Raw genomic sequence first — 576,716 nt, 5'->3', positions numbered from 1 at the left:
CTGGTCACTATCACATTGCTGTTTGTGGGAGCTTGCTGTGTGCAAATTGGTGCTGTGTTTCCCACACTACAACGGTAGCCACACTAAAAAAAAACTTCATTGGCTAAAAATTGCTTTGAGATACCCGGTGGTCGTGAATAGTACAACATACATAAACACAAGTCGTTCTTTTTCTGTTTCTTTCTAGCACGCAATGAGGTCAATATTTCTATATGGGACACCACCCTTTCTTCACTCTCACTCATCCTGTTTCAAAGCTTTTCGAGTTATAATCTCTACAGCCGCCAGCATTGGCCAAAGCAGCTCCTGTTCGTACTGGAGCTGGGCTGCAGAGGGCATCGTGGACAAGCTTGGTCCCAATTCTCACCCGTGGTGCCAGGGCTTCCTGCTCCTTATCGCTATTCAGTGAGGTGCACCACCCCCACTGGGGAGCGCACACGGACGGATGTTGTGCGAGGAAAGTTTCGAGCTTGGGTTGGACCTCTCCTGGGAGATAGCGAACCAGCATTCACTGTTTTGGTTCAGGCACAAAGAATAGGCATCTGGGTAAGCAGAAGACATGGGGATGAGGGGGTGGGGGGGGGGAGGGAGGGACAGAGATTAAAGGGTCAGTGGAATGTTGTTGCAGCAGAACTCAGCCAGAGAAATGAATCCAACATTGGTGGATGGTAGGGAGATTTTTTGGGGACAACTTGAGATGATTTAAGCAATTGGAAAAGGACTTGTATTTCTATATGTTACAGCTTTCACAAAGCTCAGGATATGGAGGGTGGTGGAAGCAGAGATGATCAATAGTTTCAAAAGGAAATTGGATAGGCACCTGTAGAGAATAAACTTGCAAAGATAGAGCAGGGATTGGGATTGACTGGATGGATCTGGAGCAGCAGCATGGACTCAATGGGCTGAATGGCCTCCTTCTGTGCCAAAATGACTATGACTTTAAGGCCCAAAGCACTTGACATTCAGTGAAGTTATACTGACGTGTAGTCAGTGTTGTAACATATTTGCCAATTTACACACAGCAAGATCCCACAAACTATGTGATAAATGACCAGGAAATCCAATTTTAATGATGTCAGTTGAGTATTGTTGAAAAAAGAGACATGTTGAAGCTTTTTGTTTTGCATTCATCAGGACACTTGTCAAGAACACCTTTTCCTTTATGTTGGTATTTGTGTGAAGTGTCCTGATGAGTACAAGACAAAAAGCTTCGAAATGTCTCTTTTTTAAGCCATTCTCAAGTTCTGTACTACCAAACGACTAGCTGTTGGTTGAAGGATAAATATTGGCCAGGGCACCAGGTACCACGAAAAGGTGCCGTGGGATCTTTCTTGCATCTAGCTGAGAGCGCAGAGAGGCGCTTGGTTTAATGTCTCAACTGAAAGACGACACCTCAGACGGTGCAGCACAGAGCGCCAGCCTGGGTTATGTGCTCGGGTCTCTGAAGTGAGACTTAAACCCGGGACCTCATGACTCTGAAACAGGAGAACTGCCCCAGCGAGCCACAACTGACAGAAATGCCACTAATAGGAGCAAGAGGAACAATGTTCTAGCATCTTCTGTTGACGTTGACCAGAAAGACCTCTCACCTCGTAACTACAAACCATGCGAGTTCTCCAAAGTCTGGCGAAGCCCTCATGTACGTTTTGATGTGGGGCATGGCATGGCTTCGTCCTGTGAGCTTGGCGGACCATCGACTGTGGAAGACACAGGGGAGGCAGAAGTAAGTTAATCCTGTGTCCACTGAAACACAAACTAATGACAGCTACATGCAAGAGACGGAGCGTCGGACTTACTGTGGAGCTTAAATAATAAAAATCGCAAAGCTCAAGTGAGCTTTCTTCATAAAGAAAGGAATCATAGCCACTTACAGCACAAGAGGAGACCATTCAACCCATCATGCCTGTGCCATCTCTTTGAAGGAGCTAGCTGATTAGTCCCACGGGCCGGTCCTTTCCCCTATATCCCTGCAGTTTTTTTTCCCCTCCAAGTATTTATCCAATTCCCTTCTGAAAGTTACTACTGAATCCGCTACCACTGACCTTTCAGGACGTACATTCCAGATCACAGCTCGTTGTGTATAAAAATTTCTCTGTCAGCGGTAACAGCTTCTACTTATCTTGAAGACTCGTATTAAATTGCCCATTGAACTTCTCTGCTCCGTCCGAACATGTGAATTAGGAGCAGGAGTAGGCTGTTCGGCCCCTCCAGCTTGCTCTGCCACTCGTGGATGCTCTGATTCTGGACTCAACTCCACATTCCCACCAACCCCCTGGTAACCTTTGGCTCCAGGTTAGACAAGAATCTGTCTGCCTTAAAGTTATTCATTGACTCTGCCTCCACTGCTCTCTGGGGAAGAGAGCTCCAAAGACTCACAACCCTCTGAGAGAAAAAATTTCTCCTCACCGCCATCTTAAATGGGAGTCTCTTATTTTTAAACTGTGTCCCCTATTTCTAGTCTCCCCCACAAGGGGAAATATCCTTGCAGCATCCACCCTGTCAAGTCCCCTCAGGATCTTACGTGTTTCAATAAGATCGCCTGTCAGTCTTCTAAACTCCAATGGATACAGGCCCAGCCTGCCCAATCTTTCCTTGGAAGGTAAACCCCTCCTATTACAGGTATCAGTTGAGTGAACCTTCTCTGAACACCTTCTAACACAATTATATCCCTTCTTAAATAAGGAGACCAGAAGTGTACATAGTACTCTAGATGTGGTCTCACCGATAACCTGTACAACTGGAGCAAAACATCCCTACTTTTATATTCCATTCCCCTTGCAATAAACAACAACATTCGATTTGCTTTCCTAATCACTTGCTGTACCTGCATATTAACTTTTTGTGATTCATGTACCAGGACACCCAGATCCCTCTGTAACACTGAGTTTTCCAATCTCTCTCCATTTGAATAACATGCTGCTTTTCTAGTCTTCCTGCCAAAGTGGACAAGTTCGCATGTTCCTACTTTATGCTCCATCTGCCAAATTTTTGTTCACTCACTTAACCGATACCCCTTTGAAGTCTCCTTATGTCCTCTTCGCAACTTACTTTTCTACCCATCTTTGTGTCATAAGCAAATTTAGCAACCATACATTCAATCCCTTCATCCATTGATATAGATTGCAAATTGTTGAGGGCCCAGCATTGATCCCTGTGGCACTCCACGAGTTACAGCTTTTCAACTCAAAAATGACCCCTACTGTTTCCTGATAGCTAAGCAATCCTCTATCCATGCTAATACCCTTTTGCAGCTTTTATTTTGCAGTGTTATAATCCCAGCTGATGTTACTGCTGAACAAGTCAGATCTCAGGGTGGAACCCAGCTTGATAGATCTGAACTTTGATTTTTTCTTTAGATATGTGGAGAGTGGCTACCAAACAGGTGATGAACTTTTAACAAAAGAATAAAACATTTATTAAACAAGAAGAGATGAACTATCTTACAATGCTCCTCCACCCACAACTATACGTTCACAGATATCCACAGATTTGTAAGGATAACAAAAGATACACAAGCTATCTTATACTTTAAAGTTCACAGTAAGTACACAGTCCATGTAAACTAATAGGCAGCTTGTGGTCAAGTACACCACACTCTGAAACCAAGTGAAACCAAATAGAATGCGATGGATCCCTCATCAACTACCCGCCAGACACTTGTCACACCATTCTCACTGAACGCCCTCTTTCACACAAGGGTTTCCAATCTTCACTCTTGAAGAACTCGCTTTGGAATCTTCTCCCGAATGACGCTGTCTCTCGGACACCATCCACAAGGATCCACCTCCAGGATTTCGAACTCTCCTTCCAATGTTCTTCTCCCCTGAATTGGAATGTGCACTCAAGCTTTCTTCCAAGCACTCTCTCTCACTGACTCAGCCATGCCAACAGAACACCACTGCTTCACATTCCCATGGTAAAGAGTTACAGACCTTCAGCTGTGTCCTTGGACCTTCTGGCTTCTCACATGCCCATATCGCTTTAACTTTGCATCCTGCAGCTTTCTTCTCTTTAAGCTTGGACGCTCTTGCAACTCTCTTCTCTGCTCCTTACTTTCACTTCCACAGAACAGAACCTCGTCCAGGTTCCTGCCCTTGTCCTCTGACTAGACTGTCCTCTTGGGACCTTTCCTGTTCTACTCCCCTGGATTTGGGGACTTCCTTGTTTGGTTTCTGGAACCTGCTTCTGCAGCTTCCTCTCCTGTCCAGCCTCTCTTGGCAATTGGCTTCAACTTTAGTTTGGGACTTGCTATCTGTCCCTCTGTTGTCCAGCCTCTCTGGAATCCTGGCTTCAACTAAACTGATGGGGGGTGGGGTGGTGGTGTGTGTGTGTGTGAGTGTGTGCGTCTCTCTCTCTCTCTCTCTGGGCCCCTTTGCCAAGCAACAGCACAGTTTTTTTCTACTCGTTTGCTTTAACTCCCCTCCAAGTGCCATAAAATCTTCATTAAACTGCAGGCATCTTTTAACGTGAAGCTAAAACTCAACTTCCCCTTTTTTTAACACAAACATAAAATTACAAATTAAACTTAAAGATATACCTTTTTCTTAACACCTTAGATACTAAGGGGCAGGACTAGGCCACTCGGCCCATCGGGAACTCGGGGATGGGTGCACACAACCTTGTGCAGTGCTCGCAAACAACGCCGGGGACACAGGCTGGTCGCTTTTTCACGGCTGGCTTTCAGTGTGGTGCCAGGGAAAGGGTTCCAGTGCGGGTCAGGCTGGGGGGGGAGGGGGCAAGGCAGCACAGACTGAAGGAAATACTCAAACATATGCTGGGGGGGAAGGGTGGTGTTGGGGTGAGGGAAGCGGCCACGCACTTGGAAAAGCTTGTCAAGAGTGAGCATTCTCCGCAGCTGAGACTGTTCAGCAGCAGCTCCGTTGACCTGCTGGGAGTCAGGCCTCTGAAACTTTTCTGCCCACTCAAACAATGCAAAAGCATGGAAGTATCACCAAATGCTCCAGAACCCTTCACCCCTCAGGCACAGACTGCAAATTAATGTGCGTTTTAGGGGGCAGCATAGTAATTGGCCAATTGGGCAAGTTGGAGAATCCTATTGTGTCAGGTGGCCATGGTGCAGGCACTGGTGGAGGCTCTCACAGCTCCCTGCAATGTCTTTATTAAGGCTTGGGCCAGTATCCATTATGGTTGAAGCTAACAGTGCAGCCTTGCAGTGTGGGTTAGGAGAATGCCTGTGCCTGAGCTGAGAGCACAGTATGCAGTCCAATGGCCGAAGCTGCCGCCAATCGGTCAAGTGGAGTGGGGCGGAGATGGGTGGAGTTTCAGACAGCCAATAAGCACACTACACACTGACCATCCAAGTGGTGGCCAGCACTCTCCTTAATGTGTGAAGGGGCCTTCAGACTTAACCAAGAGAGGTTCATAGTACACCCACGCTAACCCATGCAGCTCTCTCTTTGATCCTGCAGGAGGTGAACGTCAGGATCATGGAGCCTGGTGATGACGATTTAGCGATCTGCCTCATGGCCTACAGAGACCTGAGAAGAAGAGAGCGGCCAAGGCTCCTGGCTTGGCAAAGGACGGAGCATCTCCCTCAAGATGAAGGGGCAGCAGGGCCTGCTGTGCAAGCGGCTGAAGATCCACAGCCAGCTGTCACTCGCAGACACATCGCTAGCCCCAGGGTTTATAGACAGTGCCTATCATTTCTAAGATGACAGGAGAACCAGTGTCACCAAAGACTGCCCATGTCTAGGGACTGGTCGGTCATGTGTGCCATCTGCTGCAGGATTTGGTGCCACAGGGACATGGAGGGCATCCACTGCCACCGGCTGTGAAAGTGACCACGAAAGTGAAAGTGTTCAATTTTTATGCCAGCGGCTCCTTCCGGGGCTCCACAAGTGACCTGTGAGAGATCTCGCAAGCCTCCACGCACGAGTGTATCCAGGAGGTCATGGACACAAAGTCACAGAACTTTGCGCATTTCACCCCGGGATCAGGAAAGCCAGGAAGCAAGAGCGCTGGGGTTTGCGCGGATCACAGGTTTTCCACAGGTGCAGGGTGTCATCGACTGTGCTCACGCGGCACTTAGATCTCCATGGCGACGAGCAGTCAACTACCTCAACCAGAAGGACTTCCGCCCGCTGAACGTTCAGCTGGTGTGCGGCCACCACAAACGCATCCCAGGGATCATCCACGACTCCTACATCCTAAACAAAATATCCTGCGGTGTTATTAAAAAGCAGCAAGACTGAAGGAATTGGCACAGAGACTGTTTAACTTGCCTCCAAATTTACCAGTGTTATCACCCTTCCAATAAAATACAGTGAGAGATGCTGCCCCACCGAGAACTGCAATGGGTCAGAATGAAACTTTACATCATTATTTCATAGACATCCACCTACAAGAAAAGGCATCTGGCCTCTGGCAAAGGACTCTTGTGCTAGCGCCCCAGACAGTAAGATGCCGTCACACTTGACCAGACAATCGTGAGTCAGAGCAGACTATCAAAGGTGGAATAGGTGAGTGTCCCTGCTTTTCTCTGTTTGAGTTTACATCATCAGAGACAGACTGGAATGTGGCACTGACAGGCTATTAAATTTATAACTCTACATCCAGTGAAAGTGTAAGACAATTATCTTTCCTTTAATGTTGCAGCTATCTGAGATTTATGGGCCTCTACCAAGGATACTTGTTCCTTTTATTGCTCTCTGCTCTCCCCAGCTAATGGTTATATTCCGTGGGCTGAGTTTATCCCACTCCATTTGCTTCTTATGCCCCGCTAGGACTTGTCATTAAAGCATGTAACAAAAAAAACAGCTAGTTTCTGTCTACCTACTTATTGCCATAAATTATCTGTAGCGAGGACTCGGCTGAGGGGAGCACCACAGCGTAGGAAATCACCATGGTTGCAAAGAGTGGGATAGCTGATGAAGCAGGAGCTGAATGACCTATCGCTGCATTCCTACAATGCCACGGCTGGGTACTGTATTTGAATCATAAGACAGCAGCTTGCATTTCTAAAGTGTCACGGCTCAGTTGGCAGCAGGCTCGTCTCGGAGTCGGAAGGTTGTGGGTTCAGGTCCCACTCCAGGACATGAGCACAAATATCAGGGCTGACTCTCTGGTGCTGTACTGAAAGAGCGCTGCACTATCAGAGGTGCTGTCTTTCAGACAAGATGCTAAACCGAGGCCCCTTCTAGCTGCTCGTGAAAGATCCCGTGGCACTATTTCCAAGAAAAGCAGGGGAGTCACGCCGGTGTCCTGTCCCAATACTTATCCCTATATCAACCATCACAAAAAAAAAAACGGATTATCTGGGCATTTCCACATTGCTCTTTGTGGGAGCTTGCTGTGCGCAAATTGGCTGCCAAGTTTCCAAAATCGCGATACTTCAAAAAGTACTCTGGCTTTAAAGCCGATGGTCATGTAAATGCAAGTCTTTCTTTTTTTAAAACGTAACGAGGAGCTTCACAGGGGCTGACTCTGAGCCGCATGGCAGTGTTTGGACAAACGACAAAGAGCTTTGTCAAAGAGGAGGGTCTTAAAGGAGGGAGAGTCAGGCGGGTTTAGGGAGGCAATACCAGAGCTTAGGGCCTGGATAGCTGGGGGCATGGCCAGCAGGAGGGAAATCTGGGTTGCTCAAGAGACCAGAGCTGGAGTTGGAGGAACCCCAAGTTGTCGGAGGGTTGCAGGAAGTTAAATAGACAGGGAAGAGTGAGACCGTGGAAGAATTTGAACACAAGGAATCTGAGAGAATTTTAAATGTGGGGCGTTTCTTCCCTACCGCAGCCGGTCAAGTCGGTCAGTAGCTGCGTTATGCACAGCAGGATCTCCTCAAGTTTCATTGCAGACTGTGCTGAGATAGGTGACTCGGCTGGAATGGTCACTGAGCTGCTTTCAATCCTCGCTGCCTCTGGCTTTTAGTTGGGAAAGGGTATCAAAGGTATTAAAGTGGGGAGGGTGGGGAGATATGGGGTTGAGGTACAGAGCAGCCTTTTAGCCCCCTCAAGCCTGTTCCGCTACTTAGCCTAGATCCCAACTGACCTGTATCCTAACTCCATCTGCCCGCCTTGGTTGTGTACCACTGACGCACCCATGTCCAAAAAAATTCTCTCAATCTCAGTTTTGAAATTTCAATTGACCCCCAGTCTCACCCGCTTTTTGGGGAAGTGAGTTCCAGATTTCCACTGCCCTTTAATATAAAGAAATGTTTCCAGATCGGCCCAGCTCTAATTTTGAGCTTATGTCCCCTTGTTCTTGACTTCCCCACCGGAGGAAACAGTTTCTCTGTATCTACCCTGGCAATTGTTTTAAACATTTAACACGTCTCAATTAGATCAGCCCTTAATCTATAAATGAGGGAATGCAACCCCACGGTTGAGTAGGTCTGAGGGGCTGAATGGTCTACTCCTATTCTTAATATTCATATAATTAGGTGGTTGGCTGGGGCTGTTGGGGGGGGTGGGGGGGAAATCACTCAGGGATTGCCTCTTCAGTCCATTGAGGGACTGTCTTGTGGAAAGTAAGCTGCTAGGGACATGAAGTGTGGATGAGACTGGAGTCAATGATAATGACCACTGTGATCAATAAGCTTGACCACCATAAAAATTATATTAGCTTGACCATCATGACTGTCTGGGTTATACGTAACAACAGCAGCAGAGTACAGTAGCATAGTGCGGACATTACAGGACTGGTAATCCAGAGGCCTTGACCAACACACCCTCTAAGTTTCTTTTTGGTGTGTACGAGCGATTTAAGTGCACGGCCCCTTTAAATTTTTTTGTGCGCGCATGCACGCACACGCGGTAACTTAAAGAGGCAGGTTTGTGCATGGCCTGCGTGGGAACTTGCGTGTTGCTATGTGGCTGCCAAGAGGGAACATTGGCCTGGACTACTGATCTGCTGAAGTGAGTTCAAATCTCACCGCTTCAGTTGGGGAACTGAAATTCCAATAATTAATCAGGTGGAAAAAGCCAGGTAGTGATGACTTTGCCAAAAAAAAAACTTTTTTTTTCCAATTCCACCCTTGCCGATTTGTTAGAGAGCTCTGTTAGACTGTCGTGCATTATGCAGGCAACAGCTGAAATTTACAAAGTCGCCACAAAACGTTCTCCACTATAATTCTCTAAACGCAGAAAATATTTACCGAGTGGATTTTCAACAAGTCGAGGCACAGGAGGAGACCTATACTCTCTAGAGTTTAGAAGAATGAGGGGCGATCTCATTGGGAACATACAAGATTCTGAAAGGGGTTTGATAGGGCGGGTGGCTGTGAGATTGTTCTCACTGGCTGGGGTTGGGGGGGGGGGGTCTAAAACACGGGGGCACAGACTCAGGATAAGGGGCCGATCGTTTCGGACTGAGATGAGGAGAAATTACTTCACTCAAAGGGTTGTGAACCTTTGGGATTCTCTACCCCACAGGGTTGTGGATGCTCCATCGCTGAATACATTTAAGGCCGGGATGGACAGATTTTTGGTCTCTCCGGGAATCAAGGGATATGGGGGAACAGGCAGGAAAGTGGAGTTGAAGCCCAAGATCAGCCGTGATCGTGTTGAATGGCTGATCGACTCCTGTTTCTTGTGTTCTTGTGCCATCCTCTTGAGCCGATGCTGGCTTTCAAGAACCTAGCCAATCAGCCCCACTCCCCCAAAACCCTGCCATTTTTATCCTTTCCAAATAATTATCCAAGTTCCTTCTGAAAATTACTAATGAATCTGCTTCCGCCACCCTTCCAGTCAGTGCACCCAGATCACAACAGCTCACTGTGTAAATAAATGTCTCCCATCTCCCCTCTGGTCCTTTCGACGATTATCTTAAATCTGTGCAACCGAGTTACCCACCCTACGGCCAGTGGAAACAGTTTCTCCCTTTCTACTTAATCAAAACCCCTCATCGTTTAAACTTCTCTCTATTAAATCGCCCGTTAACGATCTCAACTCCAATCCAAACTTCTCTAGCCTCTCCACAGAGCTGAAGTCTCACGTCTGTGGAGAAATAAATCAGTGACTAAACAAAAAAAAAAATTTTGTAACCACCAGCATAATAATTTGCATTTATATGGTGTCGTTAAGTATAGAAAACATCAATACAGATTGGACACTAAAAAGCTAAACAGGAATAAAGAAATGACTGCTCAGCTGTGCTCAACACGATGATGGGCTTGATAGAGTAAATAGGGAGACACTGTTTCCACTAGCAAGGGGCTCGGATAACCAGAGGGCACAGATTTACGAAAATTGGCAAAACAGCCAGCAGGAAGACGTGGGAAAAACATGGACTGAGTTGTTGCGACCAGGAAGGCGTTGAGGGAAAGGGAGATGGGAAGCAGGTTCAAAAGTGATTTTCAAAAGGGGACTGGATATATACCCGAAAAGGAACATTTTGCAGGGCAAAGCAGAAAGAGCGAGGGAATGGAGTTAACTGGATAACTATCAAAGAGCTGGCACAGGTACCATGGTCTGAACGGCCTCCTTCATTGCTGTATGATTCCAGGAGCTGTGGAGCATGACAAAATCAAAAAATACCCGGAAAAACTCAGCAGGTCTGGCAGCATCTGCGGAGAGGAGCACAGTTAACGTTTCGAGTCCGAATGACCCTTCAACAGAACTAAGTAAAAATAGAAGAGAGGTGAAATATAAGCTGGTTTAAGTGGGGGGGGGGGGGGAGTGTGTGTGGTGGTGATGGGACAGGTAGAGCTGGACGGAGGGCCAGTGATAGGTGGAGATAGCCAAAAGATGTCATAGACAAAAGGACAAAGAGGTGCTGAAGGTGATAATTAAGGGTAGAAAGAAGGACAAGCAAGTTACAGATAGCCCAAGTGGGGGTGGGGTGGGGTGGGGTGAAGGAATCGAAAAAGGCTAACAGGTAGAGATAAAATATCGCTGTGGAGCATGAGTTCAGGAAATTGAAAGTTTGGTTTTGACAATAACAAGGTGCATGTCTTGTTTTCTGATTTCGTATTGGTAAAGTTTCTGGTAAATTTGGAATGTAAGACTATAAGAACATAAGAGACAGGAGTAGGAGCAGTGAATTCGCCCCCACCCCCCCCTCCACCCAATCCAGCTCGAGCCCGCTCCACCAGTCAATACAGTCATTGCTGATCCAGTCTGAAGTTATGGGTGATTCGTCATTTCTGTCGCACACTGTGTTTATTTGTCAGAATGCTTTGGAAATGTTAGGTGGATTTACTTAGAAGGATTAATTATTCAAAAGCAGTTATGTTAAATGTTGGGAAGAGACGCAGAATGCATGTTGCTAATATCACAGAAAGCCCTTCAATTCTCAAAGATAAAAGCGGGAAATGTATCCACTGGAAGGCCGAGTTTCCATGACAACCAAGAAGCAACCAATTTCATGGTAACACAATGATTGAGGGCCCATTGGTGATTGAGGGCTGCTGATTAGCTGATTTTTTGGTTGGGTTTAGTCACACACATCAGCTGTTGTTTCAGAAAATTTGACCCATCATTACTTGCACTCCATGCCTGGTGCCTTGCTACCTTGTACTACAATTATGAAGTCTATAAGATTATTAAATTTTGGGACTATATCCTTAAATTTAGGGTAAATGAAGAGGTCATGTGACCTGTGCCGAAGCCTGCCTGACACTAAGTCTGGATAGTGTGATTGTTAGAGATCAAAGGAAGGCTTATATTGTTTCACTGAGGAGATGGTGCAAGGTATTTATACTTGGAGACAGTGGCAGCAGTCGCTGAGTTTATTTTGAGTAGACTCTGAGGCTTCCAAAGTCCCAGAAGGGTGTTGTAGGTACTGGGTTGCATCTCCCAAAGTCCCAGAAAGGTTTGTAGGTATTAGGTTATAAACAGTTGTGCTGTAAACTGTCCATTTACTTCTGGATTAAAGGGAGTTGAGATCAAGGATAGCTAGTTAGCATTTCTACCTGGATGCAAGATTAATGTGTTTCATGTTGCGATGGAGGAGAGGGCAGAGGGAGCCATTTTTGAGATCAGGTTACAGGCTTCCCTACAATCAATGAATGTCACAGACAGACAGCAGTTCTATGTGGTCACCAAAGAGAAGCAGCTGCTTGGCTTTGCGAGCTACCACATCCAGGTGCAGGAGGGAGATGGTCTCTAGCTGAAGAGACGCATCCTGCAGCCTTCTAAGGATTCTTGGTATTTGGAAGGAGAATCATCGGAACAGACTTTACTGCTGCTGGTGGATTTAAGAAACTCTCCAAAAACTGTGGAAAGCACCTGGAGACAGTAACTTGAAGTTATTACTCGACGGAACGAGGATATGGAAACCTGATGGAGGCCACGAGTAACTCTGGACTGCTTACCATAACGACTGCAATTCTGTCAGGAGTGCAATGTGTGATATGCATAAAAGGGGAACGTTTCTCTCTGTAGTTTAATGTACAAGTTGCCTACAAAATGAAAATAGTTTTCAGTCAACAGTGTTTTTAGTAATTTGTTACAGTAAAAGTTTTAAATCATTAAGTCTTCTTATGTCATTCTTTCAGCTCGTAATTGGAAGTTAAATCTCTTTTTAAAAGTTATCCACGAGGTTTGTAACATTCGCCACAGTTAGTTTTGCTGTCGTCACATGCTGTCTGTGGTCCTCACAAACACACTGTGCTTCTGTCAGCCATGGCACCAGTGGGTAGCATTCTTACTTCTGAGACAGAAGGTCATGGTTTGCATCCCACTCCAGAGACTTGAGCACAAAACTTAGGTCAGTATTCTCAGCGCAACACTGTTGGAGATGCCATTGAAACATTAAAACAATGCCCTGTCTGCCCTTTCAGGTGGATGTAAAAGATTCCATGGTGTGCTGTTTAAACAGACTCTGAAGGCTGCTATTTAAATAGACTCTGTAGGCTGTTTGCTGTAGTGTACGGTTCAAATAGATTCCATTTTTTATTTAAACAGACTTTGTTTGCTGTGAAGTAGACTGTTTGCTGCAAGTCCTATTGCAAATCCCTCCCTGGCCTCCACTTCATTGGCTGACACAGTAGCATCAATAACTTAAAGTAAGATGCTCATGGGTCACAGATGCCCAACAGTTCTGCCAGTGCCATAACCCACAAGGTTAAATTTTGGATAAGGTTGATTGTAACTTACCAGAAGAATGAGGACAGCCAAGGTTGTTTCTGCGCTGTAACAATGGCGTATGGTAGTGAGCCTCCAGCTAATGAAGGAAAGAGAGTCTATTAGAAGTGATGCTCTTTCATGGGGGTCAAAGAATTAGGGGATATTGTTTTACAATTTGCCTTGAAATATCTTTAAGATATTTTTTAAGCCCTGGCAGCACTTCTACATACAAAAATAACTACATTTACAATTCAACCGATATATTATTGCTCTGGTCAATAACAAGAATTGGCATTTATTTAGCACTTCTAGTGCAGTAAAAATGCTCCAAGGCACTTCACAGAATGATTTGCAAACATAATTTGACACCATGCCACATAGGGAGATATTAAGCAAATACGCACGCACACACACACATACACACACCCCCCCACCCCCAGGAGAATTTAGAAACCTACCCGGGTATCCTTCTAAACTTGTTCTGACGTTCTCAACAGTCGGATAAACCTATTCAAAGAGGTGATGATTGATAAAAAATTAGATTTACCTGTTTCATTTTATGTGCTTTAGTTAAATTTAAACACAACCGTTAATAATGACCTGCTGGCCAATGGTAGAATGGGAGACGATGGTCAGGGAAAGGTTCTATATATGTGCTTGATAGCAGCAATTTAAGAGGGCCTTTACCTCTCAGTCCTGCTGCAAGGGTCTATCTGTTACATTAACACTGCTGAATGGTCCATTCAGTGGCATTGCCACATTCAGACTCACCACTGATAAGATTCTTATAAACATAGTTAAATCATACTTTTATTACTGTAAACAGAATGAAACCTCCACAAATGTAGCCAAACACCAAACAGTGAGACACCTGCGGCCTGCTCGTGGATCATGGCCTTGGCTGACAGTTACAAGGCTCTCCTTAAACTCTAAACACAACTGGACAATAGGCCGGGAGCCAACATTGACCAATAAGTGACGAATCATTGGACCTGGTGCAAGTTAAGGGACAGGCAGTGGAGTTTTGGATGAACTCAAGTTTATGGAGGGTGGAAAATCAGAGGTCAAACATGAGTCAAGTCTGGAAGTAACAACAGCACGGCTGAAGGGTTTATCTGAACATAGGAAGCACAAGTAGGAGTAGACCATTCAGCCCCTTGAGCCTGCTCTGCCATTCAGTAAGGTTGTGGCTGATCTTCTGCACCAACTCCACTTATCCCTTGATTCCCTTAGTGCGCAATAATCGATCAATCTCCGAATATCATTAACTGAATATCCTCAGCCCTCTGGAGTAGAGAATTCCAAAGCTTCACAATCCTGGGTGAAGAGCTCCCTCCATATCTCAGTCCGAAATGGCCGACCTCTTAACCTGAGATTGTGATCCTCTAGTTCTAGACTCGCCAGGTGGTTGGTGGTGGGGGGGGGGACTTTGGGCATCTACCTTGTCAAACCTTCAAACAATTTTATATGTTTCAACAGGATCATCTCTCATTCTTCTAAACTCCAGCTAGAGATGGAGAATGGCGATGCTACAGAGGTTGGAGGTAGTTAATATTGGTGGGTGGAGAGGATATGGGGTCAGAAGCTCACAGATAAAAAGTAAGATTCCAAATGGTCTGATTCAGCCTGCAACTGTAGCCAATATAACAAGAAACAATTCAGCTTCTTTTACAAAACAGGGTCCATGTTATTGTACTTGTTTATAAGGAGTATAGAGTCACAGAGTTATACAGCACAAAAACAGGCCCTTCGGCCCATTGTGTCCGTACTGGCCATCAAGCACCTACCTATTCTAATCCCATTTTCCAGCACTTGGCCCATAGCCCTGTATGCTATGGTGTTTCAAGTGCTCATCTAAATGCTTCTTAAATGTTGTGAGATTCCTGCCTCTACCACCCCCCTCAGGCAGTGTGTTCCAGATTCCAACCACCCTCTGGATGAAAAAAAACTTTTCCTCAAATCCCCTCTAAACCTCCTGCCCCTTACCTTAAATCTATGCGTCCTGGTTACTGACACCTCCGCTAAGGGGAAAAGTTTATTTCTATCATCCCTATCTATGCCCCTCATAATTTTGAATACCTCTGTCAGGTCCCCCCTCAGCGTCTCTCTGCTCTAAGGAAAACAACCCCAGCCTATCCAGTCTCTCTTCATAGCTGAAACGTTCCGGCCCAGGTAACATCCTGGTGAATCTCCTCTGCACCCTCTCCAGTGCAATCACATCCTTCCTATAGTGTGACGGCCAGAACTGCTCACAGTGGCCTAACTGGTATGTGCATAAATTTTTGAAGATGGCTGAACAAGCTGAGAACTTTGATTAAAAAAAGACATATGGGGGTTTTTGATTTTTTAAATAGAGGACAAGAGTATAAAAGCAAAGAGGTTATGCTAAACCTTTATAAAATTCTGGTCAGGCCTGAACTGATGTACAATTCTGAGCCCCACACTTTAAGGAAGGATCTCAAGGCCTTGGAGGTTGTGCAGCAGAGATTTACCAGAAAGGTACCAGTTAATGGAGAGACTGGAAGTTTTTGGGATTGTTCTCCTTAGAGCAGAGAAGGTTAAGGAGAGTTTTGAAAGAGTAAAGTAAGGAGAAACTGTTTCCATTGTCAGAAAAGTTCATAACCAGAGAGATTAATTTGGCAGAAGAAGCAGAGGTGACATGAAGAAACATTTTCTTATGCACTGAGCTGTGATGATCTGGGCCACATGGCCTGAAAGGGTGGTGAAGGCAGACTTAATAGTAGCTTTCAAATGGGAATTGGATAAACACTTGAAGGAAACAGATTTACGCGGGATTGGGATTAATCAAATAACTCTAGAGCCAGCACAGGTTCGATGGGTGTAATGGCCTCCTGGTGCTGTATGATTCTATGGGTATACTCACCAAATGAAGAGGCACCTGCTGGCTGCTCAGGGACCTCTGGCTTTTGCCAAGTGCCGCAAGGCTCTCCTTAAATTCCGAGCACAGCCATTTTGTTTCGTCAGCTCCTAGAGAGCCGATGCTGGAAAACTGGCCAATAAGAGGCCACGATTCCTGATTCGCCACAGGTGACGCGCGGTCACTCAAGATCTATTGGGGGAGGGAAAACAAAACTGGATCAACACCTTAGGTATAAGCGACTAATCCATCAATCTCCGGTTTAAAATCCAGCGACAAGTGCCATTTGTGGAAGAGAGTCCCAAACTTCTAGCCCCCTCTGTGTGTTGAAGTGTCCCCTAATTTTACTCCTGGAAACCCTGGTTCTTTGTAGACAATGTTGCCTAGTCCTAGGCTTCCCAGACCATGGAACTAGTTTCCCTTTATCTAGCCCAGTAGTTTCCCTTAACATCTCAAAAACTTTGAACAAAGCACCTCTTCATCTTCTAAATTCCAGGGAACACACAGCCAGCTTGCGCGATCACTCCTTATAATTTAAACCTGGGAGCAAGAGTGCAAACAGGGCAGCAAAATGGGTCTGGATGAAGGCAGCTCTTCCAGCTCCTTGGAGCTCATCCATCAACGCAGCCCAATGGATGTCAAGGCCTTGGAGAAGGTACAATAGGAGATTTGCTAGAATGGTACCCAGGATGAGAGTCTTCAGTTATACAGAGAGACTGGAGAAGCTGGGGTCACTCTCCTGACAGCGGAGAAGGTAAAGGGGAGATTTAACCGAGGCCCTCAAAACCATCAAAACTCTTGATGGAACAGAATCATGGAAGTGTCACAGCGCAGAAGGAGCCCATTGTGCCTGCACCAGCTCCTCAAACCAGCTAATCACTTAGCGTCAATCTCCCGTGACCCTACACATTCTTCCTTTTCAGATTAAAAAGAAAGATAGGGAGAAACTCTTTAAAATGACAGAAGGGTTGTTCCCCAGAGGGTACATATTTAAGGTTTGACAAAGGAACCAGATGAGGAGGGGAAAATAAAAAATTGGACAGCGAGTTTTTATCTGGAACGCACATCCCCAATAGTAACTTTCCAAAAGGGAATTGGATAAACGGCGAGTTTAAAGGTGCCTTTGGCACTCTGTAAAACAGAAACTCGTCAGGTGGCAAAAGAGGAAAGTCCAACTTTTCACAAGCTCTGAATGGAGTGAGATTGATGGGTCGAGTAATCTCATTCTGCATTGCCCAAAATCCTTATTCTCCACAAGTCAAGCTATGATTCAGTTTGGAAATTGAGGAATGCTGGAAGGTAAATATGATCAGCCAGAGATTGGAGGGAGAGGGTGGGAGATGTGAGAGGCAAGGAAAACTAAGTCTGCCCTCAAAAGGATACTTCTAAAAGGTAACTCATTCACGGTACGTGGGATTGGCTGGCAAGGCTAGCACTTATTACCCATCCCCATTTGTCCTTGAGAAGATGGTGGTGGGTTGCCTTCTTGAACTGATGCAATCCTTTTGATGAAGGACTAAATTGTTCCAAAGAGCCTCGCAAACTGGATGAATGTAGCACTAATGAAGATGATCCACGCCTCTAGAGTAAGAGTAACATATCATGGTCGTCCATGGTCATCAACACCCTCTTAGGGCACGGTACTGGAAGAGAAAGAGAGAGAGAGAGAGCACGAGCGAGACGGAAAGAGGGGGCGTGCGAGATAAAAGCAAGAGTGACAGAGAGGGTGAGACCGAGAGAGAGTGGGTGAGACCGAGAGAGAGTGGGTGAGACCGAGAGAGAGTGGGTGAGACCGAGAGAGAGTGGGTGAGACCGAGAGAGAGCGAGACCGAGAGAGAGCGAGACCGAGAGAGAGCGAGACCGAGAGAGAGCGAGACCGAGAGAGAGCGAGACCGAGAGAGAGCGAGACCGAGAGAGAGCGAGACCGAGAGAGAGCGAGACCGAGAGAGAGCGAGACCGAGAGAGAGCGAGACCGAGAGAGAGCGAGACCGAGAGAGAGCGAGACCGAGAGAGAGCGAGACCGAGAGAGAGCGAGACCGAGAGAGAGCGAGACCGAGAGAGAGCGAGACCGAGAGACAGCGAGACCGAGAGACAGCGAGACCGAGAGACCGAGAGACAGCGAGACCGAGAGACAGCGAGACCGAGAGACAGCGAGACCGAGAGACAGCGAGACCGAGAGACAGCGAGACCGAGAGACAGCGAGACCGAGAGACAGCGAGACAGAGAGACAGCGAGACCGAGAGACAGCGAGACCGAGAGACAGCGAGACCGAGAGACAGCGAGACCGAGAGACAGCGAGACCGAGAGACAGCGAGACCGAGAGACAGCGAGACCGAGAGACAGCGAGACCGAGAGACAGCGAGACCGAGAGACAGCGAGACCGAGAGACAGCGAGACCGAGAGAGAGAACGAGCGAGAGAGAGAGAGAGAACGAGCGAGAGAGAGAGAGAGAACGAGCGAGAGAGAGAGAGAGAACGAGCGAGAGAGAGAGAGAGAACGAGCGAGAGAGAGAGAGAGAGAACGAGCGAGAGAAAGAGAGAGAACGAGCGAGAGAGAGAGAGAAAGAGCGAGAGAGAGAACGAGCGAGAGAGAGAACGAGCAAGAGAGAGAACGAGCGAGAGAGAGAGAGAGAAAACGAGCGAGAGAGAGAGAGAGAAAACGAGCGAGAGAGAGAGAACGAGCGAGAGAGAGAGAGAGAACGAGCGAGGGAGAGAGAGAGAACGAGCGAGGGAGAGAGAGAGAACGAGCGAGGGAGAGAGAGAGAACGAGCGAGGGAGAGAGAGAGAACGAGCGAGGGAGAGAGAGAGAACGAGCGAGAGAGAGAGAGAGAACGAGCGAGAGAGAGAGAGAGAACGAGCGAGAGAGAGAGAGAGAACGAGCGAGGGAGAGAGAGAACGAGCGAGAGAGAGAGAGAAAGAGCGAGAGAGAGAACGAGCGAGAGAGAGAACGAGCAAGAGAGAGAACGAGCGAGAGAGAGAGAGAGAGAAAACGAGCGAGAGAGAGAGAGAGAAAACGAGCGAGAGAGAGAGAACGAGCGAGAGAGAGAGAGAGAACGAGCGAGAGAGAGAGAGAACGAGCGAGAGAGAGAGAGAGAACGAGCGAGAGAGAGAGAACGAGCGAGAGAGAGAGAGAGAACGAGCGAGAGAGAGAGAACGAGCGAGAGAGAGAGAGAGAACGAGCGAGAGAGAGAGAGAACGAGCGAGAGAGAGAGAGAGAGAACGAGCGAGAGAGAGAGAGAACGAGCGAGAGAGAGAGAGAGAACGAGCGAGAGAGAGAGAGAGAACGAGCGAGAGAGAGAGAGAGAACGAGCGAGAGAGAGAGAGAGAACGAGCGAGAGAGAGAGAGAGAACGAGCGAGAGAGAGAGAGAGAACGAGCGAGAGAGAGAGAGAGAACGAGCGAGAGAGAGAGAGAGAACGAGCGAGAGAGAGAGAGAGAACGAGCGAGAGAGAGAGAACGAGCGAGAGAGAGAGAGAACGAGCGAGAGAGAGAACGAGCGAGAGAGAGAGAGAGAACGAGCGAGAGAGAGAGAGAGAGAACGAGCGAGAGAGAGAGAGAGAGAACGAGCGAGAGAGAGAGAGAGAGAACGAGCGAGAGAGAGAGAGAGAACGAGCGAGAGAGAGAGAGAATGAGCGAGGCCGAGAGGGAGGGAGGCCAAGAGGGGGGGAGGCCGAGAGGGAGGGGGGGAGGCCGAGAGGGAGGTGGGGAGGCCGAGAGGGAGGGGGGGAGGCCGAGAGGGAGGGGGGGAGGCCGAGAGGGAGGGGGGGAGGCCGAGAGGGAGGGGGGGAGGCCGAGAGGGAGGGGGGGAGGCAGAGAGGGAGGGAGGCCGACCGAGAGAGAGAGAGAGAGAGAGAGACACACAGACAGACAAACAGAGACAGAGAAAGAGAGAGACAGAAAGAGAGAGACAGAGACAGAGGAAGAGAAAGAGAGAGAAACAGAGAGAGCTGATAGGGAGAGAGTTCCAGGGCTTTGAACCATAGAGAGCAACAGAACATTTCTTGCTGCTGTCAAACAGTGGAACAGCACTTATCTGGAAAGTTGCATTAATGGACTCTAAGTGTTATGTTAGCACTGGGCTGACGTGTTTGTGCCCATGTTATAAACATTTAAGATTCAACAGTGTAGTAATTAATTATGAAATATAATTACTTGTTTAAAACGTCATGGCAAACCTCTGCCACCTTTAATTCTATTGATCTCACAGATGCTCAAGGTTTTAATATGCATCATTATACTAATTAACAAAGATATTTTCTACTAGGGATAGTTCCCTTTAATTTGCATGAAGGCAAAGTCAGATTTACATACCCTTCCAAGTTTCAAGTGACCCCATTTTTGCTTTTCGTTTCCTTGGTGACGGCCGGGAGTGGAGCCAATGAGATAAACTCTGCCGAGAGAATGATTTAAAAAAAGTAATTAAATATGAAATGTTTTTAACCTAACATCAATGGAAAGATAAAGGACTTGCATTTATGTGGCACCTTTCCTATACCTCAGGGCATCCCAAAAGCTTTATGGCCAATGAAATACTTCCTGAAGCATAGTCATTGTTGCACTGTAGGGGAACGCAAAGCAAGATCCCACAAACAGCAATGCGGTAATGGCTAGATTATCTGCTTCGGTGATGTTGGTTGAGGGATAAATATTGGCCAGGACATTGAGGAGAACCCCCCTGCTCTTATCCAAAACAGTGCCACAGGGTCTTTCACCTGCACCTGACAGGACAGACAAGGCTTGAGTTTTATATTTCATTCAAAAGATGGCACCTCAGACAGCAAGGGAATTAGCCCCCATGTACAGGCCAACACTTATTCCCTCAATAAACTGATAATTGGATCCCAAGCCAAACGGTGAAGAAAGAAACTAGATGCAAATTATTTTCTTGATAGTTTATTTGTTTATTTACAGGATGCAACATTACCAATGTCAACCCCCTGTTTATGAACTCAGTGTCCTGGCAGTCCCTTTTTATATGAGCTCAATATACTTAATCAATCAATAGCCTCCACCTGTTTATCTTTAACCTTAACAATACAATTAGCATAACACTAATGTCAACCTCGCTAAAAACAGATTATCTGGCCATTATCACATTGTTATTTGCGGGAGTTAGCTGTGCGCAAACTGGCTGCCATGTTTCTAACATTCAAACAATGGATACACTTACAAAAGTACTTCACTGGACTTTGGGATGCCCCAGGGATGTGTAAAGTCCTGTATAGGAACCAACTGAAGGTTTCTGGGGGTGGTAGTCTCTGACAGAAACAAGTGCTTGATAACTGGATCCAAGTTAGTTGGTGAAGTTAAAACTAAGACACAGCTGCTTTCTTTGCTGGAGAGAGTTTATTGGCTTAGCTCACAGTCAACATTACCCCAACACCCAGTGTCCCAGCTATCCCCACTTATAATCTTTTGAGTATATCTAATGAACTGAAAGGTGGTGAATCAACAAATTAAATTAATCAATTTAAGGGACCAGGCTCTTAAGGGGGCACTGTAACAAAAGGCAAAAATCTGAAAGGAAACTTAATAAACTAAATCAAAATGTTGTTGTGGGGGTCTTCAATGCACCCCAGCCCCCGGGGTGCCCACTGGTCACAGGAGGCTTTCAGCATGCCGGTGAACACCACACACTCCCTCTCCAAGCACACCCGGCCTGCCAACATAGCAGTAGAAGAGGGGCAGACAGTCAGGTCACCAGTGTACAAATACCCATCACCTGTTTAATAACCTGATCGCCATTAAACCTTAAAAATGTGATTAATAAGACATCGACACTCCTTTCACTTTGGTTCTGCAGTACACTGTAGGCGTTCTCTGCTTTATAGCAAATACCAGGAAAACACACTTACCATAAAATAACGCAAAGCGGAAACCCAAATAAACAGAGCCACAAAAATGAACAGTGATGATGAGAATTCATGCCAGAGCCACTGAATCCCCTGAGACACAAGCACCCAGTGCTGAGGTAGTGCAGGACAGGGACGGGGGAGGAGTCTGTGAACTCAATTGTCTACATAATCATCATATTTTTCTTCAACCCAAGCAATAGTCACCTGGCTTCAACATTTTAGGAGCATTTTAGGAACATTAGATCAGGAGAAGGCCATTCAGCTTCTTTGACCCTGTTAGCTGATGCCTGATCTGTATCTTAACTCTAACTACCCTCAGTTTTCTATATTGAATGGAATACAAGCTTAGTCTCCTCACCTGTCCTCAAAGCTCTTATCATTCCTGGGTGAGTTGCACAGTACCCGCCCCACGGCCGATATATCTTTGTCGAGGTGCAAAAGATAGTACTAACTTTAAAATTATACTAGGCTACTCAAATGCTTTTGTCATGCTAGCTTACAGGAATCTCAGACAGACATATTCATTGTTGATTACAAACACCTACGCAAATGCATTTTGTTTTTTTTACGTATGAGAACAGGAGAGATGATGATGTTAAAAGGGATATATAACTTGCAAGAAACATTGTGACATTGTGAAGGATCAATAAGACACAGGCTGTACTCTCCACTAAAGAGCCAAGCCAGACCCTCTGTCATACCTACGACAATCTGATCTCACTGCATCTGTATGAAACATATCAAATTGTCTGTGACTGTGGGAACATTAAAAAAAAAATGTGACCAATCCTGTGACTGTGGGAACATTAAAAAAAAAATGTGTAAAAAAACACTCATGCAAATATCCCTTTCAGTTCTCTTAAAAGTGCTGACCCCGCTGTGTCAGCAAACACAGCAGCCAATTCGTGCACAGCAAGATCCCACAACAGCAAATGAGATGCTGTTGAACTGGCTTTAGATGTTGGCCAAAGAATGAATGTTGGCCCAAGACATCAGGGAAAACTCTACCCCCACCCCCCCCCCCCCCCCCCCCCCCCACCCCCACCACCCCCAACCCACCCCCCCACCCCCCCTCCTCCTCTTCCTCCTCAGTGTTTTGCCATAGAATATTTTCCATCCGCCTGGGAGGGCAGACAGAGCCTCAGTTTAACGTCTTATCCAAAAGATGGCACGGTGACAGTGCAACACTCCCTCAGTGCTGATGCTGAAAAGTGACAGATTGGATTCAATGATAAAATTTACAGCATGAGCCGTGAGCCTATGACTGGATGATCCAAAATCCATCTCTCTTCTGCAGTGCACTTCATCCTCAGAAGAAGGAAGATAGGATTCCTGGCACAGGGCTCCAGATTCCACATCAGGAATGATTCCAGAAAGTTTTAATCCTGACTGCCAATATTCTATTCGGGAAAGCCAATTGGTGAAGGATAGTACTAGAGTCTTACATTTGTTTGCAGGGTGAAGCGTTAGAAGCATATACCTCCTAACTCAACTTCGCACAGTCTCATTAACTGTCACTTTATATGTGTTCAACTGAAACTCTAATTAATACCCACCGAATGCATATAACTAAGCACAATTAATATACAATTAACAACCAAATCATGTAAATCCAAGCAAAGTGTCCCCATTCCCAAATCCTCTTGTCACTTCCTGACTCTGATCTACAAGAAGACTTTTTTTAATGAACTATTTCAACAAAGATCAACTTGCAATCTCGTTTGGAATTTTTTATTTGTATTTGTCTCCCCAACTGACTCCCCAAAGCCTGTCCACCATCTATAAGACTCAAGTCAGGAGTGTGATGGGATATTCTCCACTTGCCTGGATGAGTGCAGCTCCAACAACACTCAAGAAGCTTGACACCATCCAGAACAAAGCAGCCCACTTGATTGGCACCACACCCACAAACATTCACTCCCTCCAACACTGACGCACAGTAGCAGCAGTGTGTACCATCTACAAGGTGCACTGCAGCAACTCACCAAGACTCCTTAAGCAATACCTCCTAAACCCACGACCACTACCATCTAGAAGGACAAGGGCAGCAGGTAGATGGGAACACCACCACCTGGAAGTTCCCCTCCAAGCCACTCACCATCCTGACTTGGAAATATATCACCGTTCCTTCACTGTCGCTGGGTCAAAATCCTGGAACTCCCTGCCTAACAGCACTGTGGGTGTACCTACACCACAGGGACTGCAGCGGTTCAAGAAGGCAGCTCACCACCACCTTCTCAAGGGCAATTAGGGGTGGACAGTAAATGCTGGCCCGGCCAGCGAAGCCCACATCCCCTGAAAGAATCAAAAAAGAACCTAATTTTTTGCCTCCATCTTATTTCAAGCAGCCACTGGTGACATTTGGCAATTGTCAACCATGCATCCATTGTTACACCCAATTGCCTTAACTCTCAGGAAAAAACACTGTCCTAATAGTCAGAAGGGTCCAGCGCTGTAACCTACTGCCTGGGTGTTTCGAGGACGTACAGTCATTGACGGGGTCCATATTACAACGAGCCTACAGCACAGAAAGAGGCCATTCAGCCCAACTGCTCTGTGCTGGCATTTCAGCTCCACTCGGGCCTCCTCCCTCTCCGCTTCATCTCACCCTATTTGCTTAACCTTCTACTCCTTTCTCACGAGTTTATCCAGCTTCTGCCCAAGTTACATCTACACTATTCACCTCAATTAACTCTCTGCGGCAGCGAGTTCCACGTTCTGATCCCTCGCGGGTTAAAGTTCAGTTGGATCGCGACATTCAGAACAAAACGGACGATTACCTGGTTTCCGATAAATCATGCTGCTTTACGTGAGCGATCCATTCACCAAGTCCAGCCGATCGGTAAGATGTTAGGTAATCAATCAAGTCACGTTTGAAGTTAGTCATGGATTCACCCGCTGATTCGGAACTCCCTTCCGGTAGCCGTGGATACAGAGGGCTCAGCCATATCCTAGCAACAACCAGGAAGGAAAATGTTTTTACTTGCATTTTTATAGCACCTTTCACTCAGGGCTTCCTGAAGCGCTTTCGGGCCAAGGACGCATTGTGAAGTATCGTCACTGTTGGGAAACATCATAGCCAAAATGTGCACAGCAAGCTCCCACAAACGCCAATGCGATAATAATCACATCACCTGCTTTTTACTGGTGTTTCTTGAGGAACAAATGTGGCCCAGGGCACAAGGGGAGAACTCGGCTGCTGTTCTTCATTGAAGTAGTTGCTGGGGGATATTGTACATCAAACCAAGAGAGCAGCAGCGAGGGGCCTCAGTTTAACATGCCACCTGAAAGTCAGGGTAAGACTTGCTGCATTGCCAAGCTTCACAGTTACAGGAAGGTGCGCGACTGGAGCCCTGGTTCGCGGTGGTGTAGGTGGGAGAAACAGCCTGACAGTCGTTTGACAACAAGGATTTTTTGGGGGGGGGGGGGGGGCAAGTAACCAGCCAGGGGTCCTGCCCAAAAGTAGTGAGAACGTCGGCTGGGAGCAGCGGCAACTACTGTGTTCCTCCTGCTGGGGTCCCCAAGCACTCAGCTGATAGACAAATAACCAGCAAGTCTCACTGTCTATACCTGATCACTTATTGTTGCTGTTTTACAGTTTTAACAGCCCCTGAGGCTGTTATATACATCGAGGCTACAGCATAGGTACAGGCCATTGGTCTCAACTCCCAGTTCATGCTCCACATGAGCCTCCTCCCACTCTAATTCATCTCACCCTATCAGCATAACCTTCTATTTCTCCCTCATGTACTTAGCTAGCTTCCCTTCAAAATGCATCTATACTATTAGCCTCGACTACTCATTGTGGTAGCGAGTTCCAACATTTTAACGAATCTCTGGGTGAAGAGGTTTCCTGAATTTCTTATTGAATTAGTCACTCTTTTATATTTACAGCCCATATTTGTGGACTCTATCACAGGTGAAAATATCTTCCCTATGTCGATCCTATTAACTAGTCTTTCTTGAAGACCTCTGTCAGGCTACCTCTCAGTTTCCTCTTCAAAATCCCCATCCCTGTTCAGATTTTTCTGACAGTTATGGTCTCTCCGTTCTGACAGGCTTTTCTCATGCCAGTTTGACTGAGAGAATTGGAAAGAAAAGAAACCAGTACAGCTCTGTCACACAAGATATTTGACTATATGTGCACCGTCACTCTAAGGTCACCCATTTCCACCTCCTTATCATCGCCTGACTTCGACTCTGCCTCAAGTTCATCGGCTGCTGGAACCCTCACTCACGCATTCGTTACCTCAAGACTGGACAATTCCAACCCACTCCTGGCTGGTCTCGCAACATTCTACCCTCCGTAAACTGAAGATTATCCAAAACTCTGCTGCCCAAGTCCTGTTCACCCTTCCCCTTTGCCCTCGCTGACCTGCATTGGCTCTAAGCAATGCCTCAATCTTAAAATTCTCATCCTTGCTTTCAAATCCCTCAACAGCCTTGCCCCTTCCTATTTCTGTCACCTCCCCCAGCCCTACAGCCCTCTGAGATACTCTGCGTCCTTCCAATTCTGGCCTCTTGTACACCTCAGGCTTTAATCGTTCCACAATTGGCTGTACCTTCAGCTGCCTCGCCTCTAAGCTCTGGAATTCCCTCTCTAAACTTCTCCAGCTTTCTTCCTGTCCCTCTCTCTTCCTTTAAGGTGTTCTTTAAAGCCTATCCCTTTGGCCAGCTTTTGGCCACCTGCCCTAATACCTCCCGTGTGACTCAATGTCAAATTTTGTTTGATAATGCACCTGTGAATTGCGTGGGACATTGGATTAAAGACGCTATGGAAATGCAAAGTGGCTGTGACTAACAGCAGAAATTATGCTTGCAGCCTGGTGTTGCAACAAAAGAGGTCTACTTTCCATTTGGTACTAATAGCTTACTTGGAGATCCATTTGAGCAACAGCACTGTAATGGAAATCCTACAGAAGCAGAGCCAAGAGGAAACATTCTGGCCATGTTATAAAAGGTAATCATTCGAGCTTTTATGTGCAAGCAAGTTTGAGAGGGCTTTCCAACCACTGAAACATGGTCCAATTACAGCAACGAATTTTCTCTGTTTTGAAAGTAATTAGGGTGCAATTGTTGGAATTAGCTGATGTCGTTAATTCAAAGTGACTAGTTCGGCAGACAGGAATACCTGTTGTTTGCGTTGACACAGTGAGTTCCGTCAGAGTTGGTAGTTAGGAAAGCTAATGGTCACAGGAAGGAGAATGCAATAGAAGGATACCTTACTGGGGTGTGAAGAATAGTGTGCTCTAGGTACTTGATAATACTTTGTAACATTGTAATGAAAAGAGACATGCTGTTGGTGCTTTTCATCCTACGTTCATCAGGACACACACAAGAATGCCAAATTTCAAAGGGAACATATACCGTGTTAGAAAAGAGTGTTGACTGGATGGCAAGTCGACTCTGACTGTCGATAGGTTGTCATGGAGAATGCACCAGGGAATTATTTTCCCCACATACTTCTGCTTTATTCAAAAAAAGGTGCAATGCCTGGACGTATTCCTTTTGCCTGTGAAGGACAGGCTCCTGTGTACGAATAGCTTCTAGCCATGAAAAGTACGGAAAGCTTCCAGCAAGCATAAGTGAACCATGTTGTGAACCTGACTAATAGCCTTAAATTGGTGGTCAGTGTAACTCTTAGCATACTTGCGATTGTACAGCAAGTGCTGTCCATTCGCGGATGGACATCTCGGGCAGAATTTCACGTCCCCGCGGGCAGGCGCACGCCCAATCTGATCGGGCGTAACATAGCCGCGACGACGTCGGGTGCTGCCACTGCGCGATGTCTCGGTCGGCAGGCACGAGCGGGTGCCAGAGCTGCACCCGCCACTAACTAAGAGGCCAATTAAGGGCTTAAAAAGCCGACCGATGCTGATTTTTCACTGCCCGTGCAATCTTGCACTCGTCACATGGGCAAAACGAGCAGGGGGCCCGCCGACATTTTCAAAAATCTCATCCCCGGGTGGGGTAAAAGGGCTGAGCAACATTGCCAGTGAGTGGTGAGGAACCTGGGACATAGTTTGCTGATGGTGACTTATTGATTCTTGGCAGCTTCATCTCTGTTCGGAGCTTCATTCTTAGCATTTCCTGGCTTCATTTCAGGTCTCCTTGCTGTTTCCAAGGCCCCCCCGCTCCCCCCCAAGAGGATTCAGACCGTGTGGACCCTTCCAGGTATCAGACAGCCGCCCGTTACCCTGGGAATGGGGATTGTGGTCTCTGCTGGTGGCACCTCCTTTGAGGAGGAAGAGAGAGGTAGAAGGGAGAGGAGTCTAGGTGTCCCAGTGCAGCTTCCAGGGGAGCGAACGGTAGAAGGAGAGGTGTAGGCACAAGGGGCACAGGGCCAGCAGGAAGTCCTAGGCGGATGGGGCCGCAGAAGACACCACTATCCTGCTGCCAGGGTTTACAGGCGGTGATGCAGCTCCCTCAATATGTTCAGGGTGCAATGCCAAAGGAGGCTCCGCCTCTCGAGGGAGACCATGATGTCCATTTGTAAGATGATTGGGCCTGAGATCAGCTCTGACTGTGTGGGTGGACACCCCGTGCCAGTGGCTCTGAAGGTCACAGTAGCCCTCAACTTCTATGCCTCTGGCTCTTTTGAGGGACAGTGTGGGATGTGCGGAGTCTCCCAATCAGCTGTCCAGCTGTCAAGCGGGTGACAGAAGCTCTGTTCAGGCGGGTACTGACCTTTATTCTTTACTGTACAGACAAGGCCAGCCAGGCTGGGTGAGCCAGAGGCTTCGCGGCCATTGCTGGCTTCCCCAGTGTCCAGGGTGCTATAGACTGTACACATGTGGCCATCAAGATGCCAGCAGGTGAGCCCGGTGCCTTCATCAACAGGAAGGGCTTCCACTCCATGAACGTGCAGATAGTGTGTGATCACAGGATGCAGATTCTACAAGTCTGTGCAAGGTACCCAGGCACCTCCCACGACGCCTACATTCTCAGACACTCCCAGGTGCCAGGGCTCTTCAGTGCTCCAGCCCAGCTGGATGGATGGCTGCTGGGTGACAAGGACTATCCATTGAAGAGCTGCCTCATGTCGCCTCTCCACCACCCAAGAACAGAGGCAGAGCAGCGTTACATTAGGAGTCATGACTCCACACAGATGGTGATAGACAGGACCATAGGTCTTCTCAAGATGTGCTTCCAATGCCTGGACCATTCAAGGGGTACACTACAATACCCCCCAGAGTGGGTGTCACTGATATGGCAACAGGCTGCACTGTCCACAATCTGGCACTGGCAAGGGGGGGCTCACTGGAGGAAGAGGATCTTGATGCAGCTGCAGAGGATGAATCCAGTGGTGAGCCAGGAGAGAGGGATGGTGAGGAGAAGGCTGAGGGCATGGAGGCAGGCCTCGGTAATCTCCAGGGAGGCAGGGGCACCAGGGACGCCTTGATCCAACGCTCCTTCAGCTAACCTACCAAAAATCAGCTTCAACCACATGCCAGGGGTGCCGCCTTCATCCCAGATGTCTGAAATGACCCTTTCATTTGAACCCGAAGTCCACTCAGTGCCTGTACAATAAAGTTTAGAGCCACTGACGTCCAGCATTACATAGTGGGGTGTCCTGCACTGAAAATTTAAAAAGGTGAAGCACACTCAGGCCATTAGGCACCATATCATGGCTGCTCACCAGCACTGTCACCTCCTCCCATGCCCTCTTGGTGAGGCGCAGTGGCCTCCCACTCCCATCACTGGGGACAAGAGTGTCCCTCCTGACAGCCACCTCCTCCAGCAGGCTGGTGAGGGGGGGGGTCAAGTGCCCACCCGGTCTGCCCTCTCACCAATTGTCTCCAGCCACACTCTACTCCATAACTTGAATGTTGAAGATGCAGAACAGACATCCTTCCATGGCAGCCTTCCAGGGGCTCCTTGGGCCATTTTTAAACCGGCCGCCATTGGACCCTTCCAGGCCAGTGACGGGCCGGGTTTCACTCTGGACAGGCCTTAAGTGGCCCACCAGTGTGAAATTGTAGTCAGGAGCCAATCGTGGGCGGCAGACTGTTTCCTGGCCACTCCCAGGCTCTCCCACCACTCCCGCCCAACAACCTCAAAATCCTGTCCTGAATGTTGGACATTATGTTCCGTGTCTGACTGCACTCCGTATGGGAGCGAATAGTTTCCTGGTACATTCACCATGGCAACGCCTGGACCAGAGAACGACTTGCCAACGAATCAGCACCTTTTCTCCAGCGTATAAATTGTTGCTCCCTTTGAAATTTGGCATTCTTGCATCTGTCCTGATGCGTGCAAGATGAAAAGCTTCGACAATGTCTCTTTCTTCAGCCATAGTAGAAAGAGCTGTTTTTATATAGCACCTTTCACGATGACAGCGCATCCCAAAATGCTATTAAGTACCTTTGAAGTGTAGTCACTGTGGCAATGTTGTAACTGATTTACACACAGAAGGCTCCCACAAACAGCAATGTGATAATGGCCAGATAACCTGTTTCTGGTGACTTTGATGAAGGATAAACACTGGACAGGATACCAGGGATAACTCTCGACTCTTCTACCAAAGGTCCCATAGCAATGTTTTATGTCTCATCTGAAAGACAGCATCTCTGACAGCGCAGCACTCCCTTGGTACTGCACTGGAGTGTCAGGTATAGACTCTTGGGCTGAATGGCCTGATTCTGTGCTATGAAACAGTTAGAAGTTGTTGTCAAACTTGAGCAGAAAACTTCAGAGCACTTTGACAGAAATGACTGGCAGTCTAATACCTCTCAAGCAGGGCAAGCTGATGCTGCTGGTGGGAGTAATGCAAGCGCATATTTTCATTATCTTGAATTCTCTGGGCTTCTGTTAAACACTTCTGTTTAATCATGTACTTAAATAAAATCTCGTCAAGACTCTCAGAAACGGACCCAAGTGCTCCACAAACGGTAAATCATGCCCACCTGAAAGAACAGAAGGCGTCTCATTCAACAACAGCAACTTGAATTTCTATTGCACCTTTAACATTTTAAAGCGTCCCAAGGTGCTTCACAGACACAAGAACAAACAAAACAACAACGGCTGAGTCACATAAGGAGATATTATGTCATGACCAAAAACTTGGTCAGAGGCAGGTTTTAAGAAACGTCTTAAATGAGATGGAGTGGGTGGGTGGGGGTTTGAGGGTGGTGGGGGGGTGGAGGTGGCAAGAGGGGAGAGAGAGAGAGAGAGTAGAGAGATGGAGAGGTTTAAAAAGAATATGGGGTCCAGCCAGCTGAAGGCACGGCTCCAATGGTGGAGCAATGAAAATTGGGCCTGCGCAAGAAGCCAGAATCAGAGGAGTGCAGAGATCATGGAGGGTTGCAGAGCTAGTTGAAGTTACAATGACAGGGATTGGGATATGAACATATGAATTAGGAGGAGTAGGAGGAGGCCACTCGGCCCCTCGAGCCTGCTCCACTATTCAATAAGAACACGGCTGATATGATTGTGATCTCAACCTCACATTCCTGCCTACCCCCGATAACCTTTCACCCCTTTGTTAGTCAAGAATCTATCTAGCTCTGCCTTAAAAATATTCAAAGACTCTGCTTCCACTGCCTCTTGAGGAAAAGAGTTCCAAAGAGTCACAACCCTTACAGAAAAACGTTCTCCTCATCTCTATCTTAAATGAGCAACTCCTTATTTTTAAACCCCTAGTTCTAGATTCTCCCAAGAGGAAACATTCTCTCCACGCCCACCCTCTCAAGATCCCTCAGGATCTTAAAGTTTTCAATTAAGTTGCCTCTTACTCTTCTAAATTCCAGTGGATACAAGCCTAACCTGTCCAATGTGTCCTCATAGGACAATCCACCCGTCCCTGGTATTAGTCTAGCGAACCTTCTCTGAACTGCTTCTAACGCATTTATATCTTTAAGTAAGGAGACCAGTACCGTACACAGTTCTCCAGATGTGGTCTCACCAATGCCCTGTACAACTGAAACACAACCTCCCTTCTTTTGTAATCAATTCCCCTCACAATAACTGATAACATTCTATTAGGTAGCCTGACTCCTGGGATTAGAAGCTGACCCATGGGCAAAGATTGCTCAGAAATGGGCCTCTGAGTCTCAACGGGATCACTCTCATTCTTCCAAACCTCAGAAGGCAGGACAGGCTAGACTGAGAGGATGTGTCCCCCAGCTGAGGAGTCTAGAACTGAAGTCATAGCCTCAGGATAAGGGATTGACCATTTAGGACTGAGAGGAGGAGAGATCTCATACGATTGTGATTTCTCATTCATTATATTCAAGGCCAAGATCAATAGCATTTAGTTCATTAATTAATCTTAGTGTAATCTAAGAAGTCCAAGGGGTCTGGGGATTAGGTGGGAAAGTGGAGGTGAGGTAGCAGATCAATATTGAATGTTACAGCAGGCCTGAGGGGTGAATGGCCTATACCTGCTTCTATTTTTTTTATGTTACCTGGATTTGTTTATAGTGTCTTTAACTGATCAACATTTCAACTGCAGTAATGTACAACAAGGATACACTTGAATTAATAGGTCCCTTATCTAACCTCAGGGCCTTTTTTTTTAAAAAAACATTTTTTTAAAAAAAGGTGAGAAACTTGTAAGTCTTGATGTTCAAAGAGAAATGGGTGTGCCGGTAGAAGGAATGCAGAAAGTTAGCACGTAACTCTTTCGAGTTTTTTTAAGAAGATGTAACTCTCTCGAGTTTAGCACGTAGGTGCGGTGAGCAATTAGGAAGTGGAAAAGACACAAAACCCATAACCTTCTAACTCAGAAACGAGATTGCTATCAACTGGTCAACTATCAAGACCAATTAGTGCCAGGAAAATGACCAAAGACCACAGTCAAAGGGGGAAAGTTCTGAGAGAGTCACTGAAGCTGGAAAAAAAACAACAGCAAAATGTCATTGTCCAAGAATATTAATTGTGTTCAATTAATGGGCATTAACTGGGTATCGCTTGTGCCCCTATAAATAGGAGCAGACTGAAACTGTGGTTTGATGAAGGGTCCTACGGACTCGAAACGTCAACTTTGTTTCCCTCTCCACAGATGCTGTCAGACCTGCTGAGTTTTTCCAGCATTTTGTTTTTGCTTCAGATTTCCAGCATCCGCAGTATTTTGCTTTTATCCGGAACTGTGGCTGTGTTGGATTTGGAGGCGTATGCTGTAATGTGCACCTCGGTAAAGAAATGCTTTCAAAAAGCGTGTAAAGCTCGGCTCCAGTTCCATCCTTCACCGCCTGAATTTCTAGAGTGTAACGAATGAGGAAGAAATTCCAGACACCGGAGTCAAGATGGCTACCATCACCGGGGAGAGCAAGAGGGAGAGGGAGATTTCATATGGGGCCAGAGCTGGAAGGTTGAAGGTGCAAGGGGGTCAATGATGAGCATGGGCCTCTACTGAGGAATCGGAGTTGCTTCGGAGCAACTCAATCCCAGAGGACATTGGTCGGCGCTGTCAAGAGGGCAGCAACAGAAAAAAAAACTGCAGGGAAGAAGAGAGATGCCTTCCATTTCATACAAGGGGTAAAGGGCGGACAGAAAGGCCTGTGTTTATCAGATACAAAAACAGTCTCTTTCCAGAGTGGGCTTTGTGATTAACATACAGACACTCAAACCATCACAGTCCTGTTTTCAGACAAGATGTTTGGAGTAGGAGTTGGTGGAGGAGGGAAATTGCTGTTAAGAGCTGCTTTAAGGGCAGACAAGGTGGCACATCATTATGTTCCCAAGCAGTAAAGCTCTGAGGGGAACATTAATATTTAACTCGGTGACGCAATATAATATCTAAGAACTTGTGCTCAGCCTCTTCAGTTCCGTTTCTTCAAAGAAATATCACTCCCTGCTCTCCTCGGCCACCATTTTTCTCCCCCTCCCCCATCTGATCCTTAGAATGTCCGCTCCTTGCTGGGACACAGTTCTGGGGTTGCAAGGAGACTATTTGGTAACAAGCAGCATCACTACCAGACCCGATCTAGTCCTTAGCAAGACTCCAGATGACCGAAACCAGTCTAGGAGGTCACTGTAGCCCTGAATTTCCTGCAGTACCTACCCTTTTGCAACAGATGATGGTCCACCCCAATCAGAAATAGATCTAGCACTTGCTCAGAGGAATTCAGAAAATCTGTGTGCACCACACAAGCCGGAGACTGTTCCAGAAGTTCAGTATTCTCTGGGCAAAGAACCACCTCCTGACATCAAATCTAGATCAGTCCTGAAACAACCCAGAACCATCTCCTCCCTGACCTATTCAAATAGGACATCAAGTAGGAGAGAATTAGCCCAGTATTCTGACAAAATTCTTGTAAATCTATTCTATTGCTGAAGAGAGACATGTTGCTGAAGCTTTTCATCTTGCACTCATCAGGACAAATGCAAGAATGCCAAATTTCAAACAATCACAAGCCTGCCAGCCAATCAACACCCTTCTCTCCTGGGTTTGTCCTGACGAGTGTAAGACAAAAACATTTGGCAACATGTCTCTCTTTTTAGCAATGAAACAGGCCAGGTAAAGACGACAGACATTAGTGAACCAGCTGGGTCTTTATAACAATCAATGATAGTTTCATGGTCACCATTACTAAGGCTAGCTTTCAATTCCAGATTTATTAACTGAATTCAAATTCCACCAGCTGCCTCGATGGGAACTGAACCCATGTCCTCAGAGCACTAGAGCAGAGTATTAGCCTGGGTCTCTGGATTACTAGTCCAGTGGTATTACCACTGTCTCTCCCATCTAGCTCATCCTTCCATATCAGCCGATTACTCTTCTCAATCAGAGCATTTAAATGCCTCGCCAATGATCTTTTGTGACTCATAAGTCAACTAGACAGAGGAGCTCTCCATTGGCTGCCACCTTGACGGAGTGTCAGCTTCGGCTCAGTTGGCAATACTCTTGCCTGAGTCTGGGGTTTCTGGGTTCAAGCCCTACTCCAGAGACTTGAGCACAAAAATTCAGGCCGACACTCCCAGTGCAGTACTATGGGAGTGCTGCACCATTGGAGGTGCTGTCTTTCAGATCAGCTCTCAAAGCGAGGCCCTGCCTGCTTTCTAAGGTGGATGTAAAGACCCCATGGCGCTATCAAGAAGAACAGGGTAGTTCTCCCCAGGTGTCCTGGCCAATATTTATTCCTCAATCAATATAATTAAAAATCAGATTATCTGATCACTATTACATTGCTGTTCATGGGAGCTTGCTGTGTGCAAATTGGCTGATACGTTTTCTACATTACAACAGTGACCACATTTCATTAAAAAAAATCACAGAATTACAGAATCGTTAGTGTAGGAGGCCATTCAGCCCATCGTGTCTGCACCAGCTCACGAATGAGCATTATGATTTAGTGCCATTCTCCTGCCTTTTCCCCAAACCCCTGCACATTGTGTGCAGGGCGATTAAGAGAAAGCTTATCTGAGCTGAGATTGAACAGACGCTGGAAGCACTCAAAACTTCCTGGGTCAACCTACTTGCATGATCGCTCAGGGCTGCGGCTACAGAACAGGGGCAAGGGTAAAGAGCGCCTCTACTGGTGGAAACAGGAGTTACGTGTAAATCAAATCAAAACCGATGGTGGCAATTGAAGAGGAATGTCAGAGTTGGGAAGGCGGCAGTAATGGATTAGGAGCAAAGAATTCCGAAGCATTCAAAAACAGATCTCAAACCTTGAGCCATCTTTGTGAGTCTTCATTTTTTGCCAGAGATTCAGAAAGGCAAATCCCTGTAGGAGAGCCTCTGCTGATAGATACAGGTGCTATGGAAAATTGAAAACTTCTGGAAACGGCTCCTGAGAATCAGACTACCAGAAGTAAAATGAACAGACAAGGGCCAAAAATGATCAAATTAACCCCTTAATTGGACTCAGTGCCAAGCAATTCCCCCCCCCCTCGACTTGCCCCAACAGCAATAGACTTTAATTAATTTTGTGTCCTCCAGAGAAGGCAGATTGGCCCTCAGTATAACACCTCATCAGAAGGATGGCACCTCCGACTGTGCAGCAATCCCTCAGTACTGCACTGGAATACCACAATGTTGCATAAATAAGGCCGTCAAAACATCCTTGTGGTACCGCAACAAATCTCTCGCTCCCCTCACAATCCTTAGCCAACTCTGTGCACCAGGCACAACACCCAGAGGTGTATGTGAGGGTGGCAGTACGTTCCACGAGCCCTGGTTCAGTATTTGTGGACACTGTAGTGGTTGACATAGGGACATCTTGTGGTGTAGCGGGTAGCATCCCAACCTCTAGGCCAGAAGCTCCAGGTTCAAGTCCCACTCCAGGACTTGATGCTCATGGAACTTGCATTCATAACATGGCCAAACAGGTCGATTATCAGCCTATAAATCCTTCCAATACGCCTGATGGCAAACGGCAAGAAAGGGAGAGATTCCTGGTCAGCCGGACGACAGAAGGCAACGGCAAATCACTGCGGTGCTTTATCAAGCGTAATCATAGACCAATCCAATGGAAGTCCATGGTCACCAACCCCACCTCTGTGGGCCATGATACCTGAGGAGGGGGAAGATGCAATGCAACATTGGGTGGTTCATTACAGGAGGTTAAAAATCAAAGGCCAGATCTGATGAATATTTCCAGCATTTTCTATTTTTATTCAAGGTTTCCAGCAACTGCAGTATTTTGCTTTTGTCTCAGAGGTTTGAGCGTCTTTGGAACTCTTCCTCAGAAGGCGGTGGAAACAGATTCTTTGAATATTTTTGAGGCAGAGCCGGATAGATTCTTGATAAGGAAGTGGTGGGGGGGTGGGGGCGGGGGGGTGAAAGGTTAAGAGGGGTAGGCGGGAGCGTGGAGTTAAGGTTATAATACTGAGTGGTGGAGCAGGCGCCAGGGGCTGATTGGCCTACTTCCGCTCCTAATTCGTATGTTCGCGTGTCTCAGCTTCTGACCTGCAGGGGGCACCCTTGCCCAGCCCGCCAAATTTCACCGGGTGGGCTGGGCACTTGGTGCCCGACCTGCCCCGGCAGCTGTGAGGGGTGGTCCCTGTGCGCCCGCTAATTAAGCTACTTACCGGCCTAGTGGTCCACAGGCAGGCAGGCCTCTCTAACGCCTTCCCGACTGCGGGTAAAATTGCAGTGGTGGGGCAGGGCAGCTGGGTAGGCACCAGGAACAGCACCACTGGGACGGGGTATAATTTCACATCCCCCGCTCGCTGCCTGCTATCCTACCCCCAGGATAGGCTGTAAAATTCAATGCTACATAAAGTCACAGGGCGATCCTGAGGCGCAGTGGGTAGCGTCCCCGTCTCTGGGCCAGAAGCTCTGGGTTCAAAGTCCCCCTTCAGGACTTGGTGGCCACGGAAGGTGGGTCCATAACGTGGCCAAACAGGTTGATTATCAGCCTGTAAATCCTTCCAATAGGCCTGACGGTAGGTGGCAAAGAGCAGGAGAGTTTCGTGGTCAGCCATACTGCAGTACTTTACCAAGAACAATCATGGACCAATCCAATGGAAGTCCATGGCCACCAACACCCAATTAGGTGCCTAGGGGAGGGGGAGGAGGTGATACAGTCACAATAAATTATAACCCAGCTTTGCTCCCTTCGGCATCGGGAGCGTTCGCCTGGATTACGGGCTCACGTCTCTGGGTAGGGACTCGACACCAACAACCTCCAGACTCCCGGGCGAGCGTGCTGGGCACTGCCGATTGGACTGGAATGCACCAAATCGAGTTCCAACACACGCCCCCTCCGGCAAATCAAGGGGCTGGAATTTTCACCTGCGGATGCGATCGTTTGTGATCTCGGCGCCGACTGCAGCCTTTGAGGGGAAGAGCAGTGAGAGTCTTACCCTTGCGTCTTTTGATGCCAGTCATCGCGGATCAAGTTGGACGTGTGGATCACAACTCGAAAGCCCTCTTCGTACAAAAGTAACATCATTTTCCTGCAGGGGAGAGAGAGCGAGAGAGTTGAGCAGGGTAAAAAAAAATAAAACAAATTGACGTGCAGAATCTGAGATAAAGTGACCGTGTTAATTTTTGTTCGGTTAACAACGAGAGCTTATGCTTAAGGTGGTGGCTGAGGGTTTGGTGGTTGGGTTGGGGGTGGGTGAGAGGTTTTAAAATTATAAAGGGGTTTCATAGCTCAGATGTAGAGATATTCTCACTTTTGGCAGAGTCAAAATGCGGGACCCTCAGTGCAAGATAGTCATCAGTAAGAAATTCAGGAGGAACTCCTTTGCCCAGGGAACTCGCTACAACAGGGAGTTGTTCAGGTGAATATACATTTGTAGTTAAGGGGGAGCTAGGACATGAAGGAGAAAGGAATAGGAGGGTATGTTGATTGATGGAACAAACCAGGAGGAGGCTTGTATGAAGCATAAACATTGACATTGACCGAACTGGGCTGAATGGTCTATTCCTATGTTTAAACTCAATGGCTCAGGTCTTGTTGTTCCTGGATGGTTGGAGACCGGAGATGCCCCAGTGGATGTGCTACAGGACAACACAAAGGCTCCACAGGAACTGCCCAGGAAACTCCTTATGGGCAATTCACCTGCGTCCGGAACCCTCTGAAAAAGTCTCCATCTCTGAGTGAGGGTCAGAGACTTCAGAAGGTTCCGGCTCAGTCACCTGAACGGTTACCCAGGAAATGCTAGACAGAGGAAAAAAAACCACGGCTAACGCCTGGACAACGATACAACTGACCCCACTGCTCCCCGCTGACCACACCCCCCCCCACTCCCCACCCCATCCCACCCCCCGACCCTCCAATCCCCCAATTGTCCGACGTCCCCCAACCCAATCTTACCACCCACCCTCCCTCCCAACCTGCTACCCACCACCCTCCTGCCCTACCCGCTGACCTCCTTCACACTCAGTGGAAAGCTGTTTAACTGTCCCAAAGTTTTTCACGGTGTTAGTGAATGAAGACTTGACAAAATATGGTAGCTAGTGCCGTAAAAGGGGGACATGACCTGCCCAGCGAAGGTGGACTCTGAGAACAGGTCCACATCGCTGAAGAGGCCGGCTTGGAAATGTAAAGCAGTAAGAGTGGAGCGGCAATCTACCGGTGATCGGGGCCCAACGTAATTCTATGTTAATGATGGGACGCTAACTGGAGCCATCCATAAAGCAGCAAAGGCGGCAGGTCCAGGAATCTCTCGCCAGTAAGCCCTGTAATCACTCTTTCGAATTTGTCACGCAGTTCAGGCGCACTGAAGTGATATCTGTATTCCGAGTGTGTCTTCATCGAGTTAAAAAAGGGCCACTTTAAACATGAAGTGATTGTCATATTCGTTTGTCAACAGTAATATTCTCACATGAAATTACACAGCCTCTTATTTCAACAGAGCCATTAACTACTCAATGGATTAATGACTGTGTTATGACAGCAAAATAACTGCATGCAACCTGCATCTTCCGCTACCTTTCACTTACCAGCTCTAACCCTTTACAGTAGGATCATTAACAAAACTTACAGTCCCTCCACCGCAGTAGCAGCAGTATCTACAAGATGCACAGCAGAAACTCACCAAGCCTCCTTAGACAGCACTTTCCAAACCCACAATCACTGCCATTTAGGGCACATGGGGACACCACCACCTGGAAGGTCCCCTCCAAGTCACTCACCATCCTGAATTGGAAATATATCGGCCGTTCCTTCACTGTCGCTGGGTCAATATCCTGGAACTCCCTCCCTAACAGCGCTGTGAGTGTACCTACACCACATGGACTGCAGCGGTTCAAAGCGGTGGCTCACCATCACCTGCTCAAGGGGCAATTAGGGATGGGCAATAGGTGCTGGCCTAGCCAACGATGCCCACACCCTCAGAACTAATTTTGTGAAAATCCTGCAAGCAAGTGATGTGAGACCACCACCGGGGGCTAGGGGGCATCATCACACCAGCGGCTGAATCTCAATAAAACTTTTATTTTCATCCTATTTAATGTTAGGGAGCGGACAACTGTTCCCAATCTTAAAACAGGAATCAACGCTTGGATGCTGGTGTCCAAAAACCTTTCCATGGCCAGATGGATGTGCAGAGCTGGCAGTATAACTCTGTAACACCTGCTCACCATTGCTCTACTGACATTTCCAGTGCAGTACTGAGGGAGTGCTGCAGTGTCCAAGCTGCCATATTTCAGACGATCGTCCTCCCACGTGGATACCATGGCATGATTCCAAAGAAGAGCAGGGAGTTCTTCCTGGGTCTCTGGCCAATACTTATCCCTCAACCAACAACACTGAAGACAAGTTACCTGGTTGTGATCACACTGCTGTCTGTGGGAGCTTGCTGTGTGTAAATTGGCTGATGTATTTCCCTACAACAGTGACCACACTTCAAAAGTGCTTCACTGGCTGTAAAACACTTTGGGACATGCAGAAATCGGGAAAGGTGCTATATAAGTGCAAGTCTTTTCTTTTAAAGCACGTGCCAGCATCTGAACTGTAACAGAGCCACCGCCTGCTCCACTTCACCCCTTCCCACGTGCCGCTGCTTCCCCCGCCCCACCAAGATGCAGAATTTATACATTAATCGAAACTCGGGACCAAAACAAATGCCAAGCTTTGCTTGGTGGCACTGCGCAGTTTCGTGACCCTGAGGAAGAACGAGTGAGTATTGGAGGTGTTTAAGGGGATTGAGGCTGACGAGCTTTGATCCAGATTTGCTTGTTCCCACATTCTCCCAGCCATTCTCCTTAAAGGGCTCAGCCATAACTCTGCTGCCCATTTCCTGACTCTCACTAAGTTCTTTTCACCCATCACCCTTGTGCTCTCTGTCCTACGTTGGTTCCCAGTCCAGCAACGGCTCCATTTTGAAATTATCCCTGTTTTCAAATACCTCACCTCCGCCAGCAGCCCCACCCAGCCTCCAATCTCTGTAACCTCCTCCATCCCGACAACCCTGCATGACCTCTGCTTTCCTCCAATTCTGGCCTCCTGTGCAACCGTGACTTTCATCACCCCATTACTGGTGCTCAGACCTACAGGTGCCTGGGCCTAAACTCTGGAATTCCCTCCCTAAACCTCTTCTGCTCTCCTTCCTCCTTTAAGGCACTCCTTAAAACCTATCCCTTTGACCAAACCGTGGGTCACCCGAGCTGATAGCTCTTTATGTGGCTCAGTGTTAAATTAGAAACATAGAAAACGGGAGCAGGGGTAGAGCATTTGGCCCTTCGAGCCTGCTCCGCCATTCAACATGATCATGGCTGATCCTCTATCTCAACGCCGTACTCCCGCTCTCTCCCAATACTCCTTGATACCTTTAGAGTCTAAAAATCTATCTACTTCCTTCTTAAATATATTCAGTGACTTGGCCTCCACAGCCCTCTGTGGTAGAGAATTCCACAGGTTCACCACCCCCTGAGTGAAGAGGTTTCTTATCTCAGTCCTAAACGGCCTACCTCGTAATCTTCAGACTGTGACCCACTTGTTCTAGAACCCCCACCACCACCGCCAGCCAGAGGAAACATCATCCCTGCATCCAGTCTGTCCAACCCTGTCAGAATTTTACACATTTCAATGAGATTCCCTCTCATTCTTCTAAACTCCAGTGAATACAGGCCGAGTCGGCCCAATTTCTCCTCACACGACTATCCTGCCATCCCAGGAATCAGTCTGGTGAACATTCGCTGCACTCCCTCTATGGCAAGTATACCCTTTCCTAGGTAAGGAAGCAAAACTGCATACAATTCTCCAGGTGTGCTCTCACCAAGGCCCCGTACAGCTGCAGTAAGACATCCTTGCTCCTGTACTCAAGTCCTCTCGCAATGAAGGCCAACATACCATTCGCCCTCCGAACTGCTTGCTGCACCTGCATGCTTGCTTTCAGTTTGATATTTCTGTTTGCTATTGCTCCGGTGAAGTGTTCTGCTACATCAAAGGTGCTATATAAATGCAAGCTGTTGCTGACGGCGAGGTGAAATGAAGGAGGTCCATTTTGAGCTCATCGATCCAGGAAAACCTACAGCTCCTCTTCTCAAAAGTCAAAAGAGTCCAATGGCCTCCTACTAGATTTGCCTCTCAGGTCCTCGCTTCGGGTTTTCACGATTTTGTTGTGAAGCTGATTTGAATTTCCTGCCCTTTTGTGGATGGCTATTAATTTGGGCAGTGGGGTGGTGAAGATGGTGTTTACCGGAGTAAAATTGGGCCTACAGTCTCCGGAGCTGAGAAGAACGAGAAGGCTTGACAGGGTACCTGCCGAGAGGCTGTTCTGCCTGGTCGGAGAGTCTAGGACCAGGAGTCATGGTCTCAGGTCAACCCATTTTGGGGTAAGATGAGCAATTTCTTCACGCAGAGGGTCGTGAATCTTTGAAATTCTTTACCCGAGGTGGGCCGTGGGGTCTTCAGTCATTGAGTATATTCAAAACTGAGATCAACAGATTTATGGGCACTCAGGGAATCATGGGAAGAGGTTGCAGTTGAGGTAGTTGATCAGCCGCGAGGTTGTCAAAAGGCACTGAAAGCTCCAAGGGCCGTATGGTCCACTCCTGCTTCCATTTTGCATGTTATGTTCTTCACAATGGAGGGACCCCCTGTCTGATCACAAACTCCACAATATGGGATTGATCCATCACCATTGATAAGTTAAAGCATATCGCTATGGTAACTATTACCCCAATGCCATTTTGCATTACATAGAAACAAAAGTCATCTACTTACGTGTGATGTGTTCCATAGGCAATCTCCAACTTGGCCTGGAAACATTAAAAGTAGGTTCCTTTGCAAATGTATCAAATTATTGATGAACAAAGTACAACACAATAACCTGAGAGCTATTGTCTGAAAGATGTGCAAAAATAGCCCCTCTTACTTCACCAAGCTGTTACACTTCCTGTCTTGGGATCATTTGCCCATCAGACATTCTAACAGTTAACCCTCAACCATAAGACACAGGAGCAGAAATTAGGCCATTCGGCCCATCGAGTCTGCTCCGCTATTCAATCATGGCTGATAAGCTTCTCAACCCCATTCTCCCGCCTTCTCACCGTAACCTTTGATCCCCTTTCCAATAAAGAACCTACCTATCTCCATCTTAAATACACTCAATGACCTGGCCTCCACAGCCTTCTGTGGCAATGAATTCCATAGATTCACCACTCTCTGGCTTAAGAAGTTTCTCCTTGTCTCTGTTCTAAAAGATCTTCCCTTTACTCTGAGGCTGTGCCCTCGGGTCCTAGTCTCTCCTACTAATGGAAACATCTTCCCCACATCCACTCTATCCAGGCCTTTCAGTATTCTGTAAGTTTCAATCAGATCCCCCCTCATCCTTCTAAACTCCATCGAGCATAGACCCAGAGTCCTCAAACATTCCTCATATGTTAAGCCTTTCATTCCTGGGATCGTTCTCGTGAACCTCCTCTGGACCCTCTCCAGGGCCAGCACATCCTTCCTGAGATACGGGGCCCAAAATTGCTCACAATATTCTAAATGTGGTCTGACCAGAGCCTTATAAAGCCTCAGCAGCACATCCCTGCTTTTATATTCTAGTCCTCTCAAAATAAATGCATTTGCCTTCCTAAATACCGACTCAACCTGCAAGTTAACCTTAAGAGAATCCTGGACTAGGATTCCCAAGTCCCTTTGCACTCCAGATTTCTGAATTCTCTCCCCATTTAGAAAATAGGCAATGACTCTATTCTTCCTATCAAAGTGCATGACCTCACACTTCCCCACGTTGTATTCCATCTGCCATTTCTTTGCCCATTCTCCTAACCTGTCCAAATCCTTCTGCAGCCTCCCTGCCTCCTCAATACTACCTGTCCCTCCATCTATCTTTATATCACCTGCAAACTTAGCCAGGATGCCCTCAGTTCCTTCACCTAGATCATTAATGCATAAAGTGAAAAGTTGTGGTCCCAACACTGACCCCTGCAGAACTCACTAGTCACCGGCCGCCATCCTGAGAAGGACCCCCTTATCCCCACTTTCTGCCTCCTGCCAGATAGCCAATCTTCTATCCATGCTAATACCTTGTCTCTAACACCATGGGCTCTTATCTTACTGAGCAGCCTCCTGTGTGGCACCTTGTCAAAGGCCTTCTGGAAGTCCAAATAGATAACATCCATTGGCTCTCCTTTGTCTAACCAACTCGTTACCTCCTCAAAGAATTCTAACAGATTTGTCAGGCATGACCTCCCCTTGATGAAACCATGCTGACTTTGCCCTATTTTATCATGCACTTCCAAGTATTCTGAAATCTCTTCCTTAATAATGGACTCTAAAATCTTACCAACGACCGAGTTCAGGCTAATCAGCCTGTAATTTCCTGTCTTTTGCCTCACTCCCTTCTTAAACAGGGGGGTTACATTAGCGATTTTCCAGTCCTCTGGGACCCTCCCTGACTCCAGTGATTCCTGAAAGATCATCACTAACGCCTCCACTATCGCTTCAGCTATCTCATTCAAAACTCTGGGGTATAATCCATCTGGTCCAGGTGATTTATCCACCTTCAGATCTTTCAGTTTTCCTAGCACCTTCTCCTTGGTAATGGCCACCATACTCACCTCTGCCCCCCGCCTCTCTTGAACTTTGGGGATGTTACTCGTGTCTTCCACTGTGAAGACTGACGCAAAGTATCTATTCAGTTCCTCCGCCATTTCTTTGTTCCCCACTACTACTTCTCCAGCATCATTTTCCAGTGGCCCAATGTCCACTTTTGCCTCTCTCTTACCCTTTATATATCTAAAAAAAACTCTTGCAATCTTCTCTTATATTACTGGCTAGTTTACCCTCATATTTAATCTTCTCCCTCCTTATTTCTTTTTTAGTTGTCCTCTGTTGGTCTTTGTAGGCTTCCCAATCCCCTGGTTTCCCACTGCTCTTCGCTGCATTGTATGCTTTCTCTTTAGCTTTTATGCTGTCCCTGACTTCCCTTGTCAGCCATGGTTGCCTCATCCTCCCTTTAGTATGCTGCTTCTTCCTAGGAATGAATTTTTGCTGTCTCCCCAAAATTACTCCCAGAAACTCCTGCCATTGCTGTTCCACTGTCTTTCCTGCTAGGCTCATGTCCCAGTCAATTCTGGCCAGCTCCTCCCTCATGCCTCTGTAGTTGCCTTTATTCAACTGTAATACCGTTACATCTGATTCCAGCTTTTTCCTCTCAAATTGCAGGATAAATTCTATCATATTATGGTCACTTCCTCCTAACAGATCATCAGGCCGTTTACCACAAGAGGGGATTATCCTGGCCTGTTTAAGGTGTATAACTAAGACATCACGAGAGAGGAGATTAATCCATTATATTTAAGGTGTAACTGATATGTGGCAAGAAGGAATCTTCCCTCCCAACTACTCAGTCAAGATATACCAGCAGAAACTAACACAGAATCGGTACTTAGCACTGGCTGGTTTGGAATCCACGCTCTCAAAACTCTCTAATGCAGTGTGAGCCTTCATGTCAGAGACCCAACACACTGACTGAGCAATGATGTGATTCCACTGGGAGCTTGAAGTGAGGGAGAACATTCTACACACCAGGATATGCCAGAGCGTACAGACTCCATCAGCGCACTTCCATCCATCTGATAAGCCCTAAATACAAAGGAGTCTCGAATTGCCCCGCTCCCTCCAATTCCCCCTCACATTCTCCCACACTGTGTCGCCCTCAACATGCAAGGAGCCAGAATTGCAGGCACCTCGGGGGGTTGTAGGGCCGGAAGAGATTGCAGACGTAGGAAAGGGGGCGAGGCCGTGGAGGGCTGAAAACAGAAAGAAGAGAACTTTAAAAATCAAGACATTGTCAGTTTGGGAGCACAGGGATGACAGATAAACAGGAGTTGGTACGAGTTAGGATAGCAGAGCTCAGAAGTTCCAGTTTACAGAGGATAGTGACAGGCTGGTCAGGAGCACACTGGAATTGCCTGCAAACGCTAAATCTGTTTCGGTGAATTAAACCCTTCAAATGCAAAAAGATTCTGCAAATAAGTATGCGTTTGTTGCTTATATCCATGTTACTACAGAAACGAATAGCATCGCTAGAAACCTGACATTCAGTGATTGGAACTCACAGGCAGGTAACAGTGCCCTCTAGAGGAGATATACAGATATTCAGAAAGGAAGACATTGCTTCACCCTGATGGATAGAGTGACTTTGATGGACCTTTCAGAAGGCACTCAATAAATTTCCCCACCAAAGATTATCAGAAATAATTTTGTGACACTTCCCCCACCACCAGCACACATGATGCATTGTAGCAATTCGCCAAGGCACCTTCGACAGCAATTTACAAACCTGTGACCTCTATAATCTAAAAGGACTAGGGCAGCAGACACATGGGAACACCTCCACCTGGAAGTTCCCCTCCAAGCCACTCACCATCCTGACTTGGAAATATATCGGCCGTTCCTGCACTGCCGCTGGATCAAAATCCTGGAACTCCCTCCCTAACAGCACTGTGGGTGAACCTACACCACATGGACTGCAGCGGTTCAAGAAGGGAGCTCACCACCAACTTCTCAAGGGCAATTAGAGATGGGCAACAAATGTTGGCCTAGTCAGTGATGCCCACATCCCGTAAATGAATAAAAAAAAGTCCACAATTGGTTGGGACGCAGGGGATGGAGAGTGGGGAAAAAAGAAAATTACTCTGGTTAGCGGAATGTGACAAGTGGTGTTCTCCTTGGTTTCACTGGACTTGTACATTGCTGACTTTGATGAAGGATTTGAGAGTGGTAAATTCACATTTTCAGGTAACACCTAGGAGGCAGAGGGAAGTTGTGGGGATGGAAGAAGGAAATTACAAAGAGAGAGTGAGGAGGATGAAGCAAGTGCATAAAACCGAAGCAAATACGGGGGAAAACAGGAGGTCTTAAGAAAGGCAAATCAGAATATTTTGTTAATAGTGACGCACTAGTGGCTGTGAAGGAGCAAAGGGATTCAAGTCTTCATGTACAGAAGTTACTAAAAGATAGTGCGCAGAACACCCAAATATATGAATTAGGAGCAGGGGTAGGCCATTCAGCCCCTTGAGCCTGCTCCGCCATTCACTAAGATCATGGCTGATCTAATTGTGGCCTCAGCTCCACTTTCCACCAACCCCCCAATAACCTTCCACTCCCTTGTCAGTCAAGAATCTATCTACCTTAAAAATATCCGTTGACTCAGCCTCCACTGCTCTCTGAGGAAGAGAGTTCCACAGACTCTCAGCCTTCAGAGAAAAAATCTCTTCTAAACTCCATCTTAAATGGGAGACCCTTTATTTTTAAACTGTGTCCCCAGGTTCTAGTCTCTCCCACAAGGGGAAACACCCTCTCAACAACCACCCTGTCAAGTCCCCTCAGGACCTCGTGTTTCAATGAGATCCTCGCTCAATCTTCTAAACTCCAATGGATACAGGCCCAGTCTGTCCAACCTTTCCTCCTAAGATAAATACCACCCACTCACCCATGCCCCACACCCCCATCCCAGGTATCAGTCAAGTGAACCTTATAAGGGACCAAAGGGGGCAATCAAGGGGTAGAGCCAGAGGATATCGCTGGAGTGTTGAATGAATACTTCACGTCCGTCTTCACCCAAGAGAATGAGGATGAAGGTATCGAACTCAGGGAGAGAGACTGTGAGGTTCTTAAGCAAATTGATATAGGGAGTGACAAGATATTGGAGGTGTCGGCAGGCCTAAAAGTGGACAAATCTCCAGGTCTGGATGATTTGTATCCCAGACTGCTGAGGGAGGCAAGAGAGGAGATCGCAGGGGCTCTGACCCAAATTTTTAATTCCTCTCTGGCCACAGGGGAGGTGCCAGAGGACTGGAGAACAGCTAATGTGGTTCCGCTATTTAAGAAGGGTTGTAGAGATAAGCCAGGGAACTACAGACCAGTGAGTCTCACGTCAATGGTAGGTAAACTATTGGAGAAATTTCTGAAGCAGAGTATCTATCTCCACTTAAAGAGACAAGGTTTGATCAGGGATAATCAGCATGGCTTTGTCAGAGGGAGGTCATGCCTAACAAGTTTGATTGAATTTTTTGAGGAGGTGACCAGGTGTGTAGATGAGGGTAGTGCAGTTGATGTAGTTTATATGGATTTCAGCAAAGCCTTTGACAAGGTCCCACATGGGAGACTTATAAAGAAGGCAAATGCACATGGGATACAGGGTAATTTGATAAGGTGGATTCAAAATTGGCTTAGTTGTAGGAGACAGAGAGTGATGACAGAAGGATGCTTTAGTGACTGGAAGCCAGTGTCCAGTGGCATTCCACAGAGATCTGTGCTCGGTTCCCTATTATTCATCATTTATATAAACAACATAGATGACCATGTGGGGGGTAGGATTGGTAAGTTTGCGGATGACACAAAGATTGGCCGGGTGGTTAACAATGAGGTTGAGTGTCTTGGGCTACAGGAAGATATAGAGGGGATGGTCAAATGGGCAGATAAGTGGCAGATGGAATTTAACCCTGAAAAGTGTGAGGTAATACACTTTGGAAGGAGTAATTTGACAAGGAAGTATTCAATGAATGGCATGGCATTTGGAAGTACTGAGGAACAAAGGGACCTTGGCGTGTGTGTCCATAGATCTCTGAAGGCGGAGGGGCATGTTAGTGGGGTGGTGAAAAAGGCATATGGGACACTTGCCTTTATCAATTGAGGTATAGGTTACAAAAGTAGGGAGGTCATGTTGGAGTTGTATAGAACCTTGGTGAGGCCACAGCTGGAGTAGTGTGTGCAGTTCTGGTCGGCACATTATAGGAAGGATGTGATTGCACTGGAGGGGGTGCAGAGGAGATTCACCAGGATGTTGCTTGGGATGAAACATTTAAGTTATGAAGAGAGGTTGGATAGACTTGGGTTGTTTTCGTTGGAGCAGAGAAGACTGAGGGGCGACCTGATCGAGGTGTACAAGATTATGAGGGGCATGGACAGGGTGGATAGGGAACAGCTGTTCCCCTTAGTTGAAGGGTCAGTCACAAGTGGGCATAAGTTCAAGGTGAGGGGCAGGAGGTTTAGGGGGGATGTGAGGAAAAACTTTTTTACCCAGAGGGTGGTGACGGTCCGGAATGCACTGCCTGGGAGGGTGGTGGAGGCGGGTTGCCTCACGTCCTTTAAAAAGTACCTGGATGAGCACTTGGCACATCATAACATTCAAGGCTATGGGCCAAGTGCTGGTAAATGGGATTAGGTAGGTAGGTCAGATGTTTCTCATGTGTCGGTGCAGACTTGATGGGCCCAAGGGCCTCTTCTGCACTGTGACTCTGTGATAAACCAAAAAGATAATCAAAATTATTAATGGGGCATTGCCCTTTATCTCGAGGAGTTGGAGCACAAAAGAGGAGAAAGTGACGTTTCAGTTCTACAGAATCTGGCTCAGACTCCATTTGGAGTGTTACATTCAGTTTTGGACTTGGTGCCTTTCAAGGAATACGGTGCAGGTTCACTAGAGTTAAACACCGGCTTAAAACACAGGTTGCACAAACATGCTTCGTGTTCCCTTCAGTTTAGAAGGGTGAGATGCGATCTAATCAAGCGTACTTGAAATTATAAAGGGACTGGATCGGGTAGATACTGAGAACCCCTTTCTTTGGCAAGGGAAGTCCCAAACGAGAGAATCAGCTCGTTATTAGTTTAATTTAGGAGGGAGAGGAATAGATAGTTGTTGGGCAAGGTGTCAAGGGAACAATGGATGGGGTTCAGGTACAAATTAGCCATAATCTTACAGAATGGCAGAACGCCTGCTCCTAAGTAGATGATTAGGTATATTAAATTATAAAGAGCGTGAAAAACTGGGTTGAAGGCTGGTCAGAATGGAGAGCGGATAGATTAGATTGGGAGAAAGTATTTCCACTGGGGAGTCTAGAACTAGGGGGGCAGAGTCTAAAAATTACACGAGTGAAATTAGGAAACATTTCTTCACTCAAAGGCTGGTAGAAGTTTGGAATTTTCTTCTGCAAATGGCAACTGATGCTAGATCAATTCTTAATTTTAAAACTGAGATTGTTAGATTTGTGTTATCCAAAGTTATTAAGGGATATTAGGCAAAGGCAGGTAGATGGAGTTAGATCGCAGACCATGATCATATTGAATGCTGGAATAGGCTTGAGGGGCTGAAAGGCCTCCTCCTGTTCTTATGAATAGGAGTTAAAGGTCATTTTGTCGGGTCGTTAGTATGATGTAGAGGAGTTTCACAGGGTTCTGTTCTGTGACCATTTCTGTTCACTCTGCACAGCAATGAATCGAATATATGTGTAGAGAGCGCAGTATCTACATAGGAGGAATAGCAAATAATTCCAAGCGCCCAAGGGAGCTGTGACGGGATGGTGGAATAGGCAGAGGCAAAAGAAGGAATTCAGCATTGCTGAAAAGAGAGACATGTTTCCAAAGTTTCTCATCTTACACTCAGTAGGACAAACACAAGAATGTCATATTTCAAATGATCACAATTTATACTGCAATGATCGTTTATACTGTGATCATAATGATCGTTTCTACATTTATATTGTTGTGAGCATTTGAAATTTGGCATTCTTGCATTTGCCCTGATGAGTGTAGGACCACAACATTTTCTCTCTTATCAGCAATATCTAAGCTTTGTACTACCCAGCGAGGGAAGGAATTCAACGTCAGTGTCGGGTGATGCATTTCATTCAAGGTTAAAAGAAATAATTCTACTCTGAATGGAGGAAGACGGAAAGATGTGGAACAGCTCAGGGATTTAAGGGGTCCAGGTTCACAGTAATAGCAGCAGCTCAAGAAGACAAGGCCATAGGGCAAAGCAAATGGAACACAGACCCCACTGTCCACAGCAGCCGTGTCCATGCAAATACAACTGAGATACAAACATAAAAACAAAAAAAAAAAAAACTGCGGATACTGGAAATCCAAAACAAAAACAGAATTGCCTGGAAAAACTCAGCAGGTCTGGCAGCATCGGCGGAGAAGAAAATAGTTGACGTTTCGAGTCCTCATGACCCTTCCACAGAACTTGAGTGAATCCAAGAAAGGGGTGAAATATAAGCTGGTTTAAGGTGTGTGGGGGCGGGGGAGAGGTTTGGGTGGGGGGAGAGAGAGAGAAGTGGAGGGGGGTGGTGTGGTTGTAGGGACAAACAAGCAGTGATAGAAGCAGATCATCAAAAGATGTCACAAACAACAGAACAAAAGAACACATAGGTGTTAAAGTTGGTGATATTATCTAAACGAATGTGCTAATTAAGAATGGATTGTAGGGCACTCAAGGTACAGCTCTAGTGGGGGTGGGGGGAACATAAAAGATTTAAAAATATTTAAAAATAATGGAAATAGGTGGGAAAAGAAAAATCGATATAATTTATTGGAAAAAACAAAAGGAAGGGGGAAACAGAAAGGGGGTGGGGATGGAGGAGGAAGCTCAAGACCTAAAGTTGTTGAATTCAATATTCAGGCCGGAAGGCTGTAAAGTCCCTAGTTGGAAGATGAGGTGTTGTTCCTCAGTTTGCGTTGGGCTTCACTGGAACAATGCAGCAAGCCAAGGACAGACATGTGGGCAAGAGAGCAGGGTGGAGTGTTAAAATGGCAAGCGACAGGGAGGTTTGGGTCATTCTTGCGGACAGACCGCAGGTGTTCTGCAAAGCGGTCGCCCAGTTTATGTTTGAACTCTCCAATGTAGAGGAGACCACATTGGGAGCAACGAATGCAGTAGACTAAGTTGGGGGAAATGCAAGTGAAATGCTGCTTCACTTGAAAGGAGTGTTTGGGCCCTTGGACGGTGAGGAGAGAGGAAGTGAAGGGGCAGGTGTTGCATCTTTTGCGTGGGCATGGGGAGGTGCCATAGGAGGGGGTTGAGGAGTAGGGGGTGATGGAGGAGTGGACCAGAGTGTCCCGGAGGGAATGATCCCTACGGAATGCCGATAGGGGGGGTGAAGGGAAGATGTGTTTGGTGGTGACATCATGCTGGAGTTGGCGGAAATGGCGGAGGATGACCCTTTGAATGCGGAGGCTGGTGGGGTGATAAGTGAGGACAAGGGGGGCCCTATCATGTTTCTGGGATGGAGGAGAAGGCGTGAGGGCGGATGCATGGGAAATGGGCCGGACACGGTTGAGGGCCCTGTCAACGACCGTGGGTGGAAAACCTCGGTTAAGGAAGAAGGAGGACATGTCAGAGGAACTGTTTTTGAAGGTAGCATCATCAGAACAGATGCGACGGAGACGAAGGAACTGAGAGAATGGGATGGAGTCCTTACAGGAAGCGGGGTGTGAAGAGCTGTAGTCGAGGTTGCTGTGGGAGTCGGTAGGTTTGTAATGGATATTGGTGGACAGTCTATCATCAGAAATTGAGACAGAGAGGTCAAGGAAGGGAAGGGAAGTGTCAGAGATGGACCACGTGAAAATGATGGAGGGGTGGAGATTGGAAGCAAAATTAATAAATTTTTCCAAGTCCCGACGAGAGCATGAAGCAGCACCGAAGTAATCTCCGAAGTAGCGGAGAAAGAGTTGTGGAAGGGGGCCGGAGTAGGACTAGAACAAGGAATGTTCCACATACCCCATAAAGAGACAGGCATAGCTGGGCCCATGCGGGTACCCATAGCCACACCTTTTATTTGGAGGAAGTGAGAGGAGTTGAAGGAGAAATTGTTCATTGTGAGAACAAGTTCAGCCAGATGGAGGAGAGTAGTGGTGGATGGGGATTGTTCGGGTCTCTGTTCGAGGAAGAAGCTAAGGGCCCTCAGACCATCCTGGTGGGGGATGGAGGTGTAGAGGGATTGGACGTCCATGGTGAAGAGGAAGCGGTTGGGGCCAGGGAACTGGAAATTGTTGATGTGACATAAGGTGTCAGAGGAATCACGGATGTAGGTGGGAAGGGACTGGACAAGGGGAGAGAGAAGGGAGTCAAGATAACGAGAAATGAGTTCTGTGGGGCAGGAGCAAGCTGACATGATCGGTCTACCGGGACAGTTCTGTTTGTGGATTTTGGGTAGGAGGTAGAAGCGGGCCGTCCAAGGTTGGGCGACTATCAGGTTGGAAGCTGTGGGCGGAAGATCCCCAGAGGAGATGAGGTCAGTGATAGTCCTGGAAACAATGGCTTGATGTTCAGTGGTGGGGTCATGGTCCAGGGAGAGGTAGGAGGAAGTGTCTGCGAGTTGACGCTCAGCCTCCGCGAAGTAGAGGTCAGTGCGCCAGACAACAACAGCACCACCCTTGTCAGCGGGTTTGATGACAATGTCAAGGTTGGACCTGAGAGAATGGAGTGCAGTAAGTTCAGAGAGAGAGAGATTAGAACGAGTGAGAGAAGCAGAGAAATTGAGACGACTAATGTTGCGCCGACAGTTCTCAATGAAAAGATCAAGAGAAGGTAAGAATCCAGAGGGAGGGGTCCAGGTGGAGGGAGAATATTGGAGGTGGGTGAAAGGATCCGTTTAACGGGGAGAGGAGTCCTGCCCAAAGAAGTGAGCCCAAAGACGAAGATGGCGGAAGAAGAGTTCAGCATCATGCCCGAAATTCATTGAGGTGAGGGCGTAAGGGTATGAAACTAAGTCCTTTGCTGAGCACTGAACGTTCAGCATCGGAGAGGGGAAGGTCAGGGGGTATAGTGAATACACGGCTGGGGCTGGGATTGGAAGATGGGGTGGGGACGGAGGGACAGGCAGGGGTGGAGGGTCCTAGGTGGGTGTTGGTGTCGATGAGTTGTTGGACGGCCCGCTTCTACCTCCTACCCAAAATCCACAAACAGAACTGTCCCGGTAGACCGATCATGTCAGCTTGCTCCTGCCCCACAGAACTCATTTCTCGTTACCTTGACTCCCTTCTCTCTCCCCTTGTCCAGTCCCTTCCCACCTACATCCGTGATTCCTCTGACACCTTACGTCACATCAACAATTTCCAGTTCCCTGGCCCCAACCGCTTCCTCTTCACCATGGACGTCCAATCCCTCTACACCTCCATCCCCCACCAGGATGGTCTGAGGGCCCTTAGCTTCTTCCTCGAGCAGAGACCTGAACAATCCCCATCCACCACTACTCTCCTCCGTCTGGCTGAACTTGTTCTCACACTGAACAATTTCTCCTTTAACTCCTCTCACTTCCTCCAAATAAAAGGTGTGGCTATGGGTACCCGCATGGGCCCCAGCTATGCCTGTCTCTTTATGGGGTATGTGGAACATTCCTTGTTCCAATCCTACTCCAGCCCCCTTCCACAACTCTTTCTCCGGTACATCGATGATTACTTCGGTGCTGCTTCATGCTCTCGTCGGGACTTGGAAAAATTTATTAATTTTGCTTCCAATCTCCACCCCTCCATCATTTTCACGTGGTCCATCTCTGACACTTCCCTTCCCTTCCTTGACCTCTCTGTCTCAATCTCTGGTGATAGACTGTCCACCAATATCCATTACAAACCTACCGACTCCCACAGCTACCTTGACTACAGCTCCTCACACCCCGCTTCCTGTAAGGACTCCATCCCATTCTCTCAGTTTCTTCGTCTCAGTCGCATCTGTTCCGATGATGCTACCTTCAAAAACAGTTCCTCTGACATGTCCTCCTTCTTCCTTAACCAAGGTTTTCCACCCACGGTCGTTGACAGGGCCCTCAACCGTGTCCGGCCCATCTCCCACGCATCCGCCCTCACGCCTTCTCCTCCCTCCCACAAACATGATAGGGTCCCCCTTGTCCTCACTTATCACTCCACCAGCCTCCGCATTCAAAGGATCATCCTCCACCATCTCCAGCATGATGTCACCACCAAACACATCTTCCCTTCACCCCCCCTATCGGCATTCCGTAGGGATCGTTCCCTCCGGGACACTCTGGTCCACTCCTCCATCACCCCCTACTCAACCCCCTCCTATGGCACCACCCCATGCCCACGCAAAAGATGCAATACCTGCCCCTTCACTTCCTCTCTCCTCACCGTCCAAGGGCCCAAACACTCCTTTCAAGTGAAGCAGCATTTCACTTGCATTTCCCCCAACTTAGTCTACTGCACTCGTTGCTCCCAATGTGGTCTGCTCTACATTGGAGAGACCAAACATAAACTGGGTGACCGCTTTGCAGAACACCTGTGGTCTGTCCGCAAGAATGACCCAAACCTCCCTGTCGCTTGCCATTTTAACACTCCACCCTGCTCTCTTGCCCACATGTCTGTCCTTGGCTTGCTGCATGTTCCAGTGAAGCCCAACGCAAACTGGAGGAACAGCACCTCATCTTCCAACTAGGCACTTTACAGCCTTCCGGACTGAATATTGAATTCAACAACTTTAGGTCTTGAGCTCCCTCCTCCATCCCCACCCCCTTTCTGTTTCCCCCTTCCTTTTGTTTTTTCCAATGAATTATATCGATTTTTCTTTTCCCACCTATTTCCATTATTTTTAAATAGTTTTAAATCTTCTATGCTCTCCCCACCCCTACTAGAGCTGTACCTTGAGTGCCCTACCATCCATTCTTAATTAGCACATTCATTTAGATAATATCACCAACTTTAACACCTATGTGTTCTTTTGTTCTGTTGTCTGTGACATCTTTTGATGATCTGCTTCTATCACTGCTTGTTTGTCCCTACAACCGCACCAACCCCCTCCACTTCTCTCTCTCTCTCTTTCCCCCCCCCCACCACACACACACACACACACACACACACACAGACACAGACACAGACACAGACACAGACACAGACACAGACACAGACACACACCTGAAACCAGCTTACATTTCACCCCTTTCTTGGATTCACTCAAGTTCTGTGGAAGGGTCATGAGGACTCGAAACGTCAACTCTTTTCTTCTCCGCCGATGCTGCCAAACCTGCTGAGTTTTTCCAGGTAATCCTGTTTTTGTTTTACAACTGAGATACATTTGGATAGCTGAAATGGGCAGCATTATTATTACTGAACAAAGCTAATATTGAAGCTGTCATCCCTCATCACTTTGAGGTATTCAGTAATTGGAAGCACTATTCTCTTATTACACTGATAACTGCTGCCGGATCCCGTTCACCTGTCACTCCTGTGCTCACTGACCTAAACTGACTCCTGGTCCATCAGCTTTAAAATTCTTATCCTCGTTTTCAAATTCCCCCATGGCCTTTCCGCGCCCCGGCCCCTCCCTCCCCTCCCCTATCTCTGCAATCTCCTCCAGCCCCTACAACAACCCCACACCCCCCCACCCCGAGATCCCTGCGTCCTTCCAGTTCTGGTCTCCTAATCATCCTGATTTTAATCACTCCACCATGGGAGGCCAAGCCTTCAACTGCCTGGGCCCCAAGCTCCAGAATTGTCTCCTTAAACCTCTCTATGTCTCTCCTCCATTAAGACATTTCTTAAAACCTTCCTCTGTGACCAACGTTTTTGTCATCTGCCCTAATATCTCCCAACGTGGCTGGGTGTCATATTTAAGCACCTTGAGATGTGTAACATGTGTATGTTAAAGGTGCAAAACAAATATTGTGGACAGAATATGCTAAACTATACGGTACAAAGGATTCTCTGACTTCACTATATATAGTATATACTAAACTATAGGATGCAAAGAACTTTCTGACCTAACCCTATAGAATATATAGTAAACTATAGGAAGCAGAGGACTCCCTGACTTCACCCTATAGAATATATGGGTTGCCCATCCTGCTGTACATTCAGTTTCTCCCTTACCTGGCAGAGGCGGATGTTGGGATATGGATGTGCATCCCCGTGAAGTTCTGCTTTAGACTGACGCTGCTCGCCATGAACAATCAGTAAAGGCTTTGTCCTGAAATTCAGCAATTGGAGAGTGAAGATTGATGAATTGCGTTTTCCTGCTTCTTGACTTTTTACTCTTCTACAGTTCCAGCCACGGTTCAATGGGCAACATGCTCTCATCTCTGAGTCAGCAGGTTGTGGGCTCAAGTTCCACTCCAGAGACTTGAGTTTAAAAATCTAGGCTAACACTCCCAGGGTAGAACAGAGGGAGTGCAGCACTGACAGAGCTAACGTGTTTCGGATCCAAGGTTCTCTCAGGTGGATGTAAAAGATCCCATGGCACTATTTCGAAGAAGAGGAGGGCCATTCCCCCCTGGCCAATGGCCAATATTTATCCCTCAACCAACTTCACTGAAACAGATTATCTGGTCATCATCTCATTGCTGTTTGTGGGATCTTGCTGTGTGCCAACTGATGCTGCATTTCGACATCACAACACTGCTCTTCAACATGAACCCCCTGCCTCCCTCCATTATCTTGTGTCTATTGATGAGGATAGCAATTACTGCCAAGAGGCATTAGTCAAAAAAGCTTCTCTAGGTAGGTAAAAACGAAGAGATTAGTGAAATCAAAACTTCCTGAGGCACAGACAGGGGATATTATAATGGGGAATAAGGAAACAGCAGAGACATCAAACGAATATTTTGTACCTGTCTTTAGAAGATACAAAAACTAATGGAGACCAAAGGTCTAGTGAGATTGAGGAACTTCAAAAGATTAATATTGTTAAAAGAAATAGAATTGGAGAAATTAATGGGGTTATAAGCCTTCAAGTCCCCTACATGTCGACCTGCTGAGGGGATGTTCCCCTTCGTGGGAGAATCTAGAACTAGGGGGCACAGTTTCAAAATAAGGGGGTTCCCATTTAACAAAGAGATGAGGAGGAATTTCTTCTCTCAGAGGGTCATTAGTCTTTGGGAATTCTCTCCTCCAGAGAGCAGTGGAGGTTGGGCAACTGAATATATTCAAGGCTGAGATTTCTGATCTCGAGGGTTATGCAAGGCAGGCAGGAAAGTGGAGTTAAGTTCACAATCAGATCAGCCATGACCTTAAGAATGATGGAGCAGGCTTGAGGGGCCATATGACCAATGTCGGCTCCTATTTCTTATGACCTCCTGTACATCCTACTGTTTTAAAAGAGGTAGTTACAGAGATAGCGGATGCATTGGTTTTGATCTTTCCGAATTCCCTAGATTTTGGAATCATCCCAGTGGATTAGTAGGTAGCAAATGTAATCGCGCCATTGAAGAAAGGAAGAAGAGAGAAACCAGGGAGGTGGGGGTGGGGAAAAATAGGCCAGTTAGCCCCATGTCAATTGTCGGCAAAATGCTGGAAATTATTATTAGGGATGCCGTAACAGGGCACTTACAAAATTGCGATATGATTAAACAAATTCAACATTGATTTATGCATGAGAAATCTGTTTGGAAAGTCTGTTAGTTGTTTTAAGGGTGTAAGATGCAGGGTAAATAATGGGGAACCAGTAGATGTAGTGTATTTGGATTTTCAAAAAGGATTCGATAAGGTGCCACACAATAGCTAATTTCATTAAATCAGGATTTATGGGATTGAGAAATATAGTAGCATAGATTGAGGATTGGTTAACGGACAGAAAACAGACAGCAGGATTAAACAAATCACTTTCAATTTGGTAAGCTGCAGCTGGTGGGTTACCTCAAGGATCAGTGATTGAGCCTCAGCTATTTACAATCTATATCAATGACATAGATGAAGGGCCTGATGTAATGCATCCAAGTTTGCTGATAACAGAAAGTTAGGTTGGAAACTAAGTACTGAGGAGAACACAACGAGGGATAGAGACAGGTTGGGTGACTGGGCAAGAACATTAAAAGGTAAGAACTAGGAAGTCCTGGTTTTCAGGGGGACCTGGGTGTTCTTGTACCCAAATTCCAGAAAATTAATGTACAGGTACAACAAATAATTAGGAGAGCAAATGATAAGTTAGCTTATAGTACACAGCACATCACCACCTGGAAGTTCCCCTCCAAGTCATTCAGCATCCTGACTTGGAAATATATTGCCGTTCCTTCACTGTCGCTGGGTCAAAATCCTGGATCTCCCTCCCTAATAGCACTGTGACTGTGCCTACACCACATGGACTACAGCGGTTCAAAAAGGCAGCTCACCACCACCTTCTCAAGGGGCAATTAGGGATAGACAATAAATGCTGGCCCAGCCAGCGAGGCCCACATCCCATGAATGAATAAAGGAGTAAAGAAGTCTTACTGCAATTGTATCAGGCCTTGATGAGGCCACACCAGAGTATTATGTGCAATTTCTGTTTCCTTATCTAAGGTAAGATATATTTGCCTTCGAGGGAGTGCAACAAAGGTTCACTAGGTTGAGTTTTGTGATGAGGGGATCATGCTATGAGGACAGATTGAGTAGACTAGGCCTATGTTCCCTGGAGTTTAAGAGGGTGGGAGGTTATCTCATTGAAACATATAAGATTTGAAAAAGCTTGACAGAGTAGATGCTGAGTGGCTGTTTCCCCTGGCTGTGGGAATCTAGAACATAGGGTCACAGTCTGAAAATAAGGGTTCAGTCATTTTGGACTGAGATGAGGGGAGATTTCTTCACTCGGAATGTTGTGAATCTTCGAACATGTCTACCCCAGAGAGCAGTGGATGCTCATTCAGCTAATATATTCAAGGCTCAGACCCATAGGTTTTTGGACATTTATGGATTTAAGTGATTTGGGGGATAGTTCGGAAGGTGGAGCTGAGGTAGATGATGAGCCATGATCTTATTGAATAGTGAAGCAGGCTGGAGGGGCTCCTATTCTTATGACAAGATCATAATGAAGTTGGCTGAGTTTATGATATTTATTTGCAAGATTTAAAATGAGAAGACATGTATTTATATAGCGTCTTGCACTACTACCTCAGGACATCCCAAAGGACTTTACAATGACATGCTTTAATAGTCACAGTTCTAATATAGGAAATGTAGCAGCCAATTTGCACACAGCAAGCTCCCACAAACAGTAACGTGATAGTGACCAGATAATCTGTTTTTGTGTTTGATGGTCGTGTATTGGCCACAACACTAGGGATAACTTACCCTGCTCTTCTTCAGAATTATGCCACTATGTCCACCTGATGGGGCAGATGGGGCCTTGGTTTAACATCTCTTCTCAAAGACAGTGCAGCATTCCCTCAGTACTGTACTGCAGGGCTACAATGTTGCGCACACAAGGCAGTCAAAATGCCCAGCCCCAAGCAGATCTGGGTAGAAGATCATCACGCACTGCAACAAAATCTTGTGCCTTGGCAATGCTTAGTGAGCACTGGAATAGCAGACAAGACAATCGAGGTGTGTGCAAGGGTGGCATAGGTTCCATGAACCCTGGTTCAGTATTTACGGGCACTGTAGTGATTGGCACAGTCACAGCACCCAATTAAAAGCACAGCGCTCTGCAATCTTCACGAGTTTAGTTACTTCAGCAAAGAAGCAATTGAGACTCACCTGAATTCTTCTGGGTATTGCTTCACCAACCAAGGAATATCAATGCAGTAATTAAACTGAAATAGAAAAACATTCATTATTGGTTTTATTTCTTTAAACAGCAAACAAGTCCTCCTGCAAAGCAGCAGTCCTTGGTGTGTGGGTGTCACTTGGAAATATATCGCCGTTCCTACTCTGTCGCTGGGTCAAAATCCTGGAACTCCCTCCCTAACAGCACTGTTGGTGTGCCTACACCACATGGACTGCAGCGGTTCAAGAAGGCAGCTCACCACCACCTTCTCAAGGGGCAATTAGGGTTGGGCAATAAATGTTGGCCCAGCCAGCGAGGCCCACATCCCATTAATGAACAAAAGAGTAAAGAAGTCTTACTGCAATTATATCAGGCCTTAATGAGGCCACACAAGAGTATTGTGTGCAATTTCTGTCTCCTTATCTAAGGTAAGATATATTTGCCTTCGAGGGAGTGCCAGCATTTATTGCCCATCCCTTAATTGCCCTTGAGAAGCTGGTGGTGAGCCACCTTCTTGAACCGCTGCAGTCCATGTGGTGTAGGTACACCCACAGTGCTGTTAGGGAGGGAGTTCCAGGATTTTGACCCAGCAACAGTAAAGGAACGGCGATATATTTCCAAGTCAGGATGGTGAGTGGCTTGGAGGGGAACTTCCAGGTGGTGGTGTCCCCATCTATCTGCTCCTCTTGTTCTTCCAGGTGGTGGAGGGTCATGGGTTTGGGAGGTTACCAACACACGCATTAGGAAAAACATCAGAGGCTGTTGGAGAGGAAAGAGCCATGAGGAGTAAAGTTCAGGCACAACTGTCTTAAAGAGCTGCATCAAAGGGACCTTATGAACTTTAAGCCACGTTAGCATGGCTGATCAACAGGGTCAGGACTGGAAAGGACAAGTTTAAGACAGGTGTAGGACAGAAATTGTTTAATCAGAGGATTACCATCGGCTGAAACAGGTTCTTAAGCACGGGAGGCCATTCTGCCCATCTTGCCTGTACCAGCTCTTTGGAAGAGCCAGCCAATTAGAATGTATCCAATTCCCTTTCGAAAGTCATCAATGAATCTGCTTCCACCATCCTTTCAGACAGCGTGCTCCAGATCATAGCAACTCACTGTGTAAAATAACGTCACATCTCCCTCTGGTTCTTTTGCCCAGCACCTCTGGTTATGGATTTTTCTGCCACTGGACATGGTTTCTTATCATTTATTCTGTCAAAACCATTCATCATTTTGAACACCTCTATTAAATCTCCCCTTAACTCTTCTCTGATCTAACGAAAACAATCCCAGTTTCTTTTCCCAGGTTGTGCTAAGCTCAGTCTGGCCCCACATTGTGAGACTTGTACCTGACAGGAGTCTTCTCACCTGAGCAGAAGCTTTAATCGTCCCAAACAGCGGAGATAAAATATCTGCAAGAAAGAGTGTTTAAGAAAAAAAACTTGACATCATTTTGGGTTCTTCTCTGAGCTGCAGTCTAACAAAGAGGCAATTAATAAGACCAAAGAAAAATGAAGACACACTTAGAAAGTTCTGCAAACTTGGGCTGAATGGCCTCCTTCTGTGCTGTAATGACTGTAAAAATGCACAAAAATGATTATTATTTCCTGATCAACGTCCTTGAAATACATTCATTAAAATTCCAATTTTTAATCATCAATGACTTTGCTTTCTGAAACCCAGCATGAACACCTCAGCTGCATCGGGTGTGTGGATCTGGTCCACAAATTGGAGCAAGATGTGGCCTCTACAGTCAACTACCCCTTTCTTCACCCAGAGCCATTTTAAGTTAGCTACAAATAAAAGATTTTTCAGGGTCTCATCATTGGCTGCTTTCACCCCCCACACCACACCCCACCCCCCCCACTGTGGCTCAGTGTTCTTCAATGATGCTCCTGAGACACACCTTGGGACTACAGTTTACCATTACCATTTTAAAGATGCTATTTAACTGCAAGTTGTTGTTGTTAATGGCGAACTGGGAGGAGTTACCACGTTTGTAATCATGTCTACACAAGGTGATCAGGGCACCAGACTAATCACTGCAATGTGTAAAGCAGAATTTTTGAGTAATTAAATTACCTCTCTACATTAATGATTAATGCTACAGGAGAAAATGGGGGGGGACAATCGGTTGGCAAGTCAACTCTGATTGGCCAAGACATTGCCATTGAGAATATGGGGTGGAATATGTGGCTGGCCAGGTGTGGCTTGATATAGGAGTTTTTCATTTTGATAACATTCATCGACCGATGAATGCAGGATTGAGGAGATTGGGGGTGACGAGCAATGACACTGCAGTCATCCACCAGTCGGTCAGTCTTAAACAGGACGTAGTAAATGTGCTACCATTGGGCTCAGTGCCTAAGTCTGGGAGCGTGGGGCAGGGGAAAAAGGCATTTTTATAGAGTCTTCCGTGGCTTTTTTATTTATTCTTTTATGGATTGTGAGCCTTGTTGCCCATCCCTAATTGCCCTTGAACTGAGTGACTTGCTAGGCCATTTCAGAGGGCAGTTAAGAGTCAACCACATTGCTGTGGGTCAGGAGTCACATGTAGACCAGACCAGGTAAGGGTGGCCGATTTCCTTCCCTAGAGGACATTAGTGAACCGGAAGGGTTACTATGACAATCGATGACAGTTTTCATGGTCGCTGTTACTGAGACTAGGTTTATGTTCCAGATTTTATTAATCTAATTTAAATTCCACCAGCTGCCATGGTGGGATTTGAACCCATGACACCAGAGCAACAACCTAGTCCAGTGACATTACAACTTTGCCACCATCTCCCCCTGCAGAGTATCCCAAAGCGTTTTACAGCCAATGAAATACACTTGAAGCTCAGTCACTGTTGTAATGTAGGAAACACAGCAGCCAATTTACGCACAGCAAGACCCCACAAACATGTGACAATTATCAGATTTTTTTTTTTAAAAAGTAATATTGACTGAAGGATAAATACTGGCCAGAATATCAGGGAGAACACCCCAGCTCTTTTTTAAAATAGTTACATAAAGCCTATAGCACAGAAACAAGCCATTTGGCCCAAGGGTTTACTTCTGAGTTTCTGTTCCACATGAGCTCCTCCAACCTTTCTTCATGTAACCTTATCAGGAGATCTTTCTAATCTTTTCCCCTTCCTTTGCTAATCTAGTTATAGAATATTTCATGTCCAACTGAGAGGGCAGATGGGGCCTCTGTTTAACGTCTCATCCAAAAGGCGGTACCTCTGACAGTGCAGCACTCCCTCAGTACTGCACTGGGCGCATCAGACTAAATTTTGTGCTGAAGTCTCTGGAGTGGGGACTTGAACCCAAAACCTTCTGACTCTGAGGTGAGAGTGCTACCACCTGAGCCATGGCTGAAAACCAAACAGCATAATATCAATCATCGTTACCCCTCAAGATTACACAGTGGTGACAGCCGCCAAGTGCCAGAGGGGGAAAATCAGGCCGTGTTTCCCTTTGGTCAAATTGGCTGCTCGCCAATGTCTCTGCAGGCCAATATGGTCATAGCTAGTGGAACCATAGATCAGCATGAGTGGAGGGAGTGATTGATAAAATCGAGGATATAAATTCAAACAATGCCTTGTTTTTCTCTCGCCTCAGCTAAGCATACAATGGGAATGTGGCCTCAGCTAAATGGCCCAGATAATTACCTCTGACCCAAAAACACTCGAAAGCATCAGCCAATGCCTTACCTTTTATATGAAGTGCCCCACAGTTGTCCTTGGCTGGGATGCCAGAGACTTTGGTCAGATAGAAACCGAAGGACTTGGCTTTCTCCAGCACGTCCCACCTGTCTAAGGTCTCATCGTCGCTCTCCGGTTTGGGTGACCAGGCAGCTGCTGAACCCGCCGAGGGACAATGATGGTGCATTCCTTCCGGGCGCTGTTTCTTCTTCATCGGACCTGGGCTCCTCTGGTCGACCAGCTCCTCCTTGACCTGTCGCGCCTCTGCTTTGGTGTCAGGCTCCTCGTCGCTGCTGGAGACCCCCCACCCCGATTCAGATGACGGTCTTAGCCGTTTGAGCGCAGGGGAGGGCGCTTCAGTTTTAATCGGGTTTGAGACAGGTTCCTGCCCTATTTTCCTAGCTGCAGATGCATGAGGGCTCGGGGGGGATTCCCTGGAATGACCGGATCCTGGAGGTCCGTGGGTGCTGGATGTGGTATTCCCCTGGCCAGAGTCTGCAGCCCCAAATTCTCCTTCGTCCACCACCGTCTCGTCTGAATCTGATACATAGTCTTTCCTGACAGACTGTGTAAGTGGGAAGGGGCCTCCCGTCTGTCGAGCAGGCTCAGCATCTTCCTCATCGCTGCTCGACACTGTCCACCTCCCGTGCTGACTCTGAACTTTGCTCGCTCCTCCGGACATGGCCTCTGGGTGGGGGGTGGGGGGAGAAAACAAAATAAAGTCTTGAACTTATACAGCGCCCTTCCCAGCCTCAGCATGTCCCAAAGCCCTTTACAGCCAGCCAATCATGTACTTTTGAAAAGTAGTTACTATTGGAAAGTGGGAGATGCAACAATCAATTTGCGCACAGCAAGATCCCACAAACGGCAATGTGACGACGACCAAATCATATGGCGGTTGAGGAATAAATACTGGCCCAGGACACAGGGGAGAACTCCCCAGCCCTTCTCTGAAATAACTGATCACGATAATGAAATAGTGATTGGGAGTTTACATGGCAATTTTTTTAGTTTGATTGGACTTCTGGTTAGACTACATCCTTGGTGAAGCCCTGCGAAGTGGGGGGGGGTGGTGGAATAGTACACTTGTGTGGCTGATTTTTATCTCATGACACCAGGCACCAGACTGTCACCACTCGAGGTCCAATTCAAATAGACAAGTTACCATGGACTGGGTTCACCGTGCAGTCTACAGTTTGAATTACCTCCTGACAGGTAAAATAGCTCTCTCATTCTTTCGTGGGATGCGGGCATCGCTGGCAAGGCCAGCATTTGTTACCCACCACTAACTGCCCTTGAACTGAGTGTCTTGCTAGGCCATTTCAGCCTGTTGATGTATGGGTTTTGGGAAGAGTACTGCTGTCACTTCCTGCTCGACTCCGGGTAACCCTGCAAATTAGCAGCCTGGTCCGGAGTCACATGTAGGCCAGACCAGGCAAGGACGGCAGATTCCCTTCCCTAAAAGGACATGAGTGAGCCAGATGGGTTTTTAACAATCTGAGACTAGCTTTCAATTTATTTAAATATTCCACCAGCTGCTATGGGATTTGAACCCTTGTCCCAAGAGCCTTGGGATCACTAGTGCAGTGACATTACCATTATATTGCCATCTGCCTATCCAATCTCATTATTCGCCCAACCAGGCCACTCATTAGCAGGGTTACCTGGAGTTGAGCAGGAAGTGATCCAAAACTTATACATCAACAACAGTTGCCCTGAAGTACTTGCAGGACAACATTCAACCTAACCCCATGGAATAACCCTCTCCTACCTTTTCTGCGTCCCTCTCTCCCGGAAAGGTCACCGCTGGACAACTGACAGGCCCCGGCTGGGCAGCCTATTTACTGCCTTGAATTGGGAAATCTCCAGTCAAGGGTGCATCTGCCCAGGGAGCATCAGTCCAACATCAACAATAACGAGTAACACCCTCCTGAAGTCTGACCTGACGTTTGCAGGGTTTCCCAGGGCAGCTCACCTGCTGATAAGTGCTGCCCGTTGGGAGGGCAGAGGGTGGCCCTGGCTGGACATACGCAGCAGTGACCCTCAGTCAATTCCTCCACCCCCCACCACCACCACCACTCACACCACCCGACCAAGTCTTAGCCAAGACAAAGCAAGGCAGCGCTGAATGGCACGTTGTTGAGAAAAAAATAGCGTTTGGGATGCGCAATGGGTCAGAAAAAGAAAAGCAGTGCATGCCTGAGCAAGAATGGAGAAAAGCCATTGTGCATACAGACTTGGGAGAGGAGTTTGGTCTCCTATAAGTTGAATTGCATTTATTTGACCGTCTGGTATTACCGTCACCTACTGTAGCCGCCTTGAACGAAACTGTATCTAATCTGCAGCCGCTCGACACAATGTATCCAAGCCGCTTTAGAACACGGCCCGGGGGCACCAGCCCGTTTTAGAACGCGGCCCGGGAGCACGAGACCACTTTAGAACGCAGCACGGGACCACGTTCGAACGCGGCCCAGGAGCACGAGACCACTTTAGAACGCGGCCCGGGAGGCTTACTGCCCGGTCCGCCCGCACTCACTCACTCCCCCGGGTCCTACTGCCCTTCTCACCAGCTTTCCATCTACCCGGCACAGCAACCTTACAACTAATTAATATTCAGGGTCCCGGCTTCTCTCATTTGAAATTTGACTCGCCGGGTTGTTTCAAAAAAAAAATTTGCTGTTTTGATCTCTCTTGCTCTGGGGAAATCCAGCCTATGCCTCGTTCGGTGGCACTGAGCTAGTGTTGCCAACTCTCTCGGCTCGACCTGGAGTCTCCAAGAATTGAAGATCAATCTCTAGGGCACTGTTGTGCGCAATCCTGGAGAAAAATCACTGGGACATTTAAATAGATTGTTTATTTTTGTCAATTTCTTTGAACATTTCTCTTGCAGATATAAAAATATTGAAAAAGGGGAAGAAATGTGTGTTTTGCACAGAGCCTAGCATCGTCCAATTGGGTAATCAAGTCTTTTTCCTTTCCAAATGACATTGGAAGGCAGTACATCACAAGGGTGGATGTGTTGGCCAATGAATGGCAGAGCATGGGGGCAAGTCATGTGATGAAACCTCCAGGAACAAATGTAATTGCAGTTGGCAACACCAAAGTTGCAGATTCAAGTCCCACTCTAGGTCTTCAGAGGTCAAAGTTGACAGTGCAGTGTTGAGGGCATGCTACACTGGTGGAAATGCTAACTTTTGGAATGAAAAGTTAAACTGAGGCTCCATCTGCCTGCTCTGGTGGATGCAAAAGATCCCATCACACTACTTTGAAGAACAGGGGGAATATTGCCAGTGTCTTTGACAATGTTTAGCCCTGCGTCAAAATCTGATAATCTGGTCATTCTCAATTTGTTGTTTGTGGTGTTAGAATAATGCCTCTCAAGACTGAAGTTTTGTTTTACAAAATGGAAGGACCTGGCATAATCTGGTCATCTGGATGCTAACCTGGGATTTTTTAAAAAAAATCATAAATTCACCTCGGGACCGTCAACACGCAGGCCTTTTCCAAGGAATCACCTGATCTATATGGTACTTGAGGAGGAGAAGTTGTTTGTTTGTGTTGAACTGCAAAACACTTTAATTAATGAAACTGGGAGACAAAAAAAGCAATCACATAGCAGAGGGAAAAAACTTAAGTTGTGAACCTGCTTGTTTTGAAGGCAGTCTTGTTGAAGAACAAGCTGAGGAAAGAAGGCTACCTTCACTGGCTCCCTCTCTCTCTACCTTTCATAAAATTGTGTGTAGCTATCAACCTGTAGCCAGAGAACCCTCGACTGATTGTAAATAGTCCACATTTGGGCCTGCAAAGCTGTACTAGTGGTGAGAACTTCCAGGCATCCACCAGGGCCAGCACACAAGAGGACTCCGGGTCGAGACCTTTGAGGACCTGTGGACTTTATCCTTTATCTTTTAACGCATATCCTCCAAAGCCCATCTCTGCAGAGGGAGAGATTCTATCTGTTTGCCCTTTGTGTGCGTGTGTGTGTTTGTGTGTTTGTGTGTGTGTGTGTGTGTGTGTGTGCGTTGGGGGAATTCTTTAGGAAGAGATAGATAGTTATACTTCCCGATCACAATTGTATGTTAAGCAATATTTGCGACTTGTTAAAATAAGATTTGTTTTAAAAATAAATTAATCATTCTGCATGTTTGAAAAAAGTCTGGTCAGAGCCTCTTTTCTTCTGGGCAATAGAGGTACACAATTAGCTATTTCGGCGAGAAAATTAAACATTTGATTTAATGGTACAGCCTGTGGAGTAGGGGGGCTTGATAATTCACACGCTCCTCCCATCCCAGTCGTAACAGTGGGACTTGCAATGTGCAAAATTGACTGCTGTTTTTCCTACATTGCAACAGTCACTATACATCAAAAACTACTTCATTAGCTGTAAAGTCCTTCTGAGATAGGAAGGTGGATAGGTAAATAACAAGGAGGTTATGCTTAATTTACATAAGACACTTGTTAGTCCTCAGCTGGAGTATTGTGTGGAGTTCTGGGTGCCACATTATAGGAACGATGTGAACACGTTGGAGAGTGTGCAGAAGTGGTCCAAGAATGGTTCCAGGGATGAGAAACTTCAGCTACACAGATAGATTGGGGACTGTTCTCAGAAGGCTAAGAGGAGATTTGATAGAAATGCTCAAAATCATGAGGGGGCTGGACAGAGTAGATAGGGAGAAGCAGTTCCCGTTTGTAAAATTATCAAGATCGAGGGGGCACAGATTTAAAGTGATTTTCAAAAGAAGCAAATGTGACGTGAGAAAAACTCTTTCACGCAATGAGTGGTTTGGGTCTAGGCTTATCAGATCAGCCATGATCTCATTGAATGGTGGAGCAGACTCGATGGGCCGAATGGCCTAATTCTGCTCCTATGTCTTATGGGTCATGAATGCACTGCCCAGAAGTGTGGTGGACGCAGGTTCAATTGAGGCATTCAAAAGGGAATTAGATGATTATTTAAATAGAAAAAATGTGCAGGGGTATGGGGAAAAGGCAGGGCAATGTCACTAGGTCATAATGCTAATTTCGAGAGCTGGTTCAGGCACAATGGGCCAAATGTCTATTCTGTTAAATTCTGTGATATCCGGTAGTTGAAAAAAGTGCTTTATTTTTATTTATATTTTCAAAGCACTCCCCTCCCCCATATGTTTAAATGTGTTTCTATATCCCCCAGACCCTTGAATTCTTTAAAAATGATTTAAAGGAAGGTTTGCATTTCTTTAGCGCCTTTCATGAACTCAAGACATCCCAAACTGCTTCTACAGCCAATTAAGTACTTTTAAAGCATAGTTACTGCTGTAAATTAGGAAACACGACAGCTGATTTGTGCGCAGCAAAGTGATAATGCCCAGATCATCTGTTTTTGTGATGATGATTGAGGAATAAACATTGGGTAGGACATTAGCGATAAGTTCTACGAAATAGCCCCACGGGCTCTTTAACATCAACCAGAGGACAGGGCCTCGGCTTAACTTCGCATCGGAAGGACAGCGCCTCTGACAGTGCAGCACTCCCTCAGTACTGCACCAAGTGTGTCAGCCTAGATTTTTGTGCCCAAGTCTCTGGAGTGAGACTTGAACTCACAACTTTCTGACTCAGAGACCAGTGCTGCCAACTTAACCAAAAACAGTTTAACACTTTAAACTTTAATATGCTTAATATATTTCTCATCTCTTACTGATGCTTCAAATGTCACTGGACAGTGAAACATCAACAAATATTTTGGCCTCAAAATAAGTTTTTAACATTTTTGTAACGTGCCTTAAATTGGGAAGGAATTCGATGTAAAGAATAAATTTCTCTGATTAGAAAAATGCAAATCCCGTGAAAATTGTTCATCTGGAGAGAAGACCATTTAAAACTATTATTTTTTTTTGTCGGGAAATTACACATAAGTGACGCCCTTTAAGAACACGACAATCCCTTTAAGAAAGACAGCCAATCACTGCGGCTGATGAAAGTTAGTGGAAGGTATAACCCAATGAGAAATTAGATTGTGGTCGCGCGGAAGTTACAAAAGCAGAAGCTTCTAACAGCAGAGACTGAGAGAAAAGAGAGAGAAACAATGAGTTAGAGTCAGATTCAGAGTCAGTGAGAGTAATAGTGAGTGAGAGTAACAGTGAGTGAGAGTAACAGTGAGTGAGAGTAACAGTGAGGGTCAGTAAGAGTAACATTGAGTGAGGGTCAGTGAGAGTAACAGAGTCAGTGAGAGTATCAGTGACAGTAACAGAGTCAGTGAGGGTGGGTGAGAGTAGCAGGGAGGGTCAGTGAGAGTAACAGTTTGAATGAGAGTAACAGTGTGAGGTTCAGTGAGGGCAGGAAGTTAGTGAGAGTGTGGGTGAGCGGTCAGTAACAGTGAGGAGGATAGTAACAGTAAGTAAGTGATCTGATCCATTACAGCTGCCAGACTGGTCACTGTCTGGGTGTTCGATGATCTATCAAGCACGGATTTGCAATGTTGATGAAGAGAGGATTGTCACTGACTCGGAGAAGAGCCACTTTGTTACGGTAGGTGACACTAAACCTAGGGGCTGGAGAGGGACCACTTCATTGTTACTGTCAGGACCCTCCCACATGTTCCCTCCAGAACAGCAGCGGGGCTTCCTAGGTACTGGGAACAGGTTGTTTTAAATTTTGCGTTTTGCACTGTGGGCTTTTGGGTGATTCAGTAAAGCAATTGTGAACGATCAGAAGAAACTTGTCACGCTGGTCATTCTGTTCCAGCCATAAACTTGTGAATCTGGTGTCATGAACTTGAGGGTGGGGAAGGTCTCTGAGGGAAAACGGGGACTCCCTACAGGTGACTTGATTGAAACAAACGAGATCCTGAGGGGTCTTGACAGGTTGGATGTGGAAGGATGTTTCCTCTTGTGGGAGAATCTAGAACTAGGGGGTCACTGTTTAAAAATGAGGGGTCACTCATTTAAGACAGAGGTGAGGAGAATTTTTTCACTGAGGGTCCTGAGACTTCGGAACTCTCTTCCTCAAAATGCAGTGGAAGCAGAGCCTTTGAATATCTTTAAGGAGGAGTAGATCCTTGATGAGCAAGGGGGGTGAAGGGTTATCGGGGGTAGGCATGGATGTGAGGTTGAGATTACAATCAGATCAGCCATGGTCTTATTGAATGGTGAAGCAGGCTCGAGGGGCTGAGTGGCTTACTCCTACTCCTCCTAATTCATATGTTCAAATGTACATGGGTAAGGCTGAAATGTTAACCCCCTATCCATCATCACCCTCACCCCACCCCCCCCCCCCCCCCCCACCCCCCCCCCCAACCAAAGTAAAGCATAGAATAGTACAGCACAGAAGGAGGCCATTCACCCTTTGAGTTTGTACTGGCTCTTTCAAAGAGCAATCCGGTTAGTCCCACTCCCCCACATCCCTACGCTTTTTTTTTTCTCCTTCAAATATTTATCCAATTCCCTTTTGAAATTACCATTGAATCTGGATCCAACCCCCTATCTGGCAATGCATTGCCAATCCTAACAGCTCATAGCGTAAGGACGTTTGTCCTCGTGTTGCCTTTAATCTAAAGCTCTAAACTCTTCACGATTTTGAGCACCCTCATCAACTCTCCACTAAACCTCCTTTGGTCTAAGGAAGGCAACCCCAGCTTCTCCTGTCTGCCCATGTAACTGAGATATCTAATGTACATCGTGGAGCAGCTGAGATTTAAAATGCTGGCTTTCTCCGTGCGCAGAAAGCAGCCAAACACAGACCCAGACACACAGGAATCGTCTGGACCAAAGGCTGTTTCTGTCCAGTTTAACTCTGTAAGTCACATCTTTGAGCATGCCCAGTGAAGCTTAATTTTATTCTTTTGTGGGATGTGGGCATCTCTGGCCGGGCCAGCATTTATTACCCATCCCTCATTTTCCCTCGAGAAGGTGGTGGTGAGCTGCCTTCTTGAACCGCTGCAGTCCATGTGGTGTAGGTACACCCACAGTGCTGTTAGGGAGGGTTTGACCCAGTGACAGTGGAGGAACGGCGATATATTTCCCAGTCAGGATGTTGAGTGACTTGGAGGGGAACTTGCAGGTGATGGTGTTCCCATGTGTCTGCTGCCCTTGTCCTCCTTCCAGATGGTAGCAGTCATGGGTTTGGTGAGTTGCTGCAGTGCTGTACACACCTGCACTCATCCAGATAAGGAGGGAGTATTCCATCACACTGCTGACTGGTGCCTTGTAGATGGTGGACAGGCTTTGGGGACTCGGGGGCTGAGTTACTCTATGGGAATTGCTACATGGCTGCATCTTATTTTACTGCTGACAATAACATTAAGGTCATTTAAAAATAAATTAATGTAAAATAGATTCAACCATGGTAACGTGGAAATAAAATTAACAAAATTCAATTACTAATAACAACTTGCATTTTTATAACCATTTAAAATGTCTCCAGGTGCTAAGGAGAAGGAAGGTTTTAATATAATTTTAGAGCTGTAGGACTAAAAGAATTCTTTAAAAATGTGACTGGCTTAAATTGTATATTGTGCTGTAACAAGCCATTGTTTTAGAGAGAAGTTGATGTTGATGGTGTTTGAAAGCGCACACAGGCTCCACTCAGTGGCCATTGTGTGTGCTTTCACCCTGGCATTATATTTGAATACTCACGTGAGACAATGGTTTTGTGGATAGTAAGCCTGTGTCCTGGCCTGAGCAGCACCTTGAAGCTACATTCAAATTGGATTTGACAGCTCCTTGAAAGAGGAACTAGAAACAGGCAAACAATCCAATCCTGTACAAGCTGTGAATGTGAGCTTCATGCTTGGGGGAAGACTAGATTTTTTTTTCATTCTCAGAATGATTAGCTTCAGTCTAACCACCCTGGCCCTTGCAACCCCCTCGCTATGTAGACTGTAAGGTAACAATAGTTTGGAAACTCTGAGCACTCACTAAGCCCCGGGCTCTGTGAAATTAACAGCCCCTCTTGACACCTGGGGGTAAGAAAATATATGCAGCTGTTTCAGAAAGAGAATTGGACGTATGTTTAAAAAGGGGAAAAGATTTGCAGGGGTTGTGAGAAAGATGATTGGAGGCATTGGGACTAATTGGATAGATTTTTCAAAGAGCCAGCACAGGCACAATGGGCGGTGTCTCTGCGGTGTGATTCCTATAGTTGAGACTCTTGTTCAAAATGGACCTTCAAAGATACCTGAAACATGAACCAGTTTTTTAATATTTATTTTGGTGGGGGCGGGTGGCAGGGAGGTCTGGGGGTTGAGTGCCGTGTAGTTACTTTTTTTCTCTCTCTACTTGAAGAACGTATTTGTTGTTCCTTTGCCAGGTTTTTCGAGAATGTGATTTGGGTCAGAAAGGCTATCTGAGCAGAGAAGATCTCAAGGTTGCAGTGGTAACCATGTTTGGATATAAACCTTCCAAGGTAACAGCGCTGCGTTTTAGAGGTTCACACTCCAGCTCATTGAAACCTGCCCTTAAGAAGCAACTTTAAATGCTACATCAGCCATGGCTCAATGGGCAGCACTCCCACCCTCCTGACTCCGAAGGCTGTGGGTTCGAGTCCCACTCCAGAAACTTGAGCACAAAACCTCTATGCTGACGCCCCCATTCAGTGCTGAGGCTAGAATGGATTTTGTGTGCTGTCAAACATGGGGTCTGAGGCGTGTGGCAATGGGAGGAGGTCATCCAGCTTTCTTTGCCTGCTCCGTCCTTCAATTGGATCTGTGTGCCATCGTCCCACATCCGCTCCGTAATCCCTTGACGCTCTTAATCTGCTGAACTCGGTCTTGGAAATCTTAATTGACCCAAGTTAATTGGTTGGGCATCTCGCTCACACTGCGCATGTGCCAGGCAGCGACCACCACCGCACCCATCTCCCCTTGACATTCAATGAAATTACCATCGCTGAATTCCCCACTTGCCAGTGACACACACTTCCAAGGAAAGAATGGAAAAAAAAACTATTGTTTGAAGACCTAGAGCTGCATCGCCTCCCCCAACTCTTTCCCCCTCCCCCTCCGCCCCCACAGTGACCGTGCTTGCTCTGAGATGAGGATTGTCTCAGCAGTTTTCAGACTGAAGAGCGCGGCCACCTCATAATCAAGAGAGGACGTTGTGGTTGGATGCTCCAGATCATTTTAAAATCTATTTTTGCTAAGTTAACAAGGGTAATTCTGTTTTTTTTAAAAAAAAATAAAGCTTTCCAGAGAACTTTAAAGTAATTGGCAAAAAGAGCCAGAGGGCAGATGAGAATTTTTTTATTTTGATACAGTGACTTGCTACGATCTGGAACGAAAGTGTGCCGGAAACAGGCTCATTGTTAACTTTCGAAAGGCAATTGGGTATATATTTATAAAGGGGAAACGGTTGCAGAGCTATGGATGCGAATGTTGTAATCCTGCTACAATGGAGTGCACGCTGTCTAGTTTGCAATTGAGAGCAGCTGTCACCAACTAGAGAAAAGAATTATTCAAAAGGATTATTCCAAGTGTGTAAAAACCAGTTTACACCAGGTGTTGGGGAGGGTAAAAGGGAGTCTCTGGCTTTACTCTGTGAGTAAACCTGAATTAAGGAAGACTGGCTCCAGATTCATTCATTCCTCAATGTATGAGCAATGAATTTGACAATGGGGGAAGAGCAGACCGGAGTAGGACTAATTGGATACATCTTACAAAGAGCTGGCAAGGCAAAGGTGGGCTGAATGCACTGTTGCTGGATCAAAATCCTGGAGCTCCCTTCCCAGCAGTACCTTGGGTGTACCTGCACCACAAGGACTGCAGCATGAACTGCAGCTCACCACCACCTTCTCAAGGGCAATTAGGTTTGGGGAATAAATACTGGCCTTGCCAGTGATGCCCACGTCCTATGAAAGAAATTTTTAAGAAAAGGTCTACTTTGGAGATGTTTGAATTAATCTGTACAGGTAAGATTTAAACCACCTGCTGTTACAGGGTCTGAAATGTTCCAGTCTGATTTGGGTGTGAATCATATCCCACCTAGCGAGGAAATGAGGAACAAAATTCCAAAGTGCAGGGGCCACAGGTGTAATCATGGCTGGGGAAAGTCAAAAAATGTTTGAGATGAATGGAAGGAAGACTGGCAGTGTGGTGAAGAGAATACAGAGTTCAGCTGAAAAAGGAAAGAGCTTGCATTTACATAAGACCTTTCACAACCTCAGACATCCCAAAGCACTCGGTGCACAGTTGTAATGTAGGAAGCAGCAACCAGTTTGCACACAGGAAGCCCCCAGAAACAGCAGTGTGATAATGACCCGGTAATGAGTTCTAGTTCTGTGGAAGGGTCATGAGGACTCGAAACGTCAACTCTTTTCTTCTCCGCCGATGCTGCCAGACCTGCTGAGTTTTTCCAGGTAATTCTGTTTTTGTTTTGGATTTCCAGCATCCGCAGTTTTTTTTGTTTTTATCAACGAGTTTTAGATGTTGGCTGAGGAATAAATATTGTCCGGGACGTGGTGAGATCCCACCTGCTCTTTAAGCTAGTGCCATTGGATCTATTGATTTGAGTACTCCACTGGGAGTGTCAGCCTAGGTTTCGGTGCTCAAGTAGGACTTAAACTTCGGACTCTGAGGGGGAATGTGCTGCTCACTGAGACAAGTCAAGGGGAAGAATGATTGTTGGCTGTAGCAGACGCCCTCCCGTGACACCCCACGAGCAGCTGACCCACTTGTCCTGGGTTAAGCAGTAGCACTTCAGCGGTGAAAGCCACGCTGAGACCTGGGTGATGTCCTGGGAGTGAAGGAATGATACAAAGCCATTGCTGACAGGGGCAGCTGGGGGAAGACCCACAGCTGATGCGTCAGGTTGCCCACGACACCAGGAAGGATCAAGTCCTGTTTTTTCTCGCCACCCAAAAGGAGGAGAGAAAGGTTAGCGAAGCTTCACCAGAGAACCTGCAGAGCTTGGGGCTGAGGTGGCTTTAAGAACGGTGGCTGTCGGTGGCGGAGAGATTACAATCGGGAATGCTCAAGAGGCCAGAATCGGAGGAGTGCAGAGGTCTCACAGGGTCGTGGGGCTAGAATGAATGCAGAGATCGAGGGACCCAAGGTGAAATCTGAAAACCAGGGTGAGAATTTTAAAATTGAGGCATCACCGAATCGGGTGCCGGTGCAGGTCGGCCGGCACAGAGCTGACGAATGAACAGGACTCGGTGCGAGCTTGTGTGCGGGTAGCAGAGTTTCAGATGACCCCCGAGTTTATGGAGAGTAGGAGCGTGTCAAAATAGTCAAGTCTGTTGGATTAGGATTGCCGAGACTCTTTTTCCGTGGGGCTGGATTAGAGCCCGGGTGACAGAGGTGGTTAAATGGTTTTTATGACTTGTGCTGAGTGGAACCGGGCACGAACTGTTTTGAACAGTAGATGGCAGCCTTGTACTGCAATCAAACTTGGGATTGGCTAAGTAAAGCAAAAAATAGCTGGAAAAACTCAGCAGGTCTGACAGCGTCTGCGGAGAGGGATACAGTAAATGTTTCGAGTCTGTATGACTCTTTACCAGAACTCGAAACGTTTACTGTATCCCTCTCCGCAGACCCTGTCAGACCTGCTGAGTTTTTCCAGCTATTTTTGTTTTTGTTGTTTCAGATTTCTAATATCCGCAGTTTTTTGCTTTTATCTTAGTGTTGAAATTGGGCAAGGTTGAGAGAGAGAGAGAGATCTGAGCAGCACTTTGGCTTTATCACAGGGCATGGGAGCAGGGGCTGAGAAGTACTTTGCTGTGTCTACCAAAAGCAACAGCCTGCATTTATGTAGCACCTTTAACCTAGTAAAATATCTCGGTGCTTCATGGGAGTGTCATCAGACGAATTTTGACACTGAGTCCCGTGAGATATTAGGGCAAGTGTCCAAAAGCTTAGTCAAGACGGTAGGTTTTCAGAAGTTAGGGACTCAGCAGCTGAATAGCGAAACAGTTAAAATTGGGAGGCTAGACATGGAGGAACCCTGAGATCTCAGCGGGCAGGACATAGGACTGCAGGAGGCCCCAGGGATTGAGAAGAGCGAGGCCATTCAACCACTTGAAAACCATGATGAGAATTTAAAAACTGAGCTGGTGGGAGCTGGTGCAGTCAGCGAGCACAGAGGTGAGGTGAACGGGAATTGGTGTGATTTTAGGATATACAGGCAGTAGAGTTTTGGACAAGAGGCAGGCCAGGAGAGTTTTATTTATTTTATTTATTTATTCATTCATTCATATGTGCGGGCATTGCTGTCCAGGCCAGCGTTTGTTGCCCGTCCCTAATTGCTCTTGAGAAAATGGTGGTGAGCTGCCACCCTGAACCACTGCAATCTATGTGGGGTAGGTACACCCACGGTGCTGGAGTGCAGGCAGGGTAGGTACACCCACAGTGCTGGAGTGCAGGCAGGGTAGGTACACCCACGGTGCTGGAGAGCAGGCAGGGTAGGTACACCCACGGTGCTGGAGAGCAGGCAGGGTAGGTACACCCACGGTGCTGGAGAGCAGGCAGGGTAGGTACACCCACGGTGCTGGAGAGCAGGCAGGGTAGGTACACCCACGGTGCTGGAGAGCAGGCAGGGTAGGTACACCCACGGTGCTGGAGTGCAGGCAGGGTAGGTACACCCACGGTGCTGGAGTGCAGGCAGGGTAGCATATCGAGACTGAAATAAAAAGCGGAAAATGTTGGAACTACTCAGCAGGTCAGGCAGCACCTGTGGAGAGGGAAACAGAGTTAGAGTTTCTGGCCAATGATCTTTCATCAGAACTCGGAAGAGTGGGTTCGCTTGTTACCCTGGAGGTATTGCTATTCCCTCAAACAAAAGTCACAGGACCAGATGTTGGCAATGAGGGATAATTTAAAGTGTAAAGACAAAATCCTTAAAAACACTCAGCAGATCAGGCAGCCTCTGGGGTAGAGAAAATCAGTTCATTTGACATACTTTTCATTGGAACTGGCGACAGAGAACAGCAACTTGCATTTATATAGCACCTTTTTAATGTAGTATAAACCATCCCATGGCGCCTCACAGGATTGTATCTGGGCGAAGTTTAACACTGACCCAGGTAAAGGAGATAAAAACAAAAAACTGCGGATGCTGGAAATCCAAAACAAAAACAGAATTACCTGGAAAAACACAGCAGGTCTGGCAGCATTGGCGGAGAAGAAAAGAGTTGACGTTTCGAGTCCTCATCCTGGTCCACTCCTCCATCACCCCCTACTCCTCAACCCCCACCTATGGCACCACCCCATGCCCACGCAAAAGATGTAACACCTGCCCCTTCACTTCCTCTCTCCTCATCATCCAAGGGCCCAAACACTCCTTTCAAGTGAAGCAGCATTTCACTTGCATTTCCCCCAACTTAGTCTACCTGATTCATTCCTCCCAATGTGGTCTCTACATTGGAGAGACCAAACGTAAACTGGGCGACCGCTTTGCAGAACACCTGCGGTCTGTCCGCAAGAATGACCCAAACCTCCCTGCCGCTTGCCATTTTAACACTCCACCCTGCTCTCTTGCCCACATGTCTGTCCTTGGCTTGCTGCATTGTTCCAGTGAAGCCCAACGCAAACTGGAGCAACAACACCTCATCTTCCGACTAGGCACTTTACAGCCTTCCGGACTGAATATTGAATTCAACAACTTTAGGTCTTGAGCTCCCTCCTCCATCCCCACCCCCTTTCTGTTTCTTCCCCCTTCCTTTTGTTTTTTCCAATAAATTATATCGATTTTTCTTTTCCCACCTATTTCCATTATTTTTAAATCTCTAATGCCCTGCTAGTCTTTCCAGCCCACCCCCACTAGAGCTGTACCTTGTGTGCCCTACCATCCATTCTTAATTAGCACATTCGTTTAGATAATATCACCACCTTCAACACCTCTGTGTTCTTTTGTCTGTGACATCTTTTGATTATCTGCTCCCATCACTGCTTGTTTGTCCCTACAACCACACTCCCCCTCCACTTCTCCCCCCCCCCCCCCCCCCCCCCCCCCCCCCCCCCCCCCCCCCCCCAAACCTTAAATCAGCTTATATTTCACCCGTCTCCTTATATTCGCTCAGTTCTGTTGAAGGGTCATGAGGACTCAAAATGTCAACTCTTTTCTTCTCTGCCGATGCTGCCAGACCTGCTGAGTTTTTCCAGGTAATTCTGTTTTTGTTTCAGGTAAAGGAGATATTGGGACAGGTGACCGGAAGAGGTGGTATTTTTAAGGAGAGCTGTAAAGGAGGAGAGAGGCGGAAGGGTTTGGAAGGACTATATTTGTCTTAAGAAGAGGTGCAGCTAGGTAGGTTCCTGGGATGAAGAGATTATCTTGAGGAAAGATTGAGCAGGTTGGGCCAGTACTCATTGGAGTTTAGAAGAATGAGAGGTGATCTTATTGAAACATATAACGTGAGGGGGCTTGACAGGGTAGATGCTGAGGGGGAGGGGGGGTGGTGGAATCCAGAACTAGGGGACACAGTTTCAAAATAAAGGGCCTCCCATTTGAGGAGGAAATGAGGAGAAATTTCTTCTGAGGGTGGTTAATCTTTGGAATTCTCTTCCCCAGAGAGCAATGGAGGCCGATCATTGAACATATTCAAGGTTTAATTGGGCTGATGTTTGATTAACAAAAGAGTTGAGGGTTGGGTGGGTGGGTGGGGTTTGGGGGGGGAGGTGGGGGGGGGGGGGGGGGGGGGGGGGGGGGGGGGGGGTGTTAGACAGGAAAGTGCAGTTAAGGCCACAATCAAATCAGCCATGATCTTAGATAAAAGCAAAATACTGCAGGTGCTGGAAATCTGAATCAAAAACAGAAAATGCTGGAGAAACTCAGCAGGTCTAACGGCATCTGTGGAGGGAAAAACAGTCAACGTTTCGAGTCCATATGACTCCTCTTCGGAGCTGAAGAGAAGTAAAAGTGTGATAATTTATACTGTTTAAGGGGGGTGGAGCGGGTGAAGCTAGACAGAAGGTCAGTGATAGCTGGGGGCAAAGGAGAGATTGACAAAGATGTCATGAACAAAAGGACAAAGAGGATGTTAATGGTAGTGGTAAGGGCTAAAGGAGGTGTCGATAGTGGCATTATTCTGCTTTCTTACCTTAATGCCACTATCAGCTCCTCCTTTAGCCCTTACCACTACCATTGTCCTTTTGTTCATGACATCTTTGTCAATCTCTCCTTTGCCCCCAGCTATCACTGACCTTCTGTCTAGCTTCATCCACTCCAACCCCCTTAAACAGTATAAATTATCATCACACTTTTACTTCTCTTTAGCCCTGAAGAAGAGTCATACGGACTTGAAACGTTAACCATTTCTCTCTCCACAGATGCTGTTAGGGAGGGAGTTCCTGTTTTGGACCCAGCGACAGTGAAGGAACGGCCGATATAGTTCGAGGTCAGGATGGTGAGTGGCTTGGAGGGGAACTTAGAGGTGGCGGTGTTCCCATGTGCCTGGTGCCCTTGTCCTTCTAGATGTTAAGAGTTTGTGGGTTGGAAAATGTTGTGGAAGGAGCCTCGGTGAGTTGCTGCAGCGCACCTTGTGGATACTGGCACTGTGCGTCGATGGTGGTGGGAGTGAATAAGGTGGCGAATGGGGTTACTGATCAAACGGGCTGCTTTGTCCTGGATGATCTCACAGAATCTCTTAGTGCAGAAGAGGCCCTTCGGCCCATCGTGTCTGCACCGACACGTGAGAAACACCTGACCTACCTACCTAATCCCATTTACCAGCACTTGGCCCATAGCCTTGAATGAATGTTATGAGGTGCCAAGTGCTCATCCAAGTACTTTTTAAAAGGATGTGAGGCAACTCGCCTCCACCACCCTCCCAGGCAGCGCACTCCAGACCATCACCACCCTCTGGGGAAAAAAGTTTTTCCTCACATCCCCCCTAAACCTCCTGCCCCTCACCTTGAACTTATGTCCCCTTGTGACTGACCCTTCAACTAAGGGGAACAGCTGCTCCCTATCCACCCTGTCCTTGCCCCTCATTATCTTGTACACCTCAATCAGATCGCCCCTCAGTCTTCTCTGCTCCAACGAAAACAACCCAAGTCTATCCAACCTCTCTTCATAACTTAGATGTTTCATCCCAGGCAACATCCTGGTGAATCTCCTCTGCACCCCCTCCAGTGCAATCACTTCCTTCCTATAATGTGGCCACCAGAACTGCACACAGTACTCCAGCTGTGGCCTCACCAAGGTTCTATACAACTCCAACATGACCTCCCTACTTTTGTAATCTATGCTTCGATTGATAATGATGCTGGGTTTCTTGAGTGTTGTTGGAGCTGCATGCATGCAGGCCAGTGGAGAGTATTCCATCACACTCCTGACTTGTCTGTGTGCCAATATAGTTGCCATTTGAGAATTACTACATGTCATACATACCACCTCAGTAAAACCAACCTTTTTTTAAAAAATCATCTGTTACAGATGGAGACAAATGTGATGATGGCCGCAGTGCTGGAAAACCACTTGCCAGGTATTGCACTTCCCAACACTTTGTGCTTAAAGAGAAAGAGCTGCAATGGGCAGAACGTAAAGATTACCGGACACCTCTGACAGTGCCGCCCTCTCCTGGTGCTGCCCGGTGCGTGTTAATCCAGATGATGCAATTGAGGCAGAGATGTTGGCCAGAATGCCAGGGAGAACTTGCCTGCCCTTCCTTTGAGTGAATGATTCTATGGGAGCTTTTACGTCCACATGTACGGAGAGATGAGGCCTCGCCTCGATTCAACTTTTAAGGTATCATCTGAAAGATGGCACCTCTGACAGTGCAGCATTCCTTCAGTACCACACTGAGTGTTGGTTTGAATCCATGACCTTCTGATTCAGAGTTGAGTGAGCTGGCACTGAAGATAGTGATAGCCTTTAAATGTAAGATGTTTGTATTTATAGAACCCCTTTATCACCTCAAGAGATCTGTGTTTTCATGCAATATTTAACTTTTTTCAGTGCAATGCTGATATTTCCCTAAGAACCGATGTGCTCTTTTAGCATTCCATCAGATATCTTTTATCATTTTATCACGCCCAGCATGTTAGGCAACTTGTACAATCCCCAGTGTCCTTCACCTGTCCACTGACAGCCATAAGCATCTGCCCTCAGTCCTGGAATTGCATCCCTAAACCCCTCTGTCTCTCAAAGATCAGGGGAGTTATCCCCCTGTGTCTTGGCTGATGTTTACCCTGCAACTAACGTCACAAAGACGGAATCATTACCACGCTTTTGTTTGTTGGAACTTTCTGTTCTCTAATTGACTGCTGTGTTTCCTACATTACACAAGTATTTCATTGGGCGTAAGGCATTCTGATATGTCCTGAGGTTGTGAAAGGTGCTATAGAAATGCAACTCTCTCTTTTTACTTCTCTGTCACTTTTAATACACTCCTTACCTCTTTGACCAAGCTGTTTGTTTCCTGTCTGAATGTCTCCTTAAGTGGCTCGGTGTCACATTTCAACTGGTGTTCCTGGGAAGCGCCTTGGAATGTTTTACTCTGTTGCAGGCACTATGTAAAAGCATGATGTTGTTGTTGTAATATCTTGAAGGTGCTCACTTGGGCTGGGACATGATACCACAAGTGATTTCTGCTTTTTGACCCAAGCAGTCCTTCATGTACCAGCCCAGACTGAGTGTGCTGGCTGCCTATTTAACTGCAGCAGGCATCACAGCTGTGCTGCTCGACCCAACACACACCCACATTTGAGCTGGAATCTCTAATGTGACCAGGAGTGGGGCTCCCCCCTGATTTTTGACACCGCCACCACTAACTAATGCCAGTTGCAAATTGAACTTGGATCTTTTCTGATATCAGTGGAAATTAATGGGACAAATCCTGCTGGAAAAATAATGGCTGTGTTAGCCGCACATGTCATTATTAATGTGAAAATCGTTCAGCAAGTAGAGGATTAAGCGAGCTGGCATGGATTGTGAATCTCTGGCACAGATAGCCACGAGCTTGGTCAAAGAGGGTAGGCTTTAAGGAGCCTATTATAAGAGGAGAGAGAGGTTTTTTAAAAAAAGAGACTTGTATTTCTATAGCATTTTTCACACCCTCAGGACATACTTAAATGCTGTAGATTTACAACGTAGCTATTGCTGTAACGTAAGAAACGTGGCAGCCAATTTGAGAAGAGCAAGCTCCAACAAACAGCAATCTGATAGTGACCTGTTATCCTGCCTTAGTGATGTTAGTTGAGGTATTCAAGCCGATCATCTACCTCTTCACCATTTTCCCCCCCTATCCCTTGATGTAATTCTTATCCAGAAATCTCTCGGTCTCTGCCTTGAACATGCTGAATGATTGAGCCTCCGCAGCCCTCTGGGGTAGAGAATTCCAAAGATTCACCACCCTCCTGAGTGAAGAAATTCCTCCTCATCTCAGTCTTAAATGGCCTACCCTTATTCTGAGACTGTGCTCCCTTGTTCGAGACTCACCAGCCAGAATAAACATCCTATCCACATCTACCCTGTAAGTTTCAATGAGATCACCTCTCATTCTTCGAAACGCTACAGAATACAGACCCAGTCTCCACAATCCTGCCATCCTAAAGATTAATCTGGTGAACCCCGCCCACTGCACTCTGTCTCTGGCAAGTAAATCCTTCCTTAGATAAGGAGACCAAAACTGTACACAATACTCCAGGTGCGGTCTCGCCAGGGCTCTATACAATTGCAGCAAGACATCTTTACTCCTGTACTCAAATCCCTTTGTAAAGAAGACCAACATACCATTTGCCTTCCTAATTGTTTGCTGCACCTTGCATGCTAGCTTTTAGTGACTCATGGATAAGGACACCCAGGTGTCTTTGGACACCCACACTTTCCAACCTCTCCCCATTTAAGAAATACTCTGCCTTTCTGTTTTTCTGCCAAAGTAGATGACTTCACATTTGTTCACATTATATTCTCTCTGCCATGTTCTTGCCCACTCACTTAGCCTGGCCTACTCCTGCCCATACATTTCTATAAATATCAGCCAAGACATGGGGAATAAATCTCCTCTTCTCTGGAAGAGAGGCGGAAAGGCTAAGGGGCAGAATTCCAGAGCTAGAGCAGATACTTATGACCGTCAATGGTGAGGTGAAGGAAATTAGGGGTACACAAGTTGACTGGTTGATTTATGCCCCTCCCTTGTCTCACCCCAACGGTATCTCACATGAATCCCCCCTGTTATTTTTCAGAACTTGCTGTATTTGTACGTTACTTACCATAAAATTGCCACAAAGTTAGGGATGGTAATCAACAGTGTAAGCACCCTTTCAATAATATGGTCATTATAATACAATACCAATTAACCTCTCCGGCCCAGAAAGGGAACAGTTTAAACCGTGGAGCCTCATTCCTGTATGTAGTAAATTCTTCTTTGAGATTTTAACATTTTTGTTTTATTTCTTGCTTTTCCTCTTTTTTTATTTATCTTTTAATCCAATCTTCTTCCCCTCTATTTCTCTCTCTCTGATTTGACTTATATTTGACCTTAAATTAGCTCAGGGGGTAGCAGTCTTGCCTCTGAATCGCTAATGTTCCTGGTTCAAGGCCCACTCCAGAACTTAAGCGCAAAAATCTACACTGACACTCGAGTGCAGGGCTGAGCGAGTGCTGGAGGTGCTGTCTTTCAGGATGAAATGTTAAACTGAAACCACATCTGCTTCCTCAGGCAAATGTAAAAGATCCATTCGCACTATTTTGAAGAAGAGCAGAGGAGTTATTCCCTGTGTTTATGTTTATCCTTCAGTCGTGATCACAAAAAAATAGATTATCTGGTCATTATCGCACTGCTGTTTGTGGGAGCTTTCTGTGCACAGATTTGCTGCTGTGTTTCCTACATTACAACAATGGCTACACTCAGAAGTAATTAATTGGCTCCTAAAGTGCTTTGACAAGGCCAGTGGCTGTGAAAAGCGCTATATAAAAGCTAGACTCTTTTTTTTTAATTCACCGTTTTTCCTTCTCCTGCTTTTCCTCTCAACCCTTAAATCTCTTTGGTTAAGGAGATAGACTGTTGGTTTCCCCACAATTGCCTGAGGTGCCATATGCCCTGTTGCCTTTGCCATGTCACCATTAGCTCTCACTTCCAGCAAAGCAATTTTCAGCTGAAGGATGCACAACTAACTAACAGCGCCCAGCGTACACTGTCCTAGCCTGTAAATGATATGTTACTTGTATTATCAAGGTTAAAGGTGCACAGGTAAAGGACATTGATTGATTAAGTACCTTGAGCATGTATAAAGGAAGACTGACCCCTCTTCCTTCAAACTCTGGAAGACCCTGTTGTCCAATAAAGTCTGTCTTGGAAATCCTATAGAGAAAGACGTCCTGATCTTTGGCCACCCGGTAGGGAGGAGGGAGGAGGACCTCCTCGTTAGCCTGCTCATGGGCCTGGCCAAGGTGGCGGCCAACAGGCCCAGGCAGCGGTCAGTCGAGGGGGTCATCTGACCCGACTGCCTGCCCCTCTACTGCAGCTGTGTGCAGCTGGGTGGCCCTGGAGTGGGAGTACGCGGTGTCCACTGGTACACTAGAGGCTTTCTGCAGTCGGTGGCCTGAGGTGCATCACCAACCCCACCCCTGGAACGATATTTTGATCTGATTTTGTAAGTTTCCTTTGACGTTTTGATCTTTGTTACTGTGCTCCATGAGGGGCTGTCTCACCGCTGCACCCACCCTTTTTCGTTAGCTTGTTTTATTGATCATTTGGTCCTATTCAAAAGCAACTGTAACAAAAGCCTTCAACGTTTTAATTTAATTATTTAAGTTTCCTTTGGAGGCTTGTTTCTGTTACAGTGCTCCTTTTTAGGGGGCCATCAATTTGATTGGCTTATTTGTTACCCATTTGTTTAATTGTTGTACTCAAAAATAAATAAAATAAAATAGAGAGATCCTGCTGGGACAATGGCTTGGTAGGTAGGAGGCAGGCACATGTAATGCTGCGTCCTGTAAATAAGCCTATTTTCCAACAGAAGGATTTGCGTCTAGTTTCAAACTTCACCATCTGGCTTGAGATCCATGTAACACGCTCCATCAAGTTTTGGGCAAATTTTCTGAACTGGGAGGTGGGGCGCAGGCCAGGAAAGGGATGGAAGAATAAGCTTGCACACAGGGCATTAACCTATCACGTGCTGTGTCCCTTTTTCCAGGCTTACCCCTCGAACAATTCACGAACCTCATGAGCAGGAAGATGGCAGCCCAAGATCGCTACGACCAGATAAGGCAGATCTTCTCGGCGTTTGACGCACGCTGTAGGTTTTACCGCCTTGTCGCACGGTGGCAATCTCTGCTCAGTATTGGTGGCGCTTTTACTCTCCCTGCCCAGTAACAATTTAACAGGCGCTGGGCAAAAAGCTGTTGGGGTGAGGCAGCGCATTCTCACTTGTGTCTCAGATCACTGCCTTGTGTCTGGAGGCAGTTGTTAGAATGGCAAGAGGCTGGCTTTGCACTGTACGTCTCCCCCTTTGTTGAGCGGAGGAGACTTGATCGGGAGGTTTAAAATCGTGAAAGGTTTTGATGAGAGTAAATAAAAGAGAAGCTGTTTCCAATAGCGGGAGAATGCAACAGATTGAAGACGATTGGCAAAAGAACCAAAGGCAACATGAAGGAAGACATGAGTAGTGAGGATTTGAAGTGCACGGCCTGACTAGGGGGGAACGGATACAGAGTCAACAGGAGTTTCAAAAGGGAATTGGATAAATACTTGAAGGGAGTATTTTTGAAAAAAAAACAACAAAATTGTGGAGAAGAAGGGAGCGAGTGCATGTGTGGGACTGAATGGATTGCTCTTTGAAAGAGTCACACAGGCCCGATGGGCTGAAAGGCCTCTTGCTGTGTTGCACTATGCTGTGTTGTGCCAGACGATTTCCTGTGCCTCCATATTTTGATTAAGCGTGACCTTCACATGAAAGTGGTTATTGGGAGGCAGATAAAAACATAGAAATTACAGCACGGAATCAGGCCATACCACCCATCTGATATAAGCTGGAGTTTGTGCTCCATAAGGTCCCCCCCTCCCAGCCACCCCCCCCCCCCAACCTTATTTCATCTCACCCTGCCAAAGCCCTAAACTCTGCAACTCCCTCCCTAACCTCCACCTCACTACCTCTCCTCCTTTATAACACAGGTGTTTGGTTTTTGGCCAGCCATCTTTAATATCTCCTTGCGCGGTTCAGTATCACATTCTGTCCTGATAACACTCCTGTGGGATACTGGTTATCGCTTTCGCTGTACTTGCTGGAAGCTTTGAAACCTTTTCAAACGCTCCGTGTAAATCTAGCTTTGTTTGCTGTTTTGTTTTTTTTAAATCCCACTCTCAGGCCGTGGCTTTTTGACGTTGGAGGATTTTAAGAGGGCGTTTGCAGATGTTACACCCCGTCTGCCCGAGCAAACCGTGCTTGAAGCTTTCAGGTAAGTCACTGCAATTAAACTGGGCGGAATAATACAAATTCTCGGCTCAGAATGGACTAAAAACTGTGTCTGTCTGGCTCTTCCTTGGGGTCAAACGAATTTCTGAATGAACAAAGATTGAGATCCATCTCATTCAGTTCCTGCCATCCTGGCAGCCCCATGACTGAATGATGATGTTGTTGTTAACAGATCATAGCCGTCGATCTCTATTAATGAGTCTACAACAGACCCCGACATGAGGAAGCCCTCAAGGGTGGAGAGCTTTGGGAATCATAGGTCCAAAGTCACCTGTTCCTCCCAAGCCTTCCATAGAATTACATAGGATATATAGCACAGGAGCAGGCCATTCGGCCCTGCCACTTATGGTCCACTCAAGCCTCTTCCCAACCCACTTCATCTCATTATTGACATATCCTTCGATTTCTTTCTGTTTTTCCAGCCTCCCCTTAAATACATCAACGCACGCACACACGCACACACGCACGCACACACACACACACACTAGGAGCAGGAGTAGGCCATTCAAGCCTCGAGCCTATTCCGTCATTCGGTAAGATCATGACTTATCTGACTGGGGCCTCAACACCACTTTCCTGCCTGTGTCATAACCCTTGACTCCCTTGTCAATCAAAAATCTATCTAGCCCAGCCTTGAATAAATTCAGTGACCCAGCCTTCACTACTCTCTGGGGAAGAAAATTCCACTGACTAACGACCCCCTGAGAGAAAAAAATTTTCCTCATCTCGGTCTTAAATGGGGGGGCCGCTAATTTTTAAACCGTGCCTCCTAGTTCTAAACTCCCCCATAGGGGAAACATTCTCTAGGCACCTACCCTGTCAAGTTCCCTCAGTACCTCTATATTTCAATAAGATCACTTCTCATACTCCTAACCTCCAACCTGCTTAACTTTTTCTCATTAGATAACCCTTTCTTTCCAGGAATCAGCCGAGTGAACTTACTCTGAGCGGCTTTGAATGCAATTATATCTTTAAGCAAGGAGACTGAAGCTGTACACAGTACTTGAGATATGGTCTCACTAAGACCCTATACAGCTGTAGCAACACTTCCCTACTTTTATAGTCGATTTCTCTTGCACTAAACACCACCATTCCATTTGCCTTCCTAATGACTTGCTGCAGCTGCATACTAACTTTTTGTGGTTCATACACCAAGATACCCAGATCCCTCTGTACCGTAGTGATCTTCATGCTCTTCATCTGGACTATCCATGTGGTAGTGAATTCCACATTCTCACCACTTTCTGGGTAAAGCAGCAGCTTCTGCATTCACCGATTTGAATCTCTCGGTGTCTGTCATATTGTGGGCCTCTACTTTATGCTCTTCCTCATTCAGCTGGATCTTACATGCCCCAGCCCAGCGTGTTTTTGGCGGGGTGGGGGAGGAGGGGGGCACGTAAAATAATGGCAGGGACAGGGTAACCACCCCACCACCTTCCTGCTCACCCCCACAATACAGGAGTGGGCGGGTGCCAAAGTCGACAGCCCACCTATGTTTAAATAAACAATCATGGGTCAGTTCAGCTTGTTAACAAGCAATTTGACCCAGATAGTACCCTGCCCAGACCATAATATGGTTAGCATCATGCAGGCTTTTTTAAAAAAAAATATTTTTCAAAGAGCAGAAAGGGAGGGGGATACTATCATTTGGGGTTGGGGTGGGCATCTCCCCTAAGATCTTTCTTTCTTACCCACCTGCTCTATAGCCAACCACTGCACACCCTCTCGAAGCTGGCCAAACCCTCCCCACCCAATATTCCAGTCTTGCCTCACTCCGGGATCCATAGGGCCGCCTTGTTCTTCGTTGCTGTCCCGTCAGCACCCACTGATGAGCTCTTGGCACTGCCGGCCAATCCGATTGGTCAGCAGCTCCCAAGGGTGGGACTTCCTCCCCAGTGAGGGGGGGCGGACGTCCCACTGGTTGGCTGCGTAGTCTGCCCACAGGGTGTTGTGGCTGAGGGGGCAGGCTGGTGTGCAGTGAGTTGGCTTCACCCCCCTCCCCCTAAATATGCTGTCCACTCTCTCTCTATCCAATCTATCAAAACCTTCCATAACTTTAAAGATCTTCATTAAGTTACCCCCCTCAGTCTTCTCAAATGAAAGGAAACCCAGCTTCTTTAATCCTCTCCTGATATGTCATGTCTCAAATTACTCGTAACGTATCCCAAACTGTTATTTTCTGGTAGAAACCTTTTCTAGTTTGCACTGTAATTATTCAGCACTACCTGCTTCCACTGAGGTGACCTGGTTCACTGATGGACCACCTCCTCTCTGAAATATTATTTCAGCAGATTTAGTTTTGAATTTAACCCCATCACCATTCCTTTGGTTGTGCTGTTACGGACGAGGTTGGGGAACTGAGCAGATGCAGTAGAGCCCACGATTGCGAGGACCCCACTAGTTTAGCCGGGATGGAGTGACCTGCCAGAAACACTGACCGCTCGATGGGGCTGACATAATCAAGTCCTGTGCCATGTGTCGGGTTTCTCCGTTGCTGAAAACTGCAGGGAAAATTAATCCAATTCGATTGTCTTCAAAGACTGCCTCAACTCAGTCACCATCCTTCGTTAGATTTTGGGTCTGCACTTCAGTATCACTAGACTGTCTTAAGCAGACTTTGTGGCCCCTATCATGAGTTTACCTTTAGTGACTGATGTCTGGTTAAGTGATGGCATGGCCTAGAAACTACAACAATAAGATCCCGCGTTATATGAGTGTTGGATTCTCAAATCGTCAGACACCATGTGTAGTTCTCTTATCATCCAGGAGGTGGGGCAGTCACTCAAGCAATGTGAAACCGATAGTGAATTGGTAAACTAGTTTTATTTTACATGAAATACATGAATGGGACAGTTTTCAGTGAAATTTTCCTATTAGCCCTTGAAACATCAAAAAAACCAAATTATGCAAATTTTGACACGGCTAACTGTCTAAACCAACACCCTGAATAACTTCTGTGTTCCCAGGAGTTAACTTTTTTTTTTCAAACCCTATTTAATTTCAATGCATAATAACGTAGATTAATCCCAAAATCTGAGGTCTTGAAACGTGACACTGAAGTCTTTGCCCGAGTTTCGCCAAGCCATTGAGGGGGCCATGAAGTTTCCTTTTCTTTAATAGAGAATGGAAGAGTGTCTGTCACTCTCCGTCACCGATGCACCCATTCCCAAATATTATTTTTGGAAACAGAAACCCAATTTTAATGTCACTGCCTTCTTGCAATTCTCCGAGAGAGCCATTAATTTCGGAGAAAGGTGGACAATTCGGCCTCTGCCTTCTTCATATAAGATTTATTCCTGGTTTTTTTTTCCGCTGCCTCCCCCGGAATACTAAATAGATTAATTTACTCCACTTAATGTTGCTGCGGCTGTTTGTTTTTACAGGGCTACTATTTTGTGGAGCTGAGAATGGCCAAAAACAGCTTATGGTTTATATCTCGCCTGCGCTCAACTCGGAAAGTTAGATTTACTAGTGGGGGTTGGTGTCGGATTTTAACCTCGGGCAACCAGCCACCTGAGGAGATGCTTTGTTTGAATGGTTTAAGGCAATGAAAGGATTCAATATGGCGGATGTAGCTATGTTTCCTCTGGTGGATAATCCAGAGCAAGGGGGCCGGGGATAAGCCTTACCATTAGAACTAGATTATTTTCGGAGAGAAATGGAAAAGGACCTTTCTCCCCCACGTGAAGGGTCATGGAGATTTGGACCTCACTCTTATCCCCACCCCGAAAAGCTCCGGATGTGTGAGGGTGGGGCTGCTGGGGGGCAGAGGTGGGGGCTGGGGGTGGGGGGTGGGGGTAGTGGTGAGATGTAGTTGGTTGAAAATTTCAAGACCGGAATCAATGGACTTTTTAAAAAGGTTTGTCCTTGGGAGGTGGGTGTCCAAGGCTAGGCCAGCATTTATTGTCCACACCTAACTGCCCTTGAGAAGGTGGTGGTGTGCTGCCTTCTTGAACCGCTGCGCTCCATTTTTATTCTTTATTCTTTTCGTGGGATGTGGGTGTTGCTGGCAAAGCCAGTATTTGTAGCCCATCCCTAATTACCCCTTGAACTGAGTGGCTTGCTCGGTCATTTGCAGGAAGGATGTTCCCGATGGTGGAGGAGTTCAGAATCAGGGGTCACAGTCTGAGGATACAGGGTAGACCATTTAGGACTGGGATGAGGAGAAATTTCTTCACCAGAGAGTGGTGAACCTGTGAAATTTGCTACCACAGGAAGTAGTTGAGGCTAAAACTTTGTATATTTTCAAGAAGGAGTTAGAAATAGCTCTTGGGGCGAAAGGGATCAAAGGATATGGGGAGAAAGCGGGTACAGGCTATTGAGTTGGTTGATCAGCCCCATGATCGTAATGAATGGCGGAGCAGGTTCGAAGGGCCGAATGGCCTACTCCTGCTCCTAGTTTCTATGCATATTTCTATGTATTTCAGAGGGCAGTTAACAGTCAACCACGTTGCTTTGGGCCTGGAGTCACACGTAGAGCAGACCAGTGTTACAAACGGTCCGCAGGCGAGGTTCCCCCAATTTGTTACGGTCCTGGATGAGGTACCCCAAATTGGTGTGCTTCCAGGTGTGGAGGGATGAACTGGCTCCCCTTCTTTATTCAACCCCCTTGGTGGCAACCAGGTTAATTAAAAAAGGATGCCTTCCCTCGTGGATATCTTTTCCCAGTCTGAATGTATTTGTGTTTTAGAAGGAGCCAATATAACCAGCTTTCTTGAGTCAAAGAAAGAATATTATTATTATTATTAGTTCCTAAAACGCAAGGAAAACATAGTAAAATGCAACACACATGCAAGTTAGAAATGAGAAGTGATTCCAGAAATAAAGATTTTGAGTAAAGGTACACAAATCATTCTTTTGGCTTGTCCGTGAGGAGTAGATGTCGAAATGTTGCAGCTGTTAAGTTGGGTGATTCCGGTGGTGCTGACTCTTAGTTAAGCAGTGGGCTCGGAGGTTCTTAGTTCTGCAGGTTAGCTGAAGTGAGTTGTCCTGTTTCCTTTTCGACTGTGTTTTTGCTGACTTGTGACTTGCCTCCAGCAATAAGAGAGAGGGCTTTTTAAACTTGCAAGTGCAGGGATGCCTAGTTGATGTCCTTCAGCTGTGACCTTCATAACACACCCTTGTACACCAGACCTGGAACACCAAAACTAGCACACAGAACTAGGTTTGCAGTTGGTTTTTAATCCCTTTTCTTGTGTATTCCTGGAAGGGAAAAAAAAAACCAAACGTCATTCTCCCAGATCTACTTTCTTTTCAACTCGCATCATGTCCATAGTCTGGCATATAATTCACAGGCGATGGTTTCTGCTGGTGGTAATCAGCCTTCGTTATCTCTGCAACTAGAGATTACAGTTCAGCTTTTGCATTGCATCTTTTCCTTTAAAGTGTCTCTGTCTGAAGTAGGCCTTGACACCTTTTTAGGTGCAACATTCCATTCTCTTTGGACTAGTTGGTCAAGTATAATCCATTTAGGAATTTTTCAGCAAGTGGTTACTTTACAGTCTCAGCCAGCTTTTGCTTGTATGGCCTTTCTTAAAAACAATGCATGTCTGTCGTAAAGTCAAAATGTCCGTACTATTCAGGACTATGACCCGTGGTCATGACATTAGGTAAAAATGGCTGATTTCCTCCCCTAAAGGACATCAGCGAACTAGATTTTACGACAATTGATAGTTTCATGGCCACTATTACTGATACTAGCTTTGTATTCCAATTTGTTTTTTTATAAACTGCCGTGGTGGGATTTGAACTCGTGCGCCCAGAACATTAGCCTGGGTCTCTGGATTACTAGTCCAGTGGCATTACCACTACACCACCATCAGAGATTGATGGACTTTTTAAAAAGATTTTGTTCCTGGGATGTGAGCATCACTGGCAATGCCAATTTATTGCCCATCCCTAATTGCTCTTGAGTAGCTGTTGGTGAGCCACCACTTTGAACTGCTGCAGTCAGTACACCCTCAGCACTGTTCGGAAGGGAATTGCAGGATTTTGACCTAGTGACAATGAAGGAAGCTGATTGAGATGCAATTTAGTCACAATCTAATTAAATTGCAGAATTAGGTCCATGGGATTGAGTGGCTGACTCCTGTCAGATGTTTCATATCTGATGTTTTTATGCTTATTTTTGCTTTAGGCTGATGAAAATAATGCTTCTGTGCCATTGAACCTGCCTCATTGTCCTGGAGTCTAAGTAGTTGCGTAGGAGATGCTTCTTGAGGGTGGGGGTGAGGGTGGGGTTTGGAGGGTTTTTTCATTCATTCATTCACAGGATGTGGGCTTCGCTGGCTGAGCCAGCATACATTTCCCATCCCTAGTTGCCCTTGAGAAGGTGGTGGTGAGCTGCCTTTTTGAACTGCTGCAGTCCATGGGGTGTGGATACACCCACAGTGCTGATAGGAAGGGAGTTCCAGGTGTTTGACCCAGTGTCAGTGAAGGAACGGCGATATATTTCCAAGTCAGGATGGTGAGTGACTTGGAGGGGAACTTCCAGGTAGTGATGGTCCCATCTACCTGCTGCCCTTGTCCTTCTAGATGGTAGTGGTTGTGCGTTTGGAAGATGCTGTCGAAGGAGCCTTGGTTTATTCCTACAGTGCATCTTGTAGATGGTACACAGTGTTGCTACTGTGCGTTGGTAGTGGGGAAAGTGAATGTTTGTAAATGGGGTGCCAATCAAGCAGGCTGCATTGTCCTGTCCATTGTTGTGGGAGCAGCACTCATCCAGGCAAGGGGATTCCATCACATTCCTGACTTGTGCTTTGTTGATGGTGGACAGGCTTTGGGGAGACAGGAGGTGAGTTACTCATTGCATGATTTCTGGTCTCTGACCTGCTCTTGTAGCCGCAGTATTTATATGGCTAGTCCAGTTCTGTTTCTGGTCAATGTTAATCCCCAGGATGTTGACAGTGGGGGATTCAGTGATGGTAATGCCATTGAACATCAAGGGGTGATGGTTGGATTCCCTCTTGTTGGAGATGGCCATTACCTGACACTTGTGTGGCATGAATGTTACTTCCCACTTGTCAGCCCAAGGCTGGATATTGTCCAGGTCTTGCTACATTTGGACATGGACTGCTTCAGTATCTAAGGAGTTGCAAATGGTGCTGAACATTGTGCAATCATCAGCGAACATCCCCATTTCTGACCTTATGATGGAAGGAAGGTCATTGAAGTAGCTGAAGATGCTTGGGCCTAGGACATTACCCTGAGGAACTCCTGTAGTGATGTCCTGGAGCTGAGATGATTGACCTCCAGCAACCTTCTTCCTTTGTGCTGGGTATGACTCAAGCCAGCGGAGAGTTTTCCCCCCTGATTGCCGTTGACTCCAGTTTTGCTGGGACTCCTTGATGCTACACTCGGCCAAATGCCTTGATGTCAAGGGCAGTCACTCTCACCTCTGGAGTTCAGCTCTTTTGTCCATGTTGGGGATACAAACCTGGGGACTTTCAGGCCTACTTCCACTTGGTTGCAGTGAGCGATGAGGAAATTTGACACTGAATTATCTTGACATATCCCTGTTGACCTAACACATGACAGTGCTTTCATTTCCTTTGCTGCTTTCGAGGAATTAAGTGGTCACACTTTTTTTAAAAAAATGAAATCTAAAAAATTAAATGGATGGATTAAGACCAGTGTGGAAGTGCTCACACTTGCACTCACATGCACCTATATTAAACAAACCTGAAACATTTTAGTATACTATTTGGGGGTGCACCCAGTTAATCTGTTAACTTGACCTGCTGTAACATTTATGTTGAGAACAAACACCAAGGCTACTTCAGAAACAGTGTGACAGCTTTTCTTTTCCTTAATTTAAGATGTTGTAAGTTTGCCCGCACTTGGGCCATTAGTTGCTAAATGGTTATAATTAATCCCCTTTCAACTGTGTCATTTACCTTTGTTGAAATAAATTTCTTTGGAGAAAGATGGGGTGGAAGGGAGCTGAGATAATGCTGCAAACGGGAATCAGCTGGGAAGAGACAGGCACCTCTGCCTGGTTGCTGTCATAGAACCTAGGAAACTAGGAGTGGACCATTCAACCCCACGAGCCTGTTCCACCAGTCAGAGCATGGTGGATCCATTGTTCCAAAATTTTCATGTGTTCTCAGTGACACTGCCCCATCCTGAGTCGGGCGGTGATGAACAACCTCCTTAGCAGCAGCTGCAGCACGTTCCTGGAGTTGCTTCTAGGATTGAGCAGCATGTTGGACAATTTTTCTTTTTGAAAGAAATTGACAGTCGGATGGACTGGAGTCACGTGAGCGGTGAGCGAGGTCTCACAGCAGTTACTTTACAGCAGGAGTGAAGAACACACTTCATAAGTTTCTAAGAACTTGTAATTCTGTGTTTGCAAGGGGAAAGGACAGACCAGCAGATTTTTCTTTTCTCATCACAAGAGCCTGCTGGCACAGGCTTACCCATGTGGCAAAGACTCTACTCACTCACCAGCGTGGGGAGAGATGGCCGCAGAAGACTGCTTTCCTTTCTGCCTTTGTGCTATTATGATGGCAGATGTAGTACAAGAAACGGTGGATACATCGCAATGGGCTGGCTCTTTACCAATAATAGGTTGTGAGTCGTCCAGGAGGTCTCCCCAGTTTCCCAGCCAATAGTTGTCCCCTGACTGACACCATTAAAAGGCATAATGTGATCATAATCACCTTGCTGTTTGTGGGAGCTCGATGTGCGTGCAGATTGGGTGACTGCTTTTCCTATGTTTAATAACAGTGACTGCCGCTCAGTTTGTGAAAGACGCTACAGAAATGTAAATATTTTTCTTTCACTTCAGAGTGGTGGTGTGTGTTTGTACAGTCTCCTCTTCTCTGTCAAGGTCCAGCCTGAAGCTAACCATTAAAATAGCAGATCATAGGGGCGTGCAGGACCATTACTTCTGATGCTTTGTCTTTGCTGCTCATACGTTATTGTACACATGCGGGTTAGACAAAAGCATGCAATCTGTCTCTTGAGTTTTTTTACTGCCTGCTGTGAATAACCTGTTCACACTTTTTTTTTCTTTGTTATTTTTCCCCCTCAGTTTTTGTTCCTTGCTACGTTTTCCTGCCAGTGGGAGGGATTGGAATAGGAATGTGATTAACAATTTCATTCTTAAAAGCAATAGATTTTATTTTCTTACAGGATAATATTTCCCAAATTGGAGCATTTCAAAGGATGAGCTGTGGCTCGGTGGGTTGCACTCATTCCTCTGAGTCAGGGGGTTGTGGGTTCAAGTCCTGCTTTAGAACTTGACCATAAAATTATAGACCAACACACCAAGTACTGAGGGAAGGCGACTCCCTCTGATGTAGCATCTTTCAGGTGAGGCACTAAACGGAGGAACCAGCTTGTGTTCCCAAGTGGATTTGGAAGATCCACCTTCACTATGTGAAGAAGGACAGAGGTAGTAGCTCTGTCGTATTGGGCCAATATTCATCCCTCAGCCAAAGTCACTAACAGATTACCCGGTCGTTATTGTATAGGAAATTTCATCATTTTCCTAAAATTATTGTGGGATACTGAAGCAGGCTTGTGGGGGTTGTGTGTGTGTGTATGACTAATTTAATTAAACTGAAGACAGTCAGACTGCAAGGTTTAAATCATCAAAGGGGTTAGGTGTAAAAACAGGTAATGGAAATGGATGAGCTAACATTTGCATTTATAGATAAGTTGAGAAGCTGTATGAATTTCAAAGAGACTTGACCGGAAGTTTTATGGCTTACAAAATCGTAAATAAATAAGGCAAAGTTATTAAGTTTATTTTTCCTGAAAGAGCTGGCACTGTGAAAAGTAATGACTGAAAGATTTTCATATTTTGACCAAGGTAATTTCCAAAGAAAGTTTAACACAATGGGTTTTAAAGATCAAAAGGGAGAAAATAGATTTTAAGGAAAGATTGAAAGCTATATGGGGAGTGGCAATGTGAGATCTTGAAAGATGGGCTGTGTGAAGACCAACTTATGAAAAGCAACCTCTAGCCACCCCAGAGAAGTGTTTACTTGTCCCAGAAAGCAACGTTTTGACAAAAGCTTTGGAATTTTCATTGTCGGGAGAGAGGAAGAGAGAAGCTATGAAATACCTCCTTGATAGCAACAGTGGGTGCCTTGCGGTAATATTCCTGGATGTTTTATAGATTAATAATCTCTTTGGGCTGTTGCCTGGGAAGAGGGTGTTTATTTGAGAGTCTAGCTAAGTAGAAATCTTTTGGGAAATGTAAGACTAAATTTGACTGTGTAACTAATCTTGTGTGTTTTCTTTTCTAAATAAATGTTTTAAAATGTTTTAATTTAATACTTAAAAGCTCCAAAAGTGGTGGTGGACTCTCTACTTCTGACTTAAGTGCACATACCTTCTCGTAATAAAAATGCAAATTTCAAATGTTTGAGGGAGCTTGGCCAAGTTTCCCTTTGGGGATTTGCTCAGCCCAGCAATTACCACCTGCCATATCATAACACAACATTATCCACATTGCAGTTTGTCGGGGATCTTGCTGTGTGCAATTTGGCCGCTGAGCTTTTCTGCATTATGAAAGCGACCACACGTCAAAAAAAAAGTACATCGTTGACGGTAAAACACTTTGGGATATCCTGAGGCCCTGATGGATACTATGGTAAATGCAAGTCTTTTTTTTTTTCTATTTGATGGCAGGATAATTACGAGGGAATTTATTTTTAAACTGTTGAGCCAACGATGATGGCGGCTCCATATTGGTGATTTGTTGCCATATATTTAAAGGAATGCAATTGTGAAAGAGTAGTTGGTTTCCCCTCCCCTCAGATTGACCTGCAGTCACACTCAAGTCCACCTGGGCGTCAGGAATCTTTCAAAATTGCGCAAAGACATCAAATAAATATTGCTGTTATAAAAAAAAATAAAAAGAACAATTGTGTCCCGACCTTATCTTTAGTCTGATGTTTCTGTGGTGCACTTTAAGTCAAAAAGAATTCCACTGATCTGTCTCTCCCTTTCTTTCTCTTCATTTTGCCCTCTATTTCTGCACCCCCCCCCCCCACCCTTTTGCGCGCTCTCTCTCTCTCTCTCTCTCTCTCCCTGTGTCTCTCTCTCTCTCCCTGTGTGTGTCTCTGTCTCTTTCTCTCTCTCTCTCTCTCTCTCTCTCTCCCCCTCCCTGTGTCTGTCTGTCTGTCTCTCTCTCTCTCTCTCTCTCTCTCTCTCTCCCTGGGGGTGTCTGTCTGTCTCTCTCTCTCTCTCTCTCTCTCTCTCTCTCTCTCTCTCTCTCTCTCTCTCTCTCTCCCCCTGTGTGTGTCTGTCTCTCTCTCGTTCTCATTGTATGAGTAAATACGAGTTTCCTTTTATGTCAGATTTCTGGAGTGCAGTTTGCATTGATGGTTAAAACTCTGCATTTGTACTCTGCAGCTGAAGTGAAGTACTCAAATGGATAATAAAAACCCTTAATGAGATTGAAGTAGTGTTCCCTCAGAGGATTTATTACTGGCTTTGACCCTTCCCTTTGAAAATATTACAGTTCTTGTAAGCAGGGGCGCACTTAAGGCAGATTAAAATCAAGAAGAGTGGTTTTTCCTTCAAAGTATTTTTCTGAAGAGCTTTAATGCAGGTTATCGGGAAGCAGGGGAGTCTATAGACTGTGTTGGTGAAGGGAGAGTTCAGCTACCAAGTGATAAATGAGAGGGTGTTCTTTCCAGCCTGGATAAACAACATCAGTGTGCAAGGTTCACCTGCAGGAGAGCATGAGTGCGGCTGTGATATGTAATTTTTATTTTGTCGTCTTGTTGCAGTAATTGAAACAAAAGCTTTGTTTTTTTTTCCCCTGCCTGTTTGTTAACAGTTACTGTACGGCTGTTTAAAGGCTTCAGGGAGTGCTGGTACTGTGTAGCCTGTTTATCTGCTGCTGGCACATTTAGATTTATGAACATGTGTCTGGAACTTGAACGAGTACAATGGATTCATCTTTTTTTCTGTTACTTGTTGCCGTGGCAACCCGATACATACACACACAGCACCGCTGTCATCTCTCCTCTGGTGATGCCTGCAGGTTTAAAGCCTTTGTGACTATTTCGTTAGCAACTGTGTAACCCCTCCCCTCCCACCCCAACTCCTCTGGATGCATTAATTAAATTAACAAAGAACATCTGCCGTTTAAAAACCTGAGCCGTCTGTTCTCCAATAAACATATAAGTTGATAGTACGGTGGAGTCTTTCTGTGCAGTAGCATTTGTGAGATGTACGTTGAGTGCTCTCTTTATGGGGAGGGCATTTTGTGGGGCTTCTATTACTGAGGGTGCACAAGCCATGTCCTGTACTGTAGTGAAGAGCTACGTACGCACATGTGTGATGTCTCATGTCTGGCGTGTAAGTGTATGTGCCTGATTGTCGAATGTTTAAGACAGCAACCAATCTTAGCTGCACAAATCTTCGAAAAAGGTTAGTCGTTGCCAGCTGGTTTCTGTTGACGTGGGTCTCTTCATCCCCGTCATTTGAGTCTAGAGTCGGAGGAAGCTGGTGATCTACCACCTTGTGTTGAATCACTCTTTGACGTTCTGCAGTCAGCTTTCCCTCAGCAACATCCCTACAAATTGACCTTCAAATCGCCCTGGTTAGAGCACTTAGGAACACTTTGCTTCAGGCCCTCGAGCTTGTTCTGCCATTTAGTGAGATCACTGCTGGTAAGAACATAAGAAATAGAGAGTAGGCCTTTCAACCCCTCAAGCCTGCACTGCCACTCCATAAGGTCATGGCTGATCTGATTGTGACCCTTTTTTCCACTTTCCTGCCTGTCCCCCATTGTCAGTCAAAAACCTGTCCAACTCAGCCTTGACTATATTCAGTGACTCTGTCTCCAGCGCTCATTGGGGTAGAGAATTCCAAAGGCTAGTGACCCTCTGAAAGAGGAAATTCCTCCTCACCTCCATCTTAAATAGGAAACCCCTTATTTTGAAACTGTGCCCCCTACTTCTAGATTCCCCTATGAGGGGAAGCATTCTCTCAGTTTCTACCCTATTAAGCCCCCTTATAATCTTCTATGTTTCAATAGGATTACCTCTCATCCTTCTAAACGCCAGTGATTATAGAGCACAACCTGCTCAACCTTTCCTCCTAAGACAATCCCTTCATCCCAGGAGTCTGCCTAGTGAACCTTCTCTGAACTGTTCCCAGTGCAAGCATATCCCTCCTTAAGTCAGGAGATCAAAACTGTACAAAGTACTCCAAATGCAGTCTCACCAATGCCCAGTACAACTGGAGCAAGACTTCCCTACTTTTATACTCCGTCCTCCCATCCTCTTTGTAATAAAGGCCAGCATTCCATTCACCTTTCTAATTACTTGCCTGCTAACTTTTTGTGCTTCGTGTACAAGGACATCTAGATCCCTCTTGTACTGCAACATTCTGCAGAGTCTCTCCAATTTAAAAAATATTCTGCTTTTCTGTTCTTCCTGCCAAAGTTAACAACCTCATATTTTCCCACATCATAATTTATCCGCCAAAAGTTTTGCCCATTCACTTAACCAATGCATAATCCCACTGCAGGTTCTTTGTATCCTCACAACTTGCTTTCCTACCTACCTTTGTATCATCAGAAATTTGGCTACTCTGTCCGCTTTATCCAAGTCATTAATGTAGATCATAAATATTTGAGGCCCCAGCAAAGTTAGCTCCCATTTTATACATGAGCAAGAAGCAGACATTAAAACAAGCATATATCGGAAAATTCTTAGGATTGTGCAGCATTGGTTCCAGTTCTGGGCACCGCACTTTAGGAAGAACGTCAAGGTCCTGGAGAGGGTGCAGAAGAGATTTACTAGAATACCAAGGATGAGGGACTTCAGTTACCGGGATAGACTGGAGAAACTGGGATTGCTCTGCTTGAGGCAGAGAAGAAGGGGCAATTTAATCGAGGTGCTCAAAATCATGAAGCACTTGGATAGAGTATGTAAGGGAGAAACTGTTTCCATTGGCAGAAGCGTCAGTAACCAGAGCACACAGATTTAAGGTATTCTGCAAAAGTGGAGTTGAAGAGAGACAGACCTGGAATGCCCTGTTTGAAAGGTGGAAACAGATTCAACAATAGATTGCACAGGAGAATTGGATAAATACTTGAAAAGGAAAAGTCATCATGTCAATGGGGAAAGAGCAGAGAGTTGGACTAATTTGGATAGCTCTCTCAAAGAGCCAGCACCAGCGTGATGGGCAGAATAGCCTTTCTCTGTGCTGTGTGATTTTAAATATTTCTGTATGCCTCTGACATCTGTCAGATATCCTGTAAGTTTGTAGGTATGTGTCTGGTTATAAGCCAGTGGATTTTAAGGGTTTGACTGCAGGGAACTGTCCCATCTTGCACACCTTTAGACGGTCTGAGGCAGTTTGCATTCAGATTCCCCAATGTGGAGGAAATGATAGAACAGGTGGGCAGAGATTTAAAGTAATTTGCAGAAAGAACTAGAAGCGACGTGTGAAAGAACATCTCCAGGCATCGACTGTTTAGGGTCTGGAGTGCACTGCCTGAGAGTCTGTTGGCAGTTGCAGGTTCAATCGAGGCATTGAGAAGGGAATTCGAGTTTGAAAAGGAACAATGCGCAGGGTTGCGGGGAGAAAGGCGGGAGAATGCCACCAAGTGAATTGCTCATTTGGAGCTGGTACAGACACGATGGGCCAAATGGCTCCTTCTGAGCTGTAAAAAAAAAAAATCCTGAGATTCTGATTCTGTCTCTGCGAACAGTCACACTCCTGGTGCTCCCTGAAGCTGAATGCACAAAAGAACTCACTCAAGTTCTGTCGAAGGGTCATGAGGACTCGAAACGTCAACTCTTTTCTTCTCCGCTGATGCTGCCAGACCTGCTGAGGTTTTCCAGGTAATTCTGTTTTTGTTTTTGACCTGAGGGAAGGCATTTGTTTGCTCACAATGTCATTCTGGAGAGAATACCAAATTTTCCCACCAGCGTGCTGATGACAGTGGAAATCTGTTAACTCCTCGCTCCCTACACCCTTCCTAGTATTCTGCCACATTGAACCCCGTTTAGAAAACTATGCTTAAAACACCTATTATGGCTAAGTATGAATAATCAAAGCTGCATTTTACCACCACACTCATTTTTCAGTAATCCTCTGCCCCTGCTGTACATTGTTTTCAATATTTGCTGTCTGCTTCCAGTGGAAAGGATGTGTTGTTTTGAGCTACAACTTTTTGCCTTTTACTCCTCGTCGTTTTCCACGTTGATATCGAAGGGTATATTGAAAATTGCTTTGTGTTCTTTGTAAGGAAACAGCACCCTCCCTCTCCAACTGCACCCCTGCAGTTTTATAGCTGGCACATTTAGACACTGCAAGTCAATAAATCCTGCAAAGTACCTTTGCTTGACATGGTTGCCTCCCATAAAGTCTTGTAAGTGATGCTCGATCTGTAAATGTCGAGTTCCTGAATGAACTGACACCGAGTGGCTGATGGCCTTCATTAATGGGTTTATAATTAGTTGGCGTATGTTCTTTTATCTTTCTGGTGGGTTTAATTTTTTAAATGGTTCCGACATTCTTCTATCCAGTGACGTACCGGGACTGTCTACATGCCTGGCAAGCAGCTAACGCTGTCTTCAGTTATCCAACTTTCCATTTTGCGTTATTTCCATTTCCCCACACCCCACCCTCCCCACCAACTCCCCAGTGAAACTGGAGATTCCCTCTGAGAATCAGATGGAGGGTTCTACCCACTCATGGAGTGTGGGTGTCACTGGTAAGGCCAACGTTTATCCCCTCGTCTCTGGTCTCCCTTGTGAAGGAAGTGGTGGTGAGCTGCCTTATTCTTGAATCACTGCAGTACGTGTAGTGAAGCTGCTGTTAAGTGGGGTCTAGGTCAAAGTCGAGTGGTCCGTCTGTATTTTATTTTCTTTTGTAGTAATTTTGATGCAACTGAATGTCCTGCTAGGACATCTTACAGGACATCTAAGTGTCAACCATGTTGGTGTGGGACTGGAGTCACACACAGGCCTGGCCACATGACAGTAATGAACCAATTGGGCTTTTGCAATAATCTGACAAATTATCAGCTTTATATTTAGGTTATTTTTCGTAGCATTGTGAAACTGTTTTAGTTGAATTACATCTTCCAAAAATCTTTACAAGTGAACATTTTATGCTTATCGATGTTGTACGAGGTCATCTGCATTTAGGACCATGCAGCCCTCCCAACACTGAGTACAGCGCTGGAGAACAAAAGAGTCCTCGGTTCTACACAAACAATGTGCCTCAGGTCTAACCACTCTTCTTAAAAGTATGTGTCGCATGCTAATCGCTTGTACCACTGAACTGTAAGGACTATGCCATCTGCAAGATGCAATGCAGCAAGGCTCCTTCAACAGCAGGCCTTCAAACCCACGACCTCTACCACCTGGAAGGACAGGGGCAGCGGGCACATGGGAACACCACAACTTGCAAGTTCCCCTTCAAGCCCCACACCACCCTGACTTGTAACTATATCACTGTACCTTTACTGTCGTTGGGCCAAAAATCCTAGAACTCCCTCCCGAAAAGTACTGTTGGTTTACCTACACTATATGGATTGCAGTGGCTCAGGAAGATGGCTCACCACCATCTGCCCAAGGGCAATTAAGGATGGGCAATAAATGCTGACCTTGCCAATGATGCCCACATCCATGAACGAATGAGAAAAGGAGCTAAAACAAATGATCCGGTTATTACTACATTGCCAGCAACGCCTACACCAATGAATGAATTTTTAAAAAAGCCATCACACCAAGGTTTAAGAGCACACCGTCAGCAGGTGTCGGAGACGTGCGCTAACCCACTGCACCTCCAAATGGCTTTGCTAAGTTACGTTGATGAAAAGTGCAGTCAAGTCCACAAGCAACCCTCCTAGTGGCATTACTCACCAAGTCAGATAGAACACTGGTTTATAAGGACATCAGCATTAGGTCATGTAATATACAATGTATTATTCTGTCGGAGAGAGTGAAAAGTGAACTGGCTTGGCTGCTAAAGGCTTTGTACTGTAAAGGTCTGAGCTGAAGAACAGACTAATTGAGGCAGCTGGGTAGAAGACATTTTCTGTTCCTGAGGAAATCTGTCGATTTTGGAAATACTTGTTCTTCCCTCTTTTTAAAAAAAAATATAAAAGAGGAACGTGCTTGTGTAAGACACCTGAAGTGTGGCAGACAGATCAAAACTTTTATATGGATTGATTACAACTCCAAACTTTAAAAAGAAATTCTAAGCTGAGTGCACATTTCTAGGTCAAATGTGGCAGTGCTCTTGCTTCTGAGTTGGAAAGTCATGGGTTCAAGTCTCATTCCAGAGGCTTGAGCACAAAATCCAGGTTGATACTCCCTAGTGCAATACTGAGGGATCATAAGACCATAAGAAATAGGAGCAGAAGTAGGCCATTCGGCCCATTGAGTCTGCCCCGCCATTGAATGAGATCACAACTGACCTGATAAACCTCAGCTCCACTTTCCTGCCTTTTTCCCATAACCCTTGATTCCCCTACTGATTAAAAATCTCTCTAATTCAGCCTTGAATACACTTAACAGCCCAGCTTCTACAACCCTCTGCAGTAAAGAACTCCACAGCTTGACTACCCTCTCGGAGAGAAGAAATTCCTCCTCATCTCTGTTTTAAATGGGCACCTCTTGGAGATGCTGTTTTTCCAGATGAGATGTTAAACCGTGGCTCTGTCTGCCCTTTAGCTGGACACAAAGGATCCCACGGCCACTATACAGGATGAGTAGGGGAGTTTTTCACTGACCAATTATTTATCTATCAACCAATATCATAGATTATCTGGGCATTATCGCATTGCTGTTTGTGGGACTTTCCTTCATTACAACAGTGACTGCACTTCAATTGTACTTTATTGGCTGTAAAGCACTTTTGGACTCTCCGATATCTGCACTCCTACAATTCTGGCCTCTTGCACATCCCCGATTTGAATTGCTCCACCATTGGCGGCTGAGCCTTCAGATGCCTGAGCTGTGAAAGGTGCTATATAAATGCAAATCTTTCTTCCATATATACAGGGCTCTCACATTTCCCCCCACCCCTCCCATCAACCCGTCAAATGAAAAGAGTAGATGTAAATCAAGAAGGGGTGGTTAAGTGAGACCAACTTTAGGTTTCAAATTTGTAAGAGTTTAGGATTGCAGGAATGCTACGAGTCTCTCTCCCTGTATCTCGCTCTCTCTCTTTCTTTCTCTCCTCTCTCTCTCTCTCTACTTGAGCTGCAGAAGAAGATTGTCATTTGCACGTTTGAATTTCCATTAGGATGGCATTAAAGTAAATAAAATAGAACAATTTCTTCACTAGCAATTTTCTGTTGAAATCCATTTTATCACTTAGATTCAGCATAATGAACTCTCGTTTGCGATGTGCACAGCATGTGCATGGTAATCTGAAAACTGATTATTTCTAGAATGTACTTTGCAGGATCTGTTTAATCTGATCAAATAAAAGCTTGGGCTATGAGGTCTTAAGTATGGATCAAACTGCCATTGCAGATAATTGAACAGGAAAACTTTAAAGAGGCTCAGTGGGCAGCATTCTTGACTCTCGAGCCAGATGGTTATGGGTTCAAGTCCCATCCCAGATACCTGAGCATAAAATTCAGGCTGATACCCCAGTGCATTACTGAGGGAACGCTGCACTGCTGAAGTGCAGCTGCTTTCCAGATGTGATGTTCGGCCTTGCCCTCTCTGACCTCTCAGGTTCATGTAAAAGAACCCAAGGCAATTCGAAGCAGAACAGTGGAGTTTTCCCAGTGTCCTGGCCAACATTTACCCCTCAAAATTTATGCTGTTTGTGGGAGCTTGCTGTGTACAAAATGGCAGCTGTGTTATCTGCATTGCAACAGTGACTACACTTCAAGAGTACCTCATTGGCTGTAAAGCGCTTTGAGACATGCTGAGAACATGAAAGGTGCTATAGAAAGACAAGGTTCTTATTTTCTTCTTTCTAATGCCATGTAGAATGTTGCATTTATCTGAAGTTTTTGTCAGGGTGGGGTTTGGATTTGGTTTGTCTTCCCCTTCAGCTTTTCTCTACGGATACCCTTTATCCATACCTTTGTTACCGCTGGACTTGACTATTCCAATTCTTTCCTGGCTGGGCTCCCATTTTCTAAGCTGAATAAATGTCCAAAACTATCCAAAACTCTCTGTATCTTAACTCACATTACATCACTGCTCACCCATTGCCTCGCCTCACCTCACCAACACCCCCCTCCCCCACTCCCCCTTCACTTATTCCCGTAGTCTCCTCCAGCCCTACAACCCTCCAAGATCTCTGCACTCCTCCAATACTCTGGCCTTTTGAACATCCCCGATATTAATCGCTCCACCGTTGGAGATGCCTTCAGATGCCTGAGCCTTAAGCTCTGGAATTCCCTCCCGAAACCTCTCCACCTCTCAATCTCCCTCTCTACCTGTAAGTTGCTGCTTAAAATCTACTTCTTTGACCAAGCCTAATGGTCATCTGCCTAATATCTTCCTTACGTGGCTCGATGTCAAATCTTCTCTGATTACATTCCTATGAAGTGCCTTGGGATGTTTTACTACATTATAGGCTCTACATAAATGCCAATCATTGTTCTTTCTGTGGCTGCCCTTGCTGCAGTCCTTGCGAGTTTTATATGCATGTCCAGTGCCATTGTTGCTAAGAACAGCATAGCAACGTGATGAGCTGTTCTTCACAGCAATTCGGTCTGAAATTTGAACATGAGCTGCTTGTAGATGGGATTTGGAGGTTTTACAATGGTTCTTGACCAATTGGAAACATCCTTCATCTGCACTGATAGATACTCAATTCTAGGGATATAGATATACATTTGGACACATGAAAATTGGACTTTTTCAAACAAGGGGAAAAGTGCTAACGACAGGCAATGAATTATTTACCATTTGTGATATCATCCTTGCGTTCATCCTTCCCTTTCCCCTTTTCTCTTGAATGAATCCTACTCACTTCCTTAAAATGTATCTTTGTTTCCAGGTTCAAATGCTTCCATATTTGATAAAAGCCACAGTAAAGGAAACCATACAATCTGATGCACCTAAGAATAAAATTGGGCCACTGTTGACCTCTATTATTTTTAGTAAATCCTCTGTACTTACTGGTTGATACTCTATACATACTGGCGAATGTAGGTGAACTGATGATTTAAGACTGTATGTTCACCCTGATTAAAATAAAAGCAAAATACTGTGGGTGCTGGAGGTCTGAAATAAAAACAGAAAGTGCTAGAAGAACTCAGCAGGTCTGGCAGCAACTGTGGAGAGAGAAACAGTTAATGTTTTGAGTCCAATATGACTCTTCTTCGGGGTCTGCATCAGTTTCAGAGTCTTTGTTATATTCGGACGAACAAAATCCTGGAAAATCTGAAATCTGGCATTGTCTTGGTTCCAAGGATGCTGGATTTAGGACATTGTTCCTGCAGAATCAATCTGTGCAGGCACATTATGAACCCTGCTTTTGTGTTTCTCGTTCCAACTGATGCGATAATGAGGGGTGAGGGACGCCATGTAATGATAACAGTGAAATTATCACTTCAGATAACCTCTGAAACGGTATGTTTCTGTGTCGTTAACTGCTTAATAGAATGAAGTAATTCTCCCAGAACTCCAAAATAACAAATATAATTCAGCAGCTCCTTGGAGCTCATTAAGTCCTTCAGTTGTCCAATTCACGGGTTTAAAAGCAGCCGGATATATCTTGTCTTCTGTTCTGTCTGGTGTTTTTAAAAAAAAAAAAAAATTTTCACAGGATGTGGGTGTTGCTGGCTTGGCTAGCACTTATTGCCCATCCCTAACATCTGTACCTATTCTCTGGAACTTGCCTTTTGGCTTTTCTCAGTTGAAAACAAGAGACGTTTGTTTAAACATTCCATTTATAACCGCAAATCATAAGCTTTTTGGAAGGTGTCAGCCATGGCTCATTGGGTGGATTCTCACCTTTGAGTCAGAAGCTGGTGGATTCAAGTCCCAACCCAAAAAATTAAAAAAAGGCTTTCATGACCTCAGGCAGGGCATCCCAGAGCGCTTGACAGCCAATGAAATGTATTTTATGTTCTAGCGTTGGAAAAACAATCCAACTTAGCCTTTGGACAAAAATGTCATTAGTAATAAGTTTGAAGTATCTTTTTAGCACCTGTACCATCAGATTAGGGCTGGACAAATATGGTTGCCAACTCTGACTGGACTCATTCCAAGAGATTTCATGCATGACCTCCAGCCTCCCAACTTGGTCAAACAGCCTTTTCTTCTACCCCCCACCCCCCAATATTTATGTAACTAATAAACAAAAGTGCCCAAAGAAAATTTTAATAGAAACGGACTATTGTTTTAATGTCCCTGTGAATTTTATGTATTCTAGGCTGTGCCTAGGAAATTAATCTTTAATTCCTGGAGTCTCCAGATTGATCCTGGAAATTTGCCCAGCTTAGGACAATTAACCTTGAAGGGATGAATCATTCGAGTGTCACGCCAATTGATTTGACTGCTTCTTCCCTACAGTACATCCTATTGATGTGTCCCTGATAATAAACAAGAAAAGTGGCCTTTCAGCACTTTGACCAACGTTTTTCTTTTTTTTTTTGTGTGTGCGTTCAGTTTATTCACCCCTTCACCGAAGCAGACTTGGGTAAAAACAACCTTCTCGGTAAATAGATACAGAAGAAGTATTGCAAACACGCAGCACATCTGTAAGTCACAGATAGGGGCAAGTAAAGTTAATGTGTCAGGTGTGGAGCCTTTGTAAATTCTGATATGAAAAATGGTTTAGAAAATAACTTTAACTCTGGGCAAGGTGGAAATCATTCCCCATGGACTTGTTGTCCTCAGAAGGTGTCAACAGACCTTCTCCTGGAGCTATTACATTCCAGTGGCGATGGTGCACGTAGAATGGTTTTAGGAAGGGAAAATCAGCAGGATGACTGTGCGGACAAAGGAACAGCACTGTTTGTCCGAATCAGGGAGGAATATCTTCACCCAGATGGTGGTTAATTTTTTTTAAATGTATTCTTGCATGGGATGTGGGTGTCATTGGCAAGGCCAGCATTTGTTGCCCATCCCTAATTGCCCTTGTGCTGAGTTACTTGCTGGGCCATAGCAGAGGGCAGTTAGGAGTCAGCCACACTGCTGTGGGTTTGGAGTCACATGTAGGCCAGTCCAGGTAAGGATGGGGGATTTCTTTCCCTAAAGGGCGTTAGTGATTCAGGTGGGTTTTTATAATGATCAACAATGTTTCATGGTCAACATTATTGTTATGTATGACTAACTTTTAATTCCAGATTTTATTAACTGAATTTAAATTCCACCAGCTGCCATTTGAACCCCTGTCCCCAGAACATTAGCCTAGGCCTACTGGATTGCTAGTCCAGTGACATAACCACTACACCACCATCTTCCACTCATAGAATGTAGAACTTGCAACCATGTGGATGTAGTGATTGTACTGTTTTGGGGGTCACGTGATTGTACTGACGAATCAGCCCCAAGCATGGGTAATTTTAGGGGAGGAGCTTTCTAGTAGTGGGCCTAGTTCAAGCGTGTAGCTTCTTCAAGAGCTCTATAAGTAAAGTGACCTGTTTCAAGTAAGAAACCTGTCCGACACACCAAGTTTATTACAATTGGCCACGAGGATAAATAGCTCTGATGCTGCACTTCGCCTCGTGAATGTGAGTACATCAATTTTTAAGGAAGGAAAGAAAAGTATACTCCCCAGTCATGCCACTCTTCAGCAGAATCGACCCTCCATGGAAGTCTGGAGCCATTACATAGAGCATCTCGGTTTTTATTTTGTGGCAAATGAAATGACAGCGGAGAAGCAGAAAGCAAATGTCTGTGGGAGGAAGACATATAACCTCACCCGCCGTCCCTGAATGCGCCCAATTCAAAATCTTTTAATGATCTGGCAGACCTCGTGAAGGCACATCTTCAGCCGAAGCCTTCAGTGATTCTGCAGAGATTTAGGTTCAACTCCAGAGTAAGGGCCCCAGGTGAGTCAATTGCAACATATATCGCCGAGTTAAAACAGTTGGCTGAGCACTGCGATTTCGGAGATGTGCTCAATGACATGTTGTGGGAGTCTTTGGTCTGTGGCTTACAAGACGATGCCTTTCATCGCTGCTTACATGCAGAAGTTAATGTTGATCTGAAGCGCACCATGGAAACAGCACTAGCAATGGAGAATGGTGAGAGGGACTCATAGGCTTTGCAGAGTGTCCAAAATGGCGCCGTTCTTCAGTGGGGGGGCAGGAACCTACCACCAGGAGTGGCACGAAAACCAGAGAGACAGCTACGATGTGGGAAATAGTCTCTACTGCTCAAAAAATGAAAAGGCCTTGTGGAAGCATCTCACCAGCAATTCAGAAATTAATTTATTACCAATGTGGGAGTAACCATGTCCCAGAAACTTGCAGATTTAAAGAGGCAGAATGCTACTACTGTCACAAATAGGGCATGTAATAAAGTAACGGAGGGCGAAATCGAACAGCCAATCAGACAGCAGACCAAGATGATTGAAACGCACAATACAACTGAACCAGAAGCTGCCGATGCTGATATCTATTACCGATACAATGTCAAAACAGTAAAAACTGAACCAATCAGCATCACCTTCAAGTGAATGGGAAGCATGGAGCGTCGACCACAACCGGGACGAGAACATACATTTAAATACCTAAGTAAAGGTGCACAGCCACTAAACCTGGAGCAAACCATAGGTCAGCTGAAGACGGACACTGGAGAGGCAATAGAGGTAAAAAGTATTGCCACTGTAACTGTGCACTACAGGCAACAGACAGCCCAGCTTCCAGTGATCATTGTAACAGGTGAAGGGCCTAGTCTGCTGGGCTCCAATGGTTACAAAAAATTAAGCTCGACCGCTCAGAATTTTTAAAGTGAGAATCGGAGGAAACCCTGAGTTGATTGTGGAATATGATAGTGCATTTTGGAATGAGATAGGAGAACCGAAGGACCTTCACAGGATGCAAGGTCAAAAGGCACAGGTCAGAGTTGGTTTCGCAGGGAAATCATGAAAGAAGCGAAACAAGTATGGTGGTACTCTGAACAAACCGCAGAAACAGTTGGCAGAAAAAACTCAACAATGTTCAATGTTCCAGGAGGAAGTCAAAAGATACAAGAGGGAGGCAAGAAGAGCTGAAGAATCAGCTGAATGAAACATAAGAGGCATTAGAAGGGGAAGTCATGGAACTTTCCAAGATGCGAGAAGGTTGCGAAGCAATGGGTAGCTCAACCACCGAACTGAACTAAGTTAAGCTTTCACCAGAGAGAAGCTTGGCCGGCTGTGAAGTCAAAATGAAGGACAAGACAAAACCCGGCGGCAAACAGAAGAAGAAAAGACAAATCAATTCCGAGAGGCCAATCGGCTATGCCTCCAGAACCCTTTCTGCAGCTGAGAAGGGTTACTCACAACTTGAAAATGAAGTAATATTTGGAGTAAAGAAACTTCATCAATATTTGCATGGTCGATATTTCACCATAGTGTCAGATCGTAAGCCACTCATGGGTTTATTTAGTGAAGGTAAAGCAATTCCGCCGATAGCCTCTGCCAGAATTCAGCGATGGGCCTTGATTTTGTCGGCATATGAGTACACCTTTATGCATCGTCCGGGTGTGCATATAGCAAATACAGACGCTCTCAGTTGTCTTCCGTTACCAGATAGCGTTATACATCCTCCAGTGCCACAAGCAGTTGCACTTGTGTTGAATTTCCTGGACTCTTCGTCAGTCTGTGCGAAGCAAATAAAGAATTGGACAAACCGGGATCCAATTTTAACAAGTCCAAGTCCGGGTAATGCAGGGATAGTCAAATGCACAGAGATAAGACCATTCTATGCCCGTAAAACAGAATTAAGTTGTCAAGATGGAATCTTGTTGTGGGGATCAAGAGCCATCGTCCCTTTGCAAGGAAGAGAACCACTATTGACAGAGCTGCATAGTGCACATCCAGGCATTTTGAAGACGAAGATGCTTGTGCAAAGCTATGTCTGGTGGCCAGGTATAGACAGTGATGTAGAAAAAAATTGTTAAACACTTGTCTCCAGGGTCAGCAACAATAGAAGTTGCCCGTCTTAGCTCCACTGCATCCATGGGAGTGGCCTGATCAACCCTGGTTTAGACTACATACAGTCTATGTGGGTCCATTTTTAAGTATCTTGTTTTTATTGATCATTAATGCGTATTCTAAGCGGATGGATATGTATGAAGTTAAATCACTGACACCATGTGCAACTATTGAAAAGCTGCGCCAATGTTTTAGTGTACATGGCCTACCAGAAGTCATTGTTTCGGATAACGGCACTGCCTTCACTATTATGGACCTCCAGAGATTCTTGAGTTTAAATGGAATCAAACATATTAAAACAGCGCCATATCATCCCTCACCCAATGGGTTGGCAAAAAGAGCAGTGCAAACTTTCAAAACAGGAATGACGAAGTTATCCGAAGGAACGTTAGAAACTCACATTTCACGTTTTCTTCTCAACTAACGGATGACTCCTCATGAAACTATGGGTTCAGCACCATCTGTGAATCACTGATGAAACGCCGCCTTTGTACACAGCTGAGTCTGGTGTTTCAAAACCTAGAGGGGAAGGTAGAAAAGAACCAGAGTAGTCAGAAATTGAATCATGATGTTTATAGCATGGCTCAAAAATTTACTGTGGGAGAGACAGTTTTTGTGCAAAATTTTGGAAATGGACCATTTTGGGTTCCTGAAACCGGACCTTTGTCAGACCAAGTGGAAGACCAGATGGTTCGAAAGCATGTGGATCATCTGAGCAGTAGAGAGACACTCTAACAACCAGTTTTCCACCTGTAATTGATGTCGAACCTTTAATCCCTGAGGTGATAGATCGACCTGGAATAGACATACCTGATGTCTCTGTTGAATTAAATAATTTTGGAACCACCGTTGTCTAAGGATGTCCCTGATGCTGCGGTTCCTGATCATATAGATCCAGTGGGAGAATTTCAAGTCATAGAGCTACGTCACTCTAACCGAATTAGAAAACCACATAAGGAACATAATCTACAATCGCATGACCTGTGTATATATGTATATGTTGCAGATAAGCTTTTCTTGTAAATAAGAAACGTAAAAAAAAAAATCAAAGGGGAGGAATGTAGTGATTGTGCATAAAACCTTTCCTACTGTTTTAGGGGTCAAGTGATTGTACTGATGAATCAGTCCTAAGCAGGGGTAGATCTTAGGGGTGGGGCTTTCTCATCATGGACCTGGTTGAAGAATGTAGCTTCTTCAAGAGGCTCTGTAAATAAAGTTAACTGTTTCAAGTAAGAAACCTGTTCGGTATACCAAGTTTGTTACGGTGGAGTAGTTGAAACAGAGATGCATTTAAGGGGAAGCTAAGTAAATATCTGAGGGAGAAAGGGATATAAAGTTATGCTGATAAGTTCAGCTGAAGTAGTGCAGGAAGCTGGTGTGGAGCGTAAAATAAGGCCTTCTGGGCTGCAAGGCCTGTTGCTATAATTTTATAGCAAAAACTGTTGATGGACTGTTGTGTACTTCCAACATTTTCTCTCTATTTCACTCAGTTTGAACTGCATGGCCCTGGCTTCTACATTTGTGCCTTCTTTGCACAGTGATTTTTCTGCCCATTTGCACTGGCAAACACACAAGCAGACCCTATCGTTATTTATTTCCACGTCGATAAATGTTTATGTCTCTGTCATCCCATCAAACGCACTGGAAACAAGTGCAGTTCAATGTGGAGCTTCCCTTGCCAGTGATCAGTACTTCAAATGCTGGGAGAATGTTTTCCCATGTGGGAGAGTCTAGAACCAGGGAACACAGTTTAAAAGTTAGGGTTCTCCCACTGAAGAGGTAGATGAGGGGAATCTCTCCTCTCAGAGGGTGGTTAGTCTGTGGAATTCTCTCCCCCAGTGAGCGGTGGAGACTGGGTCATTGAATAAAATTCAAGGCTGAGCTGTGCAGATTTTTGATTGACAAGGGAGTCAAAGGTTATGGTGGGGGGCAGGCAGGGAAGTGGGATTGAGGCCACAATCAGATCAGCCATGATCTTATCGAATGGTGGAGCAGGCTCGAGGGGCCAAATGGCCTCCTCCTGCTCTGAATTTTTGTTTCAGTTAATGTGCAGTTTGAGGATAGCTTTGCCACAAGCTGGTATTTAGTGCTGTTCCATATAATCACAACTGGCCAGTGAATAGGAACAATCCTGATCAAAATAGGACTTGAGATTAGTTATGGAGTAGCACAAAAGTACATCAATAGGCAAATCAGAATGAAAACAATGCATTTTAAAATTTTGTTTAATTGCTTGCTATAGAATCTCTGAATAGTAAACGTGGCCATTCAGCCCATCGTGTCTCTTTTTGAAAGCACTGCCTAATTAGTCCCACTCCTCCCTGACCTTTCCCCAGAGTTCTGCAATTTTCCCTTTTCAGTTATTTATCCAGTTCCCTTTTTGAAAGTTACTATTGACTCTGCTTCCACCATCCTTGCAGGCAGTGCATCTCAGATCATAGAAAACATTTTAACCTAGCAATTAATGACTGCAACTTAGGTTCTTGATTGAATGAGTACCAGAGGCACATAAGCCAGCCAAACATAGGTAGACTCAGTAGCAGCTGATTCTAATTTAATTATTTAGTTCCTGTTTTCATGCCTAGAGGTTCATTATTGATCCTACACGTGAACCTATGATAGTTCAGGAGCTTTCTGAACGAAGCCATTGCTCAGATCTCTTATCTGTTGCCTTTAGAATAACATGATTCAGACTGTTAAGGTCTCGAGTAGCTGCTATTTGTCAGGCTATTGTTTAACAGAGCAGGCAGTTTCATATATATATATTGCTAATGCTCGCCAATTATGCACAATTGACTGTAATTGATATCTTCAATTACAGTATACTCTTAGTGTCTTAAGGTCAGACATTCCTCAGGTTTCCCTGCTTGAAAGAAAGATGTGTATTTCAATAGCAGCTGATCACATCTCTCAGAAACATCTCAAAGAGCCTCGCAAACAATTAATTACTTCTAAGTACGGGGACTGTTCGAGCAGGAAATGTGGCAGATGATTTGCCTGCAATCAAGATCCACAAACAGCATTGAGAGCTCTGATCGTTTGCGTGTGGGCCAGGCCCAGGAAAGGGGCATTGAGGGACTATGTCGATGAGTGGCCGTGGGTTCTTGTGCCGCAAATAATTGAGGGAATTTGTGATGTTTCAGCCTCAAACTGGCATGAATCAGCCCCGTGTGAATTTCCCTGGGGAGCCCTCTCCTTTGCCGAAAAGTTCCAGGAAATTCCTGACCCATTCACTGTGATACAGTAAATGTGACTCCCCGATAGCTGTGTTGAACATTGTGCAATAGTGTGCACACAGCCTGCAGCGCATGTATCTACAGTGTAACCGAGACCGTTCAGTGAACCCTTTCTGTGTCAACTGGTGCTGAACAAATCAGACAGTTTCAGAACGGAGCTGTGTTCGCAAAAAGATTGCACTGCAGTTTTTTCCCCTGCTTGTGTTGATGCAGATTGACCGGAGTATGGTGAACAACTGTAACTTGATTCAGTGCGCTAGGACTAATCCATCGCAGCGTGACCCTGATCAATTGGATTATGATTTCGACAGCGATCAGCTTCAAGTTTCACGCATCCGGCCATGGGAAGTTCACTTAACCTTTCATTAAATTTCTGGCACCTATAATTATTTTGACTGCTCCATCTACAAGGCACAAATCAGGAATGTGATGGAATATTCTCTACTTGCCTGGATAAGCGCAGCTTCAACAACACTGAAGAAGCTCAACACCACCCAAGATAAAGCAGCCCACTTGATTGGCGCCATCTTAAACATTCACTAAGATGCACAGTGGCAGCAGTGTGTAACCACCAGTAAGATGCATTCCACAGCACAGGATGTGACGAAGGGAGTCCTGCAGGGGTCTGTACTGGGGCATCAACTTTTTACAATTTCTATCAATGACTTAGATGAAGGGAGCGAAGGCATGGTAGCTACATTTGCAGATGACACGAAGATAGGTAAGAAAGTATGTTGTGAAGAGGGCATAAGGAAGTTGCAGACAGATATAGATAGGTTGAGTGAGTGGGCAAAAATCTGGCAGATGGAGTATAATGTGGGAAAATGTGAAGTTGTTCACTTTGGCAGGAAGAATAAAAGAAAAGACTATTACTTAGCAGAGAACGGCTGGAAAATTCTGAAGTGCAGAGGGATCTAGGTGTTCTAGTTCATGAGCCACAAAAAGTTAGTATTCAGGTACAGCAAGTAATTAAGGCAGCTAATGGAATGCTATCCTTTATTACTAGAGGGATTGAACATAAAAGTAAGGATGTTATGCTTCAGTTATACAGGGCATTGGTCTCCTTATTTAAGGAAGGATGTAAATGCATTGGAGACGGTTCAGAGGAGGTTTACTAGATTGATGCCTGGAATGAGTGGGCTGTCTTATGAGGAAAGGTTGGACAGACTGGGCTTGAGTTTAGAAGAGTGAGGGGTGATTTGATTGAAGTATACAAGATCCTGAACGGCCTTGACAAGGTGGACATCAGAAGGATGTTTCCTCTTGTGGGTGAGTCCAGAACAAGGGGGCACTGTTTTAAAATTAGGGGTCACCCTTGTAGGACAGAGATGAGAATTTTTTTTCTCTGAGGGTTGTGCAACTTTGGAACTCTCTGCCTCAGAAGGTAGTAGAAGTGGGATTGAATATTCTTAAGGTGGAGGTAGATAGATTCTCAAAATTATGAGGACTCAAAACGTCAACTTTTTTCTTCTCTGCCGATGCTGCCAGATCTGCTGAGTTTTACCAGGTAATTCTGTTTTTGTTTTGGATTTCCAGCGTCCGCAGTTTTTTGTTTTTATCTATGTAGATAGATTCTTGTTAGGCTAGGGAATCAAAGGTTATTGGGGTAAGATGGGAATGTGGAAATCGAAACACAAGAAGATCAGCCATGACCTTATTGAATGGCAGAGCAGGCTCAAGGGGCCTACTTCTACTCCTATTTCATATGTTCTTATCCCCACCTCCCATAGCAACATGATTCCCTGGGAGAGGCAAAAATTAGAGAAAAGAAACCGAGCCAATTAGGCAAAAAACATCTGGAAAATTCCTTTCTGATCTCCTCAGGCATTTGAAACCAATGCTGGAAATCGCATGGACCGAGCATTATCTCTATAAAAAAAAACTTGCCTGCGTTCTAAGAAAAAGAAGCTCCTTAAAAACTTTTCCTTTCAATACATCTTTGGTTATCTCAACAACAACAATTACATTTATATGGCACCTTTAAAGTAATGAACTATCCTAAGGGAGCTTGATAGAAGTATTATTAAACACAATTTCACACTGAGCCACATAAGATGTTAGGACAGATGACAGATAATGTTGTTCGGAGGTAAGTTTTAATGAGTGTCTTAGAGGAGGAGAGTGAGATAGAGAGGTGGAGAATTTTGGGGAGGGAAGTCCAGAGCTTGGGGCCCAGCTAACAGAAGGCATTACCAACAATGGTGGAGCAATGGACATGGATGCACAGGAAGCCAGAACTGGAGGAGCGCAGGGATCTCGAATGGTTGTAGGACTGGTGGGGGTTACAGAGGGGGATTCTAGGGAGGAATTTGAAAACAGGGATGAGGATTTTAAAATTGAGGCGTTGATGGGCGGAGAGCTAGTGTAGGTCAGCAAGTGAGTACCGGGATGATGGGCAAACTTAGTGTGAGTTAGGATCCTAAGTCCCCTAATTTTTTTTCCACTCTGCCTCCACCCTGACCCATTCAGAGTCCAAAATCCCACATATGACACGGAACATCATGTCGTTGCTGCTGTTAGCTACTTGTTAAAAGACATGGAACTGATTCCTGTGGCAACACTGTGAGGGACTGCAGTGATTTAACACACATTCCCTTTGCTCCAGCAAAAAAGCCTGTAACATGATTAAAAAGGCTTTCTCGCTCTCTCTCTCTCTCTCTCCCTTGTGTCTGAAAGGTTCCAAAAATATGCCTGTTTGTTGTTATTTTCTGGAGGTGTAGGTCTATGGTACAAACACATAAATCAGTTCAATTGTAAATTCACAATCTCACTTAGACTTTTGAATTGGGAAATGGGAATAGCATCTTGATGCAGTCGGGGTGCATCACTGTGGGGGAGAATAGAGGGGAACATTACTATGTGTCTACCCTGGACAATACCTCCCAAGGAATGCTAACAATAAGTGCAGTTATGACACAGCCGTTGGTAAAGGCTGAGTTATTTAAAATCCCAGAGGGAAACTTCAAACAACTGTCATAACCTATATTTTCAATTCGTATGCTTGAGATGCAACTCTGAATTCAGAAATGAAACCACCAAGCCTCCAGAGGTTTTTTATACAAATTAAATTAAACATTTATGAATTTTACAAGGTATTAAACACATACACATATCTACAAATTACTACCATAACAACTATTAAATAAATCCCCAAATCACTGCCAGGTAATCTTCACCAAGGCAACAATAACCCATAGATTTTAAACAGACACCAGGCAAAGCACATTTTATCTTACAAATTCAAAATGAGGTTCCTTTCAATTTGTTTCCTTTGCAGATAGCTGTAGGCTTACTTAGATATCTTATGCCTCTAACTTCCACACACAAAACTCTTCTGTATATACCTAGCTTTCTCTTTGACTAAATTCTCATTGTATCACCAGGCCCTTTGAACTCCACCTCTTCTAACAATAAAACCCCTTTCATAGTACCAATTTTATTAGTAATATAAACATATCGATTGGTGTCTCCCAGCTAGGTGCAAGATTTCACCCCCAGTCTTTGAATAGTTTATTCAACAAAATGCAAATACACCCTTTACCTTACTGTATACATCTCAAAACTACTATACATCAAAGCACCCAGACTAACTGGCTTCAATCCAATTAACACACACACACTCTCACAGACACAGACCCTATTACAAGTCCAATTTAAAATAATTTCCAATAACATTATATACAATGTCTTTTCATGACAGTGCTAAAAGTACAGAAGAGCTCCCCTGTATCGGGCAGCTTTTATCTTAATGAGAACAAACGATTTGCCATGATAATTCTAAAGCAACTGCATGAATAGTTTATACAGGATTACTTAGTTTGCTAAAAGCACAAAAACCTGCCTACATAACATATGAAACATCTTACATTTGCATGTATTTCCTGTGAGCTTTGTCATTACAAATTCCGACATCCACGTTTATATTTTACAGTAGGTGTGCAAACTTGTTACACTGTAATAACACGCTGCTGCCTCCAGTGGTGGTGGGGTGCAATGACCAGTATGATGGGTATAAATACGCGCAAGATGTATCTCTGGCTGGTTTACATAGTACTTATGTTGGTATCCTTCCATCTACGAGAGATGATGGATGTGCAGCAAACAATTTATTTAAGAGGGGAGGGTGCGGGTCTTGATGGGGTGCCCCTTGGCTGATGGCTGTAAAGACCTATGCTTAAGAGGCAGGTTTAGCCACAAGCACTACACGTGAAGCTGCCAAGCGACGTTATGGGTTGTTGTTTGCGACGTTGATGCCTGCTGCCAAGCTGCTCTTATAACTGGTCATTGTGTTGGTGCATGCCAATCCGCAGGAGGTGTCACCATTTCTCTCTTTTGCCAGCAGGTGACTCCCTAGTTGATGCTTAGGGCCTTCATGTCGCACTTGCAAACACCCTTGAAGCAGAGCTTTGGGTGTCCACCTGATCATCTGGCTCTGGCTACCTCACCATACAGAAGGTCCTTGGGCATGCAACGTCTTCCACGACGTAACATAAGAAATAGGAGCAGGAGTAGACCACAAGGCCCATCAAGCCTGCTCCGCCAATCAATACGATCATGGCTAATCGTGGGCTTCAACTCCATTTTCCCACCCTCTCCCCATATCCCTTCATTCCCTGAGAAACTGAAAATCTGTCTATCCTAGCCTTAAATATATTCAACAATGGGGCATCCACAACCTTCTGAATTCCAAAGATTCACAACCCTTTGAGCGAAGAAATTTCTCCTCATCTCAGTCCTAAATGATCGGCCCCTTATCCTGAGACTGTGTCCCTTTGTTTTAGATTCCCCAACCTGTGGAAACGATCTCTCAGCGTCCACCATGTCAAACCCTTTCAGAATTTTGTAGCTATCAATGAGATCACCTCTCATTCTTCTAAACACCAGAGAATATAAGCCCAATTTACTCAGTCTTTTGTCATAGGACAAACCCATCATCCCAGGGACCAACTGAATGAGCCTTTGCTGTACCACCTCCAATGCAAGTATATCCTTTCTTAACTGTGGAGACCAAAACTGCACACAGTATTTCAGGTGTGTTCTCACCAAAACCCTGTGCAACTGTAGCAAGATTTCTTTATACTTAGTACTGCAATCCCCGTATAGTATTTACAGCACAGAAACAGGCCATTCAGCCCAATTGGTGCATGCCAGTGTTTGCATGAGCCTCCTCCCTACCCACTTCCTCTTTTCCTATCATCTTATTGTTATATTCCTCATGTGTTTATCTAGATTCCCCTTAAATGCAGCTATGCTATTCGCTTCAACCATTCCTTGTAGTAGCAAGTTTCACATTATCACCACTTTCTGGATAAAGAAATTTCTCCTGAGTTCCCTATTGGATCCATTGGTCACTGCCTTACAATGATGGCCCCTCGTGGAATTGATCCAATCAATTCCCCACCCTCTGACCCCATATCACCTGAAGTCTGAACTTGATCTTGACTCCTGGGGGTGGGGCTGTAATCTTAACTTGGGGTGATAATGTACACATAGGAACATACGGAAACATTGGAACAGGAGTAGACCAAGGTTGCATTCACCTCCCATTCGATGTCCTGCCTGATTTTTCTGTTCCATTGAAGTCAATGGGAGAATTGGTGTAGGAGTATAGTTGGGCAGTCAAATTCAATGTAGCACATTTTATACAAAATCTCCCCCTCCCCCGATGTAATGCATACATTTTACAAAGCAGGTCTGTATTTTTGCTGTTAGTATGTGTTGCTTCAATATGAATTCCTCCCTCAGTTTTAAACTCGCATGCCACTCTGCCAGGAAATGTATTTCAAAGGCGATTTTGGATGAAACAGCTGGTGCAAATTTTATTGCATCAAGTGCAGCACTTGATGTGAGCTGAAAGTGTTGTTGTTAGAAATACCATTAAGACCCACAATCTGTTCAGACATCTCCACTGTTCTGAACAATTTGCTTATGAATTGGTTCATACAACAAGGACCTCTTTAGCCTCTTTTGAAGATGTGTAATTCAATGCATTAAATAAAAAGTGGAACAATGGATCAAAGTAAGATGAGAGTAACCTGTTATTGTAGCAGTCAAGCTGCCCTCTTTGTCAATGGTATAATAGAACCAGACCCAAGTGGTTGCAGGTACTGGAATTAGTTTAGTGAGGTGTGACACATAATCTGTGCCAGGCAACATGCCCCAAGCTCCTTATTGTCCAGCAAGATTTGATGATCCCTGTGAAAAGCGAGGAAGGAAAGTCTTGTATTTATGTAGCACCTTTCACGTCCATGGGATGTCCCAAAGCACTTTCGGCCAATTAAGTACTTTGAAGTCCAGTCACTGTTGTAATGTTGAACAGCCAGTTTGTGCACAGCAAGTTTCCACACAGCAGTGTGATAATGACCATACAATCTTGCCTTTTTTTAATAATGTTATTTGAAGGATAAATATTGATCCAGGTTACCAGGGGGAATGAAAAACAAAAAACTGCGAATGCTGGAAATCCAAAACAAAAACAGAATTACCTGGAAAAACTCAGCAGATCTGGCAGCATCGGCGGAGAAGAAAAGAGTTGACGTTTCAAGTCCTCATGACCCTTCCACAGTTCTGTTGAAGGGTCAAGAGGACTTGAAACATCAACTCTTTTCTTCTCCGCCGATGCTGTCATACCTGCTGAGTTTTACCAGGGGGAATTTCCTTGCTCAATAGCAACCTATATTTATACACGATCTTTAACATAATAAAATATCCAAGGTGCTTCACAGGAGCATTATAAAATAAAGGAGAAGCCACATGAGCTATTAGGTCAGATAACCAAAGGTTTGGTCAAAGATAGCAGTTTTAAGGAGTGTCTCAAAGGGGGAAATCAAGGTAGAGAGGCGGAGAGGTGTAGAGAGTGTATTCCAGAACTTAGGGCCTAGACAACTGAAGGCGCAAAAATGAAGTGTTTAAAATTGGGGATACTCAAGACGCCAGGACTAGAGGAGCACTAATATCTCGGATGATTGTGGGGCTGAAAGAGATCACGGAGTTAGCGGGGGAGAGAGATGAGGCCAAGCAGGGATTGAAAACAGGGATGAGAATTTTAAAATCAAGACGTTGCTTGACTGGGAGCAGCACTGGTCAGCGAGCACCGGGGTGATAGGGGAACGTGATATGGTGCGAGTTAAGCGATGGGCAGCAGAGTTTTGGACGGCCTCCAAGTTTGCGGAAGGTAGGAGTGTGTTGAAAGAGGGCTTCAGCAACAGATGAACCAAGATGGGCGATGTTACAGAGGTGAAATAGGCTGTCTTATTGATGGCGCAAACATGAGATCGGAAACTTGTGAACAGACATTTATTTTCAAAATGGAGTCGGTATCTGGGAAACAAAGTTTGAAGTGGAGAATGAAAATGAACTTCCCATTATTTTAATTAGAGGAAATTTCTGCTCATTCAGTACTGGCTAACTGATAAGCAGTCGGATATTTTAGCAACAATCGAGGAGCTGAAAGAGGTGTTTTTATTTGAAAGAGCTCCGTGAGATCTTGGCACGTCCATCGAGAGCGATTTAATATAAAAGCAAAATACTGCGGATGCTGGAAATCTGAAACAAAACATAAAATGCTGGAAAAACTCAGGAGGTCTGGCAGCCTCTGTGGAGAGAGAAACAGAGTTGACATTTCAAGTCCGTCTGACCCTTCTTCAGAGGGTAGCATCTTGTGAGGTACAGTCTCGAAACGTCAGCTGTGTTTGTCTCTCCACGGATGCTGTCAGACCGGCTGTGTTTTTCCAGCATTTTATGCTTCTGTTGTGGAGAGGTTTAATGTCTGATCCGAAGTTAATTGTGTCTCAGCACAGCAATTTCAGGCGAGATTTCATATGGAAGTTGGCCTAAAACCCACAGCCTTCTGGCTCAAAGTGTTAACAGTGAGCTTGCACTTTTTGGAGTTTTTCTCACACTAAGTCCTTGAATGTTTCTCAAGGCAGAAGGTAGTAGATGGGCACTCCTAAAAGAGAGTGGATAACTTTTTTTTAAGTGATTTTGGTTAAGGGATCAATAACTTAGACGCAGCAGTATGAATAAGTTTTCTTGTTAACACATGCTTCACCTTCACAAAATTACTTCTGCCTGTTGCAATCCTCCTTCCGACTCCAGCAGCAGCACAAATGGACAGGAGCTCCTGGCCATCACTGTCCCTGATGTGGTGAGCTTCAGCAAGGTGCCTCACCGGATGCCGTTGCTGTGGAGGCACTGAAACATAAAGGTGATTTGTTTGGCACAGTGCTCAGCAACCCCAGCTGGCAAGAGTCACTGCATATCCATCAAAGGGAACATGGAAAAATGCAAACACCAGATTGCTGTGTGAAGCGTCAAGCAATCGGGTATCCAGAATCAGCTGAGGCAAGGAGGTGAGGGTGGGCTGGCGGGGGGGGGGGGGGGGGGGGGGGGGGGGGGTGCTGGAGGAAATGTAACATTTGCTGAGAATCACTTGGCAGCAATTTGAGGAGGGGAGGACTGCCAAAATACCTGCTTCGCAGCTGACTTCAGGTTGTGAGTTAGGCAGGTTGTCTCTGGGGGGCTCTGCTGTTCTGATTAAACACAGGCTTGCGTTTATATAGCGCTTTTCATGATCTCGGGTAGTCCCAAAGCGCTTTACAGTCAACGAAGGGCTTCAGAAGTGTACTCGCTATTGTGGGAAGCGTAGCAGCCAAGCTGCGCACAGCAAGCTCCCACAAACAGCAATGTGATATTGACCCGACAATCGGATTTTTTTTTTAAATGATGTTAGTTGAGGGATAAATATTAGCACAGGGCATAGGGTGAGCTCCCCGGCTTTTTTTCAGATTTTACAAGAAGGCAGATAGGGCTCAAACCTTCTGACTCAGAGGTGAATGTTAGCAACCGTGCCATGGCTGAGAGCCATATTAAGTGGTACAGTGGAAGGTGAGCGTGATGACGAGAATTTTAGATGAGCTCGTGTTTACGGTGAGAGACTGAAGTGGATAAATTTGTCTTTTTAGGACAAATGATAACAGAAGATGGTAGACGCAGTGTCGAAGTCAAAAGGGTAGCGGAAGGGAGAAGTAATTTTGTGAAGATGAAGCACATGTTAACAAGAAAACTCAAGCTTGTAACAAGGAAAAAGCTCATACATTCGATCCACTTTCCTGTCTGCCTCAGAAACCTGGACAATAACTAAAGATCAGTGGAAGCAAAGAGAGGCCTTTGAAATGTGGACGCTGACACGTATGCTAAACATTCCATATACAGACCATTACACCAATGAAGAGGTGCTTGAAATAGCGGGAGTAGAAAGTGACATCCAGAAAAGAAAATGTCAGTATTTCAGCCATATGATCAGAGCTGAAAATCCGCAGAGATCTCTGCGAGAGGGCAGAGTGGAGGGCAGCAGAAAGAGGGGTCGGCCTCGGTGTAGTTGGATGGTGGATGTCACAGAGCGGTTGCAGACCAGCTACAGCAGATGTGTGAGGATGGCATAAGACAGGTGAGCGTGACATACCCTGCACAGCAGATCTCCTGGCAGAAGTAGCTACAAGCTAGGAGAGACAGAGCAAGTTTATGGAGGTTGCAAGGCAGGAGAGCATCAGAACAGCCCTGTCTGGAAGAAAAACATGGACGAGAGACTTAAGAGTGAACATGGTACCGGTACTAGCCCTTGTGGCCAGTTTAACCACTGGATGAATTAACGTGATCCATCATAATGGGTAGCAGTGGCAGGGCTAGTATTAAGAATTTGGCAATGTCAATGCAACCTGTTGTTGAAAATTACTGGAAAACTCTGGCAGGTGGGGCTTGTAAATTTGACTTGCATAAGTAGAACCTTCGCACTCACTCACGCACACATACCCCTCGTCCAATTGAAATCAGGAACAATCTTCAACCCAAACGGAGCTTTCCAGTAATCTTTCAAAAATAGAATGCAGCAACAGTGCCCAGGTCTCAAGGCTAGTCCTAATGTGGGAACTGTATCTTCCAAAACATTTCCTACCTCTGTACAGTGATATTTTCCAGCTGAACTGTCCCACAGTGGAGCTGTGCTCATTGGAGCTTATGCCTGTAAATTTCTCAGCCACACGCTGATATTTTATCATCCAGTAAAATTAATGGGCAGAATTCCCTGGATGGAACAGCATTGTTTTCCATATACATGTTCACAGGGAGTGCAGTTTCTCATGGGGACAGGGAGAGGCAAAGCAGAAAATGTCTCCTCTATTTGTCTTACAGCATCATCCCTTTTACCATTTAATCACTCCTTCTTTGTACCCCATCCCTCCTGTTCTCCCTTCTTCCCACCCACCTTTCCCCAGCTCTGTATAAATTTTTAACTGTTAAATCTCTCAACTTCTTTCAGTTCTACTCATTGACCTGAAACGTTAACTCTGTTTCTCTCCCTCCACAGGTGCAGCCTGCTCAGTGTTTCCAGCATTTTCTGTTGTCCAGTGTCTGCAGTATTTGGGCTTTTGTTTAAATGTCACCTCTAGTTCCTCTGTGCTTGCACTCTCTATCTGTCTCACCTTGTGTGTCTCTTTCTCTCTCTCTCTCTCTCCCTTCTTCATGTGCCTTGGTCTCTCAAATTGTTTAATTACATTCAGTTAACTCTTACATTTTTCCCCCATGGTTTATAATTAGTCCCTGAGAGAAGAGAAAATTACCTAACCAACAGATGGCTTTTGTGAGGCAGAGGTGTGTGTCTTTTACTCAGCTGGCTGGCTTAGTCCCATTTGATTTTGTTGCAAGTGACGAACAGAGTGAATGCTGTAATTAGCCAATTACCACAGCACTTGAAACAGTGAGTGTAGATACTGTAATAAGAGCAATAGGCTTCCCCAGGAAATTGGTGCCCTTGCAGTTGCAATGATAGAGTGAGAATGCTATTACATGAAGCAGACATTCAGCTCAATGTGGCCTGTAACCTGTGTTTTTTTTAAACCCACAGCCCATTCACCCATTACCCCTCTGGTTCCAAGTCCAACACCTCGATTTTAGTATTCTCATCCTCCTGTTGAAATCCCTCCATGTGTTAGCCATGGCGCAGTGGGTTGCTTTCTCGCCTTTGAGTCAGATGATCATGGGTTCAAATCCCACTTCACGGACTTGAGAACAATACCTAGGCTGACACTCGCAGTGCAGTACTGAGAGAGCCCTGCACTGTTACAGGACACTGGGAGAACTTGCCAGTGTTTCTTTGAAAACTGCAGATAATGAGATGTTAAACCGAAGCCCCATCTGCCCTCTCAGGTGAACTGTTTCAAGGAAGAGCAGGAGATTTTGCCCCAGTTGGCTGAACAGTGTTGATCTCTCAACCAAAATCACAAAAAACATATACCAGGTCAATGCCGTTGAGCCTAAGGGCATGAGAAATAGGAGCGGGAGTTTACAACATGACCATTCGAGCCTGCTCTGTGATTCAGTAAGATCTTCTACCTGAGCTCCACTTTCCCACGCAATCCTCATATTCCTTGATTCCTTTAGTGTTCAAAAACCTATCAACCTCAGCCTTGAATATATTCAATGAGTGAGCATCCACAGCTCCCTGGAGGAGAGAGACTCTCTAGATTTTCCAGCCATGGGAAAGAGCTTCTTAACGTCTACCTTGTCAATACTCTCCAAGAATTTTGTACGTTGCTTGTGGGATCCCACTGTGTGTAAATTGGCTGCCACATTTCCTAAAACAATGACTAAACTTCAAGAAGTACTTCATTGGCTGTAAGACATGAGGTTTTGAAAGGTGCTGTGCAAATGCAAGTCTTTCTTGCATCTTGTAATTGTGCAAATTTTATACCACAGTGAGGGAGTTTCCTGTTTAAGTGGTGGATGGCTGAAGTTGCAGAGGACAGTCCAGCAAATACTGGCTCCAGTTGAAGTTTCCATTGGCTTCAGGGACACTGCTGAAATGATTTGGCCTTGAGTCAGTAAAATGCTGGAGCTGTGTTCCCTTCAGCTCAGTCTCCAAGTAATTTTGAGATCTTTCTGTGTGAGTCACACAATCAGCAATTAACAACGCAAACCACCAATTATATGTGGCAATGCAACATCAGTCAAACTCTTTTTAAAAGATTTTAAAAGATTATCAGTCAAACTCTTGGCTCTAATCATTTGCAGTCACAGAGTTGATTGGTAACTTTCCCTTGCCCCCCACAACCCCACCGCCCTCCAGCCCATTCACCCTCCCCACAATACTGTCATTGTGACACAGTTGGTAGCTTTCTCATCTCTGAATCAGAAGGTTGTGGGTTCAAGTCCTACTCCAGAAACTTGAGCAAAAATCTAGACTGATACTTCATTGTAACACTAAGGGAGTGTTGCACTGTCAAATTGCTGCCTTAGGCACCAAAGCCCCATCTGCCCTTTCCGTTGGATGTAAAGGAATCATAGTACAATTTGAGAGAAGAGCAGGGAGTGCTCCCTGGTGTCCTGGCCAACATTTATCTTTCAACCAACATCATAAAACAGGTCATTATCTCACTGGGATTTGTGGAAGCTTGCTGTGTACAAATTGGCTGCTGCATTGCAGAAATGGCTACACTTCAAAAGTACTTTATTGGCTGTAAAATGCTTTGGAATGTCCTGAGATTGTGAAAGGTACTATATAAGCATAAGTCTTTATTTTCTTTCTCCCACCCAAGTTAATTTGGACCTACCTGTCTGGGTTCAGCCATGGTTTTGTTTGTGCAGCAGGATGTACTGTACTTTCCTACACATGTGAATAGTGCGGCATGAATCACGTCTGGCCAAACTTGGCTCCCAGTGTCTGGGATCAGTATCTTACCTTGGGGAATGGTAAAAGAGTTGGCTGAGGTCATTGGATCTTTTATGTCTGTACAAATAAAATAAACTAGACCCAGGAGACTGTTGTACCATTCTTGAATGTCGAACAGCATTGTTTGTAACCCTTTAGTCACTTTGCAACCTATTAACATTCAATCAAGATTCTTTCAGCTGTGAGAGGGGGAAGAATGCGATTGCTCATGAGAATGGGGGGTAAAGAAATGGAGGGCGGAAGATGAAGAGGACATTGTGGGAGAGTCTATATGCCTACCAGGATACAACGTGCTAGCTTCACTGAAGATGGTAGTACTTGAGGTATCAGCCATAGTTCAGTTAGTAGTGCTCTTGGCTTTGCATCAGGAGGTTGAGGGTTCAAGTCCCACCACAGCTGCTTGAGCACAAAACCTAGGCTGACATTCCAGTGCAGTGCTGTACTGTTGGAGGCATTGTCTTTCAGATGAGACACTAAACCAAGGTCCAGTTAACTCTTTCAGGTAGACATGAAAGATCCAGTGGCACTATGTTGAAGAAGAGCAGGGGAGTTCTCCTTGGTGGCCTGACCTATACTTATCCCTCAAACAAGATCTAAAACATTTATCTGGTCAATTGATTTTTTTTGTTGTGGGAGCTTGCTGTGCACAAATTGGCCGCTATGTTTTCTACATTATAGCTGTAGCTACAATTCAAATGTAATTCATGCGTTTTAGAGAGATTTGGGACATCCTGGGGTTGTGAAAGTGCGAATTGAAGACCATGTGCTAAGAATATGCACTCTCGGGTCAGGCATAGCATGGACAAACTGAAGAGTAAGGCTGTTTCAGCTCTGCTTGAACATCAGAGTAACTCTCAATTGCACAAACTTTATCATCGGGAACAGCCTCAAGTCTATCCTTCTTCTACATCAGCCATCCTTAAGACACCCTCCGAGTTAGACTGACAATTTGCTACCAGTTAAAGTCAAATTAAGGGACAGCTCTATGTCAGTGGCCTCTGTCTTTTAAGGGAAAATTGGATCTAGAAGTGTGGTTGACAGTGAAGGAATGATGATATAGTTCCAAGTCAGGCTGGTGTATGATTTGACGAGGAACTTGCAGGTGCTGGTGTTCCTATGTGCTTGATGCCCTCGTTCTTCCAGGTTGTAGAGGTCGTGAGTCTGGACGGTGCTGTCAAAGGCCACATCAAGAATGACCAAACTCTGCACCAAAGAAGGAGGAGGAATATCCATCAGGATTTCCAGTCCTCTTAGTTATTTAGTGGCCTTCAGTGGCACAAGTCATCTGTCCTAATATCTCCTTATATGACTCAGTGTTATACTTTGTTTTATAATGGCTCTGTGAAGTGCTTGTGGGGCTTTATTACGTTGAAGACGCTATATAAATACGTGTTATTATTGTTGAGTGATACCCAACCCAAAGGACGTGGCTGTGATTATCTGAGGCCAGTTACTACAGCCCCAGGACATTGAGTTCCTCTTGGTCAGAGGCCTCAGCTCGAACATGGTCACCTTCTTGGACAATAATTCTGCTTTCCATCATTAGGTGACGAGTGAGACAGTTAACTAATGATTCTACAGTGTTATCTCTAGACTTGACTATTTCAGTGCTCTCCTTGCACCCTCTCTAAGCTTTAGCTGATCCAAAACTCTGTTGCCCACATCCTAACTCGCACCGAGTTCCATTCACCCATCCCTCGCTGATTTACATTGGCACCTGATCTGGTAATGCCGCGACTTTAAAATTCTCATCCTCATTTTCAAATCCCTCCATGCCTTCGCTCCTCCCTATCTCTGTAACTGTCTCCAGCCCAACAATCTCCATAATCTCAATGCCCCTCCAGTTCTGGCCTCTTGCACATCCCCAATTTTAATTGCTTCACCATTGGTGGCTATGCCTTCAGCTGCCTGGGCCTTAAGCTCTGGAAGTCCCTTCCTAAACTTTCTGCCTCTCTCCCTCTCTCTCCTCCTATAAGACGCCCCCTTAAAACCCATGTCTTTGACCAAGCTTTTGGTCTCCAGTCTTAACGTGGTGCCAAATTTTGTTTGATTTTTGTTTGCTAACTGTGCTGTGGAAGCATCTTGGGCTGGTTAACTAGGTTGAAGGCACTACGCAAGTTGTAGTTGCACCACATCATATTTTGCAGCGCCTCCTCATTCAGAAATAGGAGCGGGCTTATCTTTATTTACTACAGCTGAGGTTTGCATGTTCATTCTGAGATATAAGTGAATGTTCAACACCGAAACACATTGTTGTTCCGTGTTCAGATGTGTTACCATGGTGACCAAAAGAACATTCAGTCTTAAATTATAAACTGTCAGGGCTCAATTCTAATTACGTTCAGTGCCAGTGCTCACCCTTTGCACAATGCACCTGAAGGAAGCAGAAGCTGAGCTAAATTTGTTACCATTATTGCAGTCTGTATGATAACATTTGGGTTTAGAATTTGATATTAAAATAAATTAGCATCTTAACCTTCTTTTGATATGAAACTAGCAGTTTTAAAAGATTTATATAGACCCTGCCAGCTCATGTCACCGGGGGCAGTGCACACAAGCATGCATTAGGTATCTGTCAGATGTATTATTCATGCATTAAACATTGCAATTAGCTTCTTATGCAGCAATATTTATATATAAAAAAATAAATTTTAGTTCCTGCTCCATTGATGGTGCTAACTCATTCCGGCGTATAGTTCCTTCGATCCTCACACCCAGCTCTCCACCCCTGCAACCTGCAGGTACCTTGCCCGAGTACTTATGCGAGCCTCGACAGTGAGTGGGGACTGGCTATTCCACCTTTGGGGCTGCAACCAAACCCAACTCAAACCAAATTCAGCGTTATTTAACGCCGTGGAGTAGGCACCTGCCAAGTATGGTGGCTGGACAACTTTTGGGAGTAGGAACCCTGGTCAGGATGACCAACCCTCCTGGAATTTAGAGGATTGTCCTGTAATTGTGGCGATTGTCCCATTTCCAGGGCTGTATGTTGCTGGGACGCTAGTTTTCCCATAATTCAGACCTTGAAACTGCCTCCCCACCCCCAACCTCCGCTCTTAAGGGTTCACCAGCAACCAACCACCACCACCACCACCCCCCCACCCCCCCCACTTCAAGGGTTCGCCAGGCCCCCGCTTTCACACGTACGCCAGCATTCCCTGGCCATGACTCCATTTCACATGCCAAAATGTTCCTTAATTATTTTCCCTGAGAGTTGGTCTACCACCTAGAAGAACAAGATATAATGGAGATGTGCTTTATGCCAAATAATGATTTTTAATCCATCGGCTAGTAACCTGAATTGAACTTTTCAAACAGATGTTCCAAACCCCAGAGAGTAAAGTCGCTTGTCTCACAGTCCAAGATGGCTAACCCCAATTTCCATTATGTTACATTCCACATTTTAATTAATTGGAGCGGAGTCAGTCTGTCTGCAAAACTCATCAAACAGAGAGGCTTCGGGGTGTGTAAAGGACTCGCATCTCATGTCTCATTAGCAAGGCACCTAAGGCAATCCCCTGAGGTATTCAACTTTTGGGGACAGCCCATTATGACTAATTGCTTAGACAACAGGACCTTAGCTAAGTTAGCTTCCAGGCATGAGCCAATCCAACCTTTGGAACACAAACAATGTCTTTTTTTGAATCCACCTGACAGTTGGAGAAGGAAGGTCACAAGACAGGTCAACCTTTGTTCGTTTTAAGCACATGTTTTCTCAGCAGAACTGAGGAATAAAAGCTTGGGGCGAAAACCCCCAAGTGGAGTCCTTCCTGCCTCCTTTATCCTGCAACCCACTTGGTAAGCTTCAAGCCCTGTTTTCTGACTGTGATCATCTAGGGATTCCCTGTGGCAGACAGAGGTTTCTTAAAAAAAATCCAACCTGGCACTACCATCTCCAGAAGAACAACCAACCAATTTTCCTACATCTTTAACTCGGAAGCATTGAGACTATTGAATTCAGCCTGAAGCTTGCTGAGTTGCCAAACTACAGGCTGTATATTCTTTTACTTTTTTTATGGACTCTAATTTGGCCAACCTATCTTTCCCCACTCGGTAATCTGTATTTGTGTGTGTGAAAACTTCGAGTGTGTGTTTGTGTGTGTAGTGAAAGTCGGTGCATATTTTATTATTTTACTTAGGCTGATTTGAGTATTATAGAACTAACCTCTTTCTTTGTTAAACTCAAGAAAACCTGTTCTGTTGGTTCTTTTATGGTCATGGTGTGTAAACGGTTAAGTACTCAATGAATTGGCAAGGATATCTTTTTCAAAAAAACTGCTATAGTCAAACGAGGAGAGGGAAAAGTGGAGAGCCATTTGACCCCTCCTTACCTGTCTGTAATGAAGGGTAGCAAATGCGTGGGAACACCACCACCTACAAATTCCCCTCCAAGCCATACACCATCCTGACTTGCAAATATATTGCCGTTCCTTCACTGTCGCTGGGCCAAAAATCTGGAACTTCCTTCCTATGGGCACTGTGGGTGTTCCTACACCATAAGGACTGCAGTGGTTCAAGAAGGCGACTCACCACCACCTTCTTAAGAGCATTTAGGGATGGGCAATGATGCCCACATCCCATAATTGAACATTTTTTTAAAAAGCCTGCCATTTGTTTCCTATCCGTTCCTAGTTGCCCTTGAGAAGGTGGTGATGGGCTTTCTCGTTGAACTGCTCAGTCCATGTGGTGAAGGTGCTACCAAAGTGCTGCTGGTTCCGGAAGATCCAGGATTTGGACCCAGCCACGGTGAATAAATTACTTGTTTATGTTTCCGTGTTGGGATGGTGTGTGACTTGGGAAGGGAATCTCTGACAGTTGCTGAAAACCAGTCGTATTTACTACACCTTCCACCATCTAACCCCAAGTTTTGAGAAGTCAAACCTGGCTTCTTTCCGGCCTGTGTATTTCAGTCCCATGCTGAACCAGCTGGGGGGTGAGTTCAACAAGGTGTCTTTTTGAGACTGAAAGCCTTGAAATAAATACCACAAAAAAAAGTGAAGATGGAAGCCCGAGAGTGCAGCCAATTGGAGCATCGATGTTTGGTGCATTGACATGGTGGAATATGATTTCAGAAGCACAGCTGCTAGCTTGAAATGCATCACCATGGGAGGTTCAGTTTTAATGTTACGATGCATATTCATTTCAAGCCTGCGTTATAAAACAAAGTATACCAAGCCACATAAGGAGGCATTAGGGCAGATGGCCAAAAGCTTGGTCAAGGAGGCAGGCTTTAAGGAGAGTCAAAGGAAGAAAGAAAGGCAGAGAAATGGAGAGGTTAAGGGAGGGAATCCCGGAGCTTAGGGCCCAGGCATCGTGGCCAATGGTGGAGGAATTAAAATTGGGTATGCTCAAGAGGGCAGGATTACAGAAATGCAGATGTCCTGGAGGGTTGTTGGTTGGGAGGAGATTCATTAGGGAGTGGCAAGGCCATGGAAGGATTTGAAAACCAGCATTTTAAAATCAAGTGTAGGTCAGCAAGCTCAGAGGTAGTGGGTGGACAGGATTTGACAATAGTTAGGGCAGAGTTTTGGATGAGCTCAAAATTACAGTGGGTAGATCATGGGAGGCCAGCCAGGAGTGTATTGGAATTTTCAAGTTTAGGGGGAAACAAATGTGGGTTTCAGCAGCGGCTGAGCTAAGGCAGAGGCTGAGTCGGGTGATGATAGGAAGGTAGAAACATGCGGCCTTAGTGATGATGTGAAAATGTGGTTGGAAACTCATCGTGGGATCAAATACAACACCGAGGTTGTGAATAGCCTGGTTCAGCCTCAGCAGTCGCCATGTAGAGCAGCGGTGTTGACGGCTAGGGAACAGAGTTTGTGGCCGGGACCAAAAACAGTGGATTTCAGTCATCCCAGCTTTTAATTGGAGGACATTTCTGCTCATCCATTACTGGAATTCAAACAAGCAGTGTTGACAAATCAGAGGCAGTGGACGGGTCAAGAGAGCTGTTGGTGAGGTAGAGCTGGGTGTTGTCAGTGTACATATGGAAACTGATGCTGTGCTTTTGGATGATACCACAAAGCACTTCGTGGGAACGTTATCAAACAAAATCTTACAACACGCTGTGGTGTTTCCTACATTATAAAGGTGGCTATTCTTCAAAATGTACTTAATTGTCTGTGAAATGCTTTGGGAGGTCTGCAGTCGTGAAGGTTTTGATATAAATGCAAGTTCTTTCTTTCCTTGTGAAATAATGTTAAATGTATTCTGTTGATTTGTAATGTATTGCATTCTAATTCTAGTTTGACAAGGGTGACCATCTTTGAATACAGATCAAGAAAGACTTTCATGACCACACTAGTTTTAACCAGCACTCTGCAAACTGGTCCTGACAAGGGGACAATGGGTTTAACTCTAGTTTAGTCAGTTAGCATTGTTCTGCCTCAGTTCACCTTCACATAATAATAGAATCTACAGCACTGAAGGGGGCTATTCAGCCTGTTGTTTCTGTGCCAGCTCTTTGCAGGGACTGTCCAGTTCGGTCCCACACCCCAGTTTTTTTTCCCCCCATAACCCTGCAAACAAGTTCTCTTCAAATACTTGCCCAATTTGCCTTTGAAAATTCCAATGGAATGTGATTCCACCACCCTTTCAGCTAGTGTGTTCCAGATCATAAGCACCTTCTTTGGGAAGAAATTTCTCATTTTCCCTCTAGTTCTGCCAGTAATTTTAAATCTGTGACCCCTGCTTACTGACCTCCATGCCAGGGGAAACAGGTTTCTCCCTCCTTGCCCTCTGTAAAGTCACCTCTTAATCTTCTCTGCTCTAAGGAGGACAATCCTAGCTTCTCCAGTCTCTCCACATTTCTGAAGTCCATTATTCCTGTTGTCATATTGGTAAACCTGTTCTGTACCCCTCCAAGGCCTTGACAGCCTTCCTAAAGTGTTGGGCCCATAATTGTACACTTAAATTAATATGTCTAATGATCCAAACCACAGCAAATTCTGATGAGGGTAATCTTCAGGCAGGCTGTCCCTTTAAGAGTGTATCACAGCATTCTGTCATACGGCTTCCCTCTTCCCTCTGTGTCCTACTGAGTGTCCATGTGCTGTCACCTAATTGTTCTTCTGAGATGGGCTGAATGGCATCATACCGTTTTCATTCAAGTGACAACTGCGGTGCCATCTATTATTTATTCGTTTATATGAGTTTCAGCAGTAAACGCTTCTTTGCATATTTTTTTTTTGTTTCTATTAAATATCATGGAACAGTGCAGGCCATGATGTAAAAAGGCAATGCAGGCGTTTAAGCTGCCTGTGTACCGTGCTGCTTTCAGACAATCATTAGTCATGCAGTACGCAAACAGTCAGGCAATCCACAGGGACACAGTCCGTGACACTAAAGAGCCGATGTGAGGGGCACTTGGGGAATTTGGCTCTCTCAGAATCTGTGCATCCTTTCCCCGGTTACAACAGAGCTTTTCGGGTGAGGAGTGGGGGTGAGATTTGGGGGAAGGTATACCAAACAAGCACAGAAACACACCAAGCTCCACAACAACATTGTATTTATACAGCACCTTTATATCAGTTAAATGTCACGAGACGTTTACAGGAGTGTTATCAAACAAAATTTGACATTGAGCCACACAAGGTGACACATATCACCTGTCCTGATATTAGGACCGGTGAGCAAAGCTTTAGTCAAAGGAGTAGGTTTTAAGAAGTGGAAAGAGAAATAGAGGTGCACTTTATAAATTCAAGTTGTTGTTGATGGTCCAGAGCTGTTTCCGGCAACGATTGAAAGATACCAGGTGCGTTTGAGCTAAATTTATCTTTGAGCAGATGGACATGTTGCTCCACACAGTTTAACACTGCAGCTTCTTATCAGATGGTATGCAAGTTGCGAAATCCACCGTACAATTTGCCCGTGAACATTAAAGTCTGACCTGCCTTAAGATGCTGGCTTTTCACAGAATTTGCTTGGTTAACTAACCCTTGTCGTAGCCTCACATACATTAAAGGGAATCTGAGATGTCCTCGAAGCATGACTGAAGGGATCAAATGTTCCCGCCGATTCATCGGAATCCCTGACTTCTGACTGACCGCGGTGGAGAAGGTTTACTCTGGAAGGCGCACCAAACACATTGAGAGACTTCATTGGGAGCGCACAGAAGTGAAGTCGAGGCTTCGGGGAGAGCGCACAAACCTCCGAAATCCTCATCTACCCCAACCTTCAGGCACCATCTGCCCCGCATGTGGCAGTGTCTGCAGATTGCGCATTGGACTTATCAGCAAGTTATCCTCAATCCCGAGGACTGCCTAAGAAGAAGAAGGAATAATGGGAATCAATGTATAAGAAAGAAAGAAATAGCATTTTATAGCATCTTTCACAACCTCAGGTCATCCCAAAGTGTTTTACAGCCAATTGACTGTCACTGTTATAATGTCGAAAGCGGAGCAGCCAATTACATACAGCAAGGTCGGACAAACAACAATGTGATAATGTCTAGATAGACTGCTTTGATACTGTTTGGGGGATAAATGTTGGTCAGGACCTTATGCTGTTCTTCAGGCAATGCTGGTGAGACCGATTATTTCTACATGAACAAGCAAAGAACCTCATTTTAACATCTCATCCAAAAGACAGAATTTTGAACAGTACAGCGTTCCTTCATGTTATATCCTGCAGTGGTACATGAATCTACAACCTTCTGACTCAGAGACAAGGGTGCATGTAACTGAGCAGGTGTATACATATGCGTGTTTGTGAACATCTGTGTGTACATGTTCACAAGCACAAAATAAGTTACCAGGGTCAAACCCTACATCCTCAATCATCTTTGGCAGACTTCTTTTTGTTCTGATACCAACTCTATAAGATGAAGAACCTTACATTTGCGTTTCAGCAAGTCACGGAACAGATTCCCTCAACACTTTGAAACCAGCAGTAAAAGAAAGACAAAAACAGAATTACCTGGAAAAACTCAGCAGGTCTGGCAGCATCGGCGGAGAAGAACAAAGTTGATGTTTCGAGTCCTCATGACCCTTCGACAGAACTCAGTAAAATTAGGAGAGGGGTGAAATATAAGCTGGTTTAAGGTGGGGGGTTGGGGGGGGAGAGTGGGGGGAGATAAGTGGGGGGGGGTGGTTGTAGGGACAAGCAAGCAGTGATAGGAGCAGATAATCAAAAGATGTCACAGACAAAAGAACAAAGAGGTGTTGAAGGTGGTGATATTATCTAAAAGAATGTGCTAATTAAGAATGGATGGCAGGACACACAAGGTACAGCTCTAGTGGGGGAGGGGTTGAATAAGACTAACAGGGCATAAAAAGATATAGATTTAAAAATAATGGAAATAGGTGGGAAAAGAAAAATCTATATAAATTATTGGAAAAAACAAAAAGAAGGGGGAAGAAACGGAAAGGGGGTGGGGATGGAGGAGGGAGTTCAAGATCTAAAGTTGTTGAATTCAATATTCAGTCTGGAAGGCTGTAAAATGCCTAGTCGGAAGATGAGGTGCTGTTCCTCCAGTTTGCGTTGGGCTTCACTGGAACAATGCAGCAAGCCAAGGACAGCATGTGGAGTGTTAAAATGGCAAGCGACAGGGAGGTTTGGGTCATTCTTGTGGACAGACCGCAGGTGTTCTGCAAAGCGGTTGCCCAGTTTGCGTTTGGTCTCTCCAATGTAGAGGAGACCACATTGGGAGCAACAAATCAGGTAGACTAAGTTGGGGGAAATGCAAGTGAGATGCTGCTTCACTTGAAAGGAGTGTTTGGGCCCTTGGATGGTGAGGAGAGAGGAAGTGAAGGGGCAGGTGTTGCATCTTTTGCGTGGGCATGGGAAAGTCCCGTAGATGGGGGTTGAGGAGTAGGGGCTGATGGAGGAGTATACCAGGGTATCCCGGAGGGAACAATCCCTACGGAATGCCGCCGGGGGGGTGAAGGGAAGATGTGTTTGGTGGTGGCATCATCCTGGAGTTGGCGGAAATGGCGGAGGATGATCCTTTGAATCCGGAGGCTGGTGGGGTGATAAGTGAGGACAAGGGGGACTCTATCATGTTTGTGGGAGGGAGGAGAAGGCGTGAGGGCGGATGCGCAGGAGATGGGCCGGACACGGTTGAGGTCCATGTCAACGACCATGGGTGGAAAACCTCGGTTAAGGAAGAAGGAGGACATGTCAGAGGAACTGTTTTTGAAGGTAGCATCATCAGAACAGATGCAATGGAGCGAAGGAACTGAGAGAATGGGATGGAGTCCTTACAGGAAGTGGGTATGAGTAGCTGTGGTCGAGATAGCTGTGGGAGTTGGTGGGCTTGTAATGGATATTGGTGGACAGTCTATCACCAGAAATTGGGACAGAGAGGTCAAGGAAGGGAAGGGAAGTGTCAGAGATGGATCACGTGAAAATGATGGAGGGGTGGAGATTGGAAGCAAAGTTAATAAATTTTTCCAGGTCCCAACGAGAGCATGAAGCAGCACCGAAGTAATCATCGATGTACCAGAGAAAGAGTTGTGGGAGGGGGCGGGAGTAGGACTGGAACAAGGAATGTTCCACATACCCCATAAAGAGACAGGCATAGCTGGGGCCCATGCGGGTACCCATAGCCACACCTTTTATTTGGAGGAAGTGAGAGGAGTTTAAGGAGAAATTGTTCAGTGTGAGAACAAGTTCAGCCAGACGGAGGAGAATAGTGGTGGATGGGGATTGTTCGGGCCTCTGTTCGAGGAAGAAGCTAAGGGCCCTCAGATCATCCTGGTGGGGGATAGAGGTGTAGAGGGATTGGACGTCCATGGTGAAGAGGAAGCGGTTGGGGCCAGGGAACTGGAAATTGTTGATGTGACGTAAGGTGTCAGAAGAATCACGGATGTAGGTGGGAAGGAACTGGACAAGGGGAGAGGGAAGGGAGTCATGATAATGAGAAATGAGTTCCATGGGGCAGGAACAGGCTGACACGATCGGTCTGCCGGGACAGTCCTGTTTGTGGATTTTGCATAGGAGGTAGAAGTGGACCGTCCGAGGTTGGGCGACTATCAGGTTGGAAGCTGTGGGAGGAAGATCTCCAGAGGAGATGAGCGCACTGACCTCTACATCGCGGAGGCTGAGCGTCAACTCGCAGACACTTCCTTCTACCTCTCCCTGGACCATGACCCCACCACTGAACATCAAGCCATTGTTTCCAGGACTGTCACTGACCTCATCTCCTCTGGAGATCTTCCTCCCACAGCTTCCAACCTGATAGTCTCCCAACCTCAGACGGCCCGCTTCTACCTCCTACCCAAAATCCACAAACAGGACTGTCCCAGCAGACTGATCATGTCAGCCTGTTCCAGCCCCACAGAACTCATTTCTTGTTATCTTGACTCCCTTCTCTCTCCCCTTGTCCAGTCCCTTCCCACCTACATCCGTAATTCCTCTGACACCTTACGTCACATCAACAATTTCCAGTTCCCTGGCCCCAACCACCTCCTCTTCACCATGGACGTCCAATCCCTCTACACCTCTATCCACCACCAGGATGGTCTGAGGGCCCTTAACTTCTTCCTCGAACAGAGGCCCGAACAATCCCCATCCACCACTATTCTCCTCCGTCTGGCTGATCTTGTTCTCACACTGAACAATTTCTCCTTAAACTCCTCTCACTTCCTCCAAATAAAAGGTGTGGGCATGGGTACCCGCATGGGCCCCAGCTATGCCTGTCTCTTTATGGGGTATGTGGAACATTCCTTGTTCCATTCCTAGTCCTGCCCCCTCCCACAACTCTTTCTCCGGTACATCGATGATTACTTCGGTGCTGCTTCATGCTCTTGTCGGGACCTAGAAAAATTTATTAATTTTGCTTCCAATTTCCACCCCTCCATCATTTTCACGTGGTCCATCTCTGACACTCCCCTTCCCTTCCTTGACCTCTCTGTCTCAATTTCTGGTGATAGACTGTCCACCAATATCCATTACAAGCCTACTGACTCCCACAGGTACCTCGACTACAGCTCCTCACACCCCACTTCCTGTAAGGACTCCATCCCATTCTCTCAGTTCCTTCACCTCCGTCGCATCTGTTCTGATGATGCTACCTTCAAAAACAGCTCCTCTGACATGTCCTCCTTCTTCCTTAACCGAGGTTTTCCACCCACGGTCGTTGACATGGCCCTCAACCGTGTCCAGCCCATCTCCCACGCATCCGCCCTCACGCCTTCTCCTCCCTCCCACAAACATGATAGGGTCCCCCTTGTCCTCACTTATCACCCCACCAGCCTCCGCATTCAAAGGATCATCCTCCACCATTTCCACCAACTCCAGCATGATGCCACCAACAAACACATCTTCCCTTCACCCACCCTGGCGGCATTCCGTAGGGATCATTCCCTCCGGGACACCCTGGTCCACTCCTCCATCACCCCCTACTCCTCAACACCCACCTATGGCACCTCCCCATGCATACGCAAAAGATGCAACACCTGCCCCTTAACTTCCTCTCTCCTCACCGTCCAAGGGCCCAAACACTCCTTTCATGTGAAGCAGCATCTCACTTGCATTTCCCCCAACTTAGTCTACTGCATTCGTTGCTCCCAATGTGATCTCCTCTACATTGGAGAGACCAAACGTAAACTGGGCGACCGCTTTGCAGAACACCTGTGGTCTGTCTGCAAGAATGACCCAAACCTCCCTGTCGCTTGCCATTTTAACACTCCACCCTGCTCTCTTGCCCACATGCCTGTCCTTGGCTTGCTGCATTGTTCCAGTGAAGCCTCAATGCAAACTGGAGGAACAGCACCTCATCTTTCAACTAGGCACTTTCCAGCCTTCTGGACTGAATATTGAATTCAACAACTTTAGATTTTGAACTCCCTCCTCCATCCCCACCCCCTTTCCGTTTCTTCCCCCTCCCTTTTGTTTTTTCCTATAATTTTTACGGATTTTTATTTTCCTACCTATTTCCATTATTTTTAAATCTATACATTTTTATGCCCTGTTAGTCTTATTTCACCCCACCCTCACTAGAACTGTACCTTGTGTGTCCTGCCATCCATTCTTAATTAGCACATTCGTTTAGATAATTTCACCACCTTCAACACCCCTGTGTTCTTTTGTCTGTGACATCTTTTGATTATCTGCTCCTATCACTGCTTGCTTGTCCCTACAACCACCACCCCCCCCCCACCTTAAACCAGTTTATATTTCACCCCTCTCCTAATTTTAATCAGTTCTGTTGAAGGGTCATGAGGACTCGAAACGTCAACTTTGTTCTTCTCCGCCAATGCTGCCAGACCTGCTGAGTTTTTCCAGGTAATTCTGTTTCTGTTTTGGATTTCCAGCATCCGCAGTTTTTTGTTTTTATCTAGTAAAAGAAAGACTTCCATTTATATGCCTTTCCTGAGAACATCCCAAAGCACTTTAAAGTGAATGAAGTACTTTTGTAGTGCTATCATTACTGTAATATAGGATCTTGGTTAGCATTGCTAGCAAGGCAACATTTATTGCCCATTCTTAATTGAGAAAGTGGTGGTGAGTCGCCTTCTTGAACTGCTGCAGTCCATATGGTGTAGGTACACCCACAATGCTGTTCAAGAGGGAGTTCCAGGATTTTTACCAAATAATCAGGGAAGGAATGACAATATAGTTCCAAGTAAAGATGGTGTGTGACTTGCAGGGGAACTTGAAGGTGATGTCGTTCCATGTACCCGCTGTCCTTGTCCTACTAGATGATAGATAGAGATTGTGGTTTTGGAAGGTGCTGTCGAAGGAGCCTTGGTGAGTTGCTGCAGTCCACCTTGTAGATGGTGCACACTGCAGCTATTGGACAGTGGAGGGAGTGAATGTTTAAGGTGGTGGCTGCTTCGACCTGGATGGTGTTGAGCCTCTTGAGTGTTGTTGGAGCTGCACTTATCCAGGCAAGTGGAGAATATTTCATCTCACTCCTGACTTGTAACCTTATGGGAAGCAGCTGAAGGTATTTGGGCCTAGGAAACTATCCTGATGAACTCCTGCAGCAATGTCCTGGGGCTGAGATAATTGGCCTCCAGCAACCACAACCAATTCCTTTGTGCTAAGTTTGTCTCCAATCAATTGAGTTTTCCCCCAATTCCCAATGACTTTGCTTTTATTAAGGCTCCTGGGATGCCACGTTCAGTCAAATGATGTCTTGATGTCAACCATTATCCTTATTGATGCAAAGAGCATAATTTAAAATTATTCTTCCATGAATACCAGTGATGGCAATGCTTTGAAAAACATACTGGCAAGAACTTAGAAATGATGACACATAAAGTGAAAGATGCTTGCAGCTTCATTAACTTTGGAACTTATTAATGTAAGAGCACAGTGGTTAGGAAGGTTCGGCTTTCTTTGAGATGGAGTGAGCAAGGACAAATTTCCAAGGAAGTGGTAAAGTGGATGTTGGAGTAAGAAAGGTTGGAGAGATAGGGGTTGGATCAGAGAACAATTAGTATGTGATGGATACTATCGGGTGCTGAGATCTAATTAAAGTAAGAAAGCAGAGGCTGTGACAGAGCTGGGGGGTGGGAAATGTGAAACTTAGTTAACAGAATATTGGACCCATTGGAGAGAGAGGTTCTTCACTAAAATCATCAAGATTTGTATTTGGAAGCAAAATGTGAGGCTACAGAGGAAGCTGGAAGAGGGGTAGGAAGGAGGATTCATACAATCAAAGACAGATAGCAGAAGAAGTGGCTACTGTTGTGATCTTTTGCTTTCAATTGCATTCATCCTTCCATTATCACACAGGAAAGGACATTAGAAGGACTAAAAGAGAATATAAAAAAAGATTGGGAGATAAAAGGGCACTTTATAATTGCAGGTATATAAGAATAAAGGTGTAGTTAAGGTCACTAAGGGGTGAAGGCAGATGTGTTGTTTTGGAGGAGGAGAGATATGCATAAAATACTTTCCAATAGTGATGGTGAAAGTGAGAATAAATTGAACTAGAGGAGGATGTGTAGCAATCATTAGAGATAATTGGAGAAAAGGAATTGTTTCTGAACTAAACTAGCAAAATCTATTAGAAGCTAATAGCAAACTCCCAGAAGTTCTGAAGGGATGTTTGTCTCAGGATGCTTCACATTGATTAAAGACTAAATCCTGCGATGAACTGAATTTCCTATTGAGGCAAACCATTTGCAAAAATATTGAATGCCATGCAACTGAACTCCAGGTGGAGCTAGTCCCACTAGGAAGAGGGCTGAAAATTGAGGTGTGGGGGGGAAATATTGGCCCAGAAATTCTGATTCCCAGTGGGGTCATACCCCGGAGGTACCCCAGAAGATACGCTGGGGGACCACAACCCCACCCCAGAAGGCCCCAAGCAAGGACTGCACAGGAATTGCCTGTGAGGTTTAAACTTCCGATGGGCAATTACCCTGCACTGGGAACCGTCCACTACTCTGATTTAAATCAGAGGACTTTGAATGGTTCTGACTCTCTTAGCAGTATAGTTACTCAGGAATAGTTAGAAGGATTTAAACCACTTTAAATTCTGGGTACTTATAAAACTGGCCGACCACACCACTGACTACTGCCCTTGATTCCCTAACGGAACCCCTGACTATATCCCCGACTAATACCCCCCAGAACCCCTGACCACCTCCCCACCCCTCCAACTATGCCCCCACCCCCCCAACTACCCTCATGATCCCTCGACCATCCCCTGAACCCCCGACTACCCTCCCAAACCCCCCCAAACTACACCCCCACTCCCCTGACTACCCCCACACCCTGACCACTCATCCACCCCATACCCACCGACTACCCTACCACTCCCAACCCTTGACCATACTCCCACCCTCTGACTACCCTTCCACCCTCCCAAGTATCATCTCCACCCCACAGCTAATCCCCCACCCCCTAACTACCCACCTCCCCTCCGAATACCCTGTCTCCCCAACTACCCTCCCGTTCCCCCCAAACTACTCCCTCCACCCCGCTAACTGACTATCTGACTTCCCTGCAACCCATACTACCCACCTCCCAACTCATCTGACCCCCGAACCATCCTACCCTCTTATCACCTCCCATCCTACCCACTTACCTTACACACTTATCTTCTCCCTGGTTTGGGGCAGCTAGTGCCTCTTCCCAACATTGCTGCGCTAGCCTGGGAGGATTCCTGAACAGCTGCACTGCACTTTTCTCACCTGGCCCAAGTCAGAAGGTCCAGTGAGAAATGTGCAATTCGATTCCAGCATAAGTGAAAAGGAGCAGAGGTCTGGCCCATTATCTATAGCAAAGTAAATATTCCAGTGAGTTCCCTATATTGGCCATTTATTTCAGGCAGTTATGTCTAGTTGAATTAATGAGATTAACTGAGTAGTTGGTTAGTTAGTTCTGCTGGATTTCTTTAACTTTTTTTAATATTGGTTCAGAGGAGAGAGATTAGGAGATTTATTTTTAACGCAGTGAGTTATGATGATCTGGAACACACACTGCCTGAAAGAATGGGGTTAACTGGATTCAATCTTTAAGTTTCAAAAGCGAATTGATAATTACTTGAAGGGGGAAAGTTTTTTGGGCTATGGAAAATTAGCACGGAGCTGGATTAATTTTTCAAAGAGCTGGTATGGGGACGATTGTTCGAAATGGCCTCCTTCTGCACGGTTTCATTCTGTGATTTCTGGGCTTTGGGTGACATGGGCAAGGCTGCATTTACCGCCCATGGTGATGGTACTTTTCTCCTTGCACTGGTCCAGACCGTGTGGTGATGATGTTGCTCCGATGGTGTCAGGTAGGGAGTTTCATGCATTTTGGCCCAGTGATGGTGCAGGAATGATGATCTGTGTCTAAGTCAGGTTGGCATGTAACTTGCAAGATGGCGTTGCAGCTTTGTCCTGCATTGCGAGACTCATAGAGCCAGGAGGTGGTACCTCCTGACGGTGAGTGACAGTGCGGAGCAAAATAAAGGCTTACAATATTAACTCTTCTAACTTCACCATCCAAACGTGCAAAGTAGCAAAATGCTTCCAGTAGCAAATGTTTTAATTATTGAGGTGTAGCGCCTCACTCTCTCTTTTAGCAGAAGACACCGAAGGCAACTATTGTCTGAATAACAACAACTTGCATTTATATAGCACCTTTAACAGAGTAAAACGTCTTAAGGTGCTTCACAGGATTTAACAGCCAAATACACCAGGTGATGTTAGGACAATTGACCAAAGGCTTTGTCAAAGAGCTAGGTTTTCAGGAGTATCTTAAAGATGGAGAGGTGCAGAGACAAAGAGGTTTAGGGAGGGAATTGAATTTCAGAGCTTAGGGCCTAGGCAGCTGAAGGCACGGCCACCAGTGGCAGCACAAAGGAAACTGGGGATGCTCAAGAGGCCAGAGCTGGAGGAATACAGAGTTCTCAGAGGGTTGTAGGATTGGAGGACTTTACAGAGATAGCGAGGGACCGAGGTGATGGAGGCATTTGAACACAGAATTTTTACAGCCATTCAGCCCATCGTGTCTGCACCAGCTCTCCAAATGAGCAATTCGGAGTTAGTGGCATTCTCTCGCCTTCTCCCCATAACCCTGCACACTGTTCCTTAATTAAAAGCCTAATTTCCTTTTGAACCCCTCAGTTGAACCTGCCTCCACCACACACTCAGGCCTTAACCACTCATTGAATGAATAGATTTTTTCATATTGATTTTGCTTCTTTTACGAATTTCTTTAAAGCTGTGCCCTTTTGTTCTCAATCCTTTCACAAGTGAGAACAGTTTCTCCCTCTCTACTCTGTCCAGACCCCTCATGATTTTGTATACCTCCGTCAAATCCACTTTCAATCTTCTATTCTCAAAGGAAAACAGTCCCAACTTCTCCAATCTGCCTTCATATATGAAGTTCCTCCCTCCCTGGAACAATTTTTGTGAATCTTTGCTGCACTCTTTTCAATGCCTTCACATCCTTACTATAATGCGGCACCCAGAACTGTACACAATACTCCAGCTAAAGCCAAATGAGTGTCTTATACAAGTTCAACATAACCTCCTTCCTCTTGTATTCTATGCCTCCAATAATAAAGCCTAGGATACTGTACTCTTTATTAACCATGCTCTCAACCTGTCCTGCCACCTTCAATGACTTATGCACATTTACAGCCAGGTCCTTCTGCTCTTGCACCCTCTATTTTATATTGTCTCTTTATGTTCTTTCAACAAAAATGAATCACTTCACATTTCTCCATATTGAACTTCATCTGCTACCTGTCTGCCCATTCCACCAACTTCTCTATGTCCTTCTGAAGCTCTGCACTATCCTCCTCATAGTTTGCAATGCTTTCAAGTTTCATTTTGAAATAATGCCCTGCATACCAAGGTCTAAGTCATTTTAATCAGGAAAAGCAAGGGTCCCAACACTGATCCCTGGGGAATTCCACTACAAACCTTCCTCTGGGGGAGGAGGTGGCGTTGTGGTATTGTCACTGGGCTAGTAATCCAGAGACCCAGGCTAATGCTTGATACCTGGGTTCGAATCCCACCAAGGTGAAATTTGAATTCAACCTGGAATTAAAAGTCAAATGGTGACAATGACAATGTTGTCATAAAAACCCACTTGGTTCACTAATGTCCATTAGGGAAGGAAACCTGCCGTCCTTACCCGGTCTGGCCTACACGTGACTCCAGACCCACAGCAATGTGGTTGACTCTTAATTATCCTCTGAAATGGCCTAGCAAGCCACTCAGTTGTGTCAAACTGCTACAAAGTCTAGAAGGAATGTACCCGGCACTCATAATTGACCTAGGCAATGGAAATGACAAACACAAACTCAGCCCTGTCGACCCTGCAAAGTCCTTCTTACCCACATCTGGGGACTTGTGCCAAAATTGGGAGAGCTGTCCCACAGACCAGCCAAGCAACAACCTGACAAATAATATCCCAGACACCACCATCGCCATTCCTAGGTATGTCCTGCCCCACCGGTGGTGACACAGTGGTACACAGTCGGGAGAGTTGCCCTGGGATTCCCAACATTGTCTCTGGACCCCATGAATTCTCATGGCATCAGGTCAAACATAGTAAGGAAACCTCCTGTTGATTACCACATATTGCTCCTGCCACCCCCAGCTGATGAATCAGTACTTCTCCATGTTGAACACCAACTGGAAGAAGCACTGAGGGTGGAAAGGGTGCAGAATGTATTCTGGGTGGGGGATTTCAGTGTTCATCACCAAGGGTGGCTCGATAACACCACTACAGACCAAGCTGGCTGAGTCCTATAGACATAGGTGCTAAACTGGGTCTGGTGGTGAGGGTTCGAACAAGAGGGAAAATCATACTTGACCTCATCCTCAGCAAACTGCCCGCTGCAGATGCAACTGTCCATGACAGCATCAGTAGGAGTAACCACCACAGAGTCCTTGTGGAGATGAAGACTGAAGACTGGCATCTGTGATTCTGGGGACCTTCAGAGGAGGCTGAGATGGATCATCCAATTGGCACTCTGGCTGAAGATTGTTGCAAATGCTTCAATCTTGTTGTGTGGCACGACCAATGTGCTAAATGGGATAGATTTTGAATTGATCTAGCAACTCAACATTGAGCAACCGTGGGGCATTGTGGGCCACCAGCAACAGCAGAATTGTACTCAACCACAATCTGTAACTTCATGGCCCAGCGTATCCCCCACTCTACCATCACCATCAAGCCAGGAGATCAACCCTGGTTCAATGAAGAGTGCAGGAGGGCATGTCAGGAGCAGCACCAGGCATACCTAAAAATGAGGTGTCAACCTGGTGAAGCTACAACAGAGGACTACTTGCATGCCAAACAGCATAGGCAGCAAGCGATAGACAGAGCTAAGCAATTCCGCAACCAACGGGTCAGATCTGAGCTCTGCAGTCCTGCAACATCCAGTCATGAATGGTGGCGGACAATTAAACAACTCACTGGAGGAGGAGGCTCCACAAATATCCCCATCATCAATGATGGGGGAGCCCAGCACATCAGTGCAAAAGGTAAGGCTGAAGCATTTGCAACAATCTTCAACCAGAAGTGTCAAGTGCATGATCCATCTCAGCCTCCTCTGAAGGTCCCCAGAAACACAGATGCCAGTCTTCAACCAATTCGATTTACTTCATGTGATATCAAGAAGTTGAAGGCACTGGATACCGCAAAGGCTATGGGCCCTGACAATATTGCAGCAATAGTACGGAAGACTTGTGCTCCAGAACTTACTGTGCCCCTAGCCAAGCTGTTCCAGTACAGCTACAACACTGACATCTGCCCAGAACATAGTAAATTACCTGGGTATGTCCTGTACACAAAAAGCAGGACAAATCCTACCCGGCCAATTACCATCAGTCTACTCTCGATCATCAGTAAAGTAACGGAAGGGGTCATCAAAAGTGCTATCAAGTGGCACTTGTTTAGAAATAACCTGCTCGCTGACGCTCATTTTGGGTTTCGTCAGGGTCTTCCTACTCCTGACCTCATTACAGCCTTGGATCAAACATGGACAAAGGAGCTTAACTTCATAGGTGAGGTGAGAGTGACTGCCCTTGACATCAAGGCAGCATTTGACTGAGTGTGGCATCAAGGAACCCTAGCAAAACTGGAGTCAATGGGAATCGGGGGGGAAAACTTTCTGTTGGTTGGAGTCATGCCTAGCACAAAGGAAGATGGTTTTGGTTGTTGGAAGTCAGTCATCTCAGTTCCAGGACATCACTACAGGAGTTCCTCAGGGTAGTGTCCTAGGCCCAAACATCTTCAGATGCTTCATCAATGACCTTTGATGACCTTCCTTCCATCATAAGGTAAGAAGTGGGGATGTTCGCTGATGATTGCACAATGTCCAGCACCAGTCACGACTCCTCAGATACTGAAGCAGTCCATGTCCAAATACAGCAAGACCTGGACAATATCCAGGCTTGGATTGACAAGTGGCAAGTAATATTCACACCAGACAATGACCATCTCCAACAAAAAAGAATCTAACCTTCTCCCCTTGACATTCAATGGCATTACCATTGCTGAATCCCCCACCATCAACATCCTGGGAGCTACCATTGACCAGAAACTGAATTGTACTAGCCATGTAAATAATGTGGCTATAAGAGCAGGTCAGAGTAACTCACCTCCTGACTCCCCAAAGCCTGTCCATCGTCTACAAATCACAAGTCAGAAGTGTGATGGAATACTCTTCACTTGCCTGGATGGGTGCAGCACTGACAACACTCAAAAAGCTTGGCACCATGGAGGACAGAGCAGCCCAATTGATTGGCACCCCATCCACAAACATTCACTCCCTCCACCACTGATGCACAGTGTCTACAAGATGCACTGCAGCAACTCACCAAGGCTCCTTAGGCAGCACCTTCCAAACCAACAACCACTACCATCTAGAAGGACAAGGGCAGCAGACATATGGGAGTACCGCCACCTGGAAGTTCCCCTCTAAACCATTCACCATCCTGACTTGGAACTATATTTCCATTCCTTCACTGTTGCTGGGTCAAAATCCAGGAACTCCTTTTCTAACAGAGCTGTGGGTGTACCTACACCACATGGATTGTGGCGGTTCAAGAAGACAGCTCACCACCACCTTCTCAGGAGAAGTTAGGTATGGGCCTAGCCAGCGACGTCCACATCCCATGAATGAACACAAAAAAAAGCCTGAGAAACATCCATTAACCACCACTTGCAGTTTGCCATCACTCAGCCAATTTCATACCCATATTACTACTTTCCCTTTTATTCCACGAGCTACAGCTTTGCTCGCAAGTCTGTTGCGTGGTATCAAATGCTTTCTGGAAGTCCACATATACCGCATCAACGACATCACCCTCATCAACCCTCACTGTCACCTCTTCAAAAAAACTCCAGCCTATTAGTTAAACATGATTTTCCCTTTAGAAATCCATGCTGGCTTTCCTTAATTCATCCTCATTTGTTCATGTGAGTATTAATTTTGTCTGAATTATTGTGTCTAGAAGTTTCCCTATCACCAAAGTTAAAATGACTGGCCTGTAGTTGCTGGGCTTATCTTTATATCCTCTTATGAACAAAGGTGTAACATTTTTAATTCTCCAGCCCACCACTCCTAAGTCTAAGGAAGATGGAAAAAGTAAGAAAATGTTAAATTAGGGCTCACTTTCAGGATTGGTCATCTTCAGTTGTACAAACTGCAACCTGTTCCTGCTGCTCCCCAGCTTCACAGCAGGGGTCTAAAGTATTCATTCTTAAATAAAACAGGCGGCGGCATCAGAGTTCGTTACAGCCCCAACCTTGCCCCCCCTCCCCACACCAACCTCCTCCTCCTAAGCTCTCCACTGGTGTTATTTTAGACTGATCCAGATGGTCCCACAGTTTAATGGGTTCCATTTCTCAGGTTGGTAAGGAAGAAGAGGCTGTGATTAAAAACTGTGAACGGAGCGGCTTAAAATCCCCAAGTGGCTGCCTTCTGCCAGAGTAACAGCCTCTTTCACACACGCTGTATAGTATTTCTCTGGTTCAGTCATTATCTTGTCTTTGGTAGAAGGGAGATTAAACAGTCAGCCTTCTGCAAATTTATGCAAACATTATAGTCTATGGAGCAGTTTTAATTGAATGGGGTAATGATATAAAATGCTCACTTCTAATTTGGTTGCCTCTTTAATTTGAAGAGTTTGAAAATAATTCTTTTCTCCTCCATTTTTTTACTCTTCCCTTTTCACTCCTCCCTCTTTCTTCTGGAAAACACTGATACACCCTGGGGTGCAATTCCACAGGCAACTCGATCAATCAGTCATTCCTCATGTGTGCCTAGATGAAGATTGATAGCAGCCTATTTAATTGTGAGGGAATCAAGGCCAACCCAAAACCTGCCCTCGTCCAACATCGGCACTTTCTAACAGAGGCCGCCAGGTAAAAAGAAAGTACTTGCATTTCTGTAGCGCCTTTCACAACCCAGGATGTCCCAAAGCTCTTTACAGCCAATGAAGTGCTTTATTCTTGAAGTCTGTTGAAGTGTAGGAAATGCAAGAATATCCCACAATTAGTGCTGTGATAATGAGACTAGGTGATATACCTTTTTGTTAACTCATGTCGGTTGAGGGATAAATATTGTCCAAGTCACCGGGTAGAACCCTCCTGCTCTTCTTCGAAATAGTGCCATGGGATCTTTTACATTCACCTGAAAGGGTACCTGGGGTCTTGATTTAAAGCCTGATTGAAAGTTGGCACCTCTGACAATGCAGCACTCCTCCACATTCATGTTCAGGTCTCTGGATTGGGACATGAACCCAAAACTTTTTGATTCCAAGGTGTGAGTGTTACCCACTGAACTGTGGTTGGGAATAGGGACCCAAATTGTGTTCTTTTTTTCTTTAACCCTCCCTCTCCCTAGCACAAGGGTGCTGAATAAAATTCTAATGCACCTACTACACCTTGGCTGAGAACAGCTAATTTGGTGCCGCAACCTGGGTCATTCCTGGGTCTCTATAACCACCGGTCCAGTGCATTTAGCTGAGGAGAGACCAGTGGTGAGACTGCAGAAAATCATTAGAAATCATCCCGTATCTGAGGCTCATTAACAAAATTGTCAGATGTATGGCTGTCAACCATTTCCTATTAACATGCTAGCAGTGAACTGGATGTTCAAAGTGTGCCAGATCTGAGAGTTGCAGCTGCAGACAATGGAAATTATCTGGATTTGTTCCAAATACATTGTTCTGTTTTTGAATTGGGGGAGATGGTGCAGCAGTGGTAAAGTCACTGGCGTAGTAATCCAGAGGATGCTCTGGAGACACGGGTTCAAATTCTGTCATGGCAACTGTTGGCATTCAAACACGATCAGCTGATAAAATCTGGAATTGAAAGCTAGTCTCAATAATGGTGACCATGACACTATCATCAACTGTTGTAAAAACCCATCTGATTCACTCATGCCCTTTAGGGAAGGAAACCTGCCATCCTTATCCGGTCTGGCCGACATGTCACTCCAGACCCACAACAATGTGGTTGAGCCTTAACTGCTCCCAAAAATAGCTGAGCAAGCCACTCATTTCAAGGGAAATTAGGGATGGGGAACAAATGCTAACCTTGTCAGCGACACCCACGTCCTATGAAAGAATAAAAGATGTTTCCTCTTTACCATAAGTATGAGCTGAGAGAACGCTAATTTGTAACAGTTTACAGACGTCCATTGAGAAATTCGTTGTAAACAACAGGACAGGGTTGGGGTTTGCTGGGGATGGGGGCAGAAAGGAAACAGTGGAGTGCCCATGGAGGGAAAATGATAGCCAGATCTTGTCGGCTACAGGTCATGTACACCGACCGCACTGCTGAAACTCCAGACAGTATTGCACTTATCCAGAGACCTGGACTATAGTCCAACGAGCATGAGTTAAAATCCCGCCTTAGGCAGTTTGAGAATTTGAATTTTCCTTGGAAAATCTATAAAGACAAAGTTGGTGTCAGTAGAAAGTGACTGTGCAGTTGTCAGACTGTCATTTTAAAAAACTCAACTGGTTCACTAATGTCCTTTTGGGGAAAAAAAACACTTGCTGTCCTTGCCAGTATAACCTATATGTGATTGAAAGGGTTTTATTTTGAAAGTTAGGGTCTAAATTTTGACAAGTAATTTTAATAGTAAACAAAACAAGTACTAATGTCACTGTAACCCCTGGCTCAGTGGGTAGCAACCCCTCCACCACAGTGGCATCAGTGTACCATCTACAAGATGCACTGCAGAAACTCAGAGGCTTCTTCGACAGTACTTTCCAAACCCATGACCACGCCCATCTAGAAGTTCAAGGGCAGTAGATAGATGGGAACACCGCCACCTGGAAGTTCCCCTCCAAGTCACTCACCATCCTGACTTGGAAATATATCGCCATTCCTTCACTGTCGCTGGGTCAAAATCCTGGAACTCCCTTCCTAACAGCAATGTGGGTGTGCCTACACCACATGGACTGCAGCTGTTCAAGAAGGCGGTTTAACATCATTGGCATCAGGAACAGGGTGTGCTCATTGAGAGCCAGCCCCCTTTCCTTGCTGCCAGCAGCCCCCCCTCCTCCATGTGGCCCCTGCCCTCTGCCATCACTCACCTCTCGCTTGGGATCCAGCGACAATCCAAGCCTTGGTTGGATTTCATACTGGCAGCAACCACCTCGCCTGCTGTTCAATAGAGCTGATTCACCGGCAGCTCTTGGTGGACATGACTTCTGCCCCCAGAGCCCTTGATCACAGGGGAAGCCCCACCATTGGCCTGTCAAGTACCTAGGTGGTACAAGGTAGGATGGGTCTTTCTGAGGCAATGTAAGACTCTCAATGGCCTCACTAGCCGATGGCCAATCAGTTAGAGGACCAAAGAGGTAGGTTTAAGGAGCGTTTTAAAGGAAGAAAGTAAGGTAGAGAGACAGAGAGTTGAAGGAAGGGAATTCCAGAGCTTGGGGCCTAGGCAACTGAAGGTACAGTCACCATTGGTGGAACAATTATAATTGGGAATGCATAGGAGCCCAGATTTGATGAACATGAATTATTTCAGTTGGTTGTGGGGCTGGAGGAGATTACAGAGATAGGGAGGGGCAAGGCCAATGGAGGGATTTGAAAACAAGGAGGAGAAATACAAATGCAAGTCTTTCCAGTTCTCTTTAGCTGTAAGTTGACACATCACAAACAATAGTGGCACCCTAGTTAGATACATGGTCTCGGAAAACCCTGGAAGCCTTTCAGCTGTGCTTGCTTTGGCTTTAATTATTCCGAATCCATCCAATAAATATGATGGCCACTTAGCTCACTGGCTCTATACTTTTGACTTCCTCTTTGTTACAGTTTTGAGGTTGCCAAAGTTGCTCAGTTTTGGTTCTCTCACGTCTTTCACAATTCACTGGGTTTTCCCTAGTAATTCCACTTGCCCTGGCTTTTCAGTGGAATTTCTGAATGGGACCATGTTAACAACCAGAGAACCTTGTTTTAGATTGCTTTTTCTATTTGTTCTATCCTGCATCTTCACAAATTCCTTCTTGAAATTCTCATCCTTGTGCTCAAGTCCCCCCATGGCCTCATCCCATTCCCTACTTCTGCAACTTCCCCTAGCCATACAACCCTCTAAAATCTCTGCGCTCCTCTGATTCTGGCCTCTTGTGCATCCCAGATTTTCATTGCTCCACCTTTGGCGGCCATGTCTTCAGTTGCCTAGGCCCTAAGCTCTGGAACTCTCCCCCTAAATCTTTCTGGCCTTTCTATCTCCCTCTCTTCCTTTAAGATGTTCCTTCAAACCTGCCTCTTGACCAAGCATGTGGTCACCTCATGTGGTTCAGTGTCAATTCTTTTTGAATAAAACACCTTGAGGTATTTTACTATGTTAAAGGCATTATAGAGGGGAATTGACTATAAAAGTAGGGAGGTTATGCTTCAGTTGTACAGGGCACTGATGAGACCACATCTGGAGTATTGTGTACAGTTTTGGTCTCCTTATTTGAGGAAAGATGTAAATGCATTAGAAGTAGCTCAGAGAAGCTTTACTAGGCTAATACCAGGAATGGATGGGTTGTCTTATGAGGAAAGGTTGGACAAGTTAGGCTTGTATCCACTGGTGTTTAGAAGAGTAAGAGGTGACTTGGTCGAAACCTTTAAGATCCTGAGGGGGTCTTGACAGAGTAGGTGTAGAGAGGATGTTTCCTCTTGTGGGACAATCTAGAACCAGGGGTCATGGTTTAAAAATAAGGGGTCACTCATTTAAGACAGAGATGAGGTGAAATTTTTTTTCTCTCAGAGGGCTGTGAATTTTTGGAACTCTCCTTCTCAAAAGGCAGTGGAAGCAGAGTCTTTGGATATTTTTAAGGCAGAACTGGATAGATTCTTGATTAACAAGGGGGTGAAAGGTTATCAGGGGTAAGCAGGAGGTTACAGTCAGATCAGCCATGATCTTATTGAATGACGGAGCAGGCTTGAAGGGCTGAGTGGCCTACTCCTGCTCCTAGTTCGTATGTTCGCATATAAATGCAAGTTGTGTTGTCTTCAAAATTGGTGTAAAAACACAACATTCTTTTGGAATTTAACTGCCAAAAAAGTTTATTAAGCAGTAGTAGAACAAGCAAAGAATAGCACAACCATATTTATATACCTCTGATAAAAATCTTACCTCTCATGGACTTCCATGTTTTTGTCACACTTCTTGTGTCAACATTTTTCAATTATCAATTTTTTTGCCCCTAGTTATAATGTGAACTATCTCTGCAGCCTTGTCTCTCTGCACCACGTGGCTACACAATTCCTCAGAAATATTCTCTAGAGTTTAGAAGAATGAGAGGCGAATTCATGGAAACCTACAAAATTCTGGATTGCTTCTGCAGGTCAGGGAATCTAAAACAGAGGGGCACAGTCTCAGGATAAGGAGCCCATCATTTAGGACTGAAATGAGGAGGAATTGCTTCACTCACAGGGTTGTGAGTCTTTAGAACTTTCCACCCCAGAGGGCTGTGGGATGCTCCATCGTTGAATACATTTAGACAGGTTTTTGGTCCCTCAGAGAATTAAGGGATAGGGAGAGCGGGCGGGAAAATAGAGCTGAAACCCAAGACCATGAATGGTGGAGTAGACTCAATGGGCTGTATAGTTTACTCCTGCTCCTATTTCCTGTTTTCTTGTGAAAGTTTCCTGGAATTTTCCTTCACCCAATATTTTTCCACTGGGCAGCTTAGATTTCTCAATAGCAAGATGGCATTTACTCACAACATCATCTTTTGTGCCTAGTCGTACTTTCATTATGGTTTTTGCACGAAGGCTTGTTCTCCCAGTAGCTTAGATTTGACATTTTCACTCAGAGTGGTGGCAGTGTGAACAGAATTTAGATTGTACAGCCTGCACATTTGCAGCATACCTAATTCCCCAGGTTGCATCAGCTATTGCTCTGTCGTCTGTGCTGATGGCATATTTTTCTTTAGCCTCTGAAAGTTTCTGCACAAAAAGTTTTCAAAATTATTTGAAAATAAGCTTTTACTTTTTAAAAAGCACTGAGGCAAAATTCACATGGAGCGCTTTTTATTTTTCAAAAAAACAAGGAAGTTATGTTTGGCTCTATCTACATGCAAGAGAGAGAGAGGAAAAAACCCAGCAGTATTATGATCGCACCTTTTTGGAACTCTTTTTGTGTTCTTCAATCTTTAGAAAGTGAATGAGAAAGAGTGTGAGGGAAATCAAAGTATAAAAGTGTAATGTTACCTCAGTTTTCATAAATTTGGGTTCTGAAGCCAGCTCATTGCCTCAGCTGTGCCTTGTCGGTGTTAGGAAAAGTCAATGCTAATTGCCCCATATAGAGAAAGGGAGAGAAAGATGCAAGTACACAGAGAAGTTAATTCTTTCCTCAACCTAATTGGTTACCTTTTTGAACAAAGTAAGCATTTTATCGCAATCACTGTTACTTACGGAATGCAGTAGCCATTTTGCGCACAGCAAGAATAACAAATGCAAATCTATTTTCACTGGTATTGGCTAATTTCTTCAGCCTCCAGCATAAACTCTGTACCCTTTACCATTGATTCCATTCCCCGACCCAGCCACCATCTCATGTTGAACCAGAGTGTTTTCAACCTCAGCATCCTATGTGATCCTGAGCAGAGCTCCTGATGCCTTATCCTCACCATCATCAAGATCGTCTACTTCGGTAACATTGCCTGTGTCAGATCTGCTGCTGAAACACACATCCATGGTTTTGTCACTTCCAAACTTGACTATTTGAATCCATTCCTGGCTGGTCTTCTATCCTACATAAACCTCAGCTCTTCAAAACGTTTGCTTCCTATATCTTAACTTGTGTTAACTCACCTTCACCCATAACCCTGTGTTCACTGACCTACATTGGCTCCCAGTCTCCCTGTTCCTGAAATTTTCCACTTTCATCCTTGCGTTCAAATCCCTCCATAACCTTCTCCTCCCTATCTGTGCCTTCCAGCAGCCATACAACTGTCCAAGACCTCTACATTTCTTCAACAGTGGCCTTTTGTGCATTGCTCACTTTCTTTGTCCCACTATTAGTGGTTCTAAGCTCTGGAGGTCCCTTCTTAAAGTCTCTGTCTCTCTACCTTTCTCTTCTTCTTTAAGATGCTCCTGAACTACTAAAATCCACTTTGAAGGATATGATGCTTTTGAGCAACTATTCCATATTAGCCTCTCAATGCCAGCATCAAACACTCACATATTAGGTAGCACATGGGCTCAATGTGAAGCAATGGTCTCTCAATGCTACCCCAACGACCTACCTGCAACATGAATTTCACTGTGCCAACAATGAGATTTTTTTCTTTGACCTGCAACAGCTTCTAGGCTTTGGATTTTTTTTTTAACTTTGGGTATTTTTAGCTTCTACGTAAACTACTTTAGTGGAGCAGGCTTGAGGGACCGAATAGCCTACTTCTGCTCCTATATCCTATGTACTTCAATGGGTGAGCCTTCATTCCACACGCTCCAGAGAGCTTTAGATGTGTCTCGGAAATTTCCTGGAGTGCTCAGACAGTCTGCATCATTTGATTCCAACTGCTGTTTTATCATGCTGTCATAACTTGATCCTCCTTGTGGTGGTTAGCTCAGGGTAACACGTTCTAGTCTTGATGTATCTGTCACGTTTTGTTGTCCACCTGTGGAAGTTAGCCTCCCTGGAACCTAAGATCTGGAATTCCCTCCCTAAACCTCTCAGCCTCCACCAGTCCATCCCCTTAAGATGTTCCTTAAAACCTACCCCTTTGACTACAAGTTTATCCAAGTATATCTGGCTTGGTGGCAAATGTTCTCTGATTACAGTTCTGTGAATGGGGCTTGGGACATTTTACATCAAAGCTGCTGTGTCGATGAACTTGTTGCTGTTGTTGCTACTCAGCAGCTCTTTCTTTGAATCACTTGAGAGCATTTGCCCTCACTGCTACCAGCAGCGTGGTCCAAAAAAAGGATGTTTATTGTTGAAGCATTCCATAGTTCTGCTAAAAATGTAATAAATAATGCATGACATCCCACCCTGAGCAAGATTTATGAAACAGACTAAATGAGCATCTGTGCTTTGTTTTTGTAAACATCTCCATTTTGTGTAATTCAAGAATCTGCTAGTTTTTCCTATGTTCTCACAAACACTAAAATAAGATTCTCACTGATTTTTTTCATCCTTTCATGGGATGTGGGCATTGCTGGCTGGGCCAGCATGTGTTGCCCATCCTTAATGTCCCTTAAGAAGGTGGTGGTGAGCTGCCTTCTTGAACCGCTGCAGTCCATGTGGTGTAGGTATACCCACAGCGCTGTTAGGGATGGAGTTCCAGGATTTTGACCTGGCGACAGTGAAGGAACGGCGATATATTTCCAAGTCAGGATGGTGAGTGACTTGGAGGGGAACTTTTAGGTGGTGGTGTTCCCATCTATCTGCCGCCCTTGTCCTTCTTGAGGTTGCGGGTTTGTAAGGTGCTGTTTAAGGAGCTTGGTGAATTCCTGCAGTGCATCTTGCAGATGGTACACACACTGCTGCCACTGTGCATCAATGATGGAGGGAGTGAATATTTAAGGTAGTGGATGAGGTGCTAATCAAGCAGGCTGCTGTGTCCTGGACAGTATGGAGCTTCTTGAGTGTTGTTGGAGCTGCACTTATCCAGGCAAGTGGAGAGTATTCCAGCACGCTCCTGACTTGTGCCTTGTAAATGATGGACAGGCTTTGGGGAGTCAGGAGGTGACTTACTCGCTACAGAATTCCCAGCCCCTGACCTGTTTTTGTAGCCACTGTATTTATATGTTTAAGTTTCTGGGCAATGGTAATCAGCAGGAAGTTGATGGTGGGGGATTCAGTGATTGCAATGCCTTTGAAAGTCCAGGGGAGATGTTAAGATTCTCTCTTGCTGGAGATGATCACTGCCTGGCACTTGTGTGTGGCTTGAATGTTTCTTTCCACTTGTCAGCCCAATATCAGTGGTACATTTATAATAATGACTAGCTACTGTGAGCCAAATTCATAAGTAACTTTCAAGTGAAGTCGAGATGGAGGGTAGGGGATAACTGCACATGGAGGTAATTCAATCTCCATTTCAAAGTCTATATATTCTTTGCTTAATTTTATATTCCCAGTAGAAAAGCCTATGTTAATGCTTTTGAGGTTTCATGCAGTGATATAGCTATTCCTGGCCAGAATGGTACTGATTGGTTGCTTCCCCCATCAACCAGCTATCCTCCACTTGCCGCATGTTTTCTGGAGAAATAACCCTGCTTTTATCAGGAGCATCTGTACGAGAACCTCTCCCTCCAGGGAGTTGACAAACAAACCAGCCTTTCCCACCTGGCCTGGCTGCAAACCATGTGCCCAGTGACCCACTACATGCAGATTCCAACCCTATACTAGCCTCTAAGATATGTGCAGTGCCAGTACCTAAGCTGAGGCTGAGTCAGCTCAAGTGATGGGGCCTCTTCAGCAGTGCTGTGCTGTTGCTCGTCCAAAGGACTCAGGACATTCAGTCTTCCTTGTCCTCCACCAACTATGCTCTGCTTCCTCCTGTTGTGGGACACCTTGTCTTGCAAGAGAGATGGAAGTTAGGCGAGAGTCCCAAGTGCCAGGGAGTGCTGCTGAGTGAGTGATGGAGGTGTTGTGTTTTGAGCAGTGTGAGAGGTTGGTGGCGTGGTGAGTAGATGTCATGTAAAGATGCATTCATTCATATGAGTTCATTTCACTTCTTATGGCACTGCTGCCAGGTTCTCAGTACTAGAGTCCAGGAGTTGACCTCTACGGCAACCTCCTATTCCTTTCTGAGGGTGGTATTAGGGCCTTCCTGGCCGTAAGTGGACTCATGGCACCTCTCGTCCTGTCAACCTCCACCATTAAGGAATCCAGTGCCACCACATCCCTGACCCTGGAACCCTCTCTCTACCTGGTGTTTCCAATTTCCTTGTTCACAATTGCAATAATAGTATAATTAATTGCAGCTTTCCTTTAAAAGGGACAGACTACCTTTAAGAGCATAGAGGGTGGCTGCACCACATTATTAGCAAACACTACTTGCTCCCTGCTTAGTACACAGGCAACCATCAGGACTCGAAATACTCAGCCGAACACTGCAATCAGAGAACTGAGGTGGCAGCACCAAATTTGTGTGCTGCCTACCTCCACCTCAATGGGCCCAGGCAGGTAGCGAATTGCAGCCCTGAATGCTATAAAATAGACTGCTCATTGTGAGTCCTGCCCTGCCTCCAACCCATTGACTGACACGGAGGTGTAAATAGAGACTCTGCACTTTTAATATGACTGCCAATATAAACCTGCAAAATTATCTTTCCACCCTTCCACCAGTGACAGCTGCAGCCTGTTCACCTGGGGGGGGGGGGGAAGAGTACATACACCTGAGGGAATCGTACAGACACATTACAGACTGGTGGCAGCTGTTTGCTCACTCACTATACCCCACAGCATCTCTTACCATGAAGGTGGGCAGCAGATCAGTTAGCGGCAGCTCTTTAACCAGCCCACCCCGGACTCTCCACTTCCTCCACACCCCCAACGCCCGCCCCGGTGAAATTGAAAATGAATCCCTGCCAATTTCCATTATAAATTTGGACTGAGAAATTCAGACTGAAAGAAAAGCCATGGGAAGCATGTGCAGATGCAATGCTTTCAATAAATTACAAGGATCAGCAAAAGCAATGTCCATTTATATAGCACCCTTAACATCCCAAGGTGCTTCACAGGAGAAAATTTGACACCGAGCCATATAAGGAGATATTAGGACAGATGACCAAAAGCTTGGTCAAAGAGGTAGCTACTTGGAACGTCTTAAAGGAAGAGAAAAGGGAGGTAGATATCTCACTAATTGCCCGAGCTCCACATTCCATCCCCTCCCCCGCTTCAGCCGCTGCCAGCACTCTAAACCTACTGCTACAAAGCAAAGAGCTCTGCTGCTTCTATTAATAAATGTAGCAGTTCCATAGCAAGAGACGCATTGCAAAATTATCCTGCAGATTTGCTTTGAAATCACCAGAATAGCAATTTTGCTGTCTGGGAGCCTGCTTGATGAAGGGAAGCTCCATTAAATACCAATTAGGATCAGATTGTTTTGGCTCAGTGTACTGCCAGTCAGTCCCCAAACACACAAAAAGACATTCACTGATATGGGAATTTAATAGGTGTGCGCCACAAGAAAGTTCTTTTATTAACTCCTAATTTATCCCTGAGTAGTGGTATAATCAACCTCATTGAATGCAAGCCCATGTTATCTGCATATGCAGTTTCTACATGACAGGATCCTACTGTGTAATGCCCGATTTGTACTTGCCTCATGCTCTTTATGTTGCTTATTTCATTCTTCCTACCCCTGTCCTTGCTCTCCAATTCATACCAAGCTTAAAGGAAACGGCTTGTGTTTCTACAGCACCTTTCATGACCTCAGGACATCCTAAAGCACTTTCAGCCAATTTTTGAAATGCCGTCACTGTTGTAATGTTGAGAAACACAGCAGCCAATCACAGTACAACAAGCTCTCACAAACAGCAGTAAGATAATGACCGGTTCACCTGTTTTTTTAGTGATAGTGATTGAGGGATAAATATTGACCAAAACACCGAGGAGAACTCTTTGAAATAGTGGGATCTTTTGCGTCCAAGACTGAACAGATGGGGCCTCAGCTTAACATTTCATCTGAAAGAAGGCACCTCCGGCAGTACAGAACTCTCTCAGTACTGCGCTGGGAGTGTCAGCACAGTGGAGGTGGTCTTCAATAAAATGTATTTCATTGAGTGTAAAGTACTTTAGGATGCCCTGGGGTTGTAAAAGACACAGGTTCGACCTTTCACTGTCCTTCTCTCTCCGATACCACACGATGCATTTATAAATGAGCCACCACGGCTTGCAATTTGAGGCTTCCTGTCACTCCCAGTTGAGTCGAGTCCGTCGACGAGGTTACGAAAACTAGCCTTCTGCCCCCAGGAATAGATTTGCTCTGTGCTTGGAAAAGAGCAGTTAGAATTTGTGAGGGATCTGCTGTTTGCGGTGTATCTGAAATGTTGCCAGCGCTATAATAACAAGTGGAGATCACTCCGATGGAACTCTCTATTGTGCTGTCCTTACTTTTGAGTATCAGGTATCAATATAAGTTTAGCTTTGTGAAAGAATATGGCATGTTGCCTTTCATGCTTGTTGTGTACTTTATTTCTGCCGGTGAGAGTGATTAAATCCAGGCTAGAAATCTACCCAAGTAGAAGTCATTAGCATGGAACAAGAAGAAGAGATTCTCAACTCACTGCCTTCCAAACATTGTCTTAATTTTACTCCCTGTTGCTACCAAATATTATGCACATCTGCCAGTCCCTGACTTGAAGGGCCCAAGGCAACACAGAGTGAAGAGGCACACCCTGCAGAGCGACAGCTGACTAGCTAGGCAAAGAGTGGCAGAGTCTGCACAAAATTATTAATAAGCACTGTAACTGAATCATTTTAGATACTGCGGGATTTTAAAAAGAACTGCAGTTGTCAATTAATCAACAGCAATCTTATTGCAATCAATAAATAACAAAAACTTACATTTACAAAACACCTTCAACATAGTTCAACAATGTCCCAAACGCACCATTGATGCATTATCAGATAAAGATTGACATCAAGCCATGTAAGGAGATGTTAGGGTGGGTGACCAAAAGCTTTGGTCAAAGAGTTAGGTTTTAAGGAACATCTTAAAGGAGGAGGAAGTGGTACAGAGGTTTAGGGAGGGAATTCCAGAACTAAGGATCTCTGCAGCTGAAATTACAGCTGCCGGGAAGCCAGAATTGGAGGAGTGCAGAGATCTCGGATTGCTGTAGGGTTGGAGGAGGGTACAGAGAGAGAGGGAGGGGGCGAGACCATGGAGGATTTAAAAATAAGGGTAAGGATTTTAAAACTGAGGCACTGCTGGACCTGGAACCAATCTAGATCAGTGAGCAGAGGGGTAATAGGTGAACAGGACGTGGTCCAAGCGAGGATACAGGCAGCAGAGTTTTGGATGAACTCAGGTTCTTATTCCTCAGTTCTTGGAGCTGAGGTCCCAGCTAATAAAAGTTTTGTCTGAATAGCGTCTAATCTTCCCTCTCAATTAACATGGTGGCTTCCTGTCTTTGATGCTGTGTACACTATAAGGGGTAGAATTTTGCCCTTGGCGTGCAGGATCAACAGGAGCGGGCGGAAAGCCGACCCCTGCCCGCGATCAGCAGTGCTTTGCAATTTTACACGGGCGAGCCAATTAAGACCCACCCAACGTGATACACGAGGGGCAGTGCTGAGCGCTGCCTGTGCAGGCGGGGGGGAGGAGGGCAAGCGCATGCGTGTGAAAGAGCCCTGAATAATCTCCCTGAGGCATGGAGCTGCCTCGGGGAGATGAAGAACAAATTGAAAAAAATTATTAAAGAACAGAAAAATTTAATGAAACATGTCCCCTCACGTGACTCTGTCACATGAGCAGGGACATGTTACGAAAAGTTAAAGTTTTTATTTCATTTGTATTTGATTTTGGAAACCTCATCCCGCCCGCGAAGGAGGTTTCCAAAAAAATTCACAGGTCACTTGGCCTTTTTGCCTGCCCGTCAACCGTTAGGTTGAATGGGCAGTGAAAAATTAAGCACAACTGATTGTTTAATGGCCTTTTAATTGTCGGCAGGAGCGATGCCGGCTCCAACACACACCTGCCGACTGAACTATTGCGCAACTGCGCGTAGACGTCGGCAAGTCATTTCACACGTGGTCTGGTCGGGCATGTGCCCACCCGCCAAGCTAAAATTCCTGGCCAAGGTGTATATTCACAGGATACATATTGGTCCAGACATACTCTAGGCGCTAATTTCATGGCTGACATTTCTCTCCAGTTTTCACCCTTGTGTTGTCTTCTGCTATATCGTGCTGGATGAGTCCACAAGCAGAAACCATTTTGCAATCAGCAGGATCTCACAAAGACTGATGAGGTGAATCAACAGTTACAACAACAACAATACCTTGCAGCCATATAGCACCTTTACAGTAAAACGACCAAAGGCACTTCACAGCAGTGTTATCAGGCAAAAATTAATACCAAGTCAAAGAAGGAGATATTAGGACAAAAGCTGAGATAAGTTTTAAGGCGCATCTTAAAGGAGGAGAGAGAAATAGAGGGTCAGAGAGGATTACAGAGGGAATTCCAAAGCTTAGGGCCTAGATGGTTAAAGGCTATAGTAGAGATGAAGGAAGTATGAGATGGCTAAGAGGCTAGAGTTGGAGAAAACGCAGAGTTCTCCAAGGACTGTAGCACTGGAGTTTCAGCCTTAGCTTTGTGCTCGAATCTTTAGAGTGAAACGTGAACCCAAAACAATCTGACTAAGAGAAAAGAGAAACACTCACTGAACTACGACTAGGACTCCTGAGGTTACGAGAGGCACTATATGAATGCATCTTCTTTCTTTCCCTGCATTATTGTTTTAAGACTTCTCCTGTCTTGTCTTGCAGGGAAGTGGATCGGGATTTGGATGGCCATGTCAGCTTCAAAGACTTTGAGATCGTCATGCATCATGAGTAAGAAGCTAACAAAACCTGGAGTGAGGAAAGATATTTCAGCTCTTGCAACCCAACTGCTCCATAATGTATGGACAGTGATCTTGGGAGGGAAGCCATTGCTCAACCAGAAGTGTCATTAACTGCGGTTTATATACTTCATATTCTACATCTGACTGGAGGGATACTGCAAATGGTACTTTCGGGAGGGAGTGACACTCACAAATTGTGCATCGCCAGGAAATCGTAGCTTTGTTGCATTGAATACAATAAACATATGATTTTATATATTCCGTACGTCATATCCCACAGTATTGGTGGTGGATGCAAAGTGAATGGTTTATCTCTTATACCATCTACAGTCTCATGAAGCCCCTACCCCCCGTTCAGGCTATATTACCCAGTCCCAAAGCCCAACTCCTCTCCCAACTAGTCTCTCTGACAACCTCCAACCTCCATTCTGACCCCAATACCCCACTGACCTTAGTCTTTTTCCCTAATCCCAGATTGTGACAAAGCCATGTTTGAGCTGGCGATGTGAGTTAAATGTTGTAGGCAAAACTAGATGTTCTGTTGGAATGGTGAGAATTTTCTGGCAAATTGCAACCTTTCATGTATATATAATTGAGTCATAGAGTCTTATTTTAAATTGACATGTATAAAATATACATGTCTGATAGGCAGTCGTGAAAGTGCGAAAAAGATTTAGAAGGATGATAATTGCTTGGTAGTACAGAACTTGAATATTGCTGAAAAGAGAAGACATGTTGCTGAAATTCTTCATCTTGCACTCATCAGGGCAAATGTAAGAATGGCAGATTTACAAGAAAGCCAATCAGCAATGTTGTAAATAGGGTCCTATCCATTTGCTCACCTTGCAAGCTTTATGCAGAAATAGAGCAGATCAAAGCTCTCCTGCAGGATAATGGCTACCCTGATCAGATCATTGTTTGCCGTATATTGTGCAAACTGGCAAATGGGCCAAGGGCCGCCACTTTTGGGCCTGAAAAGTGCCTGGTCTACCTCAAATTACCCTGGAAAAGCAAAGTATCTCAAAAATTTGAACAAGTTAAGCAAGCCATTTTATGCTGCTACTATGCAGTGATTACACGAGTGGTATTTTCCACTAACAGGATGCTGCTGAGCGTCCAAAGAAACGTTCTGCCTATCAGGACGTGAATGAATTTCGATGCTGGTGTAATGACAGGTACGTGGGCCATGTGTCCCAACAATTGGATGATGAAATCAAACAGTATGTTTTTTCAGTTGTTCGTAGTAGGCAGAATACAGACCATGGTCAACCAGCCCTCGCTTGCAAAATGCAAAACAAAAAGTCTACTGTTAGGTGTGATTCTGTGTTTGTGCAGCACTTACTGAACAATCCTGAGTATGCTAATAGCCACACTAACAACCAATTTATGATAATCAGGCGAGCTTGTAACTTGGCTGATTTATGCTTGCTAAAAGTGACAGGGACCCATTCTCTGGAAACAAAAGGAATATGCTCAAGCCTTGCCCCTTTTTTAAATTCCCCAGGAGCTTAGGGAGCCTTTATTTTCCATTGTTATCTCCTTGGCAACGCCTCGTCAATCAAAGTCAACTTGCCAACCAATCAGCACCCTTTTCTCATGTAATATACATTGTTGTGATCATTTGAAATTGGGTATTCTTGCATTTGTCCTGATGAGTGCAAGATTAAAAGCTTCAGCAACAATCTCTTTTCAGCAATATTCTAGGATAATACTCAAACTGAGAGGCAGGAAAGGCTGAAGAGTCTGGGTACTTTTCTCCAAAATAAGAAGCAAGAAGCTGAGGAATGACTGATTGAGGTCTCCAAAATTATGAACAGTTTGATCAGATAGAAGTAAAGAAGATGTTTCCTCTTGAGCTAAGGCCATAAGTATAAGATAGTTGCCAATAAATTCAGTAAGGAATTCAGGAGAAACTTCTTATCCAGAAACTGGTTAGAATGTAGAATTCACTACCACAGAGTAGTTGAGGTGACTAATATGGATATGTTTAAGGGGATGCTAGATAAAATGCATGAGAGAGAAAGGGATAGAAGGACATGCTGATCGGATAATTGAAGGGGGAAGTGAGAAGGTTGGTGTGGAGCATAAATGCCAACAAAGGCCTGTTGGGCTGAATGGCCTATTCCTGTGTTGTAAATTGAATTAAATTCACTGGCAGAGAGCTGTTTATTTTGCTGGAGTGAAAACATTTTAGCCGCAGTGAATGAATGCAGCTTCAAAGGACAGAGGTGACAGGCCTGTCAAGCTCAGTGTTTGTAACAGATTCTGAAAATTACACCATGCTCTGAGACACTGTGTGACATCAGTGCCTTATTATCAATTCAACCATCTGAGATCTCTGCACTCCTCCAATTCTGGCCACTTGAACATCCCTGATTTCAATTGTTCTACTATTCGTGGCTCTGCCTTTAGCTGCCTGAGTCCTAGGCTCTGGAATTCCCTCCATAAATCACTCCATCTCTCTCTCTCTCTCTCTCCTTCTCCTTTAATATATTCATTAAAACCTACCTCTTTAACCAAACCTTTGGCCACCTGTCCTAACATCTCCTTATGTGGCTCAGTATCTAATTTTGCCCTGTGAAGCATCTTGGGATGGTTTACTATGTTAAAGACACTATGTAAGTGCAAGTTGTTGTTGTTTTTCAAATAAGCGATAAAAATAAAACTTGTTGAGAACAATCCAATCTTTTTGTCAGTGACAGTTCGATTAAGTTAAACACCCAGAGACCCGCTATAGATGCTTATCTGATAATAGCCTCTTCATACAATATAAGGAGGTACAAGTGCAACTTAAAACTAATCTGCTATGCATGCTGATGTTAATATTGCACTTTATAGAGCTAGAGGTATATAAATCCTGGTATTAATTATTGTATTATTGCAACAGTGCTCTGGAGAGATGGTGATTTGTACTGGGAGGGAGTTACTTGAAATTGTACCTGCAATTTACTTAGTGATATTCAATTGGCTCTCCCACTTGACAGAGCAAATTTTAGATTTGCTTAATTAGTAATTGAATGATATTTCAACTTCCACAGTGGTGCTGTCACAGGTAGGACTCCACAGAAAACACCAAACCATGAGCAAGCTCAGAAATCTGAGTGCATTAAATGAATCAATGTAAATTACTTTGACTTCATTATTTCTGAAATTCAGTGTGACAGCTGTCGTCTAATCTAAGTACATGTGTTGCATTTCATTACAGGCTCCGAAGCTTAATAAAATAATCGATGCATCTGCCCATATTAAAATCTACCCAGATCTGCAGATAACTTAATTAAAATAATTTCCTTCAATGACCCTGTGCAGTTGGAATGGGCCTGAAAGATTCATGTGCATCTCAGAAATGGTTCCAGGATTGTGAGGAATAATTCCTGAACGTTGGAACTAGCAGGGTAGAGCAAAGTTACATGAATTCAGATCATCCTCTGCCTGATCTCCCAGAGGTTAATAAGCTTGTACAACTTTAATTGGAATGTGCTAAATTCCTCTCCAACCCGCCTTTCACTGTTACCTGAGTTCTGTCTTCAGGGAGCTGAGAAGAGTCGGCAGCTGGTAGGCAATAATGCCAGTGATTATGCCATATTTGTATTTATTAACTCTACTGTCAATAAATATGTCGCATTAATCATCAGGCAAATGATCAGAAGACTAGAGTCAACACACTTTCACTGTCACCTCACTTGGAGAACTGAGTGAAGAGTGTATTACGATTTCAGTAGAGACCAGTAACCTCTTGTAAAAAAGACCCAGTTCTTTACTAAAAGAATGAAGTCACAAAATTCCACGGTTTAAAACAGAAGCATTTTTACTATACAAGAGTCAAACAAATCAAACACTAAATACTCTCAGATAACCTCCTATACTCTAACATCCAAAATCGACATAAGTTAAACATGAATTAACAGGCAAATTGTAGTCGAATATAAACTATAAATGGCAAACACAGCCATGACAGATCTAATGACTTGGTCAGCAGTCCGCTCAGATTTTGGTGATCGAGCTCAGTCACAAAGGCCGGGATTTTCCATGCCAGCTGGCGTCGGGCCTGTTCCGTGGCTTTTGCAGACAACGTGGCGAGAAGGCCAAAAATCAGTTTCCCGACATTGTGAAACCAGTTTGTGATCGTCCGCTCAGCTCGTTGACAGCGGGCCGCATTTCCTACTGTCGGGCATCGGGAACCTTACTGTATTACATCTGCATATCACTGTAAGGCCAGCCCACTGGAATCATTCCCCCGCACTGGATCGTCTGCCCACATCAGCAGGAAAACACGCCGGTGTGCTTCACAACAGCATGTACAGGCTGTGCACTTGGCATACCGCACTTCCCTTGGGAGTTCAAGGTTTGTTTGCCTACTTTGCCTCGGTCAGCGCTCACCCTCATCAACACCAGGCTTCACAGGCAGCACCACATCACTCTTAGGGGTCTCACGGGCAGGTGAATAGCCACCAGATCAGCTGTATGTGGGTAGCTTTTCAACGGCTACAGGGCTAGAGCTTGCTTGGGGAAGGGGGAGAATTGGCCTCAGGCAAGGGAAGAGGCTGCAGGACAAGAGCTGTACTGGGTAAGGAAGGTGTCCCAGGGTGTGTGTGGGGGGCACAAACTGATCTGTGCAAGTGGCTTCAAGATGGCGAGGGCTGAGGATGCAGTCTCCAGAGGAGGTGATGACAAATGGGCATGTGAGGGTATGTGTGTGAGAATGGGTGGTGGTGTCCTTTGAGTTGGCAGTGAGTGAGACGCCAGTGAATGTGTGATGGGCTTAAGTGTGAGTTTAGAGTGATGAGACGGTTGCCTTACCCTGGCTGCACGGATGAGATCGTTCATCCTCTATCTGCATTGAATGGCCAACCTCTTCTGTGCAGGATTGGCACTGATCACCACTGCCATTACCTACCAAGCTGGAGTGGTAATGTAGCTGCCCCTCCTGCGACCAGAGCGGGGGTAGAGGACATCACAGCGGGTCTCCACGATGTCCAAAAGGCGCTCAATGGCTGCAGTCTTCTTGCCTTTCAGGGCCTGTCATGTTTGCTGCAGTCCTGGGCTGGAAGCACTGAGCGCGGCTGGACTTTAAATGTGGTGTCTGGTGTGATGAAGCAGCGAGGTGATGGTGTGGTGGGCGAATTACAGCCCGCCCATCATCGAAATGGCCTGTATCCCGGGAATATTTAATGCAGAGGGTTTGGGATGATACGGCGTGAAAAACCGCCATTCTGACCGGCGGCTAAAATGTTGCTTTTCCCACCCTCTACCGCACCTAGTGTGTCCAAACAGTCTGGGACGGTTCTGCCCAAAATCCTTCAAAATTCTATCTTCCTCATGAAGATTTTCAGCTCCTCTCCTTCTAGGAACTTGTCTGATCCCCAGCTGACAGCAGCACAAAACTCAACCTGTATTCCACAGCATGGTCTTCACCACAAATGGCACACGTCTGCAGAACCTTCTCAACTGGGGCTGGACGGTGTAAGTCCGCCAATGTCACCTTCAGGTAACAGAGACAGCTGCAGCAACTTATTCTCAGCTTCTGGATTTTGGAGTCTGCCTTCTTCAGCTTGACTGTTCTGCATCACTGGGCTCATCAACTGCTACTACCCAGCTCGGATTAATCTGTGCCCTTTTGAATCTTCCAACCAAGTTCAGTCTACCCAGAAGGTCTGGTTTCCAAATCTCAGTTTGTTTCCCTTTCCCCTTAGAAACTTGGGAGGGTCGGTTTCCTTTCAGTGTTCCTCTTTTCTGTTTCCAGTTAGGTTCTGCCTCGAGAAGCATGGGTTCCCTCACAAGTGGTATAAACGGCTTAAAGGAAGCATTAATTAAGAACAGCAGCTACTACTGAGATTGTGGGCTTGAGCTGAATGGAGTCCTCAAAATCCCTTGGACCAAACAGTTGACCATCCATTCTAATATTCTCCTATGTGGCTTGGTGTCAAATCTTGTTTGATAACACTCCTCTGGAGTGCCTTGGGATTTTTTACCATGTTAAAGACACGGTATATAAATACCAATATTGTGTTCGAAGTTGTAAGGCTGTCTATCGACTGATGCTTTAGGTTACTCAGGGACACAGAGACATGAGGGAGGAAGAAGGATAAAACAGGAAGGATGACTAAAACAGAGTTGACTCACACATTGACTGGGTGTTTTGATGTGTCCAAACATTAAGGTTTTATTGACCGCCTGTGACAGCAACACACTGTGCTTCAAGGCACTAATTGCTATTATTTGGACTTGGAATTGGTGGGATAATGAGGAGCCTGTGGACAAAATGGTTGTGCTTCAGTCACTGGCCACAAACTGGCTCACAGCAAGTTGGAACAGTTACAGAATGACAAAAGGACAATATGTTTTTCCTATGAACTGCAACTTTAAAAAAAAAATCCATTGTCATTTTAATCTGCTGGAAGATGTGGAGGATTTAATGTCAGAGTTAAAAATCACTTAGCAATTTGACATCCAGATCCTGTCTAAACAACATCAACCCATTCCTAAACTCTCGAGATCTAGGTGAGCGGCGTTGGGGGGGTGGGGGGGGTGGTTTGCGGGGTGGGGGGAGTTCAGGTCTATTATGCGTGACCACCAAAGTTCCTGGTTGTGAAGCAAAATATGGGGGACGACCTTTTGTGCACCTTGCCATAGGCAGAACATATTAAAGTTAGCATTCCTTATTCTACCGATGAGATACTGTCTGCATTTGGGTCTTGACAGACAACCCTACCCCCTGCCCAACCCCGGCTTCTACCGGTGCAATTCTTAAGCCTGGCAGACAGAGGTCCACAAAAGCAGCCCAGTTATAACTCTTTGTTTCTTCTTCTTGTTGGGAAATGCCAAGTGAAGACCAGACTGAGGATCTGATCAGTGTGGGTGAGGTAATAACATCCATACAATTACGGACAGATGCTTGAGAAACATTGGCCAGGATCTTACGGCTCTGCCACGGCGTGTCTCCCCCTGGTGGATGTGGCAAGCCATTTAAATCTCCATTCGGTTCGGCAGGACCATAACAACCCGCTGGGCGGGGTGGGGGCCATGATACATTTGGGTGCTAGTCATGGCTCAGTTAGTACCATTCTCAACTGTGTCAGAAGATCGTGGGCTCAAGAGACTTGAGCACATAATCCAGGCTGGTCAGTCTCTCGGTACAGTGTACCGAGGGAGCGTGGCACAGCCAGAGCCTGACTTCCAGATGAGATGCCAAACCGAGGCCCTGTTTGCTCTGTCAGGTGGACGCAAAAAATCCCATGGCCCTATTTCAGAGGAAAACAGGGGAGGCCAATCCCTCAACAGAGAAATGCTGCATTATTGGAGGAGCTTCTTTCAGAAACGTTAAACCCAGGTCTTCACATCCTTCTCAGGTGGATGTAAAAGTTCCTGTGACACAATTTAAAGAAGAGACGCCAAGTTCTCCCAGTGTCCCATTGCATCTGGCAGGAGACCATTCAGCCCATGTGTCTGTGCCGGCTCTTTGGAAGAGCTCTGGAATTAACTCCACTTCTTCCCCCACCCCACTCTCTTTCCCCATAGCCCTGAAAGTATTTACCCTTCAGGTATTTATCCAACTCCCTATTGAATCTGCTTGCACCACCCTTTCAGGCAGTGTGTTCCAGATCATAACACCTCACTGAGTAAAAATAAATTCTCATCATTTCCCGCCGAACATTTTTTTGCCAATTATCTTAAACCTGTGTCTTCTTGTTACCAACCCCACTGTTAGAGGGAATAGTTTCTCACCATCAACCATGAGGGAAAGTGTATGTACGGCAGGGCCTTTTGGAACCTCGTTCAAGCACTCTCGAATGCAAGCGGATCCTTCACGTTTCACACTCATCCCAGTGTCCTGAGCATGTTGAATGCTGCCTGCTGGGGTTCACTTTCAGTTGTCCATCTGAGCTGACCCGCATCTCCGTCCACCCAGTGATCACACCCCCACGCAGCACCCGATCTCGCCCATCACGACCCTGGTTTCACTTTCGATTTGGACAGCATGGTGCTAATTCTGTTTTACTTTCGCTTCCCCCATCCTTTACCCTCCCCCACTCACCCATTTCCTCTCCCCCATCACAGTTGACCCCCTCCCCCCCGCCCGCCCCACCACTGATATCAAGGTAAAGGCCGCCTATCTGATTCGCCTGTCCGCCAACTGTAAGGTTGGATGGGCCATGGAAAATTGCAGACAATTGCGCCATTAATGGGCTTAATTGCCCGCTTAACTGTCAGCGGGCGCGCTTCCAATATTTGGGCGTACCCGCCGAGTGACATATATTGTGAGAGCACGATGACGTCGGTACCTGACATCCTCTCACACGATTTTACGCCCAATCGGACCGGGTGCGTGCCTGCCTGCGGAACGTAAAATTCTGCCCCTTGTGATGCTGAGTTTCACATTCTTTACCCATAGTCTGGCTAAAGAAGCTTCTCCTGAATTTCTTACTGGGAACTATCTTTTATTGATGCACCCTCGTTTTGGATTACCCTTCAAGTTGAAGCATCTTCTCTACGCTACCCTATCACACCCTTTCGTAATCTTAAAGACCTGTCAGGTCACCCCTCAACCTTCTCAATCCCAGAGAAAAGACCAGTCTGTTCAGTCTTTCCTGACAGGTACAAATTCTCAGTTCTGGTATCATCCTATAAAATGCATTTTATTTCCTCCATTAGGTCGCCCTGGGCAATGGACAATTCTCTAGCTGAGATAGCAGGTCCCCTGCTCCCAGCCCTCTACCCGGGTCAGTTTGCAGCTTGTAATTAGGAGGGTGCGTGGCTCTGATATATCTTTTGATTTTCTGCTCTATTCTTACAAGATGGTACATTGCCTGGAGAATTCCAGAGCTAAAGCAATCAGACTAAAACCAGGAGGTTACCCATGGAAAAGTGTGCTGCTGTGTTAGACAGAGGGATTTTAATCTGACCCGCTCCTGACAGAAACCAGGCGAGTAAGTAGTTCAGTTCAACTGGGTGATATACTGGCCAACGTCACACCTGGTGCCCACCACTTATCATTTGACTCTGCCCTTTCTGAGCAGGGAGCGAAGAAACCAGATGAGGCTCGGGAGGTCTGGGGTAGTGGGGCGAGTGTAAGAGGCCAGAATTGGAAGAACGCAGAGTTCTCAGAGTCCTGGAGAAGGTGACAGAGGTAGGCAGGGGTGAAGCTGAGGAGGAATTTGAACAGGACTTCCAGATCTGTTGCAACTCCTGCTGGAGTTCAGATAATCATCATAGAATGATACAGCATGGTAGGAGACCATCCTGTCGAAGGTTCATGAGGACTCGAAACATCAACTCTTTTCTTCTCCGCCGATGCTGCCAGACCTGCTGAGTTTTTCCAGGTAATTCTGTTTTTGTTTTGAGAGCAACACCAGCCTCACCATACCTTTAAAGGCTGGTTTGACAAATTCTCGGAACCCAGAGCTAATTAGCTTGTAGAAATCATGGACTGCATTATCCCCCCATCGGGGGTGAAGTTGAAGGGCCTGGCGCGCACAGGCGCGTTTCCGATCAGCGCCCCCAATCGGGGGCGTGGCACCAATTAAGGCCTGTCCAGTGTGACGTCCGCACAGAAGTGCTAAGTGTAGCCTCAGGGAGATCAGCTCTAAATGTAAAAAACCTAAAAATGGAGAAAATAAATTTCCCTAATGTGTCCCATCATGTCACAATGTCACATGAGTTGGGACATGTCCGTAATTTTCACAAAAACTTTATTAAAATTTTTTAAACCCTACATGAAACCTCATTCCGCCCGTGGATGAGGTTTGATGCTTTTTCTAGTTCCTGCTGGGGCTCCTGGTCTGCCCGCTAACCTTAAGGTTGGACGGGCAGGTCCTTTAATTACTTAATTGACTCTGTTAATGGCCTCAGTTGGCCACTGACAGGTCAGTGGGCACACAGCTGATTTCACTGTGCCCCCGCCTACCGGAAAATTTAAATGGGGCGCGCTGATGTCGAGAGTTCCCCCCGATGTCACCACGTGTCATTTTACAGGTCGGCAAGCGAGCCCCACCCCTGCTCGCTGACACGTGAAATCCTGCCCCATGAGCTACTGAGGGAGTGCTGCAATGTCAGCGGTGCCATCTTTCAGATGAAAGATTAAATGGATTTGTCCATTTCTCTAGACATTATTAACTCTACGGACTATTTGAAATGGAGTACGAAATTTCTATCTGTGCTCTGGCCTCTAGAATTAATGCATAACTCATTTCATTGCAGTTGAATAGATTGCTTCCTATCTCTCTAACCTCATACTGACCTTCAACTCCCCGAGATCTCTGCCATAGTCCATTACTGACCTTATTTCCACTGCTTCAGCTGCCTCGACCCTAAGCTTTGGAATTCCCTCCTTTTTTGGCTCAGTGTCAAACTTTGTTTGATAATGCTCCGATGAAGCACCTCCGAATGTTTTATTGCATTAAAAGGTGCTATAGAAATGCAATTTGTTGTTGTGAACCTCTCCACCTATCTACCTCTCTCTCCTTTAAGGCGCTCCTTAAAACTTCCCAGCTTATCGCCTGTCCTAACATTTACTTATGTGGCTCGTTTTTCAAATTCCATTTAATGACACTCCTATGAAGCGATAAAAATGCAAGTTGTTAATATTCAATTGCCAAGTGTACCATAAGTGAACTTGATGCTGTTCCTGCCCACGCCCAGTGCTCACACATGTGCACCTTCAATTTGGGACTTACTGACAGTGATGAGGAGCAGGATCCCCTGTTTACTATTAGACCTCCCTGGCCCAGAAGAAGTGAGACCAATTGTAGCTAACTTGACACAGATCAGTGATCGAGTGAGAGACTTTGGTGGTCTGGATAGGTCAGTGTGCTGAGTGGTGGATTTACCCACTGGACAACAGAGAAGCTTCAAAATCCCTTTACTTTATTGAAACTTGTTAGCGCCTTTAACAAAATAAAACATCCCAAGGTAGTTCACAGGAGTGTTTTAAGGCAAAATTTGACACTGAGCCACATAAGGACTTCTGGGAGGGTGTTGGTTACAGAACAGTATGTCTTAAAAAGAGTCTCTGTAGTCTTCTGTAGGTTAACTGTAAGTCTTTATGAACTATTAGAACTATTTACACATGTACAGTAAAGGGTACAAGCTGGAAGTTGTCTCCATGCTTAGGTCTGTACACATCACCGCTCAACACCACATTGACCCTGGGTCTGGGTCATGTGCCTTCTTACACCACTGTGTGGGCGGTACTGTACTGTCCCACATTAACCCTATATTTGCCAGACCCTTATACTAGAAAGACATATTAGGACCAATGATAAAAGCTTGGTTATAGACATAAGTTTTGAGGAATGTCGTTTAGGAGGAGAGAGAATTGGAGAGGTGGAAAGGAATTCCAGAGCTTAGGGCCCAAGCAGCTGAAGGCACTGCAACCAATCATAGAGCAATTAAAATCAAGAATGCTTAAGATGCCAGAATTCAATGGGTGAAGAGACCTCGGAGAGTTCCGGGACTGGAGGAGATTACAGAGATAGGAAGGAGTGAGGTCACAGAGAGATTAGAAAACAAGAATGAGAATTTTAAACAAAAATAAAAATACCTGGAAAAACTCAGCAGGTCAGACAGCATCTGCAGAGAGGAACACAGTTAACGTTTTGAGTCCATATGACTCTTCAACAGAACTAAGTAGAAATAGAAAAGAGGTGAAATATAAGCTGGTTTGGGGGGGGGTGGGCAGTGGTGTGTGGTGGGACAGGTAGAGCGGGATAGAGGGCCAGTGATAGGTGGAGATTGCCAAAAGATGTCATAGACAAAAGGACAAAGAGGTGTTGAAAGTGGTGATATTATCTAAGGAATGTGCTAATTAAGGATAGAAAGCAGGACAAGCAAGGTACAGATAGCCCTAGTGGGGGTGGGGTGAAGGGAAGGGATCGAAACAGGTTAAAAGGTAGAGCTAAAACAATGGATGGAAATACATTTAAAAATAATGGAAATAGGTGGGAAAAGAAAAATCTATATAAATTATTGGAAAAAAAGGGGGGGGTCAGAAAGGGGGTGGGGATGGAGGAGAGAGTTCATGATCTAAAATTGTTAAATTCAATATTCAGTCCAGAAGGCTTAAAGTGCCTAGTCGGAAGATGAGGTGCTGTTCCTCTAGTTTGCGTTGAGCTTCACTGGAACAATGCAGCAAGCCAAGGACAGACATGTAGACATGAGAGCAGGGTGGAGTGTTGAAATGGCAAGCAACATGGAGATCTGGGTCGTGCTTGCGGACAGACCGAAGGTGTTCTGCAAAGCAGTCACCCAGTCTGCGTTTGGTCTCTCCAATGTAGAGGAAACCGCATTGGGAGCAACGAATGCAGTAGACTAAATTGAGGGAAGTGCAAGTGAAATGCTGCTTCATTTGAAAGGAATGTTTGGACCCTTGGATGGTGAGGAGAGGGGAAGTAAAGAGGCAGGTGTTGCACCTTCTGTGGTTGCATGGGAAGGTGCCATGGGAGGGGGTTGAGGTGTAGTGGGTGATGGAGAAGTGGACCAAGGTGTCCCGGAGGGAACGATCCCTGCGGAATGCTGCCAGGGGGGTGAAGGGAAGATGTGTTTGGTGGTGGCATCATGCTGGAGTTGGTGGAAATGGCAGAGGATGATCCTTTGAATGCGGAGGCTGGTGGGGTGATAAATGAGGACAAGGGGGACCCTATCTTGGTTCTGGGAGGGAGAGGAAGGTGTGAGGGCGGATGCGCGGGAGATGGGCCAGACACAGTTGAGGGCCCTGTCAACCACCGTGGGTGGAAAACCTCAATTAAGGAAGAAGGAAGACATGTCAGAGGAGCTGTTTCTGAAGGTAGCATCATCAGAACAGATGCGACGGAGGCGAAGGAACTGAGAGAATGGGATGGAGTCCTTACAGGAAGCGGGGTGTGAGGAGCTGTAATCAAGGTAGCTGTGGGAGTCGGTGGGTTTGTAATGGATATTGGTGGACAGTCTATCACCAGAGATTGAGACAGTGAGGTCAAGGAAGGGAAGGGAAGTGTCAGAGATGGACCATGTGAAAATGATGGAGAGATGGAAATTGGAAGCAAAATTAATACATTTTTCCAGGTCCAGACGAGAGCATGAAGCAGTACTGAAGCAATCATCAACGTACAGGAGCAAGAGTTGTGGGAGGGGGTCGGAGTAGGACTGCAACAAGGAATGTTCCACATACCCCATAAAGAGACAGGCATAACTGGGGCCCATGCAGGTACCCATAGCCACACCTTTTATTTGGAGGAAGTGAGAGGAGTTAAAGGAGAAATTGTTCAGTGTGAGAACAAGTTCAGCCAGATGGAGGAGAGTAGTGGTGGATGTGGATTGTTCAAACCTCTGTTCGAGGAAGAAGCTAAGGGCCATCAGACCATCCTGGTGGGGGATGGAGGTTTAGACGGATTGGATGTCCATGGTGAAGAGGAGGGAGTTGGGGCCAGGGAACTGGAAATTGTTGATGTGACGTAGGGTGTCAGAGGAATCACAGATGTCGGTGGGAAGGGACTGGACAAGGGGAGAGAGAAGGGAGTCAAGATAATGAGAAATGAGTTCCGTGGGGCAGGAACAGGTTGACACGATCGGTCTGCCGGGACAGTTCTGTTTGTGGATTTTGGGTAGGAGGTAGAAGCGGGCTGTCTGAGGTTGGGAGACTATGAGGTTGGAAGCTGTGGGAGGAAGATCTCCAGAGGAGATGAGGTCAGTAACAGTCCTGGAAACAATGGCTTGATGTTCAGTGGTGGGGTCATGGTCCAGGGAGAGGTAGGAGGAAGTGTCTGCGGGAATTTTAAATTTGAGTTGTCACTTAACCACGAACCAATGTAGTTCAGCAAGCAGAGGGGTGATGGGCTAATGAGATTTGGCATGAGTTAGGACACAGGCAACAAGAGTTTTGGATGACCTCAAATTTACACAGAATAAATTGTGGGAGGCCAGCCAGGAGTATATTGGAATAGTCAGTCTGGAGGTAACAAAGGTTTGGATCAAAAGAAATAGCAAATTCCAAACTAAAAGCAAAGAACATTTAACAGATAACGCTTCAGTTCAGGTAACTGAAAGGTTCACTGAGGTGTTAAATTCCTTTTGAGTCCAGTTGTTTACAATCTGGCTACAATAAGTGCTACTATACTCACTACCAGCTGCATACCAGCACTTTATGATGTGGCCCTAAAACATTATGATCCTCCCGCAACCTTCCATGTGAGTTTAAACAGTGTGTGCCACTATGATCAGATAAATCCACCCTTTCCAAAGATTAGATCTGTGACCAACAGGGCCCATGTGAACTAGCTACAATACAACGAATGATTACAACAGCAATGATAACAACTTGAATTTACATAGCACTTAGGAAGTATTAAAGGTGCTTCACATTGAGTGCATTTTTTAAACAGTGCGCATTGCTGCTATTATACCACCTCAGAATCTAACCATGTGAACTTAGAGCTGTTTACAGACCTGAATTTTTATAGTACCTTTACCTCAGAACATCTCAAAACACTTTACAGCCAATGAAGTACTTTTAAAGTGTAGCCATTGATGCAACGTAGGAAACACAGCAGGCAATTTACACACAGTAAGATCCCACAAACATCAATTTGATAATAACCAGATAATCTGCTTTTTAATGATCTTGGTTGAGAGATAAATATTGGCCAGGACACCAGGGGAAAACTCCACTACTGTCTTCAATATAGTGCCACAAGGCCTTTTACATCCACCTGACAGGGTGGACAGTGCTTCACCTTAATGGTCCAAAGGCTGGTGCCTCTGACAGCACAGCACTCCCTCAGTCCTGCACTGGTGTATCTACTTAGACTTTGTGCTCACCTTTGGGGTGGGGCTTGAACTCACAATTTTCTGACTCAGAAGCAAGTGGGCTACCCACTGAGCCAAGCTGACACCTACAACTTCAGACACTATTGTTAGAACTGAAAGAGCACAGACAAAGCTGTGATCTCAGGTTTTATCTTTGACAACATTTTTCTTTGTCTACAAGCTTGCCTCTTGCCAACATCACCAAATAGGTATACAGATAAACCATGACTCCCTTATCTATCAAAAATTTGTCTAACTGTGACTTTATATCTACTTTTCAAACAAGGAGACCAAACTGTAACATCATTAACTAATATATAATGGTATTAGAAACACTTCAGAGAGGGTTCACTCAACTCATTCCTGGGAAGAAGGGCTTACCTTATAAAAAGAGGTTGAACAAATTGGGCCTATACTCACTGGTGTTTAGAAAAATGAGAGGTGATCTTAGACAGAGTCACAGATTTGTGATAGACAAGGGAGTCAAGGTTAATGGGGGGGCAGACAGGAAAGTGGAGTTGAGACCACAACGAGATCAGCATTGATCTCATTGAATGGTGGTGCAGGCTCAAGGGACTGAATGCCCTATTCCTGTTCCTAAGTCCTATGTTCCAATGTATGAAAGAAAGAATGAGAATTTTAACATAGAGGCTCTGCTGAATTGGGAGACAATGTAGGTCAATGAACACAGGGTGAACAGGACTTGGTGCAAGTTAGAACACTGAAGGAATAGGAGCTTTTAAAATGGTGTCCTTTCGCAAATTATACAGTTTGTTATTTTATTTCCTGTTTTTTCACAAGTTATTTTGCAAAACAAAAATCTGTGAAGAGAATTTCAAAGGCTAGAAAAATGCTTTCACAACCTCAAAATGTAAAGCATTTTACAGCCAATGAGCTAGTTTTGAAGTGCGGTCACTGTTGTAATATAGGAAACTGCACAACCAATATATGTACAAGGACAGTCCCAAAAACAGCAATGAGATAATGACCAGACAATCTGGGTTTTTTAATGATGTTTGTTAAGGGATAAATACTGGTCCCTGGACACCAAAGAGAACTCGCCTGGTTTTTCTTCTAAGTAGTGCCTTGGGATCTTTCGTATCTATCGGAGGGGGCAGAGAGTTTTCCAAAGAAGCACAGGGGTGTCCAAGCCAATATTTTTCCTTCGGCCAACATAACTAAACTATGTTATCTGGTCATTATTACCTTGATGTTTGAAGGAGCTTGCTATATGCAAATTGGCTGCTGTGTTCCCTACATTGCAATGGTGACTATTCTTCCAAAACATTACTAAATTTGCTGTAAAGCGCTTTGGGTCATCCCAAGGTCATGAAAGATGTTATATTAATGCAAGTCTTCTTTCCTTTTTTTCCAGTTACTTCCTAAGGAGGCTGCTTTTCACGCATGAGCCTGAAAATTGAGCATCAAACAGAATCATGTCGCAGTAGGAACCGCTGGACAGAGATAGGGAGCAGAAACTCTAAATGATTTTTCTATTCCAGGCTTGGTGAGAGGGGAGAGGACAGCAGGGGGACCCAATTGCAGTGCCTTACTGCTTGCCTAGCTGGACATTTATGTACTGGAGGACTCCAGTGACCAAGACTCTGAGTTACCAGTAGAGTCTTTTTTTGCTGACACAGTTTCAACAGTAAACAATTTTTTTTCACATCACCTTGAAAAAAGTCACAGTGTACACTAAATGCATGAGTCAGTCTCTAGAGTTGCATTATGTGTGTTGACACAAAGACAATGTCCACTTAGTTATTAGTCTGTGACAGTATTGTTTACAGCACTTAATCAAGCGCTCCATTAAGGCTGGTTTATAGAATCTGAACCTCTTCTCTTGTGTTGTCTTCAATCTCAATACAATCTCCAGCCACAAGCTCAATCAGCAAATGTTAATTAAAAGCACAACAAGATGAGACACTGTTGAAAAACACAACACTTTTGTGTTTAGCCTAATTTGTAGAGATGGATAGTGTTATCACGGATAGGTGGAGTTATTCAATTTGTCACATATATACTGACACTAAAAGCTGAATCAATAAAGGAACCCTTAAGGCATATTCATGTTATGCATTTTTCCTATGGCTGTATCTACTGAACCTCATTTCGATGCCAAGTCCCCAAAATAAATTACATCCCTCAATTGTGTTAGTTGGTGGGGAAGTGGAGAAATTTTCAGCAAGATGTTAGGTCCCTATTTTTAAATTGAACCAATAGAGAAAATACTGGGCGTCACTCAGGGAAAAGGCATCACAAGGGCCTCCTCAAACTAATATATACTTAAGTGTGAAATCCAATTAAGATCAACTCCCAGTTTAAACAGCAACATTTATTGTCTGGTTGACATGACACTCATTCCTTTGTGGTTCCCAACAGTCGTGGAAGGCCCCAAGTGTACCACACTGCCTGTCCCTTCAGCTGTAGCCTATTGGGAAGCACTCTCACTTCTGGGTCTGAAGGTTTTGGGTTCAAAAGCAATTCCAGAGACCTGAGCGCATAACCCTGACTGATGCTCCCACTGCAGTACTGAAGGAGTGCTGCATTGTCAGAGATGCTGTCTTTCAGATTTAATATTAAACTGAGGCCCCATCTGCTCTCTCAGGGGGATGTGAAAGATCCCGTGACACTAATTTGAAGAAGAGCAGGACTGTTTTCCTCAGTGTCCTAGTCAATATTTACCCCTCAATCAATACCTAAAACTGATTATCTGGCAAACGTGAATTTGCTGTGCACAAATTGGTTGCTAAATTTCCTAGATTACAACAGCAACTACACTTCAAAAAGTACTTCACTAGTCATAAGGCTCTTTGGAACGTCCTCAGGTAGTGAAAGGTGCTATATAAATGCAAATCTTTCTTTCTCCACCCAGGCAAGGAGTAGAGCACAAGCAAGAGAGACAGGCAGCTTTGAGATCTGTTAAGGTGGTCAAATTAAATCATTTATGGTTTTTCACTTGCAACAAGTAGTTTTGGATTGCACAGTGTTGTCCAAAGGTAGCTTAAGCATTAGACCCATCAATAATTTTAATTTTTTCTGACTTGTTTCGAGGACTATTAATCCCTCTCTGCCAAGGCGTCAGCATTCCTGACTATAGAAAGTATGATGCAGCATAGGAAGAGGCCTTTTGGCCTGTGTCAGTGCCGGTTCTCTGAAAGGGTTATCCAATTAAACCCACCCTTCTGTACTTTCTCCATTGTCCAGCAATTTCTTTTCCTTTTCAAATATTTATCCAATTCTTTCGAGAAGTCTACTATTGGATCTGTTTCCGCCACCATTACAGGCGGTGCATTTCAGATCATATGAATTTCAACCTTATTTATTTTGTTCAGTCTTTCAGTGACCCACATGTTAAAACGTTAACCAGTCTTCTCAGTTCTCGGTTGCTGATGGACTTGCTGTAAGATTATAGCAGGTTTTCCTTTTCTCTTTCATAGTGATAAATGTTAGTCATGGGCAATGTGGCCCCTTTTCACTTCCATTTTAAGGATCAAGTATTTGTAAGCAAGATAGAATAGCCCTGTTACCTGTAGGGGCAATCTCCGAAACAACACCCCCCGCCCCACCCATCACCCATCAATGTATTTCAATCGCAACAGCATTCCTGCTGCATCTGGATGATAGGATTCCATTCTATTCCGGCTATCTTTGTGGCCACTTCAAGTGTCATTTGATTCCAAATTCAGATGGATTTGTCCAGTGACCCCTCCCAGGATTGTCAAAACCCAATTCACATAGCAGGCAGATGGCACTTCCATCCCATTGATCTCCTGTGTGGATCAATGCTATACCATAAAACTAGCCTCCGTAATGGTGACCTTGAATAACTATCATCGATTGTCATAAAAACACTCATGCCCTTTAGGGAAGGAAATCTGCTGTCCTTACCTGGTCTGGCCTACATGTGACTCCAGATCAACAGCAATGTGGTTCACTCATAACTACCCTCTGAAATGGCCTCGCAAGCCACAGTTCAAGGGCAATTAGGAATGGGCATCACATTCTGCCTTTGCCAGTGACACCCACATCCCATTAAAGAATAAAGAAATATTTTCCAATAAACAATTGTTGGAGCCCCTGATCTATTATTTGATGGTATTTCTGGGTGTATTTCAATGCATCAATACAAGTAACTCACCTGAAGCCAAAACACTAACCTGAACAGGTATGGGTCGTTCCTTTGGACAGTTTGAAGTTAGTGTTTCAGTTTCAGGTGATTAACCTATGTAACTGTGTTGAATTAACCCCAGGTATTCTATAGGAAAGCCAGCTGTGAGTTTGTCCCAGTTTGAACCTCAGTCAACTGGAAAAGTAGAAAGAAAGACTCGCATTTATATAGCACTTTTCATAACCTCAGAAAGTCCCGCAACACTTTACTTTAGGAGTGTAACCACTATTGTAATGGAATAAATGTGGCTGTTGCTTTGTGCACAGCAAGCTCCCATAATTACCATTGTGATGAGACCAGGTAATCTGTTTTTAGGGATGATTGTCGCAAGATAAATATTGGTTACGAAAATTGGGAGAAATTTCCAGCTTTTCTCCAAAATATGGGGAGGCGGTGGCATAATAATTGAACTAGTGTTCCAGAGACGGTCTGGAATGCACTGCTTGGGAGGGTGGTGGAGGCAGGTTGCCTCACATCCTTTAAAAAGTACCTGGATGAACACTTGGCACGTCAAAACATTCAAGGCTATGGGCCAAGTGCTGGTAAATGGGATTAGGTAGGTAGGTCAGGTGTTTCTCATGTGTCGGTGCAGACTTGATGGGCCGAAGGGCCTCTTCTACGCTGTGATTCTGTGACTCAGGTAATGCTGTGGAGGCTCAGGTTTGAATACCACCATGGTGAAATTTGAATTCAATTGAATTGGAGTTAAAAGTCTGATGATGGCCATGAAACCAATTGGTTCAAAAACTAGTCTGGTTCACTATTGTCCCCAAGGGAAGGAAATCTGCCATCCTTACCTGGTCTGACCTACATGTGACTCCAGACCCACAGCAATGTGGTTGACTCTTAACTGCCCTCTGAACCAGGGCAATTAAGGATTGGTAATAAATGCCCACATCCCATGAATGTTTTTGTTTTTAAAAATAGCGTCTTGAAATATTTTACATCTGACTGTGATAAGATCTTAGTTAAACATCTCTTTGAAAAATGGCACCTCCGATGGTACTGCACTCCCTCAGTATTACTCCCAGATTTTTTGCTCAAAACTTTGCAGTGGGTCTTGAACCCACAACTTCCTAACTCAGAGGCATGAGCGTGATCCCTCAAGTTACGGCTGACGACTCAAGGTTAACAATATAACTCCTGAATCAGGTCCAACTTGACACCAGAAATGAGAGGCCAATATTTGGGATGCTGTCTCAGACCCACACTAATTAACACCAGTGTTTAAAAAGTGAACCCAAGGATTGCAGGTGCACTCTTTCAACATACACAGAGATGCTCCCATCTGTGTTCTTAACAAGATTTTAGATATTCGTTGCTCCCAATGCGGTCTCCTCTACATTAGAGAGACCAAAGATAAACTGGGCGACCGCTTTGCAGAACACCTGCGGTCTGTCCGCAAGAATGACTCAAACCTCCCTGTCGCTTGCCATTTTAACACTCCACCCTGCTCTCTTGCCCACATGTCTGTCCTTGGCTTGCTGCATTGTTCCAGTGAAGCCCAACGCAAACTGGAGGAACAACACCTCATCTTCCAACTAGGCACTTTACAGCCTTCTGGACTGAATACTGAATTCAACAACTTTAGGTCTTGAACTCCCTCCTCCATCCCCACCCCCTTTCTGTTTCTTCCCCCTTCCTTTTGTTTTTTCCAATAAATTATATAGATTTTTCTTTTCTCACCTATTTCCATTATTTTTAAATAATTTTAAATCTTTTATGCTCCCCCCACCCCCACTAGAGCTATGCCTTGAGTGCCCTACCATCCATTCTTAATTAGCACATTTGTTTAGATAATAGCACCAACTTCAACACCTATGTGTTCTTTTGTCTGTGACATCTTTTGATGATCTGCTTCTATCACTGCTTGCTTGTCCCTACAACCACACCATCGCCCTCCACTTCTCTCCCCCCACCCAACGATCCCCCCTCCCCCGCTCCACACCTTAAACCAGCTTATATTTCACCCCTTCCTTGGATTCACCTAGTTCTGTTGAAGGGTCATGAGGACTCGAAACGTCAACTCTTTTCTTCTCCACCGTTGCTGCCAGACCTGCTGAGTTTTTCCAGGTAATTCTGTTTTTGTTTTAGATATGCTGGCTGTGAATGGAGTCATAGTTCTCTCTCTTCGTAAGAATTGAATTTAGAGTTAGGAAGTGAAAAGCATCTACTTGTGCCTGGCCCTAATTTTGTAACTACTCATCTCAGACCACTAATTACTGTATAACTGCATCACCGAAGCCTATTGTTACTTTGCCTCTTGAATTAATGTATCTGGCAGTCTTAGATTTAAACTACTTGGATTGTAATTGCTATGTTGGTCAGGTTAAATACAGCTAGAGAGGTGTATGGAAACAATCAATAAGCATCTTTTCAAAGCAAAGACTAACCAATCCATGCCAATGACTACAGCGCATTGCCATAGGTCTGTGCTGTGAGGAAATCAAAAGTGAGAACCATGGATAGTCTACTGTGTCCTTTTATTTCAGAGTACAACATTGTGGCTTTAAAGGAACTTCAAAACATAACACAGGCTGGCACTTCAATACTGAGGGAGTGCTGCACTGTTGGAAATGCAGTCTTTCGGATGAGATGTTGAGCCTGAGGCTCCATCTCCATCTTCTTGTTGTAAAAGATCCAGTGGCACTATCTTGAAGAAGTGCAGGGTGATTTCAACCAGTGCCCTGGCCAATAATCTTCAAAAATCAGATTATCTGGTCACATTGTTGTTTGTGGGAACCTGCTGGATGCAAATTGGCTGCCATGTTTCCAACATTACAAGAGTGACTTCATTTCAAAAAGTACTTCATTGGCTGTGAAGTGCCTTGGGACATCCCAAGATTGTGAAGAGTGCTATAGAAATTCAAGTTGTTTCTTTGTGTAAGCATTGGAGGGGGTTCATCAGAATGATACCAGAGCTTTAAGGATTAAATGATGAGGACAGGTTGCCTTGAGGCTGGTATTCCCTTGAATATAGAAGATTAGGGGGTGACCTAATTGAGGTATTTAAGATGATTAATGGGTAGAAGGTGGGGGAGTCCAGAACAAGGGATCAAAGCCTTAAATTAGAGTTAGACCATTCAAAGGTTGATGTCAAGGAGCATTTCTTCACCAAGAGGCTTCACCAAGTGGAAATTTGGAACTCTCTCCCACAAAAGGTTGTCGAGATTGAGGGGTCAATCGAAAATTTAAAAACTAAGATTGATAGACTTTTCTTTTAGGCAATGTTATCAAACCAATGTGGGTTTAGGAAAGGAAGTCTGCCATCCTTACCCGGTCTGGCCGATATGTGACTCCAGATCCACAGCAATGTGATTGACTCTTAAGTGCCCCTCCGAAATGGTGTGGCAAACTACTCAGTCCAAGGACAAATAGGAATGGGTAACAAATGCTGGACTTGCCAGTGATGTGCACATCCCATGAAATAAGAATTTTTTAAAAAATGAGTTAAGATACGGATCAGCCATGATCTAATTGAATAGCAGAAAAAAAATACTGAGGGTGTCCTTAAAATTATGAAGGATTTTGACAAGAGATATTTTTCCATTTGTGAACATAAGAGGCAACAAGAGGTAGTCACAAATAAATCCAAAAGTAAATTCAGGAGAAACTTTTTTTGGTGGTTTGAATGTGGAGGTTCCTGCTGCAAGAAGTACATGAGGTGAGCAATATATATGTACTTAAGTGGAAACTAAGAACATGAGGAAGAAAGGAATAGAAGGATATACTGATAAAGGGAGATGAAGTGGGAGGTGGTTTATGTGGAGCACAAACTAATTGGGCCAAATGGCTTGTTTCTGTGCAGTATGTTCTATGTTATAGGCTCAAAGGACTGAAAGGCCTATTCCTATATTCCTATTGGAGAGAAGCCAATTCTTCCTCTGCAATTCATGTGGTGCAAACTTTAAAGAACATGTTCCCAGCCTTATGGCCAAGCACTGAAGTCTAATTAATGAAGGCCTATTGATTTCAGCGTCTTTTATGAGAGATTCCACGTGGTTTATAATTACAGACATGTTGGCCTTCATCATTGGTGCATAACAACATCACATGTCAAAAGTTAACACTTTGCAGAAAAGTAATCAGGCTGTAGTTTCTAGAACCCACAATATGCCTGCAAGAGCTTCCCACTAACTATTTAGATTAGGAGGATTTCAGCACCGTTATGTATAGGTATAGGGATTTAAACAGTGCTAAAATAAGAACACCCTCATCAAGAATGTACTCATAATAATTTAGGGATGTTTACACTATTGGAAATAATCTGTAGTTTTCCTCAACTCAGGACTGCGGGGAGAATTTTCACTGTGAAAATCGGGAACGCATTCTGTTTATCAATAAAAATAGCCGACAGCTATAACAAATTGCATTTATGTAGCACCTTTAATTTAGTAAAACATCCCAAGCTGATTTGTTGGAGCTTTATAAAACTAAATTTAACATCCAAAAAGCTACAAAAGGAGATATTAGAACAGGAGTCTAAAAGCATGATCAAAGTGCTGGATTTTAAGGAGCTGCTTAAAGAAATAGAGAAAGGTAGAGAGGTTTAGGGAGAGAATTGCTGAGCTTAGGGCCCAAGCAGCTGAAGGCACGGCTGTCAATGGTGGAACAATTAAAATGGGAAATGTACAAGAGAGTAGAATTGAAGGAGCTTGAAAACCACGTTCCTTGAAAGCTGTGAATAGTAACATAGCCATTCTGAATGTGTTCATCTCCTGTTACCTTGTCTACATATTGGTAAAGATGATACCCTTCTAAAACAGTCAGATTAACACCTCCCTCAAAATGGCACAAAAGGAAATTTTATAGCAAGAGGCTGTGGAGATCTGAAACTCTCTCCAATAAAAGGTTGTTGAGATTAAGGGTCAATCGAAAATTTAAAAACAGATTGATAGACTTTTTTAGGCAAGGTTATCAAACCAACGTGGGTTAATATTCTTCAGGGAGGGAAATCTGCCATCCTTACCTGGTCTGGCCTACATGCGACTCCAGATCCACCCTTTAATCTTTTATATTCAAGGCAATACAAGCCTCCCCAAGGCAACCTGTCCTCATAATTTAATCCTTAAAGCTCCGGTATCATTCAGAAGAACCCCCTCCAAGGCTCATACAAAGAAATAACTTGAATTAATATAGCACCTTTCACCATCTTGGGATGTCCCAAAGCACTTTACAGCCAATGAAGTACTTTTTGAAGTGTAATCACTATTGTAATGTTGGAAACATGGTAGCCAATTTGCAGCCTCTTCTTATTTGTTTCCATTTGATTCCATTCATGTTGTGCAATAAGAGCAGGACCCTGATTGTGTTCACTGCCCAGTCACTGTGGGTGGTATTTAATGGAGGTTACAAAGCCTCACCTCCCAACTGGAGAGCCACCGAGAGACTGCACCTTCTCTGAGGAAAGGCCCACCTCATTAAGTGGGACTTTCAACTGCACAGCGGTGGGCCTTCCTGGGATCAAAGACCCTGGGAACAGGAAGCTCGCCAATTAGAGGTGTGGAGTCGGGAAAATGTCTGCTCCATGCAGTCTGGACCCTGTTTGCACTGACCCTGTGTCTGCTTCATGCAGTCCGGATCCTGTCTGCACTGACCATGTGTCTGCTCCATGCAGTCCGGATCCTGTCTGCACTGACCCTGTGTCTGCTCCATGCAGTCCGGATCCTGTCTGCACCTACCCGTGTCTGCTCCATGCAGTCCAGATCCTGTCTGCACCTACCCGTGTCTGCTCCATGCAATCTGGACCCTGTCTGCACCAATTGTATCTGCTCCATGCAGTCTGGACCACGTCTGCTCTATACAGTCTAATCACAGAATAACAAAATTTTAATGGCACAGAAGGAGGCCTTCCAGCCCATCGTGTCTGTACTGACTCTCCAAATGAAAATTTTGACCTAGTGCCATTGCCCTGCCTTTGCTCTGTACCCTTGCACATTGTTTTTATTCAAATATCATCTAATGCCCTCACAAATGCCTCTATTGAACCTGCCTCCACCATACCTCCAGGCAATGCATTTCAGACCTTAACCATTCGTTGTGTGACAAAGTTTTTTCTCACGTCACATTTGCTTCCTTTGCAAATCATTAAATCTGTGCCCTTTCATTCTTGATCCTTCTACAATCAGGAACAGCTTCTTCCTATCTACTATGTCCAGCCACCTCATGATTTTGAGCATCTCCTTCAAAGCTCCTCTTAGCCTTCTTCTCTCTAAGGAGAATGGTCCCAACCTCTCCAATCTATCCTCATAACTGAAGTTTCTCATCCCTGGAACCTTTCTTGTAAACCTCTTCTGCACTCTCTCCAATGTGTTCACATCCTTCCTATGATGTGGTGCCCGGAACTGTACACAATATTCCAGCTGAGGTCCAATGAGGGTCTTATATAGATTCAGCATAACCTCTCACTATGCCCCTATTAATAAAGCCCAGGATACTATATGTTTTATTAACAACTGCTCTCTCCACCTGTCCTGCCACCTTCAATGATCTATGCACATATGCACCCAAGTCTTTCTTCTCCTGCACCCCCTTCAAAATTTCACCCCTTATTTTATATTGTCTGTCTATGTTCTTCCTATCAAAATCCATCACCTCACAATTCTCCTCATTGAACTTCATCTGCCACCTATCTGCCCACTCCACCAATTTGTCCATGTCCTCTTGAAATTCCACACCATCCTCCTCACAGTTTACAACACTCCCAAGCTTCGTATCATCCGCAAACTTTGACATTGTCCCCTGCACACCAAGATCTAGGTCATCAATATATATCAGGAAAAGAGTCTCAATACCGACCACAGAGCAACTCCATGACAAATCTTCCTCCAGCCTGAAAAATATCCATTGACCATTACTCTCTGCTTCGTATTTTTTAGCCACTTTTATATCCACGTTGATACTGTCCCTTTTATTTCATGAGCAATAACTTTTCTCACAAGTCTGTTGTGTGGCACTGTGTCAAATGTCTTTTGAAAGTCCATGTACACCACATCAACATCATTACCCTCATCGACCTCTGTTACCTCTTCAAAAAAGCTCCAGCAAGTTAGTTAAACACGATTTCCCCTTTAGAAATCTATGCTGGCTCTTCCTCATCAAAATCCATATTTTTCCATGTGATTACTAATTCCATCTTGAATGATTGTTTCTGGAATCTTGCCCACCACGGAGGTTAAATGACTGGTCTGTAATTGCTGGGCTTATCCCCAAAACCTTTTTTGAACAAGGGCGTAATGTTTACAATTCTCCAGTCCTCTGGCACCACCCCCAATTCTAGGGAAGACTGAAAGATTATGGCCAGCACCCCTGCAATTTCTACTCTCACTTCCTTCAATATCTTTCGATGCATCTCATCCAGTCCCAGTGCCTTGTCAACTTTAAGTACTGACAGCCTATTCAACACTTCCTCCTTGTCAATTTTGAACCTTTCTAGTGAAAGAGTTTCCTCGTCTGTCACCATGGCCTGGGTAGCATCTACCTCCTTGGTAAATACGGATGCAAAGTATTCATTTAATACCTCAGTCATGGCCATTTCGTCCATGTGTAAATTCCCTTTTATGTCCCTAATTGGCCCTACTCCTCCTTTTACCACCTTTTTACTATTTATATGTCTATAGAAGACTTTAGGATTCCCCTTTATGTTGGCTGCCAGTCTTTTCTCATAATCCCTCTTTGCATCTCTAATATGCTTTTTCACCTCCCCTTTGAACCACCTGTATTCCTTTTGGTTCTCAATTGTATTTTCTACCTGACACCTGTCGTAAGCACACTTTTTCTTCTTTATCTTAATTTCAATCTCCTTTTTCATCCAGGGAGCTCTGGATTTGTTTGCCCTATCTTTCCCTTTCGATGGAATATACCTTGACTGTGCCTGAGCCAATTCTTTTTTGAAGGTAGCCCATTGTTCAGCTACAGTTTTTCCTGCCAATCTTTCATTCCAGTCTCTGGCCCAGTTCTGTTCTTGCCCTATCAAAGTCGGCTCTTGCCCAGTTAATTATTCTTACTCTGCATTGGCGATCGTCCTTTTCTATCATCATTCTAAAATGTACAATACAATGATCACTGTTCCCTAAATGTTCCCCCAATGACACTTGATCATCTTGGCCCACCTCACTTCCGAGAACTAGGTCCAACAGTGTATCTTTTCTTGTTGGATTGGACACATACTGCTGTAGAAAATTCTCCTGAACACAATCTAGGAACTTTTGCCCCTCTCCACTCTTTACACTACCACTGTCCTAGTCTACATTCGGGTAATTAAAGTCCCCCATTATAAGTACTCTATAATGCTTGCATTTCTAATTTCCCTGCAGATTTATTCTTCTATGTCCTTCTCACTATTTGGTGGTCTATAGACTACACCAAGCAATGTAATTGCGCTCTTTGTTCCTTAGTTGTAGCCAAATTGATTCTGTCCTTAAAGCCTCTGAGACATCCTCTTTCTCCAGCACTGCAATGCTCTCCTTAACCAATACTGCCATTCCTCCTCCTTTCCTATCTCTTCTGAACACCTTGCACCTGGGAATATTTAACACCCTGTTCTGCCCTTCCTTGAGCCAGGTCTCGGTTGTTATCACCACATATTTCCACATGGCAATCTGCACCTGTGACTCCCCAATCTTATTTACTATACTCTGAGCATTCACATACATGCATAGTAACCCTGATTTAGATTTTGATACTTTCTCCCTTGCCCCGACTTTACCTATTAACTTACTATTCTCTATACTAGTGCTATCTGTCCCTCCCAGTATTTTGTGCACCCTGGTATTCCTCTAATATTTTCTCTTGGTTCCCACATCCCTACTGAGTTCGTTTAAAGCCCGTCCAACAGCACTAGCAAAATGCCCCAGCAAGGAACTCGGCCCATCTCTATTCAGGTGCAACCCATCAGGCTTGTACAGGTGCCATCTCCCTCAGAGCCAGTCCCAGTGTCCCAGGAATCTAAAGCCCTCCCTCCTGCACCATCTTTCCAGCCATGCATTCTTATCTTCCCATTTCTGTACTCACTGGCGCGTGGCACTGGTAGTAATCCGGAGATTACCATATTTAGGTCCTGCTTGCTAATTTTCTACCTAGCTCCCTAAATTCTGAATGCAGGACTAAATCCCTCTTCCTACCCAAGTCATTGGTAGGAATGTAGACTACAACCTCTGGCTGATCACTCTCCCCCAGAAGAATGTACTGGAGCTGCTCTGTGACATCCTTGATCCTGGCACCAGAGAGGCAACATACCATCCTGGAGTATTGTCTTCGGCCACAGAAACGCCTGTCTGTTCCCCTAATCAATGAATCTCCTACCACTATAGCTCTTCCTTTCATCTCCCCCTCCTGTACAGCCGAGCTGTTCGTAGTGCCACAAACTTGGTTCTAACTGCACTCCTCTGACGAACCAACGCCCTCACCAGCTTCCAAAATGTAAAACTGATTTGTGAATGGGACCCCAGGGGACTCCTACACCACCTGCCTAGTTCTCTTGGACTGCTTGGTGGTCAACTGTTCCCTCTGACTCTAGGCCCTTAAGCTGCAGTGTGAACACCTCTCTGAATGTGCTATTCATGTGGCTCTCAGCCTCGTGGATGCGCCACAGTGATTCCAGCCGCCGCTCTTGCTCTGATACCCAGAGCTCGAGTTTCTGCAGCTGTCAGCACTTCCTGGACATGTGGTCAGCTAGGACACCGGAAGCATCCATGACTTCACACATATTACAGGACACACATTCTACTCGACTGAGCTGCCCTGCCATGTCTTAACTCTACTTCCCTCATATTATGTAGATTGCCACTTGGAAATATATGGTGATAACAACAGAGACCTGGCTCAAAGAAGGGCAGAACAGGGTGTTAAATATTCCCAGGTGCAAGGTGTTCAGAAGAGATAGGAAAGGAGGAGGAATGGCAGTATTGGTTAAGGAGAGCATTGCAGTGCTGGAGAAAGATGGTGTCCTAGAGGCTTTAAGGACAGAATCAAGCTGGCTACAGCTAAGGAACAAAGAGTGCAATTACATTGCTTGGTGTAGTCTATAGACCACCAAATAGTGAAAAGGACATAGAAGAACAAATCTGCAGGGAAATTAGAAATGTAAGCATTATAGAGTACTTATAATGGGGAACTTTAATTACCCGAATGTAGACTAGGATTTTATTAAATTGCCCCTAAATTTCACTTATTCCTGGCGCTTCTCAGTTAAAACCAAATATAGCAACTTGTTTAAAAATATTACACCTTTCTAATTTACTCAGCAGTTCCTACTTACCAAGGCCACCGCTCTTCTTTCTGAGGAAAGGTAGGAAAAGAAAGGAGCACCTCCTCCCTTCTCACCAAACTCCCTCAGTCATCAAATTCCAACTGAAGAACTCGATTGCAGTCAAAAACAGCACTATAAGATAGTCTTCTTTTACAGTCTCTGAACTTAGCCTCTGAAAACCTGATTAATTGAGTTACCTAATTAACTAGTTGCAGCTGCAAGCAGAGCCTGTATGAGCCCTGTTTTAAGGCTGGACCAAAACTCACCTTCTTCCAACCCTAACAACAACATTTAGTTAATTGCTAAGTTAAAGAAAGACTAGACTTTAGATAGAATTTAACCCTTAAACTCCCTCAGTTACCAAACTCCAACTGAAGCACTTAACTGCAGCCCAAAACAGCATTCCATTGCAGACAAAGTCAGCACTATAAGATAACCTACTTTTATACTCTCTGAACCTAGCCTCTGAAAACCTGATTAATTGAGTTACCTAATTAACTAGTTGCAGCTGCAAGCAGAGCCTGCATGAGCCCTGTTTTAAGGCTGGAATAAAACTCACCTTCTTCCAACCCTAACAGCAACTTTTTGTTAATTGCTAAATTAAAGAAAGACTAGACTTTAGATGGAGTTTAAGGGTTAAATTCCCTCAGTTACCAAACTCCAGACCCTGCACCAACTGCATGTGCTCTCTGCAGTCTGGATTCTGTCTGCATTGACTGTGTGTGTTCTATGTAGTCTAGACCCTGTCTGCGCTGACTGTGTGTGCTCTATGCAGTCTGGATTACTTGCAGTAACTCTGCATGTTCTGTGCAGTCTGGGTTATTTACACTGATTCTGGGTGCTCCATGCAGTCTGGATTCTGTCTGCACTGACTGTGTGTGCTCCATGCAGTCTGGATTCTGTCTGCACTGACTGTGTGTGCTCCATGCAGTCTGGATTCTGTCTGCACTGACTGTGTGTGCTCCATGCAGTCTGGATTCTGTATGTACTGACTGTGTGTGCTCCATGCAGTCTGGATTCTGTATGTACTGACTGTGTGTGCTCCATGCAGTCTGGATTCTGAATGCACTGACTGTATGTGCTCCATGCAGTCTGGATTCTGAATGCACTGACTGTGTGTGCTCCATGCAGTCTGGGTTCTGTCTGCACTGACTGTGTGTGCTCCATGCAGTCTGGATTCTGTCTGCACTGACTGTGTGTGCTCCATGCAGTCTGGATTCTGTCTGCACTGACTGTGTGTGCTCCATGCAGTCTGGATTCTGTCTGCACTGACTGTGTGTGCTCCATGCAGTCTGGATTCTGTCTGCACTGACTGTGTGTGCTCCATGCAATCTGGATTCTGTATGTACTGACTGTGTGTGCTCCATGCAGTCTGGATTCTGAATGCACTGACTGTGTGTGCTCCATGCAGTCTGGATTCTGAATGCACTGACTGTGTGTGCTCCATGCAGTCTGGATTCTGAATGCACTGACTGTGTGTGCTCCATGCAGTCTGGATTCTGTCTGCACTGACTGTGTGTGCTCCATGCAGTCTGGGTTCTGTCTGCACTGACTGTGTGTGCTCCATGCAATCTGGATTCTGTCTGCACTGACTGTGTGTGCTCCATGCAGTCTGGATTCTGAATGCACTGACTGTGTGTGCTCCATGCAGTCTGGATTCTGTCTGCACTGACTGTGTGTGCTCCATGCAGTCTGGATTCTGAATGCACTGACTGTGTGTGCTCCATGCAGTCTGGATTACTTGCAGTAACTCTACATGTTCTGTGCAGTCTGGGTTATTTACACTGATTCTGGGTGCTCCATGCAGTCTGGATTCTGTCTGCACTGACTGTGTGTTCTCAATGCAGTCTGGATTCTTTCTGCATTGACTGTGTGTGTTCTATGTAGTCTAGACTCTGTCTGCCCTGACTGTATGTGCTCAATGCAGTCTGGATTCTGTCTGCACTGACCTGTGTGTGCTCCATACAGTCTGGTCCCTGTCTGCACTGTCCTGTGTGTGCTCCATGCAGTCTGGGCCCAGTCTGCACTGACCTGTGTGTGCTCTATACAGTCTGGTCCCTGTCTGCATTGAAACAAAAACCGAAAAAGCTGGAAAAACTCAGCAGGTCTAACAGCATCTGTAGAGAGAAAAACACAGTGAACATTTCAAGTCCATATGACTTTTCTTCAGAGCTAAAGAGAAGTAAAAATGTGAAGAAATTTATACTCTTTCGGGGGGTGGAGCGGGTGAAGCTGGAAAGAAGGTCAGTGATAGCTGGGGGCAAAGGAGAGATTGACAAAGATGTCATGAACAAAAGGATAAAAGGGGTGTTAATGGTAATGGTTAGTGCTAAATGAGGTGCTGATAGTGGCTTAAAGGTAAGAAAACAGAATGTGATAATAGTAGGACAAGGGTAAGCACTCTGAAAATAACAACATAAACAAGTGAGAGATAGCCCTTGTGGGGATGGGGTGGGGGGTGGGGTCGGTGGTGGGGAGAAAAGACTGAAAATAGGATAAAAGGTGGCGATAAAACAATGTATAAATGAACAAAAATAAAAAAAGTAGTTAAAAAATATAAAAAATAAAAACACAAAAATAAAAATGAATATTGAAAACAGGTGGTAAAAAAGGGGTAAGGAGAGAGGTGAGAGTTCATGGTCTGAAGTCGTTGATCTCAATGTTAAGTCTGGAAGTCCTTATCGGAAGATGAGGTGCTGTTCCTCCAGTTTGCATTGGGCTTCACTGGAACATTACAGCAGGCCAAGGACGGACATGTGGGCCTGAGAGCAGGGTGGTGTGTTGAAATGGCAAGCGACAGGAAGGTCTGGGTCATGCCTGTAGACAGACTGAAGGTGTTCTGCAACGCAGTCAACCAGTCTGCATTTGGTTTCTCCAGTGTAGAGGAGACTGCATTGGGAGCAGTGAATGCAGTAGACCAAATTGAAGGAAGTGCAAGTGAAGCACTACTTCACCTGAAAGGAATGTTTGGGCCCTTGGATAGTGAGGAGGGAGGGGGTAAATGGGCAGGTATTGCACCTCCTGCGATTGCATAGGAAGGTGCCGTGGGAGGGGGTGAACTGTTGGGGGTGATGGAAGAGTGGACTAGGGTGTCCCGGAGGGAACTGTCCCTATGGAATGCCAACGGGGGGGGTGAGGGAAAGATGTGTTTGGTGGTGGCATCATGCTAGAGTTGGCAGAAATGGCGGAGGATGATCCTTTGAATGTGGAGGCTGGTGGGGTGAAAAGTGAGGACAAGGGGAACTCTATCATAGTTCTGCGAGTGAGAGGAAGGTGTGAGAGCAGAGGCTTGGGAGATGGGCTGGATACCGTTGAGGGCTCTGTCAACCATTGTGGGTGGGAAATCTCAGTTAAGGAAGAAGGAAGACATGTCAGAAGCACCGTTTTGGAATGTGGCATCATCGGAACAGGTGCGATGGAGGCGAAAGAACTGAGAGAATGGGATGGAGGCCTTCCAGAAAGCAGGGTGTGAGGAGCTATAGACGAGGTAGCTGTGGGAGTCGGTGGGCTTTAATGAATATTGGTGGACAGTCTATCACAAGAAATTGAGACAGAGAGGTCAAGGAAGGGGAGGGAAATGTTGGAGATGGAGCACGTAAAGGTGATGGAGGGGTGGAGATTGGAAGCAAAATTGATAAATGTTTCCAGGTCCAGACGAGAGCATGAAGCGGCACCAAAACAATCATTGACGTACCAGAGAAAGAGTTGTGGGAGGGGGCCTGAGTAGGACTGGAACAAGTAATGTTCCACTTACCCCGTAAAAAGACAGGCATAACTGCGGCCCATATGGGTACCCATAGCCACACCTTTTATTTGGAGGAAGTAAGACGTTTAAGGAGAAATTGTTCAGTGAGAGATCAAGTTCAGCCAGATGGAGGAGAGTGGTGGTGGATGGGGATTGTTCGGGCCTCTGATCAAGGAAGAAGCAGAGAGCTCTCAGACCATCCTGATGGAGGATGGAGGTATGGAGGGATTGGGCGTCTGTGGTGAAGAGGTGGTTGGGGCCAGGGAACTGAAAATTGTTGATATGACGTAGGGCATCAGAGGAATCATGGATGTGGGTGGGAAGAGACTGAACCAGGGAAGAGAGAACGGAGTCAAGATCGGAAAAAGTGAGTTCCATGGGGCAGGAACAGACTGACACGATCAGTGTACCTGGAAAGTTCTGTTTGTGGATTTTGGGGAGGAGGTAGAAGTGGGCTGTCTGGGGTTGCGTGACTATGAGGTTGCAATCTGTGGAGGCAAAATCTCCAGAGGAGATAAGATCAGTGACAGTCCTGGAAACAATGGCTTGATGTTTGGTGGTGGGGTCATGATCCAGAGGGAGATAGGAGGACATGTCGAAGAGTTGGCGCTCAGCCTCTGTGAGGTAGAGGTCAGTACCCCAGACAACAACAGCACCACCCTTGTCAGCAGGTTTGATAACTGTCTACACTGACTTTGTGTGCACTTTGCAGTCTGAATTCTGTCTGCACTGACTGTGTGGGCTCCATGCAGTCTGCACCCTGTCTGCACTGACAGTGTGTGCTCCATGCAGTCTGCACCCTGTCTGCACTGACAGTGTGTGCTCCATGCAGTCTGCACCCTGTCTGCACTGACAGTGTGTGCTCCATGCAGTCTGCACCCTGTCTGCACTGACAGTGTGTGCTCCATGCAGTCTGGACCCTGGACCTGCACGCGGCGCTGTGTCGCTCCTCGTGTAGGACCCCCCGCGTCATGACGCACGGCACGTACGCTGCCGCCAAAAGCGCGTCGCTAAGATGGCGGCGGGTCCCCGGGCCGCTTCTCCATTGGTTGCTGCTACGCTATCGGGCGCCATTCCCTTCGGCCTGTCCCCTCCCGCCGGGCCGAGCGGTACGGAGGCCGCACTGGGGGCCCGGGCGGGCGGGGAAGGGTGGAGTTTACCTCAGGGAATTGTCGGCCGCTTCGAGCTGAGAGGGGGGCCGTCCGGCCAGTTGGCCGGCCGGCGGGGGAGGCTTTTCCGCGGCCTCTCCTGTCTCGTCCGGGGGGGTCCCAGTGCGGCCTGAGGCGGAGGGAGGGAAACCTCGGCCGGATTGTCTCCTTGGCGACGGCCGGGGAGTTCGTGGCGTTATTGAGCGATTTCCCCTCCTCCTCCTCCTCTCTCCTCCCTCCCTCTCTCTCCTCACTTTCTTTTAATATAAGCACTTTTTTTTCCAGGGGGTGGGGAAAAAAAAACCTCGAGTGCTGGGGGGAAAAAAAACCCTTGTGTGTTCGTCAACAGCCATCTTCCCATGACATGAAGTGTAAGTAGACAAAAAAAACAGCTGTGTGTTTATATATTACATTGCTGCACTGTAAAACATTGTTTCCTTATAAATTAGAATTTATCTCTCCTCCACCTTTCCTCTCTTCCCTAACTAAGTCAATTTGCAAACCCAGGAAGGATTGAGGAGGATTTGAACAGTTTCACTCTTGTTTAATTTGCATTTTTTTTGGCCCTTTTTCTTTTTTAAAAAAAAAGTCCACCCCACACCCTCCCTCCCGACTCTTGTTTATATATCGTCTACTTAACGTGGTTTTGTCCTTGGAACACAATCCAGTTTCTCCCTCTCGCTCTCTCCCTACCGCTTTTATATGTTGATATACCTTGGTATTTTATTGAAACTTGCACTCTTGACATTGCAGCCTAAGTTAGGTTTGAATGCACCAAGTCTCGTTGGGAGGGGGAGGGGGAGGGGGAGAGAGAAGGTGGGGGGGTGGGTGGGTGGTGGGACATTTCTGAATCTTTAGAAGAGCGTTTGCCAGAGTTGGGATTATCATTGCTCTGGTTGGAAGCAGCTTTAAACATTTGCACAGCCAGCGCATCGTATTTAAGTACAAGCCTTCCCCTCTTGTACTATCCAAGCTTTAAATTCTATTAAGACTGTTAAATAAATATTTTTTTAAAGGGAAGGAGCACTGCTTTTACTCTTTCTGAGCAGCATGCTGTTCAATGTTTGTTTTTCTATAGTGGGTAATTGTGACCGTCCACATTTTCCGCTCTCCCTGCTGCGCATATTCATTCTTTTAAAGGCTTTTTTTTGTCCTTTCTCGTCTTTCAACATTCTTTGGGCCGGTCTTTTGGAACATTCGTCCTTCCTCTCATTTTGAGGTGTTACTGTAGTATAATGTAATTGTATTCCTTTCAATCTCCTATTCTACAGGGAACAGTGTTTTGCTGAATACAGTACACTAGTCAACACCGCAGTGTCCTCAACCTCTGTCCTTCATGGTACGATGATGGTTTTACCCCTGTGATAGTGGGAGCAAATCCCCAATCCATTGGTTGTCATACCAAAGGGCAGTGTGTGTTATAGTGCAAACTCAGTTTGATATTCATTGTAAATCCTTTTGTTAACTCCGCATTTATTTTGTCTCCCGGATCTTTTTTTTTGTCGTGACTGATCTAAAGAGAAAATGCAACTTGTAGAAAGGGGGAAAATAACTGCTTCGTGTATTTTTTTTTTATTTCGCATGGAGATGTGCAAATGTCACGGCCTCTCCCCACGGAAGCCTGTTTTTGGTCACACTGGGGTTGTTTTCCGTACCTTAACTCGTAGCTTCAGCAGATACTACTTAATCCAAGGTGACAAGGCAACTGTTTCCGAGTGGAGACAACTCCAGAGAATGCCAAAGCCATGGATCTGCCACTTGACCTTTTGACACTTAGGTGGTCGAATGAAAAGATGTACCAGCAATTAACCCAGATTATAAAGTTCACAAACAGCTCCATGATTTACACAATCCGTTTGAACCAATGCATAGCGGCGCCTTTCAGTCTCGCAGCGCTGCAGATGTTGTCTGTATACAAGACTGCAAAACTGGATGAACAACGTCGATGCGTTTACTGTCGTCTGTTGAAAATGTCGCTTATCCTATCTAAAGACTACCGATGCTTTAACAGTTTCGCACTCTTCCAAAAATAGAAGGCAAGGGATTGTGGGCAGGAGTCTTGTGATTTCTTGCAGTATAATGTAAACCAGATGCTATGTGTGGAGGAATTGCCACGCAGTCCAAACCGTGTACAATGAAATCACTTGCGCCCACTTCGTAGGCACGGGATCTGATTACTGACTGTCGACCTTAAATTGGATGCTTGTTTTGAAACGAGCCGAGGGAACAGATTTTGATGGCTGGGTTGTACGAACGTTAAATCGGACGGCACAACAAAGACAGATTCAGCATTTTTTGTCATGGCATGCTAAATACGTTTATAAAACGGGTATATTTGGAAACAAGTCAGTCGGGTGTATGCTTTCGCAGTGAATTCTAAGGCGTGTTCCTCCAAATAACTGGACGATAAGCCAAGTATGTTTTTGTTACACTGTTTAATGTATACAAAAGCCCATTCCAATGTTTTTCAACGTAGTCTCAAACTTCCCCAGATCAGCAATATCTGTTGTTTACAAATGACAGTCATGTGTACTTCAGGTTAATTGCATATAAGGAATTCCGAATCAACCTACCCTTTATGTACCGGGACTACAGTTGAGGCATTCAACTACCGGGCCGCTGTAATATTTGAAAATAAATTTGATCTCATTGAAGTAATTGCCCACTACACAACTTTTTGAAGTGTTTTTCTTTTTATATTTTAACGTAACTTAATAAGAACATGGTCTCGAATTACACATTACATTTTGCCAATAAAACATTTTGCCATTTAAAAAACATTTAAATATTATAATTAAATGTGTGGGTTTGGGGTTTCGTAGGATATGTTACAATAAAATTATATATTGTATTGGGATTGCATTAGTAATGGTACAGATTGGGGTGAGGAATTGAGGAAATGCTTTTTGTAAGTTTTTCAACAAAATTGCATAAATCCTGATTATGTTAAAGACAATTTGCTCCTTAAATTTAGGTATTGAATGTAAAATAATGGCATTTTACTCTCGTTAAGTGTTTTTAAATTGATCTAATAAAAGTGCACTAAGTACTATTAAGCTCCAAAGGACTGAATGACTACTTCACATGGAGGGATTAGTTATTTCCACCTACTTATCCTTAATGTAACTTGCTCCGTTTGACATAATCCGACCTCTTGAATTTCAAACTGTTTGCATACAAATTGTAATGAAAAGAGAGAATAAAAGAGCAGTGATCTCTGTATTAGTTACATGAAGTGATACAGTAATTGGACAATGAGTAGGAAGGTGTACACTCAGTCAGGAGTGGTTGCACTCTATTTTGGCAAAAGGAAATTAATCACTGCTAGATTTTGTAAAAAAAAAATACTTTCAGATTGCCATAATTAGTGCTTTGAGAAGCCTCCCTGCACATGAGCAAGTTTTTAGTGTATCTAGCCCAAGACTATAACAGAATCGGTTCCTTCTAATCCTTTTAAAAACATCAAATATCATAAGTTAAAATTTCTCCAGTGAAGTGAGCTCCACTTCTTGACCCTGTGGCTTAAGAGTCCAGACTTTGGGCTTCATTCTGGTTGCCCTCCTCTGGATCTTCTCTGTTAAGGGACCAAAACTGGACACTACTTTCAGTGCAATTATAAGTATTGAATTCTTTTAGCTGTACACTCTTAGATACTTCCTTGCTTTTTCTATGTGCTTGCAACACTGGTTTAGGACCTTTAGAATTTGACATCTGTGACCCCCCTCAGGTCCTTGCTCACTCCACAGCTGTACGCAGGTATTCTTATATGATGTACATGTGTCATGTAAACTACCCAGATTCAAATACATTCCTCTTCACTTATCCACACTGAAGGATGTTTGCCACACACTGGCCAATTCCCTAGTATCTCTGCATTAGCTTGTACTCTATTTATTGCATTGCTTTCAAGCTTAGACACTCTGACAAGCTGTCGTCATGTGGATGATTGTAGCTGAGTCTCATTGGTTCCTTACTGAATTTTCATTTTTATATATTTTTCTATTGTGAATCACTGGATATGGAATAGGAGTGGGAATCCTGTTTGATTAGTATTTTTCTCCTCTTCCCTGGCCATTCCTTTCCCGACTGAGGTTCTTGTGGAGCAACTGATATCATCTAACTCAGTGATCAGATGTGGAATAACCTTACAAGCACAAATACTGCAGATCCTGGAAAACTGAAATAAAAACAGAAAATGCTCAATGTTCAGCTGGCCTAGCAGCATCAGTGGAATAATCTTAGTCTGTATTGCTCAAAACGATAGAAAGCAGCATATCTATTTACTGTCACCTGCAGAAGCCTTTGAATGTCAACCTAAATAGCATTATAGAATGGTTACTACAAAAGAGCATTCAGCCCATCAGGTCTGAGCCAGCTATCTGCGATAGGAAGTTAACTACTGCCACACCCCTGCCTTTTCCCATTAGCATTGCAAATCTTTGCAGCATATTATCCAATTCTTTTGAAAATGATTGAATCTGTCTCTATCACACTCCGGCAATGCATTCTAGATCTTAACCACTTGCTCTGTAAGAAGATATTTTCCTCCTGTCCCATCTGGTTCTTTTGCCAGTCACATTTTAAATTGCTGTCCTCTGGTTCTCAAGCCTTTCTCCAATGGGAGCAGTTTCTCCCTATCTACTCTGTACAGAACCCTTATGATTTTGAACATTTCTATCAAATCTCCGCTTGATCACCTCCAAGGAGAACATCACCAGCTTCTCCAATCTATCTTCATAACTGAAGTCCCTGATCCTTAGAACTGTTCTGGTAAATCTTTCCTGCTCCCTCAATAACACCTTCACATCCTTCCATAAGTGGTGTTCAGAATTGGGCACAATTTTCAGTCGAGGTTGAACCAGGGTTTTATAAAGGTTCATTAAAATTTCCTTACTTTGATACTCTATGCCTCTGTTTATAAAGCATAGGATAAAAGCAAAAAACTGCCAATGCTGGAAATCAAAAACAAAAATACCTGGAAAAACTCAGCAGGTCTGGCAGCATCTGTGGAAGGGAGCACAGTTAACGTTTCGAGTCCGCATGACTCTTCAACAGAACCCAGGACTCTTCTGTTGAAGGGTCATGCGGACTCGAAACGTTAACTGTGCTCCCTTCCACATAAAGCATAGGATCCTGGATGCTTTATTAACCATGTTCTCAACTTGCCCTGCCATCTTCAGTGATTATGAGGACATGAAGACAGAGCTGCCTAAAGTGAACTGGCAAATTAGGTTAAGGTATAAGTCAGTAGCGGTGCAGCGGCAGACAATTAGATATTTCAGGATACTCAAAGATACATTCCAGTGAGAAAGAAAGGGTCGAAGGGAAGGACGCACCTTCTGTGGCTGACTAAATAAGTTAAAGAAAATTGAAAGAAAAAGTGTATAATTCCACAAAGATGGTCAGAAGTTTGGACAGAATATAAAGAACAGCAAAGGATAGCTAAAAGATTAATAAGGGAGAAATTAGAATATGAGAGAAAACTAGCTAGAAATATAAAAACAGTTAAAGGAAAAGAGTAAACTGAGCTTTGGTCCTCTCTCTCTCTCTCTCTCAAGAGAGAGAGAATGGGAAATTAGTAATAGAAAATAAGGAAAGGGTGGATAAGAGAGGCAAAATATTCAGTCTTTACTGTAGAGGATACGAGTAACATCCAAGAAATAATTGTGAATCAGCAGGTGAAAGGGAAGGAGGAATTTAAAACAATTACAATTACCAGGGAAAGGGCACCAAGAAAATTATTAGACTAAAAGCTGACAAGTCCCCTTGTTCTGATGGACTTCATCCTAGGGTCTTAAAAGAAGTGGCTGTTGAGATAGATGCATTGGTTTTTAATTTTTCAAAGTTCTCTTGATTCTGGAGGGTCAAAATGGAAAATACGAATATGACTCTATTCAAGAAAGGAGGGAGACAGAAAACACGAAACTACAGGCCAGTTAGCTTCACATCTGTCATAGAGAAATTATTGGAATCTATTATTAAGGAGGTTTTAGCGGGGCACCTAGAAAATTTCAAATCAATTGGACAGAGTCAGCATGGTTTTGTGAAGGAAAATCATGTCTGACTAATTTGTTGGAGTTCTCTGAGGGAGTAACAAGCAACAAGGATAAAGCGGAACCTGTGGATGTGCTGTTCTTAGATTTCCAGAAGGCATTTGACAAGGTATCACTTCAAAGGTTGCTACGCAAAATAAGGGCTCATGGTGGAGGGGGTAGCATATTAGCACGGATAGAGGATTTTTTTTTATTCATCCATGGGATGTGGGCTTTGTAGGCTGGGCCAGCATTTATTGCCCATCCCTAGTTGCCCTTGAGAAGGTGGTGGTGAGCTGCCGCTTTGAACTGCCACAGTCCATGTGGTGTAGGTACACCCACAGTGCTGTTCGGAAGTTGAGTTCGGAAGTTGACCCAGTGACAGTGAAGGAACGGCAATATGTTTCCAAGTCAGGATGGTGAGTGACTTGGAGGGGAACTTCCAGGTGGTGGTGTTCCCATCTATCTGGCTGCCCCTGTCCTAGATGGTAGTGGATGTGGATTCGGAAGGTGCTGTCAAAGGAGCCTTGGTGAATTACTGTCATGCAGCTTGTAGATGGTACACACTGCTGCTCCTGTGCATCGGTGGTGGAGGGATTGAATGTTTGTAGATGTGCCAATCAAGCGGACTGCTTTGTCCTGGATGGTGTCAAGCTTCTTGAGTGTTGTGGGAGCTGCACTCTTCCAGGCAAATGGGGAGAATTCCATCCCACTCTTGACTCGTGTCTTGAAGATGGGGAGTCAGGAGGTGAGTTACTCATCGCAGGATTCCTAATCTCTGACCTGTTCTTGTAGCCAGAGTATTTATATGGCTAGTCAAGTTCAGTTTCTGGTCAATGGTAACCTCCAGGATGTTGATAGCAGGGGATTCAATTATGGTAATGCCATTGAACATCAAGGGGCGATGGATAGATTCTGTCTTGTTGGCGATGATGATTGCCTGACACTTGTGTGGCACGAATGTTATTTGTTACTTGCCACTTGTCAGCCCAAGCCTGGATATTATCCAGGTCCTGCTGCATTTGGACATGGACTCCTTGAGTATCTGAGGAGTCATGAAAGGTGCTGAGCATTGATGATTGCACAGCAAACATCCCCACTTCTAAACTCATGATAGAAGGAAGGTCATTGATGAAGCAGCTGAAGGTGGTTGGGCTGAGGAACTCCAGCAGTGATGTCCTGGAGCTGAGGTGACTGACCTCCAACATCCACAATGATCTTCCTTAGTGCTCGGTATGACCCCAACCAGTGGAGAGTTTTCCCTCTGATTCCAGTTGACTCTGGATTTGCTAGGGCTCCTTGATGCCACACTTGGTCAAGGGCAGCCACTCTCACCTCACCTTGAGAGTTCAGATCTTTAGCCCATGTTTGAACCAAGGCTGTAATGAGGTCAGGAGCTGAGTGGCCCTGGCGGAACCCAAACTGGGTGTCAGTGAGCAGGTTATTGCTAAGCAAGTGCCACTTGATAACACTGTTGATGACCCCTTCCATTACTTTACTGATGATGGAGAGTAGACTGATGGGGTGGTAATTGGCTGGGTTGGATTTGTCCCGCTTTTTGTGTACAGGACGTATTTGGGCAATTATCCACAAATAGATGTCATTGTTGTAGCTGTACTGGAACAGTGGCAAGTGGCCAAGAAAGTTCTGGAGCACAAGTCTTCAGTACTATTGCCGGATTATTTTCAGGACCTGTAGCCTTTGTATTATTAATGTCTTCAGCCATTTCTTGATATCACGTGGAGTGAATTGAATTGCCTGAAGACTAGCACCTGTGATGCTGGGGGAGGATGCCGAGATGGGTCGTCCACTTGGCACTTGTGGCTGAAGATTGTTGCAAATTTTTCAGCCTTACCTGGGCTCCCCCATCATTTGAAGAGGGGATATTTGTGGATCCTCTCCTCCAGTGAGTTGTTTAATTGTGCGCCACCATTCCTGACTGGATGTGGCAGGACTGTAGAGTTTAGATCTGATCCATTGGCTGTGGGATCACTTAGCTCTGTCTATCACTGCTGTTTATACTGTTTGGCATGCAAGTTGCCCTGTTTTATAGTGTCATCAGGTTGACACCTCATTTTTAGGTATGCCTGGTGCTGTTCCTGCTATGCCCTCCTGCATTCTTTGAACCAGGGTCGATCCCCTGGCTTGATGGTAATGGTAGAATGGGAGATATACTGGGCTATGAGGTTACAGATTGTGTTCAAGTACAATTCTGCTGCTGCTGATGGCCCACAGCACCTCGTGGATGCCCTGTCTTGAGTTGCTAGATCTGTTTGATATCTAACCATTTTAGCACAGTGGTAGTGCCACACATCACGATGATGGACTTAGCAGCGGTCTCTCCTCCCGATGCTGTCATGGACAGATGCGTCTGCAGTAGGCAGGTTGATGAGGATGAAGTCAAGTTTGTCTTTCCCCCTTGTTGGTTCCCTCACCACCTGCTGCGGACCCAAGCTGGCAGCTATGTTCTATAGGTCTAGGCCAGCTCGGTCAGTAGTGGTGCTACCGAGCCACTCTTGGTGATAGACATTGTAGTCCCCCACCCAGAGCATGTTCTGTCCCCTTGTCACCACCTCCAAGTGATGTTCAACATGGAGCATTGATTCATCAGCTGAGGGAGGATGGTGCATGGTAATCAGCAGGAGGTTTCCTTGCCCATGTTTGACCTGATGCCATGAGACTTAGTGAGGTCCGGAGTTGATTTTGAGGACTCCCAGGGCAACTCCTTCCCGACTGTATACCACTGTACCGCCACCTCTGCTGTCCTACTGACAGGACAGATCGGGAAGATGGTGTCTGGGACATTATCTGTAAGGTACGATTCCATAAGGATGACTGTCAGGCTGTTGTTTAACTAGTCTGTGAGACAACTCTCCCAATTTTGGTACGAGCCCCCAGATGTTAGTAAGGAGGACTTTGCAGGATTGACAGGGCTGAGTTTGTCATTGTCGTTTCCAGTGCCTAGGGAAATGGAATGTTGGCCTTTATTTCAAAGGAAATGGAATATAAAAATAGGGAAGTCTTACTAAAACTATACAAGGCACTGGAAAACTGTGAACAGTTTTGGCATTGGAGGCAGTCCAGAGAAGGTTAACTAGGTTGATTCCAGGTATGAAGGGATTTTCTGAAGAGAGCTTAAGCTTGTACTCATTGGCGTTGAGAAGAATGAAGTTACCTTATTGAAACATAAAAGATTCTTAGGAGGCTTGACAGGGTAGATGCTGAGAGGTGGGTCCCCTTGTGGGAGACCCTAGGGCCAGAGGGCATAATCTCAGAGTAAGGGGTTGCCCATTTAAAACAGAGACAAGGAAGAATTTCTTCTGAGGATAGTGAACCTGTGGAATTCTTTACCACAGAGGGCTGTGGAGGCTGAGTCATTCAGTATATTCAAGGCTGAGATAGACAGATTTTTAATCCGTAAGGAAATCGAGGGTTATGGGGGAAAGGCAGGAAAGTGGAGTTGAGGATTGTCAGATCAGCCATGATCTCATTGGTCGAGCAGACTCGATGGGCCGATTGGCCTACTTATGTCCTACGTCTTATGGTTGATGCTGGGTAGTCTGCCTGGTTTCATTTTTTCTTTTTTTTTGAGGCTTTGTAGTGGTTTGATCTGACTGAGTGGCTTGCTTGGCAATTTCAGGGGGTAGTTAAGAGTTAACCACATTGCTGGAGTCACATCACCAGGTAAGGATGACAGATTTCCTTCCCTAAAGGGGCATTAGTGAACTAGATGGGTTTTCACAACAATCAACAATGGTTTTAATTTCCACCATCTGCCATGGTGGTATTTGAACCTGGGTCCCCTGAGTATTATTCTAGGTTTCTGGATTACTAGTCCAGTGACCATACCACTATGTCATCACCTCCCCCTGACAGTGGGCATTGGTTAGCTAACAGGAAATGGAGAGCAGGCATAAATGGATTGGCCATTTGTGATGACTGGAATGCCACAGGGGTCAATGCTGGGGCCTCAACTATTTACAATTTATATCAGTGACTTGGATGAAGGGACTGAATGTATGGTTGCTAAATTTGCTGATGACACAGATAGGTAGGAAAGTAAGTTGTGAAGAGGACATAAGGAGGGATCTGGGTGTCCTGACATTAATCAGGGAAAGTTAGTATGCAGTACAGAAGTGGTTAGGAAGGCAAATGGAATATTTATTGCAAGGGGAATGGAATATAAAATTAGGGAAGCTTTGCTACGGTTGTGACAGGGCATTAGTGAGACCACATCTTGAATACTGTGTACAGTTTTGGTCTGCTTATTTAAGAAAGGAAAAAAATGTGTTAGAAGCAGTTCAGAGAAGGTACACTTGGCTGATACCTGGGTTGGGGGGGATTATCTTATGAAGAAAAGTGGAGTTTAGATGATTGAGAGGTGATCTTATTGAAACATGAGATCCTGAGGGGACTTAACAGGGTAAAGACTGATAGGATGTTTCCCCTTGTTGGAGGGATTATAACTAGAGGATACAGTTTAAAAATGAGTGAGGTCTTCCATTTAAGACGGAGGTGAGAAGGAATTATTTCTGAGGATTGTGAATCTTTGAAACTCTTCCACAGGTGGAGGCAGGGTCAATGAATTTTTTTAAGGTAGAGGTAGATAGATTCTTGCCTAACAAGGGAGTCAAAGTTTATTGGGGTAGGCAGAATGTGGAGTTGAGACCACAATCAGATCAGCCATGATCTTAATGAATGGCGGAGCAGGCTCAAGGGGCCAAATGGTCTACTTCTCTTAACTTGTATGTTCATATTATGCACAAATGCCCCAGGTGCCTCTGCTCCTGCACCCCCTATAAAATTATTTTATTTTATATCATCATTCCTCCTCCTTACCAAAATCTATCACTTTATACTTCTCTGCGGTAATTCTCATCTAACACATGTCTGCCCATTCCACCAACCTATGTCTGTCAAAGTACCAGTGAATCCTACACCCTGGGCAGGTGTGTTTCCGTTTTCACTTGCACAGCCTCTCTGTTTTAATAAGCAATCAATGTAAACTTTAACTGAATAAAGATTTTAAAATTTGTCCACTAATTTTCTTCCAAATAATTTTGAAAAACAACAGAGCAGAAACTGCTTGAAGATAAAGAAAGTTATACCGATTGCTTAAATGGCACTAATTTATCCTGGGAAATTGGTTATGCTGTAAATGCCCAGTCTGCACAATCTTCATTCCGCTAACAGAATCACATTTCCAGGCAAAGATATTAAGTCCAAATCTGAGCTTTTGAGAGAGACTGAGGCGCTCAAGTGAAAATTGAATGATAAGTACACCAAAAGCAATTTGGATAATTTCATTAAGTTCTTAAATAAATACCTGCTAAGAGAAACAATACTGGGCAATTTTAAAAAAAATTGAGGTTAGTGTGAGAAAAGATAATGTAGCACTTTGCAGTGACGTGATAGGGAGCTGTAACAGGCATTTGTTGATATCAGTATTGGAAATTCTGTTAAAGCACCCCCTGACAAATTCTGTCAAGTACGGTTGAGCCCAGACATTACTACATTGGAATTTCCATAGTAAATTTTTACGTAACAATTTTTATGTCACATTACAATGGAATGCGCATCCAACTTAAGAATTTAAATATAAATTAGTGTGAGAATGCTCCGGTGGTTGTATTGCCTTGTATTGGAAACTGATTTGGGATTTCTCAGAACCATTGTGCTTAATGGGTGGGATTCTTAATCCATCTGGATACTTGTGTTCATTCTGAAAGTACTGGGTTTTGAATGCATAGTAAATTGGAAAATTATTTTCTTGCCCTTTCTGAATATGCGTCTCAACCTACAAATTATTGCAATAGGATTCATGTTTTTTGATGTACAATTTTTGGAGCTGACCTTAGCATGTTTTTGTCCCATTTAGGCTGGCTTAAAAGTGGAACCCTAAAATTAGAAAAAGAGTGCCAAAAGGTGGTCCCACCTCATCCCCTGTGCTGTAACTAACTTTTAAATGTAATGGTTTACACTATGTTCTCCCAAATGGCAGTCCATAACTTATGAAAGTACATATAGCTTTTATTATATCGCAGTATCTTTATTGAGTTATACGAACTGTACTATGAAAAATTACTCCGACTAATAGAACTAAATGTTAAGATAGTTATGAAATCAGGATGTTTTTACATTTGAGCAATTAAATTTTTTTTATTTATTCATGGGATGTGGGCACTGCTGGCTAGGCCAGCACTTATTGCCCATGAGAAGGGGGTGGTGAGCTACCGCCTTGATCTGCTGCAGTTCACCCGGTGTAGGTACACCCACAGTTCTGTTAGGGAAGGAGTTCCAGGATTTTGACCCAGTGACAGTGAGGATATGGCAATATAGTTCCAAGTCAGGATGGTGAGTGGCTTGGAGGGGAACTTCCAGCTGGTGGTGTTCCCATGTATCTGCTGCCCTTGCGCTGCTAGATGGTAGTGGCGGTGGGTTTGGAACGTGCTGCCTAAGGAGCCTTGGGGAGTTCATGCAGTACATCTTGTAGATGGTACACACTGCTGCCACTGCCTGTCCTTGGTGGAGGGAGTGCATGTTTGTGGGTGGGGTGCCGATCAAGCAGGCTGCTTTTTGTCGAGCTTCTTGATTGTTTTTGGAGCTGCACTCATCCAGGCAAGTGGAGAGTATTTCATCACACTCCTGACTTTTCCCCTGATCCCTGTTGACTCCAGTTTTGTTAGGGCTCCTTGATGCCATGCTCTGTGAAGGGCAGTCAGTCTCAGCTCACCTCTGGAGTTCAGCTCTTTTGTCCATGTTTGAACCAAGGCTGCAATGAGGTCAGGAGCTGAGTGATCGTGGTGGAACCCAAACTGAGCGTCAGTGAGCGGGTTATTGTTAAGCAACTGCCACTTGATAGCATTGTTGATGATTGAGAGTAGACTGATGGGGTGGTAATTGGCTGGGTTGGATTTGTCCTGTTTTTTTGTGTACAGGGTGTACCTGGGCAATTTTCCATATTGTCAGGCAGATGCCTATGCTGTAGCTGTACTGGAACAGCTTGGCTAGGGGCGCAGCAAGTCCTGGAGCACAAGTCTTCAGTACTATTGCTGGAATGTTGTCAGGGCCTATGCACTATCCAGTAACCTCAGCTGTTTCTTGGTATCACGTGGAGTGAATCGAATTGGCTGAAAACTGGCATCAATGATTCTGGGGACCTCTGGAGGAGGCTGAGATGGATCATCCATTCGGCACTTCTGGCTGAAGATTGTAGCAAATGCTTCAGCCTTGTCTTTTGTACTGATGTGCTGGGCTCTCCCTACATTGAGGATGGGGATATTTGTGGAGCCGCTGCCTCCAGAACGCTGTTTAATTGTTCACCGCCATTCACGACTGGATGTGGCAGGAATGCAGAGGTTAGATCTGATCTGTTGGTTATGGAATCGCTTAGCTCTGTCTATCGCTTGCTGCTTATGCTGTTTGACACACAAGTAGTCTGTTTTATAGCGTCACTAGGTTGACATCTCACTTTTAAATATGCCTGATGCTGCTCCAGGAATGCCCTCCAATGGTAGAGTCAGGGAAGATGCTGGGCCATGAGGTTACAGATTGTGGTTGAGCCCAATTCTCCTGTTGCTGATGACCTACAGTGCCTCATGGATGCCTAATCTTGATTTGCTAGATCTGTTTGAAATCTATCCCATTTAGCATGATGATAGTGCCACAACACAATGGACGGTATCCTCAATGTGAGGACAGGATTTAGGTTCCACAAGGACTGTGCTGTGCGGTGATCACTCCTGCTGATACTGTCATGGACAGATGCATCTGCAGCAGGCAGATTGGCGAGGTTGAGGTTAAGTATGTCTTTCTCTCACCACCTGCTGCAAATCCAGTGAAACGGCTGTGTTTTCAATGATGGTGCTACCGAGCCACACTTGGTGGTGGGAGTTGAAGACCCCACCCAGAGTACGTTCTGCCACCCTCAGTGCTTCTTCCAATTGGTGTTCAACATGGAGGAATACTGAGTACGTGGTAACCAGCAGGAGGTTTCTTTGCCCATGTTTGACCTGATGCCATGACATTTCATGCAGTCAGGAGTCGATGTTGAGGACTCTGAGGGCAACTTCTTCCAGACTGTATACCACTGTGTGTCACCACCCCGGCAAGTCAATTTGCTGGGTTTATCCTGCCGGTGCGACAGGACCTACCCAGTAATGGTGATGGCGGTGTCTGGGGCATTTTCTGTAAGGTATGATTCTGTGAGCATGACTATGTCAAGCTATTGCTTGACTTGCCTGTTGGATAGTTGCCCCAATTTTGGCACAAGACCCACAAGGAGGACTTTGCAGGGTCAACAAGGCTGAGTTTGCTGTTGTCGTGTTGTCGTTTCCGGTGCCTAGGTTGATGCTGCGTGGTCCATCCTTTCGTTTCTTTTTGCAGTAGCGGTTTGGTACACCCGAGTGGCTTGCTAGGCCATTTTGGAGGGCTTTGAAGAGTCAACCACATTGCTGTGGGCCTGGAATCACATGTCGGCCAGACCAGACGAGGATAGGAGATTTCCTTCCCTAAAGAACATTAGATGGGTTTTTTACGACATCATTAGACTTTTAATTCCAGATTTGTATTGAATTCATATTCGATAGTAGGATGGATGGATTCGAACCCGGGTCCCCAGAGCATTACCCCAGGTCTCTGGATTGCTAGTCCAGTGACAATGCCACAGCCGCCCCTTGTAAGCATGCAGCTTCAAGAAGCTGTTAACTTTAATAATGAAGATTTGAAAATTTGTCTCATGAATTGTTACAAAAGAAGTTGATTTTGAATCAATGTGCGAATGCCTGATTAAAATATCCAGCATGGTGAGTGATTTGTATGTAGGAGTTGCATAATATGCTCTGCATAACTCTGCATGATCAGTCCGTAGAGTATTGAACAGATAATTCAAATAAATGAGCAACTAGTGTAAACCAAAATTGGTTTCTGTTGACTTTTCCAGAATCAAATAACACCAATAGGAAGACCTGCTAATGTTTGCATTAATGTTTGGGTAAATTCAGACTATTTGGAAGCAACAATGATTTGCTGTGATGGGTGCAGTGAATGTCCAACTTTTTAAATTGAGAAACCTAGGGAAAAGACAAAATTTGTGGTACAGAACAGCACAAGGTTGAAAGTAGTAGGAGAGAAGATGTAGTGTTTAAAATTGAAGGAAATAATCGATTCCATCAAACTTCTGCTCAACAGTGGATGGTCCTAATTAACTCTGAGATAACATGTTTGTACATAACTTGAGAGAAATTCATCAATAGTAACTCAAGAAGCTGGGTCTGCACCTCAGCCAAGGAAAGCTATTCTCAATAAAAGTCTGGTGTTTTGCCATGACATTTACAACAAATGTGGCACCCAAAGTTTCATGTGCTAGGCTTCAAGTCCTGCAGTTGGCGAAAGTAATCCTTGTGAGGTGATGCATCCTGTTAACTGCTGCATAAATTACATAACGGAACTAAGTGTGAAATTTTCATAATCCTTTGGATTGAAAAACTGGACACAGCCTTTAATGTTTTTGCATGCAAGTTATTCCTTTTCTACCTCCAATTTTTGAGTCTACCTGGCCTCTGACTATTGCTGTTCAAGTCGAGGAGGGCTTTTTCCTAGATCTTTTGTTAATGTTCTTTGGCTGCTTATTAGGACGACAATCCCACCCCATTCACGCCCAAAGGAAACTCCATAAGGAAATGATGCAAAATGTCTCGTTTTTCAGTGCTAATCATCAGGAATGGGGCCAAACCTGCATCTGCTATTTCCATACATTGCAATGAAGGATAACTGCTTTTTATTCAGCGATGCATATATTTTACACAGGCATCAATGTGTACTTGCAGGTTGCTTCTTGAGATTTTATTTAGTGAAAATACTTCTCCCTGATTCAAATGGTTCCTTTCATTTCATCACTTGGGCGAAAATAGTTCTAGCATTCAGTTTCCAAGTTATGATTTTGTTGAAGCCCTCCAGTCCTGTGGCTATGGATTTGAAATCCCACTGTGAATAGATGTTCCCATTTCACTTCAGAGTATGGAATTCCCAGCCGCCTCCTGCCCCAAGGCATGCTAGCAATTGCAAGGCCAGATATAAAACCTTTATCTGCCCTAAGGCCATGTAGAAATGCTTGTCACCTGGAATGTCTCATTCTTGTGTTGACATTTTCTGATTCTGACTGTTAGTGCTGCACGGTATAGGGGGTTCTAGACCGACAAGCGAACTTAGTTATGTGCCTGTTAATGAATTCAAAAGAGTGAGACATAAGCCTGGCTGCACGTGTTTTTAAATAGAAAAAATTGATTTGCTTTGTAAAGTGAGGGATGTTTTTGAGGAATGGACCTTGAGCGCCTGATGCCAAAACTAGATGACCACTGGTACACTTGGATTAGATGCAGAGTAAACTTTCAAAGTTTACCCCACAGTGCAACTTAGTTTCAACCTCAGGAAAGTGCCCATATAACTGCTAATGGATCACCAAGTCAACCTGTGGCCACCTTGAATGAACTTAAATTGTAGGCAATGTTTCCATGTAAGAATGGTGTGGAGAAGCATGTACTTCATGTTCCTTGTGGGCTACTATATATCCAACAGAGATTTCTCCTGGACAGAAATGTCTGCCCAAATGATCACTGGTATATCCTGGACTCTATTTTTGGCCTCCTCCTTTTTGACTAATGCTTTCCTTTGGTGATATCATCCAGAGTCATGAAATGAGGTTCCATAGATGTGCTGATGATACCCAGCTTTACGTTTCTGCCCCTTGATTCTGCTTTTGCTGCTCAAAAATTCGACTGCCTATCTGCATTGCCTTTAAAGGATTAAACTTTCCATTGGCTTAGGCAAGACTGAATGCAGAACCTTAGTATTGGTTGACCCCAAGCTGTTTGCTTCCTACATGAGTTTTGTCACCAAGGCTGTCTCCTTACCATCTTTCTCAGCCTTGCCTCACTCAACTTCACAGACCCTATTCCTATGTTCTTCCTTGTAGCCTTTGCTTTTCTGATGCTGGTCTGCTGCTTGTTTCCTGCTCACTCAGCACCCCTGCCCTCTGGATCTCTCTCACAAAATCCCTCTGTCCTGCCTTTTCCCTTTTCTGTTTCCAAAATTCTATGAATGACTTCCCGTTCCCTCCATGCCTAACTCAATTCTACTTGTTCTTTCCCTCTTGCTTTACGTCCCATTTTTTCCCTTCTTTGTGAAATGTTTATGATGCTCATAAGTCAGCAAGACACCATAAATCGTTTAGACCCTGACATTGGTCTGTCCTAAAATTCGTGATCGGTGTTTGAAAGAAAATTACCATATTTTGGTCACTTTTTGTTCCCTGTTTCTCTTGGTATCAAACTCCCAATCTTCCTGGCTTCTACTTATTTGGCCCAGCTCCAGTACTGATCCATTCCTGCAAATCAGCCCTATTATTGCTCATCTACCTGTCCCACTTTCAGCACTCTAGCTCCCTTTACTACCTCATGCCAAGGACTGCCCCCAGTAACCCAGTCTCACTCTTTTGACCTGCTTCCTAGTATTCCAGTTGATGGCCTCTATCCCTAAAGCTCTCAAGTTCTGTCGAAGGGTCATGAGGACTCGAAACGTCAACTCTTTTCTTCTCCGCCGATGCTGCCAGACCTGCTGAGTTTTTCCAGGTAATTCTGTTTTTGTTTTGGATTCCCAGCATCCGCAGTTCTTTTGTTTTTATCTTCTTTTCACTGCCCGGTACCATGCTGACAGTCTTTAGCCTGAAAATCCCTTTTTCCTACTTTTCCCCCCAACCACACTACCCTGCTCGCTGTTTTCCAATGTTAGAACTGAGAAATGCTGCAGGGAATTATCTGGCATACTACAACATGTCATTCTATCTGAAGGATATTCAGTGGCAGGTGCTGCAGTATTATCATGTTTTGTTCTGCAGGTCATAGTTTCTGACCAATAATGTATACATTTGCTGTGCAATAATACTATACTATTTGAGTCTTTCAAGCTGTGAAATTAGAACCTGGCATCTGCCAGTTTTAAATTGGTCTTTTTTTCTGAAGTTCAGATTCAGTACAGTAAAGGTGAGTGTATTATCTCTATTTGGTGTATTGATGCTACTATGAATTTTTAAGTCCTGAATTCATTTTGGTAGATGCAGTTAAAATGTTTCTCTGGTGCAACAGCAAGATTCTTAACACTCATTTTATAATCTTAGTTTCATGTACACATACCTCATTCCAATTTTTTATTTATATAAAAACAAACATTTCTGGTAACATAAATCTCTTTCAGTTATATTTTTGTTGCAATTATGTTTGAGATTGTTTCTGGTACTTTATCTTTAAATTTAGGATAAATGAAGGGTGATCATGTGACCTATTCTGAAGTCTGCCTGACAGTAAGCATGGGTGGTTTGATTGTTAGAAATCAAAGGAAGGCTTATATTGAAAAAACTCAGCAGGTCTGGCAGCACTGGCGGAGAAGAAAAGAGTTGACGTTTCAAGTCCTCATGACCCTTTGAAGGGTCATGAGGACTTGAAACGTCAACCCTTTTCTTCTCCGTCGATGCTGCCAGACCTGCTGAGTTTTTCCAGGTAATTCAGTTTTTGTTTTGGATTTCCAGCATCCGCAGTTTTTTGTTTTTATCGAAGGCTTATATTGTTCTGTTGAGTTAGTGCAAGGTATTTATGCTTGGAGGCAATGGCAGCAGTCTGAGTTTATAAGAAGTAGGTTTTTAGTCTTCCAAAGTCCCAAAAAGATGTTATAGGTATCAGGTTATAAACAGTTGGTGCTGTGAACTGTCCATATACTTCTAAGATGAAAGAGAGGGAATCAAGGATAGCTAATTGCCATTTCTACCTGAATGAAAGGTTAATATGTTATAGGGAAGAGGGCAGAGGAAGCCATTTTTGAGATCAGTTTACAGGCTTCCCTGTTTGTAGTTACAAATCAATAAATATTGCAGACATACAGCAGAAGTTGTGTGTGGTCAGCAGAGAGAAATAGCTGCTTGACTTTGCAAGCTACTATAGCCAGATGCAGGATGGAGACGGTCTCTAGTCAGAGATGCCTCCTGCAGCCTTCTACAGATTTTGGGAAATTTGTTCTGGCATCACTAGGAGGAAGAAAATCATCAGAGCAGGCTTTACTGCTCTGAAACTCTCTGAAAACTGAGGAAAGCATCTGGAGATGGTCAGTCGAAGTCGCTACTCAGTGATGCGGGGATACGGGAGCCTGCTGGGAGCAACTGTGGATTGTTTGTATCTCTATGGAATTACAGTCTTTATAGCGCTAGGTGATAAATATAAAAGGGGAATGTTTTTCTTTATAGTTTAAAGTATAAGCTTTATACAAAAAGAAAATAGTGTTTAGTCAATAGTGCTCTTATCAAAGTCACAAAGGACATTCTCTGTGGCTGGGGCAAAGATATACTCTCCCTCAATGTCCTTCTTGACCTGTCTGTAGCCTTTCACATGGTTGACCACACCATCTTTGTCCAAAACCTCTCCAATGTCATCTAGCTATGTGCGACTGCTTTCCCCCATTTTCATTTTTATTTATCTAATTGTACCTAGGGTATCACTTGCAATGGCTTCTTCCTGCTCCTGCACCATTTTCTCTGCTGTCCCTCAACAGCCTGTCCTTGGCCCCCTTTTATTTCTCATCTATATGCTGCTCCTTGGTAATGTCATCTGAAAGCACAAGTTTAGTTTTCACATGTATGCTGATGACACCCAGCTCTGCCTCATCACCAACTCTCTTGAATTCTTCACTGTTGCTAAATTGTCAGACAGTTCATCTGACACCCAGTACTGGATGGGCAAAAAATTTCCTGTAATTAAATATTGAATAGTGAAGCCATTGTTTTCAGTCCCTACTCAAACTCTATTCCCTAGCTATCGACTCAATCATTCTTTGGCAACAGTCTGAACACAAACTAGGAGCAGGAGGAGGCTGCTCGACTCCTTGAACCTGCCCTGGCATTCAATAAGTTCATGGCTGATCTGAATGTAACCTCTACCCCTGATAACCTTTCACCCCCTTGTTGATCTAGAATCCATCTAGCCCTGCCATAAAAATAGTCAAAGACTCTGCTTCCACTGCCTTTTGAGAGAGTTCCAAAGAGACTCAACCCTCTGAGACAAAAAAATTTCTTATCTCTGTCTTAAATGAGTGACCCCTTATTTTTAAACAATGACCCCTAGTTCTAGATTCTTCCACAAGAGGAAACATCCGCATCACATCCATCCTGTTAAGACCCCTCAAGACCTTAAAGTCTGTTCACAACCTTGGTGTCTTATATTTGACCGCAAGGTGAGCTCCTGATCACACGTTCGCACCATCACTAAAACTGCCAATTTACACCTCCATAACATTGCCTGAATTTGCCCCTGTCTTGGCTCATTTGCTGAAACCCTCATGCGTGCCTTTGTTACCTCTAGACTCAGCTATTCCAATGCACTTCTGTCTCCCACATCCTATCCTTTGTAAACTTGAGGTCATCTAAAATTCTGCTGCCTATGTCTTAACTCACAGTAAGCCCTGTTTCCCTATTACCCCTGTGCTCACTGACCTACATTGGCTCCCAGTCAAGCAACATCTTGATTTTAAAATTCTCATCTTTGTTTTCAGATCCCTCCCTATCTCTGCAATCTCCTCCAGTTCTACAATCCTCATATCTGTGCTCATCTAATTATGGCCTTTTGACGATTTAGTTGCATAGGTCCTAATTTCTGGAATTCCCTCCCTCACTGCTCCGTCTCTCCACCCTTCTTTCCTCCTTTTAGACACTTCATAAAACCTACTTATTTGACAAAGCTTTTAACACTATGCAAATATAAATTGTTGTAAAACAGTTTGCCCATTGACAGTGAGGCAAACCATTCAATCACTAATGCAGCATAACTTTTCCAATGTTCATTACACTTCTAATTATTCTCTCCATTTTATTCCTCGATCTATTGGGCAGATCAGCCAAACAAAAATCAGTGAGTCATGTGCATCTTTGTGGATTGCATGGGATTAACTTCTCCATCTCTTCTATTTAATCATTGATGACTTAGGGGGAGGAACTGCGTCCTGCAATGTTAATTATGGGGGAAGCTGGATAGTCCCACTCTGAAGTGGGGATCTTTGTGTTGTTTGAAGTGGGGCTGTTAGTCTACCTGCATTATCAAGCTGTTCAGCTTCATCAAACTACAGGTGGGTCAGAGTAGCCAAATTATAGAAGTTCTTAATGCTCCCAGTTAGGTTTGGAAACTTTTTAAGTATATAAACCAATCCAGCCATCCTACCAAGCCAAACAAGATCTTGGACTTTTTGAGTGTTCATAGGTTGATGGTGTGAAACCGAGGAGCAAGCAGATGAGAGCATTAGCATCAAGAAGACTGCAATCTAGTAGCACCATAAAAGCAGTTGATTTAAATTTTCTAATTTTAAGGGAGAGATGAATGTTGCTTGGAAGAAACGCTGAGGGCTCCAGGGGCACACAATGTTCTGAGTGAGTGAAGGATTTCCATGTCCATCAGCAAGAGTGGCTTGATAAAACTACTTCTGTCCAAGTCATGGACATCTTGGCTGCCTGGCTGGGCCGGTGACGGGTGGAGAGAGAATGAACTTGAGGGAAAATCTGCCTGACTTTGTCCTTGCTCCTGTTGCAGATGCATCTGTCCATGATAGTATTGGTAGAAGTGACCACTGCACAGTTCTTGTGGGGACAAAGCCCTATCTTCACACTAAGGACACTCTCCATTGTGTCAGTAACACAGTTCTAAATTGGATAGATATAAAAACAAAAAAACTGCGGATGCTGGAAATCCAAAACAAAAACAAAAACAGAATTACCTGGAAAAACTCAGCAGGTCTGGCAGCATCGGCGGAGAAGAAAAGAGTTGACGTTTCGAGTCCTCATGACCCTTCGACAGAACTTGAGTTCGAGTCCAAGAAAGAGTTGAAATATAAGCTGGTTTAAGGTGTGTGTGTGGGGGGCGGAGAGAGAGAGAAGTGGAGGGGGGGTGTGGTTGTAGGGACAAACAAGCAGTGATAGAAGCAGATCATCAAAAGATGTCAACAACAATAGTACAAAAGAACACATAGGTGTTAAAGTTAAAGTTGGTGATATTATCTAAACGAATGTGCTAATTAAGAATGGATGGTAGGGCACTCAAGGTATAGCTCTAGTGGGGGTGGGGAGAGCATAAAAGATTTTTAAAAAATTTAAAAAAAAAAAAATTTTTTTTTTAAAATTTTTTTTTAAATAATGGAAATAGGTGGGAAAAGGAAAATCTTTATAATTTATTGGAAAAAAAAAGGAAGGGGGAAACAGAAAGGAGGTGGGGATGGGGGAGGGAGCTCACGACCTAAAGTTGTTGAATTCAATATTCAGTCCGGAAGGCTGTAAAGTGCCTAGTCGGAAGATGAGGTGTTGTTCCTCCAGTTTGCGTTGGGCTTCACTGGAACAATGCAGCAAGCCAAGGACAGACATGTGGGCAAGAGAGCAGGGTGGAGTGTTAAAATGGCAAGCGACAGGGAGGTTTGGGTCATTCTTGCGGACAGACCGCAGGTGTTCTGCAAAGTGGTCGCCCAGTTTACGTTTGGTCTCTCCAATGTAGAGGAGACCACAATGGGAGCAACGAATGCAGTAGACTAAGTTGGGGGAAATGCAAGTGAAATGCTGCTTCACTTGAAAGGAGTGTTTGGGTCCTTGGATGGTGAGGAGAGAGGAAGTGAAGGGGCAGGTGTTGCATCTTTTGCGTGGGCATGGGGTGGTGCCATAGGAGGGGGTTGAGGAGTAGGGGGTGATGAAGGAGTGGATCAGGGTGTCCCGGAGGGAGCGATCCCTACGGAATGCCGATAGGGGGGGTGAAGGGAAGATGTGTTTGGTGGTGGCATCATGCTGGAGTTGGCGGAAATGGTGGAGGATGATCCTTTGAATGCGGAGGCTGGTGGGATTATAAGTGAGGACAAGGGGGACCCTATCATGTTTCTGGGAGGGAGGAGAAGGCGTGAGGGCGGATGCGCGGGAGATGGGCCGGACACGGTTGAGGGCCCTGTCAACCACCGTGGGTGGAAAACCTCGGTTAAGGAAGAAGGAGTACATGTCAGAGGAACTGTTTTTGAAGGTAGCATCATCGGAACAGATGCGACGGAGGCGAAGGAACTGAGAGAATGGGATGGAGTCCTTACAGGAAGCGGGGTGTGAGGAGCTGTAGTCGAGATAGCTGTGGGAGTCGGTGGGTTTGTAATGGATATTGGTGGACAGTCTATCACCAGAGATTGAGACAGAGAGGTCAAGGAAGGGAAGGGAAGTGTCAGAGATGGACCATGTGAAAATGATGGAGGGGTGGAGATTGGAAGCAAAATTAATAAATTTTTCCAAGTCCCGACGAGAGCATGAAGCGGCACCGAAGTAATCATCGATGTACCGGAGAAAGAGTTGTGGAAGGGGGCCGGAGTAGGACTGGAACAAGGAATGTTCCACATACCCCATAAAGAGACAGGCATAGCTGGGGCCCATGCGGGTACCCATAGCCACACCTTTTATTTGGAGGAAGTGAGAGGAGTTGAAGGAGAAATTGTTCAGCGTGAGAACAAGTTCAGCCAGACGGAGGAGAGTAGTGGTGGATGGGGATTGTTCGAGCCTCTGTTCGAGGAAGAAGCTAAGGGCCCTCAGAGCATCCTGGTGGGGGATGGAGGTGTAGAGGGATTGGACGTCCATGGTGAAGAGGAAGCGGTTGGGGCCAGGGAACTGGAAATTGTTGATGTGACGTAAGGTGTCAGAGGAATCACGGATGTAGGTGGGAAGGGACTGGACAAGGGGAGAGAGAAGGGAGTCAAGATAACGAGAAATGAGTTCTGTGGGGCAGGAGCAAGCTGAGACGATCGGTCTACTGGGGCAGTTCTGTTTGTGGATTTTGGGTAGGAGGTGCAGCGAGCCGTCCGAGGTTGGGCGACTATCAGGTTGGAAGCTGTGGGAGAGAGATCCCCAGAGGAGATGAGGTCAGTGACAGTCCTGGAAACAATGGCTTGATGTTCAGTGGTGGGGTCATGGTCCAGGGAGAGGTAGGAGGAAGTGTCTGCGAGTTGACGCTCAGCTTCCGTGAGGTAGAGGTCAGTGCGCCAGACAACAACAGCACCACCCTTGTCAGCGGGTTTGATGACAATGTCAGGGTTGGACCTGAGAGAATGGAGTGCAGTAAGTTCAGAGAGAGACAGATTAGAATGGGTGAGAGGAGCAGAGAAATTGAGCCGACTAATGTCGCGCCGACAGTTGTCAATGAAAAGATCAAGAGAAGGTAAGAATCCAGAGGGAGGGGTCCAGGTGGAGGGAGAATATTGGAGATGGGTAAAAGGATCTGTTGAACTGGGAGAGGACTCCTGCCCAGAGAAGTGAGCCCGGATAAACTAAATTGAATAGACTCAGAATAGGTCTAATAGCTCAAAGCTAGGTATCCATGAGGTGCTGTGGGCCATCATCAGTAACAGAATTGTATTCTAGCATAATTTGTAAGCTCGTGGCCTGATGTATCCTTCATTCTACCATTAACATCAAGCTAACCCTGATTCAACAAGCAGTGTAGGAGAGCTTGAAAGGAGCAGTAGCAGGCATATCTAAAAATGAGTTGCCATTCTGGTGAAGCTACAAACAAAACTAAGCATTCCCACAACTAGTGGATCAGATCAGTCCCGCCACACCCAGTTGTGAATAGTGATGGGCAATTAATAATGGGAGGAGAATGTACAAACACCTCTATCCTCGATGATGCATGAGTGCAAAACACAAGGCTGAAGTGTTTGTAACCATCTCCAATTCTGCTGCCTGTTTTCTAGTTTGGTGTGTTATATAAACATTTGAGTCCAAATAATTTACCTAAATTCAAAACAGTAATCTTTCCAACACTATTTTTCTTGGAGCAGAGGAGATTGAGGGGGACATGATTAAGGGGGACAAAATTATGAGGGGCATACATAGGGTAGACAGGAAGGAACTTTTCCCCTTGGTGGAGGGATCAGTAACCAGTGAGCATAGATTTAAGGTAAGGGGCAGGAGGTTTAGAGGGGATGTGAGGAAGAATTTTTTCACCCAGACAGTGGTGGGAATCTGGAACATTCTGCCTGAAAGGGTGGTAGAGGCAGAAACCATCATAACGTTTAAGAAGTATTTGGATGTGAACTTACGATGCCACGGCATACAAGGCTATGGGCCTAGTGCTGGAAGATGGGATGAGAATAGTTAGGTACTTGTTAGATCGGCGAGAAAGGCCTTTTTCTGTGCTGTAGACCTCGATGACTACGTCATCCCTCTTTCCTGTTATGCATAACTTGTTTTCTACTAACTGCCATTTTTTCTCCATTCCTAGGGCTTACAGCGAATCTCAACAGTTTTACACTGAAGGTACTTAGGTTTTGATGGCCTGAATGCATTTACTGAGAACTTTATTTCTATGGTTAGCGTGTGTGCAAATTAAACTTGGCCATTTTCTCTTGAGGTCAGAATATGGCAAGGCACAAAACAGTGAATCTAGCCTGAATAACTGCTTCCTTTTATGCTCAGCAATTCTGGACGACTTTCAGTGGTTAGAATGTAGTGTAACTCTAAAGATTTAGACCACAATATCAGTCAAAAGATTACTGCCAGTAGGTCAGTCTAGGGCACTTCTAAATGTTATGGTAGAGGGTTACCTTTATTGCCTATTGATGAGGCAGCACAGACTTGTTCTTCTGACATACAGAACTTTGCACTGGTTGATATTGTCACCTCTGAATTCTTACAATTTAACAACGACCACACTTCAAAAGTACTTTGGTTGTGAACTGCTCTCAGACGTCCTGAGGTTGTGAAAGGCACAATTTAAATGCATAACCTTTCTATTTTTTTGAATGAAGGGTAGGTTTCTTAGGGTTCCGAAGAAGAGTGATATTGGACTTGAAATGTTAACACTGTTTCTCTGCCCACAGATGCTGCCAGATCTGAGTTTTTCCCATTTTCTCTTCATTTAGCTTTCTTTAGGGTTTCTTGATGATTTTAAGGAATGAAGATCTTCTGTTTGACCTCTGGTCTATTTAATTTATATTAGATCATCTGGGACAGAGGTATATTTGATAGATAGCTTCCATGTTCCAGGGGGAAGGGGGAGGGAAAATGATTGTCTTTCCCCCCACGCCCAATTTGGGATCCTTAGTGGAAAATGAACTTGTGTGGGTGTTGGGCAAAAACAGCATTGGGCTTGGCTGTGAAACTTCACTTCTACAGTGGAACAGTCTGTTGATATTCGTGTCCAGCCTTGAGTAAGGAGCAGCCACTTTAGCAATGTAGCAGAGAGCTGCCAATCCTATCATGAGATCATAAGAATTAGGGGCAGGAGTATGCCATTTGGCTCCTCAAGCCTGCTACCCATTCAATAAGGTCATAGTTGATCTGACTGTGGTCTTATCTCAATTTTCCTGCTTCCCCCCCATAACTCTTGACTCCTTTAGAACAAAAATTTGCCTGACTTAGCCTGGAATATATCCAATGACCCAATTTCCACTGCTCTTTGGGAAGAGAATTCCAAAGACTAAGGACATTCTGAGAAGAAATTCCTCCTTGTGTTCGCATTAAATGGGAGTTCCCTTATCTTTAAACTGTGTCCCATAGTTCTAGGCTCTCCCATGAGGGGAAACATCATCTCAGCATCTATCCTGTCAAGCCCCTTCAGAATCTCTATTTCAATAAGGTTACCTCTCATTCTTCAAAACTCCATTGACTATAGGTCCAACGAGCTTAATCTTTCCTTGTAAGGCTAGCCCTTCATCCCAGGAATCATCCTAGTGAACCTTCTCTGAACTGCTTCCAATGCAGGTATATACCTCTGGTAAGACCACCAAACAAAATTGTACACAATATTCTAGGTGTGGTCACGCCAAGGTCCTGTACAGTTACACACCATCCCTCTTGCAGTGAAGGCAAATGGAGGGCCCTTCTATGGGGTCCTGAAACAGCATGAGTCTGCATCTTCTGGAGTGGGGGAAATTTGGGGACAAAATTACGTGTGAGATCTATTCAAGCTGAGGAATTCCAAGAATTTTGGTGTAACCATAAATTTAGTATTTCCTGAATGTGAGCTATTGGCAGCCTACCTTCCCAGTCCCCAGTAATGATTTGGCAGATTTCCTGACCATTTTTTGGAAGGATTTATTTTCCATGTTACAACTGTTGTGCACAAATTGGTAACTACGTTTCCCTAGATTATTAAAGTGACTACTTTTTTTAAAAATAGTTGTTCATTAGTTGTAAAGTACTTTGGGATATCCTTAAGTATGAAAGGTACTACATAAATACAAGTTAATCTTTTATTTTACAAATTTTTCCTGCTGCATAGTATAGTACAACATCTGCTTCCATACTGCATGGCTCGAAGATTGCTTTTTGAATAGATTTTGTCCAGTACCAAAAGTTCCAACCATAATCAGTTAATTCTTTGTAGCAGAAGGGCTAGTTGGGTGATGATGAGAGTTGGTCCTGGGCTGATTTGCATGAGTGCTGAAGCCTCAAGTGTGCATGCAATTCAAAACCAAGGACTGACCCTCCACATGTCCGTAATTCATCCCCTGACCATCTGTTATTGTGTACAAAATATACAAAGCACTTTTCCATTCCTGTTTTCCTTTGTGACAGATCGCTAGTGTTGTCTGGGTGAATGGAGTGCATAAATGAGGATGTAGCTGCATAGTCAGTACTGAATAATAACTTGTGCCAAGAGTGTGACAGAACAATGCCAGATATCCCATTTTTGGAAACTTTTTTTTTGTTTTCCCTTCTATCCCAACTTTGAAATCCTCAGTTTTATATATGGAGTCAGAACTACCGATTGCATCCAAAATGTTTCATGCAAGTGAATGTTAAGATATGTTTTTGTGAATGTGGATGAAGCATGTTGCATCAAATTTGCCTAAATCAGTAATTAAAATTTTGATTATCTTTTGATCGTGGGCAACACAGATCAAGTTTGAAATATAGTGCAATCTGGGGGGTGAGGGGGAAAGGTGTACCCGAACAACCTTGACCGTAAAACAGGTATTGAACAACACACAGTCATTGTGAAATGTTAAGTGGTGTGTGGTCATCTGCATAGAATTTGAAAACTAGAATGCGGTAGCAACGTGAATCCTTTTGAATTATGGTCTGGAAGGATGACTGATGAAGGTCCTTGAACTAGCACATGTTGATAATAGAGCAAAAAACGAGGTGGTGGCGGCTAGATGACCTGATAGAATGAGGTGGGTGGCACTGTTGGAGGGGACCAAAATGGGGTGGCTGCACTGTTGGATGGGGACCAGAATGGGGTGGGCAGATTGTCAAGGGCGGTGGCGGGGGGGGATCAGAATGGGGTGGGCGCTGAATGAATCCACCTACACCCAGTTGGACAAGGTTTTGGCCACCAAGCCCCAGAGTAGAGAAGGGAGAAATGGAAAATCTAAAAAGTATTTTGGGTGGTTTGGAGTGGGGCTGGGGTGGGGGGGTTGGGTGGAGATGGGTGGCATGTGAAGAGATCCACAAATAAATGTACACTTTCTTTTACTCATTCCAGGGATGTGGATGTCGCTGGCTAGGCCAGTGTCAGGAAATAGAGATAGTTTAAGTATCTCATATTTGTATATGTGGGTGTTAGGGATGAGTTTTCACTTTAAAGTTTAAGTTTGATTTGTATTTCTGTATCTGTGTATTAAGAAAGACCAAATGAAATTTTAGTTTCACTTTAAAAGGCTGCTTGCATTTCTAACGAGTTTACGACTGCTATAAAATGGTAAACAGACGAGTAGAAAAACAGTGCTGTTGCCTAGCAACAGGGGGCCAGATAGGCAGGTTCTTCCCACAGAAATACACAACTAAAGAAACAGCAGTTTTAAGTTCAGTTGAAGCCAGGACCCCGGAGAGACTGGACACTGGGAGAGGAAACTGCAGATTTCCCATAAGAACAAAAAGGTCCCAAGAGAAGAAAAACCCCAAAAATCCAGAAGTGGAAGAGGGGAAAGTCCAAAGGAGATCTTGTAGTTAAAAGAAGGTGAGGAACCTGAGAAAAGGTCCTGTTAAGTGAAGTTAAAAGTGAGGGGCGGAGACAAAGGCTCCAAGCTTCAGATTTAAAGTGAGAAGAGCTTGCAAGAAGGTTCGAAGAGACAACTGAAAGCCTGTAATTCTTTGCTATGGGCATGTGAAGCAGCGGTGTACTGTTAAGGCTGAGTTGGTGAGAGTGCATGTAAGACAGCTTGAATTCATGTGATGACCCAGGGAAGAGGAACATCAGGAAAGTTCAAAACCCTGGAGCGAACCCTTGCAGAAGGCTTCTGAGAGAAAGTGGCCGATTTGGGAGAAAATTCTAAAGCGAGGTCTTGGAGAGTGGAGATTGGAAACCCTTGTGTGAAGGACAGAATTCAGTGAGACTGGTTAGCTCACAGTGTGACAAGTGTCAGGGAGGAGTTGAGAGATCAATAGCATCTGTTTGAGGTGGCATCTGTCACTTGATCAGAGTATGGTGTCTCTGAATACAGTGTACCATAGGTTTACGTGGGCTGGGTACTTACTGTGTATGTTAAAGTATAAGATAGCTTTTGTGACTTGTGTTATCCTTACGAATCTGTATATATCTGTAAAGGTATAGTTGTGGGTGGAGTGTTGTAATATAGCTCATCTCTTGTTGAATAAATGTTTTATTCTCTTGTAAAAGTTCATCAGCTGACTCCTGTGACTCTGTTCAGTAATTACTCTCCACATATTTAAACAAACAAATAAAAGTTAAGATCTATCAGGCTGGGTTTCACCCTGGGATCAGGCTTGTCCAGGGGTAATCTCAGCTGGGGATCATAACAGCTAGCATTTATTACCCATCCTAATTGCCTGTGAGGAGCTGCTTTCTTGCACTGCTGCAGTCCCTGTGGTGTAGGTGCACCCACAGTGTTGTCAAGGAGGGAGTTTCAGTATTTTAACCCAGCTTGGAGGGGAACTTCCAGGTGGTGGTGTTTCCGTGTGTCTCCTGCCCTCATCCTTCTAGTTGGTGGTGGCGGCTGAGAGTTTGGAAGGTGCTGTCTAAGGAAACCTGGTGAGTTCCTGCAGTACACCTTGTAGATGGTGCACACTGCAGGAACTTACCAAGCCTCCTTAGCGAATATAAAAAAAGAGTCTGTGTCCTACAGAGCGGTACCGTTTTTGCCCCTTTTTTTTGAAATACACAAATGCTGTCACTTAAACTGTTGAAAGTGAGCAACATCTTTTTCCGTTCGGAGTGTGGGAGGGAGCGTTAGGACCCGGAGGACATCTCTCAGCCCCGTGTGGTGCGATGAGTTGGAAAAAGACAGAAAGGGAATCGAGGACGCATTAGCGTGCGGGCTGTGATTTTTTTTCCCTTTACTCTGGTTGGGATATTATTTGCAACTCCGAAAGGATTTAAAAAAAAAATAACACTGAAGCAAACCAGTATGTGAGGATTACCGGGAGGAATATGAGATGGAAGTCGTTGTTTTGTAGCCAGGGCGGATGCGGAGTGGACTAGCTGCAAGGAGCAGAGACAGAGAGAGAGAGAGAGAGCACGGGATTAAAAAGGTTACTAAATCAGCATCTCAGTCAAGGTTTTAATCTTTGCTGGCCAGCTCTGATTTCGTTAATGTTCGCAGGCGCCTGGGCTTAGCTGCACGTTTTGCTGTCGCCGGTTTCTCGTTGCTGCAGTGCACGATTTTTTAATTCAACACATACCTGAGTGATGCTTTCAAAATATTTCTACATCGATCCGATCTACCGAAAAAAAAAGAGCTCGCCAAATGCTAAAACGCTCACAGCGGTTGTTTATCTTATTGTGGGTGACCCTGTGCTGTACACACGGTGGCTGATCAGGGCTTGTGTGCAAGCCTCGTTCCTTTTTTTTTGCAGTCGTGTATCTGTAAAATCCGTAAGGGACGAGCTATTCCGTTGTTCCCTGTGGCGATTGTCATTTATGATGTGCTTCCAGTTCATTGAGACCAGAGATTTGAGCAATAGCAACCAACACTTTCAATTTATTATTCTCGCTTCCTGAGTTGCCTTGATTAAATAACCGCATGTCCTTCGCTCGTTGGCACCGTTGTTACAGTTTTTTTCCCTATTCAGTATATCGGAGTGGTGGTATTCACTTTCCTTTTCACAATACAAAAATAAATTAGAGTGTTTAAACTGACCTGATGGATGCTTGTTTGGGCTAGTGATTTTTTAAAAATGCCTCAACTTTACAGTACACGGTTGCTAAAAATACAATAGGTATCGGATTGTATTAGTTGGTAGAGTGTTTGTAACCCAGTAAGGGAGGCTTAAAATATATAAAGATAGTGAACGTTTTTCAGCTTTATTCTGTTTTGATTTTTCTTACGGAGGAATTTAGCCCTTTTCATGTCTTGAAACATATTTATAAATGTAGGAAGATACTATCTTACCATATGAAGTGAACGAAGTACTGCCTAACTGTAATCCTTCAGGTTGTCTCCCTCCAGTCATCTTTCAATTTTCTTTATTGTGCAAATTCTGAACAGTTCAGAAAGTTGGACTCAATATTTATAATCAGCTGAGATATTTAAAGGAGGCCCATCTCCCTGTTCTGATGGTTCACGTCGATGCTAAAGATCCTATGGGACTATATGAAGATGAGTAAGGATTTCTCCTTGTGTTCTGGCCAGTTAAACAAACGATTGAACAGTCATTCATCTCCTGGCTGTGGGAAATTGGTGCCAAATTTACTAGATTTTAAAAAAGCAATTTTGTGTAAAGTGCATTGAGGCAATTAAAATAAATGACTCCCAGCACTATAGTGTTCCATTCATGTAGGCTTAAATATACATGATACTAAGATCCATTGCAACATGTATATCAACTTCTTATTTCTCACTATTTCAAAAATGTGGAACTCCATGCCTCTGATCTTCCTCCTACAACGTGGGTGATTTTAAAACCCAAACTAGGTGGCAACTTAGCACTGTTTCTTGATTTATCTTGCCCTCTGCAACAATTTTCAATCTTGTTGACTTACTGGACAGCTTGTTAGCTTTGACTCCTTTTTGTTTTGCACAGGTTTCTTAATTTAAAACAGTTTGGCTTTTTAGTATGCAGAGGTTTTATTAGAGGTTCCAAGGTGACTTCATATATTCATAGCTGGGGTTACATTCCATGCTGTGTTGTTACACGTGTCTCCATCTGTATCTGTCTGAATATTTGTGTACATTAATGTTAACACTTTTGCCAAACCATAGCATATATAGCTTCTGTCAGATTTTTCATGAAGGATTTTAAGTTTGCACCCTGTTGTCCAATGTTGACATAATACTTCAAGGAACTAAGTATTGTGTATTTTTGCGCCTAATTTCTGTCTTTACAACAAATGCTCTAGCCCCTCACATGCTTTGCCTCATTCATGTTGCCTCCCCCCCCGCCGCCCCCACAAAATTCTAGGCAAATTATTTCCTTCTCTCAGCTGGACCTTCTTGGAGAGGTGTCAGATTCTTACATTCTGATAACTTGTGCTCCCCAGGTTAGCACCATACTTTAGTTGTACAGGGGACCCAGTTTTATGTTTTTGTGTTAGGGAGAAAATTTCCCAAATAATTTCAGAAGCTTCCTTAATATATCTCCCCATGGTATGTATGTATAACTTTCCTTTCACTATTGTGTGCTGCATCCATTGACTATATTGTGTTGGCAGGTTAATGACCAGGTTTGACGAGACAGAACTGAGTAAGGGTTGATCAACCAAAAAATTTCCCTAAAGCATTGTGTATCAAGTAATAAAATTCAGGAGTAAAATGCTTTTCTCTATTCGCAATATTAGTGCTGAAGTGGAAAAGGTTGTTACCCAGTATTTATTTGAAAGTTACTTTGTGTTTAATGAATATCTTATTTTCATATTGCCATAAGTTTTGCAACAAAGTTGGTGCTTTGATACCTTCTATTGTTTAAAATATTGAAATTTAGTTTTAAAAAATATTGGAGTAGTTTTAGCATGACAGAGTTTTCAAATCACAAGGTTGAGAAATTATGAATTCAATTGAACACCCTTTCCCCAAAAATAGAATTTATGAAAGCTAAGTTTTAGTATCGCTATGGTAACAATGGAGTAAGGTTTCCCCTGTGTATCTGGTGGGGCAAAATCATAAACATAATTACAAATATCTTTATAATTTTGCTGCACCTCAGGTGCAGAAAAAGTCTTGAGTGTTTGTGTTCAATGTTTATGTATTAGTTGAACTTTCATGTGTTTCGTGTAGCCCAACCTATGAGAAAAACATGTTCCTGTTTATTTCTAATCCTAAATGCTATAAATAAATGCTGTGTCAGAAGCCATCACTATTGCACACTTTTGAGAAGGGGGATATGGTATTTAACAGTAGAGTGGGACAGGTCTCCTCTGTTCATAAACCACCATAAGCTGAGTTGCATGTTGCAGTGTGTTTTCTAATGGCTGCTATTTAAAAAATAAAATCCATACCTTATTGATATTGTACCAAGGTCAATATTTTGAGTACATTTTATACATAAATGACTTTTTGGTTTGTAGATCTGACAAAATTACCAAGGCTCCAAAATTCATAAGTGCTGTTTCAGAAAAAGCAAATTTAGAGACATGAACACTGGAATGAGACCGCCTAATGAACATGAGAGTCTTATAATATCTGCAAAATGTAGTTTACAGCTCATAAGTGGCCACAAAAGCCTTGTTAACCAGATTTGTGATTTTTGTTTTTTTTTGAAAGGGGGAGAGAGAGAGAGAGAGAGAAAAGAACCAACTGTTTCCATTGTCAAGGGAAATTGTATTGAAAACAATTTGAAATTCTATTTTGTATTGTTTAGAAAGGATGTATTAGGTTGCCAGAGGGGTACAATTTTCACTCCAGTTTGTAATTTTATTGGAAGTTGGCATAATGCAGCTTAAATGAATACTACTGTTCCAGTAAACAGATATCTACAACAAGTAATTTGCACGACATCTTTCACACCCTCATACCAGCATACAAATTTTGATGACAAGCGGGAGATTCGGCCCCTCGAGCTTGCTTCGCCATTTGATAAGGTCATGGCTGATCTGACTGTGGCCTCCACTTTCATGTCTACTCTCTCTACCCTTTGACTCTCTTGTCGGTCAAGAATCTATCTAAATTGGCTTTAAAAATATTCAACGACCTTGGTTTCACCACTCTGGGGAAGAGAGAGAGTTCCACAGGCTAACAGCCCTCTGAGAGAAAAAGTTCTCATCTCCATCTTAAATGGGAGACCTCTTATTTTTAAACTGTGTCCCCTAGTTCTAGTCACTCCCACAAGGGGAAACATCCTTTCAGCATCCACTCTGCCAACTCCCCTCAGGATCTTCTGTGTTTCAATAAGATTACCTCTTATTCTTCTAAACTCCAATGGATAGAGGCCCAACTTGTTCCATCTTTCCTCAAAAGACAAGCCTTTCATTCCAGTCATCAGCTGAGTGAACCTCCTCTACATTCCCAATTCAATTATATTCTTTTGTAAATAAGGGGACCAAAACTGTTCCCAGTACTTCAGACGTGGTTTCTGTGGCCCTGTAGCAAAGCTTCTCTACCTTTATATTCCATTCCCCTTGCAATAAACAACAATATTTCATTTGCCTTTCAAATCACTTACTGTACCTGCATACTAACTATTTGTGATTCATGTACCAGGAAACCGAGATCCCTCTGTACCTCAGAGTTCTGCAATCTCTCTCCATTTAAATAATATGCTGCTTTTCTATTCTTCCTGCCAAAGCGGACAAGTTCACATTTGCCCATGTTATACTCCATCTGCCAAATTTTTGTCCCCTCAACTTACCTATATCCCTTTGCAGACTCCTTATGTCCTCTTTGCAATTTGCTCTCCTATCTATCTTTGTGTTATTAACAAATTTAACAACCATACATTTGGTCCCTTCATCCAAGTGATTGCTGTAGATTGCAAATAGTTGAGGTCCCGGCATTGATCCCTGTGACATTCCACTGGTTACATCTTTCCAACTTGAAAATTACTCATTTATCACTACTGTTTCGTGCTAGCTAACCAATCCTCTATCCATGCTAATACGTTACCTCCTATACCATGAGTTTTTTTGTTTAGTAACCTTTGATGCAACACCTTATCAAATGCCTTTTGGAAATCCAAGTAAACCACATCTACAGGTTCGCCTTTGTCCACATTGCATGTTAGTTCCTTAAGTAACTCTAATAAATTAGTCAAACATGGTTGCCCTTTAACAAAACCATGTTGACTCTGCCTGATTGCATTGAGATTTTCTAAGTGCCCTACTATAACCTCCTTAATAATAGATTCTATGACAGATGTTAAGCTAACTGACCTGTAGTTTCCTGATTTCTGTCTCCCCCCTTTCTTGAATAGAGGAATCACATTCACTATTTTCCAATCTGATGGAACCTTTCCAGAATCTAGAGAGTTTTGGAAAATAGAAACAATGCATCTACTATCCCAGTAGCTGCTTTTAAGACCCGAGGATGAAGCCCTCAGGGCATCCCAATGTGCTTCACAGCTGATTAATTACTTTTAAAGGGCAGCCTCTTTTTATGTACTGTATGCAAATGTGGCACACAGCCGAACGCAGCAAGGTCCCACAAACAGCAAATGAGATTAATGATTAGTTAATCTGTTTGATAGTGGTTGAAGGAACACAAAAATAAGACCACATGGAGAACAGTGTAGAATTTTTTTGCCTTATGTGCAGTTGTACTGTAAATCAGAAAAATAACTTTGTTGCAATTAAGTTTTTTCCTGCCAATCTTTTGTATATCTTTAGAATCATAGAATGCTACAGCGCAGGAAGAGGCCATTAGGCCTATTATGTCTTTACTGGCTTTTTGAAGGAGCTATCCAAGTAAGAGAATGTTACAAATGCAATCGTAAGCTCCTTAATCACCACAATTTCCTTGCAATTTTTTCCTGAAGTATTTATCTAATTTCCTTTTAAAATTGCTATTGAATCTGCTTCTACCACTTTTCCAGGTGGTGCATCCCACATCAGAACTTGCTGCATAAAAAAAATCTCATCTCCTCTCTGGCTCTTTTGCTAATTATCTTAAATCTATATGAGCTGGAAAAATTTAATAATTTTGCTTCCAATTTCCACCCCTCCATCATTTTCACGTGGTCCATCACTGACACTTCCCTTCCCTTCCTTGACTTCTCTGTCTCAATTTCTGGTGATAGACTGTCCACCAATATCCATTACAAGCCTACCGACTCCCACAGCTACCTCGACTACAGCTCCTCACACCCCGCTTCCTGTAAGGACTCCATCCCATTCTCTCAGTTCCTTCGCCTCCGTCGCATCTGTTCTGATGATGCCACTTTCAAAAACAGTTCCTCTGACATGTCCTCCTTCTTCCTTAACCAAGGTTTTCCACCCACGGTGGTTGACAGGGCCCTCAACTGTGTCCGGCCCATCTCCTGCGCATCCGCCCTCACACCTTCCTCTCCCTCCCAGAACCATGATAGGGTCCCCCTTGTCCTCACTTATCACCCCACCAGCCTCCGCATTCAAAGGATCATCCACCACCATTTCCGCCAACTCCAGCATGATGCCACCACCAAACACGTCTTCCCTCCCCCCCCCCGGCGGCATTCCGCAGGGATCGTTCCCTCCGTGACACCCTGGTCCACTCCTCCATCACCCCTTAAACCTCAACCCCCTCCCACGGCACCTTCCCATGCAACTGCAGAAGGTGCGACACCTGCCCCTTTACTTCCCCTTTCCTCAGCATCCAAAGGCCCAAACACTCCTTTCAAGTGAAGCAGCATTTCACTTGCACTTCCCTCAATTTAGTCTACTGCATTCGTCGCTCCCAATGCGGTTTCCTCTACATTGGAGAGACCAAACGTAGACTGGGTGACCGCTTTGTGAAACACCTTTGGTCTGTCCGCAGATCCTGTCAGACCTGCTGAGTTTTTCCAGGTATTTTTATTTTTATTTTTGTTTTCGTCTGGTTACTACCCTTCTTGCTAGAGTAGGAAGAGGGAAGCTATCAAAACCCTTTGAGATTTTGAGCACTTCTCCTAAACCATTGTTTAACCTTCTCTAGTCGAAGGAAATAACTTCGGTGTGTCCGCAAGCAAGACCCAGACCTCCCTGTCGCTTGCCATTTCAACACATCACCCTGCTCTCATGCCCACATGTCTGTCCTTGGCCTGCTGCAATGTTCCAGTGAAGCTCAACGTAGACTGGTGGAACAGTACCTCATTTTCCGACTAGGCACTTTACAGCCTTCCGGACTGAATATTGAGGTCAACAACTTTAGATCAGGAACTCTCTCCTCTATCCCCATCCCCTTTCCGTTCCCCCTTTTTTCCAATAATTTATATATATTTTTCTTTTCCCACCTATTTCCATTATTTTTAAATGTATTGCCATCCATTGTTTTATCTCTATCTTTTATTTCGATCCCTTCCCCCCACCCCACCCCCACTAGGTCTATCTGTACCTTGCTCGTCCTGCTTTCTACCCTTAATGTCACCTATTAGCACATTTCCTAGCTAATATCACCACTGTCAATGCCTCTTTGTCCTTTTGTCTATGACATCTTTTGGCGATCTCCACCTATCACTGGCCCTCTGTCCAGCTCTACCTGTCTGTCTGTCTGTCTCTCTGTGTCTCTCTCTCTCTCTCTCACTCTCTCTCCGCCCCCCCCCCCCAGTTTATATTTCACCTCTCTCCTATCTTTCCTTAGTTCTGTTGAAGAGTCACACGGACTCAAAACTTTAACTGTATTCCTCTCCACAGATGCTGTCAGACCTGCTGAGTTTTTCCAGGTATTTTTATTTTTGTTGTTGTCTGGTTACTACCCTTCCTGCTAGAGTAGGAAGGGGGAAGCTATCAAAACCCTTTGAGATTTTGAGCATTTCTCCTAAACCATTGTTTAATCTTCTCTAGTCAAAGGAAATAACTTCAGGTTGTCTAGAGATTTTATATAAGTGAAGTTCTGCATTTCTGGTGCCATTCTAATGAACCTTAGCAAAAACTCATCGAAACTGAGCAATTGTTGAAGTTTGTGTTTTTGATTTAGCCAAATACTCTACTTTCTGGGTAAAAGTCCCCTGACATTGTGCCACTAATCTTCTAACTGCTAACGATTTTGACGTTACTCAAGTTGTGGTCTTTTTTACGTTTATCATTTTTATGTCAATTAACTAAAATTGAAGCTGTTATTTATTTACCATTTTCCCCATTTTAATTTGCAATTCATTGATAACTTTTGTTAAGGTTTTGGGAGGAGCTGTCAGGACAGTTATTGTTCGTTCTAGAGTGTGATTTGCTAAGTGGGAAGGGGGTAACAAAGAGTTGGAGGGAGAGAAATGCATGAAAGAATGTGGGATACATGCATTGATGTTTATTGCTTGCTGCTACTCAAAACCAGCAAAAGTACAGAACATGCCAATAGTTTCTGTTTGAATGAACTCTGGATTAAACAAATAATGAAACTGCTGAACTTTTTCAGTGAAGCTGGATCAATAGATGGGAATGCACACTCTGCTTTTAAATTTGAGTTCAGAGGATTCAGAACTGGGATAGTCCAGAACAGGAATCCTGGATTTGTCCTAGTTCCTAAGATAGCAATGAGTGTGTTTTAATATAATAGATCTGATAAGTTACAGGCTACTAACCAGTAACGTTTCCAAATACGACCTGATCTGTCTTTGGGATGGGGGCAGATAAATAAGTAAATGCACTAAAACTAAGCGTTTGCTGCCTGGTGAGAGTGGTAAATTTATTGCAATGTCTCTCTTTGCCAGTGATTATTGAATGAGTTCCGTAATGTATCTGTATTTATTTTCTGGGGTTGATTTGTGGAGTGATACTATTGAAAATAAATGACTGCTTTGAGATTTGAAGAACCTTTTGTGTTTCTTGAAAGGAAAGGATATCATAATTAAGCTGTTAAAGTATTTTTGAAATGTTTGAAATGTAGGTGAATTCAATCATTGAGTTTAATAGAAAGGGTTACCCTCTGCCCAGCAGTCTATCTGGGCTGAATTTTGTTCTCTTCGTGCCTTTGGGTGTATTAATTTCATTAAATCACAATCATTAAAGTAGTACAGTACTGAAGGAGGCCATTTGGCTCATCAAGTCTGTGCCAGCTCTCTTGTAGAGCAATCCAGTTAGTTCCACTCTCCTGCAGTTTTTTCTCCTTTCAATATTTGTTTAATTCCCTTTTTTAAAGGCGATCATTGAATTTCTATCCACCACCTTATCTGGTTATGCAATGTTACCTAAAGTTTTTCCTAATTTTGCTTCTGGTTCCTTTGTCATTCAACTTAAATCTGTGCCCTTTGGTCATTGGAAACAATTTATCTTTATTTACTCTATCTAAACCTTTCAGGATTTTAAACACCTCTATTAAATACCTTGGCCTTCTCCGTTCTAAGGAGAATAACCCCAGCTGCTTTAGTCTAACCACATAACTGTAAGCCCTCCTGCCTGGGACCATTCTAGTAAATCTCTTCTGTACTCTCTCCAAAGCACTCCTTGCCTCGAATTAGATGGAATGCTCAATTTGGGATGAAATATTGTTTTATGTAATTTTATTTCTGTTTGAATACTTGGTGTGACGGTATGCTTTATTTGCGATGTACTAATGTATTGCTTATATGTGAAGTAATTGTGACACGATGCTCAGCTGCTGCAGCTCTTCTCCCTCCTTGTGATAAAGCCTTTTATTGGAAACTCTGAAATCCACATAGTGCTTAATGTTTATACCATCTACGCAGGTATGAATTGCACAAGCCACACTTAAGACTTGCTCCTGACTCAGTGGCCATTTCTCCTGGGTCAATCCTTTCAAATCCACAAAACCGAACATTAGACAAAAATCTGCTGCAGCTTGAATTCTTTTAAAAGATTGTCTGATATTTTTGATCCAGAACAGAGTTTGCTCCATTCCCAAAGTTTAAACCATGCCCTCTTGTGGAAGAGATACTGTTGTCAAGAGGCTTGTGTGGCTGCAAAAGACGTGTTTGGATTTGCTCATTCGTGCTGGCACAGGAAGTTCAGGGTGTCCAATAACTAAGCATATGCACAGTTGCCATGGAGATTAAGATAAGACACCCCCACCTCCTTAAAAAGGATATCTGTATTTCTGTTCGGATGCATGAAGCATTAGCCTCTGCTCACTTTCCCATGTCAACTGTCGAAACCCGAGTATATGCCTGTCAAATGAAGGTCATTTATTCAATTGCTGACGTGGTACCACAACTTTAGTCAGCAAGGTTTTTCCCTTTTTAATCATAAGAAACATTTAGTTATAATGTTACATATATTAAAAGAAAATGTAACTAAAGCTACAATGAAGAATTCAGTTTATTTTCTCCTGGTGATAGTTAACAGAATTGTTGCGGAAAGTAAACTGACCTAAATGTGAAACTTGCTGCAAAACATTTGCATGGAGAAATCCATTTTGGGCAGCTGTCCAGACTCTGTGTAACGGTCTGCACTGTTCATGTGAATGCACTGCAGCTGAAATTCCAAATCAAATGTTGCGTTTGCAAAGTTCTAACCTGCTCTTTGAAACCTGCAGCTTAGGCTTTTTTCATGGGAGGGTATGGCTCATGGTTTGGCTTTGTTTATTTGTCTATTGGTGTACAATTGGTTGAATAATGATCAGCTGCACGTATGCAGCATACATTCAAAGTAAATTTAAAATGAACAAAATTAACTCCTTTTTAAAACAAAAAAAACCACCATAAGAAGAGCATTTTGGTAAACCTAGTAAAGTAACTGTTAAATTGTTTACAGCAATTTTAAAATTTATTTGGGAAGCTTTTAATCTTGCATTAAAAAGAATGCACAAATAAAAATGAAGCCTGACAGCAGCATGTGTAAGTTCAAGGATTTCCTGTTGGTGGGAGCTGCTTTTTTATCTGAGGGAAGGTCTGTTGGCAGGAAATGTGTCAGTCACTTGTTTTCTTGAACTGAAGGAAGTGAAAAGGATTCGATGACTTGCTGACTGTGTGCGCCGTTCCCTTCTGTTTTCAAAGCATTTTTAAAAGAAAAAGGGTTTGTTTTTCCACTGCTGTATAACACCATTCAATGGCTTTGATCTTCACACCTGAACCTGGAGTTTGGGGAAACTATACTTGGAGAAAGTGATGCCATTTTCTTCTGCTTAAGAGGTATTGAAGTCTCGATGTTTTGGTATCTTCAAACTGAAAGTATGTTGAACTGTGGCTACTGTCAAAGGTCCTTGTTTGCATCAGTGTTTGACATTCTGAAAATAATTGAACTATCGACGCCGGAGCAGCTGTGGAAAAGAGTTTTGAGTGTAGTGGGTTTGCACACTTGGCTGTTAGTGATTGGAAAGACATTTACTTAAGTCTCCAGTTCCACGCTGCTGCTCTCAGTGGTCCGCACAGCAGCCATATGTTGAAGTAGCTGCCTGAGCAGTACTCTGTGGTTTATATAACCAATTTGTGTTTCTTCTAAAACCTTCATACTTCAAGATGTTCTTTATTTCTCAAAAAGGACTTTTGTTTGTAGATTTTGGGATGAACTGATTAATAATATGAATTAGTTTGATTTTTTTCCCAGATGAATCTCCCAGTTTCTAATTCTAAAATGTTTTCTTGTTTGGCGAAAAAGTAGACTATGTAAACCGAAACAAAAATCGCTAAAAATATGAAGTAAAAAAAAACTGGAACTATTCAGTAAGCCTGGTAGCATCCAGGAAGAGAGAAATGGAGCTAATGTTTCAGATTGATGATTACCTTTCATCAGAGCAAAGTATAGTTAGGAATGTAATAGCCTTTGTGCAAGTAAAAATGGGAAAAGTGGGAAGAAGAATAAAAGGGAAGGTCTGTGATAGGGTGGAGGGCAGGTGTGATTAAATGACAGGAAATTTCATGGTTCAAAGCCAAAAGGGAGTTGTAATAGGATAGCAAACAAAAGATGTCTAGATGAGGTGCGAATGGCAGGATAGCCACTGTCTGAATGCAAAGTAAAGTGATTAAGAAACAAAAGAAAAACTTAACCAGCAAAAAAGTAAACTAAATAGGATGAGAGGTTATGATTCAAAATCGTTAAACTCCGCATTGAGTCCAGAAGGCTGTAAGGTATTCAGAAAAGGTGAAGTGCTGTTCTTTGAGCTTCATTGGAATACTGCTGCAGGCCAAAGGCAGGTCAGTGTGGTAACGAACTGGAGAATTGAAATGACAGGAGCTTACAGTCACACTTTACTGAATGGAGATGTTCTACAAAGCGGTCACCCAATCTGTGTTTGGCCTCCCCAATGTAGGGGAGACCAGATCATGAGCAGCGAATGCATTATACTAAATTGAAAGAAATAAAACTAAATTGCTGATTTGCTTGGAAGGGCTGTTTGGGAATTTGGTCATGAGAAGGGAGGAGGTGAAAGGTCAGGTGGTGTATCTCCTATGCTTGCAGGGAAATGTGTCATAGGAAAGGGAGAGATTTTGTGGGTAACTGAGGGATGGACCAGGGTGTCACTGAGGCAATGGTCCCTTCATAATTCTGAAAGGGGAAGTGAAGGAAGACGTGTTTGGTAGTGGTATCATGCTGGAGGTGGCGGGAATGGTGGAAGATGATCTATTCAATATGGAGATTGGTGGGGTGGGAGATGAGGACAAGGGGAAACCCATTGCTCTGAGTGGGTGGGGAAGGAATAAGAGCAGGAGTGTGGGAAATAGAATGGGATGTGGTCAAGGGCCCTGGGAATCCTTGGTTGAGGGAAAAGATATTTTGGAAGTGCTAGTATGGAAGATTGTATAGTCTGAACAGATGTGATGGCGAATCCAAGAGCATGGAATAGAGTTCCTACAGGTAGTGGAGTGTGAGGAAATGTAGTCAAGGTAGCTGTGGGAGTACCATGAGTATGGTTGGTAGCCTCTGAGAAGTGAAGGATGGGAAGGGGAGATTCTTAGTTGAACCAGAAGAAGAGTGGAAATTGGAAGCAAAGTTGATGGTATTTTCCAGTCCGGGGTGAGAGCGAGATGCAGCGTGTTACAGTCATCAATAGAATGGAAAAAGAGGTGAGAGATGGGGGCCTGAGTAGAACTGGGACAAGAAATGTTCCACATATCCCACTGAAAGGCAGGCATATCTAGGATCCATGTGTGTGTACCCATAGCCGCATCTTTTATCTGGGGAAAGCGAGTGGAGTTGAAGACGTTTCCTAATGTGAGAACAAGTTCAGCCAGGCGAGGAGGAGGTGGTTGGAGACTGGTTGGGTCAAGTAAATGGGAATGGTGGAATCATTACCAATGGCTGTTATCTGGAATAAAGGGGGCAGAGGTTATGATCTGAAATGGGTGAACTTAATGTTGGGTCTGGAAGACTGCAAAGCCTCTAACATAGAGGAATTGCTATTCTTTGAGGTAAAAACAAAAAAACTGCGGATGCTGGAAATCCAAAACAAAAACAGAATTACCTGGAAAAACTCAGCAGGTCTGGCAGCATCGGCGGAGAAGAAAAGAGTTGACGTTTCGAGTCCTCATGAACCTGTCGAAGGGTCATGAGGACTCGAAACGTCAACTCTTTTCTTCTCCGCTGATGCTGCCAGACCTGCTGAGTTTTTCCAGGTAATTCTGTTTTTGTTTTGCTATTCTTTGAGTTTGTTGACCTTCTTTGGAAGAGTTTAGGGAACTGACTATGGACTGGGGCAGTAAATTAAAATGACAAGTCATCAGAAATCCAGAGGTCACGTTTGCAAACTGAATGAAGGTGCTCTGTAAAGTGGGACATTTGTTTTCCCTGTAGAGAGGAGACTGCATCTGGAGCAGTGGATGCAGTGTACTAGATTGAAAGCACAAGTAAATTGCTGTTTTACCTGGGAGGCATGCTTGCAGTCCTGGACAATGGGAAAGGAGGATGTTAAAGGGAGGTGTTGCATCTGATAATGTATACTATTTGTGGGAAAGGACAATATTCTTTTGCCAGTGGTTCTACAGATTTGACATTGGTTTAGATTACAGATTTGATTCAGCGTTTAGCTTGATAAATATTTCACAAAAATGGACTTGTTTGGGGTCCATGCAGGAGCACTAAACTATTATTTTCAATGTGCGTAAGCATTGAGGGAAAAAATGATCATTGAAAAAGCTGTTTTTACAATCTGTTCAAATGTGCAGCCAATGCTTAATTACAAAAGGAGAAAAATTTTTGAAATGTATCTTTCAGGGCTAAGATTCTTGATTCTTTTGAAGTCATTAAAATGTCCACATAATATAAGTAGTCATTCTTACTACCTGTTTTTAGTAATGCAATTTTATTTAACTCCTTGCAGTATTGCTTTTAATACAGTTTGATGTCATGCTTGCACTGATGTATTTAGTTCTGTATATTTTTCTGGATCATGTCGTATTTAACTTCCTTAGTTGACTAGTTACTAGATCTAAGAATAGTCTTTATTATATGTGACTTGTATTTATCACAAGACACTGGCCTCACTGTTTTAAATGTGAATCTATCTGAGAGCTATTTATGTCAGATGGGTATTTGCTCACATGCCTTAAATTCCCATCCTTCGCCTTCAGAAAGCATAAGTAAAATGGTATTGCAGGAGCAACATTTGCCATTAGGTCATTGAGTGAATAATAATAAGCTGCATGTCATTTTGTTTTTCCTCATTTTATGTTTCCTGATACTTCATTCCCAAGTCATTTTTCCAGAACCCAGCTGAGCATACTATCATCAAATCCTCACCATTAAAAGTCAGTTGTAAAATGATGGTGTCTGAATTGTTTAATTTGCTCTTCAGATACTTGTCTTGCAGAGGTTCTGTTTATCCTTGACTAATGTCTTCTATGTTACCCTTTGAGATCTTGATCTAATATTTTAAGGATCTTGCTTCTTTGATGTAAAAGCAAAGTGCTGGGAAAACTCAGGTCTAGCAGCATCTGTGGAGTGCAGGAGAGAGAAACAGAGTTAATGTTTTGAGTCCAATATGGCCGCTGTTTGATGTTAACTCTGTTTCTCTCTTCACAGATGCTGCCAGACCTACTGAGTTTTTCCAGCACTTTGTTTTTATTTCAGATCTCCAGCATCTAGAGTATTTTGCTTTTATCTTGCTTCTTTGAGTCTGCTGACATTAAGCAGAATATTCAGGCCTGTGTTTTACCACCAAAATGTATTTGCTTAAATAAATCTATACGTTTGAGGACTTCAATTTTGATCAAAAATGTAGCCTGATGTAGAGCTTCTATGAAGGCCTTAGCATTAATGTGTGGGTGAATACCAAACAGTGCATTTACTTTTCAAGTTGTACTCTGACTTTTTGAAATTATATGGGTTGGAGTTGCTTTCCTTTACTTGCCAAATGTAAATGTTTGAAGGAAGTAAACTGTATAAAGTTATAGTAACTTGCACATAACATTAAGATTGCAAGTAGGTATCACTGAGTCTGAATGGTTACAAAACACTACTCAATAAGCAGGAATTGTATAGTTATCAAAATCAGTGTTACCAAACCATGATGAGATTTCTTTTCCGTGTACTTTTCCTTGCATAGACATGCAAAGGAAAAATAAAATTATCTATTCTCTTGAGGTTGCTTTATGTACTCTAGACAGTCGTAACTTATTAAATAAGGCGTCAAAGCTACCTTATCCTTGAGTTAAAACTTTCATCTTGTTAAAGGTGACAGTGAAGAATGAGATAAGCTAAATGAGTTACATCATGATGAGGACAAGCAAGTGTTGAACTTTTTGATGGAATGAAATATCATAGCTCCAGAGATTGACCTGGATATCTTTGAGGAACTGGCCTTCGTTCTGCAGTAAATTACTAACATTGTATTTCTGGACTTGAGAAGCTTGATACCATCCAGGACAAAAGCAGCTCGCTTGATTGGCACCCCATGCACCACCTTAAATATTCACTCCCTCCACCACCGGCACGTAGTGGCAGTACTGTGTACCATCTACAAGATGCACTATAGCAACTCAGCAAGGCTCCTTCAACAGCACCTTCCAAACCCAAGACCTCTACCACCTCTAAGGACATGGACAGCAGCTGCATGGGAACAGCATTACCTGGTTGTTCCCCTCAGAGTCATACACCATCCTGACTTGGAACTCTATTATCATTCCTGCACTGTCACTGGGTCAAAATCCTGGAACTCCTTTCCTAACAGCACTCTGGTGTACCTACACCACATGGCCTGCAGCGCTTTAAGAAAGTGGACCACCACCTTCTCAAGGGTAATTGCGCTTGGCTGATAAATGCTATCATAGCCAATGATGCCCACACTTCATGAAAGAATAAAAGCAATCCCTTTTTTTCTCTCCCTGTTTTCCTGCCATCCACCTCCACACCCCACTTCACTTTCCAGGCAGGCAGATTCCAGCATCCTGAAGTTATTATCTGGGTGTAGGTTTGATGGATCTGCACATTTATCAGTTGATCTTGTGTAACTGAACAAGTCTGAGTTTTACAAAGCTGCCAGAGATCCTCAGAACTTGTACGAAGTCCTGCACTTCATCTGAATTGTACAACATTCCTGATCTTAACATCCATCTTGAGTTTACTGGCAGTCATTTTGAATTGGGAAGCAAAATTGACCGTACAACCCTGAAAGATATCATCATCTTATCCTGTGAGTGTGGTTTCTTATTTTGTTAATTATTTGTTTGGGAATGCAGGGAATTGATAAAAAATCTCTTCAGGCACTAGCACAAACGGGATGGTTATAGTGATTGAACAATTGTGTTGCTTGTTCATTCTAAAAGCTTTAAAATAAATAGTTATTTATAATTACTAGTTCCTTATCCATGGTTTGAACAAATTGAAAATGTATTTTTGTAACATTTATTGCCTATAACACTTTTTGGTATGTTGCATTGCTTGTGTGTAATGAAGAGGCAAAAAGCTGTCGACCAAGCACCTTGCATTTGTGTTTATAGACATGTAATTAGGTGTTTGTAAAACTCTAATTTCCAGTTGGTGATGAAATTTTTTTTTTAAATGAGTAGTAAATAGAATTGTATGCATCCACTGCCTCTTTATAATAGCCATCCAGTGTTCTAAGTGTTGTATTGGGCATTGATCAGCAAATGAATATCCTTGATCTCTGCACTCTTTCTGACTGGTTCATCCAAATATTGCAACTTAGTTATATGGCAATAAAACAGAATCTTGGAAACAATCCTCCTCCTGGTTAATGTCTAGACAAATGACATGGTTACCATTCATCTTCTTTCTTGCATCTGATTATTCTTTGCTTAAAAAAACTCGCATTTATGCTGCATATTTCATATTTTCAGGACATCCTAGTGCATATCACAGCCAACTAATTACTTTTGAAGTGTTGTTCTATTATTGTGTAATCAAAACAGCAGCCGATTTACACACGGCAAGATCCAGAAAGCAACTAATTAGATGAATAGTCAGCTAATCTATTCCCTCTTGCTTCAGGGAAGAATGTAGACTAGGAGGGAGACATCCACATGAGTAGGAAGACAGGGTGAAGACCTGAATTTTACGTCTCATCTGATAGACTGTGCCTAACCATATGACCAAAACCACATTATTTGTTGAGGTTTGGTGCTAAACAGATGTCACACAGCAAACTCCATTCCCCAAACTGTGAAACAAGTACAGTCTCCTTATATGCCACATGTTAGCACACTACCTAAGTACTGTGGAATCACAAACAAAATTGTTCTAGAGATGGGAGAGATTAAGTAAACCCGTCAGATTTGCAATTTTCTTGTAAGGGGTTCATTGCATATGAGAGATTAATTTGTTGCTTTGACTAAGATTAGAGAGAGGAAAGAAATTGAAATAATTCCATGGCCTCTGTGGTTATAAATTAATAAACTCTATACTCTATTTCTAACAGAAGTAAAATCCTTTTTTCATTTTGTTGGTTGTTAGTCTAGACAGTGACCTGCAAGTGAACTGCTAAGTTTCTAAATGCTGTCATGGAGTCTGCATCTGATTAAGCTCTGCTAAAAATTAGACTATCAACAGTTATGATTAGCAGGAGCCAATTGATACAGGAAAGCGAATGAGTACAATTTATTATTGGTAAAGGCTGATTTGTAAAATGAGTTACTGCTGTATTTGGTACTTCAGGATTTCCCAACTTTTGATTCTTTGTGGGTCGAAATATTCTCTTGTGCCATAGAGCATTAATTGCCCTGTAAATCTATTTTTCCATTAGTTTACATGTTTCTCAAGTTACTGACTTTTCTAATGCTGCTTGGTGTTCCTGTTTAATGTTCATTCACCAATGAGACAAAACACTTTTTTAAAAAAAAACCTTTCCAAGAAAACCTTTACAAAGCTTGAAGACTGCAAAATTCAAGCGAGGCAATCCAGTAAATAAATACTAATTGTAAATAACTGAATTACCTGGCGTTTAAAGACTGGTTTTCCTGAGGTTAGGAACAGCCAGTGGTCAGCCCTACTATAGTGGTTCATCCTAGCAGATTGAATGGAAAGCAGAAATCGCAAACACAAAGTAAAAACCTCTTTGATGCACACAGCTTAATTTATATAGTTACAACTGCTGAATTTATAAACATTTCTACTCTGAAGAGAGCTCCACTCAGTGTTTCACAATATTCTGGTCTAGGAATGTTGGCTAATTTTTTGGAAAGGTAATTTAATAAGCTATTTTGGAAAATTTAGTTATAAACATCATAGAATTGATTTTTTAAAACTCAATTTCACCGTAACTTTGTATACTCACTATTCTTGACCTTCTTCTCACCGTTGGGCTTTTGCCCTGTAATATTAAAATTATATGCACTCGCACAAATCTGAACAATACCAAATTTGCATTGAACTTTATACTATTCTGATACTGTAAATGGTTTGATTTGTTAAAAATTTGAACATTGAACTCTTCTGTTTAGAAACCAGTATATGAAAATATTGGTGGTCATTACTGAAGGTATAAATATAGGATTATGCAAAGTAGTTTAAAATATGGATGGTTTGTATGTTGAGCTGCGGATTAACTACAGTTCTAATGTATAGAGTACATCTGTTTTGAAGATCATGTAGTAATAGATTTGTTATAGACTTGTGCAAATCTGGAGTTTGAATTGTTGTTCTTTTGTTCTGTGTTTGCATAAGCAATAGGCCTTTAGGTTGCTAGTAATGTTACTCTGCATCAGCATAGAGAAATGTAAATGTTGGGAAGTATTGAGTTATTCAGTTTGAGGAGTTATTTGCAGTTTGAGTTGCCTTAGTTAACAATCAACATTTTGTGTATAAATAAAGCATGAGACGGCTTTAATATTTTGTCTTAACACCTTGACACAGAATATTGTAATGTAAGATACATGATGTAGGATACAGAGCCTCTGTCTACTTATACCCATTTCCTTTAGATAAATGTTGGTGCTATTGTTAAACTTGACATCTAGATGTGGTATTCTGCTGACTTACACTTACCCACTGAAGATACCTTTCAAGCTAATGCCCTTTTTAAAGGTGCAAGTTATCTAGACTCTTGTGGATAATTTGTGTCACCTATCTGGCTTATCACTTCATTGAGTTTCACTTCACTTCTCACCAAATCTGTTCTGCTTTTGGTTTCACTAACATTCTCTTACACTGCCATTTTTGATGAAGCCTGTTATTTATTGGAGTAGCTCGTGAGCCCATTGAATGATATTACAAGATTATAAGTTTATGGCTGTTTTATGTCGGTATCTAGGAATTTTGGATAACTGCCAATCTTAATTATTGCACTTAAGTTCTTGCCACACTGTACTTTCCTTACTAGCAGAAGGGGCAATAGATTTTAGGAGGATATGGTGGTGGAGCCAATATATGTTAGCTAGATTATTATGAACGCTGAACCCACCTTGATTATTCTGCAGGGTGGATTTGCAGACAATCTGCAGCCACTGTGCATGTTGACATTGTACTTTTTTGTGAAACTTTTACCTGAGAGCTGAGAAACTGATTTACAGTTGGGTTGCTTATTTAAAAAAGGGTTTCAATACAGTTTCTCAAGGTTGTCTGTGTTTGCTTTGGCCAGCTTCATGCTAACATAAATGGAACATTGCATCTTGTAAGGTTTGAAATTAAAAATTGGCAACTAATGCATTTACTCAATTTTTGATCGAGGGATGAGAATAGTTTTTAAAGCTGATTGCAACTCTGAGAAAATTATAGTAAAACCTACCTTAAAGCTCATTTAAGTATAGAGAAAGCTTGTTTATTGTGACCTTGTAATATCCACTCATCAAAGCCTTGCTCTTAACATGCATACATTACAGAGTGTCACACTGAGCGACAGATGGAAGGAAAAGGTAGTCATTTAATGCTGGGTGCTTGAAATTTGACCTAGAATTCAGAAACACTTTTCAATTTTCAAAGTTGCCATACCAAAACAGCAATTGAATTCTGACCTGAAACTGTGTACTTAACAACGATCAGACTTTGTGCCCTAACAGAGGCACAACTCCACATTAGCAGCAGACTAGTACAATTTGCATTTTATGATGGTGTAATGCTGTTGCTTAAAAAACAGACAAAAACATTTCCTCCAACTTGATGTGAGCAATGTCTAGGCAGATCTGTTTGCAATTTTTTTGAATGGAGTGATCTAGATGTGCTTGTTGCTAACACTGAATATCTGAAATAAGTGTTCCATTTCCATGCCATAACATCACTTACTTCGGTGAACACAAAAATTAGGGGAAATAAAGCATAAAATGTTGAGTGAGTTTTGCTGATTAAAGGTTATCAGCTGTGCTCTCTCTTGCCTTTGAGTCGCATGGTTGGAGATTTTTTTTTGTTTGAAATGAAGTTTTAAAATACCTGAGGAGAAGAAAGTCGCTCCCACGAAGGGCTGCAACAAACCTTGAATAAAGCACCAGAAAAGGGTAAAAAGCAAAGAAAGTTGAAGAAGAGTTACTCCATTTACACCTTCAAGAAGCAGGTTAACCACAACACTGACATCTCCTCCAAGGTCAGGAGCGTCATAGAACTCCTTTGTGCAAAATATTTTAGAGTAAATCATGGACAGCACTTCTTGCCTTGTCACTTACAAAAAATGCCACGCCGTCAGCTCCTGTGAGTTCTGAACCAGTGTGCTGGAGGCTGTCCAGGGAACTGGCCAAACAAGCTGTGCTCAACAAAAGGCTGTGACCAAGTGCATCAACTCCCAAGTAAAGCTTCACAATGTACTGGGAAAACAAATCCACTACAAGTTTTGAACACAAAATCTAGGCTGACATTTCAGTGCTGCACTGTCTTTTGGATGAGACATTAAACCAAGGTCCCATCTTTCTTCTCAGGAGGGCCTAAAAGATCCCATAGCAATGTATGAAAAAAAAGCAGGGGAATGTACTGGACAATTTATCCCCCAAATGAGATCAATAAAGCAGATTATCTTGATCCTTATTTCATTGCTTTTTGTATAACTTTAGTGGGCCAATTGGCTGTGACGTTTCACACATGACCATGGTGATCACATTTAATAGGTTGTAAAGCACTTTGGGACGTTCCGACAAAGTGAAAGATGCTATATAAATGCAGCTTTCTTTTTACTGTCGTGTGGAATATATATTTAAATTTTAAAAATGTAATAAAAAGATATATAAACTGTTTTAGCCTGTTTCGAGATTGATCAGTACCTTTCTTGATGTGATGAGCCTGGGAGTTAGGTGCAGGAGGAAGCTGGTTCAACCCATCTCTTGACAGCCTTTAGCCCACACCTTAAAACTTTCTTTCCAAAGAAAAGTAGAAATAAAGTGAAAAGGAAGTTGTATGCTCCCTGGTGACTTGTTTGATAGAAATTCTTCAGCCTGGCTCACAAGGAAAATATTCTGGAATGAGATCAAATAAAATAACATTTGTGAATAGTTAGTGGAAAAATCTTCATTGCGATGCTTATTATGGATTTGATTTCAATTCTAACTTATCATATCAAAGTCAGATAGATTTGTTTAAAACTAAACATCTGCCCGTTATTTTTCTCTCCGGGGAAAGAGAGAGAGTGCGGAAGCCTGTTGCTGAATAATTAATAAACCAATCAATACAAAGAGTATAACACAAAGCATGTGTGACACAAAAGCAAAATACTACAGATGTTGGAAATCTGAAATAAAAACCGAAAATGCTGGAAGTACTTGGGTTGGGCAGCAGCATTTAAAGAAAGATTATTCATTCATGGGATGTGGGCATCACTGGCTAGGCCAGCATTTATTTCCCATCCCTAATTGCACTGTTCAGAGGGCTTTTTTTTTATAAGAGTCAGTCACATGTAGGCCAGACCAGGTAAGGATGGCAGATTTCCTTCCCTAAAGGACATTAGTGAATCAGGTGGGTTTTTACAACAATCGACAATGGTTTCATGGTCATTGGATTTTTAATTCCAGATTTTTATTGAATTTAAGTTTCACCATCTGCCATGGTGGGATTTGAACCCAGGTCCCCAGAGCATTACCCTGGGACTTTGGAACACCAGTCTCTGGACTGATATTCCAGAGACACAGGGCTTAGATTGTGTTAATTTTGTATTCCCCTAGTGTTGTGCTGCGTTCTGCTATCATTTAACCTCAACGTCAGTCTTCTATTAATTAAGAGCATTTTTGGAAAATAAAAACTTGGTTGGGAGGTGGAGGAGCAGAGGAAGTGAGATGAATCACTTGCTAGCAACTTGACTTTAGTTGAGCAAGGTCTTATATGTGTTCTATACAACAATTTCCATTTGTATAGCATCTTCAACACAGTAAAAGCTCACAAATGCTGCACAGGAAAGTTATTAAACAAATTGACACTAAGCCCCTTAAGGCAACATTGGGACAAAACTGTTGGTTGAAAAGGTATCTTTTAAGAAACACTTCCGCAGTTTTTTTGTTTTTATATTAGAGGGAAATGGAGTGGTCAAACCGCGGAACGGTTTAGAAGTGGAATTCCAAAACTCAGGGCCTTGGCAACTAGGTACATGGACCAATTGGTGAAGAAAATTTAGGATTAGAGAATAGAATTGGAGAAGGGCAGAGATCTCGGAGGGAAAAAAAGCTGGAGGAGGTTAGAGGTGAGGAGACACGAGGCCATGGAGGGATTTGAAAATGATGGTGGGAGTTCTAAAACCAGTGCAGTGCCGGATTAGGAGCAGTGTAAGTCAACGAGCACAGGAGTGTTCGGTGAATAGAATTTGGTGCAAGTTAGGACACGTGCTGCCGAGTTTTGGGTGGCCTCAAATTTACGAAAGGTGGAAGATAGGCTGGGAGGGGACAGATCTAGTTAGATAGGTAAGTCTACAGGTAACAAAGGCATGCATTAGGTAAGTTTGTAGTATCAATACTAAATTATTCTCCACAGGCAAAGAGCAGATTGTCAATTCGGATTCCATGTATTCCATTTTTATTGCCCGTTGTTTTGTATTGCCTGCCTTGACTGAAGGAGTGAGGAGGAAGCCACTCGCCACTCTGTCAGGCTGAAAGGTCTGCTTATTAATAGCAGGAGTCAATAGTGCCCCAGTCTCAACTTCAGCTCCCTTCTAAACGTTGATCTTGACTATGTTATCAAAATTGTGCAAGACCATCAAAAAAAAATTCCAATGTGCAGTGTTTAATTTCAGAAGTTTTATGTTCTTGAAAGCAATGTGACATAGAACTTAAGTTCAAACAGAAACATTATACACGGTGAATTACATTCAAAGTGCAAGAGTGACTGTTCCAGAAATTTGTGGTGTTTGGTACAATTTTATTGGCAAAGTAATGCACTCTAATACAAAAATAAAATACTGCAGATGATGGAAATCTGAAGTAGAAAAATGTTGGAAATATGCAGCAGATCTGGCAGCATCAGGGGAGAGAGAAACAGAGTGAACGTTTCAGGTCTGTGACCTTTCATCAGAACTTTGATTTGCTGCAAAATATGAAAATGAAGTATGGGACCTCATATTCCAGTTCTGCATTATGTTACATGATTAAAGTTAGCCAGTGGCTATTTTTCCTCTATACAGGCAATTTACAGAGTTATTTGCCAACATGACTTGAATAACCTTGAAATTTTGCCAAATATCAGCTTTCTTTTAAATAAAAGTTAAATACTCTTGGGATTTTCAACTGTAGATTAATCATTTTAAAATGGTGCGCTGATTGAAATGCATTCAGAACTGATCAGCATAGCCCTTTAGTTATATGATTCTTTACTAAAATAGGAAAAAAACTCTGGATACAGCAGCTTTTCTTCCATTCTTTAAACCTTTTCTGGATTATGTACATTTTGCACAGCATAGTAAACTGACCATTGATTTTCCTTTTCCTTCCTCAGAAGAGAATTGAATGCCCTATACTTTTTCTTTTCAATGTACTGTTCAGTCTGCTTTAAAACACCAAAAATGTTTTGTCTACTAGGGCTAGAATATCAAATTTATCAAGAAAACCTCTTTACTGACTTAGCAGAAGTGGACGTCATTATTTTGGATCCTTGGCCGCCATGGATTCCATTCGAAAATGGCACAAAGTACCCCTGTCTCTGCACATGGACATTCCTGGCTCAGTTTATTATGGTTGATCTCTAATTGTGTTACCAGTTTGCCAAGAAATTTGTATGTTTGCGTCTGAATTATATTTGAATCAGAATTTCTGTAAACTGGGGATTTGCAACTCTTTGTACCACAGCCCATTTAATAATTCTGTAATTCAGTCTAAACAAAATCTGCAGAAAACGTATCACAAAACTGTTGAATAGAAGTTAAGATTTCTAACATTTATTACTGTCTGCAGGTTAAATTTGACAGTTTAATTATATTTTCAAGTGCTGATTTTTTTTTTAGAACTGGATAATTGAGCTTTCCTCTGGTTAGGATTTCATGTTTAAATGTTGAACATGGAGTTTAGGTTGTATACATGAGTGAATTTGTTGATCTGGTGTCCAAATCTATCTTAGAATCAGGTGTACATTTACGCCTGGTTGTAAGAGGCATTTGTTTCCTTTCACTGCTGGAGAATTTAGATTTAAAAAAAAAACCGGTGAAGATTTGGTGCTGGTGGGTTCGATCTGAACTCTTCATTGTGTTCATTTAAATATGTATTCCCAGCTGATTTGGCCATCTAACTTTGCACAGTAATTCCCTTGTTCTGTTTTCCTTATTTTGAAATGTATTATCTCTCAGTGCCTTTCCCTAGGTGGCACATCAAAGCATGACAGACCAGCTTAGTCTTCTCATTTTCCTTGGCAGACCTGTCAAACAAAATGCATGGTGTAGATTAAATTTGAAATACTCTTGGTAATCCATGTCAGGCTTTCTTTGCTTGTAAATTAAATTGTTCGCTCCATACACCAGAGGGTACAGCTTATCTTGATGGGTCCTGGGAAAGCAGTATGCACATTGAAGTGCTGCAAAGTTGTAGATACCATATTTGTCTCATGGAAAGCCTCAAGACCTTGCATCATCATGCCAGTTTGCTAAAGGTTCTTTGGCAACAAGATGTGTGATGTGAGGAGCAAAAGTTGGCATGAAGTCTTCAGTCACTGCAGGGATTGATTAGATTAGTCAGGCACTGGGTATTCTGTTACTTAACCTGACTTGTCCAGATTTTTGCATTTCTTTTTCAGGTTTCTTGTTGGGGTTGGTAGGAGTGGGTGGTGGAATATTAAATTGTCAGTGTCAGTTGATCTTGGATAACCAACTTCAATATTACTACACTGTTCACTATGGGGCAGGCATTTAGAAGAAAAGTAAAGTGATGTTCTTTTGGTCATAAAATACCAGTGTTTAATCCTTAGACAATTGGAACAAACAAAATAAAGCAGACAATAGTTGGAACAAGACTATTGTCATATTGGGGTGCATGGCAGAATTTTGCACTCTGAGGGGCTGTTTGCCCCAGCCTGGTTGTACAGAATGCCTTTCTACCCTGATCTGTATTGTACGTTGCCTGTATCAAAATAAACTTGTGTTGGGTCAGTATGTCAGCCCAAATTTCCAACAGAGTTCTGAAATACTGTGCAAAATGCTGTAGGCGAGTCACATTGCGGACACTTTCAATTGTTGCATAAAATGCTGATACTGCAACATGCCATTTCAACTTGCCAAATTTGCCTTGTGCGTGAAATGCACTTGTAATTAAAAAAAAATGACCATATCATGTTTCCAACATCAGTCAACATGATAAACAACCACAGTTGAGCTTAAGAAATCTAGTCATTCCAGTTGGGTATTGCAGAGCGTCCATCAGTACTGAAAAGATGCTGAGAGGATACTGGCACTGCATTGTGCTGAGGACTTGGCGATTTGAATTGACACCATGGTAGTGCTGAGAATACCTTTTAAGCCCTTAGAAGCCAAGAGTTCACTGGCAGAAACAGTAATATGTCTCCACAGACTGGTGCCAAACTCTTTATAGATTAAGGACCAATTACATCTGATTCCTCCAAGGAGGTCATAGTTGCCTATTAACAAGGGTCACCTTGGATTAGAAATCCTTGCACTACCTATACATTACAACTGAAGCAAATGTCATCCTATGAATATTAGGAATAGTCAAACAAAGCATAAATATTCCCAGGGCTGATCATTGAGAGGCTTCCAATCCTGGGCTATCTTTGTTCTCCTAACCCTACACTGTGGGAGATGGGTAATCCACCGTTCCTGTTCAGGTTTTTTCCTGACTTTCTTTTAAATGGATCACTGGACCAGCAATCTAGACAACATCTATTTGAATTCAGCTTTTAAACTATCTGCAATTAAATGATTGAAAGATTAAACAGGATGTCTAGGAGGGGCAGAGGGGGAATTGGGGCACAAAATAAATAGAAGACCAGGGAAGAGGAACTTTAGATTTTTTTCCACCCAAAGGGGACTCCAACATAGTTTGAGATCTATGTGGTCTTGGGGCTTAGCTCTTTAAAAGAAGGGCAATTCTAATTCTGCAGTTAATACAAACAGTACCTGTAAGTGGATTTTCAGTAATGCAACAGCATGATTCATCAATCCAAATGCAAAAATAAGTTTGAGTACGATATCCTAAATTCTCTGAAATTTAATCTGTATAGATCTGTGCTGATCCATTACTAGCCATTACCTTGCAACTTGAATAACATTCCAGTATATGGTTATGTTAATAGTTTGTCTACAAACACATGCATGCACTGATCCCAGTTCTCCTACTACTGCAGGCTCTGAAACTTGAAAACCTGTTGAGGACCACCACCACCCCTCTCTCTCTCTCTCTCTCTCTCTCTCTCTCACACGCGCCCCCCCCCCCATGATTTGGAATTGAGAAGTTGGGTTCAATAAAGAATTTTGCCTCGATGTCTTTAGATTTTTGCTGAATTTAATGACAGGAGAGCATTTCTTTTAGTTTTGTTAACATGGCAGGATCCCTGACCTATAAAACTTAAACCTTTTCTAAAAAATCTAATTGAGATGTCAACTCTCTATCAAGACAATTATACTGTAACTGAAGCGCAAGCTTCAGATTTTAATGTCATTGCAGAAATCCCATTCCAAAAAATAAGTAATGATTATGGGACAGAATATCGTTATAATTGGTTGAGTGGTATTTTGGTACTGTTAATCTCAATATTTTGGCAGAAAGTTGCCAGCTTTACAGAAGCAAAATGCTGCTGATGCTAGAAATCTAAAATGAAAACAGAAAATGCTGGAAATGCTCAGGCGGCATCTGTGGAGAGAGAAATAAAGCAAATATTTCGGGTCAGTGACCTGTTTGTGCCTCCACAGCTGCTGCCTGACCTGCTGACCATTTGCAGCACTTTCTGGTTTAGCCTTTTTGTTTTTATTTTCAGATGCTGGTTTCTTTCTTGACTTCCCAATGTTTTGCATGAACTTTGCTGCTTGTTTCTGTGTATTTTTTTTCCAAATGGGTGAGTGGGAAAACAGCACAGCAGTCGCTCCACAGCCTCTGGTGTCTTTATTAATCTGTGGATTGATGATAAAAGGCCCAGCATGTAAAGGCATGTCTAACAAATGTGCATTTATATTTTTGGAAGTAAATATTACTGTCAAAGTTGCAGGTGGAAGTGCACGCACAAATAACAGTGCTTCTCATCAATCATAATAAGACCTAAATTGAATTGATGCTTTTTGCTGAATGGTTGAATAACATCTTTTATCTGATATTGTTGCCCTGGTGTAAAATTTAAGAAACCACCGTGTCTTTTGCAATCCTCTCTCTATAAAAATATTGTGAAGTGATTAGGCATTTCCATTGTTTCAAATAATATGCTATTTCTGACATATTTTCAAACAACATTTTCTACCCTTCATAAACTTGAGGTCATCCAAAATTATGTTGCCAGTGACCTTACTTGCATCAGATGCCATTTACCATCACCCCTTTGCTTGCTGACATATATTGGCTCCTGGTTAAGCAACACCTTGATTTTTAAAATCCTCCTAATTGTTTTTCAGTCCTTCCATACGCTTGTCCCTCCCTATCTCTAACCTTCTCCAGCCCCATAACACACTCATACCTGCACTCAATTAATTCTGGCCTCTTGAGCATTCCTGATTTTAATTGCTGCACCAATGATGGCTGTGGCAACTGCCTGGACCCCAAGCTCTGGATTTCAATCCCTGAACCTCTGTCTCTCTATCTCTGACCAAGCATTGGGCCACATGGGGTCAAATTTTGCCTATAATGCTCCAGTGAAGTTGCTTGGGATATTTTATTATGTTAAAGCCACTAAATAAATATAAAATTTCCTTTTCCATGGTTGCTGATCTGAAAGACAAATTTACTTTTATAGCAAACCTTTCATGTCATGACACAGTAATGATATAGACCTTTTGCATGTGCCCAAACAGACAGATGAGCTCTCGGTTCAACATGAAAGATGGTACATCCAACAATGCAGAACTCTCTGTACAGGACTGTCAACCTAGATTACCTGCTCAAGTTCTGGACTGGGACTTAAACCTGAGTGCTGCTATAGAGCCAAGCATCCTATATGAGACAATAGAAACAGGACATTAGTGCCACTAAGATAGTGTGGAAAACCTCACTTGTCCTTCCCCGATTGGCTATCTCCATCTTCAGAAAGATCTACGACTGGAATCCCTGTCTGATTCAGCTATAGGTTCTCTTGCAAAGCAAATCAGACTTGGACTCAATTGTTACTTTGGGACACAACTGGTTGGAGTGTGCACCATGCTGGCTCTGTCCACTTTCACCAGGTTCAGCTGAAGCAAAGCCCAAACGATGCATGTACTTCTGGGCTCCATGTAAATAATCTGGGCCACTCCACACTGGGTTCCCTCAAAGTACAGCAGGCCTCTCATTGGCATTATTGGCCAGTAAACGCCAGTCTCGGCCTGGTAGAATAAGGTGGACTTTAGCTATCTTCTTGTATTCCTGCTCATAGTATTGCTGTATGAGTAGTAGTGGTTGTAGTCGTGAGGTAAGATATATTATTTTTCTTCGCTATAGCTTGAGCTCAATTTCAGTTTTTTATTACCGTTTTGTAGGGGGGGTGTGATGGGGGAGAAAAAAAACAATGGAACCGTAATCATTGGAATAACTGAGCCAAATCCATTTACTCAGTTTAAAATATCCTCATAAACTAAACAGCACTTTCTCAAAAGTAGGGCACATTGGGTGTGTGCTGGTCGTCATGCTTATAAAATTGCTGGATTGTATTCTCTGTTGCCATGGTGTTAACAGTAACCACAAACTTCAGCTGCTGACAGATGACTGCAGATCTGTTTGTGGTCTGGAAGATAGCTCAGTGTACATTAGTTGTTCTCCAGTTATAGCAACTGCATTTAGCTGTAAAACAACTATGACACAACTCTTGTTAACTGAAGATTATGAGACAGAAATTTTTAGCCACATTCAGAATTCGGAGAAAATATTTTATTTAATAATAAATACTGATGATGCTGGGAATCTTTAAATTAAAAAGAAATGCTCAAAACTCAGGCCAGGTAGCATCTGTGGAGAGAGAAACAGAGTTGAGGTTTCGAGTTGATGACCTTTTTGTTTTTGTTACTAATTTAATAATTGCATTGACTACTCTGATCCAGGTATGTTCTATGCACTTGGGCTGATTTTAAACTGGAGGGAGTACATACATAGGAACAGACGAATTAGGAGCAGGAGGAGGCTATTTGGCCCCTTGAGCCTGCTCTACCATTTAATAAGATCATGGCTGATCTGATTGTAGCCTCAAATCCACATTCCTTCCTACCTTCTATACCCTTGACTCCCTTGCCAATCAAAAATTCAGACAGGTTCATGATTGTATTCTATTTCTTTAAAATTATTTTTTTCCTTGATTGCCAAACAAACATAAGGCCTTGGCTCCACTGACAGGATGGAGGTAGAAAAAGTGCTCCGAGGTGCGCCTCAATGCTATTCTGAAAATGCTTAATAGGAAGAGTGTACCTTTTTTCACTCTTGTCAGCAGCAGAATTTGGTTTGTGAGCAATTGCAGCAGTAAATGAGTAACCATTCAATCTGCAGCATTCTGTCACCTAATGATTGAAGTTTCTTAAGTACATGTTCTGTGTTATCTTTCGTCATCCTGTTATTAGATAATGTTAGAGCATCCTGAGATGACCCTTTGACCAGAAACTTAACTGGACCAGTGGCTGCAAGAACAAGTCAGAGGCTGGGAATGAGTAAATGTTTAATTTTTTCCTCCTTGCCCCCTTCCACAGTGTTGGCTTGTGAAGGTTTTTGTCTTGTACGTGTGTGCATTTTGCCCCATTAAGATGTTGGGACATTTAGTGGTTGGTACTGAGACACTGGATTGAAGATTTTTCCTTTTTATGTTATTTTCGATTATTCCTTGCCTTTCTACTCTGATTTCCCTACTGCCCACCCCATCACTCTTCTGTAACCCATGAATCCTTGGAGGACTTGATTGGGGTGGTGGGACAGCACAGGCTGAAGACCTCAGTCAGAATTGCTAATGTAATACTCAATTAAACTAGGGATGGACAGACCAGTGATTTCAAAAAGTGCTCTCTTGTTTTCTACCCTCAGGATCAATCACAATTGATGAACCTGTAAGAAAGTTCTTGAGAACGTTGAGGCTGTGAACATACAAACTGTCATTTCAGACCCCATCCCCTTGTGTTTCAACAACTTCCCAATATTGTCACTCTCCATTTAATTCTTGTCATCTCAAGAATGTTTATCATTAGTAATGTAATGTTGACATTGGCCATGTGCAATATGCATTTAACTCTTGCTGAAAGTAACAGTGCAGAAGAACAAAAGTAGTGCTGAGCCTTCGCATTTCCTGCCACTACCTTTTGGTAATGATTTCTGACTTTGTACTGATGTTTGCACAGTTCATAAATGTAGAACTAATTTTGCCTTTTTAATCTACCTGACTGAAAACGTGTGTGGCGGCAGGCAAGGAGGTGGGGTGGGGTGGCATGCTATATTTCTCTGGCTTGTCAACAGTACTACCTGACTGACTTAAGTGTAATGAATTACTTTGGTTTCCAGCAGTCTGTTCTGAGTGCCATGTTTCAAATTTTGCCCACCTCTGGAAACTGTAGGCAACCCAGAACACGCCATATATAAATACAAGAAGTTAAAAAACGCTTGGCTGACTTGAGCTCATTTTAAACTTTACATTAAATGTGAATTTCCTGATTTTGTTGCACTCAAGCTCCAATTGATTCCTGTTACCAACTCTACCTAATTATTTTTAATCCCACAAGAAGAATACAAAAAAACACAAACTTGACCTTCGCTGTACCGGAACTTGATTGACTCATCTCAAGGTTTTTTTCCTAGATCGCAGCTTTATTTTGAGAGTCCAATTTCTTGTCATAAACTCAACAATCAAGACTGATTAACAGCTGTGTTATTTGCTTCTACCCTCAAAATCTGACCCCCCCTTTCATTTTGTTAGAAATGAATCTTAAGCTACATTAAGGCCCTTCAATCCATTAAATTGTGGCCAATCTGCACCGCAGCTCCAATGACCCACCTTTTGTAAGTACCTCCCTTTATACCTTTACCTAACAAATCTATCAGTTCCTGTCTTGAAAATTGCAGTTCCACAGTTTTCTGGGGGAGTGACTATGTCTACCTGTTTGTGACAAAAGTAATTCCCGATTTCACTTTTAAATGACTTACAGATATGCCCCTTTGCTCTGGATTCCCCTATCAAAGGAAACAGTTTCTCTGCTGCTGCCATATCGAAGCCCCTTATCATTTTAAACACTTTAATTAGATCACCCCTCAGATCTTCTAAGGTCAAGGGACACGAGCCAGGTTTCTGCAACCCAGTCTCTTAATTTAACCCTTTATGCCCTGGTATAATTTTGGTTATGGTTCCTCCAGTGCCTTTCTGTCCTTCCTGAGGTTCGATGTCTGAATCTGAACACAGTCTGCCTGATTGTCTCTGATCTAGGCTCTGAAGCATCATTGTGCTATAACTGGTGAACCTATTTTTTTTTTTTTTTGCCCTGTTCTCGTCCTAATGAATTATCAGTGCCCCATAGGAAGTATGACTAAAATTGCAGTTGGCCAGGTGTAGCCTTGATGTTTTATAAAGTTGCAGGTTTTGTTTGAGATTGGAAAGGAAGAAGAATATGCATATTACAGGGATTTATCATATTTAGACCATTATTGATTTCAAGCTTGCTCTATGGCTCAATGCTACCTTGTTTTCTGTAAAGATTTTCTGTTATTTGATTAGAGAAGAGCTAAGCCAACAATTTTCTGATTATTTTTTATCCAAATTCAGAGCTAATTAAAAGAGTTTTGTTATTCAGTCCAAGAATTCATGCCCTCCACACCCTGCCAGAATCGATTTTCATGAAATTAATTTCTTTCATTATAAAGGTGTCACAATGCAATGAATTTTTAGCCTGGAAACAGCTGTTTCTCTTTAATCATCACCATAGTATTGTATATTCGATAAATGTTTCCATCAGTGAATGTTGAAGACGAATTGCGGTGGCTTGTTTTGCTTGTTTTATTTGTGTGAAAGTTAGACATTTGGGCTTCATGAAGCATTTATTGTAGAGACAGTTTGATATTTTACTAAGTGGTTATTCTCTGTGAGCTTTTGGCAGTCAACCCCAACAATCTATTTGACGACAGGAACGTTGAATTGAATCCTGCATTCACCTGACATAGACCGTAGATTATCATACTGACATGCCAGAGTGGGTTAGGTTTGTCAGAGCTGATTTTTTTTTTTGTGTTTGTCTAACTAGCATATCGTTTCTGTTGTATGATGAATTATTAGAATTGTATACATGATTTTCCTTCCAGCAGCTGTCAGGTGTCCTTAGGTGTGTCTTCATTTCAAGGATCCCCCCACATAAGTTTGAAAATCATGTATATTCACCTGCTGACAATCATTTTTGAAGAACTAATCACTTGGTAGTGATTGAGAGTGGAACTTCCTTTTGTTTGTTTGATCTGGAGCGAAGGGAGGGATAAATGAGGGAAATTCGATGGATCTACTTTGGGATTTTCCCCAACCATGTTGGTCACTTTCACATGCTCTCAGGAATTCCCCAAAAACACCTCTTAATCTAACTACGTGCCTTTTATTTTGAACTAACATCTGCTGACCAGGAGAAACTGAGAGTTTTTACTTGAGCAGTATTAATTTTATTCTTTTACAGGATGTAGGTGTCACTGGTTAGGCCAACCCTAATTGCCCTTGTAAAGGTGCTCCCCCAGCTCAGTCATTCCTTTGGCCATGTTGGATATTGCAAATTTGATGTAGATGGTCCTCAAAATATGCTGAACTACCTTTAGGTGCTTGCTTCCACATGGGCAGGTCAGCTGCAATGTTTTCTCACGAGAGATGGTCTCAATGAGCAAGTTTGTCAAAACCTATGCCTACTGCTTGATAGCATGATTGGGCGTATTTGTGCCAGTGGTGAAATGTCTGATTACTTTTGCAGTACCGAACAGCTTAAACCAAGGATGCACTGTGGTTTCCCAACTCTTCAATCACCTCTTTGGTTAGAGGAGAGGTTCAAGGGGCTGAATTGCCTACTCTTTTTCCTGTGTTCCTATTCTGCAGGATTTTCTTTTAGTGGGGTGGAGGGAGGAGGATACTGCCCTTGTCCTTTTAGATGATAGTGGTCATTGGTTTGGAAGTTGCTGCCTAAGGAGCCTTGGTGAGTTTCTGTTGTGCATTTTGTAGATGGTTACACACTGCTGCCATTGTTGGTCAGTGGTGGAGGGAGTGAATATTTGTGGGTGGGGTGCCAATCAAGTGGGCTGCTTTGTCCTGGGTGATAAGCTTCTTGACTGTTTTGTGAAGGTGGGACAAGATGTAGCATACTAAAATAGTACTTGAGAGTGTATTGACACTCTTATTGGGATCAATAATACCTGAACCAATGTATGCTGTCCCTAGACCAGTAACTGAGGACTTGTGGCTATTTTCACATCCATAAACGTGTAATACATGTTTCTGGCAACAGGTACACAATATTCCATTTGACTGACCAACAGACATCCAGCATTGTCAGAACAATTTAAATGCTGGCCAACAGCCATTCCCAAATATTTTTCCTCATCAGCTTTTGATGTGCTTTGCTTTGTAATCAAAAGTAGCATTTTCACAATAGTATTACTACTTTTACATTTTTTCATATCAAATGCCATATCTGAGTTGTTAGCGCCTCTGCTCTGTTGTTCAGTTTCTATGAGAATTGACATCTTGCACAATTTTGTGTGGTTGGCAAACTATGAAGTTCTGAATTTTGTCTGGTTGTTCATGTTGATTGTTCCAAGAGCTGCTCTTGGAGAACTCTGAGCCACTTCTCCTTAAGTACTGACCACTTATAAACTAAATACCCTTGGTTTCTTGTTATCTAGCCTGTGTTTAATTCACTTTGTTATTTCTCCCTTTTATTCTATAATCCTTTGCCAGTACTGCCCTTAAACTTTTTAAGATCTATAACCTTTACTAACTTGGTCACCTACACATCTTGCAAACTGATATGCTGTTGATCATTTGGCTGTATGTCCAAGTTGTTTTTTTCCATTGAATATAGTTTACATGTTCATTCGACCTGGAGCAAAATAGATACCTTCACCAAGCCTGCAAGCCATCTTACTTGCAACAAAGTCTTCCATAAACATGATCATTGCAGCGCAACAATGAAACAAAAATTTGGCTTTTTGGCAAGAACCTTGGATCACTTTGAGCTGTCTCCATTGCAAGATCAAATGAGCAAATAGTTACCATTTTATATGGGTTTGCTTGAATACCTTTGACTTTGGTGTAATTGGTTTCTGTCTTGTGTAGGTGTGGTACCTGAGATTTTAAATCTAACGCTTCTTAGTTGTAATGTTAACTTTATGACTTGTTGATCTTTTATTCTAACCTATATAAGTTTTCCAATGCAGTGGTGGGTGTTTGGGGGATAATGCCAAAGTTGCTGGTGAAGCTACCTGACCCTACTAGATTCCATAAGGTCAGGCCATTTAAACATTTTAGCATATGCTCTCTACACAGTTGGAATCTTGCTGAGGAAGTGTTGGGTGTTGCTGTAACAAGTGTGACCTGCATTCAGCAGCAACTTTCATTCATAAAGAGCCTTTAACGTAGTAAAACATCCCCAAGCCCTTCACAAGAGCACTAGCAAACAAAATTGACATTGAGCTGGATGAGAAGTATTAGGGCCAGTGAGCAAGAGCTTGGTCAAGGAGGTGGATTTCAAATGAGTCAGAGAAGTATAGAGAGGGAATTTCCTAGTTTTAAGACCTAGTCAGCTGAAGACACTTATCACCGCTGGAGCAATGAAAATCTGGGATGTACAAGGGGCAAAATTAAAGGAGCGAGATCTCAGGTTGTGTGGCTGGAGAAGATTAGAGATAGGGAGTGCAAAGCCATGAAGGGATTTGAAAACAAGGATGTCTGTTTCAAAATGAATGTTTTGCTGCACTGAAAGACTAATAGTGAGAACTATTGATGGGTGAACTGGTCTTGATGCATGTTAGGATATGGGCAGCAGAGTTTTGGATGAGCTCAAGCTTAGACTGCAAGGTATGAACATTTTTAGGAGCAACAAGAGGCCAAGGAAGTCCAGCAAAACCTATCCTTTTTGGCTAAGACCTACCTAATTGTTTTCTTGCAATATCCCTCAATCCCTTTTTGTCCAGTTGCCTCTTGACCCCATTTATATTACTCACTTTAATGAGGGCTTTCCTTGTGGCTTGTTCCATACACACATTATTGGATAGAGAAAAATCCATTTGAGTTCCCTTTTAACTACCAACACCCCAGTGAACATTTGTAATGGATCAACTTCAATTTATTTTATATGCTTGAAAACCTCATTTTTGATCAGTGCTTTTACTGACAAGCTTGAGCTTGGATTGTAATTTCAGTTTTAGAAAAGCTCAAGGCCGAATGACTAAAGGAATCTGTAAAAGTTTTCCCAGCTGGAAGAATGTTTAACTTGAGTAGACAATGGATTGTTTTGACACTTGCACATTTGAAAGTCTTTTTGGGAATGCTAAGGTTTTATATCCTCTGTGGATTTTCATGTATTTAACAATAGTTGGTATGTTGTTGGTGAGTGGAACCCTCTTCAGAGACTGTGTTGTCATTTTGATTAAAGTATTTGGAATTTATTTCTTTGTTGCTAATGCTCAGTTTGTTTTATAGTCCAGAATCTCCTCTTTTCTGTCAATATTCCCTCCTCTTACTGAAAGCGTTGAGTTTTTTTGCAGCATTATGGTTTGTTCTCTGGTTCCCCATGCAATTAGCTGTTATTTAATGTTTACCTAGTTGGTGCACGAGTCAACCACAGAAGCCACCACTTCAGTTGAGCTTGAACCTGTCCTTGCTAAAGTTCATGTTTGTACATTTTCAGCAGAAATATTGGAAAGCAATTTGTTAAGTAGAATGGGTCTATATTCTCTGGAGTTTAAATAATCTAGTGATCCAATTGCAACATAAGATTCTGAGAGGGAATGACAAGGTAGTTGGGAAAAGGTGGTTTCACCTGGCGGGAGAGCCTGGAGCTAAGAAGGAGGTGGGTGACAGCGCCGGGGGTGGGGACAGTGGCAGGAGGGCATGTCTCAGGATAAGAAATCGGATGTTTAGGACAGAAGTGAGAAATTTTTATTGAGGGCTGTGACCCTTTGGAATTCTCTACCCCAGAGTGCTGTGGATGTTCAGTCATTGAGAATATTCAAGGCTGAGAGTGATAGATTTTGGATGCTCAGGGAATCAAAGGATATGAGATCTGGCAGGAAAGTGGAGTTGGGTTTAAGATCAGCCATGATTTCACTGACTAGCAACGCACGCTTCATGGGCCATATGGCTTACTCCTGCTCTCTTTGCTTAGGTTTCAATCTGGAGCAACCCGAGCTACCCCTCTTTTCCAAACCTGGAAGGCCAAGACCAATTTGTAGCCACCACTCTGGCTAAGAACAGTTAACTAGGGGCAAACCAAGACTTGAACCTCAAGTCCTCTAGTATTGTTTAGCTATTATAGATGAGCTAGTCCATTCAACATTAGTTGATGCATTCATAAAGACCCTCCAATAATTCCCCTATTGCGGTATTTTTTTCAAAATTATTCCAGATTTTTTTGCCTCCTGTATTTTGGAACACAATTCCCTACCTTGAGCACTATTTGCATGAAGAATGCCTGGCTATCATCCTGACTCTTTGCCCTTGTCCTACCTCTGTAATGTAAATTAAAGCAGGACAGTCTTTGGAATTTAACCTATTTTAAACCTTGACCAGCTTGTAAACCTTTTTAGAAGAACGCTGCTCATTCACCTCTTCAAAGGTTGAAGAGCCCAAGTTTCTCAGGTTTTTCCTCTTTGCATAGGGACCAGCCTATGTGTTGCTTCCAACATGCAAGTGCCTCCCCACAATTAATCCTTAGCTAACCTCACTGAAGTTGGTCATCTGACCATTAGCACATTGCTCTTTGTGGGAACTTGTGCACAATTGGCTGCTGTGCTGCTGTGTTTTTTTTTAAATACTTCACTTCAGAAGTGCTTCATTGGCTGGTAAAGCACTTTAGGATGCCTTGAGGTTGTGGACAGGTGCTATATAAATTCAAGCCTTTATTGTCATGTCTTAACCAGCAGAATTGGACAGCATCTCCATAGATGCTGCCAGACCTACTGAGTTTTCCCAGCATTTTGTGTTTTTAGTTCAATGTTCTGTTGGCTTTCTCCTAGCTGGGCCATCCAGAACATCTTTTTGTTATCTATGTTTGAGGGAGCTATATATACATTATTACAGAATCAGAATCACAGAGGCCCTTCAGCCCATCGAGTCTGCACCGACCTATGAGAAACACCTGACCTACCTACCTAATCCCATTTACCAGCACTTGGCACATAGCCTTGAATGTTATGACGTGCCAAGTGCTCATCCAGGTACTTTTTAAAGGATGTGAGGCAACCCACCTCCACCACCCTAACAAGCAGTGCATTCCAGACCGTCACCATCCTCTGGGTAAAAATGTTTTTCCTCACATCTCCCCCACCAAACCTCCTGCCCCTCACCTTGAACTTGTGTCCCCTCGTGACTGACCCTTCAACTAAGGGGAACAGCTGTTCCCTATCCACCCTGTCGATGCCCCTCATATCTTGTGCACCTCGATCAGGTTGCCCCTCAGTCTTCTCTGCTCCAACGAAAACAACCCAAATCTATCCAACCTCTCTTCATAACTTAAAATGTTTCATCCCAGGCAACATATTGGTGAATCTCCTCTGCACCCCTCCAGTGCAATCACATCCTTCTAATAATGTGGTGACCAGAACTGCACACAGTACTCCAGCTGTGGCCTCACCAAAGTTCTATACAACTCCAAAATGACCTCCCTACTTTTGTAATTTGTGCCTCGATTGATAAAGACAAGTGTCCCAAATGCCTTTTTCACCACCCCACTAACATGCCCCTCCGCCTTCAGAGACCTATGGATGCACACGCCAAGGTCCCTTTGTTCCTCAGAACTTCCTAGTGTCATGTCATTCATTGAATACTACCTTGTCTAATTACTCCTTCCAAAGGGTATCACCTCTCACTTTTCAGGGTTAAATTCCATCTGCCACTTATCTGCCCATTTGACCATTCCGTCTATATCTTCCTGTAGCCCAAGACACTCAACCTCACTGTTAATCACCCGGCCAATCTTTGTGTCATCTGCAAACTTGCTAATCCTACCCACCTACATAGTCATCTATGTCGTTTATATAAATGATGAATAATAGGGGACCCAACAGAGATCCCTGTAGTACACCACTGGCCATACGCTTCCAGTCACTAAAGCAGCCTCCTGTCATCACCTTTTGTCTCTTACAACTAAGCCAATTTTGAATCCACCTTATCAAATTACCCTGTATCCCATGCACCTTTGCCTTCTTTATAAGTCTCCCATGTGGGACCTTGTCAAAGGCTTTGCTGAAATCCATATAAACTACATCAACTACACTACCCTCATCTACACACCTGGTCACCTCCTCAAAAAATTCAATCAAACTTGTTAGGCATGACCTCCCTCTGACAAAGCCATGCTGACTATCCCTGATCAAACCTTGCCTCTTCAAGTGGAGATAGATTCTCTCCTTCATATTTTTTCCAATAATTTCCCTACCACTGACGTGAGACTCACTGGCCTGTAGTTCCCTGGCTTATCTCTACAACCCTTCGTAAATAGCGGAACCACATTAGCTGTTCTCCAGTCCTCTGGCACCTCCCCCGTGGCCAGAGAGGAATAAAACATTTGGGTCAGAGCCCCTACGATATCCCTTGCCTCCCTCAGCAGTCTGGGACACATCATACGGACCTGGAAATTTGTCCACTTTTAGGCCTGCCAACACCTCTAATACCTTGTCACTCCCTATATCAATTTGCTCAAGAGCCTTGCGGTCCCTCTCCCCGAGTTCCATACCTTCACCTTCATTCTTTTGGGTGAGGATGGATGTGAGTTAGCAGTTGAAACTGTTAGAAATCAATATTTATCAAAGAGTTGAATATGCAATTTTTGAATATTGAAGATGCATATTATTTTCGATGAAATATTCTACATTAGTTTTCATTGTGGATATGATTTCATCTGATAGTGAATTTGCAGTTTGTTTTGAATCATCGATATAGAACAAATATTAAAACTATTATAGATAATCTGAACTAATGTATTAGAAGATGTATATTTCTGCTCTTATTATCACGCTGAGTGTGTAGTAACATGCTTCTCTTTTTCTACCCTGAAGGGAAGTGTATAGCTCCATGTGTGTCACTAACTCAACCCAGGTCACCATTCTACTGATTAATAGTGGATGAGATTGCCTTGGTTTTATTTCCTGCTTCCTCCCTTCACCCAGGTTCTGCAGATCAGGAACTATACAGATTGGGGATCATTCCATTCCTTTAATGCAGGTTTATTGGTGCTGGATACAGTCTGAATGTGCTGTCACAGCATAGAATTTACTTTTTTTTAATATATTAACATGTAACTAACTGCTTGACTATTGTGTTTGAGCTGATCTTTTATTACAACACTGAACTAATTCAATATTTGTCCAGAAAGACACAAACAAATCCACATGAAAATATCCTAGATCAAAGCATTGGCATCTCCTGAATTATGTCGTTTTCTAAGATCTAAGTGACGTCTGTATCACTTGATCCATGTGGAGGACTGATACCTACTGGACAGAACATTGACTTGTTTGATCGGTGATGAACATCCACTTAGTACCAAGGCTCAGAGGAAGCAGGTCAATGTCTCAGCCTTAAAACAATCCAATCGGAAAGCGGAATGCCAAGTGCAGCTTATGACCAATCTGGGAAACTTCACACTTTCAACTCAGTTGTAGAACAGTGGATTCAAATGAAGTCAGCTGTAATGGACTCCTGTGCCCAGACCATTGGGTTCGAGCATCATCATCACCAGGACACTGGTTTGATGAAATATATGACTTCATAGAACAAAGTTGAGTAGCCTTATTGCCTATCAGAACAACCCAAGGTGGCAACTCTAGAAAGCAACATACCAGCAACTCAAAACAAAAATACCTGGAAAAACTCAGCAGGTCTGGCAGCATCTGCGGAAAGGAACACAGCTAATGTTTTGAATCCGAATGACCCTTCAACAGAACTGTTCTGTTGAAGGGTCATTCGGACTCGAAACGTTAACTGTATTCCTCTCCGCAGATGCTGCCAGACCTGCTGAGTTTTTCTAGGTATTTTTGTTTTTGTTTTGGATTTCCAGCATCCGCAGTTTTTTGCTTTTATACCAAAACTCACGATGTCCAAAGATAAGAGACATGTGGTGGGAGGAGCAATTCAGCAGCCTGCTGACCATCATGACATGCAAATCTCTTTTGAAGACGCCAGGGCAACATAGAGGGAGGTCAAATGTTAGAAGAGCCGTACGGACTTGAAACATTAACTCTGTTTCTCTCTCCACAGCTGCTAACAGAGCTGCTGAGTTTTCCAGCATTTTCTGTTTTTATACCAGAAACTCTTCATTGTATTCATTGAGCTGATGAAATCATTTTTGCCAGTAAATCATGAGGATCTGTGGATTGTGTTCTAAAGATTTGGAGTCCAAGAACAACTTCACAGTCCTGCAATTGCTTCATGACGATATGATTGCAACTGTCTTGAGTGGGAGATCTGAAACAGACACCTTCAAAACCTCATTGCCCAGTGCACCAGATTTGAAAGTCATTTTTTCTGTTATGCAGAATTGAAGAGAGAGAGAAACTCGGCCTGTCCTTGAACATTGTCAAAACAAAACTCGTATCAATCCACACCTGGTCAGCCAAATATTCCACCTCCCATAAACGTTACAGGAGGGACTCTGGAATATGTTGAACACTTCCTCTACCTCAGCAGTCACTTCTCTCAAAAGACCGCCATTGATGAGGAGAGCCAACACCAGATCAGCTGTGCCAGTTCAGCCTTCTGCAAATTGTGGCAGTGAGTGTTTGACAACAAAGGGCTCTGCAAGCCAACGGAAGTCTTAGTGTACAGAGCAGTTTTTATCACCATACTCCTGTACTGCAGTGAGACCTGGACCAAAAAAGACACATGTGGGTCCATTGCAGGCAGAGGACAATTTATAATGGGAAATAAGGAAATGGCAGAGAAACTAAATAAATATTTTGTCTTTCTTCACAGAGGAAGATACAGAAATTGTCCCAAAAATACAAGAACCAAGGGACTAGTGAGCGTAAGGAGCTGAAAGAAATTAGGATTAGTGAAAAAACAGCACTGGAGAAATTAATGGAATTGAAAGCTGATAAATCCCTTGAACCTGATGCTCTTCATTCCAGAGTTTTGAAAGAGGTGGCTATGGAGATGGTGGATGCATTGGTGGTCATCTTGCAAAATTCTTTAGATTCTGGAATGGTTCCTGAGATTGGAAGGTGACAAATGTAACCCCACTATTTAAGGAACGAGGGAGAACTACAGATCTGTTAGCCTGATGCCAGTTGTAAGGAAAATGCTAGAATCTATTCTAAAGGCTGTTTTAACAGGATGCTTAGGAAATACTATAGGATTGGGCAGAGTCAACATGTACTTATGAAGGGAAATCATGTTTGACAAACCTTTTGGGCATTTTTGAGGAGGTGACTAGCAGAATAGATATGGGAGAACCAAGTGATGTGGTGTTATTTGGATTTCCAGAAGGCTTTCAATATGGTTTCACACAGGAGGTTAGTAAGCAAAATTAGACCTTACGGGATAGGGTTAATATACTGCTATGGATTGAGCATTGGTTAATGGACAGAAAACAGCCGGAAGAAACAGGACGCTCTCAGGTTGGCAGGTTGTGACTAGTGGGGTACTGCAAGGATCAGTGCTTGGGCCTCAGCTATTCATAATCCATATCAATGATCAAAGTAATATTTCCAAGTTTGCTGGTGACAAAACTAGGTGGGAATGTGAGTTGAAGAGGATGCAAAGAGACTTCAAGGGGATTTAGGCATAGGATGAGTGGGAAAGAACATGACAGATGGATTATAATGTAGAAAAATGTGAAGTAATCCACTTTGGTCGGAAAAACAGAAATGCAGAGTGTTTAAATGGTGAGGGATTGGGAAGTGTTGATGTCCAGAGGGACCTGGGTGGTGTTGTTTATGAGTCTCTGAAAGCTAACATGCAGGTGCAGCAAGCAATTAGCAAGGCAAATGGTATGTGGCTTTTATTGCCAGAGGATTTGAATACAGGAGTAAAGAGGTCTTGCTGCAATTGAATAGAGCCTGTATGAGCCTGCAATTGGAGTATTGTGTACAGTTTTGGTCCCCTTGCCTAAGGAAGGATATACTTGCTGTAGAGGGAGTGCAGTGAAGGCTCACCAGACTGATTCCTGGTATGGTGGGATGTTCTTATGAGGAGAGATTGAGGAGACTGGGCTTGCATTCTCTCACATTTAGAAGAATGAGAGCTGATCTTGTTCAAACCTATACAATATTCTTAGAGGGCTTGACAGGGTAGTTGCGGGAAGGATGTTTCCACTGGCTGGGGGCGGGGGAGTCCTAGAATCTGGGGACAGAGTCTCAAAATAAGGGGTAGGCCATTTAGGACTGGGGTGAAGAGGCATTTCTTCACTGAGGGTGGTGAATCTTTGAAATCACTTGAAAAATGGCATTGAGGTAGAAGATCATCCATGATCTAGTTGAATGGCGGAGCAGACCCAAGGGCCAAATGGCCTACTCCTGTTCCTCTTTCCTATAAGAACACTAGAGAAATTCCATCAGTAATGCCTCACGGCATCATCTGGATTCAATGGGAGGACCGTTGAACAAATGCTGGTGTTTTCCTTGAAGCCAGGTCCACAAGCATCCAGGCAAAACGCTTGCAAATTGCGCTTCAATGGAATGTGTTCACATGGCTGAAAATAGTCTCCCCGCCAAGTCCTGTTCTTTCAATTCTGAAATGGCCAACATTCCAGGAGAGGATAAAGGATCAAAGACACTCTGAAGCACTCCTTGAAGCATGGCATCATTGACTTTAATGACTGAGAGGAGTTTGCTAACAATCACTCAGAATGGTGTCAACTTGTCAATCCAGTTTAAGGCTTTGAGTCCCAAAGTCTTAATGATGAGATAGAACGACAGCAGAGAAGGAAAGAAAATGAAGCAAGGAAATCTTCGAATCCCACTGCCTCCTGGGATGTCATGCCCCAAGTGCCCAAAGATTTGGTTGAAAATTGGCCTACTCAGTCTGAAGGCCCGTGACAGAGAAACGCAACCCTAGGTAGACATCATCCTGACAACGATTACAGTATTGTCATTAGGGCGCTGGAAAACTGACCTATCATTAACCTCTGATAAAAATAAAAAACTGCGGATGCTGGAAATCCAAAACAAAAACGGAAATACCTGGAAAAACTCAGCAGGTCTGGCAGCATCGGCGGAGAAGAGCAAAGTTGACGTTTCAAGTCCTCATGACCTTTCAACAGAACTAAGTAGAAATAGGAAAGGGGTGAAATATAAGCTGGTTGGGGGGGTGGCGGTGGTTTGTTGGGACAAGCAAGCAGTGATAGGAGGAAATAACCAAAAGATGTCACAGACAAAAGAACAAAGAGCTGTTGAAGATGGTGATATCTAAAAGAATGTGCTAATTAAGAATGGATGGCAGGACACACAAGGTACAGCTCCAGTGGGGGTGGGGTGAAATAAGACTAACAGGGCATAAAAAGATTTAAAAATAACGGAAATAGGTGGGAAAAGAAAAATCTATATAAATTATTGGAAAAAACAAAAGGGAGGGGGAAGAAACTGAAAAAGGGTGGGGATGGAGGAGGGAGTTCAAGATCTAAAGTTGTTGAACTCAATATTCTGTTCCTCCAGTTTGCGTTGAGCTTCACTGGAACGATGCAGCAAGCCAAGGACAGACATGTGGGCAAGAGAGCAGGGTGGAGTGTTAAAATGGCAAGTGACAGGGAGGTCTGGGTAATACTTGCGGACAGACCGCAGGTGTTCTGCAAAGCAGTCACCCAGTCTGCGTTTGGTCTCTCCATTGTAGAGGAAACCACGTAGGGAGCAACGAATGCAGTAGACTAGTTCGGGGAAATGCAAGTGAAATGCTGCTTCACTTGAAAGGAGTGTTTGGGCCCTTGGATGGTGAGGAGAGAGGAAGTGAAGGGGCAGGTGTTGCACATTTTGCATTTGCAAAGGGAGGTGCACTAATCTCTGTTTTATCCTCCACCACCACCACCACCACCACCACCACCCCCCCCCCCCCCCCCCCCCCCCCCCCCCCCCAAACAATACAGTTGTGCTTAATATGGAGTTTTTGGTGGTGGGAATGGGCCCAGTGTCAGCATTAGCCATTCACTGCTCAGAACAGCCAAATGCAGGTTAAAACCCCTTGTGCTATGTCCAAACCATCTTAGATGAGCACTTGTTACACCAGTGTGACAGTTCCCAAATGAATAATTGGTGATATTTTAAGCTTCTTGGTATACATGTGTCAAAACAATTTTTCAGTGATATAGACTGTAAGGACACAGGCTGTTTGACAGACCAGTTGCATTGCCTAGATGACTTATTTCATTGCTCCAGTGGTACAGGAGTGATTGTTTCCTGTGCAGACTTTAACCTGTGCTTTTTTGAACTTCCAACCTTCAATTGTTAAGCAAGTAGCATCCATTCCTTTTTAATTAGGAGTTGATTGAAAAGCATAAATTGCCTTTTTGTAGGAATTTCAGCCATATGTCCTCTATTCTGAGGTTTGGATGGGGCATTATGGGGTTGAGGAAGTAGGAAAATTATTTGTTCGAATCAGAAGTGTTGATTAAAGTTTGTTTATTTTAATGTGACTTCTAATTCAAGCTTCTGGTTCAGATAACCATCTTTACCCCTGTGCTCTCAGTTTTGTTCCCTCTTGCCATTTTCTCCAATGAAACCAAATAGTGGGTTTGTGTCATCATAACTTATTCCTGGAATCCATCTAAACTTATTCCTGGAATCCATCTAAACTTATTCCTGGAATCCATCTAAATTTTATTTGAACTCTTAATGTGTACTGCATACATTTCAAAGGGAAAGAACTGGGTCAAATGGGGCATGATTTAGAAATTTAAATGCAGACAGGAAGAGATAAGTTAACTTAATGGACAAGCACAAAATGAATGAGCTACAAGCTTCAGTTTAGCCAACTCTCCCAACTATGCATGCAAATGTTTGATATGTTTGTAAAAACAATAGTTGGATGAATGTGATTCTTGGAACCACAGCATCTTACCCAGCAGTCATGGGACAAGGTGTTGTATCTCCAACCCTGATCATACTAAATAACACCCCAGTGGAAGTGGTTAGCAAATTCTGCTACTTTGGGGTCTACGGTGACAGGCAATCTGTTCCTTCAAGCAGAACTTGACACATGCATAGGGAAAACAGCTATCACCTTTGGCTGACTTACACAATGTGCATGGAATGACACCAAGCTGATGGTTTATAAGGTCTCTTTCCTCAGTGTGTTACTATATGTGAAACATGGGGGATTATAACTATCAGGAAAAGAAGCTCTATAATTTCTATCTTTGCTCTCCATGTTGCATTATGGATAGAACTGGCAGGATAAAATCACAGATATAGCAGTTCTGTCAAAGGCAGAGACCCCAACTGTGTTGGCACAAATCAAACAGAGGCAGCTTCGGTGGATCGGCACATGCACAGGATGGAAGACAATCGCATACCCGAGAACCTTCTGTACGGTGAGATAACTGGAGCCGGATGACCAGTGGGACACCCAAGGCTTCACTTCAAAGGATGCTTGCAAGTGTGACATGATGGTCCTAAGCATTGGCTATTGCATCTGGGAGTTACTAGCTGAAGAAAGAAGGAACTGGCAACACCACCTGTGTGCTGGCATGTGCCACCACAATAACCAGTAGCTACAGCAGCTTGGCAAAAGGCGCCAATGGTAAAAACAACCCACAACATCACTTGGCAACTTCACGTGCAGCGCTTTCAGCAAAGGCGCACCGCATGAAGACTCCTCATCTAAACTGGTCGTTTGCTGTGTGTTCATCATCTCTTGTCGACGGCAGGATGCTAATACAACACGTGCACACAATCAGAAATGGAGATACAATACCTTGTCCCATTACTGCTGGTTAAGATGCTGTGGTTCCAAGAATCACATTCAACCAACTAATGTTTTCAGAAAGATATCAAGCATTTGCATGTGTGGTTGGGAGGGTCGGTCAAATTGAAGTTTGTAACTCGTTCATTTTGTGCTTGCCCAAAACATTTACACAGAAAATGCAATTAGGAAAGGTTGTTGCTCCAAAGATTTGCATGATTACTTTTTAGAAAATGGTTAAGTGTTTAACTTAAGGTTATTCAGTTCCCCCAGGAGGTTTGAGTAAAATCCATGAAAATGTAAATTTATATTGTCTGTTTGAAGGAGCCAGCTTGAAAGGCCAAATGGATAAACCTTTATCTTTTTAAAAAAAAAAGTATTCAGCTTTTATAGGAAATTTCCATCACAGGGGGAGGCTTCAGTTTGGGTTTGTATTGAATGAGGGAGTCTTGCTGTACAGTTATGTTCAGCCTGCCTTGTTGCTTGTAGTGGTGATGAGTTTCCACAGTGCTCTTACTGAGTGAGAGTAATGAGGAATGCTGGGGGGTTAGTCCATTTCACATCCAATTACTTTTCTGTGTATAGTTGCTTTAATTATGCAGTCAAGTGGGACAGTCAGTTTCGAATAACATTCCATAAAAAGTAATGGAATTATCAGTTAATCTGTTTTTGCTGCTGTTGATTGAGGAATAAGTGTTGGCCAGGATGTTGGGAGAACATCCCTGCTCATCTTTGGGTTGTGCTGTGGGACCTTTATGTCCACCTGATCAGAGCCTGGGTTTACTATCTTGTTTCAAAATGTGGCATTCAGAGCTATATTAAATTCTCAATTGGGGTTGAACCCGGAACTTATGGGGAGCAAGCACTACTGATTGAGCCAAGCTGATCCTCAGAAGCAATGAGAAGGAAACAAAACATGATGCAAGAACAGTTGGAAAAATTGGTAGGAGAGAAACTCAAGCAAGAACTGAGCTATTGTGGTGTAGAAGATACAGACAGGGTGAGGGGTTGGATAGGAGAAATGGAGATCCACAAAAGGGGAGAAGAGGCAGGAACTGGCAGTTTGAAGAATAATACTTATTTTGAGGATTTTTGAGAAGAAAACTGGTGATGCATTATTATTTTTCTACATTTCCGATGCTAATAAACCTAGAACATGCAGGGTGATTGTTTTACCTATTTGAATCAGTTGCTTGAAAGTTTGACTAAAAAAATGACGCTATCGTGAAAAAATACAGAAACATAATTGAGTTGGCATTGACTTTCACCAAAGGGAGATTTATAACTGGAGAATGTAAGAGGGTAATTTCACTATTGCCAATGAGTTTGAAGTTGCTAATTTTGAACCTAATTATGCATTAAAGCTACATTGTGCCTTAATCTCTCACACTCACCAACTTAACTCACTACGTTGCACAATGTTTCCTTGTACCAAGCTTGGAAGTATCAATTCCTCAAAGACAATAACGTAAATGGAATGCAAATGGAATGGAGTTCTGATGGAAAATCATTGACCTGAACCATTAATGTTGTTACTTTCTCCACATATGCTGCCTGACTGGAGTTTTTCTAGCATATTCTATTTATATTTCAGCATCTGCAGTATTTTGTTCCTAGAGATTGAGGGGCTGATCCATGGTAGATGACCCACACGTATGTGAACTTTACAGTCGCCATGTTGCTTGCTGAGAAGATTAGCAGTGCACTGAGCACCCTTTCATTGGCAAGTGCATAATTGGCCAGTTATTGAACCTTTTATTTCTGTTGGCAGCCAACCATGTAGCTTAGTGATTGAGAACTCTTTTGCGGTGTCTGTGCCCGTGCATGTTCCCTGTGGTTTTTATCCCAATATATCTTCACTGCCTCCAAGAAAAGACAATTGATGAATTAATTGCACTTCTAATGGATTACAGAAGTTCAGGTACTAGTGCAGTGAAAATTCCATTCAGTCAATCTCTCAGCTCTCTCTCCCTTCTTGTCCTCCCTATTTTTTTTTGCCCTCTTGCCCCCCTCTTGCCCTTTTCTCTTTCCCCTGCCCCCAGCCCCCAGCCCCCAACCTCCCCAAAAAACTTTTCTGTGCTACATTGTAATATTGATCTTCGAAAGTGTGATTTTAACTTCCAGGTTATGTTTTTAGAAGTTTGGTCTAAAATCATTTAAACATTTAGAAAGTATTTGGAGTAGAAGTCAACCTTACTACTCCAGAAGTTGTCCACAGATGATAGATTGGCATTGACACCATCCTGATTGTAAAAGGTTATTGATAATGAGTGGCACCTATCATCTTTGTAGGGGAATATCAGCCAGTGTTTGAATTTCAGATTACCCAAGTATAAGTATGGTTAATATTTACGTTTTCATATTCTTTTCGACGTAATTAGTGCATTGTGTACAAGTTCCCCCTCCGAAGCTGATAGCAATATCCTTTTCTAAACAATAGTTGCACGTTTTACTTTAAAAAAAATTTCCAGCTGCATTCGAGCATTTGGGATGGTGTATAATCTGTATTGTGTAGCACTGGAGAATTTATAGCTGTTTAATCTGGAAAGATCAAATTTAAATTTGCGCAATGTAAAACCTGCTGTGGTACAGACTTTTAGTTCAATGGCATCTGCTGTAATGCAGAAGCTTGCTAGTTGCTAAGCAACTATATAGCAGGAGAGTTGTTGGATTTTTCTGCCACTGAGATGGAAAGCAGAGTGATCCACTGTTTTAGAATGGTTGGTTTCTGCTAATATGTCTTGTGTGTGTGGCTGGTTGCTTTCGAGAGCCGGGAGGTAGGGTGAAGAGCGCAATGGGATTGAGGGTCTGATCCATGGTAGATGATCCACACATGTACATGAACTTTACTGACACCATGTTGCTTGCTGAGAAGATTAGCTAGTGCTCTGAGCACCCTTTCATTGGCAAGTGCTTAATCAGCCAGTTATTGAACCTGTTATTTCTGTTAGCAACCAACCATGTAGTTTGGTGATTGGGGAGTCTTTTAGTGTGTCTGTGTCCATGCAAGTTCCACTGTGGTTTTTTCCCCTAGCATCCTTGACTGCCTCTAAGAAAAGACGATTGATTAATTAATTGCACTGCACATTTCTGCACAGGCTTGCTGCACTCTGTGCTCAGTTAGCTCATGTCAGTCAAAGAGGTCCTACTATTACATTCAACATTTTTTGAACTGAGAGTGGGGGGCAGTGGGGAGGGGAAATGGCAAGAGAATCAGCTGGTGATCCTACTCCTCTGACCTGTGCTAGAAAGTGTAAATGTGTGGAAACCGATTGACAACAGAATTGGGCTTGGCGGTTGTACTTCCATGGCTGAATAGCTTGCTGACTGACATAGACTCACTCAGGAAGAATGACCACTTAGACAAGTGAGTGGCATGAATCATTGGCTGGTATTTTCCACTTGGTTGCATTTGTTTTAATGGGTGGAAAATTGCTGGCTGGTGAGCACAGAAGCAGAAAATCCAGGTCACAGTCTTCAAAATGAATAGAAAATAAAATAAATGTATAAAAAAGAATGTTGAAAAAAACCAACTCTAATGCATTGTTAGAGAGTCTTTACAGTCAAGAGTGAGCCCACCCCCAGTCATTTGTGCAAGTTTTAAATAAGCATCGAGTACCTAAATAAAATCATGAATAATGCTGGGATTTTAGTCATTTCATGACATTTTGCAAGAATAAATCATACTTTACTATTTTCTTGGGATGGTTAGTTTAATGTAGAGAATTTTTGTGATCTTTTTCTGCTTCTGTTGGTATCAGATTGCATTTGCTGCTTTTATGCCAAATAATAATGGGTGGAAATTTTTAACATTTAATTCATCCTTTGTTTTCGGTGTGTGTAACATTTTTACCAAGATAATTGAAAGTGGTCAGTTAAATTAATTGAGGAAGATGTTGAAGGACAGGTATTAGAGCTAAAAACTGGTAAGGGTGATTCATTGTTTTTAAATGCTAGTGAGACTAACAGCAGAAAAGTCACCAGACTCAGATGGTGTGTATCCCAGATCACTAAAGGAGATTGGAGAGGAAATAACAAAGGCACCAGGAGTGAGTTGTGCCAAAGGACAAATGTTCCACCTCTAATCAGAAAAAGGAAATAAGAAAACAGGCTGTCTATTCTAAATTGGGGTGAATGTCTACAATTCTGAATGAGGTTAATTTCATAAAAATTCACAAGCTAACGGGGGGCATGATATGGATTTATGAAGTGTAGGTTACGCTTGACTAATGTAAATTTTGGAGGCTATCAATGTATAGATAAGGGGAATGGAACAGATGCGGTGTGTGTGTGTGTGTATATATATATATATATATATCAAATTCTTGATGAAAACCCATATATAGGGTTTTCATCAAGAATTTGATAAATTGACATAGAAGATACCAGTAATGATAATGAAAATAAGCTAAAGGAAATTTACCTGCATAGCTACAGATAGCTCAGGAACAGAAAGCAGTGGATATGAATGGATGTGGACAATAATGTGCTTCAGGGATCTGTGCTTGGAGTTCTCTTTTTCCGTCTATGTAAATGATTTGGATATTGGTACAAGATGATGATTACAGAATTTTACAAATTAGGATGTACAGAAAACTGAAGAAAACAGAAGAAGATATTAATTATGGGCAGATGTAGCTCAATTCAGCATTGAGTCGGCATATGGGTGGCAGTACAGAGACATATAAAATGTTATAGTTGCTAAAGTGGTGACTATATACTGTAAATAAAGTTCTTAACAAGAGGATAAATAGCAAGATCTAAGATTGTGGATAAATGGCACTACAGATTAAAAAAAAGGCTGTAAAGTGAAGGTAGGAGTCTAGGTTTTTATATACCAACAGAGGGCACTGGTAAGAAGTGACTGAAGCATTCTGGGAGAAGTCACCGCAGCCACCGCGACTCGAGGGAATCGAGGAGGAGGACTCTTGCACTCAACAGGAGGAAGAGCATCCAGCAGAGGGCGCTGGTGAAAAGCGACTGAAGCATTCTGGGAGAAGTCACCACAGACACTGCGACTCAGGATGGAATCGAGGAGGACTCTTGCATTCAACAGGAGGAAGAGCATCCAACAGAGGGCGCTGGTGAAAAGCGACTGAAGCATTCCGGGAGAAGTCACCGCAGACACCGCGACTCAGGAGGGCATTGAGGAGGATCCACTGCCAAAGAACGGAATAGCCCCAAACATTACATTGCTGTAGTGTTTCCATCCCTCCCTCCTCCTCAAACCTAAAAAAGAGAGGAAGAGGCAGTGCCTTCAGGAGTGCACCAGACTTGCGAGGGACACTTTTCTGAAAGTGGATTTTAAAGAAAAAGCAGTTGATTGGTGAGTAAATCCTGGGAGCAGACTCGGAGGGAGGAGCACTGGAGCGGTGAGTATAAATCTAGCTTACCTCGGGGATTCATGGCCTTGTCTCCAGGGAGCAGACTCGGAGGGAGGAGCACCGGAGCGGTGACATCGGGGCACAGAGTAACTGAAGCCAACACTGAAAAAGTGACATCACAGGAAAGCTGTGACCTGATTGGTTGGTAGGAAATCTGCACCAAATTTGAAAAAAAAAGCACTGCAAAGCTAATTAATAAATTAATTATCTAAGTCGAGATGGCTGGGCAGGTGATGTGCTGTAGCTGTATGATGTGGGAGCTCGCAGATCCCATAGCGAGCCGCAGTGACCACATCTGCAGCAGGTGTTGGTTGCTGGAGGAACTCCGGCTCAGAATTGATGAGCTGGAGTCCGAGCTCTGGATGCTGCGGCACATCCGGGAGGGGGAGAGTTACCTGGATGCTTTGTTTTAGGAGGCGGTCACACCCGGTAGATTAAGTACCTCAAGTCTGGTCAGTGGTCAGGGTCAGCAGGGTGTGACTGCAAGTGAGGCAGGTAGAGGGATCCTGTGTTCAGGAACAGAGGAGCCTCAGCTCTTGACCTTGTCCAACAGGTACGAGGCACTTGCTCCCTGTGTGGATGAGGAATAGGGCTGTAGGGAGGATGAGCCAGCTGACCAGAGCACCGTGGCACAGGAGACCACTCAAGAGGGGGGAACAAAAAGACAAGTGGTAGTTGTAGGGGATTCTATAATTAGGGGAATTGATAGCATCCTTTGTAAGCAGGATCGAGAGTCCTGCATGGTGTGTTGCCTGCCTGGTGCCAGGGTGAGGGACATCTCTGACCGGCTTGAAAATATATTGGAGATGGAGGGGGAGGATCCAGTTGTTATGGTCCATGTTGGGACAAATAACTTAGGTAAGACTAGGAAAGAAGACCTGTTTGGGGATTATCAGGAACTAGGAACTAAATTAAAGAACAGGTCCTCAAGGGTTATAATCTCCGGATTACTACCCGAGCCGCGTGCAAATTGGCATAAGGGCGCGAAAATAAGGGAAGTAAACATGTGGCTAAAGGAGTGGTGCGGGAAAGAGGGGTTCCATTTCGTGGGGCACTGGCATCAGTATTGGAACAGGAGGGATCTGTACCGTTGGGACCGTCTCCACATGAACCGATCTGGGACCAATGTTCTAGCGAAAAGGATAAATAAGGTGGTCAACAAGACTTTAAGCTAGAAAGTGGGTGGGGAGGGAAGGGTAAAACTCGAAGAAGCATGTCTAATGGGAAACAAAACAGCAGGTTAGCGTGTGGATTGGGGGGGTGTTGTGGATTCAACTTCATGGAAAATTATGAAAAAACTGAAAAGTCCCCAGAACACAAAATTGGACAGAGTGTTTGGAAAGGGCTAGGAACCTAACTTCAAGCACATCAGATAAAGGGACGACAATGAGAAAGGGGATGGGACTGAAGGTGTTGTATCTGAATGCACGCAGTATACGAAATAAGGTAAATGAGCTGGTGGCGCAGATTAAAATTAGCAGCTATGATGTGGTGGGCATCACGGAGACATGGCTGCAAGGGGATCAGGACTGGGAGCTAAATATCCAAGGATATACATCCTATCGAAAAGGTAGGCAGGTTGCCAGAGGGGTTGGGGTTGCTTTGTTAGTAAGAAATGAAATTAAATCTATAGCAAGAAATGACGTAGGGTCAGATGATGTAGGTGGGTAGATCTGTGTGGGTAGAGTTGAGGAACCGCAAAGGTAAAAACACCATAATGAGAGTTATGTACAGGCCTCCGAACAGTAGTCAGGATGTGGGGCACAAGATACACCAGGAGATAGAAAAGGCATGAAAGAAAGGCAAGGTTACAGTGATCATGGGGGATTTCAATATGCAGGTAGACTGGGAAAATCAGGTTGGTAGTGGATTCCAAGAAAAGGAATTTGTGGAATGTCTATGAGATGGCTTTTTGGAACAGCTTGTGGTGGAGCCCACTAGGGAACAGGCAATTCTAGATTTCGTGATGTGTAATGAGGCAGATTTGATAAGGGAGCTTAAGGTGAAGGAACCCTTAGGAGGAAGTGACCATAATATAATAGAATTTACCCTGCAATTTGAGGGGAAAAAGCTGGAATCAAATGTAACGATATTACAGTTGAGTAAAGGCAACTACAGAGGCATGAAGAAGGAGCTGGCCACAATTGACTGGGAGATGAGCCTAGCAGGAAAGACAGTGGAACAGCAATGGCAGGAGTTTCTGGGAGTAATTTGGGAGACACAGCAAAAATTCATCCCTAGGAAGAAGAAGCATACTAAAGGGAGGACGAGGCAACCATGGCTGACAAGGGAAGTCAGCGACAGCATAAAAGCTATAGAGAAAGCATACAATGCGACGAAGAGCAGTGGGAAACCAGGGGATTGGGAAGCCTACAAAAACCAACAGGGGACAACTAAAAAAGAAATAAGGAGGTAGAAGATTAAGTATGAGGGTAAACTAGCCAGTAATATAAGAGAAGATTGCAAGAGTTTTTTTTAGATATATAAAGGGTAAGAGAGAGGCAAAAGTGGACATTGGGCCACTGGAAAATGACGCTGGAGAAGTAGTAGTGGGGAACAAAGAAATGGCGGAGGAACTGAATAGGTACTTTGCGTCACTCTTTACGGTGGAAGACACGAGTAACATCCCCAAAGTTCAAGAGAGTTGGGGGGCAGAGGTGAGTATGGTGGCCATTACCAAGGAGAAGGTGCTGGGAAAACTGAAAGGTCTGAAGGTGGATAAATCACCTGGACCAGATGGATTGCACCCCAGAGTTCTGAAGGAGATAGCTGAAGAGATAGTGGAGGCGTTGGTGATTTTTCAGAAATCACTGGAGTCAGGGAGCGTCCTAGAGGACTGGAAAATCGCTAATGTAACCCCCCTGTTTAAGAAGGGAGTGAGGCAAAAGACGGGAAATTACAGGCTGATTAGCCTGACCTCAGTCGTTGGTAAGATTTTAGAGTCCATTATTAAGGATGAGATTTCAGAATACTTGGAAGTGCATGGTAAAATAGGGCAAAGTCAGCATGGTTCCATCAAGGGGAGGTCATGCCTGACAAATCTGTTAGAATTCTTTGAGAAGGTAACGAGTAGGTTAGACAAAGGAGAGCCAATTGATGTTATCTACTTGAACTTCCAGAAGGCCTTTGACAAAGTGCCGCACAGGAGGCTGCTCAGTAAGATAAGAGCCCATGGTGTTAGAGGCAAGGTACTAGCATGGATAGAAGATTGGCTGTCTGGCAGGAGGCAGAGAGTGGGGATAAGGGGGTCCTTTTCAGGATGGCGGTCAGTGACCAGTGGAGTTCTGCAGGGGTCAGTGTTGGGACCACAACTTTTCACTTTATACACTAATGATCTAGATGAAGGAACTGAGGGCATCCTGGCTAAGTTTGCAGATGATACAAAGATAGGTGGAGGGACAGGTAGTATTGAGGAGGCGGGGAGGCTGCAGAAGGATTTGGACAGGTTAGGAGAATGGGCAAAGAAGTGGCAGATGGAATACAACGTGGGTAAGTGTGAAGTCATGCACTTTGGTAGGAAGAGTAGAGGCATAGACTATTTTCTAAGTGGGGAGAGAATTCAGAAATCTGGAGTGCAAAGGGACTTGAGTCCTAGTCCAGGATTCTCTTAAGGTTAACTTGCAGGTTGAGTTGGTAGTTGGGAAGGCAAATGTAATGTTGGCATTTATTTTGAGAGGACGAGAATATAAAAGCAGGGATATGCTGCTGAGGCTTTATAGGCTCTGGTCAGACCACATTTAGAATATTGTGAGCAATTTTGGGCCCTGTATCTCAGGAAGGATGTGCTGGCCCTGGAGAAGGTCCATAGGAGGTTCACGAGAACGATCCCAGGAATGAAAGGGGTTAACATATGAGGAACGCTTGAGGACTCTGGGTCTATACTCGATGGAGTTTAGAAGGATGAGGGGGGATCTTATTGAAACTTACAGAATACTGAAAGGCCTGGATAGAGTGGACATGGGGAAGATGTTTCCATTAGTAGGAGAGACTAGGACCCGAGGGCACAGCCTCAGAGTAAAGGGAAGACCTTTTAGAACAGAGATGAGGAGAAACTTCTTTAGCCAGAGAGTGGTGAATCTGTGGAATTCATTGCGACAGAAGGCTGTGGAGGCCAGGTCATTGAGTGTGTTTAAGACCGAGATAGATAGGTTCTTGATTGTTAAGGGGATCAAAGGCAATGGGGCGAAAGCGGGAGAATGGGGTTGAGAAACTTATCAGCCATGATTGAATGGCGGAGCAGACTCGATGGGCCGAATGGCCTAATTTCTGCTTCTATGTCTTATGGTCTTATACACAGGTATTACAATCCAGTGATAATGAATTTGTACACAATATTGATTAGATTGTATTGGAGTATTGCATCCATTTCTTGACACCCCTGTTATCGGAAGGATATTTTGAGGTGTTGCAAACAGTGTGGCAAAGATTCATTCGAAGCTCATCAGGAATGGCAGGCTAGGAAGAAAAGCTTTCACTGGAACACACTTGTTTAAGGGGCCTAATAACATTTCAAGATTAGGAACGGTTTTGGCGATAGTTTCCACTGGTAACATGGCACAAATCATCAATAGAAGAATGCATGGGGAAAGTCAAGAACTTTTTACACATAGGAGAGTAATTAGGACTTAGAATGCTTTGCCACCAGTGGCTATTGAGGTGGAGATTGTAGTGCTATCCAAAAATAAATTGGCTAAACATTTGTAAAAGAGGCAGTGCAGAATCTTACAAGGAACTGGGATTGGAGTAGAAAGCGGTGTTTGAGCAACTAGACCCAGAAGAGGTGAAATTGTGTGAATGGCCTTCCAATTATTGAAGTTCTGTGTATCTGGTGTGGTTTCATGTCATCTGGCAGCAGGATTGCTGATAGTCTCATTTAATTTAGGGTGCTTGTTGGAATTATAGTATTTGTTAAAAGATAAAGTTTAAAAAAAGAGTTCAGGCAGAATTTTTTGTCCTTGTAACTGGGTGTATTGGATTGCCTGGGCACAATGCATAGAGAGAAATCAAATGGGATGAAACGAATTGTCAAAATGAACCCACCTGATTTCCTCTCGATTTATTCATTTGAAAGGACAGCAAGTCAGACAGGATTCCTTTAGAGTGCGCAGCTCACTGTGCCTGAAATTCCTTTCTGCTGTACCTAGGCAACCTAACGCACCCAGGTAGGGAAAGGAGCAGGACTGTCTGCCCGGTGCCAAGCAATGCTTGTAAACTGTTGGGACTAGGGTTGCAATGATATTTTAGATTTATTGGTGGACTTCAGTGGAAGATTCTGATTTGTGACCCTCTAACGTGATGATAAGGGAACTGCCAGAACAGATAAACTCCAGCCCAAACAGGGAGATTGGATTCCAGTATTTTACTGGGAATGTTCATGTGCCCAGTGTATCCAAGGGATGTTCCGTGTAGTTTTTCAGATAGTTTGGCCAGGAAGCCTCAGTGAGCTACTGGATATTCTGTACTTTGATAGGCAATCTGACCTACTGTTGCCTCTTCTGAGTCACTTGATTCCAGAGGCATGGTGCTACATTCTCGGTGATGCATAGATGCACATCCCTGAACCAGTAGCACTGATTTGAAGATTTAGACTTCAGTTTACTGTCTCGGCTGAGGCTTTTTTTATTTATTTTATTTATAATGGAAATAAAAATAGAACTCCTACTTGTAGTATACAGGCAGTCTTTCTGAACAGTAAGAATATTTCAGCTTTTGGTAAAATAAACAAATTTTCATTTGGAATTTGTAATCCACAGTTATAACTTCTTGAAGATTCTATTGCTTGTTTCTTCTTTGCTAAATCCAGGAGCAGTAACAAATACAACATAAAAGCTCAGTCAGCCTTGGTTATGCATTGTAATGCTTGTTTTCTGTCGCTATATCTGTTCTGTGGAACAAGATGATGTAACTGAATCAATCCCTCAGCACTGCACTGGAGTGTCAGCCCAGACTTGAACCCACAACCTTGTGATAAGAGGCAAAAGTGCTACCAACTGGGCCACGGCTGGTGCTATATGGCTGGATGTGTTGTGAAAGAGGCTATGTGAATTGGGTCCCCAATTCTGATGTTCCCAGAGATTTATCACATGACATTCTGACCATATGACCTTGTGCAGGAAAGCACATTCTGAGCCCTGACTATGTTAAGCATCATGTTCTTGAGGGTACTTTAAAAAGGAGTGTTGCTGCCGAACTGTCTATAGACCATGTGATATTCAGTGCTTGGGATGATTTATATCACAATTACTGTAGAGTTTACATTAATTTTATGCAAAATAGTATGGTGACACTGTTTATTTTGGATCTGTGTCTTATAAGAAAATTCAGTTTGAGCAGCAAATAGTATTGAATTACTTAACAAGCACGTCCATTCCCCTGAAAAGTTCAAGAGATCTGTACCAGGTATAGATTGTACTGAAAACTATTCAGATTTCCTCCTGTGCAGTCAGGTCAATTGAGGTCAAGAGGTGTTAAGTTTCTTTCATAAGGGCCAAGCTGGACATTGAAGTGTCTCTGTGGAGTATTGATTGAAGCCACCTTATCATATATAATCTTCCAGTAAATTAGGTGTTCACTACAAATGGGCTAAATGCTTCTGAAAATCATAGAACATCAGTAAACACTACATGTATTTTCCATTTGGGTGACAGGCTATTTGTTCGTATACAAGGTCAAATCACAATAGGTGAATAAGGAAGACAATAGCTACACTAGGAAATTGAGCATTTCTCATTTAGCCTAAACTGGGAGAATGACCTCCCAAATACTAAGCCCAGCGAAATTACATTCCCTTTTAGTTTAATGGATGTTAAATGGAAGTTTTGTAGATTCCCTATTCATTACACTTGGATTTCTAATTTAGTTTCCTCTTCAGTTTCATCGGTTTTATATTAATTAGCAGATCAGTAGTAGTACACAACTATTTTTATAGACATATTTCAATTCAAAATGATGACTAGCTGTGAAAATGTAACTGAATTAGAAACATTTAGTTCACCAGAATCCACTGCTTTTAGAATATGTGGAACAGCTAGCTGTAGGTTTCTTGATTATAGTAAAAATCTTTGTGTAATAACTTCATGCAGATTTTTTTGCTCAAAATTGTATTGCTGTACCTTTTGAACCCCCTATAATGCAGGCCCAAATGATTAATAATCTAGTAAGCTTATTGTGACTTCTCTTGTCATAGCGTCTCTGACTAAGGAAGGCATTTATTCAGGTTGCTGGTTAAGATAATGAGTACACCTGCTTGAGAGTCCCAATGGCAATCCAACAATAACAATTATAATCCTTTAAATACACTTGAGAAAGCAACTGCAATATGATGTGACAGCCGTACAATCTGATGATTTGATGTTCCTGTTTTCCAGATAAAGCTAGGCAATTTACCCTGAATTCATTTGGATGTTCTATAGATTCGGGATATTCCATTGTTCGTTTCTCGCATCCCTTTTCGTTTTTTCCCTACCCCATTTTGTTTAATTACATTAGGTGTTTTCGGCAGTATTGAGATATTTACTTTAGGTGATGGCATATTCCATGTGTTTAGTTTAGATCTAACTGGTAACTTGAATTTTATGAAGGAGCTAATTAATATGCCAGTCATTGTTTTAAACATTTTAGTGACTCTCTTGCTGTACTAGATTATATCAATCCTATAAAGATTTGTGCACTATACAATACTCTCCACTTTTGTTGAAGAGTCATTGGCATCCTTCCATCTATGAAAGATGATGGACGTGCCGCAAACAATCCATTTTAGATGGGATGTCTTCATATGGCTCACATTTGCTGGTGGCTGAAGAGTTCAACCCATGAGAGGCAGGCTCTGTCACAAGTGCCACTGAAGCTACTGAGCCATGAAGCTATTGGGTGTTGAAGTAGGTTGTTTTCAGCTTTGGTGTCTGCTGCCAAGCTGCTGTTATCCATTGGTTATTGTGGTGGTGCATTCCAGCCCACAGGAGGCGTTGTCAGTTTCCTCTGTTGTCAGCTAGTGACCCCCATGTGCAATAATCGATGAATACTGTTGCAATAACACCCAGGTGTATATTGTCCAGGATGAAGCAGTCTGCTTGTTCAGCACTTCACCCCCTATCTATGTGTGAACTTTGGCTGCATCCTGTACCATCTACAAGATGCATTTCAGGAATTCACCAAGGTTCCTTCAACAGCACCTCCAGAGCCCCACCACCAAGTGGTGCATGAGAACACCACCACCTCCAAGTTTCCCTCCCAAGTTTTACACCATTCAGACTTCTCATGGAATCAGAACTTGAGCACAGCAACAGACTGTTTCGGGTGTCATGTTTGTACTAGCTCTTTGACTAAGCAGTCATGCTTAGTCCCACATCCTTGCATTTTGTTTGTAACCCTGCAAGTTCCTCATCGTCAAGTACCTGTCCAACTTCATTTATGGAATAGGCTTCCACAACCCTTTTTAGGCCAAGCGTTCTAGATTCCAACAACTCGAGTGAAAAATATTCTCATCATCTCTATAAATGCTTTGCCAATAATTTTAAATATTTTACCTCTAATTGTTGACCCACTTGCCAGATGGGATAATTTTTCTCCCCTTAATCTATCAAAACCTTTCATCTTGAAAATCTCTATTAGGTCACCTCTTATCCATCTTTGTTATAAGAGAACAGTCCTAACTTTTCCAATCTATCCACACAACTGAAGCCCCTCATCCCTGGTCACATCCTGACAAACATACATGCCCTTACTAAGTTCATTTGGACGCAGCCTTCACTCACCCATCATTTCAAGTTGAGTAGTCTGGCAGCACAAAATTGGCATGATAGAGTAGAGAGGTGGAGCTGTGTTTCTAGGGAGGAAGAGAAGGGGATCAGAACTGGAGGAGAAGATATTGTTTGAAATGTCAGTCAGCTATGAAAGTCAAGAAAGTGGGATGATATTAAGTGTGGTGCCCAGAATTATCCACAATACTTCAGACTTGGGCATATATTCTGGTTATAAAATAATCAAAAGAAAGTTTGAGCTTGAGGTATATTTTGGTGTTGGGAGGAAATATGTGCAATAAAGTTAATGAGGAAATACATAGGATTTGTTTATGTTTTTTAAAATAATCAATTGTTTTGTTGTTCCAGTAACAGGTGATGCCTCCTCCCTCATTCATCATCCATCTTCCCCAGGAACACCACTGTTTCTTTTTAACTTCTACCTTGCAGGTCCAGGTTTAGGTTGGACTTGATGCTCCTTTGCATTTTTGCCAAAGCTGATGAGCAGTTGAAAAAGTGAACAATTTTTTCTCAGCCCCTACACCAGGGATTTGCAAGCTGTTGAAACTGGGAAGGAGGGGATGAATACTCATGTTAAAACTAGTGACTGGGCCCCGTGAGTAGGCAGAAACGAGCTTCACTCTGCAGAAAACTCAAACACTCCCACAAGCGAAACAAAATCTTGTGGCACCACAAACAGAGACCGCCCATGCTCACTGTTTCTTCACAACCTTCAAGAACATACTCTGAATGCATCAGTAGGGTAGGACTTGGGCAGAGGAGAATTATGCAGACTGTAGATAATATATGCTGTGACACTGTGATAAATCAACCACAGGCACTCCTGTCCTGGATGAAGATAATTATGTACTCTCCAGGAAATAAATTGACCTCCCCCAGCTACGCATGAGCTGCATGTGCCCAGAAGTTCAGTAAGTTTAACTAACGAGTAGTTGAGCAATACAAACTAGATCTCTGACTTGAGTTGCCTCATTTTCAGTTTGGGTAGTAGGAATAGCAGAATAACTGGCCTCAAAACCCTCAAGTTAGACAGGGGAAAAGTTATTGGTATTCCTGTTCGAGTTGTCATCCAGCAATTCCTTTTGCAAGTGTACCTGTGTATGAATTATATCAATTGAGGTTAAGTATATACAGGTGAGGGGCATTGATTGGATGGTTACTTGAGCACATATGAAGAGACTCTTACTGACAGAAGAGTTGAGTGGAGTTGAGTTGTTAAGTTTCACTCTAAATAAATCTATTTCAAGTAAAGACTGGCCCTGGTTCCTTCCTCCAACTGGCTGTGAGGAATGCACTGACATCACTAAGGATAAGAGCAATAACTTGCCTTCATGTTAAGTTTATATTATTGAATACATCTTGACAGATGGGAAAAAGGAAAATCAGCAGACTCTCTGGTAATAGTGAGGTGATTAGAGGTTTGGTCAGAAAGAAGGATTTTCAGAACAGCGAAGGGAGAGGTTTCAGGAGAGGGTCCCAGAAAGGAGATTGAGGTGGCAAAAGTTATGCCATCAAGGAAGCTTAGAGTTAAAGGATTGAAGGGTGTAGGAAGGGACGATTAGAAGTAGTTGCAAAAAAGTTGAAATGGTGGAAAGATTTGAAGATAAAAATTTTGAATTCATTGTGTTGGGAATAGGAAACAAGCGTCAAATCATTAAGGAGAATAGAGTGCAGGTTTAGTTTGATGAGCAGCATCTTGTGCAGGATAAGATTCCTGTGTCCAGTGCTTATCAGATGCTGGTCATTCAAAACCAGCATTGTATTTCTTTACTGCTGTTGCCACCCCAGTTGTAGTATGTGCTCTGCAATGTAAAATGGTGGGATACCATAGTAGGAAATTATGGTAGAATTGCTTCTGTTGAAACAGTCGTCCAATGTGAAGGTGAGATAAAGCTCTCCCTCGTCTGTTCCATCCTTTTAAGTTGCAAGTGTGTCGTGTTTCCACTTTCCATAAAGCCATAGCATGGATAGACGATTGGTTGGCTGGCAGAAAACAGAGTATGCATAAATGGGTCTTTTTCTGATTGGCAGGATATAACGAGTGGAGTCCTGTAGGGGCCTGTGCTGGGGCCTCAACTATTTACAGTTTATATCAATAACTTAGATGAGGGGAGCGAAGGCATGGTAGCTAAATTTGCAGACGACACAATGGTAGGAAAGTGTGTTGTGAAGAGAACATGAGGTTGCAGATGGATATAGATAGGTTGAGTGAGAGGGCAAAAATCTGGCAGATGGCATATAATGTGGGGAAATGTGAAATTGTTTACTTTGGCGGGAGGAATAAAAAAGCAGAGTATTGCTTAAAGGGAGAACGACTGCAGAACTCCAAGCTGCAGAGGGATCTAGGTGTTCTAGTACATGAGTTACAGAAAGTTAGTACGCAGGTGCAGCAAGAAATTAAGAAGGCTGATGGACTGCTAGCCTTTATTATGAGAGGTATTGAACATAAAAGTAAGGATGTTATTCTTCAGTTATATAGGGCATTGGTGAGACCACATTTCGATACTGTGTGCAGATTTGGTCTCCTTATTTAAGGAATCATGTAAATGTGTTGGAGGTGGTTCAGAGGAGGTTTACTACCTGGAATATGTGGGTTGCCTTATGAGGAAAGGTTGGACAGACTGGGTTTGTTTCCACTGGAGTTTAGAAGAGTGAGGGATAACATGATTGAGTATATAAGTTCCTGAATGGTATTGACAAGGTGGACTTGGAAAGGGTGTTTCCTCTTGTGGGTGAGTCCAGAACTAGGGAACATGTTTAAAATTAGTGGCCATTCTTTCAGGGCAGAGATGAGGAGAAATTTTTTCGTGAGGGTTGTGCAACTTTGGAATTCTCTGCCTCAGGAAGCGCAGTCATTGAATAGTTTTAAGGTAGAGGTAGATTGATTCCCTTGCAGAACAAGAACCTAAGGTTACTGGGGGTAGATGGGAATGTGGAATTCAAAACACAAGTAGATCAGCCATAAACTTTTTGAATGGCGGAGCAGCCTCAAGTGACTGAATGGCCTATTTCTGCACCTATTTTGTATGTTCATACTGAGCTTTCTACAGAGCTTAAACAGCGATTAGTGGAGCCACACTTGGGGTCCCAGGTTTTATCTTTGGGTTAGTAGTAGAGATACCACTGTTGACCTTGGTGTACTTAGGTCAGGAAGGGTAATTCTGCTACTTTCTATGTGCTACATGGTGATCCCTGCTGCAAGTTCATGCAGGTGGCTGTTTGCTGAGGGCCACATTGGGCTTGGCTGTGATGCACCTCATTGTCAAATAGTCCACAGGAGTTCAACATTATGAATTGCATGTGAAGAGTGCTCACTTAGGCAGTTTCCAAGAGAATGTACAACACTGATGGAGCTGCACTGCTGCAAGACGATAGGAGAGATGGGGGGGAAAAAGGAAGAGTGGAAGACCAAGTTGTGTTTTTCTTTTACACGTGTAGTTGTTTGTCTCCAGTGCTGTGTACTTAGCCCTGAAATATAAGGTGAATTCCACAGGATGGGGAGTCCCAGCAGATTGCAGAAGCACTTCTGTAATAAAGCAGTAAAGAGTGCTCTGTTTCAATGGCAATTGAACATACCTACACCACATGAACAGGAGCAGTTCAAGAAGGCTGCTCACCACCACCTTCTCGAGGGCAATTTGGGATGGGCAATAAATGCTGGCCTAGCCAGAGATGCCCACTTCTCATGAATGAATTAAAAAAAAAATGGTTGCACCTGTGGAGGCTATTCAGGAGACTAGAGAATAGTCTTGGATTGCATAATAGTGAACCTTTCCTGTAATTTCTCCATGTACGCACAAGTGTGACCAATCCAATGAAATTTTGTGGGAACAGCTTAACTGTTTCCCAACTAAATATTGGTTCTGTATCATACAGGCAAATTGATGATATTCGTGTTATGTTTTTCCTCCCCTCATTTTGCACTCCATCTCATTGCTCCTGCTCGTGTTCAGTGTTGTTCCTTGCATTCATGGTTGGGGATGTAAATTTTAAACAGTATCATGGTGTAGTGAAAATTGCCAAGCTATTTTTTGATTTTTGGCAGCTGCATAGGCAGTTCAAAGCTTTCCATGTGCTGTCTGAAGGGTTTGCCAGCTTTTGCCGTGGGAAAGCTGGGAACAAAGGAACGGGAGTAGGCCATTTAACATCTCGAGCCTATTCTGTCTTTCAATGAGACCATGACTGGTCTATCATATAGCTATATTGGGCTTTGCCCCATATCCCTTAATAGCTTTTTTAAACAAAAATCTATCAATCTCAGATTTAAGATGAACAATTGAACTAACATAATTGCCATTTGCGGAAGAGAGTTCCAAACTTCTACCACTCTTGGTGTGCAGAAGTGTTTTCTAACCTTACTCCTGGAAGGCCTGGCTCTTTTTTTTAGACTATGGCACAAGTTCTGGATTCTCTAACTGTCAGAAATATATTCTGTGTATCCTATTAGTTTTATCTCCTTAATATTTTGAAAATTTTGATTAAATCACTACTTCATGTTCTAAATTCCAGGGATTACAAGCCTCATTTGTGTAATGTCTTTAATTTAACCCTAGGGGTCTAGGTATCATTCCTTCAAGGCCAGTGTATCCATCCTAAGGCCTGGTGCCTGGAATTGCTCACAGTACTCCAGGTCTCAATAGGACTTTGTACAGCTGAAGAATAAACTCTACCTCTTAGTTTTATTCCATTTGACTTTGATCATTTCCTGCACTTGTTCATGATCTTTTAATTCTCAATGTACCTGAATCTCCACTGGCTTCATCTAGAAAGTACCCTGTTCCATCCTATTTAGTTCTAAAGTGGACAACCTCAAATTTACCTACACTGAAATCCATTTGTCACAGTTTTTCCCATTCACTTTATATCTGTTTTTAATGAGCCTCCAATTACACAGCTTACAATACTATCTATATTTTTGTCATTGGCAAATTTGGATATGTGGCTTTCTATTCCACCATCTAACTCCATAATAAATGGTGAACAATTGAAGCCCAAGAACAGATTCTTGTGGGGCACCAGTAGTCACCACCCACTAATTGGTGTACCTGCTCATTATCCCTACCTTGAATCTCCTGCCACTCGACCAATTTCCTAGCCAAGTAAATTCCATAAGCTTCAACCAATATTCCCTTTAAATTGTGAGCGCAGGGAAAAAACAGGCCGTGCACAAACAGCATCCATTTTAGATGAAAATACGTGGCTGTGGGTCAATTCCTTACGGACAGTGGAAGGCCACAACCTGACTGCATACAAAAGAAAGTTGAAGAGATCACTGGCTTCAACTTTAGCTAATAGTCACTTATGAGGGACTTTATTAAATGTCACCTGGAAGCCTGTATGAATAACATCCATAGACTTGCCTCTGTCCACTACTTTCGCCATCTCTTCAAAAATTTGATCAGGCATGATCTATCTGTTACAAAACCATGCAGCTTCTCTTGGATTAGCTGAATATTCTCAAGGCGTTCACTCATTATCCTTAATTATAGACTTCAGGAATTTCCCGCCAACAAATCTTTGGTTAACTAGCCTTAATTCCCTGGTTTGTCCCTTTTGCCTGCCTCAAACAGCGGAGTGACAAGCACAGTTTTTCAATCTAAAGGAATGGTCCCCAACTTTAGTGAACTTTGGAAGGTTATCATTAGGGCATCTGCAATGATCCCCTACTTCCTTTCAAACCCTGGGATGGAAATGATCTCATTCTGGGGCTACGTCACATTTTAATGCCACTATTTTCTTCATGACTGTTACCTTAAGTTAAATTAGATGAATCCCCATTACTGATTCAATGTTAATTGCTTGGGATATCTAACATGCTATTCTCTTCCTCTATTGTAAATAACGAAAAAGCAATATTGTAAAGCAATATTCAACTGTTTTGTCTTTTCATTATTTTCATCTACAATATCAGCATTCAGTTTTCAAGGGACAGTATTGGTCCTGTTGACCTCCTCTTCCTAATTGAAGTGCAAAATATTTTTGTGTTGGTTTGATATCCCTTGTAAGTTTCTTTTCTACTTCTATTTCTTTCTGTAGCTCTTACAAAAAGTGACAAAACAGCTAGTGTCTCTCCTAGTTGCCAGGATCTTTGCTTTTTTTTTTATTTTTATATGCTTTTTCTTTTAGCTTTATGTTGTTGTTCATGGATGGCTTTTTTGGCATGTAGAACTCTTGCCCCTTAAGGATATAATCTGGCTATGTAACATAATCAATTTAGTGAAACGCCTCCCACTGATCTTTGGGCGTTTTATACACCAACAGATTTGCCCGGTTGACTGTGGACAATCTCTGTGTCATCCCACTGAAGTCAGACTTATCTAAATCTTAGTAATTGTTTTGCATTTGTCTCTCTCAAACAGTCTTCAATTTGACTTATGCCCAATTAGAACTAGTTTAAGACAACCCAGGCTCAGGTTCAATGGGGGGGGGGGTCCGGGAAGGGGGGTGTTGCGGGGCGGAGGGTGGGCTTAGTTCACTTGCATTCTTTTCACCGTGTTATCATCCTGCATTTTGATGGCCAGGAGCCCTCCTGTCTGGTTTCATTATTGCTGCGGCTGTTGAGAGTTGATTAAGCATGGGTTAACTCATTGTATTTTATTCTATGAGCGCTTGAGGCTTCCCAGCCACTTGCAGTCTTTCTCTAGCTTTTGTATAGCCAAAGCTAAATAGCCATTTTTAAAATAGCTCCACAATTGCAATGTTTCTGTTTTGCTAAATTATATATTTTATTTCCTGGCCATATTGTGTGCAGCTAGGATTATTTAATTGGTGTCGATACAAAATCTTGTTGATTACACCGGCCGGTATCACTAAACACAGCCATTTTTAAATTGTGCCATGGGACTGGAGACATGCCAAAGTAAAGAAGTGACAGAAGGACAAACCAATACATTAGAGACCAGTTAATCTAATAACAGTTGTAAGCATGCTCTTCAAACCCATAATTTAAGATAAACTTACTAAGCATTTAGAGAAGATTAGGTTAATCAAGGACGAGTTTGTTAAATGTAAGTCATGGCTGACAAATTTAGCAGATTGAAGGGCATGTAGTATATATGGATTTTCAGAAGGTGTTTAATAAACCTTCAAGATGGTTGTTATAAAAATTTAGGTACCTGGTGTAAGCAGCATGGGTAAAAATTGCTTGATGAACTGGAAACAAGGGTAAAAGCAAAATACTGCAGATGCTGGAACTCTGTGATAAAAACGAAAAACTGCTCTGGAGTAAAGTCAAACAGACTTGAAACGTTAACTCTGCTTCTTGCTCCACAAATGCCGTCAGACCTGCTGAGTTTTTCCAGCATTTTTGTTTTTATTTTGGAAACAAAGGGACATAGCTTAGATTAGTCATGGCTTAGATTGGAGAAGTGTTGGAAGTGATGTAATCTTGACTGGTAGAGAATCAATTGCTGTATATAAAAGAACCAATGTGGTTCTGTGGTGGAAGATATCAAAATGTGCTGATAGCACAAAAGGGGATTTGTCAAATAGTGAGGAATGTTTTTAAATCTTTCAGGAGGATGTAGAAAAGCTCGCAATTTAATCCATAGAAATATCAAAGAATGAGAGCGTTCCCTCAATGGAAAGATGCTGAAGGATATGGATGAACAGAACGATTTGGGGACCAAATATATAATGTCCTAAAAATGTGAGTTGGCTGATAAAACCTCAGTTTTATAGAATGAAGAAGCAATTAATTTATAAAAGGACACTGGTTAGGCCACAGTCACAGTTTTTTAATGCTGCCTTGGGTGTCACATTATGAAAAGGACATTAAAGGCATAGAGAACGTACAGCATTAGATGTATCAGGATGAAGAAAGTATTGAGTGACGAGGGGATGGTGGCGCTTTCCACTGGGAAGGAAAAAGCTAGGAGATTTAATACAAATTTTTAAAACTATGCACAAGATAGTGATAGGGTGAAATAGAGAAGGACAATTTCCTCTAGTTAGGGAGTCAATGACAAGAGTGTCAACAATTTCAAGTTGAGGAAAGATTAGGAGAAATATCTTTCTATGAAGGATTGGAGCATTGACTACTTTGCCACAGTGTCGTTTTGGCACACATACCTTTTCAAACAAAAATTGACAGTCACAGGTTTTAGAGAGGGATCAGGGCATCGGGATTGCTTGAACAAAGGGACAAAATAGCTTCCTTCTGTTCTGTAAATTTAGCTGATTCTGTTACACATAACTGAAATTCTGATGATTCTTATTTACAGGCAATTCACAGTGCAACGGGAAAAAAAGTTCCTTTTCTGGACTCTGCACACATTTGTTTGAAATGAATCTTTTGTTCTACCAAGGGAGAACTGAGACAATTGAGGGGATGGTGTGGGAATTTTAAGAGATAAATTGTGCATGCGCACAGTTGGTTTTGTTATTAGGCAGCTCTGGCATTTGGAAATCAAACCAGCATTCCACCAGTTCATAGTGCAGTGCATTGAAGTAACACCTTGATGTATTTGATGTCCCAGGTGGAGTGGTGTATGTGGCGAAGTGATTTTTTTTTAAAAAAAAAAAGAAAATTCAAGTATGTGATATGAAATATTGACTTTTTCCCCTCTAGCCTTCCAGAATGATGGGGAGTGAAAAATGATGACGTTTCTGGAAACCTCTTTATTCCCAGGAAATGCATTTTTTCATTTCACTAATCAATTTTGCTTGGGTTTCACTATTGGAAAATTGCTGCCTGTGTTTTCTTCCTAATTTTCTCTTTCCTGGTCTCTCTCCTTCCTTAACCTTTTTGAAACGTGAGCATGAGTTTTATAAGGTGCTTAATTTTGACCACAATTTTGACATTTCTTCCATTTACGTAGCAGTTTCATTTCAAAAATAGCAACTGGTGTTACTAAAATTGAACAAACATTGTTCCAGGACTTTTCAGCTAATGGCAATTGACTGCATGCCATGGTTGCCATTATAGGCAATAAACTTTAAAATATAGAGGTAAACCATTCTGATTTTAATACTCTCACCTGGTTTTATGTATGAAGTACCATTGCCAGTCCATTGTATTTATGTTTATATTTCATAATCTCTTTACTTTGATTTGGGGAGACTGAAAAACGCACCTGGACTTTCAACTAGATCACTGCCAAGGAATAATTGAAATTTAGCAACCTAAACTATATGCTAAATTAAGTGCATGCTTGATCGCTATAAACCGGCTTATTCTGTGTTCTCGCCTTATTTCATCAGTTGACCTTGTACAGAGGCACCTTTGTTTGGGCTACTGTTGGATTGTGTACACATTTCATTATGCAGCCATCTATTTTGAATGGCTCTGCTTTCACCTCATACACAGGACCAGGAACCAAGTGCTTGTGACGGAGGGGGAGAGAGGTTGGATGATTGAAATCGTCTAAGTACAGAATCTAATTGCTTAATGCACTTGTGTGCAGTATGACCACTGAAAAATGTTCCAACTGCTTGTTCATCATCTGACTTACTTGGACACTGTAAAGTTCAACCTCAACAGAGGGTGATTGTCAATCCCAGCAGAGTGATGTAGGAAAATTAAGTTACTGATAAAATTCAAGATTTGGTGTACAGTTCATACGATCTTTTATGACTTGACAACTTGAGAATTGAATCCACTTGAAGTGATTTTTTTTAGCTTATGTACTTTTTTGGATGTAGTTGCTTCCACTGTTTCTTCTTTGGACATAGTTCCCCATATTGTTAATTTATTTAGGTAGTATTTTCTTTACTGCAAAGGGTGATGGCTAAGGCGAGTTCTGTTTTGCTCTGCATTCTAATCATATATGGGTTTTCAGAGCAAGGCCTTGTCACAACAGCAATTTTTGCACACTTCCCATTGTCAGGCAGAGGAAGAATTTGTCCGGAATTTGAGAAAAGCTTCTCTTAATTCTGGCCTGGTACATTCCTTTTTTAGTGCAATAATATTTTATGACAAAGAACAAAAATGACAATTATCATGGTAGATTCTTTGTCCCTAACTTAAACCTAATGGTATGATCACTTGTTTGTCGTGGCAAAGGAGAGCTCGGCTTGCTGCCAAAAAATCTTTGCAATTTGGCTTCTGTTTGCAGTTAAGCACAATAGGCAGTAATTTTAAAACGGCCAGGTACCAATTCATTAGTCTCTGTTTTTCCACTTAGAAATTTTAACTATTCTTTTTCCTGGAATTTTCTGTTTTGGCCACTTTTAAAATCCCGTTGAAATTGAAAAAAACAGATGAAACCTAGACCAGAATTGATGTTGGCTTACATTTATATAGAAAAGGACAATTTTTTATAAAGCACAAGGTTGAATGGGGAAGAGTGGGTGGACTTGCATTGATTATTTTCCCCTTTGAAACCATCCTATTGTACAACTAAGTTGTTGTCAACATTGCCTTGATCTGATCAATAATATGACTTGTGATTAGTTAAATAAACTAACATGTTATGGAGAGGGGAAGACAATTCTCTATTACTCCCACCCTCGCACATTCTTTCACACTCTCACAGTATAGTTCCAGTCATCCTAAGATCGTAAACATGAAGTGCCTTTGTGAAGGCCTTGGAGCTTTTTATTATATTAAAGGCATTATATAAATTCTTGTTGTTGTGACAATGTCACACTCCCTCGATACTGGACTGAAGTGTTAATTTAGATTATTGTGCTCATCAGGAGTTGGGTTTGCACCACTGACACTTTGTAGGCACAGTGCAATCAATTGAACCAAATTGACAATTTTGTTTTAGGCTTGAAAAAAAATGCAAAGTGGTAAATGCATTTCTAAAGACGGTGTTTACAATTTTTCTCCACATAGTGTACTGAGCAAATTTCTTTCTTAGTGTAGGATTCTTTCAAAACTCATTAAACAAATGAGTATAGTAAAATTTTTAACAAGCATTAATGAAAATTTGTTTTGAAATATGCGTGGAAATTATGATGGTGGGCAATTAACTTTAGGACGTTAAAAGCTTAGGAGATTTTTTACAGTTTTGTGATATATTAATAATTGTGGATCTAATGGTGGAAATAAAAGTTTTGTACAATGCATTTTTGAGGCTGATGCCTTGAAATTGTCTTTGACAACAAAATTAGCCTCCGAGCTTTTTTGGCACAGGTGATTTGCGAGGGCAACAAATAATTTTCCCTTTTTTCTTTCTGCATTGCTATTGTCTTCCCACCTTCTTGCTCGCGCTCTTGCTGGGAGAGTTGGGCACAGAGCTTTGGTAGTGGTTTGAGAAGTACCATTCTCCAGAACAGTTATGCTGTTTTTGCACAGTGAAGTTGGGCTTCCATTGCCACAACCAAGTATTTCATCTTATAGCCCAGCATTACCACTGAAGAAATTTGACTGTTGCATGTTTTCAAATTTGATTGTCCAGTTGTGGAAGAGAGGATGTGGAGTTAAATGAGGCAGTGTGGTATTCCCTTTGCAGAGCTACCAGTCATGGTGGGGACACTGCCTTACGAACATGTAAAGTTCATTTGAATTACAGTTTTTTTTATTCACAAGCTGTCTCACATCTCCCACATACTTTCAGTCTTTATGTTAAGCATAGACATGGAGCTTTTTAATATGTTCAAAACTTGAGCAGATTTCAAATGTATATGACTTGTAAAAGGAAAGTCTGAACTCACCAGCATTGAACTAGCATTGTGCTCAGAGATCAGATACTTACCCCGCTGTGTTATACTTATTTATAGACTTGAGGTCATTATCAGAAGGATGGGTCCAATTCCCTTAAATGCTGCCCTTAATCAATCATGATTGACACCATTTCTTTAGGCGGGATGATTTGTGCTCTTTGTCTCTTTAGTTTGATTGGCAAGAGTGACTTCAGTTGCATAAATAGTCACAAGACATTTCAAATAAAAACTGGAGCTGAGACGTGCGAAAGAAGTCTTTGCTTCAGAGGCGACAGGATGCAGAACACAGATGTTAGTTGTGGCAATGAACTGTCATCCAAACGGTTTAGAAACAATTGAACCATTCTTTCAATCATAACAATTCACCTAATCTTTTCTGTAACCCAGGAATAAAAGTTACAAATGGCATTTTTGTTGTACCTTATACTTAAAATGCCACAAAATTCTACACAGACCAGCCAAATCAAAATACTCAATTTTTACAATGATGGTGTTGCTTTCTAAAATTCCTTCAGTAACTTTTTCGCTGAGAAGAAAGGACTTGCATTTCTAGGATGTCCAAAATACCTTGCAGTACTTTTGAAGTGTAGTCCATGACATGGTACAACCAGCGCAGGAGGGTATTGATGACAGTAAACAAAAATAGCATTTATAAAGCACGTTTATCAACAGTGCTCTTAGAGGAAAAAATGTACAGACACTCCACGTGTAATAAATTACTTGAAAGTACGGGGTAAATGAGTCCGTAACTTATCTACACGCTAAGACATAAATAACACCGAGATGCATGGTCATTTCATCTGCTTTTAGGGTTGGCGTTGAGGGACGGAGTTGGCCAGGAAACTGGTTGAACTCCCTTCTCTATGAATAGATCTGTGGGATCTTTAATGTCTACAGGAATAGAGACTAGTTTAAAGTCAAACCTGAGGCTGATGCATCTGGCAATGCAGCACTCGCTCAATCTTTAAATGGAAGAGTAGCTTAGCTTATAAATTCACCCAACTTATGCATAGCAATAAGCTACAAAACACAAGTGAATGAGCGACCAGATAATGAATTACAATTCTATCCAGGAAGATTGACTTGTAGGTTACCTTTTCTTCGTTCACAGGACATGAGTGTCGCTGGCAGGGCCAACATCTATTGCCCATTCCTAATTTCCCTTGAGAAGGTGGGTGGTGAGCCACCACCTTGACAATGGAATGACTTGCAAGGCCAGACCAGAGGACAGTTAAGAGGCAACCCTATTGCTGAGGAACTGGGGTCACATTTTGGCCGGACTGGGTAAGAATGGCAGATTTCCTTCCCTAAATTGATTATTAGTGATCAATACACCAAATTAGTCAAAAAGCTGTAGTTTCAAGTGCCACTCCTGGACTTGTGCACATAACCTAGGTTGACACTTAAGTACAGTACTGAGAATTTCTGCATCAACTGTGATGTTAAAGCAAGGTCCTTCCTGCCTGATCAAGTGGACCTACAAACATGGGAGTTCAAAAACATCAACTTGCATTTGTAGTACCTTTAACGTGTTGAAAGGCACTTCACAGCAGCTTCAGCAGCAGATGGTCAGAGCTAGATTTTAAGGAGCATCTTGAAGGAGGAGAGAGATTTTTAATAAATGTTTCTGGGGTAATTCATGAGCACAGGGCCTACCAGCAGAAGGCATGGCCGCTGATGGTGGAACATTGGAATTTGGGGTTGCCTAAGATGTCAATTAGGAAATGCAGTGATTGTTGAGGTTTGTAGGGCTGGAGGAAGTTGCAGAGATGGGATTGGGTGAGGTCATGGAGAGATTAAAACACAATTTAAATTTTGAGGTGTCGGTAGATTGGGAGCCAGTGTAAGTCAGCGAGCAAAAGGATGATTAATGAATGGGGCAGCAGAGGTTTGGATGAGCTGAAGTATACGGAGGATGGGAAGTTGTTCCCCCTGACTGGAAAATCTAGAACTACCACCACCTTGAAGGCAATTAGGGATGGGCAACAAATGTTAAGTGATCTCCCAGTACTGAAGGAATTAAGTCAATGACTAAATTGACCCAGGATATGATGTAACTTGTACCCTGTTGTGATAAAGGTCCAGTTTTCAAACTGGAACATAGTAAACCTGCAGTTACATATTCATATTGTTTATGTATTTTATGCTTGTAGCCCAATTAAAAAGCTCTAAGTTTATAGTGTAGATATTCATAAAGTGGGGAAATTGAATCTATTTATAAAGGCCCTTTGTTTTATTGAGTTTTTGTGTCGAAAGTTGCTAGTGGATTAATCAAAAGAACAGGGCATTTAGGAGTTACACTTAGGCCAGACTGGGTAGTTTACCTCTCTTTGTGAAGCTGTCATTCATTATAGCAGTTGTTCCCAGAGTTGTTTTGTTTATTCTAATTCCCCACTGTACAGTGGGTAGGGTTTGTTTGTGCTGTAATTGTGTCCTGAGGTTAAACTGACATCACGCTGGGTGTTACTAAAATCAAGTTCTGAGAGATAGATGTTGCAGGAAGGGAAAGATTTTCACCAATCCCTCGTAGGATGAGCCTGCTTGCTAAACAGGTTACTGGAGAAAGATGTGATACTGTGGGCAGGTTTGTTGCCAATACCCTCGAGCAAAAAGGTGGTGGAATCCAAATGGCTGACTAAGAGGCAGCTAGTCAGAATTTGTTTTTTTATATCTGTTTTCTATTTACATTCATTTCCCTTGTCTTCATTACTGCTGTTTAAAATTGAGAAAATGAGGAAAATTGTTCAGAAAGAGCCTGAAGTGAAAGGGTTAGACCAAGCCCCAGTGGTTAACCAGTTAACCAACTTCATGTTAGGTAGCAAAGTCCCCGAGTAAGTCACAGCTGAATAGCACTTTTTTTTTCCTCTCTGCAAAGTGAGGGCTTGGCGTCTCTTGTTTAAAGTTTACTTTTCTGAACCCAAGTGGGATCAGTGCTGGTGCTGAATAATTTATCACCAGCATGAATGGGCTCATTAGTTGCCTTTTCAGAGTTTAAATGAGTTTTGTGGTTGTCATTACGCGAGCCTTCTGTTCAGCTGAAATGACAGTTTGGCAGTGTCCTTGCTTGTAACAGGGGCAGCCTGCCTCCTTTCATTCGAGGATTTGCTGTTGTGTTTTGCTAAAGTTGTTCAGAATATACAGCTAAGCTGCCCTTGCCTGACAACCCTCTTTGCTGAACAACATCAAGACCACTGCCGCAGTAAGTACTAGAATCTTTTAAGTTGTCTTGTAGAAATGTATTCAACAATTTTTCAGTTTAGTTTTCTCCAGTATCGGGAGAGAATGGACTCTGGAATTATTAGTTGATAGGGCATGGATTAATTTCTGAGGGAAGTGATCAATTGTAAACAAAGTGGCAGATTAGATGTTTGTGGAATTTGACCATTTGTTCATTTATTTGCATGACGAGGTGTTATTATTTTTAATTAAATAATTTTCTGAGCACTGGAGCTGGGGAGAGATACTGTGGCTATAATTACTAATATCCTTTTATACATGTTAAATTATTCGAGTACAGATAATATAGAAGTTTGTATTTACAAAACTAAATCTTCCATTTAAAAGATACTGTCTGTAAATCAGCTGTTGAAATGCAGTTGATTCGAGCCAGGTGTACAAAGAGTTTTTTTAAAAAACTTGAATTTGTGTTATGACTATCTGACCTCAGGATATCCCAATGCACTTGACAGTCAATGAAGTAATATTTGAAATGCAGCCACTGTTGTAATGTAGGAAACACAGCCTTGTGCAAAGCAATCTCCCACAAAAAGTAATGAGATAAATGCCCTGTTAATTTGTTTTTCATGATTTTGAGAGATGAATATTGGCCAGGGCACCAGTGAGAAAGCCTTTGATGTTCTTTGAAATAATGCAACATAATCTTTTAAGTCTACCTGAGAGGGCAGATGAGACCTCATTTTTATGCCTCATTTAAAGATGATATTTGAAGTTGTTATATATTCTGATTTTATTGGTAACTGGTATTTGTACAGTAAATTGGACCAATATTTTTTCAGCTCCATTAATCATTTTTAGTAGTTGAAGTCTTAAGTCAAAGTAGCTGAAAGAATTTAGTACTTCATCCATACTATTGACTGAGTGGGCTAACGTATTACATGACTGGACCTTATAGCTGAATAAGCCAATCTTGGGCAAGGTGACACTGTCAATATTTCTTGATCCTCCAGGTGTCCACAATCGGTGACCTTTTAAAGTTTATCCTGAGTTATGACAAAATTTGGCTTGGTCTGTGATGTTCTCGTCCTCATTCCTTGGGCCTCTCCATCAGAGTGGACCAGCCTGACGATGTTGCCTGCTCAAGTGGAGAATGGACACTTGGTTGAGAATACCAAAGAGGGCTGCTGATCCTGTAGAGCTGTACAGCAGCAGGAGTCGGGCGCTACTTCCAGTGTTTCTTACTACCTATTACAAATTATCATCCTGTAGGTACTGACTGCTTTGCTACATCTGTAAATCCTCAAGTTGCAGCAGAAAACACCTGTGATATATTGGCCATCTTTGCACACGTGAAGGTCTTGTATGAAAAGAGTTAGCGTGAATTATTTAAAATAATTAGTTACATGAGTTTTAGACATAATTTTATATTTTACAACAGTGTTACACTTAATGATCTGATTTTTGCCTTTAAATCTTTGGTGCCAGAGGTATGTATCGCTTTGTGCAACTCCTAGTTGGATGTTTGCCTGTCTGTGTGTACACACGTGTTCTTTCTTAGATCTAGCTTAAATCCCTCTGCCCACTCCAACTCCAGTAACATGATGGTGGTAGCAGGTTTCAGCCTTGGAATAGTCCACACTACTTGATGGATGACAGGAGAAATGATTAAAAGGAGTCCATCATAAGTGGAGTGCCTTGCTGGCATATTATATCCAGCACCTAGGCTGAAACAACAACAAAAATTTACCAGCAGAAGCAAGAGAGGTTGGAGTGACCTGTAGCCTTGTGATCCAAATTGGAAGTTTGTGGTTGGTTGTGTGGCACACAGCTGCTTGAGTTAGCAGAAAATATGGAACTGGTAGACATTCAGATGGTGCAAGAGTGCAGATAATGAAAACCGAATGATGGAGAACGAAGCATGCTGTCTCTTTACTGGCTAATTTGATTAGTCTGTCTGCTACTTATGAACAGAGATGGTGCTTAGAAATGTACTTTATGTAAATATCAATTCTGTGTTTCTCTTCATGCGTCTTCCTCCCTCTTTAGCTTTTTCAAACTGCGTTGTCCTTTGTACCTGGTCTGGATTCTCTTCTAGTTTTTCCCTCTCCCACTCCTCCTCTGAATATGTAGACCCAAACTGGGTTGCAGTGCCAATGGCACATGTGCCAACTTCCCTCTTAACTTTCCTAAAGCAAAACATTGGCATTTGTGTAGTGTCTTTCAAGTTCCAAAGTGCAGCCAATTTACTTGTTGCGAGATCCCACAAACAGCAGTGCAGCAATAACCAGAGTTTGCGATCAGTATTGAAGCAAGGGCACTTGTTGCTGACCTCCTAAGTAAGTCTGAGATCTGGCAGGAATTTCAGCTCTACTACTATGCAGTGGAACTGCAACCGTAGTGTTCTTTACTGGGCATTCACAATGTGGAAATGGAGTGATGTCATCAGACTGTCCAAGCAGACATCACATTAAAGGATTTTTACAGGCAAACAATCAGGAAATGAACAGTAAAATAAAATGTTTTTTTTAAGCATAGAGCAAATTAAAGATTGGGCCATACACATGGTGAAGATAGAATCTAAAACATTCTGGATAAACTTTTTCTAAAAAAAAGGCTAACTTAAAAATCTTCTAATTAATTAATTAACAGCACTTCATGAATTACTTTTTCAGGGCCAGTTCTGTCGTTCGTCAAATTTTAATAATCACATCAATTAAAAATGCATTGAAGCCTCACTGAACAAGGTCCAGCTTTTTAAGGGGTTTCAAATCATGATGTGGGAGTGGGAAAGTGGAAAATTTTGCTGATTTTAGTGATTGCCAGCTTGGGTTGGGGGTGTAAGTAGGGGTGGGGTCCACCCTGATGGACACATTGCAGCTTCAGGATTTCTGGAGCTAATCTGCGCATGCATTACGTCCTGAACCTTTTTAAGCTCCATCCATTTCCTGACAATGTAACTCTTTTGGGTACAAACCCGTTTCCATCTGTTTTCAGATGAAGTTACATTGTTTCATAGTTTGCCATTGTGAGATTTGAACTCTTGATCTTGGGGTTACAAACCCAGTACCATAACCACTTGGCTATTCAGGCCAAGCCCACTACGTCCTGAAGTTGCAGTCAGATTCATTCACCATTAACGCCCCTCTCCAAATCTAGCCCATTGCCTCTCAGTGACTTAGTTGAGTGTGTTACCATTAAGCCAACCCTAACACCCAAGTAATCATTCCTCTTGCATGAGCCCCAGGCAGTCTGTTCAACAATGAAGAGGTTGACTGCATCCGATTCTGATGTTGTCTTTGCTACACACTAATAAGCAGGAGTTACAAGATAATTAGCCATTCTACCCCAGCTGACTAATTGAAGGTGAAACAATCGTTGTCCATAGTGCCAGAACAGCTGATGACTCTGCACCTGACTTTCCTTACCATTGAAGCCGAGGGAAAGGAAAGGTAGCCACCCTGTAAATTAGACTGTCCATATCTGCTCCTCTAACAGCAACCAACTTCACCTCCATATTTACTACTGTTCTTCATGCAGGAATATTTGAGCTAATTAATTATAGCATCCTAACCACTTCCCAGACTTGTGTACCTTTGGCACTCCTTTAGAGACTTGTACGTAATGTCAACAGCCTCTGAAAGTGCCATTCTTGAGGCTAACTAATGAAGAATGTGTAAGTGTGTGCAGAGTTGGAACATCACTGAATACTCAACTGGTGTCTTGGGAACAATTGAGTAGCCTTGAGAGGAGGTTGCAATTTGAGCCCATGGGCTTTTTGTTTGTAGTGGCACACAAAATATTGAATTTCTGGAGAAGTGGTCGGTTTTGAGACTGCTTCATGTTGCTCAGTTCATGGGCTGTGATTGAGCACTTAGTAAACTTCTATTTTCAGTTTCCTCCTCAGTAGATGAACCTTACCCAGCAAATGTGCTTCGCAACAAAAGAAAAGCACAAAACAAGTTCTGGTTCATACTAGTTAACCTTGGTTTGTGGAAGGTTATAAACAGTGCTTCAAAAAATAAATGCATTATTTTTTGATACGAATCATCTCCCAATGTTAACTTAAATAAGTTGAACATTCACCCAGGAGTACTGGAGCAGGGCCTGTGATGGGAGCAGTTTGCTTTGTTATCCAGGACCCTTGATGTACCGCTACTGTTCAGTGGTGATGATTGTGTGGAATAGGCATGCAGTTTGGCTTGTTGTGAGCTGGCAACATTTTCAGAGATTAGTGGCCAGTTTTTTCTCCTTTTGTATTAGCAGTAAGATATCTAGCAAGGTGAATGAAATATATCATGGTTTCTTTTCCAGTTTTTCTGCCCCACCCACACCCTGTAAATTACACATCTGTACCTTTATCCAAAGCCAGATTAATGCACAAACTTTGAGTGTTTCCAGAATATTTGGCTTCAGGAGCATTACAGATGAGCCACATTGTTGTTCACCTGCACACATGCACAATCCACTAGTTTACATGGAGCTGAGGCACTGAGCCACCTTGGTTGGTTTCTGTTCACTCTGCACAGATCGAGCATTGAGACTAGGACCTTGTGTCGGGAACACTCTGAACAGGGGAGCTACATGTTTTTGTAGAATTGAAAGCTATTGCTGGAGGAATTTGTAATGTTCTACTTTCATCATCCAGTATTTGATCAAATTCATTGTAGTATTGCTAGAGCACAAACATCTCTGGGCACAAACAAGTGTTTTTCCTCCTCCAAATGAATTATGCCTAGTAAGTAAAGTTCAGCTGTTTAAAATTGCTTAAAGCAATGCTATTTTCCTCCTTGTTTCATGTGTTTTTGTTTTCCTATCACAGCCACAGATTCCAGTGTTTTGAATACTGAGTTAAGGTTACAGGAAATGTTCTGCTGAAAGTTGGTTGCAAAGTGCAAAAAAAATCGCAGTACAATGCTAGTCAAATCCCTGTGGACTAAGCTAGCAATAAGCAAATTAAGCACAAACAGAGCAGCAAGTTGCTATAGCAACAGTGCAACTAAATTACTTTACTGTCAGCCATGATATAATTTTCCTGCTTAGAGGCTCAAGGGACTTGAAGTTCCATTTGTAGCCAAAGTTATTTTGGCTCATTGGCATAGAAGACAGAGAGAGAGAGGGCGAAATCAATTTACTGATGATGTACGCATCTGGCCTAACTTTTCTTTCTGTTTTGCCTCATTAGGAGCCTCGGTCTAAATGGGTCCAGTCATGCCTCCCAGTAAGAAGCCAGAAGGCTCAGGAATTAGTGTTTCGAGTGGACTGAGCCAGTGTTATCCAGGGAGCTCACTAACCAAGGCACTCCAGGAAGTTGAGGAGCTGGACATTACGAGCAGTTACTTGCCTGCCATTCGTTTGGAAAGAGTAGCTATGGAGGATGAAGAATTAACAAACCTGAACTGGTTGCATGAGAGCAAGAACCTGCTCAAAAGTTTCGGGGACACTGTGCTTCGTAGTGTCAGTCCGGTTCAGGATATTGATGAGGATACCCCTCCTTCTCCTGCTCATTCTGACCAGCCCTACGATGCCAAGCAGAACCCTAACTGCAAACCTCCTTATTCTTTTAGCTGCCTCATATTTATGGCTATTGAAGACTCACCCAGCAAACGCCTGCCTGTTAAGGATATATACAACTGGATCCTCGAACATTTCCCTTACTTTGCAAATGCTCCGACTGGGTGGAAGAACTCTGTTAGACACAATCTATCATTGAATAAATGTTTCAAGAAAGTAGACAAGGACAGGAGTCAGGTGAGCTTTCCATTTTTAATGTTTGTTTCCTTTATTTCTTTATTTGCTTGCATACTGCTTTGAGTCATTTGCAACATTAATTTTCCGCAAAAAAAAACGCGCGTATGTTCTGCTTTTATGTGTGTGTGGTTTCTAGAAACTGTTTAAGCCGCAAAATGTTGAAAGTGTCTTTTCTGAAGTGGTCTTGTATGAATGAGCACAAACTGCTGTATATCTGCAAATGCAAATTGTTTAACCATCATAGTTAAAGGTTCAAGCTAATAGGATTGAGGTAAATCAAAGCCAACTAGTTATGCTGGTTTCTGTCTCTTTGGAAGGAGATACACAATAGGCCATTCCCTAGGCACCTGTGCTTTGGTATCTAATTTCTAAGTTAAAGATGGCAGAGCATTGTGATCATATTTAACTTTTTTGAAAAAAGATATAAACATCATGTAAAGCATCGAAATGGAGGAAAATAGACTTTTGTAGTTTTGCATTCTCTGTCTCCCCCTCGCATATTCGTGCTCTCGTTCTCTCTCTCTTACATTCCGTCTGCTCTGTGCACTGTCCCTTTGGTCTCGTATACACTCCTTTGCATTCCTTCTCTGGTTCTTTTCGTATATTCTCTCTCTCACATGCCCTTTCTGTCTTGCACTTTACCTCCAGCTCTCTTGCAATCTTTTTCACATTCTATCTTTCCTTTAGCGAGCCTGCTCCTGTCTTTGCATCCTATCTCTCACCCTCTTCCTTTCGGTCTCTTGCTTGTAAAAGCCAGCAATTTGCCATATTGTAGGATTGAGAGCAAAATACCACGGTAGCCAGAACAAAATAGTGGATGCTGCAAAACATCACTTGGCAGTCAATGTCAGTTTGTTGTATTGTTATCCTTGTGGATGCCTTAGACAACACACTAAAGTGCTTGGAGCATTAATACTTCATTTTATATTTTCGTACTACCTCTAGAGGTAGCACTGTAATTTAAATGAGGCAGCATATAAATCCAGAGGTAGGAAACACCATTACAGGGAAAATGGTTTTGAATTTTTTTAGCCTGATTACGCTCCTGAGAAGTGCTTTGGCTTTACTAAGTTAAAAACACTACCTAAAAACAAGTTGCTGTTGATCTACCTTTAGAATCTAAAGATCCAGCAGTGGAAAGAGTCACCGTTGGATGTGCTGGAATTTTTTCAGGCTGCAGGTAGCCTTGGCTCATGGCTGACTGTCGTGCGATTTTACTTTACATTGTACAGGTCATCTGTCAAAAGAACAGCCAAGTTGCAGATGTGACTATATTAACTGCACAAGTGTAGTTCTGTAGTTGTCAAAGTTGAGTGGAAGTGCAATTTTGCCAAGTCCCATTCAAGGAAGTGCACATCACATGCTGTTTGCAGCTTCATTGGTTCTGCAGCATAAATAGGGTTTTAATTCAAACAAATCTTTTTGTATGTCAATCCTAAGTTGTGTATTTCAGCTTCAGATGACTATTTTGTATTATACATACACCTGTAAACGCAGTTGAATAGAAAATAGGAGCAGGAGTAGGTCATTCAGCCCTTCAAGCCTACTCTGCCATTCAATATGATCAAGGCTGATCGTCTATTTCAACGCCATACTCCTGTTCTCTCCCCATACCCCTTGACATCTTTAGAGTCCGGAAATATCTCTATTTCCTTCTCAAATATATTCAGTGACTTGGCCTCCGCAGTCTTCTGTAATTTTGACTTTGTAATAGTGAATCGGCAACCCGTTTTAAATCTCTTCTGGTGAAGTGAATAGCAATAAGAATCGGGAGAGATGGAAAACGGGCCGCAGACTCACTGTCATCCCTTTACACTATTGCATGAAGGCCCAATCTACTCTGTTGAAACCAAATTCTTATGGAAATCATACTTTCGCCTTTAAAGACTCGTAAGCAATTGGTTTTGCACAGTCTACGTGTGGTTTCAATAAAATAACAACTGCAACATCTCATTATGTACTAAAATGCTGCAGCAGCAGTTAGTAACAAAGTAATTGAGTGGCCTTTAAAAATAATTGCACCAGCCAATTATTGTTTCAGCTAATATTTTACTAAGTAGTTCTAACTTTTTCCCCTTTTTTGTTGTAATGTTGTTGTGTTGATAGATTAATGAATAAAAAGCCGTTTAGGAATTAGAGGAAAAGCTTGGTTTGTAAATTTGTTTACTTTGACTTTTTGTGTGGATTAAACACAGGTCAGCGTTGAAATGTTTCAGTATACATATATACATTTTGGACCAACTCCCAACTGCAATGCATATGTCATATATTTACAAATGGAAGGGCTAACTTTGATAAAAGACACTGCAGCCATTATAATATTTTTAGAATGTTTCATTGCATAAAGGTGTTATTTTGGAATAAGCTTTTCTTTCTGATGAAAAAGTACTGTAAAACTGCCTCTGTGACAGTGATTAATGAGCAAACATTTTTTTTTGCTACCTGTTTAGTTGTTCTGTGCAGTGCCTTGATGTGATAATCATGTAGTTTGCTCAAGGTAGAGCATCACAATGTTCTCCCTTCAATTTCCCTGCAGTGGTCTGAGTGCATGTTTTAGCATAGCACAGTTTAGCCCCAGTGGGTCAGTTTTTAAGAAGTGTCTCTCTGGCACAGTGGAGAAGCAAAACAGTTAAGCTCACTTTACTTCAGAGCACAATTGAATCAAGTAGCAATTACATCTCTCCCAGGTTTTCCCTATATGAAATTGTCTTATGTTAAGCATTCAGTTACACCTGCATTGTGTAAACTAGCTGCAACAATAGGAACTAAAATTGTCAGAGGAGTGTATACACGATCAGAGACTGAGAGCATGCTGTCCCTTGTTAAGTGAAACCTCCATACCAGATTTGTTCTCTGATTCATTGCTGAATTGTTGGATGTGCGTGCCAACAGGAAATGGGTATTTCAGTCAGCATTGCTACATCTTTGAGAATACTCCGGTTTTCATTGGTTTTTTTAAATTGCCCGCTATGAGTTGATTTTTTGGATGTTACTTCAACAATGCCTGTTTATTAACTGTTCAACAATTCATGCAATAGCTAGGAATCTCCCACATGCTCTGGTGCAGTCATTTGGAGTTAGAAATAAATGAGGTGAATGAAGCTTTGGGTGTTGGGATTGAACCCTTAAACCCCATTTAGTGTCTGTTTATGATCACAGAGCCATTTCTTGAAGAGGTTTCCTGTGCTGGCTCTCAGCCCAATTGCTATAAAAGCCGCCCCACTGATATCGCAAGGCTGTTTCTCCAACAGTCCAATTAACTTTAAAACTACCGTACATGCATCTGCGTATGTTTTGATGTTGATGTTTGCAGTTACAGTGGAACTCCTTAAGCAAATATCTGCAGGCATCTTTAAATGAGCAAAAACTCACTGTGCAAATCCTCTTTCCTGTCAGTGAATTTTAGGTCATGGAAAGAAATTGAATAGACTAGATGTGTGGTTTTTGAACTTTGTGCTTAGTCCACTCCCCTCCCAATCTTAAATGCTCTGTAATATGTATTTTCAATATCTCAAATACTGGTCATAAAAAAAATACACAGTGCAAAATTTTCTGGACATTGTACTTGTACTCATTCCCAAATGTGCAGAAATACCATGATCTTTCACAGCCTTGTTTGAAGCCTATGCTTTAGACACACAATATTGTGGGATCCCAATTCTCTGATGTACCAGTTCCCAATCTCACTGTGATGTTTTCTACCCTGTTCCCCAATCTGCTGCTGCAGCCTTTGGAACTCTTGCTACTGGAAAAATAACAGCTGAGACTTATGCTGTTCTGGCTTAATTTTAACTATGAAGTTTTACCAGCCCCTTGAGACTGACTCCGACTTACTAAATCCAGACATTCAACAGACATATTAGAAGAGCTGGTTGAACATCACCATAATTCGGGTAATGCAGTGGTTGGTATGGTAAAGAAAATTGGAGAAATCACTTAGCAGAACCAGGGGAGATGGTGGCATAGTGGTGTTGTCTTGTAATCCAGAGGCCCAGGCTAATGTCCTGCGAACATGGGTTCAAGTCCCACCACGGCAGCTGGTGGAATTTAAATTCCATTAATCTGAGCTGAAGAAGAGTCATATGGACTTGAAATGTTAACTCTCTCTTTCTCTCCACAGATGCTGTTAGACCTGCTGAGTTTTTCCAGCATTTTCTGTTTTTTTTTGGCCTTGCCAGTGATGTCCACATCCCCTGAATGAATCAAAAAAAGGTCTAGATAAAACAAGCTTTGCTGACACGCTTAGCTAGCTATTGATTTTAAACAGGCTGCAGTTATTTTAGTGCCAACCTTTTCCCAGCTCTTGGCAATGAATCTGCTTCATTGTTGTAAGGACTTGGATAGGATAATTTCAGGTCATTGGTGGCATGGTTTTTTGCCCATTCCTGCCTGCAATAGCACTATGCTAAATCAGTTACATGGGAAAGAAAGTGAAGTGAAAATCAGTGTAGCTGAGAGAGCTTACTTTCATGTTTGTTATGTTTGACAAACCAGATTTACATTCAAAACTTGCCCTCGGCCACTAACTTCTGATATAAATGGTAGCAACGTGGATTGCAGAATCACTACTTAGAAAGATCATGCTTAGTGATACTTAAAATTAAACCATTGCGAATGAGTGCTATTAATTTTAACATCCTTAGTCTGTTTATCTGTTGAAGTCTTACTGTGGATGTATGCAGTTTTATTTACTTAAGCTGTAATTGGAGGCTGAGTGTAGAAATTGGGCAGAATAGAAATTCTAATGAGTCTAGGGATCAGTAGTTTGTAGCCACTACTGTGGCGAAACAAGGCTATTAAATGCATCTGCTATTGAGTCGATTAACTCCTTTTTAAAAGAGTAGTTAAAAAGAAAGTGGCTAAGAATGGGGTGCATTGATAAATAATTGAGTGCGCGCAAAGTAGCGATTCTTGTGCTATTGGAATTTGGAAATATCTGTAAATTCACCTAATTACGGTCGAGTGGTGTAATTTATAACCTTGATAGCTCTTTGGTATATTTTTTGGAAACTTGCCAGAACTTCAAGCTGGAAATTTTACCAGTGGTTAGAAATTTTTCTCAGCAGATTTTGTGATGGGCGAAGGCAGATGTCTTCCATAGCAAGAATAAGCACAGTGGGCTGAATGACCATTTTCATTTTCTGTTCCATATTTTCTTATTGATATCTGGAACCTTAAGAATGCAGCCTACTGTATGATTGAGATGTTTTAATTGAGCACACCATGCACATCCTTCTCATTAAAACAGACTGCTGTTTTGGCAATTTGTACAGGTTATGGCAAGCATCTTGCAGGCATGGTTAAGACCATCTCTAATATGGAGTTTGTGTCCCTGCAAAGTGATTTCAGCTTTATGTTAACACAAGTCGAACTACAGTGTAACTTGGGAATGAAGTTGGCTAGTTGGAGCACTAGTATAGAAAGCCACCTCGTACTGCAGTTTAATGATGGCTATGGTAGAGCTTCAATCAGTGCAAAGTTAACTAGGGAATTTTTAAATATCTTAAAAGTGAAGGTTAGTGTTGGAAAACTGCTGACTGTGCCATTGACACTTTTCATTAAAATTGCCACTGATTTTGATGCTGATGAGTGGGGCACTGAGCATGTGCAGTGCCTCCCTTACCCTCCCATTTACGTGTGAAAATGATCTTCCATCTTGTTACTTAGACTGTTTTGCATATTCAGTTTCAAGAGTGAATACAACTTTTTATAAGATGAAGAACAGTTTCTACTTGAATGCATTAATTTTCCTCTTTGTTCCCAAAATCTCACCCTAGCTCCTCCTCATTCTCTTTTCCCTCCTCCCAATGAATGCACCACACCCATTTATGATAGGCCTCTTGCTATATACTGATTAAGATGAATTGAAGAATAGCATGTAGCTAATATATCAGTATTGTAAGGAACATATATTTTTATTTCTGTTGGACTGTTGTAAAGAACATATCTTATTATTTTCTGTTGGACTGTGGGTTAAATTACAATGGCTGCAGGTTGAAAGACATGTTCATTAGAACAGGATGAGAGAGAGATACAATGTTGCAGTCCTGGAACAGTGTGTGCCATGAAAGACAGGATGGTGCCAGAAAGGAGCCCTGGACCAAGGGAGTTGCCTGGCAACAACATTTTAATTGGCTCCTGACCAGGCGACCAGGCTTTGTGTGAGAAGCTGTGCAGCAGAATAGCTCATAGCATGAAAGGAACAAGACCTGTTGGAAGACCATCTCGTGTCAGCAACAAGAATTGAAAAGAATTTGGAAGACATCAATCAAAATCAGCCCATCGAATCCTGAAAAACCGGAATTGGTGCTATTGAACTGTTTTATCCCACCCTTAAAATCCATGTTTTTGTGTGTCTTATGTGTCTTGTATGTGTGTGTATATAGGGATTTAAGGAGGGGGTGAAGTTTACATTATAGTGTTAGAAATTAGCTGTTCATATCTCTTTGCCACTGGTTGATAGTTTGTTCAATAAACAGTTATTTACTTATTAAGTTTACAACCTGGTGCTCGCATTCTGTTAACCTAAATTAAACAGTTAGGTAGATTTGGGGTGGTCTAGTGGTTTGGTCAAACTTTTCACATTTGCTGCAACTCGGAAAACATTGGGGCTTGATATTACAGCGCACTGTCCCCAGTGGATCATGACAGATTTTGGGGGATTGTCCAGGATATTTTGGCCAAAAGACTTCAACGGTTTGGGTGTAGATTTAGTAAGTAATAAAAGCTAAAAGGAAACACCAGGTTTGTACTGTCAGAAATAAGATGGCACTGGAAACTGATAAAGCTTTCCTGCAAGTGGAGCAGATGTCCGTGACGATTTTACAAGGGGTCCTAAAAACAGGGTTAATTGAATTGGCAAGTAAATTAAGAGTGGGATTGTCTGGCAAATCTAGGAAGGCAGAGATAATCGAAGAGATGGCACAGCATTTGCAATTGTAAGGAATAGCCAAGAGACCACACTTAGAATACTGTGAACAGTTTTGGCCCCCTTATCTAAGGAAGGATATACTGGCATTGGGGGCAATCCAGAGAAGGTTCATGAGGTTAATTCTGGGTATAGAGGGATTTTCTTATGAGGAGAGATTGAGTAGGTTGGCCCTGTTCTCATTGGAGTTTAGAGAAACGAGAGGCAACCTTATTGAAACATATAAGATTCTTAGGGGGCTTGGCAGGTAGATGCTGAGAGGTTGTTTCTCCTTGTGGGAGAGTCCAGAACCAGAGGGCATAATCTCATAGTAAGAGGCACCCATTTTAAACAGAGATGAGGAATTTCTTTTCTCAGAGGGTGAATCTGTGGAATTCCTTAGAGCAGAGGCCTGAAGAGGCTGCGTCGCTAAGTGTATTCAAGGCCGAGATAGATGGATTTTTAATCAGTAAAGGAGTCAAGGCTTATGGGAAAAGGCAGGAAGGTGGAGTTGAGGATTATCAGATCAGCCATGATCTTATTTGAATGGTGGAGCAGACTCGATGGGCCGAATGGCCTACTTCTGCTCCTACGTCTTATTGGCCGAGTTTTCCAAGGTGTGGTTCATTGGAATGGGTTCAATTTCAGATGCAAATTTAAAAATTGGAACTAGAGGCAGCAGAAAAGGAAAGAGAGAAGACATTTCAAAGTGAGTTAGAAATGATGAAGTTAGAAAAGGAGGACAGAGAAAAAGATGGAGAATTCCAGCTTAAAACCCTGGCAGTTAAAAAAGAGATACCAGGGGGTGAGGCAGGACTTATTTCCAGAACAGAACCCAGTGGGGAGATGTTTAAATTTGTACAAGCTCTTCCAAAATTTGAGGAAAGGGATGTTAAAGCATTCTTTATTTCATTTGAGAAGATAGCTAACCAGATGAATTGGCCAAAGGAAAACTTGATATTGCCCATGCAGAGCAAATTGACAGGTAGAGCACAGGAAATTTATGCTTCACTGTCAGATGAGGTTTCTAGGGATTATGATGTGGTGAAAAAGGCCATTTTGAGTGCATATGAGTTGGTCCCTGAAACATACAGACAAAAGTTTCGAAATTTAAGGAAACAGCCTGGGCAAACTTAATTGAATGGATTAAGTGAAGTAGTTCTGATAGGTCGATATGAGCATGTGTGAAACTCCTAATAGCAAGGTGGTTAAGTAGGAGACCAGAAGCCAAACTTTCTTTGTAATATTTCACTTGTGAATAAATCTAAGTGTTTAGCTCATAATTCTCCCAATCCACCGTGTCAGTAAGTTTCCTTTTGGATGACTGCTTGAGTACATATAATCAATGCCCTCCACCGGTACATACTTAAATTATACAATTAACATAATGGGCAGGTACATCTAACCTGTCTTATTGGATTGGTGAGGGGGTGGCTGGGAGGTGATTTTGTAGCTGGATGCCAAAGACGTGTACAGTTGTTTACAATGGGAGCTGCACAATTAGAGGTCCAACATCAAAGCTGCCCCACTTCTGCCAAGAGGATATAGGTACCTGTTGCCTTGGCAATCTAACTTTTATTCAAAATCCACCATCCATATGTGTACAAAAACAAAATACTGCTTGTGTTGGAAACCTAAAAAAAATGGACAATGCTAGTCAGTCGGTGGAGAGAGAAACATCTAATATTTCGGATTTCCGGCTTTCACAGTATTTTGCCTTTAGCTAATGTTTCGGGTCTATTATCTTTTATCGGAATATATTCATTTTGTTTGTTTTATGTATTAATGCCGTGGGATTTGGAGAAAATGAAGAGCCTTGTCTATTTCTGCAGATAGTCATAGCAAAATTTGCCTACTGGTGTGTCTGTGGCTTAATGAGGTCCAACTTGTGCCAGTAAGTGGATTGGCTGGTTCCCAATTGTTTTCTTGGATATTGAATTAAGTACAATAGCAGGAGCCAGTAGCATGCTAATGCAACATCAGACTATCATTTTGGTCTATTGACAGGTAATTACAGGGGCTCTTTTTAATGAGTGGGACTACTATTTCAGTGCTGTGGTGTTAAATTGACAAATTCAGCATTGAATTAGTAATATGACAGTATAACAGTAGTGTTAAACATTTCTCTCATGCCGTTCCCAAAAAGACCAGCCTTTGTCTGTAAACCTGTGTCTAGGGTCAGGCCCCCCGCAGCCATGGGAAGCGTGTGTCGAGGAGTGAGCCTGCCTTACAGCACGAGGCAAGCATTCATTAAACCTGTGCATGTGACTTTGAATTCATTGCCATCTGTTACTTGGCTTTGGAGAAGAATTTCTTTCTTGTATATGTATTGCCATAGCAATGCAGTTCAATTGAGCCAAAAAAGCAAGTGGTTGCCATAGTGATAAACTAATGCTCTGACAGTCTATCCCCTCTCCATAAAGGAGGTGACCATCGGAGCTAGTTCATTCACGTTCTATGAGGCCCAGACTGCATGCTTTGCTGGATTTCCAATTGGTGTTACTTGGCATGTTTTTATATCCAGTATTTATGATACATTAGAATATGATCGTCTGCATTTGAGGTAACGCACTTAAAAAAAAAGTTTACAGTGACCTTTTGGGTGTTTTTGATGTTTTGCTATTTTTTTGTTTATGGTCCCCATTATTTTTAAGGTAGACGCTGCTGCCACAACCTTCTTCCAGCTGGGCGAGTGTGGTCGACCTGAAGGTTATTGCATGGCACTCTTTTTCAGGAGAGTAGAGTAGATGACTTCAGTAGCCAAGTGATTTATGGCAAGGTTCTCTATTTGGTGAACTAGTCGGAAACTGTCTTAGCTCACATATAGCAGCTATGCTTGGAGGCAAATACTCCTGAACTACTCTGCTGTCCTGTGTTCTCCCTACCGTTATAGTCAGTCAGTGGTTACCCTTTCAACCATTATGCCCTACTTTGTGGAAATTTCAGCTTTGCCATCCAATGTCTATTTTTAAAAGCCACCTTAAAAAAAACTCTTTTGACTGAATGTTCACTCCCTCCACCCCCATCCTTCAGTCTTTGTTTTCATTCCCACTCAGCAGCCACTGTTACCCATTGCTGTGAGCTTCAAAATATTGCTCTTCCTGTGTGTGAGGTCAATAGAAATGAAAGTTGTCACTGCCTTTTTCAGTGACTATGTTCTGACTTTCTGTAGTGCATGTGTGTTGTATATAAAGCACTCTGCATATTTCCCTCTTTTCCTCCTTCCGTCTTGATGCCAAATTACCCCACACAATTCAGCGTCATAGCATTGTTAGCAAAATGGGAAGATAATCTAATTGCAATGTTTGCGAGCACAAATGGTAGGAATTGTTGAAACTATGTGCTTCGGAAAAGTATACTTGTTGTGTTAATTTAGCTTCTATAGCTGAATTTTTAATATAAACAGTGGGATATCCCAATGAGCTGCAGCCCTCATTATATCCTGTAGAACTGAGGAGGACTGTAATTCTAATACTGTTTGATCACAACTAGTTAAGAAAACTCAAAATCTGGCAATGCAAATTGCAGGATTTATTTTTAAATAAATCTTAAATAAAAATAGATTAGCATTGTGCAAAATCACTGAATTTCAGCACATAAGAGTAGGAAACAGATGTGTGACCATGATTTCCCCACCTTGGTCAGGTTGTGTGGAAGGTGATGGAAGAAGCACAAACCTTACCTATTTCCTGAAGAGTGGTCAAAGGTTGTGAGGTGACCTTGTGCCATGGTTTGAGCCTGTTGTCTACTCTGAAGGCGGAAGAGAATGCAACAAAGACAGAATAATAAAAACAGCATTTTTTTTTATTTTAAAGGTACAGAAGGAAATTGAGGTCTTTATTTAATCTTTGGAATGCAATAATGCTGTAACATTTGACAACTCTGTTCCGTGTTGGACTTGGATTTTCCAACCTGACTTCCAGTATAGTCTGAAATGCAGCTTTATCCAAAGTCTTATCATTGTATCTAAATTATGTCGATTTAAGATTGGTATTGAAAAAGAAAATCTCATTTCTAGACTTCAAGTCAAGGGACTCACTTTGCAATCTCTTTTGAACCGTGAGACATCAATTTTAGCAGCAGCCTTGCTCTCTGGAGAAAAGCATTTCCCCCTCTATTCTTTCTAACCTTGAGAAAGGAAAAGCATCTCATCAGTTGCTACTTTAAATAAAGCTCCCATCCCATTGTCATATCGAACAGACTTGGCTTGATCACCTAATTGCCTTACTGCTGGGGAATGGTATGAGCAAAAGAAACAGTTTAATAAAAACACTGAAATAAAGCATAATTAGAACCACTGTGGGATTCTATGTATGAGGTGCATATCAAGATCTGTGATTATAGTGCTATTACATAATATGAGTGCACGAAATGGTAGATTCTGTTTATCCTGAAATACATCATCAATTCAGATTTGCTGTAAAGCATAATTTGATAATAGATAAGTGTTTTCTCACTAAATCAGATACAGCTAAACTAGCTTTGAGGTTTACAGAAATGTTATTTGCACTGTACTGTGGAATCCATTAAATAATGAACATTGGTATCTCTAGTCATAGTGGGTGGAAAAATCCAGTGTACCAATTCATTTACCTAGTGGAATAATGTTGTAATAAAAAATCCTGCCCTCTTACAAAATTTAAACCACTAATCTTTAGCCTGTAAAGAGCCTGGAATTTGCCTCCAGTCATAAAGCACTTAATGTCTGCACACAGTCTGACTTACCTAATTACTCTTTTTAAAAGCATTAACTCCTGTCCAGCTGCAGTAAGTGGTTAATCTTAGGATCGCAGTCTTTTTGATAAAGTATCCAATCAGTTTTGCATCCCAATCTTGACTTGAACTTGACATGTACTTCATCATTCAGCTCATTGTAACTGAAGCTTTAACTTGCTCAATTTTTTTGTTTCATTGGGCTCTGTAAGATGCCGCCAAATATTATGGTGGAAAATCAGATTTTCTTGTTATAAATGCTCCAAGTGGGTTGGCTCTTGGATAGAGCAACACGAGCTACGAGATATTCATTTAATTGTGGATGTATATCTTTATGGTCCTTTTTCTGTGCAGTAATAGTAAGTTCAGATGAACTAAAGTAATAAAAACACATTGGTAGATCAGCCAGGTACTCAAATTTCTCAATATGTTTTAAATTCCTGAGCTGCCTTTGCACAATTTAGCCTCGCTAAATCTCTGGTAACTCTGTCCCTTACTCCGGCTAAAGATCAGCCTGACCCATCATTGTGCCATTGATGTTCATGCTGATTTCAACAAAGATATCAACTAAAGAATTTGGTCGTATCTAAATCTGTGTTATCCTGTAGGTAACTAATGAAGCCGTTATGTATAAAGAATAAGGTTGTGTTTGCAGCATCAGAAGTCACTGGTGGGATTAGCTTTTACCTGAGGCTTTCACTGTCTTTTCGTGCTGTGCAGTTACTACCCTACTGGCTTTTGAAATGTACCAGTCTCATAGAATTGCTATTACCAATGAATAGCATTGCTCTAGTTAAACCGGTAAGGAAGAGTGCCTTCCCATTCATCCTTATGGTCACACTTAATTTATAGAATTGTGCAGGAGCTAGCTCAACCTGCTGACAGATCAATGTCTGTTTTTCAGGGCAGAAGCAAAAAGAGTAGCTAGCATTAGTTAACACTTCATTGAATCATAGATGGACACTGTATGGAAGGAGGCCATTCAATCCACTGTATCTGTGCTGGCTGTTTGGTAAAGTTATCCAATCTGTCCTGTTCCTTGCTCTTTTGCATACTGCTGTGAATTTGTTCTTCAAGTATTTATTCAATTCCCTTTTGAAAATTTTATAAATAAATCTGTTTCCACCCCTTTTCAGGTAGCAATTCATTGCTGATACGGACTTATCTGTCACTGGAAAGTTTCTCTTTATTTACTTCACCAAAGCCTTACCTGGTTTATCAGATTTTCTTAATCTCCTCTGCTCTAAGGTGGACAATCCCAGTTTTTCTAGTCTCTAAATATAATTGAAGTTTCTCATTCTTGGTGGCATTGTAGTAAATCTCTTCTACAGCTTCTCTAATCCCATGGTGTACCCCCTAAAGTGTTGAGTCCAGATTTGAACACACCACTCCAGTTGAGACCAACCTGAGCTTTATAAAGGTTTAGCATAACTTCCTTGCTTTTGCCACCATTAATGAAGCCAAGGATTGTCTTTTTTCAGACAGCCTTTTCAACTTGTCCTCGCACCTGCCACCTCCAAAAGATTTTGGTACATAAGCCTGTAGGTCTCTGTTTCAACCGCACCACCACCACACACACACACACACACACACACACACACACACACACACACACACACACACACACACACACACACACAACCCCCCCCCCCCAATCATTTAGGCCATATTACTCACCGCATTCTTCCTGTCAAAATGTATCACTTCTCAGTGTTCAATCTCATCTGCCACGCCCCTGCCCATTTCACCAGTCTGCCTAGTCCTCCTGAAATAAGTGTTACTATCCTTCTCATTGCTTACCACCTTTCCAAGTTTCATGTCATCTTTAAACTCTGAAATTATGCACTGTGTACCCAAGTCTAGGTCATCAATGTAGATCAATAAGAGCAGTGTTCTTAACAGTAACTTCTGGGTAGCATAATTGTATACTTTCTTTCAATCTGGAAAACAACCATTTGCCACTATGGTTTCTGTCCCTTAGCCAGTTTTGTATCCATGCTGTCACTGTTCCTTTAATTCCAGGACCTGTAATTTTGCTACAATATTATGCAAAATTTTAACAATTTTTGATCAAATTCAGAATAGAAATGTGAGCTCTGGTAGTTGTGGTCACCATTTTTAATTTTTTAATAGCTTTTGCTTTTTACTTGTTAAGGAGAATAATCGAGTTTAGAAAATTGCAGCAAGGTAATGATTTTGTAACCAGGTGTATCTCCTGTGGAGATTGAAGTGATGTGTCTGTTCTCTGTGTTGTAACCAGCTGAGAGAAGTTACAACAGCACCTCTGGAGAGAGAAAAAAATAACAAGAATTCTTATCTTTAGTGGTTGCATTGCCAGCTCTGGAGGAAGTGACTCAGGTGGTTAGATACCCTTCACATCACCCTTTGATTCTGGTAGACCGGAGAGTGACAGTGTTACCAATGGCAAGAATTTTAGCATGTAGATACTTGAAGGATTTTCTGAAAGTTCCAGACCTAACTGGTATAATCTTGGGCAATATTTAATTTTGTGCCTCGTTTAATAAAACTTGAAGGTTTCCTTTCTGGTATGAGATTCAGTATATGTGTTAGAATATTACAGGAATACACTTTCATTTTCAAAAGGCCTTGATAAATATAGTCCTGTAATATGGTGAAATTGATGATGCATAACTCCAACCAGGCATTTCCATTTGAAAAGTTACTGAAGGAGCATCCTTCAGAAGTGCCTCTGTTGCTTGCTGGTGTATTGTATGTTATGTCTTTTTTGTAAACAGTGACTAAACAAACATCTGAGATCCAAACATAAAGCCTAACTGTTTAGGTTTTAATAATTTTTGGTTGTAAGGCACTCATTAGAATTTCACTCGATCAAATCCTGATGTCTTGGCCTATTGTCCTGTGCACCGAAACAGGAAAGGAGCTGTCAGTGAGATAAATCATACTACACAGTGGTGCTTACTTGAAGTAATTAAAGACAAATGCTGAAGCTTCAATTCTAGTATTTTTTGGCCTCTTCTGTTCTTATCAGGCTATGATTTTCCTCATGGTTGCATCCTTGAAATAATAATGTAGTCTAGCAAAAGTATAAGGCTTTGACAAATAAATGATTACTTTTCCTTCTATTCCACTGGAAAATTGCTATAAACATTTCTGTGGTGGGAGACTCTAGTCTCAAATGTAAAATGCGTTAGATTACAAGCATGAAGAATTGGGGAAATCTGTGGGAAAAGGTTTACTTAGTTGCAGCTCAACAGTCGTTCGTTCCACAAGAAATGCAACCAGGTAGATCAAATTTGCAATAATTTCTCCCATAACAGCAATGACAATTATACAGCCTATATACTGCTGAGTTTCTACACCAGCTTTATAAACAGTACTTGATCCTCACAATTCTCCAATGTAGATTAAGCAACATGGAGAGAAATTATTTTTGTAAACCAGTGTGTAGTAGAAAGGGGAGGAGATTCCTTAAAGTAGTTTAGGAAATGTGCACTAAGTTTCTTCTTCCTTCTGTTATGCACTTAAGATGAGATTTGAGTGAATGAGAAACTATTTCCACTGGCAGCAGATATAGCAATCAGAAGACAGATTTAAGGTAATTGACAAGTGTGAAAGAAAGACTTGCGTTTTTATAGTGCCTTTCATGATTACCAGACATTTCAAAGCACTTTAAAGCCAATGAAGGACTTTCAAAGCATAGGCACTGTTGTCATGTAGGAATCACAGCAGCTAATTTGTGCACGACAAGATCCCACAAAACAGGATTGTGATAATGGCCAGATGATCTGTTTTTTGTGATGTTGATTGAGGGATAGTACCCCTGCTCTTCTTTAAAATGGTGCCATGGGATCTTCTTCCATCAGAGAGGGCAGACAGAGCCTTGATTTAATGTCCCATCTAGTTTTCCTCTAACAGTACAGCATTCCTTCAACACTACACTGGAAGATCAGCCTTGATTTTTGTGCTCATGCCTTGGAGTGGGTCTTGAATTCAAAGCTTGGATTCAGAGGCAAGAGTGCTACCAGCTGAGAGACAGCTGACACAGGAATACCAGAAGGGCGATAAGAAATATTTTTTAAGCAGTGAGTTATGATGACCTGGAATGCACTGCTTGATAGGGTGGTGGAAGTAGATTCAGTAGTAAGTTTAGAAGAGAATTCCATCTATATTTGAAAGGGAAAGAAATTGCAGGGTTATAAGGAAAGGGCAGGGGAATGGGACTAATTGGATAACCAGCACAGGCATGGCACAATGAACATGTATTGGACAGGAGCAGTCTTGGCATCAAAGTCTGTTAGCCTGCTTTGACACTCCCTGTCAAGACTCATGCATACCAAATAATTGCTTGGATGAAGGACAGTCCCAGGGAACCTCTTCACCAGGGAGTCAATCCCCTTGGGGAAGATGAATTGATGTAAATTATGAGCAATTTGTTTAAAGCTAGTCTCTTCATATCACAGCAGCACTGTCCTTTGTTGCTACATATTATTACTTGTTTTTAGCCTGTCCACCTCTAACCCTTTTGGATTTAATGTTAAACTAAGGCCCCATCTTCCCCCTCGGGTGGATGTAAAAGGCCCTATAGAACTATTTTGAAGATGAGCCGAGGAGTTCTTCTGGTGTGCTGACCAATACCTATCCCTCAACCAAAATCACTCAAACACTTTATATGATCATTTATTTATTCATCACTCATCCTTGATCTGCCAGATCTATGCTAAGCCTGTGTGGAGCTGATAGAATTTTTTTTTCTTCAATTAATTGGTTGTTATCCAGCCTTGGGTCCCCAACAATCTGATCATCTACTTTTCATCACTTTGGCAGCAAAGTAAAACATAGCTTCTTTCACTCAGTATGCACCATCTTTTTCTACTTGACTTTACAGTACAATGGAACATGGAATGAGGAACTGAAGATCATACTGAACTTTTCAATTAAAATGTGGGGAGATTCACCAAATACTCATTCAATAAATGCAAAGGAACAGTAAAGATTAATGCATTGTGTAATCTGTTGCTTCAGTCTCAGGAAACCAACCATTTCAGCAAAGACCGATAGTTCTGTTTTTTTTTTAGGTGCAATGCGAGATGTGAAATAGCTGTACTGATTAGGCAGGCTAGGTCCTTGGTTCAGTTAGCTAGGTTCATCCAGGGTGGTGATGAGGGACTGCTGTTGGCCTCTAGATTCCCACTCATTACTGTACATTTGACTGTTGGATGAGGACAATATTAGACTTGGATTTGATGTCTGAAATCTGTCTGCAAGCATCATTACATTTAGCGGTGATGGAGGAGGATGACAACTTTATTTTTTCAGTGTTCTCTCCTCTTGTCCTTTCTACTTCTGAAAAGCATGACTCATGTCTGCGTGATCACTAGCTGCATTCCAGCGTCTTGCTGAATTTTCTTTTTGCCTATGAGCCTAAGTAGAAAGCGTGGGCAGACTATGAAAGGGTAGAGGCATCACAGCTACGGCTCACCTTGCTCTAACATGTGCCTCAGGGATTATGAAAACTATCGGTATAGGGAATTGTGAGAGACTTTCATTCCTGCCTCCATTTCCAATTCTTCCAGTCCATCATGCTTTGTGCAAATCTGCCTGTGTCCCCTTCAATATGAACTGAAAGAAAGATTAGTTAAGCTAGTAAGGGAAAATTTAAAGTTGCATTACAGTTTATTAATATAAACATTTACATCAGTGGCTAATTATAACCAGGGTGGGGAACAGTGGACCCAACTGACCGACCCTGTCGTGGCCTTAATCTTTTTGTATCCATTGCAGCATTCCTGTACTTTTTCATCTCTCCTCCAATAACGAAGACTGATGGTGGTTCTTTTTCAGTATGCTGGTACCTAATGCGAATACGATCTATGAAAGCATGGCAACAGGCATATACACAACCTAAATCATTCGTGAAATATAGGGAGCTAATAAATTTGTTGGCAAATGTAGTACTCCATAAACAATGTCTGTTTGGTGAGTAGTGGCTGCAATCAATGGAAGACAACAAACTAATATGATATTCTGACTGCCTGTCAGCAGGAGTTCAGTGGAAGCGATTAATTTTGTTCTGATTTTATTGCCAAAATTTCGAATAGTATTTCTAACTTGGCTAAAGATGATTCATTTCCTGATTTGGCACTTAAAATTCACAGCAGGTGGCAATTGTTTACCTATTTATTCAGGGGGCTGTGTTTTACTCATTCTCCTGGATGTGGATGTCATTGGCAAGGCTGGCATTTATTGCCCATCCATTGATGACCTTGTTGAATACAACTGACTCGCTTGTGAGGCCATTACAGAGGGCATTTGGTTTTGGACTGGAGTCAAGTTTAGGCCAGATTGGTTAATCGCATAAAAGCAAAAAACTGCGGATGCTGAAAATCCAAAACAAAATTGAAAATAAAAATACCTGGAAAAACTAAGCAGGTCTGGCAGTATCTGCAGAGAGGAACACAGTTAACGTTTCGAATCCGTATGACTCTTCAACAGAACTAAGGAAAAATAGAAAAGAGGTGAAATATAAGCTGGTTTGGGGGGGGAGGGTAGAGCTGGATAGAGGGCCAGTGATAGGTGGAGATTGCCAAAAGATGTCATAGACAAAAGGACAAAGAGGTGTTGAAGGTTGTGATATTATCTAAGGAATGTGCTAATTAAGGGTAGAAAGGACAAGAAGATACAATAGCCCTAGTGGGGGTGGGGTGAAGGAATCGAAATAGGCTAAAAGGTAGAGATAAAACAACGGATGGAAATACATTTAAAAATAATGGAAATAGATGGGAAAAGAAAAATCTATATAAATTATTGGAAAAAAAGGGTGGTATCAGAAAGAGGGTGGGGATGGAGGAGAGAGTTCATGATCTAAAATTGTTGAACTCAATATTCAGTCCGGAAGGTTGTAAAGTGCCCAGTCGGAAGATGAGGTGCTTTTCCTCTAGTTTGCGTTGAGCTTCACTGGAGCAATGCAGCAGGCCAAGTACAGACATGTGGGCTTGAGAGCAGGGTGGAGTGTTAAAATGGCAAGCGACAGGGAGGTCTGGGTCATGCTTGTGGACAGACCGAAGGTGTTCTGCAAAGCGGTCAACCAGTCTGCGTTTGGTCTCTCCAATGTAGAGGAAACCACATTGGGAGCAACGAATGCAGTAAACTAAATTGAGGGAGTGCAAGTGAAATGCTGCTTCACTTGAAAGGAGCGTTTGGGCCCTTGCATGGGGAGGAAAGGGGAAGTAAAGGGGCAGGTGTTGCACCTTCTGCGGTTGCATGGGAAGGTGCAGTGGGAGGGGGGTTGAGGTGTAGGGGGTGATGGAGGAGTGGATCAGGGTGTCCTGGACGGAACAATCCCTGCGGAATGGCGCCAGGGGTGTGAAGGGAAGATGTGTTTGGTGGTGGCATCATGCTGGAGTTGACGGAAAAGGCGGAGGATGATCCTTTGAATGCAGAGGCTGATGGGGTGATAAGTGAGGACAAGGGGGACCCTATCATGTTTCTGGGAGGGAGGAGAAGGGTGAGGGCGGATGCACGGGAGATTCGCCAGACATCGTTGAGGGCCCTGTCAACAACCGTGGGTGGAAAACCTTGGTTAAGGAAGAAGGAGGACATGTCAGAGGAACTGTTTTTGAAAGTGGCATCATCAGAACAGATGCGACGGAGGTGAAGGAACTGAGAGAATGAGAAGGAGTCCTTACAGGAAGCGGGGTGTGAGGAGCTGTAGTCGAGGTAGCTGTGGGAGTTGGTAGGCTTGTAATGGATATTGGTGGACAGTCTATCACCAGAAATTGAGACAGAGAAGTCAATGAAGGGAAGGGAAGTGTCAGAGGTGGACCATGTGAAAATGATGGAGGGGTGGAAATTGGAAGCAAAATTAATAAACTTTTCCAGGTCCAGATGAGAGCATTAAGCAGCACCGAAGTAATCATCGATGTACCGGAGAAAGAGTTGTGGGAGGGGACCGGAGTAAAGAGATGGGCATAACTTTAAAAAACAGTTCCTCTGACATGTCTTCCTTCTTCCTTAACTGAGGTTTTCCATCCACGGTGGTTGACAGGGCCCTCAACTGTATCTGGCGAATCTCCTGTGCGTCCGCCCTCACACCTTCCTCTCCCTCCCAGAACCATGATAGGGTCCTCCTTGTCCTCACTTATCAGCCCATCATCTTCCGCATTCAAAGGATCATCTTCCGCCAACTCCAGCATGATGCCACCACCAAACACATGTTCCCTTCACCCCCCAGTGGCATTCCGCAGGGATTGTTCCCTCTGGGACACCCTGGTCCACTCCTGCATCACCCCCTACACCTCAACCCCCTCCCACTGCACCTTCCCATGCAACCGCAGAAGGTGCAACACCTGCCCCTTTACTTCCCCTATTCTCACCGCCCAAGGGCCCAAACACTCCTTTCAAGTGAAGCAGCATTTCACTTGCACTTCCCTCAATTTAGTCTATTGCATTAGTTGCTCCCAATGCGGTTTCCTCTACATTGGAGAGACCAAACGCAGACTGGTTGACCGCTTTGCAGAACACCTTCGGTCTGTCCGCAAGCATGACCCAGACCTCCCTGCTGTCATGCCCATATGTCTGTACCTGGCCTGCTGCATTGCTCCAGTGAAACTCAACGCAAACTAGAGGAAAAGCACCTCATCTTCCGACTGGGCACTTTACAACCTTCCGGACTGAATATTGAGTTCACCAATTTTAGATCATGAACTCTCTCCTCCATCCCCACCCTCTTTCTGATACCACCCTTTTTTTCCAATAATTTATATAGATTTTTCTTTTCCCATCTATTTCCATTATTTTTAAATGTATTTCCATCCGTTGTTTTATCTCTACCTTTTAGCCTATTTTGATTCCTTCACCCCACCCCCACTAGGGCTATTGTACCTTGCTTGTCCTTTCTACCCTTAATTAGGACATTCCTTAGATAATATCACAACCTTCAATACCTCTTTGTCCTTTTGTCTATGACATCTTTTGGCAATCTCCACCTATCACTAGCCCTCTATCCAGGTCTAACACCCCCCACCTTAAACCAGCTTATATTTCACCTCTTTTCTATTTTTCCTTAGTTCTGTTGAAGAGTCATGTGGACTTGAAACATTAACTGTGTTCCTCTCCGCAGATACTGCCTGACCTGCTTAGTTTTTCCAGGTATTTTTATTTTTATTTTCATTTTGGTTAAGCGCATGTTTTTCTGACACACTAGTGAATCAGTTGGGGTTTTTTCAATTCAGCCACTTCATTGGTCACTATTGTTGTCTGTTGTTTAATTTCCAAAATTTTTTCAAACTAATTTTCACATTCTGCTATTTGAGCATTTTTTCTTTGGTTAATAATCTGTGCATCTGGATTACTAATTCAGTAACATAACCACCACACTGCCATGTAGTCGGTGCAGACTCTGTGGCAAGTGACTCATCTTCTGACTCCCGAGTGACACTCCTGCACTTACATGATAGGAATGGAGTACTCTGCACTAGCCTGGATAGAGAAGCTCAACACCATGTAGGACAAAGCAGTCTATAAACCCGTCACTGTAAACGTCAGTCACAGGAGTACCAAAGCTGTAATGTGTACTATCTGTAGTGTTATGGCAGAGAGAAACTTGAAACAATTGTTGCAACTAATTTTCAATTTGTATAAATTTCAAGATGCATGCCTTGAATTCAGTAGTAATAAGAATCCCAAAGTTTTTTAGGTTTTTAAAAACTAGATTAAACATTTAAGGGAAACATCGATCTACTACTATGATAATTCTAAATCCCCTGCTGAATCAAACTCCCAGTTACACTTTCGTTAAGGCAACAGTAAGACAAAGATTTTAAAAGACCCAGACAATGAAACATGATACCCTGAACAAGTTGACTTCCAAGTGAGTTTTCTTAACTTCAGCCCTTTGAAGACAGCAGCATGAGGCATAGACACTGAAGGCTTTTCATACTTGTAAGATCTTAGAAATGCTTTACCTTACACACAGTCCTTGTGCCTTCTTTATACGTATCTTGCTCTTTGAATGCAAATGCCCATTGTTTCACTATGTCTTTGGACTTTATCTCCCTGATAATAAAACACTCTTATAGCGCTAAGTTTTACCAGTAATCTTTGGGAAAAATAAACACACTTTCTAAACTTCACCTGGCTAGGTGACATGTTTCACCCCTCCTTTGAAAACAATCTAGTCTGGTTTCTTTCAAAATGCAAATGTTCCCATGACACCTATGTTTATCTAATTAACATTTCAAACCTACCCTCTCCTCTTCGATCAAAGCACCAAGAATAGCTGCCTCTAATTAAATTAAATCTCACACACACAGACACATATAGTCACATAGACACATCCCACAATTACTCTATTTTACAATAAATTCCAGTAACATTTTGAGAATTATTATATCATCTTGACAATAGGATGTACTGCACCAACTTGCCGAGGCTCCTTCAGAAGCTTCTCCCAGTCGCCAGCAGACGTATGGAAGCAATATCCATCACTTCCAGTGATTAAAAACAAAGGGCAGCATCTGTGGAGCAAGAAACAGTGTTAACGCTTTGAGTCCAACATGACTTCTTCGGAACCATCACCTCTAGGTTCCCTTCCAAGTCTCTTAACAATCTTGCTTGGAGGTATTCCACCTTTCCTTTGTTGTTGGGTTAAGACTCTAAAATTCCATAACAACCTGCGTGATTGGAGTGTTTTCCCCATATGGAGAGCAGTGGTTTGAGTAAAAGGTCCACCGTTACATTCTCAAGGGCAATTAGGGACGGGCAATAAATTTTGGCCTTCCCACAATAAGAAGAAAAATTATCTCCATGATTATTTAAGTACATCTGGACTGCATTCCAGGCAGGTGGGGTCATTTTGGGATCCTTGTGATGTTGCTCCACAATTATATTGGATTGGGAATTTCAGGGTACTGCCCCACTGTTGAAGGAATAAGCATGTATGTATTTCAGTTTCCAATTCTATCTTCTATCTTAGTTTGATATTCTTCAGGTGTATTTCCAACATCTGCAATTCAGTACGGAAATCTAATTATGTAAGTTTTTGTGGGAATTACGATTTAAAAATGATGAACAATTAATTTAAAATATCCCATCATAAATTATTTAATTTCAATGACTTGGCTTCCAGAATTCTTTTTCTTCTGCTGCCATTTTGATTTTTTAAATAAAACTCCTCTTGGAATCTATCATTCCCTGATCACGATACTCCCACGTGCTCAATATTGGTATGTTACATTCTAGTAAGGCAATACACAACAACGGCTGGTATAGACTCAGCCCACTCAAGGGAAACTCTTTCCACTGTGCACCTCCCTGGTGTTTTAATGCTTATTGGGAAACATAGTCTAAGGAATTCCTGCTTGTTTTAAGTAATGTTTGAAACAGTAGTGGGAATTTGAGAATGATTATTTAGGAAGTGCTGCATTACAATCTGTTGATTTGCTGTGTCAAGTTGAAATCTGTTCTTGTACCATTTAAGTGATAAAGTTTTTTTTAAAAGTTAATTGAATTGTGCAGTAATGGTACTCGATTTTTCCTTGAACCAATTGTGATCAAGAACGTTGAATTCACCTGGGATCAATAATTTCACATAAACTAATGCCAGTAGTTACTGCCTAGATTTAAAACAAAAATTTGTATTTGTTCAAGGGATGTGAGCATTACTGGCAAGGTAGTAATTTCCATTTATAAATGGAACATTTATTTCCATTCCTATTGCCCTTGAGATGGTGGTGAGCCGGTGCCTTGAACCGCTGCTGCCTATGTGACGTGAAGAATTCAAAGCGTAATTCTTTATTGGCTGAGGCTACTTTGACTAGTGTAATGGATACTGATGTGTTAGACTGGATTTAAGAGGAGTAGCAAGGATACTTCTGGCGCTTTACCTTATGAACATATGCTTCTAAGATTGAACTCACTTTTGCTACTAAACAGTAATAACCTTGAGGTAAAAAAAGCATTGAGCTGTTTAATTTGGATAGTAACTCCAAAAGTACCCAAAATGGTATTGTCTTAAATTTAGTTAGATACAAGAAGAAAATAATTTTCTTCTGTGTTTGGTAGCAAATGGACAAACTCCAAGCCAAAGCTGTTCTTCCAAAAGGTGGTGTTAGAGGTGGGATTGAAGTTAGCTGAGCAAGTACACTGAGAAGTTATCAAATGCTCCCTTGAGTTCCTGTCCTACTGGACCAGAGCGCTTTATGTGGAAAGCAATAGCCATGGTTAAATAGTGGCACTGCTTAGATAATCTAGATGTTAGCTTCATTTCAAGGATCAGGATAAATGAGTGGGATGATACACAGAATGAACTGATTTAAGCGACCTGTGGAAAGCATGGCTTTAAGACACGCTTTTTTCTGCTTTTGCCTGTTATGTTTTGACAATTATACTCTATTGTACCAAAACTCTTTATTCTCTCTGGTTTTTCTATTCGTTCAAACAAAATACTTCTGCTTTGTAGGTCAAAAACAAACATACCTGGAAAAACTCAGCAGGTCTGGCAGCATCTGTGGAGAGGAGCACAGTTAACGTTTCGAGTCTGAATGACCCTTTCAACAGAACAAGGAAAAATAGAATAGAGGTGAAATATAAACTAGTTTAAGGGGTGGTGGGACAAGTAGAGCTGCCACCTTCAACACCTCTTTGTCCTTTTGTCTGTGACATCTTTTGGTTATCTCCACCTATCACTGGCCTTCTATCCAGCTCTACTTGCCCCACTCCCCCCTTAAACTAATACTTCACCTCTCAAATATTTTTACTTTGTTCTGTTGAAGGGTCATTCGAACTCAAAACGTTAACTTTGTTCCTCTCCGCAGATGCTGCCAGACCTGCTGAATTTTCCCAGGTATTTTTGTTTTTGTTTTGGATTTCCAGCATCTGCAGTTTTTTGCTTTTATCTGCTTTGTAGGTGTTTTCCTCCTTCATACCATAGGTGGTAGTAGTTTAGAATACTCCTCCATAAAAATAGTGGATGCTTGCTTAAGTAATAATTTTTAATCTGAGATTGATAGATTTTTGCTAAACTAAGGTATGAAGTTTTAGAGATAGGGCAAGTGGATGGAGTTAAGATACAGATCAGCTATTATCTAATTTAATGGTGGAACAGCTTGGGGGAATGATTGACCTACTCCTGTTGCTGTGTTCCCACCAGAAGTTATTACTGCTCCGGGATCTTTCAGTTTGCTTTTGCACAGCATTGAAATCCTGTAGGTCACCCCTTTTCCTTCATACCTTTGTCAGCTGCGATCAGGGCATAACTGTGTGAAAATGAGCCAATTTAAATTGTGAAGATGAAACACCTTTTTTTACTTCATTTTCTCCTCGCTGGTAGCTTTGTAACATATTAAAAGAAGTAGGAGCAGCAGTAGACCATCCGGCCCTTAAAGCCTGCTCCACCAATCTGTAAGTCATGGCTGCTCATCTACCCCAATTCCTCCTTCCCACATTGTCCCCATATCCCTTAATTTTTTTATTTATTCAAAAATCCATCAGCCTCCATCCTGAATATATACAATGACTGAGCATTCAACACTGGGGATAACGAATTCCAAAGATTCACAACCTTCCGGGAAGAAGATTCCCCTTGTTTCAGTCTGAAATGGCTGACTGCTTATTCTGAAACAGAGTCTTCATTCTAGACTCCCCACCCAGGAGAAACATCGTCCCAGTATCCAGCCTGCCAAGCCTTTAAGTTTATGGGCTAGATTTTGAGGTAAGTGGAGAAGCGATGACGCTCAGTGCTGATCTTTGAAGAAAACGGTCCTCGAAGAACTAACAATCTCTGTGGCACAGACTTTCCCTTTGCTGAGGGCAGTTTAAATATGGCTCCAGGTCAAGGTGATCTCCAGGCTTGCAGCAGCTGTGATATTAGCAAGCAGGGTAAGCAGCCAATTACATAGGAAGTATTCCCACAGACTGGAAACCAGGAAGTTAACAGAACTTTATATCTCACTTTATTTTCAGATAGCGAAATAAATGATTGTGATTGGATTTGTAGAGAAATTAGAATATCGGTAATAAACAAAGATAAAATTTAAAGTGTGTAATTTTTTTCATCATAATGGAGGAATTTAATATTCCACAAGCATAAAATTAGCATCTTGGGGCCAGTGAGGGTGTTTAGCAATAATTATGAAGTTAGTGCACTGTTTGAAAACCCAGTTACAGCTCATTCAACAAGGTGTAACATTTTCAGATGTATTTATAGCAAGTTTAGCAGTGTAAAAGTAGAAATTTTTGTTAATTCATTGCTCAGGGATTGCATCCTGGGATAGCGTGGTGTGGGGTACCTCAAAAATGCATGCTGCAGAGGAACACAGAATTGCCGACAGTAACTTGTGGATTTCCATGTTATTCTGAGCATGAGCCAGATTCCTGAAATTGCTGTCGGTTTTAGTGCAGTAATGATGAAACACTAACACTTTCACCATCTCTTTCACAAGTAACAAGAGATTGGGGCTCCACAAACATCCCCATCCTCAATGGTGGGAGAGCCCAGCATATCATTGCAAAATTCACGGCTGACACATTTGCAACTAACCTTAGCCAGAAGTGCTGAGTGAATGATCCATCTCTGCATCCTCCTGAGCTGTTCAGCATCACAGATGCCAGTCTTCAGCCAATTGGATTCACTCCATGTGATTTCAAGAAAAGGTGCTGGATACTGCAAAAGCTATGGGTGCTGACAGCATTCCGGCAATAGTGCTGGAGACTTGTGCTCCACAACTGGCCACACCCCTAGCTAAGCTGTTCCGGTACAGCTACTTCTGTTAGAATTCTTTGAGGAGGTAACGAGTAGATTAGACAAAGGAGAGCCAATGGATGTTATCTACTTGGACTTACAGAAGGCCTTTGACAAGGTGCCGCACAGGAAGCTGCTCAGTAAGATAAGAGCCCATGGTGTTAGAGGCAAGGTATTAGCATGGATAGAAGATTGGCTGTCTGGCAGGAGGCAGAGAGTGGGGATAAGGGGGTCCTTCTCAGGATGGCGGCCGGTGACTAGTGGAGTTCTGTAGGGGTCAGTGTTGGGACCACAACTTTTCACTTTATACATCAGTGATCTAGACGAAGGAACTGAGGGCATCCTGGCTAAGTTTGCAGATGATACAAAAATAGGTGGAGGGACAGGTAGTATTGAGGAGGCAGGGAGGCTGCAGAAGGATTTGGACAGGTTAGGAGAATGGGCAAAGAAGTGGCAGATGGAATACAACGTGGGGAAGTGTGAGGTCATGCACTTTGGTAGGAAGAATAGAGACATAGACTATTTTCTAAATGGGGAGAGAATTCAGAAATCTGGAGTGCAAATGGACTTGTGAGTCCTCATCCAGGATTCTCTTAAGGTTAACTTGCAGGTTGAGTCGGTAGTTGGGAAGGCAAATGCAATGTTGGCATTTATTTTGAGAGGACGAGAATATAAAAGCAGGTGTGCTGCTGAGGCTTTATAAGGCTCTGGTCAGACCACATTTAGAATATTGTGAGCAATTTTGGGCCCCGTATCTCAGGAAGGATGTGCTGGCCGTGGAGAAGGTCCATAGGAGGTTCACGAGAATGATCCCAGAAATGAAAGGCTTAACATATGAGGAACGTTTGAGGACTCTGGGTCTATACTCGATGGAGTTTAGAAGGATGAGGGGGGATCTGATTGAAACTTACAGAATACTGAAAGGCCTGGATAGAGTGGACATGGGGAAGATGTTTCCATTAGTAGGAGAGACTAGGACCCGAGGGCACAGCCTCAGAGTAAAGGGAAGACCTTTTAGAACAGAGATGAGGAGAAACTTCTTTAGCCAGAGAGTGGTGAATCTATGGAATTCATTGTGACAGAAGGCTGTGGAGGCCAGGTCATTGAGTGTATTTAAGACTGAGATAGATAGGTTCTTGATTGGTTAGGGGATCAGAGATTACGGGGAGAAGGCGGGAGAATGGGGTTGAGAAACTTATCAGCCATGATTGAATGGCGGAGCAGACTCAATGGGCCGAATGGCCTAATTTCTGCTTCTATGTCTTATGGTCTTATGATCTACCTGGCAATGTGCCCAGGTATGACCTGTCCACAAAAGGCAGGACAAATCCAACCTGGTCAATTACTATCCCATCAGTCTACTCTCAATCATAAGTAAAGTAACGGGAAAGGTCATTGACACTGCTTTCAAGTGGCACTTACACAGCGATGACCTGCCCATTTACGCTCAGTTTGGATTCCGCCAGGGCACTCAGCTCCTTACCTCATTGCAGCCTTGGTTCAAACAAGGACAACTCGAAGTGAGTTGAGAGTGACTGTTGTTGACATCAAGGCAGCATTTGACCAAATGTGGCATCAAGGATTGCTAGCAAAACTGAAATCAATGGGAACTGGGGAAACTCTCCACTGGTTGGAGTCATATCTAGCACAAAGGAAGATGATTGTAGCTGTTGGAGGTCAATCATCTCAGTCTCGGGACATCGCTGCAGGAGTTCCTTGGTAGTGTCCTAGGCCCAATCACCTTCAGCTGCTTCATTATTGACCTTCCCTCCATCGTAATGTTAGAATAGAGATGTTCTCTGATGATTGCACAATGTTCAGCACCATTCACAGCTCCTCAGGTACTGAAGCAGTCAGTGCCCATATGCAGAAAGACCTGGACAACATTCAGGCTTGGGCTGATAAGTGGCAAGTAACATTCATGCCATACAAGTGCCAGGTAATTACCATCTCCGTCAAGAGAGTATCCAACCATCTCCCCTTGACATTCAATGGCATTACCGTTGCTGAATTCCCTCAATTTCGACATCCTGAGAGTTACATTGACCAGAAACCGAACTGGACTAGCTATATAAATACTGTGGCTACAAAAGCCAGTCAGAGGCCAGGAATTCGGTGGCGAGTAACTCGCCCCCTGACTCCACAAAGCCTCTCCACCAACTGCAAGACACAAGCATGGAGTGCGATGGAATACTCTCCACTTGCCTGGATGAGTGCAGCTCCAGGAAAACTCAAGCAGCTTGACACTATCCAGGACAAAGCAGCCTGCTTGATTCGAATCCCATCCACCAACTTAAACATTCACTCCCTCCACCACCACTGCACAGTGACAGCAGTGTGTACCATCTACAGGATACACTGCACCAATTCACCAAGCCTCCTTCGACAGCATCTTCCAAGCCCACGACCTCTGCTACCTTAAAGGACAAGGGCAGCAGATACATGGGAACATCACCACCTGTAAGTTCCCCTCCAAGCCACTCACCGTTCTGACTTGGAATTATATTGCTGTTCCTTCACTTTCACTGGGTTAAAATCCTGGAACTTCCTTCCTAATAACACTGTGTACACCACATGCACTGCAGCAGTTCAAAGACAGCTCACCATCACCTTCTCGAGGGCAATTAGGGATAAGTGGTAAATGCTGGCCTAGCCAGCAACACCCACATGTCTGGTCTCTGTCTGACAACACAGCTGAGACTGGTGTGAGCAAATCTAATATTTTGTTAAATATATTTGTTTTTTTGACAGCTGTGCCATCTTGTTCATGGAGATTGTTATTAAAGGACTTTTTTATGTGCATATGTTTTCTTTGAAGACCTGTTTTTCTAAGAAAGGGAAATCCTTCATCTCACATAACACAGAAGAATCGACCCAGTGGGAAAATATGTGCAAAGACTTGAGATCATTCAGTGCTGGTAAATCCAAACTAATCAAATAGCTGGCAGGTGTTCTAAGGCTACAAAACTTAAAGAAAGATCTGGTCTAAAGCCCTCAGTCCTGAACCAGCCAAACTGGTTTTGGTTTCAGTGTCACATCTAACAGTTAACTGCAACTTGAATATTGACAGACTACGATTGCATGGTGTATATCTGCAAAACGAATTTGCAGTTATGCATTAATTTAGATTTTACATAGAATTCACAGCACATATTAAAGGACTACATTTTCCTTTTCATCCTATGAGAGGCTGAATGCAGGCTGGAGAGTCTGTGGAGAAAATTCCAGTAACAAACTGATAACTGAAAGAAAAACAATGCTGCAAAGCTCAGCAGGCCTGACAGCATCTTTGGAGAGAGAACCAGAGTTAACGTTTGAGTCTGTATGACCTTTCTTCAGAGCTCAGATGTGAGGGAAGAATTCTGTGATTCTGTGAGGAAGGCTAAGAGAGGAGTTGAGGAGAAATTTCTTCACCCAGAGGGCAGTGGGAGTCTGGAACTCACTGCCTGAAAGGGTGGTTGAGTCAGAAACTCATGTAACGTATAAGAAGTATTTAGATATTCACTTGCATTTCCATAGCCTGCAGGGCTATGGGCCAAGCGCTGGAAAATGGAATTAGTGTGGTCTGATCTTTGACTGGCATGGACACGATGGGCCGAATGGCTGCTTCTTGTGCTGTAAATGTCTGAGTCCTTCAGATATGGGTATGGGATTTTTGCCATCAACCTGAATAAGCAGGCAGTTTTCCGTTTCAGTGTCCCATCCAAAAGATGACCGTGCGCTATTGCCTTAATACTTCACTAAAGCACGTAACCAAACAGAGAACCACCCTCCCGCCTCCATACATCAATGCTTTCCTAAAATTACAATCTGAGACCCCTGTGGACACAAACTCAGGCCGCCTTCCCCAATCATACACACATCCCATGACCTCTTCACAAATCGTTTTAAAAAAATACCCCATACAGACAAAAATTAACATTCTGGTGCACAAAAATGCTAGCCCATTCCCTCCTTTATTCCTGTACTGCTTCAACCAACAGAGGAGATAAAGGGGAATTTTATATGTTTAAAAAATTATATTGCAGTTTGAAGTGAAAAGCTTGCATTGGAACCTGAAGGGGACATTTTAAGAAGTACAAAGGGGGAGGTTTCAGGATTTTTTTTTAAATACAAAGGGTTATTAATTTAAACACTTTCTTTGTATCCATTGCTTCAAGTCACTATTGAAGCTAATTCAATCACAATATTCAGGAAGAAAAAAACCTGCCTCCAAAATGTTTTACAGCCTATGAAGTACTTCTGATGCAGTCATTGTTGTAATGTAGGAAATGCTGCAACCAATTTACACACAGCAAGCTCCCATGAAGAGCAATGTTGGTAATGACCAGAATTTTTTGTGATGTTGATTAAGAGAGAAATATTGATCAGGACACAGGGAATAACTCCCTCTTCGAAATAGGGCTGGGCGATATTTTGAGTCCATGTGAGGGGGCAGATGGGGCCTAAGTTAATGTCTCACCTGAAGATGGCACCTCCAGTGTAGCACTTGCTCAGTACTGCGCTGGGGTGTCCGTATTCATGTTTGTTCTCTCTTTCTGGAGTGGAACTTGACCATCGAATCTTCTGACTCAGAAGAGTGTTACCAACTGAGCCACAGTTGACACACAAGGGAAATGGAGAAATATTTAAAGAAAACTATCAATGCTTATAGGACAGAGAAGGAAAATGGGACTAGTGTCGATATCTCTCATGAGGAGCTTTAATCAGCATTGACATGATTGGCCAGATTATTTCCTCCTGTGCTCAAGTTTTTACCAGTTGTTTCAACTGTGAATTGATGGCCTTGTGTTACATCTAGTGAAGAAAAAATAATTAGTTTTCTTCAGTATTTCATTACATATTTATTCCCCGAGGTTACTTCTGTATTGTATTTCTCTGAACCTTATGATGTTAGTCTTGTCATTCATTGTTTAATTTAGTTATCTTATGTGGTGTACAGCCTGATCCGTAGAGATTATAAAGTCCAAAATTGCTTAACTTAAATCGCTTAGGGTTGCAATAGTGCTGTAGCGGTAGATGTCTAAAGATAAGCAACAGATTCAGCACAGATGTGTAATTGGAGCTATAGGAAAACTCATCCAAGAAAGTCTCAGACTTTGCTTGGCCTAGTTGCCTGGCAATGCTTGTGTCAAACTTGTGCCCAGTTGTACATATGTGGAAAGCACCACATGAATTCCTTGGATATTGTATTTTTCGAGATATACTTATTGTGCCAAAAAAATTGGTTGAGGCTTGTGCATCAACGCTTGTTAACCCTTCCTTTACCTACCTGACAAGTATCCTTGAGCAATGCATTGTGAACAGAGCTGACTAATGATTATGAATGTCATGTGGATAAAAGCAAAATACTGCAGATGCTGGAAACCTGAAATTAAAAACACAAAATTCTGGAAAAACACAGCAGGCCTGTCAGCATCTGTGGAGAGAGAGAAACAGAGTTAACATTTCGAGTCTGTCTAACCTGCTTCCCCATTAGCATCCCCCCCCCGCAACCACAACCGCCAAAAAAAAAACCCCAGTTCTTTTGCCAGTTTTCCTTTAACTGTGTCCTCTGGTTAATGTTCTCCCTGCCATTGGGAACAGTTTTTCTCTCTTAATAAAAACGCTATAAAATTTTGAAAGGCATTAAATCTCCCTTTCACATTCTCTGCTCCAAGGAGAAGAATCCCATCTTCCTTGGGCTCTCCATATAACTGATGGCTCTCATTCCTGCCATCATCCTAGTAAATCTCCTTTGACAAAGCCTTGGAGAGGGTGCAACCTCCCTAAAGTCTGATGCCCAGAATTGGGCACAGTATTCCAGCTGAGGGCTAACCAGTGATTTATAAAGGCTTGCCTTTATTTAGCTGCCACTGCATATTAGAACAGTTGAATGCTCACTTCTAGTTGAGCAGCAGCTTTGTTGAGTTATTTTAATTTGCAGGTTTTGATTTGAAGTCAGTAGATTTTACATGTTTGAGGAAGCCTTCCACATATTTCTGAATTACCAGATACACATTTTAAAAACTTTGATAAAACCCCAGTGTGCTCATTGACATTCCTATTTGCCAACTTTATTTAGTTTAATCTAACAACCAGATGCTTATTATTAATTATGAACTATGGCTTGAATTATTTTACATAGCCTATATCTGTATGATTAATGCAGCTGACCAACTTGTTAGAAGTGCTGTTATTGAGTTGGAAACTGAGAAATGGGGGTATATGATTTTACAATGTTTACAGAATTGATTGCAATGATTACCCAACAGAGAGCTGCCATCAGAAGTTAATGTAAATCTCTTACCTGGGTTACCTTAAGTATTGCTGAAAAAAGACGCATGTTGTTGAAGCTTTTCAGGGAAGTTTGCAAGAATATCAGATGTAAAGGGAACAATTTATACCAAGTAAACATGTCTTTTTTTCAGCAATATTCAAGCTCTATACTACCAAATTACTACTTTGATTATCTTTATTTCGTATGGTATTGAGCTTCTCATCATACTAATTAGGAGCAGAAGTATGCCATTCGGCCCCTCTAAGCTGCTCTGCCATTCAGTGAGATCATGGCTGATCTGTTTGTGTTTCAAATTCTACATTCCTATTTATCCCTGATAACCTTAGATTCTGGTTAGGCAAGGGCATCAATCTTACCTCCACCTTAAAAATATTTAATGACCCCGCTTCCACCACCTTCTGATGCAGAGAGTTCCAAGGTCCCACAACCCTCAGAAAAAAATTCTCCTCATCTCTGTCCTTGGATGACAACTAATTTTAAAATGGTACCCCCTGGTTCTGGACTTAGCCACAAGAGGAAACATCCTTTCGATGTCCACCTTGAGACTATGCAGGAGTTTATATACTCAATCAAGTCACCCGACACTCTTCTAAACTCCAATGGAAACCAGCCCAGCCTGTCCAACCTTTCCTCATAAGACAACCCACTCACTCCAGGTAGAAATCTAGTAAATCTCCTCTGAATCGCTTCCAACGCATTTATGTAATAAGGAGACCAAAACTGCACGCAGTATTCAAGGTGTGGTTTCACCAGTGCCCTGTATAACTGAAGCATAGCATCCTTTTATATTGAATTCCTCTCATAATAAAGGAAAGCATTCCTTTAGCTGCCTTAATTACCTGCTGTACCTGCATCCTAACTTATGGTGACTCATGTAGCAGGTCACCTAGATCCCTGTGCACCTGAGAGTTCTGCAGTCATTCTCCATTTCAGTAATACTCTGCTTTCTTATTCTTCCTGCCAAGGTGAGGAACTTCACATTTTCCCACATTATACTCTACCAAATTTTTGCCCACTCACTCAACCTATCTGCATCTGTCTGCAACTTCCTTATGTCCTCTTCACAACATACTTTCCTACCTATCTTTGTGTCATCTGCAAGTTTTGCTACCATACCTTGTCTCTGTCTCTGGGCAAACGACAGCTACTTAAGTGGATAGTTGTGATATCAATTTGATAATCCAACAAACATGTAAGTGGTATGTTAGCTTTGAGAGAGCCTTACTATCTGAATCCCTTATCAATTGTGAAAAGTAATTATGGTTAATCTACTCTTTTTCAGCATTTTACTTGCAAGTTGTTTTTTGTAGAAACTGGCTTCAGCTATCTGAAGTTTGTATACATGCCAGTAGATCTGTGGTCCTCATACATCGTCCCCTCATACAATCCTCCTTTGCTAATGTGCGTTAATGTATCCAATAAAGTTGCAGATGGAAATTTGTAAAATATTTATGGAATCATGATATATAAATCCTATCTCAAACAAAAATAGTTGTAACTATAGAAGGCTCCCAATGGATATTGAGACTAACACTGGCATTAATGCAGAAATGTTGAAAAGGCGTGTACGGTGGAAATACCAGCATTGCACTGAGGTTCACTCGTGACTTCTGAAAACAGCTTGACCCAAGCCTTGCTGTTGCTTATCTGCAATAGTGGCCTAAGTAATGAATCAGCCACTCTGGTCATTACATATGTATGCTGATGCTTAAAGTCATAATAGCACTTTTCAGGTACAGGCTTGAAGGAGTTACTGAGTCTAATTCTGAGTTGATTTGGAAACAGTAGAGATAGTTATATACTGTTGTCATTGTGAATTTTTGAATGTAGCAGTGTGATTTTTCAGGACACATTTATGATGTAGACCTGATAGATGCTGTTGTGCTGTTTTCAATATCTGCCCAAGATGGTGATCAGGTGGTGAAGTAACAATGGCATTGTCGGTGTTAACACATGCTACATTATTCAACACGAATCAAAATTAATTACTTACTTAGCAATTTTTTAAAAATTCATTCACGGGATGTGGGCTTCGCTGGCTGGGCCAGTATTTATTGCCCATCCCTAGTTGCCCTCGAGAAGGTGGTGGTGAGCTGCCTTCTTGAACTGATGCATTCCATGTGGTGTGGGTACACCCACAGTGCTGTTAGGAAGGGAGTTCCAGGATTTTGACCCAGCGACAGTGAAGGAACAGGGATATATTTCCAAGTCAGAGTGGTGAGTGACTTGGAGGGGAGCTTCCAGGTGCTGGTGTTCCCATCTATCTGCTGCCCTTGTCCTTTTAGATGGTAGCGGTCGTGGGTTTGGAAGATGCTGTTGAAGGAGCCTTGGTGAAATTCTGCAGTGCATCTTGTAGATGGTACACACTGCTGCCATTGTGCACCGGTAGTGGAGGGAGTGAATGTTTGTGGATGTGGTGCCAGTCAAGTTGGGCTGCTTTGTCCTGGATGGTGTCAAGATTCTTGGGTATTGTGGGAGCGGCACTCATCCAGGCAAGTGTGGAGTATTCCATCACACTTCTGATTTGTGCCTTGTAGATGGTGGACAGACTTTGGGAAATCAGAAGGTGAATTACTCATCGCAGGATTCCTGGCCTCTCACCTGCCCTTGTAGCCACAGTATTTATATGGCTAGCCCAGTTTAGTTTCTAGTGAATGGTAACCCCCAGGATGTTGTTAGTGGGGGATTCAATGATGTTAATGCCATTGAACATCAAGGGGCAATGGTTGAATTCTCTCTTGTTGGAGGTTGTCGTTGCCTGACACTTGTGTGGCTTGAATGTTATTTGCCAATTGTCAGCCCAAGCCTGGATATTGTTCCGGTCTTGCTGCATTTGGACATGGAGCGCTTCAGTATCTGAGGAGTCGCGAATGTGCAATCATCAGTGAATATCCCCACTTCTGACTTTATGATGGAAGGAAGGTCATTGATGAAGCAACTGAAGATGGTTGGGCTGAGGGCACTATCCTGAGGACCTCCTGCAGTGATGTCCTGGAGCTGAGATGACTGACCTCCCACAACCGCACCATGTTCTTTTGTGCTAGGTCTGACTCCAACCAGTGGAGAGTTTTCCTTCTGATTCCCAGTGACTCCAGTTTTGCTAGGGCTTCTTGATGCCACACTCGGCCAAATGCAGTCTTGATGTCAAGGGCAATCACTCTCACCTCAGCTCAGGTGTTCAGCTCTGTCTGTGTTTGAACCAAGGCTGCAATGAGATCAGGAGTGGCAGTGGTGGAACCCAAACTGGGTGTTAGTGAGCAGGTTATTGCTAAGCAAGTGCCACCTGATAGCACTGTTGATGACCTCTTCCAATACTTTACTGATGATGGAGAGTAGACTGATGGGGCGGTAATTGGCCGGATTGGATTTGTGCTGCTTTTTGTGTACAGGCCATACGTAGGCAATCTTCCACATAGCTGGGTAGATGCTAGTGTTGTAGCTGTACTGGAATGGCTTGGCTAGGGGTGCGGCAAATTCTGGAGTACAAGTCTTCAGTACTATTGCTGGGATATTGTCAGGCCCCATAGCCTGTGCAGTATCCAGTGCCTTCAGCTGTTTCTTGATATCACGTGGAGTGAATCACTGAAGGCTGGTACCTGTGATGCCAGGGGGGCCTCTGGAGAAGGCTGAGATGGATCATCCACTCGGCACTTCTGGCTCAAGATTGTAGCAAACACTTCAACCTTATCTTTTGCACTGATGTCCTGGGGGTCTCGGTCAGTAGTGGTGTTACCGAGCCATGCTTGGTGATGGACATTGAAGTCCCCCACCCGGAGTACATTCTGTGCCCTTGCCATCCCTGGTGCTTTGTTCAAGTGGCGTTCAACATGGAGGAGCACTGATTCATTATCTGAGGGAGGGCAGTATGAGGTAATCAGCAGGAGGTTTCATTGCCCATGTTTGACCTCATGCCATGAGACTTCGTGGGGTCCAGAGTCGATGTTGAGGACTCCCAGGGCAACTCCACCCTGACTGTTTACCACTGTGCCGCCACCTCTGCTGGGTCTGTCCTGCTGGTGGCACAGGACATACCCAGGGAAGGTAATGGTGGTGTCTGGGACATTATCTGTAAGATATGATTCTGTGAGGCTGACTATGTCAAGCTGCTGCTTGACTAGCCTGTGAGACAGTTCTCCCAATTTTGGCACACACACCCCCCACCCCCCCCCCAAACCACCACCACCACCAAGATGTTAGTAAGGAGGACTTGGCAGAGTTGAGATTGCTGTTGTCGTTTCAGGTGCCTAGGTCGATGCCGGGTGGTCCGCCTGGCTTCATTCTTTTTCTGTGACTCTTTCGCGGTTTGACACAACTGAGTGGTTTGCTAGGCCATTTAAGAGTCAATCACATTGCTGTAGGCCTGTGGGCCAGACCAGGTACGGACGACAGATTTCCAGATGGTTTCATGGTCATCACTAGACTTTTAATTTCGGATTTTTATTGAGTTCAAATTCCACCACCTGCCGTCGCAGGATTCAAAACCAGGTCCCCAGAGAATTACCCTGGGTCTCTAGATTACTAGTCCAGCGACAATACCACTATGCTCCCCCAATGTAAAGTTCAGATTATCCCCATCCTCTTTCAGACCTGAGTTAGACAGTGCACACGTGTGCACGCCATCCAAAGCTACGTATTTATAATAATGGAAACTAGTGGAACCTGGGAGGCAAGAATTAATGTGTAGTTTATTACATTTGTGTAATGGAAGTCAGAAATGATGTTGATGCTTTGACATCAGATGGGTTGGACTAATTAGTCTTTCTCATGTTGGGTTCAGAAATTCTTGAGGTGGGGTACCTTTGAAGCATTAGTTTGAGTACACATTCAAATGTAAACTTGAAATGGAAAGCTAAAAATACAATGTTGATCTTAATTCTTAGGAACTTTCCTGGTTACTGTTTATTGCTTTCAAATAAAGATCCTTGTGGTGAGACTGCTCTAACTGTTTGTTCAATGTGTTGCATAATAATGACTTAACATCCCACTGAATCCTTTCCTCTTTCAGATTTTGGTTTTCAAACAAATACATCTCAATTAACCAACTTGTAAACGATAGACCAGTACTACATTGCTCATTGCATTGTGTTGATGAAGTGTCAGCATTCTTGTGTACACGAAAATCTAAATGACCCAAGCAAATGTTTGCACAGTTCTGCACTGATTTCCATAGTGGCTGGCTTGGTGATAAAACCCCATCCCTCCCCCATCCGCTGAGCTGTGCTGGATCACAGTTCCACAGAGGCCAGTTAGCTTCCTAAACTCCCCTTCAAGTGTGGACCTAGACAGTAATGCCTAGATTTTCAGAGCAGTACTATTTCAGCCTGATCTTGTCATGTTGAGTCAGAGTCACTGGTTATAAGGTGTGGAATACCAGTTTATATTCTGTTCCCTTGCTGCTGGATTTTTATGTTCCCCACTGCAATTTTAGCAATAGGGTCCACAACATGGTACAGATTAAGTTTATTATGGACAAAGAAATCGACAAGTTGCAAAAAAATGTTTTGGATTGGGGGAGAATGGATTTTAGTCAAATAAGGCAGGATCTGGCCATGGTAGACTGGGAGCAGTTACTTGTGGGGAAATCTACAGAGGAGCAGTGGGGGGGTGTTCAAAAAGGAAATGGGAAGGGTACAGGCTCAACATGTTCCCTCTAGGGTGATAGGAAGGAGGTACAAGCCCAGAGAACCATGAATGACCAGAGATATTCAGGTTACGATGAGAAGGAAAAGAGAGGCTTTTAGCAGGTACAAGGGAAGCAAATCAGCAGAGGCATTAGTGGAGTACAGACAGTGCAGGGTGGAGCTTAAGAAAACACTTAAGAAAGCAAAGAGGGGATATGAGAAAGCTCCGGCTGGTAAAAGTAGGGAAAATCCCAAGATATTCTATAAATATATCAATGGGAAGAGGATAACCAGGGAAAGAGTAGGACCCATAAGGGACCAAGGGGGCAATCAATGGGTGGAGCCAGAGGACATCGCTAGAGTGTTGAATGAATACTTCACATCCACTTTCACCCAAGAGAATGAGGATGAAGCTATCGAACTTGGGGAGAGAGACTGCGAGGTTCTTAAGCAAATTGATATAGGGAGTGACAAGGTATTAGAGGTGTTGGCAGCTTAAAAGTGGACAAATCTCCAGGTCTGGATGATTTGTGTCCCAGACTGCTGAGGGAGGCAAGGGAGGAGATCGCAGGGCTCTGACCCAAATTTTTAATGCCTCTCTGGCCAAGGGGGAGGTGCTAGCGGAATGGAGAACAGCTAATGTGGTTCCGCTATTTAAGAAGGGTTGTAGAGATAAGCCAGGGAACTACAGGCCAGTGAGTCTCACATCAGTGGTAGGGAAACTATTGGAGAAAGTTCTGACGGAAAGAATCTATCTCCACTTGGAGAGGCAAGGTTTGATTAGGGATAGTCAGCATGGCTTTGTCAGAGGAAGATCATGCCTAACAAATTTGATTGCGTTTTTTGAGGAGGTGACCAGGTGTGTAGATGAGGGTAGTGTAGTTGATGTAGTTTATATGGATTTCAGCAAAGCCTTTGACAAGGTTCCACATGGGAGACTTATAAAGAAGGCAAATGCACATCGGGCAAAGAAGTGGCAGATGGAATTTAACCCTGAAAAGTGTGAGGTGATACACTTTGGAAGGAGTAATTTGACATGGAAGTATTCAATGAATGGCATGGCACTAGGAAGTTTTGACGAACAAAGGGACCTTGGCATATGTGTCCATAGATCTCTGAAGGCAGAGGGGCACGTTAGTGGGGTGGTGTAAAAGGCATATGGGACACTTGCCTTTATCAAACGAGGCATAGATTACAAAAGTAGGAAGGTCATGTTGGAGTTGTACAGGAACTTAGTGAGGCCACAGCTGGAGTACTGTGTGCAGTACTGGTCACCACATTATAGGAAGGATGTGATTACACTGGAGCGGTTGCAGAGGAGATTCACCAGGATGTTGCCTGGGATGAAACATTTAAGTTATGAAGAGAGGTTGGATAGACTTGGGTTGTTTTCGTTGGAGCATAGAAGACTGAGGGGCGACCTGATCAAGGTGTACAAGATTATGAGGGGCATGGACAGGATGGATAGGGAGCAGCTGTTCCCCTTAGTTGAAGGGTCAGTTACAAGGGGACATAAGTTCAAGGTGAGGGGCAGGAGGTTTAGTGGGAGGATGTGAGGAAAAGCTTCTTTGGCCAGAGGGTGGTGACGGTCTGGAATGCACTGCCTGGGAGGGTGGTGGAGGCGGGTTGCCTCACATCCTTTAAAAAGTACCTGGATGAGCACTTGGCTCGTCATAACATTCAAGGCTATGGGCCAAGTGCTGGTAAATGGGATTAGGTAGGTAGGTCGGGTGTTTCTCACGTGTCGGTGCAGACTTGATGGGCCGAAGGGCCTCTTCTGCATTGTGATTCTGTGATAATGTGACTCAATTTCACCTTGTGTTGGGCAAAGGGATCTTTGCAAGAGATTTTTAAAATTTTAGAAAATGGAATCTAAAACTTAACCCATGTCCTAATATGCCTAAATGCTTTAAGTCAAAAGCTTAAAGGAAGGGTTTAATGAAGAGTTGAGTTCAAAGTATGGTACATTTTTGATTTGGCCACTGTGAAGCATCATATATTTCCGTAGGATGGAAGTGACTTGTGAAACCTTTATGGAAGTGCACTGTAGCATGTCCTAAAGGCAAGTGATTTAAGTGCTATGTAGCCCATGATTGTGTTCTATCTGCCTGTTCATTTCAGGGACTGTAAAGAAGATGGAGCAGGGGTATATTGTGCACACATTGCAATACTTTGCCTTCTACAGAGCATTCATTATGCTGTTAAAATTACCATTATTTGTAATCCCAATTGCTTTTTATTTACTCTCTCCATTCTGATCTCTAATGATGGCTGTCTCTAACAGAAATAACTCATCCCAAAGCACTTTATAGTCAATGAGTGTAGTCATTGTTGTAATGTAGGAAAATGCAGGAGCTAAATTGTGTGCGGCAAGGTCCCACAAGTAGCAGAGAGATGCATTGCTTGAGAAAATGTTGGATAGAGGTAAATTCAATTGTGACATTCAAAAGGGAATTAGATAAGCACCTGAAGGAGAAGAAATTGCAGATCTAAAGGGAGAATGCAGGGGAATGAGACTAGCCTAACTGTGCATGCAAAGAGCTGGCACAGACTCAATAAGTTGAATAGCCTCCTGTGCTGTAACCATTCTATAATTTGGACTGGAGGAAGCTGATTAGGGATGGGCACAAAATGCTGGCCTTGCCAGTGAACAAATTAAAAAGGTATGCAGTATGGGTTCCCCAGGAATTGGCACTAGCACCACTTGATAAGGCTACTTAATAAGATTGGAGCCCATGTGTTGGGGAGAATATATTGGCATGGATAGAGGACTGGCTAACTAGATAGAGTTGAGATACTGGGGTGTTTTCAGGATGGCAACCTGTAACTAATGGAGTGCCACAGGGATCAGTGCTGGGGCCACAATAATTTACAATATATATTACTTGGATGAGGGAAATGCATGTAGAAGCGATGGCAACATGAAGAAGCACTTTTTTTAATACAGGGAATGGTTAAGATCTGGAATGGACTGGAATTCAGAGGAGATTTGCAAGAATGATTCCAAGGATGAGGGACTTCAGTTACTTGAATAGATTGGAGAACCTGGGGCTATTCTCAGAGTGGAGAAGGCCAAGAGTAAATTTGATATAGTTGCTCAAAATCATGGGGGTCTAGATAGTGGCGAGAAACTGTTCATATTGGCAAAAGCATTGAGACTCGAGGACATTGATGTAAGTTAAAGGTAAAAGAGCCAAAGGAGACACCAAAATTCATAATTGTATTCAGATAATAAGTTCTAATGATGGTAATTGAAAGTTGAGTATTGCCAGGATATCGGGGAGAACTCCCCAGTTGCTCCTCAATAGTGCCATAGGATATTTTACTAGAGGCAACAGACGTGATGTGTCATCTGAAAGACTGTACCTCGTCGACACTGCATTGAAGTATCATCCAAGGTTATGTGCTCAAAACTCTGAATACCTGTAGTAGATTGGAGATGTTATTGAACCAAGGATGGATCTCTTAAATTATATTTTTTTCTTGTTCTGTTTTACTTCGAGTAATTTTCAGTGGCTGAGCTTATATCGATGTTGGAGTTCATCAAATGAATTTGAGTAAAACCGACACCTGTTGCGGTCCTACATGAAGTAGTCCAAAATTTAATTTCCATATTTACTGATGCCAAGATGATAGTAAAGACACAAACTCACCTTGTAGTTCTCAACATAAGGGCTGAAAAGTTAGCTGAGCTCACTGATCACTGTCTAGTGACATCCGCTGGAATAGGCATTGTTGGGCCACGTAATACAAAAAGGCAAATTCTAGTAATACTCAGCATGTGGGACAGCATTTGAGGAGAGAGACAGTTAATGTTTCAGGTTCATAATTTCCCAGTTTTGCTGCCTGATCTGCTGAGTATTTCCAGCATTTTCTGTTTTCTATTTCAGATTTCCAGGATCCACTGCATTTTTCTTTTGTATTACTCGACCACAATTGAGTTCAGCTGTGATCCCTGCTCTTGCAGGGATTTTAGGAAGTTGTCCCTAGCAGCTGTGGAAATTCATTGCAGCACTTTTGAATTCCAACTTCCCCACTTCACCCCGCTACCCCGTGCATATTAAAGAAAGGGTTTGCATTTTTAAGATGCCTTTCACAACCTCAGGCTGTCCCAAAGTATTTTACACCCAGTGAAGTACTTTTGAAGCATAGTCACTGTTGTAATGTAGGGAATGGAGCAGCCAACTTGCACATAACACACTTTCACAAATAGCAATGTGATAATGACTGGATGTCATGACGATAAGCTATATTTTGAGTAATGATTTTTAATCCACAGGCTGGAAGTCTGAATTGAACTTTTAAAAATAGACTTTTAAAAAAAAACACTGATTAAAGTGATTTGAACTCATTGCCCAAGATGGCTAACCTCAGTTTACATTACTATACATTCCAATTCATTGGAGCGGAGTCAGTCTGTCTGTAAAACCTATCAAAGACAATAACTTTGGGGGAGTGTGAAGGATTCATCTCCTGTTTCATTAGCAAGGCATCTATGGCAATCACCTGAGGTTGGAGACCGGTCATTAAGACTAATTGCTTGGACAATGGGACCTTGTCTAAATTAGCTTCCAGACATGAGCTAATCCAAGTTACCTTTGGAATACACGGACAATGTCATTTTCTTTGAATCCCCCAACAGTTTGAGAAGGAAGGTCACACGACAAGCCAACCCTTCGTATGTTTTAAGCACATACTTTCTCAGCAAAACTGAAGAAAAGAAGCTTAGGGAGTAGACCCAAGTGGGATCCTTTCTGCCTCTTTTCTCCAATACACCTGGGCTTCATGCCCTGTTTGCTGACTGTGATCATCCAGGGACTCCCTGCCAGAGACATAGATTTCTTAAAAAAAAATCCAACCCTGCATTATCATCTCCTGAAGAACATCAATCAGAAGCATTTAGACCATTGAATTCTGCCTGAAGCTAGCTGAATCACCAAACTACAGACTGTATACTCTTACTTTTCTTATGAACTCTAATTTGGCCAACCTATCCTTCCCCACTTTGTAATCTGTCTTTGTGTGAACACGCGAAAGTCAGTGCATATTTTACTTAGATTGGTTCAAGTATAATGAAACTAACCCCTTTCTTAAACTCAAGAAAACCTATCCTGTTGGTTCTTTTATGATCACAGTGTATAAACAGTTAATTATTCACTGAATTGGCAAGTATATCCTTTTTTTAAAAAAAATCTGCTGAGGTCAAACATGGAGAGGACAAAGAGGGAGGCCATTCAACCCTTTCTCACCTGGTTATAACACTAGATAATCTGTTCTTGTGATGTTGATAAATGTTGGCCAGGACACAGGAAACAATTCCCCTATTCCTCTTCAAAATAGCACCATGGGATCTTTTACATCCACCCAAGCAGACAGATGGGGCCTCAGTTTAACCTCTCATCTGAGTGATGGCATCCCCGACAGCACTTCCTCATTTTGCACTGGAGTGTCAATTTTTATTTTTGTGCTCAAACCTTGGCATGGGGCTTGAACCTGGAACCTTGTGACTTTGAGGTGAGAGAGCCACCAAATGAACCAAGGCTGCCACACAAAATATATTCACTTTCAGAATCTAAAGGTGTGACTGATTCTGTGAATACTGAATTATGGGTTATGTTTTGTGTCTTAAAAATAAGCTACATGCTAATAGGGGGCCTCTAGTTTTACTAATTTCCATTTCTGAAGCAAATATCAGCCAGCCAGGTGATATTTTGGAGTTTGACGCCTGAGCTAGCTGAACCCTAAGAAGTATTGCCTTGAATATATTAATGTCCCAAGTAGTCACAATGTCATTTATGAATTGCTGCACTGATACTTCACCTTCATTTCCTTGTAAGTGTTCGGCCATTTATTTGTGATAAAAGTATAAACATTTGAATGTTTTACAAAGATGCCACTGAGTGATTTCTGTTCTAAAAAGAATCTCTCAACTTGCTGTCATCCAAGCCAGTGCATTTGTCTTTTTCTAACTGGGTAAACTTTGCTTATATCATAGTGGTCTTGGAGATGATAGTTTCAGTTCCAGTAATCAGTCACTGCCCTTTTTGAATATTAGCACAAGCCTCCCTCAGGTCCATGGGGGATGAAATCATGACTAGCAAGCTGCTAAATATTTAAGCCAAAACTGAGTACAGCCCCCATATCTGAGCTCAGTAGGTTTAATAGTTGTTTTCTTTTAGTCTGTAAATGTATTTTTGCTTTTGTATGATTTGACCTTTTGTGTGACCAATTAATCACTTTTGTTTGTTCTAGATTTTTTTGAATCCATGGACATACTTTTTGCAGTAGTGTTTTTTTTGTTAAATATGCATTTGCTGTTCAATGTTTGTAATTTTCCTACTGTGGCTGTCCAGTAGACCTAATTCAAATCATCTGTCATCTTTGAGATTCTATCCCATTTGATATCTGGAAACCGCAAAATTCTCAGCAACTTTGGCTTGACTGATAAAGTTGAATCCAATAATATTGTGGTTGCTATTACCTTGGTTTTTACCCACACGGAGGTATGACATCTGGATTACAGCAAAAAACTGAATCAAGTATTTGATTAGTGTTTGCTTTCTCACTAACATATAGGAATTGCTAGATAAAGACCAAGGTCCAGCTAGTTCATCTACCATCTGGTATTTGCAAGGTACAGTGATAATGAAGTTGTTGACTAATCATAGCAATCACTTGTTATCAGATGGTATTCAACATTCCCAGACCTGAGATGAGAAAACCCCAGTGATGGAGAGCTTTGACAACTATAGGTCCAAAGTCACCTGTTCCTCCCAAGCATGCTACACTCACCACATTTCATGTCTTATTTTGTGATGCAAGTAACATTTGTTAATTTCTGAAGGAACTCTAATTTACATTTGAATGAATCGATACTGCTTCCACCATCTCCCAGGGAGACTGCTCTACAGATTGACCATTTGCTCAGTGAAACATGTTTTCTGCAGATTTGTTTTGGATTTATCCCTTACCCCGCCACCCTTGACTACCTCCAAGCATAGGCCATGCTCTCTCATTTTACTGTTCCTGATAAGGTGGAAATAACTTGTTGTGGTCCACAATAAGTAGCCCTGTGGAATAAAAAAAACAATAATCACATATTACTTCTGAACCTTTTTTTCCCCAGTGAGAACATGCTAGCTTTACATAATCACTAATCGTAATCCAGCCCCTTCATTTCTCTAGTCATAGTGTCTATACAGATCTTCTGTCGGTCTTGTCCTTAATACTATATGGCTCATCTTTGGGCTATTGAATTTGAGTAAGTAAAGAGATTCTGAACAATCATTGTACATGTGTTAACATATTTTATCACATTAGTTGTGTTGCACATGCTTGTGGAATATACGTTTCTACTTGACCTCTGTTTTCTTAATCAACGGTTTATTAGGGAGATGGAAATTCTCAGGAATATGCTTGAATTTGATGCAGTGTATTTCAGCTGTATGCAAGTTGTATTTCAGCTGTATGCAAGTTTAATTATAGTCCATTCCTGTTAGCAAGGACTGTGGAAGGGGTGCTATAATTGGCCTCAGCACCACTTGATTAGAGAAGATAAAACTGTTCAGCCATGGTTTCTGTCCTTAGTTGCTGTCCAGCAACTCTTGCTTTAAATGTGTTTGTGTGAATGTTTAGTGAGTTTAGTGAGCTGTGCTGCATTATCTCCCTCTCTCTTACCACTGCCAAATCACCTTCACCAGCCTTTGTTATCATGATGCACACAAGTAATGGTACCCAAGGGAGCCTGAAACCAATACCCCAGCTTTCAGAAGTTTGTTTCCTCAGTTTCAATGTTTATATAAAAATGAAATATAGTATGAGCTTTTAAATACTTTCCAGGAGGCTTTTTCTTTGCTTGTGAGTCCTTGTTTGTACAGTTCAAGTTATTTGGACATGTGTCTCTACGAATCAAGAAGCTGTTTAAGACTTTCCATACTATTGGATTTGAACTTACTTGAACATGTCTCAGTTTATGGTTTGGAGCTCCCAGTTTTTGAATCTAAATCTGAAGTTTGAATTTCTTAAAGGCCCCTGACCATTTTTGAAAATTGTTCATCACAACGGATTTCACTTGCTTATGATGGCCAATGATGGCATCTACAGTGTGAATTGGCCTAATCATTCCCTGTTAGCAGCAAGTTCTCATTGTACTGCTCACTTGATGTACAAATGACATGCCTCATACTGCTAGATCTACCTAGCCTGCTCAATGTTCTTTATCTCAAAGACAAGAATTAAACAAGCAACATCTAGTTTAAGGCTATTGCAAACTTAGTGGTTCTGAAGGGTAACAACAAAAAAATTTACCAGGCGGATTCTACTTCTCCCTCTACCTGCTATCCAAGGCATTCTCTAGTTCTGAGTGCAGCAGTTGTCCGTTCAGAATGATGCTCATTTTAGTACAAGATGGCCTTTACATTTGTGAATGCTGCCTTGCCACTGGCACTACCATGCTCATCCAACACTATACAGTGGAGTTTTCACATTCTGGAACCTTGAACAATTGGTTCTCGGCTATGACTCTTGCAACCCCTAGAAGGTTGCTGATGGAATCAAGGATTTATGGATGGAAGTGCTGTCATGATTTTTTTTCTCAATAGGCAGGACTATACTTTCCACAGTCTTCACTTCTAAGAAAGAGTAAACATATTCCGTAATATAAAAGCAAAATACTGCGGATGCTTGAAATCTGAAATAAAAACAAAGTACTGGAAAAACTCAGCTGGTCTGGCTGAATCTGTGACAAGAGGAACAGTTAACGTTTTGAGTCCAATATGATGACTCTTTACTGAATGCAAAGTATTCTTACCTCTCCACAGGGTAACAGCGATACAATACAATACAAAGCAAATGCTATGTATTACTTAGGAACATGGGATCATAAGACTTAGGAGCAGGAGTAGGCCACTAAGCCCTTTGAGCCTACTCTGCCATTCAGTAAGGTCATGGCTGATCTGATTGTGGTCTCGAACTTTTCTGTCCATAAACTCTTTAACCAGGGGCATGGCTCAAACACAAAAGAGGAAACGTGAGCAAACTACTTCACCCTCTCCTTGGTGAACACATGGAACACACTACCTAAGGAGGAAGATGGTGTCAGCAAATTCAAGAGCAATAGTTATTTTGGAAGAGATGCTATTTAAACGGGTGCAAGGAATGGAAAGTATAGGATTCTTTTTAACTTTGACTGGCATATGAATTGCAGTGTCCTTTTTCAATCCTGTACTGCATCTGCCTTTTTTAGACTATAGAAAATAGAATATATATATATATATGATATTTAGGAAATGAAGCATAATAAACTTTTAAAGGCACTGTTGTCCTGTGGAGAGGTAAGAATAGCTTAATATTGTCATCGGCGAATTAAGTTTTAGTTAACTGAAATGCACGTGATTTCTTTCATAATGCAGAACTGCAGTTTCCTAGCCATATTAAATTTGACAACGATTTTTAAAAAACTGAAATGTGCTCCAAGAAGAAAGGAGCATTAAACATAGTCTTTCTGCAGTTACATATATGAAGGTCACATTTTTGAAACTCGATTACCTCTGAAGGTACACAGTGGAGCCTCACTCTCTGCTATTTCCTTTTCACATTGCCTATCAGCTAACAGCTGATTATGAGCAGCTGTATTGACTGTGTGCAAAGACACCAGTGAACATTTGAATGCATCAAACAGATCTTTTGATTTGTGGGTCTCAGCCCCTTAAAGTAATACAATTATACCAATTAAAAATAATTATTGAAAAAATAAAATTCAGCAATTCAACTTCTCGTTTCCTTATTAAATTATTTAATTGTATAAGAGAGTCTGGAACCTTCTTACAAATTCAAGACATAATTTTTTTAAAAACTTATCACCGGTTCACATATCAAGATCCCACTCAAGGTGTTGATGGCAGGGAGGACCTTTTTTATTATTCTTTCATGGGATGTGAGTATCTTGTTGCCCTTGTGAAGGTGGTGGTGGGCCTCCCCCTTGAATTGTTGCAGTCCATCTAGGCTTTGTTCTAACTGGTGCACAGTCATGCATTTTGACGTTGACAAGCAAGTAGACACCGACGATTAAAACAATGATTACTGTAGTCAACCCAAGAGGACAGCTTGCCATTGCCCCTAGATACTGTAAATTGTTTGGATTATTTGACACATCATCCTTTATTTCATAAAACTTAGTTCACAGCAGATCATCCTTTTAATGAATTCCAACTAGATAAAGCTGACTACCATTCTTTCTTCCTCCGGGCTAGACAGTTTAAATACCATACTCTTTCAATGGCTCAGTTGGTAAAGCAAGCATGTAACTGAGCCTGCAGGCTAGAAGGTTCCATGTTGGACTTCTGGTTTCTGCTGGGGTAAAGGGGTTAGGCAGTGGAAAATCAGCCACAATTCCCACTGTCTGCTATTGATTGAACATTACTATGAATGTGCGTATGGGGTGTACTAAAAGACACGATTGGATGTGGATGTAAGAACCAAACAGCTGGAAGGTATCCAACGCTGTGTCTATGCTTAACTGCTAAAAGTGCCTGCTCAGATGGGTTATCCGACATAGAACCATTCCTAAACAAGACTTGGAAGCTTCTTAAGTCAGGTGAGAAAATAGTTGCATGTTCACAGATAATGTATGTTAGCCACATCCACTGAACTGAGATTACACATGTCACCCTGACGTACTGCCTGGATCTTTGTTGATGGATTCACTTGATTTTCTTTTTTTTAATTCATTCATGGGTCGTGGGCTTCACTGGCTGGGCCAGCATTTATTGCCCATCCCTAGTTGTCCTTGGGAAGGTGGTTGTGAGCTGCCACCTTTAACCAATCGTTTACAAATGAGTGGCTTACTCTGCCATATGGAGAGCATTCTGTAGCATGCAACTGAAGTCAAATGTAGGCCAGACTGAGTAGGGGTATTAAGCTTCCTTTGCCAAAGTGAGCCAGTAAGGGTTTTTTCTTTGCTTACAATCTGGTACTGGCCGATTTTAAGTTTAGGATTTATTGAATTAAGTTTTACGGCTTGCCATTGTAGAGTATGAAATCACCCAGGGTTGGGTTGCATGCCTAGTACCATAACAATTTGGCTACTGTACTGTAAACTGGTCATTGAGGTAAACAGAAGCGCTGACCTAATTATTACCCAACTTGAGTGAGCATTAAACTTTTTATCCAGTAAAGATACTGCTAATCATAGCCACGAAGTATGTTGCCCTGTGCTTCCTACAGGCATTTACAGGCATCATCAAATCAAGAGAATCACTTGTGTGCTCCTCTTGCATCTGGATCTATTTCAGTAAAGAGAAACTATTTGGCAGCAACCTCAAAATACAGTCTGCGTGGATCCTTCTCATCTGAAAACCAAATAACGTGGTATTCGAAAACTGCATTTTCCACTTGGAACGGCAAATCTCTGCTAAGTGGATGGGAAATCTTAAGATTTTTTACAGCATAGTTATTCAGATTGTAAATATTCCTCCCCTTGAATGTTGTTATGTTTTAGCCATGCAAACATGTTTACTAATAACTGGCTTATTACACTCAATAAGGGGCAGGGGGAAAAAACCACTCCTTTCTTTTGCCTCTTGCTCCCCTGTCAGATTGGATTGAGAAGACTTGCTTGATGGGGGTTGCACATTTCAAGTGTGGACTACATATGTTGGGAATTAAGAGAACAAATGTTTCTATCAATGCCTTTGAGGTGAAATACAGAGGTTAGTGAACAAATAGTTTGCTGCTTATGGTGCAAATTATACTACAGCACCAGAGTTTGGACTGATTTTATGCTATTATGATTGATTTGGTACAGGATGGATTTTGGGAATAGTAATAGTCATGGGTCTCATTGGAATAGACAAGCTGCTAAGTAAAAGCAAAAAGCTGTGGATGTTGGAAATCCAAAACAAAAACAAAAATACCTGGAAAAACTCAGCAGGTCTGGCAGCATCTGCGGATAGGAACACAGTTAATGTTTCGAGTCCGGATGACCCTTCAACAGAACTAAGGAAAAATAGAAAAGGGGTGAAATATAAGCTGGTTTAAGGGGGGTGTTGGGACAAGAGAGCTGCATAGTGGGCCAATGATAGGTAGAGATAACCAAAAGATGTCACAGACAAAAGGACAAAGAGGTGTTGAAGTTGGTGATATTATCTAAAGGAATGTGCTAATTAAGGGTAGAAAGTAGGACAAGCAAGGTACAGATAGCCCTAGTGGGGCTGGGGTGGGGGGAAGGGATCGAAATAGGCTAAAAGGTAGAGATAAAACAATGGATAGAAATACACTTAAAAATAATGGAAGTAGGTGGGAAAAGAAAAATCTATATAAATTATTGGAAAAAACAAAAAGGAGGGGGAAAATTGGAAAGGGAGTGGGGATGGAGGAGAGAGTTCATAATCTAAAATTGTTGAACTCAATATTCAGTCTGAAAGGCTGTAAAGTGCCTAGTCGGAAGATGAGGTCCTGTTCCTCCAGTTTGCGTTGAGCTTCACTGGAACAATGCAGCAAGCCAAGGACGGACATGTGGGCATGAGAGCAGGGTGGAATGTTGAAATGGCAAGCGACAGGGAGGTCTGGGTAATGCTTGCGGACAGACCAAAGGTGTTCTGCAAAATGGTCAATCAGTCTGCGTTTAGTCTCTCCAATGTAGAGGAAACCACATTGGGAGCAACAAATGCAGTAGACTAAGTTGAGGGAAGTGCAAGTGAAATGCTGCTTCACTTGAAAGGAGTGTTTGGGTCCTTGGACGGTGAAGAGAGGGGAAGTAAAGGGGCAGGTGTTGCACCTTCTGTGGTTTATGGGAACGTGCCATGGGAAGAGGTTGATGTGTAGGTGGTGATGGAGGAGTGGACCAGGGTGTCCCGGAGCGGGGTGAAGGGAAGCTGCTAAGTATATTTTTTCAAAAAATATATTCATAAAATTTGTAAAAGCGTATTATATAACAGTTCAAATTTGACAGTAAAGTGCAATATATACAACCCAACAATGTGATGTTAATCCTGGAAGTCCCCAGTTGTGTTTAGTTTTGCACCTTTTATTCCCCGTTCAGTTGGCACATTGCGGTCGTGGTCATTGTGCCAGTGATTAAACTGTGCATTTAGATTATCCTGTGTGGTTGCAATGTTTTTTTCTGATCTGGGTAACAAAAAGACAAAGTGAAGGGACAGCATGATTCTGACAGACCTTCTGTGGTACAGTTACTTGCACATTCCTGTGACAATTCATACAGACTGTAATTGCAGCAAAACACATATTCAGCAGAGAAATGATTCCAGTATTTTGTTCTTTCCAGCTTTACTGAAGCACATTTTTGCAGATTGAATTATGTCAAACCCAGTTCATATGCAACTGAAATGTTGTAATCATTAACTCCTAGCCCATGTGTGCAATTAATTTTTTTTTACAAATGACTGTAATCCCAGTCATCTAGGGTCAGGTTAGATAACCATTCAAAAGCTTTGGTGAATATCTTGTTCCATTTACCATGCTGTAAGTTAGAATCATCATAACTCATTGTGTATCTGGATGGGGTAAAAACCTGTTTTTGACAAATTGTTCAAATATGCAGATAAGCCTGAAACCTCAACTATTTGCCTTTAATTTTTGTCCAAAGTTGTAAAATAGAGTTAAGTGAAATGGGAGCAATCCTTGTTGATTTGTGGATGTTCTAACCTCTTTAACATCAGTCTGTTGTTTTACACTGTCCTTGTTTTCCACCACCTTCCCCTGCAGCTCTTTGACCTATTCTGGTCAACCTGTGGTCAGATTCATAGCTTTTACTATACTCGGTGTGCTGATATTTGTAATTGTACTTTTCAACTATAGCATTGCGTTAGCTGTACTTTGACCTGCTTAGACCCAATGCTGCACTCAGGAGGAGTGGGTGCAACCAAGCAAACAGTCTTTGGTTTAAATGGCAGTGTTTTGCCTGACCTGGTATGTTTGTGATGCCACAGATGGTATATAGAGCACTTCCTTGGTACAGTACTGTTCTCTAGAGCTAAGAAAAGTAGTGCTGTATTGCGTGAGGTGCTATTGGGGTTGGCTCAGTATCCATGTCATGCCACCAAAAACATAAACCCAGTTCTAGACAATCTGACCCTAGTCAGCGGCATCTGAGCCACCAAAAAACCTGAGTGGACTGCACAAGAACAACAACTTACATTTATATAGTGCCTTTAATGCAGCAGAATGTACCAAGGTGCTTCAACAGGAATGCTGTCAAACAATGTTTGACAGTGAGCTATGTCAGGACCTATTGGGGTAGATGATAAAAGCCTAGTCAAAGAGGTGTGTTTTAAAGATCATTTTAAAGGGGGTAAAGGGGTTTGGGAGGGAATTCCAGAAATTTGGACCTGGCTAGCTGAAGGTACAACCACCAGTGGTGGGGTTGAAGGAAATGGGGGACATGCAAAAAATTAGAATGGAGGGAGCCTGGAGCTTCCAGAATGTTGTAAGGTTAGGGGAGGTCACAGTTAGGGGGATAATGGAGCAGCCACCTAACAGCTGTGTAAGTTATTTCACAGAAATTTCCTAATCATATATTCGCACGAGCCAGCAAAAGGGGCCCTGCTACCTCATCCAATCATTGTATTCTTGGGTACATTGATGCTATGCTGTTGCCACCTTTCTGACATCACTACTGAAGGAGAACTGAAACCAGTGGCAAAGATTGGGCAAGTTAGTATTACCATTGCACCTGCAGATGTACCAGTAGAAAGGACTCTGATTCTGTTTTACAGCAGTAGTTGAGAACCAAGTAAAATAGTGCATTCTAAGTAGCATTTTAAAAGAGATTGTATCATCAAGGGCAAGGCGGATCTCAAGGGTAAACCAAACAGTAAAGTTTGGAGCCTTTTAGATTTATTTTGGTTATATTGAAGCAATTCTGAAGGCTAATGTGATATTGTTGCAATGTTATGCAAACCCAAGTATAAGTATAATCAATTGCCTTAAAAATTTGAAGTCTCTTAAAGAAGCAATAACTTTAAAAATATGTATTTTATGAAAAGCTCCTTCAGTACAATTTTTATCTCCTCCAGCCTGATCTAATGTATACATAGAAGATTTGTGTTTGGATCTAAGTGACGACAGTCACCTAAGTTTTAAATTCATTCATGGGGTGTGGGCTTTGCTGGCTGGGCCAGCATTTATTGCCCATCCCTAGTTGCCCTTGAGAAGGTGGTGGTGAACTGCCTTCTTGAACCATTGGAGTCCATATGGTGTAGGTACACCCACAGTGCTGTTAGGCAGGGAGTTCCAGGATTTTAACTCGGCAACAGTGAAGGAACGGCAATATATTTCCAAGTCAGGATGGTGAGTGAGTCTGAGGGGAACTTCCATGTGGTGGTGTTCCTATCTAGCTGCAGCCCTTGTCTTTCTAGATGGTGGTGGTGGTTGTGGCTTTGGAAGGTGCTGTTGAAGGATCCTTGGTGAATTCCTGCAGTGCACCTTGTAGATGGTACACACTGCTGCTACTGTGCGTCGGTGGTGGAGGCAGTGAATGTTTGTGGATGTGGTGCTAATCAAGCGTTCTGCTTTATCCTGGATAGTGTCGTGCTTGTTGAGTGTTGGAGCTACATTCATCCAGGCAAATGGGGAGTATTCCGTCACACTCCTAACTTGTGCCTTGTAGATAGTGGACAGGCTTTGGAGAGTCAGGAGGTGGGTTACTCGACGTTGCTCGTTGAAGTCATGAATACAACATGCACAAATGTGTTAGGTTGACTAAGGCTTTTGCATACATTGCATTTGTGATATACCTGATTTTCAAAAGACTTTTTTGAGAAATTGAAGGCTCTTTTGCTATTATTTTTCTTGTTAATTTTTAAGAGAATTTACTAGTTTTGATGTACCATGTGACCTGCATACTGACATTATATGTGAAGTGGCCAGGGTCTGTTTTGAATTTAAATTAATAAACCTAATAACAGAATACCTATAAGCAGCAGGTTGTTTTTGAAAAGCTACCCTTGTCCTGTTGTTTTGAATAAAGGTTCTTATGGTAACTTTGAGCTGTAACCTAAAGGCATAAACAAAGCACTGATTGCACTTCAAAGCAGCTCATCGCATGCCTGGCTCTGTAGGACATTGAAGAGATGTGATAAGGCAAGTTTGCCTTTTTGTTTCTACTCCTTTTTCTTTCCCTTACTTTCCTTCCACTTTATTTTTCTTTTTTTCTCTTCTTTTATGTCTCCTTTTTTCTCCTTTCTCACTGTTTTTTCTATTTGATCACTTTTCTGTCCATTCTTCCTCACAACTGCCCCCCCCCACCCCCACCCCTCCTCTTGGACTAATGCTCTTTCTTGCTTCCTCTTTAAACCAGACATTGCATGCTCACCATGCTTTTTCTTCATTCATGTAAAGGAATATTAATTTCTGTCTCCATATAAACTGTATGTCTTATTGAAATCAATAGGTGTCTGGATCTCTCGGACCTTCTCTGTGCCTAAATTGTCAAGCTGGTGATTGGAAACATTTTTCTTTTTATCTTTAGAATCTCATGATTATACTCAGGTGCAAAGATTTCCAAAGCCACTCAGCAGATGTCTAAAGACCTTAAAAATGGTTCAATTATAAGTAAAAACTGCTTTTTGCTGGCAATTTAGTATAGGAATATAGTTTAGTGCAGGAATTCAGGTAAATGAATTTACAATGATTTTTGGGTGGAATTTTGTAGTTGATTTATTGAAATGTGAAAAATATTTACCTTGCACTTAGCCCAAGAAAAGTAGCAAGTGCAAATTAGTGTTTTATAAGTACTTCACTTGTATGTAACTTGGGTAGCAGAAATTAAACATCATGACTCATTAATTTTAACTAAGACAACGAGTGACTAGTGTTGAATATTGTGTATATGCCGGATCTAAGCAGCTCAGTAAGTACTGAAGAATGCATGTTGTCAAGTAAAAGAGCAAGGACAAGCTCTGTTTACACACACCAGAGAGCAGCCATTGTTATCTCTGTCAGATTATAGTAGTAATACTGCTAATTGGAGGCTACGCAAAGAGGAACTTTGTGCTGAGTGTGCCGATTTCAGCTAAAAATAGAGATAGAAGAAAATTGAACAAGTCCCAAGGGCAGTGCAGCATTCTCTCAGTGTTGCACTGGAATGTCCTCTTGATGTTTGTGCTCAAGGCCTGCTGTGGGTCTTAAACCCATAACTTTCTGACTCCGAGGTGAGATTGCAACCAACTGAGTGCAGTTTTGCCCATTCACTTAATCTATCAGTGCCCCTTTGTAATGTTATGCTTCCATCTACAGTGCTCACAATGCCACCTATCTTTGTGTCATGAGCAAATTTGGATATGTGGCTTTCCATTCCATTATCTAAGTCACTAATGCAGCGAATAGTTGAGGTCCCAACACAGATCTTTGCAGGACAGCACTACTCACCTCCTGCAAATTAGTGTACCTACTGATTATCCATACCGCCTCTTGCAGCTTAGCCAATTTCTTAACCAGGTCAGTAATTGGCCTTCAATTCCATGGGCTTTAGTTTCAGCTGACAATCTCTTAGGAAGGTCTTTATATGGACTTACAAAAGGCCTTTAATAAATAATACCCATAGACATTCCCCTGTCTATTACTTCAGTCGCCTCTTCAAAAAAATACGCAAAGATTCACCAGGCATGACCTATTCTTGACAAATTTGTGCTGGCTACATTTGATCAGATGAATATTCTCAGTGTTCAGTTAACATATCCTTAATTATAGATTCTAGTAATTTCCTGACAATAAATGGAAGGTTGATTATAATTCCCTGGTTTCTTTTGTCATCTTTCCTAAACAGCAGAGTGACATGTGCAATTTTCCAGTTGGGCTGAATGGCCTGCTTCTGAGCTGTAAATTCTAAATACTCAGCAATATTTTATTTTGGTAAGATGTTGACCTGTGGACTGAATGCAAGTTGTGTCTGAATTTTAATAATGTTAACTACCAGGTGTATTGTGATTAAGGCTGTAGCTAAATGGCTTGTGTGGAAGATGCATTTAGAGTTTGAGAGTTGGGTGGTAGGACTAGAAGTGTGTCTTTCTACTTGACACTGTTACTAGTCACTACAGATGCAATCCACATTTTTTTCCTGATGATTATTGACTTTTGGAGTTGGAGGAGCTTGCCGAACATATCATATCATATATGGTAGTAAATCATTAAGAAAATGTCAACACTATATTGATTCCCAACCCCCCCCAACTTGTTGGTGTGCACATGGAAATTTAACTCAGCTGTTGTACCTTTTGCCTTAGTTTAAATGGGTATACTGAGCCTGACGTTAGAAGTGGATAAATGGTCAAGTCTGTATTCAGTTAGTTACTCCTATTTTGTGCTGCAGCATTTATCTGGTCTTACACCATATTTTGAGGTACCATATGAATGGTGTGCCTAAGTGATTTTTATCTTCAGTCTGCAGTAACAAGCTTAGAATTATTGCTTTAATTGTGGTTGCAATCTGCTGCTTAATGGCATGCATCTAGTCACCCTGGGTGGTTTCACAAGTCATAAGCTCAGTTATGCAAAAGGGGGAATTTAATACTTGCTAATGGTATTTGTTTTCTCATTCCCACTTTCACTACTTTTGATTACATTCTGATCAACCTTGCACTATCACCAGCATGATTTATCATACTAGTGCTCATGTGCTGGAGGAAAAGTTGTTCTTGAACCAGTATATGTTGTCATTGTGTACTTCTCTTAATTTATTGTTTTACATTGCTCCCGACAGTAACCACCATTGATACTTTGCCAGAGTTCAGTACACCCCAAAACATTGTCTCCTGTCACTACACAAGAAAGACGGAATCTCTATTATATTCTATTGTATTGCTATTTTCTTCAAGTGCACACAATAAAAAAGTTTTTTCTGAAAGCCTCATGAAAGCAACGTAGCCTTTTATTGAAATTGTGATGTTGAACTAATAATAACGAAGTAATCCTTTCCTTGTAGTTTCCAGGTCTCCGTGTCAGCAATAAGCCTTTTTTATATAAAGTTAAATATATAGTTATGACTACTGGACAGGTTTATATAATATTATTGATGACGCAAGGAGCGACTCACGACCCACGTGCCTCTGGCAGAGAACTGCATGCACCAGGAGCACAGGTTGCAGAATGCTGCACTCTCTTCAAACACGGTTCCTTGCCAATGGCACAAGATTGTGCAATCATCCCTAAAACCTAATCCTACACTTCATATGAAAGTGCTAATGATTTTTTGTTTTTTTTTGTCTTTGCCCATGTACTTTGCCTTGTTATGTTATTGGGTTTTTTGATCTTTTGTTCCTTCACAGACAAGTTTTGAAAATTAGTTACTTTTGAAATGTTGTGTTTTAAAGCAAAGTGAATTCATGCAGACTTTGTTTTTTAAAAAGAAGCTTTAGGCAGCAGGCATTGAAGATGTGCATTGAAGCTAGAGCAGCCAGTTTGTGACACGTAACAACTCAGCCTATTTCAAATGCAAACATCAGAGTCTCATGTCTTCAGTGCCCATTTAGCCAGGATGGCCTCTAACCACATTAGAATGTGGTTTCTTGAGACTCACACCACGTTCCGAAGGAGGGAATGGTGTTTTATTGACAGGCCTATCAGTAAATCACAGAACAAAGAAGCAGCCAGAGGGGGAAGCTTTTTGTAGTAATTATAGTTCTGATAAATTTAGGACTATAGCTTTATTGTGTTGTAAGATCACATAATCTGTGTAAACTAATGTGTTCGCAGTGTGGGGAAGAGAGTTCTTCTTTATTTATAGAGTTAGATGCACACATGTAGCTGCTGCTGCTGCCTTGTAAATAAAGTTGTGTTTCCACCTAGAAAAGTTGGCTGGAAAATCAACTCTATAACACCTTTGCCGGATGACTCTGGGGGAAAAAAGCTCCTGTCATACATCTGCCCTTAAAAGCATTTTTAAAGTGAGAAAATTTGACATTGTTTCTAACTAAGATTTTCAGAAATGATCAAATCCACTTACAGCGACAGCATGGCTGCTGTAGCAGCTTTTTCAGTGCTGAAGACCACTTGAATTGATCATGTTACGAATATAAACAAACAAACAACAAGCTAGAGGTTGGAAATCTGAAACAAAAACACAATATGCAACAGATCAGGCATTGTTGTTGGAGAGCACAGAGAAGTTTGTATTGCAGGTGTGGACCCTGATAAAAGGGTCATGTCCGATACATTAAATTAACTGGTCTCATCGCTGATTCGGACTGACCTGTCTGTTTCCACCACTGTCACTCATGTTTTATGTTACTAATATAGGTTTGTTTTTATGATAGATGTAAAGGTTTCGCTGGAAGCCTGTGCAATTACAATGATTATTATTTAAATTTAATTCATAAGATGCATACAAATGTACATTAAGCCCTGTTTTAGGTTCTGCCGTTTTAAGTTCTTTTGCTTTAACATGTCCAGTTAATGGGGCCCATATTCACATTTAGCGCTGAGTTTTATTTTTAAGTACTTTCATGCCAGGTTTGATGCGGGGCTGTGTGTTCCGATTGTTGCCATTTTGGAGTGGCCTCTGTCGCTCCCTGACCCACCCTCTCACTGCCAATCCCCTCATTCATGGCCTCTGCCACTCGGTGACCCTCCCTCTTACTTCTGACCCTCCAGTTCCTGGCTTAACCCCTGCAAGTTGAAGTTGCTCTTCCTGCCTCTCGCTGCTCATCTCCAGAGCCTCGCACACAGTGAGGGTTCAGGAGAGGGAAGTGACGGAAGAGGCACAGAGCAGGACGTTTGGCGCGAGGCAGAGTGCAGTAGAGGCCGCGAGCTGGAGGGTCAGCAGCGAGAGAGAGAGAGAGAGGGTCAGGGAGCAGGAGAGGCAGCAAGTAAGATTTTTTAATTCATTCACGGGATGTGGGCTTCGCTGGCTGGGCCAGCATTTATTGCCCACCTCTAGTTGCCCTTAAGGCGGTGGTGAGCTGCCTTCTTGAACTGCTGCAGTCCATATGGTGTAGGTACCTGCATGTAAGAGTCAACCACACTGCTGTGGACCTGGAGTCACATATAGGCCAGACCAGGTTCCTACATTAGTGAACCAGATGGGTTTTTTCCAACAATCGACAATGGTTTCATGGTCATCGTTAGACTTTTAATTCCAGACTTTTATTGAATTCAATAAATTCAATAAATTTATTATTGAATTCGAACCCGGGTCCCCAGAGCATTACCCTGGGTCTCCGGATTACTAGTCCACTGACAATACCACTATGCCATCACCTCCCCCTTAAATAGGTAGTCAGCATATTTATTTTATATTTTAAAATTTATTTTACTTCAATTATTTCATTTACCAATGTAAAGTATTTCAACTTGGAGTATAATGTTTTGATGATTTTCTGATGAGAGAGGTCCTACAAAACCTAACTACAACTTTTACATTGGTTTTAATGGGAAAATATGATTCACTTAAAGTTGCACTTTTCTGAAGTTCGATTACAACTTGGTGAGGAATTACTATATTGCTGAGCAAAACTGAAGTGCAGAGTTCTCTGTTAATATATCTTGAGAAATGAAACAAAGGAAGAGAGTAAGACTTTAAATTATAAAGTGCCTTTCAAGGTCTCAGGATGCCCCAGTGTGCTTTCTCGCAACAAAACACTCTTTGAAACATTGCACTGTAGGAAAATATGCCAGCCAGTTTGTCCACTGCAAGCTCCCATAAATGCAAAAGCACTAATGACCAGTTTATCAATTTCTAGGTGTTGATTGAGGGATTCTTCAAAATAGTGTCAGTGATCTTCTACAACTGCCTGAAAGGGTAGATGGAAAAAAAGTTGTTCCATTTACTGATCAGCTGTAATAAACGTCAAATGCTGGAAATGCTCAGCAGTCAGGAAGAATCCATGAAGAGAGAAACTGAGTTAACATTTCAGGCTGATGATCTGAAGAGTAGAGTTGAATCTATTTGAATATGACCAGAAAATGATACGGAATGTGACTCATCCAACCTCCGCTATGACACCTGGCTTCCGACTCTGTAGGCAGGCAAGGGGTGATATGTCCTAAAGCTAATTTTAACCATCAATCTTTTTAGCCTGTTGGTTTTTTTCTCAATTTTCTTCCTTTCTCTCTTGAAAGTGCTGAGTCTCACTACAGGTTCCGTGGGTGTCAGTCACCCTCCATTAGTGGGTATTCTTCATGCACAAAGCTTGATAGTGAGTGTAAGTCATCACAGCTAAGGGTTACCTAGTTCACATCTATGCTATTTTCAGTAGTAATTCAGGAAGGGAAGATTGTTTAGTTTTCTTCATTTCGCACCTAGGGTTACTGAAGCTAATCACAATGCCTCTACTGCTGTGATTAACTAACTATGAACCAAGGGATAGCATCTTCTAGTCTTGCTAATCTTATCTATCATACCATGGAAGTTGAAAGTCTTGACGCTTCAGCAGCTTTGGAAACTGATCCCAAGATAGCGAAACTGCATGATTAAGGAGTAATGTCATCGTTAGCGCATTTCTAAGCTAATATCACCACCGTCAACACCCCTTTGTCCTTTTGTCTATGACATCTTTGGCAACCTCTTCTTTGCCTCCACCTATCACTGGCCCTCTATCCAGCTCTACCTGTCCCATCCCCCTCTACCAGCTTATATTTCACCTCATTTCTATTTTTCCTCAGCTCTGATGAAGAGTCATACGGACTCGAAATGTTAACTGTATTCCTCTCCACAGATGCTGTCAGACCTGCTGTTTTTCCAGCTATTTTTATTTTTGTTTATGATTAAGAATACAACTATTTTGCCCCCAAAAAACATGCTTTTTGTATAGCTCTTTAAACACGTTGAACTACTTCACAGCACTTTGCACAGTGAATTAATTTTCAGGCAAGAATGCTCAATGCAAGTTCATTAAAATTTCAGCAACTTTTTGAAAGAAGAAAGATAAATTGGGCATCTATGCCCAGAAGTTTGGTGTTGGGCTCTGAATTGCAAAAGAACAGGTTTGAATCCGCAACCTTGGCTGTAGTTTGAACTTGTCTGATGGGAAAGCATCCGCGTTGTCAGACTGCTATGTGATGCTACCCCCAGAGAGTAGGAAGAACGTTCTTGCCTTGTAGAAAATGTACCTTCTGTTGTGTGAGTGTGGATTGAAAGTGGTTCTCGCTCTGTGCCAACTGCATGGGTTTGTTTCTGTGGCTGTTTACATCTGGGATTTAGTACAGATCAGCTGAAAGTTAACTTTACAGCTGCTATATTAATAGACCACTGAGCCTAGATTCACTCCGGTTCTCCATTCTCCATCAAATGCAGTGGCAAAGTAGAACAGAATGGGCACAAGTGATCAAATTCTATATGCTATATTACTGATGAGAAACAAAGGGAATAAAGAAGCACCCTGACTGACTTTTCCCCTCCCCACTTCCCTATGTTTTCCCCTCTATTTCCCCACTGTCTTTTCCTCTCTTACCCCACCTCTAACTCTCGCCCCCATCTCCACCAGCACCCCCTGTCCCCACCACCTCATCATTGATTAGAGTATATTTCCAATGACTTCATGCTTAAGTATCCATCATTCATGTATGGGTCTCGACAGTAGACCTTTCAACCATACAGGAAATGCATTGTAGCTGAACTTGATTCTGTCCTGCCCTTGCATGTACTTTGGTTAGCAATAAGAAGCAGGAATCCTGGTCATTTACTCCCCCTAGAAACATGTAGCTAATTGTAGCACTCTTTCTATTGGCATGTGATTCATTCACCTAGTCAGTGATCTAAATTCCTGATCCATGTGGCTCAGGTACTTCATAAATACGCTGAACCATCTTGGAACTCCTTTTGATCTGTGAATATAAGGAAGTCACATTACATAGCAACTGCAATATTTGGCACCTGATGGCTATAGAATTTCATAATTTCAGCACAGAAACAGGCCAAAAACAGTGCTGTGCTGGTGGTGGTCACCATGATTTGAGACATCTATGTTGGACACCTATGCACAGAGAATGCTATTTGCATGGGTTGAATCTTGAAATTCAGTAACATTGTAAGCCACTTAACTCCTTATTTGAGCCCAGCAGCTTTCACTCCTCTGACTCTGGTTTGCTGCTTGTTCTTTACTCCCTCTACTTATTACATGTTTGGAAGGGAGCTGTTAACTGTGGCTTTATGCAACTTCTCTCCTGGTTATCAGAATCCCATGGCTGGCTTTACCAGCAGCCAAAAGAGATCACAGGTCCTCTCTCCACTTGTAGCTTTTCTATTTGCCAGCAACTCCTACTCTGCAAGGTGGGTTTCTGCACTGCTCATTTAAATAGTGCCTGCTTTGCTCTGTGACTACTATTGATCTGTTATGAAAATCAAGGGTTTATAAAAGAAAAACATTTTTTGTTGTGTTGTGAAATGTAATTATTGTGAAAGATTATTGCTAGACTGGTTTTGCAGTACATATGATTTTTATTACCTTTGCTCTGATTTTTTTTTTGTTGCTGAGCACCAAAACCTTTTGCATGATACTGACTCAAAACATTTTTTTCATGTTTGAAGTTTAAATCTAGAGCTTAATCCTCCCCCCCCCCCATCCCATGTGAAAAGCAGACACTGAAGCTCATCAACTTTGAACAGTGAAAAAGACTATTTAGAAATTGTAGCAATATACTGTTCACCCTCATCTGTTGCCAGACAATGGTGTAATTTGAAAGAGGAACAGGGAAAGCAACTGCTGAGATGTGCCTAGCAGTGATGGTTGTTTTCACAGTGGAAATGTGAAAATCATCATGTTACCTTTGTTTTTATATAACACTGTATTTGGAAGAGCAGAGGAACTCTGTGCTGCTGTTGTCCACTGGCTTTAAACTTTCAATGAAAAGCCTGACACGCTGCTTTAAAAAGTAAAGTAAGTATTGAATGTTGGTGTAAACCCACTGATCTAGACATACCAGTGTGAGTTTCTGCGTGTGTAAAGAGCAATTACATCGATTTGATTTCACCAGTCTGCCCTCTGTGCAAATCTGGAAATAGTTAATATTAATCACTCCCTGTTTCATAAAATATATTTGTGTTTCTGATATGGTGCTTGCCAAGATTGAACTTAAACCTGTCATGGAGGTGGGGGAATGGGGAGAAAAGATTTTCTGATGTATTAAGTTTTGAAACTTGTGGTATATGACCCATGTTTTCTTTCTTTTCACAGAGTATTGGGAAGGGCTCCTTATGGTGTATAGACCCAGAATACAGACAAAACCTTATTCAGGCTTTGAAAAAGACGCCCTACCATCCTTACTCTCATGTTTTTAATACGCCTCCCACTTCCCCACGGGGATATCAAAGGTAAGTGTGTGTGAGCTGTTGCATTTACTCAGGCGTTCATTTATCCGAGTTAATGACAGGGTGAATTGGACATGTATTGCTTGAGGAGTGGAACGGGAGGGGTGGAGGCTGAAAATGTTTGTTTATGCCCCTGTCATTGTGTAAGTAAAAGATCGGAGGTTGAAGCTTCCCTGCAGTGATATCATGTTTCAGCCAACAGCTGTGTGAAGCTCTGTGAGGGGAGAGGTGTACTGCCTTGTTATAGAGTTAAAGCACATTCCAGCACATGCCTAGACCATCAATTGTCAAAAGAGAGATTGGAAGGAACAGCTGGGCTGAGAAGGAAACTGCTGTACATCTGCCTTGCTAGGTGATTAGCGTGATGGTAACCATGGAAGCTGGAATGTTGCCACAGCAACGCATAGCTGAGACAGGTGCAGTTGCATCACGAGTTCTGTTTTGTTGCCTGGCAAATGGACAGGCTGTTAGCATGTGGAATTACGCTGTTGCCTTGACAACACGTTCTCCACAGTGACTCCAGTTGGCTTCCAGCCTTTTTTTTAATGTGTAAGCATGTGTGTGTTTTGTACCTGCTTTTTTTCCCCCCTTCTGTCTTCATAAATATCCACAGAAGCGTGCTTCATCTGAGATGACAACTTGAGGTCAGCCAGCTCTGGGAGATTAAAACAAAATGGGACTCGGTGAAGCGACAGAGTAATCCAGGGGAGAAAAAAAATGCTTGTAAAACCCCGAGTGCCTGTGATGTACGTAGAGTCAAACCCTTACCATCAAATACAAAAGGTCCTTGTGGTATATTGCTTTTGACATTGCAGATTTTTATGTTTCTCTAAAGCAGTGGAAGCATTAACCTACATTTCTAAAACATTTCCCTGCACAAGCCCAGTCGCTGTACACTCCACAACAATGGAAAATCTTTAAAACCTTTGGAACATTGGGAGTTTCAATGTAATGGAAATATTTTCTTTACAGCAATCTTTTCCTTTCCAGAGCTAATGAGCCAAATTGTGGGGAGGGGGAGGAGGAGGAGATGCCACAAAGGATTCTAAAAGTCATGACCTGTTGGACATCAGTTAGCAGCAAATTGGTCTATTTCTAAATAAGCCCATTTTTGAATACCCCGTCTTGTGCATGTATACAATTGTAAAAATTTGAACAGTGAATCTCTGTGGCCTGCTTGGAGTGGTAACACTAAAGCAGCTGGCAGCCCTGTTTAACTCCTCTGGCCTTTGTTCATTTCCGGCCTGGTTTTGGTCTCAACTGTGCAGGTCAGTTAAAGTCAGCTAAAGTTTATATCTGTAATGGCTTATTTGCAGTGCTGTAAACTTGAACAAGTAAACATTGTTAGCTGTTCAGGGAAAATGTTTTCAAGGCTGAGTTTGGGAAAGATTACTTCCTTGGAGTTGATATCAGCCCCTACAGTCGACTATTGTTGTGCTGTAAAGTTCCAATGTGCTTGTTGAGTACACCATATCTTGAGGAAACTTCCTCCATTTAGATATGTGCAAGTATGCTGCTCAGTGCTGGTTTAACAGAAGATTACTTTGGATCAAAACTCAAGTCTGTGTATCCAATTTGTGTTGGTTATTTTGTCTTTCTGTTGTCACTGGATTTGATGAGATGAACCAGAAGTATTCTGTTACTTTGAGTAATTGGGTCAGCTCTATTGCACTCAGAAAGGACCACTATTATGTGGTTACAATGTACATTCGCCTCCTTGCTCATTATTAGTTTATTTAAACTGGCTTGGATTTAGTCAGACTGTAAATTGAATAAAAACAAAAAAACTGCGGATGCTGGAAATCCAAAACAAAAACAGAATTACCTGGAAAAACTCAGCAGGTCTGGCAGCATCGGCGGAGAAGAAAAGAGTTGACGTTTCGAGTCCTCAGGGTCATGAGGACTCGAAACGTCAACTCTTTTCTTCTCCGCCGATGCTGCCAGACCTGCTGAGTTTTTCCAGGTAATTCTGTTTTTGTTTTGTAAATTGAATAGTTACCTCAGCACTGGGTGGTAGTTAGGATGATAGAAACACAGCACAGAAGGAGACCATTCGCCTCATCATTGCTTCTGCTGGTTCTTTGAAAGAGGAGTCATGCTTAGTCCCACATTCCTGCTTTTTGCCAGTAACACTAAGTGTCACCTCCTCAAATACCTATCCGACTCCCTTTCAAAATTATTTATGAAATAGGCTTCTACCACCGTTTTTGAGTTGTGTCTCAAATCCCGACAACAGAGTGGAAAAAAAAAATGTTTCCTCTTCTCCCCTCCAGATACTTTCCTGATGATTTTAAAAGCTCCAAACCAATGTAGTTACAAAGGTAAAATTATCAGTCATAAGCTAAAAATTTCAGTGGCTGAATCCCAGTGGCTGCACATACATTTAGATAAAAACACCTCTATGACCATTTTAACTCCATTCTCAATTATTATAACATACAAAATCCAGTGCAAAACTGGATTGATGCCCACAATTGCCTGTGCTGTGAATGCTTGGTCTCAGTCTTGCTGGTATATTTTTATGGAGTTTGGACAGAGATCAGATGCTTTCCTGCAGAGATTTGTTATAACACAGGTGGCCATTTGGCCCGTCCAGCCACTGCCAGCTCTCTACAAGAGCAATTTAGCCAGTACCACTCCCCTACCCTTTTGTCTTCACTCCACCATGTTTTTCCTCTTCAGTTACTTATCCGATTGCCTTTGAAAGCGACAGTCAAACCTGCTCCACCATACCCGTAGGCAGTGTATCTCAGATCCTCACCACTCACTGCATAAAAAAGTTTTCCCCATTGTCAAAAGAACCCCATTGGTTCTTTTGCCAATCTCTGTAAATTTGTGCTCTCTGGTTCTCAATCCTTCATCTTCTCTCTCTCTATTCTAATAGTATGTACATATACCACATGGACTGCAGTGGCTCAAGAAGGTGGCTTACTAACACCTTCTCAAGGGCAGATAGTGATGGGCAATAAATGCTGGCCTAGCCAGTGGTGCCTACACCCTGTGAACATATAGATGAAAAAAGTCTACTCCATCTACACTCCTCAGGATTTCGAACACCATTATCAAATCTCTCAACTTTTTTTCCTCAAAGGAGAACAAGCCCAGTTTCCCAATCTATCCACACAATTGAAGCCTCTCACCTCCGGAACCATTCACTTAAATCTTTTCTCCACCCTCTTGAATATTTTCACATCCTTCCTAAAGTACGGTACCTGGATTTGGACACAATACTCCAGTTGAGGCCAAACCATAGTTTCAGACAGGCTCATCCTAACTTTCTTGCTTTTTGTCTCTACGCCTCTTTGTAAAGCCCAGGATTCTATTTGTCTCTTTATCTACTTTTTTTTAATTCATTCACGGGATGTGGACTTTGCTGGCCGGGCCAGCATTTATTGCTCATCCCTACTTGCCCTTGAGAAGGTGGTGGTGAGACTGCAGCAGTCCATGTGGTGTAGGTATGCCCACAGTGCTGTTAGGCAGGGAGTTCCAGGATTTTGACCGATAGTGAAGGAACATCAACATATTTCCAAGTCAGAATGGTGAGTTACCTGGAAGGGAACTTGCAGCTGATGGTTCTCCAATCTATCTGCTGCCCTTATCCTTCTAGATGGTGGTGGTCGTGGATTTGGAAAGTGCTGTCGAAGGATCCTTGGTGAATTCCTGCTGTGCATCTTGTAGATGGTACACACTGCTGCTACTGTGCGTCGGTGATGGAGGGAGTAAATGTTTGTGGATGTGGTGCCAATCAAGTGGGCTGCTTTGTTCTGGACGGTGTCGAGCTTGAGTGCTGTGTGAGCTCCACTCATCCAAGCAAGTGGGGAATATTCCATCGCATTCCTGACCTGTGCCTTGTAGATGATGGACAGGCTTTAGGAAGTCAGGAGGTGAGTTACTCGTCGCAGCGTTCCTGGCCTCTGACCTGCACCGTAGCCACAGTATTTATATGGCTAGCCTAGTTCAGTTTCTGGTCAATGGTAACCTCCAGGATGTTGATAGTGGGGGATTCAGTGATGGTAATGCCATTGAGCATCAGTGGGTGATGGTTCGATTCTCTCTTGTTGGAGATGGTCATTGCCTGGCACTTGTGTGGCGTGAATGTTACTTGCCACTTGTCAGCCTAAGCCTGGATATTGTCCAGGTCTTGCTGTATTTGGACATGGACTGCTTCAGCATCTGAGGAGTCGTGAATGGTGCTGAACGTTGTGCAATCATCAGCGAACATCCCCACTTCTGACCTTGTGATGAAAGGAAGGTCATTGTTGAAGCAGCTGAAGATGGTTGGGCCAAGGCCACTACCCTAAGGAACTCCCTACAGTGATGTCCTGGAGCTGAGATGACTGACCCCCAACAACCACAACCATTTTCCTATGTGCTAGTTATGACTCCAAACAGCAGAGCATTTTCCCCCTGATTCCCATTGACTCCAGTTTTACTAGGGCTGCTTGATGCCACACTTCGTCAAATGCTGCCTTGATGTCAAGGGCAGTCACTCACCTCACCTCACCTCGGGAGTTCAGCTCTTTTGTCCATGTTTGAACTAAGGCTGTAATGAGGTCAGGAGCAGGAACAAAGTGGAAAAACAAAAACAGAATTACCTGGAAAAACTCAGCAGGTCTGGCAGCATCGGCGGAGAAGAAAAGAGTTGACGTTTCGAGTCCTCATGACCCTTCGACAGAACTTGAGTTCGAGTCCAAGAAAGAGTTGAAATATAAGCTGGTTTAAGGTGTGTGTGTGGGGGGCGGAGAGATAGAGAGAGAGAGGTGGGGGGGGCAGGTGTGGTTGTAGGGACAAACAAGCAGTGATAGAAGCAGATCATCAAAAGATGTCAACGACAATAGTACAATAGAACACATAGGTGTTAAAGTTAAAGTTGGTGATATTATCTAAACGAATGTGCTAATTAAGAATGGATGGTAGGGCACTCAAGGTATAGCTCTAGTGGGGTTTTTTTTATATATAATGGAAATAGGTAGGAAAAGGAAAATCTTTATAATTTATTGGGAAAAAAAAGGAAGGGGGAAACAGAAAAGGGGTGGGGATGGGGGAGGGAGCTCACGACCTAAAGTTGTTGAATTCAATATTCAGTCCGGAAGGCTGTAAAGTCCCTAGTCGGAAGATGAGGTGTTGTTCCTCCAGTGGCTTTGGCCTTGGCGGAACTCAAACTGGGTGTCAGTGAACAGGTTATTGCTAAGCAAGTGCCGCTTGATAACACTGTTGATGACCCCTTCCATTTCTTTACTGATGATGGAGAGTAGACTGATGGGGTGGTAATTGGCCTGGTTGGATTTGTCCTGCTTTTTGTGTACAGGACATACCTGGGCAATTTTCCACAAAGCTGGGCAGATGCCAGTGTTGTTGATGTACTAGAACAGCTTGGCTAGGGGCGCAGCACGTTCTGGAGTACAAGTCTTCGGTACTATTGCTGGAATGTTCTCAGGACCCATAGCCTTTGCAGTATCCAGTGCCTACAGCCGTTTCTTGATATCACGTGGAGTGAATCAAATTGGCTGAAGACTGGCATCGGAGATGCTGGGGACCTCCGAAGGAGGCCGAGATGGATCATCCACTCGGCACTTCTGGCTGAAGGTTGTAGCAAATGCTTCAGCCTTATCTTTTGCACTGACATGCTGGGCTCCTCCGTCATTGAGGACGGGGATATTTGTGAAGCCACCGCCTCCAGTGAGTTTTTTAATTGTGCACTACCATTTCTGACTGGATGTGGCAGGACTGCAGAGCTTCGATCTGGTCCATTGGTTGTGGGATTGCTTAGCCCTGTCTATCACTTGCTGCTTATGCTGTTTGGCACGCAAGTAGTTCTGTGTCATAGCTTCAACAGGTTGACATCTCATTTTTAGGTATGCCTGCTGCTGCTCCTGGCATGCCCTCCTGCGCTCCAGCATTACCATCAAGCCAGGGGATCATCCCTGGTTCAATGAAGAGCGGGGGATATGCCAGGCCATGAGGTTACAGATTGTGTTAGAGTACAGTTCGGCTGCTGCTGATGGCCCACAACCTCTCATGGGCACCCAGTCTTGAGTTGCTAGTTCTGTTCAAAATCTATCCCATTTAGCACAGTGGTAATGCCACAGAACATGATGGAGGGTACCCTCACTGTGAAGGTGGGACTTGGCCTCCAGAATGGCTGTGCAGTGGTCACTCCTACCGATACTGTCATGGACAGATGCATCTGCGGCAGGCAGGCTGGTGAGGATGAGGTCAAGTATGTTTTTCCCTTTTGTTGCTTCCCTCACCACCTGCCGCAGACCCAGTCTAGCAGCTATGTCATTTAAAACTCAGCCAGCTCGGTCAGTAGTGGTGCTGTTGAGCCACGCTTGGTGATGGACATTGAAGTCCCCCACCGAGATTACATTCTGCACCCTTGCCACCCTCAATACTTACTCCAAGGGGTGTTCAACATGGAGAAGGATTGATTCATGAGCTGATAGAGGGAGGTATGTGGTAATCAGCAGGAGGTTTCCTTGCCCATGTTTGACCTGATGCCATGAGACTTCATGTGGTCCAGAGTCGATGTTGAGGACTCCGAGGGCAACTCCCTCCCGACTGTATACCACTGTACCGCCAGCTCTGCTGGGGATCTCCTGCAGCTGGGACAGGACATATCCAGGAATGGTGATGGTGGTGTCTGGGATATTATCTGTAAGATATTATTTCGTGAGGATGACTATGTCAGGCTATTGCCTGACTAGTCCGTGAGACAGCTCTCCCAATTTTGGCACTAGTCCCCAGATGTTAGTAAGGAGGACATTGCAGGATCGACAGGGCTGTGATTGTGGCTGTCGTATTCAGTGCCTTGGCCGATGCCGGGTAGTCCATCCAGTTTCATTCCTTTTTGTGACTTTGTAATGATTTGTTACAACTGAGTGGCTTGCTAGGCCATTTCAGAGGGCATTTAAGGGTCAATCACATTGCTGTGGGTCTGGAGTCATGTGTAGGCCAGACCAGGAAGGATGACAGATTTCCTTCCCTAAAGGACATTTAGTGAACTAGATGAGTTTTTACAACAATTGACAATGGTTTCATGGTCATCATTAGACTTCTTTCTAATTCCAGATTTTTATTGAATTGAAATTACTGGGTCTCTGGATTACTAGTCCAGCAACAATACCACTACACCATTGCCACTCCACCTCACCTCACCTTCTGTCTGACCTTCCACCTTCAACGATTCATGCAGGTTTCTCTGCTCCAACAGCAACCCCCCTCAATTCCTTGTTCTCCCTGCTAAAATGTGTCACTTCATAGTTCGGTGTTGAATGTCACCTGTCACATGTATGCCCATTCCACCAGCCTGAGTGTGTCCTCTTGAAGTTGATCACCTCCTCACAGTTCCCAGTACTTTCAAGATTTGTGTTATCTGCAAATTGCTCCCTGTACACCCAGGTCTACATCATTATTATATGTCAAGAAAAGCAGTGGTCCTAGTTCCGATCCCTGGGGAGCCCCACGCTATAGCTTGCTGCAGTCTGAAAAACAGCTGTTCAGCACTACTTTCTGTTTACTGTCACTCGACCAACTTTATTTCTATGTTGCCACTGTTCCTTTTATTCCCTGGGCTCTCACTTTGCTGTCAACTTTGGAAGTCCATGTGCACCATGTCAATAGGGAAGGAGGGTTAGAATGCTTCATACAATAAACTGCATTAAAGTGTTTTAATGCTGAGACCCTCAGACCTCTGCGCTCAAGTAATTCTGGCCCCTTGAGCCTCCCCAATTTTAACTCCCCACCATCGATAGTGTGCTTTCATCTGCTAAGGTCCTTAGCTTTGGTCCTCCTTCCCTAAATTCCTGTACCCCTCGTCCTTTAAAATGCTTTCCAAACCTCTGTAACCAAGCTTTTGACCATCTTCCCTAATGTCACCTTTTGTGTATTGGTGTCAAGATTTTCTTTGTGCTTTCATGGGGTTTTGGTGTCTCTGGCTAGGCCAGCATTTATTACCCATTCCTAATTGCCCTTGAGAAGGTGGTGTTGCCATCTTGAACCACTGCAGGCCATGTGGTGTAGGTTCAAGGGGTTCCAGAATTTTGACCTGATGACAATAAAGGAACGGCGATTAGTTCCAAGTGAGGATGGTGTGTGGCTTGGAGGGGAACTTGCAGATAGTGGTGTTCCCATGTATCTGCTGCCCTTGACCTTCAGGGTGGTAGAGAGTTTGGAAGTCGAAGGAGCCATGGTGAGTTGCTGCAGTGCACCTTGTGGATGTTAAATACTGCTGCCACTCTGCGTCAGCAGTGGATGTGGCGCCAATCAAATGGGCTGCTTTGTCCTGGATAGTGTCAAGCTTCTTGAGTGTTGTTGGAGCTGTATTCATCCAGGCAAGTGGAGAGTATTCCATCACACTCCCTTGTGCCTTGTAGATGGTGGACAGGCTTTGGGGATTTGGGAAGTGAGTTACTTGCTTCTGACCTGCTTTTGTAGCCACAGTATTTATATGGCTGGCCTTGTTCAATTTTTGGTCAATGGTAGCCATCAGGATGTTGATAGTGGGGGATTCAGCAATGGTGATGCTATTGAATATCAAGGGGAGATGGTTAGATTCTCCCTTGTTGGAGATGGTCATTGCCTGGGTCTTGTGTGGTGCAAATGGTACTTGCCACTTATCAGCCCAAGCCTGAATGTTGTCCAGGACTGCTTCAGTATTTGAAGAGTTGCAAATGGTGTTGAACATTGTGCAATCATCAGCAAACATCCCCACTTCTGACCATATGATGGAGGAAGGGTCATTGATGAAGTAGCTGAAGATGGCTGGGCCTAGGACACTACCCTGAGGAACTTCTGCAGTGATGTCCTGGAGCTGAGATGACTGACCTCCAACAACCACAGCCATCTTCCTTTGTGCTAGGTATGCTCCAACTAGTGGAGAGTTTTCTCCGATTCCCATGGACTCCAGTTTTGCTAGGGCTCCTTGATGCCACACTCAGTCAAATGCTACCTTGATGTCAAGGGCAGTCACTCTCACCTCATCTCTGGAGTTCAGCTGTTTTGTCCACATTTGAACCAAGGCTGTAATGAGGTCAGGAGCTGAGTGACCCTGATGGAACCCAAACTGGGTGTCAGTGAGCAGATTATTGCTGTCAAAGTGCCACTTGATAGCACTGTCGAAGATTCCTTCCATCACTTTGCTGATGATCGAGAGTAGACTGATGGGACAGTAAATGGCCAGGTTGGATTTGTCCTTTTTTGTAGACAGGACATACCTGGGTAATTTCCTACATTGTTGGGTAGATGCCAGTGTTGTAGCTGTACTGAAACAGCTTAGTTAAGGCAGTGGCTAGTTCTGGAGTAAAAGTCTTCAGTACTATTGCTGGAATGTTGTCAAGGCCCATTGCCTTTACAGCATCCAGAGCCTTTAGCCTTTTCTTGATGTCACATGGAGTGAATTGGCTGAAGACTGGCATGTGTGATGCTGGGGACCTCAGGAGGAGGTAGAGGTGGATCATCTGCTCAACACTTCTGACTGAAGATGGTTGCAAATGCCACAGCCTTCTCGTTTGCACTGATGCACTGGGCTGGCCCATCATTGAGGATGGAGATGTTTGTGGAGCTGCCTCCTGTTTAGTTATTTAATTGTCTAGCACAGTTCTATTCACAACTGGCTGTGGCAGGACTTCGGAGCTTAGATCTGATCAGTTGGTTGCTTAGCTCTGTCTATTGAATACTGCTTCTGCTATTTGGTATGCAGGTAGACCTGTGTTGTAGCTTCACTGGGTTGACACCTTATTTTTAGTTATGCCATGGTGCTGCTCCTGGCATGCCCTTCTACACTCTCCATTGAACCAGGATTGATTCCCCTGCTTGATAATGGTAGAGTGAGGGATATGCTGGGCCATGAGGTTACAGATTGTGGTTGAATATAATTCTGCTGCTGCAGTTGGCCCACAGTGCCTTACGGGTGCATATTTTGAGTTGCTAGATCTGTTCAAAATAAATCCTATTTAGCACGGTGCTAATGCCACACAACACAATGGAGAGTATCCTCAAAGTGGAACTTCATCTCTACAAGGACTTGTGTGGTGATCACCCCTACTGATAATTTACTGGACAGATGCAACTATGACAGGTAGGTTGATGAGGACAAGGCCAAGTAGATTTTTCTCTCTTGTTGGTTCCCTTGCCACCTGTTGCAGACCCAGCCTAGCAACCATGTCATTTAGGAGAAGGCCAACTCATTCAGGAGCGGCGCAACCAAGCCATTCTTGGTAATGGACATTGAAGTTCCCCCAAGCAGAGTACGTTCTGCGCCCTTGCCACCCTCGGTGCTTCTTCCAAGTGATGTTCAACATGGGGGATCACTAATCCATCAGCTGAGGGGGGAGTAGTAAGGTGGTTTCCTTGCACATGTTTGTTGCACATGATGCCATGAGTCTTCATGGGGTCCCGAGTCAATGTTGAGGGCTCCCAGGGCAATCCCCTCCTGACTTTATACCACTGATGCCATCTCTGGTGGGTCTGTCCTGTTGGTGGTGATGGAGGTGTTCTGGAACATAGTCACATACATTGAATCGTAGCTTACAAACAATGTTGAACTGTTGCTTGACTGGTCTGTGGGGAAGCTCTCCCAGTTTGGCACAAGCCCCCACCAGATGTTGATGATAAGAACCTTGCAGGATCGACAGGGCTGGGTTTGCCATTGCTGTTTCTGGTGCCTAGGTTGATGCTGGGTGGTCCATCCAGTTTAATTCCCTTTTGTCAACTTCATAGCAATTTGATATAGCTGAGCAGCTTGCTAGGCTATTTCAGAGGGTGTTTAAGAGTCAACCACATCGGTTTGGAGTCACAGGTAGGCCAGACCAGGAAAGCATGGCAGATTTCCTTCCCTCAAGGGCATTCGCGAATCATATGGCTTTTTTTGGACAATCAACAATGGTTCCATGGTCACTATTATTGAGACTAGCTTTTAATTATAGATTCTTATTAATTGAATTTAAATTCCACCAGCTGCTATGGTGGGATTTAAGCCCATGTTCCCAGAGCATTAGCCTGGGGCTCTGGATTACTAGTCCAGTGACATTACCACTGCACCACCAATTCCCCCAATTGTTTTTAATTTGCTTTTAATGCTCTTGTAGAGTGCCTTGGAATGTTTTATTGCATTCTTCTTTCTTATGATTGAAGAAGTTTATTGTATTCTTTCTTATAAAGGGTGTTTATCTTGGCTATCCATTTAGTGACCTCCTTAGATGCTGAGTGGAGAAATGAGGTGACCCCAGCAGCAGATGTTAGTGGGAAGATCATTGTAATGTGTTCCATGGTTTGGGACTCATTTCCGCAATTACCCTTGGGGGTCATCCTTCGTCTTCCACTTATGGAGCAGATGACGGCATCGTCCATTCCCTATGTGGATTGAGTTGAGTGCTGTCCATTGTCTTCAATGGACAGCAAAGCCAGAGACTTCTGCTATTGGTGATAAGGTGCTGGTTTTTTTAAGCATCCCACGATTCTCTCAGTCTGGATCGTGGGCTAACATGAATGTTAGCTACTGTTTTCAGAATGGCCGGACTGATTTTAGGCACTTTCTTGATAGGGTTTTCAAGTCTTTAAATGGATCTAAGGTGCTACAAGTTGTTGTTGATTAATCAGGGTCCAAAATAAGACTCGATTTATATGGTGTTCAACAATAGACTGTATTTTGCTTTCCTGTTACTTTTGAATTCCTGTTTTAACATTTAATTGTTCAGTCTTCCCCAACCCCACTTGCTGTACTCAGAAACATCTTACTGCATTATGTTATTGAATAATGAAAATTCTAAAAGGAGTTGAAAAAGAAAGTCTAATGTAGCAATGTAAACAATTAACTCAGTGACTCCTTCTCCTCGCAGAAACACACAAGCCAGAGTTTTCTACTTTTGCCTTTGACAGCCCATGATTTTCTGCCCATTGACGTTAATAGCTGGTAGATCATGGACAGGCAAGTGTTGGGAGTGATAAACCTCAGCCTCCAGAGTTGAGTCTCCCTACTTGTTGCTTAACCACTTTGTTGACCTTGACACCTCCAGGTTATCTCTGCAACAATGAGAATAGGACCTGTGACTTTGGATTGGCTTAGAAGATAACATACTTCCCCTAAGTTCAAGGAGTCATTGGCTGAGTGTGCAAGCAGATAAACTGTACTCCCTGGGTTAGGCGGCTGTGGATTGGTTCTTAGGTTACGTTGAATTATATTGGATTTTACAGCATTATTGGATTTGTTATTGACTACCTCCTATTTATGGCCCTTACTTTGGGACTCCCACACAAGTGGAAACAGCATCTGTACATCTACCCTACCAAACTGCTTCATAATCTTAAAGATCTCTATTGGGTCAAATCTTAAATCTTTTATTTCTCTAGAGAATAGAGCCCCAGCCAGTTGAGCCTTTCCTGATAGTTGTCTCATCTCGGTCTTGGTTTCATCCTTGTCAATCCTCCTGGCAACTTCTCTAGTGCCTCTCTATCCTTTCTATATTAAGGAGACCAACACTTTGCAGACCAGTCTGAAGTGCTGTCTAAACAAGGCTCTTCACAAATTTAAAATAATTTCTCCTTCCTGTTTTACGAAAAGCTGCCATTCTCTTGACATCAGCAGATTGACTGAGGCTCTGTGGAAGTGGCTGGTATTTTGTTTTAAAAAGCCTCAGTTAAATTTTTCCTCTTGTTTTCCATTGTAGTGTGGGAACATCTTTAAAAGAAAAGTTATGACTACTAGCTATAAGAGAGTATAAATTTTTACATCCCCCTGAAAAAGAGTTGTGCGGACTTGAAAAGTTAACTCTGTTTCTCTCTGCACAGATGCTGTCAGACCTGCTGAGTTTTTCCAGCGTTTTCAGTTTTTATTTTAACTTTTTACATCCCTTTTCATTTGAATTGGTAGACTTTGACTGAAATTTTAAACCATAATGTGCTTTTTAAATCGCCATCATGACTACCTGCATCAGCCAATTTCACACATGCAATTCCTAATGCGCTTACTTTGCCCTTTTAAAAAGGTTGTTTTAGTTTTTAATATGCTTTTCATCCACCTGCCCACCCTCACCGCCCAACCCCCACCCTCCTCCCAAAACCCCTTCCATGCTATGTAATTGAATCACAAGCTTGGGTTGTCAGGCTTCATCCATTAGTAATTTCTAATCAAACATAAGGAGATGGGATGCAGACCAGCTAGACCTTTCCTTGAATGTTTTGTCTCTTTCCTTACCCTGTGCTCAGTAACTCCCATGGGTAATTCAAGTGTTGTGAAGCTTGGGGATAAATCTACTTTTTCCAGAACGGTACACGCTTGGCCTTTTAAAACTTTTAATGTTTCTGCTGCTAACATGAATTTCTCAAAACTTGTTCTGGATTTTTTTTTCTGTTGTCCTTGCTTCAGACTGCATGTGGATTTGCTGTGCTTGATCTCTGCTAGAATCTATATAGGAGCAATCCATCCTCTTGAGAGCTTGTACCAAGAGAACCATGAGTCTTGTACATTGAAGATAAGAATTGTTGCTTTTAGCTTAAAATTTAACCTATTTTTTTTTTTACCTTGGCACGCAACAGTGAACATTAATATCCAGATCAGTTTGTGTTGTCTCCCACTCTTTTTTTCTAATACCTCCTAACATTTCTCTAGTTTATGTGACTGGGCAAGCAGGTTATCTGCACACAATCATTTGGCTCAGGACAAAATGGCCTGTTGATCTGGCGTTACACTGTCAGACAGTTGCAGCTTTGTACTCTAGATTCCTCACATAGCAACTCCCCACACATAGTAGCTCCCCAATCATGACAACAGAGGTGCTGATGTGTAAGGGAGGGAGAACGTTGACCTCTTCAATTTTCCAGCGTCTAGATGCTAAGTTATAGAGGTGGTGGCAGAGCCTTAGTAGAAGACTTTTGGGAGTGGAATTTATGTGTTTATAGGAGGAAGCACCGACTAGTGGGGGAACATTCAAATAGAGAGAAAAATGTTTGAGTTCAGCTGCCTCTTTTTAATGGAGCAAAATTCTGGTAGGAGTGACGCTCAATGCAGGAAACTCTAATAATTACTCAAAGCAATGTTGAATATGTTTGCAATGATTTTGATTTGAGAATGGATCTAACAATTTAATTCACAAGTTGAGACAGGTGATTTCTTTACTGATTGTTTGATTTGTCATAAAAGAGCACTATAAAATACAATGTCACTTAGCAACTTTGTATAACGGTCAGACTATTGTAAAATTATGGTGCTCACGTGAATAACTGAACTGTAGTTGTATACACCAATGTGAAGTCTTCCACAATCTCGAAATTTCCCATCACTTATTCGTAAATTGTAAACAGAAAAGAAAAAGTAGTGGCTGTACTTTGCTGGTTATGTTCTAATCATCTTCCTAGATTGTGTTTGTTCAAAATAATGTATTGGGTGTTAAAGTACATTGAAATTTTATGAAGCCATTATACATCATCAATATAAGATAGTCACCCAGAAATCCAATTTGAAATTCAAAAAAAACACCTTTACCTAAAGAGCGGTAAGAATGTGGTACTTGCTACTACAGAGAGTGTTGAAGAGAATAGTGTAGATAGGTTTAAAGGGAAGCTGGACAAGCATATGAGGAAGGGAATAGAGGGATGTGATGATATATTTAAATGAGGAAAGATGGGAGGAGGCTTGAGTGGAGCTAAACATTTACATTGACTGTTCGGGCCGAATAGCCTGCTCCTGAGCAGTATATCCTATGTAATGTAAGTACATATTCACATATTTTATGAAACTTCTGTACAATTAGAGGTGCATTCAGATATCTTTTTGAGGCATATTCGCTTTCACATTCATTTTCTCTCTCTCTCTTGCAGGCGCGCACACCCCTTACCAGAGTGCATGTTCATGTACATAAATTTGTTGACTGCATTCACCATCATTCAGCTTTCGTTTGTATTATGCATGGTAACCTCAGTTCCTTTTAATTACTGAGATGAACAGTGTAACATTTATATTTGTTTACCTTTAGAGTTGTCAATCAACAATGTGGGAGTAACTAAGATCGCAGCTTCAGTCTGACAGCAGCCTGCGGTCCCAGTAACTTGAGACTGAGTGATGGCTCTAATGCAACAGATTTCACAGGAATAGATTTCACTCATTATAGGGGGCTGTAAATTTATTTTAAACTATATATATTATATATGGGAGATTGGCGCTACCTTAATTTGCACAATTGAGAACCATAAATAAACTGATCTGTTTTATTGGGAATCATTGCTTTGAGTGCTGTTGGTAAATACAATGCAGGAGCAATGCAGTCAGCGGCTCTTGTCAAATGCATCTGCTTAAATGATTAGGGAAGTAGGAAAATAATCAATGTGCTTCTGACACCATCAGGATCTATAGTTGAACTTTCCCAGAGTCAATTTATTACCGTGTATCCACAGAAGTTCAGGAAGCCTTGGAAGCACAAATGCCCTATGAACAGGAAAGCTCTGTTGTTGATTTGATTTTTTTGTTGTTTTATTTCGAGATTTATTTTAGCAAGCATTTCAAATATTCTACAGCTATTTCCTGTTAACTTTTCACTTAACAATTGCCTATATGTAGGTGAATTAAACAGTAATCACAAGCTGTCTCTTGGCAGGGTAGAAAAGAGATTCAAGTGCTCAGTGTAAGTTTACCCACAGGTTCAATACCAAGGAGAGTTGGATTTGAAAACAAACTTCTATCAGTTTTACTTTGGCTTATTTGAGAAGGTATTTTCTTCTTACTGTCTATCCATTAATAGTTCTTTGTTTGACCGCTTGGGTTTCTTTCCTTTTTACTGGTCTTTCTACCCCCATGCTTGCTTTTACATTTAATTTATTTTGCTGTCCTTCACTCCATTCACTTCTACAGTTTTTAATGTTTCTAGCGTGAATCGTCAGATTAGTATGTATATTTGTGTGTTCATGTGTGTGTAGAAGTGTAAAGAACTAACACTTTAAAGAAAGTTGATAAAAACAGCAACTTCTTATAAAGGTGTTGTATTCTTTAAAAGCCATGCTGCTCTGTTGGGAGGGGATAAAGTCAGTCATTTGGATGAGATGTTAGACAAAGCCATCTCCCCATTTATGGAATGTAAAAGATCCCAGGACACTATTCCGAGAAGTTTTCACTGTCAAAGAAAGGTATGATAGAAGTGTTTTTAAAACATGTTACAGGTAGAATGTCTCAAATCCGGCTTTTGAAAACAGGATATTTTTTAAGCTGCTGTGCATGAATTTTTATTATTATAGAAAACTAAAACAACTTGCTTGATGGGCTAGTGCTGTGCCAACTTCACGCACTGGTCTTTTCACACTCTACGAATAGTCCAATTGGCACTTGACTCAACCTGACCCTGCCCAAATCGAAAACCGACAGGATCCAAAATCCAGCAGAGACTCAGTCCCAAGGTTGCCAGTTTTGAGATACTGTGCCTTAGTGAATCTCAGGTGCTGCTCATGGGAAGTCCATGGTTATGCTTTGTTATAAGGCCAGCAACATCAGGTACAGAAGAATGCAATTGTGTTTTATTTGGTATAAAGTGTAAGAATGTGGCTGTATAAGACTATCAAGTTCAATTGATCAGTAAACACTTGGTAGTTTCAGTGGTATCTTCTGTTGCTGAGTATTTTGTATGTACTTTCAAAATAACCATTTTGTTGCTTTATATTTAGGCATGAGGCATAAGATTGCATTAGTGTAGAATTTCTGCAGTGCGTGCATATGTAACATTTACAGTAAATAAGTGAACATTGTACAATGAAGATGGTGCTTTTAAGCCCTCTTAAAAAGAATGAGTGCTAGTAAGGCGTTGGCTTTATATTATGGCTGCCACCTTTGGGTGTTTCACATAAATCCATTGAAGCTTTGAATGTATTCTGATGCTGCGCCATTAAAAGTTCTGTGTAATAATTATGGTTTCATTTAGTGTGTAATGTACTTTTAAGAATAATACTTGTTAAGGAAGATTACATGATCTGTAGTAACCAATAGGAGAGTAGCATGGGCTATCTCAGCAGTCAGTGTAGAAAAAGAGTTGGATTGAAAGCACACGACTTGCTGCTGAGTATATTGTAAATAAACTTAAAGTTTCCACCCAAGAAGTACCTGCTGATCGACTCTATCATAAATAGCACAACTCGGCCATGCTACAACAAACTGGCAACCAGGAGAAAACCGGATTGTACAGAAGAAATCAAATTAGAAAGAAATCGTCACTGTACCTTGCTCAGTGATTGTAAGTAGCAAGCTCCATTAGAATTCAAGAAGTAATCCCCTCGCAAAATGCCACAATTTGGGGGAATAGATCCTTTTGAACCAGCCACAGACGATTAGTCTCACTACATAGAATGCCTCGCGTTCTTTTTTCAAGCAAAGAAGATTACAGGGGGAAGTGAAGAGCCAAGTGATCCTCTTGAGTACTTGTGGGAGCAAAACCTACAGTCTGATATGAAGTTTGATGGCACCCAGTGCCTCAGATCTGAAAAATTTCGATGAGTTGGTTGCGCTCATGAAAGGTCATTTTCAACCGAAGCCCTCAGTCACGACGCAGAGAGTTTAATTTGTGAAATAGAGCCCCGGGTGAGACTGGCAAATTTGAAGCAGCTAATGGAACATTGGAGTTTGGTACAACTCTGAATGACATGCCCAGAGATCGTTTAGTGTATGGTGTGAAAGAGGACACTATTCAGAAAAGATTATTGTCTGAAGTGAATCTGGATTTCAAGAAGGTGCTAGAGATAGTGCTGACCATGGAAAGCGTAATAAGAGATTCAGAAGCAATACAGGGTGCGCAAAATGGCGCCTTCCTCCACATCGGGTGGGAAATCTCGGCCGAAAGAAGTGCAAAACAGCGAGACTCTGCCGAGAAGCGGGAAACAGTTCCTGCTAGCCGAAGAATAAAGAAAAATAACTTAGCAGTGAAATCGAAGAATAACTTGAATAGAAGTGAAAGCAATCAATCTTTTAGCGATTGGCAATTTAAAAATATCGAATGCTACTATTGTCACAGAAATGGACACATAATGAGACAGTGCAGGGAAAGATTCAAGCAGGTTTGTAAACAAAAGAAGCAGCCCAATGAAATCTATATTATAGGAGACCCTGAAACAACAAATTCATAGTTACTCGTTTAATCTGAAAGTTGGAAAGACAGAACCAATATTTGTCACAGTGAAAGTAAATGACAAACCTGTTAGAATGGAAGTGGACACGGGAGCTCCCACTACAGTAATTGGGGAACATACCTTCAGATACCTGAGTAATGGTGAACATCAATTAAGTTTAGAAGAAACATCTGCCAAGCTAAAAACATACACAGGCTAAAACATTCAAGTAAAAGGCATGAGCAGATTAACTGTCCATTACGGACGCCAATCGGCAAAGCTACCCTTGATGGTGGTGGCAGCAGGTGAAGGGCCAAGCCTCTTGGGGTGAAATTGTTAAAAAGAGATTAAGTTAGAATGGGCCGAAATTTTCCAGTTCAGATCAAATGGGCTACTAGATCTACTTAGAAAGTACGCCGCCACCTTCAAGGATGAACTGGGGAAAATCCAAGGCCTGCAGGCCAAGATTCTTGTGGATCCGGATGCAACCCCACGCTTCATGAATGCAAGACTGGTGCCATATGTCCTGCGAGAAAAAGTTGACATTGAACTGAACAGTTGAGAAAAACTGGGCCTTATAAAAACAACCTGTTCAGTACTTAGAATGGGCAGCACCCATAGTTCCCGACCGAAGAGTCCGAAAGTGTCCGAATTTGTGGGGAATACAAACTGGTGGTTCATGAAGTGGCTAAGCTAGACAGGCACCCCATTCCAAAAATTGAAGACCTGTATGCCAAGCTGGCAGGAGGGACAATGTACACAATGACATGAGTCATGCTTACCAACAATTAAGAGTTGGATAATGCCTCTAATATCCACAAAGGATTCTACCAATATACACAATTGCCTTTTGGTGTCTCTTCTGCTTGTGCCATCTTTCAGAGAACAATGGAAAGCTTACTGCAGGGACTACCCAAGGTTGTAGCCTATTTAGACAATGTACTGGTGAAAGGATTCACTGAAAAAGAGCATTTGGCAAACTTGCAAGAAATGTTTTCTTATAAGCTGGAGTGCATTTTTTTAAAAAATGCACATTCCAAGAGGGGGAGGTAATCTAGTTGGGTAACCGGGTAGATTCACAGGGCCTCCACCTGGTTGAGGAGAAAGTGAGAGTCATAAGAGAGACACCCGCACCAAAAAACGTCTCAGAGCTCAAATCACACCAAGGAATTATCAATTATTATGGGCAGTTCTTACTCAATTTGTCTACAGAGCTGGCCCCCCTGCATTCTCTACCAGAACCAATGCTGGTCTTGGGATGTGCCCCAGAAAGAAGTTTTCACAGAGATGAAACAATTGTTGCATTCATCCAATCTATTAGTGCATTATGACCATTTGAAAGAGTTGGTGCTGGCATGTGATGCATCTCTCTTCGGAGTGGGAGCAGTGCTCTCTCATCGGATAGGCAATAGTGCGGAATGACCAATAGGTTAAGTATCAAGAACTCTTACCACAGCGGAAAAGGGACACTTGCAGATAGTAAAAAGCCTGTCCATCATCTTTGGTGTCAAGAAATTTCATGGATATGTACATGGCCATCATTTTACAATCATTTCAGATCACAGAACATTGCTAAGATTGTTTAGTGGCTATTCCACCCATAGCCTCAGCAAGAATACAACGATGGGCTTTAAATCTGGCAGCATACAAATAAACTTTTGTACATTAGCCTGGCAATCAAATCAGAAACGCCGATGCTCTTAGTCGTTTGCCTTTACAAGAAAATGATGAGCATGTCCCAGTTCCTCAGGAACTTGCTTTATTATTAATTTTCTTAGAGTCCTCGCCATTATGTACTCGACAGATCAGAGACTGGACAAGTCAGGACCCAGTTCTATTTCAGGTACGAGAACAAGTGCTACATGGTTGGTCACAGGAGTCTGTATCTGTCTAAATGAAAACCGTACTTCAACTGGAGACATGAAATAACCAGCCAGGATGACATCTTATTGTGGGGAGCATGAGTGATAGTTCCTCCAAAGGGAAGGGAGCCACTTTTAATTGAACCACACAGTGCCCATCCAGGAATTTCCCAAATGAAGACCATAAGCACGCAGCTTATGGTGGCCTGGGATGGATGGCGAAATAGAGAATTTAGTAAAGCACTGTGTGTAATGTCGGTAACTGCATAAGTTGCCCGTGACATCTCTGTTACACCCATGGGAATGTCCAGGTAGACCTTGACTACGTTGGACCTTTCCTGAGAACAGTGTTTCTGCTCATTGTCAATGCCCATTTAAAATGGTTGGATGAATATGAGGTGAAGTCATGTTGGCCGCTACAATTGAGAAACTACGTCAGAGTTTTGCCATTCAGACTACCAGAAGTAGTCATTTCCGATAACGGCACATTATTTACAAGTGCTGAATTTCAAAGGTTTATCAGCCTCAATGGTATCACTCGTGAAAACTGCACCATACCACCGTTCCTCAAATGGACTGGCTGAAAGGACAGTTCAAATGTTCAGGGAGGATATGAAAAAGCTAACTGGCGATTCCTTGGCAGCCATGCTAGCATGTTTTCTTCATTACAGGACCACCTCTCAAAAAACAATAGGTGTCATACCTGCAGAGTTATTGTTGAAACACCATCTCAGCACGAGATTGAGCTTAATAATGCCAAAGGTGGAAAGGAGTCAGGGAAGCCAGAAAACTAGACACGACTGGCATAGCAGCGAAAGGAGATTTACCGTAGGAGACCAGGTATATGTGAAAAATTTTGGGGAAGGACCAAAGTGGTTACCGGGTGAAATAAATGTGGTGATAGGACCTCTATCTTGCCATGTGGAGGTGGAAGGCTGGATCACCTATAAACATGTGGACCATTTAAGGAAGAGAGAGACGGATCTTTAAGATATGGTTCCACCAGTGATCATGACCAGGTCTGCATTTCCTGTTGAGAATACTCAACCCAGGACTGACATGCCTGATGTTCCTGTAAGAGTTGAGGATACAGAACTGCACATTCCCATCGAAGCACCTGATGTTCAGGCAACTCCGGAAAAGGACGTACCTGACAAAGAATCTGAAGTTACGAAGCTGTGACGTTCCACAGGTACCAGGAAACCACTTGAAAGACTGAACTTGTACATTCCTTACCCGTGTAAATATTGTGTTGTCTTGAAAAATATGTACCTGTAAACATAATATGTATAGCTGAGTTATTATTGTGTGTAATGTACCTTTAAGAATAATACTTGTTAAGGAAGATCACATGATCTGTAGTAACCAATAGGAGAGTAACATGGGCTACCTCAGGAGTCAGTGTAGAGATAGAGTTGGAGTTGGAAGCACACGTGTAGTTGCTGTTGAGTATGTTGTAAGTAAACTTAATGTTTCCACCCAAGAAGTGTCTGCTGATCAATTCTATCATTAATAGTACAACTCGGCCACCCTATAACATTACAAAAGGCTTGTACCCAGTATATCTTCAAAAAGAGGCACTGACATTATTTGCTGGGTGAGGAGAAAAGAATAGGCTCTCATTCTGAAGCTCAGCAGTTGGTTTCCCCAGTTGCACAAGCTGGATTCAAACATAGTAACTAGGATGGCTCATATGCTAATGAATTGTGAACTTTAAGGTTAAAACATGCATGCCTCTAAATACAAAAACAAAGTATTGCAGATGGTGAAAATGTGAAATAAAAATGGAAAATGCTGGAAGCATTCAGATATGGCAACATCTGTGGACAGGGAAACAGTTAATGGTTCAGGTCTGTGACATTTTATCATCAACCTCTCATTGCTTTTGCATCATATTAAGCAACTGCCTACAGCCCTGTGTAGTTTTACAAGCTGGTTGTTTTATAAATTGGTGGTCAGCCTTTTGAATTCCACTGCACTGTTCTCTTGTATTGATGTTTGTACTAATCCAGTAATGGCTCACTAGCCTGAAATCACAAACAGTAATTCATGGCAGTGAATTATCAATAACCTGATTGCATGAGGAATGTTTTTTAAGTTTAACAAAACACCGACCATACGATAACTAGAGTAATGCACAGATGAATGACACTATTTCATTTATGGGAACAAACTGTAAGACCAAGTGGTACATTTGGGGCTTGAGTTATGGGTAAACATAACAAGGGTGAAACAAAGATTGAGTTTTAAGCCTAGAAACATAAGCATCAAACAACAAAGCTTTGCTTTTTCAGGCACTTATTCTCAAGTAATTGTAGAGGATAAGGTTAGGTTGGGATTATTGTAGTAACAGTGGGGAAGAAGGCTAGGAAAAGAACAGTGTTGGAGGGGGAGCAGGTTAGGAGGATAATAGGGGAGATGGTTGGGGAAGTAACAGTGGGAGAGGAGAAGGTTAGGATTGGGGTACATTTTATTTACTCACTTATTTGATGTTAAAGAAGGGAGTGTAGTGTAAGTTTACTAGAATAATGCCTGGACTCCGAGAGTACAAGGAGAGATTTCACAAACCAGGGTTATATTTCCTGGATGTAGAAAGTTGAGGGGTGATTTTATCAAAGTTTTTGAGATACTAAAGGCAACAGATTGGGCACTTCGGCAGAAAGTATTTTTGGTTGGGGAATCTAGGACTAGAGGCATAGTTGAAAGATTAATTAGATCTTTCGAGAATGAAATTAGGAAACACTTATACATGCAAGGGGCTGAAAGTTGGTCCTTCTTGAATCACTGTATTTCATATGGTGTAGGCACACCCACAGTGATGTTAGGGAGCGAGTTCCAGGATTTTGACCCATTGACAATGGAGGCAACCAAAGGAAATTTGTTCCTTCAAACTGTACATGGATATTGGTTCCAATTGGAACAGCATTGAAGAAGTGCATAAAGGAAGGCAGTTCTCAATGCAGGTGGGTTGGGACAGCTAACGTGTTGCTGCAGCCATATGTGTAGATAAGGTACTTAGAAAGAAGGAACAAACTTGCAATTATATAAGCACATTTCAAATCTCTGGATGTCCCAAAGCATTTCACAGCCATTGAATTACTTTTCAAATGTGGCCTCTTGTAATGTAGCAAATGTGGTAACAGATGTGTTAATGAAACAAAGTAATACATCATCATCAATGCAAAATATCCTTCATGATGTTTGTAAAAATATATGTTGGCATTATTTGTCACTTAGAAAGCTGCCTTGGATTGAAACTGATGGCTGCATCATCACAATTGGTTGCAGCAGAGGCTTATTACCCAGTCACCCATCTGGTTAAGGAATAAGGTATGACACAGAATCACTTTGTTGATTTGGAACTTTCCTATCTTTGATGAGAATCCAGGCACTTAATGCAGGTCCCCTGTATTAGTGCTACTGAAACGTACATGCTTCAATGAAGTATAGAATCGTGTGAAGTGTACTGAAGAGCTCTTTTCCTACTCGTTCCATAAGTAAAGATGTTTACTAACCATTAAGGGAAGACACTTCTCAAAAATACTTAATCCAGGAATTGTGGATACTTGGTCCAGTCAAAAATATCACCGTTAAAAGTTAATGCCTTTGTGTAAAGAGTTTAGTAATCCTGTATTCTGGAATGTTTGTCAGTTTGATATTTTTACCTTTCCACCCATTTTAATAGGATCAATTTTAATGGAACCTATAAATAAAAGTATGTTTGAAGCACATATTACTGTAAGCTAAAATTCATTTAACAATCATCATGTGTTTATATGGCATGTTTAACATAATAAAATGGCCAAGGCACTTCATAGGAACATTACAAAACATAATATGACACCATGCCGCATATTAGGTCAGATGACCAAAATCTTGGTCAAAGCAGTAGGCTTTAAGGAATGTCATATAAGCGAAAAGCAAGGTAGAAAGACGGGGCAGAATTTTCCCGCCCCATTTCGGCGGGGGCGGGGCCGTAAAATGCGACGAGCCATTATAAATCGCATCGACAACAATGGGAACGTATAACCCTGCTGCTGTAAAATTCTGCCCATAGGGATGGTAGTTCGGAACTTGGGCCGAGGCAACTGGAGGCTTGGCTGCCAGTGGTGGAATGTTATGATGCGGCAGATGTGTGCCAGGTGGATCAAATCCACGAAAGAAACTTGATCACGCAGTCACGACTGTTTTGCATTTTGTATTTTATTTCAAGATGCCATGCCTTGAATTCAGAGGTAATAAGACTACCACGATTTCAGAGGTTTCTAGAAACTAAATTAAACATTTATCAACAATTGAAAGGATTTCAAGCACATACATAGGTCTACAAATTACTACAAAATATACTCAAACCCCTAATTAAATCTGGCTTCTAGTTACATCCCTGTTAAGGCAACAATAAAAACAAATAGATTTAAACAGACCCAGGCAAAGCAACACAATACCCTGGACAGTGAGTTTCAAAGTAAGTTTTCTCAGCTTCAGTTCCTGTAGACAGCAACTTGATGCACAGAGGCTGGAAGCTTTTCACATTTGTGTGTTAGATCTTAGAATGCCACCTTTTTCTGATCCCTAGTCTCATCTCCTTTATCCTTGTTTTCACCCCTTTTAATGCAAATTCCATTGTTCCCATGTGTTTTTTCAACTTTTCTTAAAATTAGTGCTGTGAAAGATTTATATTATATTAATGAACACACTGGCTTAGCTTCTCCTGGCTCTTTGCAATTCAAACTACTGTAATTTATCCAAAAATGCAAATTTTCCTTGCACCTCTCGTAAACATGGCTGAAGCTTTGGAATGTATTTAGCATTTCAAACCTAGCTGCTTGCTGATAACTCAGAATCTCCAGACCAGCTGTCTCCAATTCAATTAAATCCCCCATACACACAGAGAAACTAATCCAAACCCCACTATTAACTCAATTTTACAATAAATCACAATATTATGAAATTTATTATATTTTCATGACATCGGAGGTGCTGAAGCAGCCAGGTTTAGAGGTACATAGCTGAGGTAAGGAGGGATAAGGCCATGGTGGGATTCAAAAGCAAGGATGCAGATTTTAGAATTGTAGCCATTGTAGCTCAGTGTGTACAAGGATAAATGAAGAACGGGATTTGGTGCGAGTTAAGACACTGACAATAGAGTTTTGGATGATCTTAATTTGATGGGAGGTGGAAGACAGAAGGCTGGTCAGGAGTGCAATCAGTTTTGGGGGTAGCGAATGCATAGATGGAAGCTGTGGCAGCAGATGAGCTGAGGCAGGGGTGGAGTCAGGCAGTGTTACAGAGGTGGAATGTATGAAGTTCATATTTGATTTTTAAAATTGCACAATCCCATGGTTTCGCTCCACTATAAAAGAAGATACGAATTCTGGAAAAGATATATAATTGGGTTAGTAGATAAATGTTACTGTGTTGATACACTATGATCTCTGCCCCTGGGCTCAGAATGAGAAAATCAGCATTGTTTCTGTCCTTCATAACCATCAAGTCACTTACGTAAAATTGGTGACAGATGAGGGTGGGTTTGAAATTGGCTGCATTTCTCCCTTACAGTCATACCACCTCTCATTAATGTTTGTGCTCATGTATGATACTTGTGTAGTTGTACCTGACCTTGAATTAGTACCGTCAGGAGAGGAGGGGAGAAAATGGGTGGAACATTAAAAAGAAATGTAATTGGAAATCAAATTTCAAAGATGAAGGCTATTAAAAGTGATTCATGGAGGAACCATGGTTGCATTTTATTAATGGCTCTGTATAGCTCCTCCTAATTGGCATGTTGCACGATGGCATTGAACTGCCAGACCCAATGCTCACGACAGCAAAGTATGGCTTGTAAACAGTAATATCCAAACCGTCCATTTTAGCAGTAGGTGGAGGAAATAAGTTTGGGTGTTCTCCCTCTGCCCATAGCAGAATTGTGTAAATTGCTTCAGTTCACTGTTCTTGCAGTTCAGAGAACACTAAATGTATCCAAGGTCTTGAATACATAACTTCAGTGCTTAAAGAATCCATTTTCAATGGAGCAGGATGGATCCCTCCCAAGCAAGCAGTTCCATATGAAATAGGAGGAGAAGTAGGCCTTTCAGCCCCTTGAGCCTGCTCCACTTTTTTTCATTCATGGGACGTGGGCTTCGCTGGCTGGGCCAGCATTTATTGCCCATCCCTAGTTGCCAGGTGAGCTGACTTTTTGAACCACTGCAGTCCATGTGGTGTAGATACACCCACAGTGCTGATAGGAAGGGAGCTCCAGGATTTTGACCCAGCGACAGCGAGGGAATGGCAATATATTTCCAAGTCAGGATGGTGAGTTACATGGAGGGGAACTTCCAGGTGGTGGTGTTTCCGTTTAATAAGATCATGGTTCATCTGTTTGTGTTTCAAGTTCCACATTCCCATCTCCTCCACTAACCTTAGATTCTTGTTAGGCAAGGGAATCAATCTACCTCTGCCTTAATATTATTCAATGACTCCATTTCTACCACCTTCTGAGACAGAGTTCCAAAGTCACACAACCCTCTGAGAGAAAAAATTTCTCCTCATCTCTGTCGTATAAAAGCAACCCTAATTTTAAGAGTGTCCCCTAGTTCTGGACTCACCCACAAGAGGAAACATCCTTTCCATGTCTACCTTGTCAAGACCATTCAGGATCTTGTATACTTCAATCAAGTCACCCCTCAATCTCCTGTACTCCAGTAAAAACAAGCCCAGCCTGTCCAGCCTATCCTCGTAAGTCTAACTTCAATTCAGTAAATCTCCTCTGAATCACCTCCAACGCATTTACGTCCTTCCTTAAATAAGGGGACCAAACTGCACACAGTATTTGAGTTTTGTCTCACCAATGCCTGAAGCATAACATCCTTACTTTTATGTTCAATTCCATTTGTAATAAAGGATAGCACTCCATTAGCTGCCTTTATTACACGCTGTACCTGCATATTAACTTTTTGTGCCTTGTGCACTAGAACACCTAGCTCCCTCTGCACCTTGGAATTCTGCAGTCGTTCCCCATTTAAGCAATATTCTAATTTTTTATTCTTCTTGCCACGTTATACTCCATCTGTCATTCACTCAACCTGTCTTTATTCATCGCAACCTCCTTATGTCCCCTTCACAACAAACTTTTCTACTCTTTCTTGGACTCGAACTCAAGTTCTGTCGAAGGGTCATGAGGACTCGAAACGTCAACTCTTTTCTTCTCCGCCGATGCTGCCAGAGCTGCTGAGTTTTTCCAGGTAATTCTGTTTTTGTTTTCTACCTATCTTTGTGTCATCTGCAATGACCTTCCTTCCGTCATAAGAACAGAAGTTCCCCTCCAATCACTGATGATTGCACAATGTCCAGCATCATTCATGACTCCTCAGATACTGACACAGTCCATATCCAAATGCAGCAAGACCTGAACAATGTCCAGGCTTGGGCTGACAAGTGACGAGTAATATTCGTGCCACACAAGTGCCAGGCAACCACCATCTCCAACAAGAGAGGATCTGACCATTGATGTTCAATGACCAGAAACTGAATTGGATTAGCTATATTAATTCTGTGGCTACAAGAACAGGTCAGAGGCTAGGAATCATGCGATGTGTAACTTACCTCCAGACTCCCCAAAGCCTGTCCACCATCTACAAGACACAAGTGAGGAGTGTGATGGAATATTCGCCACTTGCTTGGATGAGTGCAACTTCCACAACGCTCAAGAAGCTCGACACCGATTGATTGGCACCCCATCCACAAACATTCATTCCCTCCACCACTGGTGCACAGTAGCAGCAGTGTGTACCATCTACAAGATACATTGCAGGAATTCACCAAGGCTCTTTTGAGAGCACCTTCCAAACCCACAACCACCACCATCTAGAAGGACAAGGGCCGTAGATCGATGGGAACACCACCTCCTGGAAGTTCCCCTCCAAGCCACTCACCATCCTGACTTGGAAATATATCGGCCATTCCTTCACTGTCGCTGGGTCAAAATCCTGGAACCCCCTTCCTAGCAGCACTGTGGGTGTACCTACACCACATGGACTGCAGTGGTTTAAGAAGGCAGTTCACCACCACCTTCTCGAGGGCAAATAGGGATGGACAGATTCATTTAGGCCTTCTTTGTTTTCGGCCAGCCAGCCAATCTTCTACCCATACTAATATGTTAGCCCTGCACCAGGGGTAGGGAGTCCAGGGGCCGTATCCGGCCCATTGCACTTTTTCATCTGCTCTGCAGGGAGATTTCAAAATCTGCCTCCCAACCACGTGCTGCACTCTAGGCCGGCCGCTGCCATGTTCTGATGGCTGAGTTTTGGCTGCGGTCAGCAGAGGTGCAGGCTGTGGGGAGAGAATGAGGCTGGAGATCCAGGAGCAGGCGCGCAGGGCAGCAACGGGAAGCTGCCAGCTTCCAATCGGGTGGTGAAGTGTGAGTAACCCAGGGCAGGGGAGAAAGGCAGCAGGACACCCGGCTCCATCGGCGACTCACCCCTCCCCACTCCTTCAGTGGCCCAGAACAAGGGCTGAGCCCCGACAGACTGAGGAAGAGGTCCAGGCGCAACCTTGGATTTGGAGATGGCTGGAGCCTTGGGTTGTTGAGTCATTGCCCTGGGCTGCTTTAGGGGTGAGATAAAGTGGGAAATGAGAGAGCAAGAGAGAATGGGAAAGGAAAGCAAGGAAAAAGTTGAACTAATTTACAGGAGTGCTGCGATTGAGACAAACGGTGCTACTCATTAAGGAAGTGCAAACTCAACCAGTACATGAAAACAGTGCGTGAGTTGAATGTTTCTGTATTCTCTGTTAAAAACCAACATGATTTTTTTTAAATGTGCGAGTAGCCCTTGATAAGAATAAGGGGCCCTATACCATGAGGTTTTATTTTCTGCAATAACCTTTGATGTGCCTTCAAATGCCTTCTGGAAATCCAAGTACAGTATGTCTACAGGCTCCCCTTTATCCACAGCACATGTTACTCCTTCAAAGAACGCTAATAAATTGGTTAAACACTGTTACCCTTTCCCAAAACCATGCTGAATCTTTCTGATTACCTTGAGCTTTTCTAAGTGCCCAGCATTAACCTTTTTAATCATCGATTCTAATACCTTGCCCACAACAGACATCAAGCTAACTGGGCTAAAGTTTACTGTTATCTGCCTCCTTTCCTTCTTGAATAGAGGGGTTATCTTTGCTACTTTACAGTCTGATGGAATCTTTCCAGAATCTAGGGAATTTTGGAAAATTAACATCAATGCATTTACTACCTCATTAGCCACCTCTTTAAGACCCTAGGATGAAGTCCATCTGGACCGGGGGGACTTGTCAGCCCACAGCTCCATCAGTTTGCTCAGTACCACTTCCCCAGTGATTTGTATTTTCACCAAGCTCCCCTCTCCCTTCCATCTCCTGATTTACAGCTATTACTGGGATTTTTTTTGTATCTTCAATAGTGAGGACAGAAGCAAAATATTTGTTCATTTCATCTGCCATTTCCTTAATATCTACTATTAACTCCCCACTGTCACTCTCTCTCGAGGGCCGTTACTCACTACTTTTTCCTTTTTTAGATACCTGTAGAAACTCTCACTATCCATCTTTACGTTTCTAGCTAACTTCCTCTCATACTCTAATTACTTTCCCCTGATTAACCTTTTAGTCATTCTCTGCTGTTCTTTATATTCTGATCAATCGTCTGACCTGCCATTCATCTTTGCGCAGTTATATGCTTTTTCCTTAAGTTTGAAGCTTTCCTTAACCAGCTTAGTTAACCAGAGATGGTGGGTCCTCCCTTTAGAATTTTTCTTTACAGTAGGAATATACTTACTCTGATATTCTGAAATATCCCCTTAAATGCCTGCCTCTGCTTCCCTATTGATCTATCCCCCAGCTTAGTATCCCAGTTCACTTGAGCCAGCTCAGCTTTCATGCCCACATAGTTACCTTTTATTTTTGTTTAAAATACTAGGCTTAGACCCACTTTTCTCCCTTTCAAACTGGATGTAAAATTCAATCATATTGTGATCGCGGGTGCCTTTACTCAGAGGTCATTAATTGATCCTTTTACATTGCACAATACCAAGTCCAATATAACCTGTTCTTTGGTTGTTTCCAGAACGTGGTGCTCTAAGAAACTATCTCAAAAGCATTCTCTGAACTCTTCATCCAGGTTACGATTGCCAATCTGATTTTTCCAGTTTATGTGCAGATGAAGGTCACCGATGATTATTGCCGCCCCTTTATCACAAGCATCCAATATTTCTTCTTGTATACTTTGTCCTACATTGTGGTTACTGTTAGGGGGCATGTAGACCACTCCCACTAGTGACTCCTTTCCCCTGCTATTCCTCATCTCTACCCAAACCGATTTTACATCCTGATCTCCTAAACTAAGGTCATCTTTAGCTATTGCACCAGTGCCACCCTTGATTAACAGTACTACCCATCCACCTTTACTTAGCTTCTTATTCTTCTTGAATGTCATGTACTCCTCAATACTCGAGACCCAATCCTTGTCATCCTGCAGCCATGTCTCTCTAATGGATATCAGGTTATATTTATTTAAAACAAAAACAGAATTACCTGGAAAAACTCAGCAGGTCTGGCAGCATCAACTCTTTCTTGGACTCGAACTCAAGTTCTGTCGAAGGGTCACGAGGACTCGAAACGTCAACTCTTTTCTTCTCTGCCGATGCTGCCAGACCTGCTGAGTTTTTCCAGGTAATCCTGTTTTTGTTTTGGATTTCCAGCATCCGCAGTTTTTTTGTTTTTATCTCTATATTTATTTACTTCAATGTGTGCTATCAATTTGTTTACTTTGTTATGAATGCTACGCACATTCAGATGCAGAACCTTTAGTTTTGACTTTCTGTTATCTTTGACATCCAGTCTTGATTGTTGGTGCGTTCTTAGGTTTTTTTTCTCTCGCTGCCTTCCTGCCATTCTCTGACCCTCATTTTCCATTTTAATTTCCCACATTACTATTTTCACTCTTACCTTGTCTCTGTGCTTTGATAGACCACATTTTTCCACATTTGATCCCTTGCCCATGCTATTTAGTTTAAAACCCTATCTACTTCTCTAGTTATATTGTTCGCAAGAGCACTGATCCCAGTGTGGTTCAGCTGTAGACTGTCCCAATGGTAAAGCTCCCATTTTCTCTGGTACTGTTGCCAGTGCCCCACAAACCAAATCCCACTTCTCCGACACCAGTCTTTGAGCCACGTATTCATCTGTATGATTTGATGTACCCTATGCCAATTTGCACACCGTTCAGGTGATAATCCAGACATTATAACTTTTGAGGTTTTGCTTTTTAATTTGGTGCCTAGCTCCTCATACTCTCTATGCAGAACTTTTCCTCGTTCTGCCTATGTCATTGGCACCTACATGGACCACGACAACTGGATCTTCCCCCTCCCACTGCAAATTCTCCTCCAACTGTGAGCAGATGTCCTGAACCCTGGCACTGGGCAGGTAACATAGCCGCCTGGACTCTTGCTCCTTGCTGCAGAGGACGGTGTCAATCCCCCTCACTATACTGTCCCTTCTACAATACATTCCTTTTTGCTCCCCCCACTTTAATGGCTTCCCTTACCACGATGTCATGGTCAGTTTGCTCATCCACCCTGCAGCCCCCGCTCTCATTCAAGCAAGCTGAGAGAACCTCTCATCTATTAGACGATTGCAGAGGTTGGCACTCCTGCCCTCTGGGTCCCCTTACTTGCCTCACTTGCAGTCACACCCTCCTGTCCCTGACCACTGACCAAATCAGAAGACCCTATCCTAAGTGGTGTGACTGCCTCCTGACCAAGGATCCTGGTAACTTTCCCTCTCCCTGATGTGCCGCAGTGTCTGCAGCTCAGGCTCCAGCTCAATGACTCTGAGCTGAAGCTCCTTGAGCTGTAGCGTGTTGGTCCTGAATCATAACGATACCCAGGAGCTCCCACATGCTGCAACCCTGACACATCACCTGTCCTTACATCCATAGTGTTTTAATTACTTAATTATATTGTACACTTCATTTTGCTGCTTTTTTACATATCTTATCAACTTTACCACCAACTTGTACACTATTTTAAACCTTAAATCTGAAATAGACCTTAACCATTTACCAGAAACTCACCAAACATCTTTCCCTGTCGCAGAATAAGAGCCAATTCATACAAGATGAGAAAAATAGAAAAAGCAAAGGAACCGAACACTTCCTTCCCCGAACTCCCCCACTCACCAAACTCTCACATTTGCACTGCATTAAAAGTTAAACACTGAGTGTTGTTTAAAAAAAGAAAAAAAGGAATTGCAAGATTTAGATTTAGTTTCTGCAATCTGGGTACATACTAACATTTTGGATAATTGTAGGAATTGTGTTGTGTCACCCATTTTTTTGAGCTCTGATTCTTACAACTTTTGAGTAGAATGCAACATTGCTGTCTTCAAAGACTAGTACCATGCTAACAGCTTTGTAGGTCATCAATTTATTGGTCATGAGCACCAGATATAATCCTAGCTATCAATCATTGTGCATGTAATGCAGAGATACAACCATCAAATGAAATATCTGTAGATTTATGATTAAGAAAAGGGCAAGATGGATTTACGATCCTGTTGAGCTGCTTTTTTTTGAGTTGCAATTGAATTGGAATAAATTAAACTTTGAGCAAGAGTATTTGAGTGTTATTTGAAATAATAAGTTTAGCAGGTGCAGTACCATTGAATGCAGATGTATATATATATATATATATATGTGTGTGTGTGCATGTATATATTTCTGTATGGATATGTGTGTATATATTTGTGCGCAGGCATATGCGCATATATTTGTGCGCAGGCATGTGCGCATATATTTGTGCGCAGGCGTGTGCGCATATATTTGTGCGCAGGCGTGTGTATATATCTGGGAGCAATTTGCAGTAATACAATTCCATTTACATGGTTTTGTAAAAACAGAAATTCCCAGACATCATGTATAGGAATAAATGAAGAAAGATGATGACGTTAAGAAGCAAACATTAGGGGGACGACCAAAGGTTTGGCCATGAAAATGGGTTTGAGGATTTAACAAGGAGGTTCTCAGAGTAGGACTTGAGACTGCTGGGGCAAAAGAAATGAGGGTTGCTCAGGACAGGAAGATGTGCAAGAAAGTAGAGGGCTGGAGGAGTTTGTAGAGAAGGGGTGCGGAAAGCCCATTGCAGGATTTAAAACTAAGGAACAAGGAGCCAACAAAGATCAGTAAGGATGGATTTAGGATGAACAGATCTTGATGCAGTATGGGATACAGACTGAAGGGTAGTTATATGAAGGGCAGTTATATTGTTTAATTTAAGAGTTGAACTTGATAATTAACTGACAGTTTTGTGGTCAGGTAGGATAGTTCAGACTTAATTTGCCTAAAGAAAAGAAAGACTTGCATTTATATATCTTCTTTCATGATTTGAGACATCCCAAACTACTGTGCAGAAAATTAACTATTTTTGAAGGTTTTCAGTGGCAATTTTGGTGATGGGTAGGATGTGAAATTTAAAGATTGCTCAGTGTTTAACAGGATGCCAAGATTGTGCATAGTATAGCATGATTGAGTTCCTGGGAAGGGAGATGGATAAAGTCAGAGGTACGGCGCTACTTTTTTTTGACTTGTTTGGATTAATATTCTTTATGTTCAGTTTGGGGGTATGTATATGTGTTTTAACAATGAAGACCCATTGGACTTTAAACATTTGACTGACAGAAGAGTGAAGATGAGTTCAGCTTCTGATGAGAACTTTGCATCCTTTGTGTATTCATGGAATCTCGCTATTCCAGCTGTGAGCTTTTGTCAAAAAATACTTCTGCTAATTGTTAGCTGTGTCCCTTGCACTTTACAGTGAGAATAGGCTCATTGTAAGGATCCAAGTTGCTGGCAGGTTTCCCACTCTGTGTCTGAGTGATGCAAATGAAAATGGCACTAGAGACTGAACACTGGCAGCAATTAGTCCTACGATTACTAAGAGGATTGTAATTTCAAGGATAAAAAGAGTGAGGAGTGGGCAAAAGGATTTGAAATGAGATTATGAAATCTGAAGGAGCCTCTCCTTTGTTTGTGAAGAATGCTACAGTTACACTTGAGCTGCAGAAACAATCCTGTTTGGGAAGTGAAGTGTTAGCCTGGCATCCCAAGAGTTTACAAATGGCAAGGACAAAAGGGAACCTTTTCCTAGAAGTTTGTTAAAGCACGCGCATAGTTCAAAAGTAAATGCAAATATTTAAGTTTTTCCCATCCTATATATTAGTAGTGTATGTGGAGAATGAAAGAAACTGTTCCTTGACATATTGTGATCAAAGGCTAGAGTTGTTCTGCAGTTAGGCTGTTATGAGATTGTCTGAACCCACAACAAATTGGAAGCTAAGATTGGGTACAGCTTTGACGTCACTCCCTGGGATAATCTTGTTTTATGGTAATACTGTTGAGAAATTTGTTTTTCAGTTTTGAATCAGTGATAATGACCGCTAAGTATGTGTGTTATGATTCAATGAAAGATATTGGTTATTTGTAACGCCAAAGGAAAGTAGTAATTATTTGGAATACAATGTACAATATTTGCTATTGTCTGCATAAAATATTTGGCAAGCTAGGTCATAACAGTGCAGACTTAGACTTCAGCATCAGTAGAGCACATTCAGCCATTTAGAGATGGCAGAAATGTAGGTTTGAGATCATGACTCCATGTGGGCACAACCATTCCATTTGAGCAAATATTCCCCACAGAAAGGGAGGGAAAACTGATTGTGAAGTTACTGCGGTTGATCTTGAGGCACCTTTGGTGTCAACTGTGGCTTAGTGGTAGCAGCCTTACATCTGAATCAGAAGTACGTCTGTTCCACTCCAGAGATTTGAGCACATAGTGCAACCTGAGTTAACAGTGCAGTACTGAGGGCCCTAACTTGCTACCCCCAGTGGACATAATGGATTCTATTGCACTATTTTGAAGAAGAGCAGGGGAGTTCTCAGTGGTATCTTGCCCAATAGTTATCGCTCAACAAATGGCACGAACGTTAACTGATCGTTACCTTGTTGCTGTGTGATAACTGGCTGCTATTTTTCTTACATTACAACAATGACAAAAGTTCAGAATTGCTTAAATGACCCTAAGGTGCATTGCAATATCTGAATTTGTGCAGAATGCCACATAAGTGCAAGCCTTTGTTCCTTCTAAGTGCAAAAGGAAGATTAGCAGAGCCATGCTTATATGATTCCTCATCTGCCTGGTATGTGATGTAAAGTGACCCAGCGAGAGGAGGTATTTAAATTCTCATGTGCTACCACAAACTGTTGAGCCATGAGTTTGTGCTCTTGATTATCCTTATTTCAATAGTATTAATGTGGGGCGATGCTGAATATAGATCAGTTACGTTATCTCACAGGACAGAATGGAAATGAGCAGAAGTACAGCTCCTCATAGTTTTCCAAGGCCTGGCTGCAAGCTGCTTTTCCAGTTCCTTCTCCATGGAAGGCATTGTACAATGAGAAGCTTAAAAGGGAAGAATTTTTCTTTTAAAACTTATGTAACACTTTGACATCAATGTTTTCCTAAGATTGTAATCCATGGAGCAGGTCCTATGGTGAATAATGGACATTGACTTGAAAATTGAGCTGCTGCTGAGTGATTGAGAACCAGGGGTTAGAACAAATCCCGAATAAGTTCTCGCTTGGCTCAATGCTTTCAATTCTGAATGGATTTTGTAAAGCCCAAAAGTACGCTTGATCTAAACTGCACATGGACTTTCTGTGCAGTGTACTTAAACCATACCCAAAGTTACATCCCAGCAGTTTGTAGGACACAACCCAAAATCCTGTGTCCAACAAATCCAATTCTGGAATTTCTGAAACACCATTAATAGGATGAAGAGTCAGAATTCTGCTGAATAGGTATTGATAGATTAGTGTCAGTGCAAAAGAATGTGTTGTACTTTAGCTACACTCATAAAGATAGAGTTAATAATTAGGCCTTTTTAAACAGTAGTATATTTAACAGGAAAAGGCTGAATGTCAGTATAAACCAATGCTGTATTGTTTCAGATTTCAGTTTCAAAATGGCCAGTTCTGTTCCTCTTCTCATCAACTTTGTCCTGCTTTTTTTTGCTGCATTCAGCTGCTGCAAAGGATTGTTCCCTTCTATTGCAAGCTAGCGGTTGCCATGGTGATACATGCCATAACTATAACATGATGCAAAACATGTGTCTGACTCAGTTGTAAACAGAACCTTCGGTCGCCAGTCAGTTTCCAATAAAGTCCAGTGTTCCAACCCTGTCAGTGCCACACCCTTAAGGCCATAAAAGCAGCAGAGGAGGGTCTGCCCTGATCCAAGTTTTTTTTGCCTCGCAAATGCTTTCTATTTTAGTGGAAGCCACACATTGACCTCTTCCCAGCAGCTGCATGCACTTCTAACAAACTGACTCTTGCTTTGGAGGATGTGAGCTTTGCCGTTGCTAGGCAGCAGATATGGTAATCACGTCGCCACCATGCCCTTGAGCTGTTGCCGACCACACTATAAATTCTTTGTCTTGTTCGCCACTGCAAATAAAGATACTGTCGACGAACTACATAACCTCAATTATTGACTTGTGTATCTGCTAGGCAGATGCACGCCTATGCAGCTTTCTACAAAGCTCATTTCACTGCGTGCATTAATATGTAATTTACCTGGCGTTGTGTTGACCGCAACACTGCTTTAATATGTATTGTATTATTTTGGAGCATGCTTATTTAAAAAAAAAGGGCCAAGTGATGCATTGTGTAGAAGAACAAAGCCTGTTTGTCCTTTCTCTCTTTTTAAAAAAAAGAGCTGAGTAGGAGTAATGGGGAATAGACTTCATTTCAGCCTATGTGTGGGGAATGCAAATAAACCACTTAACAAATTGTAAAAAATAAATAAAACTGGATTCATTTAAATATGCGCAGGATGTCAGCGCGAAAAATTAAATGCAGAGAAACTTCGGTGTGACTTCAAAAATCAAGCAGAGTAGAATTTCAGAAACGTTCAGACTGTTGAAAATGCTACTTTTTTATAGAGGTTTTATGTGGTTCTGAGAGTAGAGAGATCATGAGCCATTTGTCCTTTGCCCCACTGTTTTATAAAGTAATTTGTGATTTTTCTATTGAAGTTATTACTGCAAATATTTGTGTGACTTTTTATGTTTGTGTAGGGCTCTGAATGTAATCAGAGCTACAAGCATTACATCAAGTGAATTCAATTGTAGAGTTCAAAAATGATTTCCTAAGGGCTGAAGTCATTGTGCACTCATTGAATGGGAGACTACTGTACAAATCTAAAGTTGCTGTAATACAGTGATTTACTTATGTAAAACTATGCTCAACATTCTGCCTCCTGTTAGAAATGTCATCCCTTTTTTATAAACCAAAATGCTCCAATTGAAAAGACTGAATCAAGCAATTTGCAAAAATTATTGAAAGGCTTGTCAAATTGTAGTGTATGCTTGCAAAAAAACCTATGTAGCTAAGAGGTTTCACAATTACATTTTCATTTTACCTTAATAATTCATACGCTATCAGAGTTTGCTGTGTTCCGATTTTGTTTCATTTGACTTAATGACAATCCCGACTGCAAATAGAGATTGTGGGCTCTGCTTGATTAAATTTGCTGGCTCCTTTGTGCCATTAAAGGCAGCAGCCCAACTGGTCGAAATCATATTTGTCTGATTTAATGAGACAGTTGCCTTAATCAGAGCTGTTTAGTTAAATGGCTCGATAGGGCGAATCAGGAATGTATGAACTGTGCTCATTCAGATTTGGAAATGAACTGCCAGATATTGTATACGTCTAGTGTGTTTATTGTGACTCATAATTTTACGTTCACTGCTGTATTAAGTGGACCCTCATGCAATATCAACTTTAACCCACGACATTTCAGTTTATGCTGATGTACTGATGTTTGAAAGTTATGAGTACAAAGCAATAATACAATAGAATCATACAGCACAGAATCACGGAATCTCACAGTGCAGAAGAGGCCCTTCGGCCCATTGAGTCTGCATTGACACGTGAGAAACACCTGACCTAGCTACCTATTCCCATTTACCAGCACTTGGCCCATAGCCTTGAATGTTATGACGTGCCAAGTGCTCATCCAGGTACTTTTTAAAGGATGTGAGGCAGCCCGCCTCCATCTATGAAGGAGGCCACTCAACCTATTTTGCCATTGAGGGCTACCCTTTTTGTCTCAACTTTGTTCCTTCCAATTGCTCTGCAAATGCTCCAACTGGGACAATAACCAATGTTTAGCATAACTTTTTTGCTTTTGCACTCTATGCTTCTTTTTATAAATCCAAGGATTCCATAAGCTTTTTGAACAACCTTCTCAACTTATCCTGCCACCTTCAAACATTTGTCTACTTACAGCCCCTGGTTCTTCTTTCCACATCCTCTTTAAAATTGTACCATTTGGAGCAAAGCTGTCAGAACATACATAACGAATGTGATAGACAACTGTCGAGTTCAGTCTGAGTTAGAATCGTCACCCTAGCAAAACTCGTTGAACGAGAGAAGTCTCTTGTATTTTCCCTGGCTTGATTCTCCTTCCCCAAGATATTCAAAGTCCTCCTAATCCCAGGATAAAGCCTGCTTGATTGGCACCTCACTCGCTCCACCACCAAAGCGCAAGATGTATTGCAGCAACTCACCAAGGCTCCTTCGACAGGACCTTCCAAACCCATGATCTCTAGCACCTGGAAACATCAAGAGCAGCAGGTGCATGGTAACATTACTACCTGCAAGTTCCCCTCCAAGCCACACACCATCCTGATTTGGTACTATATCGCCGTTCCTCCACTGTTGCTAGGTCAAAATCCTGGAACTCCCTTCCAACAGTACTGTGGGTGTACCTACACCATATGGACTGCAGCGGTTCAAGAAGGCAGCTCATCATCGCCTTCTCAAGGGAAAATAGCGATGGGCAATAAATGCTGGCCCTGTCAGCGACGCCACATCCTGTGAACGAATGAAAAGTAAAGTTGGAGGAAACAAACAAAATGCATTGCTTAAAAATAAGTCGCTTCAGTCATTTTCACAGACATGTTTTCTCTTGTGTGTATCACTAGCAATTAAAATGATGGTTTTTATTTGAAATGTGTATTTTTGAAGTACCTGCTTCTGTCTCCATGTTGGAGATATCAATTCTTCTGCATTTTGAGTCTATCCAAGTAATTTGGATACAGTATATAGGCAGTTAGAAAAACTTAGTAAGTCAACTGTATGTATGAAGCATGCTAGCAAATCTTGAAAATGTGGGAAGTCATGTAATTTATGCTTCAGTATTGTCTCATGTTAATTTTCTTTGCTTCAATGATGCAACTTTATATGTCACTCACCATGTTGTTCTGTGAACTTTTTGTCAAAGAAGGAAAGAGAAGAAAATTAATTAGTTGCTGTTCATTATTTTCAGTGCAATTTTTGCATTCGTATTGAAGCATTAAATTATTAACACATTCTCTGTCACGTGGTGAATCATGCACCACTGTAAACTCTTAGGAATATCCACATGCCTTTTAATTATGATTTAAACAGTAATGCTGTGCAAAATGCTAGAGATAAGACAGCAGTTTAGCATTTTTCCTTTTAATAATGCACACAGACTGCATTACATTTTAATTTTTATTCAGTAAAAATCATAAGGAATCAACATTATTGCTGCAATTATTAGCCACAATTTTTACAGACAAAATGTATACATTCATAGTTATTATGTACAGATTTAAGAAACTTATTTAACTTTCAAGTACTGAATTTCTCATTTTATAGAGCAGAAGTGTTATATTTTCCTAGTTAACATTTGTAAGGTAGACTGAGGCTCCCCCAAAAGCTTTGGTGTTGCACTAAATCACGTGATTATTCAGCATGGTGCAGGAATTGAATCCATTTCAGCCAGGGTATTGTTGGGATGAAATCAGACAAGGTTCCCATTCTTGATCACTGCTGTGAGGTGAGCACATGTGGACATTAGGAGAGAAAAAAGTTGGGCTCAGTTTTGATGCTGTATATAGTTGAACTGCCTGGTGTGCTCCTTGGTCCAGGCTCAAACATGAATAACAGTTTGGATGAGGCACCAGACTGTATGGCATCAGTGCAACTGTAACCAGGCAAGTGTTATAGAGTTACAGAGTCACTTCCAGCACGGAAGTAGGACACTCGACCCGTCAAGTCCATGCCATCCCTCCGTGGAGCAATCTAGTCAGTTTCACTTCCCTCACTTAAAGCTGCAGGGCTGTGGGAATCAATTCCTTCAAGTGCCCATCTAATTTCCTTTTGAAATCATTGATTGTTTCCACTTCCACCACCACTCACTGCATAAAAATGTTCCTCCTCACATTCCCCTGCCCAAGACCCTAAATCTGTGTTGCCTCTTCCATGTACTACCAGCTAATAGGAAAGATTTTTCTTTGTCTGCCTTATCCAAACTTATCATAATCATGTACACCTCTACTAAATCTCCCCTCAGTCTCTTTTGCTCCAAGGAGAACAACCCCAACTTTTACAACCTAACCTTGTAACTAAAATCTCCATCCCTGGAATCATTCTGGTAAATCATCACTGCACCCTCTTAAGGACCCTCACCCTTCCTAAAATGTGGTAACCAGAAGTGGGTACGATACTCTAGTTGGGGCCTAACCAGAGGTCTATAAAGTTACAGCATAACTTCCCTGCTTTTGTACTGAATACCTCTGTTCATGAAGCCCAGGATTCCATATGCTTTACTAACTACTCTCTCAATATGCCCTGTAATCTTCGAAGATCGATGCACATACACCAAGTCCCTCTGTTCCTGAACACTCTTTAGAACCGTGCCATGAAGTGTAGATTGCCTCTCCTATCTCCTCTGCCAAAATGCATCACCTCAGTCTTTCCTATATTAAATTTCATCTCCCACTTGTTTGCCCATTTTGCTAGCCTATCTATGTCATTGCAGATGATTTGTATTATCCTCACTGTTTGCAGCTCCTCCAAGCTTGGTATCACTGGCAGAGTTTGAAATTCTTCTCTGTATTCTAAGATGCAAGTCATTTTATATATAACAAAAAAAGCAATGGTCCCTCACACTGACTGTTGGAGAACACTGCTCTCTCCAATCTGAAAAACAACCATCTTCCATGACTCCCTGCTTTTTGCCCTTAAGCCAATTTTTTTATCCAATTGGACAGTGACCCTTCTATTCATTGAGCCTCCGTTTTGTTAATCAGCCTTTTATGTGGCACTTAATTAGATGCTTTCTTAAAATTCAGATACATGGACGCTATAGTTCGCTCCATTTTTGGTAAGTAAGTTACCCAGGATGGAAAGGATCCATGCAGACCAGCTAAGTGCCATATGTGATTATGGCAAAATGCTACGGACGCTGGAAGTCTGAAACAAAAACAAAAATTGCTGGAAAAACTCAGCAGGTCTGACAGCATCTGTGGAGAGAAAGACAGAGTTAACGTTTCATGTCCGCATGACTCTTCAGAGCTAAAAGGAAGTAGAAATGTGGTGAAATATATACTGTTTAAGGGGGCGCGGAATGGGGGATGCTGGATAGAAGGCCAGCGATAGGTGGAGGCAAAGGAGAGATTGCAAAAGCTATCATAACCAAAAGGTCAAAGGGTTGTTAATAGTGGTGGTACTGGCTAAAGGAGGTGCTAATGGTGACATTGAGTGTGGAAAGCAGAATGTGATAATGGCAGGACTAGGGTAAGCCCTGGAAAGTGCTGAAAGGGCTCATGGCCCTAGTGGGGGGAGGGGACGATGGTGGGAAAAAGGATCGGAAAGGCTAAAAGGTAGGGATAAAACAATGAATAAAAATGGAAATAAGTTTTAAAAATAATAATGAAAATAAGTGGGTGAAAAAAATTAAATAAAAATTTACAAATAAAAATGAGTGAGAGAAAAGGAGGGTGGGGTGGGTGGTGGGGGGGTCAAAAAGGGGTGGGGTTGGAGGAGAGGGTTCGTGGTCTGAAGTTGTTGAACTCAGTGTTAAGCCTGGAAGGCTGTAAAGTGCCTAATCAGGAGATGAGGTGCTGTTCTTCCATTTTGCGTTGAGCTTCACTGGAAAATTGCAGCAGGCCAAGGACGGAGCATGAGAGCAGGGTGATGTGTTGAAATGGCAAGTGACAGGAAGCTCTGGGTCATGCTTGCGGATAAACCGAAGGTGTTCTGAAAAGTGGTCATCCAGTCTACATTTGATGTCTCCAATGTAGAGGAGACCGCATTGGGAGCAGCCAATGCTGTAGGCCAAATTGAAGCAGGTGCAAGTGAAGTGCTGCTTCATTTGAAGCGCGTGTTTAGGCCCTTGGACGGTGAGGAGGGGGGAAGTAAAGGGGCAGGTGTTGCACCTTCTGCGATTGCATGGGAAGGTGCCGTGAGAGGGTGTTGAGGGTGACGGAGGAGTGGACCAGGGTGTCCTGGAGGGAACAGTCCCTACGGAATGCCAACAGTGGGGGCTGAAGGGAAGATGTGTTTGGTGGTGGCATCATGCTGGAGTTGGCGGAAATGGTGGAGGATGATCCCTTGAATGCAGAGGCTGGTGGGTTGAAAAGTGTGGACAAGGGGAACTTATCATGGTTCTGGGGCTTCCAATCCCTCTACACCTCCATCTCCCACCAGGATCATCTGAGGGCTCTTCGTTTCTTCCTTGATCAGAGGCCCGAACAATCCCCATCCACCACCACTCTCCTCCATCTGGCTGAACTTGTCTCACTTCCTCCAGATAAAAGGTGTGGCTATGGGTAGCCACATGGGTCCCAGTTATACCTGTCTCTTTATAGGGTGTGTGGAACATTCCTTGTTCCAGTCCTACTCAGGTCCCCTCCCACAACACTTTTTCGGTACAACGATGACTATTTCGGTGCCGCTTCATGCTCTCATCTGGACCTGGAAAAATTTATCAATTTTGCTTCCATCACTTTCACATGGCCCATCTCTGATATTTCCCTTCCCTTCCTTGGCCTCTGTCTCAATTTATGGTGATAGACTGTCCACCCCCCCCACTGTCGGCATTGTGTAGGGACAGTTCCCTCCTGGACACCCTGGTCCACTCCTCCATCACCTCAACCCTCTCCCATGGCACCTTCCCAAGCAATCGCAGAAGGTGCAACACCTGCCCCTTTACTTCTCCCCTCCTCCTCACATCCAAGGGCCCAAAAACTCCTTTCAGGAGATGCAGCACTTCACTTGCACCTCCTTCAATTTGGTCTGTGGCATTCGCTGCTCCAAATTTGGTGGTCTCTACATTGGAGAGACCAAACGCAGACTGGATGACCACTTTGCAGAACACCTACGGCTTGTCCACAAGCATGACTCAGACCTTCCTGTTGCTTGGCATTTCAGCTCACCATCATGCCCACATGTCCATTCTTGGCCTGCTGCAATGTTCCAGTGAAGCTCAATGCAAACTAGAGGAACAGCACCTCATCTTCCGATTAGGCACTTTACAGCCTTCCAGACTTAACATTGAATTCAACAACTTTAGACTATGAACTCTCTCCTCCATCCCACGCCTTTTTGATGCCCCCCTTTTTCTATATTTAATTTTTATTTTTTCCCCACGTATTTTCATTATTATTATTTTAAAAATTTATTTCCATTTTTATTCATTGTTTTATCCCCAGCTTTTAGCCTTTCCAATCCTTTTTCCCACCATTGTCTCTTCCCACCACCCCACCCCCACTAGGGCCATCTGTCACTTTCCAGAGTGCTTACCCTGGTCCTGCCATTATCACATTCTGCTTTCCACTCAATGTCACCATTAGCACCTCCTGTATCCAGCACCACCACTATTTGACTTTTTGACTTCTTTCGCAATCTCTCCTTTGCCTCCACCTATCGCAGGTTTCACCTGTTCCACCCCCCCCCCGCCCCCCCCACTTATTTCACCACATTTCTACTTCTCTTTAGCTCGAAATGTTACCTCTGTCTTTCTCTCCACAGATGCTGTCAGACCTGCTGAGCTTTTCCAGCATTTTTTATTTTTGTGCTATATGTGATTGCTGGTCGGCATTGAGTTAGCTGTTCTGTCAAGCTACAACTGGCCTCAGTGCCTGTGGGTAGTGACGGTAATGTAAATCCCAGCCAGGATTCCAACTCTGATTTCTCTGCAGTGAATCTCCTTGGTGCATCCTTGATCAGTATGTTCCTGGCCCAACTAGAAAGGAGACATTGCTAGATTTGGTGCTGGGAAATGAGCTGGGCCAAGCAGACCCAGTTTCTGTGAGGGAACACTTGGGTAAGAGTGATGATCAGGTCATACGGTTTCAGATTTGCAATGAAGAAAAGGAAAGAACAATATAAACTGGAATGTCTAGATTGAAAAAGAGCTGATTTCAATTCGATGAGAAGCGATCTAGCCAGAGTAAAGTGGAACCAAAGACTGATGGGGAAAACTGTAATCGAACAGTGGGTTATCTTTCAGGAAGAGATGCTTCAGGCACAAGCTAGGCACATACCAACAAAGGTGAAAGGTTGGAAAAACAGGGCCCCCTTGAATGATGGGGGAGAAAGATTATTAACAGAAAAGAGGGTGTATGGTGCATGTCAGGTGAATTCTTCAAGTGGGAACCAGGTCAAATACATAAGTTGACAGGGGAAGTGGAGAGGAAAGTAAGACTGGCAAAGAGAGAGTATGAGAATAGAGTAGCAGTCAACATAAAAGGGAACCCAAAAATCTTCTATTGGCATGTAAATAGTAAGTGGTTAGTAAGAGGTGGGGTAGGTCCTAATGGGAGAAAGAAGGTGACATATGCTTAGAGATGCAGTGCTAGAATAATTAATGGGTACTTTGTATCAGTGTTTACTCAGGATGGGAAAATGCCAAAACATTGGAAGAAATGGAGGTGATAGGTTGAAAATCAAGAGGGAGGAGCTCCTGCAAAGACTGGCTATGCTTAGGGTTGATAAGTCACCTGGTCTGGATGGCGTGCAGCATCCCAGATTGCTTAAGGAAGTGGGGGAGGAGATAGTGGAAGGACTTGCTGTAATCTTCCCTAGATATGGAGGAGATGCCAGCAGATTGGAAAGTGGCAAATGTGTGACACCCTTTTTCAAGAAAAAGCTACTACAGGCCAGTTAGTTTAACATCAATAGTGGATAAGATTTTAGAAACAATAATTAGCAAAAAAAAATCGACAGGCACTTGGAGAGATGTGGGTTAATTGAGGAAAGTCTGCACGGCTTTGTAAGAGGCAAATTGTGCTTGGCTAAACTAATTGGATTTTTTGATGAAATAACAGAGAAGGTTGATGAAAGGAATACGACTGATGTTATCCATTACAAAAACAGAATTACCTGGAAAAACTCAGCAGGTCTGGCAGCATCGGCGGAGAAGAAAAGAGTTGACGTTTCGAGTCCTCATGACCCTTCAACAGAAGTTCTGTTGAAGGGTCATGAGGACTCGAAACGTCAAATCTTTTCTTCTCCGCCGATGCTGCCAGACCTGCTGAGTTTTTCCAGGTAATTCTGTTTTTGTTTTGGATTTCCAGCATCCACAGTTTTTTTGTTTTTATCTGGATGTTATCCATTGTTGGGTGCCTTCAAGAATGCATCAGTGCAAATGTGAGAGGGAAAAGTGAAGCTAAACGATAATGGTACTTAACGATATATAATCAATCTTTTTGCCATCTAAGGGGTGGTGGAGGTCTTTGTTGTCACCAGTGATGTAAGCTGCATCACCCTTTGAGTCACAACGTCTTAATGATGAGGCAAAGAGGCAGCAGAGGAAAGAACAGGAAGCAAATCCGGCACTCTGGATCCCAATACCTCTTGGAATATCCTGCCCCGTGTGCCTAAAGATCTATGGGTCTGTAATCAGCCTGTTCAGTCACATGAAGACTATTGGCAGAAACCATGACCTTGAATTGACATAGTCCTCGAATTGTGGGACAGACAACAACAATGTGAACTTTTGATTATACTTTCCATTCAAAAATAAAGACTTAAAATTATATGGTGGCTTTCACCATTTCAGGATGTCCCAAAGCACTTCACAGCCAATTAAATACTTGTTGTAATGTCATCACTTGTAATGTAAAAAATGCTGTAACCAGTTTGTGCACAGCAAACTCCCACAAACAGCAATATGATAACCAGATAATTTGTTTACTTGTGTTGGTTGAGGGATATATGTTAGCCAAGGCAGCAGGGTGAACTCCTTTGCTCTTCAAAATAGTATTTTTAAGTTCACCTATGGGATGCAGGTGTCGATGGCTGGTCTAACATTTATTGCCCATCCCTAATTGCCCTTGAGAAGGTGGTGGTGAGCTGCCTTTTTGAACTGCTGCAGTCCATGTGGTGTCGGTGCACCCACAGTGTTATTAGGGAGGAAGTTCCAGGATTTTGACTCAGCGACGGTGAAGGAACGGCCGATATATTTCCAGGTCAGGATGGTATGTGACTTGGGGGGGATTTACACGTGGCGGTGTTCCCATGTATTTTCTGCCCTTGTCCTTTGAGATGATAGAGGTCGTAGGCTCAGAAGGTGCTGCCTAAAGAGCTTTGGTGAGTTTCTGTTGTGCATCTTGTAGATGGTACACGCTGCTGTCACTTTTTGTGGGTGGTGGAGGGAGTGAATTTTTGTGGATGGGGAGCCAATCAAGCGGGCTGCTTTATCCTGGACATTGTCAAGCTTCTTGTGTTGTTGGACCTGCACTCATCCAGGCAAGTGGAGAGCATTCCATCACACTCCTGACTTGTGCCTTATAGATGGTGGACAGGCTTTGGGGCGCAGGAAGTGAGTTCATCGCCGCAGGATTCTGATCATCTGACCTGCTCTTGTAGCCACAGTATTTATATGGCTAGATCGGTTCAGTTTCTGGTCAATGGTAACACCCAAGATGTTAGTGCAATGAAATCTTCTGCATTCACTTGAGGGGGCAGATGGGGCCTTGGTTTAATATCTTATCCATGCAGTGCCATATCTTTGTCAGCTGATGCATTCTCCAGAAAATTCATAGATAAACATCACAGGTCAGAAATCAAGGTTGCAGGGTTCTTTATTTAAGTGCCTGGTGATGATCATAATTCATAATGTGAAGAATTAGAATTATTTAATTTTTGCCTTTGTAATTACATTTGATAAGGTTCAATTATTCAATTAAATGTACTGCTTTAGTTACAGTACCTCTGAACTTTTTGAATTTGTGCTGCCAGGAAGAGTTGAGAGAGCCACACTAATGGTCATTGATAAATGTGCAGGGGCTTGACCCTTTTTTAAAAAAAGGTATTGCTGCTCTTGTCATGAACTCTCATGAAGAAAAAACTAATCTCTAACATGTTGCAAACAGACTTTTCATATTGTGGAATTGATGCAAAAAGGGGCTCAGCTTTGTAATTTAAACTTTTATGCTGATAGAAACTTAATAGGTCCCCTGATAACTCAGTGATTTCAAAGAACAAAGAAAAGTACAGCACAGGAACAGGCCCTTCGGCCGTCCAAGCCTGCGCCGATCATATTGCCCGTCAGCTAAAACATTTTGCGCTTCTGGGGTCCGTATCCCTCTATTCCCATCTTATTCGTGTATTTGCCAAGCTGCCTCTTAAACACCACTATCGTACCTGCTTCCATCACCTTCTCTGGCAGCAAATTCCAGACACTCACTACCCTCTGCGTAAAAAACTTGCCCTGCACATCTCTATAGTTTTCTCCTCTCACCTTAAATCTATGTCCCCTAGTAATTGACTCTTCCACCCTGGGAAAAAGCTTCTGACTATTTACTCTGTCCATGCCACTCATAACTTTGTAAACTTCTATCAAGTCGCCCTTCAATCTCTGTCGCTCTAATGAGAACAATCCAAGTTTTTCCAATCTCTCCTCATAACTAATAACCTCCAGACCAGGCAGCATCCTGGTAAACCTCCTCTGCACCCTCTCCAGTGCCTCCATATCCTTCTGGTAATGTGGTGACCAGAATTGCACACAATATTCCAAGTGTGGCCTAACCAAAGTTCTATACAGCTGCAGCATGACTTCCCAGTTTTTATACTCAATACCCCTGTCAATGAAGGCAAGCATGCCATATGCCTTCCTGACTACCTTATCCACCTGCATTGCCACTTTCAGTGACCTGTGGACCTGTATACCCAGATCCCTCTGCCCGTCGATGCACTTAAGGGTTCTGCCATTTACTGTATAATTCCTGCCTGTATTAGACCTTCCAAAATGCATTACCTCGCATTTGTCCGGATTAAACTCCATCTGCCATTTCTCCGCCCAAGTCTCCAACCGATCTACATCCTGTTGTATCTTTTGACAATCTTCTTCACTATCTGCAACTCCTCCAACTTTCGTGTCGTCTGCAAACTTACTAATTAGCCCAGTTACATTTTCCTCTAAATCATTTACGTATACTACAAACAGCAAAGGTCCCAGCACTGATCCCTGCGGAACTCCACTAGTCACAGCTCTCCATTCAGAAAAGCACCCTTCCACTGCTACCCTCTGTCTTCTATGACCAGCCAATTCTGTATCCATCTTGCCAGCTCACCTCTGGTGCGACTTTACCTTCTGTACCAGTCTACCATGAGGGACCTTGTCAAAGGCCTTACTGAAATCCATGTGTAACATCCACTGCCCTTCCATTGTCGATCATCTTTGTCACTTCCTCGAAAAACTCGATCAAGTTAGTGAGACACGACCTCCCCTTCACAAAACCATGCTTCCTCTCACTAATACGCCCATTTGCTTCCAAATGGTAGTAAATCCTGTCACGAAGAATCTTCTCCAATAATTTCCCTACCACTGACGTAAGGCTCACCGGCATGTAATTTCCTGGATTATCCCTGCTACCCTTCTTAAACAATGGAACAACATTGACCATTCTCTAGTCCTCTGGGACTTCACCCATAGCCAGTGAGGATACAAAGATTTCTGTCAAGGATCCAGCAATCTCCTCCCTTGCCTCCCTCAGTACTCTGGGGTAGATCCCATCTGGCCCTGGGGACTTATGCGCCTTAATATTCTTCAAGACGCCTAACACCTTTTTAATCTCAACATGATCCTGGCTATCAACATACTCTTCCCTAGACAAATCGACCGCTAAGTCCTTCTCTTTGGTGAATACTGATGAGAAGTATTCATTTAGTATCTCTCCCATTTCTTCTGGCTCCACACACAGATTCCCACCTCTGTCCCTGAGTGGGCCTACCCTTTCCCTGGCTACCCTCTTGCTTTTTACGTATGTATAAAAGGCCTTGGGATTTTCCTTAATCCTGGTTGCCAGTGACTTTTCATGACCCCTTTTAGCCCTCCTGACTCCTTGCTTATGTTTCTTCCTACCTTCTTTGTATTCTCCATGGGCTTCATCTGTGCCCAGCCTTCTAGCCCTTAAGAATGCTTCCCTTTTCTTTTTGACAAATCTCACAATATCATTTGTTATCCAAGGTTCCTGAAACTTGCCATGCTTATCCTTCATCCTAGCAGGAACATGCTGGTCCTGAATTCTTATCAACTGACGTTTGAAAGCCCCACATGTCAGTTGTTGATTTGCCCTCAAACATCCGCCTCCAGTCTAGATTCCTCAGTTCCTGCCTAATATTGTTATAATTAGCCTTCCCCCAATTAAGCACCTTAACCCGAGGACTCCTGTTATCCTTATCCACCAGTACCTTGAAACTTACTGAATTGTGGTCACTTTTCCCGAAATGCTCTCCTACTGAAACTTCGACCACCTGGCCGGGTTCATTCCCTAATACCAGGTCCAGTATTGCCCCTTCCCCAGTTGGACTATCTACATATTGTCTCAGGAAGCCCTCCTGGATGCACCTTACAAATTCTGCACCATCCAAACCCCTAGCACCGTGATTCCCAGTCAATATAGGGAAAGTTAAAATCACCCACCACAACAACCCTATTGCTTTTATATCTTTCCAAAATCTGCCTACATAACTGTTCCTCAATCTCCCACCGGCAATTGGGTGGCCTATAGTAAACCCCCAACATTGTGACTGCACCATTCCTATTCCGGAGCTCTACCCATATTTCCTCGCTGCATGAGCCCACCGAGGTGTCCTCCTGTCGTACAGCTGTGATATTCCCCTTAACCAGTAGTGCAACTCCCCCACCTCTTCTACATCCCTCTCTATCCTGCCTGAAACATCTAAATCCTGGAACGTTCATCTGCCAATCCTGTCCATCCTTCAACCAAGTCTCTGTAATAGCAATAACATCATAGTCCCTAGTACTAATCCAAGCTCTAAGCTCATCTGCCTTGCCTGTTATACTTCTCGAATTGAAACAAATGCATTTCAGACCCCCAGTCCCACTGTATTCAGTAAGTGCTCCCTGCCTGCCCTTCCTCTTAGTCCTACTGACCATATTTACTGTTCCCAGTCTTTTATTTCACCTGCTGACCTATTGCTCTGGTTCCAACCCCCCTGCCATACTAGTTTAAACCCTCCCGAGTGACACTAGTAAACCTGGCAGCCAGGATATTGGCGCCCCTCCAGTTTAGATGCAACCCGTCCTTCTTATACATGTCCCACCTGCCCCAGAAGAGATCCCTCCGATCCAGATATCGGAAACCCTCCCTCCTACACCATCTGTTCGGCCACGTTTTCAGCTGCACTATCTTCCTATTTCTAGCCTCACTGGCACGTGGCACAGGGAGTAATCCTGAGATTACAACCCTAGAGGTCCTGTTTTTTAACTTTATGCCTAACTCCCTAAACTCACACTGCAGGACCTCGTCACTCTTCCTGCCTATGTCATTAGTACCAATGTGTACCACGACCTCTGGCTGTTCTCCCTCCCCCTTCAGAATGTCCCGTACCCAATCAGAGACATCCTGGACCCTGACATCAGGGAGGCAACATACCATCCTGGTGTCTCTTTCACGACCACAGAAGCACCTATCTGAGCCCCTGACTTTAGACTCTACGTAGTGTGTAACTGAGCCTCCTGGATCAGGAACGTCTGATGTGTGAGCCTGGTCTGCAATGGGAAACTGATAAACCTGCGTTACAATTGGCCTCAAAGATTGGACTTTTTTTATTCATTAACGGGATTCGGGCTTCGCTGGCTGGGCCAGCATTTATTGCCCATCCCTAATTGCTCTTGAGAAGGTGATGGTGAGCTGCTTTCTTGAACTGCTGCAGTCCATGTAGTGTAGGTACACCCACAATGCTGTTAGGAAGGGAGTTCCAGGATTTTAACCCAACTACAGTGAAGGAACGGCGATATATTTCCAAGTGAGGATGGTGAGTAGCGTGGAGGGTAACTTCCAGGTGATAGTGTTCCATTTATTTGCATCCCTTGTCCTTCTAGATGGTATTGGTCGTGGTTTTGGAAGGTGCTAAATTCTAGGGAAGGGAAATCAGCCAGGGTACCAGCTCCTGATAGCTATCCTGTGATTCCTGGTGAAATGCAAGCTTGTTTTCCATACCTTGTATGGGGCCTTTGGTGCTTCCTTCCCCACCCCATCTCAAAGGTCAAGTTAACCACTGACGTTCAATGTCTAAACTCAGACAGCAAACAGAAATTTGGTCTAGGGGATAACTCTGAAACCTATTGAGCTGGCACTTTCAGAGTAGTGAGCAAATAAACTAGAGCGGAGAAATCATTGTGTGGGTGGGTTTACAAGCAGAGAAGCCAGTCTGTGCTGAGAAAAATTTCTTTGCCAATTCTGAGTTGTCTCTCAGATTTTTAAACTTTTTCATTCTCCTCATCATAAAATCATGCAGCACAAAAAGAAGCCATTCTGTACATCATACCAGTGCCGGCTCATTAAAAGAGCTATTCAATTAGTCCCACTCCTTTTTCCTCACTGTTATGCAGATCAACGCTATCTACTTCTCTTCAAATAAGAGTGTAAGATGTTTGTTCACCAATGACCCCAGTCAGTCATATAGTTGCGGGATGATTAAACTCTTGTGCTACCTCATGCTGTAAGCAGAAATTTAGACAAACCATGGGTTGTTGTCTCTCCTTGTTTACAGGAGAAAAATCATTGCTTCTCTGGCAAATCCATTCATCTCCCACCAAAGCTATTGTGGGAGAACCCATTTGATAATTGCAGGTGTAGCGTTTAGGTTATATGGACTAAAAGCCTTCAGTGGAAAAGAAGGGTAGAGTTCCACAGTTCTGAGGTGGTGGATAAAGAATTGAGTGAGAGGCTGTTTGATGAATTTGGTTTCAATGCAAGGAGGAGGAAGTGAATGCAGAGCAGCGTATTTGAAGCTTAGAGGAAATGAGTAAAGAAAGTTCAGGGCTGACATTATAGAGCTATTTTGTGATGCTTCAGAAGCTCAGCCTTAAAAAAAATTACAGGTACTCAAAAACAGGAATTTCTCTAATGTAAGATTTTCTATGGGTGATCCAATCCTATAAAACAAAAGGAGAACATGGACATAACTCATGTGAAATATTTACAAGATGCACTGTTAATCTCGACAAGGCCTTGACTTTCAGCCACAACAGCAGATGGCACTGAGAGTATGGGTTCATTTATAGAGGTGCCAATTGCAATATTCCACACATACAAACGTTAGATTTAAAGTGGTATACTTCCTGAATTAAGGAGCTGCTGAAGATGGATGGCCACTACCTTCAAACATGGTTAGATGATGAACTGAGGTTTACTTCTGAGAACTTATGGAAAATGGGGATTTGGCTTGCACTAAGTGCTTCAGGACAGAAAAATGACAAGATCTGTAGCATTAGTTAGAACAGAATTCACACATGGAAAATAAATTAAATCTATACAGTGCTCGGTGCTGTGCAGAAAGGATATTCCAAGAGAAAACCCTTCAGGAAAATGCAGCTGACAGAAACAAGTCAATCAGACAAAAAAACTCTTGAAAACAGAGAACGCACCCAAGTAAATGTATACAAAGAGCGGCACGAACCATACTATAAAATGTAACATAAAGACTGATTGGAATAGTTTCAACTTCTTTTGTACAGAATCCCTCCAGGACTGCAATTATTGCATAGGTTCTTCCACTGTAGCTTTGGTGGGGCATTGATGGGGTCTCCAGAGAAGGAATGTTTTTCTGGGGCTTCCACCCGCGTTGTTTTAGTACCTCATTGTCTCTTGTATCATCTTCAACCTTAATATCATGCACTGTGGACCTTGGTCTTGCCCCTTAATTTTTCATTTTAAAAAAAACAGGAACAAGCTTGTTCATATTGAGCATAGGTTCCACAACACCCTTAATAATAACCTGGTTATGAAAACCTGACTGTTTCTGGCTTTCAGACCTTTTCCAATATCCAGTGTAAGTGTAATGCCAATGAATATAAAGACTGATCTGTAGAGTAGCAGAGCTGCTTAGCTCACTGGTGGTCTGAAGGTTGCTGCCCTAAGTGCTGGCAGCTTCATTTGTATTTTCACTGGAGTCAGAATGAGTTTTGGAGTTGTTGGTCAAAATGTGCATTTAGGGTGGGTCTTGCCCATGTCTGACAGGGCAATAGCTGAAGTTTGATCAATTTTATACACTCACCCAGGTCGCTGCAGTATCCATAATGTTCAATTCTGTTAGGCAGTTGACCTAATATTTATTGAGCTTTGTAAACCGAAAGCTGAGGTATCCTTCCTGTTAATTACTGCTGAATATCCTTAAAGGCAAAGAATGCTTTTATAAGTATCACTGAAACCCACCATACCTGCCCCTGCAAAAAACTTCAAGGGAAATTGTCACTTGATACCAGAGAACTCGGAATAGGGAAAAACACAATTTATGGTTGTGACACTTGAGATGATTGCATTTATGTACAACCTATTCATGCAGCTCAATATCAGCTGGAACAAGGCAACTTATTTGATGAACATTGAGCTCTTATATGGCTCAATAATAGATTGAATGCAAAAATGTGCCATGCTACCAGTTGGTTATCGATTCATTTTTACAATAGGCTGAGTAGGCCTCTCTAAGGAGAAAAAAATTTTGATCCCAAGACAAATTGTGAAAGACAATAAGCCTTCTCTCTGCTTTGACTTCCCAACTGCTGCCTTGACAGGTTGCAATATGTTATTCTGTACTTTCCTGTGATAAATAGTTTTCGGATTGGGGACTGAATGTGTGATTAAGAAAGGAGCTTAATTTGCTTTAGTCTTTTATCTTGGGATTGTTTCGACAACTGAGCTATAAACTGTTTGCATAACAAAGACTAGAACAAATAAGGTCTGGAGGGGTTGCTCTCTTGTTCGTAATTAACATGTCATTTAATTCTTTTGTAATAAGGTTTCTTCATTTTCAGGACTTTGGGGTTGTCTTTCGTTATTAGAGTGTTTCTCTTCCTCCTTCCCTCCCCGGTTATATGTCTGCTGTTTGTATTTTTCTGTTGTTAGGGCTGCGGTTTGATCTTGTGGAAGAGTCTTAGACATTTGGCAAAGCTTTCGGCTCCCTTACATGGACTCCCCTCTGGATTTTCCTCTGATATTAATTTGGTTTCCAGATGTTGGTTTAACCCTTACTGGAAAGCGTTTGATGAGTGAACAGAGGAATGTTTTTAATTGTAAAAATGAGAAATTCTGTTTGGTGGAATGAAATTCTGAAAAGCACGTGAGCAACTTAACAGTTCAAATCTTTTGAAAACCTTGCACAAGTGTTACCTTATTTAACTTGAACTGCTTTGCCCAGAAATGAGTTGAGAAAAACATTCCTTAAACAATGTTTGTTTACTTTATAGCACATCAAGTCCACCCCGTTGGCCAGGAAGTGCTTTCTTCAAGAAGAATGGAGCGCTCCAAGGTAAGAGAAAATATTCCAGGATCATTGATGTATTTTTTTTACCAGCGATTGGTGATTTTTTTTCCTCCTAATGCCTGTTGAATTAATTTCAAGACTGCATACATCATTACAGGGTTTCTAACTTGAATGTTAAAATTTCTGAATGCTACAGTTGTTCTGTGTGTTTTGTTTACTAACCCACCAAGAGTTAGTTAAATGCAAATGACTGTATAGATATTCAAATTCTGCGGGAAGGGCTGTATTTTTGCAGGAGCAGCAAGATCTTTAACACAAAATTAAGGTACTGGGAACTGTTAAGATATAAATTCAAAGCCACAGTTTCTATCTTCAACAGGCCAAAGCTCAAAGGTCTGGTACTATGCATTCCATTCACAAATAGGAAACTAAATTCAAACAATTGTACTAACTGATTTTTCATTTTGCTCTGACTCTACTGCTATAAGCCTCTGTGGCCAGACTCTTTCTTAGCAGGTATATTATTCGAGCCGATGGATAAAATTGTTATAAGCAGGGTCTTGGGGAGGGCACCCAATGATAAACTGCCAATGGAACAAAGACAGAAAATGCTGGAAAAACTCAGCCATTCTTACGGACTTGAAACGTCAACTCTTTTTCTCTCTCCACACATGCTGTTAGACCTGATGAGTTTTTCCAGCATTTTCTGTTTTTGTTTCAGATTCCCAGCATCTGCAGTATTTTGCTTTTAACTGATAATGGAACATTGTAGTGTGCAATGGGCCTGGTTAATGCCTTGGAGCGATGAATAATTTGATTGTTGGGTCCTGGCATATTAGAACCATAGAAATGGTACAGCAGAGAAGGAGGCCATTCGGCCCATCTTGTTCATGCCAGCCTGAGGACACCCAGGTGCCCTTTCTAATCCCACCTTCCTGCAGCTTACAGCACTTAAGGTGCAGATCCAGGTACTTTTAAAAAGAGTTTAGAGTTTCTGCCTCTACCACCAACTTGGGCAGCGAATTCCAGACACCCACTGCCTAAGAAAGTTCTTCCTCATGTCCCCCCTACACCTTCTGCTGCTTATCTTGAATCTATGTCCCCGGTTCTAGAATTCTCCATCAAGGGGAACAATTACATTTATAAGATGGTTTCTACCTAGAAATGATACAGCGCTGTTTGGCCCAGCATGTTCACATTGCCTGTCATTGTTCTTCCTACCAGAATGTTTTTTTTCTTTTCTACTGAAATGTATCATTTCACACTTAATGGTTAAACTTCATTTGTCACGTGTCTGCCCATTTTACCTACCACCTCCTCATTGTTTACTATATTTGCAAATTTCATATCATTTGCAGATTTTGAAATTATGCCCTGTATAGTCAAGTCCAGTTCATTATCATATATCAGAGCAGTGGTCCAAATACCAATCCCTGGAGAACGCCATTGTATACATCCCGCGAGTCTGATGAAGAGGAAGGGTGCACGGCTTTGTTTCTTTAGAAGCAGAGGCCAGATTCAAATCTTCATCTGAAGGCAAAATACTGCGGATGGTGAAAATGCTGGAAATACGCAGCAGCCCCCATGCAGCATCTGTGAGAGAGAGAAACTGAGTTAATGTATCAGGTCTGTTCACCTGCTGTCAGAATTGGAAAACGTTACAGATGTAACAGGGTTTAAGGAAGTACAGTACAGGGAAACGGAGAGGAAGGAACAAATGGAAATGTCTGTGATGGAGTGGAATGCAGGAGAAGTTAAATTAGCAACAGAATCATTGCCAGCACCTGCTGCCCAAAATAAATAGCATCAGAGGTTATGATCTGAAATTAATGAATTCATTGAGTCTGGAAGACTGCAAAGTGCTTAATTGAGAGATGAGCTTCCATTGAACTTCATTGGGACAGTTACGCAGTGTTAAATAGAATACATAGTAAAGAAACAGGCCCAATGAGTCCATGCTGATATTTATTCTCCACTTGCTTCAACCCTTTCAACAGATCTTCCCTTCACCACCCCCCCCACCCCTTTTTTTTTACATGCCCCTACCCTTAAAGCAGAAACATAATCAACCTGAAAGTTAACTGTTTCTCTCTCTGCAGATGCTGCCTGACCTGCTGGGCATCCCGAACATTTTCTGTTCAAATTCTAGTCTGTTCAGTCATTTGAGTTTAGCTTGCTGTCTTACTGGGTTACTAGACAAAGCACTTCGATCCCCCAAATTGCTCACCTTACTAGCTGAATTAGGATGTGTCAATGGAAATATTTGTTTGAAACAAGAAAGCATGAGGTCAGCTGTCTAGTTTTCTGAGAAAATTATGCTCAATTGACACGGTGGCTGATTAATAGTTCTTGTACTTTATGGCAAATAACTTGGATAACAATGATCAACTGGCTACCAAGGTGGATGTTTGATTACTGCGTGATGTTCAAAAGGTCATTATTAAATGAGCTATAATAGCCATTTTGATTACATTGACATTTTTGCTGAAATTTCAAGGTAGCCGTTGTGAAGTGGAGTTCTTTGTATTTGTTGTGTATTCCAGATGAATGTTGCAAAAGCAGAACCTTGTGCCGTGGTATTTTGTAACCAGAGTAGTTTTTAACAGCATAGTTAAACTTGTGATCATGTTTTCTTTGAATTCATATGTCTTTGTGCCTTTCTTTTGAAGTGACATTCTAATTCTGCTAATTGTGAATCTCAGCAATATATGCCATCTATAGTGCAGCACACATTGAGACATCAAAAACTGAGACTCACCTTCGCAACCATGGCTTACTTCAGGGGCACTCAATTCTCAAACTACAGCACCTTAATTTTCAGTTTTCTATGGGTTTTCTCTCTCTGTACAGCAGTTGGAATGGAAGAGAGATGTGAAATAAATTGTTGCAATGTGCAGAAGTACAAGTGTATGGCAGAGGAAAGAATAAAGTAAAATTACAATGGTTTCCTCGGTTGGTCAATGCACATTTCATTGCAGAACTGAGCCATGTGTATCAGATGACTACCCCTGTTGAGTGAGCTGACCTCAGTCGAGACAGTAGAAATGGCCTCTAATCGGTATCCAACAATCTGCTGCATATGTCGGTGTAGGTGATAATCTTTTGTTAGGTTTGCCATGGGCAAATAGCCTGCTAACTCTCAGCATGGAACCTTTCATGAATAATGACCACTGAAGAGAAATATTGGAGGGTGATAGTGTTGTGCAATTACACCATAACAAAGAGTTGATGCTGATGGCAGAGATGAAATTGAGATGAATAAAAATTGAAATTATTCTTGATATTATTTACCCTCTTTAAATCTTTAAAGAATTCCTTTGTGATTTAAATTTCATATTGAGTTATACATTTGTATTAAATATAGTAACCGAGGTAACTAGGTCAACATCTTGACAAAACTATTAGTCAGATATGTTGGAAAGTACCTCTCTAAGTGCAGTGCAAACCTTTGCAGCATGGTGTTCTTGTGGCCCTTGTTTTAAACAGTGCATAAATACACTGGTGTTGCAAAATAACTTAACTGTTACTCAATTAAAAACATTATGTACCTGCAGGGTTAAAGTTGAGTTTTACTTTTTTAGTCCTTTAAATGGAAATTGCATGCCAGGATACTTTGTGCATTCTACCTAATGAGCAATGTTGCCATTGATCTTGAATATGAAGTAAAATAAAGACTTTTTTTCATTATTTGGATGTATTGTTGAAGAAATATTCATTTTTTGTATCTCACTGACTTGCATTTAGTTTTCTTCTCCCTCCTTTATCAGTGCTTGTCCAACATGCAGTCTTGGATGTGTTGAAGTTTCCTCTAGCAAAATATTGCAAAACCAGAGAGAGACCTTTGTCCTGTGCCTCTGCCACAAATTCAGTTCACTCGTCATTGACCTGGTCACTGACTCAGGCTGCAGCAACCTGTTTGCAAACTCAATGTCCTATTCAACCCCAGGCTGAGATAGCTATCATATACCTTATCCTTAGCATCACAGTCTGCCTCCCTCCACCCCTGTGAGATCACATACCTCCTCTCTTGCCTCAGTTCATCTGTTGAAACCCTTTTCAGTGCAGTTATCACCACTAGGCTTGACAATTCCAATGCTTTCCTAGTCGTCTTCTCATCTTCCATGCTCAATAAACTTCAGCTCATCTGAGACTTCAGCTGCCCAGACCCACTTTTGCAACAAGTCCCACTCTCCTTTCACCCCTGTCCTTGTTAATCTGCATTGGCTCTCAGTCCCCTAGTCCCTCAAATTTAAATTTAGAATTTTCATCCTTGTTCAAATTCTGTTGCACACTCACCCTTCCTTATTCCAATGACCTCTTCAAGCTCTACACTTCAGATCTCGCTTTCTCTGACTCTGCCTCTCTTGATTCTGCTTCCTTCACCCAACCCTGAGTTACTCTGCCTTATGTTGCCCACCATTCCACATTCTGAAATTCCCATCTTAAACGCCTCTATCTCTCTCCCTCTCATTTACTAATGAAGCGCCGTTTTGGTCATCCCTCTTAATATTATCACTTTTGACTTTGGCATCCATGATTTAATTGCGCTCTGTGAAACACTGGTGGCATTTTCAATGTTATTATGGTTATTACTTAACGTTACTATTAAACTTCAGGAATGAATGAAATGTCGTGGTGCCACTTGGGTGGCATTCTCCTAATGTGGTAGCATGTTTGGTCCTGCAACATTGTGCATGTGAGAGTAGATGTGAACGTCAATAAGTGGCTTCAATGTATGTCATTTGTATTCTACCAAATCATTGGTAGAACAACGCTGCTGCTGGAATGTCAGGAGGTGCAGCATGGTGTGCAGAGCACTGTAGGAGTTGAATGAAAATTTTTGCTATGCTTTCTCAAAACAGGCTCCTGTCTATTTTCCTCCTCTCCGAGACTTTAGAGGGGATTTAACAATTTCTCCTTTCCATTGGGCTTGTGACAAAACTGTTGTACTTGTATGATTTCAGATACGCTTTGTTATAAGTGAACTGCTTGCCTTTCCTTTGTATGTTCTTAGTTAATCATAAAGAATAGTTTAGGAGAATGCATTGGGTTGCTTATGTTTTTCATGGGACGTGGCGTTGATGGCTAGACCAGCATTCATTGCTCACCCCTCATTGCCCTTGAGAAGTGGTGGTAAGCTACTGCTTTGAACCCCAGCAGTCCATGTGGGTACACCCACAGTGCTGAATAGGTACTTTGCGTCACTCTTCACGTTGGAAGACACGAGTAACATCCCCAAAGTTCAAGAGAGTCGGGGGGCAGAGGTGAGTATGGTGGCCATTACCAAGGAGAAGGTGCTGGGAAAACTGAAAGGTTTGAAGTTGGATAAATCATCTGTACCAGTTGGATTACATCCAGAGTTCTGAAGGAGATAGCTGAAGAGATAGTGGAGGCGTTAGTGGTGATCTTTCAGGAATCACTGGAGTCAGGGAGGGTCCCAGAGGATTGGAAAATCGCTAATGTAACCCCCCTGTTTAAGAAGGGAGTGAGGCAAAAGACGGGAAATTACAGGCTGATTAGCCTGACCTCAGTCGTTGGTAAGATTTTAGAGTCCATTATTAAGGCTGAGATTTCAAAATACTTGGAAGTGCATGGTAAAATCGGGCAAAGTCAGCATGGTTTCATCAAGGGGAAGTCATGCCTGACAAATCTGTTGGAGTTCTTTGAGGAGGTAATGAGTAGGTTAGACAAAGGAGAGCCAATGGATGTTATCTATTTGGACTTCCAGAAGGCCTTTGACAAGGTGCTGCACAGGAGGCTGCTCAGTAAGATAAGAGCCCATGGTGTTAGAGGCAAGGTACTAGCATGGATAGAAGATTGGCTATCTGGCAGGAGGCAGAGAGTGGGGATAAGGGGGTCCTTCTCAGGATGGTGGCCGGTGACTAGTGGAGTTCTGCAGGGGTCAGTGTTGGGACCACAACTTTTCACTTGATACATTAATGATGTAGATGAAGGAACTGAGGGCATCCTGGCTAAGTTTGCAGATGATACAAAGATAGGTGGAGGGACAGGTAGTATTGAGGAGGCGGAGAGGCTGCAGAAGGATTTGGACAGGTTAGGAGAATGGGCAAAGAAATGGCAGATGGAATACAACGTGGGGAAGTGTGAGGTCATGCATTTTGGTAGGAAGAATAGAGGCATAGACTATTTTCTAAGTGGGGAGAGAATTCAGAAATGTGCAGTACAAAGGGACTTGTGAGTCCTAATCCAGGATTCTCTTAAGGTTAACTTGCAGGTTGAGTCGGTAGTTAGGAAAGCAAATGCAATGTTGGCATTTATTTCGAGAGGACTAGAATATAAAAGCAGGGATGTGCTGCTGAGGCTTTATAAGGCTCTGGTCAGACCACATTTAGAATATTGAGAACAATTTTGGGCCCCGTATCTCAGGATGGATGTGCTGGCCCTGGAGAGGGTCCAGAGGAGATTCACGAGAACAATCCCAGGAATGAAAGGCTTAACATATGAGGAATGTTTGAGGACTCTGGGTCTATACTCGATGGAATTTAGAAGGATGAGGGGGAATCTGATTGAAACTTACAGAATACTGAAAGGCCTGGATAGAGTGGACATGGGGAAGATGTTTCCATTAGTAGGAGAGACTAGGACCTGAGGGAACAGAGTAAAGGGAAGACCTTTTAGAACAGAGATGAGGAGAAACTTCTTTAGCCAGAGAGTGGTGAATCTATGGAATTCATTGCCACAGAAGGCTGTGGAGGCCAGGTCATTGAGTGTATTTAAGATGGAGATAGATAGGTTCTTGATTGTTAAGGGGATCAAAGGTTATGGGGAGAAGGCGGAAGAATGGGTTTGAGAAACTTATCAGCCATGATTAAATGGCAGTGCAGACTCGATGGGCCGAATGACCTAATTTCTGCTCCTATGTCTTACGGTCTTATGATCGCAAATAAAGTTGGAATGTGCTAAATTTTTCAAGCTTTCATTTTAACTGTTCATGTAAAATGAAGGGTGGACGATTCAAATAATTGCTTGCATTGTTTAAATTCTTTAAATTCCATTGTTTCATGGTTTGCTAAAATCGTAATTGTAATTTCAAACTCTTATTTCGAAGACTTATTTCAGGGTTCCAAAAATCCTCAGCTGCAGTTTCCTCTCTTCAGTGGCTGAATGGTGAGTGAGAGGCCATTTTCTCGGCTTTGCTGAGTTTCTAATCTCAATTCACTCCGAGTAGAGGCCGAGAATAAGCTCAATTGTAGGAGAGTTTGTAGGATGAGAGCCTGTGTGAGACCTTCAGAACATTTTATAGTTGTTGTCTTGGAGCGAATCTATAGCCCGAGACTTGCAGGAGGCACATAATACAATCCATGCATATTTTAAGAAAAAAGACATCATTTTAAATTGTCTATTTTATATTATATTTTGAACAGTATTTGGTGTCAATTGAGAGAGAAGCATTTCACATAAAAAGCAGACCAAATCTAGCCAGATGATTCCTGAAAATGGAATGCCTCGTGCCAACTGTAAACAGCATGACATGCAACAAAAATTGTCTTTTTTTATTCTTGTGGATGCAGCAAGGCCAGCATTTGTTGTCCATCCTTGAACCAAGTGGCTTACTAGGCTATTGCACGCGACAGTTAAGAGTCAACTGTATTGCAGTGATCCTGGAGTCACATAGGCCAGATCTGGGAAGGCTGGCAGATTTTCTTTAAAGGGAACTACAAATCTCTACTAGTTAACAGTATTGCTATTTTCCTTCTCGTGTCCCACTCGAAACATTTTTCAGTGTTTAACAGGAATACATGTGACATGGGAGTGTTGTGTATGATACTGCTTCCAGTTCCCTTTTGGGCTAACTTTATTTGAAGTACCTGAATCATAATTGCCAAGCTGCTTGATATCAGAGGGATGATTTTTTTATAAGTACATTAAGCCAGTGCACAATAAACATAAATTTAATCCACCTGTAAACCAAAGGCACCATAAAGTTTACAAAGATTTGTTTGGTTGCCTTAGTGACAAATGGGTGTGATCTGAGAAGGTCAGCCAGCAGCATGTAAGAATGTTCTCTACAGCAATTCACCATCAGTTTCAAGATAATTGTGTACTTTGATATTGATGATAAGCAGAAAATATTTTTGTTTAACAGCCTTTATCGTTATTACAGCCATTCTTCCAAGATACAAATAGAAAGCAACTTCAAGAGTGGAGGTTAAAGAAAGGTGGTTTAATCGCAGCCTCCTTTTTTAAAACAAAACTCCTTGGCTGCATAATTCACAGGAGTGTTGTCTGATGCTAAAGCAACTTAACAGCATTCTTAACTCTTCAGGGACTGAAAAAATAACATAGCAAAACAAACTTGCTACGTAAAGAAAAGCTGAGAGGAGTCAGAGTTGGGTGGTGGTGAAGCATAATAATAATTGGCTTTAAAAGCAGTTGCCACAAAAAAGAACTATGAATAAAATAGTACATTTTCAGGTTAGGGCAAGATTCTGAACTGAATACGGCAATAGATAGCATTGGGACCCTTTCTATTTTTAGTTATACAATCATAGCTTACAACAAGGATATAGTCAGTAAAATTGTGAGGTTTTGCAGGTTGTGCCAAGCTCTCAGCCAAAGCAAATAACATGGAGCATTGCCACTAGTTTGACTTTAGACCTTTTAGAAATCAGGCCAATAGGTGACAGTTCTGTGTCTCAATGAGAAATAGGAAATACCTGGTGAAAGCAACAATGGTTGCAAGTGGTGATAAGAAAATAAATTTTGGAGTTGTTATGACCATATCAACATGCTGTTTAGCTACAGTCAAAAAATGCAAAAAAAAATGAAATACAGGGCTGCATTAACAGTGGGGTAATTACAAATCAGGCGATGTATTCTTCTTGCTGTACAAGATATTGTTCAGAACAGATCTGCACTACTGTGCTGTTCTGACTGCCTAATCACAAGAAAGGTATTAATTGCACTTGAGAGGCTGGAAAGGCATGCAGCAAAGATCATTCCAGATGTTCAGAATGTAAAATGAGATTCAATTATCATAGTTAAGCTTGTTGTCTTATTGGTACTTCTCATGAAAAATTGATCCAGGCAAATTGTTCATTTATGTTGAAGGGTTCAAGTACCAATGGGCACAAGCTATGGATGAGAAAATTAGGAGTGTTTTAGCCTTTTCATCTGGTGGCACTCTTGTGTTTAAGTTAGTGGGCTGTGGACTTGAGCAGATAATGTCAGCTGATGCCGGAATGCAGTGTGTTGTTGATGATTCTGACATCACTGGAAAAGAATTTTGGGCAGAGTATAATGGACAAATAACCGGTAAACCCATTTCCTGCACTCAATAAAGTTCCTAAGGCAAAACATGAAATTGAAGACCTTTTTTGCCTGCTCAGGTAAATGCAAAAGATCCCATGATGCTGTTAAGAGTTCTCCCTATCTCTTCCAACTTACTTGGCAAAACTGCTTATCCAGCCTCTCAAAAGTTGTTGCTTGTGGACCTTACTTTATACAGGTTTGTTTTTGGGTTGCCTGCATGTTTGTTGTGAAGTGTCTCACATTTTAAAATTTCCTTCACTTGATTAAATCCCTTCATTACCCACCCTGCCATATTGCTGTAATTTCCTCCAACTTTACAGCCCCTCCTAAACGAATTCCTCTGATTCCAGCTTCTTGTGCATCTCCCCTCGTTATTCACACCATTGGTCTGATGCTGTGGAATTTTATCCCTGTACATCTCCTACCTCTCCACCTTTCCCCCTTTTAAACTGCCTTAAAACCCACATCTTTGATCAATCTTTTGGACACTTGCTAATATCTGCAGTTTTGGTTTGGCATCTATTTTTTAAATTGTGCCTCTGAGACATAGGGTCTTTTTTTTTTACATTAAAGAAGCTGAGATGTCATTGTTGGAATTCCAAGAGCACTGTGTAAATGCAAGTTCTTTTAAGAAGGAAAATTAGGCAGATATTTTCACCTAGACATGTGTGTTTCTTGGAAGAGAAGGAATTGAGGAATTAGGTAAGGATATGGGGGCCAATGTATCAATAAAGATTGGGCTTGTTGAGATCTCATGGCTTTCCTGTTCCTTAGTACTTTGATAAAATGAAAGAAGCATTGTATTTTATTTAATGCCTTTGTGTCATTGTATGTCAAGATTCGATTCAATTCCCGTATAACTGAATGGAATAAAAATCATGCCAGGGGGATTATTTTGTTTATTTACAGAACCTGATTCGTAATCTTCAATTGTTCAGCTCATAGTGTACAATAGAATGTATCTTCAGTCTTAAAACACATAGGATTTCTGAAGCATATTTTCAAAACTGTACAACTGGGGGGGGGGGGGGGGGGGGGGGGGGGGGGGGGCACATTTCAATTTTTCCCTTACTTGGGGGGGCCAATGAGCAAATTTTGGAAGCATAAGGTTTGACACAACATTACACATGAATTTCAAAACAAAAAGCTGATGTATGAAAAGAAACAACTTGCTGAGCAAAAAAAAGTCACAACAATAAATTGACAATTAAAGGGAGTAACAAATAAATACGACCATTAGAGTGTGAAAGGGTAAATGTGTGGGTGTCCAGTTCATTTCCAGTCTTGGGGTGCTCACTCACTCACCCTCACCACAGTGGGTATGTGAGTGTGAGGGTGAATGAGAACTCTGAGACTGAGAGCCAGACAGGTCCACACCCCTTAAACTCAACCCCCTTCCTCTCTCTCACACACTTGCCCCCACCCACCCTCATACAGACACACTCACTCAGCCACGCTCACACTGTCTCGCTCACACTGTCTCGCTCACACTGTCTCGCTCACACTGTCTCGCTCACACTGTCTCGCTCACACGCTCTCGCTCACACGCTCTCGCTCACACGCTCTCGCTCACACGCTCTCGCTCACACTGTCTCGCTCACACTGTCTCGCTCACACTGTCTCGCTCACACGCTCTCGCTCACACGCTCTCGCTCACACGCTCTCGCTCACACGCTCTCGCTCACACGCTCTCGCTCACACGCTCTCGCTCACACGCTCTCGCTCACACGCTCTCGCTCACACGCTCTCGCTCACACGCTCTCGCTCACACGCTCTCGCTCACATGCTCATGCTCTCGCTCTCACTCAGGGTGCAGAAATCCTACCACTACCAGTTGCCATCCACAATGACTGCTGATGAAAAAGATGCTTCAGTTGAGGTGTCCTCCAGCCTCTCACCCTCCAAGGAAAATTGTGTGTTGATTTTCATGGTTTACGCTCACACATGGAGAATGGCCCCTTGGATTGGGTGTCAGAAAGACCCCAGCCCATTGAAATTGTAGTTTAACATTAGTCACAGCAGAGGAAAATGTGGAAGTGTAAAAACATACCTTTATGCACTCAATCCATGCCCTGTATTATATCCTTCCAATAAATCTTCTAGCATGTTTCTGTATTAGAATGTTAGAGTTGACTTGCAGAACAAGGTGTAGCCAAGTAATTTTAATCCCTTCTATCAGTATTCCAACCTTGGTGCTTTTGGTGAAGTAGTCATAATGGTGATTGAGCAATGTCCATTGCACTTTTGAGTGTGTATTTTTGTTATCGATGCTTGACATCTCAGCCTATATGTTTGACAAGATTCAGTAATCTATGTACTTGCTTATAATAATTAACTTGGGAAATTAAAGCAATGCTCTTTCCTAAGTTGTTCTTTGTAACTTTGGAAAATGTTCATACTCAGTGAAAAAGGAACAGTCCCCTCTTGTATTTATTTTGATTGTTGACTTTGATGTATTAAATTACTCCTCTGGTAGCATTTGGCTTGATCTTTTCTTGAAACTGTGGACATGAAGTTCTTCAGACAGGAGGGAACGGTTCCTATGACCAACAGTTAAATTGGGAAACGTGACACAATGTTCACTAGTTGCAATTGTTCAAAGCATTTGGAATATAGAAAGAGGACAGCAAATACTGAAAGTACATAGCAAGGCCATTGACATCAAAGGAAAAATGCAGATTGATGTTTTCAGGCGTAGGCTGTTCCTCAGAGCAAGTAAGAGGGACAGCTGCCCATATGACTTGTATGAAAATCTAGACCGTTAATTGAAAATTGAGTGAAGCATCATAGTGCAGAGTCATGTATTGAAAAGCATTGCCACTTCTCAGGTACAGCTAAATGTTTTTTCTATTGGCCATGTAGGTTGAACTTTTGGCACTGGCAAGGAAAGGTTTTGCAAGCCTAATTCTGCGTATTTGAGGGATTTTTTTTCCCTAAGGCTTTCCTTCCCATACAAAGTGGTAAGTGCTATTTCCCGTTTTCTGAACACGATAACGTGTGGCTTGTGGCTTCTCGTGTTTTTATCAATGCTGCTTTTTGGAACAGAAGATAAAACTACATGAGAATACTTAAAGTTGATTCTCACTTTTACTTTTCTCCCCAAGACAATTAGTTCCAGGTTCATGACACGAATTAGCATTGAGAACAGGCATTGTGAATTCAGGTCCCATGATCCTACCATTCACTGAGACCAGACAGTATCAGTTACCTTGACCTGAAACGGTGCCTCAATGATTGGACAGTTTTTTACAAAGCCCCTGAACTATAGGAAAAGCAATTCAGAAACTCATAGTGCAACACTTATCAATTCTAGCATATGTTAGGATAATTCTGAGACTATACAGAGCAAGTGTGTAGTATTTAATAGGAAATGGCTTGATTTGAGGTACTGTAAATCATAAGATAATTTATCTGTGAAATCTTCCAACCCCCACCCATACCCGAGAGTCAGAGACATTTGTTTGTTGGCGACATCATCTTAAAGCTATAACAGCGCATAAAATACTGTCGAGCCCTGTCACTTCACAGTAAATTACCTGCCTTGCATAGTTTTTTTTAAACTAAATGTATTTTTGAGTCAGATATAACTGCTAATTGCATTAATAGCTTCTTTATTGTATGTAGCCTTAGCAAACTAAGGGCACTATATTAGAAGATCATTTTAATTCCCAGGGACAGTCTTATCCTGACTGTGCTCAAAAGTGTTTTAAAGACAGAAAATCTGTCTTTAAAACACAGGTTTCCAAGTGTTTTGGAAATGTTCCTCAATATTATTTCCTTAATTTATTTTGTGTTTAGTGGAGATCAGAAAATTACAAAGTATGTACAGTTTCTAATGAAGAGTTGCACGATTTAATTTTAGTGGTTTGATGAAGCAAGTATGAGCTTGGCAACATTTTAACCTCAGAACATTGGTTGTTTGTCCCACTTGAGGACTCTGGTGCAATCTTGGCTAATATCACGTTGCCATGCTGAGGGTGTGTTTTGAATTTTCAGGTGACACAGGCCTTGTCTGGGTACACAGGAGTTCCTTTGGCACTATTTCAAGATAGGGAATTTCTGATATCCTGGTCAACACTCTACTTCAATCTGCACCACCAAAGCACATTTAACTATTTATTATTAGTTGCTGCATTTGCCCATTTATCAGGAACTACACTTTGAAAAATCAATTAATTTGCTGTGAGGCACTTTGGGATGACTTGAGGTCACAATTTGTGTTCACTAAACCAAGTTCATTTGTTTTTCAAGTGTAGCAAAAACCGCAACAAGATCATTAAAATTTTATATCTCTGCTTCAGGATTCAGGACTTCCATATGAGCGTAGAAATGGACCCAAGAAATTTAGAAGTAGTTTGCACTTGTTTTCAATTATGTTTCTGAATGATTTATAATAATTAATCAAAGGTGGGAAAAATTATGATGATGAACCCTGACTCTTTTGTAAAAACTCAGCTTCACAATTGTTTTTAATTTTTCACTTCTACCTACCATTACCTAATTCTCTTGCTCCCTCCGCCACCTACTCCCTCCCCCACAACTCTCCTAAATAAAATAAATTGAAATCAAGCATCCCCAGCGCTCAAACCAAAGAAAACTAAAGTTGGCCTAGAAGTTTGAGGTAGTCATGGCCTAGCTATGCTGTAAAGTTCACAAAATGGCTAAGTGTTTGAAGGAGAAATGACTCATTCAAATACTTGCAAAAATTAACTTTAACCAAACAGCTGTACAGGAATGAATCAGAAAACTTGTCAGAATGGAACTGTACCAAAAACCCTCAACAACCACAAGGTTGTGTAATGTATTGCAAGTTCTTCAGCACAACTGGCTGGGGGTAGAGGGGGAGGATGGTGTGGTGGGGGAGGGGTGGGTGGTTTTATGGGCGAAAACCTATTAGTCTGCATAAAATACAGCCAAGTAACATGTGAAGCAGTCATGTGGTAAGAAATGTTTGCAGAGTCAATATCAACAGGATCTGACAAGTTGTTCAGATTTGAAAGCATATCAATAATATAAAGCATAGTATAGAGCACTTCAACCATGAAGAGCCAGATGAAAAATGTGGATGGGCAGAGAGGCTTTTTTAAAATCAATTGTGTATATTGGACTAAAGGCTCTTTGCCCATTAATTTTTAAAATTAGATTAAGTCTTGGAAGTGACCAGTTTATTGGTGTTTATTTTATCATGGGTTTAAAGATAATTAGAAGTTAAAGAAGCCAAATGAAAGTGCTGAATTCCACATAGACTGTTTCAAAATGGGAAGTTCATCAGGGTGAGATGTGCCATCACATCCATTTCTAAAGTTTAGCTTATAAGAACTACTTGCAGAAAATCCACACTATAACAACTCTCTCGGGTGACCATAACAGTCTTGAGGCATGTATGGTTCAAGATAAGAAAAGCGAGACTTGCATTTGTATGGCACTTTTCATGACCTTGGGATGTTCCAAAGTATTTTATAGTCAATTAAGTATTTTTAAAGTGTGGTCACAATTGTAATGTAGGAAGCATAGCAGTCAAACAGTTGTTCCAGTGATGCTGGTTCAGGGATGAATATTGGCCAGGATACCTGATGGAAGAAGTGTAAGGACTAAAATGAACCCTTGTCCAAAGTATGTATTCCATGCAAGATAAAATGTGGAAAATGCATATTGAAGAATTGCTATTGACAGAGTTGATGAGCTTCATATTTTCAGATGCAATTCTTTGGCAGTTGAATTTCTTTTTTAAGAGTAACACTCTACTGGTGTGTAAAAAAAAAAAAGTTTATTTTCTTTATTGCCATCCTGATGATGGACAACATATCTATGATCTGCCAGTAAAGAGCAAACATAATATTGCTATGTCCTGATTAAAGTGAGTTGCTTGTGTAGGTGTAATTTTTTTGTTGCTGATGCTGTAGACTCATGGTTTCTTTCAGAAAGTGATCAATCACGATGAAGCTCAGAGGAATATATCACAGATTGGACACACCTGTTGAAAATCCAACTTAACACAACACAGCCTTTAACATTGCACTTGCATTAGAAGTTCTACTTTGAGACAGTGAAATCACTTGGAGAATCAATTAGTGACAACTGTGAATAATATAGCAACATCAATAATAACATTTAGTAACTAGGTAATTATTCTCAGGCGTACTGTTAGTGGCAATAACCATCTATCTGGATAATTAAGCCTCTCATAGTTAAGCACAGAAAGACACGCTAAATCAGAGTGAAACAGGAAATGTGTTTTTTCTCACTGTTCAAGTCAGCAATGTAACCATACTAGTTTGCTGAAGTATAGATCAGCAACTATCCCATAGAAATCTAACCAATTACTGCAATTTCAAGCATTGCACGGTCAATTTATTTCTCCAGTGGCTGAGCTGCCACCTCGATTGCTGACCCAGCTGTATAGATATGTTGTGTAATCCTGTCAGGGCAGCAAGCCAAACTGTGAACTGCACGGTGTACTGCACAATCGGCTTCAGTCATTTGGGCCCAATGCTACACGGCACATTAGTAACAATCGGGATGTTGTTTCAGAAATATATGCAGCCATGAAAATAACCATTGTGACATTAAGGCAAAATCCAGTAGTTACTCCTAAAATCATTAAGCTTACTTTGCATTGTATTCCACATTCCTACCACTTTCTCTTTAAAAGCCTCCCCATGTCTATAAAGCCTCGACACTTTTTTCCTCCTTGCCTTTAGGTATTTTTTCAATGACCTTTCTGCCTGTTCATTTAGTCTACATTATTCTGTGTATCTGAAATCTTTTGCAGCACCCAGTATTTCTTTGACCATTCTCTATGCTTCACACGCCTATCTTATCCAGCCTTGTCCACTGTGCTCCTTTCATATCACTTCATTTTTTTTTCATTACTCCTGATTTTCAAGTATGGTTGTCAGGTATGTGCAACCTGACCTTGAGCCCCCCTCTGCTCATGGTGCTCCCATTCTTCAAGAGACTGAATGAATAATCTCTGCACCAAAACAGATTAAGGAGTAAGACATCCAAAACGCAGGATCAATGAAACAGACAGGAAGCAGTGATAACTCTGTTGATAAAACAGCCGACAGAAAAAGGGGGGCAAATCAACAAATTAACAAAAGATCAAATGAACAAATAAAAGGAGCAGACCCTGAAAGCGAAACTGCAACAAAAAGACAAAACATAAAGGAAAATTACAATGATCAAACCAAAGTGCAAGTTTCAGGGTCAATAATGCGTCCAAGTGTCCGCGGTTCCCGCCAGTCACAGGAGGCCTCCTCACTGGCAGACACCACGTGCTCCCTCTCCAAGGACACCCAGCGCAAACATAGCCATGGAAGAGGGGCAGACAGTCGGGTTGGACAACCCCCTCAACTGCCCGCAGCCTGGACCTGTTAATGTCCACTTTGGCCCAGGAGCAGGGCTTACGAGGAGTTCCTCCTCCCTCCCCGCCCCTCTCCACATCGGGTGCCTAAAGATTAGGAGCATGGGACTGAAGTGCAACCAAAAATTAAGAAACAATGTTTAAAACAGTGATAGGTGCACACAGTAAGGAGAAGACAGCAATGCAGTTTTGTTCGCTGTATCCCTATGACTAATGCAATGGGGGCATCAGCTGGTAGATTTTAAAAGCATAATTTATTTTAATATGAAATGTGGCATATCCCTTTATTAATTGTGAATGGAGTAGAAAGCAGAACTAGACTTGAGGTGGTTAACTGAAGACATCTCTCTGCATAATCTCACATTCATCCAGTAATTTCAAAGGAGGACATATACAAAAGAAACACAAATAGAAAGAAAGTTAGACTTGCCTTTATAAAGATTGCTTTTAGAAAATAGAGCTTTGGCTACACACAGAGAAAGCTGTCTGCCTAAAATTCAGAGTTAAATTCCAGACTTACTTTCTCACTCCTTAAAATATTTCACTACGTTCTGCTGTGTTCCACATTATAAGCACCAAACATCAAACATATCTTCATTTTAATTATTCCAGTGCATTTTAGTTTAGCTAGAGTGAAACTGTTCATATTTTCATACTCTGCACAATTCCTTATTTAAACCTCTGATTATTCCTATTTCAATTCTGTAATGAAAATGTTAGTTTAATCTGCACAAATAGAGATTTTAAAAAAGACTATATTCTCCATAGTCAACAATATGTGCCCAAGCCTTTAGCACAATAAATTGTCCAGTGAATATTCCAAGATATATTTGGGCCTTTACATCTTGATGTGTCATGTAATGTTTGGCCTAAATGACATGCTGTTGGTGCACCTGACAGCTTGGCTTGCTGCATTAACTGAGTTACTCATTGTATCTGTTTATTTGGAACCTCCCTGACTTGATTCACATTGCAAAAGGTGGCAGCTTCAGATGCCTGAGGAAACAGGTTGAAAAACAGAGCAGAGAACCAAGGGAATGAGCATTTACTTAGAAGTCAGGAAGATGTGTCAGGAAGATATAATTCTCATAATCTTATTGGAATTTATTATAAAAGAGTAATAGTGGGGTTTGTGTCTATGGGTGTCTGTCGGTCTGCCTGTCACGCTCTTAATTGCATTAAAGGCAGCTGGCCTGAAGGTTTGATGCATTAGAAGATAAGCAAGGTTTGAAATGTTAAGTAGGTAGACAACCAGTTCTGCTGAAGGGTCAAGAGGACTCGAAACGTCAACTCTTTTCTTCTCCGCCGATGCTGCCAGACCTGCTGAGTTTTTCCAAGTAATTCTGTTTTTGTTTAGGTGTAAAGGGATCATGTGCATTTTTAAATGAACCAGACTACATTGATTTCAAAGGAGGAGTGGAATGTGTCACCTAACCAGGTGAAGTTCAGAGACTGTGTGTTTATTTTTCCCAAAGATTATCAGTAAAATTGGTACTATGAGAGATTTTTATTTTATTAGGGAGGTAAAGTCCAAAGACATAGTGAAACAATGAGAATTTGCATTCAAAGGGGAAATATGGATAAAGGAGAGAAGGATGGGTGCAAGGATAGGCATTCTAAAATCTAAACGTGTGAAAACCTTCAGTATCTATGCTTCAAGCTGCTGTCTACAAAGAACTGAAGTTAAGAAAACTTACTGAATTGGATTGTTCAGGATATTGTTTTTTTTGCCTGAATCTTTTAAAACCTGTGTCTTACGGTTGCCTTAACAAAAGTGTAACTGGGAGTTAAATTAACTAGGGGATTTAGAAGCTATTGTAATTTGTAGATCTGTGTATGTATTTAAAATAATTTCTTCTGTTAATAAAGGTTTAATTTAGTTTTGTAAGAAACCTTTAAGACTTTGGTGCTCGTATTATTACTGAATTCAAGGCACGCAACTTGATATTTGTACAAATTGCAAAACAGTTGTGGCAGTTGTTTCAAGTTTCCCTTTGGGATTTGAGTAGCTCAGCATTTACCATCGGCTGTGCCATAACAGATGTCAGATTCACTTGTAATGTACCATAGCTAACAGTTCGATAATGTGTTACTTCATTAATTGGAATTGTAATAACTGGATTTGTTTTATTTTCTGATTTCTTGAATTGATTACTATAGTAAGAATTTAGAAATCTAAACTATAGTGATGATGAGATTCTTCCCTCCCTGCCAGCACCACCACAACTCACCCTTATCCCCAGTTGCTACCCAAAACCTTGATTTCAGTGAGTTGGAATTCTTCAGATACCTCCTGGTAACACTCCCCAACTGACCATTCTTCGTGGGTCAGCCCAACCAATGAATGTTGGTGAATGTTCTCCCACTGTTTCCGTTGGCGGAAAGGTGGAGAACCAGTGGACGGAAATTTAAGGTGATTGGCAAAAGAAGTAACAGCAACACAAGGAAACACTTTATTAATGCAGATAATAGTTAGGATCTGGAATGATCTGCCCGAGGGCGTGGTGGAGGCAGATTCAATTGTCTTTCAAAAGGGAATTGGATAATTATCTGAAGAGGAAGAAGATTGAAGGGCCATGTGGGAGAACACAAAGGAGTGGAGCTATCTGAGTAGCTCTTGATGAGAGCTGGCCATTAACCAGAAACTACACAGGACCAGCCATTATAAATATGGTGGCTTCAAGAGCAGGTCAGAGACTGGGAATTTTGAGGTGACTCACCTGACTCCCCAAAGCTTGTCCACCAACCACAAGGCATAAGTCAGGAGTGTGATGGAACACACTTCACTTGCCTGGACGAGTGCAACTTCAACAAAACCTGAAGCTCAACACCACCCAGGGCAAAGCCGTCCATTTGATCGCCATCCCATCCACCAACTTAAACATTCACTCCCTCTGTCACTGACACACAGTGGTAGCAGTATGCATTGTATACAAGATGCACTGTAGCAACTCACCAAGACTCCTTCGATAACACCTTCCGTATCCATGACCTCTGCCATCTAGAAGGATAAGGGCAGCAGACCTATTACAAAACTGCCACCGAGTTCTCCTCCAAGCCACACTATCCTCACTTGGAACTATAGCACCATTTCTTCACTGTTGCTAGATCAGAATCCAGGAAATCTCTCCCTAACAGCATTATGGGAATACATGCACCAGATGGACTGCAGCTGTTGAAGAAGCTGGCTCACCACCACCTTCTTGAGGACAATTAGGGATGGGCAACAAATCCCATGAAAGTAAAAAAAAAATTAAGCTTTTTACTTTGACCAAAATTCGTATCTGCACAGATGATGGATAAATTTAGAGCTGATGAGGGGAAGGGGCAGTCAGGAGGCTGACTGAGTGGAGAAATGTAAAATGTGTAATAGTACTGACATACAGACCCAAGAGTATTTTGGGAACAATCCAAGAGTTTGAACTGTGATAATCAACCTGAACCATGTGGTTGGTGCTGGGAAGAGAATGTTGCAATCATCATTGGTATTCTTGATCTGAAAGTTTGTTCCCAGAGACTATCTAGCAGATCCTGCTTTGGACTTGCACACAGCATCCATTTATAAAAATGAGATCAGGATGCGTTGTGAGAGGCCGCTATTGAATTCCCACTTACCAGGCTTGTGTACACACAGCGACTTGGGTAAGGTACCAGAGGACTGATAACAGTGGAATCCTTCTGCAATTTGAGATGCAGCCTTCCAATTGGGGAAGGCAGCTTTAGCAAATCAGAGCTAAAAATGTATAGTGATGGGGAATTGCAGGGGGTGGGGGGAGCTTATTGGCAAATTTTTACTATTAGCTGTAAGATTATTTTTCCTCTAACGTTCTTGGAATGAATGAACATGATTTTCAAATTGATAAGAGCTGCAGCTAATTGTAGTTGGAACAAGCTACAGTCTGTTCTGACCTAATCTCTTGCATCCAATCATCTCCATGGTCACTTCTGCCAATGCTGTTTCATTGTACAGAATTGCTGTTACCATTCCCAGAGGAGCGACTATTCTCTCAAATAAATGTAATAGCTATCAAAAATCATCCAGCAGCAACTATGATGCATGACCTATTTATATTTCTAAACAACATTAACCTGAAAATCTATCATGAAGCAATAAGCTGTCCAAACTCTCTCCATAATGGAACATCCCCCAATTGCATGAACTCATAAGGTGAGAATTTAATCTTGGCTTTAAAGCTACAACATCCATTTTACACTTGGCTTTGGTGTTAAAGCAGCAGGAGTTCATGATAGGTGTATTCTTATGAATCACTGTTACAAAGTTGTCTTAAACAGTGAAGTTTACTTCCATTTAATGCATTGAGTCATCACAATGAAAATAAGTTTGGTTCTTGAGATGATACTCCCACTCCCATTCTACCCATTACAGATTATTTATTTATTCTTTCCCCCCACCCCCCCCACAAAAGGCCTATTATTTTCCCAGAATTAGGTGAACATTTTATTTGACTCCAGAACTTCCATTGTAGTCTTCCATTACTGGGAAGAGTTTTATTGCCCATGGTTTCTGATTCTGATGAAGCAACTAGTAACTGGTCTGTCTGTTAAAGTTTTAGTACATATGTCAGTGAATGACAACTGAAGCTTAAGTACAGGATCTTTTGGAAGAATTGGGGGAAGCAGTTACACTGTTATATAAAGAGCATTGTGCTTTTGTAAATATTATAAACATGAGATAGTTTATAATGTTAAGCTTGCCCTTAATTATAATGTAAATGTTTCTGCCTAATTAAGCAAATAATGTTTTCCCCGAATTCTCTTCACGTTTGAAAACCAATTGCATAAAACTCTTGGGCCTATAGTGAACATAAATCAAGTTTTCAGGCTGAGACAGATTCTTCAATGATTTCAAAAGCCTGATGATTTTCAATTGTAATTGAATTGATTTATAGTATGTTGCCTTTTTGAGCTGCATTTTATGCAAAGAAAATCTTGATGTAATTTTTAGCCCCCAAAACGTTTGCATCTGGATTTTTCCAATGAGAGTTGCTTCTCTCTGCTTGGAAATCCCCAACTCAGTAAATATCAGTGTTTGATTAAGCATGCAAATTGGTTTCACCACCCGAGTCTTTGACAATTTAATGTGTAGTGGCCTTCTGTACATCCATTTGAGTTGCTTTGCCTTATTGTATTTGGCAGAGTTTACTTATGCAGCTAAACCAATCATTGCAGCTTAGTTTCGACTAAGTATTGCATAGCATTTGTTTTGCCCTCTCCCTGAGAACTAGTTCTTCCTGGTTTGTCAAAGCACATGACTTCAGATGCAACAGCAGTGACTTAGAGTGAAGGTGCCCCTAGGTAGCTGTGATCATAATATGATTGAATTTCACATTCAGTTTGAGGGAGAGAAGAGTGGATCTAAGGCCAGTGTTTTAAACTTCAATAAGGAGAATTATGAAGACAAGCTGGCTAAAGTGAACTGGGAAATTAAGTTGAGGGATAAGTCAGTAGAGATGCAGTGGCAGGCATTTAAGATTTTTCAGAATACTCAGAAAAGATATTTTCCACTGAAAAAGAAAGACTCTAAGGGAAGGATGCACCACCTGTGGCTAACTAATGAAGTTAAAGATAGTATCATATTGAAAGAAAAAGCATATAGTTCCTCAAAGATAAGTAGTAGGTCAGAAGATTAGACAGAATATAAAGAACAGCAAAGAATGACTAAAATAAGGGAGGAATTAGAGTATGAGGGAAAGCCAGCTAGAAATATGTAAAAGATAGTAAGAGTTTCTACAGATGTTTATAAAGGAAATGAGTAAGTAAAGTGCGTGTTGGTCCTCGAGAGGGTGAGTCGGGGAAATTAATAATAGAAAATAAGGAAATGGTGGAAGAATTGCACAGATATTTTGCATCTGTCTTCACTATAGAGGACACAAATAGTATCCCAGAAGTAATTGTGAATCAGGAGGTGAAAGGGTGGGAGGAACTTAAAACAATTACAGTCACCAGGGAACGGGTACGAAGAAAATGATTAGAACTAAAAGCTGACAGGTAGTGGCTGCTGGGATAGTATATGCATTGGTTTTAATTTTCCAAAATCCCCAAGATTCTGGAAAGGTTCCATCTGATTGGAAAATAGTGAATGTGGCTCCTTGATTCAAAAAAGGAGGGAGACAGAAAGCAGGAAACTACAGGCCTGTTGGCTTAACATCATTGCTGGGATCTATTATAAGGAGGTTATAGCAGGGCCCTGAGAAAATGTTATGCAATCGGGCAAAGACAACTTGATTTTGTGAAAGGGAAATCATGTTTGACTAATTTGTTGGAATTCTTTGAGTAACAAGCAACATGGATAAAGGGGAACCTGTAGATGTGCTATACTTATGTTTCCAGAAGCCATTTCACAAAGTGCCATATCAAAAGTCCTTCTTACAAAATAAGAGTTCATGGTGGACATAATAGGAAACAGCGTTAGGGATAAATGAGTCATTTTCGGGTTGGCATGAGTGGTGTGCCACAAGGATCAGTGCTAGGGCCTCACCTATTTATAATTTATATCAATTACTTGGATGAAGGGGGGAGAATGACGGTTGCTAAATTTGCTGATGGCACAAAGATAGGTAGGAAAATAAGTTGTGATGAAGGCATAAGGAATCTACAAAAGGACCTAGGTTAAGTGAATGGGCAAAAAATTGGCAGATGGAGTATAATGTGGGAAAATGTGAACTTGTCCACTTTGTCAGGAAGAATAGAAATATTAGATCTGGAGAGAGACTGTAGAACTCTGAGATACAGAGAGATCTGGGTGTCACAAGAATCACAAGAAATTAGCATTGGTACAGCAAGAAAATGATTAGGAAGGCAAATGGAATGTTGGCATTTATTGCAAGGGGATTGGAGTATACAAGTAGGGATGTTTGGCTACAGTTGTGCAAGGTGTTGGTAAGACCACACTTGGAGTACTGTACAGTTTTGGTCTCTTTATCTAAGACAGGATATAAATGCATTAGAAGCAATTCAGAAAAGGTTCACTTGACTGATTCCTGGGATGGGGTATTATGAGGAAAGGTTGGACAGGCTAGACTTGTGCCCATTGGAGTTTAGAAGAATGAGAGGTGATTTTATTGAAACATAAAAGACCCTGAGAGGAATTGACAGGGTGGTTGCTGAAAGGATGTTTCCCCTTCTGGGCGTGAGAGATGGAGATGAGAAGAATTTTTTTTTGAGGATAGTGAGTCTTTGGAACTCTTCCCCAGAGAGTGGTGGAAACACTTTTAAGGCAGAAGTAGATAAATCCTTGACTAATAAGGGAATCAAACATTATTGGGGAAATGTGGAATGTAGAGTTGAGGCCACAATTAGATCAGCCATGACCTCACTGAATGACGACGCAGGCTCATGGGGCCAAATGGCCAATTCCTGCTCCTAAAACGTTCCAAGGTGCTTTACAGAAGTACTATAAAACAAAATATGACACATAGGAGACATTAGTTCAGATGACCTCAAGTTTGGTCAAAGAGAGAGGCTTTAAGTAGTGTCTTAAAGGTGAAAAATAAGGTGGTGAGGCGTAAGCAGAGAATTCCAGAACTTGGGGTTAGGCAATTAAAGGCAAGGCCACCCATGGTGGAGCAATAAAAATCAGGGGTTCTCGAGGCCAGAATTAGATGAGCGCACTTATTTCAGAGGGTTGTGGATTTGGAGGTGGTCACAGAAATGGCAAAGCCGTGAAGGGATTTGAAAAGAAGGATGAGAATTTTAGAATCATAACATTGCTTAGCTGGGAGCTAATGTATGTCAGAGAGCTTAGGGGGGATAGATGAACAGGCGAATTTAAAACATTGGCAACAGAGTTTTGGGTAACCTCAAGTTTACACAGAGTAGAATGTAGGAGACAGGTCAGTAGTGCATCGGTGTAGTCAAGTGTAGAGGTAAAAAAGGCATGAATGAGGGTTTCAGCAGCAGATGAGTTGAGATGGTGGTGAAGTTGGGCAATGTTAATGAGGTAGAAATTGATGGTCTTAGTGATGGCATGAATATGTGGTTGGAAGCTCATCTTGTGATCAAATATAACACATAAGATTGTGAACAGACTGAGTTAGTCTCAGGCACTTGCCAGGGAGAAGGATGGAGTTAGTCGCTAGGGATTTTGGAGCAGGAACCGAAAAGAATAGCTCAGTCTTCGCAATATTTAATTGGATGTGCAGAAATTTCCTCTAATACTAGAGATCAATTAAGCAGTCTGGTAGCACAGTATCTTCATTGGAAAATGGTCTTACAAGAAGACAGCAAGCTTTGAGTTCACGCTCTGATCTTTAACTTTTAAGAAGGGAAAAGAGCACCTTGTCTACTCGTCCAAACAGCAAACATCATTACTCTGGAACCTGGAATTTGACATCAAGTATGCAGGATAAACCATCTTAACTGTTATCATAATTACCCACCAACAGTCAACATATTTTTAAAATATTCCATTTGTGTCCTGGTTGAGTTTAGTTTTCATATAAGTGCAAGTGTTGCTAATTTCTTTAATAGCTAAGGATTAGCTAACCATGTGGTGTTTCTAACCTTCACTTAACACATAAATGGCGGTAGAAATCCAAAACACAGCACATTTTCATACAAAGTGAAAATTGATTGGTAATTTATTGCTTTTGTGCACTTGACTTCGTTGTGACTGATTCAACAATAGCATTGGAACCTTTGACTTCAAAAGTAGGTAACCTACCCAAACTTGTCAGCTGAAAAAATGATTTGGGCATGTGGTGTTGGCACCAGTGAGAGAACATCACAGCTTCAGAATATAGCTGAAGGAGTTGAAAATACGGATCCTGTAAACTTCTTCCTTAAACTGGAAACAAAGCATAGTTCAAAGCACTTAAGTGCAAATTATAGCTGTCATTAGATCATTACATTCCCCAGTGGTAAAACTGTGTGTAGGACAGAGACTCAGTGGAAATTGTTTCAAGTTTTATATTTAATTATTTCTTAGTGTACAGCTTAGTAGAGGTAGCCTTATCAGAAATAATATGCCCTCTTATTGGAAATTGTGTTGAAATCAGCATCATTTGTGAAAGGACATATATTTATATTATACCTTTCATGTCCTCAGCATGACCCTAACACTTATAAACTGTTGTTATGCAGGCAAATGTAACAGCCAGTTTGTGCTTACAAAGGTTCCACAAATAGCAAAAGAAATGAAAAGAAATCAACACTTTCATTATTATGGTGCTTTTCACAACCATCATTTATCTTGTGCTTTACAGCCATTGAAGTGCTTTTGAAGTGTAGGAATGACTGATTAATCTGTTTCTGGAGATGGAAGGTGATGCTTGAGGGAGGAGTGTTGGCCAAGACACCAGACTAGTCTTGTATTTCCTCGAGTGCCCCAAGGAGCTCAAACACATCTTCAGGAGGGGAAGGTTGAGAATCCTTTTAGTGAAACAGTTTATGCCGCAGCACATATTGTCTGAAGCTAATGATATCCAAAATGTGAGGCCAGGAAGCAATTAACTTGATGGAAATCACACGTGGGACCCATCTAACTGTGCAACATGATGCTGTTCCATGGTAGATAGAGTAAAAGCTGCCTGTCTCCTCTTTCCAACCTTTGTTTGATCCCAGAAAGGTTATGGTGTACACCATTTAATACTGCAGTTTATGGGTTACTGAACAAATCATATACTGCTGGGTAATTGTCAGAGTAAAAATATAAATAGGAATTGCAGAAGTACAGGAAATATCTAAAATATTCCACCAGTTCACATCAGCTAATGAAATACCGTGATCGCCATTTTCACAGGGAACAGATGGCTTGTGTTTCCTGAATACTTTGCAAGACTGGCAGCAGATGTATTATCCATAAATAAAAATAGAGATTTATTTTGTTCTGCTTGCACTGAACTCACCACTGCACATAGGACTTTTGATCAATTCCATATTAACCATCTCTCAGTAATACTCTAGATTCAACAGATTAAATGTAAAAGCAAATAGTTGCAAAAATGAAGAGGAAAATCCTGGCCTAGGCACTGCAACATTGTCCTGAGTGCTTATTCTACTTCACAGTTTAATGTAGGATTGGGATCATGCAATCTGCATTTGTTTTAATGTCACCTTAATCTTTAATTCATTGTGAAGAATTTGACGGTCATGTGTCATTGGTATTGGAGGAGATGGTGGCAAAGTGCTAATGTCACTGGACTGGTAATCCAAAGGCCCAGGTTAATGTTCTCGGGACAGGGTTCAAATCCCGCAATGGCAGCTGGTGGAGTTTAAATTCAATTAGTAATCTGGAATTGAAAAGCTTGTCTGGTGACCATGAAATCATTGTCCATTGTCTTAAAAACCCATCTAGTTCACTAATGTCCTTCAGAGAAGCAGTTCTGCCATCCTTACTTGTTTGTGACTCCTGACCCCACAGCAATGCGGTTAATTGCCCTCTGAAATGGTGTGACATGCCATTTTCTTTTGTCAAAAACTTCCCTTCATTGGCTTGGAAGAGTTGCTGGGATATATCATGCAAGTGAGCTGAATTAACATGTGGTGATGCTGTTTGAAGCAAAATAGGTGCTTCAGCAATCAAATTGTGCATTTTATTTGAGATGTCCTGGTAATTCTTCATGGTCCATATTTGTAGAGATGTACTACTGAGAGGCTTCATTAGTTGAACGACGACCTTTACTTACAGAGCTGCTGATTTAGCTGTAGACCATAAGACCATAAGATATAGGAGCAGAAATTAGGCCATTTGGCCCATCGAGTCTGCTCTGCCATTCAATCATGGCTGATAAGCTTCTAAACCCCATTCTTCTGCCCTCTCCCCATAACCTTTGATACCCTTACCAATCAATAACCTATCTATCTCAGTCTTAAATACACTAAAAGGTCCGGCCTCCACAGCCTTCTATCGCAATGAATTCCATAGATTCACCACGCTCTGGCTAAAGAAGTTTCTCCTCATCTCTGTTCTAAAAGGTCTTCCCTTTACTCTGAGGCTGTGCCCTCAGGTCCTAGTCTCTCCTACTAATGGAAACATCTTCCCCACGTCCACTCTATCCAAGCCTTTCAGTATTCTGTAAGTTTCAATCAGATCCCCCCTCATCCTTCTAAACTCCATCGAGTACAGACCCAGAGTCCTCAAACGTTCCTCATATGTTAAGCCTTTCATTCCTGGGATCATTCTCGTGAACCTCCTCTGGACCCTCTCCAGGGCCAGCACATCCATCCTGAGATACGGGGCCCAAAATTGCTCTCAATATTCTAAATGTGGTCTAACCGGAGCCTTATAAAGCCTCAGCAGCACATCCCTGCTTTTATACTCTAGTCCTCTCGAAATAAGTGCCAACATTGCATTTGCCTTCCTAACTACCGACTCAACCTGCAAGTTAACCTTAAGAGAATCCTGGACTAGGACTCCCAAGTCCCTTTGCACTCCAGATTTCTGAATTCTCTCCCCATTTAGAAAATAGTCTATGCCTCTATTCTTCCTACCAAAGTGCATGACCTCACACTTCCCCACATTGTATTCCATCTGCCAGTAGGCCTTTAGCGAGGCTCCAAGACTCTTAGACTAGGAAAACTCCACCCCTTAAAAACTCAGTGTTGATTGGCTGTTCTGACCAGTGACCCTTACTCAGTAAGGCTGGTCTCAAAGCAGCAATCACCAAGATCCTTCACCTTTAATTACGTGTTTCACATACCTTATTTATGCAAATTAATTTATACAGGTGAATAGAAAACAATGTCAAAAATCTTAGAAATAATCAAATTGGCACTTTATCATGAATTCAGATTATACACTTATATACATAGGTCCAGTAATTACAAATCAAGTTGTTGAGGGTTTTTTTTCCTCTCTGGGTAGAGCAGCATAATTCTATAGCCTGAGGCTCTCCTACAGGATCGACACTAACAGGAACTGTGATAATGGGTGCCTCTTTTGACACAGGCAGTCCATCACTATTTGATTCAATGGAGACAAAAGTTCTGTCCATAAAAGGTTGATCAGGTATTTCAGTGCTTACGGGTTCAATAACGTTCCTCGGTGGCAACACTGACTGTGGAAGCATCTCCCTGCTCCTCAGGTGGCCCACGTGTTTATGAACGACCTGGCCTCCCATGTCTACTTGGTATGAAAGGGGTCTGGTCTCACATACAATAATTCCTGGGATCCAACTTGGACCACTACTGAAGTTTCTTATATAAACTGCTTCATCTACTATAAAAACTTCCAGGCTCCATTATGCAAATTGTGGTTTGTTTTCTAATTACCTTGGTTCTTCTTTACCCTCCCTGGAAAATTTGGAAATACAAGGCTGTCCCATTCTGAGACAGTGCTTCATAAGCAGTTCTGCTGGTGGAACTCCTGTTGTTGCATGTGGAGTCAAGTAGTAGCTAAGAAGGGACCGTGAGATTTTGGTTTCCAAGGTTTCTCCTGACAACTTTTTTAGTCCTGACTTGAAAGTTTGGATGGTTCTCTCGGCTAGTCTGTTTGATGCTGGGTGGTAAGGCACAGTTCAGATGTGTTTAATGCCATTTAGATTGGTGAAGTTCTGAAATTCAGCACTTGTAAATACGTCTCAAATGTCTGATACAATGACTTTGTGTAATCTGAGAGTTGGAAAGCATTGGAGTAACCTTTCAATGGTAGCATGCGACGAAGGTGGTTTCACCTCAAAAATCTCCATCCATTTTGATTGTGCGTCAATTATGAGCAAAAGCATTGTGCCTCGGAATGGACCCATGGTCGGCCAGGCCATTCCCAAGGGTATAGTGGGGCAGCCGTTGGCAACTTTTGTTGCAGTTGGCACTGTTGACAGTGCTTGACAAACTTCTTGATACCTGCATCTATTCCAGGCCACCACATGTAACTCCTAGCGAGCATCTTCATTTTAGAAATGCCAGGGTGAGTGCTGTGTAATTCGGTTAGGAGCAGTTCCCTGTCTGGTACAGGAACGGCTACTCTTGCTTCCCAGAGTATGATGCCATCTTGACAACTCAATTCGTATTTGTGGGTAAAAAATGGCTTCATTTCCTCGGAGACTGGCTCATTTAACCATCCTGTAAGTATCTGGTCTCTCACTTTGGCCCAGTTCCTGATCTGCTTCGTGCAGATAGGCAATGTGTCTAAAAAAAAAAATTCAATGCAAGGATGATTTCTTGATGTACAGGAGGACATGTGATACTTCCTTATAAGGGTAGGCGACTAAGGGCATCTGTGTTTGCTATGTGTAACCCAGGTCGGTCTTGAAAGTGCCTTCGTAGGCAGACAGAATTAATGTTCATCGCTAAATTCTTGCTGAGGCTATTGGCGGGATAGCCTTTTGTTCTTTGAAAAGGCCCAAAAGTTGTTTACAATCGGAGATGATAGTAAAGTGCCTGCCATGTAAGTACTGGTGGTATTTTTTAACTCCGAAGACTTTTGATAGTCCTTCCTACACAATCTGTAAATAACCTTTCTCGGCCATTGAGACGGTTCTTGATATGTAACCTATTGGCCTCTCAGAGCTGTCATCCATTTTATGGGGCAATACTGCACCAACGCCATATGGAGAGGCGTCACAGGTCAATATCAATTCTTTCGATGGTTCAAAGTGCACTAACAAGATTGAGGAATGCAGCACTTGTTTTACTCTGTTGAAGGCTGCCTCCTGTGGAGCCTTCCAGGACCAACAATGATGTTTCTTCGGTATGTGCAAGCGAGCCAGTACCGTCGATAAGTTGGGTAAAAATTGCCCGTAGTAGTTTACCGTCCCTAAAATGATTTGAGTTTGGTGATATTTGTGGGGGAAGGCACTTCCTTTATTGCCTTAACCTTTTCATCCAGGGGTGTAATCCTTGTGCGTCTGCATGGTTCTCCAGATAGGTAACCTCGGTGGCTTGGAAAGTGCATTTCTCCTTTTTCTTAGGCTTCCAGCTTCCAGAAATCCTTTTTATATCACCTCTAAATTTGCTAAGTCTTCAGCCTCTGTCGATCCAGTTATGAGGACATTATCAAGGTTTACTACAACCTGTGGTAATTCCTGTAGTAAACTCTCCATCATCCTTTGAAATATTGCACATACTGAGGACACACCTAACACTGGAATAGGCCTTTGTGTGTGTTTTATTGTGACATATCATCGGGATGTGCTATCTAACTCAAGTTGCTGGTATCTGTGGCTCATATCCAACTTAGTGTAGGATTGACTCCTACCAGCTTTGTGTACAAGTCTTCAATTCTTGGAATTGGATATTTATCCAACTTGGCGGCCCGATTAACTGTTAGCTTATAATCAGCACAAATGCAGACAGTCTTATCTGGTTTCGATACAGGGACGAAGGTGCTGCCCATTCCGAAAATTAAACCGGCTGTATTTGAATTGAACTAGGCTGATGCCTAGTTCCTCCAACATTTTTAATTCAGCATCCACTTTTTCTCTTAAGCTTTTGGTCTTGCCTTATAAAAATCGGGGAGTTGCCTCTGGATCAACATAAATCTTGGCTTGCAAGCCTTTGATTTTTCCTAATTCATTGCGAAAGACACTGTCATTTTTTTAAACAATTCTAGCCGTCCTCCTGCCAATGCTTGAAAAAGCTCGGACCAATTGAACTTGATTTCTTTTAGCCAATCACGGCCCAGAAGGCTTGTTCCTTCCCCAGTCACTATTATTACTGGGAGCTGGGCTGACTGCTGCCCATTGCTCACAGGTACCAAGGCACTGCCTTTTACTTTTATGGCTTCTCCTGTGTAAGTCTACATCGGGGCAGAAGTTCTCTCCAGGCTTAAGGTTGGGTACCTTCTCCCAGGTACTGAAACAAAAACAGAAAATGCTGGGAAAAACTCAGCAGGTCTAACAGCATCTGTGGAGAGAAAGACAGAGTTAACTTTTCGAGTCCATATGACTCTTCAGAGCTAAAGAGAAGTAAAAAGTGTGATGAGATTTATACTGTTTAAGGGGGTTGGAGCAGGTGAAGCTGGACAGAAGGCCAGTGATAAGTGGAAGCAAAGGAGAGATTGACAAAGATGCCATGAACAAAAGGACAAAGGGCTGTTAATGGTAGTGGTACTGGCTGAAGGAGGTGCTGATGGTGGCATTAAGATCAGAAAGCAGAATGTGGCAATAGCAGGACAAGGGTAAGCACTCCAGAAAGAACAACATGAACAAGTGACAGATGGCCCTAGAGGGGGTGAGTTGGGAGGAGGGGACAATGGTGGGGAAAAAAGATCGAAAATAGATAAAAGGTGGAGATAAAACAATGAATAAAAATGAAAATAACTGGATAAAAAATAAAAATGAATATTGAAAAAAGGCTGTAAAAAAAGGGATGGAGGAGAGAGTTCATGGTCTGAAGTTGTTGAACTCAATGTTAAGTCCCGAAGGCTGTAAAGTGCCTAATCGGAAGATGAGGTGCTGTTCCTCCAGTTTGCGTTAGGCTTCACTGGAACATTGCAGCAGACCAAGGATGGACATATGAGCACGAGAGCAAGATGATGTGTTGAAATGGCTAGCAACAGGAAGGTCTGGGTCATGCTTTCGGACAGACTGTAGGTGTTCTGCAAAGTGGTCACCCTGACTGCATTTGGTGTCTCCAGTGTAGAGGAGACCGCATTGGGAGCAGTGAATGCAGTAGACCAATTTGAAGGAAGTGCAAGTGAAGCCCTGCTTCACCTGAAAGGAGTGTTTGCACGTTCTGCAATTGCATGGGAAGGTGCCGTGGGAGGGGGATGAGGTGTTGGGATGATGGAGGAGTGGACCAAGCTGTCCTGGAGAGAACAGTCCCTACAGAATGCTGACGGAATGGGGGGGTGGTGGTGGTGGTGGCATCATGTTGGAGTTGGCAGAAATGGCGGAGGATGATCCTTTGAATGCGGAGGCTGGTGGGGTGAAAAGTGAGGACAAGGGGACCTATCATGGAGGAAGATGTGAGGACAGAGGTGTGGGAGATGGGTTGAACACGGTTGAGTGCCCTGTCAACCACAGTTGGCGGGGCCCTCAGTTAGCTGAAATGTGCACTCGCCCATCCCTGTGGCTGATGCCGTTGTATTCACCTCCAAAACTAGAGGCTTCCTGTTTACTTGGAGTGTGACAGTAATAGGGTTTGCCTTGACTGCGTTAAGATTAAAAAGAGAGTAAATGTTAGAATCCGTTATTTCAGGCTCTTTCACATTATGCATTTCTAACATCTTTGCTGGCTGGCTACTTGGCAGTCTGGACTTAGCTCTGCACTGCTTTATCAAATGTCTTCCTTTGCGAAAGTAATACCACTCGGCCCCCTTAACTCTACACATTTCAGGAGATAAAAACAAAAAACTGCGGATGCTGGAAATCCAAAACAAAAACAGAATTACCTGGAAAAACTCAGCAGGTCTGGCAGCATCGGCGGAGAAGAAAAGGGTTGACGTTTCGAGTCCTCATAACCCTTCGACAGAACTGAGTGTTTCAGGAGTGTGGTTACCCCCACATCAGTAACATTCCAACTTCAGGGTTGCTGTCTGATTGCCTCCAGCATATCCTTTTGATTTCTGGGTGATTGGGAATGATTTGCACCTTGCGGCTGCTTCTGCAGCTTTGGCGCCACACCTGGTTGCAGGTTGCCACCCTAACTGGTAAACAGCGCCATTTTGCAAGCTCTGTAGCTCCTGCAAACCTTTTTCAGCACTTTCCACTATCTCCATTGCTCGTTTAAAATTTATATTGACTTGTGCCAGCAATTGATGCTGAATGGCGTAGTTGTGCACACCACAAACTAACTGATCCTGTCTTTTTTAACTTAGTTCTGTTGAAGAGTCATACAGACTCAAAACGTTAACTGTCTTCCTCTCCGCAGATGCTGCCAGACCTGCTGAGTTTTTCCAGGTATTTTTATTTTTGTTTTGGATTTCCAGCGTCCGCAGTTTTTTGCTTTTATTTTATTTTGATCCTGTAGCATGTTGTTCAAGATTGCTCTGAAATCTCAAAGCTCTGACAATTGCTTCAGCTTTGCGATGTAAGTCGTGATCGATTAGCCTGGTGCCCTCACCCTTGTATTAAGTTTGAATCTTTGCATAATGACTGATGGTTTGGGCTGAAAATGGCCCTTCATGAAATACATGAGCCCACTGAACAACTTGGGGCATGCCTTGGGACCATGAGACTGCGAATAAGGTTGTAGGTTTGACTCCCACAGATGCTGAAGAGAATTGTTTTGTGCTTTGCCTCCTCCCCTATTTCGTTGGCCTGGAAATAAAACTCGAGGAGCTTGATATATTGAGTCCAGCCCTCCGTGGAGGTGTCAAATGGGTCGATCCTCCCAAAGGGAGGCATCCTGGTGAATATATTTTTTTCCTCCTTTAGTTGTAGGTCGAGAGGCAGCACCAGAATCATTTATCCTCGTCGCCAGGCGTAGAGATAGACTACTAAGAGGCTCCTTTAGTTGAACAACAAACTTTGTTTACAGAGCTGCTGGATTAGCTGCAAGCGTCTAGCAAGGCTACAATACACACTCTGGACTAGGAAAACTCCACCCCTTCTCAGCTTCCCCACGCCTCAGTGTTGGTTGGCTCTTCTGACCATGTGACCCTAACTCAGCAATGCTGGCCTTAAATCAACAATCACTGCAATATTCCCAATAAAACAATCAACATGTAATGTTTAAATAAAATTGCATGCTCTGGCCTTGTCTGTCTAACTCAATATATTCCAACTGTTATCATGTAACCAGGTATTATTTTTCGCTGTTAGATTTTCACTACCAGTGGGGCAGAGTGTAATTAAAGGCCATCAGTATAAAAGAGTCACCAAGAAACCCAGTAGAGAATTTAGCAGAACCTTCTTTACCCAAAGAGTGGTGAGAATGTGGAACTTGCCATCACAGGGAATGGTTATAGATTCATTTAAGAGGAAGCTAGACAAGCACATGAAAGGGAAGACAATAGAGGGTTATGATAGATTTATATGAGGGAGGATGTGAGGAAGCTTGAGTGGAGCATAAATGCCAGCATGGCCTGGTTGGGCCAAATGGCCTGTTTCTGTGCCGTATATCCTATGTATGTAATGTAATGTAATTCTTATGGTCATTTATATCCTGGTTACAGTTTAGAGAATGATGGCATTTTGCTCAGTGAGAGATTTCTTCCTTCAGCTTGTCCTTTACTTCTATCCCTAGTTTCTTTCCCCCCAGCCCACCTTCTCTGTTTCTTGCAGTTGTTGCTGGATATATCTGTAATAGTTGAAACAATGCTTTCAAATCCACAAGATGACAACAGAGATACCCTCCAGATCAAGGTAAAGGTGCTTTGCAGGCCTGAAGGACAGGGGCAGCAGACACATCATCTGGAAGTTCCCATCCAAGTCACACACCATGCTGACTTGGAAATATATTTCGGTTGCTTCACTGCTGTCACAGGGTCAAAATCCTGGAACATGGGTGTACCTACACCACATGGACTGCAGCAGTTCAAGAAGGCAGCTCCTCACCACCACCTCGAGGGTGACTAGGGATGACTAATAAATGCTGGCCTAGCCAGCGGTGCCCACATCCCATGAATTAATTTAAAAAGTCATCTTGACTTTCTGCTTCCTCATAGACTGCCTCCAATTTCTCTATTGCCCATTTGTCGTGTTACAGTAGCTCCCAGATGCCTTTCGGTCCTGGTGTCCTGACCTCATACTTGTTTGCTATCTTGCTGCGTGCCTTGGGTAGAACAAATAAGTTGTGTGTGTTTGGAAAGGAATGTGTGTGAGACATACAGAAGAGGCAAGGAGACACTGGTTTAAAAAAAAAGGGAATGAGAATCAGACAAACGAGAGAAAGTGTGTTACTTTTTCTTCATTCCTTCATGGGATGTAGGTGCCGCTGGCATCATCAGCAATTGTTGCCCATTCATAATTACTCTTGAACTGAGTGGCTGGCTAGGCCATTTGAGAGGGCGTGTGTGTGAGAAATAAAATGGAAGACAAGCAAGAAAAGGAATTGCAGATTGGAGCAATAGGACAGACACAGGAAGAGAGACACAGTTCTTAAAAATGTTCTTGTAAGCAATGCTACATGAGATTGACACGTAGGTGTTTCTCAACGGCGTTTTAATTCTTTTGTTTAGGGTACTCCATATATAATTGTTTAGACCGATTAGGCACTATGTTCTCCACATTCAGTACTGTTACTGACAGAAGCTCTGACGTCTGGGCGGTGTCACATTGTAAAGTGGGGTCAGCAAGCACCCTCGAGAATTTCTACAGGCACGGCTCGCTTTGAGTGTGCTGAGTATTTTTATCAAACTGCATAGGGCAGTAATGTAGTTTTCTAGAACCAACCAGCCCCGCAATATGAAGTAGGGCAGAATGTATTTTCTGACGCCAAGTCAGCTACATTTTGTGTTTATTGTTAACCAATTGTGAACTTATCCTGAGCTCTCTTAGGGCATATATTGTCATTTTGTACAATTACTGATTTTGTCAACCATCTTAACCCTTACCCATGCCCTTCAGTGGAACTATTGCTGGAGGCAGAAAGTGAAGAGCACATGTCCTTCAAAAGAATTGATCAGCTGGAAAGAACCATCTTTTAATACTTGAGTATCTGGATTTGCTGCCTCTGCCATTCAAACTTCAAAAGAAAATGGCACCATTGTCTCTGTCTTCATGAGGAATGTGACAATCCAATATTTAAAAAAAAAAAATGCCCCTCAAAATATGTCAGAAGAATTTTAACAGTACATGTAACTTGAAATATATTGTTGGCTGCTGAATATGGATGCTGATTGTAGCTGCTGCTGTAGCCCACTGATAGGGCATACCTATGCTGCTTTATTACTTTGTGGCTAATCTGAGCATCTGTCTTTCTGTTTACTGAACCTTAGCTGATAGTATTTGACTTTCTACAATGCTTGCCAGGCATTCTGATTCTATCTTGAATTGTGTGGATTGTGCTGGTTCTTCAACTTGAATATATTTTCCTTTTATCCTATTATCAATTTTATTTCCTCTTCTGTGCTAAAGCTGGTGACTTCTTTGAGTCACAGGCCACCTGCATTATGTCATTGCCCAAGCATGTGTTATTCATGTGTAAACCTCGATGACCAGTGTCGGCAGACTACCGAACAGAGAAAGGGAGCCAAATCTGATTCACTTTGGCCACTGTCTCTTTCAGCAACATTACATGGCCAACATTTTTTTGTAATCCAGAGGAGATTGTACAGTTCCTGTCACCACCGCAGGAAAGATTAGTCAATGGCAAAGGTCATGAATATAGCCTGTGATCTTCCTGTTTTGTATGGCTCACTAGCACACTGGACAAACTTACTGATCCACCAGGAAGCCAAGGTGTGACGTCTCAGACTTGCTGACTGTTCAGTCTTGAACAGTCTTTGATGGCATGGCAGAATGGAAGTACCAAGATATGTAGTAACTTATTTAAAAAATATGATTAGCTATGCAGCTTTTTCCGTTCTTCAAGGAAAAATATCCCAGTGTAAATGTCACTGCTGCACCATTTACACCCCACTCCCTTTGAACAATTACGCTTTTATTCCTCATGACCCACATGGCTCATGTTGAAATGGGCCTGTCTTCCTCCCATTATCTTGTCATGTTATTGTAGACAGAAGGGCTGACTTTGTTGGCAGTGCTGTCATATAATGAGGCAATCTTGCTGCCTCCTATAGAGACAAGGCCATCTCAGGGCAATTGTTTTTTTTTTTGAAGCTTCCCTAAAGGTAGCAGTGCTGCAGCTGGAGAATACATACAGCTTTCTTTCAGGTTACAAGTGAACTGGGCTCAGAGTGCCCCTGTGAGGGCCAAGTAGTTTTCATCTTTCTGGCCTGTTCTGCATGCTGTAGCCAGAAATTTAACACTCTTTTTGTTGGCTGCCGGTCGTCTGAATTTTCTCCTGCAGTATAAGCCGTATGAATCCAAAGCACCAGCTGGTAAACGTATATTGCAAAATCAAGTAAGGCAGATCAACAATATAAATGTTATATCAAACAGTCAGCTGTGATCCTGAGCCCTGCAGTGTTGTGCTGCCTTGTGCCACCATGTTGCTGAAATGCAATTATTTTATTTAACTTCCAAGTTGGCATTTTCACGTTACACACAGCACTAAGAATAAAACTGATGAGGCTTTATAAAGGCCTAAATTTGAACGAAAATGCTTAATTTCCAGTTTAAGGACTTAATTTTTACAGATTACACATGCATTTTTCAGCTCTTTGCAAAACTGCTCAACCTTCCTACAAGTTGCAATACTCCATTGGAATAAATCTGTAAGAGCATTGTGAATTGAATTTTTCCCTAAACTAATCTCCCAGAATCCTGAAGAGTGAGGGATAAAGTTATTATTTAATTAATCTTTCGAGACTATGTCCCTTGAGCTGCATGTTTTACTCACTTAGGTTATCTAAATCAATTTTTTCCTATTTTTGGAACAAAATCCTATTTGAAAGTAAAAGTAATGTAGCTATTTCTGTATTGAAACACATGGAGCCGATGGCATTAGTACTGAACTGAGGCCTGTTTCTGTCCCATCTTTATTAGAGTCTCAAAGTACATTAGTGCGTACACACATGCACTCACGCAAATATATTGCAAAACAATTGTAAAATTAACTGCACCTGTATGTATTTTGAGCACATTGCACGTTATGTGCGTTCACAAATGCATTTCATGTATACATATGCATATTTTGATTTAAGATGCTAACTGTCCAACATTCACTGTTTTGTTTTTATAAAGAAAATTGGGCCTGTTTTGGAGGACCGCCAATGTGTGGCAGATTCTTTGATTTATTTCCCCTCTAATAATACTTGAGACAAGGTGATATTCTTCTCTGGTCCTTGAAAAACAAAGAAGCAAAATGGATGATGAAAGGGCAGAAGCTTTAAAATGATATCAGCTAGATTGTAATATTTGCGTTCCTGTTCTGTTAACACCTGTGCTTCGTAACTTTGCTTGCTGATGCAGATTTTTCCACTAGTTGACTGCAGCTGCCTGTGATTTATTTTCCACGCTTTTCTGGAAACACATCTGTCTTTGTACTCAGTTTATTAATTTGTTATTCGAGCCATGTTAATTGTTGAATCAATCAAATTACTAAATGAAAAAGCTGTCTTTGAGGTCCCATCTTCAGCAAATTCAGGCTTACGTTGCGTTGTCTGAAAAATTGCTGCTTCTGGAAAAAAAGACGCAATAACCTTCACCCCTTTGCCTATCTCCCTGTGCAGGACATTGATCCCTACTTGAAGAATGGGCAGGCTGCTGCCATTAACCTGTTCCATTGAGATGTGCCACTGTGGCTCGGGGTAATTTACCTGCTGTTGTTGATTCATTTCTCCTCTTCCCACCCCCCACCCCCACCCATTAATCCCCTTGTCTAAATAATCTGTTTGCTTCTGCTTTGTGCCTTTTCTAATAATCTAAACTGAGAACTCTTTTTTTGAAGAATCTCTTAACAGTGAATTTGTTCCATTCTAGAGTACATTGACAGACATATGTATCAAATCATATACTCTAGTTAGTATTTATATTCTCCAATTATTCATTTCTGTTCTGTTAAAGAATTCAATATAAATTTTACCTCCTTGCGAGGAAATCATTTGGTTAGTCAGGTGACTGAGCATTATTTACAACCTCTTTCTCGCCGTGTTGCACACTATCTCTCTTACTCTCTCACATGTCTCCCTCTAATCTGCTCTCTCTTTCCGCATGACACCACCTCTCTTGACGTGAGGTGCTGAGAGGACAAATGAGCAGGGCTGTGGATGGCAGAGTGTTCCTTGATTTAGATTTCATTGACTGACTCCTGAGTAATTCCAGCATTTTCAGTTTGTGGTTCATATTCAGCAGTATTAATTTTCAAGTGTAATTTTAAGCACACCACGCTGGTGGGAATGTGACGAGATCAGATTAGCTCCCTGTTTAACACCACACCCAATTTTACCCCCCCACCCCTTGAACGCACACGCACACACGCGCACACACACACTCTCACTGACTTTGATGAAACGTAAAATCAGGCAGGGGTATAAAACAGATGACTAATCTGATCACGTCAGCTTCCTGCTGGGCAGGTTAGCTTTTTCTTCTCCACATTAAATATGTACCAGCGTATCTCTCTGCCTTTGAAGTCAAGATTGGTGGTAGGATGTTAATTGCCAAGGGTCTAAAATGTTCACTGTCTTGCTGAGGGACCTGAAAGCTTAACAGACTTGAGCAAAAGAAAAATGTATTAAGTTTCCACTGGGCCTTTTGTGAGGTCACGTGTCAAAATACTGTGTTTGAATTTGGGCACCACACTTTTGCAACAAACCCTAAATCGTGGCTTGAATGCAGGGATGGTTCTGGAGCTAATTTTTTATTGAAGAAGTGATTGAGCAATGTGATCAGTTCTTTAAATTGCTCAGATGATGCAGATGTTAACAGACAATTTAACTTGGATTTCAAGTACCAAATGAGAGGGCATGAGTGGATAATTAGCAAGTCTCGAGAGAGAGAGAGAGAGAGAGAGAGAGAGAGACTAGAGGTTAGATGAAGCATTCCTCCCCCGCACCCCACCACCAACCATGCTCCTGTTCTTCTCGCCCCCCACCCCCTCCCCTCCAAACACACTGGAAGAGTAGTGGCTATAGGGAGCTACTCCTGGCACAAGCAGTTAATGCTTTGACAATTAACTAACCTTAAAAAGGGCTAGATATATTTTTGGTTAGTAATGAGATTGAAGCTGAGGGATAAATAGAGACTAGTGATCAAATAGCTTTTTGCTGCTGGAAGGCAGTGGGCTGGCTCTGAATAATAGATGATCGATATTTGGGAGTTTCATGTGATTAATTTCGGGAGAAATTTCATAGTTTGTCTAAGGTGATTAAGTAAGGTCCACAGTGGGCTGGATTGTGTATGCTGTGTGGCACAAATAGGTTTTTAATGGACCTCTTGGATTTAAAAAAGAACTATTCTTGCACACTTAACCAAACTGTGGATGCATCTAATTCTTTGAGAGAAACTTATGTTTTCTTTTAGAACTTGTAATTTTCAATCATAACTTACCCACTCTTGTCAATAAATATGACCAAAACCTATAAAGTTCTGTTGAACGGTCATGAGGACTCGAAACATCAACTCTTTTCTTCTCCGCCGATGCTGTCAGACCTGCTGAGTTTTTCCAGGTAATTCTGTTTTTGTTTTGGATTTCCAGCATCCGCAGTTTTTTGTTTTTATAAGATTTCAATCATAATGGGAGCGTTTGCACTTGAAGCAATTTTTTTTTCTGCATTCAAAATGCTCCTGTCTAAAATTTTGGACACTACACAGTTAATTTCCTCAATGCCATTAGACTTCATTGAAAGGAGATCTTCAACACTGAGAACCTATGATTAATAAAGGACTGAAGAGGAGCTTTATGCTTTGCTAAAAGGGAGATTTCTTTTCCCAAAGTTCTTCAGTGTGCTCATTTTTGAACATTATCCTCCCTGTGGGCAATCCTGCTTGACCTCTATGTACTCAATTCACCATTTCTGTGCTCTGCTGTGTTGACCTTGAAGCTGCATAAATTCCATGTCTTGTCTCAGTAAGCCTGCTAAATCTTTGCATACAAGTTCTCTGCCTACCTTCTCTCTGTTTGACTTCCAGCTTTCTGAATAATCTCAAATGACTCTGATACTCTTGCTATTCTCTCTGTTGACACTGAAATGCTCTGTACAACCTCTGTTGACGACATCATGATGGATTCTTAGGATATTAAAAAAAAAGTCACTTTCTGCTCGCCTTGAAACTACACTTAAGCTACATGCTTCCTTAGTTGCCTCTCACTTGAGAAGGCTTAAGATGCCTTGCCTCAGTACCCAGCAATAACCCCATATAGTTTCCTCAGATGCAAGGAGGTAGCTGTTAAATAAGCTGGACAGAGACAAAGAAAGAGCTTATGAAGATTTTATATTAGCACTCGCTTGTGGTCATTTGTATATGCATGTATACAATCAAATCAGAATAAACCAGTTTTTAGTCGGGTACTTGACATTCCATACAGTGCACACTCTTTTCTGTTCTGCAAAGATATCTCAGTCTGGGGATAAGGATAGGATTTTGCATTCTCTAGCCAAACAAACTTGGTTGGAGAATTTTCCAGCAAAATCAGCAGAAGAACTGTTGAGATTTCTTTGCTGAGAAATAGCCTTAAGCATGAGTAGCATTACAGTCCTGAACCATTAGAGATTGCAGAAAGCTATCATTTTGGAACCAGGAATAAGTTGTCCAATAAGGAAATTGGAGATTTTATCGCAGCTTGGAAAAAGCTGCCATTCATTGTAATTTTTGAGAATTTCAAGAGAGAGCATTGCAGGACAGGTTGGTGTGTGATTTTGAAAAGTGAATACATTCGCAGTAAGTTGCTGACATTGCCAAAAAGTTAACTTTCACCATAGCTTGCCAGACAGCATTGTCCTGGACATAGCAGGACGTGACCTGAGATAAGTCACAGTTAAGAACTGCCAGTTGGCTGATCAAATAATTAAAGATACTAAAAATTCCTGTTACCGTTGCTTAGACCAACACCGGGCAAAGAATTGTCCATTTGTGAAGGCAGAGTGGTAGAAGGAGGGTCATTTTGCCAAGACATATCAAAAGAATTTAAACACAGGAAATACTGGATGGAGGGAATGGAAGTCACTGCACACAATTGTGGAACAGCAGGTCAGTGAGGGGTCAGTTGAGACCCATATGACCCAAAGCATAAGGATGTCCAGTGGAAATTCACAGGGGCATTGTACTCCAAGTAGCATTGGATAGGGTTCTGGTAAACGTGGAAGTCAGCACTGGTCCATCAGTCAGCGTGATTCCTGAATCTCAATACCCTGAAAAGTTGGGTCAACGTAAACCGGAGGAATCTCAAACATAATTGAGTTATGGAGGAAAGAAAATTCTCATAATGGGAAGGGTGTCAGTTCCAGTCACATATAAGGAACATTGTGCAAAATTGCCCATCATTGCGGTGAAGGGTGAATAAGAAGCCTTGTTGGGAAGAAACTAGTTAACAGCACTTAAGTTCAATTAGAATGAGCCTTTTCGTGTAGAAGCAAAATTCACAACTCCAGACAATGTGATCATTGAGTATCCTCAGGTGTTTAGTGAAACCCACAAATCGATTCAAGGAAATAAGACCAACATATGGGTCCAGAAAACATGAGACTAGTTCATTACAGGGCACGTCTGGTACCCTATGTTCTAAAAGAGAAAGTAGAGCAAGAGCTGAAGAGACTCAAGATGAGAACATTATCTCTAAAGTAGAACAGAGTATTTGGGCTACTCAGATGGCAGTCCCAAAGTCAGATCTTTTCAAAGTTAGGTCTGATGAATGCCTATCTGCAACTTGAGTTAGACAATGAGTCTAAGCTATATTTGACTATTAATACACAATTGGATCTTTTTCAGTTTCGTAAGTTGCCATTTGGTGCTTCTTCAACTCCTAGAATTTTCTAAGGGATGATTGACCAAATTTTGCAAGGAATTTGGGGAGTAGTGTGCTATTTGGATGATGTAATTATTTCAGCTCCAAACAGGCGGATCCATGATGACAGGCCATAAAAAGCGCTCCAACATTTGGAAAAGCATGGAGTTCAGGTGAAAGCGCACACATGTGAAATGTTTCAAAACGTTGCAGAGTATTTAGGTCACAGGGTAGACAAAGATGAGTTACATCCTACTAAGAGTTAAGGTTCAAACAATAAGAAATAAGCCACACTCTTAGAATATCTATGAGCTTGGATTTTTTTGGGCTTGGTGAGTTACTGGTAAATTCATGCCAAATTTGACAATCTTATTACATTCATTGAATGAACTGTTGAGGATGGGTGTTCTGTTGAATAAGGAAGTGTGATAAAGTATTCCAGTGGTGTAGAAGTAAATTGGTAGATGGTACAATGATTGTACATTAGAATGTTTCCAAAAAGATTAAGCTAGCATGTAACAAAAGCAAAATACTGCAGATGCTGGAAATCGGAAATAAAATCCCTCAGAGTCAGTGAGTGGAATAATGCTCAGATAGAAAGTGAAGCATTACCTTTGGTGTTTGGAGTAAGAAGATTTCATAAGTATTTGTATGGCTGTAGTTTCATGAATGAAACACCATAAGCCACTACCAGCTATCTTGCACCCAAATGCTCCAGGACCCATTTTAGCTGCAGCCCGAATGCAGAGATGGGTTTTGATTTTTTTTCTGCTTATCAGTACGACATTAAGTATAGATGATTGGAAGATTATTATAATGCTGATGCGATGTCTAGGTTACCATCCCCATCCGAGGTAGTGCCCAACAGGGAAAATGTATTTTTCTTTACATACATAGATGACTTGTCAGTCACAGCAGAAAACATTGGTAGAACAACTTGTAGGGACCTTATATTGGAAAGGGTATATGACTATGTTGCAGACGGGTGGGAAACATGATACTGGATTTATAAATCAGGCCATTTTTTTAATGTGCGAGAATGTTATCCGTAGAGATTTTTTTGTTAACGTGGGGAGCCAACGTTGTAATTCCTGAAAGATACAGATCACAGTTACTATGTGATCTTCATGATCAATACTTAGGGATAAGCTTGACAAAGAGTTTAGTGAGAAACTATCTTTGGCTGGGGCCACATAAGGACATAAAAGACACAGTGAAAGACAGTAGAGCATGTCAAGCTGTAGAAAAAAAAAACCATCAGTATCTTTGCAACCATGGAAGTGGCCAGCTAGAGTGCAACCTAGGCTGCACATGGATTTAGCATAATTTGAAGGATCAGAGCTACTCATTGTGATAAATAGCCATTTGAATTGAGTTGAGGGGTTTCCGATGAATTGACCAACCAGAAAAGCTCTTGATACTTTGCGCCGTTTGTTTGCTGCTTATGGATTCCCAGAGGAAATTATGTTTGAACAACAAACCTCCATTTTATTCAGAAGAGGTTGTAAAATGCACGAAAATGAACAGGGTAAAACACACTAGAGTTCCACCATATCATCCTGTTTCCAATGGAGCTGCAGAATGCACAGTACAAATTGTTAAGTCTGCTCTTGTTAAGAAAATGCCAGCTACAAATTGAAAGAAATGTCAGTTGTCATTGAATCTCAAATTGGTGAATTTTTTGTGTAATTATCGTAACACAGATCACACTACTACCGGCAGAACGCTAGCTGAATTGTTTTGCCTAGAACAAGGTTTTCATTGCTGAAGCCACATTTGGCACAGCAGAAAAGAAACAATCCAGACAGAAAGAAAGTCATGATAGAGTCAGAGAAAGAAGTGTGAAATTGAATCAAAAGGTTAAAGTGAAGAACAGCATCATAAGTGGTGGAAGTAGCTACCAGGGAGAGTCATGAAAATATGTGGCCCTCGGACATATTTGGTTAAGATGTTTGGGAGTGGAAAGGTTAGGTTTGTACAAGTAAATCATGTTTTATCTTCAGAGGTTCATGAAGAAGAAAGGAGGCCTGATGAATTGGATAGTTGGGGTACGAGTAGAATACCAATAGTTCCTCCAGCATAAGTTGTGCTTGAAACCAATTCCAGATCTAAGTCAGAAGCAGACAGACATATCTGATGAAGTGGAAAATTCAATTGGAGGTCAAGGTCAAAATCAGCCTTTGTTGGAGAAAACCTTTCCTCTGACTTGGACTCAGATGAGTCAAGGTCCTTCTCCAAGTTCTGAAAATTTGGGATAAGAAAGGAGGTATCCTCTTAGGAATAGGAAACTAGGAAACCAGTGATTAAGTTGGATTGTAAATAAATGGAAAAGCAAGAAGTATATGTATCTATATGTAATTATGTGTGTATATATGTACATGATGCACACGCGCGCACACACCAGAATAAGCCAGTTTTCAGTTGGGTACTTGACTTTCCATGAGGCACACTGTCTCTTTTCTGTCCTGGAAAGGTATCACAGATACTGTTTCCATTAGAGCAGAGATATCAAACTTATCTGTCTTCGGGCCTCAAGGTGCACATTATTAAAATCTCAAGTGGCTAATATTAGATCCTGATGTTCTGACTTCGGATTTATCCACTCATGAGGTAACAGCACTAAAAACAAATCATTTCAAACCTCCAGGCTTATAACAGGCCAGGTCAGCATCTAACAAACGCACGCGCAAGAAGTTAAATTGCCTGGTTTTCAAGGCCTGCATTGTGGCCTTATGTTCATACATGTGGCCCACGGTTTCAACAATTCTCTTTGAAAAAATATTCAATCCAGCAAATTGATCACATTCATTTATAACTTCAGTTTACATATATCATTTTCCAAATTCACAGGGATAAAGCGGATATTTGTGATTGCTGCCCACTTTTGTAACCTAGTTTGATCAATATTCAAGGCACTGTTGCAGAAAGCTGTAGTTCAGGAATCTAATGATGTTACATCTTGGTATACTTGGCACACCACAAGGAATCGTTTTGTGATACTGTGCTCTAATTTTAGATGGGGCTTACAGAGCACTGCATCATGGGAAGTCTTAAAACTCTCTCTTTTCTGCAGTAATTATGGAGCAAGACAAAAGTTGAGTATTTGGACAGATCCCATTGGTTCATGTTCAAGTAACTGCCACGTGCCTTTGAATACAATAGCTTGCTCCAAAGCTGTGCATTATAGGAAGGCTTTATAGCTTAAGAAATTTGGCTTTCTAGTAAACCTACCAGATTTATGTTGAATTCAGAACCTGACCTCATTTCAACCCTTTAATTCTACTGCTTACCAGATTCTCCAAAAGAGAGAGAAAATTAAAACTGCATTTCATAATAAGACACTGATTACTATATTAGAGGCAGTTAATTATATTGCTTTAGAACAGTAAAGGGTCTGAACTTTCAAAACACCTAGGTTTGAATTCTTTGTGAGATTCTCCCATCATTAAGAGAATGAAAGCTGCTCATCTTGTCAATTCTGCAATTGTGTAGGATTCCCTAATGTAGTTTCCATTAAGGGATGGAACAGTTTAGAGCCGCAGCTGAATAAGGAAGCATGTACTCTCAATTGCTTCGCTTGGCAGCACCAAGTGAAAGACTTTTTTTATAATCGTTATAACCTCAATGCACAAAAGAATACTGTACAACCAAAAAATGCCTTCAGTGAAAATGCCTGCCATCCTTATTAATCAGCGCTTTTATTCTTTTGCGAGTTAAGTCGGTGTCCGTGTTGCCTTCAGCCACCAGCAGGCGCAGTGTTGTGATTGTCTTAAAAGGCAGCTATAAATACATATTGGCATTTCCTGTTGCACTATGTTGTGGTATGTAAAATGTGACTGGTTGCTATGGGAACTGCAAAGCCAGCATGAGCTACGGAAGGAAATGCTCCAGTCATGAGACTTTCACAGAGATTTTTTTAAACTGTCTGAAGGCTCCTGTCCAGCTGTAAAATAGTAAACAGCAAGTATAAATATGTACTGCTCAATTCTTCAGTGGCTGTTTGGACATTTGTAGGGCTATAATTATTGATCAACGAATTAGTGAGTTATAGTCCAGAATATTTTAATTTAAACTATTTGAAAACCGACCTTTGAACATAATACAAGATAAAGGGCTAGGAGTATGCCTGAAACTCTGTCACCAGCTGAACCAGAACCATAAAGATTTGCAGCATAGAAAATGGCCATTCAGCCCACTGTCTATCCTGGATCTTTGTTAAAGTGATTCAAAACTAATTCTGTTGCCTTGTTCTTTCTCCATGGTAACTTCCTTTGCTTAAAATGCAGTAGCCTCAGCTACTCCCTGTGGCAAAACATTCCACACTTCAGTAATTCTGACAAAATGAGAAGACCCGCCTGGAATGACATGCTTTATGAACTCTTCCTCCTGATGGTCCATTTAAGATTGAGTGGGCAGTGAGCCGTGGAGAGTTAGTACCCTTGGCGATTCCACACCTGCCATTTAAATTGCTTTGCAACAAAGTGGCGATCATGTCCCTCCATTTGGGCACCAGCCTCTCGCAGTGTTCTTGTCTCTCCTTTAAAGTTTTTGGTATCTCCTGCTCTTCCAAACCGCATGGTGATTTCTTTGCCATGGGCTCCTCCCTCTCTCCTTCCTTAATCCTGGAACCCTTCGTTCTCTTGTTTTCTCTCCCTCTCCCTCTGACATCTGTTTTCGTTCTATCTCAGTATTATAACCCCCCTTGCTACATCCATGTGATTCGCTTGACTTGACCGTAGTGTGAAGCCTCATCATTTTGAGTTTCTAATTATTGATGACGCCGCCTCATACCACTAAATTGTCATTCCATACCACCCATATATCCCTGTCCGCCTTTAACCCCACTGCCCTCAGCAGGACCTGGGTGAGAAATAATGATCACTGGTGGTTCTCCTGTTTCCAGGGCCCTTACCCCTTAATTTAGCAGTACCTTGTGTCAGTAACAGTAAATATCGGAGCAAATAAATCCAGAATTAGCAGTTAAATTGGGGTGAAAAATTGCCCAAAAGCACTCATTGGCTTGGTTAGTTGAAAATTGATAAGATCCAGATTTAACATGTGGGACATTTCCACAAATCAGTGTATAAGTTATGATCTACTTTGTTAAATATTGCCCCTTTTTATTTTTAAACTGGTGCATTTAGAGAGAACCATCTGAAGGAGTGGGGGGACGATGGGATGTGCATTTTACAAAGAAGAGTACTTTGTGTTTCCACTTGTGGTCTTAACTTGATGATTAGCACATTCTAGCACCAATTATCTTTAATTCAAGTTTTATCCCAAATTATTTATCATATATTTTATATTTATGTAGATATATATTTATATATTATTATATTATTAATTTTAAAAGTTCTATTTCGAGGCTTAAAGTTGTACTTGTGAGTCCTGAACAAAGGCTGATCACAGCTGTGTATTCTGTCTTGACCTGCCCTGTGGAATAACAGCTTTGAGCTCAGGCACTGCAGGACACGAGCCCAGTGTCTTGCACCTTGTGCAACCTCTCTCCCATGTCATGGCCCTCCTCCTCGTACTCCAGCTGATGTTGCTTTGAAGTTGGGGCAACAACTTTCACACCTCTCCTGCCAATCACCTCTTGCACCCATGTCTGGAATAGTGCGATGACCAGATCTAGAGTTGAATGCTTCTGGTGGGACCCGTTGGCAAACTGGCTGCTGATGAGGGAGGTGTTGCTTAATGGCACTATTGGTGACATCTTCATGACTTTACGAGCTGATGGGATGGTATTCTGCATTCCTCCCTCATCTTGCCCCTCTTTCACCCATCATTGGTAACAGAGCTGTCAGTCTTTTTTCTTGGCCCTTCCATTTGACACTGTTTTCCTGCCCTTCCCAGTTGATATTTCTCTTCCTGCCTTAAAAAATTTTCTGAAAGACTCTGTTTTCATTCGTACTTGTTGGCCCTCTCCCCCTCTCCTTTCTTCCACTTTCCATTTCCCTTCTAAGAACATTGGAGGAGGTCATCCAACCCTCGTGCCTGCCGCGCCACTTAGTTAGATTGCAGTAGATCTGTACCTCAATCCCCTTTACCCGCCTTGATTCCATATCCCTTGATATCCTTACCTAACAAAAGATTAGGAGCCTTGGCATATCTTGCACATTAATAGCACAAAATAAATGTGCGTTGTTTGTATAAGATTGCTGCTGGCATAAAGTAAAGCTGTTTGTATTATTTAGTGGAGCTCTTTCTGAGCGGAAGACATCTTCAGAAGACAGACATTTTAAAACTGACTATTATTGTGTCCAGGAATCGCAATTGACATTGTTGCCATTAAATGTTCATGTCTGAAGTTGGCCAGCATACTAGAGAACATGGAGTTTAGTGTCAAACCAGATAAGACAACAACTACTTCTGACATTGAAGCTTACCCAGGTGACCTTGAAATGGTTTGAGCCATTTTTCAGGGTACAATTTGCAACATGATTGATAGTAGTTCAGTATCAAACATGAAAGAGTAACTAATGAGCCTGATGCTTAATTCAACCCTGGACAACATTACAGCTTCTCCCTCAAGTTAGGGTTCTTACTTTTCTTAAATAGCTTTTATTTGTTATGATTCCTACATTCTTTTAGCATCTTGAAACATTTTAAGAGCCTTTTACATTGAATTATTTTTGCAGTGCGGTGACTGTTATATAGGCAAACTAGAGTTTTTCAGGGAGTCTGGTTTGAATAGAAATAAGTGTATTTTAAAGATATAAACAAAAACTTAAAGAAAATACTTTTAAGTTGCTATTGATGGAGGAAAGTATTTTTTTTTTATTATTCATCTCTGGCAAGGCCAGAATTTTATTGCCCACCCCAATTGCCCTGATAACCGGACTGTAAAACGGAGCAGCTTGCTAGGGCATGTTGGTGCGGAATTGGAGTTGCATATAGGTCAGAGCAGGTCCCTAAAGGACGTTGGTGAACAATTGTTTTATGTGGCAATTGGCAGCTTTGTGATCAGGTTTCACTGATACTAGCTTCTTATGATATGTTTGAAAACTGAATCCAAATTCTCACACTCCCATGGTGAGATTTTTGAATTCACGTTCTCTGGATTTAGTCCAGGTCTTTGAGGTAACAGATGGTATCAGAACCACATCATGACCATACATACCCTTTTCTAGCTTGAAGGTAATTAAAGCCTTTTGGTAAGAGTAAGAAGTCTCTTTTAAAACCTCCTTTAGCATAGAAATTAGGAACAGCAGTAAGTCATTTGGCCCTTCGAGCCTGCTCAGCCATTCAATATGATCATGGCTGATCCGTTATTTCAGTGCCATACTCCCTGCACTTTCCTCATACACCTTGATGCCTCTAGAGCCTGGAAATCTATCTATTTCCTTCTTAAATATATTCAGTAATTTGGCCTCCACAGCCCTCTGTGGTAGAGAATTCCACAGGTTCACCATCCTCTGAGTGAAGAAGTTTCTCCTCATCTCAGTTCTAAATGGCTTACCTCGTATCCTGAGATGGTGACCCCTTGTTCTGGACCACACAGCCAAAGGAAACATCCAGTCTGTCCAGCCCTGTCAGGATTTTATACGTTTCAATGAGATCTCCTCTCATTCTTCTAAACTCAAGTGAATACAGGCCTAGTTGGCCCAATCTCTCCTTATACGGCAATCCTGCCATCCCAGGAACTTTTCCTTCCATCAATTAACCTGTTACTCGATTCCCCTTTAATACAGGAGCATTTTGTTAGTGGAGAACTGGTGCGATTGTAGCTAAGCTAGTAATCACTGTACAATGAAGAAAATCAGCACTGTGTAAGTAACGGTTTCCTTGTTTTTTTCTTGTTGCAAAACATAACAGAGAAGCTAGTGTTTAATTGCATAACATAAACCTCTACTTTATTAGATAATTTACATTTAGTCCCATTGTGGAGCTTCTGTTTGAAATGAATTCACTGTGAAATCAAAGCCTGCCTTGTTTGTTTTGGTACACAATTTATGATCTATATCTTTAAACAGACCCTTTGGAAGCCAAGGAGTGTTAGCATTGGATATACCACAATCTCAGAGCAGCACCAACTGATAGCTCACAGCCTGAATATTGTAGAACTCTATACCTGTGTGTTTCCATTGGCTGGGTCTCTTTGCTCTCAGCTAATTGAAAAACATATAAAATGAAGTATAAAACATTGGCTTTGTAACAGTCTGTCATTATTCTGCACAAACCTGAGTAGAGTGGGAATAATCCTGGAGAGTGGTGAAGGTGCTTAAATGACTTAACGTCTAAATTATATTACACAGCTGGTTTAATGCCAGCTGCATAGTCTAATTGTTCTTCAAGCTTCTTTTAGGAAACTGGTTTTGTGCTATCTTAATGTTTTAAAATTTGTTCATGGGATGTAAGCATTGCTGGCAAAGATCAGTGTTTTATTGCCCATCTCTAGTTACCCTTCAGAAGATTTCTTTTCTTGAAATGTTAAACATCTTTCTGAAGCAGTGAGAATGTCTTGCTGTTGTTTACGATACTTTGCTCATCGACGTGACAGGTGTTTTGCTGGCAAGTGGGACCCTTTCCCATTCCTGGTTCTCTGGACAGCTAGAGCACTTGCAACTGCAAAGTTACATGCCTTAGCCCCAGCATCAGAAGAGCACCCTCTGCTGCACCAGCATGGGATTGCCTTTTCTAGCATCAGGCGTCCTGTAAAGGGTTATTGAAGCATAATAACTTTCATCTTTCTCTTATGAAACTCTTCTAGAATGATTTCGATGATTCTTCACACCCTTTTGTGTGCCATTTATTTTTAACATTATCAATGCTTGATAAAAGGAAAAAGTCTTCTTATAATCCAAGAGTGTTGAGTCACTGTTATTCCTTGAAAGAGTACTTTGGAACTTGGCATAAAATGGGTACAATTGTGAGAGAGCGAAAGCACTTAGTCACCTGATAGAGTCTTGCTTGAAGAACCTGACCTTAAAATGTACTTCATAGAAGCTGAAAATATCAATGCTGTTTAGCAAAACCTTGCGGTTATTGGGAAAAACTTACATGCCCTCCTTTTCCTACAATTTGAAGCAAGCCAATTTCAGGGTTTATTCAGATGGCGCTGTTAAGTTTAGTTTTTAATGGCTTCTGCTTGTATTAGCAACCATAGAACCATAGGAAAGTTATGGTGCAGAAGGAGGCCATTCAGCCATTGTGCTTGTGCCGGTGAAAAATAGAGAAGAAAAAAAGAAGCTAGCCACTCATTTTAATCCCATTTTTCAGCACCTGGTCTTGCAGGTTACAGCACTTCAAGTGCAGATCCATGTAACATTGTGTTACACAATGAATCCCCCAAAATTTGGTGGCAGCTATTTGAAATGAAGAATTTACTAAGACAGTAAATGAGTGTCATATCCATTTTTTTTCTTCCACTTGGCATGCCTTTCATTATTTATAGAAGCGTAGCATCACGATGGCAAAGGAAGAGGACATTCGGCCTGTTGAATCTATGCCAGCTAGAATGGAGTTTCATTTAGTTAGAAGCATAAAATTATCAGTAAATGAGAATCACTCCCACTTAGGGAGGTTACGTGCGTTGCTTTCTCTGAGGCTGCATAGTTAACCTTGCTTTAAAGACATTCAAGGTTTTTTCAGTCAAAAATATTTGTTTGAAATAACTAAATTACCCATCAGCATTGAAACCTGTTAGGATTACCTTAATTTCTAATACTATCAACAAGATAACTACAGGATGACCATCATATAAAACAGCATTGTTGTATTGGCTATCACTCCTGTGCACATAGGTGAATCATTTTAAATGGCAACAATTTAATGGGACCAAATTCATAAATATCTTACTAATGTTGCTTTTCTCAAAACTATATGCTTACTCTGTATTTTGTTCTGTGCTTGGGCATTGTTTCTAATCTACGTAGTAATCTCCAGTGAAGGGGATGTGTATATATTTTTATTTTATTTGTTCATAGAATATAGGTGTCATTAACATAGCCATTTATTACCCTTAAGAAGGTGGGGGTGAATCACCTTCTTGAACCACTGCAGCACATGTCGTATACTACTACAACAGTAGGGAGTTTCTGGATTTTGATGCAGTGACAGTAAAGGACCGGCAATATGTTTCCAAGCCTGTGACTTGGAGGGGAACTTTCAGGTGTTGCTGTTACAAACACGACCGTCCGAATTAGGCCACTCGGGCCCTCAAGCCTGCCGACCATTCAATATGATCATGGCTGATCTCATTTCGGCCTCAACTCCAATCTCCCGCCCTCTCCGCATAACCTTTCAACCCATTACTAATTAAAAATCTGTCTATCTCCTCCTTAAATTTATTCAGCATCCTGGCATCTACTGCACTCTGAGGTAGTGAATTCCACAGCTTCACAACCCTTTAAGAAAAGGAATTCCTCCTCATCTCTGATTTAAATCTACCACCCCTTAGCCTAAAAGTATGGCCCCTCGTTCTCGAATGCCCCGCAAGGGGAAACATCCGCTCCACGTCTACTTTGTCTATCCCCTTTAGCATCTTATTTACCTCAATTAGATCTCCTTGCATCCTTCTAAACTCTAGCGAGTTAGGCCTAAACTGCTCAATCACTCCTCATAAGACAAGCCCCGCATCTCTGGAATCAATCTAGTGAACCTCCCCTGAGCCGCCTCAAATGCAACTACATCCTTCCTCAAGTAAGGGCACCAAAACTGTCCAGAGTACTCCAGGTGCAGTCTCACCAATGCCTTGTACAGTTGTAACAACATTTCTCTATTTTTATACTCTCTTCCTTTAGCAATAAATGCCAAAATTCCATTTGCCTTCCTTATTACCTGCGGTACCTGCATACTAGCTTTCAGCGATTCATGCACAAGGACACCCAGATCCCTCTGCACTGAAGCATTCTGAAGTTTCTCTCCATTTAAATAATGTCACCTTTTTATTCTTCTGACCAAAATAGATAACTTCACACTCATCCACGTTAAACTCCATCTGCCAAATTTTGGCCCATTCACCTAACCTGTCCATATCCATTTGTAAATTTCTTATTTCTTCATTGAAACTTACTTTCCCACCTATTTTAGTGTCATCTGCAAATTTAGCTATAGTACCTTCTATCCCTGAACCCAAGTCATTAATATAGATTGTAAATGGTTATAGCTGATCTGATTGTGATCCCAACTTCGCATTCCTGCCTACTCCAATAACCTTTCACCCCCTTGCTTATCAAGAATCTACCTACCTCTGCCTTAAAGATCTGCAAGTACTCTGCCTCAACTACCTTTTGAGGAAGGGAATTCCAAAGTGTCTCAGCCCTCTGAGAGGGAATGTTTTTTCTCATCTCTGTTGTAAATGGGTGATCCGTTATTTTGAAACAATGACCCCAAGCGCTAGATTCTTCCACAAGAGGAAACATCCTTTCCTTATCCACCCTGTCAAGGGCCCTCAGGATCTTATATGTTTCAATCAAGTCGCCTTTTACTCTCCTTAACTTCAGCGATTACAAGATAGATGAGTTGACGGCACAAATAGAAATAAATGAATATGACTTGATAGGTATTACAGAGACATGGTTGCAGGGTGACCAAGACTGTGACTCAATATTCAAGGTTATTCGACCTTCCAGAAAAATAGACAAAAAGGAAAAGGAGGTGGGGTAGCTTTGTTAATAAAGAAAGGTAGTGGTGACTAGTGATATAGGAGCAATAGATCATGGTGTGGAGTCAGTTTGGGTGGAAATTAGGAATAGCATTGGGAAGAACTCAGTGGTGGGAGTCGTCTACAGCCCCCCAAAGATTTGCCGCACGGTAAGACAAAGTATAAATTGGGAAATAATGGAGGCGTGTAAGAAGGGAGCTATAATTGTCATGGATGATTTTAGTCTGCAAATTGACTGGATAAATCAGATTGGCAGGGAAGATGAATTTGTGGAGTGCATCAGGGATTGTTTCTTAGAGCAATGCATTGCAGAACCTACCTGGGAACAGGCTATTTTAGATCTAGTAATGTGTAATGAGGTGGATTAATAAGAGATATTGTAGTTAAGAATCCTCTATGGGGTAGCAATCCAACATGGTAGAATTTCAAATTCAGTTAGGGGGTGAGCAATTCGGGTCTCAAACCAGTGTCCTCAACTTAAATCAGGGCAATTAGAGTGGTATGAAAAAAGAGTTGTCCAAAGTGGGCTGAGAAAATAGATTAAAGGGGAAGGTCAGTGGATGAACAGTGGCAGACATTTAAGCAGATATCATAACACTCCCCAAAAATTTATCCCGGTCAAAAAAAAGGACTCGATGAGAAGGATGAGCCACCTGTGGTTAACAAAGGCAGCCAAGGAGAGTATCCAATCAAAAACTAAGGCATACAAAGCGGCGAAAACTAGTGGTAGGCCAGAGGATTGGGAATTTTTTAGCAACCAGCAGCAGATGACTAAAAAGCTAATAAAGAGGGAGAAAATTGATTATGAAAGTAAATTGGCAAGAAATATAAAACCAAACAGCAAGAGCTTTTACGGGTATATAAAAAGAAAGAGTAGCTAAAGTGAGCATGGAACCCTTGGAGGATGCGACTGGAAAATTGATAATGGGGAACAGGGAAATGGCAGATAATTTAAATGAATATTTTGCAACGTGTTGCCATGGTGGAGGACACTGTAAACATTCCAAAGATATCAGATAAGCAAGGAGCTAATGGGAGGAAATATCTTGTAACAGTCTCTATCACAAGGGACAAAGTATTTGGCAAACTAATGGGAATAAAGGCAAACAAGTCACCAGGACCTGATGGCCTGCATCTAGGGGTTTTAAAGGAAGTGGCTGCAGAGATAGTGGAGGCATTGGTTGGAATATTCTAGACCTTACTGGATTCCAAGAGGGTCCCAGTGAATTGGAAAACAGCTAATGTGTTGCCCCTGTTCAAGAAGAGAGGGAGACAAAAAGCAGGAAACTATAGGCCAGTCAGCCTAACATCTGTTGTTGGGAAAATGCTAGAGTCCATTATTAAGGAAGGAATAGCAGGACATTTAGAAAAGCTCAACGCAATCAAACAGAGTCAACATGGTTTTGTGAAAGGGAGATCATGTTTGACAACTTTTCTAGAGTTCTTTGAGGACATAAGCAGAGTTGATAAAGGGGAACCATTAGATGTAGCGTACTTGGATTTCCAGAAGGCATTTGATAAGGTGTCACATAAAAGGTTATTGCACAAGAACTCACGGTATTGGGGGTAATGTATGAGCATGGATTAAGGACTGGTTAATACACAGAAGACAGAGAGTCGGGGTTAATGGGACTTTTTCAGGTTGGAAAGACGTAACTAGTGGAGTGCCACAAAGTTCATTCCTAAGGCCTCAATTATTTACTATCTATATTAATGACTTGGAGGAGGGGGCAGAGTGTCATCTATCCAAATTTGCTGACGATACAAAATAGGTGGGAGGGCATGTTGTGATGACATAAGGAATCTGCAAAGCGATATAGATAGTTGCGTGAGTGGGCAAAAATTTATCAGATGGAGTTTAATGTAGGAAAGTGAGAGGTCTTGCACTTTGGTAGGAAGAATGAAAAGGTAAACTATTATTTAAATGTAGAGAGGCTCCAAAAAAGTGCAGTACAGAGGCACCTGGGTGTCCTTGTGCATGAAACACAAAAAGTTAGCATGTAGGTGCAGCAAGTAATGAAGAAGACAAATGGAATTTTGGCCTGTATTGCTAGGAGGTTGGAGTTTAGAAATAGGGATGTCTTGTTACAACCATACAGGGAGTTGGTGAAGCCGCACCTGGAGTACTGTATACAGTTTTGACCCTCGTATTTAAGAAAGGATATACCAGCAGTGGAGGCAGTTCAAAAGAAATTCACAAGGCTGATTCCTGGGATGAAGGGGTTGACTTATCAAGAATGGCTAAACAGGTTAGGCCTTTATTCATTAGAGTTTAGAAGAATGAGGGGCGATCTTATTGAAACGTACAAGGTTCTGAGGGGCTTGTCAGGGTGGATGTTGAGAAGATGTTTCGACTAGTTGGAGAATCTCGAAGTCCCTAGGGGACATAGTTGCAGAATAAGGGGACACTTATTTAAAACTGAGACATGAAGGAATTTTTTCTGAGGGTAGTGAATGTCTGCAATTCTCTACCCCAGAGAGTTACGGAGGCTTGATCACTGAACGTATTTAAAGTGGAGAGATAGATTTTTGAAATGTCAGGGAGTTGAGGGCTATGACGAGCTGGCACGAAAGAGGAGTTGAGGCCTGGGGCAGATCAGCCATGACCTGATTGAATGGCGGAGAAGGCTTGAGGGGCCATTGGCCAACTCCTCCTATTTCTTAAATAAAAGCAAAAAACTGCGGATGCTGGAAATCCAAAACAAAAATAAAAATACCTGGAAAAACTCAGCAGGTCTGGCAGTATCTGCGGAGAGTAACACAGTTAATGTTTCGAGTCCATATGACTGTTCAACAGAACTAAGTAAAAATAGAAAAGAGGTGAAATATAAGTTGGTTTAAGCGGGGGGGAGAGCTGGATAGAGGGCCAGTGATAGGTGATGATAGCCAAAAGATGTCATAGACAAATGGACAAAGAGGTATTGAAGGTGGTGATATTATCTAAGGAATGTGCTAATTAAGGGTAGAAAGCAGGACAAGCAAGGTACCGATAGCCCTAGAGGGGGTGGGGTGAAGGGAAGGGATTGAAATAGGCTAAAAGGTAGAAATAAAACAATGGATGGAAATACATTTAAAAATAATGGAAATAGGTGGGAAAAGAAAAATCTATATAAATTATTGGGAAAAAAGGGGGTTGCACCTTCAGTGGTTGCATGGGAAGGTGCCATGGGAGGGTGTTGAGGTGTAGGGGGTGATGGAGGAGTGGACCAGGGTGTCCCAGAGGCAATGATCCCTGCGGAATGCCTCCAGGGGGGGTATTTCTTATCCGTTCGTATCTTATCTTTAGCCTGTCCAGCCTTTCCTCATAAGACAACTCGCTCATACCAGGCACTAATCTAGAAAACCTTCTCTGAACTGCTTCTAATGCATTTTCATCTTTCCTTAAATAAGGAGACCAAGACTGTACACAGTACTCCAGCTGTGGTCTCACCTATGCCCTGTATTACTGAACATAACTTTCCTACTCTTGTATCAATTTCCGTTGCAATAAGCTGTAATATTCTATTAGCTTTGCTAATTATTTGCTGCACCTGCATACTAACCTTTTGCGATTCATGCACTTGGACACCCAGATCCCTCTGCAATCTCTCACTGTTTAGATAAGTAGGCGTTGGTGGCATAGTGGTATTGTCACTGGACTAATATTCCAGAAGACCCAGGGTAATTCTCTGGGGACCCAGGTTCAAATCCCGCCACAGCAGATGGTAAAATTTGAATTCAATAAAAATCTGGAATTAAAAGTCTGATGACGACCATGAAACCATTGCCGATTGTTGGAAAAACCCATCTGGTTCATTAATGTTCTGTAGGGAAGGGACCTGCTGCCCTTACCTGATTTGGCCTACATGTGACTCCAGACTCACAGCAATGTGGTTGACTCTTAAATACCCTCTGAACAGGGCAATTATGGATGGACAATAAGTGCTGGCCTAGCCAGTGACGCCCACACCCAATGAACGAATTTTTAAAAAGCCTCTTTTTTAAAAATTTGTTCTGCCAAAATGGGCAACCTCACATTTTCATTTGCCAGATACTTACTTGCCCACTCACCTATCTATATCTGTTTGGATCGTCCTTATGTCCTCTTCATATCTTTCTTACTTTCCTACATATCTTTGTGTCATTAGCAAATTTAGCAACCATACCATCGGTCCCTTCATCCAAATCACTTGTATAAATTGTAAGCAGTTGAGGCCCCAGCACTGATCCCTGTTGTGCACCACTTGTCACATCCTACCAACCAGAAAGGAGCCATTTATGCCTATTGTTTCCTGTTAGCTAGCCAATGTTCTTTCAATGCGAATATGTTACCCCCTACACCATAAGCTTTTATTTTCCACAATAACCTTTGTTGAGGTACCTTATCAAATGCTTTCTGAGAATTTGAGTCACAGCATCTATGACTTCAAATAAGTCCAATAAATTGGTTAAACATGATTTCGCTTTTAAAAACCATGATGACTCTGCTCGATTGCCTTGAATTTATCTAAGTGCCCTGTTATGACCCTTTCATAACATCTTCTAACATTTTCCCAATGACAGATGGTAAGCTATCTGGCCTATAATTTCCTGCTTTCTGACTCATTCCATTTTTGAATAAAGGAGTTACATTTGCTATTTTCCAATCCAATGGAACCCTCCCCGAATCTAGTGAATTTTGGAAAATTCGAGCCATTGCATCAATTATCTCACTAGCCACTTCTTTTCAGACCCTAGGATAAAATGCATCAGGACCCAGGGGCTTGTCAACCCGCAATTCCAACAGTTTGCTAGGTACCACTTCCTTGGTGATTGTAATTTTCTTGAGTTCCTCCCTTACTTCCAATACCTGATTTACAGCTATTTCTGGGATGTTACTTGCATCCTCTATAGTGAAGTTAGCGATACCTGTTGAATTCATCTGCCATCTCCTTATTTGCCATTATTAATCCCCCAGATTCACTTTCTATAGGATGAACGCTCACTTTGTTAACTGCTTTCTTTTTAAAATATCTATAGAAACTCTTACTACCTGTCTTTATATTTCCAGCTAGCTTTCTCCCCTATTCAAATTTTTCCCTCCTTATTAATGTTTTGCTGAAAAAAGAGACGATGAAGCTTTTCATCTTGCGCTCATCAGGATGCTGCACAGGGTTACTAGCTGTTAAACGCTGCTACTATACTATAGCAACAGGAGTGGTATTCACCACCAACAGGATGTTGCTGTCAAGCCAAAAAGGTGTTCTGCCTATCAAACAAATGAGTAATGTGGCATATGAATTTCCGTGCCAATGTGATGCTAGGTATGTAGGCCATACGTCCCAAAGACTCAAGCAGCATGTCCCAGCTGCTGTTCACAACGGGCAAGGTACAGACCGTACCCAACCAGTCCATGCTTGCAAAACTCAAAACACAGCGACCAACATTAGATGTGATTCCATGGTTGGACAACATTTGCTGAATAATCCTCAGTGTGCCAAGAATTACACTGACAGCCAATTTAAGATTGTCACTCGGGCTTGCAGTGTGGCACATTTGCACGTACTGGAAGTTACATATATTAATACACAGGGCCCTGTTCACTGCAGACAAAGAACATATACACACATTGCGCCTGTTTCAGCTAAACAAAATTAGTAACAGCCAATTGCTGACCCATTCCTCTGGGCAATGCCTTGACCAATTAGAATCAAGCTGCCTGGTTTAAATTTCAAACAATGCTTGACAGTTAACACTCATTCTCCATGGCAGTGCCTCTACCAATCAGCACTCTTCTCATACAATATAAATTGTTGTTTTTCCTGTTATGGTATTCTTGTGTAGTGTCCTGATGAGTGCAAGATGAAAAGCTTTGACATGTCTCTTTTTTTCAACAATGCTAGAGTTCTGAGCTACCAAACGATTATTTGTTCATGTTTTAGTCATTCTTTGCTGCTTTGTATTTTCTGTCCAACTTCTGACCTACCACCCTTCTTTGCGCAACTATATGCTTTTTCTTTAGGTTTAACACCATTTTTAACTTTTTAAGTTAACTATGGTGGTGGATCCTCCCCTTGGAATTTTTCTTTCTCGTTGAAAGGTATCTATTCTATGTATTCGGAGCTGTCCTCTTAAATGCCTGCCACTGCATCTCAATTGACCTATCCCTTAACCTAAATTGCCAGTTCGCTTTCGCTAGCCCTACTTTCGTGCCCTAGTAATTGCCCTCATTTAAGTATAAAATACTTGTCTTGGACCTCTCTCCCTCAAACTGAGTGTAAAATTCAGTCATATTATGATCACTGCTATCTGTGGGTGCCTTCACAATGAGGTCATTAATTAATCCTATCTCGTTGCACAGTAGCAGGTCTGGATAGCCTACTCCCTGGTTGGCTCCAGGACTTATTGATCTAAGAAATTATCCTGAAACCATTCTATGAATTTGTCATCTATGCTACCATTGCCCATCTAATTGTTCCAGTCAATATGTAGATTAAAATTCCCCATGATAATCACTGTACCTTTGTGACAAGCTCCCATTATTTCTTCTTTGATACCCTGTTCTACCATGTGATTACTGTTAGGGGGCTGCTCCCAGAAGCAGCTTCTTGCCTTTATCATTCCTCATTTCCACCCAACTGCTTCTATATCCTGGTTTCCTGAACTTGGGTCACCCATCTCTATTGTCTTACTGTCATCTTTACTTAGCAGAGCCCTCTGCCTTTTCCTAATTTTCTGTCCTCCCTAAAAGCCCCATACCAACATATCAACACCCTGGGGGTTACCATTGACTAGAAACTGAACTGGACCAGCCATATAAATACTGTGGCAACAGGAGCAGGTCAGAGGCTAGGAATCCTGCAGCGAGTAACTTGGGATGATTGACCTCCAGCAACCACAAGCATCTTCCGTTGTGCTAGGTAATCAGTGGAGATTCCCCCAGGCACCCCTCCGGCCAATTCCCATTGATTTCAATTTGGCTCGGGCTCTTTTTTTGCTACATTCATTAACTACTGTCCTGATGCCAAGGGCAGTCTCACCTGAAATTCAGCTCTTTTTGTCCAAGTTTGGACCATGGCTGAAGTGAGATCTGGAGCCAGTGAACCCGGTGAAACTCAAAGTGAGCATCAGTGGTTGTTGGTGAGAAACTCCCACTTCAGAGCCGGTCAACAACACCTTCAATCACTTTGCCGATGATTGAGAGTCAGTTGAAGAGGCATTAAATGGATGGATTGGATTTGCCCTGCTTTTTGTGGACAGAGCATACCTTGGTAGTTTTCCATTTTGTCAGGGAGTTACCAGTATTATAGCAGTACTGGAACAGCTTGGCAAGAGGTGGATTATGGTGCTGTTTCCTCCCCTGTTAGACCAGAATGAACCACTTTTGTTCAGGTTTTGCAGCCTTGTGTCGAGGTCATGTGGAGAGCTGGTCTCGATGGGAAATGTATGTAGGGCTCTGGTATATCAAATATTGTTTTATTTTCATCCTGTGTATGTTTGCAATTGGATAAGGTAGCAATTGTTTTAAGTTGTAACAATTACTTCAGGTTTTAAAATTGAGCAGAATGCACTTAATGTTCTAACTAGCTGAACTGAAGCATTACAAAGAGACAAAATTAATATATTGCATGAATTTTATTAATTTGTTTTAATGACCTAAAGCAACAACAACTTATATTTATATCGTGATTTTAATATTGCAAAACATCCCAAGGTGCTTCACAGGGCTAGTAATCCAGAGGCCAGGGTAATGCTCTAAAGACTTGGGTTCAAATCCCACCAAGGCAGATGGTGGAATTTGAAATCAATAAAAATCTGGAATTAAAAGTCTTGTGATGACCATAGAACCGTTGTCGATTGTTGTAAAAATGCAGCTGGTTCACTAATGTCCTTTAGGGAAGGAAAGCTGCCATCCTTACCTGGTCTAGCCTACATGTGACTCCAGACCTACAGCAATGTAGTTGACTCTTCACTGCCCTCTGAAATGGCCTAACAAGCCACTCAGTTGTATCAAACCACTATGAAGTCTATAGGGAACAAAACCGGATGGACCACTCAGCATCAACGTAGGCAACGGGAACAACAATGGCAAACTCAGCCCTGTCGACCCTGCAAAGTTCTCCTTACTAACATCCGTGGGCTAATGCCAAAATTGGGAGAGCTGTCTCAGACTCAAGCAACAGCCTGACACAGTCATACTCATGGATCATACCTTACAGATAATAATCTAAACACCATCATCACCATCCCTGGGTATGTCTTGTCCTACTGGCAGGGCAGACCCACAGAGATGATGGCATAGTGGTATACAGTCGGGAGGGAGTTGGCCTGGGAGTTCTCGACATCGACTCTGGACCTCATGAAGTCTCATGGCATCAGGTCAAACATGGGCAAGGTAACCTCCGGCTGATTACCACAGACCACCACCCAACCCTCGCATCTCACCTCAATTGATGAATCAGTACTCCTCCATATTGGACACCACTTGAGGAAGCACTGAGGGTGGCAAAGGTGCAGAATGTAATCTCGGTGGGGGAACTTCAATGTCCATCACTAAGATTAGCGTGAGAGCACCACTACTAACCAAGCTGGCCGAGTCCTAAAGGACATAGTTACTAGACGGTGTCTGCCTCAGGTAGTGAGCGAACCAATAAGAGGGAAAAACACACTTGACCTCATCCTCAGCTATCTGCCTGCTGTAGGTGCATCTGTCTGTAACAGCATTAGTAGGAGTGACCAAGCACAAGCCTTGTGGAGACAAGGTCCCGTGTCCTCTGTTGTGTGATGTGGCACTAGCACCGTGCTAAATGGAATTTATTTTGAACGGACCTAGCAACTCAAGACAGGGCATCCATGATGCGCTGTGGGCCATCAGCAGCAGCAGAATTGCACTCGACTATAGTCTGTAATCTCACGGCTTGGCACGCCCTCCACTTTATCATTCCCATCGCACCAGCGGACCAACCCTGGTTCAATGAAGAGTGCAGGAGGTCATGCCAGGAGCAGCACCAGGCATACCTAAAAGTTAGGTGTCAGCCTGGTGAAACTACAATTCAGGATTGCTTGTGTGCCAACCAGCATAAGCAGCATGCAACAGACAGAGCTAAGCAATTCCATAACCAACAGATCAGGTCTAAACTCTACAGTCCTGCCCCACATGCAGTCGTGAATAGTGGTGGACAATTAAAAAAACTCACTGCAGGAGGAGGAGGAGGCTGCACAAATATCCCCAATCTCAATGATGGGGGAGCCCAGCATATCAGTGCAAAAGGTAAGGCTGAAGCATTTGCAACAATCTTCAGCCAGAAGTGCTGATTGGATGATTCATTTCGGCCTCCTCCGGAGGTCAATAACCTGCTCACTAATGCCCAGTTTGGGTTCCGCCAGAGCCACTCAGCTCCTGACCTCATTACAGCCTTAGTTCAAACATGGTCAAAGGAGTTGAACTCCTGAGGTGAGGTGAGAGTGACTGCCCTTGATATCAAGGCAACATTTGACTGAGTGTGGCATCAAGGAGCCCTAGCAAAACTGAAGTCAATGGGAATCAGGGGGAAAACTCTCTGCTCGTTGGAGTCATACCTAACATAAAGAAAGATGAGTTGCTTAATTGTCCTCCACCATTCACGACTGGATTTGGCAGGACTGCAGAGTTTATACCTGAACCGTTCATTGTGGAATCGTTTAGCTCTGCCTATTGCTTGCTGCTTACCTTGATGGTTCCCTCACCATCTACTGCAGACCCAGTCTAGCAGCTATGTCCTTTAGGACCCAGCCAGCTTGATCTCTAGTGGTGCTACTGAGCCACTCTTAGTGATGCATATTGAAGTCTCCCACCCAGTGTACATTTGGCGCCCTTGCCCCCACAGTGCTTCCTTCAAGTGGTGCTCAACATGGAGGAGGACTGATTCATCAGCTGAGGGGGAATTGTACGTGGTAATCAGCACGTCCTTGTCCATGTTTGACCTCATGCCATGAGACCTCATGTGGTCTGGAGTCAAAGTTGTGGACTCCCAGTATATCCTGTGCCGGTGGGGCAGGACATACTCAGGAATGGTGATGGTGGTATCTGGGATATAGTTTATAAGGTATGATTCTGTGAGTATGACTATGTCAGGCTGTCTCAATTTTGGCACTATCCCCCAGATGTTAATAAGGATGACTTTGCAGGATCGACAGGGCTGTTGTCGTTCTTCTTTCTGGTGCCCAGGTTGATGCCAGGTGGTCCGCCCAGTTCCATTCCTTTTAGGCTTTTTAACAGTTTCATACAACTCTGGCTTACTAGGCCATTTCAGAGGACAGTTAAGAGTCAACCACATTGCTGTGGGTCTGGAATCACATGCAGGCCAGACTGGGTAAGGATGGCAGATTTCCTTCCCTAAAGGGCATTAAAGAACCAGATGGGTTTTTACGACAATCGGCAATGGTCACCATTAGACTTAATTCCAGATTTTTTTTTATCGAATTCAAATTCCACCATCTGCCGTGGTAGGATTTCCATCCCCGGTCCTTGAGCATTAACCCTGGGTTTCTGGATTATTAGTCCAGCGACAATACAACAACACCTCTGCCTCCCCCTGACTCAGCCTTCTACCTGCAGGAGCAGATGCAATGCAACGCAATGCCAATTCTATTGCCATCATAGATGAGGCCCCACTTGTGACCTGCTTCACCGGGTCTATTTTAGGGAGGACGTTCTGCTTCGGACTGAGAGACTGAAATTCACCTTCACTCCCCGAGGCTGTTAAAGGAGTGAAGTTTGAATCAATGACCTCCTGTCTCAGAAGTAGGACTGCTACCTCTGATGCAAGGCTCACTCTCTTTCTGACATTTGCTGCCTCCCAGGAGGAGAGAAGAGGTTTTTGGTGTGTAAGGGGCATCAACATAAACATTTTAATCCCATTTCTGTTCTTCCCTTTTTCAATTCCTTCAGACCATACACCGTTCTGCCAGCCTATTCTGAGATTAATGCTAGTCATTTACTGCTGCAGAAAGATACACGAGAGCAATGTGACACTGGAACCTAAGTAAAATTGTGCTTTTAAGCTCTTTTGTTTGAATGAAATGATTGCGCTATCTGTTTCTGCAGCTAATAGAGCAAACAGATCAGGTGACCAAGGCCGGTATGTGAGTTATTTTACTATTGAGTCTTTCGTGAAAATCAGAGCTGGAAAAGAAGCTCGCTTCTAATGAGGAATGCGTTCAAGCCATGCTGCTTGCCTATCTTCAGTAAATCTTGATAAATGATCACTAGATCGGAGATTAAACAGCTTAAAAACCACAGATTTTTCTGTCAGCAATTGCTTTGTGGTTGATAATAGTTCAGGCTGACTACAATGAACTATGACTTTTCTTGCTTCCATCCCCTGCCCCTGCAACTCCCACCCACAAAGCTGACTACAGCTCCATTAATGTGTGGATTGAGGCTAATCTTTGATGAGGGAAGGCCTTCATTATGGCTGTTTTCTCAGTCTTCAGGTGATCAGGTTTGACAGTATTTCTCATCCAGTAATCCACATTGGGGCAGGACAAACTGAACAACTGAACTTGCCCTTTTAATATTTGTAATGACTGTAAGGTAACTTAAAAAGTTGGTGAAGGAATCTGACATCAGTGTTTATCTGAATGAAGTTTTCATTTTGTGATGCGTTAACACCCAAGGAAGAACACTTTGGAACAGAAGATGCCAGTTCTAATGGCTGTTCCTTATTGCCAAAAAAAAAAGACTTTCACGCTCAAACGTAGAGCAATGATGAAAGAAGAGTAGACTGACACAACAGAATTTAACTGATTTAATGAAATGTTTTTTTTACATAGATGGTTTGCTGATGCTGGGTTGTAAGAACAGTTTGGTGTGGAACTGTGAATTGCAGTAACCATGATTGTTGGACTTGTAGCAGATTGAATGCAGATGCTGTGTTGATTTTTGCTTGAGTAGCTATAATGACAGCCCTAGGGCGACAGCTAAGAACCTACTGTGGTTTGTTTTCCTCCACCATTTTGTGGAAATCAATTATATCTTAATAGTTTATAGGCTTTGCAGCAGCATTTTCACTGAAGGAGTACACCAGTTTTTGTTTTCCCAATAAAATCTGTACATTTAGATCATTATCACGTCAACTTCAGGTTGGTTTACAGCAGCTGGATTAGTGTTTCTTCAGTGAAAACAATGAATGGAGCAACACAATTGCCTTAGTTATTAAATGTGCATTGCAAATGATTCTTGGCTTGCTAAATTCCAACTTGTGTACTTTGTATGGAGTTGAGAATGCCAGTTGCACAAGGAAGGTAGGTAATCAGTTACAACACCTTGTTGCCATGGCAATAGTTTGATATCTCTATCAGCAATAGAACACATCTGTTAAGTAGGAGACAAGCTGGTTGCCACAATTCTGCATTGGACATTACTGTGACTTGAAATAGTCTGATCATAAATTAATGAATGGAACTGAGAGAGATTTGGGTTTTCATTTTTCAACAGGCAGATATGCTTATGCACAGTTTTCCTGTCATTGCATTGACCTGCTGCTGTGCTACCTTTATTGATGAGTGTATGATTCAAATGGTTATCTGCAGTGGACATGGTCAGAGTAAAAGATCCAATGCAGTGTTCAGTGGAGGAACTTCACCTCCCTTTGATTAACCTATCTTCAAGACACTGACCAATTACTAATGTCAGAGGTTCCTCCTTAGGTTTTAATGCATCACAAAATGATGACTTCATCCAGACAAGCATTGAGACCAGATTCTGTGCCTTATCAACTTAAGTTATTTTACAGTTTTTACAAATATTAAAAGGACAAGTACCGTTTTTCCTGCAACCCATTGTTCATTTGCAGTCCAGCATTCCTTTACAGTTGTGCTTGCCAACGTTTGATTCCTATTTACTTGGGATAGATCCATTCTTACCCCACTGAAATCGGCCCTCCTCCAATTAGTGTTTTCACTCTTGATCTTTTCAGTGGCTACCCTAAATTTTATGATACTATGATCACTGTTCACTTAGAGCTCTCCTACTGATACTTGAATCACTTGACCCATCTCATTCCCCAGAATCAGATCTATCATTGCCTCCTTCCTTTTTGGACTGGAAACATACTAATCCAAGAAAATTTTCCTCACTCTGCACTTTACACTATTGTATCCTTGTCGATATTCGGATAATTAAAGTCCCCAATCTAATCACTCTATAGTTTTTGCAACTCTGTAATTTTCTTGCAAATTTGCTCCTCCATAGTGTTCCCAGTAGTTGGCACCCTCAAGAATGTACCCATTAGTGCAATAGTAGCTTTATTGCTTCTTAACCTTAACCAAATAGATTTTGTCTTTTGATCCCTGCAGGACATCCTCTCCCTCCAGCATCCCTTATTCAATACTGCCACCCCACTCCCTTTCTTTCCTGAAGACACTGTATCCAGAACTATATGATATCCAGTCCTGCCCTTTTTGAGTGAGGACTAAGTTATCTCCACAATATCATAGTCCCATGTGGTTATCTGCACCTGCATGCTTTGTGCGTTTGCATTCTACAATATAGGTTTATAGTGCATGTATCTCTTTCTCTGACCCCACCTAATATCTTAGAATTTCTTACTCTAGCGCTATCTGACTCTGCCAATCCTTTGTGTGCCTTGTTTCTCCTTTCTAATGCTGATTGTAACCCCCATGCCAAATTAGTTTTAACCCCCCACTGTAGCAGCAGCAAACTCCTCTGAGGACATTAGTTCTGGCTGTGAGGTGCAACTCATTCAGCCTGCGTTAAGTTCTATCTCCCCCAGAACCAGCCCCAATGTCACAGGAATCTAAAGCCCTGCATCATGCACCAGCCGTATATTCATCTGCTCTATCCTCCTGTTTCTATACTCACTAGCATGAGACATGGAATAATCCAGGAATTAGAACCTTTGGGATCCTGCCTGTTTATCTCCTTCCCAGCTCCCTAAAATCTGCCTGCAGTACCTCAACCCTCCTACCTATGTCATTGGTATGGATGTGGACCACAATCTTTGGTTGTTCACCCTGCCCCATCAGATTGCTCTGCAGTCAATCAGTGACATTCCTGCCCTTGGTACCAGGGAGGCAACATACCATCCTGCAATCACATTCACCAAAGGTGACATGAGAAAAAACCTTTTTTTTTAACAGAGTGAATGATTAGGATCTGGAATGCGCTGCTAAGGAGAGCAAAGATGAATCTGCAAACCTGACAGACAGACGCAAACGTGGTTTTCAAGAAGGAATTGCTTGATCACTTAGGAAAATAATCAGAGGGCTACGGTTAAAGGTGGTATAACGGGACTAGCTAACTTGCTGTTGCAGAGAGCTAGCATGGACTTGATGGGCCAAGTAGTCTCCTCCTGCACTTAACCACTCCATGATCCTGTTAGATTTTTGCATGCTTTTTAAAAAATTCCTTTTTTTTTTTAATAAAATTCTTTAAAGAAATGTTGATGAATCCTGAACGCTTGGTGTTGAAATTTCCTTGACTGTCTCATTTGGTGCAGATGAGAGTCTCCTAGTCCTTTTGTTAACCACTTGTTTGTCCTGAGTTTACTAAATCACTACCGCAGTGTTTAACTTTAGCATCATTTAGAAGCCATCAGTTTAAAATGCTGTGCCTGTGCTGCCAGCAACTGAGAAGATGATTTTACTTCTTGTCAGGAAGCTCATGTTATTAGAAGGAACACTATATTTCCATTGCATTTGTTCTATGGCACTGATGTCATGAAATCAAACTGACGTCTTTGACGTTAACTTTGGAAAGTCTCTTTCTGGATGAGTTGTAAGCATTTGTAGTATTGCTCAAAAGCAGTCTTTGTTGGGAGGCATTAGAAGTACAATATATATTTTAATCTATTTCAGATGACTGGGTCCTCCATGATAACTGTTTCCTGACTTGGCAAATACTGTCATTAAAAACAAATTATTTTCATGGTGACCGTCTACATTTCTATTCACAAATTATTAGCTGGGTACAAAGGTTTTGCATTATCAAGTAAATGCTGGGCTATTTGCTTGGTGACATTTCTTCTCCTTCCATACAATTCCCACCCCATTCTTCACTTTACAATACGATAAGATTCTGTAAAGCTGCTTATTTTTCAGCTCAAGTTTAAATGAAGTCATGACTTTTGTGATTCATTGTTTTGTGACAAGAACTAATGCACTACAGAAAGGCTTTGAAACCAGTGATAAATGGTGCCGTAAACTCTTAATCATGACCACCTCACACTTCTGATCCTTCACAACTGTAATTGATGAAGAAAACAGCTACCTCTGTAAAAGAGGCTTTCTGTTTGTGTTTCATTAGTCTTTTTGTACCATCAGCTCTTATTCAACTGGAAAGTCAAAGAAAAACACACAACTGGGCATTTCTTCTGTCTTTGGAACTGCTGAATGAAGTGCAGTAGTCTTTGCTATTCCGTTCACATGGTAACAGTATAAATATATCCAAAGAACCAGGCACTGTATCAAGGACACTTCTGTTTGCTGTGGGCCGAGTCTGATCACCCATTCCATTCCTTCCTGCATTCTGCTTCAACTTGTCTTTGTAATCTTATCAGTGTACAGAGTCTGCAGGATACAGAGTAGACACCGTAGCCACAGGCTTCTTTTAAAGAAACAGTGGATCATAATTGTATTTTTTCCTTTTGTGGATAGAAGGGAAGGAGGAAAGCTTCTTGTTCTTGATGTGATTTTTTAAGTAGTTACTGGGTCTATGGTAGGGAAGGTTAATGAGAGAAACATGGCTTGTGTACGCTTGAAGTGCTGGCGTTGCTGTTTGTCTGTGGCCTTTCCCTTTCCCTTTTTCCTGCAAATCGTTAACAAGAAATAGAACGGAGAACACATCAGCATCCTAGGTATGCAGAATACATGTTTATAGCTTTCCTATTTACCTCCTGGATAAAGGTCTCAGGCGACATGGTTCTAAGCCATAGAGAGTGTTGAGTTTTACTCCCAGTCTACAGATGGAGTTTGCTGATTCTAACCCAGTGAGCATCTGAGACACAGCAGTCAACCTCCACACACTGGGTTATGCTGATGTTGCTAGTTGCTATTAATGGGGCATTAACAATGTCCACTTGGGTGAGGGCTAATACCTGCGAACAAGAGACTGCCTTTAGGAGAGAATCATAGCATGATGCATACAGTACAAGGAGGCCTTACCAAACTCTGCATGCTGTTTAAAAGAGCTAACCATTTAGTCCGCTCCCCTGCTCTCTCTTTATAGGCCTGTAAGTGTTCCCTTTTCAAGTATATATCCAGTTTTCTTTTAGAAAGTTTGTGTTGAATCTCCTTCCACCACCTCCTCAGGCAGAGTATTCCAGCTCTTAACCTGCTGTATTTTGAAAGAAAGCTTTATTCACCTACTGGTTCTTTTACCAATTATCTTAAATCTGTGTCCTCTGGTTACTGACCTCCTGCCACCAGAAACAGTTTCTCCTTATTTATTGTATTGGGGTGTTAATAAATTTGAACACCTTTATCAAATTCCCTTAACTTTCTCTGCTCCAAGGAGAACAATCGCAGCTTCCTAGGCTCCACATAAGAGAAGTCCTTCATCCCTGACACCATGGTGAAAAGGTAAAAAATCAGTAAAACAAATATATAGGCTACTGTTACTTTGAAAAGTACTTTCGATAGTTTTGTGATTGATTATGCTGTTATCAAATGAAATTGTACATTAAAAGTGGCTTGGAAATCATTGGTGTGATCTTGATGTCTAAAGATACAGTGGCAGTAAAATAAACTCTCTCAAACATTTTAAGTTGCTTTCATTGCTGCATCTTTTAAGTATAAACCTTACAGGTTTTCAAATCTCTGATGGTGTTATGCCAACAATGATCTAGTAAAAAGGCATTCCTAACATACGTGTTTCAGATATTACTGTCCTAATAACTACTTCAGCTCTTCAGTGCACTTATGAAACCTTAGCGGTGAAAAGAGGTTTCCCTCTGTGAAAAGTAGCACAAATATGGCAAGATATAATCTTCTATAGCCAATATCCATAGGGGAGGAACAGCATCAGTATAGGCAAACAATGTAAATGGAGCTTAAAAGTGGTCACTCTTGACTTTTTTCAAAAGTGTATAAATTGTGCAACATTTAGGTAGATGTCTTGAATAATGTAGTACTGTTGCTTCTTTGAAGAAAGAACATGCATTTGAATAGCAACTTTCACAAACTCAATCTCTGAAGTATAGCTGAGGTGAGAATAGCAACAATTCCTATTTATAAAATGCCTTTAATTCTAACTAAATGACCCAAAGTGCTTCAGGGGGGAGGTAGAGAGATTTAGGGATGCATTCCAGAGTTTAGGTCCTTGGCAGCTGAAGGCGCAGCCAACAGGGTAGAGCGACCAAAATTGGGGATGCAGAATAAGTCAGAATTAGAGGAGCACAGAGATCTTGAAGTATTGTAAGGCTAGAGAAAATTAAAGATAGGGGGCAGGGTGCATGGTATGGGGGTAGCATGGGTGGCCTTGGAGGGATTTGAAAATATAAGAGTTGTGCAGCATTCCTTAGCCAGAAGCCAATGAATACAAAGGTGATGGGCAAACTTGGTGTCAGTTAGGATATGGGTAGTAGAATTTTAGATGACTTCAAGTTTACTTAGACTAGAATGTGGGAGGATGACCAGGTGTATATTGGTAGTCAGCTTCACTCATAAGGTACACAATGTTCATTATAGAAATCTTGGTTGTGGAGGGGATTTGTTAGCACTTGAATTCAGTGTGCTGAAAACTTTCAGCATACAGTTTGGTAACCAAAAATGATAACAATAGAAAACAAATAGCTTTAACTGGGTACTTCAGTGCTATAATGTTTGCAGTAAGTTTGGGGGCTATTTTATTTATGTCATCCATTTAGAGGGGGCTGTGTGTAGCAAGAAGGGGTAAGAGCACCATATGTGGGGTGGCAAATCACGTTAGCAAAGAAGGAGGCCATTCCAACCCATCATGCCAATGCAGACCTTTTGGAAGAACTATCCAATGTGTCCCACACCCATGCTCTTTCTCCATAGTCCTGAAATTTTTCCAATTCAAGTATTTAGCTAGTTCACTATTGAAAGTTATTGTTGCATCTGCTTCCACCATCCTTGCATTCCAGATCATCATAACTCACTGTATATAAAAAAAAAAATTTATTCCTCATTTCACCTCTGGTTCTTTTTTGCAATGACCAATCCACTTGCCATGGGAAAATTTCTCTTTATCGACTCTTTCAAAGCAATTCATGATTTTGTGCACCCCTATAAAATCGCCTTTCAGCCTTATGAGTAACTCCAGTTTCTCCCATTTCCCGTGTAACCGAATTCCCTCATGTTTGATAACCGTTCTAATAAATCTTCTGCATCCTCTGCAAGGCTATGACAGCCTAAAGTATGGTGTCCAGAATTGACTTCAGTAATCCAGCTAAATCCTTGTCAGTGTCCCTTTTATAAAAGTTTAGCACAACTTCCCTACTTTTGTAATCTATGCCTCTATTTATAAAACCAAGGATCCTGTATTTTTTTAAATGGCATTCTCAACTTACCTTGCCACTTTCAAAGATTTGTGTACATACACCCCTAGGTCTCTCTGTTTCCAAACCTGCTCTAAAATTGTGCCATATAACTTATATTGCCTCATTTCATTCCTCCTACCCAATGCATCAGTTCACACTTCTGGGTTAAATTTTATTTGTCACGTAGCTGCCTATTTCATCAGTCTCTGTCTTTTTGCATCTGTTACTATCCTCCTCACTCTTTCCTACAGTTCCAAGTTTTGTCATCTGCAAGCTTTTATATAATGGTCTGTATACTGGCGTCCAGGTCATTAACATATATCAAAAGGATTAGTGGCCCCAACTCAGATCCCTGCGGGTGTCTCACTGTATGCCTCCCTTCAGTCTAATAAAACACCAGTTCACTCTTTCTTTCTGCTTAACCAATTTCATAGTCACGCTGCCACTGCCCTTTTAATCCCACAGGCTTCAGTTTGGCTAAAAGTTGAGTTACTGAAGTGACCATAAGCCTCGCTGATGACCTTAGCTGATAAAGTGATCAAACATTAAACTTAATTAATCCAACTGTATAGCTTTGCCACAATAAGAATCAGTAACTGTCCTGGAATGCCACAAAATGTTGCCAAAACTTACTCTGTTAAACATGCAAAATACCTAAAGTGGCTCATTTCTCCTAAAAATTCAGATTATGGCTGTGTGCTTTTGGGGCACCATGAATATAACAGATTACATTGTTGATTAAAGACGATAGGAAAAGTAACCAACAAATGAAATGGGAAAGATTTATGAAAGTAATGGTTCATAATAAGTTGAACCTATTTGTCTTTTACAAGTTTTCAAATAGTGAATTTGTTCTCCCTTTCTTTTGAACCTGGCAAATGTATAGAAATTGCAACGCAGAGGAAGACCATTCATCCCAACATGTTGGTGTTAGTCCTCCACACAAGCAGTAGTCCTAAAACAGTGAACTTATCCTTTTTCCATATCTCTTTATCCCCTTAACTTGAACCATCTATTTAAGCTATTCTTATATGCTGACGTGGTCTTTGATTGTCACTTAACTCCTGTTGTGTCCTCTAGAATGTCTCAGCCCATATATTAAAAAAATTCTCCTACTCTGTCTCTTGCATTTAATCTATGCCCCTTTTCCTAAACACCATTGTCAACTGGAAGGAGTCTTGTGTTAATCTGCTCTGTCACACTCCTTCATCATTTTCAACATCTCTATCACATCACTCTGTAATCTCCCCTGTTCTAATGATTATGCTTTAAAAAAATTCTTTCATTTTATGCTTCAGTGGTTGACATCTTTGGCAATGTCAGGAAGATGTGAAAGTGCATCAGGACTCTCTCTGATTCTACCTCTTAATCAGTGAGAGATTCTGTGTTTTTCTTTTCATCCTTGGTCTTTTCTTAGGAAACACTTGACCTGTGACCACGCTACCTGACAGCTGGGGCAGAAAAGGTAAGAAAAATGGTGTTAGTGCGTTAACTAGTGTGTTGGTGCATCATTACATTGTGTCACCCAGGCTCAGATTATTTTTAAATTCATTCCTGGCATATGAGCATTGCCGGCAATGTCACTATTTATTGCTCACCCCAAGCTGACTCTTGAGAAGTAATGGGCTGCCTTTTTGACAAATCAATAGAAAGAAAGCTTTTAAGAGAACAAATATTTTATTTTTCTAACCATTTTAGTTATTCCTGCAATGCCTATAGTTTCAGCTTATTCAGCTTCAAATGAAGGGGCCAAATTTTGCGACAGTAGATATTTAATCATTATTCTCAAGATGTAAACCTAAGCACTATAAGATTTATTTTGAACCTAAATTAGTGTAGTAAGGAGTGGAGGCTTAATAAAGGACTCCACTTCAAGCTATTTTTCTCTCTCCCAATCTGCTTTCTTTCTGAATATATTAAACTCAAGATTCCCCTGTTTAGTCCTTCCTTTCATCTACAATTAATTTCTCTAAGAAAGATCAGAAAACAAATATATACTTAAACAGGAATAGCTACTTGTGATTCAAATGGAACGGGCATTGATGTTAACTCAAAGTTCTGATATTCAGTTTCTCCTGACAACAGTGTTTTCTATATTGCTGTAAGCAAATGATTTCTAACAATGAAATTCAGATCTCTAGGCTGAGTAACCTGTGCTCTCAGCCGACCAGCATGGCTAGATGATCTTTGCTAAGTGAAAATACTTTTTAGGTAGAAAAGCCCTGACAATTCCTAATTAACTTGGCTGTCATATTAAGTATGATGCCATTTCCTTCTGGCATGAAGACTACTGTTTCAGCCCTTTTAAACTTACTTGGTAGTTACACTCATGCCACAGCACTAACTTTGAAATTAAGAATCCCATTCCAGGATAGATGTTGGTGAAACTGTCCATTTCAGACTGAATGGATCATGAACCATTTCCCCATGCACCCCACCTCTTCTCTGCCCTTCACCCAAGTTTGTCGGTTTCATATTGTTATTTTGAAAGTATGTATTTTTTTGATTTTGTTTTAAAATGTGGAAACCTGTAGCTTTCTCGTGTTTGTATCATAAAATCCTGACAGTGTATTTCACAATTCTGAAGGTGTACACAAATACTGATCAGTCCTTTTAAACCAAGCCTGATATATAAAGATGAGCAATTAGTTTTTCTGGTATCCCAACCAACATCTGTGCCATAAACAGCATAATTGAATAAGTTAACTGATTGCTCATCTTGTGAGAATTGGAGATCTCGTTCCCCTCCTGAAAGTAATTCAACAACAACTGGCATTTATACAGCGCCACTAACTTAGTAAAACATCTTGCGACATTTCAGAGGGTAGGGGTGGGTAGATAATCAAACAAATTTTGACACTGAACTACATTAAATATTACTGCAGGTGACTAAAATCTTGGTCAGAGAGCTGGGCCTTGAGGAGCATCTTAAGGAAGGAGAGAGAGGTAAAGAGGTTTAGTGAGGGAATCCCAGCGTTTATGGCCAGAGTGGTTGAAGGCAAAGCCACCAATGACAAAGGATATGGAGGATACACAAAAGACAAGAGTTGGAGGAACGCAGAGTTTGAGAAGGGTTGTATAATTGCACTTGAAGAGATCTTTGAAATATGATAAGACACTATATAAATGTAAGTTTTACTTTATGTTGAGAAAGCTGTTTCATCTATGGTTCATACTGGTGGGAAGAGTTTCCCTATCCCGAATGCTGTGTAGACAGGATGGACCCCATAGTTACTACCATAAAGAAAATGTTAATATGTTATGTAATTGGGATTGTACTCACTCCCAATTCAAAAAGTATTTTTGTAGTTTCAAAAAGAATAAAAGAACATTGGTTTGTTTCACGAGGATTTGATCACTTGTTCATTATTGCCCAGAATTTAACACCCTGCTGAATTGTCTGGGTAGCATTAACACATTTAAAGAAAGCTGTTAATCACTACAGATGTTAGTATTTATTAGAATGCAACTTGTAATTAACCTGCAAAATCCAGGTTTAAGCAAAAATAAATCTTATGAATGTTTATCTACAAGTAAAAAGCAAAGTAATGCAGATGCCGAAAACCTAACAAAACAGAAGATGCTGGAGACACTCAGCAAGTCAATAACATCTATGGAGAGAGTGACTGAGTTAACATTGCAGACACAGACCCTTCTTCAGAACTGTAAAGCAGTGGATTGATTTACTAACATAGTCAGAATATGCATTGCTTTGTTTAGCTGTTCTTGTTCTCAATACCTTGCATGTTATATGTGAATTAGTTTCTTTAAAAATTTTAACAATAAGTTTAAAAGTTGCAGAAGTGCCAATTATAGTTTGTTCCAAATCTAGAGGTACTTTTTGATGTTTTGCTTTGCTGTATTGTGAAGTCATTTGATGTTTTTAGTTTCATTGGTTTGTGGTATTTCCAGCAGATGTTTAATTCTATTATTAAGCATGTGTAGCTTATGAACACAGTTTTGTGTACAATGTTGGGGAGGAGTTGAGTAAGTTGCCTCAATGTTCACTCAGCTTGAAACTATTTCACGGTAATCATTGAGAATGTTTCATTGTGTAGTAGCTGTTAACTAATTTTTTTTGAGTTTTAAGGGGAATGGCCACAGACTGAAGATGCAGCTGAGATGGGTGCAGTACATAATGGAAAGGGTGAAACACAGCAGAACATTCATGATCTGTATTGTACCAAGCTGTTAATGAACACTGCCTTATGTCATGAGGCTTTTTTTTATCATTATAGGTCCCAATATGCTACAGGAAAGAAGTGTGTACTGCAGCTAGTATGCTGCTCATGTGATGCTATTAACTTCTTGCTGCAAATTCCACACCAACAATACTGTAATGGAATAGCTCAAAATGTTATCTTTAGTCATAACCCAAGTTTAGATTGATGAAACCTGTAACTGTGTTCCTGGGTGTTCTCCCATGGTTCAAATGACTGTAGTATGAAAATTTCACACACTCACTATTATGTTTTACTATCATTTGAACAAAGCAGTAGCCTCTTGGTGGCACCAGTTTACATGCCTGAGTATTTATTTAACAGATTGTTGTTTGATGAGTGAAATGTTTATCAAAATCCAACTGTTAATCTGCTATTGTGATTTATTTAATAATGAAGCTGTAACTCAACTGAGTGACCTTCTCTTGCTCCTAATTTGTATGTTCAACGCTGCAGATTTCAAACATATAAACCACAAATGAAATTTGAAGATGTTTCCACCAGCAGGAGGGCTGGTAACCAAAGGGCATGCATTAAAGATAATTGACTAAAAAGTCAGGGAGTTGGATAAAAAAAAAATTTACACAGTGAGTTATGATCTGGAATGCACTGCCTGAAAGGGTGGTGCTAACAGGTTCAATAGTAACTTTCAAAAAGGGATTAGATAAATACCTGAAAAGGAAATAAAGTGCAAGGCTGATTGGATAGCACTTTCAAAGAGGTTGCACAGGCATGGTGGGCTGAATGGCTTCCTCCTGTGCTGTATGATTCTATTATTTTGGAATGCTGTCCTATCTTCTCCAATGGAGTCTATTGGTAATAGGATTATTTCTTGGAGGAGGGTGTAAGAGGTTATTTTTGCTCCTTAAATGATTCTGGGTTCCAGCAAATTTCTTAGCTATTTTAACCACCTCTTTGTCCTTTTGCCTATGATATCTTTTGGCAATCTCCACCTATCACTGGCCCTCTGTCCAGCTCTACTTGTCCCACTCCCCCTTAAACCAGCTTATATTTCACCTCTCTTCTATTTTTCCTTAGTTCTGTTGAAGAGTCATATGGATTTGAAACATTTAACTGTGTTCCTCTCCGCAGATACTGTCAGACGTGCTGAGTTTTTCCAGGTATTTTTATTTTTGTTTTTGTTTTGGACTTCCAGCATCCGCAGTTTTTTTGCTTTTATGCAGCCATTTGAACCTGACTGCTAGTGCCACCAGAATTTTATCATTATCCCTTCGACCATATGATAGAATATGACGCCATAATGTTTATCCCTGGAGGCAGGGCTTCCACCATCTTGCAATTGACTATTCTTAACCTGAGCAAGGGGTAGTACCATTGGTGTCATGGCAAAGTCTCTCCTTTTATGTTTCCACTAAATTAAATCCCTATAGTAAAACAAAATCAACTGAATCTATACCCTATTGTTGCATGTCATTTTTTTAAGCAATGCTTCTATTCCCATTCTTTCAGGATACCTTTAACAGTTAGAAATACTGTAAGCAGTGAGAACAAGTCTGAATCAAAATAGTGCATTGGAATGTAAAATGTATGTGCAGGACACTTGGTCCCATTTTTTCTCCCCCTGTTGTTTATATGTTCACTTGCAAAGCTTAGTGTACAATCTTTTAAAAACGAGGCAACTAAGAAGCCTTTAAGATGGTGAAACAAATGACCACTGAAGGAGGTCAGCAAGTTGGGTGAATGGGACGGTAGCAACACCTACAACCAACATTGTTCTGGTCAACGCTTCTATCCTTTTTAAGGCCTTTCCTTTAGTTTCCAGTAGTTTTCATTGGTTTTAGTTCCTCTTCTAGACAGTCTCTATTTTTCCATTCTGAGTAAGAGTTGTGGAGTTTATTTATGACACTAAGGATGTTTTTACCAGCTTACTGGGGCTCTAGTAGTGGAGATTTATGTATGTCTGTTTTAAAAATATAGAAACACAGAGCCACTGATTTCTGAAAGAGAGCTTTTATTTTCCATTATCCTAGTCACCAGAATTTGACCTGACTGCAATTCCTTGAGGAAGAATAAATTCTGTTCTCAGTGTAAATACTGTTGCTGATTTTCCACATTACAAAATGGGTTCATTATGGCTTGTTTTCACTTTGTGGTTTCTGGGAACACTGAAATTTGGCACTAGTGCGAACCCACTGAGAATATTAATATTTCAACTATAATTATAGCAGAGCATAATGTTATACTTTGGCAGCTCCCCCCAAAAATGGATACATTTTGTTAGTTTAAACTTTATGGCCCCGAATGTATGTTGTCTGATTCTGATTGCCCTTCTTGCTCACTTGTGATCCACATTACCCAACCTCTCCCAGTACTATGACGTTCCAAGATCTCTGTGCTCCAATTCTGGCCTCTTGTCTGTCCTTAATGCCCTTCACTGCTCCACAGGCAGCAGAAGATACGATTGTGAAAGTTTGGAAATTCCCTCTCTAAACCTCTTCTGCCTCTATACCTCTGTTTTGTCTTTTAAAGTTGGTCCTTAAAACCTATCTCTTGGACTTTTGGTCAGCTTTCCTAATATCTTCTGCGGTTTGATGTCCAATTTTGTCTGATAATGTTTCTGGGATGTTTAACGACATTAATGATGCTATATAAATGCAAGTAGTTTTTGTAGCCACTTGTGAAAATGTTAAGAACATACAAACAAGGAGCAGGAGTAGGCCATTCGGCCTGTCGAGTCTGCTCTGCCATTCAATAAGATCATGGCTGATCTGCTAGTAACCTCAAATCTGCATCACGCCTACCCCTGATAATTTACCCCCTTACTATCCACTTCTGCCTTAAAAATATTTAAAGACTGCTCCCACCACTTTTCAGGAAGAGAGTTCCAAAGACTTTCTACCCTCCGAGAGAAAAAATTTCACTTCATCTACATTTTAAATGGGCAACCTCTTATTATTAAACAGTGACCCCCCAGTTCTAGATTACCCCACAAGAGGAAACATCCGCTCCACATTCATCCTGTCAAGACCCCTCAGGATCTTGTATGTTTCAATTAAGTCACCTCTTACTCTTCTAAACGCTAGCAGATACAAGTTTAGCTTGTCCAACCTTTCCTCATAAGACAACCTGCCCATTTCAGGTATTAGTCTGGTAAACCTTCCCTGAACTGCTTCAACGTACTTATATCTTTCCTTAAATAAGGTGACCAATACTGTACATAGTACTCCAGATGTGGTCTCATTACTGTTCTGTATAACTGAAGCATACCTGCCTATTTTTGTATTCAATTCCCCTTGCAATAAATGATAACATTCAATTAACTTTCCTAATTATTTGCTGCACCTGCATATTAGCCTTTTGCGATTCCTGCACTAAGTCACCTATATCCCACTGCATCTCAGCGCTCTGCAATCTCTCACCATTTAGATAATATGATTCTGTTGTGGTCCCTTTACTTGTGTTTACTGTTTCATCATGATTGCTAATTGGTAGCTGCGGCACTCTGAAGATGTAGTATTAGTTGTGAGAATTCAGTCCCTTTAGAATTTAAAATCTGATTTAAATGAAAGAGGTACAGAATGTATGGAAACTTAAAAAAAAAAGTTACTTATTTCTCAAAGGACTCATCTTACCCAGTGAGTAACTGAGGCATCTAGATTAGAAAGGTCTCCAGTTCATGGCCATACTCATAGATGGACATTGGCTCGGTGGGGGCAGGAGGGGGGAAATGGGAGGGATGTTACAATTGAGCTCAGCACCCCTAGATAAGGGAGGGTGAAAACAGCGATGCTTTCCTCTAATTATTATCCAGTATTCCATATTAGACCTGCATGGTTACAGACATTGAGTAAGAGCAGGACTTGCCTCAGTTGTGATGCCCCTCATGTTTGAATGACATATTAACATTCACCATAAAGGGCCCTGCATGATTAATTGCTATTTGCAACAGGTTACATACACGACAACTGTTGTGTACGTAACTCTACTTCCACTAGGAGGAAGAAGAAAAATATTGGGGTATTTTTTTAATAAATTATTTTTCTTCACATGAATTTGACTATATAGGCAACTGGTCAGATAAGCAGGGAGTGCAGGTCAGAAGTTACAGCTGTTTAGGGGGATTGAGCTGTGGTGTCTGCCTGTAGTGACAGCTGTGGCTTCATTGGCAGCACTTTCACTGCTTGAACACAAAATCTAGGCCGACACTCCAGTGCACTGTTGGAGGTGCCTCTTTTGGATGAAATGTTAAACTGGTGGAAATGAAATTGTGGTCTTTTTTTTTTAACTTACTTGTTCATGAGATGTGAGTGACTCAGGCTAGGCCAGCATTTATTGCCCATCCCTAACTGCCTTTGACAAGTTTGTGGTGGAATTTAAATTCAAATAATGCATCTGGAATATAAAGCTAATCTCAGTAATGGTGACCATGAAACTATTACCAATTGTTGTAAAAATTCATCTGGTTCACCAATGTCCTTTAGGGAAGCAAATCTGCCATCCCTACCCGGTCTGGCCGACATGTGACTCCAGACCCGCAGCAATGTGGTTGACTCTTAACTGCTTCTGAAATATCCTAGCAATCTGCTCAGTTCAAAGGTAATTGGGGATGGGCAACAAATGCAGGCCTTACCAGCGACACACTCACCCTATGAAAGAATTAAAGAGAAGACAGAAGGAGCTTCACTCTGCACCCATACCTGTCCCAAAATGTTTGTTGCAGGCACTTGACCAAATTGAAAATGTTCTAAACCCTCATCATGTTGAATTTAGCTCTGCCCAACCGTTTTCCTTTTTCAGTACTGATCAAGTATTCCCAGTCATTTTAGTACTGCTAAAAGTCAGAGTTTATGTAGAATGCCTCTTGTTTTCTATTTGATGTCAGGTGCTCTGGTACTGGGAGTTTTTGCACACAGTGGAAAACACCCTGCTGTGATTTATATATATTATAATTCTAGGCTCTTTAAATAAGCGGGTTAAGTTTGAAAGTTATAGAAATGGAAGACTTCACTTGTGCAATGGCTGCACCATATTCAGTACTGAGCGTGTAATTTAGACCTGTAATCCGAGAGCTCTCTGAGGCAAATCTGGAGGTGCAGACTAGATTAAAACTACCCTGACCAAATGGCTGTCCCTTGACTTCAGCAAAAATTGAGGATTGGAACTGTCAGAATATACGTCAGTTATAATCTGGTATGGTTAACTGTGCACAAACTGGCGTCTCTAATAACTGAGGATAGCAGTGGCTCTGGCCCATAGCTACAACAAGCATAGTTGTACAAGGTAGTATTCTCATCAGTAGTCTTCTGAGTATGTTGAGAAAGTCCTGTTCATTAACAGTTCATACCTTTTCCATTCACAAATATGTAAGACTTTGGCAAGTTTTGTTATAGCAGATAAAAACAGCTTTAATATTAAATTTAAAATGTGATGCTCTGGCATAGCTACTTAATGCACTTACCCACTACATCGGAAGGACATTAATTGTGCCTTCTACGTGCTGAATTCTCTGGCAATCCTCTAGCAGAAAGGGAGGGCTTCTCTTCACAGTCATTTACAGAATGATTTCGGCCTCTGTGGCATACCATCTACCTACTGGCACAACCAAGGAGTGTCATTTGGAGATATGGCAAAAACCTTTTATAACTGGAAGGGTGTGGGATGATGGGTTCAAACTGACATAAAAACATAGGAGCAGGAGCAGGAGTAGGCCATTTGGCTCCTCGAGCCTGCTCTGCCATTCAATGAAATTATGGCCTCAGCTCCACTTTCCTTCCTACCCCCTATACCATTTGATTCCCTTGTCAATCAGGAACCTATAACTCAGTCTTAAAAATATTCGATAACCCAACTTCCTCTACTCGCAGCGGAAGAGAGTTCCACAGACTTACGACCCTCTGAAGGAAAGTATTTCTGCTCATCTCTGCCTTAAATGGCAGGCCCCTTATTTTTAAACTGTGTCTCCTATTTCTAGCCTCTCACATAACAGGAAACCTTCTTTTAGCATTCATCGTATCAAGTCCCCTCAGGATCTTCTATGTTCCAATAAGATTGCCTCATTCTTCTAAACTCCAGTGGATACAGACCCAACCTATCCAACCTTTCCTCATAGGATAACCTCCTCATCCCAGGAATCAGTTGAGCGAAACTTCTCAGAACTACTTATTTCTTAAGTAAGGAGACCAAAACTGTGCACAGAACTCCAGATGTGGTCTCACCACTACCCTATACAATTGTAATGAAACATCCCTACTTTTTATATTTCATTCAGCTTGCAATAAGCAACAACATTCCATTTGACTTCCTAATCACTTGCTGTACCTGCATACTAACTTTTTGCGATTCATGTACCAGGACACCAAATCCCTCTGTACCTCTGAGTTCTGCAGTCTCTCCCTATTTAAATGAAATTCTACTTTTTTATTCTTCCTGCCAAGTGGACAAGTTGGCATTATATAATACTCCATCTGCCAAATTTTTTCCCACTCACTTAATGTATCCCTTTGGAGACCCCTTATGTCTTCTTCACAACTTACTTTCCTACCCATCTTTCTTGTTATCAGCAATGTTCAGTCACGTCATTCAAGTCACTATTATAGATTGTAAATAACTGAGGCCCCAGCAGTATCCCTGTGGTACTCCATTCATTGCATCTTGCCAACCTGAAAATGACCCATTTTTCCCTACTGTTTCCTGTTAGCTAACCAATCCTGTATCTATGCTAATACACCACACACCATGAGCTCTTTTTTTTTGTGTAGTGACCTTTGATGTGGCACCTTAACAGCTGCCTTCTGGAAATCTAAGTACAGCACATCCACAGGTTCCCCTTTATCCATGTTGCTTGTTACTCCCTCAAAGAACTCTGATAAGTTCATCAAGCACAATTTCCCTTTCACAAAACCATGCTGACTCTGCCTGATTGCATTGAGATTTTCTAAGCGGCCCGTTATAACATCCTTAATAATAGATTCCAGCAATTTCTCTACAACAGATGTTAAACTAACTGGACTGTAGTTTCTTCTTTCCGTCTCCCTCCTTTCTTGAATAGAGGAGTTACATTTGCTGATTTCCAATCTGATAGGACCTTTCTAGAATCAAGGGAATTTTGGAAAATTAAAAGCAATGCATCTACTATCTCATCAGCTACTTCTTTTAAGACCCTAGGAAGAAGTCCATCAGGACCTGGGGACTTGTCAGCTTTTAGTTCTAATAATTTTCTCAGAACTCTTTCCCTAGTGGTTGTAATTGTTTTGAGTTCCTCCCTCCCTTTCACTTCTTGATGCACACTTATTTCTGGGATATTATACATATCCTCTACAGTGAAGACAGGTGCAAAATATCTGTTTACTTCATGCGCCATTTCCTTATTTTCCATTATTAATTCCCCAGACACACTCTGTGGAGAACCAACATTCAATTTACTTTATTCCTTTTTAAACACCTGTAGAAACTCTTATTATCTGATTTATATTTCTAACTAGCTTTCTCTTGTACTCTAATTTCTCTTTTTTTTTAACAATTCTTTGCTATTTTCCCATTCCGTCCAGTTATCTGTCCTGCCATTGATCTTTGCGGAATTGTACACTTTTTCTTTCAATTTGATACTTCCTTAGTATGGATGATACGTCCTTCCCCTAGAGTCTTTCTTTCTCATTACTATGTATCTTTGCTGATTGTTACAAAATATCTTGTGGAAACATCATGAGGGAAGTTATCAAAAGCAAAAACAGAATTACCTGGAAAAACTCAGCAGGTCTGGCAGCATCGGCGGAGAAGAAAAGAGTTGATGTTTCGAGTCCTCGTGACCCTTCAACAGAACTAGGTGAATCCAAGGAGAGGGGTGAAATATAAGCTGGTTTAAGGTGGGGGGAGAGAAGTGGAGGGAGGGGGTATGGTTGTAGGGACAAGCAAGCAGTGATAGGAGCAGATAATCAAAAGATGTCACAGACAAAAGAACAAAAGAACACAGGTGTTGAAGTTGGCGATATTATCTAAACGAATGTGCTAATTAAGAATGGATGGTAGGGCACTCAAGGTATAGCTCTAGTGGGGGTGGGGGGGCATAAAAGATTTTAAAATAAGTTATCATGCTGGTTTAAAATTGGTTAGTTTAGTTTGAATGCAGAATCTTCTCACTGATAAACCAGATTTTTTTTAAAAGCTGTGGTAGCTGAGTGCAATTGTATAAGCATGTGAACAAATGATCGCATGCGAGTGGTATTAATATTCCTTATAGCAGTAACTGCTTTGAACTAGTTAAGTCATGAACGCAGACTTATACCGAAGCCCTATGTTGGTTTTTGGTGAGAGAGGGTGAAACTCTGCATATTTTGGTTGCATGCCTGCACAGAACTCTCTTCCAAATGCCATTGAAATCTAAAATGCCAGCAAAAAGCTGTCTGGAAACTCAGATCTTCAATAGCTTTAAAAGGTCCCTTTGTCTTGATAACTGTTGTGCTGTTGCACTTGTGTGAATTTGGTCCAGATATGATCTGCAAACTTACTGCATAGTTACTCTACTTTTGCATTGATGCAAGGTGAAAGTCAAGCACATCAACTTAATTATTGTATTCGCACCATTAATTAATGAAAATGCTGTGGCCCCTTTCAGTGAATGCTATTACAAATCTGTATCTGCACATTTTTCCTACCTATAAAACTTTACTGCCTGCCATTGCATTTTTGTCACACTTTGGCATCAGCATTTATAATAGACACTGTATAAAATTGTCACATTGCATTTACACCCTTTGTCATTGGTGATCGTGTTGAAGCCTCAACACATGCCCCTCAGTTCTGTGGAAGGGTCATGAGGACTCGAAACGTCAACTCTTTTCTTCTCCGCCGATGCTGCCAGACCTGCTGAGTTTTTCCAGGTAATTCTGTTTTTGTATCGTGTTGAAGCACTTCAGTTTTGCAGACTAACCCCTAAGCTCCAACAAGCTTTGCACCCCAAATTGCTATATAATTTCTACTTAATTAAAAATGATGTAAAACAGTTGAAGTATTTTTTTTTTAAAAATGGCAGGTGATGGAATTTAGAATGAGAACTGAATTACTGCTTTTTGACCTGGTCCGGTCCTCTAACCCTTCAGCTGAAAACTACCATGTGACTACCTGACTCACCACATTCATCAGTACAGGAAATGGACTGGTAATAGAACTCAATGTACAAGTATCATCACATGTGAAAAACGCAGGCAGGTATGCTGGACTCTGGAGGCTAACATCAGCAAGCACTTAATCTAAGTTAGACAAAGTCACTTTTTATAACTTTTTAAATCCAGGTTCTCTTCTGGACCTCCTGAGTAAAACCTACGATCTTTGTCGACAGTTATCAAAACACACTTAAAATCCTCAACTAAGGTCTGAGCATTGTTTCAATTATTCTGAGGCTGACTGCATCAATAGAGACAAAATGACCTCATCTCACTGGGTGTCGGGGGGAAAAACTGCACACACCGTTGTTCTGAGCCCAACTGGTTAATTGTAAGTTCAAAACTTATTGTAGGGGGAAATTGTCTTGCTGGGTTTTTGTTTTGTATTAAAACTAGGAAGTGACAGGTATGCTGTGTGATTCAGCAGTGTCCTTGTACAGCTGTCACAAACAGTACGGACATATTTCTGAAGGCCAGTTTAAAAGTTTGTGTATGTATGTTCGATGTGACTTCTGCTTTTAAAAGACACAGTAGCAAACCTTTTTTGCAGGTTGGATTTCTTTTCTCGTTTTTTATTTTGGGAAGCATGGCCCTTTTTAAAATAAAGCTTAGTGAACTGAGCGAGTGTAAGGTTAAACATGAAAGGCTGGTCCCAGGTAGCATTTCATTGTGCCACCATCGGCTTACTGCAGCCATCTGCACTGATCTCTTAATGCACTTGAGTTTGGCAAAGGCTTTGCATCCTAGCAGTGCTGCAGCACTCCCCGCAGATCACGTACAACAGCCCTCCCATAGGGCAGCCCCAAAGTCTTTAGCTTCTCCGTGTACACAAGCAAGTCTTATTGTCTGCAGTGAGACTGGGAGCAGATTATCTGGTGCACTATTGGGACCCATCCCTGTAGTTTGCTTTTCCTTCAGTGTCTGTTTTCAGGAGGCCATGGAGCGTCTCTCCATCTCTAGAGAGAAGTGAATAGGGAGTTGTACTTTCAGCTGCCGAGCTGATTCTATCCAAACACTATCAGGACAGCTGATAGTAAACAGTGCAGTGGTCTCTTAATGGGAGCCAGTGATAATGCAGTTGTGCCATCTGTGGCCTCCCAGAGGCTGTCTTGGCCTCTCTGTTATCCTCCTTGTTTCTGATTATTTCTGTATTAATTCAATTTTCATACAAAAGATTGAACATATTTTCACTTGTGTACACATTTCATTTTTTAAAAATCTGCAGAGATTTAAAATGACATCTGTTCTATTTATACAGTAGCAGATTGTCATATGATCTGAGAAAACAATAATTAAAGTCCATTGACTACATTGTTATATGCTGTGAAAATGGAAGTGTGCTGCATTGGTTATCAGTAATAGGAGCTGAAATATAATCTAATCCCACCCCCCCCCCGCCCCATTTTATGCCTTCCCAAACATAAAGAGACTAAATTAATTAAGGGAATTAATTCCTTCTCGTGTTGGATGTGGTTTTCAGTCTACCAGGATCTGCAAGTTATTTTGTGAGAAATTGATATTAAATATAAAATACTGTGGAATGAGAGTTTTTTTTTTAAACAAAAACAATTTTTGGAGGGCCAGTTCCAGGAGGTGGTCAGTTCTTCACTCTAACCACAGATGTATATTGCACATTCATGTGACTTTAGATCCTGTGCTAGTGAGGCGCACAGTTTTGAATACTTTTTTCATCCCCTCCCCTCCACTATTTATCAGTCTATGTAGTGAAGGTTAGAGCAGCTGCTTGTGTCCTACTGTGTCTTTCAAGAATGGCAAGCTATACGTACAATAGCTGTAATTGGCTTGTAGTTGCTGTTTAGTTCCCTAACAATCGTTCTGGTTATGGTTGCTAGGGTGTGCAGGTAAATCTGACAGGAACAATGTCAAGCTTCCTGAATGCATACATGATTGTGAACCTCATTTTAGGTGTCTCCAGAATCATGGGATTAAAACTATTGATTTTGGATTTCCTTTAAAGAGACTCATTGGTGGGTCAGCTAGTTTTTTAACAGTAGAAGGTACAGAGCATGACAGCTAGGAAATCTCTCATTTATAAATAAAGTAGATTCAGCTCCTAACAGTAAGGCCTTTCCATTTCTTCAGTTTCTTCTCTAAGGGGGCAGGCGAGAAGGCTAAATTTCTTTCATTCTATCAATAGTAAAATAAAACCTTGCTTAGTGACTATAAGCAAATGGGTTAATGTTTTTGTCCATCTTTGATCCTTTGCTGTTTGCGCTGTACCTTTCAAACACACGGTCAGCACAATGTGATTTTTGAATCAGGAAAACACAGAATGCACAGGGATTAATTCAAACCAGCAATCTGCTAGGATGAGACAGCTTGCGTTAATGCCTGATAAGAGTTCACATTCCAACAATGACTGACAGCATACTCGGCCAATGCAGAGTTTTGTAATGGCGGATGAAACTCAGAGGTCGCACTTAACAGCCAAACATATGGCATTTAATGGTCAACACGTAACACATTCTTCACATCCATTCTCATAATGATGATAACCATGTAACTTCTAATCATTTTCAAATAAGCTAGCACAAAACACTGTGTAGTTTTAACCTAGGTTGATGTATAATTGACCTTAACACCTTCATAGGTGAAGAAGAGTAATTCAGGGGTCAGTGTCCCGATCATTTCACTTTTTGGAAGTAGGTTTGAATCTAGAACAGATTTATGGGATCAAAGTCAGCTGTAAGGTTCTATGTGAAGCTGAGCTGCAGTTTGTGCTGGAAATCAGTCCACAGCATAAAGCTGTCCATTTAATACATTTAGTAATTTTAGAGTCATTTTGCGATAAGAACACTCCTAATATTCTAAAATTTATTTGTAGTGCTGCGCACTGTTCAGATTTCAGTCCCAAGAGAACTGATCATTCCTATAGTAGCACGAAACTTGTACTTGCTGGGACTTGAAGTCTGAAATTCCACATCCGAGATTAAATACGCAGACTATGCAATTGAAATATTTCTCCTTCATAAAGCAAGGCCTTGCAGAAATTTAGCTACCAGTGACAACTGCTGATCCCCAACCCCTGATAATCTTGCAATGCTGCATAAATCTTAGGAAGAGTTGGATGGGAGGAGATTCATTTGGAGCATAAGCATCGGGTTAGATCATTTGGGGCTCTGAATGGGCTCTTCCTGTGTTGTAAATTTACCAATGTAGTCTAAACCCCAGTTGTTCTACATACATGCATTAATATAATTCACACCATCTTTCAGAAACTTTTCTTGGGTATATCCTTTTCAAATGTTAATAAGGTAGATTGGCCACTTGTAAGTAGGACTGTACAACAAATATTGCTGTGGAAACCTAATGAAATATAATGTTCAATAAAAATAAATTTGGACCCAGTTCTGTTGAAGTCATGCGGACTCGAAACGTTAACTGTGCTCCTCTCCACAGATGCTGCCAGACCTGCTGAGTTTTTCCAGGTATCTTTGTTTTTGTTATAAATTTGGACACAATGGATCATTGGACTCATGAATTCTAGCCTCGCTCAGTAGTCTGCTCACGCCCTGACAAGCCTCACATGAAGAATACTTGTGTGATGTGTTACACTCTACCAATAAACTAATTATCAGCAACAACTTATATCGTACCTTTAACATAAGAAATGTCCCAAGGCACTTCACAGGAGCATTATAAAACAAGGTGTGACACCAAGCCACACAAGATATTAGGTCAGTGACTAAAAGTCTGGTCAAAGAGTTAGTAGGTTTTAATAAGTGTCTTAAAGGTAGAAAGGTGGAGAGTTATGGGGAGGGATATCAGAGCTTAAGGCCTAGACACCTGAAGGCACAGCTACCAATGGTGGAACAACTATGATTGGGAATGCACAAGAGGCCAGAATTAGAGAACCAGCATTAATTGCCACCTTTTTAATAGTGAAGAGGTAGGTAGAGAAAAATAAAGGGGTAAATTGAAACTGGACTAAAGACGTTAAAAAAAGAGGACGGTTCAAGTTTTCAGGGGTTGTTTTTCTTACTATAGAAGACCATAGCTACTGAACAGCTACTGAACTCGTGTGATATGTGCTAAATGTGAGAGAAATCAATTAGTCCACCTTACTTGAAAAGATTTTCTAACTTTTCATCCGCTGCTACTCTCACTAGGTACCTGCTGTGTGCTTCAAAATGAGTACAAGAAAGAGTAGTGCAGATGCTGAAAATCTGAAATAAAAACAAAATGCTGGAAATACTCAGCAGGTCTGGCCATATCTGTGGAGAGGTACTGACAGACCTGCTGAGTATTTCTAGCATCTTCTGTTTTTGAGTAAAAGAAAGCGCTTGCATTTATATAGATAGCATCTTTCATGGCCTCAGGACATTCCAAAGCACTTGATAGCCAGGTAGCAGTTTTTAAGTGCAGTCACTGTGGTGGAGTAGCATGATCTTGCCTCATATTAATGTTTAATAATTGTCCAAGAGCAGATGGTCCCTTGCACTGCACAAGTGCTCTCATGCTTTTTCTTCAAAAGACAGTGAATGCCAGTACACTAAGACATTGCTCCATCTAGTGGCCTGTAAGAGTCAGTGAGCTTGACTGTTGAAAAAAATCATGGATTTTTGGTGACCATCTGGTTTCCGATTTCAGGATATTACTACTAGAACTGAAAGGTTATCTTAGTGCCGTGCTAATTACATGCCGAATACAGGCAAAGATTTATTCTGATAAGTCTATCCCAATTCCCTGCTCTGTTCTAAACCCTGCGGCATTTTGAACTGGGGAAATGCAACTGTGGATGAGCAAAGCAAAGGTTACAGGATGAAAGGGCAAAAACTTATTTAAATCCTGAGTATGCAGCGCGGAATTGATAATACATAGCGACCCTAGTTGCCAGATAAGTGCCCTTTTTTCCGAAGTGTGTGATTTCCAATCTGGTCAATTTTAACCTCAGTCCTTGGGTGGAAATGTTTATGAATGGACCTTGTCATTAGTTCAGTGCAGGAGCAGTCATTAGTTGAAACCAAGCAAACAAAGGTCGAAATCTGAGTAAGTTGGCGTCTGTATGTCAGTGATGATTGTATACTTCATTTGTTCAGACCTAGCACGTTCAGCCGTGCTGTCATCCAGCATCACTGCGCCCCTAGCCGTTTTGCTCTGGGGCAGCTGAGATGGTCTGTCAGGGCAGATGTTCCATTCAAATCGTTCACTGGTGGTCGGAAGCTTGTTTACTGTTGCTATGGCAGCCTCTGTTGTCACGACGACACTGCTTCTTAATAGGTGATGTTGAATATAGTTATAAAAAGATAATTTTTCCTCTTCCCTGAATGTACCATCTGTTTCAGATTATTTGTCAACTGACAGAGCAGTGCATGTAAAGTCTCGCATTGTCTCACAAACAGACATGGACGTGACTATTTCAGCTGAATGTAGAATTAACAGGTGCTGATGCAGAATTTGTCGTGCGGATTAAGTTCCCTTTTTGTTTCTGCAGTCTGAATGCTAACATTATCACTGGCTCTTTGAAAGACTATTCCCATCAGCACTGACAGGCAAATAATAAGAGCATGTGTGCATTTACAGGACTCTGGAGCAAAGCATTTGTGTGGTGGGGGAAGTGGAGGGGGAGCAGTGATGGTGAACAGCGCATTCTAGTCCATCAGTTCAGATCTGAGCTGTGAAGTGTATGGCACTACTAATTAATATTGCACAGGCTGAGCTATGCAAAACTGTGAAATAAAACATTTGGAACAAGAACAGTGAAAGGAACAGCAATCTATACAGGAAAAGCCTTGCCAGAGTGAACAGCATTTGTCTGGGGAATGCTGATAGAAGTGCCATATCACACGGAAATGCAATCCTAGGTTTTATCCATATGCATTGAAGATAAACATAGGGATGTGTTTTTGACTTTGTGCAAGATGTTAATTGGACCACAGCTGGAGTATCAAGAGCGATTCTAGACCCCTCATTATGGTATTGTTAAAAAACCACAATCGGATGATACTAAGAATAAGAGGCAGTGGAACGCTTTCCCCAAAATAGAAGTCATGGGGATCAAATAAAAGTGTACGAGATTTTGGAATGGTTTTACAAAGGTAAATAGTAATGATCATTTCCATTATCAGTAACAAGGGAACGTAGACTGAGGATGAGTGGAGAAGTTATGAAACATTTTCACAAAATGGATCGTTTGCTTATTGAATGCTTTAGCAGAAGTGGAAGAATCTGGGGAAGGGCATAGAAGTAGGATTAGAGTAGGTAACTAGACACAAATCAGCAAAATGGGCTAAATTTGCATTTCTTCAATGAGGTGGCAACATTCTCTGTTGCTATCACTAAATCTTCTCTTTAAACCTTTCGAACCTCAGAGAGCACCACATGGCAATGGTGTATTCTGTATAGAGCTGAGCTATTTGTTGAAAGCCCTAGGTTCAATTACTGGCCTGTGCTGCTTGTATATTTCACTTTGGGCAGCCGAATTGAGCTCAATCCTCATGGGCTAGTGAGGGAAAATGTAGCCATGCTGATACTTTTAATTTCCATCTAGAAAAATCATGGGGTAGAAACTTAACTTGGAGGGGTAGTGCGAACAGGGTAGTATTGCATCGATTTTTCCCAGTATGCACTTGCGCCTGTTTGGTTAACTGAAAATGAATGTCAGGTGAGAAATATAATGCAATAAATACTGCTTGCTTCAAGCTATAGCCAGGGACAGATTTCTGCTTCCGTTTGTATAAACATTGAATGAGTGAAGGATTGGGATCATAACATAGGAACAAGGACCAGCCCCTCAGGTCTGTGCTGCTATTCAATGAGATCATGGCTGGCCTGTGACCTAGCTCCGTATTTCCTTAATGCCTTTGGTTAACTTAAATCTTGATTGATTTATAATTAACAATTGATCTAGCATCAATTGCCATTTGCAGAAGAGATTTTCAAACTTCCACCATTTTGTGTGTTGAAGTTTCCTAGCTTCATTCCTGAAAAATCTGACCCTAATTTTTAGACTATACCCCCTAGGCCTAGACTTCCCAACCTGTGGAAATGGTTCTGTCCACCTACCGTATCTGTTCCGCTTTCACATTTTGAAAATATCAATCAAATCACTCTTTAACTTCTAAATTCAAAGTAATATAACCCTGGTTGGTATAGCCTCTTATAATTAAACCCTTGGAGTCCAGGTGTCATTCTGGGATATCTATGCTGCACTCTCAAAGGTCAAAATATCCTGAGTTCAGTTCAAAGAATGAATAACCTGGTTCACAAGTGAACTGTAGGAATGCCACCAGTACCTACTGATTCTGCGTGAGGTAGTGCCTGCAAGAGAAAGTGTTGAAAGAAAATAAATTGTCATCTAATGCCAATGGAGCAGAATTTTTCTTTTCAAAAACTCACTCAAGATCCAGAATTATTACAGTGCAGAAGGAGGCCATTCAGCCCATCATGTCTCCACTGGCTCTCCAAAAGAGTAATTCATTTAGTGTCATTCCCCTGCCCCTGTAACCCTGCACATTCTTTCTTTTCAAATAACACGCTAATTTCCTTTTGAATGCTTCAGTTGAACCTGCCTCCACCACACTCTCTCCGGCATTGCATCCCAGGCCTTAACCACTCGCAGCATGAAAACCGTTTCCTAATGTTGCTTTTGTTTCTTTTACCAATTATTTTAAATCTGGGCCTCTCGCTCTTGATCCTTTCACAAGTGGGAATAGTTTCTCTCTATCTATTCTGTCCAGACCCCTCATGATTTTGAACACCTCTATCCAATCTCCTACCAGCCACCTTTTCTCCAAAGAAGACAGCCCTAACTTCACCAATCTTCATAATTGAAGTTCCTCAGCCTTAGAACCATTCTTGTGAATTTTTTCTGCACTTTCTACTCATCCTAAAGTGCGGCACCCAGAACTGGATGCAATATGCCTGCTGAGGCTGAATTAATGTCTTGTACAAGTTCAACATAACCTCCTTGCTCTTGTACTCTGCTCCTATTAATAAAGCCTAGGATACTGCATATTTTATTAAACACACTCTCAACATGTCCTGCCACCTTCAATAACTTATACCCATATGCACCCCCTTTAGAATTGTGCCCTTTATTTTATATTGTGTCTCGATGTTCTTCCTACCAAGAAGAATCACTCCTCTGAATTGAAGTTTATCTACCGCCTATCTGCCCCATTCCACTAATGTGTCTATGTCCTTTGAAGTTCTACACTATCCTCCTCACGGTTCACCATGCTTCCAAGTTTTGTATCACCTGTAAACTTCGAAATTGTGGCCTGTACACCACAGTCTAGGTCATTAATATAAATCAGAAAAAGCAAGGGTCCCAACACTGACCCTTGGGAAACTGCACAACAAACCTTCCTCCATCCCAAAAAACATTATTCACCACCACTCTCTGTTTTCCTGTCACTCAGCCAATTCCATATCTATGCTGCTACTGTCCATTTTATTTGAGAGTCTGCTCAGAAGCCTGTTTGTAGCACTCTATCAAATACCGTCTGGAAGTCCATGTACACCACATCAACTGCAGTGTCCTCATCAGCCCTCTCTGTTACCTCTTCAAAAAAACTTCCAGTTAGTTAAATACGGATTTCCCTTAAGAAATCCATGCTGGATTTCTTTAATCAGCTCACATTTCTCCATGTGACTATTCATTCTGGCCCATACTTTGGGAATTGGATCAGTCATGGGCCATTGCATTGAATTTTCAGCTTTATGATGCAGAAATGTATTGCCCATGGTATCGCTCTTGCTGCAAAGGTCATGGATTCAAATCCCACTCCAGGCTGATACTCCAGTACAACACTGAGGGGGGTTCTGCATTATGTTTTGGATTAGATGTTAAACCAAGGCCCAATCTGACCTTTAAAATGGACATCAAATATATCCCTTGGTAGTATTCAAAGACGAGCAGGTGTTCTGGGAAATATTTATCCTCCATCCAATATCATTGAACGGTATCTGGTCATTATGTTGTTGCTGTTCAGGAGACCTTGCTGTGCGTAAATTGTCTATTTTTTTGACTACGCTATAAAAGTACTGCACTGGTTGTGAAGTACTTTGGACATTGAGGCTGCAAAAGCCACAATAATAAATGCAAGTGTTTCTTTTACAATAATGGAATAAACTTTCACTTTAATTTCCTATGACTATTAACATTATAACAGATCTGGGTTTAAAGCGCTGCTACTGAACACATGGTAAAATGTCAGCTTGTTTTGAGTTGATTTTTTTTTTTGGCGAATCCCTTACCTACATGGATATATAGTTTAACAGTAAAGGATGTTAATGGGTCATTTTGCAGCAAGAGGCCACAGCAATAGGGTTTGAGCACTTGGTCCAGAAGGATTTCAAACCAGTACTCTGTGAACTTTCAATTTTCGTGAGCATTACTTTGATATACCAAATGCCAGGATTCATGTCTGCAAGTTGGTCTAAGTTGGTCATCATGGGAGGTGGAAGTAGAAGATAGGTGTTTCTCAATTGGGAAGATAAGCAAATAAGTAGGGAACCTGTTGCCGAATTTGTAACTTCTGGTTACAGAATAACACAGAAGGAGGCCATTCAGCCCATTCTGCATGTGCCAACTGTTTGAAAGAGCTATTCAATTAGTCTCATTCAGCTGCTCTTTCCCTAAGACCTCTAAGTTTCTACTTTTTCAGTATTTATCCAAATCCTTTTAATCAGAATTCGCACTTCCAAAAAAAAATCTCTTCCTCTGGTTCTTTTAAGCAATTACCTTAAATCCTGTGCCCTTTAGTCACTGACCCTCCTGACTTTGGAAACAACCACTTATTTACTTTATCAAAACACATAATTAGTTTGAACACCATTATTCCTGCTGCTTCAGTGTCTATGCAAAACTGCAGTTTTCTGAGGTGATCTATCTGAACTGAACTTGAAATGCGATTACTTGAATTGCAAACATTGGTGAAAATCACATAATTGAAAACCCTTAAATAGCACTCTGAGGAATAGTGAGTGATAGTCCTTGTCCAAATTTATTTAAATTTAAAGATAACAACATTTGCAAAGGCACAACAAGAGGGGTTAACCTGGCTTCTTGGACACAGGGTTGGGTAAAGGATGAGGAGAGGAGAAATCTCTATTATAGGATCTGAAGTTTTCCCCAGAGACGGAGAGAGAGAGATTTTTATAGTTTTGCCTGTCCTGACTGTGGTTCTACATGAATGCTACAACTAGTGCTTTGTTGTGTGTCAATAATCCTATTATTTCAGAAACTGGAAGGGAAGACAAATTTGGCTGCCTTGACAAAGCATTAGTCACACTGCGATGCTTTGTGCACCTTCTGAATATTTAATGTGGATAACAGTGTTACGTTTTGATCAACAACACTGAATGAAACAAAGCTCTAGTCATACTCACCTGCTGTAACTTATGAAGATGGTCTTTCCTGAACATTTGTTTCAGCTCCCATTTCCACTGGCCAGCAACTTCTTACATATTTGTCAAAAATAAATGTAGATTTTTTTTCTCATTTCAGATTCTGATATTGATGCAGCCACTGCCATGATGCTGCTGAATTCTTCCCCTGAGGTGAAAGGAGCAGAATGTGAGTACACAGTACATTGCAATAGAAATATAAAGGTTTTTATTGCAGTGCGGCCTCCTCAGATATTGTTCTGTTGTGATGCAAGTCCTCGACGTTTATTCCATTTATTTTTTCGTTTTTTTTTTCCTGCCCTGCTTCTTCCCTTGCGCTCATGCAATCCTCAGTTGGGAAGTGGACCAACGTATGGATTTTTCCATGGTTGGATTCAATATCAGTCTACCAGGTTTCCCACCTTTCTGCCAATTGACTCTGCCAGGACAGTGTAATTTGTAAGGTCCAAGTTAAGGTCTCCATTAAGTCAAGGTTTTTGTTTTGAAGTTGGGAAGGAGTACTATATTTAAGCATCGGTGTATTCATTTCCACGCAGTAGGAATTTCTAATCCTCGTTTGTCCTTGCCTCATTTTTCTAATCCTACAGCTTCAACTGTGACACTCTTTGATCTCTTGACAGATTCTTCTGGTAGCCTCCCACTTGTACACCATTGCAGCTGACTGATCAGTTTTAGCAGTCCCTCTTGATAGATGTGGTAAAAGTTGCAGAGATTGCATATTTGTGATAAACATGCCCTTGCATAAATCTTTGCCTTGATTTCAATAATTCAGTCACTTCAAAACTACTGAAACATGAGTATAAAACATCTTGTTAGAAGGTCATCTCATCAAGGCTTGAGATTTGCTTCTGTCTCTATTAGAGCTTCAACCACTGTTGAGAAACATTTGTTATTTATGGAAGTTTGATTAAGTTCTTGTAGTACCCAGTAAAAAGAAGCAGTAAATCACTAACACTTTAAAGATGGCAAAAATATATGTGTTGTATCTAACAAAGCAAAAGGCAAAAAATCTACATTTCTTGCTTCAGTATTTCATGAGGTTGATATATTCAAGGCAAAGTCATTGGGATATAAATCCCTAGTTGTAAATGACGAACCAGGCTTCTTAATCTTTGCACTTGGAAATCATTTTATAAAAGAATGTTGTTTCAGTAACAGTAATGTGTATGGGGAAACCTGATAAATCAAATCTGCCCATGATCATGGCAAATTTGGAACAGATTCTATCCCTGGTTTCATACGCACTTATTAAGTTATTGTAATTATATCTTTTACAAAGAGAATTTATTTTATTTATTAACCCACAGTAGTTTTTATGGTGTGTGTACATATCCTGCCCTACTCCTCGATGAAGAAAGACATTTGAAATCCAACATTATGCAATTGTGATGCTGTAAATTTGTTTTGACTGAGAACATCTTTTGACTAACGCCTACATAATAAATGATGTCTGTGTTCAAACTACTTGTGGGCGTTATTGTCTGCTAGCCTTGCTAGAAAACAGATAATGGCTAATTTCTGTGAAGATGACTGTGGATTTCAGAAAAAGGAACAGTGCGAGCGGGTGTATTTTTTGAGTCCGTTTTCTTCCCTCCTTCCTGATGACACTAATTCCTTCCTGGGTTGCGCTTTGCGTTCTGGTACCTCACCACTGGTTCTGAAGCAAACTGTATCACCCCTGTTGCTGCTAAGATCAGCCAAGTGGCTGCAAACTGGGATCAGACATTTTGCCTTTATTGGTATGCGTGGTTGAGCTAATCACTGGATTAACAGTTTGTATGGGAGGAGCCTATACATTTTATTGTCTAATGGTGACAACTTCATTTTTTTGTGGTCAATTGTAAATCCATATCATGTATGCATTTTACAGTCATTTTTCAGTTTCACAGTTCACAGTTTTTTTCTGTTGCCAAAAGAAGTCTGAATTTGAGGGGTTAATGCTTTTTTGAGAATCATTTGTGCATCAAGGCCCATATTGCAGGTTACACAGAGACTCAGGAAGGAGTTTTGATTAAGAGGCAATAAATTTGAATTTTAAAAAGTAATGAATTAAAGGAAGAAAGATTTGGGAAGCTGATTGTGAAGGATGGGTGGGGAGGGTGGGCAGCTTTGGATAATGTTGGAATAGTCAAGTCTGGAGCTGAGAATTTCGGCCACAGATTATATTGCAGAGATAAATCGGTGATCGTTTTGATGGAGAGAATATAGGATCAGAAGCTCAGCCCAGGGTTGTTACTGATATTATGAACAACCTGCTTCAGCCTGAGGTAGTGACTGGGGGATACCTCTGTACACTTAAGAACTTATTCAAATTCAAATGAGCAACATCTTGATCGGAAACTGGATCAAGTAAACCATGTTTTACTTTAATTTGACCTGAAGAGTATTAAGAGTTCACCACATAATTTGGTACAGGAGTCACAGGTAGACCAGACCAATTGGGGCTTCCTCAGAGGGCATTATTAAACCAGTTGTGTTTGATAGACTCAAGTTCTGTCGAAGGTTCATGAGGACTCGAAACGTCAACTCTTTTCTTCTCCGCCGATGCTGCCAGACCTGCTGAGTTTTTCCAGGTAATTCTGTTTTTGTTTTGGATTTCCAGCATCCGCAGTTTTTTTGTTTTTATCTCTGTGTTTGATAGCAGTCTGTCAAAATACTATTTGAAATTCAGTTTCACAACTAGCCAAACTTCATAACTGAGAATTGTACTCATGGTCTCTGGTTGATAGTCCAGTACCATAACCATTGAACTGAGTAAATGCTGACATATCAAGTCAAGGTAATGTGTGGCCTGGGGGTAATGGTGTACCCATGACATTGCTGCTCATGCCTTTGACAGAGATCATGTTACTGGGATGTGTTGGCAAAGTAAATTGCAAATTGACATGGTGCCTTTAGTAGACAGTACATAATGCAGCCAAGGCATATTGATGGCAATGTGGATGGATGTTGAGATTAATGACAAGGTTTGCGATCAAACAGACAAAAGTGGAACGTGCCGAGTGTGGTTTATTTCAAGGCAACTGATCTCCATCACAGCAGCAATAGAAGAATGAGAATTGACCCCACTGCCCCTGAGGCATGGAGAAAAATCAAGCTGGGCTCCCACTCCTCCAGCCAATGGCCGCAAATGTGCACGTGGACACTGAGTGGAGTGAACTCAGGCTCCACTGTGATGCTATTGAATATGCATTTGTATCTACACCATTCAGTCATTCATTGATAAGCCACAAGTAGACTTGTCACCCAAGAAAGGCAGAAAACACTTTCAAATGGTTTTGATATACCACCACGAGGCACATAGAACAGTACAGATCTGAAATTGGACTTTCGCTTTCCATCTTAAGAAAGATGGAAGAACTTGCATTTATATAAAACCTTGTATGTTCTTAGGGGTTTCCAAAGAGCTTCATAGCAAAAGAGAAAACCTTTGGCTTGCAGTTATAGTAATACAGAAGAATAAGAATGCTGCATGGGTTTGAAGGTGGAGGAGAGAGGTATGCTCTTCAGACAGAAGTCATTCCTATTTGTTTTTGTTGTACATATAAAGAGTAACTTATGGAAAGGTAAACAAATCCAGTTATGCTTATTAAACTGAGATACCATCAACTAATGTAATCATGTTTTTAATATATTTGTAGATTTGCATTGTGCCACTTGATGCTAATGTTGGGATGGATATTGCAAAGCAAGCTGGACACATACTGTAAAATGACATTACTGAATCTGCATTTACTCTGACCATATTAAAAATTGAGTAATGTTAGTTTCCTTTGGTGTTTGTTTCTCCTGAGATTGGCTACTTTTGGAATGATTCTTGTAACCTTCTCAACCAACATTTTCCACAAGGGACTTGTGCGAGTGCTGCTCACTCTTCTAGTTTCACAGCTCGGTAGAAGTACATGCTCCAGAGCTTTTAACTGATTTATTGTGTTACATGTTGCAGTCCATTGATTGTGATACATAAATGGGGTCAGACAACTGACTGTTACTTTGTGCAAGCTTTTAGTTTCATCGAGTAATCAAAATGTGGAACCGCGGGTCAACTGATTAATGTTACAGTTCGACAAGTTTATATGAAGTACAGAATTTTCCAGTCAAAACCCAAGAATTATCTCACTGACATTTTCGTCTCCCAGATTAAAAACAAGTTAGTCAAACCCAGCCAGAAATAAATAATAACTTGCCAATTTTATTTTTTATTTATAGCTTGACTGATTATTTTGGATGCATCATTGAGCACATGTCTGAGCATAGTTGAATGTGTCTTGGGCGTTAGCCAACTTATTTGAATGTCGGATTTTCTTGTCCTGTGACATCTGGAAGTAAATTGTCATTTTCCTAATTTGTAGTTTTTTTTCTGAAATGTGCAGCTGAATTGTTATTTTTTTCCCCTTTTGAGCGAAGGTTTGTAAATAAATTCCTGCCTGTTGAAGAAACTAGTTGAGCGCTTTTAAGGTGCTATCATTCCTGTAAATTTCATTTGATGATAGCTTTTAAAAGTACACAACTTGTACCAGTGTATGTTAATAACTTCTGTAATGGTTGGTAGGCACCAGGGCAAGCAACTTTCTAATTTGCATCTATAGATGTGCAGGCATTAAATGCACCTTGCGCTTTGAAATTCTTACTGTCAGATAATTATATTACAAGGTGGGAAAGTTTTATACCTGTGTCGGATTGACAGAAGAAAATTTGATCTCAGTTTTATGATACCTGTACAATAATTTTCAATGAAATAAATCCTGGGAAGTTATCATGAAGCTATCATAGTATATAAAATCCTGAGTATTGTAATAGGTGAAAATTATACCTATTATGGCAGCAAGGAATCCCTTATCTTGACCTTTCTTTACTTTCCCTCTTTGTGCTTTCTCTCTAGGAGGTCATGACTTAATCTCTTCTGTGTCCTAACATATTCTTTCTTTATCATGTTTCAGATTCTCTTCCAGATTTTGTTTGAAGTCTGTTTTGATTTTATTTCCAGGAAAACTAATGACTCGAACGGTAGCGTTAGTCAAAGCAGGAAACTGTTGCCTCAGAGGAAGATTTACGGCAAACTGTATAAAAACAATATTGTTTCACCTTTGGGACGTGGATTAGAATCCAGCCCCCGAGGAGGAGCAGGTCTCCTTTCACTAGTGGTTGCCAATAACACTCAGTGAAATTAGTATTGTGATTTGTTTCAATCCAGCTCTAGTTGTTTGCAATCCTCAGTGCAAAAGTTGGTAATGGATAATTGACACACATTTAGCAATGAACTTTGGTTAAAGGCAAACTTATTTTGAGGGAGACAGTTAGGCAGAATTTAAAAAAATATATACAGCACACCTTTTAAACATGTGCTAGGATAGGTTTATTTAACATTTTCTGAAAGAAAATGTTTAGATTTCTATAGGTTGAAAGGTAATTAGTAGACATTTGACATGTTAGGTCTCTTGTTCAGATTTGTATCAACTCAATTGACACATTCATTCTGTTCACTGGCTCGAGGAGCGTTGGTGTTCATGTCCAGGGACAAGCAGAAATGTTACTTGTGAACTTGCGTGGCCTTAGAAGGGCCAATTCTTTGTGTTTTCCAACACGTATTTACTCTGAGAAATATTTTTCTTTAAATGAAATCTAGATCCTGGAAAAATCTATCTGCCGAAGTGTCTGAACCAGGAGCCTTATTTTAAAGAAAAGCTCCCACTGTTTTAAATGCTAAGTTATAATAAAGGTCATCCTGTTTAAAGTCCTGAAACCTGTGTAGTATCAGATGAAAATTTTGTCCGCCTGCACAAGCTGTCATTGAAATGTTGCACGAGAGGAAATTTCTGTTCTTACTAATCAATTCAAGTTAGCACTGACTTACTTTGGCCTAGGAGGATCAAACAACGTGTTGTTACTCAAGAGCAGGAGGAGACGACCAATTATATTTGTACACTGTTGCATTCTAGTACCTGTTCAAGGCCAGCTTAACTCTTTCTGATGTGAGGAGCATATGAATTTTGCTCAAGTGCAGATAATGAATAGTGTTGACATGCATAAAAAGCTATGCTGTCTAGGTCTGTGAAGTTTTCATGTGTCTGTCGAAAATATCAAACAAAAATTATACACCATGTTCTTTCAAGTATTCGTCTAGAAAGAATATCCAAGGCTAAGCACGAGGTTGAAGTACTGATTGTGGGAGCAATTTGGGGTGATGAACTAAGTGTATCAAACATTAAAATGTATTGTGCTTTTTTTAAACTGTGTTTTGGTTCCCATGTACAATATGAAAATAATGGCACTGACCGTGAAGATACAAACAAAGCAGAGAAAGCATATATGTACAGCTCTAATACTGTGGCAGAAACTCAAAATAAACACATTGCACAACTTAGTGGTCAGTATTTAATTTCTTTTGAGAATATCCTTATGAATTAATGGACAGACATTTTATGAAGGTATCAGTATAATGCAAAGTAAGTAACCTGGAAGAGATTCAAACAGGAGCATTCTCAAAATATTACAGCAGGGAAACAACATGTTGATTGAGATTTGCATATAATAATGGCATTCATGAATGCAATCCGACGCAAGCGAAAGCAGAGAAAAAAATCCACTTTTGCTATTGATTCATGCATTATACTTAGTTAAAAGACAGCCCTGGGCATTGTGAATGTTAGCCACAATATTGAAGCAAACTCTTGTGATATATTTTAATTAAATGGATGAAGTGTTAATAGTATTATGTATTCATTTTATTTTCTAGACATGTTACCTGAAATGGTGTAGAAAGGTTTGGGTTCTGTAACTGTGGATTCCTCTAACGTTGTAGTTCTTCTCCTACACAGATGCTGTGGGAGTTATGCCAAATGGAGGTCGAGCGTACACTCGGGGGCCATTCATGGGGATGAAGCCACTGCCGATCAGTAGTATTGGGAGCATGGCTGCTGCAGTAAGGTAAAAAGTTAGCGCTTATCTCCCGTCACTTAAATGCTGGAATTGAAGTACTCAGCCTTCTTAAGTCAGGTGGCCACATGACTTCTAATGAAGCTGTAAAACATTCTGGATGTAAATTCCATAACGTTGCACAATAGTAAGAAGTAGAACTTTGGAGAAGCACGCTATTGAAAACTGATCTGCTTCAATTTCTCCCAAATCTACAAACAGAGCGAGCTTCATTTTGTGCCTGGCAGGTTGTACCCGCCTCAAGCCATTACACCTGGCCTTCTGTGTTTCAGATCAACCACTTATCTGTGCTTGTGTCTTACAACATTTCCAACTATTATCCTTTCATTTAGTGCTATATAATGAAATCTCATGAAACCGTTAGAAATGTAAATTTGAATTCCAGCTAAATTACTTTGTGTTTTCCACTTTGACTAACCTAACTCTGAATTTGCTGAAAGGGGAAGTCTAAGGTATTACCTCCCCATCCAGTGCAGATCCACTGGACAGGTATAAATAGGTGGCTATTTCAGTTGCTGTAAAAACCCCATATGCCTCACAAAATGGTTGGAAGATGGTTGGGATGGGGTTTAAAAATTATAAAATGGGAACTTGTCCCCAACCTGCCATGTAAGCACCTGATGCTGTTTTTGTAGTGATTGCTTTTCATGACTTACCTTTGAGAGGTGAGGCAGTCCGTGAACATGTTTATATCGGGGTTCCGCAGTGCAATTGTGAGCCTAATTTAAATTGATGACCGTTGCTGCCGTGGGTTTTCCAAGGTTGGTGGAACCCAACAACAACAGTGAGCTGGAAGCTGCTGGTTCATGAAAATAAGTGACTTTTACAGTGCACCTTGTGGACCAAAATAAACAGTCGTGTTCCCCTGGTCGCTCAGGAAGTCTTCGACCTCTCTCCCCCCCTGCATTTCTCAATCTCACCTCCCCCTTGCTGTGTTTGCAAACCTCCTCCACCCCAATCTTTTGCTTCCACTCTCCTGTGCTGGCCTTTGTCTTCTCCGCACCTCCCAGCCCAGTCTCCCACTCCCTCCAGTGACGGCCTCTTTTCCCTCCTCACTGGACTTCACAATGGTCTCTCCACTCGCAAGTCCTGATCTCTTGCTCCTTCCCTTCCTGATTACCTGGGATTGTCCCTGAATGCGGCCTCCTGCTGGCCAGCCCGTTGGTTTGGCTGGCAGCCAGGCAAGAACTGGAAGAAAAAGACCATAATAAGGAGCCCCACAGCCTCAGTCTTGGTTGGTATTCCCTGCACTACCTACCATTAAACACATTGTACAATGATTTGAATTCCTTGTTTACTGTTATTTTAGTCAGCTACAATATATTAAGTCTTGAGTGCAACCATATTAGTAAGTATTTTTAGTTTTCATTAGGGCAGGATAAAGTCAAACATGTGCATTGTGGTTATGCAGTATTGATGCTGCCAGCTCCTGGCCACAAACTCTCGGCATGTTCACTAAGGTTGACTGCCAGGAAGTTGTAGTTTATGGCTTCTGGCTTTTACAAATGTGGCAAGTTTAATCTGGTTTGCTGTGGGTTGTAACCTACATGTGGGGAATTAGTGGCAACATCCAAATATATATAGCCATGAAGTTTGAACATTGACCAAACATTTTTATTTTGTAAACAAAAAATATTTATGTTACAACTCTGTAGGGATTGAAATAATATTTTTATGGTAAGATCTTCCCTGCCTAGCAGTTTTGTCCTCGGTGTCCTGCATTATTTCGCAGTTTTCCCACATGATATTTTTTTGGAAAAAAATGCTGCAATTCATAATATAGCCTCTCACCTCGGGGCACAGTTTGAAAAAAGGAGGTCTCCAATTTAAGACTGAGATGAAGAAGAATTTCTTCTCAGAGGGTTGTTAGTCTTTGGAAATCTCCCACAGAGAGCGACGGAGCCTGGGTCATTGAATATATTCAAGGCTGAGTTAGAGTTTTGATTGACAAGTGAGTCGAGAGTTCTGGGGGACAGGCAGCAAAATGGAGTTAAGACCCCAGTCAGATCAGCCAGGAACTTATTGAGTGGTGGAGTGGGTTCAAGGGGCTGAATGGCCTACTGCTGCTATTTCTTTGATCTTAATAATACAAACATTTTCATTGCTTGCAAACTACAGCCTCGCATGGCATTGCCTTTGTATAGATTTGACTATCATTTACAGTACGTTACACCAACATATTGTTACGACCACAGCCGATGTTAATTGCTGAGCAAACCAAATCCCAGAAGGAAACTTGGCTTACGGGCCACACCTTTTTGATTGTATTTTGAAAACAAGAAGGGGACATACAGATCTCAGCGGTAAGAAGTCCAGTAACACTTCTGGGATTTTAAAAATCATAAGTAAAAGTTTTCTTTTATTCTTGTTAATTAAACTTAAGCACACAGGACTACAGATACACCGTTAAACTGAGCCTTACAAAACATTCCCTCAAAAAGACACTCTACTTGGTCAGACCCACAAGTAAACATCTTCCTGGCAACACTCCCTTATAGATGTTTAACTTTTAAAAATCCAGTAATATTACCCAAGGCAAACTGCTGTAGCTTTAATAAAGTTATATCACATGATCTATAACACTCTTCAACTCTGCTGTGAAAATCCAAGTTTCAGAATAAAACTGCTTTTGCAGCTCAAGACTTTACTAGCTTGACTGGATGGTTGATTCAAACGGCATCCCCTCTCAGCTCACAGCTCCAGCTGCTACATCTCATACCTCCAGCTCAAACAGCTCCAGCCCAACTAAGCTCTCCACAGTAACTCTAAAATACAATTTTTCCCTTTTATTTCAGGTTCCATTGTTTTCACACCTCTTTGAAACTCAAACCCTTCCAAATATAAGATCATTCATGTTTCCATATTGTCTTTGCTTTCAGGTCAATAAAATATAATATTCCCCCCTTCTGTTTACCTATGCAATTCCTGCCAGATGCAGACATGTTTCGTTTCACCTATGACTCTCCCTTTAGATATTCAAGCAAATTTTCCACTTACCCAAAAATGCAAATGTTAGATCTAACATATTCACTTGTACCTCAAACCTAACACTTCTATCCTTTCCATGTTTTCAACCCCCCAGACAACCTGTCTCCTATTAACCTCTGCCCAGTTTAATTAAATCATACACACACACACACACACACACACACATGCGAAGCCTTTTCACAGAATAACTGAATATCCCCCAAAAATATATATTTAAAAAATCAATTTCTCATAATATATATAAAATAACAGAAATGCACTGAGCCAGCTGTGTTTGCTGCTCCAAGAATTAAACCATGTGCAAAAATTCAGGATAAGTAAGCAAGTGATTACGCAGCCATCCCACCATGTTTCAGGGTGACTTTTTCGAAACCCAGTTATGCTCCATGTTTTCTAAATTAGCATTGTATCACGGAATGAAACAAAGCCATTTGGCTCACTGAGCCTGCTGTGACTCTTTCGAAGAGTTGGCCAGTTAGTTCTACTTCCCCTCTCTCCCCATGACCCTGCAGAATTTATCCACTTCTCTTTTGCATCCACCACTTTTTCCAGACAGTTTATTCCAGGTCATCATGAATCGCTGAGTAAATAAAATGCTCATTGCCCTCAACTCCGGCCCTTTTTGCCAATTGTCATACATCTAGTCACTGACTCTTCTGCCAGTAGAAACAGTTTCTCCTTATTTACTCTATTAAAACTCTTCAAGATTTTGAATACCCCTATCTCTCCTTAATCTTTGCTCCAAGGAAAACAACCCCAACTTCTCTAGTCTTCCAAGGTTCCTCGTCCCTGGTACCATTTTTTAAAATCTCCCCTGCATGCTCTCCAGTGCATTGATATCCTTCCTCAAGTGCCGTGCCCAGAATTGAACACACTACTCCAGCTCAGTCAAAATTACTGTGGGTGTACCTAAACTACATGGCTGCAGCGGTTCAAGAAGGCAGCTCACCACCACCTTCTCAAGGGCAACTTGGGATGGGCAATAAATGCTGGCCCAGCCAGTGAAGCCCACGTCCTGTGAATGAATTTTTTTTAAAAAGCTGCAACCCAACTAGGGATTATAAACAAAAACAGAATTACCTGGAAAAACTCAGCAGGTCTGGCAGCATCGGCGGAGAAGAAAAGAGTTTTTCCAGGTAATTCTGTTTTTGTTTTGGATTTCCAGCATCTGCAGTTTTTTTGTGTTTATCTCTAGGGATTATAAAGGTTTGGTATAACATTCCTACTTTTGTATTCTATGCATCTCATTATAAAGCCAAGGATCCCTTTTTTTGTCAGCCTTCTGAACTTATCCTCTGTTCCTGTATTTTCGCCAACCATGTAACTGACTTAATGTATTTAAACTTGTAAAGTCTATCAACACAATAACCAAAATGTTGTCTACTTACTATTAAGAGTAAACATTGAGAACATAAAGCACTTCTAGTATTTTGTAACCTCTTCCGGAGGCAGCAGATGGCTTGCATCCTCATGCTACTGCTTGGCTTCCAGTTTTCCCTTTTTTTGTCTGTTGTGAGGACTACTGAAGTAATAAATTGCAATAACCTTGTAATATTTACATGCAACTTGAATGAGTTTATCAGGTGTTAAATATCGAAATAGGTTTATTTTAGTTATCTGTGCCTCAATAGATTTAAATGTGTGCTCTCTCTGGAATTTATTTCACACTTTTTTGATAATTTAGCTATATACCAACTTATTTAGAACACCCCTTCTTGATCTATTACTGTTCTAAGTAGATGATTCCTTTAATGAAATCTCAGCTAAAAATGCTTTTTGTTCAACATAATCCAATTTTGAAAAAGTATTAGTTGTCATGCAAGTGCAATTCTAACCTCTTTTTATTATTTTACATTACAACAGTTCTCTGTATTTAAATTAATAAGAATGCTACAATATATAATTAGTGACATGAACTGCCTGCATAATGGGACTAACTTTAAAACATATTTAAAGTTAACAAATGCATTAGTACTTTAGTATCATGTACAAAGACGACATAATTTTTCACATTTTCATTATTAATGTTATATTCTCATAATCTTTTGGGATGTTTTGCTTTCTTAAATGCATTTAATCAATGTAGTTGTATTTATATAAATGTGTTCCTAATACGTTTTGCTTATAATTTCATACAGAATAGATCTGCACTCTTGTAAACAAAGCAATGTTGTTATGCACCATAGTGGGTTCTAAGCTTAACATTTTAAATGGTGCTCAGTATTGTTGCCTAAGTCAAAATTTCAGTAAATTGGAGCCAAGCTCTCTTTCTGCTGGTTATCAGTATTGTATAGCGATGTAGCATGTTAATTCAGATTTGGTTCTAGATAATGAAAACTAAAAGTTTCACAGTTGCAGACCTGAGTGTTAACTTTGGTGAGTATTCAACTTCTCAGATAAGTAGAAGAACCAAGTGGGATTGAGTATCAAGGTATTGACAATGTGACACAAAAACAATGAATGTGGATTGCTAAGTTGAAAATTATGCTGTGCCAGTACAATAACAAAATTGAAATTTTGGCATACCAATTTTATTTACATTATAAGCCATAAATGTAAGGTAGTTGCTAAAATATCCAATGAGGAATTCAGGAGAAACTTATTTCACAGAATGTGGAACTTGCTACCACATGGATTGGTTGAGGTGAATAGCGTTATTGTCTTTAAGAGGAAGCTAGTTAAGTGAACAAGGCAGAAAGAAATGAAATAGATGGGTAAGATGAAATAGTGCATGAAGAGGGTGATGTAGAGCATAAATGCCAGAACCGACGAGTTGGCCCAAATGGCCTATGTCTGTGCTGTAAATTCTATGGAATTTTTTTTTAGAGCCTACCACACCCCTCACTAATTTTCCTGAGTGACATGCAGAATTTAAAACTGGGGTTTATGAGGGAATCCTAGGGAGCTGCTTGGGTCAACAGATTTCTGATCGCATGTTGGCAGGTTCTGATTTCTCCCCCCCTCCCCACCCACCTCTATTTGTTGAAATATTAGCATGTTGATTTGGTTATTTGCTAACTTTTTTTAAAAATCCCATATTGATCACTTTGGGAAATGTGATATTGTCTTTCTGAAGTTGAGACAAGGAACTTTGCAAGGATCTGTCTATACAGAATTCACAGAATCACCGTGCAGAAGAGGCCTTTCGGCCCATCGAGTCTGCACCGACACGTGAGAAACACCTGACCTACCTACCTAACCCGATTTACCAGCACTTGGCCCATAGACTTGAATGTTATGATGTGTCAAGTGCTCATCCAGGTACTTTTTAAAGGATGTGAGGCAACCCGCCTCCACCACCCTCCCAGGCAGTGCATTCCAGACCGTCACCACCCTCTGGGTAAAAAAAACTTTTCCTCACATCCCCCCTAAACCTCTTGCCCCTCACCTTGAACTTATGTCCCCTTGTAACTGACCCTTCAACTAAGGGGAACAGCTGCTCCCTATCCACCCTGTCCATGCCCCTTATAATCTTGTACACCTCGATCAGGTCGCCCCTCAGTCTTCTCTGCTCCAACGAAAACAACCCAAGTCTATCCGACCTCTCTTCATAACCTAACTGTTTCATCCCAGGCAACATCCTGGTGAATCTCCTCTGCACTCCCTCCAGTGCAATCACATCCTTCCTATAATGTGGCGACCAGAACTGCACTCAGTACTCTAGCTGTGGCCTCACCAAGGTTCTATACAACTCCAACATTACCTCCATACTTTTGTAATCTATGCCTCGATTGATAAAGGCAAGTGTCCCATATGCCTTTTTCACCACCCCACTAACATGCCCCTCCACCTGGATCCTGGTTACGTGACAGTAGATGTTCCAGATGATGCATCTCTGAAACAGTGATACTAATCTGCTGCAGAAATGGTAAATGAGGCATTGGCTATGAGTGGGAGAGGATGTGATTCTAATCGTTCAGGAGTCCCACTGCTATTGAACGCTGCCTTCAGGTTATCTTTGATATTGTGTGTGCATTGGAAAAGCAACACAGTTTTGAATATAGAGTGTCCTGATGTTCTATCAGGCGGTGGGCAGGCTATGAGAGTTATTGGGGGTCGGTTGGCACGGTTGGTTTGAAGGCCCGGATAGTTCAGATTGTGTTAATAGCATGGGGTTCGATCTCCATTCCAGCTCAGGTGGATTTTGGACCTGCCTCCTTGCCCTACCATGGTGGAAATCATTCAGCTGCAAGTCAGACCTGCCTTCGGGCAGAGAACTCAAAAAGAATAATCCTCCTTCTGTAATATTGTTTCAGAAGTTGCTAACAATTTTTCAGGAATTTTACATATAGATTCATTAAGTGTGTTTTTATAACGGTCCTGTCATGTTACTGATTAGAACTAGAAATAGAATAACTACCCACTTCACTCAGTGTCATATTAGAGCAGCAAACATTCACACTTCATCTGAAATGTTTACCAATAATTATAATGCATTGATTAATTTTGCCCCTGTTTTGGGAAACTGAAAATATGTTTATATTTGTTATTACATTGGGTTCAAAAATAACCCCTGAATTAAAGGCTTATTCTTTGAGTAGAATAACATGTTCTTTTTCACTGCCATTAGGAAGCTAGCCAAGTTTCCCAGTGACCCTGAATATTCCCCTTTTCCGCACATTTATTCTCCACAGATTAACATTCTGTTGTGTGAACATCTGTAGGTATTCTCATTTATCAAATATTTTCTGACCTCTTGTTCCATTGTGAAATGATAAAATTTTAATGTTCCTCATTTCTTAACCATTTCCCCTACAATTTAAAATGGGACAAATCAGAGCCAGGGAACTATAAGCCTATCAGTCTGACATCCGTTATTGGTAAGATGCTGGAAGGGATAATAAGAGATGTTTCTTATGATCACTGGGAAAGGGAAAGGGCCAATAGAAATTCACAACACATCTTCAAAATACAGAGTGCCTTGCACACAGAACAGCAGTGCCAGTCACTTCCTGTAAGATTTGAGTGTCTTGTGTTTAGGAGTGTTGCTGTACATAAAATTTACAGCATGGAAGCATTAATATTCATACCATAATAGTAACATTGCCACACAGTGCCAAGCAATGACCATCTCCAACAAGAGAGAATCTAGCCATTTCCCTTTAATACGCAATTGCTGAATTTCCCATCATCAACACTCTTGGGTGGGGGGGTTACCATTGGCTAGAAAATTAACTGAACTAGCCATATAAATTACTGTGGGTACAAGAACAGGTCAGAGACTGGGAATTCTGCGGCAAGTAACTCACCTCCTTACTCTCCAAAATCTGTCCACAATCTACAAGGCACAAGTCACGAGCGTGATGGAATACTCTCCAGTTGCTTGGATGTGTGCAGCACCAACAATACTCAAGAAGCTTGACACCTTCCAGGGCAAAGCAGTCAGCTTGATCGGCACACCGTACAACCCACCCTAAACATTCACTCCATCTGCTGCTACTGTGCATTGGTGGTAGTGTATGCCATCTGCAGGATGCACTGCAGCAACTCACCAAGGCTCCTTTGACAGCATCTTCCAAACCAAAGTGCTCTACCCCTAGAAAAACAAGGTCAACAGGTGCATAGGGATACCACTTCCTGCAAGTTTCCTTCCAAATCAAACACCATCCTGACTTGGAAATATACCATCATTCCTTCACTGTCACTGAGTCAAAATTCTAGAACTCTCTAACAGCACTGTGGGTGTACCTACACAACATGGACTGCAGCAGTTCAAGAAGGTGGCTCACCACCATTTCTTCAAGGCAGTTAGAAATGAGCAATAAATGTTGGCCTTGCTGGCAATGTGCTCATCATCCCATGAATGAAAACAAAAGAAAATTTCAGTCCAGGAGGTCATGCCAGTGGTTATGCTCCACAGAAGCCTTCTCCCACTTCACTGAATCCTAACAGCATAACCTTCTAATCCCTTCTCCATCATGCATTTATCTTATCTAACAGAAAAAGAACAAAGAGGCAGATCTGTAGGATATTTTATCTCACTTTGCCCACAACCAGAGAGATGGGGCTGAGGTAAGGCAAGTCCTGCAGAACACCTGGGACCAGAGACTCATTCACCCAGTGGGTGTATCTTGTTTATTGATTGTAGAAACAAACAAATCACCTGTTGTCATTGAGGAGGCAACTTCAGTGCCAAGTGTACTATCTGTCTATTATTTTGGTGTCAAAACTTGTGCAACTACTGTGTGTTTTACTGTAAAACACAATCCTTAAATAGAACTTTCCTATGTAGGAAGAAAAGAACAATCAGAAAAGCCGAAACCTCAGTTTCTCACTTGAATGTTTCAAAAGCACTCCCCTGAAGAAAAATGTAGGCTAGTGTTCCTATATGTGCATTCATTTCCATGTTGCACTTTGCCACAGGGCACCATTGTTGAACAGAGTACTACATGGCCATTTAGTAAACTGACCTGTAATTTTTTTGCCCCTTTCAGGAATGGAATCGCAAATTGTCGGATGCGGAATGATAGCGAGCAGTCCTGTGGCTCCCCGGTTGTCAGCAGTGATCCTAAGGAAGATCACAATTACAGCGTGGCGAAATCTTCCAATCACAGGAGTACATCCCCCACCAGCGATTCAACGTCCTCTTCCTCTGCCGATGACCACTACGAGTTTGCCACAAAAGGCAGCCACGACGGAAGTGAGGTCAGCGAAGGGAGTTACCACAGCCACGAGAGCTACAGCGAGACAGAAGATGAGGAGAAAAAGAACAAAAAAGAAACCAAGGATTCCTTAGCTGACAGTGGGTACTTATCTCAGCACACGAAACGGCAACACCTGACAAAAGCAAAAAAAAATGCAACTGAGACACTGCCGCTTAAAAAGAGGCGCACAGAGAAACCACCAGAAAGTGATGATGAGGAAATGAAAGAGGCAGCGGGTTCACTCCTGCACTTGGCAGGGATTCGCTCCTGTTTGGATAACATCACAAACCGCACTTCAAAAGGGCAGAAAGAGCAGCAACATTCAGCAAAAAATTAAGACAGTAATGCACAGCCTCTTTAAGATTGTTGGCAGAAATTTATTTTCTTTCAGCACGTCAGGTGAATTATAATGATTTGTGGCAATATCAGCAATCACTTTGTTTTCCTATTTTAAGCCCCCTTGAGTTTTTTTAATATAAAAATAATTTTCGTTTAAGGAGATTGAAGCCATAGCAGAACTTTTACTGACACTCAGCTAATTTGCAAAAGCTTTTCATTGACTGACAACAAAAGCCAAAATCACTGCACCTCCTCTCTCTCTCTCTCTCTCTCACTCTCTCTTCCCCCCTCCCCCCTCTCTCCCCCTCTCTCCCTCCTCCGCCCCTCCCCCCCCCCCCTCTCTCTGTTCATTGTTTCAACTTGACTATACAGGTGCACACAGGATGCATTACACTGACATGTATTGAGTTTGCGTTTCGAATCCCGTAATGTTCTAATGTGAAAGGATGGGTCAGTGATGGACTGTTCTGATCCAGCCATGCTGAACAACAGCCAGCCTGAATAGCACTATGGCCTAGAGGCATCTGGGGAAAAGGAAGAAAATTAATGTGCTGCTCGAGACTGTGATGGATTCGTTGGAGGCAACTGCACTTGAGTACAAGAGCTCTGGGTCTTTAACAGTATAGCAGATGACCGCCATTATTATTGGGAAAAACAAAACAGGGAAAAACAATCTATTTAAAGTTTTAAAAAAAAAGTCCTGCCATTGGTCAGTTCCACAAATTTCTGTCTTCTTAAACCCCTCACGCGCACACACATGTTCAAAGCCATATGCCTGATGGATGGCAACTGCGTGCAAAGAGAAAGAAAACACACCGCCTTTGAAACTGCCTGAGTGATGTGAAAGCAATCAAGTCTTGCAAAGAAATTCATAATCAAGTGATAACAAGATAGTGATACTAATCCATCCTGACCGATCAAAATGCTTGATCTGGCCACGATGAGGAAGACGACATTAAAAAAAAAAGAGAAAAAAGCTCTAAAGCCTGCCATTAGTATTATTCTGAAACAGAATTGCTGAACAGTGATATCGGTGAGCTCCTCCACTGCCCTGGAACTGGAGTAAGCAGTTTCTCTCTCAGTCAGGATACGTGTATGATAAAAGACCATTGATTTTGGAATATAACCTACGTAGCCAGCAGGATTGTCCAATCCATGTTGCATGGGTTCTTTGAACAAAAACTTTGCTTTTTATTCAAAGACGAAAAAAAGAGTTCATGTAAGGTAAATAATGTATTTAGCATGAGCATGAATTATTTTCATATAAATATAGAAAATAGAGAAAAGGCTATGCCTCTAATTTTTAAGCCCTTAGGCCTAGATTTTTTTTTTGAAGCAGGTGATAAGGTTTAACCTTTTTTTCAGGGAAAAAAACTGACTGTTGGGGAACTTACTCTGCAATATGAAGACTTCACATTTCTGGTAGGGCTTGGATGGTTGAATATACTGCCTTGTCTGCACATTCGGGCCCCACTACAGGCTTGTAAGATATGAAGAACAGTGACAGGTAACATATAACACTGTCCCCCAGTATAGAGTGGGTGGGGGGGAGGGGGGTGGGGTGGGGTGGGGGGGTGGTGGGTGGGGAGGGGTGGGACGGTGGGTGGGAGGGTGTGGGAAATAAGACTCTGTTCTCACCTAGTCAGTAGTGAGTGTGCATGATTTATCTAATCTCCTCAAATTTATCTGTTAAATATTTGAGGTGGAGTGATGTATTGAATATCAATATCATATATTGGCAATATGTCACAAAACGGCACCTAGCAGTGCTGCTCATTATAGCGATCAGAAGAAAAGTAAATCACCACCTTTTTTGTTTGTTCAACTGTTTTGTCGGTTTTTTTTTTCAAAAGAATTTGATAAGATGGGCCCATAAGAGCAACTGATTAAACTCGCATTATTTTGGCAATTATTGAATTCCTAATTTTTATTTAATTGAGACTTTGTGTGTTGGAGATCAAGAAAGAAAAATGCGTGCAGCCAGTGTGATCAGCGGGTGGCACTGGTCTTTGAACAACACCCGGTAAGTCTGTCTGTAATTTGCCTCAGAAATTTGGTGGCCTGGCATTCTCTCAAATGATCCTACTTTGGTAGAAATAAAGGTGTTCATTCACACTCACTGCTCGACGTGCTCCTTCTGAAAACTGATAACCAGGAGAGCAAATCCAGTCTTTTTTTTTGGCCGATGTATGCCAGAGTTTAAAATTGCAGACGGATATTGATTATACCTGAACATGCTGGGTTTAATGACAATAGCCATTGTGGAAAAAAAATCCAGTCAGAATTCTATATTGTAATTGTTCGCAGGCATACAAAGGAGAACAGTACAACTGGATTTTGCATAACTATTGTCACCTGGGTTATGTTTATATAACGTGGTGAATACTTTGTGACCAGGGTGTTGAGTAAAAATAGCTCTTGCAGTTTTGATTTTTTTTAAATTGGCTCATTAACATTGACAAAGCGGGGGGCACTGCCTTTTTTTAACTGGGTAAATTACTACAATGATGGATTATTTGTGCAAATATGTGATCTTTACTCTGAAGGCTTTAGAAATCATGTGCATTAATATTCCATGATGGGCAGAAATCTGCAATGTTAAGGAGGTGAAAGACTTGAAATTAGGGGATAAAAACAATAACTAAGACAGGTTTTAATCTCCATAGTGATATATTGAAATTAAACACTCATGTGACCAAAACCAACCAAGCAAAAGCTGCAATCCTTCTTTGGTTAGCTATTACATCCCATAGGATAAAGCAAGCCATAGAACTGGAAAGTGTTGGGATGCTAGCGTCCTACATGCAAAAAGCAGAGGTTATCCCAAAGTAAAATGGTGAAAGCAAAGCACAGAAGTGTCAAAATCATCTTCCTGCTCACTTTTGAGGTTGGCACTCGTCCCTGCTCATTCTAAGCACTCCTTCATATTAAAATGCCTAAAGGAAATGGATGAAGAATAATTTGATGACCCTGCTGAGCTAGACTCTGAAGCAGAAATTGGGGAAAATGGCTAAAGATTCAATACACTGGGCATCTTCATCCTCTCCACCCGCTTTAGATTGAAATCCATGAGAGAAACGTAGCTGCCATGAGAGTTGTTAAACGCTGAGGATAGATGTTCATCAAGGGTTCGGTATTGTGGTGCATGCAAGTTGATATCAGGATTTGGTAACACGAGTAGGGATTGTTATAAAACTGTGAAAGCAAGAAATTTAAAAGGAAGCAGGTACAAGTTGAAGATGTAATAGCAGATCAGTTAGCATTTGAGAAAGGAAACCAGAGTGACCTTTCAAGTGAAAGGCCAAATGAAATGGCCTCACCAAAATGTGAATCTGTATTTCTCTTTCAGATTTTGACAATTATATGTTTCACCCTTTTCTGTTCTTTTAACAATGCTTATCATTATTCAGGTGTTCATGACTTCAGCTATCAGTTCAGAATACATAGGGTACGCACTTTTTCACTGGGCTTTGAAATCTTTGCTTTGGGTGGGATAGCAGCTGATGGGCCTGTTTCAGTAATGTCAACCCTTTAAGGTTTTCAGTTTCCTTTAAAAGCAACATCTCCCCCTTGCCAAAATGAACAAACTCTTGTTATCAGTTAATGCTGATAAGCCCAGTCATGGAGATGATTTTCTTGCCACGAGCAAAGCTAGTGAAGCTAAGCAAAGATCTCTGCCCTTGAAAGAGGTTTGGAAACGTCAGGTTTTAAGCACACCAACTCTGCCTGACATCTTACAGGCTCCGGTGGACGGGCACCACCAGTTCTGCTGGCTAACTTTTCGAATTCACCAACTATGGAGCATTATAGTGTTTCTTCTGAGCTCAGGTAATCTGGCAGCAAAGGCACCTATTGCTCAGTCAGCTGAATAATCATTCTGTGAAAAGGTGGCCAGCACTTCTAGCAAACCTCTATGATTAGTAGATATAGGTGGGTGTCAGGCTAGCATTTGCAGGCTTGTAAAACCGAAGGCCAGCTGAAGGATATTTGGAACAAAACTAGTATGTTTGCCTTCAATGGGAAAGAGGCTATTGAGCATTAGCAAGATATAACCATTAAACTAGAAAAGCAGTTCCAGGGACTGTCCTTGTAGATAAGATGCAGCACAACAGCAAAGCTTCAAATCTTAAACCAAGCCTTAAACTGCTCCGGTCCTGCCAACTTAAAGTCTCCATATGACTTTACTAAGAATGGTTCAATTAGCCTTCCTGCACCCAGTTTTGAGAGAAATAAATTTGGTACAGATTCCCATTACTAATCAATAACCAACAACCCCAGTTGAAATTAATTACATGTGCTGAGGATTTACTTCATAAAACCTCCCAAAATTAGCAGGCTCTGTAGAACACCCACTGGGAAAGGTACTGTTCACTGAGCTTTGCTTCAGTATGAATCACTACCTTCTGTGCAGAAGAGGTAAAGGGAAAAAATAAGAATTTGGCCTTTCAAATCCTCAAACACTTTGATAAAGGGGGTAATGGTAAGGATCAAATACTGCATCATGGCATTAGGGGTGATGAAACTGGCTATTTGGGTCTTTGACATCTCCTTTAAACTTTTGCAATAGATCTCTGTGCTAACGTCTTGGTTTCGTGGAGATGCACAAGTGCAGGCTGGTGTTGCTATCTCAATTATTTTCCATATTTCCAGGCCCCCCACTTCCAATCACTCTGCCTAACTGCCACCAGATACACCTTACCCCAAATAGAACAGTTGAGAGCAGAAACTTGCTGTGTTGGGAGTTGGGAAGCATAAAGCCTGTAAAACCTTTCACAAATGCCGTTGTTAAAGAATATTATTGCAAGACTTGTAGACAGATGGCTGCATAGGAAGATCTTTCTGAACTTTCAACTGATAGCCTCCTTGATTTGATTTTCATCCAGTTACCACAGTTGAACTGCCCAGAATAAATCTTGACATTAGCTGGGAGCACAAGAAGTTATAGCACTGGTTCGATTTGTCCAGTATGAGGAGATCCCTACCTAAGTCTTTGCCAAAAAGCAGTAGCAGAATTTATACCTGCAATAGGATAGTTGTGACAATTGCAGTTTTGACCTACCCTCCCTATCCTGAATAAATCGAGGAAGGAAAGATTTCCACTATATGGAATTACGGCTAACTTTTTCTCCCCCGCAACATAAGGCCAGACACCAAGAAATTTGAAAACCTTTTTAGTATCTCATTGAGCTAAAGCTCCACATCTCAAAGCAGAGTAAAAGTGCAGCCAAAGGATAGCAGAGCTTGTTCCCAGCTAATTTGAGTGGTTAACCCCGAAGAGGCCCTTTTGTGTAGCTAATTGTTCCCATGTAGGCTATCTTTAGACATTTGTTTGCTAATTACAGGGTGACCCCACGGAGTAACCTTCAAGCTTCCCGAGCAGTTTGGGAGATCAATGCTGGCTTCTGCTTTTTGCAATAGGAGACTAAGCCCCCTCTCCAGTGATTTTGTTGATGTAAGGAAGATATCCTATAGAATGTAAAAAGAGCAAATGAAGAAATGTAGATTTCTGCCTTTTCGTAGCATATTCTTTCAGTGAAGTTATCCTTGGCATTCCATACATTCTACCTTCCTTTCTTTCAAATCAAATTCTCGGTCATGTGGGCTACCAGCTGGGACATTGAAATTCAGCATTTAAAATATTGAATTAGGTTAATAATGCAACAGCACGATGTGGTACTGTGATTATGCTTAAAATTATGGGGAGGTGAATTTGGATTGCATAGCTGAAACCTACACCGATGACTCAGGATTAGAGAGGATTGAAAATTATCAAATAACAAGCTACTATATAGAATAGGCAAGGTGGAATTTAATGGTACCAAACTGTCACCTAAAGGTGTTTGTGTGATTGTTACACCTTTTTGTGAAGCATAACTTCAAAGATTGAGGAGTGCTACATCCAAGGCAAGTAGTCTATCTTAATAGTTACATGAGAGGCCAAGTTTGTTTACTTTGATATTTAATGATCTATAAACTGCCATTTTCTTGTTTTGCAAGAAGTATGTTGAACTTTTAAATAGTTTTCTTTTCACAATGTGAGTAGTCGGAAGGCACAGGCAATCAACCAACCTTCAAGAAATATGACAAAGTCAACACAGAGGCATACTTGCATTCTACATTTCCTTGATGTTTAATCATTTTGCCAAAGACAAAAAAAATCATCAATTGTAAATATCACTTGTCCATATATGAAAAAAAACTTTTCTTGAACCTACCATAAAGTTTCTGTGATGTATTGTCTTCCAGTTGCAATAAAAAATTACAAGTTGCATCAATTGAAAAAAATGGCTCCTTGAATTGTGTTGTCGTCCAGTATTTCTAACTAGTTCAATAGTGACTGTCAGAATTGGTCTTACAGATAATGAATGGTAGCTTTAACTTAGCCAAATACCAGATATATTTAATAAATGGGGCGGTACATTGATCCTGAAATTGGCTGAAAGGCACATTGCAGTTTTGAATGAGGAACAGTTGAATACGATTGAATATGTCTGGGTGATGTAATGTGTGTCAATCTAGATTCAGTGGGACAGGTGACGAGGACTGTAAATAATAAACCAATTTAAAGTTGATGGGTAATATTGAAAAGGATGAAGAATCAAAGTGTTAAATACTAATCTAAAATATATGGACTCAAAGAAGGTACTAGCAGTACTATATTCCAAATAAAATAAGCCAAACTTAAATCTTTTATGCATGATTAAATAAAATAGAATTAATGTATCAGGATGTACTTTTTGCCCAGATTAAACAACCACATGGTTAATATGTTTGTTTGCCAACCATTTTTCATTTGTTCAATCTGTTTCCATTCTGGTTAGATTGAACATATTTGTTAATGTATTGTTGATTTAAAGCTATATTTGTTCTTCACTTTTACTTTCTGTCAGGTTTCATTAAAGCCACACCAAGAAACCACTGCAAAATTCCACTGAGTCTTTAAATGAAAGAATTGAAGCCAATGAGATCGCTTCAAGAAATTAGAATTGCTGAGAACAGTCATAGCTTCCTCAACTGGACAGCACTTAACGCCCAGTCAGATGTGTAATCTTGCCTAGTTTTCTGAATAAAATGCCATTTAACTTAATTCCACTTGCTTTAAAGTCTTGGGCATAAATAACAATTGAAACCATTCTTGACACACATACACACAGGTACGGTATCTGTTGTGGTTATGGGCTGAACAAGTAACTTTGAATTTAAATCCCAACAGGCAAGTTATAAATTGTATGGGCTACCACCAGCAAATTACCATGCAAGCTGCCAAATTGTCAGCATCAACCCAAATGGCTCACCAATATCTGACAGAGGTGAGAAACTGCTACCCTTACATGGTGACTTCAGTCTTATGTCGTTGGCTCTGAATGCCCTCTAAAACAATTCAGTTGTACAATTACCATGAAACAGAAACACAGCAGGGTATTCATCTCATTAGAAGTCTTTGTCAGATTAGCTAAGGGAGAGAAAAATAGAATGCGTCTTTACCAATGCCCTGAGATGGAACCAAAAATTGACATCAGATAACGTCATGCATAACATTACAAACATAATTAAAATTACGAGCCGCAGCCTGAACGTAATGGTCGTGTTCCAATATGTAATGTTCTCTGATAAAACAACGATTAAACTGCGGCTGGGACTAGGACCAGAAGAAGGGCATTCAGTCCCTCAAACCTATTGAATTAGACCATGGCTGATCTGTATCTTAACTCCATCTACCTGCCATAACCTTTAACACACTTGCCTAACAAAAATCTAGTGATCTTAGTTCTGTAATTTTCAATTAATAATGAGGTATTAACTTCATTAAATGTTGCACCATTTCTTTTTTATGAAGGGTTTTATACACAAAATGTACTAAATTTGCAGCAAACACAAGATGTTCTGAAAAATCCTAGGGTGTTTCAGCTTTGATCCGAAAACTATTCGAGCAGAAGACTTTCAATACAGAAATGTTTAGTAAGTGGCCCTTATTATTGCTCTTGGATATTGTTTTATAATGGAGAAAGAATTGGAAGAATGGAGTAGGAATTAGTCCAGGCCCATATTCAGTGCTGCGCTGGTAATGCGCACCTAAGAGGGCTGAAATTGGGCCTCAGTAACATTTTATGTATTAGCTGCTAGTACCTGTAATCAGGAACCGACAGTTACTTCGAACTGCAGCCCAGGCCGGAATCTGAATGGGTTTCTCACTAATCCAGATTACCAGGGAAGAGGGCTGGGGCCAGAAAAAGTTAAAAAGGTATTTGTTTTTATTTAAAAGAAGCTCGCTTTTACCTGTGGAGCCAGTATGAGAGCCATGCACTTGTGCCCCTGACCTTCCCCATCATGAGACCCCCCCCTGCCCCACAGGAGGATCTACCCACCAAATTCTACCACTTAATCTGGTCTTGGTGGGCAACTTCCAGGGCAGGAAACATTTTGCCATTCCCTGTCAATGCAATTTAAATAAGGCCACTGCATTCCTGGTACCCTGTGCCTCATTTCTGGAGCAGTGAATGAGTATCAGTGCCAGCCAATTCACTAAACAACATTTAGGGCAGAATTTTCCGTGCCCACTGGCAACAGGCGTGATAGGTGGCGTGAGCGGACAATCTGGTGCAATCGGTTTCACAACAACGCAAAGGCAGGTCGTGATTGTCCGCTCAGCCTGCCAACGACAGGCCGCGTTTCCCGCCATTGGTCACCAGGAACCTCATTGTAATGCATCAGCGTATCATTATCAGGCCACCCCGGCAGGCTCTTGCAGTTCTGCTGGGTCGTCCACCCACATTGGCGGGAAAGCACGCCAGTGTGCTTCAGAACAGCCCAGAGGCGACTTGCATTTGGCAGCCTGCACTTTGGGTGAACTGGAGGTAAGTGCACAGCAACGTTTGGCAGAGCTCGCCAGGGTCGCCTGTTGCCTTACAGGCTTCAGGGGTACGGGGGGGGGGGGGGGGGGGGGGGGGGGGGTGTGGTCAGGGTTAAGTCAGGGGGTCAGAGGTGACTTTTGCAGGTGATGGGGGGGGGGGGGGCAAGTGATGCCCTGTCCCAGAGGTGCCTTTTTTGAGGGGGTGGGTAAGTGCAGCCTTGTCGTTGAGGCGACTGGTGGTGGGGGACAAGGGTAGCCCTGCCATTGAATGTAGCGCACAAGCATTCAGGGTGTGGGGGGGTAGGGTGGGTGAGGGAAGTGGCCACAAATTTGGGAAACCTGTATAAAGTGACCATTCCTCTGTAACTTAGACAGTTCAGGCACAGCCATGTTGATATGATTGGGACCAGGCTCCTAGCTTATCTGCCACCAAGTTCTCCAGAGCCTTCCCTCTGCCCTGGCACAGACTGCAAATTCATGAGCACTTTAGTGGACTGCAGAGTAGTTGGACGGCACACGTTGTACAGTCTCCTTGCTAAAGCTGGCCATGAAACAAGTCACACCTGGAGACGCTCTCAGCCCCTTGTAATGTCAGCATCCCGGTTTGGATTAGTCTCCCCAGTGGTTCAAGCTAACAGGGCAGCCATGCAGCGCCCTAATCTCTGGCCATCCAAGTGGTGGCCAGCACTCTCCGGGAAGCGTTAAGGTGCCGCCACACTTAACCAGGACAAGTTCTTAGTGCACCCATGCTAACTACGTGTCCCTCTCTCTCTCTTTCATCCTGCAGGAAGAAGTACATGAGGATTATGGAGCCTGGTGAGCTAGCTGTATGCTGAAGTCCTACTGAGCATGAAGAAGACGGAGGAGTGAATGACTGAGGCTCCTGGCTGCGCAGGGACAGGAGCAGCAACCTTGGGAAGAAGGGGTGGCTGGGGCTCCTGCACACGCCACCCAAGACAGTGAGCTGGGGCAGGCCGTTGCTTAGCAACACCCAGGGTCTATAGATCCCGCCTTTCGTTCCTGCAGATGACCGAGAACCAGTGCCGCCGAAGACTGCGAATGTCTAGGGAACTGGTCACTCACATCTACCAGTTACTGCAGGATTTGGCGCCACGGGGACATGGAGGGCATCCACTGCCAGTGGCTGTGAAAATGACCGCGCCATTCAATTTCTATGCCAGCAGCTCCTTTCAGGGCTCCACAGGTGACCTCTGTGGGATCTCTCAAGCTTCCATGCACAAATGCATCCATGAGGTCACAGACGCCATCTTTGAGGGCACACAACTTTGTGCATTTCACCTGGGACCAGGACAGCCAGGATGCAAGAGCAATTAGATTCGCCCAGATCTCAAGTTCTCCACGGGTGCAGGGTGTGGTTGACTGCACTCATGTGGCACTCAGATCTCTGTCGCAACACTCGGTGGACTATATCGACCGCCAGGGGTTCCATTCACTGAATGTGCAGCTGGTGTGTGACCACCAGAAACACATCCTGCAGGTGTATGTATGGTTTCCAGGGAGTGTGCACGATGAGACTCACGCTGCAGCTCGCAACTTGGTGGAGCAGACCATCGGGATGCTGAAGCTGAGGTTCCGGTGCGTGGACCGGTCTGGTGGAGCCCTACACTACAGTCCACAGAGGGTGTCACACATCGTCGTCACCTGCTGTGCCCTTTACAACCTGGCACTCCAATGGATAGACAAGCTGGCTGAGGAGGAGATGGAGGAGTTGTACGTTTCCTCCGATGACGAGGACACTAATGAGGATGAGGCTGAGGAGATCCTCTGAGGCGATGCTGACGGGGATGAGGCCCTCTAGCACTGGCTAGACAAGGCAGGCGCACTCAGGAAGCCCTCATAGCTGCTAGTTTTGTGGAGGATGATGACGACCTGCAGTGAGGTGACCCCGTAGTTTCTCACAACGCATTTGTGAACGTTTGACTCGAGCCTGGCTTTTGGCAGCGTGCATACCCTCTGAGAATTCTCCTGTCATGGAGATACAGTGGAAGCCCTAATAGTCGCTCAATTGCAGGAGGGTGATGACGACATGCAATGAGGACACTTCATAATCTTCACACAGCCTCTGAGAATGTCTGACTCCTGTCTGGCTGAGGGCAGCTTGCTTGCGCTCCATGATCAGGGCCATATCATAGAGAGACCGCCTTGAAACTTTAGAAGCATCTAATGCTTTGTCCGCCTTCAGCACCTCAGCCCTTCAGGAGCTGGAGCACAGCCTCACCGGTCACCGATGCTGAAGAGATGGGGGCCAGCCCCTCAAAGATGCTGAGAGCACACCAAGAGAATGAGAGAACTCTGTGGTGCCTGCCCACTACATTCTGGCAGCAATGGCGAATACTACCGAGTGCAGGCATCAGTAATGTTTCCAGGGCGTGAGGCTGGACCATCACTATGGCCTGAAGGCTGCACAGGGAAGAGTCCCTGGACTGTGACACCTGTCTTTATCTTGTGCAGAAAGGTTTCACATCTGAGTGACAAGAACACTGCTCATCAGAACAAGGAGCCATAGGCAGGGAGACATTCTTGGGAGTTTATTGACAATAGTGAACAGTATGTACGAGTGCAACTAATTCTCCTTAACTGTCCTAACCCTGCCGCTATGTCTTGGTGCTCCCTGGACATCCGGAGTCGGATGCAGCCTGCAGGCTGCGACGTCCTCTGTGATGACTTTGGCAAGTGTCCTCTGGACAGCCGAGACTTGGAGGGCCCTGGCCTTCTCTCAGGGTCCTGCTGTGTGGTAGTGGCGCCCTCCTCGGCCTGTGGACCTATAACTGCTGAGGTCACGGGAAAAGGGGAGTCGGATGGGCCGGACACGCCTGGAGACACCCAGGTGGATGGGCCCGGAGTGTGCGCCTGAGGATCCTCCTCCCTATGGGTGCCTGGGGACCCAGGCTGACTCTTTGAGGAGCAGGGGTAGCTGGAGTGAGATCGAGCTGCCCAGCACCCCTCTCGTGTACACACTGTTGGAGGCCAACTATGGCATCAGCAATGGAGTCGAGCCTGTGCAGCAGTACAGGAGCAACGTCCTGGACCAAGGTCTCCACGGCGGCTGCCATCCTGCCAGTGTTGACCTCGGTCTGTTGCAATGCCGGCACCATCACCTCACACTGAAGGCGGACAGACTCCTCCATTGTGCCTTGCAATCTGAGGAATGCAGCGGACATCCCTTCCTGATGTTCCCGAGCTTTGCAGCTCCAGCAACTGTGACATGACCGAGTCCAGAAGCCAGTCATCTGATACAGACTCAGCAATGTTCTGGCCTCCAGCAGTCTTCCGAGTGCCGGACGCTTGGGAAGTCCCTGCCGCCGTCTGCAGTGGATCAGACAGTGCGATGTGCTCACCAGATTGTGGTCCCAAGGTTATTCTAAAGCTAGGTCCCACCAAGGTGTGTCTATCTGTGCTGGTGGAGGGTGTGGGTGAGCGCTGTGAATGGGACTCCAGGGAGGATGCCTCCAGATTCCTCTTCAGAGGTTTCTTCGGGGCAGGATTGGAGGCCCTGGGCCATGGACTCTGTCGGCTGTTTGGCAGACGTGCCTGCGAAAGCAAGGAAATAACTAGTGGCCTATGAAAGAGGGCCCATCACTTACAGCATGGTTGTCTGATGGATGTTGTACTGCTGGATCCTCACTGTCAGCACAGGACTGATCTGGATCCTTGCCAGCTAGCTGGATGGCTCCGTTTACAAAGTCTATGGGGACCTTGATTTCGGGCATTCTGCCACCAGTCTGCGATCTCTCTCTCTTGTATGCCAGCTTGTCCTGCATGGATAGATTTGGAGAAAGTGTAAGCAGGACGCCTGCCAGGCCAGATGACAAGTATGCCTGGCCTGTGTGGGTGTTAAGTGGTCCCATTGATGGAATGAGGACAATGATGTTGAGTGTGAGAGAGTGAATGGTGATGTCCCTTGAACTGCCAGTCCTGTCCTGTGCTGTGCCGTTAAACCTATATTGCCTCTCCCTATTCCGTCTGCAAAAATGCATCGCCTAGCTTCTCTGTATTAAATTCAAACTGACGCTTGTCTGTCCACTCTGCTAATCTGTCTGTTTTGTTACAGTTGATTGGTATTGGCTTCATCTTTGCCACACCTCCAAGTCTGGTATCACAGGCAAATTTTGAAATTCTGCATTCCAATGTCCAAAAAACAGTGATCTTATCACTGATCGTTGAGGAGCATCACATAAGAAATAGTTATTTTTAAAATGTTAGTTCCCTATGTCTATTTTTTAAATTCCTTGTGTCTATATTTCAAAATTATCATCTTTCTATTTAAATCCCTCCCATGGCTGTGCCCTTCCCAATATTGGTAACTCTCAGATCTCTGTACTTCTGCAATCCTGGCCTCTTGAGTATTCTTGATTCTAATCATTCCACTATTGGTGGTTATGCCTTCAACTAACTAGTCCCTAAGCTCTGGAATTCACTCCTCAAACCCCTCTTTCACCACCTCCTTCAGGATGCTCCTTTTAACCTACTCTACAACCAAACTTTTGATCACCTGTCCTAATGCCTGTGTCCAATTTTGTTTGATAATCACTCCTGTGGAACATTATGGAATGTTTTACTAGGTGCTATATCAATGTTAGTTATTGTTATAGATTTCCCACAATCTTTTGTTTGAGGCAAGAGTTGTACTTTCACCTCTGAGCCAGAAGATCATGGGTTCAAGCCCCACACAGAGACATGAGTTTTAATCTAGGTTAACATTTCACTGCAATACTAGAGGAGTGCTGCATTATCAAAGGTGACATGTTTTAGATGACCAGCAAGCCAAGGCTCTGCCTGTCAGTTTAGTAGGATGTAAAAGATCATGTGACACTATTTGAAGAGCAGGAGAGTTCTGGTGACTTGGCCAACATTCGTACTTCAACCACAGCACCAAAATGAATGAACTGTTCATTGCTGTTTGTGGGTCATGACTTTGCGCATTTGGATGTATAACAGTAGCTACACATCAAAAGTAATTCACTGGCTGTGAAGCAATTTGTAGCCCTGTATAAATTCAGATTTGTTACTTCATTCAGCTAAGAACACGGGAAAGATCTTTTAATTCAACTTGGAATATTTTTGAAAGATTGACAAGTATGCCTGGCCTGTGTGGGTGTTAAGTGGTCCCATTGATGGAATGAGGACAATGATGTTGAGTGTGAGAGAGTGAATGGTGATGTCCCTTGAACTGCCAGTCCTGTCCTGTGCTGTGCCGTTAAACCTATATTGCATCTCCCTATTCCGTCTGCAGAAATGCATCGCCTAGCTTCTCTGTATTAAATTCAATCTGACGCTTGTCTGTCCACTCTGCTAATCTACGGAATCCTCCTGATTTTTTTTCCCCTTGCTTTACAATATTCCACCTGTTAAAACCATTTGCTCCTCCCACTACCTGGAGGAAGGAAGCCGCATCAGCAGTCCTCCAAATTGGATGAAACTGCTTGGGCAAGGGTTTTGAATGATGACGCTCTAGCAGGGACCAAACCTGTAATTCCTGCACCAACGAGGATACTAACCTGAAATATTTTCACAAAATTAGAAGTAAGGAAAGGGATTGGTTGGGGGTGATGTTGGGTGAAGGGGCAGAGGGAGTTTGATCAAGAACCCAGGTTATTTAGAGTTTAGTTGCCCTGTGCCAAATAAATTCTCTTTTTGAAAAAAAAATAATACGTTTCATTTAAAAATCACTTAAAATAATATTAAGAATAAATCAATACTAAGTACCCAGGCTTCCAGTATAGTTCGAAGTAAGATTTGGAATAACAGCACATGCTTAAATTAGGGAGAAAGTGAATTGAATACAGTAGCCAATTGCTTCATACCTTGTTCCAGAAAGGAATTAACTTCCACCATTAGCTGATTAAATTAATAGTTGCAGGGCTGCTGTGCATTTAAGATTGGCCAAAAACCATCAAGACGAAAAGTTCTAGCCAACATTAGGGCGCTCTGGGTAACCTGATAGCAGGATGCTAATAATATGCATAAGATCAAAATATTTAACTACTTTGATGTTTTCTTAATCAAATCAACAGAGTCCTCAAATTGCGATCAATTTTTGGAACAACTTCACAGTGATCTGGATTTACAGCTGGAGTTACAGGAGTCACCAAAGATGAATAGGAGCAATTACAATGATTAAAAGTAGAAAATAAGTGACAGAAATACACAATGCAGGAAAACAATGAGGAGTAAAATTATACTCTCTTATAAAACAGCTAGGGAGAGTGTTAAGTTCTTGCTGCATATCTTGTTGATAAATTGATGAAAAATTTATTAATCCATAATGAAACTGCTCAGTGTTGTGAGTGACGTTTCACAGGATCATGTCAGTGATTTTTAATTATGAGATGTTGGGATTTATATAGTGTTGGTATTCTGAATTTTTGATGCTGTGCAGCATGGGGCATTGTAAATGTATTGGATTTGATTGTCAATCTATTGAAGACTAGGTTGAGCAGTATGATCAAGGAAAGATAAGTGTCTGAATTCTATCCCATGTGCCTATCCTTGTCACCTTTGCTGGCCTCTAGCTCCTCAGCACATCAGCTTCAAATCCCTCCACACCTCACTGCTTCCTTGCTGCAACCTCTTTCAGCCCTGTATTCCTGTTGTCACCCTTCCAACTCTGGCCTACTGAGAGTTTTCCCACCTCCTTCATTCTGCAATCAGTGGCTGAATTTTGAGCCATTGTGTCCCCAAACTTAAAACAGTTTCTCTCTTCAAATTTGTCTGTAGCCTTTTGAGATTATTTTGATTTGTTAATAGATTTTCTTAGAGATGATTTGGGAAGGAGTTATGTTCAAACAATGATTCAGCACAAGTTTGCAAAATCGGAGACTGAAGCCTATAGACAAAAGAAGGAAAAGACCATATCAAATGGCGACAAAAATGAGCTAATTGTCTCTTTCCATGAGGGGTACCTATTGAGAATAGCATTTCAATCACAAGCAGGTTTTACTGACAGGCTCTACTGGTGAATCACTGAACTGGGAAGAACTCAGAGCCTCCTGTTCCCAATGTTGGGAACACAGTTAAGGGACATGGACAACGAGTTGGCCAATTGGATCTGGGGACGATGTCTGGCTAATAAGGGGAAGCTCACTTGTGTGAAACGCAGGGCTAGACTGAATCAGAAGACTGACCAGGAAAAGTTAAGAAAGTTCTTGAGGGCTCTATACTTTGGTAAAGGTGAGCTTTGATTATTTGTGTTACTCTGTGTTAACTTGCAAGTTATGCTGCTTAATAATTTACAGATGACTTAACTTATCTCACTAAAATGTTTCAGACCACCTTTGAAAAGATTGGAGGAATGCACATGAGGGGTGGGGGTTGGGGGGGGCGGGGGGGCGGTGTATCTAGATCAGATCACAAGAGGGTGATATTGTTCCATTATTGGCTTACACAATATCTGTATCAATATAGATATTGAGTCATGCTGGGGACACCTTTGAATGTAAGGTGATTGGGCTGCTGGTGATCATGACCAGCCCTTCTGCCTAAGAAAATATCTTAGACCCAAAAGTTGTAACCTCCCTCACCTACTTCATTCCTCCTGCCTCTAAAAAACCTCCTTAACACTTAAGTGTACCTCACCTACTTACCCTCCCTTCTGCAGCCCCTCACCTCCCCAGATTCCTGTTCTGGCCCAAATCCAAATTGTGAGGATATGTTTTATCATGTTAAAGATGCTGTCTGAATCTAAGTTGTTCTTGAAATAAACACTGGAGTCCAGTTTCAATTTGAGGAATCTGCAGCTGGCTTTGCAGAATTTAGGTCTAACAATTGACAGTTAATTCTGTGTTGATTCCTCTGTTTTGGGAGTGGGACATCATTTCCTGAATTCCTTTCATACAGGTGAAAGAATGTACCTTAAAGATTTTTGTATTATCCCTGGAAGAATATTCTGGCAACAAAGATTAAATAGAACATACAGCACAGAAACAGGCCTTTCAGCCTAACTGCTCCATGCTCATGTTTATGCACCACAGAATACTCCTCACAAGCTACTTCAACGTATCTTTCTATTCTCCTTCATGCATTTATCTAGCTTCCCCTATGCTATTTGCGTCAACCACTCCATGCGGTAACAAGTTCCACATTCTAAACCTGTGTTAATAGGTACTGAATATGTACTCCAAGGTTTTTTTGGGGAGGAGATGGGGTAAGGGGAAAGTATGGGATCAGCTGAGAGATTGACTGAAGGTATTGACTACAATCTGAAGTGAATCTAGTTTTTCGTCCGTCTTCATTGAGAGGAGCTCAGGAAACTTTGTTCACACACAAAACTAATTACCAAGATGCCATTTTCTTTGCAATGTTGGCCTTTTTAAACAGCAGTGGCCAAGATGCACTAATAATTAACTTAGCCTGGTGTTTAAAAGCATGCTATTTCCGGTCAATATAATTGAAGCCTCTAATTGTGCTATTTAAGTATTCGCCAGACCACTGATGGAAGATTTAGTAAGCTGCCCACTGTCTATAGACTTTTTTTCCCCCAAATTTTAGGAAGAAAAACATTTCAACATTTAAAAAATGTGCTGGGGCAAAATATTGTGCTGTTGTGTATTTTTTAAGTTTGATTTGTTTCCAATTTGATCCACAGTATTGTTAGAGAAAAATGTAATCAATCCACAGCACAGCAGGTTACTAGAGGAAAAGGCCACACTTTAATTTAGCACTTTATATATACAATGATCATTGGGAGCAGGTCCGGAAGGATCTGCTCGCCGATCTGCAGTTAGAAGCTTCCTTTATACAGTGAAACAACCAAGTGGACGAGAAGACGTCAGTGTAGCAACAATCGTGACAATCAGTCAGTTACACATTGTTGAGGGTAATCACATTTCACAATGGGTTAAGTACTTGACAAGTTTAAGCAATTACATCAAGTACAAGACAAACACTTTTACAAAGACGTATTACCTCTAATTAGACCACAATCAACAATCTACAAGACATAGATTCGGGAAGTTACAAGAAACAGAACAGCAATTAGAAAAAAAAACTGGCCACCATACTTATACAACTAATCGTGCACAAAACAAAAACAAAAATACATGGAAAAACTCAGCAGGTCTAACAGCATCTGCGGAGAGGAACACAGTTAACGTTTTGATTTTGGCTATAAACCAAGAATACTTTGTTTTCACACACATCTTACAATTTATTACTTAGCGACAGAGAAAAACACTTCATTGTTCAATTCAATCTTTACCTGCTCGTACATAAGGTACAAGTTAAACACTTTCAGGATGTTAATGTTTATGACTTGCTCCTGTTTGCCATTGGGTAGAGGCAGGCTGAGACACATCTGGCTATTTTCTTAGCTTGTTTCCTTATTTCTTATCCATCAATATTTTCTTTCTCAGTATACTTAAGAAAAGTATTCACAAGTTTGAAGATTTATTTCACCAAGGTATTCATAAATCTTGAGTAGTTTACAACTGAGGGTTGGGCATAACATTTATTTTCATTGTTATTTTGAAATTTGCCACTTTAGTTCTCCTAAGAGGCAATATTGAGTTTACAAGGCTCCATTTGACTCCATGTCACACATTCATTTAAGATTAAATGAACTGAATGGCGTTTCACATGAACTTAGTAGTCATTCAGCACGGTAATGCAAAGTGGATGCCAAATGGAAAAACTGAGACCTTTACTGGTAAAGCCACACTTAGGCCAAATCCCCACTCCCTGTGCTGTGATATTAAATGTCGGATGATCTGGAGATCTGCCAATAGTTTTGGTAATATCATAAGACAAAAATGCAGCTGAAAGCAGCTTGTGGCTATTTGCACACGGTTGCACATTAAGTCTGCTATACAGACTGTATTGGCAGAAATTGCGTTTCTACATCCTGTGCTTCTGACTGTTGCCCTGCTTTCAAGTGCTTCTGGATCTTGTGTTATTGTGTTTTGGGGCTCCCATCATTTATAATACTATTAGGTACTATTAGAAATGCTTTGGCTCTGCACTCCATATTCTCTGGTTTCAGCATCACCAGTTGCTCTCATAGATGGAATGGATAATTACTTCCCAGTGGACTATGTGACCCAGAATCATCATCATAAACCCCTCATAATGTGCGCTGTGTGATCACCACCCCATGCATTCTCCTATCTTTTTGGAAGATAAACTCAAATGATCTAGTGAGAGTGGTTTGCTTATATTTAAAGATATGAATGAACAGAATACTGTTTATTGTCTGCGGCTTTGAGGATTTTTAAAAGAATTGATAGACTGAATTAGATAATTTTCTGCTGGTTGTTGGGGGGAGGGGGAGTCTAGGATAAGGGGACATAAGCTTAACATTAGAGCTAGACCATTCATAGAGATGTTAGGCAACAATTGTCCATATAAATGCTGATAGAAGTATGAAATACCCTTCCAGGAAAAGCAGTAGATGCTAGCTCAATTAATTTAAAATCTGAGATTGATAGATTTTTTGCTTCTCGGGGGTATAAAAACATGTGGAGCCAAGGTGGGCGGGTAGATGGAGTTGAGATACAAATCAGTCATGATCTCATTCAGTGGTGGAACAGGCTCAAGCTGAATGGCTTCCTCTTTCTGTGTTCCAATCAATTGCCGAGATACTGGTCAGGATTTTTCAGATGGCAGAGTTTCCTTCCCGCTATCCGAGGGTTGGCGGTGAGCACGTTGCCGATGCTGGCTGCCCCGCAGCCATTTAATGCTCCAACCGGCACCAATTGACTGGAGATGGGACTTCTGCCCCTCAATTGGGAGGAAGTTTCGCCTCAGAGAGCTGCTGGCCAATTTAGTCCCAACCGAACTGGATCATGAGACACCACCAGCAAAGTGGCACGCTGGCATTCTGCTCTACAAGAGTACAACAGGTGTGGTCAGGGTGCGCAGCACTGATTATTTCTTGCTGTTGCTGGCTGCCTGATCAAGGATGGGGTCTTTGGGTGGGTTGTTCTTGGCTTCATTGCTTTTACCTTAGTAGATCAGATCCCAGGAACTTCAGGACCAAAGTCAGTCATCTGAGGCTACTGTATCAAAACTATCAGAGCCATTTTCTAAGAGATTACTTGGTTTTCAACCCCATCTAAACCTCAACAATATCCCAGAAAACAATACAAAGATGCTTTGAAGCTTTCCTTGAAGCGTGGCAGAATTGACTTAATAACTGGGTGGAGCTTGCACAGCAACAGCAGGGGAGTTATACCCCAGTGCCCTGGGGCAATATTTATCCCTCAACTGCCATGACTAAAAACTGATTACTTGGTCGTTGTGATATTATTTGTGGGAGCTTGCTGTGTGCAAATTGGCTGCCATGTTTCCTATATTACAACAGTGACTACACTCCAGCAGTTCTTCATTGGTCATAAAGCACTTTGAGACAACCTGAGGTCGTGGAAGACTCTATAGACGTGCTAGCCTTCCTTTCTTTGGATATCAACTTGGAAGCTGTCAATCCTCTTCTAATGCAATGAAGGGAAGGTACACGGGTTCTTTGCCTCGTGTGACGGGGGAGCGTTGACACTATAACAAACTGCTTGCAAACATTGGCAAGTGACAAAGGTAATCCATATCACTGTGAAACATTCAGAGCAGTAAAACCACATAAACTGGGATCATTGTGGAAGAGCCCAGAAGGAATGAGATTTCATGAATTTAATGTGACGTGTAAATTGTCTCTGAGTAAGTGTCATTTGTTGTAGATTGAAGTACTAATAGAGAGTCAGCTGTTTTAAGCCCAGAGCTTGCTGGAGTGATCCATCACCAGGTGGACAGATGTCTGTACTTTGACTTTCTGTCCACTTGTAAGTGGAAACATCTGGGCCTGTTTCATATGCGTTTACTCTTTGCTCTCACAGGGGAACGTTATTTATCTATTTGCTTTCAACAAGAAGAAATCAATCCAGTGGACGCTTTTACTATTGGGAGGTAGGAATGAGCAAATGGATATGTGTTTACCTGAGTTAACCTACATGTGAGTTATATACTGTCTTGCAGTGACCTTGGCTTGATCCATTTATTTTGAGATTGCAATTGCCTTGCACAACATATGAACAAAACACAAGTTAAACCAAATAAACCACACATTGGAGGTTAAATGTCGCCATTTGCCCCATGTAACTAATTTCTTGCACTGGATCTGCAATATTTGTGGACAATTTAAAACAATTGCGGTCTAAGTTCCTACTGCATCAAATGATGGCTCTCGTCATCAATGCTGGAAGCTTTTTAAGATGAATTTGGTCCCAGTACTCCCAGTAGGAGGCCACCTCTGGGATGATTGTACTGCTGGTCTTGTTGCTGGCAAGCGGAGGTTCAGGATCCCCATTCGGGCCCAATGTTGGAGTCCGGAGCCCATGGCAAAATCCAGCCCTATGTTACTTGACGAGGAATTCAGTAGCATAGACTAGTAATCCAAGAATATGAATTCAATTTCCACCATGGCAGTTTGATTTCAGTTTTTTTGAAAATAAAAATAAGGGTTGAAAAATTATCATGAAGCTGCTAATTGTCATAAAAACCCAACTAATGTTCTTTAGGAAAGAACACGTGCTGTCCTTACCTGGTCTGGCCTGTCTGTGAATTCCAAAGCACACTAACATGGTTGAATCTACTGTCTTGCGACTCCAGATTATTAGTTCAGGCCTTGCTTGACCAGTAACATAACCATTACACTACAGAACCCATAAAATATGAGCAGAACTGGGAAGAGTAACAAAAACAAAAACATCTGGAAAAACTCAGCAGGTCTGACAGCATCTCCAGAGAGGAACACAGTTGATGTTTTGAGTCCGTATGACTCTTCATCAGAACTAGGGAAGTAGATAAATGAGGTGAAATATAAGCTGGTAGAGAGGGGTGGGACAGGTAGAGCTGGATAGGGGGCCAGTGATAGGTGGAGGCAAAGAGGAGATTGCCAAAGATGTCATAGACAAAAGCACAAAGGGATGTTGACAGTGGTGATATTATCTAAGGAACGTGCTAATGGTGACATTAAGGATAGCAAGCAGGACAAGCTAGTAGCAGATGGCCCTAGTGGGGATGGGGTGGGGGGAAGGGATCGAAATGGGCTAAAAGGTGGAGATAAAACAATAGATCGAAATAAATTTAAAAATAGGTGGGAAAAGGAAATTTTTTAAATTATAAATTATTGGAAAAGGGGGGAACGGAAAGGGGGTGTGGATGGAGGAGAGTGTTCATGATCTGAAATTGTTGAACTCAATATTCAGTCCAGAAGGCCGTAAAATGCCTAGTCGGAAGAGTAATGCATCCAACATATGGAAGTGCTGCAGAAATCAGACCTAAACTGTTAAACTGGAGGAATTGCAATGTGTCTTCTCTCCTTCCTTCAGATGGCCCTTAAAATCTACCTCTTTGACCAAGTGTTTGGTCATCTGGTGTAATAGATCCTTATGTGACTCATTGTCAATTTTATTTTGATTAACACTCCTGTGAAGCCCTTTGGAACAGCCTTTACTATGTTAAAGTTCCTGTATAAAGTCAAGTTATTGTTGATGATTTAAAAATTACCCCAAACGTGGCAAAAGAAAGGTTGAAACTTTAGCAATGTTGTAAGAATGTAGAAACATCGGTTCCCAACATCACATCAGAAAGGAACATCTCCAGAGGTCATAAAGCACCCACAGTAAAAGGGACCAACTACAAAGAAAACATGCAATGGTGAAAAGATTACATCCCTGGAGATGAATCTCACACTCAGTGACGAGTTAAATCAAAGGACAGATTAACACTCCTGCCTGTCAATCAAGTGATTAATTGGCATCCCACAGCAGAAATGCAGTGACACAAGGTGAAAACTATCGGATGTTCATCCGCAGTTTGAATATTTATATAGGATGATGATGCTCCAAGATAGCAAGTTGAAATAGGCTGACATCATCATGCTTCCATAGCACTTACTGAAGTGAGCATTCTTCAAGTAACCCGTCTGAAGTAATTGGCTCCAGATCACTGCTTCCATCTGAATCCATAATACATGCTCCAAATAAATATCTCCTGCTTTGCCTTTCCCAGTGTGTACTGCAGGATTGATTCAGTGACAGCACTGCGAGTGTGTGTGAGCGAGCATTTGTGACTTTACAATTCTGACTGCAGATAATGCCCAATATAATTACAAAGAATGGACGAAATGGGCTATTCAACTCAACTGCTCTATACTCCACGTGAGTCTCCTGCCAGCTCATTTCATCTAACCCAATCAGTATAATCTTCTATCTTAAACAAAAACAAAAATACCTGGAAAAACTCAGCAGGTCTGACAGCATCTGCGGAGAGGAACACAGTTAACGTTTCGAGTCCGTATGACTCTTCAACAGAACTAAGGAAAAATAGAAGAGAAGTGAAATATAATCTGGTTTAAAGGTGGGGTGGGGGGGGGGGGGGGGGGGGGGGGGGGGCGCGGGAACAAGTATTGTTGAATATCGTTCTGCCAGACCTGCTGAGTTTTTCCAGGTATTTTTGTTTTTGTTTTGGATTTCCAGCATCCGCAGTTTTTTGCTTTTAATCTATCTTTTTCTCCCTTGTGCTTTTCTGGCTTCCCCTTCCGTGCATCTGTGTTATTTGTCTCAATTGCACCCTGCGGCAGTGAGTTTTCACCACTGAGTAAAGAAGTTTCTGCTGAATTCCCCATTGGATTTATTAATCTTTTATTGATGGCCTCAGTTTTGGTCTCTTGCATGAGTGGGAACAAATGCCTTCCCGATCAAACCCTATTTGGTCACCCCTTAGCTTTCTCTTTTCTAGGGAAAAGAACCCCTACTGTTCAATCTTCCAGATGGGTAAAACATCTTCATTCTGTATAATACTTGTAAATATTTTTTTGTACATTTTCTTATGCTTATATCCTTTCATTATAAATTGAGAAAATTGTGTCATGAGAAAGACAGTAGTACTGTGGGCCAAGAGATGGTTGAAAGTCTGACAACAATGGGTTGGGGTAAATGGATGGATACAGAATCAGAACTACAAAGGTTATTAGGACACCTGAAAAGAGTTTTAATGGGCGGGTGAGTTGGTTGATTGATTGTTCTAAACAAGGGTGATTGCTGGTAGTTAGGGAATCAAACACAAGGGGCTAAGAGCACAAGATAGCCATTAGTGGTAACCCAAGTTGATTGCAGTGTTCAGGAAAACCACTCAAAAATAATGTAAAAAGAATATAGAATGAGGCCATCTAAATTCAATGCAAGCAGAAAGGAATAAAAACCACCTTCTGTGCTTAGAAAAATCAATTTATTTCTACAACGGTCAATTCTTTAATCATCCTCTTCCAGCTCTGATTGCAAATTCCTCCAGGTTTTTTTCTAGGAACTGGCACCATTCTTTTGATACCTACAGTCATATAGGCTCTTCCATCCTTACGACTGATAATTAGGCTCTTTCGAAAGACATTGCCAATACCTCTCATTACCTGAGACTCTGCACCCTTCAAACTCAGAATATGCACATCCAACACTTACAATGTTATTCCAGATGTACTGTTTTATATTGCATTCGGATGGGGCATGTGAAATGTTGTCATATATCTGCCTTAATCCACACTCCGCTCCCTGAGTAGACAGGTCCATGGATCTGAAGTAACAGTTCAACTTAAAGGTCCCATCAAATATTCAACAGGGGAACAGATAATTTTTTCCCTCTCCCTCTCTACCTCCGTTCTGCTGGTTGGGGAGACAAGGAAGTATAGTTTAAAAATTAGAGGCAGACCTTTCAGAAAAGAAATTAGGAAATAGTTTGACACACAGTATGGCAGAACTCTGCAACTCTTCTGCAAACAGCAATTGATGCTTGATCAATTATTAATTTTAATTCTAAGATTGATAGATTTTTGTTATCCAAAAATGTTATAAAATATGGGCGAAGAGCCCAATTATTTAGGTCACAGATCAGCCATGAACTCACTGAATGTTGGAACAGGCTCAAGCAGTTAAATGAGTCTTTCCTTTTCCTGTGTTTCTTTAAAAAGGTCCAAGTGAAACAGAGAGCTCCTACAACAGTATAATGGGGGTGGTGAAGAGGGTGCAAACTAATTGCTAGCTGACTGGTCTGGATGCCCTGGAACACCTGGGCACCACACTTGACTTCATGGCCTGAGTATAAACAAGCATATTGCTCTCAATAGGACAGGTAGTTAGTATGGCTACTGCAGGTCAAAGGGCAAGTGATCACTGACCAAATCTTAATGCCGTGAAATGAAGGAAGTGAGGCAAATTCTCAATTTTTATCTTTTTCAAATAAATTTAGCCTAGGGGCCAGTGCTGATTATAAACTGAGATGAGACAAATCATGGAATAATAAATTAATGGTTTTGCAATGGGTTTGGTGCATTTTAATTAACAGCATTATAATCAGAATGTGTAGAGGTGCACTGCTGCTTTAAATGTGCAAAGGTGAGAGATTGTAGTCCAGGGAGAGACGGGCACTGTGTAATGTGGAGTTGTGTGGGCAATAAGTTTCAAATTAATTGGTGCAGAGTCCCAGCATCTGCAGTTGATGGGTGGTTCACTCATTGCACCTCTATCTTTTCTCAGTTTCTGCATTTCAACAATTCTGTGGGTACAATAGACAGGCTTCTCTGAAGGTTTGAAAATTAGGTGTGCACACTGCAGCTGTGTCTGTGTTGCCTGTCTTATCTAAGAGTGTGGATGTGTCTGAGTTATGTGTCTTGTCTGTGTGTTGTTTCTCTTGTCACTATGCGTGGGTGTTGCACAGAGAGGCGACTAGAAGTAGATTGCATAGCAACTCAAGAACACACCTGTTGGTACAGTCTTTCATAGGATATACTGATCTAGAATTACCTGGAAAAACTCAGCAAGTCTGGCAGCATCGGCGGAGAAGAAAAGAGTTGACGTTTCGAGTCCTCATGACCCATCGACAGAACTTGAGTTCGAGTCCAAGAAAGAGTTGAAATATAAGCTGGTTTAAGGTGTGTGTGTGGGGGGCGGAGAGAGAGAGAGAGAGAGAAGTGGAGGGGGGGTGTGGTTGTAGGGACAAACAAGCAGTGATAGAAACAGATCATCAAAAGATGTCAACAACAATAGAACAAAAGAACACATAGGTGTTAAAGTTGGTGATATTATCTAAACGAATATGCTAATTAAGAATGGATGGTAGGGCACTCAAGGTATAGCTCTAGTGGGGGTGGGGAGAGCATAAAAGATTTTTTTAAAAATTTAAAAAAAAAAAAAATTTTTTTAAATAATCTTTGAGCAGCCAATTGTCATATGATCTCAACATTAGTGTATCTGTAGGTTTAACAACACAGGCATATGTTTCAGATTTCCAGCATCCGCAGTATTTTGCTTTTATCAGGCATATACAAAACCTCTCTTACAGTGTGTTGACTTATTGTGCAATTTTTTATTTTGAAAGGCTTATGTTTCAGAGACCTTCACCTATATTTGGTCTTTGAAATGGAGCAGCTTCTGATATTATGACAAAAAGCAATTCTGTGCACAGCAAGAACCCACAAACAGCAGTGCAATTTGTAACGACCAGTATGGGAGGAGTGTGCAAGTTCTCTCACCCCATTGCTCCACAGGACGCGCCATAAGTGTAAATTTTTCATTCGCTCATCAAAGTGGCCAAATATTTTCTTTAGCTACTGTCAGAACCGGAATAAAAGAAACTTTAACCAGGCTTCTTTCAATAAACTCAGAGCGAATAAATCAGTAGGGAAACTTATTTTTTAAAACTAGTTGAAAACGATTGATCGCTTGTCATGCAGCTGGCTGGACGTTCTTTTCCAAAGGAGCTGTGGCATGGAGGAGAACAGGGCCGGATCAATCCTTGGGATCTCTGTCTCGTCTCAGCTTGACAGGTTTCCAAATTTAGCCAAGTTAAATGGATACCAATTGCCATGAAGCTAATGTATATTTTCATTATATTATCGTGGTTTATTGTAAAGTAGGTTTATGGGTGAGAGTGTAGATGGTTCTGCCTGTGAGATTTAATTAAATTAGAGTCAGATAATTTTAAGCTTGCAGCCTATCAGAAGAAGTTAGGGGTAAAAAAACATTTGAAATGCTAATGAGTAAACACAGATGAGGGCTTAGCATGTAGGGTGTGCAGGAAATTGGCATTTTTAGATGTGAAGGGGTTGTTTAGGCTTCAAAGGGATAGTAGGATGTTTACAACTAACAAGATAAGCAAGGCCAAGTAGTATGTTTATTTTTCCCAAAGGCACTGACCATATTGGCAACATGAAAGAGTTTTATGTTATGGGAAAAGTAAATTTCCAAGATAATATAGAACAATGGAATTTACAAATTAAAGAGAGCGAAACATGTATAAAGAATGTTGGAAGGTTAGGTTGTGGGGCCATGTAAGATCTAAAAGGACCATGTAAAACAGCCTTGGGGAAGCAACCAGCCACTTTTGTAGAAGTCTGCTGTGTCTAGTAACCAGAGGTGGATGAAAACCTTTGGAATTCCACTGTCGAGTTGGTGCTGTGGTAAATTTGCTGGCTTGCCAAATTAAAGTTAAAACCTATTTTGAACTGTTGATTTAAAGCGGGTGTATAGTTGGGAGTCACATTAATTGGGGATTTATTATAGTATTGCGTAACTAATCTTGTGTATGTGCTTGAAATCTTTTCTTTTAATAAATGTTTTAATTTAGTTTTTTTTAATAAAGGTGTTAGTGGACTCATTACTTCTGAATTCGGTGCATAAATCTTCTCATAATGAATACAAATTGCAAAAGCATTGTGACAGCATGGCCAAGTTTCCCTTGTGGATTTGGTCTGCCTGGCACATATCACCTGCCATGTCATAACACAGTAACTACAGTATATTTCAGGCAGGGCAGGGGGAGAGCGAGTCAGGGAAGCCTTCCTTCATGGTTTATTCACCAAAACTGAGTCCAGAAAAAAAAAACTAGTTCAAAACATTAAACTCATTTAAGTCAGGTGATTTCTAGAAAATCCAGGGGCCGCTACCTTAAAAAAAGTCAGTAGTTTTTTTTCTCCAGCAATTAAAGTTGTTATGCGCAGGACAGGGTTTTGGGGGGGGGGGGGGGGGGTTGCTAAAACTCCAAGAAGTATGACTAATGGGAAACAAAGCAGCAGGTTAGCGTGGAGGGTGGGGGGGGGGGGGGTGGATTCAACTTCATGGAAAATTATGAAAAAAACTGAAAAGAAAGGAGAGCCCAGGAGAGGCTATTAAAGTCCCCAGAGCACAAAATAGGACAGTGTTTGGAATGGTCTAGGAATCTAACTTCAAGCACATCAGATAAAGGGACGACAATGAGAAAGGGGACGAGAAATAAAGGACTGAAGGTGTTGTATCTGAATGCACGCAGTATACGAAATAAGGTAAATGAGCTTGTGGTGCAGATTGAAATTGGCAGGTATGATGTGGTGGGCATCATGGAGACATGGCTGCAAGGGGATCAGGACTGGGAGCTAAATATCCAAGGATATACATCCTATCGAAAAGATAGGCAGGTTGGCAGAGGGGGTGGGGTTGCTTTGTTAGTAAGAAATGAAATTAAATCGATAGCAAGAAATGACATAGGGTCAGATGATGTAGAATCTGTGTGGGTAGAGTTGAGGAACCGCAAAGGTAAAAAAAAACCATACTGGGAGTTATGTACAAGCCTCCGAACAGTAATTAGGATGTGGGGCACAAGATACACCAGGAGATATAAATGGCATGTAAGAAAGGCAAGGTTACAGTGATCATGGGGGATTTCAGTATGCAGGTAGACTGGGAAAATCAGGTTGGTAGTGGATCCCAAGAAAAGGAATTTGTGGAATGTCTACGAAATGACTTTTAGGAACAGCTTGTGGTGGAGCCCACTAGGGAACAGGCAATTCTAGATTTAGTGATGTGTAATGAGGCAGATTTGATAAGGGAGCTTAAGGTGAAGGAACCCTTAAGAGGAAGTGACCATAATATGATAGAATTTACCCTGCAATTTGAGAGGAAAAAGCTGGAATCAGATGTAACGGTATTACAGTTGAATAAAGGCAACTACAGAGGCATGAAGAAGGAGCTGGTCAGAATTGACTGGGAGATGAGCCTAGCAGGAAAGACAGTGGAACAGCAATGGCAGGAGTTTCTGGGAGTAATTTGGGAGACACAGCAAAAATTCATTCCTAGGAAGAAGCAGCATACTAAAGGGAGAACAAGGCAACCATGGCTGACAAGGGAAGTCAGGGACAGCATAAAAGCTAAAGAGAAAGCATACAATGCGGCGAAGAGCAGTGGAAACCAGGGGATTGGGAAGCCTACAAAGACCAACAGAGGACAACTAAAAAAGAAATAAGAAGGAAGAAGATTAAATATGAGGGTAAACTTGCCAGTAATATAAAAGAAGATTGCAAGAGTTTTGTTTAGATATATAAAGGGTAAGAGAGAGGCAAAAGTGGACATTGGGCCACTGGAAAATGATGCTGGAGAAGTAGTAGTGGGGAACAAAGAAATGGCAGAGGAACTGAATAGGTACTTTGCGTCAGTCTTCACGGTGGAAGACACGAGTAATATCCCCAAAGTTCAAGAGAGTCGGGGGGCAGAGGTGAGTATGGTGGCCATTACCAAGGAGAAGGTGCTAGGAAAACTGAAAGGTCTGAAGGTGGATAAATCACCTGGACCAGATGGATTACACCCCAGAGTTCTGAAGGAGATAGCTGAAGAGATAGTGGAGGTGTTAGTGATCTTTCAGGAATCACTGGAGTCAGGGAGGGTCCCAGAGGACTGGAAAATCGCTAATGTAACCCCCCTGTTTAAGAAGGGAGTGAGGCAAAAGATGGGAAATTACAGGCCGATTAGCCTGACCTCAGTCGTTGGTAAGATTTTAGAGTCCATTATTAAGGATGAGATTTCAGAATACTTGGAAGTGCATGGTAATATTGAGCAAAGTCAGCATGGTTCCATCAAGGGGAGGTCATGCCTGACAAATCTGTTAGAATTCTTTGAGGAGGTAACGAGTAGGTTAGACAAAGGAAAGCCAATGGATGTTATCTACTTGGACTTCCAGAAGGCCTTTGACAAGGTGCCGCACAGGAGGCTGCTCAGTAAGATAAGAGCCCATGGTGTTAGAGGCAAGGTACTAGCATGGATAGAAGATTGGCTGTCTGGCAGGAGGCAGAGAGTGGGGATAAGGGGGTCCTTCTCAGGAAGGCGGCCGGTGAGTAGTGGAGTTCCGCAGGGGTCAGTGTTGGGACCACAACTTTTCACTTTATACATTAATGATCTAGATGAAGGAACTGAAGGCATCCTGGCTAAGTTTGCAGATGATACAAAGATAGGTGGAGGGACAGGTAGTATTGAGGAGGCGGGGAGACTGCAGAAGGATTTGGACAGGTTAGGAGAATGGGCAAAGAAATGGCAGATGGGATACAACGTGGGGAAGTGTGAAGTCATGCACTTTGATAGGAAGAATAGAGGCATAGACTATTTTCTAAATGGGGAGAGAATTCAGAAATCTGGAGTGCAAAGGGACTTGAGTCCTAGTCCAGGATTCTCTTAAGGTTAACTTGCAGGTTGAGTTGGTAGTTAGGAAGGCAACTGCAATGTTAGCATTTATTTTGAGAGGACTAGAATATAAAAGCAAGGATATGCTGCTGAGGCTTTTTAAGGCTCTGGTCAGACCACATTTAGAACATTGTGAGCAATTTTGGGTCCCGTATCTCAGGAAGGATGTTCTGGCCCTGGAGAGGGTCCAGAGGAGGTTCATGAGAACGATCCCAGGAATGAAAGGCTTAACATATGAGGAACGTTTGAGGACTCTGGGTCTATACTCGATGGAGTTTAGAAGGATGAAGGGGGATCTGATTGAAACTTACAGAATACTGAAAGGCCTGGATAGAGTGGACGTGGGGAAGATGTTTCCATTAGTAGGAGAGACTAGGACCTGAGGGCACAGCCTCAGAGTAAAGGGAAGACCTTTTAGAACAGAGATGAGGGGAAACTTCTTTAGCCAGAGAGTGGTGAATCTATGGAATTCATTGCGACAGAAGGCTGTGGAGGCCAGGTCATTGAGCGTTATTAAGACCGAGATAGATAGGTTCTTGATTGTTAAGGGGATCAAAGGTTACGGGGAGAATGGGGTTGAGAAACTTATCAGCCATGATTGAATGGCGGAGCAGACTTGATGGGCCGAATGGCCTAATTTCTGCTCCTACGTCTTATGGTCTTATGATTTAATTTCAAACAGCCCTGATTTCTCCCCTCACCGCCAATCCGTAAACAAAGGTGTTTTTGATTATTGATTTCCTCCTTTATAAGTGGTGACATATTTTCCCTAACCCCTCAGTTTTGGAGTGATCCAATCCTTTATTAATAACCCCACAGCAAATTCGAAATAGGGTAAAATCTTACACACACTCAAAACGTGGGGAGTGGGTGCTGCTATACAACCCTGGTGCATTCACACAATAAAGGAGAGATAAGAGTAAGTAAGAGGTACAGGGCAAAGATCTCAGACAAAATAACAATTATTGTTTCACGTGAGCCCGTAGTCCAAAATCAAAAGTCCAATGGTATATTCCTTCAGAGAGGTTAGCTGGCTGAAGCTGGTGCTTGGTAATCCACTTTTCCAGTAGCACTGACTTCCACGATGAGAGAAGCATGTAGGGATGAATTAGTCTTGTAATAGGCGCTGGTACAGAAGTTCAGATGTTCCAGTAGAAAACAGCGTATATGGGGGCCAGGCAATTTAAATCTGGACAGAGCTATGGCTGTTCTTCTGCTTGGCTGATGGAAGATGGCAGTCAGATGGGCTGCTAATCTGGAGTCCAGTTTTCTCTTAGGTTAAATTGCAACTGAAGTTGGAACCCGAAAGCTGCATAATTAAATCACTTCAAACAGCTCAAGTCTCAGTCATGTGACAAGGTGGTTTCAGATCAAGCCATTCAGCTAATGATGTACTTTAAGGTCTGTTAAAACCCATTGTATTTTGAACAGGTAACTGTAGAACCATTAGCACAATGTTGGAGGTGATTCACAAATAGCTCTGCCTTTGTCCAGTGCTGGCTGGGGGAAGATGCCTCATCGAGTCCTTTGTGTTGGCTTTGGCTGGAATGTTCATACAAGTCACGTTCCATGAGGTTGTTGAACTCGCCTTTGTCTATTGGAACTGCTCAGAATTTTACAGAACTACCAGCATGTAACTCATTGAGGCCGTTTTATCAGTCCAGCAATTGTCCATTTTTAAGAGAGAATTTATACAAGAGAATATGGAAGAGAAACAACTTTCTTTTAGATTTTTTCCTGCATGCCTTGGCATGACAAAATTCAAATAAGCAATTATCTCTCATCTCAAGTGCCTTGCTGAAGATGTAGCTGAAGTCATGTGATTTCCTGGAAAAGGCAGGCTGCTCACAGTCCAAGGTGAACTTATAACCCTTTTTAAAATAAAAAGCTCCAGGTCAATTCCTAAAGAAGTGTCCTGATATTCCAACGTTCTTTCAATTTTTTAAAACGCATATAGTTCTTGAAAATATGGATTCCTAACAAATTAATAATCAGTTCACCTATTTTTGGTTTTGCTTACAGAAGGAACGTTAGCCACAACACCAAGGAAAACTGCCCGCCCCTCTTGGGATCCTTCTGAAACACCTGGAAAGGCCAACAGGATATGGGTTTAAAATTGGTTCAATGGGTGAGCCAGACCAAGAGGGTATATAATAACGTTTAAGCTATTTAGGAGTAGAACCACACACACACAGGATTATGGAAATTTGGAATTCACTTCTTGATGTAGATGTTGGGTTCATTTCAAGATGATAGGTGTTATTTTATATAGATAAGGATATTAATGTGGAACAAAGGCAGGTACATGGGGTTGAGGTATAGATCAACCATGGCCAACTGAATGGTGGATAGAGGTGAATGGCCTCCCCCTGTTCTGATATTTCCTTCTCTACCTACCTCAGGAGGACAGAACCGATCCCTCAATACGATTTGAAGATCAGGGAAGCTCTCCTAGTTTTATAATACTTCAGTGAAGCACCGTGGGACATTTCATCATAGTAAAGGTGCTATATAAATATAAGTTGTGTCCTGGCTGATATTTATTCCTCAATCAACATCACAAAATTAGATGTTCTGGCCATTATTGCATTGCTGTTTGTGGAACCGTGCAGTAATTGCCATATTTTCATTCCATTGGCACAAACAAGTGACCTCAATAAGAGGGCGTAATGATAACTTAATTTGATTTTATATGTGTTTAAGGTCTTTCACTCTGTTCAGAATTTTGATAAAGGCTGAATTTCTCCACAGGGCATTGTTTTTTCAATCCTGTCAGAACAACATTTAATTGGAGAGGGCCAGGTGGGGCAAGAACATTGGATTTTTATAGTGAGTCCGGATATTATTCGTATTAATCGTGTGCATAATGAAAAGAGCAAGCGCTGATTGAGGGACTAAAGGTGAAAGTCATTATCTAGTTTACTGTAGCTGGAAGTCGGATTGCAATTACTGGTGATGGATATGTGATTCCCGGATACCTCCTCACAGTGCGGTTTCAGTGTTTGTGGCGCAGTTTGATCATAAGTGAAGATAAATGGAGGTGTCACAAATTAATTGTTGTAGCAAGTCAAATTCAACACACACAGTCCTGCAGGTCTCCAGCATGCAACAACGTGCATTTCTTCCAGTTTCACCCCCTCGCTTCTTCCCCCAGGCACAAGGATATGCCCTACTGCCCTCTAGAACCTCACCCAATTGCCAATGGTGCCTGTTGGGAGGCTCCTTGACCTTGGAGGGCCTTGGTGAGAGAAAGGATCAAGAGATTAGGAGTGAAGATCGCAAGCAAGACCAATGAAGTAGACTGAAAGAAGAATGAACAGCCATTACTACAACCTCAATGGCTGCAAAGCACTTTGGAGTACAATTAACCACTTTTGAAGTGTAGTCACTGATGTAATGTATGAAACCAGGCATTTCCCATTTCCCGTGACATGCACAGCAAAAAGTCAATGAGATAAAAAACGAGATAGTATGGTTTTGTCATGCTGGTTGAGCAATAAATGTTGACTTGGATACCAAGGAAAAGTTTCATTCTCTTCAAATAATGCCAAGGGATCAGTTAAGTATATACAAATCAGGGGATGAGGCTTCAATTTTAACATTCCATCTAAAAGGCTAGGGAAGGAGGGGAAATTGAGGCACTTGAAAGTGAGGCAAGGATTTTAAAGCTGATCGGCTGATGCAGGGGGAAGATCTCGGAGGTCAGATCGGTGAGAGGGGCTTTATCTGGGGTAGGATGTGGATGCTTTGGAGTTTGAAATTGAAAGCAAGGTGTGGATGAGGGTTTCAGTGAGTAGTGGGCATGATAGTGGATGGTCTCCATGTTGCTGAGCCCATTAGGGGACCTTGTTGTTTATGATTTTTGTCTTGCCATCGAATTCTTGTGATGGACATCTTGTGTCTTTGCAAGTGTTCCAGAGCTTTGATGTGGCACCCATAGCAGACCAGGGATTCTGCACCACGCAATGGCCTGATAGAGTTTAATTTTAGTCTTCACCTTCAGGCATGCTCCTTCCACTCGCATTCATGGAGTCAGCCGTAGGCAGGACTTGCTCTTCTGGATGCATACACAGATATCTTCATCAGTAGCCGTATCCCTAGTGATCACAAGCAATGTGCTTGTCCATAGTGCTGGGTTCAACAGCATGGAAAGCACCCTCCAGAATATCCAAGTTAGGTGGGCAGACCATGTCTCCAGCATGGATGATTAAAGAATCCCCAAGCAGCAAGCAGATCTTCTATGGTGAACTCTCTCAGGGCAAATAACATCAAGGGTCCCAGTACAAATGATGTAAGGAGACCCTAAAAAAGAGCCTCGCAAACTCCTACATTGCAGACCACCTCTCTTGGGAAAACACTGCACTGACTGGCCCATGTGGAGGCAAGCACTGAAATTTGGATCAGCATGTTTCAAGGACCATCTACGCCAAACTCGCAACATCCAGTGTATCCAGAGGAAGGCTAGAGGTGGTGCAGCTGCAAAAACTTCCCCAAGCACCAGAAATGATAATATGAACTGGCCAGTTCTGCGGACATCCATGCCGATCTCAGATCAAATCCTCTAGTCATAGGAGGAGGCACAGAAGTTAACAAAATAATTTACAGGTAGGACACACGTGAACAAGAAGCCTGGCCACCGTCATTGTGGTTAAGTTTTTGGATGTGAAATTAGGGACTTTTCATGTGAAATGGATTTTGACACTCGACTCAG

The 576,716-nt window shown here is 42.6% G+C and overlaps 3 protein-coding genes across 15 annotated transcripts in view; 2 read left to right on the top strand and 1 right to left on the bottom strand.

The window, feature by feature from the left end:
• Positions 1-66,322, bottom strand: part of tdp1 (tyrosyl-DNA phosphodiesterase 1) — a 127,604-nt gene extending 61,282 nt beyond the window's left edge. Inside the window, exons 1-13 of one of the 6 annotated variants that reach the window (XM_041213849.1) lie at positions 65,777-66,322; positions 63,488-64,165; positions 61,158-61,201; positions 59,787-59,842; positions 56,211-56,307; positions 42,321-42,355; positions 37,507-37,599; positions 24,534-24,704; positions 20,210-20,288; positions 15,907-16,092; positions 13,481-13,529; positions 13,053-13,119; positions 1,590-1,697 (exon numbers count right to left, since the gene is read on the bottom strand). In XM_041213849.1, coding sequence (XP_041069783.1) covers positions 1,590-1,697; positions 13,053-13,119; positions 13,481-13,529; positions 15,907-16,092; positions 20,210-20,288; positions 24,534-24,704; positions 37,507-37,599; positions 42,321-42,355; positions 56,211-56,307; positions 59,787-59,842; positions 61,158-61,201; positions 63,488-64,160 — 1,658 coding nt within the window. In that variant the 5' untranslated portion in view covers positions 64,161-64,165; positions 65,777-66,322. Of the gene's footprint in view, positions 1-1,589; positions 1,698-13,052; positions 13,120-13,480; positions 13,530-15,906; positions 16,093-20,209; positions 20,289-24,533; positions 24,705-37,506; positions 37,600-42,320; positions 42,356-56,210; positions 56,308-59,786; positions 59,843-61,157; positions 61,202-63,487; positions 64,166-65,249; positions 65,548-65,776 lie in introns of those variants that run through there. The other 5 variants (XM_041213850.1, XM_041213845.1, XM_041213848.1 and 2 more) reach the window with 5 other exon arrangements.
• A 3,310-nt stretch (positions 66,323-69,632) lies between these two features.
• On the top strand, positions 69,633-166,875 carry efcab11 (EF-hand calcium binding domain 11). Of its 2 annotated transcripts, none has more exons than XM_041213948.1 (6): positions 69,633-69,982; positions 72,761-72,856; positions 80,818-80,866; positions 85,521-85,622; positions 86,691-86,781; positions 164,119-166,875. In XM_041213948.1, the coding sequence occupies exons 1-6, from the start codon at positions 69,905-69,907 to the stop codon at positions 164,186-164,188; spliced, it is 486 nt and encodes a 161-aa protein (XP_041069882.1). In that variant the 5' UTR covers positions 69,633-69,904; the 3' UTR covers positions 164,189-166,875. The 2 variants fall into 2 exon arrangements, with proteins under 2 accessions (XP_041069882.1, XP_041069883.1); XM_041213949.1 differs by lacking the exon at positions 164,119-166,875 and adding an exon at positions 97,266-97,328.
• A 31,417-nt stretch (positions 166,876-198,292) lies between these two features.
• foxn3 (forkhead box N3) lies at positions 198,293-542,004 on the top strand. 7 transcript variants are annotated; one of them, XM_041214482.1, is made up of 8 exons: positions 303,561-304,195; positions 305,184-305,438; positions 309,356-309,921; positions 373,286-373,422; positions 427,979-428,040; positions 524,869-524,937; positions 531,587-531,695; positions 541,127-542,004. In XM_041214482.1, exons 3-8 carry the CDS (start codon positions 309,370-309,372, stop codon positions 541,671-541,673), a joined length of 1,476 nt encoding a protein of 491 aa, XP_041070416.1. In that variant the 5' UTR covers positions 303,561-304,195; positions 305,184-305,438; positions 309,356-309,369; the 3' UTR covers positions 541,674-542,004. The 7 variants fall into 7 exon arrangements, with proteins under 7 accessions (XP_041070415.1, XP_041070418.1, XP_041070414.1 ...); XM_041214479.1 differs by having other exon boundaries at positions 305,184-305,442; XM_041214481.1 differs by lacking the exons at positions 303,561-304,195; positions 305,184-305,438 and adding an exon at positions 198,293-198,657.
• The last annotated feature ends 34,712 nt before the right edge of the window (positions 542,005-576,716 follow it).

Source organism: Carcharodon carcharias, chromosome 20 (assembly GCF_017639515.1).
Source record: "Carcharodon carcharias isolate sCarCar2 chromosome 20, sCarCar2.pri, whole genome shotgun sequence".
In the NCBI taxonomy this organism is placed as follows: Eukaryota; Metazoa; Chordata; class Chondrichthyes; order Lamniformes; family Lamnidae; genus Carcharodon; species Carcharodon carcharias.
The sequence above is the reverse complement of the archived record's forward strand: the minus strand, read 5'-3'. Positions and strand labels throughout refer to the sequence as shown.

Bases quoted from the DNA above. Each gene is read 5' to 3' on its own strand.
- efcab11 (XM_041213948.1), top strand. From the start codon at position 69,905: ATGATCTATCAAGCACGGATTTGCAATGTTGATGAAGAGAGGATTGTC. The intron at 80,867-85,520 runs GTATTGCACTTC...CCCTTTTTCCAG, and splicing joins GCTGGAAAACCACTTGCCAG to GCTTACCCCTCGAACAATTC. The intron at 85,623-86,690 runs GTAGGTTTTACC...TCCCACTCTCAG, and splicing joins CTCGGCGTTTGACGCACGCT to GCCGTGGCTTTTTGACGTTG.
- foxn3 (XM_041214481.1), top strand. From the start codon at position 309,370: ATGGGTCCAGTCATGCCTCCCAGTAAGAAGCCAGAAGGCTCAGGAATT. The intron at 524,938-531,586 runs GTGAGTACACAG...TCTCCTACACAG, and splicing joins TGAGGTGAAAGGAGCAGAAT to ATGCTGTGGGAGTTATGCCA. The intron at 531,696-541,126 runs GTAAAAAGTTAG...TGCCCCTTTCAG, and splicing joins AGCATGGCTGCTGCAGTAAG to GAATGGAATCGCAAATTGTC.